At 45.6% G+C, this 487,587-nt stretch overlaps 3 protein-coding genes and 3 pseudogenes across 7 annotated transcripts; 3 read left to right on the plus strand and 3 right to left on the minus strand.

Moving 5' to 3' along the window:
* Positions 1–2,182: 2,182 nt before the first annotated feature.
* On the minus strand, positions 2,183–118,161 carry LOC129400653 (craniofacial development protein 2-like; annotated as a pseudogene).
* On the minus strand, positions 60,215–60,672 carry LOC105942942 (60S ribosomal protein L17-like; annotated as a pseudogene).
* LOC101551290 (heterogeneous nuclear ribonucleoproteins C1/C2-like) lies at positions 90,888–91,773 on the plus strand (annotated as a pseudogene).
* Positions 118,162–234,820: 116,659 nt separating the features above from the next.
* On the plus strand, positions 234,821–401,345 carry RBPMS (RNA binding protein, mRNA processing factor). 4 transcript variants are annotated; one of them, XM_004606879.2, is made up of 9 exons: positions 234,821–235,289; positions 319,796–319,873; positions 323,074–323,112; positions 324,509–324,571; positions 353,122–353,272; positions 384,447–384,577; positions 393,255–393,324; positions 397,383–397,485; positions 400,183–400,218. In XM_004606879.2, the coding sequence occupies exons 1-7, from the start codon at positions 235,224–235,226 to the stop codon at positions 393,315–393,317; spliced, it is 591 nt and encodes a 196-aa protein (XP_004606936.1). In that variant the 5' UTR covers positions 234,821–235,223; the 3' UTR covers positions 393,318–393,324; positions 397,383–397,485; positions 400,183–400,218. The 4 variants fall into 4 exon arrangements, with proteins under 4 accessions (XP_004606936.1, XP_054979976.1, XP_054979975.1 ...); XM_055124001.1 differs by lacking the exon at positions 384,447–384,577 and having other exon boundaries at positions 400,183–401,345; XM_055124000.1 differs by lacking the exons at positions 384,447–384,577; positions 393,255–393,324 and having other exon boundaries at positions 400,183–401,345.
* A 4,030-nt stretch (positions 401,346–405,375) lies between these two features.
* Positions 405,376–482,084, minus strand: GTF2E2 (general transcription factor IIE subunit 2). Of its 2 annotated transcripts, XM_004606880.2 has the most exons (8): positions 481,916–482,084; positions 476,679–476,848; positions 446,192–446,283; positions 425,139–425,246; positions 421,348–421,530; positions 417,818–417,911; positions 407,248–407,363; positions 405,376–405,873 (listed from the first exon to the last, which is right to left on the minus strand). In XM_004606880.2, the coding sequence occupies exons 2-8, from the start codon at positions 476,842–476,844 to the stop codon at positions 405,757–405,759; spliced, it is 876 nt and encodes a 291-aa protein (XP_004606937.2). In that variant the 5' UTR covers positions 476,845–476,848; positions 481,916–482,084; the 3' UTR covers positions 405,376–405,756. The 2 variants fall into 2 exon arrangements, with proteins under 2 accessions (XP_004606937.2, XP_054977678.1); XM_055121703.1 differs by lacking the exon at positions 425,139–425,246.
* Positions 455,827–464,265, plus strand: SMIM18 (small integral membrane protein 18). The gene is made up of 3 exons (XM_012932371.2): positions 455,827–455,915; positions 463,106–463,188; positions 463,734–464,265. The coding sequence occupies exon 3, from the start codon at positions 463,771–463,773 to the stop codon at positions 464,065–464,067; it is 297 nt and encodes a 98-aa protein (XP_012787825.1). The 5' UTR covers positions 455,827–455,915; positions 463,106–463,188; positions 463,734–463,770; the 3' UTR covers positions 464,068–464,265.
* Positions 482,085–487,587: the final 5,503 nt, after the last annotated feature.

A 487,587-nucleotide genomic window follows, 5' to 3' on the forward strand; every position in this document is an offset into this window, starting at 1 on the left:
TTCCTAGCACCCCATATGATCCCCTGAGCCTCTTCTGAGTTTGACTGACCAACCTTTAAGGCTGAGCCTTCTCACTCCGGCCTTGATAGGTGAGAGCTGACATTTCCCAACTATGAATACCAGTGCTACACGGATTTCCTCTTTTTGTATAAATTTTGTTTGTATTTGGGGCCATATGAGGGTGTATTCAGGACTTAACTTATGGCCTGCACTCAGAAATTACTCCTGGGCAGGGCTCAGGGATGTTATGGGGTACCTAGGATTGAACCCAAGTCAGCCACTTGCAAGGCAAGTGCCCTGCCTGCTCTACTATTGCTCTGGCTCCTCTGGCAGAAATTTTGAATCTCAAGCAAAACAAGGTAACACAAATATTTCTGGGCAAGTTAATCTCTGTGTAGGTGCCAGCCTCCTGGTGAAGCATCCATATGTATACACGGATGATTGTGGAAGACTGAGAAATCCAGTATTGCTGCAGGGACAGCCAATGCCTGTAATTAAGGAAACCTTGTTAGGACATTAGGCCTTGGGTTGAAGATGTGGATGAGTGGACAAATAAAAGAGGTGTCAGGAGATAAAATGGACAAAATTCAGGGATGAGGTCAGAGATACATAAAGGGTCTAAGGCACTTGCAAGCAGCCAACACTAGTTAGATCCCAGCACCACATATAGTCCCCTGATCACTGCCCGTCACTCCTGAGCGCAGAGTCAGGAATAGCACTTAACTCTAGTTCAAAAGCCCTCTCCATCCCCCCAGGAGACTCAGGAAGAAACCAAGTAATGGTGAGGGGGGAGGTCTAGATAGATAGAGGGAGAGGGAGGGAAGGAGCGAGAGGAAGGGAGGGAGGAGCAGGGAGGAAAGGAGGGAGAGAGAGAGTAAAGCATGACTTAGATGGTTCTGTCTTGCGGGTGGATGGTGGCTTACTCACAAACTAAGAAGGGAAAACCCTCAAAATGGACATAAGACCTAAAAGTAAGGACTAAAGTGACAAAGTTCTTAGGGCCCTGGAGAGATGCCACATCTTTGTATGCAGGAGGCCCAGGTTCCACTCCTGGCACCACATGGTCTCCCAAGCACCTGGCTGGGAGTGGCTCGGAAACCAAAGCAGTAACTTTGTGGGAAGGGGGAAGATAGGCCACACCCAGCGATGCTCAGGGTTTACTCCTGGTGCTGTGCTCAGGTACGATTCTCGGCAGTGTTTGGGGGACTATATGTAGTGCTGGAGATCCAGCTAGGGCTGGCCACATTCAGGGCACCTGCCTTGCACCTGTATGGACACCGAAAAATAACATGTTAAAATGTAAAACACGGGGCCAGAGTGGTAGTACAGTGGGTAGGGCATTTACTTTGCACACGGTCAACCTGGGTTTTATCCCAGCATCCCATAGGGTCCCTGCCTCCATTCACTGCCCCCGCTTATGCACCGCCAGCAGTAATTCCTGAGTGCAGAGCCAAGAGTAACCCCTGAGCATCCCTGAGTGTGACCCAAAAAGCGGGGGGGGGGTGGTGGAGGAAAACTCTTAAAAGAGTATGGAGTATGGGAAAATCTTTCTAATATTGGATTTGACAATTTATATTCATGTGTGTGTATGTATAATAACCAAAAGTTCCATAGAAATAGATAATTAGAATTCATCAAAGTTAAAAACTTTGTGTGTTAAAGCATAGTATCCAGATAAAACAGGAGAAAATATTTGCAAATCACATATCTGCTAAGGATATGCAATCCAGCTTATATAAATAAATTCTATATTTGACAGCCCCAAAAATACATGCCCAACCCAAATTAAAAGTTGGAAAAGGCACCTTCTCCACCTTGAGATTAGCCCACCTCTCAACCCGAGATGTCTACTCTGGTTCTTTTCCATTTTGTAGATTCCTGGGTTCTCTCTTGAACATGTTTCTCTTTCTTCCTCTCTCCCCCTCATTTTTCTCTAAGTAAAACTATCTTACAGAATGGACCTAAATGGACCTAAATGTTCTTGATCCTCTCAAAGAAAAATTCTATGACATTTTAATCCAATTATTGAAATGCCATAGACTTATTGCTGTTCTGTATTTTTCTCACACCCAGATTAAGATCTGATACTTCCAGAGCACATGCCCTGGGTTCAAACCTGGCATTGGGAAAAAAAAAGAGACATGGCACTCTGATAAGCCTGATCTATGAGCACTCACTTGTATCACTTGTAGTCCCATTGATCTTTGATTTGCTCGAGCGGGCGCCAGTAATGTCTCCATTTGTTCCTGCCGAGTGCTAGTGCAGCCCAATGATATCTGCTTGCTCCAGGAACAGGAAGAGCCTCAAATCGTTCATTCAGGGATTTGACGAAGTAATCTGACCATCTAGTTGGAGGGTGGCCACGAGGTCTTCTGATGTCCCGTGGAATCCAGTCGGTAACAGCTCTAGTCCAACAGTCGTCTCTGAATCGCATTACATGACCGGCCCATCTGATTTTTGATGCCTTGGCAAACGAGACAGCATCCCTGATTTTTGACCGTCGATGGAGGTCAGAACTCCGGATTCCTTCTCTCACTTGAGTGAGACATGATATTCCCAGCATAGCTCTTTTGATTCCTCTTTGGGATACCCTAATAGCATTCTCATCCTGTTTGCGTAGGGCCCAGGTCTCTGAGGCATATGTTAGTGCAGGAAGAACGGTGGAATAGAAAAGATGTGCCCAGAATCGGAGGTTCTTCGTTCTCTTAACCACCTCTTCGAGACTGTTAAATGCATTCCACGCTGCTCTCTTCCTCCTGCACAGTTCTGGCACCAAGTCATTCCTCATGTTGATTCTGACCCAGCTGCTGCATTCGGAGATGTTCGTTCCATTGAGAGCAAATGGAGCTTCAGGGACCAGTTTGTTTTTCATGAACATCGTCTTGTTGAGATTCAGCTGCAGTCTGACCTTTCCACACATGAGGTTGAAGTCGGTCAGCATTTGTGCTGCTTGGCTAATGTTTGGTGTTATGAGAATGATGTCATCATCGAAGAGGAGATGGTGTAATTGCCGACCATCTATCTTCACTCCCATTCCTTCCCATTCCAGTTGTCGCATGATGTTCTCAAGGGTGGCACTGAAGAGTTTTGGTGAAATGGTATCACCCTGCCGCATCCCTCTGTTTATATCAATGATCACTTTCTTGTAGAATGGTGAGATCCTGGTGGTGAATCCACAATACAGCTCTCAGAGGATTTTGATATACTGAGTTTGAACACCCTGTTTGGCCAGGGCTTCGATGACCGCCTCAGTCTCAACAGAATCGAAGACCTTCTTTAAGTCGATGAATGTTAGACAGAGCGGCATCTTGAACTCTTGCAAAACTTCAATGAGTTTGGTCACTGTGTGGATATGGTCTATCATGCTGAATCCCCTTCGGAACCCGGCTTGCTCACATGGTTGTCCTTTGTCTAGTGTTCTGCCTATTCAGGATGACATGAGTGAACAACTTGTAGACGACAGACAGCAGGCAGATTGGGCGATAGTTGCCGATGTCGTGGATGTCTCCCTTCTTGTACAACAGAACAGTCCTACTGTTTTTCCACTGAGACAGAACCTTGCATTCAGACAGGTATCGCGTGAAGAGTGGGCCAGTGTATTGATGAGTACTGGTGGTAGATTCTTCAGGTGTTCGGGTCTGACCTTGTCTGGACCAGGTGCTGTATGCGTCTTTACCAATGAAATGGCGTGTCGGATTTCAGAAGGGAGAATGTTGGAAATGACATATCCATCCTGCGGAATTTGGTATGTGGGAGGTGGACATGGCTGTCAAAGAGATCCGAGTAGAAGTCATGAATAATCCTCTCCATTGCCTTTCTGGAAGATGTGATAGATCCACCGGGATGTTGGGGGGGCAGTCATCTTGTTCTTGTAGTTGGCGAAGGACAGGCGAGTGTTGCGAATACTTTTCCTGGCTTCTGCTGCACTGGCCAACACTGCTGCTCTTCTCTCTTTGAGGTCTTCCTTTATCGAATCTCTGCACAGCTTTGTGAGCTTGGATGTTAGCTTGTGAGTGCCTGAGGCTCGCACCAAACCACGTTGATGAATGAGCTCAAGAGTTTCCAAAGACAGGCGTATGTTTGTGGCTTTCTCACACTCGGCATTCTTCGCACAGACATGAAGGTGCTGAAACAGTCGATCGTATTCCTCGTCGATGTTGTCAAGGATGGCATCTTCCCACGTTGCTGCAGTAGTGAACTCTAGGTTCAACAAGACCTGGAAACAAGATCCTTTATGGGGCCAGAGCGATAGCACAGCGGGTAGGGCGTTTGCCTTGCACGTGGCCGACCCGGGTTCGATCCCCGGCATCCCATATGGTCCCCCAAGCACTGCCAGGAGCAATTCCTGAGTGCAAAGCCAGAAGTAACCCCTGAGCATCGCTGGGTGTGACCCAAAAAACAAAAACAACAACAAAAAAACCCCACAAGATCCTTTGTCTGCCTCCTCCAATCTCCGGCATCTGAGGGAAGAGTCATGAGCACTCATTAAAGAAAAAACACCATCCATTTGCCAGGCAGTTATTACATTTGTAGAAGCAATTTGTGTAAGCTATAATTTTATATAGAATTAAAAGGTTTATAAGCTACAATCATAATAACAAAAGGGTTTTTTCTTTTTTTTTATTAGTGAATCACCATGAGTTACAGTTACAAACTTGTGAACTTTCATGTTTGCATTTTGTTTATATCCCTCCACCAGTGCCCAGTCCCCTCCACCAATGTTCCCAGTATCCCTCCCACTCTCCCACCCCATCCCCCCCGCCCCACCCCACCTCTGTGTCAGGGCATTCCCCCTTGTTCTCTCTCTCTCCTTTTGGGTGTTGTGGTTTGCAACAGAGGCACTACGTGGCCATCGTGTTTTTCTCCATTGAGGATGATGCTTGCTGTAGGTTTGTGGTAGATGGCTTTGACTATCTTGAGGAAAGTTCCTTCTAAACCCATTTTGGTGAGAGTTATCATCATAAATGGGTGCTGGATCTTGTCAAATGCTTTTTCTGCATCTATCGAAATGATCATATGGTTTTTAATCTTTGCTTTTGTTGATATGGTGGGTTATGTTGATTTATTTCTGAATGTTAAACTATCCTTGCATCCCTGGGATGAATCCCACTTGGTCATGATGTATGATCTTTTTGATGAGTTGTTGTATTCTATTTGCTAATATTTTGTTGAGGATCTTCGCATCAGTGTTCATTAGGGATATTGGCCTGTAGTTTTCCTTCTTAGTGGTGAAAAGGTTTTTTTTCTTAGCAACATTAATATCTATCCAATTCAAATTGTATTCCACAGATCCAATGTATAAACTTATATTGATATTTAATTCGATAGTTTGTGAGAAATTGCATACAATACCAATGACACTTTTTCCCTTCTCTCTTTTTTTATTAAGACAGCGTAATTGACAAAGCTGTTCACAGTAGAGTATTTCAGGCATACAGTCTTGCAACAATATCAATCCTCCACCCTTGTACCCAGTTTCCCTGACAAACTCCCTCCCCACCAAGCCTGCCCTCTTGGCAGTCACATAACAAATTTATTTTTATATTACTTGCTCCCTGCGCACATGGGAGTTTCCTGCCCACATGGGAGAGTCTGGCAAGCTCCCCATGGCATATTCATATGCCAAAACCAGTAACAATGATGGGTCTCATTCCCCTGACCCTGAAAGAGCCTCCAATGCAGCACCGTTGGGAAGAACAAGTAAAGAGAGGCGTCTAAAATCTCAGGGCTAGGATGAATGGAGATATTACTGAGACTGCTCAAGAAAATCGACGATCAACGGCATGATGATGATGATGATGATGATGATGTTGATGATGATAACTATTTTACATCACTTAAATAAATAAGAGTCAGTAAATACTTCGAATAAACATTTCTCTAAAAAAGATAGAAAATTGCACTAAAATAATTATCAATACTATTAGTCGTTCTGGAAATGCAAATCAGTGCCATAATGCACCACTCACACCTGCTAGAATGGTTACCAAAAAGGTCTGCTTTAGCAAGGATATAGAGAAGTTGAACCCTTTGCTCTTTGCTACTGAGAAATACATGATGCAGCCACTATGGGGAAAACGGTGAACTCTTAGCCACAGTGCCACAGCTCTGGGGGGACCAGGACAGTCTAGCTATTGGTGATGTACAGTGAGAAGGGTTTTCTTTCTTTTTTTTAATTTTAATTTTATTCTTTAATTAGTGAATCACCATGAGGGTACAGATACATATTCACACATTTTCGAGCCTGTTTTTCCTCATACAATGTTCGCAAACACATCCCTCCACCAGTGCCCATTCTCCACAACCAATAAACCCAGTATCCCTCCCACCCCCTAATCCCATCTCCCCCGCACCCCACCCTGCCTCTGTGGTAGGGTATTCCCTTTTGGTATCTCTCCAATTGGGTGTTGTGGTTTGCAATAGGGGTATTGAGTGGCCATTGTGTTCAGTCTCTAGTCTACTTTCAGCACGCATCTCCCTTCCCGAGCGGGATCTCCAACCACATTTACTTGGTGTTCCCTTCTCTATCTGAGCTGCCTTTTCCTCCAGTATGTGAGACCAGCTTCCAAGCCATGGAGCCAACCTACTGGTACTTATTTCTACTATTCTTGCATATTAGTCTCCTACTCTGTTATTTTATATTCCACAGATGAGTGCAATCTTTCTATGCCTGTCTCTCTTTTCTGACTCAACTCACTTAGCATGATACTTTCCATGTTGATCCACTTATATGCAAAGTTCATGACTTCACTTTTTCTAACAGCTGCATAGTATTCCATTGTATAGATGTACCAGATTTTCTTTAACCAGTCATCTGTTCTTGGGCACTCGGGTTTTTTCCAGATTCTGGCTATTGTAAACAGTGCTGCGATGAACATATAAGTACAGATGTCATTTTGACTATACTTTTTTGATTCTCCAGGGTATATTCCCAGTAGTGGTGTTGCTGGGTCAAATGGGAGCTCAATTTCTAATTTTTTGAGAAGCGTCCATATTGTTTTCCAGAAGGGCTGAATCAGTCGGCATTCCTACCAGCAGTGTAGAAGGGTCCCTTTCTCCCCACATCCTCTCCAACAGTGGTTGCTTTTGTTCTTCTGGATGTGTGCCAGTCTCTGTGGTGTGAGGTGGTATCTCATGGTTGTTTTGATCTGCATCTCCCTGATGATTAGTGATATAGAGCACTTTTTCATGTGCCTTTTTGCCATTCGTATCTCTTCCTTGGGAAAGTTTCTATTCATTTCTTTTTCTGATGGGGTTGGATGTTTTCTTCTTGTAGAGTTCAACCAGTGCCTTATATACCCTTGATATCAACCCCTTATCTGATGAGTATTGGGTGAATATCCTTTACCATTCTGTAGACTGTCTTTATATTCTGGTCACTGTATCTTTTGTGGTGCAGAAGCTTCTTAGTTTAATGAGTCCCATTTGTTTATCTCTGTTTCCTCTTGGTTGGTCAGTTGCATGTCATCTTTGAAAAAATTGTTAGCTTCAATATCGTGGAGGGTTTCGCCGACCTTGTCTTCAATGTACCTTATGGATTGTGGTCTGATGTTGAGGTCTTTAATCCATTTTGATCTGACTTTTGTGCATGGTGTCAGGTCGAGGTCTAAGCCCATTCTTTTGCATGTGGTTGCCCAGTTGTGCCAGCACCATTTGTTAAAGAGGCTTTCCTTGCTCCATTTCACATTTCTTGCTCCCTTATCTAAGATTAGATGCTCATATGTTTGGGGTTGTGTGTAGGGATATTTCATCCTGTTCCATTGGTCTGAGGCTCTGCCTTTGTTCCAGTACCATGCTTGTTTTGATTATTACCGATTTGTGGTAAAGTTTCAGGTTGGGGAGGGTGATGCCTCCCATCGTCTTTTTCTCAAGAATTGTTTTAGCAGTCCATGGGCGTTTGTTGTTCCATATGAATTTCAGGATTGCTTGATCCATTTCTTTGAAGAATGCCATGGGTATCTGTAAAAAACTAAGGCACGCCAAGGGTTGCATGCACTCTCGGGCTCTCCGGGCGGCTCTGTCTCACCACCCGCGTTTGGTGCTCTAGAACCGCAGTGTGTGGACTGGATCTGGATGGCCGGTGGTCAAGGACAGGCGAAGGAAGAACGAGGACCAAGCTGGTTGCTGATTAGTTACTGTTTATTCAATCTTCCATCTTTCTCATCTCCCGCACTCCCAGCTCCCACCTCTCTCTGCATCAACTCCTGCCTCTCTCCTTCTCTAGTCTCTCCTCCTACTTGTCTCTCCCACCTTGCCCTCTAGGCTACACCCAGCCAGGTAGCAAAATCAACATAAGAAAGCCCTTCCTGAGGGCAGGGCATTCCAAAGCCCTTTCTGACTCTTAAGGTTTTTTCTTTTCCTTAGTCAAGACACTTATTAACATCTTAATACTAGTTATTTTTGTATGTACATTGCAAGAGATACATTGAGGCTTGCAAGGCAGCTCTCCTGGCAACATCTTGCCAGAGGCTCAGACTACAGCACTCAGGCCAGATTAATCACTCCTAACCCTAGCAGGGTCCAAATCTAGTTATCACTATTTGGATCATGACAACATTTGTTCATGATCAAGCTCTTAACTTATAGTTTAGCATTAGGCACTTTGGCCAGGCCCATCTCGATGCCAAGGTAGCACACAACTCACCGCTTGCCCTGGATCCGTCTCGTCCCTCGTCGGGACCCTGCTTTTGGGAGTGCTAGGAAGTAAGGGCAGCTGAGGCTTAGGTTGAGAGAACAGATGCCCAGGAGGAAAATATCATGTAGAGTCAAATGACATAAGGTTACAAAAGCATAGTATTTGCTAAGTCTTCCTGTGTCCATACAAAAAGGACATGGCTCTGAATAAACTATGCAAAGGACTAAAGGAGAAGAGAAAAACAATGTTTACAAGTCAACAGAACACTAAGAAAGAAGCTACAAATAAACAAAGAGGAATTGGAGCACTGTAACGGGAGTAACCCAATAAACCTAAACTACCTGAGGCTATGTTATCCTACAGGTATCCTTATAGGGATCGCGTTGAATCTGTATAATGCTTTTGGGAGTATTGCCATTTTGACAATGTTGGTTCTCCCTAACCAGGAGCAGGGGATATGTTTCCATTTCCTCATGTTTTCTTTTTTTTTTTTTTTTTTTTTTTTTTGCTTTTTGGGTCACACCCGGCGATGCACAGGGCTCACTCCTGGCTCATGCACTCAGGAATCACCCCTGGCGGTGCTCAGGAGACCATATGGGATGCTGGGATTCGAACCTGGGTCGGCTGCGTGCAAGGCAAACGCCCTACCCACTGTGCTATCACTCCAGCCCCTCCTCATGTTTTCTTTTATTTCATGGAGTAGTGTCTTGTAGTTTTCTTTGTAGAGGTCTTTTACTTCCATAGTTAAGCTGATTCCGAGATACTTGATTTTCTGGGGCACAATTGTGAATGGGATTGCTTTTTTCATGTCCCTTTCCTCATGTCCCATTGTTTGCATATAGGAAAGCCATGGATTTTTGGGTGTTGATTTTATAGCCTGCAACTTTACTGTACAAGTCTATTGTTTCTAAGAGTTTCTTAGTAGAGGCTTTAGGCTTTTCTAGTATCATATCGTCTGCAAATAGTGAGAGCTTGATTTCTTCCTTTCCTATCTGGATGCCCTTGATACCTTTTTCTTGCCTAACAGCTATCGCAAGTACTTCCAGTACTATATTGAACAGAAGTGGTGAGAGTGGGCATCCTTGTCTTGTCCCTGATCTTAGAGGAAAGGCCCTTAGTTTATCCCTATTGAGGATAATGCTTGCCGTAGGCTTGTGGTAGATGGCTTCGACTATCTTGAGGAAAGTTCCTCCAAAACCCATTTTGGTGAGAGTTTTCATCATGAACAGATGTTGGATCTTGTCAAATGCTTTCTCTGCATCAGTTGATATGATCATATGGTTTTTATCTTTACTTTTGTTGATATGATGGATAATGTTGATTGATTTCCGAATGTTAAACCATCCTTGCATCCCTGGGATGAATCCCACTTGGTCATGGTGTATGATCTTTTTGATGAGTTGTTGGATCCTAATTACTAATATTTTGTTGAGGATCTTCGCATCAGTGTTCATCAGGGATATTGGCCTATAGTTTTCTTTCTTAGTGGTATCTTTGTTTGCTTTTGGTATTAGGGAGATATGTGCTTCATAGAAACTATTTGGGAGAGTTCCTGCTTTTCCAATTTCCTGGAAAAGCTTGAAGAGAACTGGCAACAGGTATTCTTTAAATGTTTGGAAGAATTCGCCAGTGAATCCATCTGGACCTGGGCTTTTGTTTTGGGGGAGACTTTTGATTACAGTTTCAATTTCCTTAATATTAATGGGTCTATTCAGGTATTCCAAGTCTTCTTTGTTCAGTCTTGGGAGATTGTAGGAGTCAAGGAATTCATCCATTTCTTTTAGGTTCTCGTGTTTCATGGCATATAGACTTTCAAAGTAGTCTCTGATGATCTTTTGAATTTCATTGGTTTCTGTTGTGATGTTCCCCTTTTCATTCCTGATTCGGTTTATTAGGGTTCTCTCTCTCTCTTTCTTTGTGAGTCTTGCTAGCGGTTTATCAATCTTGTTTATTTTCTCAAAGAACCAGCTCTTGGTTTCATTGGCCTTCGGATTGTTTTCTGGGTTTCTATGTCGTTAATTTCTGCTCTAATTTTTATTATTTCCTTTCTTCGGTCTGGTTTGGGTTCCTTTTTCTGGTCCTTTTCTAAGGCCTTGAGCTGTGAAGTCAAGCTATCTATGTAGGCCCTTTCTTCCTTACTAAGGAATGCTTGCAGAGCTATAAATTTTCCCCTTAACACAGCTTTAGCTGCGTCCTACAGGTTTTGATAGCTCGTGTCTTCATTTTCATTTGTTTCGAGGTATTTTTTGATTTCTTTCTTGATTTCCTTCCTGACCCACGCACTGTTCAACAATGAGCTGTTGAATTTCCAGTGTTTGCTTTGATTCTCTGCATCTGTGTGTGGTTAGCTTCTATCTTCAGCGCATCGTGGTCTGAGATGATGGTACAATTTCTATTTTTCCGATTCTATTGAGGTGTGTTTTGTGGCCCAGTACATGGTCTATTTTGGAAAATGTTCTGTGTGCACTGGAAAAGAATGTGTATTCTTTCTTTTTGGGGTGTAAAGCCCTGCATAGGTCTATTAGGCCTCCCTCTTCTATTTCTTCCTTCAGAGTCAGTATTTCCTTGGTGAGTTTTATTCTTGTCGATCTATCCAGAGGTGATAAGGCAGTGTTGAAGTCTCCAACTACTAGTGTGCTGCTAGCAATGTCCTCCTTATAGTCTGTTAGGACTTGTTTTAAGTATTTAGCTAGTCGCTCATTAGGTGTGTATATGTTTAAGAGTGTGATCTTTTCCTGTTGTACATATCCCTTGATAAATAGAAAGTGACCTTCGCTGTCCCTTCTAATCTTTTTCAACCTGAAATATTTGTTGTCAGATACTAGTATGGCAACCCCAGCTTTTTTGAGGGAGTTGTTTGCTTGCAGTATTGTTTTCCATCCTTTGACTTTGAGTCTGTGTTTGCTCTGACTGTTCAGGTGTATTTCTTGTAGGCAGCAGAATGTTGGGTTTTGTTTTCGAATTCATTTTGCCACTCTGTGTCTTTTAATTGGTGCATTTAGGCCATTGACATTGAGAGAGATTATTGTCATGGGGTTTTGTGTCATCTTTCTGCAGGGTTTGTTGTTCTAGTAGGGTTTTTCCTTGTCTTACAAAAGCCCCTTTAGTCCTTCTTTTAAGCTTGGTTTTGAGTCTATGAAGCTCCTTAGTTGTTGTTTACCCATGAAATTGTGTATGGTTCCTTCAAGTTTGAGTAAGAGCTTAGCTGGATAAAGTATTCTTGGTGAGGCATTCATTTCATTGAGTTTTTTCACAATATCCCACCATTGTCTTCTAGCTTGGAGGGTTTCCTCTGATAAGTCTGCTGTGAATCGAAGGGGTGCTCCTTTGTATGTGGTTTCTTTTTATGACCTTGCAGCTTGCAGTATTGTGTCCCTATCTGTGGCATCCATCATTCTGACTATGATATGTCTTGGAGTCTTTTTATTAGGGTCCCTTCTAGCTGGCACCCTTCTGGCTCCTAGGATCTGAACATCTGCATTATCCAGCTTTGGGAACTTTTCAGCAATGATTTCTTTAACTGTGGCTTTCTCATTAGGGTTGCCTCCCTGTCCTTCTGGAACTCCAATGATTCTTACGTTATTCCTCTTGGCATCATCCCCTAGGTCTCTGATTCACCCTAGAGCTATTTTAAGATCTTTTCCAATTGTTGTAGCCTGTGGGCTTTCTGTTGCTCATCTTCAAGCTCCCTAATTCTCTCTTCAGCTGTAGCCATTCTACTGTTGAGGGCTCCAACTGTGTTTTTTATTTCGTCTACAGTGTCTTTTATTCGTGACATTTCTGAGTGTAGCTTTCCTATTTCTGCTCTCATTTCTTCCTGTAATTTCTTCGCTGACTGCTCCACGGTTTAAGTTTGATGAACATTCTCAGAATTTCTTCTCTGAATTCTTTATCAGAGAGATCACATTTGTGGGAAACCCCTGCTGAGGCTTCTGGACTCATTTCTTCGTCCTCTCCTTGCTGTGGGGATTTGCGCTATTTCTTCTTGCTTTCATGGTTGTATGGAGGTGGGACCTTCCAGTTCACTAGAGCTAATCTTTCTTTTCATGGGTTTTCGATATTTTGGTGCAATTGGAGTAGGCTAGTGGTTAATTTCGCCTTTTGTGTTTGAGGTAACTGGGGAGATCTCCACAAAGTTAGTTAATGGGGATTGCGACCTCTGTCATGTACACTAGAACAGGGGAAAATAACTGCGGCTGCTCCCGGCAACCACGGCCACTGAAGCGGGGCCACGCCCACTACCAAAGAAGCCACGCCCCTTTTGGCCACTGGACACTGGCTGGAGATCGGGTCTAGGGGCCGCACGCGCAGCCCGCCTGGGCACCGAGGGCTGGGAAGCTCAGTGAGGGAAAGAGGCGCACCTGGATGAGGAAGCAGGAGGCCAAGGCTCAGCTGTGGCGAGGGGTGGGGTCCCTGTCCGCTGAACACTGGCTGGAGATCGGGTCCGGGGGCCGTGTGCGCAGAGCGCGAGGGGAACGAGGTGCTGAGAAGGATTTTCAAAAACACTCTGTGGCATAGGAAGCACCTGGGAAGCAGGAGATTTTGAGCTTTATCCCCAGCACCATGCATGTGCCATAAAGGAAAAAATTAGAAGATATATACATAGTATGTCATCACATTACTGGGCTATGAGGAAAAAGGAGATGTCGCTACATCCTACAATGTGGACAGAATGTTGAAACAGGCTAAGTAAAAGAAATCAGACCCAGAGGCCAGAGAGATATGAGGTCCTTGCCTTGTATTTCGTCTACAGTGTCTTTTATACGTGACATTTCTGAGTGTAGCTTTCCTATTTCAGCTCTCAGTTCAGTCCTTGCCACGGCTGAACGTGGTTTGACCCCGAGCACCACATGTGGTCTTCCAAGCCCACCAGATGTAAGCCTTGACCACAGAGCCAGGAGTAAGCATTGAGCATTGCCAGGTGTGGCCCAAAAACCAAAAAGAAAAAGAAATCAGACCCAAAAGGACACAATTTTTATGATTCCTCTTATGTGATTTATCCAGAACAGGCAACATGGTGGATACCGAGTAGATCAGATTTGATAGCTAAAGGAAAGTGGCAATTGGGATATACAGAGCTCCTTTTTTGGGATAAAAGAAATAGTTTGGAATTAAATAATGATAACAGGAGCCAGAGAGGTGTACAGGAGTTAAGGCACTTGCCTTGCATGCAACTAAGCCTGTTTAGCAGGTGTGGCCCCAAATGTGCCTTCCTACCACCACAAAATTAAAAATATAAGTAGTCATGCCAGTTTCCCAAAATTTCAGATATAATGAACATTACTAAATTGCATATTCTAAAATGCCAAAAATGATGAATTTTGTTGCATGAAATGTATCTCACTGCAGACATATCAGAGGCAGGAGTAAGCTCTCACTGCCAGGTATGCCCAAATACAGCAGCTAAAATATGCAGTTAGATGAATATAGAGGCAGGGGCTGGGGGTGGGATGGAGGTAGGGAGAGGGGTACTAGGGACATTGGTGGTGGAAAATGTATACTGGTGGAGGGACGGGTGTTCGATCATTGTATGACTGAAACTTGAACATGAAAGCTCATGGTGATTCAATTAAAAAATTAAGAAAATAAATAATAAATAAATATTGGTTCGAGAGTTATTTTATTTTATTTTATTTTATTTTGCTTTTTGGGTCACACCCGCTGATGCTCAGGGGTTACTCCTGGCTCATGCACTCAGGAATTACTCCTGGCGGTGCTCAGGGGACCATATGGGATGCTGCGAATCGAACCTGGGTTGGCCGCGTGCAAGGCAAACGCCCTACCCACTGGGCTATCGCTCTAGCCCCTTGAGAGTTAATTTTGACTATTTTCCAGAACCCAGTAAACAATGTAGTAATGAACATGAACATGGAACCCACATTGGAGAATCCTATTCAAACGGAGGAACCACTGAGTCCCACACTCCACCAATATTCACATTGTAGGTAACAGTAGACAGCAGGGCAACAACCAGGTTAATGAGTCCTGGGATACATCAACGAATGTTTCCCTAACCTTGGCAGTGAGTCAGCCAAGGTCCACAATCCGTGTGCAGGGTGGATTTGACAAAGCCTCCCCTTCAACATCCCTAGCAGACAATACTTAGTAAAAGAAAGCCGGCCAGGGAAATGGTTTGAAGGGCTGGGTTCATGCTTTGTGTATGGCAGGTCCAGATTTATTCCCAGTACCACCTGGTCTCCCGTGCAACACAAAGGGCAACTTGTGAGCACCATCGGGTTTGGCACCATAAAAGAAAGGAAAAAGATGGAGGAGGAAAAAAGAAGAAAGAAAGAGGAGGATTTTCAATTTTTTTTAAATAAAAGAGACAATAGGCCCCAAATGGAGTTCCTCATATTAAGACTCACGTTACAAAGCCAAGACTTCATCTCTAGACTTCATCTCTAATCTAATTGTCGTTTTAATGACTCCCAGAAATGAATATGAAACCTGGGAATCTGGAATCCCCTGTTCAGCTCTAGGGAGTAATCCGCCTGACTGGCCGGTCCCCTGCTGCCCCCCTAGGGAAGGAGCTGCTGCCTCACACTAGCCTCTCTTCACTTCCTTCTCTGGCCTCCTGTACAGAAAAGCTTGCTTTTGTGCGTGATGTTTCAGAACTCCTATTTGTTAGGTGGGATGCTGCCCAATTCATAAATCATTTGATAAGGCCAACGGGATCTTTGTTCTTTAGTGGCTTTGGGCAACAGATACCACTGTTTCCCAAAGTAAATGTTAACAGATTAATTGAACAAGAATGGCTGCTGTTTTCCCTGTGGGTAAACCGCTGATTCTCAGAACTGAAGACTGAACTGAAGGCTTCACAGGGAATCATGCTGGAGCAAATCCTTCCCCAACAGCGCTGCCTCCATCTGCATGCTGCCTTTCGCTCAGTTTGAAATAAACTGTTCAGATAAAGCATGTGTGTGCCTAAGGATTAGTAAGTGGAAAAAAAATAGCATGAGGAAAAGCAGATGTGTCTACCCTGAGAACTAGCCATGACTGATGATCAGATTTGACTCTTAGGCAGGCAACACATCACCTAGAGAATGTTGGAATACGGTGAAGGCTGGTAAGCGGTAGTGAACAATATCATTGCATTTCATAACCAATATCACCTCTCTCAAATACACACATGACTTTCCACAGGAAGTTTCTGTTGCATTCTTTCTTCACAGGGTGGTGAGGGTGGGGGTAGGAGCACCTCACAGTGTTGGGTGCAGTTCCTAAGCTGCACCCCCCGTGCAGTTCCTAGGCACCATGCTGGGCCAGGGATTGAGCCCAGGGTTTCCATCGCAAGGCATGAGATCTAGCCCCTTGAGTCGTTTCCCCGGCCCAACCTCCATTTTTTAACATTTTAAAAAAAATTTATAAAGTAGTTCACAGTATTTGATTATATTTAATATTCAAACACCAATCCCATTACATCTTTATGCCATTACACGTTCCCACCACCATATTTCAGATATTTTCATCCCAAACCCCAAACTCTGTCCCAAAGCAGAATCAAAATAATATATTTTGTATTGTTTGTTATGAAAAACCACTGAAAATGCTACAAAAAAGTTTCCTTAGAGGAAAGAGTGTGAAGATTGTTGTATTTAATTGAGGGGCCAGTAGCCTTTCTATAAGAGATCACTAACATGTTGTCAAAGGTTGAGCCTTGTGTGCATATATGTATATATATATATATGTACATGTATGTATATGTATATATAATATCTGTAAAACAAAATCCCTCTAAGATTGGTTGCCTCATACTTTGAACCCCCTCAAATGTGGTGCGGTACTCTTGGAATGTGGTCAGATGTGTGGTATAATGTGTCCAGGAATAGGTTCACTGGTGAATGAGGCTTGGCCCAACTGTGTGGAAGCAGCCATGAGCATGGCAGCGGTTGAGTTCTGGAATTTTTCAGAAACTGGGTCTCTTGGGGTGAGGAGGGGTCTCACCCACCCCCCTCCAGGGCACTGAAAGAGCCTGGCATGGGGTCCGTTCTGTTCCCATTTTTAAAGTGTTAAAATAATTTTGAAACTAGACTCCACTGGAGGTATAGAAATCTCTCAGTGTAGCCAGCCCCCGGCTCTGCTGGGCTATGTGTGAGCTCACTCTGCTAAAGCAGCTTAACTAGGCTGTGACTCAGAAAATGAAACCGAATGATCAAACTTGCAGCAGGGGGCCAGCCAGTCAGGTGGATTAACTCCCTAGGGCTAACCAGAGAATTCTGGATTTCCAGGTTTCATATTCATTTCTGGGAGTCATTAATATGACAGCTAGGTTAGAGATAAAGTCTTGGCTTTATGATCTGAGTCTTAACGCAAGAAACTCCATTTGGAGCCTGTTTTCTCTTTTATTTAACAAAACAAATCAAACATGTTTGGCCTTTTACCTCAGGAGAATTAGTAAGCCTTCCAATATTCTGGTCTGAAAAACACCTCTGTGATTCTTGGTAGCTGTGACCAATAAGAACAAAGAGTAAGTTACATCACATAGAACAGAAGGTTTCAACTGGAAGACTCGAAGAATACACCACACTGCATGTTAGAGGTGGAGGAATCTACCCAAACAGAATCTTCCTCTTATCCATCATCTGGAACTGAGGTCACTCCTCTTAGGGGCCGACTCTTATGGCTGGAAGGTTCAGTGCAGGCCCTCGTCTTCTGGAGGTGCCTCTCACGGGGTGGGGGTGGAGAGCATCTACAGTGAGAACCCTCTTCATTCAACCAGTGTTAGTTGATGTTAGTTGTCAACTTTAGAAAAACAAGGGGCCAGAAAGGTAACAGAAGGGTTAAAATGCTTGTTTTGCACACACCAGCACCACATATAGTCCCCAGAGCACTGCCAGGAAAGACCTTGAGCCCAGAGCCAGAGTAGCTCTAAATGTCACTGGGTATGGCTGAAACCCAACCCCAACCTCAAATAAGGGAAAAATCAAACAAACCAGGATTCTATCTGTCATCAAGGCCGAGTTCTTCTCCATATGCCTTCCTTTGCCTTCCCTTTGCTTTCTACTAAATATCCTTAAATGAGTCCATCCTCAGGATAACCTAAGCACCTAATTTTAGATAACCTTAAGATGAACCAGAAGGCAGTTTGTGAAAGCACTACCTTGTGCAAGTGTCCTCACACAGGGTGTGGGAAGCACCCAGTAAGGAAATGAATAAAAGCCAGAAAGCATTCAGAACAACCACCACCACCACCAAAAAAAAAAAAAAGATCCGGGGCTGGAGCTATAGCACAGCGGGTAGGGCATTTGCCTTGCACTCGGCCGACCTGGGTTCGAATCCCAGCATCCCATATGGTCCCCTGAGCACCGCCAGGAGTAATTCCTGAGTGTAGAACCAGGAGTAACCCCTGTGCATCGCTGGGTGTGACCCAAAAAGCAAAAAAAAAAAAAAAAAAGACCCTATTTCTTCAAGCTCAGCTCAGAAAATATTTTTTAAGGGAAATAGTTGTCAGATAGAATTGTCAAAATGGACAAAACGAGGCCGCCCAGATTGGCCCAGACACACAGCCTCGTCCTGTCGCCCCTGATTCTTCACATCAGCCACTACCTCAACCATTATCAACCATTATCATCTATGGCTCTGTCACTTATAACTATTTGGGGCACACCCAGTGTTGCTCAGAGCCATTTCCAGCTCTGATCTCAGAGCTCACTCCTGGCCATCTTGGGAGATCATCCTGGGCCCATGAAAGAATCAGTCTCTCCTTCAAAATACTAGGCATGGGCTCAGCCCTTTGAGCCATCTCCCCAGTTCAATTTTCTGTAGGTTAAAGAGAAGCTATGGGTTGAGGGGAGGTACTACAGATGGCAACAGGGTAAAATATGAACACCATCTGTTTCTGTCATTAATCAAATAGGAAATACTGATTTTCTTTTTGGGGGTTGGTCTATATGTTTGTTTGTGGGCCACACCCAGCAGTGCTCTGGTTCTGCAGTCAAGGTGGGGGATCACATGGGGTGCTGGGGATTGAATCTGGGTTGAACTCCTGCAAGGCAGGAGCCCTATCCACTCTACTATCTCTCTAGCTCCAGAAATATTAATTTTCTAAAAAGGATTTGTAAGAGATAAAAGCCACTTAACCTCTTCTTGTGAAATCATTATTTGGTCCCTATAAAAATGAATGTCATGGGGCTGGAGCAATAGCACAGTGGGTAGGGTGTTTGCCTTGCATGCAGCCCACCTGGGTTGGGTTCAATTCCCAGCATCCCATATGGTCCCCCGAGCACCACCAGGAGTAATTCCTAAGTGCAGAACCAGGAGTAATCCCTGTGCATCGCCAGATGTGACCCAAAAAGCAAAAAAAAAAAAAAAAGTCATTTTCAATTATCACAAATTAAAAACGACCTCTGACTCTTCATACATAGCTAAAATCTCTAACACTGCACAATGAGGTTTTCTCACATAATCAGAAAAGTAGGTATGGATGGATACTGAGGTGTGGACAGACATGCTATGATTCTGAGTGGTGAGGAGAACATTTGATAAGTGAAGTTTTTTCTTTTTTTTTTACTTTTTAATTTTGTAATCAGTTAACTGATTATAAATTGACCTGAGATCATCTTCTAAGGAGAGGGAACAGATCACCTTATAAGTGGGGCAGTTTGAGCTGGTGCCAGATCATGGAAAAAGCATCTAAGTAGGTGGACGCAAAAAAACACTTGCTCCTGTTCTCTAACGTTTTACTTTGAAAAGATCCAACATGCTTAGCTCAGTGTTTTTAATAATCACGTAGCAAATAGCCATGGGCTAGAATGGATTCTGAGAGTTAAAACTATATTTGGTATGTGTTTAAATGTTTGAGGGAGCAATAGCACAGCAGGTAGGGCCTTGCACATGGCTGACCCAGGTTTGATTCCTCCATTCCTCTTGGAGAGCCAGACAAGCTACCGAGAGTATCCCATCCTCACAGCAGAGCCTGGCAAGCTACCTGTGGCGTATTTGATATGCCCAAAACAGTAACAACAAGTCGATGAACAACAGGATGATAGTGCTACAGTGCTACTTTTTTATTGAATCACTGTGAGATAGACCCTTACAGAGCTGGTCATGATTATTTTTCAGTCATACTGAATTCCAACACTCATCCCTCCACCAGTGTACATTACCCAGCACCAGTATCCCCAGGTTCCCTCCCATCATCCCCCGCCCCCAACCCCTGCTTGCCTCTATGGAAAGTGCTTTTCTTCTCTCTCTCCTCTCGCTCGCTCCCTCCATTTGGGCATTGTGGTTTGTAATATTGATACTGAAAGGGTATCAAAGTTTCTAACCTTGTTTTCCAGTGATAGCCCAATGAATCATACCCTCACCCTCACCCCCATGTCCTGGGGGACAATTTACTTAGTCTGAAGGAGAGGTAACTGGACTTAAACTAAAAACTTATATTGACAAAGAGCCAATGAAGGGAGATGGTCAGGGAAGGATGCTCTTCATAATGAGACTGGCTCTGCCTCTCTCACTCTCTGGTGTGGTCTATTATCCTCTCCTAACTGTTGAGCGAGAAGCAACTGTGGCACCCGGGGAGAGGAAACAGGAATCCTCTCCATCAATGGATAGATGAGTGGGGGAAATGTGGTATAGACAGTGTACACATTAGGGTTCTTTGTGTGTTTGTGGGGGTATACCCCATGATTTCCTGGCAGTGCTCAGAGCTCAGTGACCATGCAGGTGCTAGGAATTGGATCCAGAGTTGCCACATGCAAAGCATATATTCCTTGGGGCTGGAGAGATTAATACAGTGGGCAGGTTTCGTGTGACGCACCTGGGTTGGATCCCTGGCACCCACATGGCCCCCTGACCCTTCCAATAAGTCAATTGCTGAGAGCAGAGCCAAGAGTAAGTCCTGAGCACTGCCAGGTGTGCCATCCCCCCAAAAGTGCTGCTGCCCTTTGAGTCATCCTCTCTTGCCTGTAATAGAATATTAGACATAAGAAGAAAATCCTACAGAAATGCCACTAGTAACAACAAAACTAGACAGCACTGTGCTAAGAGAAACAAGACAGAAATTCCATGTGACCTCACTAACATGCGGAATCCAATACCTCACAGAACCAGGGAGGAGAACGATGGTTGCCAATGACTGAGATGAGGAGGAAATGAGGATCTTGGTCAAGGTTATGAGTGTTCACTTCTAAGATGAACAAGTTCTGGAGCTCTGATGTATAGCATAATGATTCACTATCATGGTCACTGTCATCCCATTGCTCATCAATTTGCTTGAGCGGGCACCAGTAACATCTCCATTGTGAGACTTGTTACTGCTTTTGGCATATTGAATACGCCACGGGTAGCTCTGCTGTGTAAGGCGAGATACTCTCGGTAGCTTGCCAGGCTCTCCAAGAGGGGCGGAGGAATCGAACCTGGGCCAGCTGCATGCAAGGCAAATGCCCTACCCACTCTGCTATCGCTCCAGCCCCTGCATGATGATTATAGTTAATAATATGATAAGGCACTTAAACCATGCAAAGAGAGAAAAGCAAATATTACCATTCGTAGAAAAATCGGGACTATAAGGAGGTGAATAGATGTGTCTATTAACTAGATTGTGGTAAGCATTTCATAATGTATAAATTTATTAATAAGTTACCATAACAAATTATATCACAAAACAAGGGATGTGACTCACAACAGTAGAATAAATGCTCTGCATGTGTGAGGTCAGGGCTTTGATCTCCTGTGCCAGGACCATTCGGTGTGGCCCTCATTTTTGGGCAACAGAAAATCATACAACCCAGACATACTGTATCACTGTCACTGTATCACTGTCATCCCGTTGCTCATCCATTAGCTTGAGCGGGCACCAGTGACGTTTCCATTGTGAGACTTGTTGTTACTGTTTATGGCATATCGAATACACAACGGGTAGCTTGCCAGGCTCTGAGTGTGGGCGGGATACTCTCAGTAGCTTGCCGGGGTCTCCGAGAAGGATGGAGGAATTGAACCCAAGTCAGCCACTTGCAAGGCAAACACCGTACCCACTGTGCTATCGCTCCAGCCCGTACATACACAATTGAAAATTATTTTACTGAAGTAATATTTATGTAAACACTTTCAGAAAATACTACATTTATTTGTACAGCATAGTAATTCAACATCTGTACAGGCTACGTTATTATCTCCATCAGAAGTCTAGTCTTCTATCACCATACAACTGACACCTTTTTTTTCCTCATCAATTTTATTTGCATAATTTCAGGCATCATTAATAGTACATGGCATAAGGGAAAATTACGGACCTCTTCCGCCACCCATGAGTGAAATTGGGTTTAGTGAAAAATTAGTTGACTTAAGTGGCAAATGATGGCAGCTGGCGAGGGGGATGTTTAGATAAGGCCGAGGAGGGGTGCTTGGGGGCAGCGATGGCCTCCTGCCTTCCTCCACGCTGGGCGTGGCTTGTTCAAGGAAACAAGACTCCAGGGAGGGCCCCCCCCCACTGCAGACTAACCCTCTCTCCCACTCGGTTCTCCCTCTCCTCCCACTTACCCAAACCGGAAGCAGTGGAACTCTGTCACAGGCTGGCAGGCCTGGGGTGCGGATCTGGCTGGGGTGGCTCAAGCACGCTGCCCTGGCCGGTTCCAAGCAGGGGCGCAGGGAAGATAGTGAATTTGGGGTGTGAATTTGGGATGTAGCCATGCTGTGGGTGTGCGGGGCTCAGGCTGGCCCCTGCCTCTGGGCTGAGTCCCAAGCGCAACTGACACCTGTTGCCCACTTTGTTCCCTCCTTTACCTCCCCCTTCTCTGTTCTAGTGTGTGTGTGTGTGTGTGTGTGTGTGTGTGTGTGTGTGTGTGCGTGTGTGTGTGTGTGTGTGTGGCTTGGGGGCCACACTGGCATTGCTCAGGGGCTACCCCCAGCTCAGAGCTTAGAGGTTCTTCCTGGTTGTTCTCTGAGTGACCTTGTAGTGCTGGAGATGGAGTCCAGGCCTGCTACACACTAATCATGTGCTCAGTCCACTGAGCTATTTCACCAGTCCCTGTCTTTTGTTTGTTTAACTTTCAGGTGCAGAGTTTTCCATTTCTGTGTCCGTATCTGCTATGTCATGATCATAACCAAAAGTCCAGCTCTTACCCAACAGCATGACACTGATCCCTCATTTTCTGTTCGACTGTGGTCATCTCATGGTGTTGTGCCCAAGTTTCAGATCCCCAATTGCGGAGAGACCAGGTCCACACATGATAATGTAAAAGCTAAGGAACTTTATTACTAGCTCGAGCTAGGGTCCAAGTCTCATCCAATGCATGGAGTCTTGACAAGGACCCCAACCTCCAAATCACAAGCAGTTTATATAGGGTTCAGAGTTAAGAGGCAATTTATATACTGGTCTATTTTTAGCATTGGCCCTATTACAATGGTGGTCAGCAATTAGGCAATGGTTAGCAACAGTTTCTAAGGAGGGTACAGTGACCCTTCATGACCAGCCAGACCCAACTGCCCAATTCCTTATCTTGGCAAATTACTCAACTGGGAGTTTACCAGAAACTGCAAATCCTGCTTTGGGTAAACAGAAACTGAGGCCTAGCTGAGACCTAATGTTAGCTGCAGCTTGTTCTGGCTTCTGAGGAGCCTGCTTTGGGGCCTCACAAGGTAACCACTTATTTGAAAAAAAATTTTTGAAGAATCTTAAGGGTTTGCTTTCATTTTGTTTGTTCATTCTTATTGCTTCTTTATCTTCCATATGTGAAAGAAATCAATGATATTTATATTTGACTCAAAGATACATGAATTTTATTTGACAATCGTACTTTACTAAAAGTATGGGGAGGGGTTATTTAGAGAATGATGGTTTGGGGGAGAAGATTTAATGCCCACAGTGCTCAGGGCTTTTTTCTGTCTCTGGAGTGGTCAGCTCAGGAGTGACCCCTGGGTGGTATTCGGGGGATTATATGTGGTGCTGGGGATTCAAATGGGTTCTCTCTCTGGTCCTGGAAAGATAGCATTTAGAGAAGAAAAGGGACTCTTGGGTCTTGAGAAATGTCCTTCCCACTGCTTTAGCCTGAGAGTTATCTATTCAGAGGACAGTCACAGCTATTCTGACTCTTGGCCTGCTCTCTGGGGAGCCAGACCTGTTCAACATGAGACCAGCTCATCCTCTCCTGCCTCCCCACCCCATCCTTCCATTTCTGGTTTATTTACCCCCTGAACTGCTGCTAATGGCTTTCAGCTTAAGCTTTGCATTAGAGTTCAGTCAACTTGAAGATAAAGAACCCTGACTTATGAAGAAGAGAGCTGCTTCGTAACTGAGGAGTGGAACCGAAGAGGAAGAAGTCAAGGTTGTTGGGGGATGATGCCTCCCCAGTGTGAGAAATATCCCACCTGTCTAAAAACGCAGGCTCATGAGACTCAGAGGAGTGGACTGTAGTAGCTATTGATTACCTTCTTGCAAGACCAGGCACACCTAAAATGATCAGCATCATATTCCCTGGTGCGCAAGTCCCTCCTCCAGTTCCTTTTTGGCTGAGTAATGTGGAATCTTCAGTCTTCTTGGCTGACTAAATCTGACTGGATAGTTTGAGTGCATTGCACTCCTGGGGATTGGTTAGGTTTTTAGAAGCAGGTTTTGGTTGCTTCATCCTGCTTAGTTGTCTTGTTCTGGGAATGGACGCATGGGATATGTGTTCTCTAGCCTGTAGGCAATTACTGTGTGGATCCCCTCCTAATACCCTGTTTGTTCAAACACTGTGTTAGTGACTCATTCTGTAAGCACACTGCCAGTAATTTCCTATTTAGGGTTAAGTATTTTGTCCTGAAAATGTACCACCACTGATGTTATTTCTAATACCAGAACACACCCAGATCTGGCCCAATGTTGCAGCTCAAAGCTGACCTGGTGGGCTGGAGAGATAGTACAGCAGGTACAATACTTACAGTGCGTGGGGCCAACCTGATTGATTCCTTAACACCACATGGTCCCCTGAGCACCACAAGGAGTGAGACCTGAGAACTGCTGAATGTGGATCAGAAAACAATACAAAGTTGACTTGATAAATCAGTGGCAGAGAGGTGATGAGTTTCCAAGCAAGCCAAGGTGCCTCTGAGTCTCAGGTTTGCTTCCAGGAGAGGGCTGTGCTCCTTTCTCCAGAAGAATCTTGCTGTGTCCATCATGAAAGTGAGAAGGACCCCAACCCCCACATTCTCGGCTTCCTATACACAAACTGTGCTCAATAAACTTGGCCATCATACACATACACACACTTGAAGAGATTCCAGTAATTATGAATTTCTTGCAACCAAAGTTATCTCACATATTTTGTTTGTTTGGTGGGTGGGTTTTGGGTCGCACCACTTGTGCTCAGGACTTACTCCTGGCTCTTCATCAGGGACCACATCTGACAGTGTTGGTGGGGCCATATGCAGCACTAGGGATCAGACCCGTCAGCTGTGTTCACTGCCTGTGCCTTAACCTCTGTCCTACCTATCCCTCTGGCCCCCAACCTCACATGGTTTATATCCTAATAACCACAGCAAGATGCAGACAATCATGAAAGTCTTCCATATAGAATTAGGGCTCAGAGGTCAGGTCCTTAACCGAGGACATGGAGCTGATCGGAAACAGCATTGCCATGTGCCTTTCCCAGGCAGCACCCTGCTGCCCTCCCCCGCTCCCTGCAGCTCCTTCTCAGAGCCTCCTTCTCCTTCCTGCTGCCTCCTCGCTCCTCACCCTCAGCAATGGGGCCTCTGAGCACTTCCTGGGGCAGCAAACTCTCCTGAGAAAGAGGCAGAAACAAAGGTCAGTGAATAGGGAACTCAAACTTCCAGAACATTCCACGAGGGCTCTCCCTGTGTGGCCAGATCACCCCCTGCCTATGGCCCCCAACCCAACAACCTCTAAATTCCCAGGTCCACTGCCATTTCGTCTCCAGATGCTGCCGCCCCCAGGCCTCCTTCCCGCTGCCAGTGTGACTCAATTCCACCCCAGCTGTTTTCAGATCTGCCTGCTCTGTGCCCAGCCACCCATCAGACAACACCCCTGGCCTTCCTCCCCAAGGATGCCCCAATCTAATGGCAAGGCCCAGCCTGGGCCCTCCCTGACCTTCCTCTACGCGCAGACCCCTGGGGGTGCTTCGAAGCACTGTACAGTGTCCTCCCCTTTCTTCTGTCTGGTCAGCAGTCCCCTCCTCTCTGTCTAAGTCCTGCCCCCACCAAAGTTCTCCCTGGCCACCGCAGCATCATGCTTGTTCTCAGCCCCATGCCCTGGGCCCCTGCCCAACAGGCTTGCTTCCTGCGTTTATAGTTCTCATGTAGCTCCAGATGCAACGTTTTCCTCGATTGAATCCCTTTAGAGATTAAGGGATCACCAGCCACAGGATTATATCCTGTAAATTCTTATATTTATCTATTTATTTTTGGTTTGGGGGCACACCCAGAGGTGCTCAGGGATCACTCCTGGGTACTTTCGAGTTCATTCATTCCATACATTCGTATGTATGTCCCTCCATTCTAAATCTTAATAGGCTGTAGTGGGTGAGCAGAACCATAAATGATTTCATCTGTGAGAGATGTAAAAATTAAAATAACTGCAACTTTATCTATCCTGGAAGCAAGAGAATAAAGTAAGAAATCTGAGAAGACTTCAAAGAACACTTGATTTGAGCTTTTGTTCTTTTTTTTTGGTTTTTGCTTGGGGGCCACACCTGCTCGTGTTCAGGTTGTGTTCAGGTCTTCTCGTTATGTGCTCAGAGATCACTTGTGGCGAGGCTGGAGAGGTGGGGGCAGTATGTGGGGATCAAATCCAGATGGGCGGCGTGTAAGGAAAAAGCCCTATCCGCTGTACTGTCACTCCGGCCCCTTGATTTGGGACTTGAAGGACCAGACCTGACTGAAAGAATTGTGACTCACTCTGGAAGTCAGGTCATTTATCCCCTGGAGTAAAAGCCACCCCACTTCCCAGCCAGTTTGGTTTGGAACTGTCACAGAAATTAGACCTCAACTACTCCTCATTGAATAGTCTGTGAGACCAGTGCCCTGACTTGGATATATAATTTACAACTTCAGTTTTAACATAACATCTTTCAAAGTCACTGAAAACACTTTACCCATGGACTGATAATGAAATCCCCTCTGCACCCAAATTTTTTTTAAAAAATGCCTTATCTAAAATAAGATCTAAAATAAGCCTTGATTAGAAACAGCTTGCTTAAAAAAAAAATCAATAAACTTTTTTTTTCTAATCCCTGCAGTGGAAAAAAAGAGAGAGGCTCCTCTGTGTCTCCCTAAAAAGTCGTATTTATACAAAGCATCATGTTGCTGCGCGCAGAGTCCTGGGGGTGCAGCGCTCTCCCTCTGCCGGCACCTTCTGAACCCTCCACGACTTATTTGGCTGTGACTAATCTCAGCTTCAGGTTTGCTTACATTTTTGCTCAGCCTTCCTTCTGGAAAGCATCTCAGCCTTCTCATTACTGCTGTCTTCCCGGGCCGAGGCCCTCGCTTTCTCGTCGCCTTTCCTTTCTGTCCTGCCTGCCCCCAGCCTGAAACCAAGCGTGCCATGTTCCTCATCACCCTGACACCTCTAGAGCCCAGGCCAGCCCCTGACTCCCTGCCTGCCTTCTCTGGCCCCCATGCAGGGGTCACTGCAGCCATCCCATATATATATATATATAAATATATATATATATATATATACATATCAGGATCTGGGGATGATGTTCATTTTTTTTTCTAATTATAATTTTTTTTCTTTGTGGGAGTCACTCTCAGCTGTGCTTAGGAGTCACCCTGGCAGGGTTCATGGGACCATATACAGTTTCAGTGATCAAACAGGGGTCTTCTGCGTAATAGGCAAGTGCCTTACCTGTTAGGTCAACTCTTCAGTCCCTGTAAAAGTTATTTTATGCTTTGAGTGGAAATTACAAAGAAAAGAAGAAACAACCCCCCCCACCCCCGATCCACATTTAGAGTCAAATTCCTTGTTTTTCTAATATAAACTTTATTTAAAATAGATTTAATCGTATATTTTATCGAAAGAGTCATACAGTGCTTGAGTTATGACACTTAATTTCTGTGGTCTTTTCTTTCCCCAAACTCATCACCCTAATCATCAGAAAAGCATAAGACAAATCCAGATGGAGGGACCATTTATACAATACATGTGTAGGGGTAAGGCAGAGCAGCAGGTAAGGCAGTTTCTGGCACCCTCTGTGGTCCCCTAAGCCCCGCCAAGAATGATCCCTGAACACAAAGCCAGGAGTAAGCCCTGAAGACAGCCAGGTGCGGCCCAAACATCAAAAATTAAAAAATATTTTAAAAATATAATAAAATGCAGTTCCAGAAAAATTCCATTAGAGAATATGCTTTAGTTATTAATAACACTAATATATATCATTTTTGGTTCATAAATTGAGACAAATGTAAAATGTTAACAAAGGGAGAACTACGGGTACCTGGGAAAGTACGATGTGATAATGGGGAATGGAGTGGTGATTCCAGCCAGTATAGAAATGTAACTGCAAGGCAGGGTTCTCTCTTTCCAGCTTCTATTTCCCAGGGGGACTCGGTCTATTCTCTTTTTTGTCACACAGTTGAGCGAAAGCTACAGGTACCGCTTTTTATGTTCCATGTTAAAATGTAAGCACTTTCCCCATATCCTTAAAACTTCCTCTCAGGGTGGGGTGGAGGAGTGTGGTCTACACCCAGTGTTACTTGGGGGCTACTCCCAGCTCTTGTTTGGGATGCAGAGCTCAGTGACCATGTAGTGCTGAGGACTGAACTCAGGTAGACTCGGTGCAGGGAAAGTGTTTTAACTCTTGCATTCTCCTTCTATCCCCTTCAACACAACTGTATCGATTGTGCAATATTAGTTGCACAGTGTTTTTGCCTGTATTCATGACCCAGTTTTCCAGTTTTCATGGAGATGTGCTTCACTGCCTGTGTGTCCCAATGTTTTCTCCTAATAATGTTTTCTTCCAGCAACACAAAAGACATAAAGTCTTCCTCTGAGGAGCCAGAGAAATAGTACAGGTTCAAGGAGTGCCTTGCACACAGTGGAGCCCAGTTTAAGCTCGGTGCACTGCTGAGTGTGGTCCAGAAACAAACAACACACAATAGTAGGACTATCCCAGGCTCTTCTGGCGCTTCCAGAAAACTTTACTCACATGTATTTTCAGTTGAGTTTGAGTTTAAGGCCTTCCTTTTGGTGATATCTATCTGGCCTTTATTCCTTCAGTTGTGGGGATTTCTGATCTACTGGGGTAGTCTGTAGTCTGCTATCTTTGCTGATGGTTGAATTATGGAATGTTTGAACCTGATGAGCTGGATTAGAGTGTTGCACCCCCAAATTCATATTTACCCAGAACCTCAACCGCATTTAAACCTTATTTCAAACGAGGGTCTTTGCAGATACAAGATGAGGTTTAACTAGCTAGGGGCAGGTGCTAACTCCTGTGACAAGAGTCCTTATCCGGAAGCCAAGAAAAGACACAGAGACGCCAGTGAGGGGAGCATGTGAGAACAGACAGAGGTTGTGCTTGCATTGTAAACTAAGTAACACCCAGACTTCAGACAGTCTCCCTCAGCTCCCACAAAGGCCCCCATCCTGCCCTTGGTTCTGAACTTCAGCCTCCAAACTTGAGAACAAACTCTGCTGTCGTTGAAAGCACCCCCAGTTAGGCTCTGGTTGTCCCTCCCACTCTGTGCCAGGTTTTGCTTTTCTTGTATCCAGTTACCCATGGTCAACTGCAGTTGGAAAATAGTAAATGGAAGGTTTCCAAGGTAAACAATTCATAAGTTTTCAATTGTGAACAGTGGGGGCAGGTTGGCAACTCTCATGGTAAAAACACATGCTTGGCATACGTGAAGCCCTCGGTTCCATCCCCAGACCACAGGACCCTCTGTCCCCAGCACAGTGAGGGGCCACTCTGGCCCCTACACCAGTACTGTGGGTTATGCCACCCCTTCACCCCCAAATGAAATAAAAACAAATGGAGCACTGTTCTGAGGAATGTGATGAAATCTTACTCAGCCCTGTCTGCTGGAGAAGTGACCCATCCTTCTTTTTCAGACACTTGCACAGTTTACCCACCCTCCCAATTATCAGATCAGTTCTCTCAATATCATGTCTCCTGTTCCAGGAGCCAATGACTTAAGTCCAGCAATAGTGCCATCCCATCCTTACTTCAACTCATCACAGAGACTCTTATCGTTGGTACCTCTCAAGATGCAGGTGAGGGGCTAGAGTGATAGCACCAGCGGGTAGGGCATTTGCCTTGCATGTGACCAACCTGGGTTTGATTCCCAGCATCCCATAGGGTCCCCTGAGCACTGCCAGGAGTAATTCCTGAGTGCAGAGCCAGGAGTAACGCCTGTGAATCGCCAGGTGTGACCCAAAAAGCAAAAACAAACAAACAAAAAAAAACCTCAAAGAACAGGCGAGAACATACAGGAAAATGCTGAGACCAGGCTAGACATAAACCCCACACACTGTGGGTCCTGGACACCACATATGGTTCCCTGAACCCTGCCAGCAGTATTAGAGCACAGAACTTGGAGTACCCCTGAGCACCACCGGGTAAACCCCATACCAGTATGAGACCATATGCACATAGCTTTACTTATGTATTTATTTATTTTGATTTTTAGGGCCACAACTAGCAGTGCTCGGGACTTGCTCCTGGCTCTGTACTCAGGAATCAGTCTTAGCAGAGCTTGGGGGACCATATGGATCGAACCCAAGCAGGTGACTCACCCACAGTATTATCATTCCAGCCCCCCTCACTTAACTTTTATTACAGAAAAATGTTACAACTGTCCTCTTGCCCCCCAGGGTGCCTGGGGAACCAGACAGTGCTGGGTTCCCATGTGCAAAGCGCACAATCAGCCCTTCAAGCCAGCTCTCAACCTTGTTCTCTTACTGCTCATTTGCACGTAAATTCATTAATTCAGCGTTTTCTAGGCAACTTGGAAGGAAGCCCCAAGGGTCGAAGGACTAGAGTATTTGTTAAGGAACGTTTGTAAGCTCATCACAGGGAGCCGAGGCAGCTGTATCAGAGGGCCACGGGCCTCACTGTGGGCAGTGGGGTGGGGGGAGGCTGAGGGGGAGATCAAAGGTGTGAAGTGATAAGCAAAAGTTCAGCAAATGTTTTGTGTCCCTCTTCAATTCTTCCCACCTGTTGTCCATTTAGTTGTTTTGCAGAGAAGGCACAAAGATCCATTTCCCCTCCTTTGGGGTGAAGCAGTAGGGGGTCAGGCCACTCCTGGGAATTTTTAGGGGTTACTGCAGGCTCTGTGCTCACCTAGGTGGCCAGGGTCAAACCCCTCTTATTTGTACTTGTAGTATTTCTAGATTTCAGTTCTCATCTTTCTGAATATGCCTTTAATACATATAGCCTCTCCCTTGAAAAGAGGTTCATTTTAAAGATTTGGTTGTCACAAAATGAATGTAGTATTTTGTTTAGTTTTAAAATATCCATATATGTGCATTTGCTTTGAGAAAAGATGGGCCTTAATAGCCTTTGTCTTTCAGTTGTTCTGAAATCAGAATGTGTAGGATAACATAGCCTCAGGTAGTTTAGGTTTATTGGGTTACTCCTGTCACAGTGCTCCCATCCCTTTGTTTAGCTGTAATCACTTCTCTATGCTCTCTTCCCAAAAACTCTCTTCCCGCTTTCCCCTAATCTGACTCTGCTAATTTGTAAGGTCAGACCTTCCTAGGACACTGAATATTATAATATTGCCTTTCTCCTCTCCTTATGCCTTTTGAATAATTTACTTTAAAACAATGTCCTTTTTGTATAGACACAAGAAGACACTATTATGCTTTTGTAACTTGGGACTGAATTGGCTTCGGATATTATTCATTCCCAGGCATCTGCCCCTAGGAGAAGCATCCCCTGAGGGAAAGGAACCTTACCCCTATTGGTTGTGACCACACCTATGTGTACGCTTCAACCCCCTCATGCTGGAGGGATTTAACTAGGTTGTAAGAGTGGGTTGGGGGCCGAGATCCAGAGACCCAGAGAGAGATCCAGAGCCGGGAGAGAAGCAGAGAGAGAGAATGAAATAAACTGATCGAGCAACCAGTTTGGCCTTCTTCCTTCTGTCACCTGCCCTTGACCAACAGCCACACACAGCAGTTCCAGAGCACCAAACGTGGGCAGTGAGACAGAGCCGCTCAGAGAGCTGGCGAGTGCTCATGCCCATTGGCATGCCTTAGTTTTTTACAAGAATGCACTATTTTTTTTGGTAAAGTGTGTTTGTATGTGGTGCTGGGGATTGAAACTAGTGCCTCACATATATAAGCTATATCCCCTGCCCCTAAGAAACACTTTGGGTAGGGAGGGACTCCGAGGCAGCTGAGGGAGCACATGGGGTAACACCAGGGGTGTTCAGGGATCACCAGGTGTAGAACTGGAACTGACTGTATTCAAGGCAAGTGCCTTCCCCCTGTACCATCTCTAAAACATTTTTAATAAGGATTCCTTTAAAAGAAGGGTCTTTTCATGGGGGGCATGCCCAGCAGTACTCAAAGCTTATTCCTGGCTCTGTGCTCACTCTGGTGCTCAGGGAACCATATGTGGTGCCAGGGATTGAACCTGAGTTGGCTGGTTGGAAAGCAAAAACTTTAACCTTTGTACTATCTTCCTGACCAAGTTAAAAAAAAAAAAGGTGCTGAAACACCAGTGATCTCTTCAGTTGTGAAATACAAAGAAGCAAAGCAATAGAGAAGGCCCCATGAAAGCAAACTGTCAGACAGATCACAGAACTGTGGTGTAATGAGGCTGGAGAGATGGTAGCAGTGAGGGTACTTTCCTTGCAAATGATGCCCTGGGTTCCAGTGTCGGCATCCCATCCCCGAGCACCACCAGGAGTGACCCCTGAGCATGGCCACGTGTGGCCTAAATACCTTCCTCCCCACCCCCGGAAAAAAAACAAGAAAGACCTGAGGTCCCAAGAGGCTTGAGTGGAAGTAAAGGGATCTTTGAACAATGGCAATGGAGATTGTCATTTTTGTGGTTATGTGACATGGTAATATCATCATCATCATCATCATCATCATCATCGTCGTCGTCGTCGTCATTGTCATCATCATCATCCTGTTGATCGTCGAATTTCTCAAGCAGTCTCAGCAATGTCTCCATTCGCCCTAGCTGTGAGATTTTATTTATTTATTTATTTATTTATTTATTTATTTATTTATTTTTATTTTATCACCATGTGGAAAGTTACAGAGTTCTCAGGTTTATGTCTCAGTTATACCATATTCAAACACCATCCCTTCACCAGTGCCCATATTCCACCACCAAAATCCCTGGTATACCCCCCGTCCCCCACCCCAACTGTATAACTGATGAATTTCACTTCATTTTCTCTTCACCTTGATTACATTCCATATTTCAACACAAAACTACTATTGTTGTGGGAGTTATACCCCCAAACAAGATAACCCTATTAAGGAAGCATTTGATAATTAGTTTTCCATTAAAAGATTGTATGTTTTAAGGTTTTAGAAAAGGTCTCAGATGTGTCCCAGTCCCGAATCCCAGAGCCGTGTTAGTTGCTGCTCAGTGTCGCCAGGGCTCCATCTGGAGAAGGTGTGCTGGCTGCACCTCCTCCTTCCGGCTCCCCGGTGTTGTTGCCCCAATTCGGGTCTGGAGCATTTTCTGGGCCGCGTTTGCTCACCAGAATGCCTGGCCGCTTCTCTGTTGATTGTGGCAAGATGGCGCCGAGGGTGGGTGGAGGGCGTGACTTCCGGCAGCCGGGACCTCTTGGAGTTTGGGCTGGCGCCGCCCCACTCCAGTGCCCCCCGCCCCCCTCGGCTCGGATGTGTCCCAGTCCTGAATCCCGGAGCCGTGTTAGTTGCTGCCCAGTGTCGCCAGGGCTCCATCTGGAGAAGGTGTGCTGGCTGCACCTCCTCCTTCACCTAGCCGTGAGATTTTAGAAGCCTCTCTTTACTCGTCCTTCCTGATGGTGCCACATTGGAGGCTCTTTCAGGGTCAGGGAAATGAGACCTATCATTGTTACTGGTTTGGGCATATTAATATGCCATGGGGAATTTGCGAGGCTCTCCCATGTGGGCAGGAAACTCTCGGTAGCTTGCCAGTTTCTCCCAGATGGAGAACTAGGCTAAAAGATGTCTTCCGGGAGCTTGGTTTTATAGTCTCTGGATGTTGGCCATTGGTGGGATTACACAGTGCCGGGGGCAATCCCTGGGTGTGACTGCCTAGCTACTGGAAAATGGGGGATCTGGGTAATATAATATATAGACATGGTAATATACTATCCAAAAATTCTATAAACATTTTCACTCTTGGGAAAATAATGTTACTTCAATAAATTAATCATTAAAATAAAAGATAAGGGAGCTGGGTATATAGTACAGTGGGTAGGAGATGCTTGCTTTGCATATGGCTGAATGGGCTCAATCCTGGCAACCCATGTAGTCTCCTGAGCACCACCAAGAGTGATCCCTGAGCACAGAGCCAGGAGGAAGCCCTAAGCACCCCTTAGAGTGATCCCAAAGCAAAACAAAACTAAGGGGCCGAGCAATAGTACAGCGAGTAGGGTGTTTGCCTTGCACGAGGCTGACCCAGGTTCGATCCCCGGCATCCCATATGGCACCCCCAAGCACTGCCTGGAGTAATTCCTGAGTGCAGAGCCAGGAGTAACCCCTGAGCATTGTTGGGTGTGACCCAAAAAGAAAAAAAACCTAAAACATAAAAATATAAAAATAAAAGATCACTTGTATTCCTTGTCATCCCGTTGCTCATTGATTTGCACTAGTAACATCTCCATTTGTCCCTGTCACATGCTAGTGTAGCCCAATGCTGTCTGCTTGCTCTAGGAGGACGAAGAGCCTCAAACCGTTCATTCAGGGTCTTGACGAAGAAGTCTGACCATCTCGTAGGTGGGCGGCCAGGCATTCTTTTGATGTTCCGTGGAACCCCTCGATGGTTCACTGCCTCATCATGGCGAGGGGGTGTCAACAATGCCAACTGGCGAAGAGCAAACCAACATGCCACCCGCATGACAGAGCCTGGCAAGCTACCTATGGCATATTTGATATGCCAAAAACAGTAACAAAATGGGCCTCATTCCCCTGACCCTGGAAGAGCGCCTAATATGGCAGCGTTGAGAAGGACAAGCAAGGAGAGGCTGCTAAAATTTCAGTAAAATAAAAGATAAGTATTAAAAAAGAATTAAGTCAGTGTCAAGGTATTTGTAAATGACTGAATGAATAAAAAAAGGGTCTTTTTTATCTGCCACAAAAACTGATATATGGATGAAGAAATTCTCCTCTGACACAAGGTTCAAAGGTGACAAAGGGAATATAAGCAGAATGTTGACAGTAACTTTTCCATGCGAGAATCAGAAGCCTTCTCAGATTGCAGAAGTACCTGCTGTCCAGGTAAGCCCTGAAGCACCATGTGTGTGGTGAGGAGGGCGTGGGGGGAAGTTCCCCTGGCTAGGGGAGAGCAATGTATGGAGGTGATCTGGCCGGCAGAGCTATGAAGGGTTCAAAGATGTTTCCCACAACTGCAGAGTCAGAACGGCAAGGGCAAACGGCTTCTTGGGCTCTGCTGGAACCACTGTGAACGAGATACAGAGAGGGAGGGAGGCTCCGGGGCTGACCCCAGTGTCTGTTTTAGTTATCTACTGCTTTAGTTATCTACCTCAGCCTTCATAGCTTACCACAATGACCTCAGAGTTTCCATGAGTAAGACCTTCGGGAGCAACTGAGCCGGAAAAGTCTGGCACGGGCTGACACGAGGCTGCAGTGTCAGGGCCAACTGGGACGGAAGAGGCTGGCCTCATCTGATCACCCGGCTCGTACCAGTTGTGGGCAGGAGGACGCAGGACCTTTCCCGGTGGATCATCCCTCTCTGCTGCTGGTTTCCCCCAAGAAAAGTGATTCCAATGAGAGTAAAGGCCGACTCAGAAGTCACAGTTGTGGGGCTGGAGAGATAGCACAGAGGGTAGGGCGTTTGCCTTGCATGCGGCCGACCTGGGTTCAAATCCCAGCATCCCATATGGTCCCCTGAGAACGGCCAGGGGTAATTCCTGAGTGCAGAGCCAGGAGTAACCCCTGTGCATCGCCAGGTGTGACCCAAAAAGCAAAAAAGAAAAAGAAGTCACAGTTGTGTGGGTTCCACAGCCTTACTGGGTGCATGGGTTGGGCCTGTTCTGTGCCAGAGGGACCTACACAGACACAAAGACCAGGAGGCCAGCCAGGTGCTGCCACTCCCTCCTCAGGGATCTTTCTGGAAGAACAGGCCCACGCCTTAGGAATTGTGCTGCTGTCTGAAATAACTGTCCTTGGCCCCTACATTTTCTCTCTCCCCACTCCATGGCCCTCCCTTGTGGACTCTGCCCTACCTCAGACCATCAACCTGCTCGTTCCTGTGCAGTTCACTTCAGCTCAGTTCATCAGACCATGCCTTCCCTTCCTTTGGTGGCCAGCTCCTCCACGCTTCACCCTGCATGCTTGCACACACACCACCCTAGGGATATTTTGGATGAATCTCTGTGACAAACGGGAAAGGGTTCTTGTCTGTTCCCCAGGGCGTCATCGTCCTTAGAAAAAAATCTCACAGTTCATTATCAGCGCTCAGCTCTAACTGCTTAAATAGAGCCCCCTTTCAGTCCTCAAGGCACGGGCAGGGTTTCCCAGACTCAAAGGAAATCAATCTCTCTCGCTCTCTATCTCCCCGCTTCTCTCTCAGTCTCCCCTCATCCCATTCTTTCCCCACTTCCTCTCCACTTCTTCCTCCATCTCCATCTCCCCAGTTCTGGTTCTCCTTACCTACCAGCCCCACCATCTGAGTCGATATTAAAGTGAAACAGAAGCTCTCAAAGTCTCTCAATAACATTTCTAGACTTTTGATTTTGCAGTGTCGAGACTTGAACCCAGGACCTCATACATGCAAGGCCTGCACTTTACTGCTAAATTTCATCCTGAACCCCCATGCTATGTTTAGAGGCAGAGCTGCAGCCCTCTCTGCTCTACAGCTCACTCTTTGAGCTCATGGTAAAGGGGCCTGTCTCCTCCTAACTCCCCAAATTCCAGCTAGTTCTCCCCACCTGGCAGCTCACTGGACCCCAGGGCAGAAACATCCACTGTGCTCTAGGCCATAGAGACTTCTTGGTGAGTCTAAACAGCTATACTTAGTTCTGCCCCAGCCACCTGCATCAGGGTCTTGCAGAGTCTGCAGCTAGAGGGAGCGAGGGAATCCCCAAGCGAGTGACAGACTAAAGACTGGCCCACTGCTTTGTTCCATGGCCCACCTGGCCCCAAAGAAGCATCAATCCCAGGGCACCCTTACCACCTTCCTGAAAGCCAGGGGTAGGCTGGAAGCAGGTAGAAGGTGCTGGGTCTTTACTGTGCAGACTTCATTCTGGCCTGTGTTTCTGCCGGTGCCCACCAGGCCTCAGGAACAGGGGCTGGCAGCTCCTCCGCCTGGTCTCATGGTTGGAAGCAGAGAATTTCGGGTCACACCAGCGATGCGAAGGGCTTACTCCTGCTCTGCACTCAGGAAATTCTCCTGGTAGTGCTTAGGGGACCATATGGGATGCCGGGGATGGAACAGGGGCCAGCCACGTGCAAGGCAAGCACCTTGCCCAGTGTACTATCACTCCGACCGTGAAGCAGAGAATGATAGAAGCGCCTCTTTGGCCGACACAGCTGTGTGGCTATCAGAACAGGCTGCCAAACCCCATTGGCCCTTTCTTGTACCAGACTGATTATCCCTGAAGTCATGGAGAGCCCGGCGCAGAAAGCTGTGCTTTTGTGCAGGACAGGCCCGTTGTGCCCGTTGCAGACATCCCCACAACTAAGATAGCTTCCGAGTAACTGTAGAAGTAAGTACTGGAGAAGAAAGTACAGGTGCCTGTTGGGCTGCCTGTGGGTTGGGTTATTGGATCCCTGGAAAAGTTGCCACATGTTTTTTTAGTTCTATTTGTTTTGTTTTTGGGCTTTGGGGCCACACCTAGGAGTGCTGAGCAGCTATTCCCGACTTAGCACTCAGAGTCACTCCACTGGGGTACCATGTGGTGCCGGGTCTCCAGCACGCCAGCTCCTGAAGCTGTCTCTTCTGGTCCTCCCAGAGAGCTTGAAGGTCAATTCAGAGAAGGACCCTATTTTGCATTTCCAGAGTCCAGAAGACTGAGATAAGAACAGATGACATTGACCAGGGACATGGCTCCATGGGAGAGCATTTCCTTGCACATGTGAGGTCCTGGGCTCAACCCTCATCCCCTGTTCTCCTGAGCACTGTTGTGACTAGCCCAGGAGCACCCCTGAGTGGGACTCAAAACTCCAAACCAGTCCTGCTCTTTCTTAACCTTGAATCTCTCTTTGAACATGTATCTCTCTGCCTTCCCCACTCCAGAGAAGCCGTGTTCTCTCTTGAACACATATTCCCCTTTCTCTCCTCTCACATCTAAGTAAATTTCATTCAGTAAAACTACCTTGCTTCATTAAAAACAAACCCAAACCACAATTAAAACAAGGAGTGTGAGCGATGGGTGGAAATGCAAAGGAGCCCCCTCAACAGCTCTCCTTCAGAGAGCTCTCTCCTTCCCGTTGCCCCTTCACCTCATACTCAGTGGTGCTCACTCCTGGCGGGGCTCAGGGGTGGAGCCAGGGTCAGCTGAGTGCCAGGCAAAGGCCTTACCTGCTGTGCTACCACTCCACCCCCATTTAAACACTTCCTCCCCCTCCACACAACATTCTATTTAAACACCATGGTGTTTCAGTTATTCTTCATGGTGATTTGTTACAGGCATTCAATATTCCAACACCAATCCCACCATCACTGTCACCTTCCTTCCAACACTGTCTCCATTTCCCCAAACTTAGACACTTTCTGAGCTGTGAACATGCATTATAATGTTTAGTGAAATGCATTAGAGCTTTGAGGTAACTGACAAAAACTATTAAATAGGAAAATTAAAAATTGAAAAGTTGATACAAGAGAGAAAGGCGCAGTCTTCCATAGATTCTGGAAGGAAGCCAGATGTTTCCCCTAAGTCTCCTATAAACCAGAGCAAAGGGAGCCGTGACCAGTACAGGGCCGAGGGGAGTTTAGGTGTGAGGGATTTGGATTAGTCAGTGATTAGGATCTCCTAACTGAGGTCTGAAAGTAATCTCCCTCAGGGGCCAGTTGAAGTACTCTGTCACCATCATTCTATCTGAGGGGAAAGCTAATTTTGTAATAGTGTGGGATTCTGTTTTGTTTGTTGTGGTTGCTATTTTTTTTTCTTTTTTTTTACTAAATCAAAGTTACAATTTGGCTCAAATACTGCCATGGTGACTCGATGCTTTGGTAGAAATGAGAAAAACCATGAACCAATGAAATAGACAAAAATCACAGGAAGAGGGGAAAGAAGGAAGCAGCATCACACAGTTCCCAGATCAAAGACCAGGAATGTGGCTAGAAAAAACAAAAGCAAATCTAAAACATCTGCGTAGCAGCCTTACTGTTTGCTGCTCTCTCCTTCGCCTGCCAGCACCCACAACGGCTCAGAATAGTTCCAAGTTGTTGATTCTTCTTCCCTTTTCCTAAGCATAGCCTAAACAGGCTTAGAATACACAGACTCCCTCACTTTTTGCAAGTCATGTTATGCCACATTTTTTTCCAGGAAGTTTTGATGTCGGTATCTGTTTTCCCTAACCTGAGAAAGATCCAGTGGGGCAGAGAGACAGTACAGTGTCAACCATTTGCCCCGCATGTTTCCAGCTTGGCTCCATAGCCAGCCCTGCTGGTCTCCTCAACACTATTTGGAGTGACCCCTGAGCACAGAATTGGGAGTAGTCCTGGAGCATAGCCAGATATGGCACCACCACCCCGCCTCCAGAGCTGCAGAGAGCTCAATGTCCTGAGAGGCATGCTTTGCGTGCAGGAGAACCAGGTTTGGTCCTTGGCACTGCAAGGTCGCCCAAACATTCTGGAAACAATCCTAAACACAGGGCCAGTCAGAACAGACCCCCTCGCCGCAGCATTGCCAGGTATGGCCCCAAACAAAAGTTGGAAGACGATTTTCACTTTTACAATAAAAGATGAAAACTAGAAAGGGCATCAGTGCTTGTTTCGTCAAGGGCTCCAGAGAGCAAGGGGGACCCAAGAGACACCAAACTTCTCTGTTTTCAGGTTCTGTCTTCGAGTTCTGTCTCCTGGTTCTGTTTCCTGGCCGTCCTCGAGGGACTGTGTCTGGTGCTGGAGATCTGGCCTAGGTTGGCCACGTGCCGAGCAAGCACCGTAATCCCTGTACCATCTCTCCAGCCCCTGCAGACATTCGAGTGTCTCCAAGGAGATTCAGGGTAGAAGAGGAGTGCCTTTTATATCAGCCACAGACACCAAACAAGGAGACAAGGAGTCAATAAATGGTGCTGCCCCCCTCCCTCCCTCACCCTAATGCCTCTACCTCCACACAACAACTGGTGACAGCCTCACACCCACCATCACGGATGGCTGCCTGCGCTGGTAAGTGCAGCTAGATTGTCTGGTCATTATTCTCTTTAAGGGCTATGTCTTTATTATGTTACTCCTGTGTTTACTCTGTTATCACTGTTCTAGATCTTTTTAAATTTGATATGGCTGAGGCCAGAGGCTGGCACAGTGGGTAAGGTGCTTGCTTTGCACACAGCTGACCTGGGTTCAATCCCCAGCATCCCATAATGGTCCCCCACAAGCCCGTTGGAAAATCTTGAGTGCAGAGCCAGAAGAAAATCACTAGGTGTCAGCTGGAAACCAAAATAATTAAAAATAAACTTTAGGGCTAGAGCGATAGCACAGCGGGTAGGGCGTTTGCCTTGCACGCGGCCGACCTGGGTTCGAATCCCAGCATCCCATATGGTCCCCTGAGCACCGCCAGGAGTAATTCCTGAGTGTAGAACCAGGAGTAACCCCTGTGCATCGCCAGGTGTGACCCAAAAAGAAAAAAAACAAACAACTTTATATGATAGGGTAAGTTATGTTGGAGTCTATAGATACTAAAATGGGTTTCCATGTAAATAAATGGTAATTGCTTCCTGGATTTATACTTTTTTCTATTTGGTTTGTGGTTTTGGTTTCTGTGCTTTGGGTAAGGATTTGGGGATAAGGAACCCCTGCGCCCCAGGGTGCAAGGGGTCTACACAGAGGTCACTCTCAGAGGTGCTTGAGGGACCACATGTGGTGCTGGGTTGCTGAATGTCAGCCAAGCGCCTTAACCCCTTTTCATGTAAATGGCCTTCATACAACACTTTAACTTAGTAAACATTTTACAGGCTGTGACTGTTTCTACGCTGGGCATAGAAACCGCTTCCTTGCTTCATTTGTCCTTTTTCCTCCACGTTCGGCTGCTGTGTTTAAGCTTGCCAGCAGGTGTCGCTCGCTCACAGGACTCCCAGGAGTCTGATCATATGGGTCCCCGCCCACCTCAACTTCAGTGGAGATTATCAAGTCCAAATTCCTTATGAGGACATCCCAGGTCCTTCCAATTGGATCCAGCTCACTTTTTATAACTTCTGTCCCTGCCAATTCAGGCTCCAATTCAATCAGCAGCGGCTTATTGAACATTTTTTTTAAACAAGATGCTATGCTAGATAACAAAATATGATGCTATGCTAGAAAACAAGGTGCTATGCTATGCTAGAAAACAAAATATGACGTGTGGTTCCATTTCAGCTCTGCAGAAAACTACCCACCTTCTCTGCTTAGGAAGGATCCAATGTACATCATCATCATTATCTTGTTGATCCTCAAATTTCTCACGCGGTCTAAGTCCATTCGTCCTAGCCCTGAGATTTTAGAAGCCTCTCTCTACTCGTCCTTCCCAACGATGCCACATTGGAGGCTCTTTCAGGGTCAGCGGAACGAGACCCAGCTTGTTACTGGTTTTGGCATATTCATACACCATGGGGAGTTGGCAAGGCTCTCCCATGTGGGCAGGAATCTCTCGGTAACTTGCCAGTTTCTCCTAGAAGGAGAATTAGGCTATAAGATATTGTGCAAAAGCGGCCTCGCTTCCAGGAGCTTGCTTTTAAGTCTCTGGATGTTGGCCATTGACAGGATTGCATGGTGTCAGGGGCAGTCCCTGGGTGTGACTGCCTAGCTACTAGAAAATGGGAAATCTGGGTGGAAGAGGCCCAGTCCCCATCCAAGCAGGCTTGGAGATCTCAGCCCCGGGTCCCACACACCTGGGTTCCTCTGTCGGTACCTTCATGCATGAGGCTCATCCTGGAGAGGGGCCTTGAGCATGGCTTGAGTATTGGCTAAGCTACCAGGACAGCGCTGTGTACACACACACACACACACATTCTCTCTCTCTCTCTTTCTCTCTCTCTCTCTCTCTCTCTCTCTCTCTCTCTCTCTCTCTCTCACACACACCTCCCTAGAAGAAGACTCCATTTATTTACTGATTTTCAAGTATATGTTCTTTATTTTTGTTTCTCCCTTCCACTTGTTTTGTCCTTTGGGGGGGGGCAGTGGGGTCTTGGGACCACATCTGGCGGTGCTCTGGAATCACTCCTAGCAGGGCTCCAGGGACCCTATGTGATGCCAGGGATTGAGCCCAGGTTGGCCCGGTGCTAGGCAGTGCCTTACCCCTGCCCCGTCTCTCTGCTCCCTTTCCTTTGTTGCTGATGTTCTGATGATGGGGTCACGCTGCTTGTGGCGCTTCTTGGGCCATCACCCGTAGATTGAGGTACTCACACACATGCACCTGCCAGAGGGTCCACACATAAGTTGTGGTGCTTGCTCACATTCTGCTTATAGTGTCATGGGGGTGGAGGGTCGCTGAAGTGCTCTCACAGTGCTCCTGGTTAAGTGCTCCCACATTGTTTTGGTTGTGACATACACACTTGGCAGCTGAGGGGTAAGAAATCCTTGCTGCATCCATATCACAAAGAGCAAAGCTGCTAGAATAAGGCTGAGTGCAGGCAGCGGCACCGAGAATCCAGCTGAGGTATTGCATTTGCAAGGGAGGTGTGTTTGCCCCAGAGGCTTCTCCCAGATTCTCTGAGATTCCGTTTATTTCTTGTGCAGGAGGCAAGAGCTGCACACTCAGGTGGGCTGGAGTTGCGGTTGCTTCCCCGTTGTCTCCATCATCATCTAGAGGACTTTGTCCTGGTTGCCTGGTAAAAGCCGATCCTGGCTCCAGCTGTGCTTCAGTGTGGGAGACAGAAGGCAGAAGGTGGTGGGAAAGAGTCTCTTAAGCAACAAACACAGGAGTCACCCTGTTCTCCTACCCACATTCCAGGGCATGCATCAATTCAGGTGGTTTCATCTAGAGTCAGGAGAACTGTGAAACACAGGTATGCCCAACCAGCAGTCTGATCAGAAATCATCATTGTCGGTGGAGGTTGGGGGTTGGACCACAAGAGTCGGTGCTCAGGAACTGCTTGTGGATCTATACTCGGGTGATGTAGTGCAGGAGAGACCATATACAGTCCTGGGGTCAGCAGCATGCAAAGCAAGGGCTTTAATCCCTGTACTCTCTGGCCCCAGAAATTGTCCCTTTTCAACGCTCCTTCATTATTGGTTGGAATGCCGAATGGTCCAGCCTTTCTGGAAAACAATATGGACAGTCCTTGAAAAACTAGAAATTGAGCTTCCATATGATCCCACAATACTACTTCTGGGAATATATCCCAAGGATGTGAAAAAGCACAGTAGAAATGACATCTGTACCTATATATTCATTGCAGCACTGTTCACAATAGCCAAAATATGGAAACAACCCAAGTGCCCTAGAACAGATGACTGGTTAAAGAAACTTTGGTACATCTACATAATGGAATACCATGCAGCTGTTTGGAGAGATGAAGTCATGAAATTTGCTTATAAATGTATAGACATGGAGAGTATCATGCTAAGTGCAATAAGTCAAAAAGAGGGACAGACATAGAAGGTCTTCAGTCATTTGTGGAGTATAGAATAACATCACATGAGGCTGACACCCAAGGACAATAGATACAAGGGCTGGGGGATTGACCCATAACTGGAAGACTGCTTCATGAGTGGAGGGGAGAAGGCAGATAGAATAGAGAAGGGATCACTAAGGAAATGATGGCTGGCCGCACATGGATCATTTTCCAAAATAGACCACGTTCTGGGTCACAAATTGTACTTTAATAGAGTTGGGAAGATAGAAATTGTATCAACTATCTTCTCAGACCATGATGCACTAAAGATGGAAGTTAATCACGCACAGACGCGGAGAACCAAGTCAAACACTTGGAAATTAAACAACTCACTATTGAACAATGAGTGGGTCACGCAGGAAATCAAGGAAGAACTCAAGAGATACCTCGAAACAAATGAGAATGAAGACACAAGCTACCAGAACCTATGGGACGCAGCTAAAGCTGTGTTAAGGGGAAAATTTATAGCTCTGCAAGCTTTCCTCAGAAAGGAAGAAAGGGCCTATATAGATAGCTTGACTTCACAGCTCAAGATCTTAGAAGAGGACCAGCAAAAGGAACCCAAACCAGATCGAAGGAAAGAAAAAATAAAACTTAGAGCAGAAATTAACGATATGGAAACCTGAAAAACAATCCGAAAGATCAATGAAACAAAGAGCTGGTTCTTTGAGAAAATAAATAAGATTGATAAACCGCTAGCAAGACTCACAAAGAAAGAAAGAGAGAGAACCCTAATAAACCGAATTGGAAATGAAAAAGGGGACATCACAACAGAAACCAAGGAGATTCAAAAGATCATCAGAGACTACTTTGAAAGTCTGTATGCCAGGAAACAAGAGAACCTAAAAGAAATGGACAAAATCCTTGATTCCTACAATCTCCCAAGACTGAACCAAGAAGACTTGAAATACCTGAATAGGCCCATAAATATCAAGAAAATTGAAACTGTAATAAAAAATATCCCCCAAAACAAAAGCCCAGGTCCAGACGGATTCACTGGCTAATTCTTCCAAACATTTAAAGAAGACTTGTTGCCAGTTCTCCTCAAGCTTTTCCAGGAAATTGAAAAGACAGGAACCCTTCCGAACAGTTTCTATGAGGCACATATCTCCCTAATACCAAAAGCAAAGAAAGATACCACTAACAAAGAAAACTATAGACCAATATCCTTGATGAACACCAATGCAAAGATCCTCAACAAAATACTAGCAAATAGAATCCAACAACTCATCAAAAAGGTCATACACCATGACCAAGTGGGATTCATCCCGGCGATGCAAGGATGGCTTAATATTCGGAAATCAATCTACATAATCCATCATATCAACAAAAGTAAAGATAAAAACCATATGATCATATCAATAGATGCAGAGAAAGCATTTGACAAGATCCAACACCCATTCATGATAAAAACTCTCACCAAAATGGGTTTTGGAGCTTTTTTGCGGCCCCGCGCGAAATCGACCCCGGAGGCAACTGAACCACTTTGGACACGAGCGGCGCCCCCAAAATGCCTCCAAACTGTGTGCTGGGAGTTTCTGGCCCAGGCGCTGCCGGCAGGGTATGCTCTTTTCTCTCTCAACTCTTTCTTTTTGAACGCAGCGAGGCTATAGCCGGTTTTTAGACTCTACAGGAAGCCCGGGATAGCCGATGGGCGGGACTTCCGGATCCACCCTGTGCCGGCCGACATTTAAGCACAGAGCCATGTGGGGACGCGCCTTTGCGGCCCCGCGCGAGATCGACCCCAGAGGCAACTGAACCACTTTGGACACAAGCGGCGTCCCCAAAATGCCTCCAAACTGTGTGCTCGGAGCTACTGGCCCAGGCGCTGCCAGTGAGTGATGCAACTACCAAAAGAATTTTCCCTGGACTTAATATAGAAATCCAAAACCTAATATCTCTTGATTGTCAGCAACGTGTAAATGTTCCTTTTTGGCAGGGATTAACGTGCGGGGAAACTCCAAACAATAGTACTAAGTTTTTTGTTGAAGGGTAAAAGATTGTAGCGATAGAATTTTAGGCAGAATTTTCCCTGGACTTTATATAGAAACCCAAAACTGCGCAGCCGCGGCAGCCTAATGTCATCTAATCATCAGCAATATGAAATGGTTCCTTTGTAATGGGTTGGACTTTGGGGGGACCATAATAGGGTTAAAGTTTGTAGCGACGTGTAATCTCTGGCTGTACTTTCCCTGGACTTTATACAGAAATTCAAAGCCGCGAGGCCGCTGCCATGGCCGCGCAACCTATTGTCATTTAATCATCACCAATATGAAATGGTTCCCTTTTAACGGGTCGGACTTTGGTGGGAAATCCTAACAAGAATAGTAAGTCTTTTGCTGAAATATTGAAGGCCACCAAAGTGGTAGCCATCTCTATAGACTGAACTAAGCCATATCCCCACGCCGGCTGAGAAGAAATATCCTTCTTTCTCGGGAAGAAACGTGGCGTGGCGTTAACCATAGTATGATGTCCATTAAGCTGACACGGACCTGGTGGCGTGGGAATGGGATACAAGGGAATAAATTATTATGTACTTGGAACAGCGGGACGCTGGTGGAATCTCGAGCCGGGGCCGATACCAGCGTATTACTTTTGGTTCCAGAAACTGCTTGCAGACATTCTACCAGACTATCAACTAAGCCAGAGCCCCACGCCGGCTGATGATGAGAAATAACCATCTCTTTTGGTTTGTTTTCCCTTTGTCAGGCAGCGTGGTGATTACTAAACAGGCGTGATCTCGGTGGCGTGGGACGAGGGGGGAAAAAATAGAAAAGTTATGTAACAAACAGCGGGACTTAATATCTCTACATTCTCAGCAATGGAGAGCCATCAAATGCTTCCTTGACAGTGGGACTGTCTTCTCTTTTTTGGGGGGAAACCCTAGCAACAATAGTGAGTTATGTGTTGAAACATGGACTGTAACCAAGATAAAGCGTAAACGAAGTGAAACTTATCACTTACAAGGGCAGGGACTGGGGGGGCGGGAGGGGGCGGGAGGTATAATGGGGTGGTTGGTGATGGAATATGGGCACGGGTGAAGGGAAGGGTGTTTGAGTACTGTATAACTGACATTATCCTGAGAACTTTGTAACCCTCCACATGGTGATTCAATAAAATTTAAATTAAAAAAAAATGGGTTTTGGAGGAACTTTCCTCAAGATAGTCGAAGCCATTTACCACGAACCTAGGGCAAGCATTATCATCAATGGAGAAAAACTAAGGGCCTTTCCTCTAAGATCTTGGACAAGACAAGGATGCCCACTCTCACCACTTCTCTTTAATATAGTACTGGAAGTATTAGCAATAGCCATCAGGCAAGAAAAAGATATTAAGGGGATTCAGATAGGAAAGGAAGAAATCAAGCTCTCACTATTCGCAGATGATATGATACTATACCTAGAGAAGCCTAAAAGCTCTAGTAAGAAACTCTTAGAGACAATTGACCTGTACAGTAAAGTCGCAGGCTATAAAATCAACACCAAAAATCCATGGCCTTCCTATATGCAAACAATGAGACAGAGGAAAGGGACATGAAAAAAGCAATCCCGTTCACAATCGTGCCCTAGAAAATCAAATACCTTGGAATCAGCTTAACTAAAGAAGTAAAGGACCTCTACAAAGAAAACTATAAAACGCTACTCCATGAAATAAAAGAGGACATGAGGAAATGGAAACATATCCCTTGCTCATGGATAGGGAGAATAAATATTGTCAAAATGGCAATACTCCCCGAAGCATTATACAGATTTAACGCGATCCCTATAAGGATACCCATGATGTTCTTCAAAGAAATGGATCAAGCAATCCTAAAATTCATATGGAACAATAAACGCCCACGGATAGCTAAAACAATTCTTGGAGAAAAGATGATGGGAGGCATCACCCTCCCCAACCTCAAACTTTACTACAAAGCGGTAACAATTAAAACAGATGGTACTGGAACAAAGGCAGAGCCAATGGAACCAATGGAACAGGGTGGAATATCCCTACACACAACCTCAAGTGTATGATCATCTAATCTTTGATAAGGGAGCAAGAGATGTGAAGTGGAGCAAGGAAAGCCTCTTTAACAAATGGTGCTGGCACAACTGGACAACCACATGCAAAAGAATGGGCTTAGACCTCGACCTGACACCATGCACAAAAGTCAGATCAAAATGGATTAAAGACCTCAACATCAGACCACAAACCATAAGGTACATTGAAGACAAGGTTGGAAAAACCCTCCACGATATTGAAGATAAAGGTATCTTCAAAGATGACACGGAACTAAGCAATCTAGTAGAAATAGACATGAACAAATGGGACTACATTAAAGTAAAAAGCTTCTGCACTGCAAAAGATACAGTGACCAAAATACAAAGATTATCTACAGAATGGGAAAGGTTATTTACACAATACCCATCAGATAAGGGGTTGATATCAATGGCGTATAAAGCACTGGTTGAACTCTACAAGAAGAAAACATCCAAGCCCATCAAAAAATGGGCCGAAAAAATGAACAGAAACTTTTCCAAGGAAGAGATACGAATGGCCAAAAGGCACATGAAAAAGTGCTCTACATCACTAATCATCAGAGAGATGCAGAACAAAAAAACCATGAGATACCACCTCACACCACAGAGACTAGCACACATCCAAAAGAACAAAAGCAACCACTGTTGGAGAGGATGTGGGGAGAAAGGGACCCTTCTACACTGCTGGTGGGAATGCCGACTAGTTCAGCCCTTTTGGAAAACAATATGGATGATTCTCAAAAAACTTGAGGTTGAGCTCCCATTTGACCCAGCAATACCACTGCTGGGAATATATCCCAGAGGAGCAAAAAAGTATAGTTGAAATGACATCTGCACTTATATGTTCATTGCAGCACTGTTTACAATAGCCAGAATCTGGAAAACACCCGAGTGCCCTAGAACAGATGACTGGTTGAAGAAACTTTGGTACATCTATACAATGGAATACTATGCAGCTGTTAGAAAAAATGAGGTCATGAAGTTTGCATATAAGTGGATCAGCCTGGAAAGTATTATGCTAAGTGAAATGAGTCAGAAAGAGAGAGACAGACATAAAAAGATTGCACTCATATGTGGAATATAGAATAATAGACTAGGAGACTAACACCCAAGAATAGTATAAATAAGTACCAGGAGGTTGACTCCATGGCTTGGAGGCTGGTCTCTTATTCTGGGCAACTCAGAGAAGGGAACACCAAGTAAAATGTGGTTGGAGGTCATGCGGGGGAAGGGTGATGCGTGCCGAATGTAGACTAGAGACTGAACGCAATGGCCACGCAACACCTTTATTGCAAACCACAACACCTAATCAGAGAGAGAGAACAAAAGGGAATATAGTGACAGTGTGGCGTGGGGGGAGACGGGACTGGGGAGGGTTGGAGGGATGCTGGGTTTACTGGTTTACAGAGAATGGGCACTGGTGAAGGGATGGGTTCTTGAACTTTGTATGGGGAAAACATGAGCACAAAAATGTATAAATCTGTAACTGTACCCTCACGGTGATTCACTAATTAAAAATAAATACATTTTTAAAAAAAGAAAGAAAATGATGGCTGGAAGAATCAGTCGGGATGGGATACGTGTGCTGTAAGTAGATAATGGACCAAATATGATAACCTCTCAGAGTCTGTGTTGCAAGCCATAATGCCCAAAAGTAGAGAGAGAGTATGGGGAATATTGTCTGCCATAGAGTCAGGGGGAGGGTGGGAAAGGAGGAGTATACCCGGGATATTGGTGGTGGGGAATGTGCACTGGTGGAGGGATGGGTGTTTGATCATTGTGAGATTGTAACCCAAACATGTGATTCAATAAAGTTTTTTTTAAAAAATTGTCCCTTCCCCCCCCCACCACCCTTCACTTTTAGTTAATTCATGAAATAATTTTGTACATTTTGCAGTAGTTATGGGCCAGGGCTACTCAGGAGTGACCCCTGGTGGTGCCTGGAGAATTATTTGTGGTGTCCAGGATCAATCAGGTCAATCAAAGTGACTACATACGAGGCTAATGCCCTCCCTCCTGTACTGTCTCTCTGGCCCTCAGTTTTGCATCTTTGAGCATTGCTACCAATGGCAATTAAATGCGCGGGTTAGAATGCCAGTTTCTAGACATTTGTGGTGACTGGAATGTCATTGTGTGCATTTCATATTCACAAGGTACGTGTTATTGCTCAGCAGAGTTGACAAATGTTCTACCAATGACAGTGAAGTTGGTCACCATCAGTGGATCAGATTCCAGTGAGATACAGCCTCGAGTCACAGTTGTTTCCTTCTCCCAACAGAACGTTGATTGAGTTGGCTTCTTGACACAGGAGGAGTGGCTGGTCTGGTGGGAGGAGAAAGAACTCCAGAATGGACAGCATGCATGGAGGGGGAGTCATGGGGAGTGCCAGGTAGGGATGTGACAGGGGAAGGAAAGGAAGAAACTGGGGAAGAGGACAGAGCAATAGTACAGCAGGTGGGGCGTTTGCCTTGCAGGTGGGGGTTTGCCTTGCACGTGGCCAAGCAAAGTTCAATCTCTGATATCCCATATAGTCCCCTGAGCACCGCCGGGAGTGATCCTTGAGCACAGTGAGGAGTAAACCCTGAGCATCTCTGCGTGTGGCCCCAAAACAAAACAAATAAAAAAGGGAAATATGCCACACAAAGTCAGTTGGTTCCTTAGAGCAGATGCTTTGGGGACCCCATCCCTGCCTAAAAGCTACACCCACAGCCCACACTTCCTTCTTTTCCCTTTTGGCTCTAGAATACTTTCCTTGCAATAACCCCCCTTTTTTTTCTTTCTTAAAAATTGCCTGAGTCAGGGCTGGAGCAATAGCATAGCGGGTAGGGCGTTTGCCTTGCACATGGCTGACCTGGGTTCGATTCCCAGCATCCCATATGGTCCGCTGAACACCACCAGGAGTAATTCCTGAGTGCAAAGCCAGGAGTAACCCCTGTGCATTGCCAGGTGCGACCCAAAAAGCAAAAAGAAAAAAAAATTTGCCTGACTCATAAATTACTCAAGGCATAACTAAGCTGTTCCTAAAGGAAAGGAAAAAAAGGCCCCCCATTTTTTAAAATTTTATTGACTCACTGTGAGATAGTTACAAGCTTTCATGTTTGGGTTACAGTCACACAATGATCAAACACCCATCCCTCCACCAGTGCACATTCCCCACCACCAATATCCCAGGTATACCCCCAACCCTCCCCCTGCCTCCATGGCAGACAATATTCCCCATACTCTCTACTTTTAGGCATTATGGCTTGCAACACAGACACTGAGAGGTCATCATGTTTGGTCCATTATCTACTTTTGCAGACCCAAAAATCTTACCTCAAAAGGTTTCCTTTCTCAGTGATGGCTCCTGGGGCAGGCTGGGGGCACTGTCTTCGGGAACATGCAGGAATCCAGGCTTGGGGCTCAGGCCTCCCCTTGAGCTATGCTCATCTTTGTGAGATAAGGTCCAGCTGCTGGACTGAGGAAGGAACCAGGAAGACATTTGCCTGGGGTTTTAATTAATGAATTTGGTTTGGGATTCATACCTGGCAATGCTCAGGGCCTAGTTCGGGCTCTGCATGGGAATCACTTCTGGCAGTGCTTGGGGACCATACATGGTACCTAGGAGTAGACCTTGGATCAGAGGCTTGCAAGACAAGAGCCTTCCACCCTGCATGATCTGTCTAGCCCCTACCTGGGGTTTGTAAGAATAAGACCCAGAAACGTCACCCTTGTTCACTCAGAACCCTCCACTGAAACCTGCTTGTGCAGAAGAAACTCACGTTTGTGGCGGGGGAGTGTGGCTTTAGAGCATCAATTGGCTGCTCAAGGTGATTGTTCACTGCACCCAAAGAGCCCCTGGAGCTGAGTCATCCCTCTCCCTTCCCAGCACTCAGTTCTCAGGCTGTATCTCTGCACACTGTCCACCTGTCTTTGAGCCCAGGAGGAAGATACACTAGCTTAGTCTTCACCTCCCAAATGTGTGTTTGGGGACTGGGGTGATAGCACAGCGGGTAGGGCGTTTGCCTTGCACACAGCCGACCCGGGTTTGATCCCCAGCATCCCATATAGTCCCCCAGCATCGCCAGGAGTAATTTCTGAGTGCAGAGCCAGGAGTAACCCCTGAGTGTTGCTGGGTGTGACCCAAAAAGCAAAAAATAAAAATTAAAAAAAAAGTGTTTGGGATGGGATAAAGCCAGCACTCACCAGGCTTGGTTACTGCTGAGGTCCAACTACTGAACAGCGCGTTGGCCACTGAGATACACACAGAAATGACATGCCACATGGGGCTGGAGCGATAGCACAGCGGGTAGGGCGTTTGCCTTGCATGCGGTAGACCCGGGTTCGATTCCCAGCATCCCATATGGTCCCCTGAGCACCGCCAGGAGTAATTCCTGAGTGCATGAGCCAGGCGTAACCCCTGTGCATCGCCAGGTGTGACCCAAAAAGCAAAAAAAAAAATGACATGCCACAGCTTCCAAGAAATTTCCATAATAGATTGGGCCAGAGAGGTAGTTCAGGGGTTTAGGATTCTGCCCAATTTGATCCCAGCACCGCATATGGTCCCTGGAGCATTGCCCAGAGTAACCGCAGGCCTTCATCCTTTGCTTCTTTCCTGTTCCTGCTGGTTAGAGTAACAGTGTTAGAGCTTGAGTCCCGGCAGCCATCTGAGCCTGCTGGATGATCTCGGCAGTGAAAGCCTCACACACCTGAGTGAGAGGACAGAGATCTCGGCCGCCTCACGCGTGCGGAGCCCAGTCACTCTAGGCTACTGCATATGTTGATAGAGCTGCAGGCTCTTGTGTTGTTCAAGTCCTTCTTGTGTGGGGATTCTCTGTTACCCCAAGCCAAACATCATTCTCGTTTTGTAACTCTTGTCCTGGACACTTCCTAGTAGACTGTGACCCTAAGGGAGCAAGGAATGAATCTTGCTTACCTTTCTTCTGACAGCACCCTTGCTTCAGTCTGTGTTCATGGGCAGGAGACAGATTTCACTGAGACCCTGACTATATTGGTCCCATTTGATGGAAAGCTACTAGGTAACATGAGGCTTTGCTAACCCATTCTTTCTCGCTCTTTCAAGCATAATTTATTCCTTCATTATTTTTTGTTGTTCCTTTTTGTTTTTTGCATTTTGGGTCACACCCAGTGCTGCACAGGGGTTACTCCTGGCTCATGCACTCAGGAATTACTCCTGGCGGTGCTCAGAGGACCATATGGGATGCTGGGAATCAAACCCAGGTTGACCGTATGCAAGGCAAACACCCTATCTGCTGTGCCCCTATTTCTTCATTATTGTGTAGATTTGGGGGCCACACGCAGCAATGCTCAGGGCCCACTCCTGAGTGGAGAGTGGCGACCATATGTGGTGCCAAGAATTGAACCCAGATTGGTCACATGCAAGGCAAACACCTTAACCCCTGCACTATCTCTCTGGACCATCAGAAGCACAATTTAAACCCCTCTTCATGGTCCAGGGTGACCTCTCAAAGGACTGGAGCAGCTGCTTTTCATGAGGGTGGCCTAGAGTTTGATCCCCTGTACTGCCTGTTTCCTTGAGCACCACCAGGTCAAGCACTACACTTGAGTACCACTAGGTATGACCCCCTTACCTGTAAAAATGAATTTAAAACTCAATTTACCTAACTTGGGTTCCCTCAGCAAGTGATCATGCTCCTTGGGTCCAGAGAGTAGAAGTGGCTGAGACAACAATTGCCTCGTTTTCTCCACCCAAATCTTCTTTTTTCTGTCTTTGTCCTCTTGTTCTTGCCAGGGCTTCTGTCCCTCCTCCCTTCAATCTTCCATTCATGCCTTTTCAAGAGTCCAGACTCATCAGAACTAGCAGTCTGTCATCCCTGCTTCCTTGCTTCCAGCCTCTGGATCTTACCTAATGATTCTATAACTCACAAGTTCCTTTCCAGCCTCCAGAAAGCAGAGTATAGGGAGCAATAATGTAGTGGGTAAGGCACTTGCCTTACAGCTGAGCCGGGTTTGAGCCTCAGTATCCCATGTGGTCCTCCAAGCCCCATCACGAGTCATTCCTGAATGCAAGACAGAGTAAGTCCTGAACATCACTGAGCATGGCCAAAACCAAAACTAACCAACCAAACAAACATACCAACCCTTGTCAGGTCCTCTCCATTCATATCCCATTCACAGCTAGACCTCTCCGGATTGAGGTCTACACCCACTGCCTCCCTGGTCCCTTTCCTACTTTTTCACACAGGGGTTAACTGTGTGAACAAGTGCCATAACCCCTGGTCTCTCTGTCCAGTGCCTAGATCTAATTCTTACCAAGTCTGTCATCCCTATATGTATGATTGACTTTGGCTCCAAAATACCTCTGAGCCTATTGATTTCTGTGCATTCCTGTCACTGTCACCTGGGTTTCGTCTTATGGACCATCTCTCCAGGGCTGGTGTGAAAGATCCCTCCCTGCAGCTGACCACTCTGGTCCTCTCTCAGCTGCCCCCTATGAGCAACTGAAGCAAGAGCTTTCAACCACCAATCAGAACTCACCTCCTCCTGCAAAGAAGCCTTTCAGTAGCTCCCCATGGCTCTTTGGGGTGAGAGAAGACAAAGCCCCTGTCTGCTCCTTCCCTCAGCGTCCTTGCATCCAGGCACGGAATCTCCAGACACCCTCCTTTGAGAACAGGACACCAGCAGTGTCCCACTTCTGGCAGAAAAGCACTTTCCCCCACTAGGTGCATCCATTGTTGATCACACATACCTATCAGGGAAGCCTGCCCAGACCTCCCCTGTGGGTCTATGTGTGTAAACACGAAAAAGGGGGCACAGGGCAGCGGCGCCTGCTTTCGGTAGTCTCCAGTAGTCTCACGCTGCTTCCCCCACCCCAGGGAGGTTGATGGCAATGATGAGGCAGGCGAAGAAAGGAGCGAGGGTTAGGCTGATTGGTCTCAGTTGCGGTTTCTTCCATTCCCATCTCCATTCTCCTCTGATTCTTCTCCTACTTCTTCCTCCCCCATGCTACTTCATTCTCCTTCTCCTCTGGATCTGAATCTTGATCTGACTTCTCTGGATCTGGCCCCCATATCCCCAGCCCACTCTTACAGCCTAGTTAAATCCCCCAGCATAAAGGGTTGGGCCTTACACATATGTGTGGTCACAATCAATAGGGGTAAAGTTCTTTGCCTCAGGGGATGCTGCTTCTAGGACAGATTCTCTTTCAGCAGTGTGACCCACCCAAGGGCGGAATCCCATGGGTGTGTTTCTCCTTTCCTTGTCCAACTAACATATAAGCATTCATAATATTAATCATTTTATATAGACATAGTAAGAGATACATTAAGCTTATAGAATTGCTCTCCTGGGGCCATCTCGATCTCAGGCTACAGTGCCCAGGCCAGATTAGTCTTTCCTATCCCTAGCAGGGTTCTAGTTTCGTTGTTGTTTTTGGATCATGACAGCATTTGTCCATGATCAAGCTCTTAACTTATAGTTAAGAATTGTGATACAATGGAATACTATGCAGCTATTAGAAAAAATGAAGTCATGAACTTTGCATATAAGTGGATCAACATGGAAAGTATCATGCTAAGTGAAATGAGTCAGAAAGAGAGAGACAGACATAGAAAGATTGCACTCATCTGTGAAGTATAAAATAACAGAATAGGAGACTAATATCCAAGAATAGTAGAAATAAGTACCAGTAGGTTGGCTCCATGGCTTGGAAGCTGGTCTCACATGCTGGGGAAAAAGGCAGCTCAGATAGAGAAGGGAACACCAAGTAAAATGTGGTTGGAGATCCCGCGCAGAAAGGGAGATGCATGCTGAAAGTAGACTAGAAACTGAACACAATGGCCACTCAATACCCCTATTGCGAACCACAACACCCAATTGGAGAAAGAGAGATCAAAAGGGAATACCCTGCCACAGAGGCGGGTTGGGGTTGGGGGGAGATGGGATTGGGGTGGGAGGGATACAGGGTTTATTGGTGGTGGAGAATGGGCACTGGTGGAGGGATGTGTTTGTGAACATTGGATGAGGGAAAAACAAGTTCTAAAATGTGTGAATCTGTATCTGTACCCTCATGGTGATTCACTAATTAAAGAATAAAATAAATTAAAAAAAATTGTGGCACTTTGGCCTGGCCCATATCGATGCCACGGTGGCTCACAGCTTGCCCTTCAGTCTCTCGTCGGGACCCTGCTTTTGGGGTGCTAGTGATGTAGGCAGGTAGATAGGGAAAGGCCTTTGACAATGAAACTTAGATTAACAAAGTCTCTTAGAAGGAGAATCCTGAGACTGACCCACCCTGTGGATACAAAAAACAGACCTGATAAAACCTTCAGCAGACCCTGAGGAGGTTTGGACCCCTCCCCATGAAGTTCCTCGAATTCCGTCAACCTCTCCCTTAATCTGATTAAAATGTGATCCAGCCTAAAGAAGACCATCATCACTCCCAACCTCCCTGGTAACCTCCTTAGCAATGGACTTTTACCTGGGAAGAAGCCCCCAGGTGGGGGCAGGTTGAAGAAACCCTATAAAGGCCACCTTGAACAAAGGAAGTGCGTGCATATGCTGCTTGAACCCATGTGCTGCTTGTGCCCACGTGGCCGAGCACTTGTGGTGCCCGAGCATATGTGTCGCCCACATCTTCCCCCTTGAGATGTGTATTTTCATGCTTTCATGTTCAGTGCTAGGATGTGTGTAGAGCTCTCTCCATCCTCGGAGGAGCCCGAGTTCTTTCTTGAGCGTGTTACTCCTGCTGTTTTCCTTTTCCACTTATCCCTTCCTCCTTCCCTAAAACCCTCTAAAATAAAATGTTACTTCACTGCTTGTCTACTCCCGGCTGGGGAGAAAGTGACCATCTTTCTCCTCCCTCCTTCACGGAAGTCACCCGTGGGGCCCACCGACATCACTAGGAACTAAGGGCAACTGAGGCTTAAGTCAAGAAAGCAGAAGCCCAGGAGTGAACAATATTCAAAGCCAATTAAATCCCAAGTTATAAAGCATAATATTGACTGTCTTCCTTTGTGTATATAAAAAGGACATTGCTTTAAACTAAACTATTCAAAAGACATAGAGAGGAGAAAGACAATATTTCACTCATACATATAAAATCATAGATTTCTGAGGAATCTGACCTTATAAGCTAACAGTCTGATTAGGGGGGAAAGGTGATAGACTGGTTGGGGAAGAGAGCATAGAGAGGAGTTTACCGATAAATGCAGTAGAATGGAAGTGCCTTGGGAGCACTGTGATAAACCTAAGCTTTTTGTGGCAAGGGGAACAGGACATAACAATGTTATCTTAAAATGTTTAGAGATTATTACCAGATAAACCTAAACTCTTTGTGGCAAGGGAGAAAGGACAAACCAATGATATCCTACACCTATGCCCATGCGCCTCTCCCTCATGTTCTTCTTGTCAAATGTGGCATCTTCCACTGGGGACAGGTGACCTGCACTACAGACACAGAGAGAGAGAGAGAGAGAGAGAGAGAGAGAGACAGACAGACAGACAGACAGACAGACACACACACACACACACACACACACACACACACACACACACGACTGGCTGTAGTGCTCGAGGGAAGGACCCTGTCTTCTATGCATTCACCTTCAAAGGGCCTGGCCTGTGACTGATGTCTAGTCATGACTGGGAATGTTCATAGGTTCTTTTGTTATAGTAATTCTCAGGGATTACTCCTGGCTCTGTCCTCAGGAATCATTTATTCCTGGTGGGCTCAGGGATGCCAGGGATCAAACCCTTGTTGGCCTCATGCAAGGCAAGTGCCCTAGTTGCTGTATCTTTCCAGTCCTATTGACCAATTTTATTTGCCTATAAACCTAACATCTCATAAATTTTCTTTTTTTTTTCTTTTTTTTGCTTTTTGGGTCACACCCGGCAATGCACAGGGGTCACTCCTGGCTCATGCACTCAGGAATTACCCCTGGCGGTGCTCAGGGGACAATATGGGATGCTGAGATTCGAACCCGGGTTGGCCGAGTGCAAGGCAAATGCCCTACCCGCTGTGCTATCACTCCAGCCCCTCATAAATTTCTTGAGGGCCACAGAGGTAGATGCACAGGGACTAAGGCACTGGACTTGCATCCTGCCAACTGCGGTTTGAATCCCCAGCACCACATATGGTTCCCTAATACTGCAAGGGGTCACTCAGGAATGGCTTCTGAGCACCTCTGGGTGTGACCCAAGCCCTATAGTAAGGATGATGATAATAATTATGTAGCTGCCTATTAGCCTGTAAGTCATCAGAGTTACAGGAAAGTTATTGTTCACCCCTGCAGCTAAGTGTGGATGCAATGCACATGCACATCCTTATGTGGATAACGACAGTGTCCACAGAGAGCTTGTCAGGCAGGCAGGTGAGCAGAGATGGAGAAATCTTAGTGGTCCGTGTCTGCTGATAGCAGAGGGAAGCCAGGCCAGCTAGGACCCAGCTCAGAGCCAGGGACATAGGGCCCCGCCCCAGAGGCCTGTGGGATAGGCGGGCCCCCAAGCTGACCTTGAGGGCCCAAACTGCTCCAGGTGAAGTGAACCTGGACCTTCTCACTCAGTGGGTCCTAGGAGAAGGGTGTGTGTGTGTGTGTGTGTGTGTGTGTGTGTGTGTGTGTGTGTGTGTGTGTGTGTGTGTATGTCCTAGGAGAAGGATGTGTGTGTGTGTGTGTGTGTGTGCGCGCGCGTGCGCTTCCAGCATCCAACCGGGGCCCGTTGAGGCCCTGCCATTCCAGGCGGCCACGATGTTGGTTTTCATGGCTGAAGTGCCGGTGGACAGAAGAAGGCCGGGAGAGGGCAGGGCTGGCCGGGCCCCATGTTGCTTCCATTCGTGGAGACGTTCCTCTCTAGAGGGATTCCGCTGGCTGATGAAGACAGAAGCCAAGCCCCGCAGTGCTCTCGCCAGATGTGTCGGAGAGCCTGGAACGTGCTGATGGCTGGAGTGAGAGCCCTGTGCTCACCCCCCACAACCAGGACCACTGGGTATGGCCCCGGTGGCCCAAGAAGTGCAAGGAGTTGTTGTGCAAGGAGTTGTTGGGGGCTGGGGGCGGATATCATTAACTTCATATGTTCACCTTTCGTTGAGTGAAAACATCTCACACACTCCACGGTTTGAGGTGGGAGGAACCTGAGGGGTGACGGGTCCGAGTGTCTGAGCTGAAGGCTCAGAGAGGTCCCAGGGTGGCCAGCTAAGGACAGAGGCGGGAGCCTGACCTCGGGAAGATGCTTCCTCTGGGAAGCAGTCCTGCTGGCGAGAGTCAAGGAGCAGGCCGACAGCCAGGTGCACTCTCAGCACGCTGCCTTTCTCGGTGACCTGGTAGCATGTCTGGCCTGCAGGCTGCTGGCTGGTGGGCCCAGGGGGAGTCCTGCAGCCACCCACATGCCACTCCTGCCTCTTTCCACTCACAGCACCAGAGGAGGTTGTGGGAGTCAGAAAGTGAGGGTATGGGAGGCTCGTCTTTTTTTTTTTTTTTTTTTTTGGTTTTGGACCACACAAGTGGTGCTCAGGTCTCAGTGCTCAGGACCATTCCTAGCAGTACTCAGGGGACCTGCCAGGGATCAAACCGAGGCCCCCTGCTTGCAAAGCTTGTGTTCCAGGCAATCTCTCTGGCCTCTTAATCTTGATCAATAGAAGCTGAGAAATAATGAATATTGTTGCTTAAAAAAAAAAATCAAATACTATAGGGATGAAGGCCCTTGCTTTGCACGAGGTCAAGTCCTGGTTCTACACCTCTAGGAGTGAGGTCTGAGCTGAGGCAGCCTGAGTACTGCCCAGTGCGGCCCTGAAAAGAAAGCTCAAGGTCTGCACCCTGGAGGTTTGTTTACCATCTGTGACTAGGGCAGCATCTAATGTTTTAAAGTTAGGGCCAGGGAGTTGGTTCACAGGCTTGTGTGTGGGCCCACCATGCAGAAGACCAAGTTTCCATCCACACACCCCAGCATTTTTTACTGAGCACTTCTGGTGGGGGTGGGGGCCACAGCCTCCACCTCCACTAAGCCAGAGGTAGCTCCTGAGCACTTGCTACTGTGGCCCCCTCAAAATAAAATGAATTTTTAAAAATGTAGTTAGTTTAGGGGCCGAAGAGATAGTACAATGCATAGGGTGCTTACCTTGCCTGGCTGACCTGGACTCAATCCCCGGCATCTCATATGGCCCCTGGAGGAGTGATTCCTGAGTGCAGAGCCAGGGAGAAGCCCTCAGCATCACTGGGTGTGGCCCAAAAAACAAAACAAAATAACCAACAAAAATTTAGTCCGTTTAATGTAAAATAACAGTGCAGTATCTTAATAATATAAAAGGAAAATTAATTTGTGTGACACTTATATTAAAATCAATTTAATATAATAGTTTGGGGTTACTACAAACCCAGAAGACCTGGGATGGATGTAGGTTTACGTTTAGAAAAATCATCTTCATAAACGTGATTCGTACAAACGTCAGCTATTCGGGTCCTGGAACTCGAGGTGTGAACGCCACCCGCCGTGCCGTGTGGATGAAATCCTCCACTATAATGCAGTTCCTTCCCTCGAGGGCTTCCAGCAACATTCTGAGGCCTGCAGGCTCCTTGAGAGGGAGCATGACACTGTCTCCCCTGTCAGGGATGGGGCAAAACCTTTTCCTTGAAATAGTGATTCTCTCGCGTAGGCAACAAAATGCTCCTATAAAGAACCACCAGCTCATAGAAAGGGGTGTGAAGACAGTCAACTTCCAGAATGATGAATAAAAAATTATTTTTTTTTCCAGTTTAGATTTCTATTTATTTTATACATAGTTTATTCCTGGGCCATAAGTTTTGCCTTCCTCAGTTTCTTCTGTGATCTTTTTCTTTGGCGCTACTTCCTCTTTATCTTTAGGCACAATCTGCTCTTTTTCAGTAAGAATCACCTCGATGTGGCAAGGGAACTCCTGGAAGGGCTAATCTGCCATGTGCCCTATAAGTTTTGGGGCATGTCTTGGGAGCTGTGTTCATCTGGACAAGCTCAACACCCAGAGACTCTACATTCCTGTAGGTTCCCTTAAGTTCTGTATTAGACTGCATTTTTCAAGCATGCACAGTAACAATTCAGTACTCTCTTGGGCCATTGGCCCAAAAGTGTGTCCAGCCCCACTGTCTGGTCTGTGTGCACCTGCCAGTGCCACCATTGTAATTTACGGAAGGCTCACACTGCTTCTGCAGAGTGGCACCCTTCGGAAACTTAGTGGCCTTTCAAATATGCATAGCCTTGCTGGTCTGAGCCACTTTCCCAGTGGGTTAGAGTTGGTTTTTCAAGTTGTTTTTAGGTTGTTTTTTCTTTGATTGGTTTTGGGGCCATACCTGGCAATGCTCAAGGATTACTCCTGGCTCTGCACTCAGGAATTACTCCTATCAATGCTAAGGGGACCAGAGGGAATGCTGGGAATCAAACATTCCAATCAAACAAACGTGAGCCGAGTTCAGTGCTACACCCTACTTGCTACGCTATTATTCCGACCCTCCCGAGCATTCTTGAAGTGAGCACAAAGATTTAAGTTACTGGGCTTGACGATTTTGTCAGATTGTTTTGGGTCCATGAGTAGCACACCATCTCAGGACCACCTGAAGTTGCTCATGAACAAGGGAGAGTGATGGATACTGGGAGAATTTCTGAGAACTAGGAATCCCAAGAAAGACCCTTCGTGAAGCCACTCTGCAGTCCAGAGGAGAGCACTAGGAAAGCAGCTGGCAGCATGCTTTAAGGGCATGGATGAGGTCTTGGCTTGAGTTACAACAAACTCCCTTCTTTCCCCACTCCCCTACTCAAAATAAAACTGGAAAATTTGTTTTTGTAATATCACTGTTATGTCATTGTTCATCGATTTGCTTGAGTGGGCGCCAGTAACATCTTCATTTGTCCCTGCCACATGCTAGTGTAGCTCAATGGTATCTGCTCGCTCTAGGAACATGAAGAACATGTTGTTGTTACTGTTTTTTGCACATCAAATACATCATAGGTAACTTGCCAGGCTCTGCCGTTTCATAATAAAAACCTGAAAAATTCTCAAAACAGCAGTTTAAGAGACAGTCCATGAGGTAAGGCACTGCCCTGCATGCAGCCACTTATGCCAAGCATCGTTTGATTTCTGGTACTGCTTATGTTCCCTGTGGCCCCAAGCCCCCACCTTTAACATCCTTCCCAATCCTAAAAGCATGTATTCAAGAAAAATAGCCAAATCTTGGTTAAAATAATGAGTTTTATTATTTATTTATTTATTTATTTGCTTTTTGGGTCACACTTGGCGATGCATAGGGGTTACTCCTGGCTCTGTACTCAGGAATTACCCCTGGTGGTGCTCAGGGGACCATGTGGGATGCTGGGAATCAAACCCGGGTCGGCCATGTGCAAGGCAAATGCCCTACCCGCTGTGCTATCGCTCCAGCCCCCCAAATAATGAGTCTTAGGGCTGGGAGAGCTATCTCACAGGGCTGCAGCTCCTACTTTGCCTATAGGAGCCACAGGTTTGATCTTGGCACCACATGGTCCCCCCCAAAGCACCACCAGGAATGGCCGTAAACACCACGAGGTACAGTCCAAAGATCAAAACCAAAACAAGAACTGTAACATCTGACATTTTCACTTGCCCAGAGCTAACTTACAATACACTCTTTATTTTCTTGAAGCAAGATAGTTTTTATTTTTTATTTATTTTTTGCTTTTTGGGTCACACCTGGTGATGCACAGGGGTTACTCCTGGCTCTGCACTCAGGAATCACTCCTGGCTGTGCTCAGGGGACCATATGGGATGCTGGGAATTGAACCCGGGTCAGCCGCGTGCAAGGCAAACACCCTACCCGCTGTGCTATGAAGCAAGATAGTTTTTAATTGAATAAAATGTTCTTAGAAAGAAGTGAGAGGAGAGAAGGAGAGGAACAGAGTTCAAGAGAGAACATGGACTTCTCCAGAGTAGAAGAAGCAAGCAAACAAAGATATGTGTTCAAGAGATAACACAGATTGGTTGCCTTCTGCCTTAAACCTCATCAACTGTGGTGCACCACGCTTGGAGTATGAGTGGTGTGAGGTATGAAATGTCCAGGAATAGGTTCAATCATGGATGAGCATGTGGAGAGCAGCCGTGAGCATCGTAGCGGTTGAATCATCTCATCAACGACCATGATCCAGAGACTCATTGTCCTCTCGTGGAAGAAATCATAAAATGACTCGCCATAGCCATGTCCCCGGACCCGTGCCAGGCTATTTAATTTGGGGCACCCCAGAGTGGGGGGGGCAGATGAGGCCTCTCCCCACCTCAAGGGACCTAGCCCCAACATTCATAACAAACAATACAAAATAAATTATTTTGTTTCTGCTTTGGGGCAGGGGTTGGGGTTCAGGATGAAAACATGCAAATTATAGTGGTGGGAAGGTGTAATGGTGGTGGGATTGGTGTTCAACTATTAAATGTAATCAAATACTGTAAACTACTTTATAAAAATAAAATAAAATAAAAAGGAGACAACACAGGCATGAAAAAGGAAGTGAAAGTTCTTCTGAACTGTAGTCGTGGAAACAAAGAGCTCTGTACAGCTGGAGTTAGGAAAACCTGCAGCTGAGTCAATGGGGAATGGCCCGGAGGTCTGAAAGACCCTCCAGGAAATTGTTCTACTGTGACTTGTTCTACTGTGAGAGCGGGGACATGTGTTCACTGCCACATTGGAGATCCTCCACCATGAGCTATCTGTTTCACAGGCATTTGGTAGAAGTCAGCAATGTTTAAAAATCAGCAGCAATTATTGCCCATTTTGATGATAGTAGTTGGGGCTATCAAAACCTTGATTGGTAGGGGACTGAAAAATATCTAGAAGTAATTGTTTTGAGGCCAAGAGTTCTGCACCCAGGGGTCACTCCTGGCAGGGCTCAGGAGACCATATGGGGTGGCAGGAATTGAACGCAGGTCTGCTGTGTGCAAGGTAAGTACTTTGCCCATTGTACTATCTCTCCAACCCTGCCAAAAGTTCTTTTTTATTAAAAGAAAAAAATCGGGGTCACATCTGGTGATGCTTAGTGGCTACTCCTAACTTCTTTTTTTTAACTTAAAAAGAGAATTTAATATATTTTAAATAATAATAAAAGAAAATTTGACTATGACACAATAAATTTATCTGCAAATATAATGACTTGGGTAGGAATTAACAAAAGGGTGGCTGGTTTTATTTATTTATTTTTTAACTTTTTATTAAACCATGTGGAAAGTTACAAAGTTCTCAGGTTTATGTCTCAGTTATACAATATTCAAATACCCATCCCTTCACCAGTGCCCATATTCCACCACCAAAAAACCCAGTATACCCCCCGCCCCCACCCCCCATCCCCTACTGTATAACTAATGAATTTCACTTCATTTTCTCTTTACCTTGATTACGTTCCATATTTCAACACAAAGCTCACTATTGTTGTTGGAGTTTCCCCCCAAGAAAGACAGCCCTACTACCAGGAAGCATTTGATAATTAGTTTTCCATTGCTGGGAATGAAAAGATATGTAGCCCCACTGCTCCAAGTACATAACTTTTTTTTTTCCTTTTTCCTTTTCCTTTTTTTCCCCCCTCATCCCCCTTCCCGCGCCTCATAGTATGGCGTACACCACGCCGCGTTTCTCCCTGAAAATGGGAAACAACCTGGAAAGAGGGATATTTCCTCTTCTTGGCAAGTGTGGGGCTTTTGCTTAGTTCACAGTCCAGAGAGGTGGTTGCTACATTTATAACCTTCAATATTTCAACAAAAACTCACTGTTATTATTTGGAGTTTCCCCCCCAAGTCAGACCTGTTCAAAAGGAACCGTTTCACATTGCTGACAATTATAGATGTTAAGTTGTGCGGATGCGGTAGCATCCGCGCGGTTTTGGATTTCTGTATAAAGTCCAGGGAAAATTATGCCAGAAATTGTATAGCCCAGCTCACAGTCCCAGTGCATTGCTGTAAGAAGTCTCTGGAATCAAAGTCTTTAGGCGCAGAGGGTCCGCTTCACTCTAGGTAGGCAGCTCCGAATTTATCTGGGCTTCCTTTTTTTTTTATTAAAAATAAAAATGAGGGTCACATATGGTGATGCATAGGGGCTACTCCTAACTCTGTGCTCAAGGATCATACCTGTGTGAGGGTCACACCTGGCAGTGCTTAGGGAATCATAGGTGTTGTCATATGGATAGAATTGGGGTTGGCCATGGGCAAGGAATGTGCCTTATCCCCTGTTCTATCTCTCTGGGCTGAAGCCATGGGTTCTGTACCAGTGTTACCCACATATTCTCTTCTCTGGGATCCCCAAAACATAGTATGTGATCTCCAGCACACAGCAAGGTGTGTATGAACACAAAGCATGTGACCTTAGTGAACCCCACAACTAAAGGTATGAGAGTATCATGGCCAGTCCAGGGAGACCCGGAGAGCATGTGCGTCAGCGCTCCATCAGTTCCCAGAAGGTGCGAGCACCCAACTACACTGTGTGCCCTCAGCAAGCATTATAGTGAGCATCACAAAATAGATTGGGGCCACAGTGAGCAGAGGTGCCAATGAAGGTACGTGATTGCCAGCAAGCACCTTGGCCATGGACATGAGCCAGATGTGTGACCCCCTCAGCAAGCACCACAACCAGGGCCATGTGACAACCAGTCACTGCAGCAGAACAGCAAGCAAGGAAGGGATGGGGAAGGGAAGAAATTCCCACCAGAACCTAATGAGCCCGCCAATGGGAGAGCCCCAAGACTCTGAAGCAATTGGCAGAGGGGTGGTTTGTAAATTGCAAGCCTAGAAGGGCCGGAAGTCTCTCTCAGGATGATCTCAGAGTCCTGTGCAAGCAGGAACTGAATGCTAATCAGGAACTGTAAACTGCTAAAGTATAGAAGATGTTCCTCAGCACTCACACTCATGGTGGAGAGAGGGTTGACACCAACTTTACTGGGGAACATCGGGTCTCATATATGGGTCCTGTGGGCCCCTAGGATCTTCCAGGGGAGCTACAGGTATGAATGATGTTTGTAGCCTTGAGACAGTAGGAAGGAGTATGCACAGGAAGGGAACGGACTTGGAGGGGACTGTGGTCGGGAAAGGTCAGGACACACTGGCTTAGAGCAGATGAAATAACTCTACAGACACGAGCTACACCGGTGAAGATCTTCGAGGACACACGTCAAAGTTACAGACTTAACAGAATCAGTTCAGAAAAATCTCTAAACCAAAAGTGAAACAGGAATAGGAACACGAACCCTCGAGGAGGGGACCTGAGCTGCTGATTCTATTCTTTAGCATGTCCAGTTTGCGGGTGGAGAAATGCCCCAAAGATTGAACAAATGTCCTACATGCAGGAGGCCTCGGTTTGACCTCTGGCACTGCATGGCTCCCCTGAGCATAACTGGAAGTGACCCCTGAGCACCGCTGGGTACAGACCGCCCAGCCCAAAACAAAACAAAATGTTTAGTTTTGAGGTTCCCATAGTCGGTGGGCCTCCATACTTAAAGCTGGGCCTCACATGACTGGACTTGTTGTTAAGAAAGGTTCAGGGAGTGAGAAATGGTGCAGGTTATAGAGCAAGGCTCAGGTCAGACCAGGATCAGTCTCCAGTCCCCATGACCACTGATCACCACCAACTTTCATGGTGGTGGCCCCTGTGCACGGCTGCATCGAGCACCCTGGCCCCAGAGGGATTGGACCCAGATAGACTGGCTCTAGACAGTTTGGCCCACACCTTGTTGAGCTCTGTTGGGTGTAGCCCTGAAAGACCGGAGACCTCTGCTGCAGAGAGTGCGGATGTGAAGGCACTTGCCTTGTATTGACCAACCCCAGATCTGCAGAACTGGATGAGGCCCCCTGAGCACTACCAGAGGTGATCCCTGATTACTGTCCTGGGTATGATCCCCCAAACCAAATCCCAAGAAACCCAAATGGAGGTCCAGGAGTTGGCTCCAGGACTCAGAGCATCTGCCTTTTGAATGGGGTCCACAGGACTGCAGTTCTACACTGATGGCCTCGAGGGGACTGAGCGCAGCACTGCCTGGGGGCCTGGCTCCCCAGTGATTTCCTGCTGCATCAGGGCCAGGTGTGTGGGATGAAAGGGCTGTGTCCCCTAGCAAGCACTTTGACTAAAACAGATGTGTGAGGGACTGAGAGAAAGCGCAGTGGGTCGGGCATTTGTTTTGCACATGGCACACCTGAGTTGAATGCCCAAGTCCACTGGGAGTGGTTCCTGAGTACAGAGCCAGGAGTAACCCTGAGCATAGCTGGGTGTGACCCCAAACTAACATGTGACCACTGGGACAGGAAGTGTGACCCCAGCCTGTGGGACATAACACCTCAGTGGCCCCTGGCAAGCACAGCAGGGATGTGTAAACCCAGGAGCGGGAGGGATGCAATCCCCAGCGAACATTTTATGCCAGGCCTCATCACTGCCTGTGGTGCTCAAGACAACGTGCACTCATGATTTCTGGCCCGAAATTTCCTGATTCAGCTGGGCAGATTGACCGGCAGGAGCCACTTCAAGATTCAGATCATTTTTTGACCCCCTTCCAAGAGTGTCTGCCTCTCCCAGGGACTTTGTTCCCGGAAACCAATGGGCAAGTAAACCAGGTAGCTGGGAAAAAGCACCGAATGGGGCAAACACTGGGAGGCTGGGGCAGAGCGCCCGGGAACCAGTGCTGGCTGCAGCGTGTTGTTCTGGAGCGTGTCGTAACCCAAGGAATGTCTGCATGGCACGGCTCTGGCGACAGAGACCTGCAGGACAGGGCAGCTACCTTTAACACTGATGCACATCGTGCTGCTTAAAAGGCCGCTACGTGCTTCATCTCAGTGGACAAGAGGGCAGGTATTACTGGACCTACATTACAGAAGAGCAAATGACTTTTTGAAAGGCCACCTGCAGACTGATAGTAGAACCAGGGCTAGATATCAGGTCTTCAAATTAAATATCCAGTGGTTTGGGGGCCAGATAGTACAGCAGTTACGGTGCTTGCCTTGCCCACAGCTGATCTGGGTTCAACACCTGGCATCACATGTAGTCCCGAGCCCTGCCAGGAGTGATCCCTGAGCACAGAGCCAGGAAGTAACTCCTGAGCACTGCTGGGTATGGCTTTAAAATATATATATATAATATATATATATACACATACACATATGTGTGTATACATATACAACACACACATATATACATATACAACACATATATATGTATACACACATATGTATATATATTATCAATATATGTTTTTGTTTAATGTGAGCTCTGTGGAGAGCTAAAATTGCTGACAGTTTGAAGGTTTAAATGAGTCCGTTCCTGTCCAGAGTCATCACCATTTCCAATCGTTTCCAAGTATCCTTGTCCTAGTGGTCCCTTCTCTATTCTAACCATCCTAAATGTCCTCCCCCACTGTAGTAAGCTTCCAACTGTGGACCAGTCCCCCTGGCCCTTGTTTCTACTGATCTTGTGTATTAGTCTCATTGTTAATTTTTTTAATCCCACAAATGAGTGCAATTATTCTATGTCTGTCCATCTCTCTCTGCCTCATTTCACTCTCCATGTCCATCCTGATGAGCGAATGTCATGCCCGTGGCAGCTATTGTTATGAGTGATAGGATGAGAGCAATGGCGGGTACCAGAGTGGTTCTGTCTGAGCTTGCAGATTCAGTGTGGTGTCATCCCCTCAACTCAACCAACACGTGTCTGATGCTGGAGGTAGGAAAAGAAAAGTCAGTCTTCATCTCTAAGAAGAGGAGGGTAGCCGTTGGAGCCTGACACTGAGAGCAGAGACTCCTCTCACCACCCCTACTCGTGATCTGAACTTGACCAAGAAATGTGCTTTGTCCGTGCCTCACCTAGTGAGGAGGCTGAGAATGTCTGCTCAGGGTTGTTACTTGCTTGTTGTCATGGTAGGAAGTGCACAGCTAAAGGTGCATCGCTATTGTGCTTGTTCACATGCCGTGGTATCTCTAAGCCTTGCGATTCTCTTCAGCGTACATATCAACCCTTGGTCAAAGCTTCGTTTTTGTACTCTGTACAGCAGAGTCCCTGCAGGTCGAGTCATCAAGGCTTTTTCCCTGCTCAGTGTGGCTCAATGTGGTCTTAGGGTCTGATCTGTGCCCCCCAAATCCCCATTCATGAAGCCCAACTTCCAAAGCAACTATTTGGAGACAGGACCCTCAAGGAGGTAAGAAGGGAAAATGAAGCCTTGTGAGGGGTGGGGGCGACCCTTTGGGTTGGGACTGGCCCTTTGCAAGAAAATAAGAGAACAGCAGAGAACTCTCCGAAGCACAGAGGTCACATGAAGACACGCAGAAGAAGTCTGAGAGAGCCAGGGTGATCCCTCAGCAGAAACCAGTGCCAACAGCACCTGGACCCTGAACCTCAGCCTTTAGAACCCTGCGGCAACCAATGCTGTTCTTGGTTGTGTGTGTGTGTAGAATTGGTCAGCTGGACTCCATTTACATGACCCTAACTTAGCAGCAATAAGCACAGCACCCTAGTCCCGAGCCAGCTGCACACCTGCCTCCTTCTCTCCAGCAGGTCTGCGGGGTTTGACCTCGGCCACCTCAGTGTCACAGAGCTGCTTCCAGCCTGTGTGATCTGGTTTCTAGTGGCCTTGACATGCCCAGGGAATGCAGAAGGGCCCTTTTTTGCTGCCTCCTCCACATCTGATAGGGGGTCAGAGGGATCTTGATGGTGGCAGAGTGGTCTAGCTGGTCTCACCTTGGGCACTCTTCCGAGGATACTGGGGTTGACTTTTCTGTCAGTCTTGGACCTGGGCAGTGGGGGAGAGGTGGAGCTTCTCCAAGAGGTGTTCAACCCATTTGGCACTCTCCAGCCCCCAGTGTTGGCAGTTTAAGGCCCTCAGTCTGCTGCCCCTCTTTAGGGCAGTCGGTGCAGACTGAAGGCCAGGGAGTGCTCGGAACCTTTAGCTGAGTGAAGACTCAAGAGGCTGCATAAGCCTGCAGCTCTCAGGAACCATCATACCCACTGGTACAGGCCTGGCCACAAGCACTGGCGATGTGATATCTGTAGTTCTTGGTATAGTTATCCAGCAGGGTATTTTGGAAAATTTTATTCTCCACTTTATTAAGGTATGATTGACAAATCAAGTTGAAAGATTTTAGAAGTACACATGTGACAACTAATACATATACATTGGTAAAAAGTTTTCTGTTTAATTGCCATACATTTAATCTCACATACATATTACATGCATTTTTACATATATAACATATATGTATTATGTGTGTGTCTTTTGAGTCACACCCAGTTGTGGTCAGGTCTTGTTCAGGAAACATGATACTCACGGGACTATATGGGGGGCTGGAGATTGAACCCAAGTTAGCACCATGCAAGGCAAGCACTTTTTCACTGTACTCTCAAACTCAACATGTTAATTTTTTTTTAAGGTGAGTAAAAAGACTCTCTACAGAGAGTCTCTTGCCCGCGCACCTGGCTGTCTTCTCCGGGGCCCCTCCGAGGGGATGGGCTCCAGCTTCCCTCCCCACCCCGAGCAGAGTTCCTGGCGGCTGAAGACCTTCGGAGCCTAGCCACAACCATGCTCAAGGCCCCTCTCCACACGTTTGGATGAGCCTCACGCATGAAGGAACCTCGCGCCTCTCAGTCACCTCACGGTGGCCCTGACCGCCCCCTCTTCGCCAGGTAACCAGGATTTTCCTTCTGAGACCTTGCCCTCATGGAGGAGCTCTCCGATCGCCCCCCAGCCAGGGTCAGGGGCTCTGACGCCCCCAGACCCGCCTGCCTCTGAGTCACCTTGCTGCCTGCCCTGACGCCGTCCTCCTCTTGCTCAGGTTGTTAGGGGCGTGGCCACACGCCAGGGGGAGTGGCATCAAAGGGGGCGTGGCCTCATTCTGGAGAGGCGCCGTTATTTCTCCCATTCCATGCAATGTGCTTCGGCCACAATTGATACAATCTATTCCTCTGAAGAATACCCCGGTCATCTTCGTCACTATATGTTAATAGTCAACTAGCCTATCCTATCCTATTTTCACAAAAACTGTCAGTGAACACATCAAGCCGCACATAAAAGTCCTTTGTAAAAAGATCATAGCCCCAAGTCTTCAGTTGAGGCCCCTCTCAAGCTAAGGAGAGCGCCTGATAGTAAAGCCCATAACAACATGAAGAAACAGCAAAAATTCCCACCACCAGGAGAGATGGAAGGGAGGATTTCAGGAACCTCAGCAATGACTTCCCAGAAATACAACCTCCTCTCAGTAAGGAATTCAGAGAGGAAATCGTGAAGATGGTTGACGAATTTAAAGCAACTATGGAACGAACATCCAATAAATTAAGGGAGGATATGGATGCAGCATTGGAACACATCCAGGAAGAAATGAGAGCAGAAATTTCAAAGCTACGAACAGAAGTGACACAATTAAAAGAATCAGTAGATGAAATAAAAAACTCGGTAGGAGCCCTCAATAGTAGAATGACTACAGCCAAAGACAGAATCAGTGAGCTTGAAGATGAGCTGCACAAAGCATATAGGCAACAACAAATAATGGCAAAAGACCTCAAAATGGCTCTAGAGCAAATTAGAGTACTAGGGGATGACCTCAAGAGCAACAACATAAGAATCATGGGAGTACCAGAAGCACAGGGAACCAATCCCAATGAAAAAAACACAAAGACATCATTACTAAGAAATTCCCAGAGCTAGAGAATGCGGGCATCCAGATCCAAGGAGTCCGAAGGGTGCCAGCTAAAAGGGACCCAAATGAAAAATCCCCAAGGCATATCATAGTCAGAATGATGGATTCCGTGGATAGAGACACAATACTGCAAGCAGCAAGATCAAAGAAGGAAATCATAAACAAAGGAGCACCCCTTAGATTCACAGCAAACCTATCAGAAGAAACCTTCCAAGCCTGAAGGCAGTGGTGGGATATAGTGAAAAAACTTAATGAAATGAACGCCTCACCAAGAATACTTTACCCAGCTAAACTCTCAGTTAAACTTGAAGGAACCATACACTATTTCATGGAGAAGCAATAGCTCAGGAACTTCATAGACTCAAGACCAAATTTAAAAGAAGGACTCAAAGGGCTACTATAAAACAAGGAAAAACCTACAAGAACAACAAACCCTACAGAAAAATGGCACAAAATCCCATGACAAAATTTCTCTTAATGTTAACGGTCTAAATGCACCAATCAAGGGGCTGGAGCGATAGCCCAGCGGGTAGAGCGTTTGCCTTGCACGTGGCCGACCCAGGTTCGAATCCCAGCATCCCATATGGTCCCCTGAGCACAGCCAGGGGTAATTCCTGAGTGCAGAGCCAGGAGTAACCCCTGTGCATTGCCAGGTGTGACGCAAAAAAAAAATAATAATAATAATTTAAAAAAATAAATGCACCAATCAAGAGGCACAGAGTGGCAAAATGGATCCAAAAACTAAACCCAACTTTCTGCTGCCTACAAGAAACACATCTGAATAGTCAGAACAAACACAGACTCAAAATCAAAGGATGGAAAACAATCCTGCAAGCAAACAACTCCCTCAAAAAAACAGGGGTGGCCATACTAGTATCCGACAACATAGATTCAGGCTGAAAAAGATCTTTTCTGAGCTTGTCTCTGTAAGGCATAGACCTGCACCGTATGTTTAACAGAGCCAACATTCCAGCATGCTTCCAAGTACCCGAATACGTCTTCCTTCTCCTTAATAGGGCCCAGAATGGCCTGGCAATCCTCATTAGAATTTTCAAAGGCCAATAGTTTAGTCAACAGCTCCTGAGTTGCCTTATCCTTAACCTGCATTTCAATAGCTTTCATCAACCTTCCTATGAAATCTGCATAAGGTTCTGAGGCTCTCTGGAAAATCTTCATAAAACTTCCCTTAAATTCTGCTTCTGCATCAACCTTCTCCCATGCACGCAGGGCTGTGTCACGGACATGAGCAAAAACAGCTAATGCCTGGCTTTGTGCACATAGATCAGTCCTGGAAGGGCCTAGGGGAGCCTGTAAGGTGCCAGGGATCATACCTGGGTGTGCTGCATGCAAGGCAAGTGCCTTGCCCACTATACTCTCTTTCCAGCCATCCCAACACTTTTTGTATGTGACCCACACAAACTCAATGTCTTCTTAGTTCTTGGTCACCAGAGACAGGTAATGGAACCAGAGCAATAGTACAGTGGCTAGGTGCTGGCCTTGTTCATGGTTCTACACCACGAACTGGAGTTCGATCCCCGGCACCACATGTTCCTCTGATCCCCACTAGGATTGATTCTTGAGTGCAGACCCAGGGATCTCCTGACCACCACTGGTGTGGATCAAAAATGACAAAAAAAAAAAAAAAAAGAGAGAGAGAGAGAAGAGGAGGGTACTAAGAACATCTTTTTTTAAAAAAATTTATTTTATTGAATCACCAAGTGGAAAGTTACAAAGTTCTCAGGCTTATATCTCAGTTATACAATGGTCAAACACCCATCCCTTCACCAGTGCCCATATTACACCACCAATAAAAACAAAAACAAAACAAAAACAAACACAAAAAAAAAGTGTACATCCCACGCCTCACCCCCCAAACTACCCCCCCCGTGCGTGACTGATAATTTCACTTCCTTTTCTCTTTACCTTGATTACATTCCAAATTTCAACACACAACTCACTATTGTTGTTAGAGTTTCAAAACAGACTCAATATTTTTGTTGGAATTTATCCCCCAAGAATACAGCTCTATTAATAAGGAAATATTTGATAATAAGTTTTCCACTAATGAGAATAAAGAGATAAAATGTCTTTTACAATTTCTGTATTCTAGTAATTAAGTCCGCGGAGATTTATGTTGGAAAATGAATCATTTCCCTCCCTGGAACAGCATGTAGCAAAAGCTTAGTTCACAGTCTCCATACATGGTTGCAAGCACTTGCTGGAACCCCAAATCCTATAGCTGTCTCTGGTTCCTGCTCGTTCCACATCCACCGGCTGTGCAGAGGCATGGGCACCCAGGTCGAAACTCGGCCGGAGTCCGGGCTGCGGCCCGGGCTGAGACTGCCCCAGTATCCCGCGGCTGTTTCAAGTTCAAAGCACATTTATTTTTTTTTTTCCGAGTCAAAGGTTCATACCTGCTCAAAGGACCCACAAAATGTCGGACACCACGCCTTCTCCTGGAGGGGAGAGAGACCAAGAAGGAAGGATATTTCCTCCGTTAGCTGGCGTGGGGCAAAAGCTTAGTTCACAGTCTCCATACATGGTTGCAAGCTACTAAGAACATCTTTGGGGTTGGAGCGATAGTCCAGCAGGTTGGGCGTTTGTCTTGCATGTGGCCGACCCAGGTTCGATTCCCAGCATCCCATATGGTCCCCAAGCACTGCCAGGAGTAATTCCTGAGTGTAGAGCCAGGAATAAACCCTGTGCATCACTGGGTATGACCCAAAAGAAAAAAAAAAAGATCTTCGTGACATCCAAGCATACTGGTGCTGCAGGGATTACTCCCCTGTGCGTGCTAAACTCCAGTTCCAAGGCCTGTGGAGTTGTCCACAGAGCATCTCTCCCATCTCTCCACAGAGCATTTGTCACATTTGTCTGAGGAATCTGAGGACGAGAAAGACTTACCCTTCTCCATCGCCCTAAGGGCAGGTGCTCTTATTCTTGGAGTAGGGAGTCTCCCCTCTGTCGCTGCACATGTAACCTCTGCCCCCTGGTGTGTCTCATCTCAGACCCTCACGTAAATAGATCCTGGGTGGTCTCACATTCTGGCCCTTCAGACATGCCTGAACATGTCTGAGTTCCCAGCAGATACCCAGGGTGCCTTGCTCTACAGGCCTCACGCTGTGTAAATATGCCCACCCATATATAGGGTGTTATGTCCACCCATGGACGTGTTTGTATATAGAGATGACATGCCACTTCTTGTTGAGCTAAAACTATAGGAACGTGTTTGTGAGTCTGTGTGCTGGAGTCCCTGCTCTCGCCATGTTCTTGAGACTGGGTTGTGGGAAGGACAGGATTCTGGCACCTTGGTGCACACATGGAGGAGGAGCTTGTCTCTCTGTTCCCGCACTGACTCTAGACTCTCCAGCAGAGAGGGAAGAGAACTTTCCACTAAGGTTCTGGCCCTCTGCCCATCATCTATGAGTGTTTCTTTGTCTTCTTTCTTCGACTTATTTTTCAATCATAGAACATTTTTCAATCATACAGACTTCAAATATTCAGAATTCTTATTTGTGGTAAGATCTTTATGGGTTTTAAAGTGCTTTGGCATATAGCTTTTCGGTGTGGAAGGCATGTCTCTATTGCACCAAAGGATGTTTCATCCCAAGAAACATCTCCATACTGTTGTTCACATACTGTTACCCACACTTGTCCAAGGGCGCACAGAGAATGGGCCCCCGAGGATTCCCATACTAGACTTTATGTGCTCAGTACTTCAGCATGAGGCCATTGGTGATTAGTGGGGAGTGTTTTGGTTTGTTTTCTTTTTGTTTCTGAGTTTCACCTAGTGTTGCTCAGGGACTACTTCGTGCATGGTGATTAGGGGCCACTCCTGGCAGTGCTGGAGGACCATGCCTTTGGGAGACTAAACCCATGCATTCTGCATGCAAGACGTGCACTCCCCAACCCCAATCCATATGGTTTTGCATGAGAATGTTCAGTAGAAGAGTTAATGACTATCGGTCATAGAGAGATTTTTCTACTAGGCAAGTACATTATTAGTTTTGAAATGTCCATTCTCTACAGGGGCAAGTAGCTGTTCAAGAACTAGAATTCTGGAGAGAGAGTGTGCAGGGATTACAGTGCTTGCCCTGCCTGCAGCAGACATGGATTTGATCCCCAACACCCCACATGGTCCCCCAAGCCCCACCAGAAGTGATCCCTGAGCACAAATCCAGGAGTAAGCCCTGAGTGTGACACACATAGCCATTCCTCTCCCTCAACCCCCAAATTTCAGTTTTGGATAAAGAAGCATCACTGTATCACTGTTATCTCATTGCTTATGGATTTGCTCCAGTAACGTCTCCATTGTGAGACTTGTTACTGTTTTTGGCATATCAAATACACCACAGGTAGCCTCCCAGGCTCTGCCATGATAAAGAAGCATGATGAAACAAAATTATAAAGACTCAATGGGCAATCCTTTTGTTTTATTTCTTTATCTTTCTTTCTATTCTTTTTTTTGGGGGGCCACCCCCAGCAGTGCTCAAGACTTACCCCTGGCTTTGCACTCAGAAATTACTCCTGGCAGTGCTCAAAGGACCATACGGAGTGCCAGGGATCAAATGCAGATCAATTTGCATGGAAGGCAAACCTACCCACTGTACCGTCACTCGATATTTCTTTTTCTATTATTTAGGGTTGACCTACAGCTGTTACCGAGTGGATTCCATGGGACATCAAAAGACTGCATGGCCATCCCCCTTCTCAGTCCATTGAATTTCTTGGCGCTCTCTCTGCCCCCACCTCTGGGTAACCTCCATTCTGTGTTCAGAGTCTACGGCTTTGTTTTCATTGGACATTGTCTGTTTTCTAGTTCTGTTTCTTTGTATACTATATGAGAGTGGAGTGATAGCACAGTGGATAGGGCGTTTGTCTTGCATGCAGCCGACCCAGGTTCGACTCCTCCGTCCCTCTTGGAGTGCCTGGCAAGCTACTGAGAGTATCCTGCCCACACGGCAGAGCCTGGCAAGCTACCTTTGGCGTATTCGATATGCCAAAAACAGTAACAACAAGTCTCACAATGGAGACGTTACTGGTGCCCACTCGAGCAAATCGATGAACAACGGGACGACTTTCTGACTTACTTTGCAATGAAAGGATTGCAATGAACCTACGCATATTAAAATCAGTGTTTGGGGGCCAGAGAGATAGTACAGCAGGTAAGGCACTTGCTTTGCTTGTGGCTGACCCAGGTTCTGTCCCTGGCATCCCACATGGTTCCCCAAGTTCCACCAGAAAAGATTTCTGATTGCAGAACCAAGGGTAACCCTGAGCATCACCAGGTGGGCCCAAAACCCAAAGAATATATAAGTTTTAAAAATTAGGTTTTGTGTTTGTGAGATAGGATTGGAATAGATGGACAACATCGTAATTCTATTTTTAAACTTTTGCAAACTCTCCATACTGTTGTCCACAAACACTGGACCAATTCATATTCCTACAATATGGTCTGATGGTAATATTAACTGAATTAAAAACATCTGCTCTGGGGACAGAGTGATAGGACAGTGGATGGGGCATTTGCCTTGCACGTGGCTGACCTAGGTTTGATCCCTAACATCCCCAGTGGTTCCCTGAGCACCGCAAGAAGTGATTCCTGAGTGCAGAGCCAGGAGTAACCCCTGAGCATCACCGGATGTGGCCCCCCAAATGAAACAAAACAAAATAGAGCTATTCCTGTCTTCTAATGAGGTCCTAGAGAAAGAAAAGCAGAAAGCTTCCTAGTTAGATCATAAACTATTGAGTTAGATCATCAATAGATCATGAACCATTCATGATCACTTACAGCAAGAAAACTAACACCCCTCCCCCCCGCCCCTGCCCCCCAGCTAAACACTATAGAGATATTAGGTCAATAGAAAAGGGCAGAGATATATGTGGCACCAACTGTTTATTGCTCTTGGATCTCAAATGGGGTGTAGAGGAGCAGTAGAGTGTCTGTCTAGCATACTTGAGGACTTGGCTTGATCCAAGCACTGGGTGGGTGGGTGGGTGGGGAGTATAAAACCAAGAAGATTCCATAAAAAGAAACGTAGCATAGAGAGACCATAAAGAAAAATGTATTTTGATTTTGGGGTCACACCTAGTGATGCCCTGGGGCTACTCCTGATTCTGTCCTCAGGGGTTCCTTCCTGTTTTGGGGATTGAACCTGGGTCTCCTGCATGCAGAGTGGATTCTCCAGCATTCTTCTGCCCTCTAACCTGAAGAAGACGAAAAGGAAAATACTTTGCAGCAAGAAAATGATTGCTTATAATTTGAATTATGAAAATTAAATCATTGCAGGATGTAATAGAGAGATGTAGAATATGCACCATCCTAATGCTTCCATATTGTTAGTTTTGAGCATTGTTTCCCAAAGGCCTTCTTTTAATCTCATTTTTATTTTGTTATTCTTCTTAAAAGTCATGAGAGTAAGGGCTGGAGCAATAGTACAGTGGGCAAGGCTTTTGCCTTGCATGCGACCAACCAAGGTTTGGTTCCCAGCACTCCATATAGTCCCCTGAGCACTACTTCCAGGAGTAATTCCTGAGTGAAGAGCCAGGAGTAAACTCCAAGCACCACCAGATGCAACCCTCACCCCTGCCTCCCAAATGAGTGACTTAGTATTGACATTTTTAGCTGGCATTCAAACTCCTTCAAAATCAGATATCATTAACCTATTGATGGTTCTTTCACTTTGCCTCTAACAGTACACTCTCTTGCACGCTCTTTCCTTGTTATGGGTTCTTCCTGGTATTTGAACCCAGGGTCTCATTCATGCAAGGCAACTACTCCATCACTGAGTCACATCCCTGACCAGCTGAAATCCACACTTCCTTGGAACATCCTCCTTGTCTCCTTCCGAATGAATGACTGTTTTATAAGATCCAGTTAAAATTTATTACCTCTGGCCTTTCTTTCCCTGGCCCGGCAAGCTACCGAGAGTATCCCGCCCGCGCAGCAGAGCCTGGCAAGCTACCTGTGGTGTATTCAATGTGCCAAAAACAGTAACAAGTCTCACAATGGAGACATTACTGGTGCCCATTTGAGAAACAGGATGACAGTGATACAGTGATACCCTGCATAATGGGATAGTAAGCAGAAAGAGTTCACACCAGTTTCATTGATCACTCTTGGAGGTGCTTGGGAAATCTTATGTGGTAAGACACAAGGCACACGGAAAAGCAAAGCTAGCTGTAGCCCAAAAGCCAAAAACAAACAAACAAATAAATAAGGTATTGCAGTTGGGGCTGGAACAATAGTGCGGCAGGTAGAGTGTTTGCCTTGGGATCAATCCTAGGCATCACATATGGTTCTTTGAGCCCTGCCAGGAATTCTCTATAAGCACAGAGCCAGGAATAAGTCCTGAGTACTGCCAAGTATGTCCCCCATCCCGCCAGAAAAAAAGTAAAGAAATCTTTTATTTAATAAGGAAGTTATCCAACCTTTTTTTGGTTTTGTTGTTTTGCTGGTTTGGGGGCCACTGCTGGAGATGCTCAAGGAACCCTACTGTGATGCCAGGGGTAAAACCTGGGTCAGCCGTGTACAAAGCAAGCCGTGCCCTCTATACTATCTCGCTGACCCACTCATGTCTTTCTATAACCTTAAAATTAAATTTGTTTGGTTGAAAAAATCTGTGAGTTGCTAAAAAGTAATTTTAAAATGTTAGGAAAACACAGCATGTCACTTAATGGAAAACATCCTTATTTCACTTCTCTGAATTCTCCCCTACCTTCTTCGTCCCAAACAAGAATTATGGTAGGGAAGAAAGTGAAAACCGGGTCAATGTAAGTGTGTTAGTCTGGTGCATAATACAATTTTAGAGACAGAAAAATGTTCATTATGTTTGGGGACACAAAAACTTCTGTGCTTGAACAACTTCTTAAAAGCAAGAGCCTTCGGCGGGAGGGAACACCAGTGGACCTTTTGTTTCTCAGCCTCAAGCTGTTTCTTCTGTTATTGTTCGATTCCCACCCAGTGTGCCAGTGGGATTTCTTGTCATTATGACTGGCAAAGATTTATTCTACTTTTGAGAATCACATCTACAATTTTCTGGGGCTGCCCAAACCTTGCTTAGGTGAAGGCTTCCTGGTTTTCAGGACAGCAGTTCAAAGGAGGGCCGGTAACAGGAGGCTGAGAAAACAGCCTGAGTGTCTGACCATGACCGTGGGCCTGCCGAGCCCTGCGGCACAGAGCAGAATTCTGCAAAAGTTGCAGCATAGACAGACCAAAAGGGGCAAAAGAGCCACGGGGAAGCCACAGGCCTTCATTTTTCCTGAGTTGGCAAGGGCGTAGTTTGAGAAGGAAGACACCCCTCTCCTGTCCCCTCCTTCGCCAAACCCTCTGAAGGCCTGGAGATGAAAAGAGGGGACTGAGGAATCAAGACAGTGCCTGAAACGGCGGGTGGGAAGTAACCCCACTCGCTGCGCTGACTTACAAACACATACTGGCTACTGCTCACCGGATGTTGTCTTTTTGAGCTCAACACAATTTTCAGCTACACATTCCAGAACAGAATGTTTGCTTAACTTGGGAAGAATAAACATTGGTCAGAAGCAATCTCTGGGTGGTGGGATTTGGACTGTTGTCACTCCTGTGCTGGCCACACTCTTTACAATGAACATGTGGTACTTTCATCATTTTAAAAAACACTGTTTTTTTTTTAATTACTACATTAAATTAAAAAAACTGTTAAAGTATGCCATGGTTTACACATTCATAGTTGACTTTCAGGTGCACAACGTGCAACACCAATCCCCCCCCACCAGAGTTGCCTTCCTGCCACAAGTGTCCCAGGGTTTCCTCCCATCCCCAGGCATATTTTAAAATGTAGTGGTTGTGTTTGGATCTCATGCCTTCATATCGATGGCGCTCCGGTTTATTTTATTTTTTTAAGGTACTTCTTTAATTATGTATTTATATATTTCTTTATTTTATTTGCTTTTTGGGTCACACTTGGCGATGCACAGGGGTTGCTCCTGGCTCTGCACTCAGGAATTACCCCTGGCGGTGCTCAGGGAACCATATGGGATGCTGGGAATCGAACCCGGGTTGGCTGTGTGCAAGGCAAATGCCCTACCCGCTGTGCTATCGCTCCAGCCCCTGGCTCTCGAGTTTAGATGGACACAAATACCACACCTCTGCACCACTGGTATGCTTGACGCCCCTGCCTCCTGCCCCTTTTTCTTCATGTCCATCTCCTTACTTCACCCTCCTCAATTTATTTCCTTCCCTGTCCTCATTAGGGTAGCTTCCCACGGTGCCTTGCATTCCCTCCTCTTGCTATTCTTCTATATATGACAGATGACTGAGATATTCTGGTATTTTTCCTTCTTCTTCTGATCCACTTCGCTTAACATGAGGTCCTCCCATATCCTTCATGTTGCAGCAAACTGCGTGACTTCTGTGTACCATGCAATTACATAGCATTCCACAGTGCATGCGTACATGCTTTCATTAGCCTCCCCTCTGTGGTTGGGCACAGAGGTTGATCCCATATCCGAGCAATTGTGCTGAGTGCTGCAATGAACATAGTATGCACACATCCCATTTCATGAATGTTTTTCTGTCCTGATACCAAGAAGTGAAATTGCTGAGTTTTATGGCAGTTCTACTCTTACTTTTCCAAGAACCCTCCATATTGTTTTTAGAGAGGTAGAACCAGGCATATTCCCACCAACAATGGATGAGGGATCCTTTTTCACCACATCCCTGCCAACGCAGATTGTCCCTGGTGATTTCGATTATGTGCCATTCTCACTGGTGTGAGATACCTCATTAGGGGTTTTTTGTTTGTTTTTTGATGTTTAGAATGACAAAAATATTTAGGTATTATGTTTGAGATTGGAGAGGGAAGACCCAGCCTGAAAGTGCTAATTTGAAGGACTGAAGGAAGGGGCATGGAACAAAGAGGAAACTTGCAGGAGAGAAGAGGCTTCCAGCCAAAGACCTGCGTTCCCTATGATGTAGGCAGGTAGATTAGGGAAGCGCCCACATCATGGCAATGAGATTTCTGGGAAGTAATAAGGCCACTAGTCCTATATCCGACCCATCTTGTGGATACAGAAAACAAGACCTGATAAGACCTTCCCCAGCAGCAGACCCTGAGGAGCCTGGACCCCTCCCTACAGAAAGGGCCTAAAGGAAATTATTGAGAACCTTTAATTCCTTCCTTTAATCTGAATTAACCCTCAGCTAGCCCAGACTAGAGAAGGTTAGACCCACTCTCAGAGATCAGCAGGAGCAAAGGTCCAGAAAAGGCAGTACAAAGAGGACCGCTCCCAGCTGGACCCCTTTAACAATCCTAGCAGAGGCTGCTACCATGTAGAGGCTGCTTGGAGAAGCCTATAAAGCCACCTGTACAAAGGAATGGTGCACACACGCAGCCCGCGCCCAGGTAGCACCTGAGCACATGTAGCACCCACATCTCCCCTCTCAAAATGTGGAGTTTATATTTCCATATCTAATGCTGGGGTGTGTGTAGGGCTCTTTCCACCTCAGAAGCCCGAGTTCTCTCCCTTGAGTGTTTCTCTCTCTCTCTCTCTCTCTCTCTCTCTCTCTGTCTCTCTCTCTCTCTCTCTCTCTCTCACTTTCCTTTCCTCCCCCTTCCCAAAACCTCCAAATAAAATCTATTTTACTTCACTGCTTGTCTACTCCTGAGATTCTTTTCTGCGAGGTGAGACAAGAACCCAGTAACCATGGGTAAGGTCTCGGACTGACTTTCCTTTCCTGCAAAGAGTAATTTCTCATCCCAACATAAGTTTGTGGCTCCCCGAGAAATAGGGTGGTGGGGATCAACTCCCTTGCCAAGAAGACCAATTGGACATCAGGTATGGCTTGGCAGCCACCTGGTGTGGCTTGCAGGGGCTCATCGGAGACTTTATCAGTCCTAGTGGTGCTGAGGTAGGCAGGTAATAGGGAAAGACCCTGGGCAATGAAAATTTAGTTTTAACAGTCGCTGGGAGGGAGAATCTTAGGACTTGCAGATTCAAGAAAACAAAAGACCCAGACCCGGAGGAAAACATCAGCAGACCCTGAGGATAATGGACCCCTCCCCAGGAAGTTCCCCAAAGAAGACCAAAACCACTCCCAACCTCCCTGGTAACCTTAGCAACAAACTTTTACCTGGAAAGAAACCCCACGTGGGGGCAGGTTGAAGAAACCCTATAAAAGACACCTTGAACAAAGGAAGGGCGCGCATATATTGCCTGAGCCCATCTGCTGCTTGCGCCCACGTGGCTGAGCACATGTGTCGTCCAGGCACATGTGTCGCCCGCATCTCCCCTCTTGAGATGTGTACTTTCATGCTTTCATACTTTTGTGTCTAAAGCTCAGTTATGTGTTGGAGAAGCCCGAGTTCTCTCTTGAACACATTACTCTTACTTCTCTCTCTCTCTCTTATTCCTTCCTCCTATCCTCAAAAGCCTCTAAATAAAATCGGTTTACTTCACTGCTTGTCTACTCCTGAAATTCTTTTCTGCGAGCGAAGACAAGAACCCAGTAACTCTGGGTCCCAGGTGGCGGTTGGGAGAAAGTGACCGTTTTTCTCCTCCTCGCTTCACGTAAGTCACCCGTGGGGCCCAACCGACATCAGTGCCAGCTGGGTCTCAGGGTGGCAGGGCTGATCGGGAAGAAAGTCTCTCTCCTCCCCGCCTCACATAAGCCACCTGTGGGGACTCAACCAACATCACCTGTGTGGCTCACAAACTCTGCTGTCCCCTGATTCCCTCGCTGTCTTGTCAGATGTTACAGGTGAAGTAGGGAGCCAGGGAAGCACCTCAGGAGAAGAGTGCTCCTGTCATAGTCAGGCAGGCAGCTAGGGGAAGGGCCCTCTCAGGAGCTAAGACCTGAGTAGAAAACAGGAGCTCTGACCCCAGTCGGTAAGGAGGTTGGACCCTGCTCCAACAGAAGCTCCAGCAGGGACAAAAGGCTAGGAAAAGAATTTCAGAGAAGACCATTACCACTCCCAACCCTACCCCTTAGGCAAACTCCTCAGCAACAGACTTTGACCTAGGTAGAAGGGGGCAGGTTGGAGAAGCCCTATAAAGGCCACCTTGAGCAAACGAAGGGCGCACGTGTGCTGCCCAAGCCCATGTGCTGCTTGCGCCCATGTGGCCAAGCACATGCGGTGCCCACATCTCCCCTTTTCAGATTATACTTTCATGTCTAATGTTGGGATGTGTGTAGGGGTCTATCCACCCTTGGAGAAGCCCGGGTTCTCTCTTGAGCACGTTACTCTCCACTCTCTCCCACTCTCTCTTCCTCCTCTCTTTCAAAAACATCCAAATAAAATCTGTTTTACTTCATTGTTTGTCTGCTCCTGAAATTCTTTTCTGCGAGGCGAGACAAAAACTCAGTTACCCTGGGTCCCGGGTGGCAGAAGCAGATGAGAAGAAAGTGAGTTTCTCCCTGCTTTAAAGTCACTGGTGGGGCCCACCAACATCACTACCACCTTACTCTGACTGCAAGTACCTGGCATAAGTTAGGACAGTCTCAAGTGCCACTGACACCTATGAGGCATGAACCAGGGACCAGTCCCCTGAGGCCTCATCAAGCTTCCCCTTCAGTTGTCTTGATGGACATGGTGTAAACCTGGCCCCACCACCCAAGTTCGCAGGGAACCCTGGACTCAGCATAGAAAAATGAAAGTCATTCCTAACCTCTGCCCAGGCATTTTTAGGAACATCAGCTTCTTCACAGAAAAGGCAGAAAGAAAACACACCAGGCCTCTCCAGGGGGGCAAAGCCTGGAGCACAGCTCAGACTGAGAAGTCTGAATCTCCAGGACCAGCAGCCGCCCACAGGCCTTTATGAAGTGGGTTTACTTTGTGTGGTGTTTTTCCCAAACCGCTCCCACCTGGGTTAGTCCTTTGCTAGGGTGTTGTCAAGGGGTAAAGACTTGGTCTTGTGATGGTCTTTTCATATTCTTGTCAGGACCATTTGTTTCTCTTTTCTGAAGGGAGAGAAGGAAAGCCACCCAGAGGTTCCTGAGGCAGTGCCTCGTTTCCTCCATGGCTGCAGAGCTCGGAGTTTGCGGTTCAAGGAGATGCGGTCCTCATGCCTTTGGACTACTTCTTGGCTTTATTTTCCTACAAACTTGGGCCTTGGTGCCAGACAGATAGCATAGCAGGTAGGACATTTCCCTTGCCTACATCCAACCTGGGTTTGACCCCTGCACCACATATAGTCCCTTGAGTCCTGCCAGGAGTCATCCCTGAGCACAGAGTTAAGAGTAAATCCCAAGCATGGACAAATATGGCCCTCCAAAACAAAACAGAAAAGAAATGAAAACTTATTACCAAAGCCTCCCCCATCTGCCTGCAACAAGACCACCCCATATCCTGTTGGTGTTTCAGGCCTCATCAGTGAATTGCCCCTTTTCCTCTCCCCTCCACCCAGAGAAATTTACAGTGCTCTTGTGAGCACCCCTAATCCCTGGAGTTTATCTTTAACCTCTCCTTTGTGCTTTACCTCTCATTGTCACATTTCCCCAAGTCAATCTTGGTTACTTATAAGTCAAAACTTCTGGTCATTCTGAACTTTGTATTTGTAGTGAATTATTTGCTTTTCTATTTCCCCTAGAGCCTTTTTATATTTTACTATAGAGCTATGTTATGTGCTTAAACACAGAAAGACTGTTCATACTATGCTCCCAATATTTTGGAGTTGATCAACTTTGAAATATATCTATTGCTGGGCATCCATCATAATTACTTGACTCAGGCTTTGTTTGTGATAGTTCCTAATACCCACAATGGGAGATCCCGCTGTGGGACTGGAATAGATTCAAGGTGAGGGGTGAAGCTACCCCGGCATCGAAATAGGAGTGTCTAGAAATCATAAAAGCATGATCTTAATGCAAGCTATTATGACTTATGAGACAGGACCCCCATGGGGAAGGACTGGCCTGAGCCTTACTTGCCCTCAGAACCCAGAGAACTACATTTTAGAATCTATATCTCTTACTGTGTTTATCCAAATAACTGCAAGTATGAATAAGAAGTAAACACAGTAGCTTAAAGTGTACAACTTAGGGCGGGAGAAAAGCAATATAGATGTCCCTGGGAGACAGAGTGTCTCCTTAAATTAACTCCCCCAAAAGAATTGCCTTGGCCAAAATGCTTTACCTCTGTAAATGATCTATTAAATCCGCATGGAGTCCTATGCCCCAACTCCTTCAGATGTTCTATAAGTATGATAACAGCTCTGCATTAAGTGGGTTCTCAGCCACCGAATGCATGCATCTTGCACCCACATTTTGAACTCACAATATCCCCTTTTTTGTTGTTGTATTTTAAAGCCTGGGCAGTAAATCAAACATCTTATAATATATTATTACTTATACTAAGATTAGTAAGAGAAAACCAGGAAGTTTATTAATTAACTAGAAATAAGTATAACACTTTAATTAATTGATACAAACCTCCTGTACATATACAGGAGACCAAAAGTTTTAAAAACCGGTAACTCACCCAATAACTTCAGTTGCCTATATTTTTGCAGAGGTGAGTATGATTTGAGGGCCACAAGCTACAGGAGCATTCCAGGCTCTGTGCTCAAGAGTGCTCCCCTGGTGCTGCTCACATGTCCATGCGTGGTGCCAGGAATCAAACAAGGATCGAGTCAAGTACCTCAACTCCTGTACTATCTCTTTGGCCCAAAGATACCTTAATTTTTTTTGGGGGGGGTTAAATTTTTATTCATGGGGGCTAGAGACTTAGTACAGTGAATAAGGTGCTTACTTTATCCACTTGTGCATGCCCACTGGGGTTCCATGGCCTGCACCTCATATAGGCCCCAAAACACCACCAGGAGTCATCTCTGAGTTCAGAACCAGGAGCAAACCCCCAAATAAAAAAAAAAAAAACTAAAATTTTCAACCATGGAGCCATAGAGATAGTATAGTGGACAAGGTGCTTGTCTTACATAGATTCCATGCTGGCACTATGTATGGTCCTCCAACTCTCACCAGTTAAGCTCTACATACCACCAGGTGTGCCCCCCCCCAATTTTTTTCTTTTTAGGTCACACCCAGTGATGCTTAGGGGTTACTCCTGGCTCTGCACTCAGGAATTACTCTTGGTGGTGCTCAGGGGACCATATGGGATGCTGGAGATTGAACTCAGGTTGGCCACGCGTGCCAGGCAAATGCCCTACCTGCTGTGCTATGGCTCTGGGGCCCACCAAAGTTTAAAATAATAAAAATAAAAGTTTTCAAGCTTGCCTGGCAATGCTCAAGGGCTATTCCAATGGTGCTCAGGGGACCATGTGGTGCCAGGGGTCAAATCTACTCCTCTTTCATGCAAAGCAGATGCTCTGCAAGGCCAAACAGTTCCGGTATTGTTATTGGTAGGGAGAGGCCATGCCTGAGCATACTCAGAGGGTACTTGTGCATGTATGGCCTCTCAACCCGGGGCTTGTGGATATCACTTGGCAATGCTTGGGGAGTGTCAGGGATCGAACCTCTGCATCTCACATGCAAATCATGAGCTCAGCCCAATGAACCATCTCTCCACCCCCAGATGCCCCTTTGATTTTATTTAATATATTTTTAGATTTTTTATTTTATAAGTTACTTCACAATATTTGATTATATTTAATATTCAAACACCAATCCCACTACTATTACACCTTCCCATCACCAAATTTGGGATGTTTCCATCTCAAGCCCCAATCCCTATCCCAAAACACAAACGAAAGAATATATTTTCTATGGTCTGTTATGAAGAACTGCTGAACATGCTAACAAAAAAGTGTTCATATAGAAAAAAGTGTGGAGATTGTTCTATTTTGGCAGGAGCCATTAAGATCTATAGGATATCACCAATCACATCTATAGGATATCACCAACATGTTGTTAAAGTTTGGGTAATGTGAGCTTTGGTTTATATGTCTGAAAATATGTATATATACATATATATATTTCCCTCTATGATTTGTTGCTTACTGTCTGAACCCCATCAAATATGGTGTGGTAATTATGGATAATGGGTAGGGAGTATCTTATGATGTGTCTTGTGGCCACGCGGTCCAGGAATATGTTCACTCATATGTGAAACTCACCTGCCAGCTTGCCAGGCTGGCAAGCTATCAAGAGAATCCCACCAGCCCAGCAGAGTCTGGCAAGTTACCTGTGGCATATTCGATATGCCCAAACCAGTAACAATAATGGGTCTCATTCCCTTGACCCTGAAAGAGCCCCCAATATGGCAGCACTAAGAAGAACGAGCAAGGAGAGGCTGATAAAATCTCAGGGCCAAACTAGGCAGCCAAAACAAAGAATGACTAAAATGATTGTTTGTACATTCAATGCATGTACGCTGGCTTAGGAAGCATCCATCAAGGACCTGATGGTGCAAGCGCAGAAGATCAAATATGACATCATTGGTCTGACCAAGACGAAAAGGCATCAGACACATCATGCCATTTTTGACGCTGGAGAAGAACTGTTCCTCAGAACATGTGATAATAGAGGCATCAGTGGGTCAGTGTCCTCATCAACACAAACTTGGCCATGAGCATTGATTCATTTGAATGCCTAACAACCCAAATCGGACACTTACACTTGAATAGATGTGGCTCACTGCCAACAGTTTCTATCTTTGTCATCTGTGCACCAACATCCAACTTCAACAAAGAAGAAATTGAGAAGTTCTACATGGAGCTGGAGAAGTTCTATAGAGAAGACCACACCTTCTACAAGATCATTGTCGGTAATTTTAATGCCAAGATAGGGCCAAGTAGATCGCCTGAAGAACTTCACATCAGGACCCATGGTCTAGAATGGAATGAACAGGGTTAGAGACAGTCTGAGTTCATTATGTCGACCAAGATCATCCATGGTAACTCACAATTTCAGAAGGCTGAATCTAAACATTGGACATGGGAGTCTCCGGTTGGACAGTTCCACAAAGAAATTGACCACATCATATTCAATCGATGGTTTTGCCTGACCGATGTTGCTGTTGTCCCAAAATTCCAAACGGGATCAGGGGGCTGGAGCGATAGCACAGTGGGTAGGGCGTTGCCTTGCACGCGGCCAACCAGGGTTCGATTCCCAGCATCCCATATGGTCTCCTGAGCACCACCAGAGTAATTCCTGAGTATAAAACCAGGAGTAACCCCTGTGCATCGCCAGGTGTGACCCAAAAAGCAAAACAAACAAACAAAAAAACCCCAAAAAAACAAGATCGGATCACCGTCTCCTTCATGTGAAATTCTACTTCACAGAGTGGGGAGAAAGGGCTGTAAAGTTTAAGAAGAGAACTCCCAGGGGGGACGGAAAGGGAAAAAAAAAGAAGAGAACTCCCAGAACGAAGAACGATCACCAACTGGGAGCTCTTTGGCACTATTGTGGCAGTATGGGAAGATATCTCCAGGATTCTCCTCAAGCTGTATTACGAATTCACCACCAGGATCTCACCGTTCTACAAAGAAGTGATCATCGACATAAAGAGAGGGGTTCAGCAGGTCATTCTCTTTTCACCGAAACTCTTCAGTGCCACCCTCAAAAATGTCATGTGACGACTGGAAGGGGAAGGAATGGGAGTGAAGATGGTCGGCAACTACACCACCTCTGCTTCACTGATGACATCATTCTAATAACACCAAACATCAGCCAACCAGCATGAATGCTGACCAACTTCAACTACAAATGTGGAAATGTTGGTCTGCAGCTGAATCTCACAAAGACAATGTTCGTGAGAAACGGACTAGTTCCTGGTGTTCTATTTGCTCTCAATGGAACAAACATCTCCGAATTCAGCAGTTATATGTACCTAGGTCAAGATCTCAACATGACAATGACCTGGCACCTGAGCTGCGCAGGAGGAAGAGAGCAGCGTGGAACACCTTCAAGAGTGTTGAAGAAGTGGTCAAGAGGATGAAGAACCTCTAACTCCAGGCACATCTTTTTTATTTCACTGTTCTTCCTGAACTAACATACGCCTCAGAGACCTGGGCCCTACGAAAACAGGATGAGAACAATATTTGGGTCACCCAAAGAGAAATCAAAAGAGCTATGCTTGGAGTTATCACGCCTCACTCAACTGAGAGAAGGAATCTAGAGTTCAGACCTCTGTCAACAATCAAAGATTGAGAACGCTGTCTCGTTTGCCAAGGTGTTGAAAATCAGATGGGCCGGACACGTAATGCGATTTTGAGATGACTGCTGGACTAGAGCCATTACAGACTGGATACCATGGGACGTCAAAAGAACACCTGGTCACCCACTTACGAGATGGTCAGACTTCTTCGTTAAGACCCTGAACGAACGGTTTGGTTCTCTTCGTGTTCCTGGAGCAAGCAGATGCCATTAGGCTACACTAGCACGCAACAGGGACAAATGGAGACATTACTGGTGCCCGCTGGAGCAAATCAATGAATAACAGGATGATAAGTTATTACAAGTGATATGTGAAGCTCGGCCCAAGCATGTGGAAAGTGGCCTGGAGTGTGGCAGCGGTTGAGTTGTGGAGGTTGGCTGCCGGGGCTGGGTCCGTTGTGGCAGGGAGGGCTGTCACCCGCCCCTTTCTGGGGCACCCTGAGTGAAAACAGCCTGGCACTGAGTCCAGTCCAGATGCCCTTTTTAAATAGAAAGGAAAGTCAGTTTGGGAAACTCTCAGGAAAGGTCCAGTAATCTAAAGTCGGCTTCTGCCAGTTCTCCTTCCCCTGCAAAGGATCAGGGATCAGATGTTTCCACGTAAATATCTCAGGGAAGATGAAATCTCCCAGCCCTAGGAAGTCACTCCCATGATTAACCTTTTGACAAAGACATATTTATGATTATACATTTAAAATTAACTTTTAAATTAAATTAATTTATTCACATCTATTTGTTCAATTTTTTTCTTTTGCTGCCTAGAATCAAACACAGGGTCTCACACATGCAAGACCCATGCCGCCTCAGCCATGCCCCAGGTGCCCTATTCATTTTAATTTAATTTAATCTTATTTAATAATTTAATAAGTTTCTTGCCCGCACTCCTGGCTGTCTTACCCAGGGCACCTCGGAGTGGATGGGCTCCAGCTTCCCTCCCTGCCCCGAGGAGAGCTCCCGACAGACGAAGACCACGAGAACCTAGCCACAACTATGCTCAAGGCCCCTCTCCACACCTTCGGACAGGCCTCATGCATGAAGGTACCGGCTAAGGAACCCAGGTGTGTGTTATCCCATCAACGGCCAACATCCACAGACTTAAAAGCAAGCTCTCAGAAGCAATATCTTATGACCTACTTTTCCTTCTGGGAGAAACTCACAAGCTACTGAGAGTTTCCTGCCCACATGGGACAGCCTCGCAAGCTTCCCATGGTGTATCTATATGCCAAAGCCAGTCACCAGCTGAATCTCATTCCCCTGACCCTGAAGCCTTTAGAGGCTTCTAAAATCTCAGGGATAGGATGAATGTAGAGGTTACTGAGACCACTCGAGCCACTCGACGATCAACGGGATTTCGTGATATTGTTTTTAATTTAATCTTTGTACCTTACACATATAAATTCTTTCATATACCTAATATGTTTTCTAATTTAAAAAATTACAACTACCAATTTTAATTTAATCTTTGTACCTTACACATATAAATTCTTTCATATACCTAATATGTTTTCTAATTTAAAAAATTACAACTACCGATTTTGTGAAGAGGCGAAGGCTGAGCGGTTGAGACAACGTTTCCTACCTCAATCAAGCAGCAGTCGACTTCTCCACATAGAACCTGGGAGTAGGAGATTCAGAATTGAATCTCTTCTCCCTCCCCCTTTGTGAGATTTTTTTGATCTTCAGCTACATTCTTTCTGACTGCGTGAGGAACTTAATCATCAAAGATAATGGCCAGCGATGTTACCAACAAGACAGACCGTCGCTCCATGAATTCCCGTGTATTCATTGGGAATCTGAATACTCTGTTGGTCAAGAAGTCTGCTGGAGAGGCAATCTTCTCAAAATATGGCAAAATTTTTGGCTGCTCTGTTCATAAGGGCTTTGCCTTTGTTCAGTATGGTAATGAGAGAAATGCCCGCACTGCTGTGGCGGGAGAGGAATGGCAAGATGATTGCTGGCCAGGTTTTAGACATTAATCTGGCTGCAGAGCCAAAAGTGAACCGAGGAAAAGCAGGTGTGAAACGATCTGCAGTGGAGATGTACGGCTCCTCTTTTGATTTGGACTATGACTTTCAACGGGAAAGTCATATTATGAAGGATGTATAGTTATCAAGCACGTGTTCCTCCTTCTCCCCCTATTGCTTGGGCTGTAGTGCCCTCAAAACGCCAGCGTGTATCAGGAAACACCTCACGAAGGGGCAAAAGTGGCTTCAATTCTAAGAGTGGACAGAGAGGATCTTCCAAGTCTGGAAAGTTGAAAGGAGATGATATTCAGGCTATCAAGAAGGAATTGACTCAGATAAAACAAAAAGTGGATTCTCTACTGGAAAACCTGGAAAAAATAGAAAAGGAACAAAGCAAACAAGCAGTAGAGATGAAGAATGACAAATCAGAAGAGGAGCAGAGCAGCAGCTCCCTGAAGAAGGATGAGACTAATGTGAAGATGGAATCTGAGGGGGGTCCAGATGACTCTGCTGAAGAGGGGGACCTGCTCAATGATGATGATAATGAAGATGGGGGGAAGACCAGCTGGAGTTGATCAAGGATGATGAAAAAGAGGCTGAGGAAGGAAAGGATGACAGAGACAGCTCCAAGGGCGAGGATGACTCTTAAGTACATAGTGGGGTTTAGAAATCTTGTCCCATTATTTCTTTATCTAGGCATTTGTCTAAGATCAACACCAGATCCTCTCCCCTAGTATCTTCAGCACATGCTCACTGTTCTTCCCATCCTTGTCCTTTCCATGTTCATTAATTCATATTGCCCTGTGCCTAGTCCCATTTTCACTTCCTTTGACACTCCTAGTAGTTATGTTAAGTCTTGCCCCGTAATTTTTGCTTTTAATTTTGATACCTCTTTATGACTTAACAATAAAAAGGACGTATGGTTTTTTTAAAAAAAATTACAACTACCAAGCCATAATGGTTCACTGAGGTCAAAGGAAATAATGAACAGAATAAAATAAAAATCATCAGCCTCACTTCTAGAGAAATGTATAATTAATATTTTGATTCACCAAATTATTTCACTATTTTGTCCTTTTGTCCAATAAACTTATGTGTGTGTGTACTTTTTGTTGTTGTTAACTTAAAATTATTTTATACAGTGCAATTACATGACTTTTATCCTCATGGTAAATCATAATTTGTACAAACATGTCATCTTAACCATTTACAGTACATTAAAACAGCATTGTTCATTTATAATTTTGTGGGGCATCACAGTTATTTCCAAGCATTTTATAACCGTTAAACATTAATTTCCCATTACCTATATCACCCCAAACACGAGTCATAACTATTCTACTTTCAGACCCCATAAATGTTTCCATTTTAGGTACCTCAGATAAACGGAATTTGTACTTCTTCACTGGCTGACCTTTTGTCACCAGGATGTCAGTTCAGTTTCTGAGTATGTGGATCCTTGAGCAATGTGTGAAGATCTGCACGTGGACCCCTGATGTTTACCAAGTTGTGGTTTATTGTGCAGTTTAAGTCGTAGGAGCTGGGCCCCTCCTGAGATCTCGGCCTCTCTCGTTAACCCATAAAAATTGTCCCTTTTCTGTCCTCTCCCATCCAGTGTACAAAGACCAGGTCCTGTCCCAGGCTGTAGCTGACCCACTGTATGATAGACCTGGGGACCCTGACCAGCGCAGATGGAGGGACAGAGTTGAATAAAGGGAAGAAATAGGAGTTTATCTGGGGTGTGCGCCCAGGCAAACCCTACGGACCTCTGAAGAGGCTGGAGTAGAGCAGCACCCTGGGAGAGACTAAGCATATTTTAAGTTGTCTTGGGTGGGAAAGGTAACCAAGACCAGGGGGAGTGGCACCCTTGCCAAGGCCGGGATAGAGGCGGGGCGCTACCAGGCTTGGGATGGGCCATAGCCCTGTCATTAGTGCCCGAGGGAGCAGCATGCTCTCTGACTCTGGGAAGGTGCAGCTACTTCATCAGCTGGCAGCCATGTGGCCCCCAGTGACTCTTACACTGTACCGCTTCTGTGTCCATGACTGTGGCTGGGAGCCTGTTACTTGTGTGCCCTTGCTGGGGGTGGCTGCTCTTTCTCTGGTCCATCACTGGGATTTTGAGACTCGCCTCTGCAGGTCCATGGCCCTTTGTCCTTTGAGGTTGGTTTTTTTTTTTTTTTTTTTTTTTTCCTTTTGGGTTTCCTGTTTTCTAGGCCACATGCCTATGGGTGAGAACTGCTATTTTCCTACCATCCACTGGGGCACTGGGGAGGGGGTCAAAGAGGAAGCTACCTTATTGGACCCCCTTTTACCTGACTGTTTTCCACCCCCAGCCATCTCATCATCTATTTGAATGATTACCTGTGGGCAAGATTTAAGAGGACCAATGAACTGGACCATCTGGCACTTCTCTCTTTCACTTTTCACTTCCACTGTAACATTCTTCACTAAGCTTTAATATTTTCAAGTTGTAGCAGTGCCAGAACATAATTATTTCAATTTACTCTCTCTCTCCTCTCTCTCTCTCTTTCTGTCTGTGTATGCATGTAGTGCCAGGGGTCAAACCACATTCTCACAAATGCGCAGCAAGTGCTCTACCACATCCCTGGCCCCCTGAGTTGTATCCATCTTCAGTGATTATGAATAATGCTGGTTTATAGGTGTTTGAGTTCCAGTTCTCAATTATTTTGGATATATATCTAGAATTAAAGGATCATATGATGATTCTTTTTAATTAAAGCATAATTTTTAATTAATTAAGGATAATTATCTGTGTGTCATGGGAAAGGGTGTTTGGGGGCCATTCTTGGTGGTGCTTGGGTTGGTAGGTGTTTGGTGGACCACACAATGCTGGGGATCAAACCTGGGACCTTCTGTTGGCAAAGCATGTGCTCAGCCCACTGACCCATATCTCCTGCCTTATGATCTGAGGTTCCACCACACTCTTGTCCATACTGGATGTACCATCTTACATTCCTGCATGCAATCAACAAGTCTCCAATGTTCTACATTCTCACCAATACTTATTCTTTCCAATCTGAGAGCTCATAGACATTCTAATGCGTAGAAAGTATTTTCTCATTAAGGTTTTGGTCTGTATTTTCTAATGACTAATGAAGCTTAGCATCTTTTCACATGACAATTGATCATTTCTTCTCTTCTTAGGAAAAATATCTATTAAAGCACCTTATACATTTCTAAAAATTATTCACTGTCACTGACATCCTGTTGCTTATCAATGTGCACAAGCAGGCACCATAACATCTCCATTGTGAGACTTGTTGTTACTTTTTTTGGCATATTGAATATGCCACGGGTAGCTTGCCAGGCTCTGCCATGCGGGCGAGATACTCTCAGTAGCTTGCCGGGCATTCCGAGAGGGACGGAGGAATCGAACCCAGGTTGGCAGCGTGCAAGGCAAATCCCTACCCACTGTGCTACCGCTCCAGCCCCTAAAAATTATTACTTCTTTATTTGTCTTGTTTTGGAGCCATATTCAGTCCTTGGTGACTACTTCCAGATCAGTGCTCAGAGTCACTCCCAGCAGTGTTCAAGGGTCATACATTGCTGGGTATTTGTTTATTTATTTTTTATTATTTTAAGTTATTCACAATAATTTATTACATTCAATATTTCAACACCAATCCCACCACCATTACACTTCCCAACCACCATTATTTCAAATTTTTTCACCATCACCCAAGCCTGTTCCAAAGGTAGATGCTAAATAATTTGTTTTGTATTGCTTGTTATGAATAATCCACAAAAAATGATCAAAAAGCTTTCCTTTGAAGAAAGTATGTGAAAATTGTTGTATCTCAACTTGGAGTCATTAAGCTCCTTATTAGGGATCACTACCATGTTGTATGCTAATATATATGTATATATATATACACATATATATATATGTGTGTGTGTCTTTTTTTAATCAAGATCAGTTGCCTTCTACTATACATCCCCTCAAATATGGTGTGCTACTCTTAGCATATCAGTGGCAAAAATTATGAGATGTTGCTTCAGGAATTCTAAAGTTTTAAATAGGGTGCTAGAGCTGGAGTTAAATTTTTAACTGGATGGTGATTTGGGGGTCCAGAGAATCTCTGCAGCATGTTTCTCTCTTCTGAGATTTATTTGTGAGTCTCTGGATCATGACCATTAATGGCACCCAAAGGCAGTTCATGGGCATGACCGCTAGGCAGCCAGGAGCAAGATGGGGGCAGGGGGGGCATTCCTGACTGTGAGAGCCTGGAGGTTTCAGTCACAAAACCCGCATACCTGGGTTTTTCAGCGGATTCATTCTCATTCATGAGGGGCTCTTCTGGAGCCTGTGAAGATCAGCTGTGAGTGTGTTGGCAACTGGGTTCTGGAGTTTGTGGCTGTCGGGGTTCTGCTGGGGCAGGCAGAGGGATATACCTGGCACCCTCCAAGGTTTCTCGGGTGAAGTCAGCTTGGCACAGGGCGAAGTGGCATCTCTGCAATTGCTGGGGATTTAATCTGGGGGCTCTGGCATGCAAAGCAGCTGACTGAGCTACTCCCCAGGCCAAATTATCTTTTTTTTTTCAAATGTATTGTTCACTTATAGGAGTTTCTTATATATTCTGGATATTAATCTCCTGTCATGTATAATTTGCAAGGGTATGATTTTTGTTTGTTTTCCTTTTCTATACCTGGGATCCAACCCAGAACTTCACACATACAAGAAAAATTCCCTACTACTGAGCTACATACTTTAACTGATTTGCAAGCATTTTTTTCCCATTACTTTGGTTATCATTTTACTTTCTTGGTGCTGTATTCACTGTCACTGTCACTGTTCATCGATTTGCTCAAGCGGGCACCAGTAACGTCTCTATTTGAGGTTTGTTGTTACTGTTTTTGGCATATCGAATATGCCATGGATAGCTTGCCAGGCTCTGCTGTGCGGGCGGGATACTCTCGGTAGCTTGCCCGGCTCTCTGAGAGGGATAGAGAATCGAACCTGGGTCAGCTGTGTGCAAGTATTATTTATTTTAATTAATTAGGAGATATGTGAGACACCTTACAATGTTCAGGAGGTACTCCTGGCTCTGTGCTCAGTGCCAGAAGTAAACCCTGAGCACTGCCAGGTTTGATCCCAAGTTCCCCAAATCAATCAATCGCTTAAAAGTAAATAAAGGTACTGCTCAAGGGATCGTATGTGTTGCTAGAGAACAAACGGGGCTCAACACATGCAAGGCAAGTGCCCTAACCTCTATACTATCTCTCTGGTTTAATGGTGATATCTTGAATACACTAGAGTTTTAAATTGTTATAAATTTCAGTTTCTCTATTTTTTTTTTCTGTTTTCATCCTGCTTTTGTGTTATACCCAAGAAATTGTGGCCAAATCCAATATCACAAAAATTTTCCCCTTTCCTTTCAATAGCTCTATTTTAGACCTTTTGTTGTTATTGCTGCTGTTGTGGGGGTTCTTGTTGTTGTTGTTTGTGGGATACACCAGGTGATGCTCAGGGGTTATTCCTAGCTCTGAACTCAGGGGTTACTCCCAGCAGTGCACAGGGACCACACAGGATACAAAGAATGAAACTCAAGTTGGCCCTACCCACTGTTCTATCTCTCCAGTCTCTGTCTAGGTCTTTAAGGCATTCTTAGACAATTTTTAATAAGCTAAAGATACAGCTTCATTCTTTTGCAGGTAGATATCCAAGTTTTCCCAGGACAATCTGTTGAAGACTGTCTTTTCTCTTTTTGATAGTCTTGACACCTCTGTTCAAAATTAACAGATCAGAGATGCGAGGGTTTATTTCTGGGCTCTCTATTCCATTAATCTATATGCTTGTCCTCAGGCCAGTTCTGCACTATTTTAGTTACTATAATTTTGCAATAAAATGTAAAATCAGGAAATGAGTCACCAAACTTAGTTCTTTCTCAAGATTGTTTTGGCTACTAGATTCCCTTGAGATTCCATATAAGGTTGAGATAATCTTTCTGTTTCTGCAAAAAGCATCATTGAAGTTTTCCTTGGAATTGCATTGCATCTGTAAATTTCTCTGGACAGTGTTGTCATCTTAATATCCATGAACACTGGGTATCTCTGTACTTATTTGTTATAAATTTTTTAGAGCATTGCTTCATTTAACCCTTCTGGTGCTATTATAAATATGTAACATATTTATTATAGATATAAAAGACATATTTCCTTCTCAGATTGTTTCTTGCTTCTTTATAGAAAGGCAACAAATTTGAGGCAGAGCGATAGTATGGTGTGTAAGGCGCTTGCCTTGCATGTGACCTATCTGGGTTCAATCTCCTGGGTGCCCCCAGCACTGTTAGACATGATTTCTGAGCACAAAGCCAGGAGTAAACCCTGAGCACAAACAAGTATGGGCCTCCTCCAAAAAACAAAATGTTTTAATAAAATAAAGGTAACCAATTCTTTTTCCTTTTTATTCTTGTTTTTTTTCCAGCCACACCCAGTGGTGCTCCTAGCTTTGTGCTCCTTCCTGGCAGCACTCTGGGGACCATGATGTGCTGGGAGTAGAAGCAGATCTCCTGCATGCAGAGCCTGATCTCCAGCCCTTGAGCTGTCTTTCTGGTCCCAAAATGTAACTGATTTTTTAAAAGTACATTATTAAAAGTCATTTGTAAAATATAATGGTATGCCTTTACTTTCTCGAGTAACTAGAGAGACGGGGAGACTAGAGAGACGGTCAGTCCTCACATGTGCAAGAGCTCAAGTTTGTTTTCAGGCTTTTTCCTATCTTCCAGATTTTTTTTTTCTGAGAGTTTTTCTGAGTCTCATCTTGAAGCTCCAGGATCTTTTCTCAGCTGCTGTTAATCTGCTCCTAAGATCTTAAGGTGATATATTTGTTTTTAATATCACCTAACATACTCTTTGTGTAAAAACACAAAAAAGAAAAAGAAAGGGCGAAGGCAACACCGCACCGGGGAGGTTGAATGGCGATGATGAGGCAGGTGAAGGAAAGAATGGAGCCAAGATGGTTGGTCTCAATCGCAGTTTATTCCAATCTTCTCTCTATAACTCCCATCTCTCTCTCTGATCCTCCTGGAACTCCCCGCCAGCCCCCTCATACAGCCACCTTAAATCCCCGTGCATCTGGCTCTGGATGCTGCAATAGGGGGTAAAGTTCTATCCCTTAGGGGATGCTTTCACTAGGACAGAATCTCTTTCAGCAGGACATCCGCCCAAGAGCGGAATCCCATGGGTGTGTTTCTCCTCTCTTTGTCTAACTAACATATAGGTATTCATATTATAAATCATTTTGTATGGACATAGCAAGAGACGCATTAAGCTTATAGAATTGCTCTCCAGGGTCACCTCGATCTCAGACTACAGCGCTCAGGCCAGATTAGTCTTTCCTAGCCCTAGCAGGGCCCTAGTCTCGTCGTTGCTTTTGGATCATGACATGACATGCCCATGACCAAGCTCTCAACATATAGTTAAGCATTAGGCGCTTTGGCCAGGCCCTTCTCGATGCCAGGGTAGCACACAACTCACCGTTTGCCCTGGGTCCGTCCCGTCTCTCGTCGGGACCCTGCTTTTGGGGGTGCTAGGAAGTAAGGGCAGCTGAGGCTTAGGTCGAGAGAACAGATGCCCAAGAATGAATAATATTTAAAGCCAATTAAATCCCATGTTACCAAAGTATATTAATAAATGTCTTTCTTTGTCCACACAAAAAGGATATTGTTTTAAAGTAAACTATTCAAAAGACATAAGAGAGGAGAAAGACAATATTAACTTACAATACAAGCTCACTGTCCTAGCAAGGTCTGACTTTACAAATTAACAGAGTTTGATTAGAGGAAGAGCAGATAAACTGGTAGAAGTGGTTGCAGATCAACAAAGGAATGGGAGTGACTCAGGAGCACTTTGATGGGCGTGACTGATATACCTAAGATCCCAGTGGCAAGGGGAGCAGGACATACCAATGTAGTCTAGAATTGTTTAGAGATTATTACCAGATAAACCCAAACTCTGTGGCAAGGGAGAAAGGACAAACCAATGATATCCAACACTCTTCATTTCTGATTATAGTTTTTTCACCTCAGCTCTCTTATGCTTTGCTATCTACGCAGCTGTTTCTTTGGGCTCATTAAACATCCTCAACATTCACACAGCTTTGTCTTTGCCTTCACACCCAGGGCTTTTCAAACAATGTGAATCACAATATCAAAGCCCTCTGCCTTCTCAAGAACAAAAAGCCAGTAGCTGTTAGACCCTAGAACCTGTACACTCTCCAGGAACACACTACAATCACTAAATGTCAAGAGCAGAGAAACCTGAAACATTTTAGAACTTATTTGCCTAAGCCTTTGCTTTCCTTGGAGATTAAAGGGCCGCTGAGAAGCAGTGACTCCGGGTGGCATTGGTCATGGCTGCAGACCCAGTGCCAGGGATCCGATGGCTGCCTGAATGATGCCTTTTGGTTCTTGGCTGCTGATTTGTCTAACCTACTAACCTGCAGTCATTATTTCAGTATTTGTCAGTGACAATCCCTGAACTATGTATTGTCTATTTGTTTGGGACCATACTTGACAGTGGCCAGGGCTTACTCCTGACTCTGCACTCAGACCACTCCTGGTGGGGCTTAGGGGGCCATATGGGGTTCCGGGAATGGAACTGAAGTTGGCCACATGGAAGGCAAGCTCCTAACTCCCTATACTCTTTCCCCTTGGGTCTTTTGTTCTGGTAGAAAACTCCTAAAGGTTCAGGGAGTCTTTCTTTACCTTTACCTGTGCCTCAGGAAAGGTGGAGGGCAGCTGGCTACCCTTTCTCCACCTTTACCTGTGCTTCCTGGAGGAGTGGAGCAGGGTCCTTGACCTACCCTTGAGGGTCCTTCTCAGGAGGGTCCCTAAAGATCCACCATCTGTCTGAAGAGACAGACCTACCATGGACTCTGAGGAATGTTGGCACAGACAGCACACTCCCCCCTACCCCTCCTCCATCCCCCGCGCCCCCCCCCCAGCTCCCTCTAATCTCTTCTCCATATTGTCAACTTCCTGTGAGCAACAGCATGGGAGGGATGGGAGCATGGAGGGAGAGGGGTAAGCTTCTCCTTGGCTTTTACTTCTGCTGCTTTCTCTCCCTAAAACTCTGTCGGAGCACGACCAGCACCTGGAGTTTTGTACTTATAATTTTGACTCTAGGAATCTTTCAAGAAGCTGTGAAAGTGAGAGTGTATGGTACCAAGACCCACACAGGGAATTTTTGTTGCTTAAGGGCTTACTCCTGGCTCTTCTCTCAGGGATCACTCCTGGCAAGGCTCCAGACCATTGCCAGCAATTGAACCAGAATCAGCTACATGCAGAATCAGCTACATGCAAATCCAGCACTTAAAACCTGTACTATTTCTCCAGCTCTTGGTAATTAATATTAATACCATATTTGGTTGGACTGGAGCAATAGATTTGCCTTGCACATGGCCAACCCAGGTTCAATTCCTCTGTCCTTCTCGGAGAGCCTGGCAAGCTGCTGAGAGTACCCTGCCCGCACGGCAGAGCCTGGCAAGCTCCCCGTGGCGTAGTCAAAATGCCAAAACAGTAACAACAAGTCTCACAGTGGAGACATTACTGGCGCCCGCTAGAGCACCATTACTGAACAATGGGATGACAGTGCTACAGTGCTACCATATTTGGTCCTAATTAGACAAAACACTTTAGGAAAATGAAAAGAAATTTCACACACCCCCAAATCATCATAACTGTATCATTGTATCACTGTCATCCAGACATTCATCAATTTGCTCAAGCAGGCACTAGTAGCGTCTTCATTTGTCCCTGTTTGCATGCTAGTGTAGCCCGATGGCATCTGCTTGCTCCAGGAACACAACACAAAAAGCACATTGTTGTTACTGTTTTGGGTATATAGAATACGTCATGGGTAGCTTGCCAGGCTCTGCCGTATGGGGAAAAATTAATTAATTAATTAATTAATTAAAATTCAAATTAAAATAAAGAGGTCGCATGGCCACGTGGCCGTGTGCTCCAGGAAAAATTGTGTTGCTCTCTTCCGGGAGCTTTGTTTTATAGTTTCTGGATCTTGGCCATTGACGAAATTACATGGCGCTGGGGGCAGTTTGTAGGTGTGACTGCCAAGCTACTGGAAAACTGGGGATCTGAGTGGAGAAGGCCTAGTCCCGATCCAAGCAGGTTTGGAGATCTCAGCCCTGGGTCCCGCACACCTGGGTTCCTCTGCCGGTTCCTTCATGTGTGAGGTTCGTTCGAGTGTGTGGAGAGTGCCCTTAAGCATGGCTGTGGCTAGGTTCTGGAGGTTTTCGGCTGCCAGGGCTCTGCTTGGGGTGGGGAGGGAAACTCAACCCACCCCCCTCCAAGGGGACCCCAGTGAAGACAGCATGGCGTGGGGGTAGGAGATTCTTTTTGTATGATAATGGGTAAGGCACTTGCTTTGCACGCAGGTAACCTGGGTCCAACCCTTGGCACCCTATATGTCCCCCACTCAGTCCCACCAGGAGTGAGTCCTACATGCAGAGCCAAGAAAATGCCCTGAGCAACAGGGGATGTGACTCCAAAACAAAACAAAAAACCCCTCTAACCTCACTAGTAAATCTAAGAGACAAAAGTGACATACTCGCCCAGTCTGGGTATGAAACAGTCAAGTCTGTAAGAGGTTGGTCCCTAGCACATCCTGGTACATTGGTACATTGGTACAGACATTCCTGAACAGAAAATGAAGCCCCACTGGCAAGCCAAAGATTTTCTGGGATGAAAATCTAGCCAATCAACACTCAACAACTTTCCACCAATTAGAGCTGCACTGAATGAGCCCCTCATTTGCATACATCACCCTCTCATTTGCATAAAGCAGCCCCCATAAAGAGACTAACTCTGACTCTGCTGTTTTATATCTCTGACTTCCTGGGGGACTGACACACACCCAAATCTTCCTGGGTCTATAACCTCCAGACTGCAGTTTTGAAGCATCACATAAATGACATTTGAACCCACAACAAATTCTAGCTTCTCTGCCAATGTCAGGGGCTTTTCTAATGCCATATTTTAAAATTTTTTAATTATTTTAAAAACAGTACTAGCAAGAGTCCTTTAAGATTCAATCTTGATGCCTAAATATTTTCTAGCTTTTAATAAAAATTAAGTTTTTTCAAATAACCCCAGAAGACTGTACATGAGTATAATAGAGAATAATATTCAAAAGCATTAAAATACTTTCATTTTCATTATTTAGTTTTGGATTTGGGGGCCATACCTGCAAGTGCTCAGGACCCCAAACACTGCTGGGGGAATGATTGGCCACAAGCAAGGTGAGCACCTTACCCCCTGTAACTCTCTCCAGCCCTTCATTCCCTGAGTATTTCTATTTGTGTCTCTCACATAAGGAAATGAGCTAAAATATGGAAAAAGACCTTTAAGCCAAAATTTAGCCAACATCATAAATGATATGAAAAATCAAATAATCTAAATATTCAGCCCTTTGGAAATGGTTCTAAAATGTGTCATGGGAACAGTGACATAAGTGGACTAGAGCACGTGCTTTGCAAGCCAGGGACCCAGGCTCCCTGGTCCGACATGTGGTCGCCTGATCCCCACAAGGGCCGACCCCTGACCACAGAGCAGGCAGTAGCCCTTGAGTACTGCAGAGTATGGCCCCCAAACCAAAGAAATAAAAATTAGCATAAATAGTGACATACTCACTGGGTAGAATATTACACTGTGTAAGGACTGGTGATAGGTATGTTAGTCCTAGGACCAAGAGAATCAGAGAGCAACTCCCCTTTACAGTCTCCTTGGGAGCTGAATTGTTTTGTCTTACACACAACATTTTAAAGCTAAAATCTCTGGAATCCAAAGATTGTAAATCACCAATGAATTAATTACACTATGAGCAAATTAATCAAGAGCTGAAAATACCATATTAAGAGAATACAATATAAATGTATTCCTTTCTGCACATTTCCTGGCCAAAATAATAATGATGTGTTTTGTTTTGTTTCGGGGTCATACCTGACGATGCTCAGGACTTACTTCTGACTCTGTGCTGAGAGATCACTCCTGTTGGTGCTCGAGGGACGCTACAGGGTGCTGGGGATTGTCAGCTGTGTGTTCTGTCTCTCCAGTCTGATGATAATGACTATTATCAAAATAATGCCTAATACTTTGTCAGATTTTGATAAAACTAGCCAGGGAGGGTTGCTAGGTGGTTTGTGCCATCTCATTTTATTTTCATTTTATACATTTTGCAAGGCCTGCCTGTGCACAGTGTTTTTATGTGCTTTTTTCCCTAGATATTATTTTCTAAAAAACAACAAGAACACTGTGTTTAAGAGTGACATTGGTTTATGAGTGTCAATGTTTACAGATTTTAGGGGTACAGTGGTACCATATCATAGCCCACCTAAGTGCTGACAAATGTTAATAGTTCTAGCTGGGTCTCTGGGGGATGTTAGATATTGGGGACCCTACGAGCATAGTATCACTTTTGGATTAGATTTGGGGTGAGTTTGGGTGTTGGGCCATCCCTAGCAGTGCTCAGAGGCTGCTCCTGACTCTGTGCTCAGGAGTGATCCCAGTAGTGCTCAGAGGACCATATGTGGTGCCAGGAATTCAAGCCAGATTTGGCAGGATGCAAGGCGAGGGCCTTAACCCATGTGTATCTCTCCAGCCTGTCTTTGCTTTTTGGGTTGGTGATCAGGGAGTACTTCTGGCGTGTTTCTCCCAGTAGTGCCCAGGGGACCAGGCAGGCCCCTGATTGCCTGGTCCCTCAGCATACAAAGCTAGTGCTCTGGCTCTGAGAGCTAATTCCTCACCCCTGGTTATAGTTTTAACAAGCTTTTGTGTGTTGGAAAGAGAAGGGTGTGTGTGCAAGGCAGGGTACTGAATTTGCAAAATCAGTGCTCTGTTCCCTCAGCTGACAGGCCTGGACACAGACCAGGGTCCCAGACCCTGTAGGAAATGACAAGTCAGGATAAGAGCTCAATGAAACTCAGAACAGAGGTGGTCCCTGCCCCCAGAAGCTGGCCAGGCTCTGGCACATGCGTCACAGGGGGCCTGTTCCCAGGGGCAGGCGGTGCCCCCCCTGCTGAGTGTGGTCTTGGCAGGGCGAGGGTCAGGGCTGGGAATCCAGGAGAGCCTGGTCTTCCCACTGTTGGGGTAGAGTGCGGGAAATAGCCCCTGGAATCCACTGGTGAGTGAAGGATACCTGCACTTACAGCCCTTTGGTGTACACTTGGCCTAGACGCACCCCTGTCCAGACAGCCAGGGATAGAGGAAGACTCTTCTCCTCGCATTCCTCAGAGAGCCCTGAGCTTCCTGCCTGCCAGGGCCAGAAGAGCTTCCAGTGGCACTTTGCAAATCCCGAAGGAGCCAGCCAGTCCCACACAAACCCTGAAGTCAGGACATTTCTCTTTTCTTGCTCACTTCTTTCATGCATTTGAATTTGGATTTTAGGTATTTGTTTGGCAGTGGAGGGGTTTCCATGACCACTGCCCACTGGGTCTGGAGGAGTCACTGCGAGGGCTTGGGGTTTGGGGGACCTCCAGGGCCACCCCAAATGCATTCAGGGGCTCCACATCTCCACCCTGCAGTGTTGGGGTGTCAGAGCACTCGTGCCAGCATGAAACTAGGGTCCCATCCATGCAAAGCATGAGCTTCTGACTATCTCCCTGGCCCTGAATTTAATTTTTATTAAATTTATTGCACTTATTACATTTATGCAATATAGTATCACTGTATCACTGTCATCCTGTTGCTCATTGATTTGCTCGAGCGGGCCCCAGTAATGTCTCCATTGTGAGACTTGTTGTTACTGTTTTTGGCATGCCAAGTATGCCACGGGTAGCTTGTCAGGCTCTGCCGTGCAGGCGGGATACTCTCGGTAGCTTGCCAGGCTCTCTGAGAGGGACAGAGGAATTGGACCCGGGTCAGCCGCATGCAAGGCAAGTGCCCTACCCGCTGTTCTATCGCTCCAGCATGCAATATAGTATACCGAGTTTTTGTTTTGCTTTTGTTGGTGATTTTGGGCCACACTCGGCAGAGCTAAGGGCCTGGTCCTGGGGGTGGGGAGGAGCATATGTGGTGCCAGAGTCTGAATACAGAAAAACCATGTGCAAAACAAGTACCCTACCCACTGGTCTATCACTATAGTGTGTATCACATAGGCTAAAATCTAAATACCAGTCTAGGTGATAACGAAATGAGCTGGAGCACGTCACTTCTATGTGTGAGCCCTGGCACTGCATTGTCCCCTAAGTACACTGGCTATGGCCCCCAAACCAAACCAAAATGAAAACACTGCAAGTGTTCAAGAACACAAAAGTGCTCCTACTTCCAAGCACTCCTTTCCTCTTTCTTTTTTTCTTTATCTGCAGTGCTGGGGATCAAACCCAAGGCCTCCCACATGCAAGGCAAATGCTGTACCAGCGCTCCCCACCTCCAACTCCCTCAAGTCCTCTTTTCCTAAAATGCCAGCCTTTCCAGAGATTTCTAGCTATTTCCATAATAAGGTATTGACAAGGGCTTTTTTTTTTTTTTGCTTTTTGGGTCACACCTGGTAATGCACAGGGGTTACTCCTGGCTCTGCACTCAGGAATTACCCCGGCGGTGCTCAGGGGACCATATGGGATGCTGGGATTCGAACCCGGGTTGGCCGCGTGCAAGGCAAACGCCCTACCTGCTGTGCTATCACTCCAGCCCCCGAAAAGGGCTTTTTTAGAATGGGAAAAGATCTAGAACTCTCTCTCTCTCTGTCCTCTCTCTCTGTCCCTCTCTCTCTCTGTTGCTCCCCCTCTCTCTCTTTCCCTCTCTCTCTCTCTGAGCTGCTGTGCATTCCTCCCTCCCTCACACATCATTATTAAATTAGTATGGGAGCGGGTGGCAGAGCAATAGTACAGCAGATAGAGTGTTTGCCTTGTATGTGGATTTGATCTCCAGTATCCCATATGGTCCCCGAAGACCTCCAGGAGTGATCCCTGAGCACAAAGCCAGGAGTAAGCCCTGAGCATCTCCAGATACTCGCCCAAAATAAGACAAGTGAGTATTTAGTATTTAGGTTCCCATTATTATGATGCACAATTTGTTTCTTTGAGGGGGGTGGTGGTAAAGGATGGGGAGAAGAGGCCATATTTGGTGGGTTTAGGGGACCACGGGCAGTGTGGTAACTGAACTGGGGTCAGCCACATGCCAGGCAAGCGCCTTACCTCCTGCACCGTGTCCTACCCCAGCTCTGTGGTGCTCTTCCCTCTCTGTGTCCTCATGGCCCCACCATCCCTTTGGTTCTCTCTTGGGGATCTGGGGAGTTATCGGTCTTGCTGATGTCACCAGAACTTGGCTTCCCCGCAGCTGCCTCTCACCTCCCAGGCCTTGACTTGTGCCCATTCTTCAGAGTCCCCCAGCTGACAAAAGAAAAGCTTGAGTCATTTCCTTCCCCCAGGGCACTTGCATAATTTCATTAGGAAACAGGAATGATAACAGATACTCAGGATCCGAGAGAGAGAGAGAGAGAGAGAGAGAGAGAGAGAGAGAGACAGAGAGAGACAGAGAGAGACAGAGAGAGAGAGAGAGAGAGACAGAGAGAGAGAGAGAGAGAGACAGAGACAGAGACAGAGACAGAGACAGAGACAGAGACAGACATTTGGTTTTTGTTTTTTTTCTTTTTTGGGTCACACCCGGCGATGCACAGGGGTCACTCCTGGCTCTGCACTCAGGAATTACCTCTGGTGGTGTTCAGAGGACCATATGGGATGCTGGGAATCGAACCCGGGTCGGCCGAATGCAAGGAAAGTGCCCTACCCGCTGTGCTATCCAGTCCCGAGAGAGACATTTGGAAAGCAGAATTTCCGGCGGGTGGAGGGAGAGGCCTGGGACCCATGCCCTCTGACATCATAGCATCCTCAGAATCCAGCTCGTAGGCTCTGCTGGAGGCTTGCAGGGGGATCCTCCAGCCACCCACGGGGGAGGAGTCGCCCCAAGGAAGGACTGGAGAGGCCCGGCAGGGGGAAAGCTGGGAGTCTGGGTTGGAACTGGCTTGACCTTTCCACAATGAGCTAAATATAACTAATAACTATGAAGTCAGCTGCGGTCCCCTGGGGTCATTCCAGTGGGAGGTGCCAGCCAGGGGAATCAGCGCTGGTTTGCAGTTCCAGGTCAGAGGTAGCTGGAGAAGGAGTCCTTGGAACATTCTTTTCCTCCGCAGGCAGCACTCAGAGCCATCTGCAATGGTTGTTTTCGGCTTTCACGCTGACCTTGGCCTGCAGCAAGATAACCTTCAGGCTCTCCTTGGTCACTCCAACGAGGTCTGCCTTCCAGTTCCTTATGGGAGGAACATTCCAGACTGAAACGGGATGACCCCAGAGCCGTGCAGAGAGACAGGATCTTGCTGACAGCCCTTCGGGGCGTGCTCCCACAACAGCTCTCCACCCCCACCCCTCAAATTCTGGTCCTGGAGGAGGACCAGAAGGAATATCCAAAGGCACGCTCCCCTCCCCGGAGTGGCGCTCAGGAACACTCCAGCGTCCCTCCCCTGTTCATTTACGGGACAGCCAGAAGCCGTGTCACTTGTGCAATGCTCAAATCTGGAGAGGAACTGAGCACGACTCTGTCGGCTGGAAACTGGGCTCTCTGTTAAAGAGTAACGACAGAAGGAAATGCTTCTGCAGTGGGAGGAGGGAGAGAGCAGTCACAGGTCATGGTAATACTGGTCACACACCTCTGGAAATGCCCCTCACTCTCCTTCTGATAGAGCGTGTGTCCTCAGAAGAGATCTTAACAAAATCGTTTACTCCCTTGTATCCAGGCACTTTGTGTTTGTGGAAGAAACAGACATTTTTCTGCTTATGGAGAAACTGACATTTTTTTTCTGTATTACGGGAGAAGAATGTTCTCATGTGTTCTTTTCTGTCTGTCTGTCTCTCTCTTTCTTCCTGCTCTCACAATTACTCTCTTCTTGCTCTTTCTTGCTCTCTCTCTCTCTCCCTCTCTCTCTTTCTTTCTTTCTCTCTCTCTCTCTCTCTCACACACACACACACACACACGCACACATTTCTGAGTATGATGCTAGCCCCTCGCACAGAGTCCCTCTGGGACCACCGGCCATGATGCTTCGCATCTGCCCCTTGTTCATTAGCTTCTCTGAAGTAGTTGCATGACTTCTCTGAGGCTCCGAGCTTCTTCCTTACCCAAGACTTCCTTCTGGCAATGCACAGGCACCACGTGAGATACTGGGGATCAAATGTGGGTTGGCTGTACCCACCAACTGTACTATTGCTCCAGCCCCTTATTTATTTTTCCCACCTCTCTCTCCTTTCCCACAACATCCTCCAGCCCCTTTTAAAATTTGTTTTGTTTGGGGGGTCACATGCAACAGTGCTCAGGGCTTTCTCCTGGCTCTGTGCTCAGGAATCACTCCTGGCACAGTTTGGAGGATTGGATGTGGTGTGACATCAAACCAGGATGAGTGTCATGCAAGGCAAGTTAACACCCGCTGTACTACCGCTCTGACCCTTCGAGCTTTCTTCTTTGACTACCGCCTCCTCTTAGCCCCTCCCTGCTGATGAAGGGAGCCTCTGGTGGTGCTGATTCAGAGTCAGTGGAGTGCCTCAAACCTGCTGGTGCATACCAGCCTTCTATTACAAATGTAGTTTCTGGTGCTGGGGTCATGGTTCAAAGCACTAAGGCACATGATTTGCACGTTGGGGGTCCAGGTTTGATCACCTGCACTTCAGGGCCGCCCATTCAACACCAATAACAACAAGCATACCCAGGTGTAACACCCTGGACCTGAGCAAATCTGGGCTGTCAGTGGGAGTGGCCTTTGGACCCAGAATGATCACGAAATCCCGTTGATCATCGATTTCTCGAGCGGGCTCAGTAACCTCTCCATTCGTCCTATCCCTGAGATTTTAGAAGCCTCTCTCCACTTGACCTTCCCAAGGATGCCGCATTGGAGGCTCTTTCAGGGTCAGGGGAAAGAGATCCAGCTTGTTACTGGCTTTAGCATATGAATACACCATGGGAAGCTTTCGAGGCTGTCCCATGTGGGCAGGAAACTCTCAGTAGCTTGTCAGTTTCTCCCAAAGAGAGAAGTAGGTTACAAGATATGTTGGACCCAGGGGGGCTGGAGCAATAGCACAGTGGGTAGGGCATTTGCCTTGCATGCAGCCAACCCGGGTTCGATTCCCAGCATCCCATATGGTCCCTCAAGCACCGCCAGAAGTAATTCCTGAGTGCATGAGCCAGGAGTAACCCCTGTGCATTGCTGGGTGTGACCCAAAAAGAAAAAAAAAAGATATGTTGGACACAGAACACTGCTAGGAAAGTGCTCCAGATGAATGGAACAAGATTATCTGATATCTGCGCAGCAGGCAGAACACAGAGGGTGATAATGTTCTGACCATGAGCTTCTTGGAGAGATGAAGCCACCAAGGGGAAAGGGCTGATTTCAGGAGATGGCCCACAGATAACCTTTTCTTCTCGGGCTGCCTGCTTTACTCCCTCCCAGAGACTGGAGTTCGAGAGTCAGAAGCATCTGTTGCCCTGGAACCTGTTACACTCAACTGCCTAGTGCAGGGATGGATCAGTGTGACATTGATCTTCTCTGTCCAATCAGAGCAAAGGTTCTGTGGATACTTGTGATTGTGCAGACATGCACACATGCACGCGTGCATGTGTACACACACACACACACACACACACATTCTTAGGCATGCACATACAGGAATGCATTCACAGACAAGCACATACACCCATGGGCATGCATAAAGGACTCAGATATGGGTGCGAAATGCTTATAAAAATGCTTATGAAAACAATCTTTTTAAAATAATTTAGAGGGCACCCATCTGTAATTTCCATGCGCCTAGGAAATCCCACGGCTTGTTCTCACTGCCTGCTTTTGGTGGTCTTGGGCCACTTCCCCATCCTGGATGGCTGATGCCATAGGCAGATGAAGGAGGAAACGAGGGCCAGGATCAGCCTTTTATTCCATTCTCCTCACGCGCCTGTTCCAGTCTCACTGAGCCTCCCATTCAAGTCTCACACTACCCCTCATTCCCACCTCCTCCTGTCTCTCCTGCTCATCTCTCCACACTCCCACTAGCCACCTAGGTCTTTCTCCTAGTCTCTCCCCAACTCCCCAACACTGGGGGCAGCACAATCAACATATCAAAGCCCTTCCTGATTGCCATCAGGCTCAAGGGTGAAATACCACCTAGGGGTTTTTCTCCTTTCTTTAGTCCAATAACTTAATTAACATATTAATTAACATCTTAATTCTACTTCTTAATATTAGTTATTTTGTATGGACACAGTAAGAGATACATTAAGTTGGTAGGGTGGCTCTCCTAGAGACATCTCGCTATAGATCTCAGACTATTGTGCTCAAGCCAGATTAGTTTTTCTAATCCTAGCAGGGTCCTAATCTAGTTGTTACTTTTTGGATCATGACAGAATTTGTCCATGACCATGCTCTTAACTTGTAGTTAAGTATTATGGAGCTTTGGCCTGGCCCATTTCGATGCCAGGGTAGCTCAGAGCTTGCCCTGGGTCCATCCAGTCTCCAGTCAGGACCCTGCTTTGGGGTGGTAGGAAGTAAGGGCAACTGAGGCATAAATCGAAAGAACAGATGCCCAGGAGTGAATATTATTCGAAGTCCACTAATTCCCAAGTTACAAAAGCATAGCATTGACTGTTTTCCTGTGTCTATACAAAAAGGATATTGCTCTGGATTAACTATGCAAAGGACTTAAGGAGAAGAAAAAAAGCAATATTTACAAGTTAACAGAGTCTGATTAGGTGATAAAAGTAATTGACTGGTTGGGGAAGCAGAGCACAAAGAAAGAGTTTACAGATAAACATAGAGGAATGGGAGCACTGTGATGGGAGTAACCCAATAAACTAAGCTCCCTGTGGCAAAGCAGAAAGGACAAACCAATGCTATCCTACACCCATCTTCTTCTGTTTCCTTATCATGGATGTGAGTCCTTTGCCTCCTCTCTCCTGTTCAATTCACTGTGAGAAACAGCTGCCATGGATTACGCTTCCTCTGTATTCCTTTTCTTTCTCTGCATCCAAGTTTGTTCGTTCCCCAGGGCACGCAAGGAAACCTGTGACTTCTTGGAAACAAATCTCCGTGAGTCCTTACTCTTTACCTCAAGTGCTGTGATCTCGAAGCTGGAGAGAGTAGCGCACTTAGAGGATTTGCCTTGCATGTGGCGGGCCTGGGTTTGATCCCTGGCATCCCAGGAGTGACTCCTGGGTGCAGACCCAAGAATAACCCCTGAGCACCACTGGGTTGCCAGAAAAAGCACACCAAATCAAGACAAACCAAAACAAACCAAAAAACCAAGTGCTGTCCTCTCACTTCAATCAGTCCACTATCTGCAAGATGACACTTCCGTTCCCAACACTGAATTCTCCTCATGTATCTCGGAGGCACTTCAGCCCCACTCTACACCAGTCTACACTGGTGGAACAGTCTACACTGATGGGCCAGTCTACATTGATGTGCCAGTCTATACTGATGGGTCAGTCTACACTGAAGGGCTGGTCTACACTGATGAGTCACTACACTGATGGGTCAGTCTATACTGATGTGCCAGTCTACACTGATGTGCCAGTCTATACTGATGGGCCAGTCTACACTAATGGGCCAGTCTATACTGATGGATTAGTCTATACTAATGGGCCAGTCTACACTGATGGGCCAGACTACACTGATAGGTCAGTCTATACTGATGGGCCAGTCTACACTGATAGGCCAATCTACACTGATGGGCCAGTCTACACTGATCTCTCATCTACTGGACTTGATTCCTTTTTTTTGTATTTTGTTTTTGGGTCACACCCACTATACTTTCACTCCAGCCCTGGACCCTGGCTCCTTTTCTTGACTTTTTCTCCCATTGCCTATTCTTGGTAACTCCCATGGAAACCCATGACATTCTGCTTACCAGTCTTTTCCTGTCCTTCTCATTCTAGAAACTCATTCTAGAAGACCTGCTCCTTCTCATTCTAGAAACATGCACAGTTTTTCATTCTCATAGTTCCTTCTACCTTCAAAGGTCTTCATCTCCATTATTTTGTCATGAAGACACAAACCAGTTATTATAGGGAACTGCTGTGGGCCCAATGTCAAAGCCTGTGGAGCCTTGAAACCCCCTTTCAGCTCGGTGGTCTCTCTCATTGCCCTCATCTCACTGAATCAGTGATCTTGTCACTTCGCCTTTACTCCCTCAGTAGACACTTGCCTTTACTTGCATCTCACCCAACCTAAAGACTGCTCACTCCCCTGGGTGGGTCATCCCTAGTCTCAACCACATCTATAGGTTTCTCCCTCCAGCCTCCCATCACCCTTCAGCCTAGTGTTTCTCTGTATCAGGCCTTGAGAGAGACTCCTCTGGGTGTCTTGTCTTTCCTGCTTTCTCTTCTCTGTGGTGTGGCTATCAACTGAGGAGCTTGGTTGCTGATTTCATTTCTTGTTCTTATTATTCAACTTCCATAAGACTTTCAACAGCTAAGGGAGGTCCTTTAGGCATGTCTGAATCCTTCTGAAACACACACACACACACACACACACACACACACACACACACGTACATGTACATAAAGTGCACAGAGCTTTCAGCCTTTGCTTCATTCCATGAATGCCCAGTTCATCTGTCTTCTATCCTCTTGAAATACTTTTTTATAAAAAGTATTGTGATTATCTGAAGGCATACCCCCATTTTATTTCTGTTCTGCCAGCCTTCACCTGGCTAGCATATTTATTTTCCACTTGGCACACCATAAAAGTCTCTGAACTATATGACCCCATCTTCTCTTCCATTCCAATTCACTGCCATATTTATTACTACAAAGACCACATTTCTCTCCAGTTAAAAAAATCTCCAAGTCTCCAGGCCAGAGACATGTGGAGAGGGATTAAGGCACTTTGCCAGGCATGCATGCAGCTCACCCAGGTTTGATCCCCAGTTCCCCCTGGCCCCCCAAGCGCTGCTGGGAGAAAGCACTGAGCACAGAGTTGGAAGTCACTCCCAAGGACACAGGGGCATGGCCCTAAAACAAAACCAAGCCAAAAACTCCACATTTCTCCACTGTTGTTAAGTGACTTGAACTGCCACATATGGCTGTTATCACACATATACCATTTTGTCTTTTGCTTAATCTGTCCATGCTGTTTGTTTGTCTCAAAGACCCCTCTTTCTCATTGCCTCAAGACCAAGTCTAACTCTAGAGATAATCTCAAAAACCGTCTCAGGGACTGGAGCAATAGTACAAGCCGGTAGGGCTTTTGCCTTGCACTGGGCCGACTTGGGCTTGATCCCCCATATCCCATATGGTCCCAGTGCACCACCAGGAGTAATTCTTGAGGATAGGGCCAGAAGTAATCCTGAGCACTGCCAGATGTGCTCCCCACCACCACCACCCCACCCTACCCCTGCGACCAAAATAGTAACAATAAAAAATTTAAAGCTATCTCAGATAAGAAGCTCCTGAGTGATTGTCCTGAAGTGAGTTCTCCCTCATTTGCTTTCTTATAGCCCAGGAAGCCTCTTGTAGAATTAATAACTTTCCACCCTGTTCTGGACTTGACACATAAAACAGTCTTTCCAGGGGCAAGGGCCCTATCCTACACATATGTATATACTCCCTAGTGGCAGCATAGCACATGACACAATACTGGATGAATTAGGATGATCTTATTATAAATGATGGGAACACAGCTAACAGGCAAGAAAACAGAATTTATTGGATAAACACACAGCAATTCACACAGCGGTGGAAAATAAGGAACAGCTGGGCCTTGGGAAAAACCAAAATAGGGACAAAAATCCAATAGTTCCCAAGCTCTGTGTCTTTTCTTCCATGCATATGTTGGATTCATTCTCCTGCAGTACACACATATGCCAGGCTTTTACCTCTAATGAGAAGTACTGTGATTGGTCCAGCCTGGGTTAGGGGTCTGCATCTAGACCAATCATCTATGACCAAGGGATTAGATGCCTGGATTAGAGCTCACTCCTGAGTTTTCAGAAAAAAAAAAAAAGAAAAAGAATCCTTATGAGCCAGGCAAACACCCCAAGTAATGGGACTTCTTAAATATTTCCCACTCACCACTCATTTTTGGCCAAGAAACTTTTTACCATTTTTATTTACTGAAGTTCTATGATTTACAATACTGCTATTGGTAGTTTTCCAGATAAATAATTTCAACCCATGACCAGTGTACCTGCCCCCATCCCCCAATGGCCAAGAAATTGCTACAGAACCCTGAATATGTAGACATATATAATAGATACACATATTCAGTATTTACTGATGATTATATGGATTTCATTTTATGAGGGGGGATTTGACCACACCTGGTGGGGCTGGGGACTTCTTTTCTCTCTGTGCTTAAGGAGGTTAGGGCCACTCTCTTGAGAGTGCTCCGGGAATCATGCTGGACTGAGGATCCCACATGCAAACCATATGCTCAGCCTTTTAACTATCTATCCAGCCCAGGAAGTTTATTTTAAAACATTTATTTTTAAGTGATGGGGTCATGACCCACAGTTTAAGAAGCTAAGGGAAAGCACACTTGTATCCCATATATATCTATATCTATATCTATATATATAACTACTATGTATTGTTAACATTTATATAAATGGATACAAACTATGTAGTAGTGCCAGAAAATGTTAGTCATTGCTTAGGTGGTTCCTTATACAATGAAACTATTATACCTCATTTTGCCTGTTCACTAAATTAGTTTTTTTATAGCTTACTTGATCAATCTAATTACAATTAGAATATATCCTTAAAGAGAATAAAAAGGCTTACTCCTTCAAAAACAATTTTTTTCTTCCCACCCCCTTTGTTTTTTCCTTCCCCAAGCTGTTGTCTAACAGTTCTACAGGTTTGAGATGTTATCTTGTTATGGTCTTAACTTGCATTTTCCTCACCATCAGTGATGAACATTTATTCCTACGACCATCAGCTACGTGTATCTCTTCTTTGAAGAATATGTTTATGGTAAGTTTTCTGCCCATAGTTTCATATGTTGTTTGTTTGTATGTTGTAAAATTCTGAATTCTTTATATACCTTGGAGATTAACTTCTTTTTCTTCTTCTTCTTTTTTTTTTTTTTTTTTTTTTTTGCTTTTCGGGTCACACCCAGCGATGCACAGGGCTTACTCCTGGCTCTACACTCAGGAATTACCCCTGGCAGTGCTGGGGGACCATATGGAATGCTGGGACTCAAACCCGGGTCTGCTGCATGCAAGGCAAACGCCCTACCCGCTGTGCTATCATTCCAGCCCCCTTGGAGATTAACTTCTTATGATGTGCAAAATCTCTTCTCCCTAAGAGTCTTTCTGTTGTTTGTATTTTCTTTTCCTGTACTTCACACCCTTTTTAATTTAACGTTGTCCCCAAGCATTTATATTTACTTCTGCTGCTGGGGTCAAGTTCCCAAGTCCATCTCTAATGCAAATGTTGTTTCACCCAAGTTAGCTTTTATGCACTTGAAGGTTGCCTTGTTTTCTTTCCCTTTTTTTTTTTATTTTATTAGTTTATTTTTAATTAGAGAGTCAACGTGAGGGTACAGTTACAGATTTATACATTTTTGTGCTCATGTTTCCCCCATACAAAGTTTGATAACCCATCCCTTCACCAGTGCCCATTCTCCACCACCAAAGGACCATATGGGATACTGGGAATTAAACCTGGGTCATCCGAGTGCAAGGCAAATGCCCTACCCGCTGTGCTATTGCTCCAGCCCCCTCGAATTTATCTTTAAAAAAAAAAAAAAAACAACTAGCCCCTTACCAAACTTGATCCTTGGCACCCCATATGGTGTTCAAAGCCCTGACAGGAATGACCCCTGAGCAGAGCCAGGAGAAAGCTCTGAGTACTGCTTGTGTAAACTCAAACAAACAAACAAACAAACAAATAAACAAACAAACATAGTTTCATTGATCTGTTGATTTGTTTCATTGATCATTGGTTTCATTACTGATTTTTTGGTCTCTCTTTTCTTATTTTGGCTTAATGGCTTAGATATGTTTGTTTGTTGTTTGTTTTAGGGTTATACCCATGATGCTCAGGGGTTACTCCTGGCTCTGCACCCAGGAATTACTCCTAGTGATGCTCAGGGGACCAGATGAGGTGCCAAGACTGGAACCCTGGTCAGCTGGGTAAAAGGCAAAAGCCCTACCTGCTATATCTCTGGCCCTTGGATCAGACTTTTATTATTTCCTTCCTTTTACTAAATTTCAGTTTACTTACTCTTTTTTAAATTGCTGTAGCTATAAGTTTATTGTTTATCTGTGCTTTTTTAAAAAATTTCTTTATGAAGGCCTATGTCACTATTACCTGACATACGCATGCTTTTTCTGCATTTTATCGTTCTGCTCACTTGTATTTTTATTTAGTTTTTCATCGATACCCGGAAGTGTTCAGCACTTACTCCTGTGTGCACCAGGGATCACTCCTAACAGTGCTCAGGGTGCCATACAGGGTGCTAGGGATAAAACTCAGGCCAGCTATGTGCAAGGCAAGAGCCTTACCAGCTGTACTATCTGTCCCACTGACATATTTTTATTTATATTTGTCTTCTAGTATTTTTAAATTTCTACTTTAATTTCCTTGTTAATCTAGTGATTAACAGAAGCATGTTATTTGTTTCCATGTGTATGAGGATTTATCAGGGTTTGGTTTTGTTTGTAGTCCCAGGGATCAAGCCCAGAAACTCACATGTGCAAGACAAGTGAGCTGCATCCCTGGTCCTTTACCAAGGTGTCTGTGTATAAGATTTCTCTTTTATAGCACTGCAGCATAGTAATAATAAAAAATATCTTTTTCATAGATTTAAGGTTACTAGGTTTAGCAAATAAAATTACAGGATGCCAGTTAAGTTAAAATTCCAGAGGAAAATAAATTTCAGTATAAGTACATTTCTGTGAAAAAAGACAAGACACACTCATCTTCTTGTTCTTGGGCCACACCTGATGGTAGTTAGAGATTCCTCCTACCTCTAATCTCAGGGTTCACTCCTAGAAGTGCTCAGGGGACCATATGGAGTGCTAGGGATCAAACCCAGGTCAGTCATGTGCAAGCCAAGTGCCCTACCCACTGTATTGTCTCCTGGCAAAGAACACACTAGTCTTTTTTTTTTCTGGTTTGGTTTGGTTTGGTTTTGAGACTAAATCTGGTACTCAGGGCTCAGTCCTGGCTCTGCACTCAGGATTCACTTCCAGCTGTGCTTGGTGGACCATAAAGGGTGCAGGGGATCAAACCCTGATTGACTGCATGCAACACCAGCACCCTGTCCTCTGTATTGTTGCTCTGGCTGGAACACACTAGTCTTTTTTTTTAAATTGAAATTATTATTTTATTTTTATATTGTTGTTCAAGAAAAATTTTGCATGAAAGAGATGGTGGTCCGGTCCTGTTTGGAATTTTGGGACAACAGCAACATCGGTCAGGCAAAATCATCGATTGACTATGATGTGGTCATTTTCGTTGTGGAACTGTCCACCAAGAGACTCCCATGTCCAACGTTTAAATTCGGCCTTCTGGAACTGTGAATTACCATGGATAGTCTTGGTCAACATGATGAACTCAGACAGTCTCTTACCCTATTCATTCCATTCTAGGCCATGGGTCCTGATGTGAAGTTCTTCAGGCGATCTACTTGGCCCTATCTTGGCATTAAAATTACCGACAATGATCTTGTAGAAGGTGTGATCTTCTTTATAGAACTTCTTCAGTTCCATGTAGAATTTCTCAATTTCTTCTTCGTCGTAGTTGGGTGTTGGTACATAGATGACGAAGATAGAAACTGCTGGCAATGAGCCACATCTATTTAAGTGTAAGCATCCGATTTAGGTTGTTAGGCATTCGATTGAATCAATGCTCATGACCAAGTTCGTGTTGACAAGGACACTGACACCACCGACACCTCTATTGTCGCATGTTCCAAGGAACAGTTCTTCTCCAGTGTCGAAAACAGCGTGATGTGTTTGACGCCTTCTCATCTAGGTTAGACCAATGATGTCATACTTGATCTTCTGCATTTGCATCATTAGGTCCTTGATGGATGCTTCCAATGCCAGCGTATGTGCACTGAAAATCCAGACAGTCATTTTAGTCCTTCTTCGTTTTGGCAGTCTAGTTCATTCCTGAGATTTTATCAGCCTCTCCTTGTTCATCCTTCTTAGCACTGCCGTATTGGGGCCTCTTTCAGTGTCAGGGGAATGAGGTCCATTGTTCTTACTGTTTTTGGCATATCGAATACGTCATGGGTAGCTTGCCAGCTCTGCCATGCAAAATTCTACTTCACAGAACAGGGAGAAAAGACTACAAAGTTTAAGTTTAAGAAGAGAACTCCCAGAATGATGATGAACTGGGAGCTCTTTGGAACTATTGAGACAATGTGGGAAGATGCCATCGTTGACAACATTGACGAGGAATACGATCAACTGATTCAGCACCTCCATGATTGCTCGAGGAATGCCGAGAGTGGGAAAGCCACAAACAGATGCCTGTCTTCAAAAACTCTTGAGCTCATTCACCAACGTGGTCTGGCACGAGCCTAAGGCAATCACAAGCTAACATCCAAGCTCACAAAGCTGTGCAGAGAAGTGTAAAAGAAGACCTCAAAGAGAGAAGAGCAGAAGTGTTGGCTGATGCAGCAGAAGCTGGGAAAAGTATTCGCAATGCTTGCCTGTCCTTCGCCAACTACAAGAGCAAGATGACTGCACTCCGACATCCTGATGGGTCTACCACATCTTCCAGAAGGGCAATAGAGAAGATTATTCATGACTTCTACTCAGATCTCTTTGATAGCCATGTCCACCTACCCACATACCAAATTCCACAGGATAGATACGTCATTCTCAATGTTCTCCCTTCTGAAATCCAACATACCATTTCGTCAGTAAAGACACGTACAGCACCCGGTCCAGACAAGGTCAGACCCGAACACCTGAATAATCTGCTGCCAGTACTCGTCAATACACTGGCTCGGCTCTTCACACGCTACCTATCCCAATGCAAGGTTCCATCCCAATGGAAAACCAGCAGGACCCTCCTGTTGTGCAAGAAGGGAGACATCCACAACATCGGCAACTCTCACCTAATCTGCCTGTTGTCTGTCATCTACAAGTTGTTCACTTGAGTCATCCTGAATAGAACAGTAGACAAAGGACAATCACATGAGCAAGCCGGGTTCCGAAAAGGATTCAGCATGATCAACCATATCCATACAGTGACCAAGCTTACTGACGTTTTGCGAGAATTCAAGATGCTGCTCTGTCTAACATTCATCGATTTAAGGAAGGCCTTTGATTCTGTTGAGACTGAAGCAGTCATCGAAGCACTAGCCAAACAGAGCATTCAAACTCTTTACATCAGGATTCTTTGTGAGCTGTATTATGAATTCACCACCAGGATTTTACCATCTACAAGGAAGTGATCATCAATGTAAAGGTTGGACTGCAGCTGAATCTCACCAAGACATGAAAAACGAAATAGTCCCTGACATTCCATTTGCTCTCAATGGAACAAACATCTCAAATGCAGCAGCTATGTGTACCTGGATTGAGAACTCAACATGAGGAACGACTTGGCGCCAGAACTACACAGGAGGAAGAGAGCAGCGTGGAACACCTTCAAGAGTGTCGAACAAGTGGTTAAGAGAATGAAGAACCTCTGGCTCCAGGCACAACTTTTCAACTCCACCGTTCTTCCTGCACTAACATACATCTCAGAGACCTGGGCCCTATAAAAACAGGATGAGAATGCTATTCGGGTTTCCCAAAGAGGAATCAAAAGAGCTATGCTTGGAGTATCACATTTTACTTAAGTGAGAGAAGGAATCTGGAGTTCTGACCTCCGTTGACAATCAAGAATCAGGGACGCTGTCTCCTTTGCCAAGGCGTCGAAAATCAGATGGGCTGGACACATCATTCGATTTAGAGATGACTGCTGGACTAGAGCTATTACTGACTGGATTCCATGGGACATCAAAGGACTGCGTGGCAACCCACCTATGAGATGGTCAGACTTCTTTGTCAAAAACCCTGAATGAACAGCTTGAGGCTCTTCATGTTCCTGTAGTGAGCAGGCGCTAGCATGTGATAGAGACAATGGAGACATTACTGGCACCTACTTGAGCAAATTGAAGATCAACAGGATGACAAGTGATACAAGTGATTGTTTTTCAAAATAATTCATTGCATTTAATATTCAAACACCAATCCCACCACCATGCTCCATCCCACGACCATAAGAGGAAAGTGAAGATTGTTGTGTTTCATCCTGGAGCCATTTAAACCCTTATGTAAGGGATTACAAGCATGCATGTTAAACCCAAACAAATGTGTATATCAGAAGGCTAGAGCATAAGAGGCTCCAGGAACTCTGAAATTTAGAATATTATTATAGAGCAGATTCATTCATGGGTAAGGTCTATGTCATTCTCTTCTCGGCCATTGATGAGATTATGTGGTGCCAGGGCCAGTTTGTGGGTGTGACTGCAAGCTACTGGAAAAGTTGGGAGCCAGGGGGAGGAGGCCCAGTCCTGCTCCAAACGAGCTTGGAGATTTCAGTCATAGGTCCCACATACCTTGGTTTTTCTGCAGTGGTGCACACTAATCTTAAGAAATTACTTGTAGAGGGCTGCAGTGATAGCACAGCGGGTAGGGCGTTTGCCTTGCACGTGGCCGACCCAGGTTCAAATCCCAGCATCCCATATGGTCCCCTGAGCACCGCCAGTGGTGATTCCTGAGCCAGGAGTGACCCCTGTGCATCTCCGGGCATGACCCAAAAAGCAAAAAAAAAAAAAAAATTACTTGTAGAACCATAGAGACAATACAGGAACTAAGGTAACTGCTTTGCATTAGTTCAATCCACAGCACCTTCTGGTTCCCTAACATCACCAGGTGTAGTCCTGGAGGCCTCAAGCAACAGAGAGTAGCCTGAATGACTCCCAGAGCCAGAGGGCCAAACCATACCCCAGCCTTCACATTGGATCTCTGGCCTCACTGAGCAAAACTGCAGGGAGGGCCCCTGGGTCTCCTAAGCACTGCTTGGGAGCCCACCCCCACCTGTTTATAGTTTATCAGAAATTGAAATTTAATAAATGTCCTATATTTTATTTTATTTTATTTTAGCTTGAGAGCCACACCTGGCAGTGCTCCCACCTCTGTGCTTAGGGATCACTTCTGGCATGCTTGGGAGACCATATGGGGTTGCCAGAGGTAGAACCCAGGTTGGCCACGTGCAAGGCAGATGCCCTACCTACCCATTGTACTATCACTCTGGCCCTCAAGTGTTCTATACATTATTATTTCAGTTTAGTTCTAGGTTTGGGAGCCGCTCCCCTAACTCCCAAGACTTATTCATGGTGCTATGCTGAGGTACCACTCCTGGGCTTTTTGTGGTACCGGGAATCAAACCTGGAATAGTCATGTACAAGGATAGTATAGCTGACCTGGAATACTATCTCTCTGGCCTATAGTTGATCCACTAAGGATTTATCTACTCAAGGGTTTTTCACCGCCAATAGTGCTTGAGTGGTACTCCTGCTCTGTGCTCAGGGATTGCTCTCATGGGTTCACAGGTTCTCAGGGGGCTGTGTAGTGCGAGGGATCAGATAACACACAGTCCAGCCTGCAGAACTATCTCAACCCTATACTTAGATATTTTGGCCAGGTATTGATACATTTCACTTTGTGTAGATATCTGAAAAATATTTCAATATAATAAAGTTGTTTGGGTTTTTTTTAGATATACATTCATAGTCAAATCTCTCTGTTTATCTACCGTCTCCATCTTCTTTGAAATGAATCTTGTTTTAGGGGGGAGAGCACACCCAGTGATGCATAGGGGTTACACCTGGCTCTGAACTCAGAAATTACTCCTGGCAGTGCTCAGGGGACCTTATGGGATGCCAGGGATCAAACCTAGGTCAACTACATTGAGGGAAAATGCCCTATCCATTGTACCCACTATCTCTAGCCTCTGAAATGGACATTTAGACCACTCTTCCTCATTCTAAACTTTCTTCCATGAGGGCCTACCTTTAGCTTGGAGCACTGAAGTATTACAGTTTTTTTGTTTGTCTTTTGGCTTATGGTCCACACCCAGCCATGCTCAGGGCTTACTCCTGGCTCTGCACTAAGGGATCACGACCTGGCAGAGCTCAGGGGACCATGTAAGATCGTGGGGATCAAACCTGGTCAGCTGCATGCAAGGCAAGCCCCTTGCCCACTGTATGAAGTAATACAGTTTAAACAATGGGTAAGTTAAGTCAGGGTTGCCCCATTAGAATATTCATACTTATTGCAATTGGCTCTAAGTTTGAAAGCATTACCCAGCTTAATTTAATATCACAAACTTTAGTGCTTTAAATAGGACAAGGATAATTTTGCTCACACATATCTCATGGGGAGGACAACATTCTAGGCCGTTTTCACACAGAGGTGAATGAGTTTCCTTCAGGCACATTATGGGCCCTGAGTCTGGGGCTCAGCGGTATAGTACCAGGCCCATGTGTGAGGGCTGGATGCCAGCACTGCAGCATCAGTACCAAGAGCTCTCTGGGAAGCCTATTTTGTCAGGCCAAGCTGGTGGTATGTGAAAGAGCTCTTACCCCTGAGCAATTTGCCTGTTTTTGTTTATTTGGGGTTTTTTGGTTTTGGGGCCACTCATGCCTCTGCACTAAGGACTCACTCCTGGTAGACTCAGGGGACCACATGGGGTGCTGGTGATTAAACCTGGGTTGGCTGCATGCAAGGAAAACACCCTACCCACTGTACTATCATTCCAGCCCTAAATTCACTTATTATTGAGTGAGAACACATCACATCAGGTGGGTTCTGGAACCAAGATCCTCAACTCCAAGGGCCATGGTGTTCTGCTAACCACAAGGGTGCTTGGGTTTTGCTTGAATGTTGTGAATAAATCTTTTTAAAAAAAAAGCAATTTTATTTTTTTTTTATTTTTAATTTTTTTCTTTTTGGGTCACACCTGGCTCATGCACTCAGGAATAACTCCTGGCAGTGCCTGGGGGACAATATGGAATGCTGGGAAACGAACCTGGGTTGGCTTAGTGCAAGGCAAACGTCCTACCCACTGTGCTATTGCTCCATCCCCCCAAAATCAGTTTTAAATTTGAGTGGAAGAGCCAGAGAGATGGGACTGTAGGTAGAGGACTTGATTTGCATGAGGCCTACCTGGGTTCGATCCCTGGCACCATATACAGTCCCCCAAGGGTCACCAGGAGTGATCCCTAAACAGACACAGGAGTATGCTCTGAGCACTGTTGGGCGTGGCTCCCCTACCCCACTCCCACTAAAACAACAACAACAACAATAACAACAACAAAATTAACTAAAGTCGCATAGAAATAAAGAAGCGAGAAGAGCAAATGGCAACGGTGGGCTCTTTAGAAGAGAAAGAGCCCTCATTGGGGTAATCCATGGAGTTCCTGTGTGGTGTTATAGATGGGATGTGACCTCTAGCATCAGGAGAGCCTCAGTTTCCTCAGAAATGTGTGTGGTCTGGAAAAGTGTGGAAGGGCGTGAGAATGTGCTGAGATGCCTCCAAGTGAAGGTGAGTAAGAGCCAAGGCATCAAATAGAAGTTGCACCCCATCTGGGTTACATCTTGGGGCTCCTAAATTTGCAGGGATGATGGAATATAAAGAACCTGGCTGGATTTTAGATTCCGTCTGTGTTGAGGGGACCACCTGAACATGCGTGCCTAACAGGTGGGCTCTCATGTGGAGGGATGAAGATACTGTGGCTCCAGCTGCACTGGGTTTTGGCATCAGTTCCATTCCTTTTGTTCCAAGCAAAACAAGGCTTAGTAAGCAAGAGAAGTGTGTATGTGTGTGTGTGTGTGTGTGTGTGTGTGTGTGTGTGTGTGTGTGTGTAGGGGTGTAGGATGACATTATTTTGTCCTTTCCCTCCTTGCCACAAGTAGCTTGTCCCAGTTTTCCCCAGAGTTTAGGCTTACCCTAGTCTCACTCATCAAGGTGTTCCCGAATCTCTCCCATCCCTTTGTTTAGCTATAATCACTTCTCCATGCTCTCTTCCCCAAAACAGTTAATCCGAGGCTTTCCCTTAATCTGACTCTGCTAATTTGTAAGGTCAGAACTTCCTAGGATACTGAATTTATATTATATAAGTTAATATTGCCTTTCTCCTCTTCTTGTGCCTTTTGAATAATTTACTTTAAAGCTATGTCTGTTTTGTATAGACACAAGAAGACAATATTATGTTTTTATAACTTGGGGATTAATTGGCCTCGAATATTATTCGCTCCCGGGCATCTGCTTTCTCCACTTAAGCCTTAGTTGCCCTCAGTTCCTAGCACCCCAAAGCAGGGTCCCCAACGTGGGAAAGGTCAGACTGCAGCTGAATCTCACAAAGACAATGTTCATGAGAAATGGACTAGTTCCTGATGTTCTATTTGCCCTCATGGAATGAACATCTCTGAATATAGCAGCTATGTGTACCTAGGTCGAGAACTCAACATGACAAATGACCTGGCACTTGAACTGTACAGGAGGAAGAGAGCAGTGTGGAACACCTTCAAGAGCGTCAAACAATTGGTTAAGCGTATGAAGAACTTCCAGCTTCAGGCATATCTTTTCGACTTCACCCTTCTTCCTGCACTAACATACGCCTCAGACCTGGGCCCTATGAAAACAGGATGAGAACGCTATTCGAATATCCCAAAGAGGAATCGAAATGGCTATGCTTGGAATATCACATTTCACTCAAGTGAGAGAAGGAATCCGGAGTTCCAACCTCTATCAACAATCAAGAATCAGGGACGCTGTCTTGTTTGCCAAGGCATCGAAAATCAGATGGACTGGACATGTAATGTGATTTAGAGATGACCGCTGGACTAGAGCTGTTACCAGCTGGATTCCACAGGACGTCAAAAGACAACATGGCCACCCGTCTACGAGATAGTCAGACTTCTTCGCCAAAATCCTGAATGAACGATTTAAGGCTCTTCCTGTTCCTAGAGTGAGCAGATATCATTGGGCTACACTTGCACGGGACAGGGATCAATGGAGATGTTACTGGAGCCCGCTTGAGAAAATTGAAGATCGACGGGGTGACAAGTGATACAAGTGATATGTTTTACTTATCCTGTTTGGGATTCAATAGGTTTCCTAAGTTTCTAGGTTGTAAAATGCTCAGTTATTACATCTCTTAGTATGTCTAGGTTATTATGGGCCTTTTCCAATTATTTCTTTCCTTCTGCAATTTCAGTGGTCAGGGCACATGGAGCTTAACAAAAGTACAGCAAGTAGAGTGCTTGTCTTACATACTGCTAACACGGGCTCCCTGGCACCCCATATTTTCCCCTGAACTCTGCCAGGAGTGATTCCTGAGCCAGAGCCAGTAGTAAGCCCTGAGCAAGGCCAGGTATGGGCCCAAAACAAAACAATCGTCAGAGCACAAAAGAAATGAATCGTCTTGGACCCCTTGGGGTTCTTCAGAGGCTGGACATATAATGAAACAAGTGTCAGACATATGGATAAGAGAACAGTAAAGAGAAATGTTTAATATCATGGTTACCTTCTATATTCATGAGAGAGACTCTGAAAAGCTTGAGGGGCTTATTAATGGGATCTCAGACAGTTTCAAAACTCATGTCTAAGACCAAGGTTGGGAGATAGGAATTGGTCAGCTATGGAGATTATCAGAGGACACAGAAAACAAAGGCATGAAGACCAAAGTTTTGTTTTGTCCTCAGAAGAGAGGAGAAAATCAGATCTACTGAATAGAATTCTGTTGTTTGGGGGTACATGGTGGGCTCAGAGTCAATGTTTCAGGCCTCCAGGAAACCTTCTCAATGGGCAGATTTGCACATGAATGGTTTCATCAAGGTCAACCTTCCTCCCACTTCAAAATCCTCCCATGAAATCAGCCTTTTGCCAAAGACATACTTTGGGTGTCAGACTTTTAGCTTCCCTGTCACTGTCATCCCGTTGCTCATCGATTTGCTCGAGCGGGCACCAATAACGTCTCCATTATGAGACTTGTTTGTTACTGTTTGGGGCATGTTGAATACGCCATAGGTAGCTTGTCAGGCTGTGTATTCTCAGTAGTTTGCCAGGCTCTCAGAGAAGGGTAGAGGAATCAAACCCAGGTCGGCTCTATGCTAGGTGAACACCCTACTGCTGTGCTACCGCTCCAGCCCAAACAGAGTAAGACACGAAGTACAAATATGCCCCCTAAGAAAATCTGAGGGAGGTAATGACCCCAGACAGGCCCAGAAATCCTTGGCACGTTCTCAGAGTAAGGATTGCACAGTCCCTGAGGGTAACGAGCAGCAGGAAATCTCAGCGGTTGACCTGGGGACAGAGTCTGCCTGCTCTCCTGCGTCCCCGTCTAAAGCTGTCCAGCACAAGGGACTGCCACTTGCCTATGCTGAGGGTCAGGGCTCAGAATTGTCAGACCACTGACAAAAGAAACAGTGACAGGAATAAAAGGCACTTCTTACTCCAATCATAATTTGATTCTAGGAAATAATTTTTTCTCGTATAGCTTCCCTGTACTATTTAATATTCTCTTGTCTCTCAACCCCACTTTTATATTTTCCATCTTTTAAATTCTGGGTTATGTTCAGAAAAACTTAATTTGGCTTTTTACTCATTTATTCTTTAGATGTATCTAGTCAATACTGAGTTTTTAATGTGTTTAAAACCTCAGAGGCTGGGAAGATGGCTCAAAGGGCCAGTAGTCCACACAATTTGCATGTGGGAAACCAAGGTTCAAACCTTGGCACCACATGGTCCCCTGAGCATTGAACCCAGAATGACCCCTGAGCCCTATGTGTATGATCCCAAAAGACAAACAAAAGAGGCCCACAGAAATGTAAACTTTTTTTTTTCTTTTTGGGTCACACCTGGCGATGCTCAGGGGCTACTTCTGGCTCTGCACTCCTGGCATTACTCCTGGATTTATCCTGGAATTACTCCTGGCAGTGCTCGGGGGATCATATGGGATGCTGGGAATCGAATCCAGGTCAGTCACATGCAAGGCAAATGCCCTACCTGCTGTGCTATCAGTCCAGTCCAAACTTTTGTATTTTTTAAATCAGTGATTTTGTTGTTTGGGGGCCTCACCAGGCAGTTCTCATGGCTTACTTCTCGTTCTGTGCCTATGGGTCACTCCTGGCAAGGTCAGGGAGTGAGCCTTGTAAGGCACTGGGGATATGAAAGGCAAGTGACCATTGTACTATGACTTTAGCTCTTTTCTTTTTTTTCCTTTTCCAGTTGGGGCTGGGCCATACTTAGTTGGTGCTCAGAGCTTACTCCTGGTCTATGCTTAAGGGACCGTACACAGTGCTGGGGATCAAACCAATGTGGCAGCAAAGCAAGTATCTTGCCTTCTATATTGTCTTTCTAGCCCAAATCACATTTTTAAATTACTGACACTTTTAATAGATTACCATTTCTACAGATATGTGTAAATTCAATTTTAATACTAAGCTTGTATATTTTATAGTTAAAAAAAACATTTTAATTGAGGTACCAGAATTTACAATACTGTCAATCCCATTTTTCATGCATACATCATTCCAAACCAGACCCATGACCGAGTGAAACTTCCCTCCACCAGTGTCCCAAGAATCCCTTCCAAAACCTCCCCCCAAAATAAGCTCAGTTCCATAGACAAAATCATCAGTTGGGGTGACTTTGGCCATTTGCTGTCCTCTTTCTGTTACTCCCTCCACACAAACATATAGGAGAGATGTGTGTGTGTGTGTGTGTGTGTGTGTGTGTGTGTAGATGGTGTCAACTACATACACACAGATGAATAGAGCTAATATGAAATTCCACAAAATTGTGAATCAAAACCTTTTATTATTTTTTTTTCAAAAAAACAAAATCTTTTTGTTTGTTTGTTTGTTTGTTTGTGTCACACCCAGTGATGCTCAGGGGTTACTCCTGGCTTTGCACTCAGGAATCACTCCTGGCAGTACTCAGGGGACCATATGGGATGCTGGGAATTGAACCCGAGTCGGCTGTGTGCAAGGTAAATGCCCCTACGAGCTGTGCTATCACACCAGCCCCAAAACTAAATCTTTTTTAAACAGGTATATAAATTTAAAGAATATTATGAATAATTCTGTGCTAAAACTCTAAAGAGTTTACATGAAATAGGTAAATTCTACAAATTTAAAATTTAGTTAAGAGTGAAGAGAATTAAGAAAATTTGAAGGGGGGTGGGGTGGAACAATGTCACAGTAGGTAGGGAATTTACCTTGTACTCAGACAACCCAGGTTCGAGCCCTGGCATCCCATATGGCCCCCCAAGCAACACCAGGAGTAATTCCGGAGTGCAGAATCAGGAGAAACTCCTGAGCATCACCAGGTATGACGCAAAAAAAACCAAAAAACTAAAACTAAAACTAAAGATTTATAAAAAAAAAAATTTAAGGGAAAAATCTGAATAAACCTATAAAAGGACAGTGTCTTTTGCCATAAGAAAGGGAAATTTCCTTTAAATTAGAAATATTATATTATAGATATTGTCTAAGGACTGATTTAATAAGTACAAGATTGTAATAAATAAAGTAAATAAATCTCTAACGATGTACAAAAACCTAATCAGACATAGAACATTCAGTATAAATGAGACATCAATTAATTATTTCAAAATGTATCAAATACCTTAGCAATCTAGGAATAAGGATACCTTTTTTACTCTAGTCAAAGCAGCCCAAAGCACTATGAGTGAGTGCCATACTCAGTGCAACGTTTTGTGATTTTCCTGGCCTTAAAAAAAAAAAAAGGCTCTCTTAATGCTTCTTACAAACTGCTTGTAAGATTATGAACTCCTTAAGTTGTTGTCTGTCCGTGAAGTTCTATTTTGTTCCTTCAAACTGCATGAAAACCTAGCGACAGAGTATTCTTGGTGGTGTTGTTCATTTCATGAACTTTTTGGACTCTATCCTTCCATATTCTTCTGGCTCTTAGACTCTCATTTGACAGATCGGCTGTGAATCTTATGTGCTTTCCTTTGTTCCATTTGTATATAAGTTCCCTTATGCTTGATCTTGCTGCTTTCAGTATTTTGTCTCTGTCTTTAGTTTTTGTCCTTCTGAGAACTATGTTGGAATTTTCCTACTTGTGTCTCTTTTTACTGGAACCCTTCCGGTCTCTTGTGTTTGGTCGCCTGTATTCCTCAGCTCTAGGAAGTTCCTAAGTATGATTTCCTTAACTATTGGTTCTTCATCAAATCTGCCTTCATGGCCCTCAGGGACTCCAGTGACTCATATTTTTCCTCTTGAGCTCATTCCATAGTTCTCTGGTTTGCTGTCCATTTCTTTTCAGACTTTGTTCCACCTTCAGTTGTTTTCTAAAGGTTTCCTCTGTCTCATCTTGAGTGTCTTGATCTTTTCCTCACTGTTGTTATTCTGATGCTCAAAGCTTCTAATGAGTTGGGGTTTTGTTTTCAGTGGTTTTTTTGTTTGTTTGTTTTTTGTCAGCTACATTCATAGAGTGGTGGTGTGGAGAGACAGTGGACACAGTAGGGCACCAGGCAGGATGGAAGACCTCTGGCAAGAACACAAAGTTTGTTTCTGGTCTGCCTCTTCTGTCTTCTCTCTCTCTCTCTCCATAAAATGTACATGAATGAATTTCTCATTCTTGGGTGAATTTGTCTGGGGGAGATACAAAAGAATCTAATAATGGGGCCAGCGGAATAGTACAGGGGCTAAGATGATTGCCTTGCATAAGGCTGCCTCTGGTGAAAGTCCCACCAAGAGTGATTGAACACATAACCAGGAGTAACTCCTGAGCATTGCCGGGTGAGACCCCCAAAGTCATGAGTAAATAAATAGTTGCAGGATAAATAGCCCTGTGATCTTCTGTCCTCCTCACTCTTCACAGTAATCACCCCATGGTCCCCCAAGTAGTGCCAGGGGTCACTCCTGAAGTTCACTGGACTTGACTTATCTCACCCCTCTTTTTTTTAAAAAACCTAATGAATACAGTGTAAATATTGGTAGAAATTCCTCATGGGAAGTTGGCCATTATACTTTTTTGCTTTGTTTGCCTTCTTGGCTCCTAGAACCCTTGATGAGCATAAGGGGAGAATCAGCCTGAAGAAGACGTAGGAATGTAACTTAATTAGCAGATCAGGGTGGAACCTTTAGCAGGGGAGAGTCCCCTTCTAGCCCCCCACCCCCCGGTCTGGGCTGTTACTCTGGCCAGGGATTGTGTACATGGACTGGTAGTGCTGACTGGACTTGGTGCTGCTTCACACCCTTAGATGTGGTGCTTGCTGGACTCTCACACATTAGCGGTGGCATTCACACATGCTTGGTTGGTCATGGTACACTGGAGATCACACAAACTTTCTTTTTTAAAAAAAAATTTTTTTTAATGAATCACCATGAGATGCAGTTACAGATTTATAAACTTCCGTGATTATGTTTCAGTCATAAAATGATCAAGTACCCATCCCTCCACCAGGGCCCATTCTCCATCATCAATGTTCCCAGTATCCCTTCTGCCACCCCTCCACCCCCCCATCCCCGCCTCTGTGGCAGGCACATTCCCTTTTACTCTCTCTCTCCCCCTTTGTGTCCCACAAACTTTCTTATGGTGGAGAAGATCCAACAAACAACAGTGCTCACTCAACATGGTGGCTGGTGCCTGCAAGACAGGAGCACAAGCCCTGAGTCATTGCTGGGCCTCCAGTCAGGGAGACTTAAAAGTCAGATGTTGCTTAAGCAAAATCTCTTCAAGACAAGACAGACATGATAATCATTTATACTCACAGTCTCAGACACAGCCAGCCTTTATTGAGAATCTCTGAGGCATTAGACGCTAAACTAGAGATTTTTTAAGTCATAATCCATTAAATTCAGAACAAAAGAATCTAACTCTGTCCTTGTTATTGAGCAAAGACAGAGATATGGAAAAAGAAACTATTTTAGGACAAAGGAGGGCAGAACATTCTCATTCAATTTTATCCCATGTAGGGAAAAATATTTCAGGAATATTTCCTGGAGGCACATTTTAAAGCTTAAATTGGGATAATGCACCATTCGGTTAAGCCTTTAGTTCCTCTGGAGAACATGCTAAGAATCCTGGGCAGAGGAGATTTGCATTTTGTCCATATTAGTTCATTGTATTCATCAACTCTAAAGAAAGGTAGCGCAGTGTGCTTACAGCCATGGGGTCGGAGTCAGCACACCGTGCACATGGGGTGTGCCCCTCTGCTAAGAAGGGAGAGCCCGGCTCCACAGGGGGAGTTTTCTCTGCTGGGACGCACCAGGTTATTTTCCTTGGCTGGCTTGTACTACAAACTACCTTTCTTAGCTATTTGACTTCTGTATCACTGTCACTGTCACTGTCATTCCATTGTTCCTAGATCTACTTGAGCAGGTGTCAGTAACATCTCTATTCCTCTCAGCCCTGAGATTTTAGCAGCCTCTCCTTACTTGTCTTTCCCAATGATTGGAGGCTTTTTCAGGGTCAGGAGAATGAGACCTATTGTTACTGTTTTTGGCATACCGAATATGCCACGGGTAGCTTACCAGACTCTGTCCGTGAGAACGGGATACTTTCAGTAGCCTGCCAGGCTCTCCGAGAGGAGATATACATACATATATATATCTGTATATATATACATATATCTGTATATATATATATATATATATATATATATATCTGTGCCAGGCTGTTTTCACTCAGGGTGCCCCAGTGGGGGGCAGGTGAAAACCCTCCCCGCCCCAAGGGACTCAGCCCCAGCAGCTGACCTCCACTACCCAACTGCCGCCACGCTCCAGGCCACTTTCCGGACACATTATAAGACACTTAAAAATATGGAACACTTTACGAATTTGCATGTCATCCATTTGACTTCTACCTCATATAAAGCCTCTGGCTTCTTGTACATCTGAGGGCACTCTTTTACTGCAGCACAGATGATTCTGGGCTAATATATTGCCACACCTAGAACTGTGAGTGGCTCATTGCAGGCAGTAAGAGATAATCTACAGTATAGAGCTCTGGGGAGGGAGAGACAGTAGAGGGTAAGGTGCTTGTCTTGCATATGGACAGCCAAGGTTCTATTTCCAGACCCATATGGTTCCTCAAGTCCTACCAGGAGTGATCCCTGAGTACAGAGCTAGGAGTAAACCCTTAGCACTGCCAGACAGACAGCAGGACAGCAGAAATCTCTCATCTACGTGCATGTGGCCATGGCCAGAGACTAAGGAAAGCTGGAACAACAGGGATCACCATCTCAGAGAAGCCCAGAAAAAAGGTACAGTGAAGCAAGGCCCAGCAAAGGGACATGGGTGACACTGGCTTAAGCCCAGACAGTGACAAGCCTGACAGATTTTAGGTCAGGAATGCATACACAAGAGCTTCCAGGACACGGTAATCTGGACCAGAGAAAGAGAGTCAGACACAAGGAAGCTGGATCCATCCACTTGAACTGTACAAATAACTTCTCTCTTTTTTTTTTTTTTTTTTTGCTTTTTGGGTCACATCCAGCAATGCACAGGGATCACTCCTGGCTCATGCACTCAGGAATCATCCCTGGCAGTGCTCAGGGGACCATATGGGATGCTGGGATTCGAACCCGGGTCGGTCGCATGCAAGGCAGATGCCCTACCCGCTGTGCTATCACTCCAGCCCCAACTTCTAACTCTATTTTGTTTGTTTTGGGGCCACACCCAGCAGTGCTCAGTTTTCTCCTGCCTCTGTGCTCAAGGATTATTCGTGGCAGGACTCAGGGGACAGTAGGTAGTACCAGGGATCAAACCCAGGTCAAGCACATACAAGGCAAAAGCTCTATCTGCTTGCTCTACTATCACTCCAGCCCAAATAAACTCTAACTTCTTAAGCTTCAAGGAGAAAAATAAATGGCCAGAGAGGCGGTACAGCAGGTAAAGCGCTTGCTTTGTGTGCAGCCAACCCAGTGACAATTCCCCAGTATCCCATATGATCCCTTGCTAGGAGTGATTCCTGAGCACAGAACCAAGAGTAACCCTTGAGCATCGCCAGGTGTGGCCCAAAAAGTAAACCAAAAAATATAAGTAGAGTCATCCCGTTGCTCATCGATTTGTTCGAGCAGGCACCAGTAACGTCTCTCATTGAGAGACTTATTGTTACTGTTTTTGGTATATCCAATAAGTAGAGTGTAAAACTAAAATTCTAGGCTTGGTTCTACCACTCAGAAATTTGAAGCCAAGTGCAGCAAATGCTTACTGCTTTTTCTCCTTCAGTTCTTTTTTCCCTTTCATTAACAGAAATCCAGTTTTCATCTATTATCCATTCCTTACTAACATATTCCTTCCTGACACCTGTCCTTTGGAAAGATCTAACCTTGCCACTGGCTTCAGGGTTGTATTCATCAGGTTATTCGTGAAAAATAAAATAGAACCAATATGACATTTATTGGACATATATAATAAATGTGAGAATAAACCAACATTATTACTTATCCATATGTGTTACATATCTATTAATATACTTATTATAGAGAGTTGGTTCCTAAGTGACACATATCAGAAGAAGAAAGATAAATACTGTATATTACTCACATGTGGAGCATAAAGAAAACTAAACAATAAGCAACAAAGCAAACAGACTAAATAAAGTGGCATCTATCACAGGGGAAGAAAAAAAGTGGGTATAAATTGGGTGGAAGAAATCAAACTACATGCAAAGTATGGGAACCACACTTTGGGTGGCAACCGCAGTATAGTTGATGCAAAGGTTAAGTGATAATATATACATCTGAAGCTCTATATTATAAACCAGTGTTACTTCAATGAAAGGTTTGTGTTTCCTAAGGAGGAGGTCATTAACAGAACTGGCTCCTACAATGATGGAGAATGAAAAGGCTCAGGATCCACAGCCCAGAGGCTGGAGAGCCAGGGAAGCTGATGGTCTAATCTCTGCTCTAAGTGCAAGAGAAAACCAATAGCCTAGTCCAAACACAGGCCAAAGGGAAAAATTCCTTCCTTACTCCATGTCTTAAGTTTTAGAACAACATATTTCACTGCCCAGAAACAACTCGGTTCCATGTAATCCTATTGATTTAGTCTTGCTTTTGTTTCCCTGTCATCAGAGTGGACTCTCTTGAGTTTAATCCAGAAAAAAATACTGTTAAGTGTTTTTCCTAAGTATTTTCAATGTGCTTTATGGATTCAGGTCTAGTGCCCAAGTTTTTCATTCATTTTGAGTTAACTTTTTATGGGAGTGGGGATTTTGGGGCCACTCCTGGCAATGCACAGGGGTTACTCCTGGCTCTGCACTCAGTGCTCGAGGGATGGGATGCCAGGGATTGGATCCGGGTCAGCTATGTGCAGAGCAAATGCCCTACCTATTATACTATTGCTCTGAGTTCCTGAGTTAACTTTTTTTTCTTTTTGGGGTCACACCTGGCGATGCTCAGAGGTTACTCTTGGCTCTGAATTCAGGAATTATCCCTAGCGGAGCTCAGGGGACCATGTGGGGTGCTGGGAATCAAACCTGGGTCAGCTGTGTGCAAGGCAAACACCCTACACGCTGTGCTATTGCTCCACCCCTGTCCCTGAGTTAACTTTTGTGTTGGTGTGCTAAAATGATCTAGTTTCATTCTCTTGTTTGTAACATTCCAATTTTTCCAGCACCATTTATTAAAGAGATTTTCCTTTCCCATTTCATTTTATACTTGTGGCTGTTTTTTGGTTAGAAATTAGCTGTCTTGGGGCTGGAGCGATAGCACAGTGGGTAGCATTTGCCTTGCACGTGGCCGACCTGGGTTCGAATCCCAGCATCCCATATGGTCCCCTGAGCACCACCAGGAGTAATTCCTGAGTGCAGAGCTAGGAGTAAGGCCTGTGCATCGCCGGGTTTGACCCAAAAAGAAAAGAAAATAGCTGTCTCTATCTCAGGGTTTAAGTTTAAGTTCTCAACTCTGTTCCGTTGATATATATCTATCTTGATTCCAATGTCAAACTACTTTGACAACTACAGCTTTGGAGTATAGTTTGAGGTTGGAGAGGAGATGCCTCCATTTGTTCACTGAGTGGTTTTGACCACTCAGTGTTTTAGGGTTTTTTTTTGTAGGGGGGCTGTGGTTCCAAATGAATTTCAGTATGGTTCTATTTCCTTCAAGAACAACATTTGGGGGAGTGGAGAAATAATATAGCAGATAGGGTACTTGCTTTCAACGCAACCAACCTGGGTTCAATTTCAGCACCATCAGGAGTGATCCCTGAGCATAGAGCCAGAAATAAGCCCTGAGCACTACAAGGTAAGGGGGATTTTTTTTTATTTTGATAGAGATTGCATTATAATTGCTATAATTCTTTGGGTGGGATGGCCATTTTTATCATGTTTATCATTCCAATCCATGAGCATGCAATATCTTGTCATTTCCTCTACTATTTCCTTTAACAATGAGTTATAATTTTCAGAGTACAAGTCTTTCAACAAATTAATGTTTGACCAAATATCTGGGAACCTAGAGTCCCAGTCAGGTTGACACATCAAATGAACCATCACAGGGGCAAACCTGTTTGACCTAAACACTGTTTGCCTTAAACCAATCATCACATGACATCCTGTTATCCTGGTTCAAAGACAGGCAAGTCCCCTACTCCAGACCAGTGAAATGCAGTATGACATGATATTTGCAGAAGATTACAAAGAAAACAACTTTCCTACTCTTCTATGGAAGCTACCCACAGAAATTCTCTTTCCCACTGCACATGAAAGAAAAAGCACATGTTCATGAAAGTGAGTGATATTATTCACCTTGAATAGAGAAACCATCAGAAAGACAACTAGCCAGTAAAAGAAAGAAATAAACTGCACAACTGTTGAAATCATTGAGTTTGCAATCAGGGGAGGAAATCACCACAAATATGGAGTATTTGGTATATAAGCCAGTAGTACAAGGTAAATCACTTGTTTCACATGTGGATGATCTCATTTCAATCCCCAGTACATCATGATTCCTTAAGCATCACCAGGAGTATAGATATAGATCTGGGAGTAGCCTCTCAACACTGCTAGGTGTAGCCCAAACAACCCTTGCCCTCCACCCAGATATTTTAGGGACTTTGAATACACCCTACTAAACTTTGCATGGAATCACAAAATACCCTTAATAGCCAGAATTATTCTAGGGGGGGCGGGGAATGGGATGTATTTCTTGATACTAAATTCTACTATAATGATAGAGTAATCAAAACTGTGTGCTACTAGCATAAGGGCAGATTCTCAGGTCAGAGGAATAAAACTGAGATCCCTTTTATGAAGGACTTGGGTGCATGAAGTTGAGAAAGGAAAGACTTCAATAAATGGTACCAGGAAAACTCGCAAGCCACATGCAAAAATGAAACCAGATCCCTGTCTCACACCATGCACAAAAATTAGCTCAAAGCAGAATAAAGTCCTCAGTTATGAAACTACAATAAAAATCTTAAAAACAAAAACATAACCAAAAAGTAATGTGAATAGTCAGTATTAACTAAGTTGAAACATGCATCTTGAGAAAGATCAACATACATTTAAAATTTGAAACAGATTAAAAAGAAACTTAGCTGAACTCTCGTCTACTTTCTTCCCTTCTTTCTACTTACAAATTGCTGTAAAAGCAGTTTATCCTTCACAATGCTGCTAATACACAATCTCCCAATTGCCCTATGAAGTTATGCTTGAGTCTTCCAGAAAGGGGAAATCTTTTGTTCCCTTGTGCAATTAGCACATTGAACCATGTCTGGAGCAGGTGGATCCCTGCTAAATAAAAGAATGCATTTACTTATGAGTAATGACTCATCGGCTCTCAGCCCCGCACTGTAGGAGGTGCTGCGGTATAGCAGAGCGCACAGCTTGGCCAGTTCTGGGAGTCAGCCTAGAAGGGGTTTTCACAGCACTGACAGTTTCATTCTGTGAAAAAAACACCTGCTAGTGACATGGGCACATTTATTTCCCAAAATTTATCACCCTGTTTTCTTATGGTTTGGGGACTCTACCTTTACTGCAAAGTTTATTTAAACAAAACCAAAAACTACACAAAAACAAAAAATTCCAACATTTGAGAGCTCCCTTACTTATCAGAGGAGATAGACGACACAAATAAATATGCAGTGTAGGGAGATAATAAATGCCATAAAAAGACCCCCGCCCACCGCAATAGATACTTAAACCCACCTCCCCCACGTGTGCCTCCTTTTGGAACCTGCTGCGGAGCCAGCACGATGGAAGAGCCCAAGGAAGCGCCCTTGGACTCTAAGCTGCCCACTGAACTAATTCCGGCATGGGACCAGAGACCCCACGGCGCTGAAACAGTGGGAACCGGGCAGCCCCCAATTCCTTTAACCTCTCTCTCTCTCAACTCCGAGTCTCTCTCTAGGTTTCTCCATCTTATGAGCACCATATAAGGGTAAAAGTTTGTAGTGATGTTATTTCTGGTTGTACTTTCCCTGGACTTTATACACAAACCCAAAACCGCGTGGCCGCTGGTGCGGCCGTGCAACCCAATGTCATCTTAGCATTAGCAATATGTAATGGTTCCTCTCTAACAGGTCGGACTTTTGTGGGAGATCCTATCAAGAATAGTCTGTTGCTGAAATATTGAAGGCAATCAAAGTGGTAGCCATCTCTCTAGACTGAACTAAGCTATATCCCCACGCCGGCTGAGAAGAAATACTCTTCTTTCTCGGGAAGAAACGCGGCGTGGTGTCAAACATAGTGTGATGTCCATTAAGCAAATAGACCTGGTGGCGTGGGAATGGGATATAAGGGGAAAATTATGTACATGGAACAGTGGGACGCTGGTGGAATCTCGAGCCGGAGCCGATACCAGCACAGGACCTTTGGTTCCAGAAACTGCTTGCAGACACTCTACTAGTCTATCAACTAAGCCAGAGCCCCACGCCTGCTGATGACGGGAAATAACCACCCTTTTCGTTTTTTTTTTTCCCTTGTCAGGCAGCGTGGCGATTACTAAACAGGCGTGAACTCGGTGGCGCGGGGCAAGGGGGAAAAAGAAAAGTTAGGTAACAAACAGCGGGACTTAATATCTCTATATTCTTAGCAGTGGAGAACTATCAAATGCCTCCTTGGCAATAGGACTGCTTTTCTTTTTTGGGGGAAACCCCAACAACGGTAGTGAGTTATGTGTTGAAACATGGAATGTAATCGAGATAAGGCGTAAACGAAGCGAAACATCATTTACAAGGGTGGGGACTGGGGAGGTGGGAGGGGGCGGCAGGTATACTGGGGGGGTTGGTGATGGAAGATGGGCACTGGTGAAGGGAAGGGTGTTTGAGAATTGTATAACCGACATAATCCTGAGAACTATGTAACCCTCCACATGGTGATTCAATAAATTTAAAATAAATAAATAAATAAATGCCATAAAAAGATGAGTATAAGAAGTAAGAATGAATGCAGTGAACACTGAGAGGTGTCAGAGATAGGACCCTTTGACATGTTGTCACATGACCCTTGCAACAATCTCCCGTCATATCTATGTGAAGCTCAAGTTTGTTTTGCTTCCTGAAGTCTGGATCCTTGCTTCATCTGAGCTGCTATTGTGTTGTACCATCACGTACTATCCACTCCATCCTTAGCTCATATAAATATTCTCACTCAGCTTAAGAGATAGTACAGCCATAGGGCATTTGCTTTGCATATAGCCAACCAGGTTCAATTGGTACAACTGGCACACACAGTCCCCCCAAGCCTGGCTAGGAGAGATCCCTGAACACAGAGCCAGGAGTAAGTCCTGAGTACCACCAGGTGTGGCCCAATCCTCAATTCCTCTCCCCCCAATGCCTCGCATGCATTTGACCCAATTCAACCCTGGTTCCATCCTCGTTGACTCCCTGGCACCACGTGGTCCCCTGAGCATTGCTAGGTATGGCCATGTAAGACCCCAAGTGCAGCCAGGTAAGGACAGCTCCACACATCTGAAGCAGTACCACATCCTCACATCCTTGCACTGAACCTCTGGCTTCAGTGGCCAATAACTGCCTATGAGACCCAGGCCTTCTGTGCACCATTTCAGAGACACTCTCACCAAAAAAAAATCTATATCCTCACTCACTGCCACAGATGACCACTCAGAAGGTGATTTGAAGGCAATCCTGCTTAGGAGACTGCTCCAAACTGTGGGTGCCGTTCTACCCTTGTCCCCTTCTTTTAACCTTTTAAATAAAATTCTGCTGAATTCAAGGGGTTGGGGGAAAGTGATTTAAAATATCTACACTGATAACTCCAAAATCATGTTAACTGCTTATAAAAATATTTATGTGAAGAGAGATTCTCAAGTCCAGAGAGAGTACAAAGAGTAAGGCATTTTCCTTGCATGTGGCTATCCAGTCACAATCCGTGGCATCCTGTATGGTCCCCTGAGTCCATCAGGAGTGATCCCTGAATGCAGAGCCAGGAGTAACCCCCGAGCACTGCTGGGTATGCCTCCCCACCCCCCCAAAAAAAGAAAGACTATCTTTTTTCTTATTAATTGTCAATATATTATTTAAATAAGCATGACTTTAAAATTTTATTAATAATTATTAAATACAATTAATAGAGGTTCAATTCCTCCATCCCTCTCAGAGAACCCAGCAAGCTACTGAGAGTATCCTGCCCTCACAGCAGAGCCTGGCAAGCTACCCATGGCATATTCGATATGCCAAAAAACAGTAACAAGTCTCACAATGGAGAAGTTACTCGTGCCCACTAGGGCAAATCGATGAGCAATGGGATGACAGTGATATTGTGACATTAAGTGCAACTATATTGAACAAAATTATGCAAAGTTTATTATTTTGTAACTTAAACTTCAAAGAACACGGATAAGAAGCAGGTTATTAAAAGTATTACCCCTTGACGGGAAGGTGTATTGGTGGCGGGATTGGTGTTTGAATATTAAATGTAATCAAATATTGTGAACTACCTTATAAAATTTTTAAAAATTAAAAAAAATGGATTGAAGACCTTGAAAAATAGATAAATTTAAAAAAATAAAAACATTACCTTTTAGTCAAAACAGATGTCATAAACCTGAAAAAAAATACATTCCAGCATGATTCCATGCAGATCCTGCCCATGGCAGAAGTGGGAAGGGAGGCTGGGAGCATCCAAATCAGAAAACTCACCTGCTCGGCAGTGTAGAGCAGAGAAAGCCATTTCTCCCTGGCTTAAATGAGTGATAAGAACTTAGCTGAACTCCTACAGGCCAGGTGGAAACAAGCTCCAGAATCTAATCTCCCCTCCCTGATTCCAGTCAGTCCCCCATCCCAATGAGTCACTCACTATTTCACCACTATAGGTTTTTAAAAAATTCTTTTTTCTGTTTTGCATCTCCCAAGCAATGTTCAGGGAGCCCAGACACTCTGCTCTTTGATCGCAAGCAACTAGGTGCTCTCGTCCATCAAGGCCGGGGCTGAGGTGATTGCCTCGCATGTGGCCAGCCCCACTTCCATTCCTGGCACCCCAGGGCCACCCAGAACCACACTACAGGGAATGATCCCTGCATTAGAGGGCCAGGAGTATCCCTGGAGCACTGCCAGGTATGTTCCCCAAATCCACCCATGCCCCTAAAGAGGACTAGGGCTGGGCGGTGCTGGGGAGCCCCATAACCTTGATATTGGGGGAGCGGTCTAGGAGTTATTATTTTAGTTGTTATTTATCCTTTCCTATAGTTATCTTAATGAACATTCTTTTTGAAACATTATTTTGTTATGTATGTATGTGTATATAATATGATATATAGTACAACATATTTTATATATTCACTGTATCACTGTCATCCCATTGTTCGTTGATTTACTTGAATGAGCATCAGTAATGTCTCTATTACATTCAGTCCTGAGATTTTTAGCAGCCTCTCCTTACTCATATTTCCCAATCATTGGAGGCTCTTACAGGGTCAGGGGAATAAGACCTATTGTTACTGTTTTTGGCATATTCAAGAGGTACATATGTAACTGTTACTGTATTTTGGATATGAGTATGCCACAGGGAGCTTGCCAGTGTCTCCCAAGTGGGCAATAGACTCTCGGTAGCTTGTCAGGTTCTCTAAGAAGGAGAACTAGGCTATTAGATGTCACGCGGCCGTCCAGGAGCTTGGTTTTATAGTCTCTGGAAGTTGGCTATTGACGGGATTACACAGCACCCGGGCCAGTCTCTGGGTGTGACTGCCTAGCAACTAGAAAATGGGGGATCTGGGTGGAAAAGGCCCAGTCCTGATCCAAGCAGCCTTAGAGATCTCGGCCCTGGGTCCCGCACACCTGGGTTCCTCTGCCGGCTTCCCCATGTTTGAGGTTCTTCCGAACATGTGGAGAGTGGCCTGAGCATGCCTGTGGCTGGGTTCCGGAGGTCCTCAACTGTCGAGGCTCTGCTTGGGGAGGGGAGGAGGGAAACGCGCCCCACCCCCTCCGAGGGGCCCAGGTGAAGACAGCCAGGTTCGGGGGCAAGAGACTGTGTCGCTCTCTTCCGGGAGCTTGGTTTTATAGTCTCTGGATGTTGGCCGTTGATGGGATTACACGGTGCTGGGGGCAGTCTTTGGGTGTGACTGCCTAGCTACTGGAAAATGGGGGATCTGAGTGGAAAAGTCCCAGTCCCAATCCAAGCAGCCTTGGAGATCTCGGCCCTGAGTTCTGCACACCTGGGTTCCTCTGCTGGCTCCCCCATTATAATATACATGTGGGCTGGAGCAATAGCACAGTGGATAGGGCATTTGCCTTGTATATGGCCGACCCGGGTTCGATTCCTCCGCCCCTCTCGGAGAGCCCGGCAAGCTACTGAGAGTATCCCGCCCACACGGCAGAGCCTAGACAGTTTGTCTAACTGTCCCTTTCTGGAAGGCTTTCTGGCTTGTCAGATTAAGGATCTCCCTGACAAAAAACTTCTCTCAATGTTGATGCTCTCCAAAGGCCTTTTCATTTTTCACCCTAATGAGCCACAGTCTCTGGCATTCACTGTCTTCAAGGAACCCCACACCATTCTTTGGTTAAGATTGCAGTGCTGGGGATCAACTCCAAGTCAGCTGTGTACCAGGCATGCACTTTACCACTTAGTCACAACCCAGGAACCCTCTCTGGGAAGGACACAATTCAGTACACAGCAGGCGATTCTAACAACTCTGGAAGTGTGGTGTGAGTGTTGAGCAATGCTGAGATGGGGTGGGGAATTGCGGGGGGAGAGAAAGGACAAGAAAGAAAGGAAGGAAGAAAGAAAGAAAGAAAGAAAGAAAGAAAGAAAGAAAGAAAGAAAGAAAGAAAGAAAGAAAGAAAGAAAGAAAGAAAGAAAGAAAGAAAGAAAGAAAGAAGAGAGAGAGAGAGAGAGAGAGAGAGAGAGAAAGAAAGAAAGAAAGAAAGAAAGAAAGAAAGAAAGAAAGAAAGAAAGAAAGAAAGAAAGAAAGAAAGAAAGAAAGAAAGAAAGAAAGAAAGAAAGAAAGAAAGAAAGAAAGAAAGAAAGAAAGAAAAAGCAGCAAGTTGAAGGGCACTGCATGCTCCCCCAAAACATTTGGGTGGGTCCATAGCATAAGCCTGGAGGACGAGAAGAGAGGACAGTGACAGAATGATGCACTGTTACCTCTCAAGCATGTCAGAATAAATTTATTTGAGGTATGTTAGATTCAGAGTCTATCTTCCATTTTATTTTACTATACTGGCATGGGGTGGGGGTGGGCCACACCCAGCAGTGCTCAAGTCTTGTTCCTAACTCTGTGCTCAAGGATCATTCCTAGTTGTACTCAGGGGCCCATATGTGGTGCCAAGAATCAAACCTGGGTTCTCCTAGTGTAAAGCAAGCATGCTGCCTGCTGTAGTAGTATCTCTCCAATCACTCTCTCTCTCTCTTTCTCTCCCCTTCTTCCTTCCTCTTTATATCTTTCTTTATATCTTTCTTTATATCTCCTTCCTTCCTTCCTAGGTCCCTTCCTTCTTCACTTTCTCTATTCCCCTCTCCCTCCCTCCCTCCTTCACTCACTCACTCACTCACTCACTCACTCACTCACTCCCTCTCTCCATCCATCCATCCACTCTTCCTTCCTCCCTATCATGCTTTCTCTCTCTCTTCAGCATTCTGAAAGGGCCAGTGTAACTTTGAAAGGTTTCTCTGACTTATCTCACTTTAGCTCCTATCAGGAGTGACACCAGCAATTCTTTAGACTTCCATAGCATCTTCCCTGACCTTCTCTCCGCACTTATCTCCATTCTGGAATGCTCTCTTGAGCCATCAGCCATCACACCCTGAGGCCCTCTCCCCACCTCAAACCCTCCCCCTCCTCCTGGTCTCAGATAACAATTCTACAGAACAGGCTTTGTCCGGATGCCTGGAATGCTTCCGAGTAAAATGAAGGCGAATGAGGCCCAAGTGCCCTTGTTACATTCTGTACACCTTCCTCTCACATTCTACACCTCTCTCTGAACTGGAGGGGGTCGAAGTGCCTTCAGTTTGGGACTCCCCCAGTTCCACTGGTCTGGCCCAGGCTTGTTGAGAGACTGAGCCCTTTGTTTCATCCTCCTTGTGGCCCTGGGCTCTGGCTCTTGCTGCCCCATGCCTGCAACAGTCTCCCCCTTGTCTATCAGAGCCATTCTGGTTCCAAATCCTCCTGAAAGACTCCGGCCTGGAGCTATTTGCTGGTGATATGTGTACTTGGCTTCTCCCTTGGGCTGGGAGAGGAAGAGAAAAAAACAGGGAAAAAAAGGGTCATACATGGAAAGAAAGAGCAAAAATCAAGCAGTTGCAGAGCCTGGCACGCTGGTGTTTCAATTCTGACGTTTCCTCGCGACCCCCATCTAGAGTCTTTTCATCCAGGTTGGAGGAGTTTGATGGAAACTGGGGTGGGCTGCCCTAGTCTGATATCTTAGTTTCAGCGGGAAACTCAGGATAGAAATGGGAGAAGGATAACACAAAAGACCTTCTGAATGTCCAGCCAACTCTCCTTAGGCAAATGCACTCAGCTACCCTTATGGTGCTCGGGAGTTCATCCACAGAACTCACCCTCTGGGTGCCTGGCATGTTCACATTCATTATGTACTTTAGCCTCATACACAAACACACACACAGAGAACACTGCAGGTCAGATTTCATTGTCCTCACTACAGATGCAGAGCAGAGGTTTGCAGTGCTCGGTTCCTTGATGGATTCCTCACCTTGTCTGGAGTAGAGCCTCAACTGAATTCAATTCTCAATTCCAAGTCTGGGCTCTAAAAGAGAAATAAAGGAAGCATCAGGGACCATAACTTGAAAAGCACAAAGTACATAATGAAAAAACATCACGGAACTAAAGGACCTGCGTGCTGAAAACTACACACTGTAGGAAAAAAAATAAAAATACAAAGAGGGCCAAGGAAGAGAGTACAGTGGGCAAGGGACTTGCTTTGCAAGTTGCCAACTCAGGTTTGATTCCAGGCATCCTGTATGATGCACTGAGCACTACTAGGAGAAACTCCTAAGTACAGAGCCAGGAGTAACTACTGAGTATGCTGGGTATGGCTCAAAAACTAACAAACAAGTAAAAAAGATACACAGAAATGGAAAGACATGTCAGGGATTGGAAGAAATAAATGCCCATTGTACCTAAAGCAATACAGAAATTCAGTGTAATCCCTACTATGAACTCGCTGGCATTCTTCACAGAAATAGAATTTTTAAAATCCTAAAATCTTTATGAAAATACAAAAAGATCTGGAAGAGTCAAAATAATTGTGAGAGGAACAAAAACAGTAGTGTCATATGTCTAGGCTTCAAAGTATATTACAAAGTTACAATAATCAAAAAAGTATGGTATTCAACTAAAAACAGGCCTATTTACAAAAATAAAATGAAGGGCAAAACACAAAAATAAGGTACACAACAATGAAATTGAACTAAGAGCACAGAAATAAAACTACACATGTAAAGATAACTCTGCAGTCTCTTGCCCCGGGCCAGACTGTCTTAACCAGGGCTCCTCAGGGGGGCGTGAGTTGAGTTTCCCTCCCCACCCCAGCAGAGCCCCAGCAGTCAAAGACCTCCGGAACCCAGCCACACCCATGTTCAAGGCCACTCTCCACACGTTTGGACGAGCCTCACGCATGAGGGAACTGGCAGAGGAACCCAGGTGTGCAGGACCAAGGGGCTGAGATCTCCAAGCCTGCTGGGATTGGGACTGGGCCTCTTCCACCCAGACCCGCCATCTTCCAGTAGCTAGGCAATCACACCCACAAACTGCCCCAGGTGCCATGTAATCTCATCAGTGACCAACATCCTGAGACAATAAAACAAAGCTCCAGGAAGTGCAACATCTTATAAGCTAGTTCTCCCTCTTGGAGAAGCTGGCAAGCTACAGAGAGTTTCCTGCACGCATGGGAGAACCTGGCAAGCTCCCCGTGGCGTATTCTTATGGCAAATAAATACAGTAACAATGATGGGTCTCATTCCCCTGAAGAGCCTCTAATGCAGCACCATTGGGAAGGACTAGTAAAGAGAGGCTGCTAAAATCTCAGGGCTAAGATGAATGGAGACATTACTGGGACTGCTTGAGCAAATCGATGATCAACTGGATTATAGTGATAAAGATAAATAATTTGTTATTAATTTTGTTTAAAAATGATCATAATTAATTAGCTTAATTTTCAAAGGCGCCAATAACATAACCATAATTAAAAATCTCTTTAATACCACTAAGTGATTGGCTGATGGTGGAAGGTGACTGGGTATTTGGCAGTGGGTGTGGTATGATACATAGAGTTATTGAGTTGAAAGAACATACACCTGAAATCTATGCATTGTTGTACGCTAGTATCACCTCAATGAAAAAAAGGCTATGCTCTTTATTTCCTTACATTTAAAAACAATATTTTTATGATTATCTAAGAAGTACATATCCTTTATTTAGAAATTTAGAAAAATAAAATGTAAAACTCTCCAAAAATTCCACCACCTACAGAGATAGTCACTAGAGAGATATTTCAGTGGCCTTTCCTCCAATGTAAGTTTATATCATGTATACTATTTTATATCCTGCTTCTTTTGTTACTTTGCTTTACTCTTGTTTTGTTTTGTCTTGTTTTGGGTACACAACTGCATGCTCAAGGTTTACTCTCTTACTCTGGTTCTGTGCTAAGAGATCACTTCTGGCTCTGGTCACAGGATACAGGATCAGCCACGTGTAAGACAATTTCTTTAAACCCTAATATGTCTCTCTAGCCCTGCTTTGCATTTTCAGTTATTAAATAAGATTTTCTTCTTTCTCTCTCTCTCTCTCTCACTTGCTCACTCTTGCTCTCGCTCTCTCTACCCCCCTTCCTTTCGCTCTCTACCTCCCTCCCTTCCTTTCTCTGCTGGGGTATGGAATCCAGGGCAAGTGCTCTACCACAAACGCACACTCCCACTCCCAGAACTTATTTTTTAGAGCAACTTTATGTCCATAGCTGACTTGAGAGGAAGGTACAGAAGTCCCCATATCACCCCTATCTCCAAATATGCAGCACCTCCCCGACGACAGGAGTCTATTTGAATTGATAGAAGCTACATTAACATGCTATTGTCACCTAATGGCCAAGTGTACTTTAGTGCTCACTCTTCCTGTTGAACATTCTGAGGGTTTTGACAAATGCATAATGACAGGTATCCACTATTCTAGTGTCACACCTAATCATTTCTCTGGCTAAAAATCCTCTGTGCTCTCTGTTTATTCTCCCCCAACCATTCATTCATCTTTTTACTCTCTCCATAGTTTCGCCTTTTCAAGAATATGATTAGTTGGAATTATATATGTGTAGATTTCTCAGATTGGCTTCTTGCACTTAGTAAGCAATTAACATTGGTTTTTAATGCATTTTTTCTTTTTTAAAATGCATTTTGATTCACTAACTCGTTTATTTTTAGCATTAAATAGTATCTTATTTAAAGGTATCTTCAAAGGTGGCACGGAACTAAGCAATCTAGTAAAAACAGAGATAAACAAATGGGACTACATTAAACTAAAAAGCTTCTGCACCGCAAGAGATACATTGACCAGAATCCAAAGACTATCCACAGAATGGGAAAGGATATTTACACAATACCCATCAGATAAGGGGTTGATATCAATGGTATATAAAGCACTGGTTGAACTCTACAAGAAGAAAACATCCAACCCCATCAAAAAATGGGGCGAAGAAATGAACAGAAACTTTACCAAGGAAGAAATACAAATGGCCAAAAGGCACATGAAAAAGTGCTCTGCATCACTAATCATCAGAGAGATGCAGATCAAAACAACCATGAGATACCACCTCACACCACAGAGACTAGCACACATCCAAAAGAACAAAAGCAACCGCTGTTGGAGAGGATGTGGGGAGAAAGGGACCCTTCTTCACTGCTGGTGGGAATGCCGACTGGTTCAGCCCTTCTGGAAAACAATTTGGACGATTCTCAAAAAATTAGATATTGAATTCCCATTTGACCCAGCAATACCACTGCTGGGAATATATCCCAGAGAGGCAAAAAAGTACAATCGAAACAACATCTGCACATGTATGTTTATCGAAGCACTGTTTACAATAGCCAGAATCTGGAAAAAACCCGAATGCCCCAGAACGGATGACTGGTTGAGGAAACTTTGGTACATCTATACAATGGAATACTATGCAGCTGTTAGAAAAAAGGAGGTCAAGAATTTTGTAGTTAAGTGGATGGGCATGAAAAGTTTCATGCTGAGTGAAATGAGTCAGGAAGAGAGAGACAGACATAGAAAGATTGCACTCATCTATGGTATATAGAATAACAGAGTGGGAGACTATCACCCAAGAACTGTAGAAATAAGTACCAGGAGGTTGACTCCATGGCTTCGAGGCTGGCCTCACGTTCCGGGGAAAGGCCAACTCAGAGAAGCGATCACCAACTACATTGTAGTCGAAGGCCATGTGGGGGAAGGGAGTTGCGGGCTGAATGAGGGCTAGAGACTGAGCACAGCGGCCACTGAACACCTTTATTGCAAACCACAACAGCTAATTAGAGAGAGAGAACAGAAGGGAATGCCTTGCCACAGTGGCAGGGTGGGGTGGGGGGGAGATGGGATTGGGGAGGGTGGGAGGGACGCTGGGTTTACGGGTGGTGGAGAATGGGCACTGGTGAAGGGATGGGTTCCCGAACTTTGTATGAGGGAAGTATAAGCACAAAAGTGTATAAATCTGTAACTGCACCCTCACGGTGATAAAAAAAAAAAAAAAAATTAAATAAAAAAAAAAATAGTATCTTATTACCCAGAAGTCACATTCATTCATCTTACAAAAGGACATTTTCATTGCCTCTACTTTTAGAAGTTGTTTGCTTGTTTGTTTGATTTTGGTCCACACCCAGCAATGCTCAGGGGTTAATCCTGGCTCTGCACTCTGCACAGTGGGTAGGTTGATTGCCTTACATGGATTTGATATCCGGCATCCCATATAGTCCCCAGAGCACCGCCAGGAGTAATTCCTGAGTGCAAAGCCAGGAGTAACCCCTGTGCATCGCTGAGTGTGACCCAAAAAGCAAAAAAAAAAAAATCACAACCAAAGTGTCTGCATCCAAGGCAAGTGTACTAACCTCCTGTACTATCTCTGTAGACTCTAGTACTTTTTCCATATTATACTTTTAATCTCAAATAGTATTTTTTCTTTTTTCTTTTTCTTTTTTTTTTTTTTTGCTTTTTGGGTCACACCCAGCAATGCTCAGGGGTAACTCCTGGCTCATGCACTCAGGAATCATCCCTGGTGGTGTGCAGGGGAACCATATGGGATGCTGGGAATCGAACCCGGGTTGGCCAAATGCAAGGCAAACGTCCTACCTGCTGTGCTATTGCTTCAGCCCCATAAATAGTATTTTTTTTCTTGACCAGTATGTTGAAAACCTTTTTGTGTTCACAGGAGTAGCACTTTGTGTGTGGGGGAGGGTGTGGTTTTAGTGCTACCTAGGCAATGCTCAGGAGTTTTTCCTAGCTGTGCACTCAGGAATTACTCCTGGTGGGCTCGAAAGACCATATGAGATGGCAGGGATAGAACCTGGGTCGGCTTTCCCTACTGTACCATGGCCCCAGCTCCCAGAAAAAAAAAAATCACTGTATCATTGTCATCCCGTTGTTCATTGATTTGCTCAATTGGGCTCCAGTAACATCTTCATTTGTCCCTGTCATGTGCTAGTGTAGCCCAATGGCATCTGCTCGCTCCAGGAACACAAAGAGCACATTGTTGTTACTGTTTTTGGTATATCAAATATGTCATGGGAAGCTTTCCAGGCTCTGCCGTGCAGGGAAAATATATACAGAAAAATAAAAATAAAGAGGTTGCACGGTCGCGAATGTGGCCGTGCGCTCCAGGAAAAATTGCGTCACTCTCTTCTGGGAGCTTGTTTTATAGTCTCTGGATCTTGGCCGTTGATGAGATTACATGGCCCTGGGGGACAGTTTATAGGTGTGACTGCCAAGCTACTCGAAAACTGGGGATCTGGGTGAAGGAGGCCCAGTCCCAAGCCAAGCAGGCTTGAAGATCTCAGCCACAGGTCCCGCATACCTGGGTTCCTCTGCCGGTTCCTTCATGGGAGAGGCTCATCCAAGCAAGTAGAGAGTGGCCTTGAGCTTGCCTGTGGCTGGGTTCTGGAGGTTTTTCAGAAAAAAGAAATATGATTTTTAATATAAACTTTGTTCCTGAAATCTTGCTATAGTAATCTATACATTCTATAAGATTTCTTGACAATAATTTTAGATTTTATACATAATGTGTCATTTGCAAATAAGGCAGTTTTATATATTTCTTTTTAATCTGTATAAATACTTTAAAAATCACTTTCTTATCCTATTGCACTCACTAGGTCTCATAAGGTTGAGAAGGAATGGTGGGAGCAAATATAATAGCTGCATTCTGATCTTAATGGGCAAGCATATAATTTCCCACTGTTAATTATATTAGCTATAGGTTTTCTTTAAATAGTCTTGATCAAGTTGTGGAAGTTCCCCCCTGTTTTTTTTTTTCTTTTTGGGTCACACCCGGCCATGCACAGTGGTTACTCCTGGCTCTGCACTCAGGAATTACTCCTGGCGGTGCTTGGGGAACCCTATGGGATGCTGGGAATCGAACCCAGGTCGGCCGTGTGCAAGGCAAATGTCCTACCCACTGTGCTATCACTCCAACCCCCATGAAAGTTTTCCCTTTCGTCCTAGTTTGCTGAAAACTTTCTTCCTGAATGGTTGTTGGATTTTTATCAAATATTATTTCATATCATTCGATATAATTGTGTGATTTTTCTTCTTTAGTCTATTGATGTGGTAGAATACATTGGTTGAATAAACCTTACTGGGATAAATTGGCATACTTAGGATAAATCTCCCTTGGTTGTGGTGAATAATTATTCGTTACAGGCCATATATAACTCAAAAAACTACAGGCCTGGGTCAATCCCCTGCACCATATGGTCTCCCTGAGTACCACCAGCAGCAATTCTTGAGCACTGAGCTGAGAGTATTTCCTGAGCACCTGTGGCACAAAAGAAAATATAACTTTTATACATTGCTAGACTTGAGTTACTTGTATTTTATTGAAAATGTTTGCATCTCTGTTGTTTTCAGGATATTTGTCTGTAGTTTTCTTTTTAGTACCATCTTTGTCTAGTTTTGGTATTAAAGAAATGCTGGTTTCAAAGCATGAGTTTGGAGTATTTCCTCTGCTTCTGTTTTCTGGAAGACATTGTAAAGAACTGATAATTTTCTTCCTTAAATATTCGGCTGACTTCCTCAATAAATTCACATGGGACAATTGCTTTCTGTTCTGGAAGTATATTAATGATTAACTTAATTTCTTAAATTAATAGTAGATAATAGGTTTCTTCTGTCTTTTTTGTTGTTGTTGGGTTTTTTTTTTTTTTTTTTTGGTTTGGTTTGGTTTGGGGACCAAACCTGGCGATACTTAGGAATTACTCCTCCTGGATGCTGGCCGTTGATGGGATTCCACGGTGCCGGGGTGGGGGGGGAAGGGGGGTCAGTCTCTGAGTGTGACCACCTAGCTATTGGGAAATGGGAAATCTGGGTGGAGGAGGCCCAGTCCCGATTCAAGCAGGCTTGGAGGTTTCAGCCCTGGGTCCCACACACCTGGGTTCCTCTGCCGGTACTTGCAAGCACGAGGCTCGTCCGGAACGTGTGGAGAGGGGCTTGAGCATGGCTGTGGCTAGGCTCCGGAGGTCTTTGGCCGCTGGGAGCTCTGCTCGGGGCGGGGAGGAAAGTTGGAGCTCATTTCCTCCAAGGGGCACCAGGGAAGACAACCAGGCGCGCGGGCAAGAGACTCTGCATTAAAATGCATTAAAAATTCATTAAAAGATAATGGGGGGCCCTCCAGGCAATGTTAGGGAAGCCAGCGGTACTCCAGCAATATGCCCAGCTGTGGGGGCCCACTCGGGGCACCCTACCTGGCGGTGCTCAGAAGCATCAGGCTACACCAGGGAGTGCTGGGGGGTAGGGCTGGGATTCAAAATACACACTCCCCTCCTGCCCTTTCTGCCTTATTGTGTTGGTTACACAGTTGCAGAGACTGGCTCCAGCTTACTAGAAGGGAAAGGACCTGTCCCCCACCCTCACACCATGGGCGCTAGTGGGCGAGAGTGGGCACGAGTGAGCTGCATTAGAAACTGCAGTTTGCTACATGTCAAGATGAAACACATTTGGTAATGGTAGACCTGGAACACATTTCAGATTCCCACCCACCAAAAAGTTAGTGTTTGTTACCTCTAGATTAAATTCAGTTTTCCATCAAGTGGCTTGTAGGGTGATTTGGGAAACTTTGGAATCACATGTAAATACAGGACTTTTGGTCTACCTAAATAGTACAGCAGATAGGGTGTTTGCCTTGCACGCGACTGACCCTCTCAGAGAGCCCAGCAAGCTACCGAGAGCATCTCCCCTACACGGCAGAGCCTGGCAAGCTACCTTTTGCGTATTCAATATGCCAAAGAACAGTAACAGCAAGTCTCAAAATGGATATGTTACTGGTGCCCGCTCGAGCAAATCGATGAACAATGGGATGACAGTGACAGTGATACAGTGTGTACTCAGGAATCATTCCTCACAGGCTCCAGGGACCATATGAGATGGGAGGGTTGAACCCGGGTTGGTCGCAAGCACCCTACCCGCTGTACAATTCCTTCGGTCCCAGTCTCCTTTTTCTTATGTGAGTTTTGATAGAGATCATTTTTTTTTCTTTTTGAATCACACCTGGCGATGCACAGGGTTTATTCCTGGTTCATGCACTCAGGAATTACTCCTGGCGGTGCTTGGGGGACCATATGGGATGCTGGGAATCGAACCCGGGTCGGCTGAGTGCAAGGTAAACGCCCGACCTGCTGTGCTATCGCTCCAGCCCCAAGAACAAACTTTTGATTCTATGTTTTTATCTTGATTTTTTGGCCTCAATGCCATTGGTTTCTGCTCCCTCCCTCCCTACCACACACACCAACTCCCCTCCACCTGCTTACTTTGGATTCAATTTACTTTTCTTTCTTCAGTTTCCTAAGGCGGAAGTTTAGTTGATTGAATTTTAGGTATTTCTTTGATTCTGTATATTCAGCACTGTACATTTCTAAGCACTGCTAAGACTGCATCCCAGATATTTGATTTTTTATTGTCTTTCATTGAAAGTGATTTTTCATATGGTATAAGGTTTTATCTTTCAACCATGTGTTCTTTAGATATGTGCTGTTTAGTATTCAAGTTAGTTTGAGATTTTCCAACAGACTTTCTGGTTTGATTGCTAGTTTAATTCCATTGTGGTCAGACAGTGTACGTTGTATGATTTCTGTTCTTTTACATTTGTTAATGTGTGATTTATGGCTATCTAGATACATGTACTAAGGTCTATTTTGGTAAATGTCCCATGTGAGCTTAAGAAGAATGTGTACTCACTGCTACAGGGCAAGGTCGTCTGTAAATATCACTTATATTCCATTGATTGTGGTGCTGTTGAGTTCATCTGCATCCTTATTATTTTCTGCTTGCCGAATATGTTCTTTTCTGATAGAATATGGGAGCATTCAAAAATCCATTATAATGATAGATTTTACAACTTGCACTTTCTCCTTAGAGTTGTATCAACACATTCTGTGCTATATTGCTGGGAATGTAAATATTAAGAGTTGCTATTTTTGTTAAGTAATTTAAGTCTAAATTCATATTATGTTATACAATTTTTTGTTAAACTTTTTTTTTTAATTTTTATTTTTTTAAAAAATTTTATCACAATGTGGAAAGTTACAGAGTTCTCAGGTTTATGTCTCAGTTATACCGTATTCAAACACCATCCCTTCACCAGTGCCCATATTCCACCACCAAAATCCCCGGTATACCCCCCGCCCCCCACCCCAACTGTATAACTGATGAATTTCACTTTATTTTCTCTTCACCTTGATTACATTCCATATTTCAACACAAAACTCACTATTGTTGTGGGAGTTATATCCCCAAACAAGATAACCCTAATAAGGAGGCATTTGATAATTCGTTTTCCATTCAAAGATTGTATGTTTTCAGGTTTTAGAAAAGGTCGCGCAGCAGCCGCGCGGCTCGGATGTGTCCCAGTCCCGAATCCTGGAGCCGTGTTAGTAGCTGCTCAGTGTCGCCAGGGTTCCATCTGGAGAAGGTGTGCTGGCGGCACCTCCTCCTTCTGGCCCCCCGGTGTTGCTGGCCCCGATTCGGGTCCGGAGCATTGTCCGGGCCGCGTTGCTCACCAGAATGCCTGCCGCTTCTCTGTGGATTGTGTCAGCAAGATGGCGCCGAGGGTGGGTCGAGGGCATGACTTCCGGCGGCCAGGACCACTTGGAGTTTTGGGCTGGTGCCGCCCCACTCCAGTGCCCCCCCCGCGGCTCGGATGTGTCCCAGTCCCGAATCCTGGAGCCGTGTTAGTTGCTGCTCAGTGTCGCCAGGGTTCCATCTGGAGAAGGTGTATACAATTTTTTATCCTACTTTTTTTCCTTTACAAAACCAAAACCATAAAATTTTTAAAAACTAGGTTCAAACTCTTTTCGCCCAAGAAGTCCAATTTTTTTTTGGGGGGGTGGTTTTGGGTCACACCCGACAATGCTCAGGGCTGACTCCTGGCTCTACACTCAGGAATCACTCCTGGCAGTGCTCAGGGGACCATATGGGATGCTGAGAATCGAACCCAGGTCGGCCGCGTGCAAGGCAAACACCCTACCCGCTGTACTATTGCTCCAGCCCCAGTCCAATATTTCTTAATCAATTTGGTTCAGACTAATTTGTGATGGCCTACTCAGGGAGATGCCATTGTGTTAGCTGAGGAGTGGTTAGGAAGAGGTCCGGGGCAGCAGGTGGAGAGGGAACTCTCGGCCACCAGCACTGTCACCAACAAGAGCAGTGGCAGCAGAACAGTAAATTTCCTTGGATAGGTCTGAGAGTAAATGAGCATCAGCTATACTGGGCCAGCAGGATGTTTGGTCCATCTGAACACACAGCTGGTAGAAACTATATTGAGAACGGGGTGGGAGAGATAGCAGGCTAGCACATGCCTTGCACATAGCAACCAGGTTCACACCCTATATGGTTCCTGAGCACAGAGCCAGGAGGAAGCCCCGAGCACCTGGCTGTGGTCCCAAAACAAAGAAATTAAAAGGATAGATTTAAGAGATAAGATCCGGAGCTGCTGCTCTCGAAACAGACCCTCTGCTCGTAAAGACTATGATCCAAGAGGTCTTCTAATCCATTTTGGCACCCAGAGCAGCTTCTTACAGACATGCATCTAGACTGTGAACTGAACTAAAATATCAGAAACCCAAAACTCATAGAATCTTCATTCTCAGCAATGAAAAGAAATTATTAAATGATGCCTTTTCAGCAGGCCTGATTGTTGGGGGGAAATTCCAAACAATAATAGTGAGTTCTCTATTGAAATATTGAATGTATTCAAAGTATAGAGAATAAAATGAAGATCATTAGCTACCTAGGTGGGGGCTGGGTGGGAGGGGGGTATATTAGGGCTCTTGGTGGTGGAACGTGCACTGGTGAAGGGTTGAGGGTTCAATCATTGTATGACTGAGACTTAAACCTGAAAGTTTTGTATTTTTTTTCTCATGGTGATTCGATATGATAAAATTTAAAAAATTAAAACAAATAAAAGGGTAGATTTAAGACAAGGAAATCAAGTGATGGAAATCTTCAGTGCTTCGTGAGAGAGAAACCAAGGACTAGCCAGAGTCCATTTAGGCTGGACACCAAGGTCAGCCCACACGGGCCTCTGAAATGGAGAGCACCTTCTCGTCAGCCACCTGGAATCAGTGCTTCATCTCCCACCTCCTGGGAAGCTGACCCACATTTTGAAAGAGGGTCATATGTTTGCTGTGTAAACTCTTATGAGTTTCTACTCCTGTGATGTGGGACACTTCCCCTCCAACCCTGCCCTCTCATTGTGTGTGTGTGTGTGTGTGTGTGTGTGTGTGTGTGTCTGTGGACCAAGCATCCTTTTGTCTCCTGGAACCCTGGAAGCTCTAGTTGACCAGTCATGTCACTGTTAGGAATTGCGAGAGAAACTCCAACAAGTAATTCAGAAGGCGATGCACACACCTGTGTTCACTGCAGTCTTTGGTACAGCAGCCAAATGTGAAAACAACCAAATGCCCAATGACAGTGCCCAGTGAGTGGACTTGTCCATTATATGCACAACGGAATACTATGAAGCTCTAAGAAAAGATGAAACCATGCAGTTCACTGCAACCTGGATGAAACTGGAGGGTACTTTGTTAAGCAAAGTAAGTCAGGAGGACAAATACCAGATGGTCGCACTCATGTAGGGAACATAGAGAGAGAAAATGACAAAACAAGGGAATAGACAATGACAGCAAATAGACAAATAGACAATAGTCCAGCAATGACAAACTCTCGGGCTTTGGAGTAACCGAATAAATCAACAAACAGAAATAAGATGGGTTCGGGTGACACAAGGACAGTAGCCAAGGATCATTATCACTTTGGTGGTGGTGGTGGCGGGCAGTAACCTTGTGTATCAATACCATAAACTTTATCACTGTTGTCTCCATATGACCTAAAGTATAATTTTTAAAAATATTTTAGTAGAAGAGGGTCAGAGAGCTAGATAGTACAGCAGACAGACACTTGCTCACCTTGCTGTGGCTAATCCAGGTCTGATCCTTGGTACCATGTTTTGATTCCCTGAGCACAAGCAGGTGTGCCCCCCCCCAAAAAAAAAGAGGAAGAAAGAGCAGAAAAGTTTTCTCTAATGAAAGGTTTGAGCAATGTTAAAATCCAAGATGCAGTGGAGGGTGGAGTCAATGGCTGTGCCCTCCTTGTGGCTGAACCAGAGAGGTTTCAGGCTACTGATCCTCAGCGCCAAGGTATGCATGGGCCTCAACACTGCTGAGTCCTCCAGAATAAGCTTTGCAGGACTAGCCACTCACTGACCTCACAACAAAGGGCTGGTCTTTCCTTCCCCTCCAGGAAGGACAGTGACGTGGGGTGGGAGGGTCATTTTTTCCGAAGCACTCTTGTGTTTGCACTGGAAGCCTAGTACTTATCTCCAGAACAGAGAGAAAACACTGTAAAATTGGCAAGAGAGCCTCCAACCAGCAGTGCCTCGAAGCTAGGGGACCCGTGTGGTGGGACCCAGACTAGAACTTTCCCAGCACAAAATCCAGAAGCCTTAAGTTTTTAATCCCTTGAACTAAATGCTGCGATCACCAGTCGGCAGTGGAAGGTCGGTGAAGTGATGAGCTGCCAGCCAGACTGCTTTTGTTTCCTCCTGCCTTGGTATTGTCAGCTTCCTGCTCATTAGTTCCTCTGGGTTGCAATTTTCCCAGCAAAAATCCCCAGCACAGCCTCTCAGAGAGAGGTCATTTATTCAGTAACTGTTTATTAAACATCTACGAAGTACTGCCAGCCCTTCGAAAGTTCTTTATCTGCAGCCCAGATGCTGGCAGTAGCTGGCAACTTTAAACATTGACTCCATACTGGGTAAGTGAGGGAACCAAGGCTGGGGTGGGAGGGGGCAATGACGGCACACAGGAAGAAATGAATCAATCCAGTGGCACAGACCTGTGCGCATCTCCTTGGAAGAGCTGAAGGTCAAGATGAAGTGCTAGCTTGATGTCTCCGGCGATCACAAGCGTGTCCAAGCCGACCATGGAAAGAAAAACACTGACTTGAACACACAGAAACGGCTACAGAGAAACCAGGTTGCCGGGGAGAAGGACAAGGCAGAAGTTAGCTAGCCCCATGTGTCAAGAGCAGCTCGGCCCAAAGAGACGCTGGGCCCACTTCGTTAATACCCTTAATGATTAATTTATTCGTTAATAATCGACAGGGCAGAGTAGAGAAGCCCGAATCCTGAAATGTAACTGTTTCCTTCTTTGCCACTCTCTGACCTGCTGCCCACGCACTGGGAAACAGAGATGATGATGAGGAACGTTCATCTTTCCCCTCCAGAAGTAGTTAAATAAGTTAAAAAATAAAAGGAAGGAAATCCCCTGCGCTACCGAAAGGAGATGAGGGCAGTCAAGAATATACTCTGAACCCCTGAATATTTAAGGGCTCTCAGCAATTTTTCATTGATATTTTTTGGGGGTTGTTTTGGTTTCTATGTCACACCTGAAATGCTCAGGAGTTATTCCTGGCTCCACAGTCAGGAGCAAAGCTGTGTGCAAGGCCTTTACCCGGGTCCTGTCGCTCCTGCTGGGAAACTTGACATCTGACATGGAGTGGCAGTGTCTCCCTGCAGGGGGAGGCTGCCAAATTTATCTTCCTGATGTTCCAGAAAGTCACTTGTGTAGCGTTCTACTGGGCAGAGAGGCAAGACCCTAAGACCCTAAGGCCAGTGCATCTCCTAGGGGAGAGCATTAGACTGCACCGCCGAAGGTGACAAGAAGCAAGAACCTGGCGCCATCCCCCCCTGCCCCGCAAAGAATGAAAGAAGCTTCTACTGGGAGGAAGTGGACCCCACACAAGCCTCCTCTCCAGCTCCAGCTTCTGCACCCAGAGAACGGGCCTGCAGACAGACTTGGGGCTGCTGTCAGTAACTGGGAGCCCTGGAGCCTTGGGCCTGCGGGTGAGGAGCTTTTTCTGAAACAGAGCTTTCCTTTTCTTTTATTAAGGAACTGTGATTTACAAAGTTACTGATAGTTGAGTTTTAGGCATGTTATTTCAACACCAATCCCAGCACCAATGCCAGCTTCCCTCCACCAGTGTCCCATATTCCCTCCCCACCACAACCTCTGCTCCATAACCACCTGTCACCTCAACAGGCACATTACAGGCTCTCAGGGGCTGCGGCTTTGATCTCATGTTTTCATTTTTGTTGAGTCTGTGTTTCAATTCTATGACTATACCACTCACCCATATCGCTGGAGCCCCAGTACCTGTTCACCGATTACTTTCCATTTTCTTCTTCCATCCTTGATTTCCTTCCTTCTCTGTCCTTCTCTTCTCTAAATACTGGGGTCAAGGCTGATCTACACATCCCCTTTTACTACAGTACATGTCCTTGTCCAGTACTCTATAGACCACAGATGGGTGAGGCCATCCTGCTTTTGTCTTTCTTCTTCTGGCTTACTTCACTCAACATGATCTCTTTTAGTTCCAACCACGTTGCAGCAAATTGCATGATTTCACCATTCCTTGCAGCTGCATAGTATTCCATTATGTATGTTATACCACATCTTCATAATCTTCATTCAAAAAAAAAAAAGAAGAAATGCGAGTATGACTAAATTTTTTTCTTTTCGGGTCACACCTGGCGATGCACAGGGATTACTCCTGGCTTTGCACTCAGGAATTACTCTTGGCAGTGCTCAGGGGATTATATAGGATGCTGGGAATTGAACCTGGGTCGGCCGCGTGCAAGGCAAACGCCCTACCCGCTGTGCTATTGCTCCAGCCCCTGACTAAATTTTTTTAAGAGGGACTGTCTTCTTTTTTTAAAAGAGTGACTTAACCCTCCTGCACAAATGAGAGAGAATCAGGTTTAGTGAGATTTGGTGACTTGTTTGAGGCCATGCAAGCAAGGAGGGCACAATTTTGTTAAAATTAGAATTAAAAACCCAATTCAGTTCTACGGCCATACCACCCTGAACGTGCCCAATCTCGTCTGATCTCGGAAGCTAAGCAGGGTCGGGCCTGGTTAGTACTTGGATGGGAAACCCAATTCAGGGGCTGGAGCGATAGCATGGCGGGGGAGGGCATTCACCTTGCATGCGGCCAATCCGGGTTTGATTCTCAGCATCCCATATGGACCTCTGAGCACCACCAGGAGTAATTCCTGAGTGCAGAGCCAGGAGTAACTCCTGAGCATCGCTGGGTGTTACCCAAAAAAGCAAAAAAAAAAAAAAAAGTAAAAAATAAACCAAAAACAAACCAATTTGGTGCAGCCTCTTCTCAAGAACTGATAATTGTCAAAGAGAAGCCAGATGTGCTTCTGAGTCCCACAGAGAGGGCTATTAAAGGGGGCTGCTGGTCTTCAAACACCCTCTCCCTTATATTTCCATCCCTGGAGTGAAGAGTGAAGGCCACAGAAGGTGATCTGATGCAACATGCAGGCCCATATTTCCAGTTAAGCTATGATTTCTCCAGGCCCTTTGTCTTATTTGGCACTTTCGAAAAGTATCCATCCCCTCTGGAGATCAGTCTGGCAATAAATAAAAAGAGCTATAAAACTTCATACACTTTGACCCAATCATCCCACTTTTGGAACATACCCCAAGGAAACATGCAAAAGAGAAAAGAAAGCAAATAGCACAAAGATGTTTACGGTAACACCATTCATAACAGTGGAAAAATGGGACATGACCCAATGCCCAAAATTGGGAAAAGGTTACGCAAACTATGGTACATTAAGACAATGGAATGTTATGTTGCTATTAAAAGGAATTAAGTTTGCAGATTCTGTTGATACGTTGAAATGCACATGTAAGATAATGTTAAGAGCAGAGGGAAGAATGCAAAAGAGAATGTACTCTCTGGCTGCAAGAATAAATCAGTCTGCATGCTCACTGATAAGGTCAGGAGTGGACAGAGGGCCGAGAGGAGTGTTAAAAATTTATAGCATTTTCCTCTCTCTCAAGTCCACACATCCTTAAAAATTCTAATTTCGGTTCGGGGAAAGAAAGTGGAAAAAGGATTCATCATCCCCTTTGTTTGTGATGAGGAAAGAGGGGATTTCCTAATCCAGAGGCCTCTGTGCTTCTACAATGACATGTGCCTAAAGAACAGCCAGGGCCCTGTGGCCAGTCTCTACCTCAGAGAAACTCTGATCAGGGCAAGGTCAGGGGATTGACCTCTGCTCCAGGAGCTCATTTTAGGACATTAGGTGACAAAAGGCCGTGAAATACCGGAAAAACTGAAAGACCCTAAGGATGTGCACCTGTAGCAGGAAACCTCTCCTAGGACCGAGAGCTCCGAGTTCTCCTCTTGCCCTCAGAGGCATTCATGAACGAGGAGGTTGGACTCGCTTGGGGACTGGGAACACCAAGACATTGGGACACAGGTTATGAAAGAGTTCAATATGCTGAAGTCAATAGGTGAGGTTGAGTTATTCAAAAGATGCAGTGGAAAACAAGGACACCACTAAGAAAGAAAATTATAGACCAATATCCCTGATGAACACCGATGCGTAGATCCTCAACAAAATATTAGCAAATAGGATCCAACAACTCATCAAGAAGATCATACACCATGACCAAGTGGGATTCATCCCAGCGATGCAAGGATGGTTTAGCATCCGGAAATCAATCAACATAATCCATCATATCAACAAAAGTAAAGATAAAAACCATATGATCATATCAATAGATGCGGAGAAAGCATTTGACAAGATCCAACATCCGTTCATGATGAAAACTCTCACCAAAATGGGTTTTGGAGGAACTTTCCTCAAGATAGTCGAAGCCATCTACCACAAGCCTATGGCAAGCATTATCCACAATGGAGAAAAACTAAGGGCCTTTCCTCTAAGATCAATCACAAGACAAGGATGCCCACTCTCACCACTTCTGTTCAATATAGTACTGGAAGTACTTGCGATAGCTGTTAGACAAGAAAAAGAGATTAAGGGCATCTAGATAGGGAAGGAAAAAATCAAACTCTCACTATTTGCAGATGATATGATACTATATCTAGAGAAGCCCAAAGCCTCTACTAAGAAACTCTTAGAAACAATAGACTTATACAGTAAAGTTGCAGGCTACAAAATCAATACCCAAAAATCCATGAGCTTACTATATACAAACAATGAGGCAGAGGAAAGGGACATGAAAAAAGCAATCCCATTTACAATCGTGCCCCAGAAAATTGAGTACCTTGGAATCAGCCTAACCAAGGAAGTAAAAGACCTCTACAAAGAAAACTATAAAACGCTACTCCATGAAATAAAAGAGGACATGAGGAAATGGAAACATATACCTTGCTCATGGATAGGGAGAATCAATATTGTCAAAATGGCAATACTCCCCAAAGCATTATACAGATTCAACGTGATTCCTATAAGGATACCCATGACATTCTTCAAAGAAACAGATCAAGCAATCCTAAAATTCATATGGAACAACAAACGTCCATGGATAGCCAAAACAATTCTTGGAAAAAAGATGATGGGAGGCATCACCCTCCCCAACCTCAAACTTTACTACAAAGCAGTAACAATTAAAACAGCATGGTACTGGAACAAAGGCAGACCCGCAGACCAATGGAACAGGGTGGAATATCCCTACACACAACCCCAAATGTATGATCATCTAATCTTTGATAAGGGAGCAAGAGATGTGAAGTGGAGCAAGGAAAGCCTCTTTAACAAATGGTGCTGGCACAACTGGACAACCACATGCAAAAGAATGGGCTTAGACCTCGACCTGACACCATGCACAAAAGTCAGATCAAAATGGATTAAAGACCTCAACATCAGACCACAAACCATAAGGTACATTGAAGACAAGGTTGGCAAAACCCTCCACGATATTGAAGATAAAGGTATCTTCAAAGATGACACAGAACTAAGCAATCTAGAAGAAACAGAGATCAACAAATGGGACTACATTAAACTAAAAAGCTTCTGCACCGCAAAAGATACAGTGACCAAAATACAAAGACTATCTACAGAACGGGAAAGGATATTTACACAATACCCATCAGATAAGGGGTTGATATCAATGGTGTATAAAGCACTGGTTGAACTCTACAAGAAGAAAACATCCAACCCCATCAGAAAATGGGGCGAAGAAATGAACAGAAACTTTCCCAAGGAAGAGATACGAATGGCCAAAAGGCACATGAAAAAGTGCTCTACATCACTAATCATCAGGGAGATACAGATCAAAACAACCATGAGATACCACCTCACACCACAGAGTCTAGCACACATCCAAAAGAACAAAAGCAACCACTGTTGGAGAGGATGTGGGGAGAAAGGGACCTTTCTACACTGCTGGTGGGAATGCCGACTAGTTCAACCCTTTTGGAAAACAATATGAACAATTCTCAAAAAACTAGAGGTTGAGCTTTCATTTGATCCAGCAATACCATTGCTGGGAATATATCCCAGAGACTCAAAAAAGTATAGTCGAAATGACATCTGCACTTATATGTTCATCGTAGCACTGTTTACAATATCCAGAATCTGGAAAAAACCTGAGTGCCCTAGGACAGATGACTGGCTGAAGAAACTTTGGTACATCTATACAATGGAATACTATGCAGCTGTTAGAAAAAATGAGGTCATGAAGTTTGCATATAAGTGGATCAGCATGGAAAGTATTATGCTAAGTGAAATGAGTCAGAAAGAGAGAGACAGACATAGAAAGATTGCGCTCATCTGTGGAATATAGAATAATAGAAAAGGAGTCTAACGCCCAAGAATAGTAGAAATAAGTACCAGGAGGCTGTCTCCATGGCTTGGAGGCTGGTCTCTCATTCTGGGTAACTCAGAGAAGGGAACACCAAATAAAATGTGGTTGGAAGTCATGGGGGGGAAGGGTGATGCATGCCGAATGTAGGCTAGAGACTGAACACAATGGTCACTCAACACCTTTATTGCAAACCACAACACCTAATCAGAGAGAGAGAACAAAAGGGAATACCCTGCCATAGTGGCAGTGTGGGGTGGGGGGAGATGGGACTGGGGAGGGTGGGAGGGATGCTGGGTTTACTGGTGGTGGAGAATGGGCACTAGTGAAGGGATGGGTTCTCGAACTTTGTATGGGGGAAACATGAGCACAAAAATGTATAAATCTGTAACTGTACCCCCACGGTGATTCACTAATAAAAAAAAAGAAAAAAAAAGATTAAAAGAAAGAAATAATAACAGACTAAAAGGCAATCTCATAAGAATAAAAGCTTACATTAGCAGATAAAAAATAAATTAATTGAAAAAATAAAAAATAAAAAGTACACGGAAGAAACTGTTACCAGCAAAGTGCTAGCTGTGTTTATGGGTTGAGTTCTATTCTTTGTCAGATTTTCAAAGGAGTCAACAAATAAAAATCACTCATATCAAAAAAAAAAAAAAAAGATGCAGTGGAGGCCAAAAAGATACTAGAGAGGTTAAGGCATGGCTTTACATGAGGCTACAATAATGGTTTGGATCCTGACACTGCATATGGTCCCCCGAGCAAGACGAGGTATGATTCCTGAGCACTGTCAAGTGTGGTCAAAAAAATAAAGAAGCAGTGGGGTGCCAAAGAGATAGTCCATGTGCTTGCCTTGCATGCATCACACCCAGTTTGATCCCTGGCACTGCATATGATTTCCCAAGCACCACCAGGACTGACCGCTGAGCACAAGGCCAAGAGAATCTTCTGAACATAATGAGGTATGGTCCCCAAACCCTCTGCCAACCCCTGCAAAATAAAATAAAGAGGCAGGGGGTTGTGCACAACTATAAGTACGTAAGCACAGTGCAAGGGCTACCATGTAAATGACCTGGTGTTTCTAGAACCTCCTCTTGGACTTTTGCCAACATAAGTGGGTTTATTCTTCGTCAGACACATTTTCTCAGATTCACAGTGAGGGGCAGCCCAGTGCTAAAACTGGAGTATTCCACCTTTTGTAGATGAAGATCGTTCTATTAGCCCACAGTCAGCAGAAATTCCCTTTTGTTTTGCTAGCACAGATCAGAAGGATTTCAAAGTGATGCTGAGTTGAATTGCGGTTCAGAAGGTTGATCTGTTTATTTCCTTTTTCTCTCATTTATTGCAATTTTTTCAGGTGAAGGTAATTGTCCAAAATCAAGCTGCACCTGTGATCTTTGACCCCATTATCAAGCAAACAACCACCAATCACCTGCTGTGTTCTTCCAATCACTCTGTTAGACCCTCCAAGGAAGGCAGAGATGTATGAACCAGGATTCCTGCCTTGAAAATCCTACAAAACATGACTCTCTTGACCTAGTGACCTCCACTGTCTTTAGACAGAGAACCTCCGGATCTGAAGGATAAGAGAGTACTTACTTTGCTTGCAACCAACTCCAAATCGATCTGTAACACTACATGGACCCTGAGCACTGCCAGGAGGAGTGGTCCCTGAGCACCGAGCCAGGAGTAGCCCCTAGCACAGCTGGGTGTGGCTCAAAAAAAGCTCCCCAAAAACTATAATAAAAAAGTAAATTGACAACCCCTATCATAGTCAAAAAATAATTGAGCATGTACTCATAATGTATCTAAGTATACACATATTAAATAATCATAAAGCTTTATTATCTATAGCTTAAAGTATGGAAACAGATTGGAGAAATTGTATAGTGGGTAAGACGTTTGCCTTGCATGCAACCCACTTCTGCATGTATGCAATTTTCAGCACTCCATATTGGTCCCCCACCAGTAATGACCTCTGAGTACAGAACCAGGAATAAGTCCTGTGCATTGCAGGATGTGGCCAAATTTTAAATATATCCCACTATCTCTGAAAACTCTTTAGGTCTTAGTAGATATTAGACTTAGTAGATATTGAACTTGAGCAATTTATATATAACCAATAAAAATCTCATAATGATTCAATAAAAATCTTCTAATGATTTTATGAGGAGGAGGAGGAGGAGGAGGAGGAGATGATGGCTGGAGATATTTCAGAGAGCTAAAGGTATGTTTGCATAGGTGGGGTGGAGGTCCTGGTTCAATCCCTGGCAAAACAAGTTGTCCCCCATAACCACGTAGCACCATCAAGGAGCGACCCCTAATAACAAAGGCCAGAGTAACCCCTCAGAACCCAGATTTGGCCTCCCAAAACGAACAATAGCAAAAAAAAAAAAAAAACAGGGGTTGGAGCAATAGTATATCAAATAGGGCATTTGCCTTGCATGTAGCTGACCTGGGTTCAATCCCCAGCATCCCATATGGTCCCAGAGCACTGCCAGGAGTAATTCCTGGATGCAGAGCCAAGAGTAACCCCTGAGCACTGCCAGGAGTAATCCAAAAAGACAAATTAATTATTAATTAATTAATAAGGACTGAGATTTGCCTCAATGTTAGTCACAGACATCACCTGTGACTTACAACACTGTAGGACAAAACAAATCATAGCATAAAATAAGAACAACAGATCTTTATTGGATTGGATTTTAGTTGGATTTATTGGATTTCAGTTATATTAACAGTTTACTGATTCAGTGTTGATTCGATTTTATTAATATCTACTAAGTTCCAATTCTGTGCGTGGTCTGGGAGATAGAGAACAAAGGAAAAAGAGAGGGAGAATTCCTGAGCTCTTGGCCATCATAAACAAGTATTTAAGACAGGAAAGAGGGGCCATTGCTTTGCATGTAGCTGACCCAGGTTCGATCCCATCCTCCTATTTGGTCCCCCAAATGCCCCCAGGAATAACCCCTGAGTATCACTGGGTGAAGCCCCAAAACAAAACAAAAGAGATAGGAAAGAGATGTGAAGGCAAACAAGCACCTAATTACAGGTGCTCCAGGCGCTGCAATGCGAATATGAGGAGAAAGAGGGGGATTAGGGGAGATTGGGGAGAGGTCAGAGATGATCACTGCAGGAAGGGGCTCTTGGCAGGCCTCTCAGGCAGGGCAGCCCGGATTCCAAGAGCTGCAGACTGGAAAGAGGCAGGAGAGAAAAGAAAAAAAAAAAAACAGAGAAAACTCACTGCCAGCCCCAGAGCTCGACCCTATATCCCTAAACCAAAGGACAGCTCATCATTGCAACTCCTCAGAGTCTGTGGCCTGGAGCACTGTCTGATCGAAGAGCTGGGGAGAGCTGGCTCAGAGGACATAGCCCAGGTTCCATCCAGTGCACGAAGCACTGAGCGGAGAGCAACCGGAGCACCACGAGTGGGGCCCCCAAGCTAAAAATAAAATAAATCAAACACTCTCTGCCGTGTCTACAGCAGGGATTTGCCATTTTCGTCACTCACTGCGTTGAGATAACCGGTAGCCAGTTTTAGACATTTGGCTCTTAATGGCAGCAAGTGATAGACTTTTCCAGGGCAGCCAATGCTCTCCCCTCTGGGCAGCTTCTTGGCAGCTGCTACAGACGATGGAGAGGCGCAGAGATTTCCCAGGTAGGGATGAGCCTTGCTCTTGTCATGCCAGTTGAGGACCCCTGTAAGTTCAGCAAGGTTACAAACCACACCTGCAAATAGCAACCAGCACTCTCCATTGACTTGTCCCATTCCCAGCCCAGGTACCTGCCTTATCTCAAAATGTAAGACTGTGGATGGCTCTGCACCCACAGAAGACATTAATGTTGGGTGAGTGGTGTAGATTTATGATGCGGTATCATCTGGGAATCCCATCCTGTCCATTAGGCCGGGCTAAGTGCTGTGAGGAATTCGGGTGAGCCTCGCTGAGGCGGGGAGCAGATGAATGGCTAACGTGCCCTAAGCAAATCCAGCTGGGCCAGCTCCTCCTGGGACATGGACGCAGCTGAGCAGACAGGCTATGCTCTCAAAGCTCGGGATCCACAACCCCTTGCTCTTTAGTTTCACTTGCTTTTTGGGTGGAAAGGTATTGGGCTACGTCTAGCTGTGCTCAGGGCTTACTCCTGGCTCTGTGCTCAGGAATTACTCCTGATGGTGCTTGGGGGACCAGATAGGGTGCCAGGATCAAATCCAGGTGTTAGGCGAGCACCTTGTCCACCGTACTATCAGTCCAACCCTCTTTGTTTTGATTTTATCTGGGGCTTCTGGAGCCTACTCCTGGCTCAGTGTGTGGGGACCACTTCTATTGGTGTTCAGGGCACCACGAGGGACCAGGACATATCCCACCCCAACTCTCACACTCACAACAAGAGCACTGTCCTGGAGCTGTCTTTAATGGCCATAGTTCTTGGAGGTCCAATTAGCATTCACTTCTGTTCTGAGTACTGGCAATGAAAACGAGTGAGAAGGAAAATTCTGGGATTGTGTTTATAACTCTGAAACCAGTAGAATTGGGCATTAAAAGGGTACTGCAGGTCAAGGGTTGCCTTGCATGTGACCGACTTGGATTGGACCCTGGCATCCCATATGGTTGCCCAAGTGCCACCAGGAGCAATTCTTGAGTGAAGAGTCAGTGTGACCCCTAAGAAAATGGGCATTAAAATAGCCCTAAAAAACACCAAGTAAAGGATGTTGGGTGGACCCATTCAGATTGAAAGATGCGTGCCAAAAGTAGACTAAAGACCAAACATGATAGCTGCTCAATGCCCAAAAGGAGAGAAGGAGCAAAAGGGAATGCCCCATCACAGAGGGGTGGAGGGGATGGAGTGGGCGTGGTGAGAGGGATGCTGGGACCATTGGTGGTGGAGAATGGGCCCTGGTGGAGGGATGGGTACTCAATCATTGTATGACTGAAACGCAAGCATGAAAATTTGTAAGCCTGTAACTGTACCTCATGGCGATTCACTGATTTTTTTTTAAATGTGTAAAAAAAAATAGTCCTAAAAGGCCAAAGATGTGACTCAAGTGGTAGAGCACATGCCTTACCAGTACAAAGCCCCAGAATCCATACCCTACCCCTGTATAAGGCCTGCTGGCTCCTACAATAAGGAAAATTAGTATTAGGAGAGAAAGATGGGGCCAGAGTGATGGGTACAGTGACTAGGGTGTTTCCCTTGCCCTCCGCTAACTCTGGTTTCATTCCTGGAACGTATGAGATCTCCTGAGCACAAAGCCAGAATTAAGACCCAAGTAATGCTGGGGTGGCCCCCAATCAAAAGACAATTATAAGAGAAATATGTCTTTCTCATAGAAAATCAGACATACTTCCAATAGAAAACGCTTTATTTTCGATTCAAAGTCACATGAAATAAGAACCAGAAGTATGAAATAAGAAGCAGACACGTATCTCAGTGGCAGAGAAAATGTTTTGAGGAAGAAAAAGTTACCTGAAATCCATCCCTGCCTCTGTAGGAAAGTAATCTAAGCCCGGCACAGGGACGGTTCAGCAACGCCCCTGCTCTGGTAGGAGGCCCCATGGTTGTAGGGATATCCTGAGGGCATTGTTGGCCTGAAGAACCCACAGGGTGATTCTGGGGGCAGCACCAAGTCCTGTGCACTCCAGGAGAGGGAGGAGCATACGAGGGGGCACTGTCAGCCTCCACATAGGAGCACTGAGCGCCCAGAAGCAGATCTGCCAACAGAACAGTGAACTGAGCCTACAGAAGAGGGCGTGGGGAGTGAAGAAGGGACCTCAGGACAGTGGTGGAGGGTCACTGACCTGAAGGTCGGAAGGAGGAGGCCGGAGCAATAGTACAGTGGGTAGGGCATTTGTCTTGCACACAGCCAACACAGGTTTGATCCTCGACATCCCATATGATCCTTTGAACACTGGCAGAAGTGGGTGAGGGAGGGTGCAGTAGCCCTGCAAGTAAAAAATCAGTAATATGAAAATGGTTGTAAGACATATTACCAACATAGTTTACAACATGTTCTAAAATAAATCATGGGTTAATAATACATCAACTAGGGAAAATTAATCTGGGAATTTTATGATAGTTTACAAATTCATGGTAAAATAGTTGCTTGTAAAAAGACATACAAATAACCTCTCACTACCTGTATGATAAACCACAATGCCTAAAAGGGGAGAAAAAGAAAGAGAGAAAGTGCCTGCCATAGAGGCAGGAGGAGGGAGGGATGGAGGGAGGGAAAGTAGAGACAGTGCTGGTAGGAAATGCACACTGGTGGGGAGTTTGGCATTGAAACACTGTATGACTGAAACCCAATCATGAACCACTTTGTAACTGTGTATCTCAATGGTGATTCAATAAATTGTAGCACTGTTACTATCACGGTAGCACTGTCATCCCATTGTTCATCGATTTGTGAGCGGGCACCAGTAACGTCTCCAGCGTGAGACTTGTTGTTATTGCTTTTGGCATATCAAATGAGCCATGGGTAGCTTGCCAGGCTCTGCCATGCGGGCTCTACAATACTCTCGATAGCTTGCCAGGCTCTCCGAAAGGGATGGAGGAATACAACCGGGGTCTACCACGTGCAAGGCAAACGCCCTACCCACTGTGATATCGCTCCAGTCTGATTCAATAAATAAATTAATTAAATATAAAAAGCATACACAGGGTTAGATAGCTCAGTGGAGTGAGCACATTCTTTGCACAAGAAAACCCAGATTCAATTCCTGGCACCCTCTGTCCTCCAAGCACCACCAGGAACAACCCCAAGTGCAGAGTGGGGAGTAACCCCTGGTGCCACTCCATGTGATCAAAAACAAACAAATAAATTTAGGGGCTGCAGCAAGAGGACAGTGGCTAGGGCTCTTGCCTTACAGGCAGTTGCCCCGGGTTTGATCCCCAGCCTCATACATGATCCCCAAGCACCACCAGGAGTGATTCTTGAGTGTCAAGCCAGGAATAACCTCTGAACATTGCCAGGTGTGGCCCCCAAAACAAAACAAAACAAAAAAATTTTTTAAAAAAGGAGGCTGGAGCAATAGTACGGTGGCTAGGGCATTTGTCTTGCACACAGCCAACACAGGTTTGATCCTCGGCGTCCCATATGATCCTTTGAACACCGGCAGAAGTGATTGCTGAGTGTAGGGTCAGGAATAACCCCTGAGCACTACTGGATGTGGCCCAAAACAAAACCCCAAAATATGATCACAAACAGCCAAATGGACTTTTAGGGAGTTTTCCAAAAGAAAAGAAAGGGGGAAGTAAGCTGATGATAAATATGAGTGAACCTGTATCAGTTTTCTCCAGATACATGAAAAAAGTGTTTAGCAATCCTCATTGCTCCATAGATGATAGATTATTTATTATGCAATCTAGACTGCTATAAGTGTAAAGTGATGTTCAGTCATAGAAAAAGTACAAGCCTTGCAAATCAATTATATGATCACTTTCTGTTGCTTGAAATTGTTACACTGATTTCTACTCATCGCTTTCATATACAGCTTCCCAGTTAACAGAAAAAACATTTGAACTTCTTTGCTGTGTTGCCCTTATTTATTTATTTATTTGTATTAAATCACCGTGAGCTACATAGTTAGAAAGTTGTTCACAATTGGGTTTCAGGCATACACTGTTCCAACACCTGCCCTTTCAACAGTGTACATTTCCCACTGTCAATGTCCCCAGTTTCTCTCTTGCCATCCCCCACTCCCAGCCTGCCTCTGTGGCAGACACTTTCCTGCTTTTCTTCTCTCTCTCCCCCCTCCCTCCCTCCCTCCCTCCCTCCCTCCGTCTCTCTCTCTCTCTCTCTCTCTTTCTCTCTCCCCCCCCCCTCTCCCCTCTATTTGAAAAAAATTTTTGGAATCACTGTGAGACACAGTTACAAACCTTTTGTGATGGGTTTCAGTCATACAATGTTCCAACACCCATCCCTCCACCAGTGTACATTTCCCACCACCAATGTCTCCAGTTTCTCTCCTGCCACCCCTCCCCCAATATCATGCTTTTTTTCTTCTCTCTCTTTTCTTCTCTCTCTCTCTTCTTCTCTCTCTCTCTTTCTCTTTCCTTTTGGGCAACATGGTTTGCAATACAGGTACTGAGAGGCCATCTATGTTTGATCCTCTACCCACTTTCACTACACATCTCCCATCCAAAGGGACCGCTTCCAATCATCATTGTCATAATGGTCTCCTCTCTATTCCAACCATGTTGTCCTGGACTTTGTTTTTACTGTCCTTGATATTAGTCTCACACTGTTTTTTTTTTTTTTGGTTTTTGGGTCACACCCGGCGATGCACAGGGGTTACTCCTGGCTCTTCACTCAGGAATTACCCCTGGCGGTGCTCAGGGGACCATATGGGATGCTGGGATTAGAACCCGGGTCGGCTGCATGCAAGGCAAACGCTCTACCCGCTGTGCTATTGCTCCAGCCCCTCACACTGTTTTTTTATATCCCACAAATGAGTGAGATCATTCTATGTCTGTCTCTCTTCTTCTGTCTCATTTCACTCAGCACGATATTCTCCATGTCCATCCATTTACAAGTGAATTTATGACTTCATTTTTCCTAACCGCTGAGTAGTACTCCATTGTATAGGTGTACCATGATTTCTTTATCCAATTGTCTGTTCTCGGGTTGTTACCAGATTCTGGCTATTGTGAATAGTGCTGTGATGAACATAGAAGTGCTGGTGGCTTTTCTTCGGTGTGTTTTTGGGCCTCCAGCTGTGTTAATGAGGACACCATAGGCTGCAAGCTTAGGCCACTGGGAAACTGACAAGCGAAGTGTGAGAATAGGACCTGGAAAGGTAGTGTGTGGTGTTGGGGCACTTGTCTTGCTGGTTCCATTCAATCCTCATCAGCTCCTGACCTTCTAAGCACAAAGCCAGGAGTAGCCCCTACACACTGCCTCATGTGGTCCCAAAACCCAAACATAAAATAAGTGTGAGTGTAGGTTTTGTAGTCCATGAAGTGCTTTAGCATAAATACAGAGAAACAGAGAGGGAAATTGGGAAAGGTGGAAGAGATCAGAGAGAGTGACAGGGTCAGCTGGGAAATTTCCATCTTCAAGAGTGACTTGTGCCAGATACCAAGATATCCAGCTGGAGGTTGAGTAAGGGGGTAAGTCTGGGACAGGGACTTGGGAGTCAGACACTAGACTTATTAATCTACAGAGAGCAGTGCTCAAAGCTTCAAGAGGAGAGCGGAAAATGTGTAGAGGAAGAGTCATCAGTGATCATCCCTTTGTCTAATTCTTTCCTTCTTTCCCCTGGTATGTAGGCAGTTGTCTTGTCTCCTCAGTGTCTTTCACTGTTTTTCACTTTGTTTGTTTGTTTAGTTCTCCCAAAGGAGAAGATTGTCAAACTCACAAGAGTGGCAAATAATTCAGCATCGTAGGCAAGTAGGGTGGACGCTGTTGCTCCAGATAGCACAGCGGATAGGGCATTTGCGTTGCACGTGGTCGACCGGGTTCGATTCCTCCGTCCCTCTCAGAGAGCCGGGCAAGCTACCAAGAGTATCCTGCCCACACGGCAGAGCCTGGCAAGCTACCCGTGGGTCATTTGATATGCCAAAACCAGTCACAACACGTCTCACAATGGAGACGTTACTGGTGCCCGCTCAAGCAAATCGATGAGCAACGGGATGACAGTGCTATAGTGCTACAGGCAAGTAAGGCTTAAAGAACACATTCCTGATCCAGAAGTCAGACGGTCTGGCCTTTCCTTGAGGTTGAAACCACGCTCCAGGACAGAGAGCTGGGTGAGTGAGGTGATGGGGATTAGAGCAGGAAAGACACTCAAAACATAACACCCTGCAGAATACCTAGGGGATAGTGGAAGTCAGAACTCAGAAATCATCTTAGGACGGGCAGAATAAACAGAGCAAGTTAAAAAAGAAGGAGAGGAGGCTTACTGAATAAGGAGGAAAGCAGAACATACAAAAGTTTCTAATCTCTGACAGACATGGAATTCTGCTCTGACAGAAGCTCTCAAACTCATTCTCAGTACTGGAGTACTGCAGGCTTTGGAGTACACCCAGAACTTCCTGTGTCTTACTTAGTGTCTTTGCTGGGGAAAGTAGTTGTGATTTTGATCACCTAAAATAAAAAGTTGTAAGCCTCTCAAAGGTCTGAATGTGTCAAAAGACCCCTTTTTGGGATCTATTCAAGACTCCTTAAAGAACTGCCCCAGCTCTCCTATAAGCGAAACTGGAATAAAAAGTTTGGGGTGGGGGGAGGATCAGAGGGTCCACTAGATGTCCACAATTCAACAACTTGGTTTACTCAATGCAAAGTTTCACCCTTGCTATATTTTGTTTTTCTCACTATTTTCTTCCTTTAGCCAGTAACCACATCACTCACTATTTATATTATTCTCTGTCCTCATCCCTACAGTCCAATATCTTTTGCCTTGCTCCTTGAAACTATGTTTTTGTATCTTTCTTATTTAACAAAGCATTTCCCCTGAAAACCAAGTCTTGGGGTAAATGCTTGACCCAGCCTGAGACTTCACACTTCTCTGAAGCCAGGCCCTGCCCCAGTGAATCCCAGAAAAAAAAAACAGGATATGACCATTCTACTATTTGTTTACCTCTGCCTTTTAATTCATTGGTTCTGGCCAATTAATTCCAAATTTCTGACAATCTTGCCCTTATATTTGTATATATGTACATAAGTGAAAGATTGAACATCACAGCAGCTACAGTTTGATTGGAGTGTATATATGCTAACCATTTTAGCAAAACATAATGATATGGGGCCAGAGAGCTAATACAGGGTAAGGCATTATATATGGCCAACCCTAGTTCTATCTCCAACTCCAAATACGGTCCCAAAAGCATCACCAGGACTGACCCCTGAGCAGAGAGTCAGAAATAAGCCCTGAGCACCACTGAATGTGGCTCAAATCATCCCCACCCCAGTGTGTTAAAAATAATAATTATATACACATATATATAATATAAATGATTATATGAACATGAAAGTACATGAAAGCATCTTACCTTCCTGTGAATAGACAGTTTGGTGTGAATACACAACATTTTCCCCTTTTTAACATAATATTAGAATCAGTTGCTGTATTTACCAAAATAATCATGATAAAATAATGATGATGATGATGATGATGATAAAAGCTTGGTTTTGCCAAGTATATTGGCAGAGACATTCTAGCAATAAAAGCGCATTCTCTTCCTTACTCTAACCTATAAAAGGCTATCTCCATTACAGTTCTAAACATCAGGGAATCATAACTTCCTCCCATCAACACCAACTCTACTGTGGGCCGAAAAAGAAAGGCCAACATCTTTATTAATTCTTCGAATAAAGTGTGACTGTGTACATGTCAAACACTGCAAGTTGGCTTAGGCACTAAGAGAGTCACCCTTGCAGGCAGCTGTGATCCCTGTCCCCCAGGCACTCACTCTCCAGGGACACAGGACAATGGGCCGAATGCCATAAATGCCGAGTGTGCGGTGGGGTCTCAAGCCAGTGCTGGGTAGCCAGAGGATTTCAGAGGTGGGAGAGCAAATGTCTGATTTCACAAAGGAAGGCCAAGCTGAGCTGGGCTTTAATGTGTTCAATAAATATTTGCTGGGTGTCTCTGAGGACTGGACTCTGTGCTAATTGCTGGGGAACACAAGAATGGGCCACAGAGATACGGTCTGTGGGTCCCCTGAGAGTGTATAATGGAACAAAATATTAGTCAGATGATCCTACACTTCTACAATAACTCACAGGTGAATGAAGGAGGTATCAGGAGTTATGGAGTCACAAGGAGGGGCCTCGATAAAGAATGTGTGGCTAAGATCTAAGGAGCAAGTAAGAATAAACTGGGGGAAAGAGAAGTGAGACTGCAAGAAGAGGGGAGAGAGATCATAGTCTAAGAGAACAGCACACACAGAGCTCTTGAAGTCGGACTACGTCTGTTTTATTTTGTTTTGTTTTGTTTTGGGGCCACACCTGGCAGTGCTCAGGGCTTACTCCTGGATCTGCACTCAGGGATCACTCCTGGCAGGCTCAGGGGATCATCTGGGGTGCCAGGAATTGAACCCAGGTCAGCCTCATGCAAGACAAACACTCTACCCTGTACTATCACTCTGGTCCATAAGTCTTGTTTATTTTACTTTTGTCCTTTGGGGTCACACCTGGCAGTGCTCAGGGCTTACTCTTGGTTCTGCACTAAGGAATTATTCCTGACAGTGCTCAGGGACCACATGGGATGCCGGGGATTAAAACCCTGCTGAGCCATGTGCAAGGCAAACACCCTCCCCTCTGTACTATCATTAGCCCATAAGTACTTTTTAAAAATGTAAAATATCCATGAAGATGAAACAAAAAATAACGGGCATGAGGGATTCACAAGACAATGAGAGACCGATCCCTCAGCCTCCTCTGGGATTGACTTTGGTCTTGAGTCCAAAGTTTGTGAGAATCTGCTGCAGGAGTTTTAGAAAAGGACACCGTCTGCTTCCATCTTTAAAACACTGCTGTGGACAATTAAAACAGCATGGTACTGGAACAAAGGCAGAGCTGCAGACCAATGGAACAGGGTGGGATATCCCCACATACAACCTCAAATGTATGATCATCTAATCTTTGATAAAGGTGCAAGAGATGTGAAGTGGAGCAAGGAAAGTCTCGTTAACAAATGGTGCTGGCACAACTGGACAACCACATGCAAAAAAATGGGCTTAGAACTCGACCTGACACCATGCACAAAAGTCAGATCAAAATGGATTAAAGACCTCAACATCAGACCACAAACCATAAGGTACATTGAAGACAAGGTCGGCAAAACCCTCTACGATATTGAAGATAAAGGTATCTTCAAAGATGACACGGAACTAAGCAATCTAGTAAAAATAGAAATCAACAAATGGGACTACATTAAACTAAAAAGCTTCTGCACCGCAAAAGATACAGTGACCAAAATACAAAGACTATCTACAGAATGGGAAAGGATATTTACACAATACCCATCAGATAAGGGGTTAATATCAATGGTATATAAAGCACTGGTTGAACTCTACAAGAAGAAAACATCCAACCCCATCAAAAAATGGGGCGAAGAAATGAACAGAAACTTTACCAAGGAAGAGATACGAATGGCCAAAAGGCACATGAAAAAGTGCTCTACATCACTAATTGTCAGAGAGATGCAGATCAAAACAACCATGAGATACCACCTCACACCACAGAGACTAGCACACATCCAAAAGAACAAAAGCAACCGCTGTTGGAGAGGTTGTGGGGAGAAAGGGACCCTTCTATACTGCTGGTGGGAATGCCGGCTAGTTCAGCCCTTTTGGAAAACAATATGGACAATTCTCAAAAAACTAGAGGTTGAGCTCCCATTTGACCCAGCAATACCACTGCTGGGAATATATCCCAGAAAAGCCAAAAAGTATAGTCGAAATGACATCTGCACTTATATGTTCATCGCAGCACTGTTTACAATAGCCAGAATCTGGAAAAAACCCGAGTGCCCTAGAACAGATGACTGGTTGAAGAAACTCTGGTACATCTATACAATGGAAAACTATGCAGCTGTTAGAAAAAGTGAAGTCATGAACTTTGCATATAAGTGGATCAACATGGAAAGTATCATGCTAAGTGAATTGAGTCAGAAAGAGAGAGACAGGCATAGAAAGATTGCACTCATCTGTGGAATATAGAATAATAGACTATAAGACTAACGCCCAAGAATAGTAGAAATAAGTACCAGGAGATTGTTTCCATGGCTTGGAGGCTGGTCTCTCATTCTGGGCAACTCAGAGAAGGGAACACCAAGTAAAATGTGGTTGGAGGTCATGTGGGGGAAAGATGATGTGGGCCGAATATAGACTAGAGACTGAACACAATGGCCACTCAACACCTTTATTGCAAACCACAACACCTAATCAGAGAGAGAGAACAAAAGGGAATACCCTGCCATAGTGGCAGTGTGGGGTGGGGGGAGATGGGACTGGGGAGGGGGGGAGGGATGTTGGGTTTACTGGTGGTGGAGAATGGGCACTGGTGAAGGGATGGGTTATTGAACTTTGTAAGGGAGAAACATGACCACAAAAATGTATAAATCTGTAACTGTACCCTCACGTTGACTCACTAATTAAAAATAAACTATTAATTTTTTAAAAATAAATAAATAATAAAAAAAAATAAAATAAATAAAACACTGCTGTGGGGCCCTGAGAGAGAATAGTGGGAGTAAGGCACTGGCCTGGAGCATAGCCAATGTCAGTTCCATCTCTCATACTGCATATGTTCCCCCAAAGCATCACCAGGAGCCAGGAGAAGCTCTCAGCATTGCCCTGTGTGGCCCAAAACCTAAAATAAAAATAACAGGAGCACAGCTCTGACCCTACAGTGGGAAACTGTGTTCGCTGGGCAGGAGCAGACCAGCTCCAGGCACTCACACAGGTCCAGGCAGCAGGTGGCAGAGAAGTGGCTGGATTCAGGCTATGGGTGCGAGTAAAGCCGAGTGTTCTATTCTCAGCGATAGGTAAGGAGACTTTGGGAGCCTTTTGCTTCAATCCCAATGTTTCCTTTCTGTGGAAAGAGTGTGTCTTGGCCCTTCTTCCTCCTGGTGCAAGATGCCAGAGAGAACAAGAGTCCTCACCAGCAACTCCTCCAGCCCTGTCTGAGCTTAAGAGATGTTCGGGCCGTGGGTGCAAGTGGGTCTGCTCTCTGCCATGTGACTGGCAGTTCATTTGTGCCACATGATAAACTAATCTCCCAGCCCTCCTCCATCAGTTCAGGCTGCTAGCCTTACTTTTCACTTCTCAAATCTCTCACAGCCTGAACAGAAAAGAATGATTTATTTGGGACTCTCTTGGCAACTCTCAGCCTACAGCTGTGGGGATTTCTTGAAGCACAAGTTAGATTTTTATAGACATGAGAAGAGATATGTTACAACTTGGGAAAGCACAAAGAAAGGAGTAAAATAGGGGCCAAAAAGATAGTCCAGGAGGTAAGGTGCTTGTCTTGCATGCATTAAACCCAGTTCTATTCCCAGCACCACATATGATGCTGCCAGGCATCACTCCTGAGCACAGAGCCAAGAATAGCTCCTGTGTACCACTTGGTATGGCCCCAATCCCTTAGGCCCCCTAAAATAGCCTTTTTTTTAAAAAGAAAAGAGTATAATGATGTAAAACTATACAAGGTGTGAGTGTGGAGCCAATCTGGCTAAAATTGATGATCGCTTGTGAAGAAATTACCCAAATCAGACTGAATTCAGCTTATGGAAGGACCAGGGGCTATGATAAAGACTTCAGATTTTATCCTATTGCCAAAGGAAAATCACTATATGGTTTTCAAGAGGCAGTATAAGCTAAATAAATCTTGGTGTCTTCATAGATTGGAACATGAAAACCAGTTACCTGATTGTTATAAGGTCACAGGCCAATGTGGACACGCTTGTGAAGAAACAGTTCTAGACACAGGAAGAAAAATTCAGGTCTTGGGGCCAGAGAAAGAGAGACTATAGGGGTCCTTCCCTGCCTGCAGCTGGCCCAGGGGTAATTCACTGTCAGGAGTGACCCCTGAATACAGAGCCGGGAGTAGCTGCCCCCACCCGAGTATCACTAGGTGTTCCTAAGACCTCTCCATAAAAGGAAAAAAAGAAACAAGAAATGAGGACTTTCTTCAATGATCAGATGTGATGGGGGACAGACAAGAATCTGGAGCCAGAGAAACAAAAACCAAAAAGGAAGCACTCACAATAGCCCCAGAGGTTATAGACTTTGTGTCTGGAGCCCAGGAGACCGGATGGACTCTAGAAATGGGTGAATTTGAGTTCAATATACTGAGTTTTGACATGGAAGAGGGATATCCAGGTGGAAATACCTAGAAGTGTTTTAAACATGCGGAAGGTATAGATGTACAATTATGGGAATATTCCCCATCACCTTTTAGGGGGGAAGATTCTCAGTGCCTCCCTAATATATGTCAGGACCTCCATCCTGTTTTTGGTTTTAGGGTTTTGTGGGAGGGGGATTCTGTTTGTTTTCTTGTCCTCTTTCCCCCACCCCCACCCACCCCCATACTCATCAGTGCTCAAGGATCAATCTTGGGTATACACTCAGGAGTTCAGGGAACCATAAAGAGAGCCAGAAATTTAACCCAGGTAGGTTGTATGCAAGGGAAACACCTTACCCCTATACTATCTCTCCCTTCATCACAGTTTTAATGAAGGCAGAGGACCTTTATTCTCTCCTTGCCTTGTCTAGTAAAAACTTGATACTGGGGCTAGGGAGATAACACAGTGGGTAGGGCCTTTGCCTTGCATGTGGCCAACCCAGGTTCTATCCCTGGCATCCCTTATGGTCCCTCGAGCACCGCCAGGAGTAATTTCTGAGTGTAGAGCCAGGAGTAACCCCTAAGCATCATTGCCAGGTATGGCTCAAAAAGAAAAGAAAAAAAAAACCTTGATACAGGGGCTGAAGAGAGAGGACAAAGTACATGCTTGCCTTGCGTGTACTAAGAATAAAAACCCCAATTTTATCCCCAGAGCTGCATGGTCATCTGAGATTTCCCATGAGAAACACCCAACATCACCGAAAGTGGTCGCCCTAAAACAAAACCAAAAAAAACTTGGTATAAATCTGTTTAGTACAAGAGAGACAGCTAGCTATGCTCAGGGCTTACTCCTCACTTCAAGCTCAGGGAATCACTCTTGGAGGTGCTCAGGAGACCATATATGGTACTGGGTCAGCGACATGCAAGGCAAGTGCCTTATGCTCTGTACTATCTCTCCAGCCTCTCTGTCTGTCTGTCTACCTATATACCTATCTTATGATGCCAGGAATTGAACGTAGAGGCTTACACATGAAAGGCAAAAGTTCTACTGCTGAGCTACACTTCAATCTTTCTAGCAAAGAAACTCGTAGTGAAAACACTGACATCCACCACCAGAAAGCAGACCATGGGATGAGGGTAGGGGTTGAGAATGACCAAATGAGGAGCAGATATGTAGGTGTCTCAGCGTGTGGAACTGACATTGAACCTCTAGCTCTAGAGGCATTTCTTTCTCCTCAGAGTAACTACACTTCACTGGGTGTCTAATGAGACTGTTGGTCCACAAGGCTTTTGGTATATACAAGATTTAGCTGTGATTTTCCAAGTATGGGAGACAAGTAGACCAAAGAAGAGAAGATTTCTTATTCAGACACAGTAGCAAATTTGATTAGTTTTCAACAAAGGATAGCAAGATTATAGAGTGGGAGAAAGGACAGTTTTTTAAACAAATGGCTCAAGGGAAACTGGATAGTAGTGAAGTTGAACCTTTACTTGACAACATATATAAAATACATTCAAGTTGGATCCAAGACTCAAACAGTGGAAACTATAAAACTCCTAAAGAAAACCAGCAAGCAGACTTTATTACCTTAGATTTGACAATGTCCTTCCTTCCTTCCTTCCTTCCTTCCTTCCTTCCTTCCTTCCTTCCTTCCTTCCTTCCTTCCTTCCTTCTCTTTTTTTCGTTCTCCCTTCATTTTCTTTTTTCATCGTATCAGGAATTTAACCCAGGATCTTACACATGCAAAGCAACTACTCTACCACTAAGCTACATCACCTGGGGTATTTTTTTTCCTTTTATCCTTTAAAAAAAATTATTTTCTAGGTGTTCTATTTTGTTTGGAGTTTTGGTTTGGGGGCCACTCCCCGCAGTGCTCAGGAATCACTCCTGGCTGTGCTCAGGAGATCATATTTGGGCTGGGGCATATTTGGGCCCAAACAGGATAGGTGCATGTTAGGCAAAGTGTCTTATCCCCTTTACTATGCCTCAGGCCCCATTTCTTGGTATTTTGTACTTTGTTGTCCACCATAATACTCCACGGTTTCTTAAATATAACAATAAAAGCACAGGCTAGAGAGTAAAAGTAGAGGGGCCAGAGAAATTGAACAAAGGGTGAAAGGATATGGAATTTGCTTTGCACACAGCCAACCTGGGTTCGATCCCTGGCATTCCATATGGTCCCCCTAGCACTGTCACACGTAATTTTTGAGTGCAGAGTCAGGAGTAAGCACTGAGCACAGCTAGGTGCAGCCCCCAAACAAAACAAAATAAAACACATGTGGCCAAAATCTCCAGGCTCACACAGAATCGGGGATGGGTGAGCTCCCCGCATCTCCCTGTGTATCCTGGCAGTCACACCCACAAACTGCTTCTGGAATCATATAAGCTCACTGATGGCCATGACTCAGAGACTCAGAAATAAATCTCTCGGAAGAGAGAAATACACCACTGAGATGCCTCTGGACTCTGAAGTCACATCCAGTTTAAATATATATATTAAATTAATCTTAACTGTATCACTGTATTTAAAATTTCAGAATTCCTGGATCACGATATCTCCTACTCTACACCAGTGATGTACCACGACATGAGTTTAATAACTGGGGTGAAATATAACCATCTTCACACACTTTTCTCTAAGAAAACTTTTTGGATCATATTTAGTGGATCATTCATAAAAAGCAATACAAAATAATTACTTAGGTCCTGCTTTGGGGACAGGCTTTGGGAGTCGGGGTGGAAACATTCTAAGTATAGTGGTGGAAGGTGTAATTATGGTGGGATTGGTGTTGGAATATTAAATGAAATAAATTATTATGAGCAATTTTATAAAAAATAAAATTGAAAAAATAAAAATTGGAAAATTAAAAAAATAATAAATAAAAATAAAATAACACAATAGCCAGAGTGTAGGAGCAAGTGAGTGTCCACCAAAGGCAGATAAATATACAAAATGTGACATGGTCATGTAACTGATGCCCCGGACCAGGGATATGGCTCAAGTTAGGACACATGCCTGGTACGTACAGAGCCATGGGGTGGATCCCCAGCACCACACAGCACCCACCACCACCCCCACCTGGTGTGCCCCAACAACAACTATCCCAAAAAAGAAGGAAAAAAAGAAGCCTTGACACATTGTACAACATGAATGAAACTTGAAAATCTGAAGCTTTGTGAAAAAAGGCCAAACCCAGGGCAAATCTCAAGTCTACCTATAAGACATTCCTAGAAAGACAAATTTGTAGAAGAGAAAGCCCAACTGTGCTCACGACAGAGGATGGAGGCAAAGAAGGGCCAGGGGAGTTGTTTCCTTATGGCTACAGAATTCTGTTGGGGTTGAGAGAAAGTTTTGAAAATGGTAATAGTTACACAACTTGGCATAGCATTGTATACATTAAAAACAGTTAAGATAGGGCCAGAGAGATAAGACAGGTGTTCAGTCACTTGCCGTGCAAAGTGGTCAACCAATTTTATCCCCAGTACTACATATGATCCCTGAATGATCCCTGAGCACAGAAGCAGTAGTAAGCCCTGAGCATCACTGGGTGTCTCCAACCCCCCACCAAAACCAAAAAACAAACAAACAATAAAAACACACTTGAGAAAGTTTCCTGAGTCTTCAAATAAAGAAGATTCCCTAAGCCTTGGAGATAGTACTAAACTAAGGTAAAACATTTGTCAGATGAATCTTGTGAGCTGTTCACTCATTGCTCAGTCAGGCAACAGGTTTAAATCTCAAATAGCAACAGACACTTCACCAAGGTAGGCAGGCACTCGGGGCTGGAGTCATAGCACAGCGGGTAGGGCATTTGCCTTGCACTCGACCAATCCGGTTTCTATTCCCAGTATCCTATAGGGTCCCCTGAGCACCTCCAGAAGTAATTCCTGAGTGCAGAGCCAGAAGTAGCCCCTGAGCATTGCCGGGTGTGACCCAAGGGGGTGGGGGGAATGGTAGGCAGGCACATAACCAGACAGACTTTGAAATGATTGAGACATTGTGAGGAGCTCAAGATAAAATCTGCCCAGGAAGCCTGAGGCTGACATGAGCAAGTCACCCCTCTTCAGCCGTGAGCCTCAAACACGGGTGAGAAGTTAGGGTGCTCCACAGTGAGGCTGAGTCCTGAGAGTAATTAGGTGAACCCTTAGACAGCACAGACATCACAGCCCTGTGATGTGGTCTGCCTAGGATCCTGTTTTTATCTCAGGCTCTGTTCCGTGGCCAAACTTGCCAATTATTTTCATGAATCCCATGGTAATTTTACACAGATCCAAATAATGCTCTTCTTAATATCCCTACTTAGCCATTAGATTTTGATGGATTGATTTTAATTTTTAATAGTGAACATGCTCTATACTTTAGAGGAGGGAGCATGAAGCCATTATGCAGTTAATGAGTTTTATCATTAGATAAAATAATCAACCATGGTTCATTTAAATTTAAGAAACATTAACAATACATATCAGGGTTGTTTTTTGGTTGCTGTTTGTTTAGTCTGAAGGCCACACCCGGAGGTGCTCCTGGTCTGGTCCAGGCTCTGTCCTAGGGAGTTGTTCCTAAAGATTCTTTGGGGAACTTGCAGTGCAGAGATTTAACTCAGGCCTCCTGCATTCTAAGTGTGTTATTGGCCCGTTGATATATCTCTCCAGACTGGTCAGGAACTTTTTAAAAAAACAGGTCCAGTGATCTGGAGAGATAATACAGTGCATAAGGCACTCACCTTAACATAGTGCTCATCTAGGTTTGATTCCCCAGCACCTTGTATGGTCCTCCAAGCATCTCCAGGAGTTATCCCTGAGTACAGAGTCAGGAAAAAAGTTTTGAACACAGCTGGGTGCAGCAAAAAAAAAAAAAATCTGTCCAAAGGCCAGAGAGAGTATAGGGGTTAAAATATTTGATGGGTCAGAGAGATAGTACTGTGGGTAGGGCTCTTGCCTTGCACACAGTTGACCTGGGCTCAATCTTCAAGATCTCCTGTGTTCCCACAAGCACCGCCAGGAGTAATTCCTGAGTGCAGAGTCAGAAGTAACCCCTGAGCATCCCCAGGTGTGCTCCCTTTGAGGGAAAAGGACATTTGTCTTGCATGCAGCAGACCCTAGCATGATGTGTGGGAACATAGCTCTGAGTACCACTGAGCATGGCCCTAAAATTTCCCCAAAATGAAAATAAAACCAAACCAAAGCCTGTTCAAACTCTGTATGTTATGTGGCCACGTTTCATGGTAGGCTGGAAGAAGGAAAAGAATACATGAGGATGGATAAAGGAAGACAAAGTTGACCAGTCAACTCACTGCCACCCTCATTTCACGTGAAGGCAACCTGGTGGCAGGACAGGAAGGGTGGTTAGGTGCCCACAAGCATCCCTTCCACACAGGTGAAGCCATCTGGGAAGGCGCGTTAGTCAGTCTCCTCCCCTCACATAGCTTTCCTGTAGATTTATCACAAAGCCTGAGGTTCTACCAATAGTTCCTGGAATCTTGAAAGCTAATCATGTTTATGGCTCTGCTTTGAAGATTGCAAAGCCCTTCTGGGGACACTTCTCTGCTAATAGCAGGTACTCTGACCAGTTGATCAAGATGGGCAGGTGCTCTCCCATGGAAGGTGCAGTTTCAATGTTAGAACCTGGGCCTTTGGCATTTGCTTCTGACCTTTAAGAGTATAAAGTGACCTGGGGCAGGTTATCTTCTCTAAGCCTTGGCTCCTTTAGCTATGAAGTCAAGATAAGGGGTTGGAGAAATAATACTGAGGGCTGCTGCATGCTTTGAATGTGGGAGGCCTGTGTTGAATCCCCAGCACCACATGGTCCCAGGAGCATTTCCAGAGTCACCTCCAATTGTCACTGGGTATGGCCCCCAAATTAAGAATATTATAGATGCATTAACTTACCTCCTAAGAATGTTAAAGGGCTGATGCTAGTTATTATGACAAGTCTGGGGTCAGGTCTAGTGTCAGATGTTTTAGAAAAGGCTGTAGCTCATGAGATGTGGCAGAGCTCAGGAATGAACTTTGCTACAAGGCTATTTTTAATTAGTTTCCAACTATTGGTCTTCAATGTAATTTTAGGGAAAAAAATGGGAGATTGGAGAACATCAAAGAATAATTTCTGGCAAATGACTGATCCCTAACAGGGAAGATGAAAATTAGGAGGCATTGCTCTTTGAGTGTGCCTTATATGGACACATTTATGAGACACTGGACAATTTTCAAGATAAATCATTTACGTCAAGAAGTACAAAGTCAAAAGATTGGAAGAGAAACTCAAAATGACAGAATTGCACATGACATATCACAAGTAGATTAATCGTTGCCAAGAAATGTTTAAAACTGCTTGCATAGTTCACTGAAAGTCAGAAGAATGAAATACACCCATCTTAAAGTGAAGAGAATTCTGTCCGATTCGATCCAGATGCATTTAGAGCCCCATATCCTCTATCTCTGTGTATTACAAATAGACCAGCTGTGCTAAGAGTCAGAAGGCAAATGTAGACCATACAAGAAGAGGGAGCATCAGTCCTGTCCGCACACCCCCGGTGCTCAAAGCCTGTTCTGAGTGCAGCACGGGGCACCACGCAGAACCAGAGAGCCAATGTAGGGCTTCCGCAGCAAAGCATCCACTCCAGCCAGTGGGGCCAGCAGAAGTACTTTTTAGGTGCCCTTGTTAGAGTTTCTGTCCTCTAATTTTTCTTGATTGCCTTTTCCACATCCCTTTCTCTTCTTTTTGTCTACTCTCATTTATTGTTCTAAGCAGATGTAAGATCATCCTTGTGACTATTAACCAATGCCGATAGACACTTATGTAACACTTTAGTGGAAATTTCTGTTATGATAACTGCAGATTTACATAAAGTCATAGAGAGAAAAGAGAGCAGGAGGCCAGAGAGTGACTAGGGTGTTGCCTTGCACATGGCTGGCCCAGGTTCAATTCCTGGCACTTTATATGGTCTCTGAGCCAGCCAGATGTGATCTCTGAGCACAGAACCAGGAGGCACCCAGAGCACTACCAGTGTGGCCCGAGAGAGAGAGAGAGAGAGAGAGAGAGAGAGAGAGAGAGAGAGAGAGAGAGAGAAAGAGAAGAGAGAGAGAGGAACCACCTTATGATTTAGCCAGCTTCCTCTAATGGTTACATTTTGCAAAGGATAATATTACAATCAGGTTGTTGACATTGCTACAATCTGCTGATTTATTTTATTTGTATTTCCCTTGTTTTACTAGTATTATTTATGTGCACTTATGTGTGTTTATTGATTTCTCCACAATTGTTGAGGCACTGTACCCACAACCAAAGTGAAGGTGTGAAATTCCACCACCCTCTCGTGTTGTCTCTTTAAACTACACCTTGTAGCCCACCAGCCCCCATTGTCAGGGGCATCAACAGTTTCTTCCTTTTATTGCAAAGCCATGTTTTGGGGTAAGGATGTTCCACTGTGTGTCTGATGGCGGAAGGACATTCAGGCGTACTCTGGGTTTGTCTGTTATAAATTAGGTTTCTATGAACAAGTTTTTGTGTGACTATAAGTTTTCAGTTCTTTGGGATTAAATGCCCGAGAGTCTATGATAATTGCATGTTTAGTTTTGTAAGATACTGCCAAACTGTTTCCAGACTGGCTGTGCTATTCCCACTTTCACCACCAACTGAAGGGTCCCGTTTCGCCACAGCCTCAGGAGACTTTAGTACTGAGACATTTTTATGTCGGCGGTTCTGAGAGGTGTGTAACCATCTCTCTGGTGGTTTCCGTGTGTTTCCTGAGGGCTAGTAATGGTCAGTCTTTTCATTTCATGTGGTTCTCTTCTATCTGTACATCTTCATGGTTGAAATGATTGTTTTGTTTTTCAATCATTTTCAAATTGACTTGTGTTTTTACTAGTGACTTTTATAAGTTCTTTCTGGTTTTCTCTTTTCCTTTTTTTTCTGACAAGTTTGTTAGGTATTCTAAAAAATTAATCTTTTGTTGAATATGTGGTTTGCAAGTACTAAGTCCTAGCATGTACTTGATTTCTTCTTCCTCTTAACAAGGTTTTCTTAGTTGGTTTGTTGGTTGGTTGATTTGCTATTTTTCGTTTGTTTTTTGAAACATACTTAGCCCAGATCTCTGGGGGTGACCAGTGCTACAGTGCCAGGAATCAAACCTGGGCCTCCTGTACATAAAACATGCCCCCACCCTTAACTAAAATGTTTCTATGCTTTTACAGTTGTTTTTTTTTTTTTTTTTTGCAGTGGACGGGGAGTGTGGGTAGACCTGACTTGGGCCTTACCTGTGGGTGCTCATGGGACCATGCAATCCTGTGGGTAAACCACATGTGGAGCATGTGCTTACCCTGTTAGATTCTTTCTCTAGCCTCTAACTGAGGCTTTTAACAGAGTATTTCCAGTTATGAAAAAGTGTGATTTGCCTGTTCTTACTTTAATGAGCATTCTTTTATTTTTGTTGTTGTTGTTAGGGTTTTTTATGTTTGTTTTTGTTTGGGGGCCATATCTATCGATGCTCAGGGGCTCCTCCTTGACTCTACACTCAGGAATTACTCCTGGCAGTGCTCAAGGGACCATATGGGGTACCAGAGGTGGAACCTGGATCAGCCACAGCACCCTACCTTCTAGACTATCTCTCTGATTCTATCTATGCACATTTAAAAAAATTGTTCATCATGCATTTTTATGTTTTTATTTTTATTTATTTTTTAATTGAATTACTGTGAGTTAGATCCTTACAAAGTTGCTCATGATTAGGTTTCAGTCATACAGTGTTCTAGCACCCATCCCTCCACCAGGGCACATTTCCCAGCACCAGTGTCCCAGTTTCCCTCCCATCATCCCCCCACCGAGCTTGCCTCTATGACAGGCACTTTTCTTCTCTCTCTCCCTCTCTCTCTCTTTCTCTCTCTTTCTCTTTCTCTCTCTCTCTCTCTCTCACCTTTCCCTCCCCTTTCCTCCCCTCTCCTCCCTTCCCCTCCTCTCTCTCCCTTCCCCTCCCATGTTCTCCCATCATTATTGAAATGTCCAGGACTCACACACTTCCCTCACAGTGCTCACACACACAGCCTCCTAGCATGGCTTCCCAGAAACTACACCCTGGGGCTGCTAATAATGTGGGGTGGCATTATTAGCAATGTGGCAACTGTGGGGTGGTGTCAGGTTAGGATTCAGGCCCGTGGCCTCACACCTACTACAGGGTCATACCTTCAAACACCCCCTCATTGACCTTGGTCAGTATTTCCCTCCTAACTAGACTGAAGTGAGGATTGGGCTGAGGGAGGAGGGAGAAGGCCTCTAGCATCACATCCTACCGTGTCACAATCACTGCTGCTGCCGATCAGGCTCAGAACCCTTCGCCACCGTGTGGGTAACGCCGCGCTCCTGTCTGTCTATGTGCGAGCAGAGGTTCCCGCCTTCAGAGCAAAGCATCTCTTCCTAAACGATTCAGAATTATGCACAGGAGAGTCACCTCACCTCTCCTTTTGTTTATTCTCTCATTCCTCGACTATTTTATTTCACTTTTTTCCTTCCTTCTTTCTCATTCTCTCTTTTGACTTCCAATACTCTCACTGCTGGTTCTTCCACCTTGTTGTGATGCTGTCCTTCTCCTTACCCTGAGGCCCTGACAGTGATCTCTGGGTTGGCACCCACACGTGGCAGTGGCTGTGGTACTCAGACATGTAGTCGCAGTGCTCCAGAGCCTTGAGTTGTGGTGCTCATGCACGTTCTGGTTGTCGAGCTTGTTGGAGTCACTGCAGTGCTAACTCACACTCTCCTGGCCACTGTGCCTCCAAAGTCCGCACACACACCAGGCTGCTATGTGATGGGAAATCGCCTGTAGCTCAGGGGATCTCAGACAGCAGAACAGACAGCTCCAAACAGTCCAGGTGCCAGGGCCATGGCAGCACCAGGGATCCAACTCAAGATCTCCCACTTATGGATCAGAGAGAAATTACAGGGATGAAGGCAACCCCTGTTTGATCCCTGGCACTGCATGGTACTTCAAGAACAACCAGGTAAGCCCCTGAGCACAGAGCCAGGAGAAATCCCTAAACACTCCCCAGTGCAACCCCCACCCCAATTGATCTCACACTTGCAAAGCAGGTGCTTTAGTTGCTGTACCCTAGAGATTTATTTTAATAGATTTTTCTATTATTGCTTTAATTATTCTAACTTTGGCTCTTGGGAACTCTTTCAGCTGGCTCCTGTATTACTCTGATGCAGTCCCATCATGCAGGGTTTTGGTATTTGGAAAGTGACGTGAGGAAGGTTTTTACATCTCAGTTTATCATTTTGCCAGGAAGGGTGTTGGGGGCCACACCTGGTGGAAGTCTCAAGGACCATACGGTGCTAGGGGTCAAGCTGGGATTCCTGCAAGCAAAGCAAACCCAGGGACTATCTCTCCACCCTGGATTTACCTTCTTTGATGGTTATCTGGATATTCTGATCGTCCATTTCAACATGGCTGAGTTTTGGTGGTTTGTGATGCTCGTGGCAACTTCCTGCTAAGCTGTAGGAATACGAGTGGAAAGGAGCTCCCAGGGTCGTCTTCATTTATTTCTCCTTGTAGCTGAGCTGTTTTGTAGTGGCATACATTTTAGGCCAGGAATAGAAGTTCCCTGAAAGATGTTTTTGAAAATAACAGGACTCCTAACTATTATGCATAGGACAACCTGAGCTACTCGATTAATCTTTCAGAAAATTTTACCTTGCTCATAGTAGCCTCTGGCTCAAAAGCTTAAAGTAGTGGCCAGAAAACTAGTACAGGGGTTAAGCTTGCCTTGAACATGGTATAGCCAGGTTGTATCCCTGCACAGCATATGGTACCTGAGCCCTGCCAGGAGTAGGGGCATACAGAGCCAGGAGTAAACCATGAGTACAAACGGGGTGCAGCCCCAAAACAAACAAAAAACTTACAGCACCCTAATACTTACATATTAATGAGTACATTCATCTTCTAGACATTCAAAAACTTCCATAATCTTTTCCAAATCCAATTATCCAATCATACTTTAAATAAGCATCTAACCTACTACATAGAACGCATAGACTCACTATTGTACTTTAAGCTTGTTTTGTTTGGTAGTGCTCAGGAATTACTTATGCAGGTCTCAGGGAACTATATAGGGTGTCAGGGACAGAACCCACTGAAGCCCCATGCAGGTAAGCATTCTAGGCCCTGTGCTATCACTCCAAACCCACTATGGTTCTTTTGGATGACCATAACTTCCATCTAATGATCTACACTAGGAATCTCCCCTATGATACTAAATAAATTCTCTCCTCTTGGGGCCAGAACATGAAGAGTTCTGCCAATGTTTTCCTCAGTGCATTTTATAGGGTCTTCAATCCATTTTGAGTTAATCTTTTTGTAGGGTGTGAAATATGGACCCAGAATTTTTTTTTTTGTATAGAGTTACCCAGTTTTCTCAACACTTTTTTTCAAAAAAGCTTTCCTTGGGGCTGGAGCAATAGCACAGCGGGTAGGGCGTTTGCCTTGCACACGGCCGACCCAGGTTCGATTCCCAACACCCCATATGGTCCCCTGAGCACCGCCAGGGGTAATTCCTGAGTGCAGAGCCAGGAATAACCCCTGTGCATCGCCAGGTGTGACCCAAAAAGCAAAAAAAATAAAAATAAAAAAATAAAAAAACCCACACACAAAAAAACGGCTTTCCTCGGGGCTGGAGCAATAGCACAGCGGGTAGGGTGTTTGCTTTGCACACAGCTGACCCAGGTTCGGTTCCCAGTATCCCACATGGTTCCCCAGCATCGCCAAGAGTAATTCCTGAGTGCAGAACCAGGAGTAATCCTGAGCATTGCCGGTGTGACCAAAAAAAGCAAAAAAAAAAAAAAAAAAGGCTTTTCTTGTACTTCAATGCATTTCATGCACTTTTAACTCCTTGTCAAGGATTAGCTGTTCACGTATCTAAGTATTTCTCTCCAGGCTCTCAATTATTTTTCATTGGTCTCAATTATTTTTTATTGGTACTGCCTTTATTTCAGCACCACAAATTTTGATCACTATAGCTTTATAGTATAATTGAAAGTTAGGGAAAGGGTGAACAGAGAGTACAATGGCAGGGGGCTTGCCTTACACAGGGCCAACTTGCCATCAGCCAGCATTGCATCTGATTTTCCAGCCCCACCAGGAATGAGCCCTGAACACAGAGCCAGGGAGTAAGCCCTGAGCACCTCTTGGTGTGCCCTCTCCCTCCCCGCTGCAAATTTAAAACGTTGGGGGGAAAAGCTTCCCACATCAAGCTATTCTAGGAATTTTATTCACTGTCACTATCACTATCATCCCATTGATCCTTGATTTTGCTGGAGCGGGCCCGTAACGCCTCCATTCATCCTAGCCCTGAGATGTTGGCAGCCTCTCTTTACTCATCCTTCCCAGCAGTGTCACATTAGAGGTTCTTTCAGGGTCAGGAGAATAAGACCCATCATTGTTACTGTTTCTGGCATATGAATACACCACGGAGAGCTTGCCAGGCTCTCCTATGCGGACAGGAAAACTCTTGGTAGCTTTCCATTTTCTCTGAGAGGGAGAACGAAGTTATAAGATAAGCGGCCACGTGCTTCCAGGAGCTTGGTTTTATAGTCTCTAGATGTTGGCCGTTGATGGGATTACACGGCTGGGGGCAGTTTCTGGGTGTGACTGCCTAGCTACTGGAAAATGGGGGATCTGGGCAGAAGAGGCCCAGTCCTGATCCCAGCAGCCTTGGAGATCTCAGCCCCGGGTCCCACACACCTGGGTTCCTCTGCTGGTTCCTTCATGGGTAAGGCTCGTCCTAGTGTGGAGAGGGGTCTTGGGCGTGGCTGTGTCTGGGTTCCAGAGGTCTTCGCTGCGGGGGTTCTGCTCAGGGTGGGGAGGAAAACTCAACCCACCCCCTCCAAGGGGCCTGGATGAAGACAGCCAGGCGCGGGGGCAAGAGAATTTTATTACTCCATATAAATTTTAACATTTGGTTCATGTTAAAAAGTACCATGGGAATTATTATGGGGGCTGCATTGAGTGTGAACAGTGCTTTGATTAGGTGGTCATTTTAGCAATATTGATCTGTCTAACCCACAGAGGGATGTATTTCCATTTCCTGTGTCTTCTTTTTCTTTTATAATATTCTTTGTATAAGTCTTTCTGTCTTTCACCTTCTTTGTTCAATTGACCACAGGCACTTGATTTGGGGAGGGCATAGGTTTGAATGGGATTTTTTTAAATCTCTCTTTCTATCTCATTATTTGCATATATAAATATCATGGATCTCTACATATTTTAATTTTGTAGCCTGATACCTTAATATATGAGTTTAAAATTTCTAGGGTTTTTTAGTATAATATCATTTCATCTTCAAATAATGGTAGTTTGTCTTCTTTTCCAATTTGAATTTATTTACTATCATTTTAATTCTCTGACAATAGGAGTGGGTTCAAAAGACTGGAGTACAGGCTTTGCATGCAGAAACCCTGGGTTCCATCCCAGCACCAAATGGCCTCCAGAATCGCCTGGAGTGACCCCTGAGCACTGTCCACTGTGGCCTAATCTCCCTCCCTGAAAAAAAAATTCTCCGAGTGAACCACCTCAACTCCAGTCTCCGGTCTCACCCCTGAACCTAGAGCTCACCTTTTTCCAGATCGTTCAGGAATCACACAGCTGCTAGCCTTGGGTTCGGTTTCTCTCACTTGGCATGATCCGTTTGGTTTGGAGTCTTCCTCACCTATCCCCAGGGGCTCCAAGGGCTGACGTGGAGATCGAACTCTGGGCTCTGCCTGCCAGGCCTATGCCCCAGCCTTTGAGCCTCTGTCACAGCCCTGACTTTTTTTTTTTTTTTTTGGTTTTGGGTAACATCCAGCTGTGACCAGAGATTTCTTCTGGCACTGCACTCAGGAGTCACTTCTGGTGGTGCTCAGGGGACCCTATGGGATGCTGGGGATCGAACCCGGATCGGCTACATGCCAGGCTAGCTCCCCCCGCTGGGTATCGCTCCAGCCTGACTCTGATTTTATTTATTTTATTTTATTTTTTGCTTTTTGGGTCACATCCAGCGATGCACAGGGGTCACTTCTGGCTCATGCACTCAGGAATTACTCCTGGCGGTGCTTGGGTGACAATATGGGATGCTGGGAATCAAACTTGGGTCAGCCGCATGCAAGGCAAATGCCCTACCCGCTGTGCTATCTCTCCCGCCCCCTGACCCTGATTTTATTCATTAATTTTGTGGGGTCTCTGTCGAGTATCTCAGGAGCCCAGATACTCGACTCAACCGTGCCGGGGTAGGCCATGGAGTACTGCGCTCAAGTCTGGACCTGGTATGTGCCAACTGGAGGCATTGTTATTAGCATTATTATTAGAATTATTATTTATTGGATCTCCCTCATAGTGCTGCAGAGCCACCAATCATGGGGACCAGATGGTGTCGGGGATCAAACATGGGCCCCTCTGCTGGAGTCAGGCAGGTACTCCAGCCCCATGAGGGGTTTCCCAAGCTGTGGATTTTATTGGTTTATGTATTGATGTGAACCAATAAAAGGGTTGGAGCGATAGCATAGTGGGTAGGGCACTTACCTTGCACGCAGCCGACCCAGGTTCTGTTCCTCCGCCCCTCTTGGAGAGCCCAGCATGCTACCAAGAGTATCTCGCCCGCACGGTAGAGCCTGGCAAGCTACCTGTGGCGTATTCGAAATGCCAAAAACAGTAACAAGTCTCACCATGGAGACATTACTGGTGCCCGCTCGAGCAAATTGATGAGCAACGGGACGACAGTGACAGTGACAGTGACAGTTCTTACCTCATTGCTATGACAAAGAACTCTACTACTATATTAAATAATAGTGGTTAGAGCACCTGTCTTATGCCTGTCCATTAGAATAAAGGCTTTCTGTTTTTCATCACTGATTATATTAACCTGTTTGTTATATGTGACTTTTGATATACTGAAGAAAGTTCCTTCTAGTCCCATTTTGATGAGAGTTTTTATCATAAACGGGTTGCATCTTATGAGTGCTTCCTGCATTATTAATATGATCATATCCTTGTATTAATATTAAGAATCATATTGATTGACCTGCATATATTGAATCATCCTTATATCCCTGGGTTAAATCCCACCTGGGATCATAGTGTATGATCCTTTCCATTGTATCTCTGGATTTGACTGGCTAAGATATTCTTGAGGATCTTTGCATCTATATTCATCAGGAATAATTGTTTGTAATTGTAATTTCCTTTTTAGTGATACTTCTGTCTGCTTTTGACATCAGGGTAATATTGACCTCATAGAAACTATTCAGGAGAATTTGTGTTTCTTGACTTTCTGAAAGAGCCAGAGAAGAATAGAAAGGAGAGTCTCTTTGATAATTTGGAAAAAATCATTAGTAACCCACCTAGGCCCAAGGCTTTTGTTTTTGTGGAGACTTTTGAATATTGTTTCCTTTTCCTCTTAGTCATCAGTCTGTTCAGGTGTTCTGCTTTCTCCTGACCTCTTGAAGGAGTCTTTAAAAATCTTCTGATTGCAAAACTACATCCATGTCTTCGAGGTACTCTAGTTTGATTTCTGACACGGTCAAACCTTGGTGATCTTTTGAATTTCCATGATCTATTGTAATCTTTTCATTTTTTATTTGAATTATTAGAGTTTCTCTATCTTCCTTTGTGAGTCTAGCTAAGGGTTTGATCTTGTTTATCTTTTGGGAAAAAAAGCTTTGGTTTTGGTACTGTTCTTGGCTTTTCTTGGTTTCTATTTTGTTTATATCTGCTTTGTTTTTTTATGTCCTTCTGCTTCCTTTGGGCTTCCTTTGTGATACTTACTGTTTATTTTTTGGGCCACAAATAGGGGTTCTGAGGACTTTCTCCTGGCAGGGCTCTGGGTACCATAGATAGTGCCAGGGATTGAATCAGGCTGGACTGTCCGTACTCCCTGTATTATCTCTGTGACCCATCCCTTTGCTATTATTTTTCTAGTATCTTAAGATCTTTTCTAATATCTATGTGATTTACGTCGGCCTATTCTTGTCTCCCGATGAATGGTCGTTTGGCTGTGAACTTCCTTCTTAGAACTGATTTTTCTGTGTCTTATATTTTTTGGTAACTTGTGTCTCTATTTTCATTATTTTCCAGGAATCTTTTTTTTTCTTTGATTTTTCTCTTTGACCCACTGGTAGTTAAGTAGTGTTTAGTTTCCCAATGTTTGAATTTTTCCCAGATTTCTGTTTGTTGTTAATTTTCACTTTCAAAGCACTGTGGTCTGAGAAGATACTTGATATGATTTCTGTCCTCTTAGTTCTGTGGAGACTTGTTTTGTGTCCCACATGAGATCTGTCTTGGAGACTGTTCCATGTACACTGGAAGAGAATGTGTCTGAACTTCGGTGGTGGCAGGTGGTGGGCGTGGGGGAATGTAGAGAGCTCTGTCTGTGTTAAATCGCCCATTTCTGCTTTTAAGGCCAATGTTTCTTTTTGTTTTGTTTTTGCTTTATTTGGGGGCCACACCTGGCGATGCTCAGAGGATATTCCTGGCTCTGCACTGAGGAATTACTCCTGGAAGTGCTCAGGGGACCATATGGGATGCCAGGGATTGAACCCAGGTCAGCTGTGTGCAAGGCAAACGCCCTATCCACTGCACTATTTGGACACTCTTTGGTTCACAGGGACCAGAGGATACACAACTCTTTGGTTTTAGCCCTTGTCTTGCATCTTACCAAACCCAAATTTGGGCACCACACATGGTCTTCTTCTCCTTCTTCTTCTTCTCCTTCTTCTTCTTCTCCTTCTTCTTCTTCTCCTTCTTCTTCTTCTCCTTCTTCTTCTCCTTCTTCTTCTTCTCCTTCTTCTTCTCCTTCTTCTTCTCCTTCTTCTTCTCCTTCTTCCTCCTCCTTCTTCCTCCTCCTCCTTCTCCTCCTCCTCCCAAGGACTATTTAGGGTGCAGGGGGTTGGACCAGGATCAGCAGCATGCAAGGCAAACACCTTAGCCTTTGGCCTCTCTCTCTCAGCACCCCTGAATCTTTTCTCCTGAAAGCCTTCTCTCACACAGAAGAGAGCTCTGTCCTGCCATGCAGCCTGGGAGTAACCCAGGTGGAGGGAAAAAAACAACTCCAGAGCAATACTGAAAAGGAAGGATGAAACGTTGGTGGACACATCCTCTGCGGTTCTCAGGCTTGGGCCGGGCAGTTCCCAGCTGTGATGTAGTCTCACAGATGCCAATTGGAAGGAGCAGGAAGCAGCCTACTCATCCACACATCCATTCCTCTCTGCCCTGTTCTCTTTCCAGGCAGCCTTGCAGATTAATCACTCATCCCCAAACACTTATCTTGCAGGAACAGTTTCAGGAAATTCAAACTAGGACATTTTTATTCTTGCTATTGTGACAGATGATTATCTAATGAGTCTTGAAAGACAACTTGATCAAAATGTTATTCAAAACTCAAACTTACCTGGGAGCAATAGTACAGCATTTGCCTTGCACACAGCTGACCCAGGTTCAATCCCCGGCATCCCCTATGAGCTCCCGAGCACCCAAGAGTAATTCCTGAGTGCAGAGCTGGGAGTAACCCCTCAGCAAACCCTTCACCCCCCAAAAAAACACCCTTAAACTTACCCAATGCTATAACTGTTGGTAGTATTTCCATTTAAAATAATACATTAACTTTGATGTCTGTGGAGGGACACTACTTTGTAGCACTGTAGCACTATCATCCCGTTGTTCATCAATTTGCTCAAATGGCACCAGTAACATCTCCATTGTGAGACTTATTGTTACTGTTTTTGGCATACCGAATATGCCACAGGTAGCTTTCCAGGCTCTGCGGTGTGGGCAGGATACTCTCGGTGATATATATGTAGTGGTATATATGCTTCCCAAGCCCGTGTGCTGCTTGTGCCACATGGTGAGCACATGCGTCCCCTGCCTCTCCCCTCTTGAGATATGTACTAGGGCTCTCTCCGTCTCTGGAGAAGCTGCCTTTTCTCTCTTGAGCACATTACTCTTTCACTCCCTCCTCCCCTTCCTCAAAAGCTTCCAATTAGGAGTAAGGTTACTCATATACAACTTAATTAAAAAATGTAAAATAGAAAAAAAAGTGTGTGTGTCAAAAATTCCAAGGACAGCTATCTAGCACATGTGAAATATGAAAAATTTATGAACAATTCAGGTTTGCTATGTTTTGTCTGCCTCTTTATAAAGTAAAGCACAAATCAAATCAGATGACAGTTTGTCAGAGACTTGAGAAAACAACATACAAAGTACGTGGTGGGGGGGGAGTATGAAGAATTAAGAAATATGGGACATAACTAAAAGCAAAGCTCCATTATAAGAGTTTCAGGACATATCAGAGTGGCTGATGAGCAAAGGTTTTTTAGTACTACTCTAGGGGGGCTGTAGTCATACGCCATCAGGGCAGGTGTTTGCTTTGCACGCAGCCCTTCCAGGTTTGATCCCCAGCATATCACATGGTCCCCAAGCACTGACAGGAATAATTCCTGAGTGCAGAGCCAGGACTAACCCTTGAGCATCACTGGATGTGAATCAAAAAAGCGGGGGGGGGGGAAGTACTACTCTGTATAAAAATAAAAAGAAAGGGCCGGGCGAGGGAAGGGACGCCTCACCGCACCGAGCCAGGCACAGGGCCTAGGGCAGCAGCTGTCTCTCCCGCTACCCGAGTTCGGTAGCCTCCGGCCGCTTCCCCACCCCGGGGGAGGTTGATGGTGATGATTTTTTGTGGCAGGAAAAGGAAGGAACGGAGCCAAGATGGTTGGTCTCACTTACAGTTTATTCCAGTCTTCCCTCTATACACTCTCCGTCCTCTATACACTTTCCGCCCCCCTCACCTTCTCTCCGAACCCCTTTTATTGGTCATGGCCCTTCCAAAGGGTGCAATACATTGACGTCACCAAAGGCACCAAAAGATCTTACAGGAAGAACATTGAGGCAACATAATTCTCTTGTATCTGCAGGCCGTTAATCTAGGCCCCTGGAAAGAAGATACAAAACCAAAACCGAAGCCTTCATTGGGCTGAAAGCACTCGGATTTACATCCCAAAGACTGGCCTGGGCTTCAGCAAGAAATCTACATGTCAATTACAAACTAGACAGCACCTGAAATTTACGTCCCAAAGACTAGGCTGGGCCAGAGCCTGGAATCTACAATGTCAAGTCAAGCCTGGCTAGCACCTAAGATCTGCGGGTCAAAGATCAGCTAGGTTTCTGTGACAAAAGGTTTCTGTGACAAAACTCCAGAAGGCAGCTGGAAAAGGGGAAATATTCCAACACTACTCTAGCATATGGGACAACTTCCTTCAACATCCTTTTTCTGTCCAAAACATTTAACCGAAGTTGAGCTAAAGGAGAACCTTTAATCCTTTGGGTCACAGGACACAGTTCTAAAGTGGATGTTTCATGTTCCCCACTATAGGCAACTCCCATTAATGAATGTGCTTACTAGCACACACCCAAAATTCAGCGTGTGCATAGAACTGTGTTAACGTAGGGCAGAGAGCATCTGCCAAAAACACACATAAAGCTGAAGAGAAAGCTCAAAGAACTGAGGGCATGTGCATTCACAAGACCCCGATTTGACATCTGGCCCCAAAATGCAGCTGGGAGTAACCCCTGAGCCCAGAGTTGGGAGCAGTCCTCAAGCACTGCACAAGCGTGTGTCAGAAGCAAAAACAAGATAAATTCACACACATTTCCTAACAAAATAAAAAGGAAAAAGGGAGGGCGCTTGCCTTGCACATGGCTCACTTGGTTTTGATTCCTGGCAACCGATATGGTTCCAAGCACAGCCAGGTGTAACCAAAAACTTTAAAATATATGTGTACACACACACACACACACACACACACACACACACACCTCTTCCCGATCACCGTTGTTACAAAATTGGATACTATCAACTTTATCCTAAAGAGGAAAAAAAAGTACAGAAACAGTCATCAACTCTAGTCTGTGACCGACAAGACAATCCACTCAAGCTTGAAGGCTTAAAGCAAATCCCTGTCCTATAGCGAGCAGGGCATCTGCCTTGCATGAAATGACCCAGGCTCCATCCCCAGCACCCCAGAGGGTCCCCGAGCCTACCAGCTGTGATCTCTAAGCACAGAGCCAGAGCATCACCTGTTGTGGCTCAAGTATTTTATAAAAATGAAAAATAAAACAATCAACTGAGTGCACGCCCTTTCTTTCTGCCACAGGACAAAGTAGCTGGTGTTCAAATGGGCATAGCCATGAAGGCAGGGAGGTGGTATGCCGGCAGCACGGGAAGGACACTGGCAAGAGCCCTCCGCACGCCTCCCACCAAGCACGGGAGGCTGGGATCAAGTGCGAGCACCACCAAGGACAAAAGGAAATCCCCGAAGGTCAAACCCAGGGCTTTTGTCAGTTTACCACCTCCTGCCTCTCCCTGGCTATGCCTTTGGCCAAAACTAGTGTCAACAAAGACTACTATCTTCCAAGAACCTGCTCTGTATTTTTGCTTTGCATTTGGGGGCCACACCCAGCAGTGCTCAGGGGGCCATATGGCCAGGGTCAGCCACTTAGAAGAAAAGCCATAACATCTCTCCAGACCCTATTTTCAAACCACTAGGCCCCAGCAACAGTGGGATTGCTGAACTGCATGACACATTTACAAGAAACTCCAACTGTTTTCTGGACATCTGTGCTTGAACGTTCCGGTTGCTCCACAGCTCCATCAGCACTCAGCGTGAATCAGTTTTCAAATGTTCATCTTTCTGATGGGTAGCACTGTCTGTCTGTCATCCCGTGGCTCATCAATTTGCTCAAGCGGGCACCAGTAACGTCTCCATTGTGAGACTTGTTGCTACTATTTTGGCATATCGGAGCTTGTCAGGCTCACCTTAGCACCTGCCTGTTGAGTGGTGGTGGAAAAATTAGAAATAATGGTGGTGGGAAAGAGTAATGGTGGTGGGATTGGTGTTGAAATATTGAATGTAATCCATTACTGTGAACAACTTTATGAAAATAAAATTTAGAAAAAAATAAAGTGAGACGAGGCACAATGGAAATCAAACCTATTTCCTTTTCCTTTTCCTCCTTGCCACCCAAGCCTTTACTTGAAAACTTATATTGCTAAATGTATATATTCTTATACATTTTATATTTCAAATCATCACTGCTGTTCCATGGCTCTGTTACTTCTACTCTGTGGGACTGGAGAGAAGCAATATAGTTATTTGAGGGCTGTCCTATAAAACATGGTAAGTGATTGCTCATGTTGCTTCTTCTGATGGGTATGCTGTCTTATCTCATTGTGGTTTATGTTTCTTGGATGACTGTGTTGAACACTTTTACCTGTGCTTCATCACACCTTTGCTTAAATATCTGTTCATTTCTCCCCCCCCCCTTCTAATTTTTGCTCCCGCCTGGCACAGTGCTTCAGGAATTATACAATGGCTGGAGCTGGGTCTCACACATTGCACTCTCTCTCTCTCTCTCTCTTGCACTCCAGTTCTCTGCACTATCTCTTTGGTCCTCTCTTTAATTCTTTAGTTCTTCATTTTGATCTGTAGGATCCAGGACCTCACACCTGTGAGGCAAATATTCTACTACTGATCAATGCCCACAGCCTCTCTTTGGCCCATTTTAAAGATGATTTGCTCTCTTATTGAGTTTTAAGTATGTATCTTGTTTATTTGTTTGCTTGTTTTTGTTTGGGGATCACACACAGCAGTGCTCAGGGCTTACTCCTGGCTCTACACTCCTGGCAGGCTCAAGGGACTATAATGGCTCTGCACTTAGGAATACTCCTGGCAGGTTCAGGGACCCTATGGGATGCCAGGGATTGAATTGGTTGGCTGCATGCAAGGCAATTGCCTTACCCACTGGTCAGCCACATGCAAGACAAGCACTCTACCTTCTGTACTATGCTTCCAGCCTTTTAATATCTATCTCTTCAATTATGGGGGGGAGCTGCTTTGCAGCCACATCTGGCATTGCTCAGAGGCTACTCCCAGCACAGTGCTTAGGAGCCACTTCTGATGATGCTTGGGGGACCATGCAGTGCCAGGGATCAAACCTCAACCTCATCCCTGCAAATCATGTACTCAGACCTTTGAACTATCTTCCTGCCCAGAGTTTAAAATACTCTTTATATATATATATATATATATATTTTAACTGCAAGATGAAAGACTTTTTTTCTGGTGAGAAACATTGTCAACATTTTTTTTAAATCAAGCAACACATAAACATTTAAAGAAAGCAAAAATAAAATCAGAGAGGTGTCCCCTACTTCTTTTCATCACAGTAAGATGAAAGCTCTAGGACGCCCAGAGTTGTGGCCCTCAAAAGCAGGTTACTTCACTGCCAGAACTCAGCCCCCAGCATATCCAGGTACCTCTGAGGTGGGGTGGCAGTGAAGGTGGGGGAGGGTTGCGCTGCAAGCTGAGGAGTCACAAATACAAAATGGAATGAAAACCTTAGCTATGCCCCTAAGTGTCCTTTAAATAAACTAAGATTCTGTATGTAAAACCCAGCAAAGAAATGACAGCTTTTGGAGCTAAGTTTGTTAAGCCCATGTGCATTGCAGAGAGAGAGAAAAACTATTAAATGGTGGCTTTAAAGGATTTAATAGTTGCTTATCGGATCTATATCAGGTGGGTTATTAGTTTAGTTTAGCTTAGTTTTATTTTGTTTGCAGGCCACACCCGGCAGTGCTCAGGAGCCACTCCTGACTCTGCACTTAGGAATGACTAGGAATCACTCCTGGCAGTCTCAAGGGACCCTCTGTGATGCCAAGGATCGAATTGAGCTGGCTGCATGCAAGACAAGTGCCTTACCCACTGGAGATTATCTCTACAGCCCTATTTTTTTTTTTAATTTTGAAGCCACACTCAGAGATGTCAGGTCTTACTCCTGGCTCCATGCTCAGGATTTAATCCTAGAGATGCTCAGGAGTAGATGTGCTGCCAGGGGTTCAACTCAAGTCTGCTGCACCCAAAGCAAGTACCTTACCTGCTGTACTACCCTCCAGCCCTGCTTTGTGACCACTTTTGACCATATTTGACCACTTTTCCATTAGGCTATAGAAAAGCACCTTAAATACTTAAGAGTATTTACTTTAGTGAGATTAAATATACTTGAGAAATTAAATTTTGTAATTATTATGGACAACCTTCTCTTTCTTCCTTTATAATTTCATATAAAAGCATTTATGCTGGCCCGAGCATGGAAAGTGGCTGGCATCTATGCAGGAGAGGCAGCCAAGCATCGTCACAGCCTGGCGGGCACAGGAACAATACATACAGGGGGGTTGGGCAATGAGAAAATACCCTAGAGCCGGTGTTCTCACTGTCAGGGGAGGCAATTACAAACATGGGAACTGAATGAGCTTTGTGGTTGGATTGGAATTACAAGAATTGATGTAAACTAATGGTTTGGAATATATAGAGATGCAGTAACAAATAGATTTAAACAGATGTAAAATGTATATGGGGCCAAGGTGATAGCGCAGCACATAGGGCATTTGTCTTACATACAGCCGACCCAGGTTCAATCCTCAGCACCCCATATGATCCCCCAAGTACTGCTAAAGATGATCCCTGAGCACAGAGCCAGGAGTAAACCCTGAGCACCATTGAGTATGGCCAAAAAAGCCTCCCCCCACAAAAAAAGTGCATATGGAATTGTTTGTGTGTCTGTGTGTATCATTGTCACTGTCATCCCATTGCTCATCGACTTGCTCGAGCGGGCACCAGTAACGTCTCCGTTGTGAAACTTGTTACTGTTTTTGGCATATTGAATATGCAACGGAGAGCTTGCCAGGCTCTGCTGTGTGGGTGGGATACTCTTGGTAGCTTGCCAGACTCTCCGAGAGGGATGGAGGAATTGAACCTGGGTCGGTCGCTAGATATACATAACTTTTTATATGTGTATCTATATGTATATGTTTATATAAAAATATGAATTCACCAGCTCTATCCACTAAGATGATTTATAGAGCAATGAGCACAATTTATGCCCAAATCTTGGTATCTAAATACCATTCTACATTAAAACTATGCCTCAGAGCAATGGGGTAGGGCAAGACAAATTTGTGGCATCATCCTGCAGTTGAAAGAAGGGGTATGGAGATATCTCGCACAGATACAGGACAGCTTAAATAGGTGGGGACAAATCCGGGCCCTAGGATGAGTGTTACTGACAAATTATATCCCACCCTGATCAAAAGAAAATAAATGGTTAAAAACACAGGAAGAGGCCTGGGAATGTGTCTCATGCAGCACAGCGTTTGTCTTGCATGTGTGAAGCCCATGTGAGATTGATCCCCAGCACCAAAACCAAACCCATGGAGAGAAAGCAAAACTCTTTCTTGGAGTATAAGAGCAATTAGTAAGTTTTAAAAGGGTTTTGAGGAGAGAAAATCACCACCTGCAAATCGTTGTAACAATAATTTAGGCAAAAAAACAAGGGATGCTCAGCTGGAAGATGAAAGACACCGCCATAGCTGTCACTCCTCTCCATGAGCAGTGACCACTTACAAAGGAGAAAAGAGTGACTTTGCTCTTGAACACTTAACATTATTTGTGAGGAACTGCACCTTCCTTGAAGAAGAACCTTCAGAGCATGCCCCATTTGGGGTTTCTTCCCAGGAATGAGCAACTCCTGCAAACCACAGGAAACGGAAGATAGGCGAGGCTGTGCACTGCCAGGTGACAACATGCCAGATGACAACAGGCGACCCTGACTTGGATTCTTTTGCTTTATTTTATTATTATCTGGATTCTGGATCTTTTTGGCTTTTCTTCTTCTTTTTTTTTTTCTTTTTGGGTCACCCCCGACGATGCACAGGGTTACTCCTGGCTCATGCACTCAGAAATTACTCCTATTGGTACTTGGGGGACCATATGGGATGATGGGAATTGAACCCGGGTTGGCCACTTGCAAGGCAAATGCCCTACCCGCTGTGCTATTGCTCCAGCTCTTTTTGGCCTTTAACAGACATTACTTTGGGTGATGAGGCTCAGGGTGGAGCGTATGTGATGCTGGGGGTCCAACATGGGTTGGCCACATACCAGGCAAATGCCACACCTGCTGCATTTCCACTCCAGCCCCTAAGTGACATTACTGAGAAGTGGAACAATAACACTTGGTTGTGTTTCTGAGCATATATATATAAGCACTGTATAGCACTGTCATCCCGTTGTTCATCAATTTGCTCGAGTGGGTACCAGTAATGTCTCCATTGTGAGACTTGTTGTTACTGTTTTTGGCATATCGAATATGCCATGGATAGCTTGCCAGGCACTGCTGTGTAGGCAGGATACTCTTGGTAGCTTGCCAGGCTCTCCAAGAGGGATGGAAGAATCGAACCCAAGTTGGCCACGTGCAAGGCAAACGCCCTACTTACTATGCTATCACTCCAGTCCGTGTATATATATATATATATATATATATATATATATATATATGGATGGGATTTATCAGAATAAGGTATTGTACTTTTTAGTTTTTTTTAAAGATACATGGCCCTCTTTTGTATAATCCGCTTTATTGATTCTTGGGATAACTAGCCTGTAATCGTCCTATATATTTAACATGTATTGTACAATGTAATGCATATCGTAATACCTCCTGCCGGCACCAGATAATCTCCTCATTGGCCACCCTCCAGAACTCATGGCTGCTTCTCTGGGAAGGGAGCATAAATTGAGGCTCACATAACCATGCCACAGGACTCCACACCAGAGGCTATTACCACTCGGGAAGCCCCAGAGGGGGGTAGGTGAAAGCCCTACCCGCCCCAAGGGACCCAGCCCCAGCAGTCTACCTCCACTGGACCACTCACAGCCACACGACACATCATAAGACACTCCCTACCCATTTTCCATAAAATCATAGAGGGAAATATATATATATATATATATATATATATATCACTTGTATCACTTGTCCCGTTGATCTTTGATTTGCTCGAGCAGGCACCAGTAACGTCTTCATTTGTCCCTGTCACGTGCTAGTGCAGCCCAATGATATCTGCTTGCTCCAGGAACAGGAAGAGCCTCAAATCGTTCATTCAGGGATTTGACGAAGAAATCTGACCATCTAGTTGGTGGGCGGCCACGAGGTCTTCTGACATCCCGTGGAATCCAGTCTATAACAGCTCTAGTCCAGCGGTCGTCTCTGAATCCCATTACATGACCGGCCCATCTGATTTTTGATGGCTTGGCAAATGAGACAGCATCCCTGATTTTTGACCGTCGATGGAGGTCAGAACTCCAGATTCCTTCTCTCACTTGGGTGAGACAAGATATTCCCAGCATAGCTCTTTTGATTCCTCTTTGGGATACCCTAATAACATTCTCATCCTGTTTGCGTAGGGCCCAGGTCTCTGAGGCATATGTTAGTGCAGGAAGAACGGTGGAATCGAAAAGATGTGCCCAGAGTCAGAGGTTCTTCATTCTCTTAACTACTTCTTCAATGCTCTTGAATGCATTCCACGCTGCTCTCTTCCTCCTGCGCAGTTCTGGCACCAAGTCGTTCCTCATGTTGATTTCTTGACCCAGGTACACATAGCTGCTGCATTCGGAGATGTTCATTCCATTGAGAGTAAACGGAGCTTCAGGGACCAGTTCGTTTTTCATGAACATCGTCTTGTTGAGATTCAGCCGCAGTCCGACCTTTCCATACTCGTGGTCGAAGTCGGTCAGCATTTGTGCCGCTTGGCTAATGTTTGGTGTTATGAGAACGATGTCATCAGCGAAGCGGAGGTGGTGTAATTGCCAACCGTCTATCTTCACTCCCATTCCTTCCCATTCCAGTCATAGCATGATGTTCTCGAGGGTGGCACTGAAGAGTTTTGGTGAAATGGTATCACCCTGCACACCCCTCTCTTTACATCAATGATCACTTCCTTGTAGAATGGTGAGATTCTGGTGGTGAATCCACAATACAGCTCTCGGAGGATTTTGATATATTGAGTTTGAACGCCCTGTTTGGCCAGGGCCTCGATGACTGCCTCAGTCTCAACAGAATTGAAGGCCTTCTTTAGTCAATGAACGTTAGACAGAGCGGCATCTTGAACTCTCAAGAAACTTCAATGAGTTTGGTCACTGTGGATATGGTCTATCATGCTGAATCCCCTTTGGAACCCGGCTTGCTTGCATGGTTGTCCTTCATCTAGTGTTCTGCCTATTCTATTCAGGATGACACGAGTGAACAACTTGTAGACGACAGACAGCAGGCAGATTGGGCAATAGTTGCCAATGTCATGGATGTCTCCCTTCTTGTACAACAGAACGGTCCTACTGGTTTTCCACTGAGACGAAACCAGACAGTAGCGTGTGAAGAGTTGAGCCAGTGTATTGATGAGTACTGGCGGCAGATTCTTCAGATATTTGGGTCTGACCTTGTTTTATATATATATATATATATATATATATAAAATGTGTATATATGTACATATATATGTATATGCCTCTCAGAGAGCCTGGCAAGAAGTAACTGAGTGTACCCTGCCCACATGGTAGAGCCTGGCAAGCTCCCCATGGTGTATTTGATATGCCAAAAACAGTAACAATAACAAATCTCATCCCCCTGACTCTGAAAGACCTTCAGTTGTTGGGAAAGACGAGTAAGGAGTGGCTGCTAAAATCTCAGGGCTGGGACGAATGGAAATGTTACTGGTGCCTGCTTGAGTAAATCGATGAACAATGGAATGACAGTGATACAGTGATACAGTGATATAAAGAAAGCCCCATGCTTTTCTCTTTTTGCACTATTTTTCTCTGGAAGAGTGAAGTTATTCCAAAATTAAAAGGGTAAAGAAAGGCTGGGTGTGATTCCAGCATCACATGGTGCCCCAAGCATTCTGGGTATGGCTCTGGAGGTTCCCTGCATTGCCAGAGTGTCCCCTGAACCTCCTGAGCACCGATGGGGAGGCCTCTCACCACAAAAATAAAATAAATTTTAGAATCTTTTTGTTTATTTTGTTTTGGGGCCATACCCTGTGATGCTCAGGAGTTACTCCTGGCTTTGTACTCTGGAATTACTCTTGGTGGTGCTTGGGGAACCATAGAGGGATGCTAGGGATTGAACCCAGATTGGGCACGTGCAAGGCAAATGCCCTCCCTGCTCTAAATCACTCTGGCTCCCAATTCTAAAACAATTTTAAGGGAAAAAAAAAAGGAGAAACCATAGAGGAAAGCCAAAAGAGTGCTACACTTACAGGCAGATGCAGGAATAGGCAGGATGTTCCAATGACCTTTTCTTTGTAAATGGAGGAAAGTCATTAAATTAAAGGGGAAAGGAGAGTTGCATGGGTGACAAAAATATTTCTAGCACAGGCCTTTAGTGAAAATGTTTAATTTAATAAATTAATTGAAACATTCACACAAGTGACATTTGAGTTAATTAGCAATGATAAGACCAGAAGCAAGTCAGAGAAGAAGCTGGATCTGTTTATGCCAATATGATTTTCCCCACAATTTCAAACAAGTACAAAATGAAAAGCAAGGGGATAAGGTGAAGAAATTAACAACCCAATTATATAAATGTTGTACTGGGCTGGGGATATGGCATAGTGGGAGAGTGTTTGCCTTTGTATATGTGAGGTTCTGGGTTCGACTCTCAGAAGCACATGTGAGAAAGAGAGAAGAGAGAGACAGAGCTAGAGGGAGACAGAAAGACAGAGAAAGCTCTCAGTGAGCTGAGAATTTTGAACCAGGAGGCCCAAGTTTAGTTCTGTGTACCACAAGGTCCACATGAGCACCAGGAGTGACTATCAAGCACAAAACTGGGAGTAGTTGGGACCTGAGGACTGCTTGGTTCCCAAACCAAAAAATAAATTAAACAAACTTTAAATATTATGTAAATATATACAGGTAATATAACTTAGTAGTAAAGTACTCACATGTGTAAGACCCTGGATTCAATTCTCAGCACCACACACACACACACACACACAAAACACATTTTATACACTCACACATATACACACATTCTGATATTTATATACATATATATCAGATATATATATATATATGAATGAACTTCAGGTTTAAATTTAACCATATAGAACTTTTTTTTCTTTTTTAAGAATTTTCCTCCTCAACCTTTTCAAGTAAAGGCTACACCTTTTAATAGACTGTTTCATCACAACTCACCATGCCCTTAGTTGAATTCACCTCCAGAGGGGTATTGTATAACATACCATAGAGACATTGCTGATGGCAAATTTATTTCAGTGGTCCTGTTCCAGCTCATTAATCAAGGAGCTTACAGACTGGTATCTAAGGCCCCAACTTTGGTCTGTACTTCTGCTCAAATATACACGCAGTCTCTCCTTACACCGTGGACGGCAGCCCTGAGCAGAGGTGAGCCCTTCATGGGAGGTCACTTTTACAAAGAAGAAACCCTCCGCTAAGCTCGATGAAGCTCCTCTTCTCAAGGTGATGTTTTCAAGTGTCAGTTTTTATTCAACATACTCAATCTCCAAATAAATTTGTGAAGGGAAGGCAGGGGTGTGGTTGAGTCATACTTGATGCTGCTCAGGGCTTACTTGTGGCTCTCAGGGATCACTCCTGGGTGATGCTGGGACATCATACTTAGTGCTATGGATTGAACCCAGCTTGTCTGTGTTCAAGGCAAGGGCTTCACCCACTGTACTGTCTCTGCAGTCCTTTATAGGTTTTTTGCTTTTTTGGGTGGGCAGGAGCTATACCTGGAAGTTCTCCTGGGTCTGTTCTCAGAGGACATACGTGGTCAGTTCCAGGGATCAAATGGTGTTGTCTATGTGTAGGAAAATGCCTTAACCCTTATTCTATTTCTCCAGCTCCCATACCTAAATTTTCTTCAATGCTCATGAATTGCAGGCTCTTCAGGCTCATCAGAAGAATCAGAAGTCAGGAGAAAGCATAAATACCATCATCTCATACTATGTTCATGTTGTACCATAACTCATTCAATTAATAATAGTATAAAAGACCCAGATGTAACTTATTGCTAAACATCTACTTTTTGTTTTGTTTTGGGCCATACCCAAAGTTATTCGGTTTTATTTCTGACTCTGTGCTCAGGAATCACTCCTAGTAGTGCCATATGTGATGCTGGGCTTTGAACCCTGGTTGGCCATGTGCGAGGTACACACCTTACTCACTATGTTCTCTCACAAGCTTGGGTCTCAAAGGATCAATGTTTTTAAATTATTTTCTATTTTCTTTCTGAAATATCAAAGTTTTTTTAAAGTATTGAATCACAGGAGATACACCATTACACAGTTGTTCATAAATGAGTTTCAGTCATATAATGTTCTAGCACCCATCCCTTTACCAGTTTACATTTCCTGCCACCAACATCGCCAGTTTCCCTCCTGCCTGCAAGCCTGTATCTATAGAAGACTCTTCTTCTCCTTCTCCTTCTTCTCTCTCTCTCTCTCTCTCGCCCTTTTTTTTATAAGGCAATACTATTACTAAGGGTTATCATCATGTCCCTTGACCTACTTTCAGCACACAATTCTTGTCTAGAGTGATCATTTCCAACTATCATTGTCATAGTGGTCCCTTCTCCATCCTAATTGCCCTCCCCCACAACTTATGGCAAGTTTCCCACCAAGGACCAGTCCTCTTGACCCTCATTTCTATTGTTCTTTGGGTATTACTTTATACTGTGTTTTATGCCCCACAAATGAGTGAGAACATTCTATGTCTGTCCTTCTCTCTCTAACTCATTTCACTCAGCATAATTCTCTCCATGTCCACCCAGATATAAGTAAATTTCAGGACTTCATTTTTCCTAAAGGCTGTGTAGTATTCCATTATTCTGTTCTTGGGCACTCAGGTTGCTTCCAGATTCTGGTCATTGTGAATTGTGAATAGTGCTGCAATTAACATAGGAGTGCAGGTGCCTTTCTGTATTGTTTTTTTGGGACCTTAGGATATAGTCCCCAAAACAGTATCACTTGGTCAAATGGAAATCACTGTCTAATTTTTTGAGGAATATTCATATTGCTTTCCAAAAAGTCTGGACCAGTTGGCATTCCCACAAGCCGTGAATGACAGTCCCTTTCTCCCTGCATTTGGGTCAGGACTGATTCTTGTCATAAGTTTTGTTTTGTTTTTGGTTTGTTGTGGGGAGGCACACTCAGCTGTGCTCAGGTCTTATTCATGACTCTGTGCTCAAGGATCACTCTTGTATGCTCAAGAAACCATATGGGGTGCAGGGGATTGAACCTGGGTTGGCCATGTGCAAGGCAAGTACCCTATCCTCTGGACTACTGCTCTGGACCCAAAGTTTCATAGTTGTTTTTAAATATTTTTTTAATTTTTATTTTTTGAATTGAGTCTATGAGATACACAGTTACAAAGCTGTTCATGACCAGGTTTCAGTCATACAATGAAGTATCATAGTTTAAGTAGTACTAAAATTATCTTTTAATACTTGCAGTGCTGCATGTGGTCAGCCAGTTTCTTTGAAATCATTTGTTAAGAGGTTTTCTGCTTTACTTCATGCACTTAACCTCTTTGTCATACATTGACTGCCCATACATTTGAGGGGTTTCCTCTGGGTTCTCAAATCTATTCCATTGATCGGAGAGTCAATTTTGTGTGCCAGTATCATGCAATTTTGGGTACTATAGCTTTGAACTATAGTTCTAAACATCAACTTTTTTAATTGGCAGTACCAATAAGTGTGCAAAACTTTTATTAATTTCTATGTACAGAAGTGGAAGCATCATCTTCCATAATCTCCACTTCTCCATACTTCTTTTTTAAATTGTTTAAAGTTTTTTTTATTTTTTAATGAATCACCGTGAAGTACAGTTACAGACTTATATATTTTCGTGCTTACATTTCAGTCATACAATGATCGAGTGCCCATTCCTCCACCAGTGCCCATTCTCCACCACCAATGTTTCCAGTATCCCTTCCACATCCCCCCCAACTACCCCCCACCCCCTCTATCCTCCTCTCCGCCTCTGTAACAGGCACATTCCCTTTTATTCTCTCTCTCCTTTAGGGTGTTGTGGTCTGCAATGCAAGTATTGAATGGCCATCATGTTCAGTCTATAGTCTACTTTTGGCACACATCTCCCATCCCAAGTGGGCCCTCTAAACACCCTTTACTTGGTGGTCTCTTGTCTATCTGAGCTGCCTTTTCTCCCAGCATGTGAGGCTGGCTTCCAAGCCATGGAACAAACCTCCTGGTACTTATCTCTACTATCCTTGGGTGTTACTCTCCCATTCTATTACTTTATAGTCCACAAATGAGTGCAATCTTTCTATGTCTGTCCCTCTCTTTCTGACTCATTTCACTTAACATGATACTTTCCATGTTGATCCACTTATATGCAAATTTCACTGACTTCATCCTTTCTAACAGCTGCATAGTATTCCATTGTGTAGATGTACCAGAGTTTTTTAAACCAGTCATCTGTTCTCAGACACTCGGGCTTTTTCCAGATTCTGGCTATTGTAAACAGTGCTGCAATGAACATATAAGTGAAGATGTCATTTTGACTATACTTTTTTGCATCTCTGGGATATATTCCCAGAAGTGATATTGTTGGGTCAAATAGGAGCTCAATTTCTATTTTTTTTTTCTTTTTGGGTCACAAACAGCGATGCTCAGGGGTTACTCCTGGCTTTGCACTCAGGAATTACCCCTGGCGGTGCTTGGGGGACCATATGGGATGCCGGGGATCAAACCCGGGTCGGCCGCATGCAAGGCAAACGCCCTACCCGCTGTGCTATCTCTCCGGCCCTCAATTTCTAATTTTTTGAGAAACTTCCATACTGTTTTCCAAAAAGGCTAAACCAGTTGGTATTCCCACCTCAGTGAAGGAGAGTCCAATTGTCTCCACATCCATGCCAACACCAGTTGCTTATGTTCATTTAGATGTGGACCAGTCTCTGTGGTGTGCGATATCTCATTAGGGAGATCTGCATCTCCCTAATGATTAGTGATGAAGATCATTTTTTCATGTGCCTTTTGGCCATTTGGATTTCTTCTTTGAGAAAGTTTCTGTTTATTTCATTGCCCCATTTTCTGATGGTGTCGATGTTTTCTTCTTATAGAGTTCAACCAGTGCTTTGTATATCCTTGATATCAACCCTTTATCAGATGTGTATTGGGTGAATATTCCTTCCCATTCTATAGATTGTCTTTGTATTTTGGCCACTGTTTCTTTTGAGGTGCAGAAGCTTCTTAGTTTAATATAGTCCCATTAGTTTATCTCTGTTTCCACCTGCTTGGTCAGTGGCATGTCATCTTTGAAGATACCTTCAGCTTCAATGTCGTGGAGGGTTTTGCCAACCTTGTCTTCAATGTACCTTATGGATTTTGGTCTGATGTTAAGGTCTTTAATCCATTTTGATCTGACTTTTGTGCACGGTGTTAGGTAGAGGTCTGAGCCCATTATTTTGCATGTAGCTGTCCAGTTTTGCCAGCACCATTTGTTAAAGAGGCTTTCCTTCTCCACTTCACATTTCTTGCTCCCTTATCAAAGATTAGATGATCATATATTTGAGGACGTGTGTAAGGATATTCAACCCTGTTCCATTGGCCTGCAACTCTACCTTTGTTCCAGTACCATGCTGTTTTAACTATTACCACTTTGTAGTAGAGTTTGAGGTTGGAGAAAGTGATGCCTCCCATCTTATTTTTCCCAAGAATTGGAAAACACCCAGCTATTCGTGGGTGTTTGTTGTTCCATATGAATTTCAGGAGTTTGAAGAATTGCATGGGTATCCTTAGAGGGATCGCATTGAATCTGTATAATACTTTGAGGAGAATTACCATTTTGACAATGTTAATTTTCCCAATTCATGAGCAGGGGATATGTTTCCATTTTCTCATGTCTTCTTTTATTTCATGAAGTTTTGTAGTTTTCTTTGAACAGGTCCTTTACCTCCTTAGTTAAGCTGATTCCAGGGTATTTGATTTTCTGAGGCATGATTGTAAACAGGATTGCTTTTATCATGTCACATTCTCCTATCTCATTATTTGTGTATAGGAAAGCCTGTACTTTTTGGTATTGATTTTATAGCCTGTGACTTTACTATACACGTCTATTGTTTCTAAGAGCTTATTGTAAAGGCTTAAGGGTTCTCTAAATATAGTATCGTATCATCTGCAAATAGTGAGAGCTTGATTTCTACTTTTCCTATCTGGATGCCCTTAATATATTTTTCTTGCCTAACCGCTATTGCTAGTACTTCCAGTATTATATTGAACAAAAGTGGTGAGAGTGGGCATCCTTGTCTTGTCCCTGATCTTAGAGGGAAGGCTCTTAGATTTTCCCTATTGAGGATGATGTTTGCCGTAGGCTTGTGGTAGATGGTTTTGACTATATTGAGGAAAGTTCCTTCAAAACCCATTTTGGTGAGAGTTTTCATCATAAACGGGTGCTGGATTTGTCAAATGCTTTCTCTGCATCAATTGGTATGATCATATGGTTTTAATCTTTTCTTTTGTTGATATGATAAATTACGTTGATTGATTTCTGAATGCTAAACCATCCCTGCATCCCTGGGATCAATCCCATTTGGTCGTGGTGTATGATCTTTCTGATGAGTTGTTGGATTCTATTTGCTAATATTTTGTTGAGGATCTTCACATCCATGTTCATCAGGGATATTGGCCTGTAGTTTTCCTTTTTTGTGGTGTCTTTGTTTGTTTTTGGTGTTAGGGAGATATGTACCTCATAGTAGTTGTTCGGGAGAATTTCTTTTTCTTCAGTTTCCTGGAAAAGCTTGAGAAGAACTGGCAATAGATTCCCTTTAAATGTTTGGAAGAATTCACTAGTGAATCCATCTGGACCTGGGCTTTTGTTTTTGGGAAGAATTTTGATTACAGTTTAATCTTAAGGAAGATTCTCCATACTTCTTAAAGGCAGCAGTTCATTTTAAATCAACATTCAAGATGCAGACAAAATTTGTTGAATCAGGCCAGTTTCTAGGTTCAAATTCTGTGACAGTGAGTCTCATTATCTCTGCCCAGCTAGAAATCAAACTAAATGATCATAAAATAAGTTTTGGAGAGTTTCAGAACAAATAGTGTTTCTCAAAAACACATAACCGGGACAGAGCAACAGTACAGTGGATAGGGTGCTTGCCTTGCATGAGGCCAACCCAGGTTTGATCCCTAGCATCCCATACGTCCCCCAGAGCCCCTCCATGAGTGATTCCTGAGCATCCCTGGTGTGACCTAAAAAAGAAAAAAGAAAAAAAGAACAAACAAAAAGACATAACTGATATGGTATCAGATTTAAAAGACAATTCAGTGTATTTACACCACGGTTTTAAATCTAGGGCCAGAGACTACTACAGCAGGTAAGGTGCATGCCTTGCACATAAACAACCCAGGTTTGATCCCTAGTACCACATATGGTCTTGTAAGCACTTCCAGGAGTGATCCCTGGGCACCAAAGCAGAAGTCATCCCCAAGCACTGACAGGTATGGCTCCCCAAAATTAAAAAAAAAACACCAAAAACCTACTTATTCTACAATAATTACCAGTTATGTGCCTGATATACAACTTAAGAGACTGTATCATAGCCTGTGGTAATAATGGGAATAAACTTTTGTTAACATATATGTTAACATACCAGTTATATCTAAAAACCCAAATGAGTGGGTTTTTGGGTTTTTTTTGGGGGAGGGGGTGAGCAGGGATAGAAGGTCTCACCCAGCAGAACTCAGGAATTACTCTTGGTTCTGCACCAAGCAACCACTCCTGGCAATTCTCAGGGAACTAAATGGAATGCCAGGGATCGAACCCATGCAAGGCAACTAAGTTCTGTTATCTCTCCAGCTCCAAATATTAGTATTCTTTGGGACCAGCTAAGGCACTTTCTGAAGTCTAAGTGTTAAATACTATGTATAATTGTCAGGTAAATAAAATATCAGTAAATTTTAAAAAATATGTTGTAAAGAATGAACTTATTACACTTAGGGGGCAAAGCAGGCACCAGGGGCCAGAGATGCTCCAAGTGCTGGAGTGCATGCCTTGCACGTAAAATTCCTAGGCTTTGTCCCCAGCACTGTATGGTCCCCTGAGCACTGAGGGAGCAACCTCAAGCGCTGCTGGGAATGGCCTCAAAAAGCAAACAAAAATCACGGGGGACCATGGGGCTTCGTGACAGAATACCTTGCCTTACCCTGGCTTCAATCCCTGGCACTAAGCAAGAAGGTGGTGAAGTTAGAGGGGAAAGTGGTGAGAGTTATTCAACGGCGAATAAGAGTCCTGAAGTCTAGACTTGCAGGAAGTGAGTGTGAATCAGATCACTTTCCCGTTTGTTCAAAACAGCCTGCTGAGAACATCAGTTTCTGTAATGCTGTGATTTATAGGAATCATATGTATTTGGTCATTCAGATGACAAAAATATATTTCTCATATATATTTTTCTTTTCTTTTCTCTTTTTTAATTTTTTTATTTTAATGAATCATCATGAAATACAGTTACAGACATACAAAAAAATTTTTTGTGATTACATTTCAAACAATGTTTGAGTACCCATCCCTCCACCAGTGCCCATTCTCCACCACTAATGTTCCAGTGTCCCTCCTGCCACCCCCACCCCTTCCCACCCCCTGCCTCTGTGGCAGACACATTCCCTCTTACTCTCTCTCTCCTTTTGGGTTCTCATACATATTTGATATACATTCACAATTCCTAGCTCATAGCTCCCCGCCAAACTTGAAAGTTTCTTTTTGGAACCACATCTGGTGATGCATAGGGTTACTCCTGGCTCTGCACTCGGGGATCAACTCCTGGTGGGGGCTCAGGGTGACCACAGGGGTGCCGGGGACTGAGCTTGGGTCAGTCACACACAAGGCAAGTGCCTTACCCAAGGTATTATCACTCTGGCCCAAACTTGAAGTTTTCTAAGTCCTGAGGATAGTACAGGTGTTTCCTGCTATGCGAATGAAAGGGAAGCACCTGAGGCTGGAGGCCGGTTGCCAAATTGAGTAGAGGGCAGGGCTCTCAGTCCTGTTCCCTGATTTCCCTAAAGAAGTGAGCAGCTGCAGGCTGAGTGAATAACCAACAGTTCCATCCTTCTTATGCAATGAAGCCTGCACAAGGCCGCCAAAGGTCCTTCCAAGAGCTGCTGACTTGCAGACACAAGATTTGGGGATGTACAGCAGTTCGGCAGATGGGATATGGTTGTTCCCCCCGCCCCCACCATGCCCTCTGCCTCTCTTCCAATGACTGTTCCTGACTTATATCCTTTGTAATCATTTTCACAATCTAATCATATTTTTCTTGGATTCTGGGTACTGTTCTGCAGCCAAACATGGGCTGCCCAATGCACCAAGCCACATGCTGGCACACCAGCTTTTGCAAAAAGGCAAAGACTTGGCAACATGAGCCAAAGCAGTAGTACATACATCAGTTTGCCTTGCATGCAGCCAGGCCGGCTTCCATACCTGGCACCTTGTATGGCCTTCTGAGCCCCCTAGGAGAGATCCCTCAGCCCAGAGTCAGAAGTAAGGCCTGAACACTGCCAGATGTGGCCCCTCAAGAGAAATAAACCAAATCAATCAATAAATAAGGCACAGATATTTTTGTGGTCTGGAGTTCAAGCAATGACTAGAGCTACTGTCCCTGTCCCTTTGCCTCAGAGAACAGTGCCAGGTGTGCCCCCCCCCCAAAACAAAACAAAACCACAAACCCTGAGTTCCAGTTTACAAAACATATGCTCCAGGCTTGAACCACCAACCCAGCCCCAAGACACACTTATTTTCTCTTTATTATTGGCCACACCCAACTGTGCTCAGAACTCATTACGAATAACATTTTTCTTATGTCAAGAAACGTAAATTTCAGGAACCAGAGTGATAGTACAGCAGATAGGGCATTTGCCTTGCATGCTGCTGACCCGGGTTCCATCCCCAGCAGCCCAGTAACGGGAGCACCACCAGGAGTAATTCCAGGGTGCAGAGCCCAGGGTAAGCCCTGAGCACCTCCAGATGTGGCCCACAACCAAAAGGAAAAGAAAAAAGAAACTTCAAATAAAAATTAAATGCCCATTTTTCCTTTTCCTGCTGGACATTCCTAAATTGAGGGAAGCAATTTAAAAAACATGAAAGAGGGGCTGGAGCGATAGCACAGTGGGGAGGGCATTTGCCTTGCACGCGGCCGACCCGGGTTCGATTCCCAGCATCCCATATGGTCCCCTGAGCACTGCCAAGAGTAATTCCTAAGTGCAGAGCCAGGAATAACCCCTGTACATCGCCGGGTGTGACCTAAAGAGCAAAAAATAATAACGATAAAAATAATAAATAAATAACATGAAAGAGAAAAACGTGGGGAGGAGCCAGTTTGCTTTGCGCCCACCCTCCATCCCAGCACCATTTCCCGCCCCCTGGCTCGGTGTCAGCTCCTGGGGCTGTCTGCAGCCTGAGTGATCCTCTCTGCCATCTTCAGACAGAATGGGGTGCTCTGGGGAATCTGTGACACTGTGCCTCGGGGCCAGCGTGGCTATTGTTCAGTTGGTTGTGGGGCTGGTGGGGATCACACCGGTGGTGCTGGGAGTGGAAGCTACTCTCCACTCTTCCTCCTTGTTCTGTCTAAGCTCAATTATTGCCTATGGTTCTGTTCTCAGACCTGCCATTGTGTGAGCTGAGGCATCTACTGAGATGGCACCACAAATATATGGATGACTCATTGCCTTGTGTGCTCTGGGCTATGAACCATGTTTCTGACAGTTGGAGGATCCCAACACTAGCAAACTTCACAGCTAATAGCCCACCCTGCCCATACCAGCAGGCACGAGTGTTTCCCTCTAGACTCACTCCTTTGCTTCCGTCTCCTCTCTCTCTCTCTCTCTCTCTCTCTCTCTCTCTCTCTCTCTCTCTCTCTCTCTCTCTGTCTCTTTCTGCCCCACCCCCACCCCTTGTGGATTTGGCATCACCACTTTGAAAGTCTTGAAACCTGGCTGTGAGGTCGGATGCCTGTTTTCTCTTAGCCCCTACATCTGTCAACTCAGTTTCTTACTTGGAAACGACTTTCATTTCCAAATTTTTTTTTAATCACTGCTTGTCCTTGGGTCACTGTCACTCTTCCCAACCTCCATTTTATGTGCCTCAAATGACTCCTCTTACTAGCCATTGATGATTGCTTTCTAAAGGGTCATTCTTAATTAAATCTGCTTACTAATAGATTCTCTACATTTTGGTCACATTTACACTCCATATTTCCTTCCTTCCTTCCTTCCTTCCTTCCTTCCTTCCTTCCTTCCTTCCTTCCTTCCTTCCTTCCTTCCTTCCTTCCTTCCTTCCTTCCTTCTTCCTTCCTTCTCTTTCTTTCTTTCTTTCTTCCTTTTTTTTCTTCCTTTCTTTTTTCTTTCTCTTTTGTTTTTTTTCCTTCAACTTAGATAATTTTTTAAAAAATGGTGTGTGTGGAGGCGGGGAGGGTAGGGGTGCACAGAGGGATAGCTCCAAGGCTGGCGTGCATATGCTCTGCATGCAGGAAGCCCAGGGTTGAACCCCAACACCACATAGTCAATACTGCCGCCGTACATACCAGAAATGTTTTTGTGCCTTTGGTATGTCTTTTTCCAAGGCAGTGATGTTTGGGACACATTTAGACTATGCTCAGGGCTTACTACTGGCTCTGTTCAGGGATTACTCCAAGCACTGCTGAGGAGGACTGTATGCTGTGCTGGAGATCAAACCAGAGCTGATCGCATGCAGGGCAGTTGCCTTAGTCCTGTGCTATCTCTCCAGTCCCATACTTCTTACTGATCTGTCAGGTTGCTAGTTCTTCAAAATGCCCAGGGCTTCCTGGTTTCCAGACCCTCCCATTGTTTCCCCAGCACTGGTGCTGTTTCCAGGATAAACTACTACATCAATAAACACTTCAGACTAGTCACATATCTCTCATTTGCTCACAGATGTACAGCTGAACTTGGAGCCTTGCGGGGGCTAGGGATATTGACCACTCTTGATTCTTTCTACATCTAACTAAACATCTGCTGTTGATGTGAAGACTTACAGAGGGCCTCAACAGTTTATCAACACCTATTTTGTATGGCATATATATTATATACTGCACTGTTGCAACAAAGTAAGCTAGAGGAAAGAAAATGGAAGACAAACATTTATAGTGCTGTACACTATGTTCTGACACCGGAAGGTCACAATCTGTTTACAAGGAAATCTGTGTCTAATGGGATCCACATAGTTTAAACCCATGTCACTTGAGGGTCAATTGTAGTTGCAGTTGGGCAAACTTATAGACAGACAGCTGTTTGCTGCTGTAAGCTGGGAAGAGGCGTGCAGGGCCTGCCTTCCGGAGTCCGTTCCCAAGGAGGATGTCTGTACAGGGAGCTCAGATGAAGCTTCTAGAAGGTGCAGCCACTTTGGGGGGTATGGGTGAGGCAGAGGGAGATGGCTAGGGACCTCTTCATGATATTTGGGGCGGGGGGATTGGACCACACCCAGTGATGCTCAGATGTTACTCCTGGTGGTGCTCAGGTGGACCATATGGGACTCTGAAGATGGGACCTGGGTTAGCCACGTGTAAGGCAAACACCCTTCCCAATACATTATCACTCTAGTCCCATACTTTTGTTTGTTTGTTTGGTTTTTTGTTTGTTTGGGGCAACACCTGGTGGTTCTCAGGGGTTACTCCTGGCACTGTATTCGGGAATTACTCCTGGTGGGCTTGGGGGACCTTCTGGGATGCCAGGGATTGAACCTGGGTTGGCTGCATGTAAGACAAACCCTATGTGCTGTACTATCAGTCTGGCCCCTCTCCATGACTTCTGACAAACATGCTAGGATCCAGGAAAGAGAAAATCAAAACTGTTATGCTTTCCAATGCTTGTGCACAGAATTCCCAGGATGCCATTTCTCCATGTTCTGTAGTACAAAGAAGAAAAATTTGAGGGGATAGATAATTCTTCATGGTAGGACTGGAGTGAATAACTAGAAAGGTAAAGATTGTGCCCAGAGAGACAGTACAGCAGATTAGGCTCTTGCTTTGTATGTAGTTGACCTGGGTTTGATCCTTGGTGATATATATATGGTCCCTTGGTCCTTGTCAGGAGTGATTGATGAGCACAGAATCAGGAGTAGGTGGTGGCTAAGTCAGGTGCAAGGACAGACTTATCTTCTTGGTTGTAGCTCCTCAGTTATGTCTCCTCATACCTGTCTCCTCTTGATTGAAAGACCAGAGGACTAAAGAGACAAAATCTACTTCCCACACCACCATGCAATAGCAGTAAGCTAGGACTGAAAACCTGTACCAGATAACCCCATTCAACATGGGCAGAAAATAGAGGGACAAGAGAGCTTGTCCAGGGACTGGAGTGATAGCACAGTGGATAGGGTGTTTGTCTTGCTGACCTGGGTTCAATCCCCGGCATCCCATATAATCCCCTAAGCACCACCAGGAGTAATTCCTGAGTGCAGAGCCAGAAGTAACCCCTGAGCATAGCTGGGTGTGACTCAACTGTATTATTGTATTATTGTCATCCCATTGTTCATGGATTTGCTCGAGCGGGTACCAGTAACATCTCCCTTGTGAGACTTGTTGTTACTGTTTTCGGCATATCAAATACACCACGGGTAGCTCGCCAGGCTCTGCCATGCAGGGGGTGTGACCCAAAAAGAAAATGAAAGAAAGAAAGAAAGAAAGAAAGAAAGAAAGAAAGAAAGAAAGAAAGAAAGAAAGAAAGAAAGAAAGAAAGAAAGAAAGAAGGAAAGAAAGCAAGCTGGTTCATAGCAATTCTGAAATCCAGCGAGTCAAATAATATTATTCCTTAATTAGGCCTTTGTGAAAAACTCTTAGAGACTCTGTGCTTCATCTTGACTTATCGTCTTTATCTGGAAGTAGCCCATGATTGTCCAGAAAAAAATCTTACTGAGCTTGGCTGCAGAGATAGTGCAATAGGTAAGGTGCTTGCCTTGCCCAAGGTCAGCCCAACTTTGATCCCTGGTGCTGAATATGATCCCCTGGGCATTTCCAGGAGTCATCCCTGAACGCAGAGCAGGAGTAAGTCCTCATCACTGTCAGGTATAGCCAAAAATATAAAATAATAATTCCTTAGCTTATTTCCTGCTGGAAAAGTAGAAGATTTAGCAGTCTCTTTTATGAGGAAGAATCTGTCCACCGCAAGTTGATGCAAGCTAATCAAAATCCTGAAAAAGCCAGATGTTTGGGCCTGGAGAGAGAGCTTCACCCGCTGAGTGTACACTTTGCACGCAGGAGGCCCAGGGCCAATTCTCAGTGCTGTATGGTCCCCAAAGACTTCAGGAAGAGACCCCTACCACACAACTGGAGAGGCCCCCAGCACCACTGGGTGTGGGCCAAAAACTAAAACTAACCAATCAGCCAACAAAAAATGCCTGGGTTTCTTATATTTCAAGTTCAAATCACCTCCCTCAGGCAAAGTCTTGCTCCTATTTGTTTCTGAGAGGGCTTCTCAACCTTGGGCCAGAGCGGGTGACACCGTTAATGTGACACCATTAATCCCTCATGCATGTGCTTCCTTTGAGCCTCAAACCCAAACCCCAGACCCAAACATGGTAGGAAGTGCCTTTTATTTTTGTCTTTACTTGGGGCCATGCTGACACCTAAGGGTGGAGGCATGTGGTGCCAGGGATTGACTTCAAGGTCTCACGCACATTAAATAAGTGCTATACTGCTGAACTATATCCCTGACCCCAGTATTCTATGGGCTTTTTGTTTTTTGTGCTTTTTAAATTATTTTTTAATGTAGGAGTACAGCTATTTACTCAGCCACTGATTACTGATTAAGCTGACTGAAGTAAACATGAACTTCACATTAGGTGGTTTTTTTTAAATTTTTATTGAATATTTGTGAGATAGACCATTACAAAGCTATTAATGATTGGATTTCAGTCACACAATGATCTAGCATCCATCCCTCCACCAGTGCATGTTTCCCACCACCAATGTCCCCTGTTTCCCTACCACCATCCTCCAACACCCCACTCCTCACCCCCAGCCTGCCTCTATAGCAGGCAATTATCTTTTTTTTTTCCTTTTTGGATCACACCTGTAGATGCACAGGGGTTATTCCTGGCTCTGCACTCAGGAATTACTCCTGGCAGTGCTCGAGGGACCATATGGGATGCTGGGAATTGAACCCGGGTCAGCCACGTACAAGGCAAATGCCCTACCTGCTGTGCTATCACTCCAGACCAGGCAATTATCTTCTTTCTCTCTCTCTCTCCTTTTCCTTTTGTTCATTATGGTTCGCAGTACAGGTACTAAGAGGTCATCGTGTCTGTATCTTTATAGGGAAGGTAAAGCTGGAGTAGCCTTTCAACTGGGTGGCAGCTTTGGGGTGTAGATATGACTGCTGAAGCTTCTGGAAGTACAGGGAGGTGGGGGGAGGTAGCCCATACCAACCCCGAGAAAGCCTGGAGATTTCAGTCACAAAACCCGTGTACCACAATTTTCAGGAGATTATATCTCAGTGAGGTCTGTCCTGAGGTGGTAGAGTCCAACAGGGGCATGGTGGTGATTTTGGATTGTGGAAGCAAGTGACTGACACAGTGGTTCTGCTTGGGTGGGCAGAGGCCCACCCGCCCCCTCCAATTTCCCCCGGTCTGTTCAGCCATGCCAGGGGCTGAGATTAATTACGGCTTTTGATATCTTTAACGATTTATGTATGTGTCTCTAAAGCAAGGCTAATAAATGAGCTTATATAGCTGAGCCAGAGGTGGTTTGTGGGCGTGGCTCCCACATACCTAACTTTTGCCTTTTAATTTCTGGAGAAACTTGGCCCTGAGTTATTGGTTCAGCCAGAGGCACAGAAGAAATTTGGGGCTTCCTGATAAGGAAGCCTAGAGGCACCATCTGGCTGCTGATACAGTCACCCCATAGGTACAGGTTGACCTGCTGGCGGCACCGCACCCCCCTCTATGGGCTTTTTGTAAGGGTATGGTGGTGGCTACACCTGGTAGTTTCAGAGGCCGTTCCTGGCATGGTGCTTGAGGCCGTTCCTGGCACCCCTGTGGATCCTGGGGTCACACCCTGGGCTCATGTTTTCGAAGTATGCATTCCAGCCCTTTCAACCATCTCCCTAGCCCAGAAATACAAGTTAGAGTCTTAGAAGTTCTGTTGTCAAGTTCGAAGGATCTGTGTGCTCAGAGCAGGGAGAGTAGAGGGATCACAGTGCATGTCCCTCATCCAGCTGGCCCTGCTCTCCTCCCGGCACCTCCTGTCCCTAGAAGTGCCCAGGAGCCTCCCTGGAGGCCTCTGGCACAGGTCCAAGCAGCAGAGCATCCTCAAGTTCAAGCTTTGAGTCACCAGCTTAGTGGGATGAAAAGTTAAGGGAGGTATTTCCAGGGTCCTTCCTGAGCACCACTAAAGAGGTTCCCCCAACCTCCAGAAAAGGATCTCTGAGGTACTGAAATCTTTGAGGCATCAAGCTTTCTGTTGGTGCATAACAAATTACCCCCAAACATAATGGTTTAAAGTAATCAACCACTAGGCCAGAGTCGCCGAGTGCCACAAGCTGGAAGGCAGGTTCTTCATGCAGGAGGCCTGATTCCCCTCCTCGGCTTCACAGGTCTCTCAGAGGCTGTAAGCAAAGCGTTAATTGGGGCTCTGGACTTGAATTTAAACAGCTCTGACTGCTGTACAAAGTAGAATATATTGGGGCTAGAGAGATAGGTTAGATGCTTGCCTTGCAAGTGGCTGAGATAGGTTCTATCCTCAATACCACAAGCCCCAGCAGGAGGCTCCGCCCTCTTGAGCTCATCTAAACCTAAACCTAACTGCTTCCAGCAGGCTCCATGCTCCTAGCACTGGGCTCGGGAACTGGAATCTGGGCTTTTCCATGACACAGACACTCAGTTCCTAGAAGGTATCAGCTCATTTCAGACAGCATTTAGGGAAGACCCACTTCCAAGTGTAGGCAGGTGAGTGGTGGTGGATTCAGCTCTCCTGGGCTGCTTGGTCTGAAATCCCAGTTCCTTGCTGACTCCGACTGGCGACTTCCACACTCCCTTGCCACAGGGAACTCTCTGCAGGGCGGTTCATCTGGCGTTAGTACCTGGCTCCCATTAAACATGCCAAGTGAGGGCCCAGAGCCATAGTACAGCAGGTAGTGAGGGCATTTGCACGTGACCAACCCGGGGGTTCAATCCCTGGCATCCCATATGGTCCCTGGGCACCACCAGGAGTCATTCCTGAGTGCAGATCCAGAAATAACCCCTGAGCATCACCATGTGTGACTCAAAATAAAACAAAAAAACCATGGCAAGTGAGAGCATGTAATAATGGAGTGAAAAATCTCTCTTTTTAAAAACTTTAACTGATTATATAAACATTTCTCAACTGGGGGCCTTATGGACATTGCATAAATGCAGGAACTATGACAGCCTAGTGGGCCCAGCTGTTAGGACAGGGGCCACAGGAAGGAAACAAGGTTAAAGGGGGCCAGGCACATCCCAAAAAACGAAAGCAACTGGTGTTGGCGTGGATGTGGGGAGAAAGGGACTCTCCTTCACTGCTTGTGGGAATGCCGACTGGTTCAGCCCTTTTGGAAAACAATATGGACGATTCTCAAAAAGTTAGAAATTGAGCTCCCATTTGACCCAGCAATAGCACTCCTGGGAATATATCCCGGAGAGGCAAAAAGGTATAGTAGAGATGACATCTGCATTTCCATGTTCATTGTCGCTCTGTTTACAATAGCCACAATATGGAAAAAACCAGAGTGCCCGAAAATAGATGATTGCTAAAGAAACTCTGGTATATTTACACAATGGAATACTACGTAGCTGTCAGAAAACATGAAGTCATGAAATTTGCATATAAGTGGATCAACATGGAAAGTATCATGCTGAGTGAAATGAGTCAGAAAGAAAGAGACAGACATAGAAAGATCGCACTCATATGTGGAATATAAAGTAGCTGAGAGGTACAAGCTTACAATGTTGCGATTCCTGGCAGACATTTCTCTGGACTTAGTTACCAAAATACTAAAATACAGAAATCCAAAACCATGCTGCTGCTAGTGCGACCTCCTGACCTCATATCTCTTCATTCTCAGCAATGGAAAACAAATTACCAAATGCTTTCTTTTCAGCAGATTGACTTTAGGGGGGAGAAACTCCAAATCAATAATAGTGGAATGTAATCAAAGTAAAGTGAAAGTAAAGTGAAATTTACCAGTTACACATGCGGGGTGGGGGGCTGGGGAGGTGGGGGGAAGGGGGGAGGTATATCGTGATTCTTGGTGGTGGAATATATGCATTGGTGAAGGATGGGTGTTTGAGCATTGTATAACTGAGACTTTAACCTGAACGCTTTGTAACTTTCCACATGGTGAATTAATAAAAGAATTAAAAAAAAATAAATAAAGGGGTCCAGGGCCAGAAAAAGGTTGAAAATACTCTGGTTTACATAATCTGATTCTTTGGGTAGAGAGGCATTGGAGTCACACCCATGGTGCCCAGGGCTTACTCCTGGCTTTGAGCTCAGGAATCACGCCTGAAGATGCTCAGAGGACCGTGTGCAGTGTTGGGAACCAAATTGGCTCAGGCTTCGTACAAGGTAGACGCCTTACTCTTGTACTAGCTCTTGGCATCTGGAACATTGGTCTATTGTGGGGCCACACCCACAGTGCTTAGAGGGGTCACTCAATGCTGGAGTTTAACTCAGGCCTCACACATGCAAGGCATGTGCTGTGTCACTTGGTCATATCCCCGCCCTCCCCTCCCCCCTCGCCAAATCTCTGTAGTCTCATGACAGCCATGGTAGCTCAGCTCACTGGAGGAGGGCACTCCATCTGGTGGCGTGGAGGGTTGGGGGCGCTGAGGCGCTGGGGAGGCTCCTGCTGCCTCTTCCAGCTCTATCCTATTTTGAACTTTACCCACAACCCTGTCTTCCTGCTAAGACCCTAGAAATCTTTGTCCTTAAACATTTTGTCCTATTCATCCTCTCCCCTGGCATCAGTTCTCCCCGGCCCCACCCTCAGGGGTTTTGAGCTGTACCCAGCAGTGCTGCGGGTGGGGTGGGTGTGACTCCCAGCTCTGTGCTCCAGGAGCATGTGGTGCTGGAGATGGAATCAGTTAGTGGCAAGGTACTTCTCTCTCTCTCTCTCTCTCTCTCTCTCTCTCTCTCTCTCTCTTTCCCTCTCTCTTTCACTCTCTCCCTCTCTCTCTATACCCCCTCTCCTCTCTCTCTCTCTCTCTCCCTTTCTCTCTCATTCCAAGACTTTTTTTTTAATTTTCTTTTTCATTTTGGGGTCACACCTGAATGCTCAGGTGTTACTCCTGGCTCTGTACTCAGTCATTACTCCTGGCGCTGCTCAGGGGACCATATGGGATGCCAGAAATCAAACCCGGATAAGCCATGTGCAAGGCAAATGCCCTCCCCGCTGTGCTATTACCCTGGCCTCTTCTTATTTTGACCTTTTCACTCTAGAGAAACCAAGAATGCGAAATAATTTTATTTCTAGTCCAGTAAGCTCTAGCTTATTTGTGCTTTCCTTAATTTCTGATTGAAAAGGAAACAGTTCCTTTTATCTTTATTTCATCTCCTTTCTCTTATAGCTAAGCATCTAAAAATAATGGTTCAACTTAAAATTTTCATGTTATTATTTGAGGGGGCTGGAGCGATAGCACAGCGGGTAGGGCATTTGCCTTGCGTGTAGCTGACCCGGGTTCAATTTCTCTGCCCTCTTGGAGAAGCCAGCAAGCTACCCAGAGTATCCCGCCTGCACGGCAGAGCTGGCAAGCTACCCATGGCATATTTGATATGCCAAAAACAGTAACAACAAGTCTCACAATGGAGAAGTTACTGGTGCCCGCTCAAGCAAATTGATGAGCAACGGGATGACAGTGATACACTGATAATTTGAGGAGGGTGTGTTTCTCGGGGCCACACCAAATAGTGCTTGAGTCAGTGTTGAGGATTATCCAAGCTTTGTGCTCAGCTGTGCATAGGGGATGATATGGCTCCAGGTACCTAACAGGTCAGGTCGACTGCATGCAAGGCAAGCATCTTAACCCTTTCAGTATCTCTCTGGCCTGAAACTGTTCAACACTTTAAATAGCCCATCCCCAGATCTCAACTAGATTCACATATTCACTCAGTATCTTTCCTTGTATGCAGTGACAAATTGTTAATTAAACCTAATTAATTTAGTCAATTGTTCTTCTAGCATATAAATCCAGGTCCCTTTTCTCTAGCTATAGTAAAAATACAAAATACTTTTCTTTATTTCTGTGTGTGTGTGTGTGTGTGTGTGTGTGTCCTCTGGCTCTGTGCTCAGGGCTGCTCCTGGTTTGTTGTTCAGGGTTCACATCCAGCTGTGCTCTGGAGACCATGCGGTATTGAGGATCACACCCAGGCCTCCTGCATGTGAAGCATGAGCTTTAGCTGTTGAGTTATCTCCTGCAATCACTCCTGTCGGTGCTCAGGGGACCATATGGGATGCTGGGGACTGAGCCTGGGTCAGCTCTGTCAAAGCAAACGCCCTACTGCTGTATATCTCTCCAGCCCCTCATTATCCTTTAATAACACTCCTATGGGGCTGAGAGGTGGCCCAAAGGGTGAGGCTTCCGCAGGAGGCCCCAAGTTTCATCCCTGGGCACTGGCAGGTGCAGGCCCTGTGTCCGGGGCTCCAGCACTGCCTGGCTTGAGTAGCGTTGCACGATCAGCCCTAGCACGGAGCCACACAGCATGGTGAGTCTCCTCAACAGTGGCAACCACAGAGGAGGCATGGTGGTTTCCTTGTAACAGGTAACAGTCTTGAAGAAGGTTCCCTGATGTTGTTTCAGCTCCTGTTCTCCACTTCATACCCAAACCACTGTTCACGTTTGTTGTGTGTTAGGGCCAAACTCAACAGTGCTCAGGGGCTACTCCAGGAATTTCGTTCAGGGGTCATTCCTGGTGGTATCTGGAAAATCAACCCCCCCCCCCCGCCCGGGGTCAGTGGTATGCATGGTGTTAACCTCTGTACTATATTACTCCTCCCCCATGCCTAGTCTTCATACCTTAATTCCAGGTAAGAAAATTATGTTTCACTTATCTACTGTGTAACAAATGCAGCGGCTAAAACTGAGTAGTTTAAGACAACAGTATTCACTTTCTATTTGTGAACAATTTTGCAATTTGGGCATGACTCAGTGAAGACAGCTCAACTCTCTTTCAAGTGGCCTTAACTAGCGCTGGAGCTTGCATTTCCCGGATAGTTCACTGTGCGCCCGGCAACTGGGTGGGGCGAGCTCAGCTGGGTTCCTAAGGGGACTTCATCGCCCTCCCTGTGGGCCTCTCCAACAGGCTGCCTGGGCTTCCACAAATGATTGGAGGGAAGTGACTGAATCTCGAAAGTATTTAGGAGGTAAAAATTGGGAGGATATTGCACAATGATGTGAACTGATTTCACAGGACTGAGCACTACACTAAAAAAAAAAAAAGTTAGAAAACGAGACCAGCGAGATAGCACAGTGAATGAGGCAACTGTCTTGCAAGCAGCCAACCTGGTGTGATGCTGGGCACTGCATATGATCCCTCGAGCGCCACCAGGGGTGACCAGAACACAGAGCCAGGCAAAAGTCCTGAGCAGTGCAGGTTGTGGCCCCAACCCCTCCCAAAAGGGTTAAAATTGGGCCAGAGTGATAGTACTAGGCTGCTTGTTTCACATGTGGCCAGCCCAGGTTTGCTGCCCAGCACCACATCTGGTAACCTGCCTGCACAGGGAACACAGAGCCAGGAGTAAGCCATGAGCACTGCCTGTGTGGCATCCCCCCGCCGGTCCCCTCACAAAAAGGTTAGAATGGGTTAGAGAGCTAGCTCACAGCTTACATGCTGAAGTCCACGGCCTGGTTCCCCCACTGAAAAGTTTCCTGAGTGTGGGTGTGGTCACAGACCACGAGGCATGGTCCTCAAGACAAACCAACAAAAGTCTGACATGGCAATACTGTGTTGTGTATGTTTTAAAACACAACCAGAAGTAGCACTGCAGTCCTGTTGTTCATAGATTTGCTCAAGCGGGCACCAGTAACATCTCCATTGTGAGACTTGTTACTGTTTTTGGCATATCGAATATGCCACTGGGAGCTTGCCAGGCTCTGCTGGGCAGGCGGGATACTATCAGTAGCTTGCCAGGCTCTCTGAGACGGACAGAGGAAATTGAATCCGGGCCGGCCTCGTGCAAGGTAAATGCCCTACCCGCTGTGCTATGGCCCCAGCCCACAATCAGAAGTAAACAAATAAAATCAAAGGAAGATGGTCATGGCCCTGGAGGAAGTCAAGGGAGAGAGAAATGTCAGGGATGACAAAAAAAAAAAAAAGGGAATAAAACACAGGCATCTGGCTCAGCAAATTTTGGGAGCCTTCTGAGGATGCAGAGGCTGTGACTGCAAAGAGACAACACGTGCGGCAGGTCCTGCCGCCCTCTGCTCCAGTGCTAGGGTGCAATGCCAGGCCATGCAAAGCGCCTCAAAATAGATCTTTAATGTCTGCAATTCCCAGAGACAAACATCGAAGATATAATTATAGGCTGGGATTTCGTAAAGCAAACCTCAAAGTGAACACAGCCAGAGAAACACACAGGGACTGGGGTCAGGTGCCTACTACACTTCTCTTTCAACCTAGCGTGGAACCCGTGGGCCAAGGCCACTCTTTGGGGTGATGGGCAGGGGAGGAAGTAGTGGGTTTGGGTCAATAGTCTAATCTTTCTGGGATATATAATCCTATTGTTGTCTTTGTACTCTTAGTGTGTCTGGAAACGATTACTACCGAGATTTCACTTTTGAAATTTTTTCTCTCTCTGCAGTAGTAAACAGATCATAAAGATCATTTATATGCTGAATGAATGTACTTCCCGACCATCCCACCCTCCCTACATACAAATTTCCCTCACTAACAAAGGTTAATAAAATAGCCAAAACCTACTTATAAATTTTCATTAGATTTTATTGGCTAATATAGGAGGATTCTTTTTCTTTTTGGGGGCCACAGCTGGTGGTGCTCAGGGCTTACTCCTGCTTTCTGTTTAGGAAGTATTCCTGGCTTTGTGCTCAGGAATTACTCCTAGAAGTGCTCAGGGAACCATATGGGATGCTGGGGTGCTGGGGACTGAATCATGTTGGCCACATGCAAGGCAAGCGGCCCTACCTGCTGTGCTCCAGCCTCTCAAATAAGTCCCCCTCTCCCAAACTTTACTCAAACACTGTGGGTTAGGAAGTTGTTCATGATAATCTGTTAAAGGCAGTCACTACTTCAACACCAACCCCACCACCACTATCACCTTCCCTCCACCATTGTCTCTATTTTCCCAACCACACCTCAAGGCTGCTTCTGTATCAGGCCCACAACATTTATTTTATATTGCTTGTTCCTACTGAAATGCTAATGGAATAATAAAAAATAAACTTCAGTAAAAGAGAATTCATGATAATTGTCGCATTCCACCATGGAGACATGAAGTCCTTGTCTGAGGGTTTTCTGAGCGGTCGCTACTAGTTAGACCTACTGTGTTACTGTTTCTGTTAGTCAAGCTTAGTACGCTTCTACGTCACATTCCCACCCAACCTGATGTGCTGTTAGTACTGTAATCCAGAGACATCATGTGGCCACAAATGTGGCAGAGCACTCAAGAAAATCCAGAATGTCTGAGGAACTCACTCTTGGGGCGGTGGTGTCCAGCCAGAGGCTTGGCAGCAGTTGCTGGAGTGTGACTGCCAGGCCCTGGGGAAGCAGGAACGTGGCCCGCCTGGCTACAAGGTCGCCTGGAGGTCTCAGCAGGACTGGTGCATCTGAGGAATTTTGCATTTAGTTAGTGTCTTATGAGATTTAATTATAACTCTGGACCAGGGCTGGTAGATGAGCTTACATGGTGGCAGCAGTGTGACATGTGTCTCAAATAAGTCTTTAAAAAAACTTTTTTGGGGGAGTCACACATGGTGATGCTCAGGGTTTATGATCAGGGATCATCCATGACAATGCTGAGAGCCATATATGATGTCAGAGAACAAACCTTGGCCTGCTGTGAGCAAGATAAGCACCCTGCCCACTGCACCATCTGTATGGCCCTCAAATAAGCCTTAATTATTCTCCATGGAAAAGACAGAAAACAGGAGTCCCTCTTTCTCCTGTCTAAAACCTTATCTCTGTTTAACCCCTGAACACAGAAGCCAGGAGTAAACCCTGTGTACCAGCAGGTGTGGCCTAAAAACTACAAAAATAAAATAAAATAAAATAAAACCTTATCTCTGTAGACATTTTGAAAATACCCTGAATTGCACATTTACCATTAACTTTACTCCAGTCTCTGCTTTATTGTTAACTGCTGAGGTGGTAGTCTTAAGTCCCTGTGATTCATTAAAAAAATGCTCCCTGTTGTGCTTGGGGAACAGGTGACCTGGTATCGAACCCGGGTCTCTTGCATGCAGAGAATGCAGCTCTTTCTCTAGCCCCAAATGGTGTGATTTAACACACAGAGTGCTACAATTTGTGTTAATTATGCCACATCCAAGTGTGAACAGTGCTAGGTGGTAGGAGCAGGCATCATCAATGTGAAAGTTTTTTTTCACAATCTCTTCAGTTTTCCTTTCTTATACAACTTGTCTACAAACTTGTATCTCCTGAAAAATAAAGACAGAAAAGGGCCAGATCATTTCCACTTAGTCCCTGGCACTGTATATAGTCCTGGAATACACCAGGAGTGATCCCTGAGCAGCTGTGTGTGGCCCCTCCCAATCACTGTATCAGTCATCCGGTTGCTCACTGATTTGCTCGAGCGGGCACCAGTAACGTCTCCATTGTGAGACTTGTTACTGTTTTTGGCATATAGGATATGCATGGGTAGCTTGCCAGGCTCTGCCATGGGGGTGAGATACTCTTGGTAGCTTGCCGGGCTCTCCGAGAGGGGCAGAGGAATCAAACCCAGGTCAGCTGTGTACAAGGGAAACGCCCTACCCGCTGTGTTATCACTCCAGTCCAGCCCCTCCCAATAATAACACTAAAGACTGGGGCCATGAACTATGGGGTAGCCCAGATGGCCCCAACCATTGGTAACCTGGCAATGTTCATGGTTCAAAAATAATTAGTGGGCACTGACTATGTGTTAGTCTCCAGATGTTGAACCAGCAATGAACATGCCAGACAAGAAAACTTTATGGAGCTTACTTTAATTTTGGATCTGAAAGTTTCTGACTTTTAACAATAGACAGTATCTACTTGGCTTAAAGACAAAGAATCAGGTTTAATGTTTGGGGTGATGCCATTTGTCCCTAGGTAGAAGTAGGGTAGGGTCCCTCAAACCTCCAGGAACCACAAAATTCTACCTACTCCCATGGGGGGTGGAGAAGCCTGACTATCAATGATTAAATCGTTCATCAATGTCATTGGATCTCTGCCAGGTTTCAGCAAGAAAATGCCTTCCTGCTGAGCTTGTTCTGTAATTGGCAAGAATGAGCAAAAAGGACAAAGGGTTGGCATTATTGGTCAGAACAGGGGCCCAAGACCACCCCTCAGTCCTTCCTCAGGAAGACATTGCCCCCTCCTGGCTCCCTGCATAGGGAAGGAACTGGAAGTGGGGAGGGTTGTCCAAGTTTCCAGATTAATTGCAGCCAGCCCTTTGCTTCCTCTGAGCTTTAATAATTTCAATAGACTCTACTCTTGTTTATTTTCATCCAGGAAATACTTTTTTCCCCCTTTACAGAGAGAAATGACATCATGACAATAATGAAATCTTTCATAAAAATCATTAGCCCTTGGGACCAGAGCAACAGTATAGTGGGTAGGGCACTTGCCTTGCACCCAGCGAACCCAGGTTCAAGTCCCAGCACCCTTTAGTCCTCTGAGTCCTATCAGGAGTGATCCCTAAGTGCAGAGCCAGGAACAAGCCCTGAGTACTGATGGGTGTGGCCCCCAAAAAGGGGGGGGGGAATTCTTTTTAGCCCCTCCACCCCCATAACCTACAATCAGCTCTGTCTTTAAATTTGCAATGCTCTTTTGTTTTCACTTTTGAGTCACACCCTGTAATGTTCAGGGGTTACTCTGGACCCACACTCAGGAATCACTCCTGGCAGTGCTAGGGGGACCAGGTGGGATGCTGGGGATAGACCTGGGTCAGTCACGTGTCCTATCCACTGTACTGTCTCTCTGCCTCTTTTTTCTTTCTTTCCTCCTCACTTTCAATTTGCAGTGCTCTTAAAACAAACCTCTATTCATTAAAAAAGAAAAAAAGAATTGTTTTGGTTTTGGGGCCACCCTCAGCAATGCTCAGAGCCCACACACAGGTGCTGAGGATTAAACCCAGGTCAGTGGCACAAAGGCAAGCCCCGCCCAGCTGTACTCTCTTGACTCCAGCACCCTTTTAGCCAGCATCTAAGAGAGATGCAGCGGGGCTGTTTTTGGTTTTCAGTGTCTTCTATCCACACCACCGACTTCAACTCCCTAAAAGCAGGGGACTTATCTTTAACTCCCACTCCACCCACACCTCATTCCCAACAGTACTTGACCACTACAGGGAATGTCTAGTGGTGCGGGAGGGAAGATAAACAGTACAGAAAGCAAATAAATAATTAGAAGTGACTGGGGCAGGAAAGGAACAGCAGCCGTGGAAAGATTCCTGGGCCAGGGACAGGAGCAGGACCCTACTGATCTATGGAATTTGACACCCATGTTTTTGCAATAGTCAACCTTGAAAGATCTAATGGTACAGTACTGGAAAACTTCATGGCCCAGGAATCCACCCGTCCAAGGACTGTAAACTTCAAGTGAGCTTAAAGCAATGCCAGGAGTATAGGTCTAGCAACCTCTAATATCCTTTAACTGAAAAACTCTGGTAGATGACTATTAGAACATCCCTTTGGGGCCAGACATTGGGTAGGGTGCTTGTCTTGCACACAGCTGACTCGGATTTGATCCCTGACCCAGGCATTGCCTGGGTCCCTCCCCCAGCTCCAGCAGGAGTGATCCTTGAGCTCAGAGCCTAGCACTGTCAGTCATGTGTCGCTCCCAAACAACTACTCCCCCCGCCCCCCCCCCCCCCCCCCCGCCCAATTTGATTTTTCTCAGAAAATCCCCCAAGAACGCTCATTTCACATAAACACTTAGATTGGTGCAGAATCCAGGGCTGGTGCACAAGCACTTTTTTTTCCTTAAAAGTGTTTTTTTTGCCACACCAGGCGGTGGTCAGAGGGGACTCCTAGTTCTGTGCTCTGGGATACTCAGGCTATCATGTAGTGCCATACTCAATATGCCAAAAAACAGTAACAACTACGATCCTCATTCCCCTGATCCTGAAATAGCCCCCAGTAACCATCGGGCTATACTAGCACGCAACAGAAAGGAATGGAGACATTACTGGTGCCCGCTGAAGCAAATCGATGAACAACTGGATGACAGTGATACAGTGATCATGTAGTGCCAAGAACGGAACCCAGGGCTTCCTATATGTAAAACAACCCTTGAGGGGCTGGAGAGATAGAACAGCAGGTAGGGCGCTTGGTCAGCCCGGTTGGATCCCCAGCATCCCATACGGTTCCTGGAGCACCGCCAAGAGCGACTCCTGACCGCAGAGGCAGGATTAAGCCCTGAACATCGCCAGGTGTTACCCAAACATCCCCCAAATAACAACCCCCTTGAGTTCCTCCTCCCCCTTCTAACCGTTCTTTGACTTTCCCAAGAGCCCCAGTATAGGCCGCCAGCTCGGCCAACAAATACTTCTTGCGCGCCGACTCCACACTAAGTAGGGTGTTTAAATAGCCGTGGAAATAAGAGATAAACAGGAGATCTTTCCAGGAAGGGTCTTCCAGAGCGGCGAGGGAGACACAGCTCGGTAAACAAACCCGGTTCCAGAACAGTCTGATAAGGGCCCCGCGAAGTCTGAGCCGCGGGCCGCTCAGCGACAGCGCGAGGACCGGGCGCTGGCGGGGTTCGCGGTTCGGATCGGAGCGGCGTGTTCCGTGCCTCGGGAAGGCCAGCCGAGTGGCGCCCGGGTCACTCCAAGCCGCCCACGGAGAGGCGAGGGCGCCGGCTGCCGTGCGGGTCCGGGAGCGTCCGGGGCGAGCTCGCGGGCTGAGCGCGCAGGAACACGGGTGCGAAGCGCGCGCGCACACACGCCGCACCTCCCGGTCCTCGCGACGCTTCCCCTCCCCCGGCCGCCCGCCGGGCCGGGGTCGGCCGCTCCGCCCAGCCCCCGCGCCCGCCAGCCCGTGTCCAGGGAGGGCGGAGGCCGGGGGCGGGCGCGAGGGAGGGGAGAGGGGAGGGCGCCGGCCGGCGGGGAAAGGTAGCCCGGGCGGCCCGAGCGCGCACTTTGCGGCTCCTGGCCCCGCGTCCAGCGCTGCCCGCGCCGCCGCCGCCTCTCCGCCTCCTCCTCCCCCTCCTCCTCTGCGCCTCCTCCTCCCCCTTCTCTTCCTCCTCCTCCGCCTCCGGGCCACCCTCGCCCCCTCCCTGCTGGAGCTCCCGAGCACTCGCCGGCTCCGTCCCGGGACGCGGTCCTCGGCCCCATCCTCGCTTCCCGCCCGCCCGCCCGCAGCTCCCGGCGCTCGCCCCCGCGCGGGACCCCCAGCCCCGGCTCCAGCCTCGCGGCGCCCGGGGGAGGGAAGCAGCCGGGCGAGCGCGCCCACCGCCGCCCGGGAAGATGAACAGCGGCGGCAAAGCCGAGAAGGAGAGCACGCCGAGCGAGGCCAGCCTGCAGGAGGAGGAGGTGAGCGCCCGGACCCCGGCCCCAGCTTTGTTTCTGCCCGCGGCGGCCCGGGCGCAGGCGGGAGCTGACTCCGGGTGACCCCAGTTCGGCCGGACCCCCTCGATGGCCGGCTTTCTTCGCTTACTTATTTCCCCAGAGTTCCCGTGTTTGCAGCTGGGAGTTGTGGGGTGCGTTTGCGCGGTTCCGAGAGGAAACTCAGGAAAAGTTCTCGTTAAGAGACACCTTCTGTTCCCCGCCACCCCCGCCCCCTCCCGTGTTAAAAGTTCTTGGTGAAATATCTTTCCAGCCCAGGCATTTTGGATTAATAGATAACTCATCGGCCGCATTCTTCGCTGATGAGTCAAAGACCCCGAACCTGGGCTGATTAGGTTTTTGTGGATGTGGGGCAGCAGCATCGGGATTTTAAACTCTGAAATTCACCAAAGGATCGGTGAGGGTGCCTTAGTAGCGCTTCGACTTAGGAGCCTAAATTTTATTTGGTGTCTCCGTAATAGCGATAAAAATGCTGCGGCTGTGAAGCGTTCCCTTGATAGAAACAATCCAATAAGTACTTGGAGTAGGAAAGTCCTGAACAGACGTTCCGGAATGTTGTAGTGAGGATATTTGTGGTATCCTCTTCCTTCAGGTACATTATTTGCAGTCCAAGAAACAATTTTCTCCGCCTACTTTGTAAGACCCGCGCATAGCTGACCAGAACTTAATTATTATAAAAAGTTTAGAGGGTGTATGTAGGTGCAAGAAGATTACACATCTGGATAGGACCTTTATGCATGGCTAGTGTCTCCTGGAATATAAGGTGAATACACACGGTAAACCGATTTCTAAAGCAATAGGATGCTGATTATTTTACGGTGTTGTGGGCAAACTAATATTCGGATTGTGGAAGATTCAGTTAATACACATAAGCCCTCGGGACATTGTTCACTTGGGAAATGGGACCTATTTGCAAGGAGGAGAGTAGGGACCTAAAAACAATGCAAAATAACTACAAGATTTTACTCTTGGCATAGTTGTTGGTTAACCTGGAGGAAGGGTATGGTCACTAAGATTGCTGTGAGCTGAAATTGCTTTCTCATCCGAGGAGGAAATTGCCTATTTTAACACAAGCTACTTTGAAAAGTGTTTATATGCTTGTTTCTGAGCCAGTGAAGGGATTCTAGTAACACTTTCAAAGAGTTGGAAATTTGAATGGCAAGATCCACTTTTTCCTTGAAACTGGCTGACTGCTTTGCTGTTTTTCTTAGCACTGAAATAAAAATTTACAAGTGACAAGTTTGCTTTTTAAGAACTGGCTGTGTTTAACCAGCGCACCTAACACACCAAAAAAATAATTGCTTGGGAAGTCTTACATCGGCAGTGTGTTTACTTCTAAGATTAAAGATTTTACTGTATGTAACCATCTTTCCTCCACTTACCCAATTGAGAGAACTTGTAATGGGAAAAACTAATGTAGGAAATTAAAGATCCGCTTTTATTGACTTCTGCTTTGCTTTTGTAGAAGGAAAAATTTCAGTGTCCCCAGTCTAAAACCTAGCTCAGATTAGAATCCCAGTTTTCTGTCTCCGGTGCCCTGTCTGACCTGTTGTCTGCCTTGTTCTGGACACTTGCCTTATTGTTTGAGGTTTTGTGTACAGCATAAATCTCAGGCCACTACTGCCTCTTACCTCTCCCGTTGTCCGGACAGTGTTCCTTTGCAGATTGGAATGGTATGTGACTCTAAGAAGTTTCAGTAGGTTTTGCAAAACCCTGTTTCAAAAAGAAAGACAAGTAGGAAGCTTGCAGAATTTGAGCTGTGCTAGAGGAAGGTACACAGCAGACACCCTAAAGGTTTAAAATGTAGGAAAAGAAATCAAGTTGGCCTGAAAGATTCAGGGAATTTTGCCCTCATGATGTTTTGGATTTTTGATTTTGGGAGAGGTGTGGGGGGAGTAAAACTTTTTTGTTTTGTTTTTGGGTCACAGTTCGTGGAGCTCAGGGTTTACTCCTGGCTCTGCCCTCTGGGGTCCTTTCTGGCGGGCTCTGGGAAACCATGTGGGCTGCCAAGGATGGGGTCCTGGAGTCTGCAGCACGCAAAGCAACCGGGGCAAGCGCTTAACCCAGTGTACTGTTTTTCCGGCCCCGTAGGCAGACTTTCTAACCCTGTAAGCCCCAAGTGAAATAAATACGAAATTTGGTGAGTCCTATTAATGCGCACGACATTATACAAAACCATCACACTGGATTCTCTCCCTGCCCACCCAGAGATCTGCAATTTGTTCTCAAGTACATTTAAATGCTTTGGCTGAGATTTCCAGTAAACAGAACACATACATGTAAGTTTATGCACATAATGACAAAAGAGGAAAATATGTTTGGTTTTCTGGTGGCCTTGGAACTGACTAGGAGGAGTCCAATCAATTCTAAGAGAAAATCGTTGACTTCATAGGCCCTTATTCAGGGTAATTTTAGATTTCCTTCTCCACTTTCAGTTTTTATCATTTTTTCAAATGAGTATCTTGCAGTACATTGTAGCTCTGTCGAGAGTTTCTGAAGCTTACTGTGAAATAGAGATGGTCACTTACTTAGTTCCCGTTGTTTAGAACAAATAGTCTAAGACTTAGAATTTTTGCAGTCTTTTAGGATTTGTTGTTTTTGAGAATTTGAACAGGACCTGTACTTCTGTGTATTATATTTAAAATTTAGAGGGAAAAAAAATTTCAAGATTAAGCTGAGCCACCTGTGTAAAAGAGATAACCTGTCTGACTTCCTGGCCTCTAGCAAATGTTCCGATGCAAGTTGTTCTGATAAAGAAATTGTGGTTACAATCTTACTGGCATCTGAGATTTATAAGTCTGTACACATATATGTGTATATATAAACCTTATGAATATACCTGCATATATACACACATGTTTATAGGTCCTTAGATACTTTCGAACTTCATTTTTACAATGAGCAGAGCTCCTGAAATTTGCCTCTCAATTTTGAACAAGAGAGTTTCAAAACACCTTTGGCAGTTTGCACTCAATCAGACGTGGTAAAATTATTGAATTGTGAAATGTCTTTATTCATTAAATTTTCTACATGGCAATTCCTATCTTGTAGTCATTTTTTGAAATTTCATAAAGTTTTGGGGATGAAAATCAGGTATTAGCTTATTTCTTGATTCATGGGGTACTTTGGTGAAAAATTCGTGGAAGTACAGTCTGATGACTAATTTTCTAAAAGGTCTTATTCTGCTGAAGTACCAGGGTAAGTGAAATTGTTCTTTAAAAATCAGGGATACTTGGTTTCTGTTTTGGTGTCACACTTGGCTTACTCCTGCTGGGACTGAGGGACGGACTGAGGGACTGAGGGACTTTACTTAGGGCTGGGTGGACCTCAGTAGGCAATACATGCACCGACCTGCAGTGGTCCTCTGGTACTTGGAAGTAAGCAGTTGGTGATTTTTATTCAAAAAGATACTTGGCAGAAATCATAGAAAGCCTGAAATAAAAAAAAATTGGGGGGGTGCGGGGGAGAAGGCTTACTACCTAGCTCAGCATTCAGCGATCACTCCTGGCTCGGGGTCTGTCTGGGCTACCAAGGATCATACCCAGGTCAGACGCGTGCAATGCGAGTGCCTTACCTGCTGTACTATCTCTCTGTTAAAAGAGATCTTTCCTTGGCCTTCTTTCAGTGCTTAGCAATTGCTCATATATTGGGGTGATGAAAATAGTTCAGATTCTCACAGGGAGGAGATACTGTGTGAGTTTTGATGTGGCAGCCCTAGGTTTTTATCGAGCATTTAACAATCTATGTTAGGACATGGGGAAGGAGCGGAAGAGCGGAATGGTTTTATGAATTTATCACTAAATTTGTGTTTCTATATTTGAAGGGCTGGAGCGATAGCACAGCGGGTAGGGCATCTACCTTGCACTCCGCTGACCCGGGTTCAATTTCTCCACCCTTCTCGGAGAGCCTGGCAAGCTACCGAGAGTACTTCTCCCGCCTGCGTGGCAGAGCCTGGCAAGCTCCTGGTGGTATATTCGATATGCCAAAAACAGTAACAACAAGTCTCACAATGGAGACGTTACGTTACTGGTGCCCACTGGAGCAAATTGATGAGCAACAGGATGACAGTGATACAGTGATTATATTTGAAACCAAAACAAATCTAAGAGTATATTTCAGTTATAGACGAGGTTTTGGTAACCGTGCTTTGGATAGAAATATATTGAGCATAATAGAATGGTGTTGTAAGATGCTAGCATATAATGTGAGTTACTTTTTTGTTACTTTTTCTGTAGTGATTTGTTTCCAAGGGCATTTGGGGGTTGGATAGGTAAACTAATGGGGTAGAGGTTCTTTTTGCTTATATTTATAATTTGTTTGTTTGTTTTGGACCGTATTTGTCCATGCTCAGGGCCTACTCCTGGTTTTGCACTAAGGCACCTTTCCTAGCCAGGCTTGGAGGAACTTAAGCGTTTGGCAGGGATTGAACCCCAGCTAGCTGCATGCAAGGCAAGTGCTTTACACCACCCCAGTATTATTCATCTCTTGGTCCTCTTTTTTTTTTTTAAATGTAATTTTTGATTCTTTTTTTTTTTCCTTTTTGGGTCACACCCTGCATTACACAGGGGTTACTCCTGGCTCATGCACTCAGGAATTACTCTTGGCAGTGCTCCGGGGACCTTGTGGGATGCTGGGAATCGAACCCGGGTCGGCTGCGTGCAAGGCAAACGCCCTACCCGCTGTGCTATCATTCTAGCCCCTGTAATTTTTGATTCTGAATTGCCAGGAGGGGTTACTACCTCTAGCTCTGAGAGCCTTGCTTGCTGTGCTGGGAACCCTGCGTTTGCTCCAACCTTTTGAACCATGTCTCTTTTAAAGATGCTTTCAGGGGTGGGGTAATAGTGCAGCAGGGAGGGCCTTGGCTGACCCGAATTTTATCCCTGGTATTCCAGAGGGTCCCCCCTGAACCCTGCGGGAGTGAGCCCTGAATACTGAGCCGGGAGTAAGACCTAAGCACCAACAAGTATGGATCCCCCCTACCTAATTAGTTTATCCAAAAAAGGGGTACTATCATACAGTTGTAAGTTCCTGTTAACTTTGGTTTGAATCCAAAGAAGTTGTAAGAAGGTATAAGTGGTGGGACAGCAAAAGGGGGAAGGTGTGTAGATCGAAGGGGTGATACAAATTAGTGAAGCTTTGAACATTGGATACGGAAATGTGTCCCAGGCTTGATTCAGTTCTTATGTTTTTGGGACTTTATCATAAAGAAATAATGAGCACGCAGAAAGATTTGGTTACAGTTGTTACTAATAATACTGAAAATCCACAAAATTGTGTATATGTCTAAGTTAGGAAAATCGTGGTATTTTTACATGGTATAAAATCATGTAAATCACGGTATGCTTTATGAGAGAATTACATAGTCATTGATATAGTCATGCTTTTTTAGCCATAAAGTGAATATTTATTGGAGAATTGGAGATATGCAGTGTGAAAATATGATTCTGAGTAAAAGATGCTTACATAATATTTTTTTAGACTTCAAACCCTTTCCTCTCACAATTCTAGAGGCCAGAAATCTGGACTAGGGTGTTGTGTTGCCACATTCCCTCTGAGGGCTAGGGAATAATTCAACTTTCACTTCCAGTTTCTGCCTGCATTTTATTTTTTTTTTGAGGTTTTTTTTTTTTTTTGCTTTTTGGGTCACACCTGGTGATCCACAGGGGTCACTCGTGGCTCTGCACTCAGGAATTACCCCTGGCGATGCTCAGGGGACCATATGGGATGCTGGGAATCGAACCCGGGTCAGGCATTTGCAAGGCAAATGCCCTACCCGCTGTGCTATTGCTCCAGCCCCTCTGTCTGCATTTTAATTGAGAGGCTAATTCTCATGTTATAACATTGAGAAGAGTAGATTTCAGTTTTATCTTATGTGATGTCAGTTCTTGCATTTGTGAATATACACACAGACACATAAAGAAATTAAATGCTCAGTGAATTGCAGATCATTTTTATTTACTGGTTGATGATCGTCTTTTGCTAAATTCTTTAAATTTGTGAACAAAACCAGGTGAAGTGTCTTTCGCCTTGAAGATCCCCCCAAAGCCTCTCAAGATAAGTGCAGGTGACAGACCCTTTGGGCTGGTCAGAGTCCTGTCCTGGCCACTGTAAGAAAGGCTGCTTCCATGTGTTCTGGGGAGATTCTTCTCACTCCATTTCCCCAGGCTCTTGTAGTGATCTGAGGTGCTGTCCTTGAAGTCATTGATTATGCATTGGCGCCCAAATCCACAGCACTTCTTTGTTCTCCAGATGCACACATAACTCTAAACTGCTTCACCTGTTTGGCGATGGTGCGATGGTGCGAGTGGACATTTGCTTCCCCTCATCTCATTCCAAAGACATTATTTCCCTCAGGGTTGCTGTACTTTTTTGTTTTTTCCATTTAACAACTGGATCGTACTTTCATGTGTTTAAGAAAAGAAATCTTACCAATCTTAAACCACGTTTTTAATGCCCAAAGACAGAACCCAGTACTCTCTCTAATCCATCAGCAGGGTCAGAGATAGTGCAAGGATTAAGGTGTTTGCCTGAATGTGGCCCTCTGTAATTCCATCCCCAGCAGCCCACCGGTGCTGCCGGGAGTGATTGCTGAGCACAGATCCAGGCATAAGCCCTGAGAGCTGCCTGGTGAGGCCCCCAAATGAAACGATTATCATCTGTAGGGTCTTCTAGCTTAACTGGTCAGGTGGAAGATGTGTGGTAGTTAAACTGGTAGAAAGCAGCTTTTGTTTAGCCTCTTGCCCAGTGGGATGAAGAGGAGCCCAAGGTGGACCTTAGGGCCAGGCCCGTGTCTCCTCCCCTTTGGCTCCATCCAGCAGCCCCGCCCACACGGCTGAGCCTTCCCAGGAGCACTTGGGCTTTCACCATTTGACTTTGGTCTGCTGTGGAACTTGAGTTGACCTTTCGGCCGTGTGCTTCCGGAAAAGCCCCGACTTCGGTGAAGAGCTCCCTGCCTTCCCGAACAGGCCTCCTCTGTGTGACGGCCACTTTGGAATGTTTGTGTTCAGTTTCATTTGGCACCTTAGTGTCTGCCCGGGGGTAGGGGAAAGGGAATGCAAATTTTCCTCTTGAGCATTGCTTGGGTCAAAGGAGAAGCTTAGAAGGAATGAGGAGAATGAGCCTTCATAGTAGCTGGGGCCCAAGTGGCTGTGTGGCCCAGTGGGCTTGAGCCACCTGGGACCAGGTATCTGTTTTTTTTTTTTTTTAAATGAATCATTTAATTAATTTTTCGGGGTGGCTTGGACTGCACACCCAGCTCTGTGCTCCTGGTCACTCCTGGCTTTACTGGGTGCATCGGATGAAACCCGGCTTTCTGCGTACGAAGTACACACTACAGCCAGCTGTACCATCCTGCTGGCCAGGGACCAGTGATTGAAATGGACGCTGTTGTGAGGAAGTCGTCCCACTGGTGGCATGAACCGTATTTGACCTTCTGGGGTAACGTGCATTGTGTTTTCTTACATTCACTTCTTCACTTGCTAGAGGAATAATCTTTAATTTTTTTGTGGAGCCGTAGACCGAACCTAGGGCCTCACACTTGCAAGGCAAGTACTCTACCCCAAAGCCACAGCCTCAGCCCAACAGGGGAGTATTTTTGGGGGGTAGGGGCCCACACCTGCAGGTACGCAGGGCTTACTCCTGCTCTGCTTAGGAATCACTCTCTCCTGGTAGTGCTAAGGGGTGCCATATGAGGTACTGGGGGTTGAACTGGAGCCAGCTGTCTGCAATGCCAAGTGTCTTAACATCTCTGCTCTGTCTTCTGGCCCCATAAACTGATTTACTAAACTTTTCCACTAGGACTCTCATTCCCACAAGAATTTTTTTCTGTGACCCTAGGTGTATAGGTATAGGTATATAAGATACACAAGTCAAACCTTTTCTGATAGTAAATCAGCAGTTCTTTTGTAAACATTCAGTTATGGGATTGTGACCCACAGTTTATAATAGCTTCAATGTCGTGTGTTGGAACTTACTAGAACAAAGTTGCACCCTTTTTTGCTGGTAGCCATGACAAAATGTGGAACTATTTGATGCTATGAAATGTTCAGAAGTCTTTCTGTCCACTTACTCCTGAAATAATAATTGACTTTTATTGAGTATTTATGAGGTGCCAAGTACTGGCCAAACATGTTTCATGTATTGCTTTATTTTATCCTTACCACAAATTGATGTTGGTGTTACGTTAGGCAGGCAGCCTGGGAAACTTCCTGAGTCAGTGGTGGTCCCGAAACTGGTGTTCGGGAGGCGGGGTGGGTGTCTCTGAGCCCCAGTTCTTCCTCTCAGAGGTGCGTATTGGAGCCTTGTCGAAACAGCTGTAACTTGCGACATTTGACATTTGAGTTAAGCCGATTCAGGTTTTGCCAGATGAGGGGCCCAGGGAGAGCTCACTTGGCATGCAGGAAGCCTGGGTTTGATTCCCAACACTGCCAGGAGTGCTCTGAGCACCACTGGGTGTGGCCCAGAAATTAAAAAAAAAATCTGCCAGCTAAGGAAAGGGTTGAGAGATGGTTTTGAGACAGGCTTAAAGGGACCCGACCCTTTGGAACAAAAGACTTGGGAGGGAGGAAGAGAAGGAAAGGGCATTTCGGCAGGGACATGAGGGAGGAACTTGCCTTCTGCACCCCAGATTGTGTCCTGGAATTGCAGTCCTAGGATGGCAGTTGGGCTGATTACAGTGGGGAGGTGGTATTTGGGGTCTTACACGTAGGTAAGTGTGTGTGTGTGTGGGGGGGGGGGGCGCTTTGGCCTTAGAGACCTGTGGCAAGACCATAAGGCTATATCAGTAATCTCCATCTTGCTCTCAAATAAGGCCCTTGCTGATAGCTGGGGAACTGAGGACCAATATGAGATGTTGGCGGAGTCTTTGTTTCGTTTGTGTTTTGGGGTCACAGGCTCAAGCCTGCTTCCTGGCTTGTGGGCCATGAAGTACAGGGTTTGAACCCTGGCCTCTCCTGCTGAGTGTGTGCTGGTCTTCTCTGAAATGTTAGCTTTTGCAGGGACTAGCTAACTGGCTGGTGTGTACCTAGGTGGAGAGAACAGAGTTTGAAAGGGGAAGTGAAGGAGACCAGAGGAGGAGGGGAGGCTGTTGGGTGGAGATCTGAGAGAGCTTCCAGCCATTCCAGGGTAAATCGCTAATAATCTATCAAGCTCAATAGATCTACTAATGAGAGTTTTGGTAACAACGTTTTGATTCCAGAATAGATTGGTAATCTTTGGCAAGGTGGGAGATGTGAATGGGAGCACTAGAAAATTGAAGTGTGGGATTGTAGTTCCTAGGAAACTCTTGCGGGTGGGGGAAGGGAGGAAGGCGGCTCCAGGGGAAAGAGCATATTTATTTTTAAATAGTGGGAGGAGCAGAACTGGACTTTCTCCGGAAGAAGGGAAGTACATTTTTGTTTTGTGGCATGAGGGGATGGAATGCCAGGCCTCATACTTGCAAGGGAAGTGTTCTACTACTGAGCTCCAGTCCCAAAGGAAGCACATTTCTTAAAGTAGTCTATTTTTTATTAGCATATATTTTAGTTTATTTATAAGCTCAGTTACAAGAATGTTTGTATACTTACCCAATTGAAAGCCTTAGTTGGGAGTTTAGAAACATCTAGGTTATGTTTCTTAAGAGTCACATTTCTTAAGAGTCTCTGAAAATTGTTTCCTCTGGAAATTTGTACTTGACGTCCAGACTTCCCAGTTTCCTTTGCCCAAACTCTACCAAGAAGGGACCATCAAGCTGCCATAACATTTGTGGATGGGTTTGGAAAGTAAAGGTAGGAAGTAGGCCTGAGACTTAGAAGCTTTCAGTAAGAAATCACTTCTTCACCTTGCTTTCTTCCTCTCTGACTTCATTTGGCAGATGATCTTTAAGTTGTCTGTTTTGTGGATCAGATTTTCACCTTGTTTATCTCATGCCTTTCCTCAAAGTTTGCTGCCTATCCTGCAAAGAAAAGCAGTTGAAGAACTGTTTGCATTTGTATTTCTGGTAGGTTTTAAGCCTCTGCAGCCATTCTGATGGTATCTTATGCAGAATAGTAGAGGAAGAAAGAAAGGGGAGGTGGGAAATGGCAGTAAATAAAAGCCTAGTGCACCTGGAAGATAATTCCAAATTCCAGGCTGCAACGCAGTATTGTTACACAAATTTCAGATGCAAGGATTTAAATGAGCCAGGAGCCACCACAGTCTGGCCCCACCCTGCCTGCCTCCTAAAATGGGGACTGGGGACAAAGGTTGGAGAATCCTGGGAATCTCAGGGTCAAAGGTCCAGCTCCCCAGCCATGGAAGCAAGTTGAATCTAATCTGTTTCCAGTTTCTCCTGAGCCATATTTAATAGGACCTTCCTGAATTCTGAGGTCACCAGGTTGATGGGCTGGCAGGTAGCCAACAGTCGCCTCTGAGGCATGCGCCCATGTCTTGTCCTTGAATCCCCAGGCTTGTGAAAATGGCTGTGTTGTGAAAGTGGCTTAGGCTGAATGGAGTGGCTAGTGGTGAGCTCTGAGGCTCTCGGTAGGACAGGAAAGTGCGATCTTATTACAGAATGCCTGGTCCTTCCTTTGTGCTCCAGGGGAAGTGCTACAGAAGTGTAATTACTTGGCCCAGCATGTGATTTACAGGACCTGAAGATGTGTGAGTTGCCACGGAGGCATCTGGTTTTAAATACAGTATTCCTCCAAGCCAGCAGGATGTTTGGGGGGGGGGGGAGAGGAACACACACATGCACTTCCGGCCTGTGGTGCCTGCCGGGATGCGGGGTGAGAGGTTGGAAAGTGCTGTTCCTGGGGCCTTGTTTTATCAGGAGCCAGCAGAATGCTGGAGTCCTGACAGCCTCCACCTACCAAGCCAAAGCATTTCATATTCTGACTTTTGGAAGTGGGGAGGTTTGGGTCATTCCTGCTGGTGCCCAGGGGCTGCTCCCTCTGTCTGTCCCTGTACCACGTGTGGAGCGAGCGCTGGCAGTGTGTAAGGCAGAACATGTGCCGTCTCCGGCCAGCCCCAGGATTCGATTTTGCCTCCTCTTTCCAAACCCTTCAAAGCCCAGACCTTCCTTTCTAACTCGGCCAGGCAGTTCACTGGTAATGAGCCGAAGAGTTGTGAGTGCCAGTATAAAGACCACTTCCTTTGCAGAAGTTTTCCCTTTTTACATTTTACAGTACTTTTGTTTTATGGGGGGCTGGGGTGGGGTGGGGAGTGCTCAGGTCTTAATCCCTGCTTCAGCACTCAGGGACCACTCCTGGTGGGCTCCAATGCTCTGGGGACCATGTGGAGTGTGGGGACACTGAAGAGGGTCAGCCACCTACCCGCCGTGCTACATCTCTGGCCCTTGGAGGGAGGATTGTTCAGTTTGCTCTGGGTTTTGGCTTCTGGGCTGCCCCCCGCATGTGCTGGGGATTGTGCTCCAGGCTGGATGGATCACACAGTTCTCAGGCTTGAAGGTTCAACGGTCTCCCTGGCCCCTGAGGGGACCATTTAAGGGTGGTACAAATCTAACTTATGAAAAACTGATTTTTTTAATGTGAATTCATAACTTATTTGCTGACTGGGGACTGTCCACTCTGCTTCAAACATTAAGTAAATCATAGTTGACACATATGACTTAATTGTGAATTTCTGACCCCTGAGGAGGATCTTCTCTGCTTTAAACATCCTCTGTCCTGTTTAGGGTTAAGAGAAGAAGCTCTGAGAGATGTTTTCGACTCTCTGGCACTACCTGAGGGCCACGTGATGGGACCTGCTGGTGCTCCTGACCATCACATCCAATAAGGCAGTCAGCCTGCAACCTTGGGTTTGCTCATTAGGTTCCAGTGGCCTGGACCTTTGTAGATACTTGCCAGACTCATTTCAGCCTTCCAGGCCTGGGCCCACTCTTCCTCTCCTGGAAAAGCAACACCCTTTTAACCGAGCCTCCTCGGTCCTGCTGGTCAGCCAGGTCACAGTTCCCAAGTCACCCACAGAGACAGTTGACCACCAACCAGAGAGTCCTCCCATTCCCAAGCAGGCACATGCTCACTCACTCACTCACTCACTCACTCACTCACTCACTCACTCACTCACTCACTCACTCACTCACTCACTCTCTCTCATTCTTCTTCCTGCCTGCCAGCATGCATACCTTCACGCTGCAGTCTGGAGTGTGAAGTCCAGGCCGCAGGCGCCTCTCTCAACTCACCCCCACTGGTTAACCAGCTGGACTCCAGTGTGGGCCCGACCACACCATTCTCAGCCCTTTCTAGTTCATGAAGATTGCTCCCTCCTCTGGGAGCTGGTTAGGAGCCTCACACCTTCTCAGAACGTGCAGCTACCATACACTCAGAGAAGAGAGCCCCTGGGATGTGGGGTGCACTGGAGGTTTTGCACTTATGTGGAATCCTGCCCTTCGCACCCCTAGCTTAGAACCTACCGTGCCTGGGCGGACGTAGGGCTGGCATGAGTTGGGGGGATGGTGCATGGAGACCCGAGTCCCAGGTCTGAGCGGGCTTGCCAGGGTTGCCTGTTAATCACCCAGGTGGCACTGATTTAGGGTTCCTCAAACTCAGTATTAACCTGTTGCCTGCATGGGTAGCCCTGAGGGAAGCATTCTGCGGCCAACTCCCAGTGGCAGCCCCTCAGCCTCCTTCCTAGCCACTTGTTAACCTCACTCACTCTCAAGTTGTTTTCATTCATGCTAAAGCAAGACAGAACCTCTTAGGAGGAAAGAGACGGCCCTCATTTTTCTGCGGGCATCAGGTGCCAGGGAAATGAGGACCCTCCGGCTTTCGGGATACAATGTGTGCCTCATGTCTGACCTAGAGCAAACTAGCCCTGTCCCAGGGTCTGAAGGGCTTTGAACCGGTGGTCTGGAAATCCTTGTATTGGTCCCTGACCCTCCGCCTACTCCCTGCAGCCCCCACTCCTGTTTTCCTTTGTCTTTCCTAGGATACCAGTCATTGAAGCCTTTTGCAGAAACCCTAGGCCAGCCCAGCACTCTAACCCCACTCCCATTTTCTCCCTTCCACACCCGGGATACTGGGCTGGGGTGTGCAGGATTGGGGTTGCAGGGAAATTTCTGGACCGCAGGGGGGAGGCTTGTTTGTGGGGAAATGGTTTTAAGCTTGAAATGGTTTTGTTTTTGTTTTTGAGAAAAATCAGGGCCTCTCCTTGAGAAATGGGTGGGAGTTTCTGGGTGTGAGCTAGCAGCAGGAAATGACCCCTTTCCAAACAAAAGGACTCTTGAAGGCCCATCCTGAGTCTTTTGTGTTTTGGGGAGGGGTTTATGCAGGAACCCGGAGCTAGGAAATTTATCTCTGGGCTTGCACCACTCCAGTGGAGGAGGGGAGAGGGAAGAGGATTCCTTCCTGCCACCCTGTTGTAGTTAGGGGTGGGGCCCCCTGGGAGCCGGGGTTGGGGGGGGTGTTTCCCCTGGGGGGGGTCCTGTTCAGATCCCCAGGAGTCAAACTGGAACCAGCTGGTTGGGGAGGATTCTGTCGGGTATGACTTGAAGCTTTCTTTGGGACTTCAGTAGTTGCTGGGGAAAAAAAAAACCTGTCCCCAGCAAATGCAGTGTGTGTGTGGGGGGATAGAACAGAAGCTTCTTTTGTTTGTTCTTTTGTTCTCAGGCCACACCTGAGAGGGCTGGGGGACCCCACCTGCTGGATAAAAAACCCTGGGGTTCCTACATCTCCCTTGCCCCAGAGGGGGTTTGTATGATCCAGAAATTCGAAGGTCTGCCTTTGGTAGTTTTAAGAAATCCCTGGCCTGGGGGTAGCGTGTGCTTATTGTTTCTGGACTAACCCACGGCATTTGTACCCTCACTCTCTGAGTAAAGTCTCTCTGGGTGTGCTGGGAGCGGCCCCTCTCCTCACTTGGAAGTTGCCATTACTTCAGTATTACTTTAGTACAGCCCTCAATTGCTAGGAGTGTAGTTAGGTCTTCTCCCAATTATTTTGTTTTTACAGATTCTTGCTGACTTGTAGCAACGAATTTTTCTTCTATGCACACCATTTTTATTTTAATTTTCTCTTTTACCCTTCCCAGGAATATAAATCTTCTCACTAATAATTAAAAACACTCATTTTGTTGACATTAGTTTTGTGGTTAACTTCATTTTCAGAACATTTGAAAATAACAAACATCTTTTCAAAGAAAAACATAGTGCTATTTATAGGCTTTGTATTGTGACTGTATTTATAGAAAGGCCTGCCGATTTATCTGGTGGGTTTTATGTGTTGGGGGTGGTTTGCCTTCTTCCTAGCACCAGACACTTTACCACTGAATACCTGAGATAAGACCCCTCCCCCCCCATCCGCCTTTGGCCTATGTGAGGAGGATCAAACCCAGGGCCCACACAGGCAAGGGTAAGTACTCTACTGCAGAGAGTATGCATCTGAGACCTTCGAGATAAGATTAAAGTTGACACTCAGATCTGGCTGTGAAAGCTTTTTGCTGTCTTAAATATGAAGCGAAGGGAGGACTTTAGTATTGTTTGAGAAATCATGATGATAAGTTCCAAAGTTTATAAGGGAAAAAAAAGATTGTCAATGAGAATGCCAGTGTCTGTTATGTTGGTAGGGCTGTTTCATAACATAAACTTTGGAGAGCAGTTACTATTGTATTTCTAATATATAAATAAGATTTATGTTGGCATATGCTTTTATTTTTTTGTCAGTTTTGTCAGTTCCACAGTTTTCAGTTACTCTGAGTATTACATATGTGAACATCATGTGACTTTTGTGGAGGAAAAAAATGAATTAGTGGTAAAATACTCCACATTTAAGTTGCTTGTAATTATGAGGATGTGACACTAAAATTTTGTGCACCAGAAAGTTTTTCTGTGTCTGTCTTCCAAGCATTTCCTAACTTGTATGCTATGTGGTTTTCACGAATTCAGGAATGATGTCCAGTTTGGTGGGTTGTAAGAGCTGCTTTTTTCTGCAGCTAACACATTTGTGTAAATTCAAGGGAAACCTTGAATTCAAGGGAAGATATTCTGGTTAGGAATGTTGTTCATTCTGTCCATGTTCTTGAGTAAGTAGAGTGTAAAATGTCTTGCCCTTTGCAAGACCAGTTTCTGCCATTCAGTCATAGTCTCACTGTTTTAAAAAAACAGACTCCCAGACTGAAAACTAAAACTCCATGGGGCAAAGACTCTAAAGTGCTCACAGGACTTTGGAATTGGAATTTCTCAATTTGTTTGATAACACATCTGAGTTTGATCCATTCACGACACTTGACAGTTGCAGGGCTTTACAATATGGAAATTGTTCTTTATCATGTTGGAAATCATGGGTCTTGATTATACTGGGAGATCCAGTTGGTCTGGGCTTGTGCTGAAGTCACTGAGAAAGCTTTGTTTCTTATTCCTGAAGGCAGCCTGGGCAAAAGTCATTAGTTGAATGCGCAGGCAAGGAATCTTGCATTTTCACCTCAGTCCTCCTGCTCCTTCCAGACTCTTTCCTATCTGCTCTCTGAAGTCTCCCCACAAAACTAATAGGCGGTCGGTTTTTCAAATTGAAATTTCAGTTGCATCCTCAGGAAGCCAGGCATAAAAATATCTCCTCTTCTTCCCTATCCCTAATGAATTTGCAGCCCTGTGAAGGAGATCCTCACCCAGGAATGAGGCAGAGTCATTTTCCTTAACTGAGGAGCTGAAGAGATAGTAGAGCAGGTACGCACTTGTCTTGCACTCTGCCGACCCGGGTTCAGGTCTTAGTAACACTTAGGGTGCCCCTGATCTCCAGGAATGATCTCTGAGCTAGGAGTAATTCCTGAGCACAGCCAGGTATGGCCCCTAGAACAAAAGTAAGAAACTAAAAGATGATAGATCCCTTGGATTTTTTTAATGTAGTGGACTATTTAGACTCCTAAGTCATTTGAACACCTCATTGGGTCACATTATGCCCAAGTTCCTTTTCACTGTCTTGTTTAAAAGAAATGACCGGTTTTACACTTTCTCTCTGTACATCCAGTATAAATGCTTTGTGTACCCTCTTTGTGGAGTTCTTTATGTACACTATTTTTTTTTTATAATGTAGGACTCATCATCAGCATCAGCATCAGCATCAGCATCATCATCATCTCGTTTATCGTCATTTTGCTCGAGCGGTCTCAGTAACTAACATCTCCATTTGTCCTAGCCCTGAGATTTTAGCAGCCTATCTTGACTCATCCTTCCCAACGGTGCTGCATTGGAAGCTCTTCCAGGATCAGGGAAATAGAGACCCATCATTGTTACTGGTTTTGGCATATGAGTACATCATGGGGTGTTTGCCAGGCTCTCCCACGCGGGCAGGAAACTCTCCATAGCTTGCTTGCCAGGTTCTCCGAGAGGGAGAACTCTGGGAGCTTGGTTTTATAGTCTCTGGATGTTGGCCGTTGATGTATATGGCGCCGGGGGCAGTTTCTGGGTGTGACCGCCTAGCTACTGGAAAATGGGGGATCTGGGTGGAAGAGGCTCAGTCCCGATCTGAGCAGGCTTGGAGATGTCAGCCCCAGGTCCCACACACCTGGGTTCCTCCTCTTGCTAGTTCCTTTATGTGTGAGGCTCGTCTGAACGTGTGGAGAGGGACCTTGAGCGGTGGCTGTGGCTGGGTTCCGGAGGTCTTTGGCTGCCAGAGCCCTGCTTGAGGCAGGGAGGAAAATGCACCCTACCCCCTCTGAGGGGCCCCAGTGAAGACAGTCAGGCGCGGGGCCAAGAAACTCAGAATGTAGGAGTACTGCTATTTATTCAGCCATTGATACACTTCTCTATTTTAACAACAAAAAACTTAAAAATAACTTAGCGTATGTTATGAATATCTAGTGCTGGCATTTCATTTTTTAATTCTATATGCCATTCCATAATAAAGATGTGCCTGATACAGTCAGTTCCTTACGATGGTGGGGGGGTGAACTTTGTATCCACTTAGTAATATAAATAAAATGTTCTGTATATCCTAGCTGAATCTGTGTACACCTTTAGTAATTTCCTTAGCTTCAGCTATCAGAAATGGAATTTTAGGGTCAAAGGGCATGCATTCTTCACAGAACATTTGTTTTTTATTGCCAAGTCCTCTCTCCACACACACGCTAGCTCTCCTCCCACGATGGGCAGGCCCCTTTTCCTGCTTGCCCGGTCTCCGTAATTGTAAATTGCAATTGTAAAATGTTCCAGAGGTCTCTAATCTCGGTTCTGGGATTTCTTACATTTGGGTTGCATGGTGGTTCACAGTTAACCCAGTTTTACAGATGTAACACATGTATGTTGACATAGTGCCTATTTTTTAAAACCCCATTTCAAGGCTTCTCTCACTTGTTTAATTGGCCACTGGAATGCTTATTTGTGGGGAATTTCCGGAAGTGGTGTCCTTAAGTCACTGTAGTGGTTCAGCAGAAAGTGATTTTGATCTTAGGTGCTACCCCTTTAGATTTATTCTGCTATTGATAACTGGTGAAGGGGGTATTGGGGCTCGTTCCATGGACCCCGTTCCAACATTTGTCAGGTAAATCATTATCTACAACCAAGTCAGTTCTTAAGAAAAGATGCATCCTATTTTGTGCTGGTTTCTTTTTTGGTGGTGCGGCGGGATCACTGCAGTGCTCAAAGGGCTGTTGTCTGGTTCTGTGCTCAGGAGTGACCTGTGGTTGTTCTCAGGGAACATGTGATGCCAGGGATTGAACTGGGGTCAGTTACATGCAAGGCAACTACCTACCTTACTTCCTGCCCCAACTCTCTAGCCCCGTAAGATGCATCCTGGTACAGGAGATGCGGTGCTTGCACATTGTCAAGCCAGGTTTGGTCTTTAGCACTGCATGTCATCCCCCAAGCACTGCAGGATGCTCCTGCTTTCAGAGGTGTGACCTGTGTCTTAGAACTTGTGATTTGTCCTACTCAGTCTCCTTTGGTGGTGTGGTTGGTGTGCGATTGGGCTGATGTCGATGCTAGACATGCTAATCAGCCTGCCATAAGTTTCAGTGAACAAGACAGCTCAGCCCGGGAAGGAACTTTATTCAGAGCTTAAAACAGTGGGTGTACATCTTGCTTGTGAAAATGCATCTTCTGGCTCAGCCTAAACTGGGGTGGACACCTTTTGCTGCAGTCTGGAAACTGTCAACTAATCCTCACTTTGATTACTGACCCCGAGGACTTTCTTATCGACCCCCCCTGCCTGGCTGTGGATGCCCACTGTGAAGAGAGGAGCTCAGATCTCTGCATATGGGCCTGGCAATCACCATTAACCCTAGCCCACAAGCTCTATAATTGCTACCAGATCATTTTGCAGCAGAGTGCGGCCTCCTCTCCAAAGCCTACACATGTGTTCTTATAGTGTGACTCTCGGAAATGAGCAGATGTAATGGAAACCTCAGTCTTGACTCATCTTGACTGGTACATATGAATGGAATTTGCATCTCATTTAGCTTTTACTCTGACAGTATTCCAGAGTAAATTCCCAGTGAGATCATAAAATTCTGAGTTGTATAGCACTTTTCTCATCATTTGCCATCAAAAATAGGCAAGAGAGAGAGAGAGAGAGAGAGAGAGAGAGAGAGAGAGAGAGAGAGAGGATTTGTACATGGGAGGTCCGGGTTCGATCCGTGGTTCCTGATCACTGGCCTTGAGGTAGGACCTGAGTATGTTGGGTGTGACCTTAAAACCAAAAGAAAAAAAGTTTTTTCCTTGAGTTAGTTCCACTGGACAGATGAGTTAGGAATTGAGGTCTAGAACATTGATTACTGGTGAGAGGTTCAACTTCTCTGGGACACTCCCTGGGGTTCAGTCGCTGGTGCTTGGCTGACGACAGACCAGGCCCAGAGGTTGTCTTGACCACTTTGAAGGCATGTGGTTTTTCTGAACAAGAGGCAGACAACTTAAAAACAGTAAGGGCAGGCTGAGTTTTTCTATAAGCTGGCAGCATTGTGGAATGTGGACGGGGAGGATTTAGAAATCTAGGCCCATCAGTGTGGAACAGAGTAAGCCAGCAGTCCAGTCTTTATCGACGACGCAATTGCCCTTGAAGAACTGGGAAGATTTAAGGGCAGTGGATAGTGTTACTGTCACGAAAGTTAGGAATAAAAAATAACACTTTTTATTTGTCAGGAAAAGCCTTTTCTTCATTTTAACTGAACAAGTAAATACAGATTTAAGGATCAAAAATTCCTTATTTAAAATAATATATTTGAGGACCGACTGGAACATTATAGCACAGCAGGTAGGGCGTTTGCCTTGCACACGGCCAGCCCCGGGTTTGATACCTCTGTCTCTCTTGGAGAGCCTGGCAAGCTACCGAGAGTATCCCGCCTGCACAGCAGAGCCTGGCAAGCTCCCCATGGCGTATTCAATATGCCAAAAACAGTAACAACAAGTCTCAGAATGGAGATGTTACTGGTGCCCGCTCAAGCAAATCGATGAACTGTGGGATGACAGTGACAGTGATACAGAGTTACTATATCCGAGGATATTTTTGTTAGTTAATTTGTTTTTGACTCTTCAACAGCTCCTGTCTCATGGTGACAGATTTCTAACCTGCAGGAGCCACACTGTTGTTTATTTTGTATAGCTTGATTTCTTTGCGGTGGTGGGGGCAACACCCAGCAGTGTTCAGGTGCAACTTCTGGCCCTGGGCTCAGAGATAATTTGGGTGGTACTTTGGGGACCATATGTGGTGCCCTGGATCCAGCCAAAATGGGCTCCATGCAGAGCAAGCATATTAATCTTTGTACTATCTTTGGCTTTATGTTTAAAATTAAAAAAAATTTAAATTAGAGTTTAAAATGACTTAGTGCCAAAATACATGGCCTGGTGTACAAAGTTACCGCTCCCTCCACTGTGAATTCTTATTTGGGCAGGGTGTGGGCCATACCTAGTGGTGGTTAGGACTTCTCCTGGCTCAGGGGTCACTCCTGACATATGTGTGGGAGACAGTATGGGGTGTTGGGTCAAAGTGGCATCTGCTACGTGCAGGCAAGTACACCTGCTATACTAGCTATTTGGTCCTGTTTTGCATATATTTTTTTTGGGGGGGCGCAACATCTTTCATTGCTCAGGGCATACTCTTGGCTCTCTGCGAAGGGATCACTTGTAGCAGACTTGACTGTCTGGGGTGCCAGGTATTGAACAGTGGTCAGCTGCGGGCCAGGCCAGCACCTTAGGCAGGTGCTATCTCTCTGAGCCCTTCCTTTCAGTATTTTTTTTTGGGGGGGGGTCACACCCGGGGATGCACAGGGGTTACTCCTGGCTCTACGCTCAGGAATGTAGCACTCAGGTGGTGCTCAGGGGACCATATGGGATGCTGGGAATCGAATCCAGGTCTACTGCTTGCAAGGCAAACGCCCTACCCACTGAGCTATTGCTCCAGCCCCTTCTTTCTGTATTTTTAAACAAAACTGCAAGCCATCAGGGTTTCATACTGGAAGCCCATTATTCTCTTGGAAGAAGTTGTTGACTCTTATCTGTGTATTTTTTCTTTATTCTCTCTGTTCACAGGAGCATGGGGCACGCCTCAGTCATAGTATTCCTTAGCCCTAGAAACTGAAACATAATTCATAGGTGTTCGGGTCATTCCAAAAGTATTAAATTACTACTGTATTAGGGACTGGTGATTCAGTGGGCAGACCTTGTTCTTGACCTTCCTAAAGCAGGGAAAAGGGGAAGTGTGTGTGAAATAAATAAATGCAGGAGTAAGTACAAAATTGTGGACCAGTAAGTGCTCTGGCTGCAAGAACTGCAGTTGGAGAACAAGGGGACTTCATTAGGCCAGCTCACAGTCATTAGGCCAGTGTGTGAACACACCCGTGTCTCGCTGTCACTGGCTGATTATCCTAGACGAGGAACTGAGAACTGAAAAGCTTGTTCTGGGTCACAGCTACTAGGTGGGGATGACTGAGTTTCAACCTGGGCTGTGGGTTGAAAGCCTGTCCTCCTGGCGGCCAGAGCGATAGGACAGCCCTTAGGGTAAGGGCGCTTACCTTGCTCACCGTCAACCTGGGTTTGAACCCAGCGCCCCATGTGGTTCCCAAACACCACCAGGGGTGGCCCAGACCCACCCCCTCCCCACCCCAAAACAAAAAGAAAATCTGCCCTTCCGTCTCAACCTCACTCACTACCAGTGGGGGGGCTCTTTGTTCATCTAGGTTCTTTGGTGATCACAAGGTCTCTTGAGCCTTATGCTACTTTTTCTGGTCCAGTCTCCCTGGAGAGAGGAATGTGAGTTGCCTGGTCTCTCTAGCCAGTGATGTGGTAACTTTTCACTCAGGTGAGTCACCCAGTTTTATAGAGCGTCTCTGGGTTTCAGAAAATCAGTGTGGCCTTTGGCTTCTCGCCAATTTCATCTTTCCCACCTTTTCCATCCCACCTGTCTGGACTTTAAATTAGACCTTAAGAACCACAATTGACTTGTGCTCACCTTTTGACTCAGATGGCAAATTCTGGCATCAGCCCGCTGATAGCTGCAGGCAGGTGAGGGCTCCGGCTGGAGGTTCTGATGCCTGAGCTCTACCTTTTCCCAGGTTATAGTGCCTGGGGGAGTCCCGTCCCTCCCCATCCCCCTCCCCCCAAAGGCCCTTCTGTTTTTGTTTTTGTTTTGCAGAGGGGGTTGATCCCCACATCTGCCTTTGCCACATCTACACTGGTCTCCTGGCTCTGGGTTGGTACAGGGATACCAAGCTGTGCTAGGGGTCCAGCCCAGCTCCAGGCCCCGTGTGCAGAGCACGGTCTCAGCCTGTTGAGCCATCTCTCCGGCCCTGTTCTTTATTGAGGGTTTGGTTCACATAACTTCAAATGAGCTCGTAAGAGTTGTAAAGACTATTCCGGCCAATTTTTATTGATTTTGTGAAGCATATTACTGCATATTACTGCTTCTTAGGATGTAGTATATGTAGAGTTGAGTTTTACAGTGTTATTTGCTTCCTTTCACCCCAGCACCCATCAACACAAACGACCAGAATCCCTGGCCTATTCACAACAAGCCCCAGCAACAACTAATCTTGTCTTGTCTCCATAGTCTGCTTTTTTTTTGTCTTTGGTTGGGGGAAGGGGCTGGGATTATTTCTGGTTTTGTGCTCAGTATTGAACCTGTCAGTGCTTAGGGGGATGGGGGCCACATGTGGTACATGAGGGGGTTGACTTCATATGAGACAAATGGCTTTAACTGTCTCTCCAATCCCATGGGTTTGCCTTTTATGGACATTTCATAGAGAGTTTAATACAGAATGTCGCCTTTGTGTATAGCTTATTATTTGACTTAGTAGGATACTTTCAAAGCCTGCCTATGTTGTAGCACGAATTGGTACTTGGTTCCTTTTTATGGCTGAATAATATTCCTTTTTAATCACACGTACTCTTTATGCATTTGTTGGTTGACAAATGTTTGTTCTTACAGAGGCATCTGCTTCTAAGTCCCTGCCTTCTAGTGTGGTGTTCTTTTGTCTCGCATTTACATTTTTTTCCTCCCAGGATTATTACCCTGCGGATTTGTTACCCGAGTCTCCACTCCTACCCGTAGACATTTATGTCAGTCTCTGAGTTAGCACAATAAATAAAATATGCTGCTTAATGTTTTCAGATACTCTTTCATATATAACTACATAATTACAGATGTTTGTTTATTTGGATCTTGAGCTCATTTTTTTTGAAAGACAATTCTGTTGTGTGCCAGTCATGAAGTGGGTATAGGCAACTAGAGAGAAAAATCAAATCAAGCCAGTCCTGCTTTTGTGTCATCTTTAGATTCTCGCTGAATTTACATCCGAAGTGACTTTAAAATATATAAACATTTTCATTTGCCACTATTATATGTATAAGTTTTTGTTCGTTTGTTTGGGGGCCACATCTGGCTGTACTCCGGTTGCTTCTAATTTTGCATTCAGGAATCGCCCCGGCAGGCTTGGGGAACTGTTATAGGCTTCCCTGGATGGAATCTGAATTGCTGCTCGAAAGGCAGGCACCTTACCCGTTAATATATACTAGCACTCTCGTCATCATCTTTTTATTCTTTGGGGCTGGGGGGTCATACCCCGAAATGCTCAGGGATCACTCCTGGTAGGGATCTAACCTGGATCAGCTTCGTACATGCTCTGCCCCCTGTACTTTTGCTCCTGCCCACTATATTCTTTAAAATAAAAAACCAAAAGTTTTGGTGTTCAGACCACATTTGGCAAATCTCTTGAATCACTCCTGGGATACATGGTGCCTGGGATCAAACCTGTGCCAGCTACATTGCAAGGAAAATGTGCTAGCTGTACTAGCCCTCCAGCTCCTCATATTAGGTCCTGCCCATTTAGTGCTGGGGTGCAGGATGCCACAGATGCCACATACGGGGCTGGAGCACCCAATGGGCTGAGTCTTGCTTTCCATGTGGGAAGCCTGGGGTTTTCTTCAAGCACTGCTGGGTCCCTATGAGCAATGTCAGAAGTAAACCCTGAGCGCCACAGCAAAGGTGATAAATATGGCATTGGAATTTTTTTGTTAGTTTCATTTGGGGGCCTATCCAGCAGTGCTCAGGGCTTAGTCCTGCTCTGTGCTCGGGGGTCACTCCTGTGGGCTCTGGACTTGGGAGTGCTGGGGATCGATCCCAGACCAGCCATGTGCAAGACAAATGCCCTGCTTGCTGTACTGTCACTCCAGACCCCCTGCATTAAAGTCTTCTTATTTCAGTTTTAATGCCACACCCAGTGGTGCTTGACCCTGAAGCTGGTGCTACTCAGGGGCACCCACCCTGTGCTCTCCTGGGGACTCAAACCCAAGGCCAGCGGGGTGCCTTAACCCCCATCACCTGCTTTATAACAGTAATCCCTGTGCTGTTCTCTGGCTCCTGAAATTTTAAAACATCTTAGTGAAGCCACTTAGTCTTTTTATGGCTGTATAGGGTGCTGTGTCATGTGGGTGACTTGGCCTGGTAGATGGATAGCAAGTGTCTACTTGGAGGATGGAAACCAGTTTGGAGAGAGGACCTCTCAGCGTCCTGCCTTCAGACCTTGCTGGTCTTCCTTTTTCAGGCTTCCACTGGGAGTCTTAATTTTTCAGAGGGTTTGACAAGCCCCCCTACCCTAACCTGAGGTATATGAGGCTGGGGTGGGGGTAGGGGGGGGAGTGGGGGTTGTCTCTTTGAAGGTTTCCTGGTTCATTAACTGTAGGAGAGTGTTGGTGAGTTGCTGCCAAATGGGAGACATGTCCAGCGTCTGTCTGTCTGCAGTTAGGTATCTTCCTTCCCAGTCTCCTGCAAAACTGGAAGACTAGTCGGCTCCCCAGAGCCCCAGAGCTCCACGGGGATTCATGAGTTAATACTTTATGGAGGCCTTTGGAAATGTTAAGTGCTTGGTATTCTTATCTGCTCTCCCAGCAAAGTTGCCTTATAAGGCTGTCCACTGGGGCCAAGGGACTTTTCTGGAGGGAACTGGCCCAGCCCGGAAGGCTGAATGGCGGTGGCCGCCAGAGTATGCTCAGGATTCCTATTTTAATACTGGCGATACCACATTTTTGCTAATTGTTACTGTCTCACAAGTCCTTTTCCCTCCCTCCGATTTATTGCTTCTATTTTTAGCTTCTCATCTCTGATTCCTTCCCCTCTGAAAACCAAGTATAGTCAAATCCATTGGAAGCCAGTATCCCAAACTTTGTGCGTTTTCTTTTTTGGGAAATAGTGATTGCTCGTGCTTAGCCCCAGAATTCTTTGGATTTGGCTTCTTTTTATTGTGCTGGGCTGAAGAAGGACATAGATGCCTGGTTTTAATAGTGTGATTTTGAATACGTCATGAAAGTGCACAGATACTTTTCTTTCTTCAAACAGTAGTAGGTCATTGTGGAAATGTACACGTTTGAAAGCCAGTATTAAAGATGTCTAACTCTGGTTGTCAGTATGCTGGCAGTATGCATTAATGCTGTAATTGGATTTCTAGGGTTAGATGGGATCTATGAAATGTTTTATTTCATATAAATGTTTTACATTGCTACACTTGAGCAGTAGAGACAGCCTGGGGTCTGCAGCCCTCCTGAGTCGCTCTGCTGATCTCTGATGCTTTCTCTTTGATTCCTAGTTTTCTCTCTTTCCAGCTCCCTTGGTGTCCAGTAGAAGAACTGTATTTTAGGCTGCAGAGATACTACTGAGGTCCAGCACTTCCCTTGAACGTGGCTGGTCCCAGTGTCTCATATGATTCCCTGAGCCACGTCAGGAGTGATTTCTGAGCACAGAGCCATGAGTAGCCTCTGAGCACCAATGGGTGTGGGCCCCCCAAAACCAAACCCAAATCAGAACAAAACTCTTTTGGGTTTGCTCATTAATAAAGTGGAGACAATGAGAGCGACACTCAGCCATAAGATGCTGTTTTCAGGTGATGTTGTGAATTAAACCCCCATATTTTGAAGGGGGCTCAAGAGAAGGGCACGTAGAATATTAGGAGTTCTTGTAGCCATGTTGACTTTTAGAAGTGTTTTGGCCAAAACTCCTCCCTTACTCTTCCCCCCCTTTGGTGTAATCAGAATAACTGATAAGATATTAGGTCATTAATGATTATCTGTGCTGGCTCAGTGTGCTGCCATATTTCCATTAATGATACACTTGGTGTTTTCTAGTGCAGTGAATAAATATTTTCGGCGAGTCTTGGACATTCTGAGAATGTTCATAGGCAATCTCTTATTTAGAGGCAATGTTGCAGAACTTGGGGACTTTGACCTTAGAAGTGGTGAGAAGTGGGGCAAGGCAGGCAGAGAACAGTATGCTAATGACCCCAAGGCCACTGACCCTTCGGTGCCACTGGCCTGCACTGCTTTGCTGGGATTCCAGACCTTGGCCAGGAGGCCGGGCACTGTGTGTCACCAGTCATGGAGCTGAGCTGATAGACCAGCACACCGGGGAAAAGGAATTCAGAATACATGGCCACGGCTAGTAGGCTCTGCTGTGGTTCTTCCGTTTATGGGGGATCATAACAGACTTTGAAGTTTCATTTTGTTGTTTATTTTGGGCCAGACACATGGTGCTTAGGGGGTTGCTGCTGATGGTGCTCAGAGGATCATGAGGTCCTGGGGGTTGAACCTGGGCATTAGAACATGTGATTTAGCTAAACCATTCTCTTTTCTTTAGGTTTTTTTTTGGACACCCCAGCCCCTACCCCGCAGCACTCAGGATGCAACTCCCGGACTATATGGGACATGATTGTACACCAGCAATGTTTCAGAAACATTTTCATTTCCAGGGGCTATTCCTGGAGCATGTTGCTTAGAGATTAAGAATGAGTAGTGTCTGGAGGCCAGGCAGTGCAGTGGAGTGGGAGGACCAGACCAGATCTGCATGCAGTATCTAGCCCTTTGCACCATCTCTTCTGCCATTTTCTTATTTGGATTTTTGGGCCACACCCAGTAGAGCTCAGCTAACTCCTGGCTCTGTGCTCAGCGATCATTCCTGGCAGGGTTTGATGTACCATCTGGGTACTGGGGATTGATTCTGGTCAGTTCCATGCCAGGCAAATGCCTGGTCTGCTGTACTGTCTCTCTAGTCCCCTGTTTTCTTATTAAAAAAAGTGTTTTTTGGTGCAGGGGAGCCATAGTACAGCAGATAAGGCATTTTCTGTGCATGCAACCAACCCAAGCTCCAACTGTGGTGTCTCATCTGGTCTCCCGAGCACTGCCAGGAGTAAATCCTGAGTGCAGAGACAGTAATGATCCTGAGCATCAATATGTTTGGCCCCCCCAAAGAGATTCCGGGGGGGACCAGAGAAAGCACAGGGCTAAGCTGCCTGCCTTGCATGCAGTGGACCCCAGTTTGATTTCTGGCCACTACATATGGTCCCCAAGAATACCAGGAATGACCCAGAGTGGGGATGGGAATATCTTAGGAGAACCACTGTGTGTGATCTCACAGATAAGAACACTTTCTCAATAAAAATTTTAAAATCAAAATTTTTTTTTTCTTTTTGGATCATACCCGGCAATGCACAGGGGTTACTCCTGGCTCTGCATTCAGGAATCATTCCTGCCGGTGCTCAGGGGACCATATGGGATGCTGGGAATTGAACATGTCAGCCGCGTGCAAGGCAAACGCCCTACCCGCTGTGCTATTAATAGCTCCAGCCCCATTCTCAATAAATATTTTAATGCAAATTAAAATGCACATACTTCAGGTACCATGGAAAATACAGAAAAAGAAAAAGGAAGAGAACAAAGACCACATTTTTGGAGGGGTGGGCGCTGAAGATCTGGGCCACTCCTAACAGACTTATGGGTCTGTGTTCAGGTGTCAGCCCTGCTGGTGCTGGATGGCGCAGGTGGACCAAGTCACCCAGTTGTCACACGGGTGGAAGTTACAGAGTTTGCCTTTCTACTGGGCCTCGAAGTATGCGAAGGGAAACGCCCTGTGGGTTATTTCTTCAGCTAAAACCAGTGTGTCTGAGGGCCATCAGTATGGTTTTGTGTGACTTTAGCCTTAAAGTTATTAGGTTTAGGTGGGGCTATTTTAATTTTGTTATGGTTTGGGGATCCTACCCTTGGTTCTCAGGGGCTTCTCCTGTTTCTCTGCTCAGGGGCTGTCTGGGGAATTCAGGGGGACAAGCTCAGGGCCTCAGTGTACAAGTCATTTCTTTGCCACAGAGACACATTCTCAAAAATAGGGCTGATTTTTTAAAGTGTTGGGCCATATGCAGCAGTGCTCTAGGATTACTTCTGGCTCTGCACTCAGGAATCACTCTTGACACTTTTTGGGGGAGTATGGGATGCTCTGGATCTAACTGAGTCGGCCAATGCAAGGCACACGCTCTACCTGCTCTACTATCTCTCCAGCATGAAAATGGAGGTAAAATTTAATGTTTCACTGTTAATGACATATTTATGGAACTGGTTTTTTTTTTTTTTTTTTTTTTGCTTTTTGGGTCACACCCAGCGATGCTCAGGGGTTACTCCTGGCTTTGCACTCAGGAATTACTCCTGGCGGTGCTTGGGGGACCATATGGGATGCCAGGGATCGAACCCAGGTCGGCCGCGTGCAAGGCAAACGCCCTACCCACTGTGCTATCGCTCCGGCCCCAGAACTGTTTTTTAAAGTTATGTTGGCATATTAAAAAACTTCATATTATGGTCTCACCCTGCTTTTTTTGGCCAAAAAAAAGGGGTGGGGTGGAAGAGAGCATAAAATCTCAGATCATTTTGCAGTGAAATAATGGTAATATAATGAATCCTTTTTGTAGTATTTCAAGTCATGTTTTATTGCAATATAGAATTTCCAGAGTTTGGGAAACTCTGAGCCTAGATGTAGAGAGCTGTTTCAGGGTATGGCTAATGTCTGGGAGGCAGAATGGCTATATATAGAGTCACCTTGTCCTTTACTTCCTTTTGGGTTGGTTATGTATCATCCCAGCCAGATAAAGTAAGCAAACCTGTACAGGTTGTAAAAGACTGTGGAGTCGGTGTGTAAAAGACTATGGAGTCATCTGTGGAGTCAGTGTGTAAATTCTAATCCCTAGGAAGGAATGTTCTTTTCTTTTTTTTTTTATTTTTTTTTATTTTTTTTTTATTCTTTTTTTAAATTTTTTATTGTGGAAAGTTACAAAGTTACAAAGTTTTCAGGTTTAAATCTCAGTTATACAATGCTCGAATACCCATCCCTTCACCAGTGCTCATAAGGGAATGTTCTTTTCTTATCATTATTATTTTGGTTTTGGTTTTTGGTTCATGCCCTGCAGTGATACACAAGGCCTGCTGCTAGCTTTGCACCCATGAATTACTTCTGTTGGGATCTGGGGACCATGTGTAATTCTGGGGATCGAACCTGACTTGGCTACATGCAAAAAGGACCTGACCCTACCCACTGTACTATCTCTCCATCTCTGTTCTTCGCTTTCTTTTGCTTGCATTTTTGCATACTTGCTCATGTCACTGTGCCTGTGTGTGTGTGTGTGTGTGTGTTTATACTGGTGGTTGTCATTAGACAATAGACAGGGCTTTGAAAAACCAGGGTCTCATGCTTGCAAGGCTATGAACTTTACCACTGAACCATATCTCTGGCCCTTGTCTTGATGTTTTTCTCCTAATGGTTTTCTTTAGGAGGGGAAACTTGTTCTTCAATGGGACAGATAACATTTTACATCTTTTAACTTTATCTCAGAATACAATGTTTGGTTGTGTTGGTGATTGCTGCAAATTTTATGAAAATGTTCTAGTGTTTTATTTTCATAGAAACAGCAGAGATCACAATGAATATTGGTGCTTTTACCAGAATGTTTGGAATTTATTGGCTGTTGTCTCTGTTTTCTTTCTCACTGTCTGAACTGCACAATGAATTTTGACTGATACAGTCAGTGGCAGAAATCTACATGTGACTTCTCAGAAAAATCTGTTTTTCCTAGGCATTTGGAAGGAACCATTAGTTGTGCCCTTTATTTAAAAATCACAAAATAAAAAGTACTTCTGTGTATATAATGTACATAGAGATAATATGTAAATATACATGTTCCCCTGAATGCAGCACTAGGAATAGCCCCCAAGTACCACTGAGTGTGGTCGAGAAACAACCCAGCAAACAAATCTTACTTTCTGCAGCTTCTTCGTGTCTCTGCTGCTCTGCCTGTGAAACCTTGCCCATTCAGCTTTAAATTCATTTTATAAAGAGAAATCACAGAGACAGAAGCCAGAAAAGTTGTCACTGGACAGTAGACACAAGGCTTGAATAGAAAGTTAGCAAAGGGAAAAAGGTTCCTGCAGGTCAGGCAAATTTGTGGGATTTGTTTTTTCCCAGTGAATGCTTCCAATATTCTTGTAGTGGAATAGTTTAGGGCTGCAGGGCAGGGAGGAAGGTGGAGAGAGGCTTGGTCAGATTTAGGAAGGATGATTAGGATTTAATTAGAAGAAACATGGGATTGTTTGACAGAACAGTTCCTTTTCTTTAATTTAACAATTTTAGCTTAGGTAATATGGTGAGTAATGTGGTCACTTTCTTCAGTGACATTATGAGTTAGAAGTGTATAAAATACGTGAAGTTATGAAAATGTCCCATTTTAATTTTAATTTTTCTGCCCAATATGTGCTGTAGCAGAAAGAGCAGTAAAAAGTGCATGCCTTGGAGAGGACTTTGCATTTTCGGTGACGTGTGATGTGAGACCACTTGGCCCCATTTGCCTTTTCTTTGGTATTTTGGAGTGTGGTGTGAGCTGGTCAGCTGCAGAGCCTTGTTTATCAACCTGATAGCATCTAGGGTGGAGCTAAGGACGGAAACATGTTTAATCACAAACTCACCAATTTCCTGATGCTAAGAAAAGTATCACCAGGCAGCAGCTGCCAGGCAAATGTGACTTGGGTTGCGGGGAGACCCAGGGGCAGCAGTCATTTGTCAAACGTGTTTCTTTAAAGAAACTCCAGGTGTCTGTGGGCCTCCTGGCCGTGTTCTCATGGCCCCCTATCGTCCCTGCATGCGTGATTGCTGAGAGAATCCCTTAAAGTGCTCATACCTTATGTAAAACTTGTTTCCCATTCTTCAATTTGAAGCTACAACATCACGGACTAATACTTCAGAAGGTTTCTAGATACTCCGAGGTGCCTGAATATTGTGGGATCCTCCGCATGCCTTAGGTGATGGTGTGGAATGCAGCTTAGGAACATGTGCTTGCTCGGCAGGTAGGAATCATCCCTGGGGAAAGGACATTGAGGATGGGTTCCTAGAAGTGAGGCCCTTTGGGCTGGTAGGTGTAGGATTCTCTACGAATCTGGGCATTGTTTTTCTGGAGTGTTCCAAGGCACTTCATTTTGTAGAAACTTTTAACTATGTATAGGAACATTCCTGAACAAATGTAAATATAACGGAGGAAAAGTTTTAGAAAATCTTCCGCTTGGGCTCTGTATTCATTTTTCTCTCTTTAAATTTTCCTTTTCAACGCCTGGGCTCCTCCTGCCAGGCCCATTGCCCTGACTCTTCTTTTTCCTATTTCCATTTTTGGAGAGCAGAGGGCTTGGGCTACACTTAGCAGTGCTTGAGAGCTGCTCTCAGACTTGGTGGGTTGGTTGCATGCAGGGCAGACACCTAACTGCTGTACTATCTCTGTGACCTCTAGCCAACCTCCATTTTAGTTTTCCTTATGTAGCACTGTCGTCCCGTTGTTCATCGATTTGCTTGAGCGGGCACCAGTAACGTCTCCATTGTGAGACTTGTTTTTACTGTTTTTGGCATCGAATACGCCATGGGTAGCTTGCCAGGCTCTGCTGTGCAGGCGGGATATACTCTCGGTAATTAAAGTAACATATTACTCCCTCATTTAAAAATAAATGTGGGTGGGCATACCCACCAGTGTGCTCATGGCTTCCTCCAAGTGGTCTTGGGGGATCTCATATAGTTTGGGGGAATCAAACCTGACTCAGCTGCGTGTAAGGCAAGTACCCTATCTTCTGTACTTTTGTTCCAGCCCCAGCATCCAACAATTCTTAACGGTTCAAGCCTTCTTTTCAGCAGGGGGAAGGAGGGCAGGACGTGGTAGTCATACCTGCCCTTGCTAGGGCGACCACATAGGATGCTAGGGATTGAACCTGGGTCGACTGTGCAAGGCAAGTGTGCTGCCCTCTGTACTACTGTTTTAGCCCCAAAGCCACCTTTTTTAAAGAATGGAAAGACGACAATTTTTCAGTGAATGACACTGAATGTCAGTATGTGTCTTCATAAGAAGGGTTATACATTTTCAGTAAAGGTTCTTTCTAACTTACTTTAGAGCAGTGACTTAGCTATTAATTTTAACGCTCCAAAATAGGGTTGCGAATCAGGATCTGGCTCCCAGACCTGCCAGCCGTTGAAATGTCTGTTACAAAGTCCAGGCCCTAGACCCTGGGCTGCGTTTCTACAGAGCTGCTCTGCTGGGTTCTGGCCTCTTTGCTCCAGGTACTGAATCATTCTGGCTTCGCTATCTGCTTTCCCAGCCTATCCTTACCAGTTCCCTGTCCACCAGTGTCCTACCACAGTCTCCTAGGCGCTCAAACATCTGTATTATCTGCCCCTTATCTCTTTGTTCAAGTGTTCCGTAGCCATGTGCATATTTATAGAGCATTGGTTCTGCTTTCTTTTGAAGACCTGCAAGGCAGGGTTTGGCACTCCCTGTGGGGTAGGCCTGGTTGCTTAGCTGCCTCCAAGGGGACAGGGTAGACTGGTTTGGGAGGGGGATGGGGCAGCCTGGGAGTGGGGCCTGTGCTTATTTTTGGTTTGGGCGACATTCCAGGGGCCCAGGGAAAATCTATTGTTGGAGAAAAGGCTGGTTCTCCAGGCATTTCTTCTTTACATTCTTTTCCCTCATTTAGTCCTTCACTTCAGCTTCTAGCTCAGGCCCCCTGGACCTTTGCTCACCAGGACTAAAGAACCTACAGGATAACTTGGTTCAGAGGTTGGGGACTTCCTGGAAAGAGAGAGTATTCTGGTTGGAATTTTCCAAGGCAAATCTCAGGGTCAGTGAGAAGGGACAATGGTAAAACTTTTTTTCACGCAGCATCTATTTTCAGAAAATTGAGATGAATTTAGGATTTTTCATAGTGTGTTGAACTGTGCATTCAGTCTGTACAGCTTTGTTATCCTGGTTTTGTATGTTGCTTCTCTTAGATACCTGTTATTTTGGTGGGCATCTTCCTGATTCTTCAGAGGCAATTCTTTGTAAACTGGGAATAATAATCTATACCGTAAGGTTGCGTGTGGATTGTAGCGCTAAGTATAGAGCAAGCCTCTGGAGAATTGAATGTACTCAGATGCTTGGAAAGCACAGATCATTGAAGTGTAATGAAGATGGGCTATGGGGAATTGAGCCTAATTTTTCTGATCTTGGACATTTAATTATCAATTTATTATTGAAGGTACATGGTTATGTTGGATTTGTAACTAGCTTGATGGTTTCATTTTCTAACTGAGTGACCTTTAGTTTCTAAAGTCCAAGTTTCGTGTCCTTTTAAGGAGAGCCATAATCACACCCACTTCATGGACTGGTGTGCTGAACGTGTGTGAAACATGGGGGGAGCAGTGACAGCTCAAAGAGGGGATGGGCACTCTTCTGAGTGACCTGGAAGGCTCAGTGAAGTAGCCACAGTGACACCGTTGTGCCTTGCCCTTGGAAGCCGGAGTCTTCTGTCCTAGGAAGTTTGGACACTTTGGCATTATTCTCCCTGTGAAAACACAAGAGCATAGACATTAGCTCTTTAACCCTTTACACCACTGTGGAATATTGAAGGGATTTCATCTTCAGAAATGAAGGAAGTGATGCTCTTCAGCGTACTTACTGGACTCTGTCACATAGAATGTCACACATATCACGAATGTCATATATAGAATGTCACATGATTTTATATATACACATGTATAGAATTAATTATTGTTAATTATTTTATTATTTATTAAAAACCAAAAACTAGTTTTAATTATTTTAAAATTTTTGTTAAGGCACTGTGATTTACAAAGTTGTTCATAGTAAGAGTTGTTTCAAATACACAACACCACTACCATTGTGACCTTCCCTACACCAGTGTTCCCAGTCTCTTTCCTACTCTCATTTTAATTTCTTATCCCAAACATCAAGCACAGTGATTAACATTTGATAAGACCCCAATAAAATGTCTTTAATTTGATACCTGATTAAATTTTTTTTGGTTTCATAGCTAGTGAAACTACCCTGTAATAATGATTTTTTAGCACTTTTTTTTTTTTCTTTTTGGGTCACACCTGGCGATGCACAGGGTTTGCTCCTGGCTCTGCACTCAGGAATTACCCCTGGCCGTGCTCAGGGGACCATATGGGATGCTGGAATTTGAACCCGGGTCAGCCGCGTGCAAGGCAAACGCCCTACCCGCTGTGCTATCTCTCCAGCCCCGATTTTTAGCACTTTTATCTCAAACATTAGACATTCTGAATATTGACCTATTACTGAGCATGCCCTTTCTTTGAGACTAGTGTTGAAATAGCTATTTTCCTTTATCTAGGAATTTTATAAGATTTAGTGCATTTGTCAGACACCAGGTTTCAGGTATTTTTAAACATTTTACAAATGCTAACTTACTGAGATATCTAAATAGTTCATTGAGTAGGTAAAACTATGTTGCTCATTTTTATAGGTGCAGAAAATTCAGAGAGGGTAAGTAACTTGCTTGAGCTCACACAGAACTATTAGAAGTGGCCTCTGAACCCAGGCACCTGTTGAGTGGAACTTGGCGGCATTACTCTTGACTGCCTGTCAGGCAGAGTACTAACGGGCTTCTCCGTTTCTATTTTTATTTCTTTTTTTATGGAAAATTGCTTATATGCCATGCAGGACCCATGCAGGACGTTAAAGATGAGAGTTGGGGACCCGACAGATAGTACAGGAAGGATAAGACACATGCCTTGCGTACAACTGCCCCTGATTCAATTGTGGCATCGCATAGGGCCCCCTGAGCTCTGTCAGGAGTGATCTTTGAGCATAGAGCCAGGAGTAACCCCTGAGCACTGTCAGATGTGTTGCACCCCTCTCCAAAAAAGATGGCAGCTGCGAGGCAACAGTGAGGGGTGAATGGAGACCGGGCAGAATGGCCTGATGTCTCAACTCTGGTGATGTAAGATGTGGTGATGAATGGGGCTGTTGGTCTGTGGTCACATTCTGTGAGGGGGCCAAGTTGTCAAGGGCTGTGCTCCCGCTCCTCAGTGGTTCTTTCCCCCAGGGAGCAGCCATCCTTTTAATCTTGTGGTAGAAAATTAAAGTGAGCTTCTCTGCAGTGTGGTTGATTTTTAAGTTTTCTTTTCACATATTAGTTTAGAGAAGTTAATTAAGTACCTGGCCTGTGGGTCTGTCTTTTTGATTTTCCCACTGTTTTTACCATGTAGAGCAAAAGTGCCCAACTAACTTGGCCTCCTGTTCCCTTTTTGCAAAGAAAAAAAGGGCGGGGAGCAAATCACTTAAGTGCTTCCTGGTCGCATCTGAGGCTGCTTCTGCCCAGGCCCCATCCCTGGGAGCCGGTGTCCTGCACCTAGGGAACACCGAGGAGGGAAGGCATTGATTTTTAGTAGAATTAGATTACAAACTGGAGAGTTTATGCCATATATTGTTGGCATATTGTGAATGATTGGGTGAGTCTGGAGCTAAAATGTTTGTCCTGATGCCCAGGAAGGGCAGGTAGGTGGGGCTGGGAACTTTGTTACTTTGCTTACAGTGGATCTCCCCTTCCGATCCCCCTCAAATTATGTGTTAGATGTTACAAGTGACATAGAGTTTCGGCTCCCAAGTCCTGGATGAGAGGTGATTAATATTTTTGGGAGGTTATTGATCTCTTTGAAGACCTGCGGGGTATGTTTTGTTCTTAATCCCCAAAGTCCACATAGGGCCATTTATCATGGAAGCCAGTTACCCTCCATCATCTCATCCCTCCTTTCCTGTACCGCAGAGGGCAGAGTGGTTTGCCTGATCAGACTTCTGGTTTGCTTCGTGACTGACTCTGAGCCGGGAGGAGCCGCCTAGGGTGAGTGGGGGAGAGGGAGACACAGGCCCATCCACCTTCACTGGGTCTGTGAGCCTCCTAGGAGCAGATGCTGGAAGTCCACAGTGGGTTGGCCTGGACAGTCTCCCCTCCTGCCCCACTGGATTCCCTGCGCTCACTCACCTTTATGTACCTTGGCCCTTGTCCCCCTCCTGCAAAGCCCTCCTATTCTTCCACTCCAGGAATGCCTGCTCCTCTCTAAGCTCAGGTCCAGCTGCACCTAGCTTCCCGGCTGCCTCTCCCCACTTTGCTTTTCCAGGGCAGTTTTCAAAGCCCTGGGGGTTTTATTGCGGGCTTGACTGCAAAGATTTTTTTTCATAAGTTGGGCCCACTCGGCTGCCTGTAAACCAAGCACTTGTCTTAACATTGTCGATGGTCAGCCCAGTGTCAGGTGCGCACTGTTGACTGTGCAGGGTTTAAACAAGTGGGTGGTGGGGCTCCCTGCCAAGACTTTGCCTTGGGGTGACCGGCTTTGTCTCTTTGCGCCTATTTCCTCATCTGTAGACCCGGGAATGTGGTGGTGGTGGGTAGGGATTGAATTAATTCATGGGGTGTGTGACCTCGGGTGTGATTTTTAGCAGGCACTTCCCATCCCCTAGAAATTATTAGAGCATTATTATTACTCCCCCCAATTTAATTTTATTAAAGTAGCCTGAGTTGCATAGTTATTCGTAGTTGGGGTTTTGACACACACACTCTTCTATCACCAATCCTGCCACCTTGGGCCAGTGTTCGCAGATTCCCTCTCCTGCACCCCTGGCCCTGCCCCAGCTCCCCGACTGGACAGGTTAGCAGTATTATTTTATTTTGGCAGCTGTAATTTACAAAGCTGTTAATGGTTGAGTTTCCCCTATCAGTGTTCCAGCTCTGATCAGTCCCAGCCCAGGGTTCATTTCCGGCTGATTATGGAGTGAATGAGAAACTGCAGAAGAAACTCTATTCTGTTTGGAATTTTCCAAGTTTGAATCTCCCCCTAAATATATTCGTTGGTCCAATACTTGCAGGGTGTGTCCTGTGGGACTGCCTGTTCCTCTGCCCCTTGTATTCCTGTGTCTTGTGATCCAGGTGAGAGCTTTAAGCCATTGTGCTTTGTTTTAGTGTTGGAGCTCAAATGTGATCACGACCTTGTGTTTTTCAGATCCCCTCTGCGCAGCACCAGCAAACTTGGGGAAGTGTGTTTGTGGGTGGGGTGTCACCACACCATGTAGCCCCATTTTCAGCCCTGCAGGAATCCATAAAAGATACTTAATCCCCAAAGTATTTGACATTGCTTATAAACCATATCGAAGGTGGTAAGGGAGAAAGGGCCATTGAAGGTGATCTTGGTGGTTTTTCTATAGACCGGAGATAGACTTTCTGCTCTCTCTATGTCATTCCTCAGTGGGGTGACCTTGTTTAGAACTGGAAGGAACTTTATTAAGTTCTGACAAATGAGGAAGCTAAGATCCAGAGAGTGTAGTCATGTATACCTGGGAGAGAGTTGTGCACTCAGCCTTCACGTGGATTCATAGATGGTCCTCTAACTGGTCTGGATTGGGTATCTGGAGGCCCCCACAGCTTCTCCCTCAAGGGTTGCCTCTGCTCCAATATAAAGCTGGCTTCTAGAAACCCTTTCTGACCCCTCAGCAGTATCTCCTCTGTGCTTTCATAACTACATTTTGCCTAAATTAAAAGCAGTGAAATTCAGGCCTCCTGGGAAGGGTATTTAGTTTTCTTTTAAAGGAAAAGAAAAAGAAAAGGCAAAACAATTAAGCTAATGACAGTGTTGGAAGTCTTAACCACCTCATCTAGTGATTGATACACATGTCCCCAAATCGGTGTAGTGAAATATAAAAAGTCTGTAATCTTATTTTGTAATCAGAGTTGAAACAATTATGGTGGATCACAAATCCCTCCTTAGCAATTGGATCATCAAGTCACCAGCTCGATCCCTTTCATCAGCTCTGTGGGGCCATTTCCTTTCATGGTTTGGCTTCTAGACGTCCGCAGAGCTGCTGTACACAGCAGCACTGCTCTGGTACTGGCTTTAAATTTCCACGTCTCAGGAAAATGCTCTACGTTAGAAGTGAAAGAGGAAGAACATTTTTGAACAAAGGAAATAATACTCATTGATAAATTAAACAACCCAATCTGAGTAACTTTGTTTTTTAACAGTTATAATTACATCCTAGAATCTCTGCATAAACTTGGTGAACTTTAAGTACATGAAAGTGCCCGAGTGTCTCTGCCACCTTTGGCAAAGGAGGAGGGAGAGACTCAGACCTACCACTTAACCTGTGTTTTTATTTCCATGGAGTGTCTCTGTAAGAGACAAATTGCATGTCTGGATTCTATTCTGTCATGTGGAACAAGATATTTGAGAGCTGAAAACAAAAGACTTGGTTGTGTTCATTCCTGAAATGTACTTTTGGGGCACATTTTTCAGGTTTCATAAAGAAAACCAATCTTTCAGTGAGTATCTAATAACTTTTGATCCATTCCCCCAAAGTCCATTACAGAGTCTATTATTATGGCAAAGAACAGAAACGCAGCAGAGACAGCATTTTGAAAATGGTTCGAGAGCATTAAGTGCTCTGCATTCCTGGTGTCTCTGCTCACTGGGTGAGGTAAGCATGCAGCAATCCTGTCAGAGGTGTTTGAACATCCGGGTAACTCAGAGGAATATGAATTAACATTTGGTAGTTCCTTCTAAAGGCTAAAATTCCAGCCTCTGATTCATTATTCCCTCCTCCCCCACCATGAAAGTTCTATAACACACCTATAAGGGTTCTTTTTTTTAAACCTCTTAAAAAGGTTCACCCTGTGCTTGGCACTGTGCAAACTGGTGAAATTTAAAGACCAAGCAAGGCTCTTTCCTTATTGGTGAGTGATGAAAAATGAGGCAAATGATTATTACAGTGTTGTAGTAGGATAAGTAATTACTGTGGGTATGATTTGTTTTTAATATGTAAACTAAAGTGGTCTTGCAGGGAACCAAGATGTAATAACTTGAATCTCTTTTCAATAATGGTGACTGACTGTATGCTTATTAATTATCATGGAGGTCTGTTGTGTGAAGTAATCATTTGAAGATTTTTTTTTAGCATTACTTTTTAAAGATTTTCTTGGGAATAAAATTGTTGTTTGGAATCCTAATTTGAAGCATTCCTATAGTTATTTAATTGATTCCAATAAAAAGGTAATTATTTTAACCCATTGGAATCTGAGTCCTTGGATAATTTGAAAAGTTGACATGTTTCATGTTTGCTATATGTTATTTAAAAAAATGTTTTGTGGGGGTGGTGTTTGGGCCAGATCTGGTGGTACTCCGAGATTACTCCTGTTATTTTCAGGGGACCATATGGGATGCTGGGGATCAAACCTGGGTCGGCTGCATGTAAGGCAAACTCCCTACCTGCTGTACTATTGCTCCAGACCGATGTTAGTTATTTGTTTAGGGTTTGGGGCCACCCCTGGTGATGCTCAAGGGTTTACTCTTGGCTCTGTGCTCAGGATACCATATGTGGTGTCAGGGATTGAACTGGGTTTGCCACATGTAAAACAAGTGCCTTACCATCATATACTCTTAGGTATCTTGGCCTAGCTATGTAAAATTTCAGTGCAATTATTTATATAGCATTAGCATGCAGTGGGTGGAACCCTGGCCCATATATGCAAATCATGTGTTCTGCCCCCACCTACGTCCTTAGCCTGCATTCCATAGTTACTTTTTTTTAAAAAAAATTCCCTCTGCCTTTAAAGATTTAAAGATTTTTTTTTTTTAAAGATTTTAAACAAAATATTTCCACCAGGACATCTAGTGATCCTGGTATACGGTACTCATAAGGCGGTCACAACTTCTTTTTTGGTGTGTGGGGGTGTGTGTGGTGTGGGGGTGTGTGTGGGGAAAGATTGGGGGGGTCTCCCTTGGCTCACCCAACGGTGCTTGTGTTAGGGCCCAGCGTCCAGTGCATGCTGGATGCTGACTCTAACCTTTTTGAACTAACTTCCTTACTCTCATGACTTCTTTTGTTGTCTCTTGAGATGTTGATGTCAGGGGCTCTGTTTCTCCCTCCCCGTGCGCCCCACTGAAATGTTTTTAACCCCCCTGAAATCACTGTGTCCTTTGCTTTGAAATTACCTGTGTTGTGTACCCGTTTTGCTTTCCTATCAGACAAAAAAAATCTACTTCCTTAGTTCCTGTGCAGTGATTACCTCCCTGAAGTTTTGAGTCAAAGAAAGATGATTATGCCAAGGTCGGCTGTGAGAAAGCGTGAGAGAGTAAGTGCTGCATGCGGGTTGGTTGGATGAAAAGGACTCATTTGCCAAATGTGACCCCACCTGAGCCTCTGACGTGCTCGTAGCTTAGCAGTCCTGTCGATTTATTATTCGTGTTTTGCTGCTTTATTCTTATTAGAACAAGACAAGGCATCTGTAAATAAATGGGAAGAAAATCATTACACAATTGTTCTTTATCTAACTAAATTGCAACATAGGAAAACAACAGAAGAACCCTTTCGTGTAGACATTTCATTGACCCAAGAAAAACCACCCAGGCCCGCAAAGTGCTTTTGTTTCATCAAGTTTGACTTTCTTTTTTTGAGCCTTTGCCTGTGGGACACAGAAAGTGGTCCGTGCTCTCAGCTGATGCATCTTGCTGAAGACCCTCTTTTGCCTGTGGAAACCAGAGCAGCAGCCCGCAGGGGCCTTACCCCCGCCCCTCCTCCCAACTTGACTAACAACACAGCAATATAATTTTACCATTTGAAACTTGGCTGACCCAAACATGAACTTTCAAAGAAAACAAGAGTCATTACTAAAAGAGATTCCATTTCTTTCCGGGGCCTAATTTAAGATGACTTTACAGAACTCTGAAAAAACTTATTCTTCCAATGGCTGCTTAATTGTGAAGCAAAATAAATACCCATAAGGGAAGAAAAATAGAGTGTTCTCTGTTTGGATTTTTAAATGCTGTCTTTTCAGGAGTGCATTTTCTTGAGGGTTTATCAGGCACAGTTTGGGAAGCATTTTGTCAGGTTCTGCCCAGAGATTGTTCCCGCCTGTGAATTTTGAGGGCTGTAGTTTATAAATAACTCTTGGTTCGATAAGACTTTATTTCTTCAGATCGGCCCTCTTCAGCTCCTCGTTAGACTTCTGTGCTCTCAGTGCCCTGATTATTCCGAGTGTGTGAGCGATGGCGTCAGTACAGTGACCCTGCTGTGCTTAGTGGTAGCTATCAGCCTCGTGTGTTTCTCTGATACCGTGTGCCTTTCCATCATCCCCAAATGTGGCTCTGAGAGAACTTGGACCTTTTGGAAGAACCGTATGGCATTTCTTGAAGTGGATACCTCAGTGTATAGGCTTTGAAGCCAAGATATGCCTTGGCTTAAATTCAGACAGCTTTGGGACTGGAGAGATGGCACGGGGGCTGAGGAGCTTCCCTGGTACTCCAAGAGTGATGCCTAAGCACAGAGCCAGGAGTAATCCCTAAGGGTGTATCCCCAAATATCCACTCCCCCAAGTAAACAAAATAAGTAAAAAGAGAGCCTTTTATCCACATGTAATATTATGGATAATGAGGCTGAATTTAATGGTTCTAAGTTGCCTTTAACTTGGGAATTCTATGATTGTTATTAGTAAGCTCAGTAATGGAACTTGGATCTTTCAGTTCCACAGTGTCTTTTGGAAGTTAGGTGTGTCAAGAATTATCATATGAGAGTTACTCTCAGTGGTCTATTTTTTTTTTTTTTGCATTTTTTTGGGTCACACCTGGCGATGCACAGGGGTTACTCCTGGCTTTGCACTCAGGAATTACCCCTGGCCGTGCTCAGGGGACCATATGGGATGCTGGGATTTGAACCCGGGTCGGCCGCGTGCAAGGCAAACGCCCTACCCGCTGTGCTATTGCTCCAGCCCCTCAGTGGTCTGTTGTATTCAAGAAAAAAGAAAGAGGTCAGTGTTACCAGAATAGCAAAGTATTAATAGTTATAATTCCCCCCTACCCATCATGGAGAATTTAGGTCTCTGAATTCTGTTTTCTGTTGGGGATCAGAATATGGAATTTTGTTTAACTGAGGACTCTCATGGGACAAGGAAGGGAAGCTCTCACCATCCCACCCAAATTTATAGACATTGAATGGTACAGAGTAAAAATGTAAAACAGCCAGAGAGATACTTAATGGCCCGAGCATGTTTGGTCCCCAGCGTGGGCCTCACCCCAGCAGTGAGTAGAGCACGGTTGCTGAGCATTGCTGGAGTGACCTCCAACAAAACAAAAACAAGCAACAGCAACAACAGAAACCCTTAGAGATGTTTCTTTTTTATTGGGGTTTGGGCCACCCCGGGCCAGTGCTTGGGGGCCACACTGGGTTTCGTGTTTAGGGTCCTGTATGCAGTGCTCGGTGAAGCCAGCTCACAGCCCCATACCAGGCAAAATCCCTGAACTTCTGTACTTCCTCTCTGGCCCCGTAAGGTATTTTTCTAAGGGACACATTTCCAAAGATGACCTTCCCCCCCCCCCCCCCTTTATGAAGATTTGAATGTATGCTCTCTGGAGGCCTGTTTGAGGTAATCTGCTCTTTGTGGTTTTTTTTTTTTTTTTTGTCACACCCAGCAGTGTTCAGGGTTCACTGCTGACTGCGCATTCAGGAATCACCTCTTGGCAGGGCCGGGGGGATCATATGGGATGCCAGGGATTGGACTGAGGCTGCTGCATTCAAGGCCCTATTCTCTGGACAATCACTCTGGCCCCACGATTTGGGTACTTTTTTTTTTTTTTTTTTTTGCTTTTTGGGTCACACCCGGCGATGCACAGGGGTTACTCCTGGCTTTGCACTCAGGAATTACTCCTGGCGGTGCTCAGGGGACCATATGGGATGCTGGGATTCGAACCTGGGTTGGCTGCGTGCAAGGCAAATGCCCTACCCGCTATGCTATCGCTCCAGCCCCGATTTGGGTACTTATTTAGTAAATTTCATACATACCCATGCAGTCCCCTAGTACTAGTATTTCATGATATAACTGTCCCAGTCCTAGTGCACACCTAGGCTGTACTTGATACTGTTTTTGCCCAATTAGATGACTGTAAAATTACCTGTTCATTAGACAGAGCAGCTCCAAACAATTTAAAATTACTGTCAGATTTCTCATGAGCCTTGATGTTTGTTCTGTCGGCCACACAGTAGTTCCCAGGCTCCTCTCGGAACAGGGTCTACTGCTTGCAGGGCAAATGCCTGCCTCCCTGTGCTCTCTTGTGGCCTCCTTCTGAACCATTTTTATATACCAAAATTCCTAGTCTTTTTCTGATCTCCAGCTACTTGTTTTGCCCTTTCTTCTACCAGGTGTAGTCTTCAGATGGGACTTCAGGCCCTCAGCTCAGCTCATCTATGCAAGAGCAAGTTGGCATTCTGCTTTTCTTTTATTTGGGGGGGCACACCAGCAGTGCTCAGGACTCACTCCTGGTGGGAGTATATGTGTGGGGGGGGGGTATATGTGGCACTGAGGATTGAATCCAGGGCAGCTGCATGCAAAGTGAGTTCTCTGCCTGCTCCACTCTCTCGCCAGCCACAGGTTGTCACTCTTGACCTTTATCAGATTTCAATGCCACTTGGCTTTTCTCAGTACATGCTCCCTATTTCTCTGCTGCTCTATGGGTACATGGTTTGCCACAGTTTCTTGGTAGGTTTGCCAATAACATGCCCTGCCAGTTTACTTCTGTTCTTGCTGCAAAAAGAAAGATATGCACTGGGGGCAGAGGTAAGAGTACAGCGGATAGGATGCTTGCATTGCATGCTACTGATATGGGTTTGATCCCCCGAACCCCACGTTGGTCCCTGAGCCTTATCGGGAGTGATTCCTGAGCACCTTCAGGTCTGGTCCAAAAAAAGAGAGAAAAGAAAGATATGGACTTGGGTCATACCAAATTCCTAGGATTGTATTTAGTGCTTAAAGAAACCCTTACTCATAAACACTTAGTAAATGTTTCTTTAATGTAATTCAATTACAGACCCTTAAATGTTTCCTTTGTGTCATTATATATTTATATATATACACACATATATACATATGGACGTGTGTGTGTGTGTGTGTGTGTGTGTGTGTATAGCAGTTTGACTCAAAGTTGGTCAAACATCCAAATTTGGATAAACAAGTTCATGACTAAAGATTTTTGTATTGAACACTGAATTTTTTTTTTTTTGCTTTTTGGGTCACACCCAGCGATGCACAGGGGTTACTCCTGGCTCTGCACTCAGGAATCACTCCTGGCGGTGCTCAGGGGACCATATGGGATGCTGGGATTCGAACCCGGGTCTGCTGCGTGCAAGGCAAACGCCCTACCTGCTGTGCTATCACTCCAGCCCCTGAATTTTTTTTACAAGTCAGTAGTTTTTTTACTTTGGAAATGATCTATCTATTATGCAAATTTGTTCTAGAGCAGAGTTTTAGATATTTATTACTTTATTTTTCATTCCCATCTTGCTGATGAAGAGCCCGGTAGTTTTTAGGGTGATAGTTCATAAACAGATTTTTGGTTTTTTGCCTCTAAAGTTTCTGAGCCAACTGCTTGGCTTCCTCCTTTTCTTTCCAAGTTATAGCTACAGAGTATAACTAATGGGAGTATCTGGTACAGAGTATGAGTTAAGTTGAATGTACCGTGCCGAGAGCGGGAAGCTGAGAGGAGGGGATGGGCCAGGATGAGTTGCAGTGCTGTTTGTCCTGCAACTCTTTATGATTTGGGGGCCATACCCGTCAGTGCTCATGAGTTACTCCTAGTATGCTCTCAGAGACCACTTTGGGTTGGCGACCATATGGTATGCTGGGAATTAACCCTGATTGGCCTTATGCAAGGCAGATGGTTAACCTGCCGTACTATTGCTCCAGCACCGTGTTCGGCAACTCTTATGTGACTCCACGATTGTGGAAACATTTGCTCAAATGAAAGCAAATAAAAGAAAACCTTTCAAAAAAGAAATAAACCCCTTTTTAAAAAAAAAACAAACAAAACTTTGGGGGTCACACCCAGCAATGCTCGAGTTATTCCTGGCTCTGCACTCAGGAATCCTGGCAGTGTTTGGGGGACCATATGGAATGCTGGGGATGGAACCCGGGTCAGCTGTGTGCAAGGCCCAAAGAAAAACAACCTTTTGAGGAGGACTATGAGAATTAGTGTTTACTTCTGTAGTTGGAATTAAGCTTTTTATTTTTGTTTTAAATCTGACCACGTATGGGAGCATGAAGGGGAAGGGCTTTACAGATACTCTACTGTTTGGCCTTTTTATGTTTTCCTTTTCCTTTGCACAAATGATAGGGTTTTCCTGGCTGTGGCACATTTATTATCAAGTTTGTATTCCAGCCAGGGCCTGAAATAGGTAAGATCTATTTTATTTGTTTTTGTTTTTTTGTTTTTTGCTTTTTGGGCCACACCCGGCGATGCACAGGGGTCACTCCTGGCTCTGCACTCAGGAACCACCCCCTGGCGGTACTCACGGGACCATATGGGATGCTGGGAATCGAACCCGGTCGGCCGTGTGCAAGGCAAATGCCCTACCCGTTGTGCTATCGCTCCAGCCCCAGATCTATTTTAAATGTGTGTTTGCAGAGGGGACATGTGGGGTGTCTTTGTCTTAACTCACTGAAACCATAATTCTGGTGATTGTTTTGTCCTTCCTATTTATTTATTTATTTATTTATTTATTTATTTATTTTGGTTAGACAGAGTTGATGAGTTCTGATCAGTCATGCCCAAGAAATGGTGTTTGTAGGATAAACTTTTTGTGGGCACCATTTAAAAGCAAATCTCTTAACTATAAACCAAAATGAAAGCCACTGTTCGTTTTCTTCTTTGTTTCCAATCCGATCTTACAGATGAATAGGAGGAGCCATGGGTTGGCAACTCCTAGGAGTTAACTCGTAATTCTGACAAAGGCCAAACCTTCTTTTCGAGCCCTTTTTTTTACGTGGCAGCAGTGACAGTGATGCCTGGAATCTTACAAGGAACCTCGCAGCCCTCAGAGGACCTTAAATGGGTTGTCTTTACTGTGCCTGTGTCTCAAAAAAGGAGTGTTGAGTGAGAGAATCATATCCTGCAGATGTTTTTTTAATTGTGTGTGTGTGTGTTGGGGGTGGGTAGTGTCACAACTGGAGTTTCTGGGTGGGCAGGGAGCTGAGCCACTCCCCCATGGGTTGGGACCACAGGGGAGCTGGGCTGGCTGTGCAGTATCCGGGCTTGAACACAGAACCTCACACATACATGCATGTGCTTGGCCACTGGGCCCACATGCCCACTCCTTTGAAGATTTGTTTTTCCAAAAGATAGGGAATTTTTCCTTAGAGTTGTTAATCTTCAATTTGCTTCCCTTGTGAATTGAGTTTTGTATATAGATAAAGATAGAGTTCAGAATTATTTGTAGTAGGAAAATTTTTGCTCTAGGCTGAGAGATAGTACAGGGATAAAAGCACTTGCCAACTTGCCTCTGTTGATCCAGATTTGAGTCCCCAGCATGGCATATGCCTCCTTGCTCATCAGAAATTACTCCTGAGCCCAGAGCCAGGAATAACAACCCTTGAACACCCCTAATGCCCAATTGTTGTTGCTTTCTTAAACCATTTTTCAGTATACAATTTGGTTGTGTTATGTACATTCGCATTATTGTGCAATACTTGTGAAACTGGTGTTATTATGCCCACTATGTAATAACACCCACCCATCCCCCACCCCCTCACCACCACAGGCCTTGGCAACCACCAGTCTCCTCTCTGTGAATGTTTTTGCTTTACACGTCTTCTGTAAATGGAGGCATGAGGTATCTGTTCTGTGGCGGCGAGCCGTAGTTTTTTACAGCTTAACATGATGGCCAGTGTTTAGGTGCTGTTTAGGACCGGGCAGTGCATGGGAGCCACAAGGGTTGGACCTTGCCTTGACTCTGTAGGCATGTCCTCCAGCCCTTTCAGCTATCAACCAAGCTATCCTTATAAGGTCCAGGACCCCCACTGGTGATTGTCCATCAGCTGTTCAGCAAGGCCTTAGGGTGCTGTGCTGCTTGACCCTGGAGTGCTACTTAGGTCACACCAGCAGTGCTGGGCACCTCTAGGACCAGCAGTGGTGCTTGACCTGTGTGGGTGAAGAAAATGGAACCCAAGTCAGTTTTGTACTGTCTCCTAGCCATAAGGTTTTGTTGTTTTGTCACACCAAGCATGCCTCAGGTACTTCGGGTGTGCTTCTGGTGGTGCTCAGGGGATTGGTGAGGTGCCTGGATTATGTACGCCAGCCCTTTGAACTAGTTCTTCAACAGCCCCCCCCCCCCAGGTTTTATTTAAAGAAACTGTTTTGCATCCTAACAGCAGAAACTTTCTAATTCCTTCACCTCAGCAATTCCTGTTTTGCTTATTGGAATATTAATTGTCAGGATTTGGGGGGGATTTACTTTTGGGTTACTCCAAGCTCAATTCTCAATGCACAGCTATGCTTGGGACCATGAGGTGCCGAGAACTGAACTTGGGGCTCTGGCATGCAGAGTATGGACTTGAGCCCTTTGAGTGTCTCTGTTGTACAGTGTTGTCAATTTTTAACACTAGCCGTGATTAAAGTTTTTAGTATCTACCCATGTGAGATTTCTATCCAGCCTAGAGAAAGCTAAAGTTTTGACTTGTTTCTTCAATTACTCTTGATGATGGTTTGTTATAGACCACCATTGTTTCTTAACTTTTACCAAAGTCTATGGAATTTACAACCTAGAGAGAAAAGACTGGGAAGCTATAGTAATGGCTAAAATCACGGAACTCAAACTTGGGTTATTAGACAAATTGAAAAAAAAAGTTGAGTAGAACAGATTTTGAGGAAAGCATTTTTCATGTCATAAGAGTTTACAAATAACAGGTGTACATTTTCTACATGGAATGTTTCTTGCTGGTCAATGGAAATGCTCCAGAGACTGCAATCAAGAAAGATGGATAAGGAGATGGATCTCTTCAACTCTCCCCAGTGTTTTTCTGTAGAGGTGGTGGGGGTGGGGGAGCACACCTGGCATTGCTCAGGGCTTACTCCTTGTTCTGGGTTTAGGGTTCATTCCTAGCAGTAGATCATAATACTGCAAGGAATCGAGCCTGGATCTGCTGCATTAAACAAACGCCTTAAACCCCTGTAGTTTTTCTCCAGCCCTCTTTTCAATTTCCCCCCATTAGAATTACTAATTTCTATACTTTGTTACAAAGGCTAGGTAGTATCAAAAATTTCCCCTTGTTTTTTGAATTTGATGAATCCTTTATATATGTATGTGTGTGTGTATACATACATACACACAAGGACACCACACTCAAACCAACCCCCAGCCTTATGTTTCGGAAGTTTATCTGTCATCAGTAGTGTATTTTTCTTCTTATGTCCTCTTAGTGTTCCTGGAGTATTTGTATGCCTCTTATAAGACTATAGTAATATAAATGAACTCGGATAGAAGTAAGTGGCCCCCACTTTCTGATCTAAGTAGTGACTGAGTGATAATTTCAAATAAAACCAGTTTGCACCTTTTACCATACCAAGGAACATTTTTGATTCCTTACATGCCGTTTTTTTCATTCCCTGTCTCTGCAGGTCTTAGTCTGTTTTTAATCGTTGCACTTTATTTTGTAGCACTCCAATGTCCATTGAAGGTTTTGCTCCATTTTCCCTGACTTTGGGCAACTTACAGAATGTGGGTATGGTGGCTGTTACAGTGTTCTGGTAAGCCTGTAGCAGCCTCTTGGTATAGTGTATGTTCCCACCTTGCTCACTGCCTGCCTGCTGCTGCTGCTCTAGCCCTCCGCCGGAACTCACCGCCACTGCGCAGGCGGAAGTCCGGTCCCCATCCGGTCAGGTGCTCGTCGCTTCCGGCTGGCTGCCTGTGCGGGCGGCCATGTTGTCGGGGGCGCCCGCTGGGCGCGGGCTTCCTGTGGCCTTAAGGGGCGCCCTGAGCCCAGCCTGAAGGGGAAATCGCATCATGGCCGTGCTAGGGACTCGAAACGGGCCTCCCGGAACAGAGAAACAGTCGATTCGCTGACCTGCGGTCTTGACTCTCCTTTAAGAAAGCAGCCAGGGTGTTAATGCCGTGTTCCCGCTGGCGCCCACTCGAGACCCCGGGCCACGGCAGCGGAGGGGTCTGCGGTGCGCCCCTCTGCCGCCCACTGCCCACTCGACGCTGGGGCGCCGGCCGGCCCTTGGCAGTATTTCCAGGCCGTCACCCAGAGCAGAGAACTTTGGGGTGCCACGCGTTCATGCAGTCCTGGGAGTGGGGTCCCGGGGCTTCCTGTGGTCGCGGTTCCCCAGAGTGCAGTGCTCACTGTGCTTTTTTATTAGTGAATCACCGTGGGGTGCAGTTACAGACTTACAGACTTTAGTGCTTGTTTCAGTCATGCAGTGCTCGAGTACCCATCCCTCCACCAGTGCCCATTCTCCCCCACCGATGATTCCAGCATCCCTCCCCCCAGCCCCCCACCCCACCCGGCTCTGTGGCAGGGCAATCCCTTTTGCTCTCTCCTTTCGGGTGTTGTGATTTGTAGTAGAGTTACTGAGTGGCCATCGTGTTCGGTCTATAGTCTACTTCCAGCCCGAGACTCCCATCCCGAGCGGGTCCTCCAAACACCCTTTACTTGGTGTTCCTTCGGCTTCCAAGCCGTGGGACAAACTTCCTGGTACTTACCTCCACTATTCTTGGGTGTTACTGTCGCTCTCTGGTCAAAGGTTAGCTTTCTTTAAGGAATTGGAAAAAAATGAGCTGCATTAGTTTTGGCAGGTATGACTAGGGAAACAAAATAAGGACTGACATAAAGAGGAAAGGTTGCATGTTGCTTGTTCAGATTTCAGCTTTAACATTTACCAGCTGCTTGACCTTGGACAGGTTACTTGAAACCTGTTTTCCTTGTTTGCAAAATAGGGACTGTGTTCAGGATTGTGTGAGGATAAATGAATTGATACAGGTTCAAAGTTTCTTCTTGTTTTTTGCTTCTTTGCTGTTGTTAAGGCAAGGCCCTACCAGCTGTACAATCTCTGGTCCCAGGTGCAGTTGATCTGAAATTCTTGATCAGATGTACTTCAGGATTATAGTTGGGGGGAAGGTCTGCATGTGCTCAGGGTTTACCACTGGCTCTGTGCTCAGTCTCAGCCCTGGCAGTGCTGGGGATTGAACCTAGGTTGACTGCTGTATGCCCCTCCGGCCCCAGGATCTTTTACAGTTTTTAATCTAATACTGGTCTGATGTGTATGTTCTACATTCAGGAGATTGATATCTCTCCAAGGCACCATGAGATTCCTAAGCATCTCCAAGAGTGTCTTTTTCATTTACAAACACTGGAGTTTCCCCCTGTGAACATCCAGGCGTAACCCCTCTTTAAAAAACCAAAATAGGGCGCAGGATCCGAGGTTTTCCTGAGCGCAAAATGGAGACGCCGAGCCTCTCTCTAGGCTTCTCCATCTTATGAGCACCATAAAAGGGTAAAAGTTTGTAGTGATGTTATTTCTGGTTGTACTTTCCCTGGACTTTATACAGAAACCCAAAACCTAATGTCATCTTAGCATCAGCAATATGTAATATGTCCCTTTTTAATGGGTCGGACTTTTGTGGGAGATCCTAACAAGAATAGTAAGTCTGTTGCTGAAATATTGAAGGCAATCAAAGTGGTAGCCATCTCTCTAGACTGAACTAAGCTATATCCCCACGCCGGCTGAGAAGAAATATCCTTCTTTCTCGGGAAGAAACGCGGCGTGGTGTCAAACATAGTGTGATGTCCATTAAGCAAACAGACCTGGTGGCGTGGGAATGGGATATAAGGGGAAAAATTATGTACATGGAACAGTGGGACGCTGGTGGAATCTCGAGCCGGAGCCGATACCAGCGCAAGCCCTTCGGTTCCAGAAACTCTACTAGTCTATCAACTAAGCCAGAGCCCCACGCCTGCCGATGACGGGAAATAACCATCCTTTTCGGTTTTTTTTTTCCCTTGTCAGGCAGCGTGGCGATTACCAAACAGGCGTGAACTCGGTGGCGCGGGGCAAGGGGGAAAAAGAAAAGTTATGTAACAAACAGCGGGACTTAATATCTCTGTATTCTTAGCAGTGGAGAACTATCAAATGCCTCCTTGGCAATAGGACTGCTTTCCTTTTTTGGGGGAAACCCCAACAACGGTAGTGAGTTGTGTGTTGAAACATGGAATGTAATCGAGATAAGGCATAAATGAAGTGGAACTTATCATGTACAAGGGTGGGGACTGGGGAGGTGGGAGGGGGTGGCAGGTATACTGGGGGAGTTGGTGATGGGAGATGGGCACTGGTGAAGGGAAGGGTGTTTGAGAATTGTATAACCGACATAATCCTGAGAACTATGTAACCCTCCACATGGTGATTCAATAAAATTATAAAAAAAAAAAAAAAAAAGAGAAAAAAAAAAAAAACCAAAATAGGGGCTGGAACGATAGCACGGCTGGTAGGGCATTTGCCTTAAATGCTGAAGACCCGGGTTGGATTCCCAGCATCCCATACGGTGCCCTGAGCACCGCCAGGAGTAATTCATGAGTGCAGAGCCAGGAGTGACCCCTGTGCATTACTGGGTGTGACCCAAAAAGAAAAAAAAAAAACCAAACACCCAGAAAACCAAAAAAAAAAAAACAAAACCCAAGCAAAAATTAAATATAATACAGAGGTTTTTGCGTATAAAAATAGATTTGTCTTTGATGGCACTAGATGACCCCTGATGATACTCTTGGTTTGGTCTAAAGTAGCACTTGCTAATTAAGCACGTTCATATTTAATAGTTGTTATATATTTAATGTACATAGTTACTCATCACTTTTGGTTGGATTTTGCTACCCTGTAGGGATGGGGACACACACAAACCAACCCCACAGCACACCCAACTTTAAACACACCATACCCAGCACACAACATGTTCAACCTTTAGGTTCCAGAGTTGAGGGACCAGATTGTGAAGCATTTGAATAGAGCCTGCCATTCCATGTAAACTCAGTTATGTGCAGAATTGAATAATTTCTGCACTTTGGTTTAGCATAATTTGTAAGAAACCCTGTCATTGTGGCTTAAAGTAGATGTGGTTTAAAGTAGATTAAACATGCATATCTAATTTCATATATTACTACTTTATTTGCCTTGCAGACCCACCCCTTTTCCCACTTGTCAAAGAACAAGATGGTGAGAATAAGGTGGAGAAGAAGAGTTTCATGGTCCCCCATGTTGCTTTGTGTCCCCCATGTTGCTTTGGTGTCTTGTAGAAAGATTTTATTTCAGAGATTTTAGCTAACTCGTAAATGCTTTTTGTTGTAACTTTTGACTTATGCTTAACTAGCTTCTAGCCTTAAACACACATTAAGAACTGAAAACCACCCTGTGTACTTAATCACTTAATTTGCTTTTCTGCCATTAGATCATTCCTAGAACATCTGATGGAATAGAAAGATTTTATAATTTAAGCAATTTAAGTGCACCTAAGATTTCAGATATTAACTGCTCAGATAGTACTGAGCTTAGGACTATGGTGTTAGGTTTTTGTGCTCTGCTGTATTCATGACTCTGATTGGTCTGAATGCTTTAGCTAACTGACATTTTACATTTTATTAAAATCCATTGAAAAATCTCATAGCTCTTAAAGTACAAAAATAGATCTAGATTTTTACTGTCTATTTTTTCAGTTTATTAATTAGGCTTTTGGTATATGCTTTTGAAAAAATGAACCAATTCCAGGAACAGAAACTATATTTTGCGAAGGGCAAAGTTAATACTGTAAGGTACGTAATCATCCTTTTGTCTGCCCCCCCAACCCTCCAAAACTGACCAAAGTAACTAGATGTTTAGACACTAAGGAAAACAACTTATCTTTTTTATTATTTTGCTTTTATCAGTTCTCTGAAAACTTGTGAATTCCATTTATATCTGTAAAACAAGTTCTTTTTTTTTTTTTTTTTTGCTTTTTGGGTCACACCCGGCGATGCACAGGGGTTACTCCTGGCTCTTCACTCAGGAATTACTACTGGCGGTGCTCAGGGGACCCTATGGGATGCAGGAATTCGAACTGGGGGTTGGCCTCGTGCAAAGCAAACACCCTACCCACTGTGCTATCGCTCCAGCCCCCAAGTTCATTAATTTTTATAAAATTTCCTGTAGAAAAGAAAATAATTTGGAGTTTATATTTTTATCTTAAGTCTTTCTGTAAATTTGTGTGAGAACTTTGCTAAAGAAAGTCACTGAAATCAGTTACGATACATCATAAGTGTGGTACACTTAAAATAATTTGAAAAGTCAGATCAAATTTACTAAAGGATCGCCTTCCTTCGCAGCTTTATTGAGCCTTTTTTTAGTTTTGTTTTGCTTTTTTTTTAAAAAAAATTTATTTTATTTTGTTATATTGAATCACCGTGAGAAAAAAAAATACAAAGCTTTCAGGTTTAAATCTCAGTCATACAATGATTGAACCCTCATCCCTTCACCAGTGCACATGTTCCACCACCAAGAACCCCAATATACCCCCCTCCCACCCAGCCCCCACCTAAGTAGCTAATGATCTTCATTTTATTCTCTATACTTTGAATACATTTAACATTTCAATAGAGAACTCACTATTATTGTTTGGAATTTTCCCCCAACAATCAGGCCTGCTGAAAAGGCATCATTTAATAATTTCATTGCTGAGAATGAAGATTCTATGAGTTTTGGATTTCTGATATTTTAGTTCAGTTCACAGTCTAGATGCATGTCTGTAAGAAGCCGCTGTGGGTGCCAAAATGGGTTAGAAGGCCTCTTGGATCATAGTCTTTACGAGCAGAGGGTCTGTTTCTCGAGCAGCACCTCCGGATCTTATCTGGGCCAAGGGCGTGTGTTTTGCCTTTTGGGTTACACCAGACAATGCACCAGGGTTACTCCTGGCTCTGTACTCAGGAATTACTCCTGGCGGTGCTTGGGGGACCATATGGGACTCGAACCCAGGTCAACAGTGTGCAAGGCAAATGCCCTACCTGCTGTGCTATCACTCCAGCCCCCGAGCCTTATTTCTTAAATTTTATCTGTTGCTGTTTCATTAGTAGTAATGTTAGATTGAGGTTTTTGGTTAAATTTTAATTTTTAAACCATACTGCTCAGGGCCTGATTACTCCTGGCTCTGTACTCAGAAATTACTCCTGGTTGGTGCTTGGGAAACCATATGGAATGGTGGGGATTGAACCTGGGTCAGCCACATGGAAGGCAGATGCCCTTAGCCATTGTACTATAGCTCTGTCCCCACTTTGAGGTTAATTTTTTCGGTAGAAAATCATTTAGCAGTTTTATTTCTAGTGCTCTCACAATATTTAAAATATTTTAAATGTGCTCTTTTAACAGTAATAAAAACTAGACAGCTATCAGTTAATATGAACAATTTCATTTTTGTTGTTTTGGAGCCACACCTGGAGACGCTCAGGTTACTCCTGGCTCGGTGCTCATAATCACACCTGACAGTGCCCATAGACCATATATGGTGCCACAGATAGAACGGTGTCAGTTCTGTGCAAGGCAAGCCCCTTAATCTTACACTATCTCTGCTGCCCATTTCTGTTTTCTGTTTTAAGCTTTGCAATCTGAGGTCCTGGGTTGTATTCCTGGCACTGCCTGCCCCCACTTCACCCCAGCCCCATCATCCAGGTCAGTATATAAAACCGCATCTACACCATGGGATTTCCCCCCTCCACATAGATAACTGTCTATACCAGCCATATAGACCTACCTCATTTTTGAAATTTACGCAGTATTTATTTGGGGAACTTTAAACAGTGCTGTTAATACAACTGTCACATACTTCATTTTGGATTACATTTCTTGCTAGATGATGAATTATGGATAGCTCCCTGATATAAACAGGGGCTTTCTAAAGCCTCTTAGTTCATCGTGTCCTCTTGCCCCAGAAATCTAAATTCTGGTCATTAAGTATTCCTATATATTTTTTGTAAGAATATATGCTCTTAGATGGATCAGACTTCAAAAACATGAGAAATGAGATGGCTTGTAACTGTAGTATCCGTTAAATTCAGAGTGAAACGGAAAAGTGAAGTACATTTGCTTTATAGTTCTAAATCATGTTTGCATAGTTACTTTTTATGAAGCTATCAGTATTTCATTAAGCTCTATCTTCAAGAAGTTGCTTAAATTTTCCATAGTTTTCATATCGTGTACTGATGCTGTACCATTAAGCATAAAGGATTTCCTTTGCCCATTTAACTACAACATGAAACCCCCTCTCCCTCTCCCCTTGTATAAATCACTGCAGCACGAGTGTTTAAGTTTAAGGCACACAGAAAGACAGTGTGGTTTACATTTATTGTGCAGGGCGGACCACAGGAGGGGCAGCCTGCATCTGACGGGTCCTTCTTGACAGGAGACAGCAGGAGGCTTGCTCAGTGTTGTATTTCTGCCTTGACCAGGGAGCAGCTCGCCCAGTTTTCAGTACTAGTCAAACTAGTAACTTCTTTTCCCCACTTTCTACATTGCCTCTCCTAGTCTAGTCAGGGTTAGTCTAATTATCAGGGTAGGTTGGAGATGGAAGCAGCTGTCAGTAAAACTGATGGGGTGGCTGATAGAAACTGACTAGAATTTGGACCTGTACAGAAAAATGAGCCATGGGTAGAAATGAAGCTGGAAGTCCTGATCAAAAATCTTTTTTTCTTTGGTTTTTGGGCCACACCCTGCTGTACTCAGGGTTTGCTCCTGGCTCTACTCATGGATGCCTGGCGGGTTCGGAGGATGCCTGGCGGGCTCGGAGGACCATATATGGTGCTGAGAATCAAACCTAGGTCAGCTGCATGGAAGACAAGTGGCTTACCAGCTGTGCTCTCTGTTCGGGCCCTGGATGCCATGATCCAGAGCTCTTGGCCTTGAGGCGCTTTTGGTCCAAGGTCAAGGTCTTGGTGCTGTGTCTTTCTAGTCTTCTTGCTGTTAAGATTTTTTTCTTTCTTTCTCTCTCTTTTCTTTCTCCCTCTCTCTTTCCTTCCTTTTTTTTTTTCTTCCTTTCTCTCTCCACCCCTCCCCATTCCCCTCTCCTCCCCCCTCCTCCTTGGGACATGTAAGGCAAAATGCTTGCCCAATGAACTAAGCCCTCAGCCCCTACTCAAGTGTTTTGAGCCGCCAAAACGTCACCTGTAAAAGCAGGGCCTCATTCGTTATAGGATTACATAGTGTCTATAGTAAAGTTTACTTGGTAATATGTTTGGGAAGTAACACGCTACTCTATGATCCATTTCATTTCTTTTCAGTATCCAGGATATTTAAAGCCTTGTGAGGGGAGGGCATTATTGTCTGAGGAGCCTTTAAGGGGTTCCCTCTGCATCCTCCAGGTGCTGGGGAGGGGCTCCCTGATTAACGCCTGCAAGCTGTGTGCTGCCACCTCTCTAGCTAGACTTTCAGTTTTTTTCCCTCCCCCTGAAGTTGAGGTCAGGTTTAGAATTTTGGGAATTTGGCACATTATACTTGTTCACTCAGCTTAAAATGCTGGAGGAGAACAACTATTCAAGGAAAGCAATGATGAGAGCAAATAATCAACTTTCTCAGCCTTTCTAAATGCTTTCCCTTCTGTCACATGTTTCTATAAAATGTTTTGTGAGCTTAATTGAGAATGAGAATAAGGAAGAGGATGGAAAATTGGGGAAACAACAAGCTTCTGTAATGTCTTTCAGCTTGTTAGAGTACAAGGAATCACTCTCACAATCTTCCCTTTCTGACTTGGCCCTGTCTGATGCCTTGAAGCAACTTGCTCAACTCCAGCCCCTTTCTTTGTTTGGCTCTTCTCTTTCAAAGGGTCAATGGGTGGGGTTTGGGTGCTTTGGGACTCAAAGCCAGAGGTGCTTTGGGACCGGTTCAGGCTCAGGAATGACCCTCACCCCTGTTGGTGCTTGGGGTTCCCTAGCTTATCCCGGGGATTTGAACCGGGGTCAGCTGCGTGCTAGTCTGGTTTATTTTGGTGCTCAACTTGTGCTTTCACATGCCACCTCTCAGGTGCAGCCCAAACTGCTGTCCCCTTTTGCCCCCCCCCCCCCCCCCCGCTGAACACCGCTCCCCATCCCCCCCTGTTGGACCCCAGGGAGAATCCTTGAAGCAAGTTTGCTGTTCTTAAGAGCCAGGTTCTAGAGGCTTTCTGTGTCTTGTCTCACAGTGTGTCTTTCAAAGTACTTTTCCATTGTTTTAGAAGGCACTCCTTCAGAGTCAGTCTAAGGTTTTTATGGGAAGAATTTGGCTTCAACAGAAAAATCATGAAAAATGACAATTTACATTTGGTTAATTCCAAATCAACTAGGATGTCCTGTTTAGAAGCAGAGCTCCAAGCCTTTTTAAAGAACAGTTTATCTTTCCTTTAAACAAATGGAGGTATTACAGGGGACACAGATGGAGGGCAGGTTGCCACATCACAATAAATTAATGCATGGTTTCCTTCTCCCAAATAACTTGCCTCTTAAAACAAGGGGTGGTGGAATGAGTTAAAATGTAGAAGTCGCAGATTGTTGTATCTGGTTGTTTTATGATCGAGAAGCCCAGTGACTGGCTCTTGCTGTTAGAAGGAAACTCTTTGATGCATATGTGTGTGTCATTGGGGCATGAAGCATAGCCTGCGGCCAAACTGGTGGTGCTGGGGGGCCAGGGGCGTGCAGGGCTAGAGGCCCAGGTCAGGCACTTTCTCACTTGAACCACAGGACCTCTCTTTTAGTTGATTAGCTTCCACAAAGAATTTTAGGGGTGGTACGTAATACCTCCAAATGTATGTCGGTCCCCCTGTCTTCAACCCCAAAGTTCCAGTGCTGTTTCCACCACCCCCTACTCCTGCATCTGCATGCCCTCTGCTTTCAGCCCTCCCTTTCACTAAGCTTGGGAATCCTGTTGCTTTTCCCCAGCTTGCTTTATTGTTTCACATATGGCTGAATGTGAAAAAATGTTTCACATTCACCTTCCCTGATTGTCTCTCGTTTTTGTGTTTCACTTAGCATGATCTATCCCTTTTGTCCCCAAGGCTGAGTTTTCTCTTTTGAACCAGTAGAGTAATATTCCATCATTCGTATACCATGACCACACTGTGTCTGTGTGCCAGTCATTTTCTTTTATGGGTTATATAGACTCTGTGCAGCTATGGAAATAATGCTGAGATCAACATGGGGGTTGGGAGTAACCTTATAAATTAGTGTTTCATAGTTTATAGATAAATGCCTGTGATATTGCTGGAGCTTAGGAGTCTTAGTAATTTTCTATAGCAACTGTACCAATTTACCACACAAACACTGTAGATTTTCACTTTTCCCCATGTTCTTTTTTTTTTTTCTTTTTCAGGGGTGCAACACCTGGCAGGTGGCCCTGGCTCTGCACTCAGAGATCGCTCCTGCTATGCTTGGGGGGACCATGTGGGGTGCTGGGGATCAAACCTAGGTCAGCTGCATGCGAGGCAGATATTCCACCCACTGTACTGTTGCTTCCGTCACATCATCGTATTTTTTTCCCTTTTTTCTTTCTGGGTTTTGGGCCATACCTGGCAGTGCTTAGGGACTCAGTGCTCGGGCATCACTCCTGGTGGTCCTGTGTGGTCCTGGGTAGTAGTGGTGGGGGCGCATACTTGGGGCCTTCAGTTCTGGGTTAGCTCTGGCATACAGAACCTGGGTCAGCGGCATACAGGGCAAATACTTTATCTCCACTATCTTTCTGGCCCCTCCACATTCTTCCCAATTCTTGTTTTTCAATCATTTGGTGAAGAACATAGTCAGGGATATGAGGTTATCTGTTATTTTTGTGTTTTTGATTTGTAACCACAAATTTTGTGATTTTGATTTACATAAGTGATAGAATTTTTTTCATGTGTTAATAATCCATTATTTGCATGCCTTTTTGGTGGGGGAACTATCTGTTCAGGTCTTATCCATTTAAAACAGTTTTTTTATAAGCCCTTGCAGATTGAGTATTTTTTTTTTTTTTTTTTTTGCTTTTTTTTTTGGGTCTCACCCGGCGATGCACAGGGGTTACTCCTGGCTTTGCACTCAGGAGTTACTCCTGGCGGTGCTCAGGGGACCATATGGGATGCTGGGGATCGAACCCGGGTCGGCCGCGTGCAAGGCAAACGCCCTACCCGCTGTGCTATCGCTCCAGCCCCATGCAGATTGAGTATTTAACACTTGCATAAATGTTTATAAGAATTACTAATGAGCTTGGGAAATGAACTTATGTAGATGGATTGCTTTTCATTTGATACTCTCTTTCAGGTAGATTGTTTCATTTGGTGAGAACTGGAGTTTCAACTCTAACTGCAACTAATGATAATTCCAAGTTGCCTTTTATACTGTCTTCATATGGGAACTGAGTGGGCACGGGGTGAGCCAGTCAGCTTTGGGTAGTCCTCTTCCACGACTCACATCTTCAATTCCATTTTCTCTGAATTCATGACAATTTAATAGGTAGAAATCATCGTATAAATGTTGAACAGTATTACCAGAGGTGCCTGACTGTGAAAAATTAACTTCTAAATTAAAAGGTGTCATTAAAAGGTATCATGTCTTCTATAACAATATGGTTAGTGATTTATTTCAGTCAGTCACTTTTGGGGTTTTAAAATTGCCTGAAATCAATACAATTTTTATTTAAAAAATTTTGGGGGGGCTAACAAAAAAAAGTCTTTCGTTTAGAAGTAGAATTAAGGAAAACTTTAGTTATTTACTGATAACTGGTAGATTGATGAAAGTAATTTTTCTTTTCCAGTGGCAATTGTACTTCATATGTTAAAATAAGTAGAAAGGGAAATATCCATAAACATGGTTAACTAAATGGAATTTTAATATTTGTTTTAAAAATAAACAGTGGGCCCGGAGTGATAGTACAGCAGGTAAGGCGGTTGTCTTGCACATGGCTGACCTGAGTTCAATCCCCAGCATCCCATATGGTCCCCCGAGCACCGCCAGAGGTAATTCTTGAGTGCAGAACCAGGAGTAACCCTTGAGCATTGCCAGGTGTGACCCAAACAACAACAACAACAACAACAACAATAATAATAATAACAAAATTAAAATAAGCAGCTTTAGAACCCTGGAGGTAAAACATTGAATCACTTGCATGCTCAGTGTTCCAGTCCAGCATCTGGAACAGTCCTTGACACTCAAACATAGCAACTTTTTCTTTCTTCAGACTGGCTCTGTGGCAGAAGTCCATCCCCAGAACACATTTCTCGCCTTGTCTCCCGAAGGCTGTGGATCCACACCTGCTGTCCCAGCGCCCTAAGCCTCCAATACCTTCTGTTCCATCCCTCCCTAAGTGAGTGGCCATAAATAACTAATAAGCTCCACGTTGAAACAGATATTCTGCCTATGACATGGGGCCTTGACCATTGGGGCTTTGCTGACGAGGCAAGACTGAACTGCCTTTATTTGGAGGCTGTTTGGAGGGAACGCCTAGGATGGTTGTATCAAGCAAAGTCCGAGTGCATTGCACAAGCACGAAGTTGCGATTGTGATAGGTGAGGATTCTTCCCACCCCCTCGCCCTTCTGTGGAAATCCTCCCATGATTTCAGGCTGTCTAGGAGTGTGTGAATGGGGCTATTGCACCTCCCAGGGAAAACTGCCAGTTACTGATGTTTCCTTGTAGGAAAACGTGGTTAGCGATGAATCTCACCGTCTGTCACTCTCCATTGCTAATCAGTTTGCTTGAGCGGGCACCAGTAATGTCTCCATTGTGAGACTTGTTGTTACTGTGTTTGGCATATTGAATATGCCACGGGTAGCTTGCCAAGCTGCCGTGTGGGCGAGATACTCTCGGTAGCTTGCCGGGCTCTCCGAGAGGGAAGGAGGAATTAGGAATCTAACCTGGGTTGGCCTTGTTCAAGCGATGAATATACTGATAATAATGGAAAACAAATGAGAAATGGAGGTTCTTGCAGTTCTGAGGTTAATTATTATTTTATTTATGGAGACATTTAACTTTGAAAAACATTTTTTTTTCTGGTAGTGGTTGGAAGCCGCTGCAGCAGCCTGAAGGAGCACTGGGGGTTCACTCTGGGCTGTTCCCACTCAGCAGTGTCCTTCAGCTAGAGGGCGAGGTGGCATTATGTGGGTCAAGTTCAGTTCTTGGGGACTTGCAGTGTCTGGGATGAACTGGTTAGTGTGTGGGTTCCAACTGGGATTGGCCACATACATGGCAAGAGAGTGGAGCCCCGATCAGAATATTTCAGTTACCAGCACTTAGGAAAATCTAGGGGAATTCTGAAGTGTTGTTACCTCTGTTCAGAGACAGCCAAGAAACCAAGGATCATTGTGTCTAGCATTGGAAAATCCAAGAAGCCATAAGTAATGAATAACAGATGATTAGCCATTTATAGACAAGGCATTATACCTTAATAAACAAAATATCAGTGTTGGGAGGGAGAGAAGGGAAAGGGCTTTATCCAAAATTCGGACAAATGTATGATCATTTTTGCATATTTTATTCCCTTGCATGTTTCCTTTTATTTATTTAAATTTATTTAAAATTGCATCTCACACTTAAACTCCCACAGCAACCCTCCATCACCATCTCGGGGACTCTGCCATTATGAGCTGTGGTGCTGGTTGTGTGGCTTGCATATCAGGCGTGGTGCTCTGACACCTGACCACAGTGCTCACCAAGGTTTGCCCTCCTTTTAGTTGGGGTCCTTGCACATGTGCCCAGCTGGGGCCACGGGTTTAGTTGAGACACACATTTTTTTTTGTCGTGATGCTTACCAGGAGTCACTGGGGCTCACAGATGTGTTCATAGAATGCTGCAGTTCCTCATTGTGACTCTCTTGCATCTTCTTTAGTTACTTTGTCTTCTAGGGTGTGAACACCCTTTCCTGTTGTACTCATAACACGTGATATCATAAGGAATTTCCCATGGCACTGAGGATCACAAGCTTCTCAGCTGTTAGGATCGTTTCCACATGTGTAACACTAGGAATTTGAACTTAAGACCAGTGCTCCCCTTCAGCATCTGTGATGATGCTTGGCTGTGTAAGAGTACCAGATGGTGCTTAAGCCCCAGGTTCCCGTGAGTCAGTGTAGATGGGACAGAACCCAGGCCTCCTCTAATGCGCAGCACTCACTTAGCTCATTGAGCTAGCTGGTTCTTCCTCTTGACAAACTTGCCTCTTCTAGGTTTTTGATAAAGTTGTTCTTTTTGTGGTGTTTTGTTTTCTGTTTCCTTTTGGCTTTGGATAACACCTGGCTGTGTTCAGGACTACTTCTGGCTTTGCACTCAGGAATCACTCCTGGGGGTGTGCAGGGTCCCTATGGGATGCCAAAAGAGATTGAACTGGGGTCAGCCACATTCAAGGCAGTTACCTTAGCCACTGTACTGTCACTATGTGGTGCCGCCTCCATTTTTTTTTTCAGTTATAAATATGGGATGGTTTTCCTTTTTCTTCAATTTATGTGTATGGGGTGCAACTGGTGCATATGTGTTTATTTATTTATTTTTGGCTTTTTGGGTCACACCCAGTGATGCACAGGGGTTACTCCTGGCTCATGCACTCAGGAGTCACTCCTGGCAGTGCTTGGGGGACCATATGGGATGCTGGGAATCGAACCTGGGTCAGCCATGTGCAAGGCAAACGCCCTCCCCACTGTACTATGCTCCAGACCCATGTATTGGCTTTTGTATCTTTCTTTTATGGAATTAATTCAGTCTAGTAATTTGAGGGGGGGGAGTCTCTGGGGTTTCTATCCATAATATGTCAGCTGCAAACTTTCCAATTTGGATCTCTTTTATGTTTTTTTCCTGCCTGATTGCTTTGACTGGGGCTCATGTTGTTGAAGGGCACTGGTGAAAGTGGGTGTCATTGTGTAGTTCTGTGTCATAAGGGGCAGGCTTTGGTTTTTTGACTTTGTGTATAGTGTTTATTATAGGTTTGTTGTATATGACTTTTTTTACATTGAGGTGTGTTTCCTCTCCCAAATTTGTTGAAGCTTCTTGTAATCATAAATGGATATTAAATTTTACCAAAGCATGGGTGTGACATATTATTACATTGATTGGCTTGCAAATGTTGAATTTTCAGTCCCCTGTATAAATGCTACCTGATGCCACCTGATGATGTTGAGTGGTTCTCATGATGTGGTTGGATTTGATTTGTCAGGGTTGAGTATTTTGGGGCGCGCATTCAACAGAGATAATGGTTTGTGGTTCACTTTGTGTGTGCTGGTGTGTGTGGGATGGGGGTACTGCAGGGAGATGGGCTTCAGTGTTCTTTTCTGCCTTGTGTATTAGTGTGATTCTGGCTTCATGGACTTGAGAATGCTTGGGGTGGGTAGAGTGTGAGCAGGTTGGGTTCTTTGAAAGATCTGTAGAATTCAATGAAATAGCCATCAGGTTCTGGGCATTTTTGTTATTAGGGTGACTTGGGAACCACCAGTTGGTGATGGTTGGGGGCTACTCCCACTGCAGTGTTCAGAGGGGGTTTCCTGCACTGCCTGGGATCAAACCTGGGATACCTGCACTGGGAAGTTCATACGCTCCCCACTGCAGGTGTTTCTTCATACAAAACGAGTGTACCAGCCTTGGAGCACTCTCCCTGCCCTCCATTACTGTTTGGTTTTCATACTTGTGACAGGTCTGTTACAGCTTCCTACTTCTTCCTGATTTAGTCCTGGAAGTTGTGGTTTTTTTGGGTTAAAATTTGGGATGTTCTCTCAAATTTCTGGATATTTCTGTTTGGTTTTAGTTCATTGCTTAGCTCTTGGAAATTCTCTGCTAGTATTTCTTTGAGTAAAAAAATAGTCTCTAATCCTTTCTCTTTTATCTTTAAGGTACTTTACTTTGTGGTACTCCAATGACCCTGGTATTTATCTTCTTTGTGGAGTCCAATGTTTCTCCCATAGGATTTCTTCTTTTTAGTTCTGTTTCTTTCTCCTCTTGCACCTGAGTTGTTGCTATAATTCTATCATTAGTTCCCGACACTCTTCATGTTAGATTGGCCTTCAGTGTGAATTGCATATGTAGAATCTTTGGAATTTTTCACTGTCTTTGCAGTGTCTTATGTCTTCTGCTCTTCTAGCTTTTGCTTCCTGGTTTAGTTGAGAGTCTCAAAATTTGTGTTTTGTGATAATGACTCTTCATTCATGTGTTCCCGTCAGTTTGGTGTCTTTAGGTTTGCCATAAGGATATTCCTCTCTTCGTGTGAGGAATTCCATCTTGGCTCTGGAAAGGCGGACAGCAGAATTTTTCTGCGGACTTCTCTATTAGCTTCTTTTTGTTTCCTGAAGGTGGTACAGTGGCTTTGGGTTGGGATTCTTGATTTCTGTGGCCAGGACAGGGGGGTTGGGTGAGGGTATAGAGTATGTGATATTAAAAAAAAAAAGTGCATGACATTGATGAGATCCATTCATTGATGTTGCCAAAGGGGTGTGAGGCAGGGAACACCCAAGATGTGGAGTTACTACCCCATGACATCTATGGCCACTCTTTTCACCAATTCCTGCTGTTAGGTCTGTTGCTTGATTGCTTGATGGAGCAGGCACTGTGGGGTGTTCCTCTGCCACTGCCTAAAACCCCACAATTTTGTTGTTTGTGCCAGTGTCACGCTCAGCTGTGCTCAGGGCTTTTTCCTGGATTCAGGGATCACTCCTAGTGATGATCAGGGGACACAGATCGAACTGGGTGTGCCATTTGCAAGGCAGGTGCCTTTTCCCTTCTGGTCCCATCTAGGGCTTAGTTTGTTTCTTGTTTGAGAGCTTGGATTGCCAGTGAAGGTGTGTTGTTTCTAATGATGGGGTTTTGTTTCCTGTCCTTCCATCAGCCAGTCAGATCTACCCACTGTAATGATAACTGGTCCCGGATTTTGTGTCTCTGCACCCATCTCTTGTAGGGGTCATTCAGAAAAGCTGAGCGGTGAGCCGATGAGGCCTTTTCTGGTCTAGGAGGTAGGTTTCTGGTTCAACTGTAGCCGGGAGTTTGACCTGCTTGTCTGCCATTGCCCCCCAAACCCTCCCCCGTTAGCCTCATGAAGTATCTACTATTTGAAGTATGGCTCCCGGATACGGACACCTTTCTCCTCTGTAGTCAGAAAGAAACCTTATTCCAAAACCAGTGTAGCGGTGTTTCTCACGCATCTTAAAAGTGTGAATCCCAGAGACCAGCTCTAATGACAATACCCAGGATTACAGTGCAAGCATCTTCCTTTGAAGTAACAATAATAATCCTCTGTGTGCGTTCAGTTTGGGCAGTTGCTCCTGGAGAATCTTACTGTCTACAGGCCAGGCAGCCAGTTGACAGGCTAATTCTCAGCCTTCCAGCAGATCCTTATCAGGATGTACATTTTAGTACATTCCTGAGTACAATAGGCACACCAGGTATGGGCATAGCTTTCCAGCTTCTTACATGTATACTCGTTTATTAATTATTCCCTACTGGTTCTGTTGCTCAGGTATTCAGAAACAGTGGAATATTCACAGCTTGTGATGTACTCTTAGTACATCTTTATTCTTACGTTATCTTCAAATAAAACTCCGGAAACCTCTAGGCCACTGTGTTTGGCTCGCTCGCTCCCCCCTGCCCCCACTCTCACTTTTATGTTTGGGGGGGGGGCTAAGCCCAAGCCAGCAGGGCTGAGGAGTTGCTCCTGGCTCTGCTCTCCGGAGTCACTGCTGGCAGTGCTCAGGGGACCTATGTGATTCTGGGGATTGAACCATGGTCAGCCACATACAAGTCAAGTGAGATGGAAGGTACTTGACCTCTGTTCCATCTCACTGGACCTAGAGTCACTGTTCTAAGAACAAATTTTGTGATTTCCTCTTAAGTAAATCAGAAGTATCTCATAAAACGTGTTTGTGTGTATGTTTCTTAGGCAAAAGGCTTCTTGTTTCTTGGCCTGTATGAGATTTGCTTTCAACTTGGCTTAAACACCTCTGCTTCAAGACCACACTGCTTTCTTAGCAGATGCCACGGCGTTTAGATTACAGTTTTGCTTGTTTTTTGTTTCTTTTAAGTAGAACACCTTCCTGTGGATTTGGTACTGGGGGAAACCAGTGTTTCCTAAATGCTTGGAAAGTCATATATGTGGTTTGTTGAAAATTCAGATACTGGGGGGAGGAGTGGTATTGGGCTGTGTTACACATGGAAACTCTTATTTATTTATTTATTGAATCCCCACGAGATACAGTTACAGAGTTGTTCATGATTGGGTTTCAGTCATAGTGTTCCAACACCCGTCCCTTCACCAGTGTACATTTCCCACCACTGATGTCCCCAGTTTCTCTCCCACTACTCCCACCCCACAGTCTGCCTCTGTGGCAGGCACTTTTCTCCCTCCCCCACTCTCTCTGGAATCTTACCTTTAACAGTAAGATTTTAATCTTAACAGTAAGCTGCAGTGGTTTCTCTCTTTAATTGTTTTTAAATGTGCCTTTCAAGGAGACAGAATGAGGATGAGGTGGGGTGTGTGGGAAGGAACAGGGGGACTAGTAGAGGGACAGTGTAAGCCTGCAACGCAGGTTTGAGTAAGTTTGATAAATCATGATGCCTCAATAAATTTTAAAGAAAGGGGAAATTCAGACACCTAATCCTTATCTCCAGGTCTAGTGAATTTGGATTTCTGAGGGGGAAACACCCCGGTTATTTTGGGGTCTTACCCGGGCATTCTTGCTGTTTGGGAAACTGTGTGGATGTGGTCTCTTCCCAGCAGGTTGCCTTTTTCTTTGTCTCCAGGAGGCTGAATGTGGGGCTGCCAGTTTAGTATTGAACATTGGCAGTATTAGTACTCGGAAATCCACATCGCTGAGTACTGCATAGCATGGTTCCTCAAGGACTCCTCAACACTGGGTTTATGTCATTTCCTGTTTCTTGTATTCCATGATGGAGTTATAAAGAAGACATTATAAAAGTTATAAAGGTATTGATAACAAAGACCTGAGACAGCGAAATGATATACATGAGAATTATGTGTACTGTTCAGTGTGTGATTTGTCATCCCCATCTCAGGACTCTTATTTTTTTATTTATTTTTCATGGCGAGGGTGGGGTGACTCCTGCAGTGCTCAGGGGTCACTCCTGGCAGTGCTCTGGGAGGGGAACAAATGGGGTACCTGTATTGAACTCGGCAAGCTGTGTGCAAGGCAAGTGCCCTACTCCTTGTATTATTTATCTGGCCCCAGAACCTTTATTTATTTATTTATTTATTTATTTATTTATTTATTTAATTATTGGCGACACCCAGTGATGTTCAGGGGCTACTATTGGCTCTGCACTCAGAGATTACTCCTGGCAGTGCTCCAGGAATCTTGTGTGGTGCTAGGGATCGAACCCTGCCAGCTTTGTGCTTGGTAAGTGCCCGACCTGTTGTACTACTCCAGTCCCAGAATTCAGTTTTTTAAAATCATTAAGTCAAATGTGATTTAACCTCAGATAAATTTTTATTAGCTTCCATTGCAGTTGTTCTTATTAATTATCTTTGGTTTTGCCTTGGGGGTGTTGGATAACATTGGGGTGTCCTTGCTCCTCCCGCAGGGAGTTTAGAATTATTGAGTGACTCCCACAACAGTGCCCCTGAGGCACACCCAATTCCATCAAATACTAATAATACTGTATTGCCTTTCTCTTTCCTTTGTCATTTGCATGGCTTATTTAGCAATGTCCTTTTTTATGTTTTGTAACTTGGGAGTTAATTGACTCCAAAATAATATTTACTCCTGGGCATCCATATTTACTTGACTTAAGCCTCAGTTGCCTTTAGTTCCTAGCACTCCAAAATCAGGGTCCTGACAAAGGGACTGGATGGACCCAGGGCAAACTGTAAGCTGCTCTAGCATTGGAAGGAGACAAGCTAAGCACCATAAGTATAATAAGAGCATGGTCATGGAACAAACTCTTTCATGACCCAAAAAGAAATAAGGACCCTGCTGGGGTTAGGAAAGACTAACCTGGCCTGAGGACTGTGGTCTGAAATACATAGTGAGATGTCCCCAGGAAGAGCCAACTTTTTAAGCTTAGTATATCTCTTACTGTGTCATACAAAATGACTATAATAACTGTCATCCCATTGCTCATTGATTTGCTCGAGTGGGCACCAGTAATGTCTCCATTTTGACACTTGTTATTGTTTTTTGGCATATCGAATATTCCACGGGTAGCTTGCCAGGCTCTGCCATTCGGGCGAGATACTCTCAGTAGCTTGCTGGGATCTGAGAGGGGTGGAGGAATCAAACCCGCATTGGCCACATGTTAGGCAAACGCCCTACTGCCTTGCTCTCACTCCAGCCCAGAAATATTATAAGAAATAAATTTGCTGTGATGGTTTAAATGGATTACTAGCTGAGGAAAGGAGAAAGCAATACACCCTACCTAGATGGAATCCCGCCCTTGATCAGATCTCCTAGTAATTTGGAGTGTTGAACCCTCAGATGAAATTTTGTCCTTGAAGGAGGAGCTTTACCTCTCTTTGTTGTTATGATAATGTTCAACCCCACCTTTGTGTATCGCCACCCTTCGTGATTTCTGTATAACCATGTTGTAAGGGATAAGGGGGGACTAGAAAGTCTAGGACTAGAAATAGGATGAGAACTGACACCGGAGAATAGAAGGAGGACTGGATGCCGACGATGACTGGAAGTAGAGGACTTTGAGAGTCTACGAGGAGACTAGGATGATGGAACTATGATGACTGAGACTATGACCAAAACTACAAGAACGATTGTGCAGTAGTATCGGACTTCGTCCAGGAGGAGAGAGAAATAAACTGGGGTCTGGGCCCAGATTCTCCATTCCTCTGGTCCTTCAACATTTGTGTCCCTTGTGCCCACACCTTTTTTATTGAAATTCACTGGGGGGCGCGGGGGCCTCTCTGGGCAGTGGCACCTGGTAGTGTTCAGCTTTGTTTGTGATTCACTCCTGGTGATGCCCAGGGAACCACATGTGGTGCCAGAAATATTCTGGCTCTTAGTAAGAGAACTGAATTATGCTCTTTCCCTTACAATAAGTGGTTCATGTATTGTCCCTTCTAAACTTGACAGAAAAGAATTCTGGTTCTAGGAACAAAACAAACTTGATATTTTTAATTTAGGACTAGAGTAGTTCTTGTACTTTTAATACTTAAGACAAAGGTAAATTATTAAATACTTACGGGTACTTCCTTAAATCACTGAGTATTATTTGTGTAAGTGTGTGTCTATATTAGGTAACATTACCTAATTTGGAATCTGAAGTTCTGATACTGAAATGATTTATGAATTGTTTTTTTTCCTCCTCTTCTCCCTTTATTGTTGCTGCAAGGGTGACTGGGAGACACACAGTTCATGGTTGTGTTCCTCAATGGGGGTCATGCATCCAGTTGCAGTATTACACTCCTCGGTTCTGCTGCTGGTAGGGGCGCCAGTGTCTGGGCTTTGCTGCTGATACATGTTTGGCTGCAGACCTATAAATTATTTGATGGTGTGGAAAATTCCAGGCGGTGCTGAGAGCTTACTCTTGGCTCAGTGCTGAGGGAGTCTCACTCCTAGCAGTGCTCTCCCACCCACTCCACCCACCCCGCCAGCCTCATGCAAGGCAAGCAACTTCACCCCGCTTCTCTCTCTGGCTCCCAGGGCTATACATTCTTTTTTTTTTTAATAATTTATTTTTAATTAGTGAATCAACGTGAGGGTACAGTTACAGATTTATACATTTCTGTGCTCATGTTTCCTCCATACAAAGTTCGAGAACCCATCCCTTAACCAGTGCCCATTCTCTACCACCAGTAAACCCAGCATCTCTCCCACCCTCCCCAGTCCCGTCTCCCCCCCCACCCCCAGGGCTATACATTCTTAATTGTTCTTGCTGGATAGCTAGGGAGAGGAGTCTTTTTTTCATGGATAATTCACGAATGATTTCATGGGGACATTTCTATGAAAAGAGAACGTTGAAGCGGTTAGGGAGGTGTTCTTGCTCAGAGACCCAGGAAGTGAGCAGTGTACACAGATGAGGGAGCATCGTCAAAGAAAAGACTTCTAGGCAGAAATAGGACAGGAAAGATACTACCAGAGTCCAGGCGTTGCTTTGCATGCAGCTGGCCCTGATTGGAGCTTCACCTCTCCATGTGATCCCTAAGATCCAACAAGAGTAACCACTGGGCACAGAGCCAGGGCCAGGAGTAGCCCTTGAGCACTGCTGGGGTGCCCCCACCCCATGCCCCACCCCAATCCAAAGTAAGAAAATGCATTGTTAAGATAGACCCATTAGAGCCCAGATAAGCGAAAAGGACAGAAGGGAAGAGAAGTTTGGTTCCAGAACATTAGAAGGCCACTTGGGAGTTTTCTTTTGATGCTTTTGGAAGGAGCTAATGTATGTTAGCAGTGCTGATTGTGAAGTGAGAAAGCAGAGATTTGGGGGCACATGGGTATGTATTTTATGCATTTTTCAAAACTAAATAGTGTGTGGCTGATATTTATACTGACAACATTTTTGAGCTATAAGTCTTATAGCTCAAAAATGACATTGCAGATAAACATTTCTGATGGATGCACTCTTTGGTACAGGTGAAGGTGGAGAGGAATACAGTAGTTGTGTTAAAGCCAGTTCTCACACCGGCCTCATGTTGATGGTGATGAGAATCTGTGTTTTGGTCCAGCCAGAAAGGTGCCCACAGTCTCTCAAAAGGGTGTGTGGGCTCTGCAGTGCTGAACAGAAAGAAGCACGTTGAGCCATCCCACCAGCCTCGAAGGATCCATTTTTTTACTTAAAATTTTTTTTAAAAATTTATTGATTTATTGTTGTTTTGGCTTCACTCGGTGGTGCTTGGGGCATACTCCTGACTCTGCACTCAGGAATTACTTCTGCTGGTGCTCAGGGACCATATAGAATGCTGGAGATTGAACCCCAGTTCGCCACATACATGGCAGAGTCCTGTCCACTGCACTAGTGCTCCCACCCGGGATCCTTTCTTTTTTTAAATAGTTTTTATTGAAAGAAATTTACAGAAATTTTAAGGAAGAAGAGTGAGAATAGAGCTCCAGAAGAGAAAAGGCCCAGGATCAATTCTTTTTTTTTTTTTAATTTTTTATTAGTGAATCACCATGAGGTACAGTTACATATTTACACACTTTCGTGCTTTCGTAGAATGATTGCGTACCCATCCCTCCACCAGTGCCCATTCTCCACCACCAGTGATCCCAGTATCCCTCCCACCACCCCCACTCCCTCAACCCCCACCCCACCCTGCCTCTGTGGCAGGGCATTCCCTTTTGTTCTCTCTTTCCTTTTCATGTTGTAGTTTGCACTAGAGGCCTTGAGTGTCCATTGTGTTCGATCTATAGTCTACATTCGGCATGCATTTCCCAACAGGAGCGGGTCCTCCAAACACTCTTTACTTGGTGTTCCCTTCTCTATCTGAGCTGCCTTTTCTTTCCCCCAGCATTTGAGGCCAGAGTCCAAGCCATGGAGTAAACCTCATCTCTACTTACCTACTTATCTCTACTATTCTTGGGTATTAGTCTCCCATTCTGTTACTTTATATTCCACAGATGAGTGCAATCTTTCTGTGTCTCTCCCTCTCTTTCTGACTCATTTTACTTATCATGATGCTTTCCATGTCCCAGGATCAACTGGGGTAATAGTGTCTCTGACCAAATTTCAGTTAGCAAAAAAGTATATATTGTGTGTGTTTTGTGTGACAGTAACCTTAACTGGAATAATTCTTTTGTTCTCCCATTTAACTTTTATATTGCTTAATAGCTTCCATGTGGCGGTTTGGAAGGCTGAGAGGTTTGGGCCTGTCTTGATTTGGTCGTATTGGATCACAGGTAGTCTGGTCCTGTGAGAACAGTCTTGACTGTGCTGGTTGCCTGTGTCCTGGCACTAACAACATTGGTACATCAGGTTTCCTGGAGGGTGACAGGCTGAGTCGTGTTTGCTCTGAAGGAGCCTCAACAGGGTCCGAGGTTCTGATGGCCTTGAGAATTCTTCCTCTGTGACAGATGAGCAGATTTGAAAATCTGGATCTGGTCGGCCATTTGCAAGGCAAGCACCCTACCTGTTGTACTATTGCTTTGCCCCCCAAAACATAATCTCATTCACATGTTAAGCCTTGAGAAGGAATTTCAAGCCCCTGAAAGGGAGAGTGGAGATGGTATAATAGTGTCTTAATTTTGGAAAATAAGTATTAATAATGAAATACTTGTGTATTAAGTGGCATACAATTTGTGAAACTTTCTCCCTTTCTGGCTACTTTGTATTTAATAACTTCAGACATATCCTTAGTTGGCCAAATGAATTGTGAAGTTTTAGGCTTTGAATTATTTTAATCTTTAATGTTTGTTCCTCAGCACCTGCAAAAGTACGTTACTAAGATGGCAAATGAGAGTTATATTTCTTTACTTACAAACATGTCCATAATTGTTAACGTATGCCTGGCACTTTTCTAAATATTTTGTGTGCATTTAATTAACTTGTTGTACAGTGAGAAAGGTATTATTGTATTTTCCATTTCACAGATGAGAAACCAAGGTTTTCGTTAACTCATAGGATGTCCAAGATCACTTAGCTAATAAATGGTGTTGGAGCTGGGATTCAAATCCAGGCTAGTGATCCTCAGGGTTGTTCCTGGCTCTGCATGCAGTAATTACTCCTGGTTCTGGGGGCTATTCAGATGCCAGGGTCTAGCCTAGATTGGCCTTGAGCAGAGCAAGGCAAGAAAACTGCACACTCTTGGGCTATTGAGTTTATGTGCTTTTGAACACTATCCTTTCAAGTAATTCTTCAGTAGGGGAGGGAAATGCAAATAGATTTAATGGCAGTTTTGATGAGGGTGTCTGATGAACAGACTTTGTATCTGGGTAGAGCCCATTCCACCGTGTTCTGTCCTGCCCACTCTCCTGGATTCTCTGAACTATGACTTCGGCCATCGTTCACAAGGATCATGAGTAAAAACAGGAAATTTAATCAGAGGTTCTCCAAGGAGAAGAGGTTCTTCTGCCACACTATTCAAGTGGTGGGAAAAATCACTCAGTGACCCCCTGGGAATCTACTTCAAGTGAGTAAATAAATGGAAATCTCCCTCCATTTGTATGAGGCTAATACGCTCCCCCGCCTCCCTCCCTGCAAGGTGTAGTAACTGGCCCACCATGGGAAACGCTGATTTAAACTAGTACATTTGCAAACATACATGGTGAAATGCATATATTTCAGTGACTTATTAGAGAGATTCAGGTGGTTCAGTGATATCTTAATTGATGGCCCTCTTTGTCAATATGCTTTCACCGTTTTGTGTCCTTCTGGGATTAAGTGGAGCATAGAGATGCTGCATGCCTTTATGTTTATAAGGAATCTGGGACTCCAAAACTCAGTGCCCGAGCACTCAACTAATTTTAAAGTTGAAATGTGATGTAAATCACTGGAATCAATTTAGTGGTCATTTTCTTATATTCACAGAAATTGGAAAGTTAAGGTGCTTTGGGAACCCAAATAAAAAAACTAAGAAATTTTTAGATAGTTTAGATCTATATGAAAAATGCGGGGGCTGGAGTGGATAGCACAGCGGGTAGGGCATTTGCCTTGCACTCGGCCGACCCGGGTTCGATTCCCAGCATCCCATATGGTCTCCTGAGCACCGCCAAGGGTAATTCTTGAGTGCATGAGCCAGGAATGACCCCAGTGCATCGCCAGGTGTGACTCCCAAAAAACCAAAAAAAAAAAAAAAAAAGAAAAGAAAAATGCGTACCAAATGCATACCATTTTCATTATTCTAGTTTATTTCTCAACCTCAAATCTCACCAGCTTCTCTCCCCCCCCCCCCACACACACATTGAATGTCATTTCTTGCTTGCAGCCAATACATATGGCCATGCCATGTCTTCGGAGCTCTGCATCTCTTTACATGATTACATGGAAAACATGTAATGCAGATCTAAGGTGCTGGGGAGATAATGCAGTGGGTAGGTGCTTGCCTTGCACACTTCTGACCTGGGTTAGTTCCCTTGGCACTCTGAGCCTGCCAAGAGTGATCCCTGAGCTCAGAGTCAGGAGTAAGCCCTGAACACAGCCAGGTGTGGCCCAAAATATAAAATAAGTTTATTGACTTGATTCAAATGCCCAAATGAATGGCTAAACAGGTACAATTCACAGGTGGTTATGTAATAAGGCCCAGTAATAGGATATTTTCTGTATTGGCTGGGGAATTGTGAGTTGTGGTTTAAATATATTCTGAAATTGGTGATTCCTGCAGTTGGAAAAGCTCAGAGGCACTTATATTGTTCTATTAATGCTTGGAACTAAGCATTATAAGCACAGGGCTTTCACATGTTTAAAGTCAGTCAATGAATTAGGGAAATGGTTGACTGAAAATAGGTTGTGTTCCAAAAATTTGCATTTTACCTTTGTGGTATCATAAATAAATATAAACTGAATGAACTTTTATAAAGAAAAGTTCGTTTTAAAAATATAGTTAAAATATAGTTCTTAGAAAAAAATATTCGCTTAAAAATATAGTTCTTAGCTCATCAAACTGCTATCAATACAGAATGTGGTCTGTAGAGATATATTTTCTATATGATATTAGATGTATCTGAAGTGGAGCATACAGTGCTGTCAAAGAAGCATACAGCCAAGATGATAATATGATTAAACAGTGTTAGAGCAAATCGCTATTGGAAATTGAGTACACTTTAAAAAGTTGATATTATTTGTGACTTGTAATTTTGTTTCAGCAATGAAAAACTTTCAGGAACCAGGCAGTCTTTAGGTAGGACTTTAACATCAAAATGCTGGCAGTGTGGGGGAGAATAAAATAGAAATGCTTATGAATTCCTAACTAGTTTCATTGCCTGGTTTTACCATAAAAATCTCCTGATTAATGTTTATAACATCATTTATGTGTAAGAGTTTTTTCACTTAAGTTTTTTCAACTTTATTTTGAGATGATTGTAGGTTCATATACAGTTCTGAGAAATAATAGAGAAATCCTGTGTGCTCTTTGCCTAGTTTTCCCTGATGGCAATATCTTGTAAAAACCAACCATGCATTTGTTTAGATTTCTCTAGTTTTAGTGTGTGTCTTTTGTGCAGTTTAATCAGATGTGTAGGTTTGTATGTCTCTCTCTGCTGTTAAGGCCATCACAAGGAATTCTTAAAATTGACTTGTTACTCCCTCACCTCCTCACCCATTCCCTTTTATCCAGAATATCTCCCAACGTCATGTAAGGAGAATTGTCTAGTCTGTAATCTATAGACACTTGTTTTCGTTCACATCTTGTGGTGCTTAAGGTTCCAGACTTCTGAGTACTCGAAGAGCCTTCTGGTGGGGCTAGAGACACCCCCCCCCCCCACGGGTCAGCATGTTCAAGTCAAGCCCCTAATGTCATGTCTTCTCCCTCTGGCACAAGGGAAATAGATTTTTAGCACAGCTTGTGTGCTGACATTTAAGAATTTTAACTCATACTTTTCATTTTCTCTGTCCAAGCTTAAAGATCTTAGAGATTGAAGGGAATCTCGGAAGACCTTGGAGATCTCAGTCAGCATCACTTCAAAATGTGTTTCCCTTCTTTCTCTTTTAAAAAATTTGGTGGTTTTTTTTTTGGCCAGGAGAGGTTTGAGGGGGCATGCCTGGCAATACCAGAGTAATCCTGGCTCTGCACTCTGGGATCATTCCTGGCTGTCACAAGGATGCCATATGTGGTGCCGGGGGTCAAACCCAGGTCAAGTGCATGCAAGGCAAGCACTGTGCAACCAATGTACTATCTCTGCTCCTTGGAGTAACTTTTTAATTTTGCTAAGCAAATCAGTTTTTCAGGGCTAGGAATGCTTCACCCACAGGCTGAGATCATGTGACCCTTGTCCACAGCAGGACAGACGCAGAAACTTGTTGACTGCTCTTGACTATCTGCCTGTATTGCAGTGATGGTGCAATGCAAGTGTCCAAATGACCCGGCAATTAAAAGGTTCCCCACTCTTGGTACCCCAACTCCAGGAGGAGAGAGATGCTTGGATTTTGTTTTTTTTGTTTGTTTGTTTGTTTTGTTTTGTTTTTTGCTTTTTGGGTCACACCCAGCGATGCTCAGGGGTTACTCCTGGCTTTGCACTCAGGAATTACTCCTGGTGGTGCTTGGGGGACCATATGGGATGCCAGCGATCGAACCCGGGACAGCCGCGTGCAAGGCAAACGCCCTACCCGCTGTGCTATCACTCCGGCCCCGAGATGCTTGGATTTTGATAAGGTCTTTTCCTTACTTTCTACTTGAATTTCTTCTTGTCGGTGTATGTCGTTCATAGTCTAGGATGCTTGATGATTAGCTTCTGGGTCAGATTGGTACCTGATAGGCTTAAGACCAAAGCACACAAGAGCGTTCTAGGGTGTTAGAAGTGAATTTCTGTTTATAGTACACTGAAGTATTTATTACATCGTACTTATTTCCCTGATTTAGCAGTGCAAGCAATATACTCTAATGAACAGTAAGCGTGCACACTCGAGGCCTGGGAAAGTATCCCACCAGGAAGTTGGCTAAAGGAATCTGAAAGGTCGGGCTGGAGTCAGAAACAGATTTTTGTTGTTGTTATGAGCCACATGTGGCGGTAGTTAGAGCTTAATTATTTTATTTTAAATTGTCATAGTTTAGGGGTCAGAGAGATAGTACAATAAGTAGGGCTTTTGTTTTGCGTTCAGTCAACCTACCTGGGTTCAGTTCCCATCATCCCGTATGGTCCCTGCCAGAAGCACTGCCAGGAGTAATTCCTTAGTGCAGAGCCTGGAGTAAGTGCTGAACATGGCTGGGTGTGGTCCCCAAACCAAAAAACCAACCAAAAAACCAACCCCTTCCAGAAAAACACCCCAACCAACGCCCCTCCCCACAAAGAGTTTAGCATGCTTATAATAACATTATTGGTTTTGGTTTTGTTTTGTAATTGTTTAGTTGTTTGGTTTTTTTTTTTCCCTTTTTTGGTCACACTCAGTGATGCACAGGGGTTACTCCTGACTCTGCACTCAGGAATTACTCCTGGTGGAGCTCAGGGGACAGCATAGGATTCTGGGAATCGAACCTGGGTCGGCCACCTGCAAGGCAAACACCCTACCCACTGTAAAATCACTGCAGCCCTACAGCCACATTTACTACCTGGCAGGACCGTCTTTATGATAGTGATAATCCATTTTCAGGGTGGTCAGACATGAATGGGAAACTGGCCTGCAAACCTTTCTCCTAAATGAGGTGAATGGCAGTCCTTGGCAAGGTTCAGCTTGCAGTTTTGGTGTTTCACGAGATGCTTACAAGAAAAGTTTTAAAATCCATTTGTACTTATATGTTTTATACTGGGAATCAAATCTTGGAGCTCATACAGGTTGAAGCACTGAGATACCATCCCAATTCTGTCCATCGTTAAAGATATAGATGAAAAGATAAAGAGCAAAGCACTACTATAGCAGGTGGGCACTTGTTTTGCACATGGTCGAACCAGTTTCTATCCTCAGCACTATAAATGGCCCCCTGAGCCCCTCCATGAGTGACCTCTGAGCACAGGGCCGGGAATAACACCTTTAGCACAGCTAGGTGCCGCTTGCACATCAAAAATAATTTTTTTTTTAATTTCTAAACTGTTGGGAAAGATGACTAAAAAGAGAGGCTGCTAAATTCTCAGGGCTAGGCTCCATGGAGACCTTACTGGGTCCGCTCGAGCAAATCGACAATCAACGGGATGACAGTGATACAGTGAAACTTAAAATAGGGCTCGGAACGCCCCCTTCCCTTTCCCCCCACCTTACACGTGGACATATTTGTGTGTGAATACAACCCAACTCTTCATAGTTTGTGTGGCCCAAGATACGCTGAGCTTTTTCTGTGCCTGGAAACCAAGTTCTGTTTGGTCTTTCAGCTTGGGGGTGTGGGGGAGTGAGGTGGGGTGGTCCCAAAGAAACAGACCTTTGGCCAATCTGGAAAGATTCTGCTTCTAAGGGCATTCCTGCCTTCTCTGATGCCTGAGGGGTAATGTATGCTAGATTTTGCCCTTACCCTTAAGCAGGTTCTAAGAAGCAGTCTTTGTTCAGATTGAGGTGTGAAGCAAGTTAGCATGGATGTGGATTTCTCCTAGCTCAGTCTTGACAAGTACAAAAAAAGAAGTGTTCTCTTCTTTTGTGAGTGAGTAAGGCAGGACTCCTGGTTGATACTTATAAAGAAGGGGAGATACATGTTTTCCCAAGGAAAATGGTGCCAGTTTATAAAATATTAGAATACTGGGCTGGAAAGAGCGTACACTAGGCCCGGCGCACACGCTGTCCTGAGTCGGACCCCCAGCACTATACGTGGTCTCCGGAACCCCACCAGGAGCAGGCTTTAACCACTGCCCACCAATCCGTAAATGCCATGTTGTATAAATACATATCATGAAAGTTTTCTGTCTGTAATCCTTTCCTCTTCCCCACTTTGAATATGGAAGTAATTTGGAATACATTCTTTCATATGAATATATATTTTTTTATTTTTGGATCATACCCGGCGATGCTCATGGGTAACTCCTGGCTCTGCATTCAGGAATTACTCCTGTTGATGCTCAGGGGACCATGTGGGTTGCTGGGAATTGAACCCAGGTCTGATGCGTGTACGTCAAACACCCTACCCGCTGTGCTATTCTAAAGTAGCACTGTCGTCCCGATGTTCATCGATTTGCTCGAGCAGGCACTAGCAACGTCTGCATTGTAAGACTTGTTACTGTTTTTGACATATCGTATACGCCACGGAGAGCTTGCCAGGCTCTGCCGTGTGAACGGGATACTCTCGGTAGCTTGCCGGACTCTTCGAGAGGGATGGAGGAATCGAACCCGGGTCAGCCGAGTGCAAGGCTAAACACCCTACCCGCTGTACTGTTGCTCCAGTCCAGTTACCTGAAGTCAAGAAATATTTAACCTGTGCCCGGAACCTTGCTACACTCTACCCCCAGAGTACCTTCAGCTTCTAAAATGCCTTTGGCATGATCTTGTATCCTTGACCCTCATTGTGTGTGTTTCAAAGAATGACTGGATCATCTTTTATACTTAAAAGCATGTTGTGGTAGATGAGAGGAAGGCAAATGATCTGGAGACAGAACCCCCCAGGCTTTTTCTCATTAGAATATTTCAAATGAGTGACTAAGCAGTCATTCATGAGTTATTAGAATATGAAAACTTATCCTTTTTCATCCTACTGCATTTAGGAGGAACTTACTTCAGGAGCTCAGCTCAGAGCAGCTAGAAATGATTTCTGTCTCAAAGACTAATTTCATAAATAAAACGCAGAAAAATGCCCATTGTCTTTGGACTATGTGATGTTTAAGCAGCTGCTGCTGGCCAAAGGAAACTGTGTGTGATTCTTCTCTCCTTCGTTTTTAAATTAAGTGTTTGTTGGTTTTTATTTTCATGCCTAGATCACCTGTGGCATTTCTTTGTTGAAGGTAGGACCTTTGCTTTTTTTTTTTTTTGGCCTTTTGTGTCATACTCAGCGATGCACAGGGTTTCTCCTGGCTCTGCACTCAGGAATTACTCCTGGTGGTGCTCAGGGGACCATATGGGATGCTGGGAATCAAACCCAGGTCTGCGGACTGCAATGCAAACTCCCTACCTGCTGTGCTATCACTCCAGCCCCAGGACCTTTGTATTTCAAAGCAGTCGCTGGCCAGGAAGACTCAAGACCAGCTCATTACTTATCAAATTAGAGTTTATTAATTGTCAGAATTTATTAAGATGTCTTGCTGAGTTAGAACTTGCTTTCCAGGTGGGAACTGATAGTATTTAGTTTCCTCCCAAATGGTTAATTGTGAGCCGTGAAGGAATAAGCGCTGTTGACTGGCAGAGGGGCCCTTCTTAGAGTTCAAGATGATTGAGTCCTTCTACCATTTACTCTCTGAGTCCTGTTAAGGTCAAAATGAAGTTGGAGGTATATCCACAGAATCCATTAGTGTCCCTTTGGGACAGAGTTGTCAGAGGCCTTATGTCTTGAGCTTCGATGAGGCATGCTGTGTCTTTGACTGAGAAATGTGTTTCCCCTGGTATAAAGTAAACAGCTGCTGGAGGCACAGTGCCAGGCGCATCTTCGTCCCGAGACACTGCCTGTCCATCAGGGCTGCTCTGGTAATGATTGACCTGCCACAGTTCACTGGGTGTCGTTCCCTTGTTGTTTGGGGGGACTTTTGTCCTCCCCCCCACACACACACATACTGGATCATGGGCTCCTGTGTCATGGCATTCGCACTTTGTCTCGCTGGGTGAGGTGTATTTACTAATTGTAATGTGTTAAGTTTTCAGTTCTTGCTTTTCATGTGCAGGTTGGTTCTTTCACTAAGTTTCCTGCAAGCAAGAATCCTTTTATGTGATATTCATAGATAAAGCTAGTAGTGCGCGGCTATTCCCTGTCTCAAATCTACCCATGTGATGGTGAGACAGGCACTCAGTTCTATAGCCTGGTTACCGAAGAAAAGCGTGAAATTAGAGAGCAATTTTTTTTTAATCTGCATGACTTTAAAAAGAATTATTGAAGTAATATTAATTTAGGAGAGTATGCATATTTATACATTTTCAGGTTACAAATTACCTATGCCATGAACATCACCAAAATGCCAGTACCACCATGTCCACAGGGCCCTTCCCACCCACTTTATCTAAGGTCACCCCTGCTCCCTGTGGCATTTATTAACAGAACTTATTTCATGAAGTTAGTCATCTGAGGAGAGCTAGAAAGGATTTAAGTGCAGAGTCAAGCACTTGGATTTAAGTGATCATTGGTTGTAGTCATACATGTATAAGAAGTGTATAAGAATTGTAAAAGTATGAGTAAAAGTACAATTTTTATACCTTTAAAGAATTAAGAAATTTCTCCTATATGTTCTGTCAGAGGAGCGATGGTCTCTTCAGAGATGAGATGTTGGCATGGTTCTGAGTTAGTAGCAGGCTTCTTTGGCATAGAGGAAACCTAAGCCTATAAGTCAGTCATCTTAAAGTTCCTCTCATTTGTCGAACAAAAAATTTGCTTTGAGCATCTTGACCTCATTTGAGTGACTCGCAGACATATCTAATAAGTTACATTTTAAAATATCATGTGACATTTTCCTGTTGAGACACTAAGAATATATGGCTTATAATTTTGTTTACAGAAGAGTTTTACCATACACCTTATTGTTTTATCTTAAAAAATAAAGATGTTTCCTTTAAATAAACAAAGGACAACATAAAAGAAGTGATGGAGGCAGTCCTCAACCTTGCAAAATGAACTATATATGTACATAGAAAGATGAAAATACGAATAAGCATTAAAACTTTTCCATAATTCAGGGCTAAACCACATAAATATCTTGGTACACATCTTTTAAGATATTTTTTTCTCTATATATTGGCTGTTTTATAAAACTAAACTGAATTACAAATACTTTCTTTTCAGACGTAGCTTTCATAGGTTGCATAATCCTGCATTTTATGGATATTAAGGACCCCCTAATTGATATTAAGCAATCTGTTGCTGATAACCCTCAAATTCCTAGTGGGTTTCTTTGGGAAACTTATTTAGCTCCAGTGTTTATAAAGTCCTTTTCTTTTGAGCAATATTATGAATGGTAGTTGATTTTATTTATTTATTTATTATTTATTGTTTCAGTTTCACTCCTCAAATGTCCATCCCCACCCCTAGCCCACCCTTTTGGGCTATACCTGCCCTGTGCTGGGGTCCTGTAGTCCCCATGTCCGTGTGTGTCTACCTATGCTACCCCTCCCTTCACTACAGTGCTCAGTGGACCGTTATTACTCCAGAGACTGAACCTGGGTCTTCTGCATGCAAAGCATATGTTTCAGCTGTTGGAATGATCTCCCTAGCCCTCATTCCTCTATGGGCAGCGCCGGGGGGTAGGGGGTGTTGAGGTACACTCAGTGGTATGGTGGTTCTCAGGACTTCTAGCACTGCTGTGCTCCAGGGACCGCTGCGTGCCTGAAGACCCCTTCTGTCTCTCCAGCCCCACTTCTCCAAGCTAAGTGTCACTAGGAGGTGAGTGGTGCTCCGATATTTAAAACAGAAGAGCTGTTTATCATTATTGAGGGGGATGTCTTGTCCATTCATTAAGTCCGTTCATTCATTTATTTCATGGCTTGGTGTCAGACATGAAATGGGGTGGGTACTCAGCAAATCTGAATAGGGGGGGGGGCTGGTGACTCTCCTCTTGGCTGAGTTGCCCCGGGCAGAAAAACAGATGGTGTTCCCATTCTAGGCAGAGGGAGGAGGGTGCTGGCTGCTCAGGGGGGCGGGCAGGCACACTGGATAGCAGGGCTCCCTGCGGGTCTGCGTCTTTAGCTAGAGTTGGTATTGCTGACAGTGATTTTAGCTGAGGAAGACTTTCTCAGAAGAAACTTTCCTTTCTGGCAAACAGAGATGGGATGGGAGGCAAAAGAAGGATCGAACAGTAAATTTAACCTAATTGACATTTATATAAAACACCCGTACCCAACCACAACAGAATTCTCTGTTGCTTTAAGCCACCCACAGAACATTGATCGTGTTCTGGGCCAGAAGAGAAGGTTCTGCATGGCATTGTAGTTGTGTTTTTAAACATCTATTTGCCATCCTGTCCTCCTGGTCCATCGTAGGAATGTAAGAAGGAAGGAATCAGTGGTGGGGGCAGAGCAGCAGGATAGCAAGTAGGGAGCTTGTGCTGCATGGGACTGACCAGGTTTGATCCCTGGCACCCCATATGGTCCTCTGCCAGGATCGATCCCTGAGTACAGGAGTTAGTCCTGAGCACAGCTGAGTGACCCAAGAATGAAAAAGAAAAGAAAGGACCACAATAGCTTGTACTGAATATTATTATTTTTTTTTCTTTTTGGGTCATGCCTGGTGTTGCACAGGGGTTACTCCTGGCTCATGCACTCAGGAATTACTCCTGGCGGTGCTCAGGGGACCATATGGGATGCTGGGGATCAAACCTGGGTCAGCCGCGTGCAAGGCAAACGCCCTACCCGCTGTGCTATTGCTCCAGCCCCCCTTGTACTGAATATTATTAACTTTTATGTTCGTAAAAGCCAGAAACATGAATAAGCTGTATGTCCCACCAACAAGCAAATAGATCAAATTGCTGTGTATTTATGGAACTCAGCAACAAGATGGACTAGGTTATTGATACACACAGTCACTGAATGAGCCTCAGTCATGCCTGCATGAAAGAAGCCAGAGGAAGGGACACAGAAGTCTGTGGCTACTTTCATTGCGTCATATACCAATTTATAGTGACAGAACGCAGATCAGTAACTGCCCAGGCACAAGGAAGTAATGAGGGAGTTTAAAGGAAGCCTTTGGAAGCTATGAATAGGTATTATCTTGATTGTTGTGATAACTTCACAGGTTATTTTTGTCAAAACTTGGCAAATTGACATCTATATAAAGCACTTGGAGGATGTAAATGTTTATGTCAGTTATATCTTAATCTGTAATATGAGTGAGTGAGCAAATAATAAAATAAGGCATTTATGATTCTGGGGCAGTTTACATCAGTATTCAGTGTTACTAAGCACCTGTCTGTAAATAATGGGGCTATCTGCTGTAGCCGGATCAGTGAAAAGAATTTTGCCGTTTTTGTTGCATTGCAACCAGAATCAATAGAAAGGGTTAGGATTCTAGAAAATCTTACTCATGAATTATTGAAGGAGAATCTTTAACATTGTAAATCAAAGAGCATTGAGTTTTCCAGTAGATCATCTATAGGTATATATAAAATGGTGCTGTTCACCTTCAACTGACACAGTATTATTATATGTTCGTCGTATCTCAACCAAAATTATACAATACATATTGAAGTAAGTTGAGACAGAAAAGCAGAGGCAGTAATTGTGGTAGAAGATTAGAGGTTGAGCCTTACCTGTTGAATCTGGAGCTGGTGACATTGGAAACCCCTGTGGTTTAATTCTGTTGCCTGTTCAGTTCCGGCTCATCTTCCCCCAGAATACACTGCCATTCCCCTCTCTTCTGCTCTGGAAGATGCTTTTCTCTGCTGGTGACACTTGTATCCACCTCTTCTTTGGAATGGATCCTCCAGTAGCCTGTCCTTTGATCAGTTCCCATGTGCGAATTTTCTGCTAAAAGAGGGTCACCCGTGTTCATTATTTTAGTAGATACTAAGTGCGTGGTTTGTTCCCTGGGGTTGTGAAATATTTGTTTCTTGAGTGATTTCTAATTGAAACAGCATTCTTTATAGCATTGTATGTTTATAGGGTTCTAGCCTTCTGGGACTGGGAAGGGGCTTCCTGTGTGTGTGTGTGGGGGGGGAGCAACTGGCAGTTCTTGGCTGCTGGTTCAGTTCTCAGCGTCAGGACTTGGGCCGTGTCACACCCCTTGGCCCTGCAGTGGTGGGGAATGCCTGGACCATCCTGGCATTACTGGGGTCTTTGAGGCTGCCCCCATCATACTAAGTGGACCCTGTAATGGTGGGCATTCACCTTGTGTGTTGTGCACGGAAGGCATGCAGTCTAATTAGTCACCATACTGTCTCATCTTCCCGAGGCCCTGACTGTGCTCTGACTACAGGCTTTCTTGTTGGACTTCCCTTAGAGCACAAGAGAAAGACCTGGGTCCGAGGAGAGAGAAAGCAGATGCAGAATCAGTACCTGAATTTGAATTGTTTAATAAGTGTTCACACTTATTAACATAATTGTGAGGGAAGCAACAAAACAATCTGCGGGTGTGTGTTTGGGCCACCCCTGCAGTGCTGAGGAGCAGTTCCTGATGCTGTGCTCAGCCCCATAGGGTGTCGGGATTCTAACCACGATCACAACTGGATACAAGACAAGTGTCTGCCCCTCTCTACCATCTCTGCATTCCAGGAAACGAAAATTCTAATCATATTCTTTAATTAGAGGAGACGAATGTGAGGTGTATTTTCATTTTGACATTTCATTTTCTTAAGCTGATATTTCAGTTCAGTTGTATGAACCTATACTACCACTCACATTTTTCGAACTGGCACTGTTTTGTTAGGAAAGAAAAAGTCACTTTGTAAATTGAAATTAGCTAGGGAAATGAACTATACTCCACATAGAAATGCTCAAACTTATCGTTAGAATATTCACTGTGTCACAGAGAGTGTGCATTAGGTGGGTGTCACGGGATCACTTGAGGAGTTTGGGGTTTGTGGTTTCCTGCAATTTGTGTTCCTTGGGTTGTCCACTCTTAATCACTTCTCCTGTTTGCTTTTCAGGTCCGGACTCTGTTTGTCAGTGGTCTTCCCTTCGACATCAAGCCTCGGGAGCTCTATCTGCTTTTCAGACCATTTAAGGTAGCTTTTCCTATTCTTGAGAAATTGTTAAGGAGGCCGAAGTTATTTTTTCTTTTTGGGTCACACCTGGCGATGCACAGGGGTTACTCCTGGCTCTGCACTCAGGAATCACTCCTGGTGGTACTCAGGGGACCATATGGGGTGCTGAGAATCGAACCCGGGTCGCCCGCATGCATGCAAGGCAAACGCCCTACCCGCTGAGGGAGGCCAAAGTTTTGAGGGACTTTAGGGAGGAAGAAATGAAAACTTTGAAGAAAACAACTTACAAAGTGTCTTTTTTAAAAAAGGTTCACAGGTAAAGCTCAGGGGCCGCAGTTGATCGTCCAGCAGGCAAGGCATTGCTTTGCGTGCAGCATGCCTGGACTCAACCCTTGGTACCCTCTGGCCTGGGCCCTGCCAGGAGTGATCACCGAGTGCAGATCGCCGGGAGTAACCCCAGAAAAGCTGGGGATAGTTCCCAGTCCTTTTTTTTTTTTTAATGTAGAAGTAGTGCTGTTTATTCAGTCATTGATTAAGCTGATTGAATTGAGTCCCCCGTCATTAAAAAAAAATTCTTTTTTGTATTATTCTTAACTCTGTTTACTGACAACTTAAATGCCATATTGTCGATTCCTACCCTTAAAAAGGTTCCTTATTCATTGAAATAATGTGGTATGATTGATTCTTTGGAGAAAGCAGTTAAATAGTATAGAAGAACCTCAAATTTTTTCACAGGAAAATTGTCCCAGGTTTCAAATAAAGTAAAAGAAAGTTTTAAAAAATTGCTTTGTAGGAGTGAAGGGAACCATCCCTAGTGTTTAATGAATTATCTAATGCCATTCCCTGTACTTTGGGATTATTGAGATCAACTTTGTTTAGGGGTATGTCATGTTGCTGGGACCAGAAATAGCACCAGAATTTAAACTAATGCTGTGATAACCATGTTGCCCAAAGAACAAATGGTGAAGGTGAGCCTGAGAGGACAGGAGAGAGCTGGGGCTTGGACCCTTGGGAGAGAGTATGTGGGACTCAGGTAAATCAGCACAGGCCGTGTCCAAGCCCCTGGTCCATGCGTGTCCACAGCACCACTGGGGAATGTGACAGTCCACCTGGACTTCCGGTTAAAGATTGTTCCCTGCTGTAGTGGGACCCAGTGCCAGGTGCAGAACAGTCTGAAGGGACAAGACGTAGCTTCATAGCGAGAGGTCTAGTACGTGAGTGGAGGGACTGACTGTTCAGGCCTCCAAAGAGAAAGCAGAAGCTCAGGTATCCGAAGCCACCACGTTGTAATGAAGGTGACTGTCCTGAGCACCACTCCCATTCGGACAGTGCTGATGGTGACATTGCAGGGGGACCTAGGACATTCAGACTCCAGATTAACTGACTGGGAGTGGGGAAGAGAGAGAGGGTCCTGCGAGGGTTCCAAAAGTACAGAAAACTCCATAGAAATGTTCTGAATTTCTTCTGCGGGAATGCATACTGTCTGTCCCTTTGCAGGATGCAAATCTTATGCGCTTTTTTTACTAAATTTGGGGGGTATCCGCATTGGTGGTGCTCAGGACTCTTACAGGGCTGGGAATCAGACCCACTTTGTGTGTGCAAGGCTTGTATTCTGCCACTTGAGACCTCTCTGTCCCCCTAAGTGATATTCTTTGGTCTTTGGTTTTATTTTGTTTGGGGGCCACACCCAGCAGTGTTCAGGACTCACTCCTGGCTCCGCACTCAGGGGACCACATGGGGTTACTGGTGGTCAAACCCAGGTTGGCCACATTGCACGGCAAACACTGGACCCACTGTACGTTCTATCTCTAGCACTGTTGCCCCCCTCCCCCCGCCTAGTCTTCTTGGTGGACCTAAATTGTAAAGAGAAAGTGATTTTTCCAGCAAGCCTGGTACAGATTCTCACCACAGTCATTGAAAGATCGTTAACCTGGTTTTGTAAAAGAAAATGGAACAGTAAATTGTTTTACTCAGATCTCTACACAGAATAGCCAGCTGTGCCAGGGTCTGTCTTCAGGGAGTCGGAGGCTGCCCTCCCCATTGCGAGTTAGTGTGGGACACCCCAGCTCTGAACCCCACAGTCTGTCCCTCTTGTGGGGTCCCACTCTACTCAGTAGCCATTTGTCCTTTTCCTCTGCTGCTCTCAGGTTTCTGAGTGAGCGCCCCTGGAAAAAGGCAGAGGCAGGGCTGGGAATCCTCGGGCTGCTGCTCCAGCCAGAGGTAAACTGTTGACAGTAGCTAATTAGTCACATAGTTGTCTGCTCGGGAGACAGGAGGACAAGCAGTCTCAGCATCCCACCCAGAAACCCCGACGCAGAAGTCAGGACCCTAGTGCATTCCTCACAGCTTCCTTTAATTAAACTCCCTGGGCGCAGTGACCAGGCCGCCAGGCAGGGACCCTCTGAGCCCCAGCCGCTGGTTATTTCCAGAAAGGCACCCTTCTGGGGACGCAGGAAGGTGGAGGGATGACAAAGGAATTTTTCCCTTGAAGGATTTTCATGTTCCTGTCAGGAGACCAGTGTGATAGCTGTTTCTCGGGCTGGAACAAGATTGAGTTAGGGATAAACAGGGAAATGGTCCACAATTTCATCATCTCCAGCTCAGATGTCTGGTTAAGGTGCATCTTGCATGTGGCCAGTTTTGCTTGGTTCAATCTCTGATGCCACATATTGTCTCCTGAGCACTGCCTAAAGTGAACCCTGAGCACTGAGCTGGGAGTTAGTCTTGGATATGGTCTGTTCTCTCCCAGGCCCCCCACCATTGTACCCCTCATGACTATTTCTGTGAGGGTTTTGCTTCCTTTTGTGGCATCCCTAACCTGCTTTAAGTTTCTTGTGGGTTTGGGATTGTGACTGAGTTCTGTCTATTCCGTTCTTCATGTTTCTTTGTTTTTATTAGTAGATGTCATCAACGTACCATGACCCCTTAACTGGAGGGGAAAAAAAGCCTCCTGACAGACACCCATTTTTTTCGCTAATACATAATGCAAATGATTATAAGGAAAAGAAGAACATAAGTTACCAGTGCCTGAATTTCAGGACCCAAGCATACCAAGATTAGACATGTACTGAGTTTGTGTGAGTATAAGGGGAGAGAGAGAAGGAGAATGAGACAATTTACTTTCCCAGGTAAATCAGAAGGGACTTTTTCCTCTATTTAATTGCAGCAACAGTTGCTTTTGTCCCAGTATTTGTGGTCTTAATTCAGTTCTTTCTTTTCAGGGATACGAGGGTTCTCTTATAAAGCTTACATCTAAGCAGGTAAGAATTTGAAGCCTGTGTTTAAATGATTTTCTACAATGAGTTTGAATCTATTTTCTTAAGGCATCTTCCTAGGGTGGATGACACCTTTTATTTTTTAAATATAACCATTAAGGTTCGATTTTGTTGCTCCTTTCGAGGAGGGTGAATTGAGTTAGGGATAAACAGAAAATGGTCCATATAATTTCATCATCCCCAGCTCATATGTCTGGGACTACCTCTTAACCCCTCTCCCCACTCCACCGCAATACACACACACACACACACACACACACACACACAACCCCTCTCCCCACTCCACCGCAATACACACACACACACACACACACACAACCCCTCTCCCCACTCCACCGCAATACACACACACACACACACACACACACACACACACCCCACCACCACCACCACCACCACCACCACCACCACCACCACCACCACCACCACTCCCCGCCCACAGCCCCTGAAGGAGAGCGAAGTACTCCTTTTATCAGAGTTACATTGGAGTCTATATATTTAAAACTAAATGGCTGTGATTGGCTTTTATTCCCTGTTCTTGGTGTTTAGGAATAAGGTTAAACAGGAACATTTTTAAAGTCAGTAGAAATACTTCATAGTAAATGGGGCTCTCTTTCCAACCCCTGCTACCCATGGCAGAGTCCCAGGTCTTGGATGGAGTTGTCATAGATGCTTCTCCTAGTTCTTGCAAGTTTCTTGAAAATGTTGAGCCATGGCCCTTTTTATTCCTGTGCTGAGCACTGAGTGTCTCCACCTCTCACTCAGATTGTGCCTCTCTAAGTGAAATAAAGGCCTGGGCTGGGAGTACCTGCCTGGACTGAGAGATGGAGTTTAAAAAGTTCTGTTTACATTAATGCAATGTGTTTGACTAGCCCAATGACACAGAACTTCTCAGAGGGTGTGACAGCCAGTGGTGCTCAGGGATTGCTCGGTGGATCTCTGGCTCACCTGTATGCAGAGCTAGCTTTGAGTTCTCCTTCTGGGTCAGGACTTTTTTTTTTTTTTTTTTTTGGGTCACACCTTGCAATGCACAGGGGCCACTCCTGGCTGTGCACTCAAGAATTACCCCTGGCGGTGCTCAGGGGACCATATGGGATGCTGGGAATCGAACCTGGGTTGGCCGCATGCAAGGCAAACGCCCTACCCGCTGTGCTATCGCTCCAGCCCCTGGGTCAGGACTTTCAAAGGCATCCTCTGGGGCTTGAGGTGGAGATGTTTTTATGACTTTCGTCACACTGGGAAAAGAGGACTGGGGTTTGCCACTGTGTCATTGTGTTCCTTTTTCTCCCCCTGCCTGTGATCTGAGTTCTTCCATCTGATGTGAGTCTTGTATCCCCTGGTTATTTGCTTGTTTTCTTCACATTTCTTTTTCTTTCCTCAGCCTGTAGGTTTTGTCAGTTTTGACAGTCGCTCAGAAGCAGAAGCTGCAAAGAATGCTTTGAATGTAAGTACTAAGGATGTGGTTTTGGGGGGTTTCCTTGTGAGCTGTGGGAAGGGGAGAACTGCTTCGGACAGGAAATCCAGTGGAACAGCGGTGTTCATTGCTGTGAGGGAGGGACTGGTTAGTTTAGACCTCCAGAAGCTTTTCCCCCAGAATTGTGGTCAAACGGTGAAACCTCTACACAACATTTGCTTGTCTGTGTCTCAGTATCTAATCCTCTGAGTACCTGAGGTGTGGCCCTACTGTAAATCACCCAGCACCGCTTAGTGGCTGTCAGTGGCTACGCAGAAAGCAAGAATTGATCTAGTCTTGCCTTTCCTGATTTCATGAGGTGTTTTTGGCTTTAATTTGTTTCAATCAGTGATGTGAAAAACAAACAGGTCGTAGACTTTATCCTGGTTTAATTCTGGTTTTGTTTTTGTCCTGGTGTCACCCTCAGCACTACTGGGGCCACGCCTGGATCTCCGCTCAGCCGTTCTTGGTGGTGTGGTGTCTTAGGTGATCTAGGTGACCTAGGGGATCATTCATAAATGGTCCGAGGGATTTTCCTATGGTTAGCTGGGGGCAGAGGAAGGCCTTTACTCCTGTACTGTGTCTCTGGCCCAACTTTGATGAAAAACTCAAGTTTAAGATTCTCCCAAATGAAGTTCTACATTGCAAAGTTTGAATAAAGGTGCCTATATTTGGTTTGTAGGTGCACAGCACATATATATGCACACTTAAATGTAGGGGGTGACCACACCCAGTAGTACTTAGGGCTTATTTCTGGCAGTATTGTGGAACCACATATAGTGGCTTAACCTGTGCTATCTCTCTAGCCCATATGTATTTTTACCAACATTACATTAGTAGAAATTTCCCCCCGCTGGTATGGTGAAGAATAAAGCATCCTACTGGAACCAGATGAGAGAAGGTAGAATAAGAATTTATTAATTTTTGTTTCTTTGTTTTCTGTTTGGGGTCCACACCTGGTGGTGCTCAGGGGTTATTCCTGGCTCTGCACTCAGAAATCACTCCTGAGGCTGGAGTGATAGCACAGCGGGTAGGGCCTTTGCCTTGCACACGGCTGACCTGGGTTCCCATATGGTCCCCTGCGCACCGCCAGGAGTAATTCCTGAGTGCAGAGCCAGGAGTAAGTTACCCTTATGCATCACCAGGTGTGACCCAAAAAGGGAAAAGAAAAAAGAAATCACTTCTGGTGATGCTCAGGATGCCTGTGATTGAACCAGGTTGGCCACATGGCCATTTCATTGTCATTTTATGGGCCTCTGTGATCATAGACACAGGTTGACCCCTGTGTTGCTGTGGAAGTTACAGATCAGATTCCCCTGTCCCTGCAACTCCTCTGTGTCTGATTGTTAATGCAGACTCTGATTGTGTCATTGTGATACATCTTTTTTTTTTAAGTGAGGGTGTGTCAGAGGTGCTTCTGGTGATGTTCAGGGGTGCCTGGTGTGGGGGCTTGTGTGCTTCACTCAGCCTCCTGAGCTATCTTCTTGAATCTTGAAAGAGCTTTAGTCTTTGGGAGGGGAGAAGGGTGTGCTCTCTACAGAAATGGTTTGTAGGCTTACAGTTTATTTTGTGAGAAAAGAGTAGTTATTCTGCCAGATCATTTATCATACAAAACATAAGCCAGTCACTTGCTCTGCACCAGTGGTATACAAGGACCTCAGTGTATAATTGAATATTTCAAATATGCGCATCATCTAATTGACCACTTTAATGTAAAACTGTTTTATGATTTTGGGATGACATGGGTCCAACCAGAATATACTCAGGATAACTTTCAATCTTGAAACCCATTGGTTTCTTTCTAGACTTTGTTGTCTTTCTTTTTAACTAGGGGCCTACCTTCTTTGTAAATGCACAAGTGGTTCTGTCTGTAGGTGACATTAGATGAAGTTTCTCCGTATTCTTTCCATTGTTCCTATAAAGGAAGATAGAGCAGCAAAGCTTCTGTTCCTATAAAGGAAGATAGAGCAGCAAAGCTTCTGTTCCTATAAAGGAAGATAGAGCAGCAAAGCTTCTGTACAGAATGGCCATGTTCTCTGTTCTGTCACGTTACCTCTGCTGTTCTCTAAAGATGGTACTGAGCTGCTGCTTGAAGACCTGGGTGTACTGTGACGTTTCTCCATGAGACAGCCTTCCCTTATGGGCTAGCTCTGTGGTGGTGGTGGTAGTTTAAACTGTCTCCTTGCTTGACCACGTGGGGTATAGCAAACATAAGTTCTATGTTTTTAGGTGCTAGAGTGTTGTCTTTGCATGGGGTTGAGTCATAATGGAGCTGTTTAAACCCTTGTCTCTGCTCCCTGGTCCAGGATGTTTATGCATTTCACGTCCTGATGTCTGGTTTTAGGTTCTTCTTATTGTACTCACCTCTTTTCACTGGCACAGGTCTCCTTTAGCCTCCTCCCTTAACCATTAATGTTTTGTGCTTTTCACAGATTTATGACTTGGGAAGAGCCCTTTACCAACCAAGTCTCAGTTCTGTTTAAGAACACGTTCGTTCTGTCACCACAGCATTAACTCTTACTATTCACCTGTGGGGTATAGAACTGGAGCCCTCTTGTGAGTGTGGGGCATTTTGTTCAGCTCCTGGTTTATCTTTTTCAATATTGTGAACATACATTCTTATACCGGAGGTCTCCGCACCTTGGTGATTGTGCTTGTGTTGTCAGTTGCGAGCCTTTTACACGAAGGGAGAATGAATGGCTCCGGTTAAGAGAGCTGTAACTTGTAGGCCTTCTTGTAGGACTTCTTATAAAGTCCTGGATACTTTATACAACATTTTTGTTAGTCCATGGAATCTGAACTGCATTTTTCCAGTGGTAAAGACAATTCGTGTCCAAGACAAATGGCCTCAACAAAGCTTGGTATGTGGCTGTGGAGCATGCCTGCTCCTTTCTGTGGAGAAAACGGGTCCCTTTAGGATGATGTACGAAACTGACATGTCTTTTCTCTCTGACCCAGCAGATGATGCTCTTTTCAGTAATCTATCCTAATCAGCATAGTGCCCATAACCATTACAGTGCCCATAACCATTACAAAACTTTCTCATGTATGTCTAGACTAAGTTCTTTTAAAAGCTTTAGCTCACATTCATTTGGGGGAAAATTCCATGTTGTAATGTGTTTGTTTTATTCCACTATTGAGAAACTTAAACCTCAATCCATGAAGACCCTCTGTATTTTAGTGTAGTGTCATAAACTAATTCTTCATGATTGGATGTTTTTCATGTTACTTTAATGTGGTTATTCTCTGGTCCAGTTGTTAGTATTAATAGTCTTTACTCAAAATGACTGATTTGTAAAATCCGTTTATTTCCCTTCAGTTTTGGATTATGCTTTAGTCAATTTGATAACTTTATGGGAAAAACATGCCTGGATTCAGTTTAGTGGTAACACTGAATTTTTATCAGGTGGTTACTCAAGTCTTTTAAAGTCAGTGCAGTATATTTTGTTTTTATAGCAAAACTCCCAAATTAATCTGAAAATAACCCAAACCCAGACTTTTCCTGCAGGTTATCTGTGGTCTCATTAATCTACACGATAAGAAACATTATTTATTCTTTAACCTGACCTATCTGTTATCCTTCACACACATTTATAATTTTTGTACCGGCATTTTTTCCATTTTCTAAGCTAATGGAAGGGGGAGCTGATAATCCTAACTACCCAATTATTTTTAAAGATTCATTTATAATTTTGGCATGTAAGTCAAAGCACCCAATGATACTGAACTTTGACTTGGTCTAACTGAAAATTTGATCTGTGGAAATTTTAAGAGAAGTATGGGATAGATCTAAAAGTAACTTTAGCCCTGTAGCAGACACAGGTGGGAAAACGGGACTTTGACTACCAATTGCTATGGTTGCAAAACTGCCATATTGTTTAGCTGCAATTCTAATTTTTATTGTTGATGTTTTTATTGTTTTCTTGGAGGAGACCACACCTGGTGATATTCAGGACTTACTCCTGGGTCTGTGCTCAAAGATCACTCCTGATGGGGCGCAGGGGACTGACTATATGTGATGCCGGAGCTCAAACCTGAGTCAGATGCACGGGAAGCAAATGCCCTACCTGCTGTAAGGTCGCTCTGCCCCTGAAACCTTATTTTAATGAGTAAGAATTGTTTCCAGTGAGCAGTTGAAATCAGTAGGTTCCTCATGGCCCTGCCTTGGTTTGGTTCCCTACTTGTGCTTTGGGGACTGCACACTTTAAATGTACTTTAAGATGTTGTGTGTGGATGACACCTAAGCATGTGTGCCTCCCTTGTGTGTTACTCCTTCTCTCCTAACTTCAAACTGTTGTTGTTTTTAAATTAGGAGGGAAGATTTTATCATAAACTCTATTATAAATTATGTCAGAATTAGAGAACTTGGATGTAATTAAACTATTTTCATCACTGCAAATTGCTTTTACAAATCAATATTACTTGAGGTAGCACAGTAATTTGCTCATTCATTTGAATTGGGCTTATTAGATGTTTTCTCCTTATGTTCCCAGATTTACAGGTATATAAATTAGATAGACTGGGGGCAGGAGAGAGAGTCCAGGGGTGTACGGGACTTGGCTTGCAAGTGGCCGACTGAATTCTATCCCCCGTATCCTGTGTGATCCCCTGAGCACTGCCAGCATGCCAGATGTTGGCCAAAACTGTAATAATATTAGTAAGTTAAACATTAGAAATTGGGTATTTGGGGCTGGAGTGCTAGTACAGTGGGTAGGACGTTGGCCTTGCACAGGGCCAACCTGTGTTTGATCCCCAGCATTCCATATGGCCCCCGAGCACTGCCTGGAGTGATTCCTGAGTGCAGAACCAGGAGTAACCCCTGTGCATTGCTGGGTGTGATCCCAAAAAACTCACACAAAAAAAATTGGGGATGTACAGCAAACATTTACTGATTTAATTTCTGTCCATATATTTCACTCATTGACAGTACACAGTTTAGTGCTTCTTTATATCTGCCATGTTATTTTGTGATAAAAATTTTCATTTTAATTATTATTTGGGGGGAGCATACCATTTGGTGCTCAGAGTCTGCTCCTGACTTTGTGCTCAGGAGAAATCCCTGGTGGTGGTCTGGGATCAAGTGTTTTATATGGTAGAATTAATTTTATTTTCCATATTGTGCACCCAACACTGTTTTAAGGTGATCTAATTCCAGGATCCCAAACATTCAACCAATAAATGTTTCCTTTCCCGATTCTCCTTCCTTCTCTAGCCCTTGGGAACATCTACTCTCTTTTCTGTCCTTTTGTTTGCATGCATTTTTTTTTTTCCTTTGTACGGGATTTACATTTGGGTATTAGTCCTGTGGACTATATAATTACAGCACCAGACACACTAATAAAACACTCCTTATATGATCCAATTTCATTTGATATTATTAGAGGCAATTAAAATCATTTGCATACATTAAATGCTAAAATGTGTGCCCTTTTATTTCTGCTACTTTATTAGAACATAGTATCTTCAAGATTTGTATGTGTTAAATAGCCTGTATTAAGCCCATTTATTTTATTTTTTTTTGTTGATGAATTATATATTTTTTTAAATAAATTTATTTATTTTTAATTAATGAATCACCATGAGGGTACAGTTACGGATTTATACACATCTGTGCTTATGCTTCCCCCATACAAAATTCGGGAACCCATCCCTTCACCAGTGCCCATATTCCACCACCAGTAAACTCAGCATCCCTCCCATCCTCCCCAATCCCATCTCCCCCCCACCCCACCCTGTCACTGTGGCAGGGCATTCCCTTCTGTTCTCTCCCTCTAATTAGCTATTGTGGTTTGCAATAAAGGTGTTGAATGGCCACTGTGAAAGCCCATTTATTTTTTTATGGCTGATTTAATAATTTGAATATATATCTAGATATCACATTTTGTTTATTCAGTTCCCTATTGATGGATGCACCTGAGTTAATTCCTCTTACTGTCTGTTGTGAGTTAGACTTTGCATTGTTGTTTAAGTGTATCTCTTTGATTCCCTGGTTTTAATTCCTTTGGGCATATATCTAGGAGTGGAATTGCTTAGTCACATTATAATATTTTTAGTATTTTGAGGATCTTCAAAATTGTTTCATAATAGTTGTTTTATTTTATACTCCACCAGCAATATAGAGGGTTCAAATTTCTCTATATTCTTATTGGTGCCTTATTTTCCAAATTATAACCATCCTGGAAGATGAGAAGTTATCACAGGGTTCTTAGTACATATATTTGGAGTTATTTCAAGTAGCAGATTTTAGAATCCCATTTTAAAATGCTGATTGTTTTAAAAGGGATTTATTAACTATTTCTTTTATGTCATGACAAGTATAACTTTGCCCCTCAGTCTAACTGTTAATGATGGCAGGAGGAAATTCCACCCTTCAGTGACTCATAAGATCCATAAGACTTAAGCTTTGTATTCTTTATGTACAGCATGTAAGACATGAAGGAGAAAATTTTTCTTTAAGTGTAATTAAACTTTGGGAAAAGGAGATGAAATAATACGGTTTTGATGATAAACCTGGTCACCATCCAGATTTCTTGTACCAATGAGCCATGTAATAAATGGGAAAAAAATGAAGATACACAGTACCAGATATTTTGTGATTATTAAAGTTGACAATGGAAGTAGTAAAAAAAAAAACTTAGATTTTATTTGTTCCAAAAGAATGTTGAAAAGATACCTGGTAATTATAAAATCAGCTGATAGAATCTGGAAAACTAGTCAGGTCATTTCTACCTCCATACATTCCTGGCATCAAAATATCAATAATTATTTGTATCAGCGATTCCAGCCTCTGCATAATTTCACTTTTGTTGAAGTGTCTGAGCCTTTCAGATGTGTGCGTGTGTGTGTGTGTGTGTGTGTGTGTGTGTGTGTGTGTGTGTGTGTGTGTGTGTGTGTGTTAAAACTGCTTGGCGTATATTTCTATACTTGCATTGTTCCTCATTGGTGAAATGGAGTATTACTTCTACAAGTGTTGAAGGAAAATCACCAAGCAAAAATGCTTGCAAATGCTCTACATGCAACCGTGAAATACTGCTACAGACTCTGAGTGCAGAAGGACACCAGGGCCATCAAGATAGGCGCGGGCTACCTCAGGACATTTGGGCTCTGGGCTTGTAGAAATCTGGATGGCAGTCTTCGTTTCCTGTGTCACAGGTTTTCCTGTCAGCTTGTGCAAGTTAGGACTTTTGATCTTGTTATTTGTACAACTTGTATGTTAGGTGAATTATTTCCACTAAATAAGATTTTTCACAAATGCAAGTTTCCAGATGGTCTGTCTCAACTCCCCCTCACTCAGCAGGCACCGTGTCAATATGTTTTTTATCAGTTTTAAATTTTTCTCCTTAAGTTTCTCTTGCTTTTGCTCAGTGTGGTTGAAGAGGCCCAATTGGTGTGATCCCAGCTGGAACTTTTGGATGGGAATTATCTCGGGTTGCCAGATGAGATCATGATTCCTATCTGGTGCTTATTTGCTTGATCTGTCTATACGTGCGTATTCTCCACTTGCAGAGCTTAAAGGTGGTCTTCTGATGTCATTAGTGTGGGGACTCTTGTGTGCTCATCGAGAGCCTTCATGGTGCTGACAGGCTTCAGACTCTTAGTTTCTCTTTTTCCCAGCAGTAGCATTCAGCTTCAGGTCAGACAGCTCAGTCCAGCTCCCTTCCTCCTTCCATAAACTTCAGCACCAAAAGTGACTCAGAACCCAGAATCACGGAAGGAGGGAGGGAAGGAGGGAGGGAGAGAAGTTGTAGAGAGGGAGGGAGCAAAAGAGGGAGGGAGGGAGAGAAGGTGGAGGGAGGGAGAGAGGGGAGAGAGGGGCGGGTGGGCGGGAAGGAAAATAGCTCACAAATTGTAGGTTTTAGAGTTTATAAAGTTTTCCTGGTAAATTTTTCCATGCTCTGCTCTCCATATGACCTGGCGCTTTGTCATCCACCCCCACCTCTCCTTGCTCTTGCCAATACCCAAGGTTGCACACATCTGGCTTGATTGAGGCTTCCCAGACACTTCAGTTTCCACACTTGTCTGGGGTCTTCCAAGAGAGCCCACTCTTGGGTGCCTCGGTTCAGAAACGGCAGGGCTGCTCGGATTTGACTCTGAGCCCCATGCTGACATGGCAGACGCGCTTCCCCTGAGTCAGACCCCTGAGCCCACACTTCAAATTATTTCAGGTTTGCCCTCGTGTGGTTCAGCCCTTCATTGAAAAGTTGCTCTCAACACATTTGTTAAGATAGAATGTGTGAGGACTTTAAAATTCTTGAATTCTTTGACTGAAGAAATGTTTGTTTTAAATCTATTCAACACGTGTGTGGAAACTGGGAAAAAGAAAGAAGAAAAGCCTGCCACTAAGTAAAATAAATTCTAAGCTCAAGGCAAGATGACCAGGACCTTCAGTGTGGTGCAGGACCCAGGCTCTCACAGAGGTGTGTGGGGCGCAGGTAGCCGGAGTCTCCGCTTAGCCCTGCGTCAGCTGAGAAGCTTGTGAAAGGGCCTCCATTTGGCAGTGGGGCCTGTTTGGAGGGCTGCTTCTTCAAGCTTATCTCCACTCCCCTGTGAAAATGCTATCTCATTTTGACCTTGCCCTTCCTCCAGGTTCTTAGGTATTTCAGCAATGCTGAGAATCTGCTTCCCTATCTAGTCAGTGTAAGTAGAAGATAGCCCTGTGGCATGCCCTGAGCTCTTCGCTGTAGGGCTGCTTTTTTGAGGAAGCCACAGTGGCTGGTCACTCTGGACCTTGGCACCTCAGATCCCTCATTGTCTGTTGCTGGAGTCGCTCTTAATTTTTCATGAATGAATATACGAAAGATTCTGGTCTCATGTTTTCTGATTGCCTGGATTTAGCGTTGGCGCCCTCATAAAACTGAAACCCTTGTCTTACTGTGTCGTAAAGCCCAGAGGAGTGAGGGCTGGACCTAAGGCTCTTTCATGTAGAATAAGGTACATTGACCTGTTAAAGACCTGTCAATGTACCTTTACTCTGTGTGAAAGAACCTACATAAGTTATTGTGCTCTATTTCTTTGTACGTATATACAGTTTTAGGTACTCATTAGAGTAAATTGCAAGTATTTCTTGCTATTCTTAACAGATATTTAATTATTAAATGGAAGCACTGAAAGACTTAAGTGATAGAATGAAATAATCAAGGATATTTTTCTGTGTATAAATGCTTCTAAAACATGAGAAAATGTGACTATTACTGCATCGTTAATGTGGAAATAAGAATAAGAAAACAATTTTGATGAATAATATCAGCATTATAGGATTTTTATAATACAGGATTTTTATAATTAAATTTGTTTAATTTTTAGAAAAAGAAACTAGACTTTTCATTTTCTTTTTGGGTCACACCTTGCATTGCCCAGGGGTTACTCCTGGCTGTGCTCAGAGGACCGTATGGAATGCCAGGGATTGAACCCGGATCAGCCGCGTTCAAGGCAAACGCCCTACCCGTTGTGCTATCACTCCAGCCCCTAGACTATTTTCAAGACGAAAATTTCTCTTCTAAAAATGAAGTAAATAGTTTCATTTTGAGAATGTTTTGAAAACCTAAGTAGTGCTTGAGTAACTTGGACATTATGTAAAAAGATACGTTTTTTTTGTTTGCTTGCTTGCTTGCTAGCCTGTGTATGGCAAGTTAATTTTAAAGATTTGTGTTCTAGAATTTAAAAATAAGAATCATTTTCACAGAAAATAGTTGAGTAGAAAATTCTTACTGTTTACCTCTGGATTTACTTGAATCATGTGAATCTGTATTTGTTTTTTGTTTGCCTTACATAAAACATCACTCAAAGAAATTGAATGAATAAATACACAGAACTTAAAGAGTAAACTTGGAAACATAATGGGAAATGAAAGTAAGTTTTGATGGAAAAGAATTCATGTCATGTTCTCAGGCAGAAAGTTTATAGTAAAGGAGCAAAAACCAGTAAAATATGAAAACGTTGCTACACTTTCAGAAGCACGAATAAAAATAGGGATTCACACAGTTTTACAGTATAATTTTTTATTTGGCTTTGGCATTCATTTAGCAGGCCAATATAATGTTCAAATAAAGGAACATTGAACAGAAGACAAAAGATTATTCAAGGTTACAGGTCTTAATACACCCCAGTGAAAAAAGCAAACAAGTGTATGAAAGAGAAATCCGGCTGCTTACACATTGTAGAATGCTGAATAAATGAGTGACCAAACATAGAGGGAAAATTTTTAGACTAATCTCAGGTCACTATTAGTAGGACAGTGTTGATTTTCCAACATTTCACTGTGTCTTCTTGGTTTATCCCTCACTTAAATCTGACAATAAAGATTCATACAAAGTGGATTTTAATGATAATAAAAAGGTATTTGTTGTATTAGAGTAGTTAGTGGATTTGTATAGAAAGGTGTGTTATTGTGTTTTCTTCTCTGAAAATATGTAAGTCTTTAAATCGAGACTGAGGTGAGGTGGGAAAAGGTAAGTTTTAGTGACTGGTGACCCAGGTTCATCCCCTTCTTAGCCGATGGAATCAAGTTGTGAGGGCCGGGTTGCCCCGTTCATTTCCAGGTTGTACCACTCATTGATTTCCAGCTTTCTTGCCATTAATTTTCTGCTAGTGGGACCTATTTCAAAGGGTCAGAAGATTGAACCAAAGGAGATCGTTATTTTTTTAAAGCACTACTGTGATGAAGTGGTAGACATAATTGTTAAAAAATTCTGATGATTGTGTTGACTTTCCAAAAAGGCCTTGTTTTCATTTGTGGGATACGGGGGCCCACACCTGATGATGCTGTGAGCTGCTGGGACCTCTGACTGCAATGTGAAAACCATCCCTCTGGCCCTTTGAACCATCTCACCTTGCCCTTGTTTTTATTCCTTAAACCTTCCCCCTACAGACTTTTAAAAATAGCTGTGTACGCCCACATCCCAGTGGGTCCAGAGTACTTTGGAATATTGATTTCTCGCTAGTTAATGGTAAATTGATACATCAGCACTTCTTATAGCTTTTCAGGGAAAGTCACAGGGTTCTGGGTTCTCTCAAAGCTTCAAGATTCATGGCGGTACAAACAGTAGTCACCCACTCTTGTTGCTACCTCTCTGTCCATTCCCAATCCATTGAGTTCATTACAGATCCAAGACCTGCTACCCATCCATTCCTTAAATACTGGTGGATGGAAAAGCTTCTCTGGATGAACCATTTTGCAGATTCAGCATCAGCCTTGTTGGATCCCCACCTAGTGGCCTTGCAGGGATTGCTTGAAGGTGAGAGCCCTGTCAGTTCTTAGTGTTTGGCCTCTGTGGACTGCAGGAAGTACTTTGCAGTGAACTTCCGAAGATTAGACTTTGCTGTTCACATTCTTTTTTTGCTTAAGCCCCAAATTCTTCATTGGAACGAGCTTGCCGGGTACTTGATAGTCTGTGCGAGAGCTTCTTAAAAGCAGGTTTAGGGCACCGTTGCTCCCCACTTTTCTGGATTCTGTGGTTTTGCTATATTCATCAGAGGACAGATCTTCCCACATGTGGACCCTTTAACCTGTAGTGGCAGTGATACATGATCCTGGGTCTGAGTAGTCTCCATGCCTCTTATTTTATCCTCAGTAGAGGAGGGAGGGCTCTGTGTGTGTGTGTGTGTCTGTGTGTGTCTGTGTGTGTCTGTGTGTGTCTTTGTTGGAAAGATGTTTTGAATTTCATATATTTAGTCATAGCCTTTTCCTTTTGAAGAGTGGGCATTACCTTCTGCGGCTCAAAAAAAAAATCACTAACTGGGATCAGCGAGATAATCCAGGGGCTAATGTACTTGTGTAGCGTGGGGTTGGCCCCAGTTGGGTCCCAGGTACTGCACATGGCCTCTGGAGCTCTACCAGGATTGGCCCCTGAGTTCAGGTGCTATGGCCCCAAACTTCTCTCCCTCTGCCCCCCAGTCACTCACTAGGATGTGCCTGTTTCTGTCTTCTTTTTCTATCTAGCTCTCATTTTGAGTTTTAGGTCACACCCAGTAATGTGCAGGGGTAACTCCAGCTCTACACTCAGGAATGACTCCCGCCAGGGGACCATATGGGATGCCTGGGATAGAACCCAGATTGTCTGCATGAAAGGCAAATGCCCTGCCCTCTGTCCTCTTGCCCTGGCCCTTCTTGTATTTAATTTTCTTAGATGACCTGAATTTTGACGGGGTGTGCACAGTTGGTCTGCATGAACCCTAAGGTGGACAAGGGGGCATTTTGCTGAAAAGAGTAGGGGTAGAAGTGGACTTCAAATGGAACACTTTCTCAGTGGAACTAGAGACTGAGGCATCTGTCTTTTCAACTATGGAGGAGTTTGTTTATATATTAGCACTATTTTTCCTGTACTTCGGTATGTTTTTCCCCTTCTCCACCAGCCACTAATAAAGGCCAAAGGTAAACTTTGCAGTATGATCCCAAAGAGTATACAGGAAGTTAAGTTGTTCCTCAGACCCTAACCAGCACTTCAGATGAGGTTACAAAGGTGTGAAGTGCATTATATAAGTGATATTAGCCACCAAAATTATGTTCTGCTGATGGGTGTTGGCATGACAGCCATCAGACTCATGGGCTTACATGATTCAGATTGTTGGGGTGTTTGGTGGTGTGGCTCAGCGAGAGGGCGCATGCCTGATTACTGAGAGTCCCAGAGTTTGGTTCTTATCAGTACTTGCACCTCCCCCTTAAAAGTTTGACCACGTCACCCGGAGATCTTTTCAGGACTCCCAAATAGAACTAAGTGGACACTTGCATCTGCTGGTTTGGAGCTTCGTTGTGTGATGTGGTTTGAGTTATCTTCCCCTTTGCATGTAGCTGGTTTGAGCATCTTCTCCTTTGCATGTAAATGCGGCTATTCTCCCATTTCCTCCTGCAAAGGGGCTCCTTATGGGTATACTCATTGTGCCAGCAGTGAAACTAGGAGGATCACAGTGAGGAGTGCTGGCACTGCCAGCCCTGTTGGGCATTCTTTGTAAAAATTCCTTCATGTCTTTGTTCTGAACAGAGCAGTTGGCCCCTGTGTCCTTTCGAAGTGCTAGGGGTAGAATTGTTAAGGTTCAGCTTCCTGAATGACATCTGAGCATCTGCACTCTGCTAGTTCCTTTCCATGTAATATTGCCTATGTCGGAGCGTCACTGTAAAACATTGCTCTAATGTCATCAGCCAGGGCAAGGTGGAGATGCTGCTCTCAAGAACATCGCCAGCACCCAAGTGTTTAAATCATTTGTTTTGGGACAGTTTGATAACTTAGTGGCAAAAGTTCAAATACTCTTGCCCTCTCAGCCTTTTGGAAAATAAACTCTGTTTGACTTGGATTCTGTTGACATGTTAAGGATACAGTTTATAGCTTCTTCAAAGACCTTGTCATGGTTTTATAGTCATCCTATACAAAGTAGATTCTCCAGGGGCATGGTTATGTACACAGGGGGTGGCTGGGGAACAAAAATGGGATTTTAGTGGAGGCAAAAAACGCATTTAGCTGGATTGGAAGGTCATGTCAAACAGAGACTCGGAGATCTCCAAAGCACTTCCAAAGACCGGGTGGGTAGACCCGGTCTCTGCAGCTCCCAGCCCGTCCCCATGAACCACTCGCACTGGGGGAGCCAGCAGAAGTGGGTGAGAGTAGGCGGACCCACAGCATCTCGCTGCAAGGGAAGTGAAGTCAAGGAAAGAATTCCCTGAACTTACATAGAACCAGCTTAGATAGTCAGCAGTTCGGTTCTCCTGCTACTTCCTCCATTTGGGGAAATCTCAGAGCTCGTTATGACTCTCATCTTTGTCAAGTGGTAGGATTACCTTTCCAGAAAGTCCCCAAGGGAAAACCCCTTAGCTCCCCCCAAACCCCCAACTGCCCATGTTTAGGAGAAGTGGCCGGAGGGTGTATCAAACTGTTCTAACCACTGACTAGAAATAGCCCTCCTCTCCCTCATACACATAGCCAACCCTAGGAGCATGGATCCTTGATAGGAAACTGAGGTTCAGAAAGGGTTTTTGTTTGTTTTGCGTTTTGGCTTTTGGGGTCACATCCAGCAGTGCTCATCAGGGGTTACTCCTGGCTCTGCTCTCAGGAATTACTCCTGGCAGTGTTCAAGGGACCATGTGAGACGTCAGAGATTGTAGGCGCATCGGCCGCATGCAGTGCATTTTGCCCTCCAGGAAGGTTATTATAAACCAACACTGGCAGTGGAGACAGATTTGAATGTAGTTAAACAACACCCCCCCCCCCCAATTGTCACGATGAAAGCTTCTTGGGAGGGGGGGAATTCTGCCCCAAGTTGGCTGTGCTTCCTGAGTTGTTACCTCGTTTACAGTATCACCCTGTCGATGGTGGTGCCCGTGGAGAACCAACTCTCGCAGCAGTCTCCAATAGTGGAAGAAGGTCCACCATTAAGACCATTGCTATGTTAGTGTTCCCAAATTGGGCATAGTAGTCTCAGGTACAGGGGTGTGATGGGGCACGTTGTTCACTTAAAGAAGGTAGATTTGGGGCTGCAGGGATAATACAGTGGGTAGGGCATTTGCCTTGCACATGACCAACCCAGGGTCTATCTACCGCACCCTATATGCTCCCTCGAGCACCATCAGAAGTGATTCCTGAGCACAGAGCCAGGAGTAATCCCAGAGTATCACTTGGTATATCCCTGCTCCCCAGCAAAAGAAAGTAGGAGTTGGCTAGGTGTGATCCCTGAGCCAGGAGTAAGCCCGAGCACCTCAAAACAAAGAATGAAGGTAAATTCCAGGGGACATTTAGGGGTGGGTCCTCTCCTCCCTCCCCCACCAAAGGAGGAACTAGATTAAGCTTGCACATACTTCTGTCCTACTTGTTTTTCTAGTCTTGGGCCTCCTCTGAAACAAAGACTTGCTGGTTCTGTTGTGGAAGCCATACATTACCTACTTTGTAGATTTCTCTATAGGTGTTTGGCTTATATATGAGCCCAAGTGAATTTCGGTCTTAGTTTGTGTACCAAATAAACGTGAAGCCAAGGATGAATTGTATTTGGGGTACTAGCTAATCACTAGGAAACTGGTTAAAATCCTTTTATTCCAGATTCAGGATGGCCAGGAAGGTGTTATAATCGGTTTTTCCATCATGCCCAAGCTCGTATGTTGTATAGAAATCCAAGCCTGTTACAAAATATTCTCCGGAGAGAAATACAGACTTGAAGCCAAGGGGTTAAACCCCATTGGTTATCTAGATGTGAGATCCTTATTCCTTTTTCTCACCTAAGCTTTTGAGTGAGGATCATAACTTGTGTTTTATGGAATATCTGGTTTATGAATAAAATACTGATTTTCTCCACCAATAATTAAATGTCAGGAACAAGAAACTTACTGCTTTCTGGTGAGTGTAGGGCAAGACTCTGTACTGGGAGTCAGCCAGTGTCAACCTGAGTGCCATATACACCCACAGTGCCTTCAGGAGGGGGTCTCTCTTTTAAGGAATAATCTGTATTGCTCATGGAGAGGGATACACACATATTTCTCAAATGACTCTGCTTAGACAAGGAGGACAATGAGCCATAAACACGGTTATTCTTGGAAATCCAGGACAAACACTTTGAGGTGATTGGGTTAGAAAAGGTCCAGGGTGGAGCTGGTCTGATGATTTCTCTGCAGGCAGTGACCCAGCAGCCAGCCTGTTGGATTAACAACCCTGGGTTTTCTGCAAGTGGTGCCCATATTTAGTATGAAATGTGTGACACACAGTTTACATCTGATGGAGTCTTCTCACTGTTTGTTCCTTTTTGGAATCCTAGTCAACCTTCATTTCAGCAGGGGGAGGGGGAACCACAACTATGATAAGGAACAGCTACTTCCATTGTTACCTGTAAACAATGTAGTCTTTGTAAGCAAGAGCTCATATTGGGCACCTATGCAGCTCTCACAGGAACTGGAATTGTTGACTTTTAATTTTTAGGATTCACTAGGTTTAGGTGGATTTCTTGTTTTTTTTTTTTTTTTTTCAAGATTTTGATTTCACCTGTGTTGTAAAGACTTGCATTTTTAATACAACCATTCTTTTTCAGGAGTGGTGGTCTGTTCTTATTATTTTTTTTTACGAGGCTTATATTGTCTTTTATTTTATCTTTATGCTGTAAAATCATTATTTAATTAGTGGGCTCCAACCAAACAGTTGAGTGTACGTTCATGTCCTTTATTAACCCATAGAATTGCTAGCTTGTCTTTTGGCTTGTTGGAACAATCAATAGTAGACCATTTACCACAGTAATGCCTCAAGTGGCTGGCCTTAAAAACCCGGGTTCCTCTTTCATCCGAAGGGCATTCCTGCCGCCACCTTATACTGAATCCGCACAGTTTCAGTTTTTTGGTTGTTACTGGGTTTGGGCCACTTTAGCAGAGCTCAGGGCTAGTCCAGTCTCTGCTCTAGGATTGCTTCTGGGGATGCTTAGGGGGCTGTGTATGGTGCATACACAGTGTATGTGCATCACATACCCCGCTCTCTCCAGACTTAACCTTTCTCTTGGTGCTTGTTCTGGGCCTTGCTCTACAACTTCTCTCACAGTCTCAGGACACACACGAAAAGTGAACTCCTTTTGTGGGGTTTTTGTTTTTGAGCTGCATCCGGCTAGGCTCTGCAGTCAGGAATCCAGCTGGACTGTGGGGACCATATGGGGTGCCGGGGATCAAACCCCAGTCAGCTTTGTGCAAGCAGGCACTCTGCCCCTGACTCTCCAACCCCTCCTTTGTCTGTGGGCATCTGACAAGTGCTACATGTTGAAGTTGTTGGCCAGCAAAGATCAGGCTTTGCTGAACAGGAAAAATTCCTTATCCTGAAGCTTGACCTGGACATTGACTGTCCAGGAGTCTGTTTCAAGAGGGTTAGTCTTCCCTTCAAGGGTTTTCAGAAAAATCTGCATTCTGGCTCTGGTTCCACCTGAGTTGGGGGGGATGGAAGAGACAGGCTAGATAGGGGCAGGGTGCTGACCCGCCTATGATGGGGTGCACTCCCAGAACAGACATTCCTGCAGCCACCTCGATGCCCTGCTGCCTTCATTCATGGCCAGGTCCAAATTTCTGAATCTCCCTGGAGATGGGGTGGAGGGTGGGTGGGACTGGATGGGGGAGGTGTTGAGAAACACTACCCATGGGTGCTTGGGTGGAAAGTACTTAGATTGGGAGATCCTGGAAATAATCTGTACTGAGTTTTCCCGGTACAGGAGTTTTCCCGGTTTATGCAGATTAACCTCCTCCTACTAGCCACAGGGAAAGCTGACCCAAATTTCTGCTGGTCCTCTCCTTCTAGAATTTGACCAAGACATAGTTTTGTTTTAAAAAATATTTGGGCTGCTTTTCCTCCTCTGGAGACGCCCATGTGTTCTCCCCTCACATCTCTCCAAATTTCTTTTTTTTTTTTGCTTTTTGGGTCACAACCAGCAATGCACAGGGGTCACTCCTGGCTCATGCACTCAGGAATCACCCCTGGCGGTGCTCAGGGGACCATATGGGATGCTGGGATTTGAACCCGGGTCGGCCTCGTGCAAGGCAAACGCCCTACCCGCTGTGCTATCACTCCAGCCCCTCCAAATTTCTTTTAATAAAAATGATTTTGTTAGTCTAAAAAATAAAATGTCTGGTGCTGGAGAGAGAGTACAGGGTTCTGGAATGTGTGTTTTTCATGCTGGAAGTTTGGGTCTGGTGCCTTGATCCACTGCCAGGAGTGACAGCACCTCCCCCAAGCATAAACACCCCCCAAACACCACCAGGTATGACCCAGAAACAAAATGTTTAGTCATGACACGTTTTGCCTTAGATTATGACTTATTTATCATGATAGAAGATTTCTGCTTGGTTTTCAGAAATAGTATTGAGTTTTGGATCTTTGAAATTGTGATATTAATTTTTCCCCTCATTTTCTTTCCTCTAAACATGTGTATTTACCTGTATAACATGTAGCTCTTCCTTTAAATTCCCTCTCCTCTTGTATGTGAAGGAGCCCAGCTATGCCTTTGAAGCAGACCCACCAGATTTTGGTGTCTTGTCTTTGTCTCATTTTAAGTTGCTTGCTGAATATGGCAGCTATTTTCAGACCCTTGGGGAAAGTTTTGCATCTACCTGTCATGGCGTCTGTTGCTAATCTAATGGAGTAGTTCTTGTGCTGCCGGTGGAAGGAAGGACTGACAACACGCAGAATGAAATATGTTTTGGTCCCCTGAGACCTTAGACTGTCTTTAAAATACGTAACTTTGTCCTCTGGTTTAATGAAAATGACTTAATAATTTTCAGAAGACACCCCCCCCCCCTCTTTCTGACTTGTGCTTTGTGTGCTAAACGGTGAAAGTTTGTTCCTTGCACTTAATTCCCCTTGCATATGTTGAAATGTTTGTAATCCCAGGTCACTTCCAATGTACTCTTAAAAATAAGGTTTGTTTTCAACCCTCTTTTCTCAAGTATCTTAATATACATCAGCCTAGCAGGTCAGAGTGACAGTGTAGGGGTAAGGGTCCTGCCTTGCTGCTGGATCAGGTGTGTCTCAGAAATACCAAAATAAGATACATGACCTCATAGTGAAATGCTAATCAGAATCAACACGAGGTTTTGCTTCTAATCTACTGAGGATGGCTCAAATAAAGACAGGCAGTGACAAGTGTTGGAAAAGGGTAAAAACGCTGTTGGTGCAAATAAAATAGTAAGGAAGCAGTTTCTGTTTTGCTCTTTGAGAATTTAAGACATTTCATCTACACAGAAACATGTATACCAAGTTTTCATAGCATGGAAACTTGCTATGAAATAAACATAAGCCATGTTTATTTCCATAAACATGGAAATAACCCAGTGTCCAGCAGGTGGTAAAAAGATATTTTAAATGTAGTATAATCTGTACAATGAAATATTATTCAGCAACTAAAAATTACTGAAATACTGCCAAAGCTGTAATGTGGGTAAACCTTGAAGGTATTATCTTGGGTGAATAAAGAGGCAAATCCACAAAGACTAAAAATAGATGAGCTGGTTGCAGGGGAGTGGAGAGGAGAGAAAGTGACTGAGGAATGAAAGCACAGGAAACTTGAGTTTGGAGGGTGATGAAAATGCTTCTAAATTACATCCTGACAGCTGTACCACTCCAGGGCTATGCTAAGAAATCACTGAATTATACACAAAAGATGGGATTTTACATTGTAAAATAAACTTGACAAAGCTGTTGTTCAGACATGATATACCAGAAATTCGGAGGAAGAGCAGCTGCGTACCGGACTCCGTGGTTCCCTGGGCGCAGACCTGGAAGGGGGCTGCAGGGGTGGCCGAATACCCCAACCATAATGAATCCGACTGAGTTCTCAGAGAAGGCCTCGGTAAGCAGGCAGACACTGGAAGGTCAGTGGGTAGATTGCCATGTTTGGTCACTTAGCAAGAAGGGACTCGAGTATCTTTTTATAGTAGAAGGAAAAGTCTCTGAAGTGCAGGATGGCTATGCCTCCTGCAGTTTCTGAGTCTCTGGGCCGTCAGCCGCCCATCCCGCTCCCCTGGGACTCTGCGAGGCCAGTGGGTATGAGGATAGGCAGCAGGAGTCACTCAGCAACGTGTTCAGGTCAAGGGGGGCGGGCGGGAGCTGACTGATGTTTCTGTAGCCGAGGGCACCGACTTATGAAAGGAAACCAGGGACTCCTGGGAGCTGGGGTCGTTTTTCTGAAAACTCCGTACCACCAAGAGAATGGTGTTCTCGCTTGTGAGAATTTTGTTTTCCCTGTGAGTGCCAGAATTTTCAGAAACCCACAGTCTTGCCTCAACTTTGCGTAACGATTCTCCTGAAACTGCTCCCCTGGCCCCTTTCCCCAGCCACATTCTACACAGCCCATCAGCTCCTCACTGGAAGGTCAGCAAGCTCTACCTTCCCAGAGAAATGGAGGCATCAAGAGTTACAGGGGAGAACAGCCAGATCTGGTGGCGTGGTGAGCCCTGGAGGCTCAGGCCACTGACCGAAGCAGGCCTGGAGGTTGGATTGAGTCTGCCTCACACCTTCAGGATATCCCAAGGATGAGGGTGGGACAAGATCCAGCCAAGAGATGGGGGAGGTGCCATGGGCAGAGTCTGTATTGTCTGACCTTGACTTGTCCCTTTTCTTGATAGTTATTTCCTGAACCCAGGCTGGAGGCCTTTTATTGAGCACATCTGTTAAGTTTAAGAGAATCTGATGCAGGGGAAAGATGGAGCAGACTATCACAGAAGAAAATGGATTTTAAATACACTAGAAATCTTTTTTAGAGGGGGAGTACTATAGAATTTTTGGCAATAGAATAGTCTCAATTTCTCTTATAAATAATTTGATTTAATTGGCTCAGACCCAAACAAGAATATTTGCTTTTCCCTTCAGCATAGCTACTGAGCTAGTCAGAATTTTCTGAGTGTGGGCTCCCCCCTTCTATAATGCAGAAGTGGGGTTTTATTTAGAATTAGTCAGGAAGGAAAGGGGGGGCAGTAAGAAGCTTATTGGTGCCAGGAAGAAAGCGCAAATGGCCAGTGGGTGTGCGGAGGCCTGGCTTCTGTCCCCCGCAGCGAGGACCCCCCAGGAATGATGCCCAATCACAGACCCACAGAGGCGGGCTGTGGCCCTAAAACAGACAAGCTTCTTGGTTCGTGTCAACCAGTAAAGTAATCATGTTAAGTTGAATTTTATTAAGTTGCTGATACCATACTAAATTTTTATTTCGCCAGAAGAAATGAGGTATTTTGTGAGGTCAGTTATGTAGTCCTCAGAACCACAGGAGTGCTGAGTGAGAGTGAGACGTGTCAGAAATGCAGATTCTGGTTGGACGTGACTGAAGGTCTCCCTGGGCGGGTCCCTGACAGCCTCTCCGAGGCAGGGAGTACTTCCTGCTCGCACCTGTGCAGGCCTCACCTGACCACTCATCCCAGCAGTTAGCATGCCAAGTGACTTAGCCCTCCAGATGCTCTGTTGTTGTTTGTTTTTTTAAATTTTTATTGAATCACCATGTGGAAAGTTACAAAGTTCTCAGGTTTATGTCTCAGTTATACAATATTCAAGCACCCATCCCTTCACCAGTGCCCATATTCCACCACCAAAAACCCCAGTGTACCCCCACCCCACCCCCCCCGCCCCCAACTGTATAACTGATGAATTTCACTTCCTTTTCTCTTTACCTTGATTACGTTCCATATTTCAACACAAAACTCACTATTGTTGTTGGAGCTTCCCCCCAAGAAAGACAGCCCTGCTACCAAGGAAGCATTTAATAATTAGTTTTCCATTGTTGAGAATAAAGAGATATGTAGCCCCACTACTCCAAGTACATAACTATTCTTTTTTTTTCCCTTTTTCCATTTCCTTTTTTTTCCCCTCTCATCCACCTTCCCGCGCCACGTAGTATGGTGGACGCCACACCGTGTTTCTCCCTGAAAATGGGAAACTACCGGGAAAGAGGGATATTTCCTCTTCTCGGCCAGCGTGGAGCTGTTGCTTAGTTCACAGTCCAGAGAAATGGCTGCTACTTTAATGACCTTCAATATTTCAACAAAAACTCACTGTTATTATTTGGAGTTCCCCCCCCCCAAGTCAGACCTGTTAAAAAGGAACCATTTCACATTGCTGACAATTATAGATGTTAAGTTGCGTTGGACGCTGCAGCGTCCGCACAGTTTTGGATTTCTGTATAAAGTCCAGGGAAAATTCTGCCAGAAATTGCATAGCCCAGCTCACAGTCCCAGTGCATTGCTGTAAGAAGTCTCTGGAATCAAAAGTCTTTAGGCACGGAGGGTCCGTTTCACTCTCAGCAGCTCCGAATTTATCTGGGCCGAGGGCGTGCCGGCCCACTTCCCATGATTCCCTAGGAGCTCCAAGTGTAAAAATCAGGGCTAGGAGTCTTAGAAGATGGCTCCTGCCAACCAGGTGCTCTGTTTTTATGTTTCAATGTAAAATCTGCAGATTTTAAAAATATGACTATAGAATTAGAAACCTTTGGAAAGCTCCCCTTAAAAGTTGCTCAGAGTCCCAGGATGTTATGGAGGAGGGTTCATATATAGGTTTCGTGACTTTTAAATCAGCAAATATAAAATTGTTTATTAATGGGGCAGTAGAAAAATGTTCTATTCTCAAATTTGTTTGTAAATAGTTAAATAATTTTTACCTGCTACGAACTCATGGTGGAGACAAGGTGGGTGTGGGGGCAGGGACCCCCCCAATACAAATGAGTATAATCCAGCCACACTGAAGGTCAGGGTGATGGAGAAAAGTAACCCAAATAATTCTTGAATATAGATACAGGCTTCTAGCCTAGAGATGAACAAGAACTGTAAATAGATACTGAATTAGAAATAGGTCTACTTGTAGAATTTTTTGGGGGGGTCTATACTGGGCAGTGCTCAGGGGTCTTTTCCTGTGGTGCCTGGGGCCTCCCTGTAGTGCAGGAGGTCAAACCAGCCCTCCAGAGCGTGGCGCATGGGCCCATGGACTCCTCGCCAGCCCGGGTTTGTTTTCAGTGGTAAGGGATGTTGTTTAGCAATCCTGAAACTACTTACATGCATTCCTGTGCTGAGTAAATAAGTGGTGTTTGCAGGATAATGTGAACTAGCGCTCAGAAAAACTACAAATATGGGCAGGGACAGCGAGGGTTAACCCAGTGGTGTTTGATCAGAATTGGACTTGTCAGGCAAGAGTGGAGTTTAAGTCTTTCTGTTGCTCTCTCTGCCTTGGGGCATGATTAGATGGAACCCAGGGCCTCCCCTCTGGCAGGGCAAGTGCCCAGCCCATAAGCCATATTCCAGCCCCTTCTGTATTTTTTCCCTAATTATTTTAAAGATTGGTGGTGGTCAAGCTCCCGGCTCTGTGCTCAGGGCTCACTCCTGTTTGTGCTCAAGGGTTCATCTGTTGCGCCATAGATTGAACCAGAGTATTACAAGCAAGCTCCTTGACCACTGTTCTTTCTCCCCTCCACCTCTACCTCTCATTTTTTAATATATATAAATAGATGTAGAGAAATTGTGTTTATGAAGATGTGGGTATGTATACAAATTTGGGACATTTTGAGCACCAAAATGACAGTAGCATTCTAAAAATAAACTGAATTAGTATCAGTGTGAGCAAACTAAAACAAGAATAATAAATGGGTCATAAAGGTAGGTATTTCCTAATGTGGAAACTTAGTAAATATAGAAGGGATGATGGCATTAGCTAGTCACTATTTACTGCAGGTAAGAATCATCTCTTAAAGTTAATACTTGGGTGTGAAAGTTTGATGAGATGCAAAACTGTTATGTTGTCTCAAAGTATCTCCCTTACCGAAAATTATTACTTAAAAAAAGGAAAACCTTGAGAGAAAACAGAAGCTTGCAAGTGAACAGTTACCACTAGGAAAGGGATTCAGAGTTCATCTGTCCCCCTCCTGGTACCCAGCACAGGAAGTGTCACAGCCTGCATCTAACCAAATATAGCTGCATATAAATATATGCAATTTTCCCTTCTTTTTGCTTGCAGTGACTGCTTCCATTGTTCAAAAAACTAATAGTCAGGCACCCAAGAAACCTTGATGAGAAGTTCAGGGACTTTTCCTGTAGTCTTGGAGGAGTCTGGAGGGGACCCAGTTTCAGCCCCTTTCACTTTCTCTCCCTTCTTGGTCAGTGGCTTTTAACCTCTTAACTGCCGCCCGGCATCTGTCCACAGACCTGCTGTTGAAAACCAATCTGAGTTTAGCTCTTCAGGAGAATTTACAGGTATGGTCACTGTGGGGACCCAACAGCTGCCGCTTAGTTGTTACGGGGGAGCCCAGAGCTCAGGTGCCGACCTTCCTGTGCCCGTCCCAGAGTAGACCCCAGCTGACTTTCCTAGCCGCAGGGATTGCTTCCTGTCTGGTTTGCTCTGGTCTCTGAAGTCACTCTGTTTTTTCCTCTGGCCTCAGTGCTCTCCCTGACCCTCTGGTGGCTCCTGAAGCACTGTCACCGCAGGCCCTCAGGCTCCATCCCAGACCTAATGAAGGAGAAGCAGAGGAAACCTTCCAGAAGGTTCTAATGCTTACTCGCTAGCAATCAAGGATAATGGCTCAACATCAGTCTCATCATAACCTGTCCTCAGTTTTTAAAAATGTTCCCAAATCTGCCGAGTGCAAACATCAGTGTGCTCTCTCCTGGTTTGGATGAAAGGCACCACCCTGCAGGGTCTTGCTCTCCCTGTCCCGTCCTCCTTGCCCCTCCACCTTCACTGCCCCATCTTGCCACACAGAACTTTGCTGAGTCCCTTCCTGAACCACCACACGATCTATTTCTCCTCTTCCAGCCCTTCCTCTGGTGCGCTCCTGGTACCCAGTCTCCCATGCCATTGATGCTTGTTTGTGTCCTTGTTCGTCTGAGCACCTGTTGACCCTCAGCTCCCTCACCACGGAGGGCTTGGCATATGAGGTGCTTGGATAGCTGTGTGCAGGGCAGACAAAGACCCTATCATTCAACCCTGTTGTATCACTTGGTCCCCACGAAGCTCCTAACTTCTAAAAATCTAGTTTAGTTTAAATTCGAAATAAAAATTTGTATTAGGATTACTAACAGAATTTAGAAAACTACCCCGTTCAATTTCAAAAAGTTTCCCTCAGCAGTGTTTCAAAAGTGGCTTTGTGTTTAGGGTTTTCCCCGCCAGTGCCTGTCCGCAGATGTGAGAGAGTTGAAAGGGGCTGAGAGGTACTGCGAGTAGGGTTCTTGCCTGGAACTCCGCTGACTTAGGTTCTAGTCCCTGAGCCCCATGTGGCTTCCCAAGCCGTGCCCAAACTCATCTCTTAGCTCAGGGCCAGGAGTATTCCCTGAGCACCGCTGTGTAATAACGCCTCCCCTCCCCTCCCAAATAGAATTGAAAAACACTGGTTTGGAGCATTTCCGTATGTAGATGCTATTGTTGCATGTTCCTTGGGAGTCCCTAATGTTTTGTAGTTTTTGAGATAGAGTTACCAGGACTTGGGGCAGAGACAGTACAGCAGCTAGGGCATCACCTTGAATGCACCTGAGCACGGCCGGTCACAGGCCAGCCCACCCCCTGGCCCACACTCCCTCCATTACTAGGGTTTGCGTGATTCAGTTCACCTCACAGAGATTGTTGATTACAATTTGTGGGGCGACTCCCTGAAGTCAGGGGAGAGAGTACGGTGGCCTTGGGGCTGTTTGTGAGGAATTTTAAGAACTATGGCCCAGGAAAATAAGTTTGTCGTAGGGAGGCTTTTGTGTGTCTTGTGCCTGATTTTTCTTGTCTGGGAGGCCCAGGGCCACTCCCAGCCAAGGCCTGAGGCTGTGGTGCTGTGAGCTGGTGGTGTTTCTGGGTCCTGGGGTCCTGGGAGATGTGTGCCCGACTCCCGTGCTAACCCACCCAGCCCAGCACTGGCATCTCTGACTCAGCCACAGACTGCAGGCTTCCGGGAGGGGCGTTTCGTTCTCCGGTTCTGAAGGCCCGAAGCCCAGCGTCAGGGTGCCAACAGAGTCCTAGCTGACCCAGCCACCTCCTTCCTGGGAGCTCCTGTCGCTGTCCCCACCGTGCCCCCTGCTCTCACCCCACGGCAGGGAACCCCCACTGCAGTGCTCAGAAAGCCCCATTTATGCTCCTAGGAGCCTCCTTGCAGTGCCCTCTCCATGAGAGAGGGCTTTGGTGTGGGGCCCGGGGGCCAAGCGTGCAGATCGGAACTGCCGGGAGGACTCCAGTACGCCTGACTGCAGAGGCGGCGAGTCTGCGAGAGTCTCTGTCTCTCCCAGCAGGGCCCCGGCACGTGCAGCCCCTGTGGATCGTAGTGGTCCCTCCGCGGTGACACCAGTGTCTACCCCTTGAAGAGACTCCAGTCTGCCCCCCAGGGATAGTTAGGTTTGCTCATAGGTAACTGCCCTGAAATTGACGTCCTGCTGCTATGTGAAAATTGCTCTTCGTACTAATCATATAAATAAGATCCCATTTCCACTTGGAAGAGTGAAGGTTTCTGTGCATTGTAAGAAAGCTGACCATGTGTGGGGATCTGAGGTTCCCTATTCCACACAAAACCAGCCCCAGTTATATAGTAGGTGCGTTACAGGCCAGAACGGAAAGATGGATTTTGAAAAACAGATTTATTATTGTCCAGTCATCTGATTGTGACCACACTGATTGTGAAGTCAGCGCGGCCTCCAGTCATAAGGCTTGGACTGAAGTCACCAGGTCTGAGGCCTGGGGTGGCCAAGTGGCAGAGCAGGTGCTTTGGTCTTCGGTCATGCCACATGGATATGTGACATCTTGGCTCCTGCCCAGCTCAGGTACCCTGGACAGTGCTCTCTCCCGCCCCCTGGAGAAAAAGGACAAGGTATCTTACTACTTCCACTCTACTTTCCTCTCTTTCCATCTTCCTCCTTGCCTTGCTGAGAACGTTTTCCTGCCCCTGCTCATTTTTAACAGCATTAAAAACTTTGGCTTTGGCCTGGCTGAAGGATGTGGATAGAGACTTAGCCGAGGGAGATATTGATTTCCAAATATGGTCCTGCTGCTAAAGACGTTAGAGGAATGTGGATTGTATTCTAAGCCTCAAATTCGCTGCCAAACAAATTAGGTCATTTCAACTTCTTTTTTTTTTTAAGGAGCTGGAGCTTTGGTTTGAAACATGATGGTGTTGTTTCAGCTCCAGCACGAGAGGGGAGTAGGGGTGGACAAGACCAGGGTGCCCATGTTTGGGGAGCTGAGGTTCCCTCTTCCCCACAGAACCAGTCCTGGTTATGTAATCGGCAAGCACACCTGTGGTCCCCAGGTGAGCAGCTTCTTCGTTGCCCGAGTCCCGAAGGTGCCGGCAGTGGACACCATACCTAGGATGCTCTTGGTCTTCAGGGCCCTGGCCGTGGTGGCCACGGTCTCGAGGGGTCAGGCTGGGATCTGGGCTGGGGGTGCAGGTGGGACGCCCTCAGAGGAGCGGTGAGTTATTAGTGTGCGAACCAGGTGGGGGTGCACGCACACCACAACCCTGTAGGCCATCTTTGGAGGTTGTGCCACTGCTGTGATACCAGCTTGACAGAGAAGTGGGTGGAAGCAGAGACTGCTGCAGAATGCTGCGTTGTTCTTTCCCCCTTACACACTTTGTTGACAAGAGAATATGGAGCCTTTTCCAAATCAAAACCAAAACTCACACCCGAGAGAGGCAGCGTTCTTTTCCAACACTACCTGTGACCACCTTCCCCACCCCAACTAGCCTTTCATTTTCTTTTTGTTTTGTGGGCCTCTGAGTAGGGTCATTTCTACCTACCCCAGCCCCCCAATCTGCCATCTTTGATTGGTTTTTTCCTCAAGAGGATGGATAAATCACACTCGGGACATGCGTGGGTGGGCTCGGTCACTCTTGTGCGACCCCCTCAGCACCTCATGCTACCCAGCCATGCAGTCCCGGGTCTGCCACGCACCTTTGCGGCAGGCCTGTGGAGCGCGGCCTCCTGGTCTCCAAGGCCAGAGGTGTCGCTCTCCTTTCTTGTGAGAACAGCTCTTCATTTTCCAGGTGGTTTTTGAAGAAAGATAGGAGGCAGAGAGAGCCAGAGTCCTACATTGCATATGCCCTGAACAGAGCATCTCCGTTCTGAGAGTACTCACTTGAGAATACCCCACCCCTTTCCAGAACATGATCTGGAAGCAAACATTGGCCCTTGGACTGTTGCGTGTCTCTGTGTGCAGTGTACTGAGAGCCCTAGCTTTGGACACATCATTTTCTTACTATGCTCTGAGTAGAGTCCTTGAATGGAAGGCTTGCAGTGTAGACCTTTCTCGCCTAAACCTTGTATCTTAGCATGTTTGATCTGGTTCTTGAATGATGTTTTGTATTGTACAGGTTGCCATAGCAGTCAAGGATAAGTGGGATTACTCTCAAGTTTAAATTACCTCTATCCATGCACTAATTAGCCATAATGAAAATCTCGATACACTGAGAATGCATATAAATGTGTCCTCTCTGGAATTAAACAGTTTATTGAAGTCTGCTTGTTTTGTTGGGAGTAGGACCATACCCATTGGGTGCTTGGGGGACCCTGTGGTGCCTGGGATTGAGACTGGGCCTACATGCAAAGTATGTGCCTCAGCCTTTTGAACCATCTCCCTGACCCCTGAAATTTCAGGATGTCTGATTCCTGCTCAGTCTTTAAGTCCACGAAGCCTGAGCTGAGGAAAGTTTTCTGGTTGGGGGGGGGCACTGTGAGTTTGTGCATGTGGGGGTATGGGGGTGGGTGTTGGGCAGGGGGTGGGAGGTCCTGCCACTTGCTTGGCCCAGTCGTTTGCATGCCTTCACAGTGCAGGCCGTAACTGTGGCCTCTGTCCTGTTGGTCACCTTTGGTTGAAGTGTTTCACTATGCTAGAAATGTGCTAGACTGTACTTAAAACTCAAGCCTGAGGGGTTTTGTTAAGAGGAAGAAAACTCCTTTGGAACCACCATTAATGAAGTAAGCAATGCCTCCCTGGATTTCTGGTCAGGCAGTGTGAGGTGCCGCCCCAGGCTCTCTGGGTAAGTAGTGATCATGTGAGCGTATGCTGACCTTTCTCTGATAGCCAGTGTTAGTGGTATGTGTGTTCTTGTCACCACTCCTGTTTGATGCTCAGGAAATGAAAACATCTTTCATTTGTTCTTTATCTCCAAAGGGCATCCGTTTTGATCCTGAAATTCCGCAAACACTGCGACTAGAGTTTGCTAAGGCGAACACGAAGATGGCCAAGAACAAACTAGTAGGGACACCAAACCCCAGTACTCCTCTGCCCAACACTGTACCTCAGTTCATTGCCAGAGAGCCATGTAAGTTGATCTACTTTTCACTTGGGAAAGAAAAGAAATATTATTTGCCTGCTGTGTATGAGTTGATGCTGTAGACGGGCAGCCGTTTCCACAAAGAAGCTGCCTCTTTTCATTGTCTCCGGCCCAAAGGCAGCAATCTTGCTTGTGATTGGCTGTCCCAAAGTATGGTCCATCCTCCTCAGAACCTTAACTGCAGGATCGAGTCAGTTTCCTTCCTGTGGTCTTGACCTTGTCCTGAGCTGTGTATGGCCTGTTTGCCCCAGGGTATATATGCTTCTTTGTTCACCCACATTGGATATGAGAACTGGCTCTCTGTCTTCCCTCACTTCACTTCCTAATCACCAGTTCTGTGGCATTGGAAAAATAGAACATTAAAAGTGAAGCAAATTCTTATGAAATTGGTTCTGTTTTTGGAAAAAATTTGACCATGGATCTAGAGCAGGGGGAAATAAATGAATTTCTAAATAATACAATAGTGAGCGAACAAACAACAGCCAAGCTTTACAGAATTTGGGGCTTCCTGCTTTAACTTAATTGGAGCAGGACACTGGTGACCGATTGCTGCCTTTGACCACACCTAACGTGCTTCAGGCTCCAGATCCTCCTTTGGGTGGATAAGGTGCCTTAGTTTCTTTCTTGTGCTTAGTCCGTGGGGAGGCAGGGAGTAGCCTGCCCATTTCCTGGCCATACCAGGCCACAGGTGGCTTGCATAGCAGGCCACTCAGTCCATCCTAAGTGACCGGCTCTTACGTGGAATAAATCTCTCTCATGTTGTTCCTGACTTTGTTTCCAAATCACATGAACTTCCTGCTTTTCCTGATGATCAGCTGGTCTTAGTGAAAGCCGCCCAGGTTCCTTCCTCAGGCTGTTTCCTGGGTGAGTCAGACTGAGTCAGGGTCTTACGGAAGTTAAAGTCATTTGTCTGCTCCAAATGGTCAGTGAAAACTAATAATGAAGAGCTTCTGGGGCCACAGAGTTAGTACAGGGGTGAAGGCGTGCCTTGCTCTGATCCTTGGCATTGCCTGAGTGCTGAGCCAGGAGTGGCCCCTGAGTTTCACCCGTACAGCCCATTAAATTTCCCTGCCCTCTGCAAAGGAACCCACCATCCTGGGTTCCAAAGTAAATTTTTCTATGAAGCCAAAATTTATAATAGAGGGGAAGATATACTTTGTTCTTCCATGTCCTAGGAACATTTGGAACATTTGTTTATCTGGGAAAGAAATCTAAACAGAAATTTCATCTTGTGGTACAGCTGACCTTAGGGTAGTTTTTTATGGCATCTACACACCCTGCATGTCCTGTACATTTTCGCACTGCTACAGTGACGAGCAGTTGAATGAATATTTAATCTGGCTCTGCATGCCGGGTCGCTCCACTGGGTGTGACTTCATTTTTCTCTGGAAATGTCTTCTCTTGACCCGGGTGCCAGGAGAGAGTATAAAGATAACCTCGAGAAATGCCTGCTTTCTCGTGCCCTTGCCTGCACGCATCCCTCCATGCCTGGGAAAGGAACGCAGTTGGGAAGCAGCTTGCTGGGATCTTACATGGTTTGTTATTGTTTTTGTGGGGTTTTTTTCCCTTTTCAGCTTCAGTTTGAGACTCACGAACAAACTGGGCATCGTGACGTGCAGGAGAGCGGAGCATCGAGCCCGGCTGGGCTGCTCTGCCACCTCCCTTTCCTGTGCTCAGATAGTTTCCATGAGAGCTCTGAGAGTTGCCTCGCTGCTCATGGCAAGACAAACGAATTAAAAAACAAAATCCAAACAGCCTTGTATCCTTGGGAAAAGAAAACTTAGCGTGTGTTGCTTTATATAGCCCTGCTTACGGCTCAGGGCTGCAGGACGCAGTCCACTGTGACTCAGATGAAGGTGACCGGCCACTGTCTTTCCTCGGGGATTGCGAGTGTCCCTGTTGGTGGCACATCTCCTCGTTCCCATAGCTGGTACCTGCCAGGGTTAGATGGACTGCTGGTGGGAAACAGACAGACTGACGGAGAATTGGGAAGCAGGAAAGGCCCAGTTGGCATCTGTTGTAGCTCTGCAGTCAGGATTTTCACAAGTGCTTTGTTGATATTTTTATATGGCACTGGCGTGATAGCACAGTGGGTAAGGTGTTTGGCCTTGCACGCAGCTAACCCGGGTTCAATTCCTCAGAGAATTGAACAAGTACCTCTCAGAGAGTCCAACAAGCTACCAAGAATATCCTGCCAGCATGGCTCCCCATGGTGTATTTAATATGCAAAAAACAGTAACAAGAAGTCTCACAATGGAGACGTTACTGGTGCCCGCTCGAGCAAATTGGCAAGCAACGGGATCACAGTGAGAGTGACTGACTGAAAAGTTCCTATTGCTGACACTGTGGAAAGTGTCTGCAATGCTTGAATTATATAAAATTATGGATTCTTATTTCTTAAATGTTTGTTGAGCTTCGGTGAGTATCCCTTGTCTACTAGACTCTGGGAAGAAAGGCCCTTGGTTCCTGCCTGCAAATAATGTCTCTCAGTCCCCAGTGGTTGGGAGTGGCCACACTGCGCAGGCACAGTAGGAATGCTGTCAAAGGGATTTCCTTGCAGTTGTAGGTTGTCCCTGATCCAGCTTCACACCTGATCTAGTGCCCGGTCCTCGCATGCCAAGCACCAAGAATGAGAAAACCAGGCTGTGCCTTTCGCCCGGGTGGGTAGAGGGGGCCCTCCATGGGAAATCTTAGCTCTTGACTTGGGAAAGTCAGCGAAGTTCTTGTTCCACCAGTTATTATCAAGCTTTGACCTTAAAAAATGTAACCTTGTTTTGCTCCTGTTCCTTCAACTTAAAGTGGGAATTTTACTTTCTTCAGTGGTTATCACGTTTTATGTGAAAAAGCCATAATTGAATTGTGTTGAGGATTAGATAGATATGGGCAGGATAAGGGGCGGTGCGGCATGGTCTAAGTTTCCAAAAGGCAGGAGATGGGGAGTCTGAGAGGCTAGGCGCTTGGCTGCTGTGTGGCTGACACCAGTTGGATCCTTGGCACCGCATTAACTTTCAGGGTCACTCCAGAACACACAGCCAGCATAGACGAGGGGAGTGTCAATTAGTATTAACTTCAGTTTAAACTAAGCTCTGGGGGCCAGAGAAATATTACAGTGGATATTAGTGCCTTGCCTGTGACCAATTCATATTTATCCCCCACACCCTGTATTATACCTGAACACTTCCAGGAGTGATCCCTGAATGCAGATCCAGGAGTAAGCCCTGAGCAGTGCTTGGCATTACCCCCAAATGAAAACCCTAAATAAAACAAACACAGGACTGAGATTAAGGTGCTTGCGTTGCCTGCAGCTAGCTGACCCCAGTTCTGTCCCTAGCATGGTTTATGGCCCCCTGAGAACTAGTCCATGAGCACCACGGGGTTGGACACCCCACCCTGCCTCAGTCAAGCTTTACTTTTCTAAATAGCTAAAAGTACATGTATCGAGGCGCTAATGTGACCTCTGTACTTGTGAAGCCCCTGGTTATGTTCCCAAGCTCTGCCCCTCTCCTGCCCCCAAAGGAGGTATTGATCTTTCTGCCTGTCAGCTCAGACTTCCAAAGCAAATTAGAAGATAAGTGAAAATTATATAGAGGCCCAAGAATACCAACTTCCCTGGTTCCCACATGAATGCGAGCTGCTACTCTTTCTCCTCTTTATGTAGTAACAGAAGACAGGCGAGAAAAGTAACGAAATACAGAAGCTCCTTTATGTTTCGCATTTGGTTGTACGGAGAAGTAGTTTTTTGGGTGAGAAGTACAGTTTGAGGTGACAATGGGCCACGTACTGTCTTTGAGTTTGACTTTCCATGATAAGGGGGTGATGCTGGGTTCGCCGTATTTGCGAGGCATTTGCAGTGAATGCTCTCCTTGTGTGTCAGTACCGCTGTCTTACAGTTGACGGTCTAGAAGGCCTCGAAGTTCCAGAGGGTTTCTTGGCCTCACTCTAGCGGCTGAATTGTGTTCCTTTGTAGGGTCACGTCCCAGCCCAAGTGCCTCTAAATGTGACCATGTTAGGAGATGAAATTCATGAGAGAGATGATTAGATTAAAAGGAGACTAATCCAGTGGCCTGGATCCAATATGACTGGTCCTCTGAGAAAGAAAAACATGCCAGGGGTGTACTTGGAACGGAGATCAGGCCTTGTACAGACATGGTCTGAGCGCCGCCACCTGCGGCCGCAGGAGAAGCCAAACCCGCCAGCAGTCTGGGATTGTCGCCTCTGGAGCTGATAGAAAGCCATAACCGTTGTTAGCCATTCTGTTGCTATTGTCCCCTCTTAATTTCCTTTCCAGTGGTCCCCACTCCCACTGTTGGCCCCCTCATCTGATGCTGTGGCTCCTGTTGAGGCAATTTTCACCTGTGGCCACAAGTCTATCCCTGACACCGTTTATGACCCCCTGAGAAGTAGCCCAGGAGTGCTCACCTGTGGCCTCCTGGAATCCCCCCACTGAGAAGCGCTGACTTACTACCACTTACACTGGGGTGTTAGTAACGCCAGACTGAGCGGATTTAATCCATCCGGTGTGAGGGATTTAAAGTCACTTCCGTTTGTGGGGGCCACAGCGCTAGTACAGCGGATAAGGCATTTGCCTTGCACGTGGCTGATTCAGGTTCAGTACTGGCACCACACGGAGCCCCCAAGCACTGCCAGGAGTGATCCCTAAGCACAGGTCCAGGAGGAAACCCGAACACTATTGGTGTGGGCCCAAGGATCCCAAACCCCATGAAAAAAATTTCACTTCCATTTATAACTCTTCTCTGTTCCTGTCTCCTCACCTATGTAAAGGCAATAATATGGTGCTGGCCATGTCGTTGTGAGGAGTCAGCCAGACACCCCGCAAGGAACCCTCAGTGGTTTATGATTTGTGCCCACTCGCGGCTTGTGGATTTGGATTGTGGGTTGTTGTTTTTTTTTTAAACCTTTGTATGTATATTCAGCACCAGGCAGCTAGAAGTACAAGGGACAGTTTTCCTTAATGCCCTAGATTTAAGTTTTTAACTTGTTGGGACCACATTCAGCTATGCCTCGGCTTCTCCCATTCAGCTCACAGCTGGTATTGCCCCCAGTGGTGTGCAGGGGCCCATGCAGTGCTGAGGGGGCAACCTGGGCCCCCTAGTGCTTCTGGTGCTCAGTCTACCAAGCTCTCTCTGGCCCACAAAGAAAGCTGCCACTGGGGTGCGCTGACCGAGTACGCACTTTCCTCCCTGGAGTGCCTCACACAGGAAAGGCAGTGCTCTGCCTCTGTGCTCACCACAGATGACTTGCAGTGCTTTGTCTGGTGGCCACAGCAGCTCCTTCTGCACATGTGGTGAGCTCCGCGTGGTATTCCTACAAGTGATTGGCATATGACTAACATGCACACACTCTAAGTGTTATGTGGTAAGTTTTCTATTTTACACAGGAGGTTGGCGGAATGAATCAGCCTTGATCTCTTCGCAAACCACGTCTAACGGTGCCCTGAGACGGAGGCCTCCCGGCCCTCAGAGCGCCTTTCTCAGAGGAGGTGCATTCCTTAGCCCTTTCGGTTCAGTTTGCAGAATTGGAGACTTTGCGGCTTTAAATCTCTCTCAGTAATTAAGGTTTCTAGAGTCTAGCTAAGGACTATCAGCTGTGGGTCACTGGACAGAAGATAATTGCCATATTAAAAAAAAATAAAAAACATCGAACTTAATGATTGCAGTTAGGGTACTGTGTTTACATCAGTTTCACTGCAGGTCTCTGGGGCTCTTTCTGCTGGTGCTGGGGAGGGCAGGATGGGGAGCAAAGGCCCTCTCCCCGCTCACATTCTCCCACCCAAACCTGTAGGAAGCTGTGTTTAATGCAGGGATGCCTTTGTTTTTGTCTTTTCTTGCTGGGGATTGGACCCAGGGCTACTGGGCTCCATCCCTGGCACTGCTCGGAGCCTCTGCCTGCCCGGTGAGGTCATAACCCCTTGCTCATCCTGCCTCTCCGTCTTCCTGCCACACCTCTTGCGCTTCCCGTTGATCTCATCTGTGTGTCTGGCCTGAAGTTCTGTTTCCTGTCTGAAGAGTCATCCTGCAAATGCTCCATAGATAGGAAGTTTCTTCCATTTGCTGCTCTGGCGTGCAGTTCCCTGTGTGCTGGGTTGCACGGGGACACATGCTTATGTGCTACTCAAGGGTGGATTTTTCTCCCCTCCCAGCCCCCTTTTTAAAGCTCAAATCAGGTCCTTCCCACACATGTGAGGCTATCACTGAGCCCCCCACGCCGAAAGAGTAGCCATTGGCTGGAGGGTCTCCACACATGTCTCTGGGAATGGGGTCACTCAGTAAATCGGGGACAGGCAGTGGGAGGCCTTAAAGCTGGACAGGGGGAAAGGCAGAAGGCTGGGTGTGTAGGCCACTTTCCACTCGGAAGCAATTTCCTTGGGGCTTCTGTTTAAAAGCATTTTTCCCCCCTTGGGTGTTTTGTGCCACACCCAGTGTTCACCTGAGTGACCCCTGGTGGTTCTCATGGGACCTTACTCAGTGCCTGGGATCCAGGTGGCCCCTCATGCAAAGCCCTTGCCCCTCCCGCCCGTGTATAAGAAAGCTTCCCCCTCCCCGCCCCCTAAGTGGCAGGCATGCTGACATGCTCACAGGAGGGGGATTAAGGGAAAGGTCATCAGATCCTGCTCTCTAGAGATAACTTCACCAAGTATTTTGGCTTATGTCTTTCTGTGCATCCCTGCCCCCCTTCTGTGCCTTTTAATCATATAATTCAAATATTTCTGACTGTTGAATTACAGAATTGCTTCCTCCTTTTACAAGAAAGTTGTGATGCCCAGTGAGATTCAGGGGCCTGGCAGGGCCAGATGTGGCAGTGAGCTCTGCAGACTGCATGTTGGCGTTCTGGGGTTTCCAACACTTGGCGTCAGAGCCGGGGAGGGGAGTCCCTCTCAACCACCTGATACGGGGTGAGCCTGGCCATGTGGTAGGCTGTTGGAATTTGGGAGTTTGATTGGATTATTGGAAGGCTTTTTAAAAGATGGGACAAAAGAAACATAGATTTTGACTCCTTGAGCAGCGTCAGGGCTAGGGACATGGATCGATGGATCTCTTCAAGGCCACATAGAGCTCTGAGTAGCTAATTGCAAACAGCTGCTGTGTCACCAGTGCTGAACGCAGCCGGATCAACCGTGTTTGGGGTTTATTTATTTGTGAAGCCAAATGGTTTGTGAGATATAATGGGGAAGTTACGAGCATCTCCAGAGGGCAAGCCCCCCAAGACGGACCATACCGACTGGTCTGGATTTTGAGTGTTTTCTGTATTATCTACTGTAATCTTCCAAGAAAGAAAGCTAGAGGGGAAAAAATGTGGTTTAAGAAAACACTAAGTGAATTCTCGTTAAACCAGAGCTCATCATTGTCTTTATGTTTCATTGGCTAAAGAGGCAGAGAAATTTTTTAATTCAAAGCAAAAAATGCCAGGGCTCATCTACATTTGAGAACTAGACTTAATACTGTTTTTGTTGTTGTTGTTTTAATTCTTTTCCATTACCCATGCTTCACATTGAGGGCTTGCAGTCTATCTATGAGCCACATCCCCAGTTCTAAATAACCTTTTGTCTTGGATTCTCGTTATTGCTAAATTTATGAAATTGTATCTTCACTTTATGCAGTGCCTGATTCATTACAAGATGACATGAAACTTAGAGGGTTAGACTCCTCCTCCCTCCGGAAACAACCTCTGTGAACTCTGGGTTGGAGCGCTTTAGGTGCGTTCACATGCCAGCGACTGGCCAGAGTAGCCAGTTGCGTGGTGAGTTAGGGCTTTGGGAAGGGATATTCCTGCCACATAAGTGGTTGAATTAATATGCCAGCTTGAGTCCCTAGGCTGGATCCAGCTCTGCATAAAATATCACTGCCATCATCACTAATTCCCCTGGGGTGGTCCTCAAATAGTGGGTCTGAGAACCAGTGGCGTCGGTCAGCGGGGAGAAAATTCTGGATGGATGCTGATACTTGTCTGAGATCCCTCGGGAGAACCTGTCTTGCTGGCCTTCGTCCATGGCAGGAAGGGCTGGAGGAAGAGAGCCTGGCATGGAAAACAGGTTCGGTTGAGTCCTGGCAGGTCTGCTCGACATTGGGAAGGGGTGCCCCGAACATGGGGTGTTGAAGAAGCCAGGAGGAGAGGGCAGTGCCTCAGAATCTGAGCTTGAGGGGCTGTGCTGAGGGACTGTCCTGCTGCCACATTGACAGCACGCGCCAGTGGGTGCCCTTCTGTGTTGACTGCAACTTCAGAACTGCCCTCCGAGGATTCTCTGAACATCCTCATCCCTCGCCTCTGATACCCCCAAATAATTGTGGGGCCCCAAAGTCACCTCTCAGAGAAAGGCCTGCTCTCAAGTCAGGACTCACCAGAGAGGAGCGCCATCACCTGGGCCCCTGGACATTTGGAGGAGAAAATAAATGTGAAATAAAATTAGACTCAGTGAGGACAGCAAAGCGTTCTTGGAAAGCAGAGCACCAGACCCATGTTTCTCTCCGCATTCTGATGGCAGGGAGATTCCCTTTTTAAGGAAAGCATCAAATACACCGAGCCGCACAAGTGGAAGCCCGTCTACCTCCCGGCAGGCTCCAGCCTGCAGCCATGCCAGGGTTTGCTTGTGGATCGGTTGTTGTTCTGTTCAGGGGCATATCTGGTGGAGGTTGGCAGGTGGTGCTTGGGCACCGTGCAGTTCCAGTACTCAGACCCAGGCCTTCCACTGCAAAGTGTGTACCCTGTGCTTCAAACTCTCCCTGGCCCCCTCAGAAGTCAGTAATACTGGAGTAGTAGGTAATAGATTTGGTGAGAGTGGATTCCATAGAGATAGATCTTCCTTTATATAGAAGGCAGATTGCTGGGGCACCTTATTTATTAGCTGATCTGATCCAGTTTGTTTACATCATGCATGACTTACCTTTGATTCAACAATGGCTACTAACACTTTGCTTTGAATTTGTGTCTTGTTTATCGAGTCTTTGTCAGTGGTGAGCAAATGCATTAAGAAGTCAGGAATCGGGGCTGGAGCGATAGCACAGTGGGTAGGGCGTTTGCCTTGCACGCGGCCAACCCGGGTTCGAATCCCAGCATCCCATATGGTCCCCTGAGCACCGCCAGGGGTGATTTCTGAGTGCAGAGCCAGGAGTGACCCCTGTGCATCGTCGGGTGTGACCCAAAAACCAAAAAAAAAAAAAAAAAAAAAAGAAGAAGTCAGGAATCTGAGGAGTCTTCCGTGATACAAAGACTTGCCCCCACTTGAGTGTTGCTCGTTACCTCTTCAGAGAACTGTAAAGGGAGTTTGTTTACTGGGATGATCCAGAAGGAAGTTCTTTTTCCAATTTATATTTTTTAGAATTTTATTGTATACCCCATGACTTACAGTCCTGATAATGGCAGGGTTCCTGCGTGGAGTGTTCTGCCCAGCCCTTCGCTCTAGCACTGCCCTCAGCCTGCTTCCGCTGAAGACCACCTCTCAGTTTCTGCTGACGTGGGGCTTTTGGTTTCTTACTGTGTTTAATTTTGTCACCTTTTTGGGTGGTAGAGGGGTTTGGGGCCACACCTGGCAGTGCTCTGGGGGGCATATGGGGAGCCTCAGTCAAACCCAGTGGGCCGAATGCAAGGCAAGCACCCTACGCGCTGTACTATCTCTACGGCCCTGTGTTTCTCTGTGCCCCACATACAAGAGATCATGCTGTGTCTGTCCTTCACCTTCTGACTTCACTCAACCCGATCCTTCATGCCCATCCATCTGTGGCAGACAGCATGGTTTTCTCATTCCACCATGGTGTGTGTGTACCACAGTGGTTGGTTTTTTTTATTTTTTTAAATCCAGTTATCTGTTCTTGGACATGACTAATTCTTTCCAGGCCAGGTACTCTTGCCATAAGTGCTTGCTAGAAGGAAGGCATTTCTTTATTACAGTTGGATGCAGGCTTCCTATTCCTTCATACATTTGTAATCCTTGAGAGGTGCTTTTTCTCCTCATTTCAGATTTATTTATTTTTGGCTTATGGGTCACAGACATCAGCAATTACTCCTGACAGTGCTCAGGGGAACAGATGGGGTGCCAGGAACCAAACTCAGGTCAGCCTCCTGCTAGGCTAGTACCTCACCCACTGTCCTGTCTCTCTAGGGAACCCAACCAAGAGGTGCTTTAACCCAGCACCTCCTGTGGTAATTGCCTACCAACCCCTGCTTGCTTGTTTCCTGAGGCAGTTTAGAGAGACCCCTGCTTAGAGCCATTTTCGTCATTGGAGCAAGTGTGCCGGTGTGTGGCTTCCCTGATGGCGTCACATGACTGGTAGTCCTGGTTCTGCTCACCTCAGTTTCAGACATGCAGGAGGTGCGAGGCTACATCCTTGGCACTGCATGGCCTCCTGTACCCACCGAGTGACTTCTGAGTGGTTCCCCGGTAAAACCCATAGACAACAGGGGAAGGCTTGCTCTGTGAACAGGGAAGAACCATTTAAGTCTCCCCTTCTGTTGTTTCATTATGTTGACTTTGGGCCTCCCAGGCAGATCTTTCAAGGCCTGGGGGCCAGATGGTTCAGTGTTCAGTCAAACCCAGGGATGCTGGGACTTCATCTGGTGTTCGGGCAAACCTGGGGCCTCCTGAATGCCAGCTTCGCACTACAGCCCTTTGAGCAGTCTCACGGCTTCCCTGTCTAGGGGTTGTTTGGGGTTTTCTCTCTTTCCTTGGAGGTACGGGCTGGGTTTTTTGTTTGGGGGCTACACCCAGTGGAACTCCGAGTTCTCCTGGTTCTGGCCTCTTGGTGGTGCTCAGGAAGCCTTCGGGGTGCCAGGGGGCTGCACCGGCCGTGCCTGCTGTGCTTATTCTGTTCTACTCAGAGCTCATGCCACTGGCAAGCAGGCAGTCTTCTTCCTACCCATGGAAACGCCACCCCGCTACTCTCACGTTTCAGACCTCTAGGTCGGGACGCCAGGCCTGGGATCATGGCGCCTTCCAAGGTGGGCTAAGTGGGTCAGCTGAGAACGGTTGAGGGCAGGGTCTTGAGACCTCCGGCCCAGGGCTGGGTGTGCAGTTGTTTCTACAGCTGTGGTTTAATTGCCCCACTGCCATGTGTGCTGAAGGTGGGCGTGTGCGGAATTGCCCGGCCACACTGCTTCCCCCGAGTAGGAGAGCATAGAGAAATGAACTTTCCTTTCCCTGGAAGAATTCACAGTAGTGATGTCTACCTGGTCTCCCTTCCCCAGCACCTGCTTGGAGATGGAAAGGGGCAAACCTGATTAAAAGTCTTCCTAGCCAGGAACTCTGAGGGCAGAGTTGAGGGCGTGTTTGCACGAAGCCCAGTGATGGAAACATTCCCTGGGTAACTTCTCCCACCTACTTGCTTCTGACCTTGCTTCTTGGAGCCAGTTTCTCCTTGGCAACTTCTTGAAGAAATTCGGGGTTTTGGCCCACTACAGAGTAGATTGGTGTCTGTTCTATTTTTGCTTAGGGGGAAGAGTCTCTCTTCTGTTCTCAGGGCCTCCCAAAGCAGAGAGGCATGGTATCAACACCCCTAGGAAACATATTTAACATCATATTTAACAATTATTCAGAGTCCGTGACATGCTCACCCACACCCAGCAGTGCCGGCCTTGCTCCTGGCTCTATGCCCAGATGTCACTTCTAGTGGTGTTCAGGTACTGCCCATGCTGCCCAGCCTGGCCGTGTGCATGTTCAGTGCCTTGGCCTTTGGTTTCGTGGGCCCCATGGCTTGCTTTATAATAACACCTTTCCTTCTCTACCCCAGGCTTTTATACAACTGAATTGTTCAGTACCCAGCCCATAGACTGCATTCAGTTGTGTGTCTTAGTGTCTTTTTGGTTGGTTCTGCTTGTTTTGGGACCACACTCAGTAGTGCTTAGGGCTTATTCCAGGCCCTGTACTTAGGGACACTCTGGTGGGACTCAGGAGACCGTCTATGGTGCCAGCACTCGGCCCTGGTCAAGGTAGAAGCTCTTTGGCTCCTGTGCCATCTCCGGCCCCTCTCCATGTCCCTTCATCTGGGGTTGGTCCCCTTTCCCTTGCCCTTTGTTAGTGTGTTGGTAATTGGATGTGTCCACTTTCAGAGGGGTGCAGGGCATTTGAGTTTACTTCTTTTTTGAGTCATTTTGCTGGGTCCCCTCTGTTTACTGCACATTGGAAGACTCGACTAAGTCTGAAGACCTGTGAAGGTCCAGGGTGGTGCTGTGCCTTGAGACTAAGTTTCCTTGTTCTCCATTTGCTAATACTAACTGCTCAGACCTTAGCCTTGACCTCCATAGAAAGGGTCTCTTAAGCATCACTTTGCTGATCTCAGTCCATGATTTTTATCCCATTTTAACTTGGTTGTTTTCCTGTTCATTTACCCTTCAAATACAGTTAAGGTTTATTGAAGTGAACTAAAGAATAAAATGGGAGAAATACTGAATTCTTCAGGAACCATCTGCATGGTGATCACAGATTTTGTGGGGTTTTTTCTTTTTTAAAAAAAAATTTGTGTTCAGAGTACTGGGTGAACCCCACCCAGCCCAAGGTCTGTCTCGCTGGCGCTGGAGGGCCGTGTGGAGGGCTGGAGACCGGTGTCGGCCAGCACCCAAGGCCCTGCACCCTCTCTTCATCCCCTGGTCCTGCTTTCCTGCTGTCTACTCGCAGTTTGAATTGTGATGCTGACCTTGACAGTGCTTCCACCGTGGCTTCAGTGATCTTCCCGCTGCACCTTTTTGCTTGTCCATCCTCCAGTTCTCATCATGACCTGTTGTTTTTGAAATATAAACTTTTTTAGCCACAAAAAAAGCTGCCTTTCTGTAGTTACGCTGAGGATAAACTTTTTCAAATGATTGTATCTTTTGATATGAAGCTGTAATCAGTAGAATAACGGGATCACTAGAATTTGTTGTAGAATGCACTGTTTTCTTCTGGATTTAAGAACACAGGAGAGTAATATCACTGTATCACTGTCATCTCATTGCTCATCTATTTGCTCGAGCGTGCATCAGTAACATTGCCATTGTGAGACTTCTTGTTACTGTGTTTGCATATCGAATACACCACAGGGAGCTTGCCAGGCTCTGCCATGTGGGCGGGATACTGTCGGTAGCTTGCTGGGCTCTCTGAGGAGGGTGGAGGAACCGAACCCTGTTCAGCTGCGTGCAAGGCAAATGCCTACCCGCTGTGCTTTCGCTCCAGCCCTAGGAGAGTAGTATAAGAAGTGCTGTATACCTAGGGGTTTCCCCTCTGCAGACTGAAGTCAGCATGGGACTTTGGGGCTGGAGAGATAGTACAGGGGTAAGGTGCTTTCCCTGGCGTGTGGCTAGCCGAGTTTTGACTCCTGGCACCACCCCCAGGAGTGACCCACAACACAAGTCAGAGTTTACCCCCAGAACCTAAAAAAGAAAAGCACAACTGTAAGAGAGGACATGTAGCAAGCCAAATGTTCATCAAAGAAGAAACGAAATGTCTGTCCTGAGAGAAGTGCCTGAGTGGTGTGTGTAAAGATCGTGGAATCGGCTGAGCGGTGATGCTGACTGGATGCTTTAAAGTAAGCATGGAGGGCGGAAAGTTAAATATTTATATTACTGTGAAATGTTAGGTCTGTCGCCGTGTGTGCCATGGATGGAGTATTCCTGGAGCTTGTCTTCTCCTGTTTGTACCTGACCTTGGTCCCTGCCGTGGAATGTGTGGACTGGAAGACATGCAGGGGTGGAGGTGGGGATTGTTTGACAGTTTCTTATTGTTTGGATAAGCCCTTTTGTTAATTTTGTTACTAGTCTTTAAACTTGAAGCTATTGAAAGTTGGGTGGCTTTCTTGAATAGGTTTAGTATGGATTAATTTGGTGGGAAAAGTTAAAAAAAGGTGGGGTGTGGTTTTGTTTTTTGTTGGTTTTTTTTTTTTTTTTGACTCTTCACCAAGGACTGTTTATTGTCTGCACTTGAACTTGAACTTACCCGACTTTTGTCTGATGATTATAAAGAGCAGATTTGTAGCACGGTCTGGACACAGGTATAAGATTTCTCTCTCCCCTCCATTGTGGTTATTATCCTTTGTAATCTGCTTTGTCTGGGTTTTGTTTTGTTTGTTTTTGTTTTTTTAAAAAAATTATTTTGAAGTACCTGGCAGTTGGGATGCTTGTCTTGCACATGGCCAGCCGTGTTCAATCCCCCATACCACAGAGGGTCCCCTGAGCCCCGCCAGGAGTAAGCTGGCTGTGTGACCACCCCCTCTCTGCACCCCCAAATAGTGAATTTTTAAAAATAATTTTTAAAAATATTTTTTATTTGAAACTGAGATTTACAACACTTCCTGAGAGGGTTTCTTGCATCGAGCCTCCAGTACCATGCCTCCACCAGCCTGCTCTCCTCTCCCACCATCCCTTCGCTTATTTCTCTAAACCAGCTCTCATGTTACATCATTCTAATGTCTAGGAATAAAGCTAATTTCTTTTCATAAATACTAGCATTTAATTTGAAAATGATGCTTTTCCTATTGCACTGACCAAGCTCTGTAAGAAGGAGGACGGTTTTGTTTTGGTTTGTTTTGGAGGGGATGTTCTGGACCCCGCCTGGTGCAGGCAGTGCCCAGGGTCCTTACGAAGTGCTGGGAATCATGCAGCTCAGTGGCACGCTTGTCAGTCCCCTACACTGCTGGTCTCTCTGGCCCTGTCAGTGCTTTTTTGACTACTGCCATTTATTATCATTGAATTATTTCTTCATCCTTTGAAGGAGAGGAAGCTGGTAGTTCGTTCTCTTTTTTTACATCTCCCCTCAAATTAATAGGAACCTTCTCCACAACTGGGTTTCCTGTTCTGCTTCACTTCATTGAGTTTTCATGGCACTGAAATGCTAGGATGGACATGGACATAGATTGAGCACGACCAAAGGGCACGTTGGAACAGTCTCACTGCGCCAGAGGACTTGTGGTCAGATCTAATTGCAGGTCATCTGGAACGCAGTTCCTGCAAATTCTTGTTCCCTTGATTCCAACCAAGTCTATAAATTGCATTATACTTTCATATGTATCTTGTGGTATCATGATTGCCTCTTGATGTGTTACTTTCCACTAAATAGGGAAGTAAATAACCAAGAGATTAGACAAGAAAGGAAGCTACAAGTTATTTTGGTTCCACTGTTTTGTGTGTGTGTGTCTGTTTTAATTATAACCAATTTACAAAGCTGTTCATAGTACAGTTGTTTCAGGTGTTCAGTATTCCAATACCAGCCCCACCACTATGTTTCCCACCCAGCCCCCAAACCTGCCCCCTTAGCAGCACAAACATGTTGACTTCATATTGCTTATTAAACAAAATGGCAAATGAATTTAACAAAGAATGCATCCGGGGCTAGAGCAGCAGGCCAGGTGCTTGCCGTGTACACAGTTGACTTTGCTTCAATCTCTGGAGCTCCATATGGTCTGCAAGCCTGTCACGAGTGACCCCGAGTGCCGAGCTGGGAGTAGGCCTGAGCACAGCCAAGTGTGGCCCAAAACCCCCCCCAAATAAATAAAAATTTAAAATAAATGTATGAAAGTCGGTTTGCGATCATTGTTTTCTCTCTCCGTGGTGTTGCTCGAGTTGTTGAGGATTTACGGGCTGGTTGGTGCTGGTTGAGCCTTCTGTGTTTTCACTCGGTGGTCTTTTCTGTAACTTCCCCATCAAAGTTGTGGTCCTACAGGTCTGTCCACACTCTGAAATTTGGAGTTGTTTTCTTGCCATCCACTCTGGAGCTCGACCAGTCTGGAGGCCTGGCAGCTTGAGGAGATTCATTATGGGACCGGGTCCTTCCTGCAGCCCACCCATTCAGCTCGCAACATCCACCAGCTCGGTGTTTTTTCTGAGATGACTTCTGGTGCTGCCTCTGTTCTGGAAGATGTCTGGTGTGGTGGGGCTTAAGGGCCTTCTGGCTGGTGCTGGGATGGGCCTGCCCCCGTTCTGAGAAGGGCCCCTGAATTCTTACCCCGGAGCCAGATCCATCTGGTACAGTTCAGCTCACTGTTACTGCTTTTAATGGTCTTTAACTGGTTTTAATACTGTTTGAACTCGAGATATATATTTTTTTTTTAACTTTGAACTATGGGTCATGTTAAATCATAGGGTTGTTGAGGGAGCCTTAGCATGATTCATGTTTCAGTTTGGCATGGGTGGGGACTTGAATTGTTAAAGTACTGTGTATGTTCTATTTTTATACTTATAATTAAAAAATTTATAATTAAAAAATTTTAATTATAGAAAATTTTTATACCTCTTTAAGGTTTGGGTTTGTTTGTTTTTTGAGGTGGGGGTCGAGATCACGCCCTGTCCTGCACAGGATTCATCCTCACCTCTCCCCACCCCCACTCCACAGTGCTCAGGCCCTTGGGGTTCGAACTAGGATCTGCTGCAGGCATTTTCAGGCAGAGGACCTTACTTCTGTTACCCCTCCAGCTCCCCTGTAAGTTTTTAACTGCATTATGATCAGAACCTTGATTGTTTACATATTCAGTTGATCTCTTTAAGTCTTTTCTGTTGTACTCTGTTCTCCCTCCCCCCTTGCAGTGTATTTGTATAGGAGCTGAGGTTGGTTGTCCTGTAATTGTGTGCTGAGGGTGTGGCTATGCAGTGGTTCGAGCCTGCTCTGTTTCTGTTTTTCTGTAAATTAGTAGTTCCACAGATTTGATTAGATTCAGGTTACTTTCACTGTAATGTGACCCCCACCCCCACCCCCAGCCATTGATGAGCTTTACCTGGATTTAATCAGTTAATTGCTGACTCCTTTTTGTATTAATTTATTTTTTAGTTTTAATGTATTTCAGTGCATAAAAAAATACATAGAAGCTACACATTTCATTTTATAGATGTGGCGCCTGAGGCTCGGGTACCAGGCTTCCCCCGTTCACACTGCTGTTCACTGCCATGAGTCTCCCCTTCACCTTCACCCCTCTGTCCCAGCACCAGGGCGTTACTTCTTCTCTGAGGAGAAACGATAGAAAGGACACAATCAGAAGGTGAGAGAGGATGATCCTGAGGCCCAGGGGTACTCAGGAGATGGAGCACAGATTTTACAGCAGGAGACCAGTTTCATCCCCAGCAGAGAGCCGGGGGTGGGGGTGGGGGGGTTCTTAGACACGGTTGTTCCAGGGTAAACCCTGTCTTCACTCTCATTTTGATTCCCTGGAGTACTAATTGGGTTTTGGCCATTGATTATTGTTACTTAGGTTTGTTCGGTGATTGTCTGAATCTCTATTTTCCTTTTTTGTTTGGGAGTCACACCTAGCAGTACTCAGGACTTACTCCTGGCTCTGCACTCATGGACCACTTCCGGCAGACTCAGGGGACCATATGGGGGTGCCAGGACTCAAACCCAGGTGGGCTGCATGCGAGGCAAGTACCTTGCCTCTCCAGCCCCGCCTGTGCCCTTTAAAGACCATTATCAACACCAAAAAGTACCAGGGCTGGGATTTCCTGGTAACGTTCCAAGTTTAAATCATTATTTCTCCTAAATATAACCACTTTTCTTAGTACTTCTCCCTTAATTTATTACTGAATATATTTATAGAGAAATTGAATCTAGATGTGTTTGATAAACCTTGTCACTAAAGGTATTTCGGGGACTTTTATTTTATAGTAAACATTCCTCAAAGCTTGTTTAATTCAGGTCCTTTTTCCTAAAATAGCAGTTTCACTTGACTTTGAGCAAATAGGTTGTACCAAGTTTTGAATGTAATATTTTCATGTAGAAGCTAAATTTGAGCTGGAGCGATAGCACAGCGTCTTTCACGCAGCTGACCCGTGTTTGATTCCTCCACCCCTCTCCGAGAGCCCAGCTAGCTACAGAGAGTATCGCGCCCGCACAGCAGAGCCTGGTAAGCTACCTGTGGTGCATTGGATATGCCAAAAACAGTAACAATAATTCTCTCAATGAGAGACGTTACTGGTGCCCGCTCGAACAAATCAATGAGCAACGGGATGACAGTGACAGAAGCTAAATTTAGCAATGAGTGTACCATTTCTAGTTTAAGTGAACTTTTAAAAGTCTAAAATATACTGGCCTCTCCCGAGACCTGGACTCAGTTTATTAACAAGTTCCAAAAGAGATGTACTGAAGGGAAATGGGATTCATTCCCACTCCCTACACACTCACCTCCAATAGAATCAAGAGTCATCCTGTGGGAACCCAAGAAGTCTTTGTTTTTCTTGCCTGCATCTCCTATTTGTATATTTTTGGCACACCCTGGTATGTATACAAATGTAAATGATGTCCACTATTTTAAAATTCTGGAGCATAACAACACATCAGATGAAAGTGTGAAATTTTATGCTGGGAACCTAGAAGTGCTTGGAAGTAATTAAATGGAATCCCAGGAACTTCCCACCCTTCCCAGTTTATAGAAGGAATGGTAGCATTGTAGCACTGCTGTCCTGAGGTGCGTGGTCTCGAGACTGGCCTTGCCAGCGTGGGCCGCTTCTCCTTTCTCCTCCGCTTGGAGTAATGGACCCTGTGCAAGAGTTCATCCTGGTCTCTGAAGTGGATTAGCGCGCCCCCCCCCCCCCCCAAGTGCAAGTGTTTGCCGCACTTCAGTGTCAGAGTAAGCAGCAGTTGTGTTCACAGACTTTCCTTCGGCTGCAGTGGGTTGAAACTCCTAGCTAAGACCTGAGCGGCCTGGCCCTGAGGGGACGTCTCACTGCCTTGGCGCTCCTGCCTCTCCTGCCTCTTCGGAGGTCTCCCCCAGCAGCGCGTGGCTCTGGGAGGCCAGGCAGACACATCAGATGCCCTTTTGCAGATGGTCGCCTGCCTTCAGCACGTGCTCTGGGCTCCGCCCTGCAAAGCTGGCTTGATCGTGCAGCTCCCAGGGCTCTCCTGGGCTGGTACCCTGGGCAAGGGCGTGTCTGCCTCTGGAGAACAACTGTCTTTATCAGAAGCAGTTACTTCTCCAGCTGTCCAGTCTGTGAGCTTCTGGAAAGACAGGATGTAGTGCTGGACACGTATCCTATGTTCAGTATATGTGTTTTTCCTTTGGGGTGAGGAGTCTCTCCCCAGCAACGCTACGGAGACCAAGCCACGGGCCTGCTGAAGCATCAGGTCATCTCAGTTGTACTGGCAAAGGACAGTGGCCACCTGCAAGCCCAGGTGTGCCTCTTACTGGTTCATTTCTTCTTTACTTTGGGGCTATGCCTTGTGGTGCACGGGGACTCTTTCTGGCTCCATCCTCAAGGGTCGCTCCTGATGTGCTTGGGGGGTCGTAATTGGTGCCAGAGGTAGAACCAGAGCCTCCAGCACGTGCCCCAGCCTTTCTGACTCTTGGCCCTCTTGTCCTTACCAACTGACACAGATCTGTAGATTATGAAATGCTGGCTCATCCACCTGCCCTTGTCACCTGGGCCTACCATAGCAAGTCTAAACCCACTTCCAGGTTTCCACCTTCTAGAATTTCCATTTCCAGGGAGGTCCGGTTCACCAGAGGGAATAACAGGTTTTCGGAGTGAATGCTTCTCCTAGAAGACTGGAGGAGAGTTTTTCTCTGAAGGAGGACGGCATGGTGTCATTTCAGTGGGGAAGGGAGGCAGTGCCAGCACTGGCTCTCCAGCTGGGCGGTGGCTGTGCCCTTCCTGCAGGTGAGGGTGGCCCACCCTGATCAGGTTTTCAGACTTGGTATTCTGTGTGTTCCACAGTGAATCCGATCTTAGAAGCCCCTTGCTGAGCTGTGGTGGGCTCAGCCTTTATCATCATGGGAGCCCCCTTCTTCTGCAGCCTCTAGCCTGCCACTTGAGCCTCCTTTGAAACTTGTGCTCCCCATTTACACATGTGACCGCGTGGAGTAATACCCTGGGGCACAGAAGGGACCGTGTGGCCTCGGGTGAGAAATGCTGATGTGGATGAATTCTGTTCCCAGCAAGCTGGTTTGAAAGTGGCCAGAAGTACCCCCTCCCCCCGCCTGCATCTCCTCAGCCAGTGGAGAGTTGGTGGGGGGCAGAGTAGGGAGGGAAGGGAAGGGGAGGGAGTGAGGGAGGGGGAGGAGAGCAGAGGGGAGGGTTAGCTCTTCTCTCTTCAGGACAGCGGGGAGGAGAGCAGCAGGGCCAGAAGGCACTCAGCCTGGCAGGTTTAGAAACGTGGCTTTTTGTGGGGTCTTCCCTCACGCAGGCAGTCACCAGGCACCAAGTGCATCCCGACATCCCTAAAAGGGCATGTGAGCCGCTCTTGGGCAGCTCCAGCCACCCCGCCTCCCTGTGTTTCCAGTCAGCCCCTTTGGATTCGGTTCTCGTCTAAAGATATTGCAGTGTGGGAACCGCAGCCCCTGGCCAAGCCGAGATAAGTCACCAAAGGCCCTCATGTAGCCAGGGCTGAGGGAGCACTGGACGCTGGGGGCGTCTCCTGGCTGATGCCTTTTCCGAGGTCCCGGCCTCTCCCTGGATGAGTGACTTGGACCCCTTCCTCACTAGCATCCCCGAGTCCCTGCGGCAAACTTCATCAGTTCTCAGGGAAGGTCCCACGCTACACATTTTGTCTTCCTCTACCCTCACCTGCCCGAAAGGGGACCTGGTCCCCTGGCTGGCACGACATCCTTCATCATTGAGCCACAGCTCTGGCCCTGCTCTGGGCTATTGATTGGCTCTCAGCCTCTGTCCTACCCTCTACCCCATGTAGGCCCCACCTGTGCGTGGGGAAAACTTGGAGGGGCTCCAGCAAAAGCAGGGGAAGACAATGTGACGAGATGCTGGGGGCTGCAGGGAGGGATGAGGGGAGGAGGGGGCGGGGAGCTCAGGATGGAGCTTTGTTTGCTTCCTACACATTTGGATTCCACTATTTACCTTTGAGCTTTCTGCTTATCCTCCCATTTGGAACTGTCCATCAGTGCTTCGGGGTTGCCCCCAGTGTCCCTCACGTCAGGCTAGTGCAGCGCAGGGTGTAATCCCATTGTTGAGGACAGGTGGTCCAGGCCGTGCACTCGGGCTCCTCTTATAGCCCCTCCTGAGGTCTGCTGTGGGGTTTGGAAGAACAGGGTGTGGGATACCCGGGAATGTGTTTGATGGGGTGTCTTTCACCCACGTTCCTTAGTGGGCTCGGGTGGGGCAGTGTGGGCATCTTGGTCTGAGGCCAGAGCACTCGCTGTTACTCGATTAAGGCTCCTACAGTCCTGATCTCATTTCCTTTATGCAGCAAAGTGATGTAAATGCACTAACATGGCGACTCAGGAATCGGAAGTTTTCATTTGTATGTATTGTGGCATTGGGGTCACACCAGGTGTGCTTGGGAGGTGCCAGGATCTGAACCCAGACCTGCCATGTGCAAAGCCTCTGGAGCTCTCTCCAGCACCAGAGTTTGAAAAGTCTGCCCAGGATGAAAGCTAGTCAGCTGCTCAGAGATTCACAAACCTCAGGGCCCAGCTTGGCTCAGGTTTTTTTCCAAACGTCTTTATTGATCTATAGGACCCCATAAATTAGAGTGGGGGGGCGTATTATTTATTTATTATTCTTATGATTAAATGTGTATGATACGTTTGTATTCCTAACTTGGTGGTGCTGGTGTTCAAACCCAAGGTCTCACACTTTAAAGACAGGTACTTTTTAACCATCTCTGTGAGTGCAGTTCACTGGCATATATTCACAGTGTTTCACAAACTGTTACTACGCTGGTTTCAAACATTTTCACCACCCAGACAAAAACCAACCTTTCAGCAGTGACTTTGGTTCCCACCGTTCCGGTTTCAGTCTGCTCTCCTCTCCTATTCTGTGCCTTTGCTGAGTGAAGATACTTCATCCAAGTGAGATCATGAAATGTTTGCCCTTTAATATCTGGCTGTTTTTATTTTTGTTTGGGAATTCACCCCTCTTCGCCTGTTTTTATTTTTGATTGGGAATTCACCCCTCTGCGCTGTCTCCAGCCCCTCTTTCATTGAGATACTGGAATCTGCAATGCCATTAATCGTACTTTCCATGCATACGTCATTCCAGCTGCCCCCGTTTCCAGAGAGCCTGCTACCCCGACCCGTGTCCCAAGGGCCCCTCTGAACACCCCGTGTATGCTTTCAGTAGACAAACTTTTGGTTATTTTTGTAGCATTGGAAGACTTAAGTTCTTGGTTTGTTTGTTTTTAATGCCCCCAAATGGCCCTTACTTTCCTTTATGGTTTTATTTCTTTAAAAAGCGCCCTCCACCCCACCCAAAAAAGCCATGAGAATAATAACGTGCCACAGTAGAGATTCTGAAAGTTAAAGAGTGAATACCAAAACCCTGGTCTTCAGACACAATGACCATCATAGTGAATATGTGATGTCAGAAGTGCTGTCTCTGTGTGTGTGTGTGTGTGTGTGTGTGTGTGTGTGTGTGTGTGTGTGTGTGACCCGCCTTTTCTACCCATGTGGTTCTGGAGTCAGGCTGGGGGAGGTGGGGCAGTCCCACAGACTCCTCCTGATGCGTACACACACACACAACACCAGCTTCCCCTCTTACAGGCCATAGTAATGGTAGAAGACACCCTGACACCTCCTGTTTTTTGGAGTTTGGACTTCTAGTCAGTCCTGAGATCCTCTAGAAATAAAGTAATCTAATTCCCGAATCCAGCCCAGCTGGCCCTTAGCATTTCTCATGGCGCGTGGTGGTCGGGTAGGGGGCCCTGTGCTGGCAGATGAATTCTGTCATTCACATTGCACGCATGAGTCCCGTCTCCGGGAGTGAGAGAGGGGTGGGGGCGGTGGGGAGAGAGACTCAGGATATATACTTTCATTCTTGCCAAGTTTGACTGTTTATCTTGCCGGAAGGTCAACAGTGTGACTATTAATCTCCTGTGCAATTAAGATCTTGGCTTTTTGTTATGGTTGTTCTTTAAATTGTGGTTCAGTCTTTCTGGGGCACAGAGAGGAGGGGGGTAACGTCCCGCTGGCAGAGGGCAGAGCTGTACCACACCAGAGCTGCTGAGAATCAGCGGCCATGAAGACAGTGGGGGCACAGGAAGAGGCATGCCCACACCCTCGGCTGACGTGTTAATCTTCAGTGTTCTAGACTGCCTTGGAGAGGCTGGGGCTAGTGTGGGACTTTGTGGACTCATTAGAGCACCAGCTTATCACAGAGGATCTGGTTTCAAACAGCCGGACAGGAGAGATGCTTAGGAATGACTTAGATTTTCTATCCTTCCCCTCCCCAGGTCACATGGCCAGCATCCCAGAAGCCTTATTCACCCTTCCTTCTTCCATCCTCCTTCCCTCTTTCGCCTTCCTTCCCCCTTCCCACTTTCTCCCGCCTTCCTTCCCCTTCCTCTCTCCCCCAGCATTACAGGGGATCAGCCCCAGTCTCCTGCGTATAACACATGTACTTAGCCTGTCACCCGTTCCAGCCCAGGAGCCTTGCTGGAGGTCTTGCCTTGGAAAGAAGAGAGAGCACAGTTATTTTAAAAATAAAAATGTAACCCACACACACATACACACACCCATTGTGTTTACCGAAGCGTTATCTGCACTGATCATACTTGTACCCTCGGTAGAAAGCTGACCTGTACGTATGAGGCCCAAGAATGAGGAAGGGAGCATGGGGCGAGGGAGCAGCTGAGGGCACGCATTCCAGGGTGCCGCGCCCTGCCACCGCCACCTCGAATGGTGGGCCCAGACCTGAAGAACCACAGACCTGGAAGTGTCCTGTAAGGAGGATGGGTTTCTTGTTGCACGGGGCGGCCCCACCTTCCTGGGCCTCAACTCCAGTTGGGCCCCAGCCACGGAGACTCCTGGGCTCTCCGGCCCTCACCTGCTTCCTGTGAGGGGGTGAGGGGGCCTTGTCCCCCTGGCACTGCATTCCTGCTGAAGCTGTCCACTCCCACCCAAACCTTTCGCAGTAGCAGCTCTCTGACTGCCCGAAGGGGGCACGGCTCTGGCCGTTTCCACATGCACTTCGTACCCTCCTTATGGTCTGTCACTTTGAACTTCATAAGGAGCTGTGCTTGCCAGTCTGTTTCCCGTGTGCCTGTCCCTGACCCCGGGACCGGGACCATGCACAACACCCACCCCGGTCACAGGCACAGCCCCTTCCGGGCTGGCTGACAGGGGCAGAGCGGGCTCAGTGAGGGCTGCACTGATGCCAGCCTCTGCTGCTGTGGCCTTCCTCGACCTGGTCCTGAGAACTAGCTCAGTCCTGCTCTGCTTCCGAGTGTGGGAGTGGCACGGCACGGGGATGTCCCCATGTCCACTCCTGACGGGTTGGGCCGTTGTCACAGTCTACAGGGCGAGTGCTGCGGCCTCTGCTGTCTACGGCCCATCTCTCGGCTTTGTTCCCCTCTTCCCTGTGGCCACCTGGACTGGACATCACACCCGGCGGGGCAGCAGGTGCACGCAGAGCCGTTCTGGGGGCCCCCGTACCTTTCCCTCCTGTGAGGGGGCTCGGTCTGCCGCCCTGCTCGGCTCCTTCCTCACCAGCACAAGCCTGGGGGCGGGGGAGTCTCTGCTCCTCACGCAGACATCGGGCTGGCAGATGGAAGAGCAGGAAGCGGGCCTGGCAGTTGGTTTTACTCGTGGATTGAGGCTCCCTGGATTCTAAGATTGAGTGAGTCCAAGATGTGTATTGGGAGCAGTGGAAAGTGGAGAGCAAGTTCGAGGGTTTGCTGCAGCCAGCAGTGTCGGATGTGGGAGGAGGTGCTGGTCTCCTGGAGGCCATGTTCAGACAGGGATTTTGGAGTTGGGGGGGGGGACAGACCTATTTGTGTTGAACTGGTTGCTGCTTTCTAGCCCCCGTAAATACTGCTTGGCCTAGGGCAGCCTTCCCCATAAGCCATCAGCATGGTGGTGAGTGTGGATGGCCGTGTGTTATAGTCAGATGATTTCCTGTGAGGTCAATAACTCACTTTGTTGTTCCTTCTGCCCTCCCCTCGCCAGGCTGGTCAGGGATCATTCCCGAGACCGCTCCTGCATGTGGTGTGGGGTGCCTGTTTTCCGCTGGCTGTGCAGAGTCTGACCTGGAGCTTCGCTGCCCGGCAGCAAACAGTGCCCCCAGCATCCAGAGGATGGCCGAAGGGGGGGATCCCAGCAATATGGGGTTAGGGTGTGGGGGGCGCTAAGATCCCAAACCACCCTGGTCAGGAAGAAATAGGGCCATTCACAACTCCCTCTGTTAACAGTGCAGTTTTGTTTTTTTCATTGAGGGCTCATAGTTTTACAATAGTATTGAAGTTGCTATTATAATTGCAATTTGGATATTTTGAGTCACAATAACTTCAGCCACTGGGAATGATGACAAGCATGTGGTCACTTCTCGGGACAAAGTCCAGTAGGTATCAGTGGATGACTTACCATCTGTGTCAGTGATCTTCAACCTTTCACACCTGTGCCGTGCGGAAAATAGGATTTATTTGTGTGGCCCAGCTCATGACTGAGGAAGAAATGAAAAGCAGTGCAGATTTATTGTATATGTATTACACATATATTATACATATGTATTATATATTGTAAATATATTATATATTATAAATCGAGGACAACAGTCCGAGGGGACTCCCAGGAGCAGGAGAGTGGAGGGAGGGTGAGCAGAGCAGGCAGCCCAGGTGAGGCTCCCACCCGGCCTGCATGCATGGCTCCTAGGCCACCAGGAGGTTCCAGTCACTGAGGGGAGGGCTGGCTTGTATGTAGGACACCTGCTCCATCCTTGGCACTGCATTTGCGCTTGGGGTGACTGACCCAGAAACAAGACAGAAAAACCAGTTAGCCAAGGCAAGTCATTATTGAACTTCCTGCCTTTTGTAGCCAGCGCTGGATTCTTTGTAGATTGACATTTTTTTAAAAGTCAAGGAAATGTGCTAGACTATAAATTACTGTCTCTCTTCTTGTTTTTCAGTTGTTGATAGTTGAGGGTCCCTCCGGAGAGCCCGGCAAGCTACCAAGAGTATCCCACCCACACGGCAGAGCCTGGCAACTCCCCATGGCGTACTCAATATGCCAAAAACAGTAACAACAAGTCTTACAATGGAAATATTACTGGTGCCTGCTCGAGCAAATCGATGAGCGCTGGGATGACAGTGATACAGTGACAGTTGAGGGTAGTTGATAATGGCAGTTAAGTTAAACCCCATCTTGTGAACTCCCACAGGTAGTGAGCGTGGGAAGATTCCACGGAAAGGAGAGAGTCTCGGGAGGCAGTCTCTGTGCTGGCTGTGATGATGAGGCATGCCTAGACCATTAGGGGGATGTCAGATTGGGATTGGGATTGGGATTGGGTCCACCCTGGAATTTTCAGAGAGGAACACACCTTCAACTTCTCTTGGAAGATTCTGTTCCAGCTAAGGCTCTTGAAGCACATTAAACACTCAGCTTTATTGACTGGCAAAGAGATATATAAACGTAATATGCTTTGGGGGCCAGAGAGAGAGCACAGTGGGTAGGACCATTGCCCCGCACACGGCTGCCCCAGTTTCCATTCCCTGTATCCCATATGGTCCCTCAAACATGGCCAAGAGTAATTATTTTAAAAGATTTTTTTTTTTATTGAAATACTGCGAGATAGACCCTTACAAAGCTGTCGAGATTGGGTTCTTTGTGCTGAGCTAGGAGCAAGCCCTCAGCATTTCCAGGTATGGCCCCCGACCCCAAAAACAGAACAAAAATAAATAAAAGAAGATGCTTTACTTCGGTCTTGTCTAGAATGATGGCTCCCACTACTGTCTCGGAAAGTACCCTCAACTCTTCTTTCCTGTTAGAGTTCTGCCTGTTGGAACTCTGGACACGCAGGTTGTGCCTTTCGGAGTGCCTGGCGCTCAGGGAGGGCGTGGGCCGGCTGCCGCGTATGGGACCTGGCTGGGTTGGGTCATTGGTGCTACTTCTGGTTCTGGTGCCCTGCCAGGAGTGATCCCTGAGCGTGAAGCTGAGAGAAAGGTTATTTGCTTTGTCCTCGGCCAACCCAGTTTGACTCTCGACACGTTGGGCCCCGAGCATCTCCAGGAGCGGCCGCTGAGCACGGAGATGAGGGCTGGGTGGGCATGGGGTGGGGGGGTTGGGACTGGAGTGAGCCTCGGGCCCCCTTGCAAGTCCGTTTCCTTAACTGACCTGGGTCAGCTGCCCGCTGGGGTATGTGAGTGGGCGTTGAAGGTGTCACACAGCCCTGGACTGATTTCTTCTGACTTCAGGATTGATGTTTTCCCCATTAAAAGTGGAATTCCTCACCCTATCTGTGTCGTCGGCAGTCAGGGCTGCTGTTTCCTCTCCATCCATCAGGCAGCCTCTCCCATAACCAGGGTGCTCCCCGCCAAGGGAGGGGCAGGCCAGACCTGGGGCCCTCCTCTGTCCTGGGAGGGTTTAGATGGGACAGCGTCCCCACCCATCTCTCCCGTTCGTCCCCACCGTAGGCTGCAGAGCCGTGCAGGAACGAGCCCCAGTTTAGCCCCCAGCACTGTATCTGGTTCCTCAAGCACCTCCAGCAGTGATACTGGGTGAAGCATTGCTGGGCACCCATCCCCCCAAAAGGGAAAACATTTTTCAGACTCGTGGCCACAACATGATCCATTCGGATTCTCTTTCCTCCTCGGTTGTTTGGCTGGAAGCTGCTTCCTTGAGCCTCATTGGGCTGAAACCTTCCACGGAAACCCTAATTCTCTCCTCAGGAGGCGTCAGGACAGCCCTGGGTGTTGGCAGGTGCAGCTTGAAGACCTCTGGTCCAGACACGAGAAAAAGGCCAGCTCAGGTGTCTCTGCTGGCCCCTCGCAGCAGCTGCCTCAGTGCCCGAGGAGAAGGGTCAGCCCCAGGCTGCTGGGCAGGTCCAGGTGCAGCCCCAGGCTCCTTGCTCTCCCACCTTCTTGGCCTGTCAGTTTGCGTGGAGTCCGCAGACCCCCCCCCCCCAGCCATGGCCCCTCCCCCCTCGCCCTGTTCCTATCACAGATGCCTCCAGGCTGGGCCCAGGCCAGAGCAGCAGCTGAGAGGACTCTGCCAGAGCTTCTCGGAGCTTCTCTCACGGAACAAGGCCACAGTCGTGCCATTCCGGGGCCTTTTTCTCTCCTAGGGTCTTATAAACGAAACCATGAAGCTCCACGAGCATCGCACTTTGCTCAAGCCACTGATAATACGAGAGACGACGGGACAGGGTCGATGAGGGTCAGGGGGAGGGAGGGAGCCAAGGGAGGCTGCAGCTCAGGGCCACGTCTGTAGACATGCTGGGGCACAGGGCAGCAGGCAGGGCTGGGGTCAGAGGGGAAGAGCCGTGTCGCGGGCCCTGTGTAAGGATGGGGTGGATCTCTGTCTCTGTTCTTCCATTTGTCCGATGGATTTCCAGTGAGGCTGGCAAAGGTCCTTGGAGGCTTCTGCCCTGCTGGGCCCCTGGGTGCCTGGGACTTTCCCCCACAGTGGCCCATCTATCTGCCCCACTGCCGCTCAGAAGGGCCCTGGAGCAGGGTTTGAGAGGGATCTTGAAGAGCCACTTACTTAGAACTGATCGCTGGTGAGAGCATCTGGTAGAGCAGAGGGGTTCTGCTTATTTATTTATATATTTGCTTTTTGGGTCATACCCTGCGATTCACAGGGGTTACTCCTGGATCTGCACTCAGGAATTATTCCTGGCAGTGCTCAAGGGACCACATGGGATGCTGGTAATCGAACTCAGGTTGGCTGTTTGCAAGGCAAACGCCCTCCCCCCCTGTGCTGTCGCTCCAGCCCTGGTAGAGGAGATTTTAAACTGGTTGCTGGAACCCTGAGCACCCTGAGGATTTGGAGCATTAGACCCTCCGGTCCACTTAATTTTATTAAGTTGGGTTCCTGTCCCCAGACGAACCCCTGTATAACTTCAGGGGCATTGCGGTTTGGTAAAAGGAGATTCAAAGGAGAGTTAACTTGAAGAATTAGCTAACTTCCACCCCTCCCTTTTTTTAATCAGTTTTGTTTTGGACCCACGCACAGGGAGTATCTGCAGGCTCTGTGCTCAGGGCCGGACCCAGGCTCCGTGGCATGCACAGCTCCTTCCCTTTCAGCCCCCCTCCTCGTAAGCACCCACTTTTATTGATAACTTTGAAGGTTCCAGCTCTGTTTAGAGCGTCTTTTTAGTCCTTCTCTTTGGCTTGACAATATCAGGATTAGATATTGTCAGTGATCATTTGTGAAGGGGGGCAAACCAGGTGAGGTTTCTTTAAACAACTTGAAACACATTTGGGAATTTTCTGTTAGGCCTGTTTTAGGCCTGCAGGACCCAGGAGGGTCAGCTCTAGGGCGACAGGTCAGGGAGTCCAGCCAGCCGTCCGCCAGCCGGGGAAGGGGTTTCAGAGGCGCCTGTTTAGGACAGGCTGGCGGGCCCCCGGGGGTGAGCAGAGCCTTTGGAGAGCAGCCTTCCGTCCTTTCCCCTGGGAAACAGTGACACCATGCTCCCCCTCCCTGCTCAGACAGAAGTTCTCGTTTTCCATGTTGAATTGAGTTTCTGGGCTGATTTCAGGCCTGCATATAGACATTTGCAGGGTGCCAGGCTCTGGGGGACTGGTCAGACACTTCCAGTCCCCCCTGGCACTCACCCCGTGCCTGCTCTGCCCTGCTAGCTTCTGCCTTCCCCTGTGCCCTGCACTGGGTACCACATCCTGACCCCAGGGCCCAGGAGAGATGAGGGGAAGCATCAAGGGTGCATCCAGGTCAATGCCACACCCGGGTGGGTAGATGCCCGCCCTCGTGCTGGGCCAAGTCTGGTAAGGATGTTCATCAGAGACTTCTCAAATCATTGTGAGACTCGGGGAAGGAAAACTTTGTTGGGCAGGGCGGGGGGGGGGGTGTGCCTGAAGGTCGTGACACCTGTCAAGGTACAGTTGTAGCCCAACCTCCAGTATGTCTAGAGCACTGGAATTTCTCAAGGACTCGTCGTTTTTGTTCTTGTTCTGATAACGTGTTCTTGGGTGTGCTTAGTGGTTGGCACGCCTGCTTTACGTAGAATGAGATTCTAGGTTCTGTCTCTGGCACCCCAAAGTAAGAGAGCAGCAGAACTTTTTAGAGGAGGTGCCCACTCATGAGGTCAGGGCCCCCTGCCCCTCGCTCACTTCCTGTTGGCCAGCAGGTGCGGAAGGGCCATGTGGGACAGACCTTTGCCTGCTGGACCTTGAGACCCACTTGCCTTTTTAAAAGGGCTCTGAAAGCTCGTGGCTAAAATAGCCGTCCCCGCGGCAACTCAGGCCTGCCCCACCCACCCAGCACCCAGCAGACCCCTGCTGATGGGTTGGGGCCAGGAGCCCGTGAGGACTATGATGCTGCCCACTGGGCACACAGTGGTCATCAGTCCACACCTCCACAGCTCCCCAGCTCTGACTCCCCTGCCCAGGAAGCCACTGCCTGCCTTGACGGGGACCCCACTCTCAGCCCCTCAGGGAGAGACGCTCCTTGGTTCTCGGCCACTGTGCACCCGGCAGGTTCCTGGCACCCGAGTTCCGCCAGTGGGCTCCACTGCTCCAGGCTCTCAACTGGTGCCCGCCCCGTCATCTGCCATGCCAGCCAGCTTCACCCCCTTTCTCACTAGCACTGCTCGGAGCGGGACTTGGATTATTTGCTGTTTGTTTGGTTTGACTTTTGGGTCACAGCCAGTGGGCTGCAGGAGCTAGTCCCACTCTGTGCTTGGGGGTCACTCCGGAGGACCCGGCGGTGCAGGCCGCACACAGCCTGTACTCAGCCCCAGAGCAGGCTGTGGCGTCTCCGGTGGCTGAGCAGTACTGTGCTGACTGAGGGGTTTCCCAAGCCCCCTCTCCCCGTCGGCCCACCGTCCTGGGCATCCCCTAGGCCCCCTTGGCTTCACTGCCCAGAGGACTATGCCTTGGCCAAGACCCCCTCCTCTTATCGTTGCTGGCCCTTGAGTGGACGCTACAGGAAGTGCTCCTGGTGACGCAGTTTGACTCCACGACCCTTTTTTTCCCTCCTCTTCGAAGATACAGCCACATACCACTGCCCCCTCTAGTGTGCTCGGGACACGGAAGGGCTCCGTCATGTTCAGAGCCATGTACCATATACAGAAGCCCTCGTCTGCTTCCGGAAGGTTCCATGCTCTCCTACTGTGGCTTCTTTCTCTCCAGAGGAAGAAGAGGGCCGTGGCCACGGATGCTTGTGGCTTCCTCCCCTTACCCCATGCTTTGTATTGCCTGCCCTCTGCCCCCAGCTTCGGGGGTACGGGTGGGGCAGAGCCCGCAGGGGTCAGAAGAATGAGGGTCATCCTACTTGGGCCCCAGATGGGCTCGGGGTTCAGGGGCGGGTGTGGGTGTGAAGGCAGCTCTTGGTAACCACTGACTTTCCTTATTCTTTTCTTGCAGATGAGCTCACAGTGCCTGCACTTTACCCCAGTAGCCCTGAAGTGTGGGCCCCGTACCCTCTGTACCCAGCGGAGCTAGCGCCTGCCCTGCCACCTCCTGCTTTCACCTACCCCGCCTCACTGCATGCCCAGGTAATTCAGCCCCTCGGCCACCACTCACTCACCCTCCGCCCATCCTCCCCGGCCCGGCCCCCCAGAGCGCACAGAGCCACTAACACTTGTGCGGCTAACAGACCCACCCCCAAGACCGCCCCCTCCACCCGAGGACCGTCTGAGAGCCATGGCATCACCCACTGCCTGACGTTTGCCCCAATGACACCTCTCTCTCCCGTAATGCCCTCACGTCCACGTCACGGCCGAGAGGCGGGTGTGCTGCGTGCAGGGGCTGGGGGTGGGGTGGCTCTTGAGGGAGGCTGGGTCCTGGAGACACAGGCAGGAAGCTTCTGGAACAAAGACCATACTCAGTCACGGGTGTTAGAGAAAAAATTCAGGCTCCGTTTTCCTGGTTTGGGGAACGTTCTAGAGAAGGTGGCTTAGTGCGGTGTCGGAGGCGTAATTCCAGGTCCAGGGAGTGTGCTGGGTTCTGCGTGCCTGCGTAGCTGAGGCAGGCCTTGCGCTTCATGAGCGGAACCCGTCTCCCCTGGGAGGCCTGGTGCTGGCAGATCTGCTCTCGGGGAATCCCCAGCCAGTGCTAGAACTCTAGAGAGAAAGACAAGGTGGAGCTCTCATGGCCTGGATGAGAGCAGGAAAACCCGGTGTAAACTTAAAAAGTAACAATAAGCTCAAGCAGGTGGGAGTTCGGTTTGTTTTGTGTAGTGTTGATTTGCAAGGCTGGATGAGGCCGCGCTGGCCACTGTGTGCTATGGGCTAATGTGCGGGGCCCTGGCAGGCCGGGATGCTGCAGGCCTTGCTTCCCGGCAGAGCTGGGGGGAGCCCGTGCCTCAGCGCTGGGGACACCGGGGTGTAGAGAAGCTGTAAAGTGGAATGGAAAATGCCAGAGGTGGTGGCGAGAGAGCGGGACTGCAGGTCACTTGCAGGGCAGGTCGCCTGGAGGCCTGGCTCGCTGCTGGGGTAGTTGGGCTTTTCTCTCTCCTTCGCTCTGCACCTTTCCCTCCCTCTCCGGTGCTCCCTCTCCTCCGTCTCCTGAGGTCAGGCGCAGCTGCAGGTGTCTTTGTCTGGGGGTTCTGCTCTTCCTATGTCCTGGGCAGCTAGAGCAAGGGTTAATGACTGCCAGCAAGGGCCAGAGAGATAGTGCAGGACTCTCGGGGTGTGGCCAGCGTCCGGGGGGGTGGAGGGGCTAAAACACAAGCGGAAGGGTAAATGCCGTGAGAAGGCCCCTCCTTCACCGTGTCTTCCTTTTGCCCAGACCCTAGAGAACCAACACTTGCATGTGGGCAGAATGACTAGGAAAGTAGCTTTGGTCATGGTTTCTGGGTAATTCATCTCTCTCTTGATTTGTTGACATAAAAGATAAAATTCAGAAAAGTCTTCCTAGGGATATGGTAGCGGTTGCTGGAGAGCTCGAGAGTAGGAGCCCTCGCCCAGGAATAATCTTGAGGTGCCAGCCTTTTCCTGTCCTGCGGTTCCGAGAGTCCGGGCCATGCTCTGGGCCCCGTGTTCCCGGGCCGCCTGGCCAGAGTCTCACCCACACTCGAAACAGCACATGAGCCATCGGGGGCGGCTCAGCAGGAAACAGAGCAGACAGAGGCGACACAGCATTCTAGAGGCCACATGTGGCTCAGTGGCCCAACGGCCCAACCAGGGCGCTCGGCTCCAGGTGGGCGCACCAGAGACCCAATTCCTGGGTGGAATTTTGTGGAATGGCTCCAGTGACTCCTGGGATTCTTCCTCTCCGCTAGAGAAGAGCCTGGAAGACGCGCAGCAGAGGCAGAGGCCAGGGGATGAGAACCTAGAACCTTCCCGCCAGAGAGCCTGGCCGGAGGTTGAGCAGGGGGACAAGAGCAGAGCGCCTCCCGGTGGAGAATCCCGTTTTTATTTTGGAAATCCTGTTCTGTGCCTTTGAAGAAGCTTTTGAGTTAAGTTTGTTTCTCTTGCCAATGTTGTGCTCTGTTTTGAGATATGGATTTTTTTTTTCTTCTAGTGTTTCTCTCCTGAGGCAAAGCCCAGCACACCTGTCTTTTGCCCACTTCTCCAGCAAATTAGATTTGTCTCTGGGAATGTGTTTGTAACGTATCAGCCTACCGCAGACCAGCAGCGGGAGCTCCCATGTTGAATCTGCTGCTGGCTACCCGTACCCACCCCAGCCCTTTTTTTTGTTGTTTTGCAAAAAACAAACAACCAAAAAGAAAAAAAAAAAAACCCAAACTATTTCTTGGCAACATTTGAGAGATTTCAATAAAAGTTTCAATCCTAGAAACACTGTTTCAAATAGACTGCAGCGTTTTGTTTCATGTTTGTGATGCATTTGTTACAAGGTTGTTGTATCCGTGGCAGATTTGGGTAGACGCCAACCCCTGGCACTGAGTTTCCACGAGCAGACCCAGAGCAGAGACCCCACCCCAAGCCGCCCTCAGTATCTTGGGACCCCTGAACAAAGAAGAGCTGTGTGTGGAAGATTCTTGCTCCAGGCTCCATTTGCCTGGAGACACGGTCTGCCTTCTTTGCCGCCAGGGGGACGAAGCTCAAGGAGCTAGATGCAGAGGAAGGAAGCCATGGAAGAAGCTTGCAAAGGTCGCGGGCCTGATTCTGCCTGTCCTCACTCCAGTCTGGTGTCTGTGGCTCTCTATGGAAGATGTTTATTGGCAGGACCCTCAGATGGAAGGGAGGCGTGGGGGAAGGGGACAAGAGCCGAGGCCCCCGAGCCCAGGGCTGAGGCCAGCACCCGGTGCCACCACACCTGGTGTCTGAGCGAAGAGCGGCCTGCTGGCTTTGCAGGCTGTTGGTGTCCGAGGCAGGAATTGGTGGTATGAGCCACCGTGGGCAGGAGCGGGCAGTTTCATCGGCGCGGACACACGTCTTGGCCGTCTGTGCCTGCCGTCACTCTTGCTTTAGTGCACGGGGACAGAGAGTTCAGTCTCGCGCGCGACCTTTACCACACTCCAGCTCCACTGACCCGCTGGGTAGGTGCTGCGGCAGGTAAGTCAGACCCGAGCCAGCCTGTGCCCACAGTCACCCAAAAGCCCTGAACCAGCACGCAGGCTTCCCATAGCCACATGGCCCCTGAGGAGGTCCCTTGTTACCCCTCAACCCCGGAAATGTTTTCAAGATTAGACCCAAAATAAACTATACAACGAACTCTGGGAAGAGACGGAGGGAGCACGGAGACACAGGCTGGTGTGGGGTGGCGACACCCTCGGGCAGCAACTGAGAACAGCGTCTCAGAACTCCTTAAATAAACAGCCCTTCAGCGCCTCACTCACCCTGTACGGCAGCAAGCTTGGGGCTGAAGACCCAGCCTGGGACTCGGCCCCGGGGGCTCGCACAAGTGTCTCCGGCCCTCCCCGGCCTGGATCCAGAGCCCAGCAGGGGCAGCTGGAGGAAGGAGGGGAAGAGGCGTTTGGGCCGCGCGGACAGCTTCCCGGTCATTCTGGGTCCCCGTTCAGCTAGACACACCGACAGACACGGCGAGCAGGATTCCCGTTGCAGATGGCCACGGGGCAGGCCGCACAGGTTGTGAATGACACGGCCGCAGACAGGCCTCTGGCCTCCTGAGCAGGACAGTTCCAGAGTGCCCAGCACAAGGGGAAGGCAACGGAAATGTTCGCTGTATCTCTGTGTATTTGAAGTTTGGCCCCAGAGAAGGCCGCTGGGACGTGGCATGCGGAGCCTAAGGGGCATCGGTTGGCATCTCCTCCTGCCACCACCTGCAGCCCAGCGAGGTCAGACCCTGACCCCCAGAGGAAGCCACCCCACCAGCAAGTGGATGCCGAGCAGGAGAAGGCCGGGCTCCCAAGAGACCTCAGGGGCTGGTGTGTTGCATCACCCAGGCCCGATGTTTTTGAACTTTCCTGCTGTTCCCTTATCTTCATCTCCAGAGAAGCTGGAGGAGAGCATGATCCACAGGCCAGCCCGCCTGGCCCTCCCTGGGCTGTCCAGACCCCTCTTCTGCCCGCCCTGTGTCTAGGAGGAGAGTCCCACAGTGGGGCTGGGCAGGAGTGGAGGCCGACACCAGTTCTGGCAAGGCAGATGCTCCTGTCTGCTCATGCCCTCCCGTAACAGCCCAGAGATTGGTACTTGGAGCCCAGGAGCAAGGCAGTGAGAAGCGTTACCGTCTGCTCCAACCCTCTGGCCACCTGAGCCGGAACCCCTGCCCCAGAGGTGGCCACCGCTGAGGCCCAGTCTCCCCCAGACTAGAGAGTTGGCGCCTGTTGAGGAAGCGGGTCTGGGACCTGTCTGATCTCGCCACTGCAGGGACCGGGGGCAGCGGCCCTGGCCCCCTGCATCCTCCGGGCTTCTCAGGCAAGCCCTCGGTCCTCCTGCACATCACCCCTCTGAGGGCTGGTTCTGAGAGTCATGACCGCAGAGGCGCCCTGAGCCCAGCGCGGGCTGGGGCCCGCTGTTTGGAGATGGAGCCCAGCCTCTTGATGGCCGTTTCCCCCGACTCTGCCCTCCCTGGGGTCTTAGACAAGTGACATGGCCCCCACCCTTCTGGGGGTCCCTGGGAACAAGCGAAGTGCTGCTCATTGGGCCATCGTCAAGCAGACGCCCCAGTGGCTGCCCTTCCTGTGGATGGGGCAGGCCTGGCCCTGGTTTCTGAGCCGTGTTCTGGCTTAGGGAGCACTCAGGGGCAGCCCCTGAGCAGGGCCCGCTGCGGCTCCAGAAACCACATCATCTTTGGCTTCTAATGAGAGGCCTGGGCACGGCTGGTGGCCCTGATGTGGTGTGTGCTGAGGGGGTCTCTGGCCGGCTTGTGCCTTTCTACCAGGTCCGGGCCACGGGCCCATGAACTCTTAGCAGCTCTGGAAGCAGAAGCAAAGCTTGAAAGAAACTTTGGAATTAGCACGACCCCATGATAAGTAAAGCTCCTGAAGAAAACTCATTGTGACAGGAGGGAGAAGGGGGACCAAGTGTACATGTTTTATTCAGCTGGTGCTGTGGGTGTGGGATGCCAGGCGCGATGACAGGAAGGGAAAGTGGGGCACCCCAGCCTGGGGCCTCGGCACGAAGCGCTTCGCTTCACTGAGCACAGCTCCGGGGACCCTCTAATGGCCCTTGATGGCAAACATCGTTAAAAATTAACAGGCTGACAAAATTAAGCATGGATGGCCAGCAGACTGTGTGGGCTGCATCTGACGGGCATTTCACGCCCGGGCACCCTCAGCCCAGGGCTGCCTTGTGTGAACTTGGGGCATGGCCGGAGGTACCACAGGCCTTGTGTCTGGTGAGACCCTGCCCGGTGCATTCAGATTCATAGGCTGGTCTAGAAGGATCTCCACCTTCCCCACCTGGGAGTCAGGCCTCAGCCACATGCGCCCCCTCCCACCCCCCCACCCGGCAGTCTGGGGGAGCCTGCCGGGAGCTGGAGAGTGGGTGTCGGACATGACCAAGTCTACTCTTCCTTGCCCGGGCAGGCCCCGTGAGACTGCCTGCTGGGCATGTCCCGAGGGTCTAAGAGGGCCGGGCCAGGCAGTCTCCTCTGACCAGGGAGTGTTGGCCAGAGACCCTGAGTCCCCTGTGCAGAGGGCGAGTTGTTGGTCATCACCCCGTCCAGTTGGCAAGTTTGCAGTTTTCCAGGACAGGGATCTGGCTTCAGGCTTGGCCTCCAGCCGTCTTCACTGTTCCTCGTGGCACTGCCGTGTCAGCCAGAGCCCACCACTCAGCCTACGGTGAGCGTGGTGGAGGCCCTCCGAGAGGAGGACTCGGGGTGGATGGGGGACGGGCTGTCCTTACAGTACCAGGATTGCCAGTTTAGGATTCTGATGCGGGATTTTATTGAAAAGTTCTGAAGAGAACTTGGGGATGGGCATAGTGCGGGGAGGGCGTTGGGGGCGTAATACACTGAGCCACCCTCACTGCTTCTGGTCCCCTGAGGACCTCTTCGAGCCACCAGCCGGGTACAAAGGGTGTGACTGGCGCTGTTCAGCTTTCATCCTTTCTGCCGAGAGCTAAAAACTTGGATGTCACATTGACGTGCCTCCGCCTCTGATTCTGCAGAAGAGCCACCTCCGCAGGGGGCCTCCAGAACCACCAGGTGTGGTCACACATGTATTCAGGAAACCCAGTTTCTTCACTAGGGCCCTAGGAGCCCTTGGTTGTGCTAATAGCCATGGTGGCCTGCCTAGAGGGGTATGCCTGCTTCACACTCAGACCAGGATGCTTCTTTGGACTTATCTTCAACTGTGCTTCCACAATGGCAGGAGTCGCAGGTCCCCCCACTAGTGTCTGCTCTGACCCAATGGCCCACGGCCATTCTCTTTGAAAGCCACTGGCCTAGATTTTCTGTTTCCTAAAGAAAGTGCTCTGGGGGTGTTTTGTCCCTGGGGCAGAGCAGGTCTCCCCTCAGCTGTGCGTGTGAGGTCCGGGGCTGGGCTGAGGGGCACAAGCCTGCACTGCCCTGTCCATGCCACCCCCGCAGGGCCGTGGGTCAGGTAGGGGCTCCCTGCTGGACGCCAGTCAAGGTCTGTCTGTCCTTGGCAGCTCTGTCGGGAACATGATTTCTGTATGTATTTTAGTCCTCTTGGATCTCGTCCCCTCATCTATAAATGGAAGAAGAGGGAAATTATTTGTATGGGTACTTGGTACTTTCTCTAGCATTCCATTTTGTTTTTGTTCTGAGTTTGTTCTTTTCTGAGTATTTTGGCACTCCTCCTCTCCCATCCATCACCGAAATCAAGGACCAGGCACCCCTGAGAGCCCCCCGCTTGTGAGAAGGGCCCTGAGCCCATGCCAGGCTACATAGAATTCATCTGGATGGGCCCCCAGGTGTATGCTGAGGTGGCAGCAGTACCTGTCCCCTCCGTGGGCTGCAGTGAAGTGCCTCAGTTTTCCTTGCCCCCTCTGTTAGCCATCTCAGGCACAGAGAAAGATCAGCACTGGAGTAGAGGTTCAGAGGGATGCCAGAAGCTCCTGGGATTTTGGGGGGTGGGGGCGGCAGAGCGATAGTACAGTGGGTAGGGTGAGGCGTTTGCCTTACACAGAGCTTACCTGGGTCCACATCCCAGCGTCCATATGGTCCCCTGAGCTGCACCGGGAGTGACTCCTAAGTGCATGGTGAAGAAGTAACCATTGGGCATTGCTGGATCTGGTGTGTGTGTACGGCCAGGCTGCTGCCTTCAGTGCACTGAGCTTGGAGCGGCCCCTCCCGGCCCATGTCTGGAGACGGTGCAGCCCCCGACTGTCACAGGAGTATAGTGAGGGTCTTAAACACCAAGCCAGAGCAGAACAGGCAGCCAGAAGGAAGGGAGGCACAGTCTGAGGGGGTGGCACCAGTGCCCGGCCACTGTGCACACACCTGTGCGTGGTGCGGTTGAGCCTCTGGACCTCCAGGAAGCCGCCTGTGGGTGCTGGGAATGCCCTGGGGTGAGCACTGCTGTCGGAGCAGGGTATTCAGGACTGACGCATGTCGCCACATCCTCCCTAAGAAGAAGCACCCTGGTCTGTGAGCACTGGGTCACTCTGGGGTGCTGGGCGGAGTCTGACAGGCAGGGTGGGGCAAGGGCCACCTCCCAGCACCCTCACCAGCCTCCGACGCGCTCACCGCCCCCGTGTGTGGAGGTCCCCACAGCCCGCCCTGCCCTGTCCACCTGACTCGGCAAGTGGATTCCTCATGGAGCCATGAGCCACGGGTAGGTACCAGTCCTGCATCTCTCCCAACTCCGCACCCCCCTCTTAACTGTCCTCCACTTACCCCAATCCCGAGGACCTGTGTGTGTGTGTTGCCAGGCCCACACCCTGGGCCACTACTCCCTAGGGATCGAACCTGAAGAGGCCACATGCAAGGCAAGTGCCCTTCCCGCTGTGCGCACTCCAGGCCCCTTTATTTTTGTTTTTGAACACTGAGGTTTTCCTTCTCAAGGAAACTTGCCTTAACTGCTGTGGGTGTTGGAAACTCGGATTCTGCCCTTGATCCAGCCCTTATGGTGACCTTGCGCACAGCTGTCCCCCCCCCACTCTGGCTGTGACAACCATAGCTCTACAGGGTACCCCATCTCCATAGTCTCATCCATGAGAGGGATCGCAGGAAGTGGAGTAGCACCTACGCTCCCGGCCATGCCATCCCCACCATAATCCTACGGGGCCAGCAAGATCCCTGGCATGGATGGTCAGGCCTGCTGAAGGCGGCTTCACCCCCACTTGGCCAGTTCTGAATGGACCATGATCTTCAGCTCAGTGTTGGGGGAACGGCTGGCACCAGACCCAGGTGAAGGGGGACCCTGAGGCTGCCCTCAGTGCACTCCTGGCAGACCCCACTGCTCTGCAGCACCTCATGTAGCAGCGAGGACGCCCACGTCGGCCGGAGCCAGAGGCTGACAGGTTGGCCATTATTAGAGCAAAACACAGCTGCCCTTTCATTCTTCCCTGCCTCCCAGTACGAGACCTGAGACGTTCCACCCTGTAGACAAAACTCATCTCAGTCCACCTGTCTGGGTGGCAGTTGTCAGGCACCTGGTGACAAGTCAGATGCCCTTTTGGAGGACACTGAGGAGCGCTGCCGGCCCCCGCCTGATCGGAGCAGACAGAGGCTCCTGTGTGTATGGAAGATGCTGGCAGCAGCGCCCAGATCAGCAGCTTGGAAAAGCGGGGCGGGGGGCTGCTTTCCCTTGCCATGGCCCTCGGTCACAGGGTGGCAGAATGTTCAGAGGGAAATGTGCCCATAGCAGGGCTCAGACGCTCCCCGCTGTCTCTGCAGATGCGCTGGTTCCCTCCATCCGAGGCAACTTCTCAGGGCTGGAAGTCCCGTCAGTTCTGCTGAATCCTACGTGAGTAATCGACTTCCGGTCATGACAGGTGGGCACGTGGGAGTGGGGTGGGCAGGCTGGTGACAGGCAGCAGCTCATCGCCTTCCCTGGTGATGCTGCACCTTTGGGGCTTTGCTCCTGGCACTGAGGGGGAGAGGGGCGCTGGCCCAAGCCCCATCCTCCCTGCTGATGGCAAGTGAGCTCGCTTCTCAGTGAGGGTATGGACTTCCCCGGGCTTTTGCCCACTCCCACCCGCCTGCCCCCTTGCACCCCAGGCTGGCTTCCATGCAGACTGCAAGCCCCTGGTCTATGCAGTGCTCGTGTGCTTCTCCTAAGGGCCCCATCTTGCATGTGGCAGCCACAGCGATGTTCAAGACTCACTCCCAGCTCTGCACTCACTCCTGACAGGCTTGGGGGACCATGTGGCAGCTGGGGTGGAAGCCAGATGGCCACATTCAAGGCAAGTGCCCTACCCACTGGACCATCTCTCCAGCCCTACTCCAACCCCATCATTTTTTAATTGTCAAGGAAATAGTGAACTGAATTGACATCTTGGTGTCATTTTCTCTTAACCTGACCTTGCTTCCGGAAGACAATTAATGAATTTTTCCCTTGTACCTGGAGAACTTGTTTTGTTTTGATTTAGTTTTGACTTTTAGGCCACACTCCTGGTGCTCAGCGCTTACTCCTGGCCAGATTCGGGGGTCAAACCCTGTCGGTGCCTCACCTGCTGTACTGTCTCTCCCCCACTCAGTGTAGAATTTCTATAAAATTTCAGATGCCTTTGAATGTTTCGACAAAATTTCTGTGAACAAAGAAAGCACTGTTATTTTGAACGCTTCATTTGGCATGTGAATTTGGGTGGAGGGGGTCTTACCCCAGTCACTGCTTTTAATGCCCATCCTCTTGTGAGTGGCCACAGTCCTTCGAGTCGGGGGACTCGCCCGGTCAGAGATGTTGGCGAGGCTTTGGAGTCCCCTAAATGATGCTGCCCCACTTCCCTGGCTCGGCGGCTTCTGCTCGAAGGACACTTACCCGGAATGCTACTTCTCCCTGGGTGCCTCTGTGACATCACAGCAGGCCGTGAGTCTCCTCGGGGAAGGTCAAAGGGGCTCAGAATTGGCGTCCAGGGGCAGCTTCATTCCTCAGGAGACAGACTGACCCACGACCAGCTGACACTGGAGCAGAGGGCAGTGCCCAGGGCAGCCCAGCGGGGTCCATGACCAGAAGACGCCTGCAGGGAGCGTGCTACCTCACCTCAGTTCCCGGGTCCTGATCCAGGAGGCCCCTGGCAGACTGGCGGGACTCCTGCACTGCCCAGTGGCCATCTCGAGTGGTGAGAGTTGGAAGTGCCTTCCTGACTGAGTAGCGCCTGATCTGCCCCCAGGCCAGCCCATTCTGTGGCAGGGCTGCTCCGAGGCGCCCTCCAGCAGGGTTAGTGAACACTCACAGCAGCTTGTTCCCCCGAGGCGAGGGGGCTTGGAAACACTACTAAAGCCAGAGGCAGCTGGAAGTGATGTTTCTCAAGCTGGAAGTCTGAGAGACCAGGAACTTTCCCTCCACGTGACCCTACAGGATTTGTGTTTCCCATGGAACAGACTCTGGGAAACCATGCCCTCACCTTACATCCAGAATCTTCAACCAGTTGCTCCTGGTTATGGGCCCCAGGGTCATCTGTTTCATTGATCACTGATGTTTGGGAGCCAGGAAAATGTAGTAAGTTCTTTTCACAGCACTCTGCTGTTTATTCTGAAATTATGGCCTTCCCTGCATGTCTGAGATGGTGCCTAAATGTTCTCTTCAGGTATTTTAACTTTTCCTCCATTCCATCCACACACTGCTATTTTTGAGCTTGGAAATCTTTTTGTGGTTGGGGAAAGGAGTTGAGGGTTTTTTGTTTGGGGGGGGAGGGTTGTGTTTGTTTTTGGACCATAACCAGATATTTATTTACTCAGGGCTCCTGCTGGGGCTAGGAGAACATAGAGTGTAGTAATTCATATTTAAAATGTTGGAATCAAGTGTTCAAAAATGCTGGATGCTGAGGATCAGTCAGAGCTGCGTCAGCCCCTGCCCACTGTCCCGCTGCTCTGGCCCCGGCTCTGTTCTGGGTATCTGCAAGGTGGGCGTCTCGAGTCCAGGCTCCATACAGCTTGGACCCATAGCTAGCTTTGTAAATGGGCTTCCAGCTGTTGTTTAGAAAATGCTGTCACCATTTTGTCTCGGTCACACTGTCACTGGCTCAGCACTGCCACTCTGGGTGCTTCCAGAGGGTTCCTTGCCCCACTGCCCCCTTTCTGGGGCTTGCTTTCTCCCCACCCCACCCCCGCGTTTGCTAGAGGTGTCCTGGGAGGAGACAGCTGGAAATTCTGGTGCCCCTGAGAAAGGATGCGTGGACCAAAGTGTAGAATGAGCCCGATCAGTGAGAGGCAGGGAGTTGGCAAAATGGGTGGCCGTGCAGTTCCAAGGGAACCATGTGGGGTGGGGGAGGTGGTCAGATCTCTGTCACAGGCTATAAGGAAAGTGAGGAAGCCATGAGAAACCACCCGATTCGGCAGAGGACGGGGGTGGCCTGGTGCCCCCGGGCTGATTCCCAGTGCTCTCAGAGACCAAATGAAGCATTCCTCGGAGGCAGCTTACAGGCTGCCAGAAAAAGCCACACTTTATATACTCCCTCCGTGGTGCTCAGGGCCAGCTTTTTGCCATAGCCCCTTCAGCCCAGGGGGAAGGGCTGCAGAAGGATTCCTGCGCGTCAGAAGTGAGCCCAGCATGGAGCCAACCCTCGGGGCCCTCTGCTCTTCTGTCGCCAGGGTACATCATCTTAGGGGCACGCCCCACAGGATCGCAGGAGGACTGGAGAGCAAGACAAGTCCCCCAAGGGCCTCCTGAAGTGGGGCAGGCATGCGTGGGCAGACAGTAGGACAGGCTGACAGCAGCGGTGATGGTCACAGCTGGCATTAGGCAGATTCTGTCCCCGGACAGAATTCTGTCCCCACCCTCCTGGGCCCCGTGAGGATGTTTGTAGCATCTGCCTCTTTCAGCAGGTAAATCAGTGACCAGACCAGGAACATAAACAAGCTCTCGATCCCTTCCAGCATATTCTAAGCGTCTGCCTGGTGCTGGAAGCAAGAGCAAAGTGTACAGCCGGGCCTGTGGCCTCGGGCTCTTCCTGGCCCAGAGCATGTGTTCAGCCTGTCAGCTGCTCCTGGCAGTGTGCTCTTGCTCCAGATGCTCCAGGTGGCCGCACGTGGCACTGCGTTTCTCTTGAGGTTGTGCCAGACAGCCACCCTGGATTGCACTCCCTCTCGCATCTAGCCTGCTAGCTGGTGTTCAGTCTGGCTGGAAGCTGCCTATCACGAGAGTTTGGCTCAGCTCCACTGAGCACTGGAATCCAGAGAAACCTGGGGAAAGTCAGGTTTTCGAGTGAGTCTCAAGCCCCTCTTGACAGGCAGTGGGAGTTACGCTGTTTGGTATCCAAATAGCATTAAATCTGGAGGCAGGGGTGAGGAATTCTCCCCAAAAGGGGGTGGGAGGGATGAGGGTGGAACTGGGGGTATAAGGACACGTGAAAATTCCCTGGCTTGGGACCAGCTCCTGGCACAGAAGTGATGAGCACAGGGGTCAGTGCCTCAGCGGACCCGAGGCCAGACCCCGAGCTGCATCTCCCTCGGGCTCGGCTCTGGGAGGAATGGCCCGGTGGGTGGACTGTGAGCGTGGGGATCCCAGCCAGGGCGTGTCCCCGGGAACGGGCCCTGTCCCCTTCCAGGACAGCCTATGCTGTGTCCGGGCCTGAGCGGTTTCCAGGGACCCTCGCCCTTCACTTTGTTCCTGAGCCCCCTGCCATGCTCACAGCCCCCGTCAAGAGACCCGGGCCTACAGGTGAACCCGGGTGGGTGACTTTCGGTGCTGCTTCCCGGGCTCAGGGGCCGCTCAGAGTCCTCAAGTTCAACAGGAAGCCCTCAAGAAGCCTCACCGCATACTGTGGCCAACGCCGCCTCCCCTCTGGCACTCCCAGGCCCCTGGCAGGTCCGCAGAAGCGTGCGGGGTGCGGAGCACTAGTAACAGGTGCTCTCTCCTCCCAGGTCCCAGGTGTGTGATGGTGGCTGCAATCTGTCTTGTGGGTATTAATACAATCTTCAGCGGCGCTGCGGCTCTTGAGCTGTTCTGCAGAACTGGAGCGTGCCGGTGAGTGCCAGGCGGGCTGGCCAGCGTCTGGAGGGGACCCCTGGGCACCCCAGCCCCCTAAGGGGTATGTGGATGGGTTAGAGATCGTGGGCCGAGACAGTCCACTGAAGGAGCTTTTCCCTTTAAGCCCTTAAGCCTTCTCCAGTAATGAACGTGCCCTGGAAATCTCTTTCAGCTGCTCTGTCTCCTCCTGACTTACTAATCCAACCCGCTGAGTCTCAGGCGGCACTTCCTCTCTGACCGGGGTATTTTCATGAGCTGCTTCAGAAATAGGATGATTGATGCCTTTCGGCGGGGCAGCTTGATGGGGTTCGCGCCTTGAATTTCACTGGGCTGTAGGGCTTCTCCAGAAGGGGAGATCTGGGTGATTTGTCTGTTCTCCACAGTCAAGCCCACTTCTCGAGGTGCAGTGGCTGTACCGGGCAGGCTGGGAAGGACGCCCCAGCACGCCTGGTCTTGTGATAGGCCCTGGGGGAGGGGTGCAGTCTGCCCCTATACTTAGGCAGAGCACTGGTGGCCCAGGCTGGGGTCTAAAAACCCTGGGAGGGCTATTCCCATTCCAGCACTGGTCTTGGTTCTTTATACAGGGGGGTCACATTCCGAGTTGCTGAGGGGCCATGCAAGCTGGAGCTTGAACCGCTCTGGCATGCTTTAGTGCCCCTTTAAGGCTCTGCTCCCTGTAGATTTTCTTATTTATTTGGTTTTGGGCCACACCCAGCCACATAGCTGGAGATCGAACCCAGGCACGTCCATGCACATCAAGCTCCTTACCCACTGTGCTACCTCTCCGGCCCTTGCCATGCTTCTTCACAGCACAGCGGTGATAAGATTAATACTAACCCTCAGTATATGTTTCCTTTGAATTAAAATAGTTTAATAGGGGCTGGAGCAACAGTCCAGAGAATTATGCTTTCCCAGGTTCGATCCCCAGCATCCCATGTGATCCCTGAGCACGGAGCCAGGGACAGTCCTGAGCACCACTGAGTGTGGCCCCCAAAACAAATCATTGACCCAAATATCAGCACCCCATGAAGATGACCCCAGTCAGAAGATGGGAAGCAGGGAAGTTTCCCCAACACTCCAGAAAGGGGGTGGTAGGCCTGGCAACCCGGAGAAGCTTCAGCAGTTCAGAACCTTCTGCGGGTGACAGGAGAGGCTTAGAGGAGCTGCTCTGGCCGACAAGGAGCTTCCCTTGGGCCAGGACTGGCCCTGAGCCTGGGAATGGCTGCTCCACCGCCCCCCCCCTCCCGCCCCTCACAGCAGTCCTGATGGTGCAGGCCCACAGGAATGAAGTATCTCTGTTTTCTGATAGGCAGCAGAAGCCATGTTCCTGAGTGGCGTGGCCCCCTCAGCTCTTCCTCCCTGCATTGTTTACCCCGTGCACGTCTTTCAGGAGGCTGGGGAACTGCCTGACCCTCTTCCAGCCCCCAGGGTGCTCTCTGTTCCCGGATGTCTCCGTGTTCTGTTTAAAAGGTCCTTGTTAATACATTCCAAGGCTTGAACTCCGTTCTGAGCTAAGCCCCTTCCTTGTTTACAGGGACTGAAATAGCCACATTTTGACCTTCTGTGGGGTCTGGGAACATCTATGGCAATGTGGACACATTCTTTTCCCATGTGAGAATCACATTTCCACAGCAGTGATTGAAAAGCCCGGGAAGAGTCCCTCATGTCCCTCTGCATGCTGCGTCCTTTCACAAAACGCTCCTTTCCACCTACACCACACCTGCTCCAGGACCCACTGAGAATGGACTGCCGGCAGGTCCCTTCAGTGCCCGGGAGGCTGGAGGTGCCTCGGGCATTTCCCAGAGGCTGGGGGGTTGCTCCGCGCCACCCCGAGCTGTGCTCACCGCCCCCATCCCTCGGCTCGTATCCAGTGTCGGAACTTCTGTCATATGCAAAAGTTTCCAAAGTTATTCCCTGTGAAAGCCTGCCGGTCCGAGCCAGGAGAGCCCTGTGGGCCCCAGGAAACAGGCCTAAACTCAGTGTCATGGGTTCTGGGTGGCGGGAGGAGACAGGCGAACAGGCCTCGGCAAATCTGAGGGTGTGGGAGAGCCGGGTCTTGGGCAGAGTTGGTACCTGAGACAGTGCATTGCCACCTTGCTGCCAAGGGGAGGTAGGCCTGCTCACCTAACCCTGTCTGTTAGGAGCACTGCTCAGGGGTGGAGAGATGGGTTTGGGTGAACACAGGTTCAAACCCCAGCACCTCATACAGCCTCCCAAGCCCACCAGAAGTGATCCCTGAGTGCAGAGCCAGGAGTAAGCCCTGAGCACTGTCTTTTAAAATAAGTCTAAGGTACTTACATGATGCTGTTTTCATTATAGCTTCTCCCCTCCTCCTGTTTCCTTATATGAAAGCCTAGTATTTGCTTCTTTGAAAGCTTTTTCTGCAAATAAGGCTTGCTTTTCAGATGGTAAGAGCATAACGGACTGAATGACAGGGGTCTGACAATGCCGGGCTGTGCTAGGGACTGTCCCGAGGCCCTTTTGAATGCCAGGATGAAGAACAGCTGTGAATCTTTGTTTGCCAGCTGCAGGTGGAAGTCTTGAAACGTTCCCAGTCAAGATAAATGTCAAACATAGGCCCTGTGTCTCTGATGAGAATGAGAACGTGGACATGCCTGTTTGTGGCCTTGTTAGAGGCGAACTGTGTGTTGTCCCAAGGTACATTCACCTAATCTATGACATTTTCTGTTTCAGGCTTGAAAAAACCTTGTCCAGTTTTGACCCCTCCAAGACCTTGCCACAGCCTCTATCACACATCTGTTTTTCATGAAGAAAAAAATATATATAATAAAAAAGTTTTGCTCTTTTACACTGTATAATTTTAAGAGATAGTGTATTATTTGTGACTGCATGATCCAACGTACTTTTTGTACAGCATGGAGATACTTTCAAAGCACAACACACAAGCTGCCAACAGGCCAAGCATATTTTTCTACCAAACATGATGCTACACTGGGTTGGATCACTGATTTTTAGTGTTTGACTTTTGAATGCTTGTAATTAAAAGTACCTATATATTTCCCCCTCTCGAAAATAAGCTGCATGTTTGACGCATGTTTTCACACCCTATCGGAGTTCCCAGAACCATTGTGAATGTCTGGCCCGCCTGCCTGGTCTGGGTCCAGGGCGACCAGCTCTGTGTGTCAGCTGTCAGCACTCCTGCCGTCCCCGCTGTGGTCCGGGACTTCCCTACGCACTGCCGGGCCCAGCAGCCTTTACGCTGCTACGGGGCGGTTCGCATATGGGCCAAGTGCTGCATCTTCCTGTCTTACTGTCTTCTGTGGGAGCTCCGGGCCCTACCATTCGGCCTTGGGTGCAGCGCCTCCGTCCCTACAGCAGCAGCGTGCCGCACCCCAACCCGGGATGGGGCAGCAGGTGCCGGGCACTAGCAGCGCTCCTGCTGGGTATGCTGCGACCTGTCTCAGAGCTGGTCCATCTCGTGGCATCAGCTGACCTGTTTCCAGAGCACAGGACAGCCCCACCTCCAGCCCGTGTGTGAAGACACAGCCGAGGAGCTGTGTCTGCCCAGTCTTCCCGGGTGCTGCGATTGTTCTTGATTCAATGGTTGGTTTCAGATGTGTTCCATCATTTTGCATTAGAAATAAAGCTGTCAGAAGCCTTGACAGGAAGCGCCTGGGGTCCAGCTGATAAGGGGCAGGTGTAGGGGACACCCCTACTCGCCCCCATGCGGGACATCTGTACTCCTGTCTCTAAGGAAAACTGCCACCGGCTTAGGCTTTTATAAACTGTTTAAAGGTACTTTTCTATTGTCGTTATTGTCGTTTTTAAAAATAAAGTCCTTCTCAGCACTCACACCATGCTTGCAGATTCCTTTCTGCGGGAACAGGCTGGCTGTGTGCCAAGGGCAAAGACCAGCGGAGGGAGGAAAACATAGGGCTGGGAGCTGCCAAGCATCACCCGCTTGGTGGATTTCCACACCGCTGCCTGATGGCTCGCAGCTGACGCTGAGGTTGCCTCAGTCTACAGTGCTTTGTCAAAGAGTCGTTTATGGTGCTGACTTAACTCCACGTAGGTGCCTGATAAAGCATGCACATGCCCTCCAGGGGGCAGGCAGCAATTCTCAGCTTCGTTGGGTTCCAACAGGGTCTGGGCTTGGTGGTTGGAACCCCACACACTACATCCAGGATCGTCCCACTCAGCCCCCCAGGCACTAAGAAGGAGACGCCCTGGTGTCCCACGTGGGACAGCAGCCCCAGTGACCATGCAGCCACCGGTGAGTGAAGCACAGGTGATGAGCTGGGGTGGTGGGGGGCTACCAGCCTCCCGTAAACGTCTGGCCCCTACTCCCACCATGAACGACCTAACCCTCCTGTCCTTGGGAGCAGAGAGGCAGGGCTGCTGGCCCGTATGCACTGGGGCTCAGGTCCATGCTATTTTCTCCACCTCACAGCCACGAAAGCCTACTGGTAAGCACCTGCGTGACAGGGCCCTCCAACCAGCACCAGAGACAGGAACCCGCTACCTGTCAAAACTGCAAGTTCAAAGAATTTATATCAAAGAAGCTCAAAGCTAGGGCATGCCAAAGGGCTGGGCATTCAGGAGGCCCAGGTTCAACATCACATATGCCCAAGTACCACTAGGTGTGGTGCCTTTGTTGACTGATCCCTAGCCTCCCCATATGGCCCTTGAGCACCAATGCCAAAACCCCCGTAGAATTCTATGTAGCTGTTCCCTGGCTTTAGGGCCCCCAGCTGTTTCTCTGTAGGGTTCCCCCACATCTTAGCACCACACAGCACCACTGGGCCGCAGGCAATGTTCGAGGCATGATTGACAGCCCTAAATCCTGGAGCAGCACAAGAATTCTTTGGTTTGGGTTCTGTGGTTCTGTCTTGTAAGCCACACCCGGCAGTGCTCAGAACTGTGTGCCAGGAGTGGAACCTATGCCTTCCACATGTACCCAGCCCTTTTTTGTTCATTTTGGTTTCTGAGCCACACCCAGTAGTGCTCAGGGGATCAAGCATGCCAATCAAGCACCCTACCCATTGTGCTATCACTTGGCTCGCACGTTACTTCTGTGACACGGACTGGGAAGAGATTCCCACACACCAGGCCCTCCAGCTAGAGCTGAGACAAGCATTCTTACAGGTCTGAAGTACTGGCACACAGAGGCACTTTTTCACTCCATCCACCATCACACCCTCTGATGTCACCAACTATACAACATTCTTGGAAGGCAGAGAAATATTTGTGACTAGTCAGACATGCCCGAATCATTGGTCTTCCAAATGCCTCCGTGAAAATTCTAACTGGTAATTTAAAATGCCCACTGCAGCGAAGCATCCTGGATGGGACTGACCCTGTGAAGTAGCCCTGTGCCCCCTGGGGACTGCATACAAGAGGCTTCCTCCATGGAGCGTCCCCCAGGGGCTGCCAGAACCCACCAAACTGGCCTTGCTTCCAGGGAGACAGTCCCTGCACAGCGGGGAGGAAAATGCTGGTCAAGACAACCAGAACCATCCTTGCGCCAACACTAGGAATTCTAGCAACACTCTACCCAGGCTAAACACTAAGGAAGCTGTCTAAACAAATGTGTTTTCTAAGGAAAGACGTTCTGCCTAAATGGGAACAATCTCCCTGAACAATGGTATACTCCCCAATGAGAATTTAGGCCTGCAGTGTGAGGGTTCAGCAAAAAAGGCTGAGGATGAGTGGTTGAAGACAAACTTCTTACTGTTTCTGGGGCTCATCTCACCGAGTTTAGGCTGTAGTTTATTCACTTCTCTCCTTTCAGAGTCTTTTTTCCAACTGAAAATATTTTGAGAGAAGTCTTGCACTGCACATTCTTTGCCACATAAGCCCTGCGGAAAGTCCTGGAGGACTGAAAGTCTGTGCTCCTGTGTCGTAGGGACGTTTGCCCCAGCTAGAGCAAGTGGCCAAACTGGGCCAAGATGCTATGGCCACTTTTCATTAGTTCCTGATGCAAACTGGCCTGAGAAATGGTTTCTGAGAATTCCCTGAAGCTTCCCCAGGTCTGCCTAGGAACTTCTAGGAATCCTTAATGAAAGGGTAGCAAACCTCAAACCTCTCCCCACCAACAAATGGACCAGCAGCAAGTGAAAACAACTCACAGAAGAAAGGAAACTGAGTTGTCTCTGTCACAGGAAGTTAATTTGCTGGCAAGAATTGGAGAGTTCTCCAGTTTAATTCCATTCTAAATGCCCTGCTGCTACATAAGAACATTTTCTTTTTTGGCCCGTTCATGACTGAGCCGCAGCTCCTTCCTGATGCCTCCCCAAGAACAGGGCACTGGAACTAATGGGTGTCGCTGCTGCCTTCCCTCCTACTCTGCTCCCAGTCCCACGAGCTCTTGCCCTTGGGGCATCATCATGGAGATGCACTCACAGGATCCGACAGCAGCCACCAATGCCCCCTTTTTACACATTTTTCAGGCGCGACTACATTTCTCTTAGCTCTGTCCTAAAAGCCTCCAGTGATCATGATGAATTATAGATCAGATGCACTCCAGACTCTTGATCTTGGCATTTTAACTCACTCAGCCACAGTTGTTCCAGTTTTTAAATGATCCACAGGTCAAGCAGAAATGAGCAAAGGGAAATAAATTTAACCTGAATTTCAGGTGGATGACCACTTCTTTAAAACCCAAAAGAACTGGGCAAAGAGTCTTCTTTCTCTTAACCAGGATCAAACACAACCGAGTTCCTATCACAAGGACTATGTGGAGGAATCTTCCTACCTAGAGGGATCAAGTTTTAACAAGAAAATGCAGCTAGTGCAATTAAGCTATAAAATGTGTGACAGCTGAGCAAGACATTTATCAGAGCAGTTCTCTGCATGCTAATGAACACAGCCTTAGCTAGACTCCTCTACTAATCCCAAATTAGCAGCAGGAAACATCTTACCTTAGACTGTGAGGCCTTAATGTCTATCTCCACATAAAACATGATTAAGTGTTTCAGATGTCCAAGATGCATTTTTAGGCTTAGCTCACAAAACAGAACAGTACAGACAGAGCACGAGAGCAGCCATCTAAACTAGCTTCAGATTCTCTTATTTACATTCAAGCTCCTTACTGACAGGGGCTCCATTTTACTTCCTTTCATGCCATGTTCTGGGTCTCAGCTGTAAGAAGCCGTAAGCTGATGCTGTATATGGAAGAGAAGCAGAAGCTATAAAGAGAATGGGAAAATCCAGAGAGTACCAGGGTTAAGGCACTTACCTTGAAAGGGTTTGATGGCTTTTTAATCTTGGCACTATGGTCTCCCGAGCATGACTAGGAGTGACCCCTGAGCACTGCCAGATGTGGTCCCAAAACCCACCCCATTCCCTCCCCTGAAAAAAACCAAAACAGCCTCTTAACTACACAAAATACTTGTTGTAATGTTTATGTCATTTACAATTCCTACATGTGACCTGCAGAACCTAGTATTACCCAAAGAGCAGAACAAGCACAGATAAGGACCTTGGTATCTGCCACTCAGGGCTGGGAGGCCACGCAGACACTCCCATGACTCATGACTCTAAGAACCCACTCACTTGATAATGGCTCCAAGGAACTCACCAGTGGTGGGCAGGACTGAGAAATCTCCAGTGGGATGGGCCCACGGCCAGATCCCATGAGGGCTGGGACTGGTGCTCGGGTTGACAAGAAGCCTACCTATCTATGGATCTTGCTGGAAAAGACATGAAATCATGAATTGCACATACAAAAGACTAAACGTTGGTATACCCTGTGAAAACATTGAAAATCACCTGTATTACCACTTTACCAGCTACCAACAAGCCCCTTGCACTTGTGGAACACACGCTCAGCCGTGGACTGCACACCCAAATCAGGCTCTGGGATTAAGCCTGGAGCTGTGGGAGCTGCTGCCAAGAAGAAAAAGCAAAAACCAACTGACCAGCATCTGAGGACTCCACCTACGATGATTTTATTATAAATATGCTCTATTGGGATAAACGAACAATGCGTCCAACGCTATCTGCAAACATGTTCTAAGTAATAAAAGGCAGAATGGAACGAGGGATCACTGGGAAGTAGAGATAAGTAGCAAAGACACCTGCACGCCATGCTCAGCAGCTTCCCCCAGGAAGTCACAGAAGTTTAGCAGGGAGGACCCCGTTTCCCAAGAGCCACTCCTTTTCAACGGGCTCCGAGCTGGGTGGTCTACTGTGAACTGCTCCTCTCCTCAGTCCTAGGAAGTCGAGCAGGAACGCGGTTGTCTCCAGGTCACAATACTACCATGGCTCATGATTCTCTTGGTGACTCAGCTCGGCCAGTGCTGGACACTACTTCCCGGGTGCCATGTCCGAGTAGTCCTTCAGCACTCCCGCCAAGTGCTCGTTATGTGTCTTAAAGCGCCGCTTCTTCTGCGAAGCAGGCTTTTTCCTTCTCTGGATAGGGGCCTGGAGGAAAAGGTAAACACAGAAATAACAGCTACTGCCCGCAACAATATATACTGCCGAGTTACCCAAAATGCCAGAAACCAGTGTCAGCTTCACAGGGCACTCACTGCACATGCTCACCCAACCCAAGACGGCCTTTCTCCATCTGGAATAAACAGGCTGCCACAGAAACATACCATAATTAGTCTAGTCGCTTAAGTAGACAAAGGAGTGGCCGTTAAGGACCCTGTATTTTCACCTCTATTATCAAGCTTTCAAATGCAGCCAGGACCAGGGAAGCGCCCAGAGGCTGAAGTCTATGCTTGGCAGGAAGGAGCTCTAGGTCTCAGCCCTGATTCCACAGGGGCTCCCAAGGTAGGCATGACGCCAAGCATCAAATAATAAATGAAAGTGTCCGCCACTGCCAGTAAGAACGGATCGATGGTCAGGCAGGAGCGACAGTGCAGCAGGTAGGGCATTTGCCTTGTACGGCCACCCAAGCCCACCAGGAGTGAGCCCTGAGCACAGAGCCAAGAGGAAGCCATGAGCACTGCCTGGTGTGGCCTAAAAACAAGAAAGCATCCATTGCAAATGAGGGGTGAATAGGTACTACAGCATTTGCTTTACTATTTTTGTTTCCTATTATTATTCCCTGCTCTTTGCTATACTTGAAATACCACTATCATACAATAACTCTAAGCAATGAGAGAAAACCATAAAGTGCTACAATCATAGTAATTTGTGGAGATAACACTGGTAACAATTCTTTTGAAGAAAATAATTGTAAAACTTCTCTGAGTAAGTACATGTTCGGTGAATGGAGGCGCAGCGGTGTGGGCATGCTCCTCACTGCGGCCTGTCCCTAAACTACGGAACTTCGAGTTCGGAAGAAACCCAACCCTTGGGCGTGAGATCCAGAGTGGATCGAGAGCTAAGTGGGCTGGAGTGCATGACAGGAACCCCAAGTTCAATCCCTGGCACTAGTGGTCCACCCAAGTGCAGCCAAGATTGACCCCAGAGCACCGAGCACCAATGGGTGTGGCACGAAAAACAGAGAACCCAATTACTAATTGACTCCCGTCAATTACCACTCCCTCTTCTTAGCAGGACTTGGGACTACAGGAGGAAAGCAACACTACCTGGCACACAATACATCTGAAAGCTAACAAGGGCAACTCAATGTGACAGGGCAAGGCGAAGGCCAAGCTAGGAGCCAAACCAAGGAACCACAGAAGCAGAGGACACCAGAGGGTAGCACGTGAACAACTCCGCTGTGGCGGGCACACATGTGTGCATGTGTATGTAGGTCAAGACACCTGCTCATCATCAAGCAGAAAGGGAAACAAGCAGAATGCTCAGGGAACAGAGGGCTGTTTCCCCTGGGAGATTACATACCACTTTCTTTGGTCCAGAGTCCTGCATGGAAGAAATACCCTGACGTTTCAGATACTCTTCGATTTTCTCCTCATCCATGGAATCCACAGTGACACTCCTCCACAGTTTCTGAAACTCTGTGCCAACAAGACAGTTATTTTCCAACAGATGTTTACAAGATCCAGCATCTCGGTGATGAAAACCCAAACTTCAGTATCATTTGGAGTGGACCTTCCAAGGAGATATGTGAGTCCATACAAACACCCTACCTTCTATTCATTCTTTCACTCATTTCACATTCACTGCTAGGTCTCACCTAGATTATAATATGTGGGCAAATCATTCTCATCAACCCTTCCATATACATGTACGAATTAAGCTCCATGTACGAATTTATGGATTCAAATTTAGTATGAACTCTGGATGCTTACTTCATGAATTATAATCCATTTACATTATTATTCACTGGGTTTGGTCACTGGGGATCCTTTTAAATCATTTCCCTATTAATTTATTTTTTTAAAGCATGTTTTAGCAGCTATGTCAAGGCTTACCTTGTATTCCCCCAAACTTAGATTCAACCATTTCTCCAAGGAGTTCCAACTCCTATCACTGAAGAATCATATTTAGAAATCAAGATATGGGCATTCTATTTCACGCTCCAAACAGTATTTAGAAACACACATGTCAGGTTGGAGTGACAGGACAGCAGGTAGGGGCTTATCTGCATGTGGGAAAGTGGGTTCCTTCCCCCAAGCCGGCTGGGTCCAACTTGGATCCACATAAGGTCCAGTCCCCTCTACTTTCTCCCCTCAGCACTGCTAGAGATACTCCTGGCACAGAGGCAGGAATAGCCTCTGAGCCCCTTTGGAAGGGAAGAAATGACGGAGGGAGAGAAGGAGATAGGCAAAGGCAAACAAGCCAGGAGTTAGCCCTAATTCCACTAGGTATGGGTCGAAAGCAGAACCTAATAAAAAGTGCACCTGAAACAGACACCTGATATTTCATTCTCAGTCTCCTAACAAACATTTGTGGGCAATTCTGTCACAAAGTATGGGGCTTCCTGCTGGACAGATGGGATTTGCCCACTTTTGTGTGGCAGTATAAAATTATTCGACCAGCTGAAAAAAAACAGAGGCCAGAGGTGGATTGTACCAAAGAGCCTCTTAGGAAGGAAAGGAAGCCCTGTGGGAACTTCTCCTTTCTCTCATCTGTAGCTGAGTGGGAAGAGAGGCAACAATGGGGACGCCACAACCCCATTCCAACACACAGAGAATGCCTGAGACAAAGGTGCAAAGAGAACACTGGAGATCGTCCGCTGTCCCCCCCCACCCCCCCATCCCCCGCCGGCTCACAGCTAAGAATACAACCTTTGAGAGACAGGAGCAGAGCCGCCACCCACGGGAGGAAAGCCCCAGAGAGAAGACCTGGGACTAGAGCCCAACCAAGCAGACATGGAGAGCAACCCTCAGACACCTATAAGGTCTGGAGGAGGAATCTGAGGTGTGCACATGCAGACACAGGAACTATTCGTCTCCTGCTCAGCCCTCCTCCTACAAAGGATATCCTGCTTCCATCAAATCCCAAGGCTTCAAAGAAACAAAGAAAAGCAACAGGGAATGAACAGGTTCTGAGAAATATACTTCAAATAACCAATATGTGAAAATCTCGAGTAGAAAAGGCAACACACAAAAATAGGAGGGTATTCTGACAGAGAGAAGGACCTCAGAATAGAAAACGAAAGTTCTAGAAATGAAAAACGCAGCAACAGAGGCCAGGTCTTCAATAAACTTTTCAGTAAATTTGGCAAAATCTTAGAAAGACTAAACCTAAACAATGGCTGGATAAATAGCAGCACTCCTACATTATTAACAACAACAACAACAAAAAAAGAATAAAAAAAGAATAAACCTAAAAACTGGCCAATACAAATTATCTAACTAAAATGAAAACTGCAAATGTGGGGGGAAATGCAACAGAGCATGCAAGATAATCTGACATGGTCTGAATGCATAATTAAAACCTCAAGGAATGTCAAAGATGCAGCTCAATGGCAGAGCTGCTGCCCTGCATGCACGAGACCCTGAGTTCCTTCGTCCCCAGCAACACAGGAACACACAAAAGAAACATTAATGAGGGGCTGGAGTGATAGCACAGGGGGTAGGGCATTTGCCTTGCACGCGGCCGACCCAGGTTCGAATCCAGCACCGAACTGAGCACCGCCAGGAGTAATTCCTGAGTGCATAAGCCAGGAGTAACCCCTGTGCATTGCTGGGTGTGACCCAAAAAGCAAAAAAAAAAAAAAAATTAATGAAATGGAACCACAGATAAAGAAAAAGAGAATGAAACAGAAGAACTAGTGGCCAAGAATTGTCTAAAAGTTATGAAAATATAACCAAAGCAGATATCTGGGAAGCTCAGAAAATACACATTACAATAATCCCAGAAATAATAATAGAATACCTAGCCATATCATATTTAAGCTGCTGAAAACTCAAGAGCGATTACAATGAAGGCAGAAGGGAAAGCTCTTCCTTCTTACACAAGGAAGAAAAACGATAGAATTCTCAGTTGAACTGTTGCAAACTAAAAAATAGTACAGTGACACCTTTAAAGAAGGGAAAATTACCCAGAGTTCTATATCCAACAATAATAATCTTTTTAAAATGAATGAGAGGGCCCGAGAGGTTCAGGCGCTTGCCTTGCATGCAGCAGACCAGAGTCCAATCCCTGCACAACATGTTATCTCCGAGTCCTCAGGAATGACCCTGATCACAAAGCCAGGTGTGCCCACTGCCTCCCACCACACACATCTCCCCCCACCATCAAAAGGGGAAAAAAAGTATGTCAAAGTAGAAATGAAATGATCAGGGAAAAATACATTCAAATAATCCAAGTAGACCTAAGGACAAAAGAAAAAAACAAAACAAGAATTAGATGGGAGCTGGAAAGACAGTACCAGGACTAACGTGCAAGCCTGGCATTCAGTCAGCCCAGTCCGGCACCACTACACACACGCATGCATGCACACACACACGCACACCCGCTCACACAAACGCGCGCGCGCGCACACACACACACACACACACACACACACACACGCACACACTCCGCCCCAAGCATCGCCAGGTACAGCACCAGCACCACAGAGCCCAGGAGCCCGGCATGGTGCACATGTGGGAAAGCCACAATTCATCCAGCTCACTCAGTGCACAGCAGCATCAAAGGGAAGGGAAGAAGGAAGCAAACACAGGAAGCATCTAACAGGCATTTCAGTGAAAAATCATAACCATACTAAGATAAATCACGTAAATACAACAATTCAGACATATCTTTCCCCTGGACCTGGTTCTGGGCTTGTAAGCACCTGCCAAGTCTGAGGAGACAAGTTTGCATGTGGTACAAAACCCCACTTGGCCACAGTCCTACAACTCTTATATTCTCTGGCCAGGCCACATTAAGCCTTTAGCAGTTCACTAAAAAGGTGAAATGAAGTATAAACAGCATTCATGATTCTGTGCCAGGTCAACAGGTGCTCTCATCCCATCTTTCCTTAAGAGATATCTGTCTCCTTCATTAATCACTGAAATACAGCAGGACCAGAACTGCTTTGTAAGTGGTCAATCCAGGTTGGATCCCGAGCACCCCACATGGTCTTCTTAGCCCCTCCAGGAGTGCTCCCTGAGCACATAAGTCCTAAGCACTGCCAGGTCCGCACATGTAGGATAACATAGCCTCAGGTAGTTTAGGTTTATTGGGTTACTCCCACCACAGTGCTCCCATTCTTCTGTGTTTATTTGTAGTTCTTTCTTAATGTTCTGTTGACCTGTATATATTGTTTTTCTCTTCTCCTTGAGTCCTTTGCATAGTTTATTCAGAGCCATGTCCTTTTGTATGGACACAGGAAGACTTAGCAAATGCTATGCTTTTGTAGGGCTGGAGCGATAGCACATCGGTTGGGCACTCGCCTTTCACGCAGCCGATCCGAGTTCGATTCCTCCGCCCCTCTCGGAGAGCCCGGCAAGCTACCCGTGCATATTGGATATGCCAAAAACAGTAACAATAAGTCTCTCAATGAGAGCTGTTACTGGTGCCCGCTCGAACAAATTGATGAGCAACGGGATGACAGTGACAGTGACAGTGATGCTTTTGTAACCTGAGAGTCATTTGACTCTACATAATATTTTCCTCCTGGGCATCTGTCCTCTCGACCTAAGCCTCAGCTGCCCTTACTTCCTAGCACCCCCAAAAGCAGGGTCCTGACGAGGGACGAGACAGACCCAGGGCAAGCGGTGAGTTGTATGCTACCCTGGCATCGAGATGGGCCTGGCGAAAGTGCCTAATGCTTAACTATAAGTTAAGAGCTTGGTCATGGACAAATGCTGTCATGATCCAAAGAGTAATAACTAGATTCGGACCTTACTAGGGTTAGGAATGACTAATCTGGCCTGAGTGCTGTAGTCTGAGTCTGTGGCAAGATGCTGCCAGGAGAGCTGCCTTGCAAGCCTCAATGTATCTCTTGCTATGTCCATACAAAAATAACTAGTATTAAGATGTTAAAGAGTGTTTGGACTAAGGAAAGTTGAAAAACCCCTTAAGAGGTATTTTGCCTACTGGAAGTCAGGAAGGGCTTTGGATAGACCCTAGGTTGTGTTTCCTTTGAACCTGATGGCCTTCAGGAAAGGCTTTCTTATGTTGATTTTGCTACCTGGCTGTGTGTAGCCTAGGGGCAAGGGTGAGAGAGAAAAAGGAAGGAGAGAGACAAGAGGGAGGCTGAGGTAGATCCAGGAGAGGACAGAGCTAGGAGTGCGCGGGAGATGAGAAAGGTGGATGACTGAATAAACGGTAACTAATCAGCAACCAGTTTGGTTCTTGTTCTTTCTTCGCCTGTCCTTGGCCAACAGCCATCCTGATCCAGTCCATAAACAGTGATCCAGAGCACCGAACACGGGCGGTGAGACAGAGCCGCTCCGAGAGGCCGCAAGTGCACATGCCCATCAGTGTGCAATAGTTTTTTACACACACACGCGCGCGCACGCACCAATTATCTAGGGCGAGAGAGATAGTACAGGGGTTAAGGAGTTTAGCTTGCCAGTTCAATCCCAGGCACCTCACACCCCTAAGCACTGAGCCAGGAGTAAGACCTGTGGATCACCAAGTGTGACCCCTCAAATAAAAACAAAGAAATCACCATGAACTGGAACATTACTGAAGTCCCAGGAGAAGTGGCCACTTACTGGGAGGTGTCCTGAATTCCAAGAATAAGGAGAGGCTTGATATCATTTAAACTTCCAGAAGATAGCAAATTACCTGCCACTGAGGACAGTCAGCAAATACGGAACAGCAGGTTGAGTGGAAATGCTGCCTCAGCCTACTAAATTTGCTCTCTCCCCGCTTTGCTCTGGGGCCATACCCACAGGTACACAGGTGCTTAGGGGACCATACAGTGCCAGAGATTGAACCCAGGCTTCCTGCATGCCTGCATGCCAAATATGCACTCAGCCTACTGAGCTCTCTCTGGCCCTAAACTGCCTGTTTCTTTGCTCTCTGTCAAACCAAATGCAAAACGAAGATTCACTTGACCAATAACACAATAGATATGTAAATAAGCAACCTGATATGGCAGAATAAAATAACTAGCACATTCACGAATATCTCTGCAAAGCTGAGAGTAACACTACTGTTAATATTATCTTTTTCAGAAGGAAGAAGTCTTGAGTCACACTGGTGGTGCTGCCTATCTCTGCCTCTGTGCTTGGGAATCACTTCTGACAGTGCTCAGGGGAACTCTGGTGTTGGGAGTTGAACCTGGGTTAGCCACATGCCAGGCAAAACACCTTCCCTGCTGTACTATCTCTCCACCCCCACCACCTCCCAACCCTCTGTTAATATTATTCTTATGCTGTGTCAGGTTTATATTCTGAGGTGTTCTAAGTGTTTCTATTTACATTAACTAAGACCATAATTTTCATGATACAAAGACACCATTATTCCTATTTCGCAGATGAGGAATCCATAACAGAGAGATTAAGTAGCTTCCCTAAACTGGTAAATCAAGGCTTACTACAGTCTGACAACTCAGACCATCCGGGCTACTATATACAGACTCTAAATGAGTAAGATCAGTTTAATCCTGAGAAAATGCCTTTAGGAAGTAAGGTACAACAAGTACCAAAAAAGCATACTCTGTTACCCTCATTTGTGCTTTACCATACTTGAGGGCATCTGCGTCTCTGAGTTAGGCTGCAGGGAGCCTTCAGAGTAAAAGCTCAGTACGGTGAAGACTGCCACCCAGTGGACTGCCAGAGAACGGCAAAACACTGGCTGAGGCACCAATTCTCAGTGGCTTCTTCTAGAAACAAATTATTTACATTATTAACAAAAACTCTGGGTTTTTTTACATCAGAGATTTATGCAATGCTGATAAGCTGAGCTAAACTAACTTCTTACCCCCAAGGTCTCTGTGGCTGGCTGTTCCTCCCAACAATGTCTCCACTGCACAGTAAAAACACCACCTGACACTTCATGCAGGATTGCGCCCTCAGCCAGTAAGCTCAATGAGAGAAGCCCTATTCAGTGTAACATCCACAGTAGCATTCAATATGCTGAATAAAAGAATGCTTCAAGATAATTTAACTTTGATTTTATAACCACTATTTTTTTAATGTAATTCTGGTCCCTAAGGAACATTCAGTAATGCCTGGATACATTTCTGGTTATCATACCATGGGAGAAAATACAACAATCTGAGGAAGCCAGGATGCAGCTGAACATCCTGCAATAAACCACCCCAGTGCTCAAAGAAACCAGACTCAAATGTCAGGATCTCCACGTTGAAAAACCTACTTGTTACTAAGTTTTCCCAAAAAACTCTTAAGATCTTTATGATTAATTGATCACTTACCACACTAAGATTAATTTCAATACTACAAATGTTTTTAAGAGGCTTAATTCTGTTAAAAGAATAAATGGACTCTTTGTTTAAACGTTTGAAAGGATCATGGTGAGGAATGTGACAGAGTAACAGAGCTCATGTCTCATGTGCCTTGAGGCCCTAAATTCTATCCTTGGCACCAAAAAAAAGAGTAAAGGTTTTGCTAGTTGGGGTTGATACTCGGGGTCACTGCCTGGGGGTGCTGGGCAGATCAACTGGGGCCCAGCCTCAGGCATGCACATCAGCCTTTGAGCCCTCTCCCAGCCTGCAGCAGACCTGGAAGATCAAGTCCATCCCAAGCTGCCAAAAGGTAGCACTGTAGCACTGTCATCCACTGTTCACCGATTGTTCACTGACTCGAGCGGGCACCAGGAACATCTCCATTGTGAGACTTGTTACTGTTTTTGGCACATCTAATATGCCAGGGGGAGCTTGCCAGGTTCTGCCATGCGGGCGGGATACTCTCGGTAGCTTGCCAGGCTCTCCAAGGGGAACAGAAGAATTGAACCATAAAAAATTTTAAAATTAAATGAACTTACATAAAGCCAAATGTCCATGTACAAGAGCCTCAGAATCACAGAATTTGCCAGATCACAACAGACTTTATTACATGCTGCGGCCATGTATACAGGGTCCACCACTAGCTGCTGCAGACAGAAATCTCGCCCTCTCTGTTAGAACTGGAATACTCTGCAAGTTTTCACCTAACATTCACTGAGAATCAACTGTATACAAGTACTCTCAATAAGGATTTTAACCAAAACAAAATGTTCTCTATCTAAGTCATCATCTTCAGGCTGATGAAATCCCTTTCAAAGGCACCAAAAACCTTTGAAATATACAGCAAACAAAATACAGGAACCAACTTCAGGTTATTTTACAAATTGTAAAATCACAATCAAGACAAGTATGGGCTACTAAGGTGACAACACTTGTCAGGTGAACTTTTTGTGCAAAATAATTCAATTTTATCTTTTTATGTTGTGTAAAAGAGTCAAAATTACAGCAACTGGACACAAAAAGTTTTATTATATTAGATCTAGTATTATATTATATTAGATTAGTATGTAGAGTAAAATAGTACTACTAGATCTAGTACTATTCAATTATTTTCTTGCTGTTTTGTAAAGCTTAAAAATAAGAGTACAGGGGCTGGAGTGATAGCACAGTGGGTAGGGTGTTTGCCTTGCATACGGCCGACCTGGGTTCGATTCCCAGCATCACATATGGTCCCCTGGCACCGCCAGGAGTAATTCCTGAGTGCATGTGCCAGGCGTAACCCCTGTGCACTTCTGGGTGTGACCCAAAAAGAAAAGAAAATAAAAAAGAGTACATTAGAAAACACAGAATTTCCACTTGTAGAACAAAAAAATCCATTAAGACTAAGCCCTTCCCGTGATGCAGGCCGAATACAGACTTCAATAGACTACACAATGGCCACTCAACACCTTTATTGCAAACCACAACACCTAATCAGAAAGAGAGAACAAAAGGGAATACCCTGCCATAGTGGCAGGGTGGGGTGGGGGGAGACGGGACTGGGGAGGGGGGGAGGGATGTTGGGTTTACTGGTGGTGGAGAATGGGCACTGGTGAAGGGATGGGTTATCGAACGTTGTATGGGGGAAACATGAGCACAAAGATGTATGGATCTGTAACTGTACCCTCACGATGACTCTCTAATTAAAAATAAACTAATAAAAAAATAAATAATAAAAAATTAAAAAAAAAGAAAATATTAACACATAAGGCTTAGCCTGTAACAAATTAATCTCTTATAAAAAGGGCTTAATCGCTCAAGGGTGAGATACAACAATCTTCACACACTTTCTTCCATAGAAAACTTTTTGGATCATTTTTAGTGAATTATTCATAACAACCAACATAAAATAAATTATTTAGGGCCTGCTATTGGTGTATGCTTGATTGGTGGTTGGGAAAACTGGTAATAATGGTAGTGGGAAGGTGCAATGGCAGTGGTATTGGTGTTCAAATATTGAATGTAATAAATCATTGTGAACAACTTTATAAAAATAAATTTTCTTAAAAAAGGAAAAAAAAAAAAGACTAAGCCCTTCCTTCAAAAACTAGAAACTGAGCTTCCATATGACCCCGCAATACCACTTCTGGGAATATACCCCGAGGATGCAAAAGAGCACAGTAGAAATGACATCTGTACCTATATATTTATTCATTGCAGTACTGTTCACAATAACCAAAATCTGGAAACAACCCGAGTGCCCTAAAACAGTAACTGGTTAAAGAAACTTTGGTACATCTACACAATGGAATACTAGGCAGCTGTTAGGAGAAATGAAGTCATGAAATTTGCTTATAAATGGATAAACATGGAGAATATCATGCTAAGTGAAATGAGTCAGAAAGAGAGGGACAGACATAGAAGGACTGCACTCATTTGTGGAGTGTAGGGTAGCATCACATGAGGCTGACACACCCAAGGACCGTAGATACAAGGGCCAGGTGGATTGCCCCATAGCTGGAAGACTGCTTCATGAGCGCGGGGGGGGGGGGGGGGGGGGGGGAGGCAGATGGAATAGATAAGGGATCACTAAGAAAATGATGGCTAGTGGAACCAGTTTGCATGGGAGATGCAGGCCGAAAGTAGATAATGAACCAAACATGATGACCTCTCAGTGTCTGTGTTGCAAGCTATAATGCCCAAAAGTAGAGAGAGAGTATGGGGAATATTGTCTGCCTTAGAGGCAGGGGAAGGGTGGGAAAGGGGGGTATACCTGGGATACTGGTGGTGGGGAATGTGCACTGGTGGAGGGATGGGTGTTTGATCATTGTGAGATTGTAACCCAAACATGAAAGCTTGTAACTATCTCATGGTGATTCAATAAAATTTTAAAAATTAAAAAAAATACTAAGCCCTTCATTACACTCTTAGATGACAAATTGATAAGATATTTAAAACTAAAATTCAAACTACAGGTATAACACACGTAGTGAAATACTCCATATGTAACTTAATATCCAACTATACAATTATGAGAGAAAATAATGTCCTGCCTGCTTCAATTTTAAAATTATGCTAAGTATTGTATTATAGATGTGCAACTAATTTAAGACAATCAAGTTATTAACAAAAGTGTGTTGCTTCGACCCCGCATCAAGTTTTCCTCTCAGGATATGAAATTATATTCGTGAAGCAACAGAAATAAACTCCTACAGTTAAATGGCAAGCATAAGACATAATTATCATGACTACAAGTAATTTGAAGAATAATCTTTCAAAGCACATAATACAATCTGCACTCTAAGAAACAGTTCCTTAGATGTAGAGGTGATAACCTCTAAGAAATGCAAATGCTGGGGCTAGGAATGTGGCACAAGCCAGGAAAGCACTAAACTGGGAGGGAAGGGGAAGAGAGGGGAGGGGAGGGGAGGGAGAGGGGAAAGAAGAGAGAAATAGTACAGGGGTTAAGGCACTTGCCTTTCAAGCTGCCCCAGCCCCTCTGAGCCCCAAGCTCCCAAGAATTGATTCCTGAGTGCAGAGTCAGGAGCAAGCCCTGAACATTGCCTGGTATAGCCCAGAAACAAAAACAAATTTAAATTACACTTGTAAATGTTAAAATTTAGTCACCATAAATTTGTAGCATACACTTGTACATTTGAAAGTATCAGAAAGACTCACCTTCATCTACAGAAAATTGGCAGCTCTTGTCATTGAAGAAAAGGATTTTCTTCTTATCAGGTCGATTTACAAATAGTATCTGGTCCCCTAAGGCCTTAAAGATAAAAAATTTTTCAATTAGCACTAAACTACCTTACACACACAGACACTAAGAAATTTTTTTCTAGACCCCCATTTTCTTTAGCAAACCTCAGCAGAGAGAGCCGAGGAGCTACCTCCAAGGGCAGGAGTCCAGACTCTGCAGCCCTGGGAGTGCAGAGCTGGAATAGCCCCTCAAATGACCCAAACCCTCTCCCAAAAATGGAAAAAGAGGGGCTGGAGCGATAGCACAGCAGGGAGGATGTTTGCCTTGCACATGGCCGACCTGGGTTCAATCCCCACATCCCATATGGTTCCCTGAGCACCGCCAGGAGCAATTCCTGAGTGCATGAGCCAGGAGTAACCCCTGTACATCTCCGGGTATAACCCAAAAAGTAAAAAAAAAAAAAAAAAAAAAGCATAGACTCAATCACTGCACATCCGTGTTCACAGTACCATTACTCAAAACAGGTAAAGCACATGTCCATCACGGAGAGGATCATGCTGAATGAAGTAAGTCAGAAGGAGAGAAACAGACACAGAATGACTGCACTCATTTGTGGGATATTAGAAAAACGCCTAATATGAGACTAAACGCCCAAGGACAGTAGAAGGGCCAGGACAAATCGTCCACAGTTTGGAGGCCTGACTCAAGGGCTGGGGGGAGAGGGCAGTTGGGATAGAGAATGATTGTGATGACAATGATGATTGCTCTGGATGGGAGATTTTGTAGTGCAAGTGGGTCAAAGACCAAACATTGATGGACTCTCAGTATCTGAACTACAAACCTGTAATGCCGAGGGAGAAGGAGAGGGGGAGAGAGAGAGAAAAAGAGAAGAAAAGTACCTGCCATGGGGGGAAGAGAGGGGGAAGGCTTCGGCAGGATGTTACAGGGGATATTGGTGGTGAGTCAATAAAAAAAGATATAAATAAGCAAAATGGGTTACATACATAAAATGGAGTATTACTCAGACTTAAAAAGAAATTCATATGTTGAAACATGGATGAACCAGAAGGACATTATGCTTCGTTTATTACTAAACTAGGCGGTAACAATACTGTATGATTTCATTCACATGAGGTACTCAGAACCGCCAAATTCATGGGCACAAGAGCAGAGTGAGGGGGTTGCTGGGGACTGAGGAGAGAGAAGGGAAGTTGCCACTTAAGGGGTGCAAAATTTCACTCTTGCGAAATGTGAAAGTTTAGGAGTTGTTTTTCCCACCAAGGTAAACAAACCTAACCCTGCTAAACTTAAAAATAGCTGAAATACCAAACTCTGTTACGTGGAGCTTTCCTGCTCAAGGGCTCCCAGGCCCAGGCTCCTTCTACTGAGTGCTAGGGGCAAGACGTGCGCTCTGACCCTCTGAGCTCTACATATCATACTGTGATATGTTTGAACTGGAACTTTTTAAATTCTAAAAAAACTCTAAAAAGCAGCTTATTCAATACGATTAAAATTAATATATATACCACAAATGGAGACAGGCTTAAAAGCCAATCCTGGCAGTTTATCTGTCAGAAAACTATTCAAGAAACAAGTACTACAACACGAGTGACAGAGACAGCCATTGGTTTTCTTCACTCTGAGATTTTGCTTTAGCACAGTCCCTTTATTATTTTCCCCTTCACTGTAACCCTGTACTGAACTTCTTTTTTATGTTTTCAAACACTTGATCTTCATGTTTTTGAAAATAGAAAAAAAAGAAAAGAAATCCAGAGAATATTTTAACAAATTCAGAAACAGTCCTGTTTGAAAATGAAGTCAACTCTGCTTTTCTTTACCTCGGCCCCTGAAAACAGCACATCACACCTAAAATCAAACCTCCATGTCACAAAGCCTTCTAACTAAAACAAGCAGTTATCAGTATTAACGCACTATGCTTTGAACTATAATTAAAAGTCTACCCCACAGTAACAATCCTGGGCCTAGCAGCAGAAAGGGCAGGAGATGTAGCTCCCACAGGAGGACACAGGCCATCCATGACGAAGAGAACCAGATCTGAGTCCCACAATAGGACCCCTGAGCACCCGCAGGAATGGTCCTCCACAGGCAGAGGGAACAAGAAAGGTTTCGAGTACTCTCTAAGGCAAAACTGAGTTATGCTACTGTTCAACATGCTGTAATGTGCACTACTGATCAACTTTGGAAATATACGTTTATTAACACTTGTGTAGGCTAAGTTTAAGTTCTGTAATTTTAAAAACCTTTAAAAGATTCTGGATTCTGGGGACTAGAGCAACAGCACAGTGGGTAGGGCATTTGCCTTGCACGCGGCTGACCCGGGTTCGATTCCCAGCATCCCATATGGTCCCCCAAGCACCACCAGGAGTGATTCCTGAGTGCAGAGCCAGGAGCAAGCCCTGTGCATCACCAGGTGTGACCCAAAAAGGAAAAAAAAAAATTCTGGATTCTGTTTCTGGTTATGAAACAGTACTTCCATGAATACCTACTATAAATTCTGGAGAAGATGTGAAAAAAATCAACTTCTGACCCTAAATAACCAAACTAACAGTGGAGGGGAAAAGAACAAAGCCAAAGGCTTCTCACTTCCTGATTTCAAACTATATTTCAAAACTATGATAATCAAAAATGTGATACTGACATTTACAAAGGACAATCGGCTCAATAAAAGAGTACAGAAAAACCAGTCAACTCCGGTATGACATGGGAGCCAAGAATATACAATGGGGAAAAGACCGTTTCTTACTAAATGGGGAATACAAGCACTTGCAAAACTATGAAAATGGACCGCTGTTTCATATCTTGCTCAAAAATCAACTCAAGAAATGAATGAAAGACTTAAACACCTGAAAACATAAAATTCTAGAAGAAAATGAAGAGGGAAAGGTTACTGATACTGGCCGCCTTGATTTTTTTTTGGTCGGAGGGGACTAAAACTGAAAATGAAAAAATATAAACCTGGGGTTGAAAAGTGGGGAGGGTGCTTGCTTGCCTTGCAAAGAAGCTAATCCCATATGTTCCCCTAAACTCTGCTGGGAGTAATTCCTCAGCACAAAGCCAGAAGTAAGCCCTAAGCACAGATATATGTGGCCTAAAAGCAAACAAAATATCAAGGGTATACTCAAAAAAATCAAGGATTCACACATGCACCATAGGAAACTGTCAGGAGACACATCAATGTCCCCCACTGCCCTCTCTCTAGCACAGGGGAATCTCCCACCGGCTTCCCACAGCATCAAGGATATAGGACGAAGGTTTTGACAAGCAAAGAAATTTCCTTCTTGCTATTAGAAAAAAAATGGGGGGAGGGGAAGTGCAGAGAGAGAGAGTACAAGTGCGGGCCGTGCACACATATGACCCAGATTCCACCCCTGGCACCACATATGGTCCCCAAAGCCCACCAGGAGTAAGCCCTGTTGGGTGGGACCCAAAAACAACAACAACAAAAGACACTATTACTTAATTAGGGCAGAGAAAGAGAAGTTACCTTGACAGCTTTCTGGGAATTGGGCAGTCCTTCCTCTATGTCTTCTAGAAGAATTCCTCCCAAGCCTCGCTGGTCATGCTGATCTAAAAGCCGAAGCAGGGCCTTCTTATCTTTCAAATTGTACTTGGGCTTGAAGGCATACTTCCCATTTACTACTTCAATTTTGGGATTATTGACTAAAGCCTGTAACAGTAACACAATTCAAACATATTAACAAAAGGCAAGCCTTCGTTTTAAATCTCACTGCTTTAAAAATAAAAATACTCAACTTAAAAGCAAATCAGAAATAGCCTGTAAAGATCAAGCAGCAAAAGATCCAGATTTTTAGATCTGGATGGGGACCAGAGCAATAATACAGTGGGTAGAATGTCTGAATTGAACAGGGCAGGCCTCGGTCCGATCCCCAGCATCTCCTATGGTCCCCTAGCACTGCCAGAAGTGATCCCTGAGTGCAGAGCCAGGAGTAAGTCTCAAGTACAAAAGAAAACAAAACAAAATAAAACAAAACAAAACAACAACAAAAAGCATTTTCTTTAATTAAAGAGAATAATAAAGAGGCCAGAGGGCTAGTGTAGGAGATAGTATGTTTTACTTTGCACACAGCAGATTCAGTTTTAATCTGGGTTATTCTACATGGTCCCCAGAGCACTGGCAGGAGTGATTCCTGAGTGCAAATAGAGGAGTGACCCCTGAGCATCACTGGGTGTGGTCAAAAATAAAAATAATTAAAAGATAAAAATATGGTCAGGATCCAAAAAAAAAAAATGTAAAGATCAGCATGATGCTGACTTTTTATTAAAGAAACTAATACTTAAATAAAGTCTTTCAATAAGAAAGACTTTATCACAACTGTTTTGAAGTATCAGTCTATTCTTCTGAAAAAGGAAAACAAATCAATAAACCCTCATTAAGATTAATAGAAAAAAATAAGTTGGGCTTTGTCTCTCCAGCCCCAAAAAGTATTTTGCATATTAATATTATGTGAGAAACCAGACTCTGGCATGAACGATTAATAGTCTGTCTGTCCTATCTGACACCAAGTAGCACCAACATCAAAGACAGGAACCAAAAAAGACTAGACTCATAAACAGCAAAATATTGGGGGTCAGAGTGACAGTACAGTGGCAGGGTTGGATTCCCGGCATCCCCTATGGTCCACCAAGCCCTGCTGGGAGTGAGCCCTGAGCATAGCTGGTTTTGACCACCCTTTCCCAAAAAAAAAAAAGAAAAAGAAAGAAATGTATCTTTCATGCCGGTACACTGGCATTCTACTGGTGGAAAAGGTAAAAATTATATCCATATGGAAATGTGAAGCTAAACTCTTTAACTCTCTAACAGCAATGAGTAATACCAATAAATAAATCAATAAAGCAATAATAAATGATCAAGAAAATGATAAACCAATTAACTTATTTGATAAACTAAATCAATAAACCAAGACAAGTGATTAATAATACATTAAAAAGACAAAAATTAAAAAGAAAAATGTGTTCACTTATCAATGCAACTGAGGAACACAGACTATAACTAAATTCCTAGACAATTCTACTATATAGCTAATCTCAAAAGAAAATTCTTCTAGAAAGAATGATCCTATGTATTTTCTTCAACACTACCAGCATGACACTGAAAAGAGGAAGAGGGATATAAAAAAGCACAAAAGCCTTTGGACCCTGCTGTGGAGCGAGCATGATGGAAGAGCCCAAGGAAGCGCCCTTGGACTCCAAACAGCCCACTGAACTAATTCCGGCATGGGACCAGAGACCCCACGGTGCGCTGAAACAGTGGGAACCGGGCATCCCCCAATTCTTTTAACCTCTCTCTCTCTCAACTCCTCCCTCCTGAGCACAGCGCAGGATCCGCGGTTTTCCTGAGCGCAAAATGGAGACGCCGAGCCTCTCTCTAGGCTTCTCCATCTTATGAGCACCATAAAAGGGTAAAAGTTTGTAGTGATGTTATTTCTGGTTGTACTTTCCCTGGACTTTATACAGAAACCCAAAACCGCGTGGCTGCTGCTGCGGCCGCGCGACCTAATGTCATCTTAGCATCAGCAATATGTAATATGTCCCTTTCTAATGGGTCGGACTTTTGTGGGAGATCCTAACAAGAATAGTAAGTCTGTTGCTGAAATATTGAAGGTAATCAAAGTGGTAGCCATCTCTCTAGACTGAACTAAGCTATATCCCCACGCCGGCTGAGAAGAAATTTTCTTCTTTCTCGGGAAGAAACGCGGCGTGTCGTCAACTACAGTGTGATGTCCATTAAGCAAACAGACCTGGTGGCGTGGGAATGGGATATAAGGGGAAAAATTATGTACATGGAACAGTGGGACGCTGGTGGAATCTCGAGCCGGAGCCGATACCAGCGCAAGACCTTCGGTTCCAGAAACTGCTTGCAGACACTCTACTAGTCTATCAACTAAGCCAGAGCCCCACGCCTGCCGATGACGGGAAATAACCATCCTTTTCGGTTTTTTTTCCCTTGTCAGGCAGCGTGGCGATTACTAAACAGGCGTGAACTCGGTGGCGCGGGGCAAGGGGGAAAAAGAAAAGTTATGTAACAAACAGCGGGACTTAATATCTCTATATTCTTAGCAGTGGAGAACTATCAAATGCCTCCTTGGCAATAGGACTGCTTTCCTTCTTTGGGGGAAACCCCAACAACGGTAGTGAGTTGTGTGTTGAAACATGGAATGTAATAAGAGATAACGCATAAACGAAGTGAAACTTATCATGTACAAGGGTGGGGACTGGGGAGGTGGGAGGGGGCGGCAGGTATACTGGGGGGTTGGTGATGGAAGATGGGCACTGGTGAAGGGAAGGGTGTTTGAGAATTGTATAACTGACATAATCCTGAGAACTATGTAACCCTCCACATGGTGATTCAATAAAATTAATAATAAATAAATAAATAAATAAATAAATAAATAAATAAATAAATAAATAAATAAATAAGCACAAAAAGGAAAGATGTAGAATGGAAGAGTAAAAAGAATCTTTAGGGGGCTGGAGCAATAGCACAACAGGTAAGGCGTTTGCCTTGCAAGTGACCGACCCAGGTTTGATTCCCAGCATCCCATATGGTCCCCTGAGCAGCACCAAGGGTAACTCCTTAGTGCAGAGCCAGGAGTAACCCCTGTGCATCGCTGAGTGTGACCCAAGAATCTTAATATTAATAGTCTACGAAATTGCAAAACTAGGTAAAGTATCAACACTAAATGAAAACTAAAGTATCAACACTAAATGAAACACTTCTCCTATTGACTGCCACTATTTATATACAACTAATATAATAAGCTACAGTAATAACCAAGGGCCAGAGTGATAGTACAGCAAATTGAGCACTTGCTTTGCACACAACCCACCAGGGTTCATTCACTGGCACCCCATATGATTCCCCTATACACTGCCAGGACTGATTCATAAGTGCAGAGCCAGGAGTGATACCCCTGCCCCCAAGAAAGTAAAAATGCCAAATTGTTGCTTATTATAAACGCTAGCTATAGCAAATACTTCATGGCAATCAACTAATTAAGAATATTTCAAGCCATGGGGCCGGATCAATAGTCCAGTGGGGAGGGCATTTGCCTTGCATACGGCCAACCCAGGTTCAATCCCCAGCATCCCATATGGTTCCCTGAGTACCACCAGAAGTGCAAAGCCAGGAGTAACTCCTGAGCATCACCAGGTGTGACCTTCCCCAAAAAGCAAAAAATATATGTATATATGCCTACACACACACACACACACACACACACACACACACACACACACATTAGAGCCTATTCTTACCTCACTCATAAGCCACTGCTTCTGCTTGAGTCCAATATCTAAATGCTGTGTTTCATCCAAAATTTCTTCCAAAGTTAGAGGATGTGTATCTCCTCTCTGGTGCCGTGTCTATTTAGAAAAGAAACTATCATTAGAAGCTTAAAAATACTAAATGATTAAATAGTAGTTAACAGATTAATCTTCTCAGGAATGTATTATCTGGAGCAGTTCAATTACTGTGATGAAGAGAATGGATTACTAACTCCAAAAATCCAGTACATTCAAAGACAGGAACACACAAATATTAGAAGAAGAGCTGCAAACAGACAACTTTTGCCAGAACAATTCTTACCTATGACACTAAAAAATATTGTTTCGTGACTACTGATGAAACTAAGGAACAGGGCCTTTCACACATTGCTGATAAAATGCAAATTGACGTAACTCTCAGGAATGGCAACTGACAAAATATGTTTAAGCCTGTTCACCCAACAAACGCATTTCTAGGAACTGACCCCCCACTGATAAAGCAAAATACAGAAAAGTCACAAAGTCATAGCAGTGTGTGGTGGGGAAGGAGTAGACACTTAAGCATGAGGCTTGTCTGAACATGTGGAGAGGGGCCTTGAGCATGGCTGTGGCTGATATTAACAGGAAAATGAGGGGGCTTAAGGTGTAGCTCAAGTGGTAGAACACAAGCCTTGCATTGGAAGGCCCTGGATTGTTCTCCAGCCAATACATTCTCAGTGCCATGCACCGCTAGGCATGCGCCCACTACAATGAAGGTAGAGAAGGAGAAGGAAGGAGGAGGCAGGACAGAGGACAGGAGGATATTTCCTATGTGCTATTTTGGTCTTTTGTTTTAGGGATTGTTTTGTTTTTTATCTGTGGGGGAGGCCACACCTGGCAGTGCTCACGGAACCGTATGGATGCCAGGGATGGAACCCAAGTCAGCTGCACGCATGGCAAGTGCTCTACTCGTTGTCCTATTCCTCCTGCACTGATGCATAGCACTAACTTGGAAAGCCCGTGGTGAATCATTACGCAGAAAGGCTGTGTTCGGCACCAGCAAGGCCACAGGATTCGGAAGAGGACAGACACCATAATTCGAGAAGCACAGCAAATGACTTAAGAGATGGTCAGTAAACTGACCAGACAGCATTGGGAACTCCATGATGTCTTTGGGCTGAAAATCTAGGCCCCACCCCCCTTGGAGGAAAGCAGGCCAAGAATCATCTAAGTTCTACAGTAGATCCTGAAGCTCCAAATTCCACAGTACTGACAGTAGCACAGCAAATCAGATGGGAAAGTAACACTACGAAGTAACAACTAAAAGCAAAACCAGAAGGCTCAGCTAGCAACAACAGATGGGTGTATCCTCAACGGCTTAGAGACCCCACTGGGAGATGTAATAATTTTCACAAACTATTTTTTTTTTTTTTTTTTGCTTTTTGGGTCACACCCAGCGATGCTCAGGGGTTACTCCTGGCTCTGCACTCAGGAATCACTCTTGGCAGTGCTCAGGGGACCATATGGGATGCTGGGAATCGAACCCGGGTTGGCCGTGTGCAAGGCAAACGCCCTACCCGCTGTGCTATCGCTCCAGCCCCAACACAAACTATCTTTTGTTGAACTATTTTTCCATATTCCACTTACCATTTAACTGTAACAAGCAATATAAAATAAATTATTTTATGTCTGCCATGGGGGCAGGCTTGCTGAGGTGGGTGGGAAACTGGGGACAAAGGTGGAAGGAAGGTCTCACTGGTGGTGGAATTGATGTTGAAACACTGAATGCCCAAAACAAATGTATTATACGAACAACTTCGTAAACCATAGTGTTGATTTTTTAAATTGTTGTATGAAAACTTTCTTAATATAAAAAATTGTCTATGCTCTATTTCTTCATAACGAGCCCTCACTATTAATAATCACAAAGAACTAATGAGAGATTACCTAAAGAAAGCAGGTGGGATAGAAAACAAAATCGAGAAAAAGAATGTTTCATATAAACCTCCTACACTGTTTTTATCCCAAGATATAAAATTATAAACTCCCATGCCCCCCCCCAAAAAAAACCCACATTGATTTAATTAAAAAAGCAAAAGCCTCCAAGTGTTAAGCTCCATCACTACTGTGTAGGCTACCTTCCTATTAGGTTTAACCAGAATAATCATTTTTCAAACGGTAGGTCTGGAAGGTTGATAAAGACAAAAATCAAGCGATACCATTTTAAGAACCATTTATTGAGCATTTGCTGCTAATTTATTTTTCATTCACAAATTCAGTGATAACTCTTGTGAGTCAAGACTACTTGCAATGACATGTACAACGTGCATGCAAATTACTACTGCCTTCCAAGAACATCCCTTGTAGGGTTGCAGCTAAAGCTACACATAGGAAAGTTGGCTATAAATTTCTGCCAAAAAGACAGGTACAGTCAGAGAGGAGAGAGAAAGGTGGATGTGAATACACACTTAAATGATTACTAAGCACAGAGGAAAAGGGAGGTAAGCAGTGCTGTATTGACAGTGGTCTCCAGAGTCAGATTGCAGGCACCATGTTCACAGTCCATTTGAATCAGTCCTTAGAAGCTCTATCAATTTTGGCTATTAATTGGGGAGGGAGGGAGGCGCAAACCTGGTGGTGCTTAGGGCTGACTCCTGACTTTGTGTTCAGCGGTGACTCCTGGCAAGACTGGAGAACCATATGTGGTGCTGGGGACCAATCCTGGGTTGGCTGTTTCCAAATCAAGTGTCCTACGCACACTGTACTATCACTCTGCCCAAAAGCTTTATCAAATTTGTTTTGTTTTGGTTGGGGGCCATACCCAATGATGCTCCAATGCTTACTCCTAGCTCTGCACTCATCGATCACTCCTGGCAGGCCCAGGTTACCACCTGGGGTGCTGGGGATTGAACCCGGGGTGGCCATATGCAAGGCAAACACCCTACCCACAGTACTATCGCTCCAGCCCCAAAACTCTATCAATTTTTAATGAAAAGTTTTTGTTTGATGCCAGAAAGAGAAGTATGAAGGGTAAGACACTTGTCTTGCACTCGACTGACCTTGGTTCCAACCCCAGTACTCCATAAAGTCCCCCAGGCATGGCCAAGAGGAACCCCTAAGCACAGAACCATGACAAAGTCTTGAGCTTTGCCAGGTGTGAGTTAAAAAACAAAGTTTTTGCTTAATTACTGGGCCAGAGAGGTAGTCAAAAGTCTGGGACATGGGCAGAATGTCCTGACCTCACTCCAGGCTATCTTCACTGGGGCTCCATGGCGGGGGGGGGGGGGGGGTGTGGAGTTGAGTTTCCCTCCCCACCCCCAGCAGAACCCCGACAGCTGAAAACCTCCAGAACTCAGCCACTACCATGCTCAAAGCCATCCTCCACTAGTTCAGAAGAGCTCACCCAAGTGGGAACTGGCAGAAAAACCCAGGTATGTGGGCGCAGGTGACTGAGATCTCCATGCCAGCTCGGATTGGGACTGGGCCTCTCCCCCTAGCTCCCCAGTTTTCCAGTAGCTTGGCAGTCACACCCATAAACTGCCCCCAGCCCATGTAATCTCATCAACAGCCAAGATCCAGAGACTATAAACCAAAGCTCCCAGGCGAGAGCGACCAGAATTTGCTGGAGCACATTCGCAGCCACGTGACCTCTAGCCCACTTACTAACCAAAAGTAGCACACACTGTTTGGTGTTAACAAACTTGCTTGTATTCTCTTATATACGGGCTTAAATGGCTCCAGAATGAAATACAACAACGTTCACACTTCCCTCTTATTGTGGTGGGAAGGTGCTCGGTGGTGGGATTGGTTGTTTGAATATTATTTGCAATGAACTATTGTGAACTACTTTATGAAAATAAAATATTTAAAAATTGTAAAAAAAAAAAAAGTCTGGCATGCATGCACTGCATGTAGGAGGCCCAAAACTGATCCATGGCACCCCATGGTCCCCTAAACACTGCTGGGAGTAGCTTCTGAGCACTCCCAGATAACACAAAAACAAATAAAAATTATGCTGTACTGACTGGGAATGTAGCTCACCCAAAAATATACTTGCTTTAGATACATGAGGCCCTGGGTTCCCATCCCTAGCATTTTCCTGGGAGGAAGAGGAAACTATATAAAAATTACATTTGCTAATGTTTAATATGTGGCCTGACAACCAAGCCCCCTAAGCTTCAGGCATGGAGGAGTTGTGAGGGAAGAGCAGGAATCTCATGTGGCAGAGGGGCGGACAGAAATGGTCTTGATCGCTGCTTCACTTTCAGTCATCGACAACAGACCAAGTGGACCTAAAGAAAGATACCAGCTTTGTGATTAGTTTAATCTAAAAGTTGTAAATGGTTTCTAAACCCATAAGGACTGTCCACTTAAAACAGATTACAATTTTGGTTTTTTTTGTTTTGTTGTGTTTTGTTTTGTTTTGTTTGGGGACCACACCCAGCAGTGCTCAGGGCTTACATCTGGCTTTGCACTCAGGAATCACTCCTGTCGTATCTATTGTTACACTGGTTAGTGAGTTTGCTAACAATTACTTCTAAAATAATTTTAAAAGTGGCCAGAGGACAGTATGGTGGTTAAGGTGCTTGTCTTGCACATGGTCAACCTAGTCTAATGATGGTCCCGGTGCCTCCCACACCCCTGGGCTCCAGAAGCACTGCATCACCAGGCCCCGACATTAAACCAGCCAGCCAGCCTGGTCCCCAGGCATACTGGGCACTGTTTAGGATACCCTGTAGCACTGTCTCCCATTGTTCATGGATTTGCTCAAGATTTGCCATGGATGTGCTCCATGGCGAGACTTTGTTGTTACTGTTTTTAGCCTATCTAATACGCCACACGGAGCTTGCCAGGCTCTGCCATGCAGGCGGATACTCTCGGTAGCTTGCTGGGCTCTCTGAAAAGATTGGAGGAATCGAACCCCAGTGCCTGAAACATCCTACCTGCTTTGCTATCGCCCCAGTCCTCAGGATACCCTAGGAAATCCAAAATAAGGGCCAAATGTTTTGCAGGCAGTAGGCTCACGTTTGATCCCTGGTACCTTGGCTCCTGAGGACTGACAAAAGTGAGCACAGGGCCAGAGCAATAGTACAACAGCGGGTAGGGTGCTTGCCTTGCATGTGACTGGGCCCAGGTTCAGTATCGGGCTGCCAGGAGTGATACCTGGTGAGTGTAGCCCCAAATCCTCCCCCACAAACTGACATCTGAGCACAGAGCCAGGAGTAGCCCCTACAAACTGCCAGTGTGGCCCCAACTCCCCCCAATAAAAATAAATAATAAACTTTGGAATCTGAATAACCATTTTCTCTGAGCAAGAAGTTAAAGAAAGGGCAGGAAAGATAGCTCAAAAAGCTCAGGGTTTGATCCCTGGTACAGTATGGTTTCTCTAGAACTGCAGGAAGTGAACTCTGAGCACTGAGTCCTGACCATCCTCAAGTATGGACTCAAAACAAACTATCAACTTATCAAGGAAAACACTATCACAACAAAACAAATAATCAGCAATAAAAGAGCAAGAGATTGCACAGGAGCCAAGCCTGGGAAATTAAAAAGTTCTTCCTTGGGGGCTGGAGCGATAACACAGTGGGTAGAGCATTTCTCTTGCATGCAGCTGACCCGGATTCGATTTCCAGCATCCCATATTGTTCCCTGAGCACCGCCAAGAGTAATCCTGAGTGCATGAGCCAGGAATAGCCCCGTGTATTGTCGGGTGTGACCCAAAAAGCAAAAAAAAAAAAAAAAAAAGTTCTTCCATTTTTCTTGGTCTTAGATCAAAATTAAGGAAAGTGAAAAGAAAAAAATGGAGATCTTATAGATAGTCCCTATTACTGTAAAAATAATAACTGACTTAGTGTCAGTAATTAATACGTATTTGTTCAATTAGTTTCTAGGTATGAACATGATTTTTGGCTTACTGTGTTTTGTATTTTCTTTCATTTTTTTTTCCTTGCAAATTTGTAGAAGTTGATTTTCGTATTCTGACCTTGTATTTAGTAACCTTACAAAATATACTTATTAATCCCAATAGTTGTTGGGTTTTCTACATAATCAAGTCATCTGCAGTTTTATTTCTTCCTTATAATTTTTTGTTTGTTTTGTTTTTGGGTTATACAAGTTTACTTCTGGCTCTTATGCTCAGAGATACTGGCAATGCTTGGCAGAAACATATGTGACACAGGGGACCGAACCAGAGTTGATCCAGTGCAAAGCAAGTACCTTACCCATGGACTATTCTCTGGCTCCTTTCTTTAAAATTTTAACATACTATTTCTTTTTGTGTGCATTTCTGCACTGAGTAGCACTTCCTGTGTAAAATTTCATCTCACAGGAAAAGCACTTTCTATTCCAATCTGAAGTATCATGGTTAGGGCTGGAGAGACTCACCCCTTGCATGTGATGTGCCTGATCCTAGTTCTGTCCTCAGCACCACAGGAGTATCCCACAAGCACAGAGCCAGGCGTAGCCCCAATCCCTGCATTGCATGGCGTTTTAAAAAAACATGCATTTTGGTTTATACAGAAAATCCTGTCTCACAGCTTTCCTCAGTCAACATTCCACAAAATGTTAGTTAAGTCCTCTAGGTTGCTACTTAGGCCCTGATCAGCTCAGGTACAGTCACAGTGGCCATAAGCACTGCCAGGAGTGGCCCTGAGCACTGCTATCAGAGTCCAAGTGGCACCACAATGCTGGGTCTTCACACTGCCAGGTGCACTGTGCTAATACCAAAGCACAGAGCCAGGGAGAGTCCACACCACTGCCAAATATGACCCCAAAGCCCAAAATCAAAACCTGAAAAACTAAAAAAATTTTAAATATGTGACAAGAGGATTCTAACAAATGATTCTAACAACAAGGTTAATAATAAAGAACTATAATAACCTTTTGGGCCAATTAACTACAAGAGTATAAGAGAGTCCAAAAAATCCAACCATTAAAATGAAAACTACTAACCAATAGTTTTATATTGGGCTGGCAATTCAATAAACTGTATGCCACTATACATATCTGTTGCAAACAATGGCAATCCTGGAAAGGCCGCATAGAGCTGTGGATGGGACCCAGACCACCACCCACGTGCAAACCAAGTGTTCAGTTGCTGAGCTATCTCTCCTGCTGAAAAGGGCATTTAAATTGCAGACCTTGAACTAGAGAGAGAGCACAGGGTAAGGAATTTGATCTGCACACAGTGGGCCTGGTTTGATCAACACTACCCATGGTCCCCTGAACCAAGAGCATCGAGCCAGGAGTAAGCCAGGAACACAACCAGGTGTGGCCCAAAGATAGATAAATAAATTTGCAGACAATGGTCAAGTTTAAATCTTACTATTTAAATTGGAATCTCAAATCCCAAGTAAAAATTTTGCTTAAAAGGGTTATGGCCAGGGAGATAGTTCAAAGGGCAGGAGTTTATGGACAGTTCCGGCCCTGTACCACATGGCCTCCCAAATACCAAAATGGACAGCTCAAGTGGCACCCAGCATCACTGGGGAGGCCCAGCCCAAATGAAAAACACCAGCCAACAAAACACACCAAATAGCAACATTCTACAGCTTAAAGTGCTGCGCAAAGATCAGAGACTACAGCAGGCAGGGTGCATGCTTGCCTTGCACACAGTTGACGCAGGCACCTTGGGACCAATCCCTGGCACCCCATCTGGTCCCCCAAGCCCCCCCAGGAGTGATCTCTGAGTACAAGCCAGGAGATAAGTCCTAAGCACCACCAGGTGTGGGGAGAAAGGAAAGCAGAGTTGGAAGGAGAGAAAGAGGGAAGAAGGGAGGGAGGGGAGGGAGGGAGGGAGGGAGGGAGGGAGGGAGGGAGGGAGGGAGGGAGGGAAGAAAGAGAGGGAGGCTTTTTCAACATGCTATTCAAGTCCCACGGCCCCCCCAGCAGTGGTATGCCAAGCCCAGTTCTACCTGGACTAGACATCAGGAGTAGTGCCTTCCAGCAGTTCCCATTCCTAGGCCTGCATACAACTCTGCCTTTGATAACTTTGCTGTGAAATAAAAACCAGGCAGAAATGATGGCGGTGAATTTTGCAAAAACTAAAAAAAATAATAATAATTTAAGCCAAGAGCTGGGAATATGGCTCCGTGGTAGAGCATGCTTTGAGTGTGTAAGGCCCTGGGTTCAACCTGTGGCACTTAAAAAAAAAAAACAAAAAACACCTGGGATGGGGTAGGGACAAGGTAATTTTTACATTTTTTAGAAAGATGTGACTTGGAGAGAAAGAGAGAAGTCTGTGCTCAAGAGAGAACACATCTTCTCCAGAGTGGAAACAACCAACCAAACAAGTAGGAGACAAGCAGGCAGGGCTGGAGCGACAATCCAGCAGAGAGGGCGTTTGCCTTGCACACGGCAGACCGGGGTTCAATCCCCAGCATCCCATATGGTCCCCCGAGCAGCACCAGGAGTATTTCCTGAGTGCAGAGCCAGAAGCAACCACTGAGCATTGCCAGGTATGACCCGAAAAGCCAAAATAAATAAAATCATCAGTATTTCCAAGAAACTTTTAAGAGAAAAAGAGAGGAGCAAATGAAAGAGAACAAAAGCTTGAAGGGCAAGTCATGAATAAAAATTTTAAAAAGAAGGCCATATTGGGCTAGAGAGATATTAAAGCAGATATGACACTTGTCTTGTACATGGTCGAACCAGGTTCAATCCCTAGAACCACATACAATCCCCCAAACCCACAGGAGTGATCCCTCAGAGCAGAGCCCTGAGCACAGTTGGGTGTGGCCCAAACCCAAAAACAAAAGACAGTCACTTAAGCCTGACAGGATGAGGTCTTGTCCTGCCCTCAGCTAACCAGATCTGATCAATGGTACCAGAAATGGTCCCCTGAGCTTTGCCAGGAATGCTCCAAAACAAACAACCAAAAAAGCAAACAAAACAAAGATTCACATGCCACAAAAAGGAAAAGGAAACAAGTTATTAGTGGAGCTTATTATCCAGGAAAGGGTAAGGGAGAGGAAGAAACATAGGTTAGTGAGAACCTATTATTATCATCAGCATGTCAAATGACAGTAAAGATAAACTGGTAAGTCAACAGTTGATGACATGATGCTGAATAGCTTAATAAACTGAGAAATACCTTGTCTCTCCAGGTTGACAAATCAGCATAATTTTAGCAATAAATGTCATGCAGTACACTTGTAAAATTTTTACAAGGTGGTGAACTTCAAGAAAAAGAATTCTGTTGCAAAGAACTGCCACAAATATGCAAAAAGTATGATATATTTCATGTGTTACCGTACTGGAAACAAAGTTTTTGGTTTTTAATTTTATTAATTTTCTTTGGGGGGGGGGGTGGGGGGTTGAGCCACTCCCAGCAACGCTTAGGCTTACTCCTGGCTCTGCACTCAGGAATTACTCCTAGAGCGGGTCCAGCAACCATAAGGGATGCTAGGGATTAAACCCAGGTCAAACTGTGCAAGGCAAATGCCCTCCCCACTGTACTATTTCTCTGGCCCTGACTGGTTTTTAAGGCACCCTGATTTTCAGTTATTCATGACTGATTTTCAGGCACAATGTACCAAAGACAATTCCATTACCAATGTCAAGTTCCCTCTACTAGTGTCCCCCAGTTTCCCTCCCACCTCACCCCCCACCTGTCACTAAGACAAGGAAACAAAGTTCTGGGAGTCACAGAGAGCTGAGGTGGGTATGTGGAGAGACTGAGTTCAGTCTCCCAGTACCACCAGAGGGTCAGGCCCACTCCAGAGAGTGGGGCACTGTGGGTCAGTCGCAGGCTACTAGCATCTGAGAAAGAAAAGAACTAACAAATCCTGTGCTGGTGATTGTGCTGGTTCTTCACTGATGTTTTAAAAAAATAATAAAAGATATTACTTAGGGCCGGTGAGATAGTACAGCAGGGAGGGAGGGGTGTTTGCCTTACCCACATCTGACTGGGTTCAATGCCTAGTTCCACCTACAGCGCCCTGAGCCCACCAAGAGTGATCCGTGAGCGCAGTCAAGACTAAGCCCTAGGGGGCTGGAGTGATAGCACAGCGGGTAGGGCGTTTGCCTTGCACACGGCCAACCCGGGTTCAGATCCCAGCATCCCATATGGTCCCCTGAGCACTGCCAGGAGTAGTTCCTGAGTGCAGAGCCAGGAGTAACCCCTGTGCATCGCCGGGTGTGACCCAAGAAAAAAAAAAAAAAGACTAAGCCCTAAGCATGAAGTGTGGGAATCCCCTACCTCCCAAAAGAAAGCATTGCTTTGTTAAAAAGGAAACAATCAGAAAAATTCTTGTGAGGGCATGCCCACAAACTGCCTCTGGATGCTACTTAAACTCATTAGTGGCCACAATCCAGAGACACACTAAAGAATCTCGGAACCAAGCAGCTCACAACAGAGATGCCTCCGGATCTTGTGCCAGGCCAATTTCACCAGGGTGCCTCAGAGGGGGGCAGGCATTGTCTCTCCAGCTGTCCCCTAGGAATCTCAACTTGAAAAGCCCAAGTACACGTGGTCAGTGATGCAAAGTCCAGGCCTCAAGGGATAGGGAATGGGGTCGTCCTGTTCATCTCCCCATCCCTATGGGACTCTGGGCGTCACACTCAGGAACTACCTCCGGCTGCTTTTTAAGAGCATTAACGGCCATGATCCAGAGACACACAAAAGAATCTCTGAACCGAGCAGCTCACTGCAGACATTTCTCCAGACCCTAACTATCTAAAATTTTAGAATTCTAAGAGCACGTGGCGACAGCTTATGCTATTAATAACAAGCAATACAAAATAAATTATATAGCATCTGCCTGTTCGGCAGGTTTGAGTGTTGATGGGAGAATTCAAACTAATGGTGGTTGGAAGGTGCAATGGTGGAGGAACTGGTGTTGAAATATTGAATATAATCCATTATTGTGAACAACGTTAAGAAAATAAAATTTTTAAAAATTCTATTACTGTCACTGACACATCTTTTATATTTATAAAGAAGAAAAACACTTGCCAATGAAAGAGGGAAATGCCTAGAATAATGCCACAAAAAATATTTGCTTTATTATACAGAGACCAATTAAATATAATATATTCATAAATCTAGAGGGTTGGCAGGGAATTTCTGAGAGAATATTTAAGGTAAAAGATGAATTACAAAAGTGCTTTCAAGAAAACAGCAATATTAGGTTCACAACTAAAAGCCAACTCACTAAAATTCATGGGTACACCAGTCTCTCAGCTGAAAATTCTGCACTGCCCTCGATAATGGGATAGGCCAAGTCTCCACCCTGCCAAAGCCCTGGCTACCGCACCTACCACACCGCCTGCCACAGCTAATGCCCTGCCTAACAGCTCAACTCTACTGTTCACAACTAAACTCTGCAGAGGTACCAAACTGACAAAAATTCTAGGTGCATCAGTTCTCAGACTGATGTTGAAAGAAAGACCCCAGTTCTCTGGGGCCTTTTCTGAGTGAGGGGAGACAGCCTCGCCCCCTCTCCTTATACTTCCAGGAGCCCCAGCAGCTGCACCCACACCCCACAACTGCTGCCATGCAAACTCACAGCCCAGTTACCTATCCAGGAGTTTCTGGAGTAATACCTCCAAATTCTAGAATAGTGACATTCCAGTAGGAGCACATCAAATGTAATGGGAAAGGAACGCAGAAGCCAACTAAACTCAGTAAGTAAGAACAATAACACAGAAGGCTCAACTCGCAACAAACAGCTTAGTCAACTCTCAGACAAGGACTTGAGATACAACAATTTTCACAAATTAAAAATTCTATTAGTGGGGGCCGGAGCCATAGCACAGGGGGTAGGGCATTGCCTTGCACAAGGCGGACTTGGGTTTGATTCCAAGCATCCCATATAGTCCCCCGAGCATTGCCAGGAGTAATTCGTGAGTGCATGAGCCAGGAGGAACCCCTGCGCATCGCTGAGTGTGACCCAAAGAAAAAACAACAAAAAAAAATTCTATTAGTCCTTTTGGGCTGGAGCGATAGCACAGCAGTTGGGCTTTCGCCTTTCACGCGGCCAACCCGTGTTTGATTCCTCCACCCCTCTCGGAGAGCCCGGCAAGCTACTGAGAGTATGAAGCCCGCACGGCAGAGCCTGGCAAGCTACCCGTGCGTATTGGATATGCCAAAAACAGTAACAATAAGTCTCTCAATGAGAGATGTTACTGGTGCCCGCTCAAACAAATCAATGAGCAACGAGATAACAGCGACAGTGAATGTATTAATTAGTCCTTTAGTTGCAATAAGCAATATAAAATAAACTATTTTGTGCCTGCTAAGGGGGCAGGCTTGGTTGGGGGCTGGTTGGAAAAATGAGGACAGTAGTAGAGGAAGTCCCTCTGATGGTGGAATTAGTACTGGAACATGAAATGCCCTTAACAACTGTATTATAAACAACTATGTAGTCAAATAGTGTCAAGAAGGAAGGAAGGAAGGAAGGGAGGGAGGGAGGGAGGGAGGGAGGGAGGGAGGGAGGGAGGGAGAGCCTCTATGGCAATGGAATTCCTAGGAAGTAATAAAACCAGCTGCAGGCTGCAAAAAGCCCACCTTGCAGACACAGGAGCCTGGTAAGACTTCACCTGGTGCCAACCAACACAGAGAAGGCCAGAGGAACAAAGTCTAAGGACAGGAATTTCAAACACCATTGACCACTGCCAACCCTACCCCCTTGGCTACCACCCTAAAAGCCTCTTACCTGGGTAAAAGCCCCACGTGGGGCAACCTGGGGAAAATCCTACAGAAGTCCCTGAAAACAAAGAAAGCGTGCACATATGCTGCCTGAGCCCATGTGCTGCTTGTGCCCACGAGGCCAAGCATATGTATCACCAGCATCTCCCCTCGTGAGGTGTGCACTGAGACTCCCTCCATCTTTAGAGAAGCCTGCATTCTTCTCTCCCTTTTTCTCTCCCTCCTGCCCTTTCCCAAAAATCTCCAAATAAAATCTGTTTCTCCTTCACTGCTTGTCTCCTCCTGAAATTCTTTTCTGCGAGATAGGACAAAGACCTGAAAGGCCTGGGTAAGGACTAGAACTAACTTTTCTTTCCTGTAAAGAGCAATTCCTTCTTTAGCCAGAGTCCATGGCTCCCCAAGAAATAGGGTGGTGAACACTTAACTCCCACAAGGCGTGCAGGGACTCATCCTCTAACTGTATCAGTCCTAGCCTTCACAGTTGGTCCTGGGGTAGCAGAGGTAGATCAGGAGAAAAGTGACTATCCCTCTCCTCTCTGCCTCACATAAACCACCTGTGAGGACCCACTGACTTCAGAAGGAAGGCGGGAGGCAGGAAGGCAGGAAGGCATATTGTGTGGGAAAGATAGTACAGTGAGTATGCCACTTGCCTTGCATGCAGTGGACCCAGGTTCAATGCCCAGCATCCCCTATGGTCCCCAAAACCCGCCAAGAGAGATTTCTGAGTTCAGAGATAGGAGTAAGTCCTGAACACTACCGGGTATGGCCCAAACTCAAAAATATATAATAAAAAACAGTATTTCACCTAGTGCTTCAAGGCTTAAATACTATTATCAAAGCAAGTTGTCTGGGTCAGAGTGATAACATAGCATGTAGGGCATTTTCTATGCACATAGCTGGCCCAGGTTTGATCCTTGGCATCCCATATGTTTCCCTGAGCCTGCCAGGAGTGATCACTGAGCTTAGAACCAGAAGTAAGTCCTCAGTATAGCCAGGTGTGACACAAAAGACAAATAAAATTTTGCTTTTAAATTTTGAAAAGCTAGTTTTCTTAGCAGACCTTTTTTTTTGGGGGGGGGGGGCAGCAGCAAGCAGCATCACACCCAGTGGTGCTAAGGGCTTCCTTCTGGCTCTGTGCTCAGGGATCCCTCCTGGTGGTGGCAGGGGACCAAATGGAATGCCAGATATAGATCTCAGGTCAGCCGTGTGCAAGGCAAAAACCTACCCACTGTACTATCACTCTGACCCCTTCCAGACATTTTTAAAAATCTTATGAACCTGCTGAACAAGTTTCTGCAAAGGGGAAAATCCTTTGACTCAGTGATGAAACATCTAGGTTTCAAAGAAAAACAAAATCTTTAGAAAACTCATGACTTGGGGCTGGAATGATAGGACAGCAGGTTGGGCGTTTGCCTTGCACACGGCTGTCCCGGGTTCGATTCCCAGCATCCCATATGGTCCCCTGAACACCAACAGGAGTAATTCCTGAGTGCAAAGCCAGGAGTAACCCCTGTGCATTGCCAGGTGTGACCCAAAAAGGGAAAAAAAAAAATCATATGACAGAAGAACTCCGTGGGCTTCAGGATGAAAAAAGAGACCAGCAAATCTCAAGATTAGTAAAAACCACCTAGAAAACTGAAAAACAAAACAGAAACTGAACAATATTTTCCCTCCTTTTCAATACAAACAAAAATCTTCTAAGCCAATTGCTAACTTGGATAATGCTTTAAAAAAAAACACTGAAGTTGTTCCTCCCTGGCATGTATGAGGTACTGGGTTCAATCCCCAGCATTGCAAAAAGAAAAAAAAAAAGAAAAGAAAAACCGTAACACTGAAGTTCATCTCCTCTACTAATTTGCATTACAAGCCACTTTTTCTTTTTTTTGCAGGGCAGGGTGGTTTATCTTCACTCCCCTCCCTTCCTGTCCCTACACTTTTTTTAAATGACAGGCCAGAGAGATAGGTCAAGGGCTGGGTTGTCTATTTGATCTGGTTTGTTTTGAAGCTGTGTGGGTTAGCTATGTATTCTGGACATTTACCTCTTGTCAGGTGTATGATGTTTCAAGTACCTCCTCCCAAACCCAAGAGTTGCTTTGTCATTACGGAAGTATCAGTTGCTGTATTAAGTCTTCTTGCTTTTGTTTCCCTTTGCAATGAAGCCTAGTTTCTACAAATTCTGCTGCTGAGGCTTTGGAGCATTTCACCTATGTTTTCTTTTCTTATGTTTCACTTATTTCAATTGGTCTTTATTTTAAAAAAATTAATATCGATGTAACATGGCTTCCAATAGCGTCACTGTTAGTCTTCTGGCTTATAAAATTACCAAAACTCCACCACTACCAAAGTGCCAAAGACACTCCACCACTGTCTTCTGTCTCTCTCCCACCCATCACATAATTCTGTTGTCAGAGTCTAACGGTATTTTTCTATGCATCCTCTTGTCTTTATTTCCTTACAGTACATTACGAAGTGAGACCATTTGAGATTTGTCTTCCCTGCTTTCACTCAAGTTGTAGCAAAAGACAAGATACCACCTTTTCTTAGAGCTGAGTAGTATTCCACTGTGTTTATAAACCTCAACTTCTTTTTTCTTTTCTTTTTTTTGGGGAAAGGAGAGGCAGCAGGCACACCTGGCAGTGTTCAGGGCTTACTCCTGGCTCTGCACTCAGGGATCACTACTGGCAGGGCTCCAGGGACCTGGTAGGGCTCCAAGCATGATGCCCAGGTTGCCATGTGCAGGACGAATGCCCCGTCCACTGTACTATATCACTCTATAGTACACAATTTCTTTATCCACGCATCTGCTATTGGACATTGGATTGCTACCGGCTGTACTAAATGGTGCTGCAAATTAATATAGGTGCACATACATCCTTTCAAATTAATGTTTTTGTGTTCCTTGTATAGATGCCAAGGAATGTAATTACTGAACCACAAAGTAGTTCAATTATTTTTTTTAATGGGAAGGGGGCTTGGGGGCACATCCAGTAGTGCTCAGGGGCTACAAAGACCTTGGTGAAGGACCTATCTCTAAATCTTCTAAATCAATTGCCAACTTGAATATGGCTTTAAAAAATACTGAAGCTATTCCTGCCTGGCATGTATGAGGTACTGGGTTCAATCCCCATTACTGGGGGAAAAAAACCCTAACACTGAAGTTCATTCCTAGACTAATTTGCACTACCCAGATCGGTAATATGCAAAGCAAGCACCCTACCTATTATTCTATAGTGCTGGCACTCACCTATGTTTTTTCTCTACTTATCTTATGATTTCAGATGTTTAATCCATTTGCAATTCATTTTTTCACATGACATTAAATGGTAATCTAGTTCCATCATTTGCATGTGACCATCCAGTCTTCCCCAAAACATTCACTGATAAGGCTTTCTTCCCACTACTCATGGCTTCTTTATCACAGATTAGATGGTCATCTGTGTTTCTAGACTCTAAGTCCATAAAATGAGTGTTAAAGTTTATCAGAACCTTTTCTACAGACTATAATCCCATAATTTTTCTTCTTTTTTTATTCTGGCACCATGATTTACAAAGCTTTTATTAACAGAGCTCTAGACATTCAGTGTTCCATCTCCAAACCCACCACCAGGGCTAGAGAGAAGGGGAAAGTACTTGTTAACCCAGGCTGAGTCCCTAGCACCATACATAGTGCCCTGAGCACAAGATGTGACTAATCAATTAAAATAAAAAACACCTCACCAGCAGACAGCATTCCTCCATTAATGACCCAATTCTATGCTCTTTTTTATCATATTAATGACTTATACTGATTTTGGAATATTAACCAATCACATTTCTAGAACACACTATCTTCAGTATATCACTGTTCTTAAATATGAGCAGATTCCTTTTGTTCATGTAACTTCCTTTTTCTTCTTCTTTTTTCTTGTATGTGTGTCGTGTGTGTGCTTGGGCCACACCGATATTCAGTAATTACTCCTTGGCTCTGCACTCAGAAATCACTCCTAGCAGTGCTTGGGGAACTATATGAAATGCTGGGGATCAAGCCTGGGTTGGCCATGTGCAAGGCAAGTGCCCTAACCACTATACTTATCTCTCCAGCCCCTGTTCATATAGTCTCAGGAATTATGAGAAGGACCAGAGCAAGAGTCCAGCAGGCAGAGCGCTTGCCTTGCACAGAGCCAGATCCCTGGCACCCCATATGGTTCCCTGAGTCCCTCCAGGAGTGATCCCTGAGTGCAAGCTAGAAGTACACTCTGAGCACTTCCAGGTGTGGCCCAAAAATTATATAGTAGTTATACTTAACTATTTAATACTTTAATTTAAATTCTTAATCTACCAGAACTAGTACAGTTATTTGATTTTTCTGGACTTCAGAATTTCTAAATTCAAATATAATTATCAGAATTATTCAGAAAGAAGCTAGGCAGGGGTTCTCAAACTTTAACATACTTCAGAATCACCTATAGGGTTGGTTAAAATACTGACTGTGGAAATGCATCCCTAGTGTCAGACACTACAGAAGTAGGAGAGGCCAGAGAGAGCGCAATGGGCTGAGCACATACATGCATTACATGCAGGAGGCCCAGGTTCCATCCCTCAGAGGGAACCATTCTTGGTGGTATCAAGAATGACTCAAAACTGAACTGGGAGTAGCCCAAAAACAAACACACAAACAAAAACAGAAGTAAAAGAGTTGATGCCCAAAGGAGGCTAAAAATTTATATTTCTAACTAATCCCCAAGTAATGCTGATACTATTGATCAAAAAATGACACTTTGAGAATAATAAAGCTTTCACTAAACCAAACCTACAAATTCTATTAAACATGTTTCACGTAACTGAGATATACTCACAAAAAAATTATTATGGCATGTAACAATTTTTGTTACTCATTTAACCAATGAAATGTGTTTTACTTTAACCATTTCTATAAAAAGAAATAGTTATTTTAAGGCTTCTTAAAAGTCCTTCTTAAAAGTCTTAAAATTCTTTTCTCTGGAGGATGTGCCTCCCAGATAGTGCTGGAGACTCAGGAACCATGCAATACTGAGGATCAAACTCAGTAGGAAAAGTAGAGTAGAGACTAAGGGTCTCTACTCTTAATTTTTATTGTGTATGCTAAGGGTCTCTACTCTTAAATTTTATTGTGTATGCTACTCTAACCAATTATATACTGATAATAAATGCAATGACAATGGGGATCAGAACATTAATACATTAGATAAGGCATTTTCTTGCACACAGCTGACCCGGGTTTGATCCCCGGCATCTCATATGATCCCCAGATCACTGCCAGCGATTCCTGAGTGCAGAGCCAGGAGTAACCCCTCAGCACTGCTGTGAATGGCCCAGAAACAACAACCAAACAAAAAATAAAATCTAAAAATTGTAATGGGAACTAAAACCAGAAATATTTTGCATCTTTAGAGCCCTATAATCTTAAGAAAATAATTATAATGTCTTCCTTTTCTGCAGTTCTGGGGATTAAACCCAGGGTCTCATACATGTAAAACAAGTACTTTACTGCTATGCTACATCCATAATATAATTTCTATTCCTATTGTCAGGGCAAAGAAACAGGTCTGCTCAATTCAGGACATTCAAATATATAAATGCATGGCATTAGAATAAAATTAAGTGGGATTCAGGACAAACATATCTATTCAAAAGAAAATATTTAAAATTTCTAACACAAGGGCCACAGAGTACAAAAGTTTCAGTGCCTGCCCTCCATCCCAGTTGAATCTGAGTTTGATCCCTGGCATCATATATTCCAGTCATTGTCAGGAGTGATCCCTGAGCACAGAGCAAGGAGTAAACCTTGAGAACCACCACATATGGTCTAAAAACATACACAAAACACTTTCTCCCAAACACTTAAGTCTTCGTTGGCATTTTTTTAATTAATAACATTTTGGCTGGAGTGATAACACATTGGGTAGAGCATTTGCCTTGCACACGGCCAACCCGGGTTCAATTCCTCCGTCCCTCTCGGAGAGCCCGGCAAGCTACCGAGAGTATCGCACCCGCACGGCAGAGCCTGGCAAGCTACCCGTAGCATATTCGATATGCTAAAAACAGTAACAACAGGTCTCACAATGGAGACATTACAAATTGCTCGAGCAAACTGATGAGCAATGGGATGATAGGGATACAGTGATCGATTTCTTTAGATAAACTGAAAAGTTATGTTTGATTAATATATTTTAACATTCCATAAATTCTTTCATGTGTCAAGCTCTGGCTAAAAATGGAAGTTATTTTAGTTATTTTGCACAACTTTAAAGTTAATTTGCACAATTAAAATATGTGCAAAGGAATACAAAATTTTTTTAATTTTTTAAAATTCAAGAAAAATTAGTGAAAATTGGAAGATCACCGCCCTAGATAACATTATCAATAAATCAGTGAAGAATGCATAGCAAGAATAAGAAAACATGATACTTAAGTATCAGTCTTCATCTCCAGATTGAAACTTTAAAGGCACATGGTTTTGATTTATTTTAATTAATATCACCATATAGCTGCCTTTTTCTTTCTTTTTTTTTTTTTTTTTTTGCTTTTTGGGTCACACCCGGTGATACACAGAGGTTATTCCTGGCTTATGCACTCAGAAATTACTCCTGGCAGTGCTCAGGGGACCATACGGGATGCTGGGAATCGAACCTGGGTCGGCCGTGTGCAAGGTAATCACCCTATCTGCTGTGCTAACTCCAGCCCTACTCTTGGGGGTTTTGGAAAGCCATACTTGATGTTGCTCAGGGCTTACTCCTAGCTCTGGGCTCAGGGATCATTCATGGCAGTGCTCAGGCATTGGCCATATGTACAGTGGAGGAGTGAAGCCCAGCTCACAAGCTGTAACGTCTCTCCTACCCTACACTGTGGACTAATCATGGTTTACCCTGCGAGGAATGAATGGGTGAGATAAACGGTACAAAATATAAATGTAAGATGATAATGACAATGGAAAATTAGATTTCTAATAAAATCAAAATTCACATTCATACAGTTTTAAGTCTTACACTCCAAATCTTAAAATTATAAAATTCTGAGCATAAAAACTTGATTTATATTTTAAACCATAAATAGCGACAAATGCTCTGTCTCTTCTCAAAAGATACAGCTAGTAGGTGAACAGGTACAAAACTATGGCAGAGGTGTCAGGGAGAGAGCTCAAAGGCCTGAGCACACGCTTTGCATGCAGGAGGCCTGGATACCATCCCTGCACCATCACTGTCCACTGAGCACCATCAAAAGCGGCCCGCCAACACAGAGCCATGAGTAAAACAAAATAAGAGCACAGCAGAAGAATGAGGCATATTGGAAATCACTTAGTCTTCTAAACTGTAAACTAAAATTTCACTTCAAAAACGTCCTATAATCAAAATTTCACTGTATCACTGTCATCCCGTTGATCATGGATTTGCTCGAGCGGGCGCCAGTAGCATCTCCATTCATCCTAGCCCTGAGATTTTAGCAGCCTCTCTTTACTCATTCTTCCGAGACGTGCTGCATTGGAGGCTCTTTCAGGGTAAGAGGAATGAGACCCATCATTGACTGTATTTGGCATATTGAATACGCCACGGAGAGCTTGCCAGGCTTTCAAAATTTACCTAAAAAATACTGTCTTCCATCAAACATTAAATTCTAATTATTTTGTAAGCTGATGTTCTTCTAAGATCCTTACTATTTGCTTAGTTTTCTCCTATAAAATACAGAAAAGGGGGCGGGGTGGGGGTGGCAGGTGGGACACTGGGAACAATGGTGGTGGAAACTGTGCACTGATGGAGAGATGTGTGCTCAGCACTGTGTGACTGAAACCTAATTATGCAAGTTTCTAACTATCTCACAGTGATCCAATAAAACTTCTTAAAAATAAATAAAATAAAATACAGAAAAGGGACCAGAGCAACAGTACAGCCGATAAGTACTTGCCTTGCACGCAACCTACCTGGGTTCTATCCGAGGCACCTCATATGGTCCCCAAGGACCATTAGGAATAATTCCTGAGTGCAAATCGAGGAGCAACCTCTGAGAATCATCAAGTGTGGCACCCAAATCAAAAATTAATTTAAAAGATGCGGAAAAGCCACGAACACCATCTGCCTTCACTACACAGTTTTCACTTCTCATATCAATGGAAGTTAATATCCTGTAAATCACTTGCATCATCCCAGTGATTAAACTAGCTAGTAGTGATTAAGAGATGGCTGTATCTGTGAAGAGATTATACCTACCTACTACAATGCTTCTGGCATAAAATGCTTTAAGCATTCAATAGTTTCAGTTTTACTAAGGTGAAATAAGTATACAATAAAAATATAAGCACAAAATAAAAATATAATGTTTGACATACATAGAAATTTACTCAAAAAAACTCCAATCCTCTTTTATCCAAAAATTAAATGTTTTCAACATTGAAAAAAGTACTTACTTTCATGTAATTCACAATCTTAGCAAGAACACCAAACTTATATCCAGAGCTTCCTGATAGAGCTTTGAAGTTAAACGATCCGTTGCTATGATCTGAAAATGAGTTTCAAAAAACAATCACTTACCACACTATAATGATTACCACTTTTAAGCAACTACACAATCTTAACTCTGGCAAATTGCTATTTGAATTTTTCTATCTAGCAAATCTGATCCTGTAAAATTTTGGTGAAGATTCAGATTCTTTGAGTATATAGTGAACTTTCCATTTTTTTCCCTAATGATAGGGAAAAAGCAGAAATAATTCAAAAGCATTCAAATATAACTCCTTTTAAGAACCTTTATCTTACTCTTATCTGCAATAATTAAAATTAGTAAAATGCTTTCCTAAACAAAAGAATAATATAAATCTCAATCAATCAATAAGGCTTATTCAAGGAGACTTGGGGAATGATCCACTATTAGCTCTGTTCAGGAGCCACTTCCAAGTGGTGCTCAAGGAACTATATGTTGTTCAAGGAACCTAACCAAGGTTGACCCCAGGCTGGATGATACATCCATTCCCCATAAAGTTTTCTAACACTTAAAAATTTGAGAAGTGACTAGCTTACTTTTGAAAGACAAAAATTTCAATTTACAAAAGGCATAGAAAGATACTATAGGGGGTTAAGGCATTTGCCTTGCACATGGCCAACCTGGGTTCAATCCCCACGTCCCCCATGTCCCAATAAGAGTGACCCTTCACACACAGCATATGCTGCCCAGCCCGCATGCTGCTTGTGTCCATGTGGCCAAGCACAAGTGTTTCCTTCTTGACATGTGTACTGGGCCTCTCTCCACCTTTGGGGAAGCCAGTGTTCTCTCTTGAGATTACTCTCTCCCTTTCTTCAAAAAGCCACCAAAGACTCGCAAATAAATCTCACAAGAGAGCCACAAGCTGCAGAGATGTCTCCAGACACCGCACCAGGCTGAACCTCATTTCCGAGGCACCCCAGAGCAGGGTTGGTGAGCCCCACGAGAACCCCGTCAGCTGAAAACCTCCAGAACCTAATCGCTGCCACCTCCACGGCTCAGGATGAGAATGAATCTGTTGAAAAACTCAGGTGTGTGGCTTCTGTGACCAAAATCTATAAAAGCTCACACGATCTCTCCCCATTTCCCTGTCTTCCCAGGAACCTGGCATCCATGGCCACAAACCAGCTTGTGCGCCAGATAAGCTCATCAAAGGCCATGATCCAGAGAATCACAAATAAATCTTGCAAGACAAGAACAAGCTGGACTGATGGTTCAGAATCCCAAAGTCATCTCTAGTTGTATCACCCTATTTAAAATTTTAGAATCCCTGGAGTGCACAGCCAAGCAAGATTTTTATACTCTACTCCAGAGATGTACCAAGAGTAGCACACCATATTTGATGGGGTTAACACAGAAGGAAACCGATCTCAATCCAAAAACAAGTAAACAGGGGCTGGAGCGATAGCACAGAGGTAAGGCGTTTGCCTAGCACGTGCCTGACCCAGGTTCGATTCTCAGCATCTCATATGGTTCCCCAAGCACCGCCAGGAGTAACTCCTGAGTGCAGAGCCAGGAGTAACCCAAAATAATAAATAATAATAAATAATAAAAGTAATAAATAAATATTAGTACACCAGGTTCAACATGTAATAACATGTTAGTAATCTCTTATACAGGGCTTATGACACTAGACACACATTTTCCTTTGAGCAAACTTTTTTGGATCCTTTTTAAAGCATTATTCATAACAAGCCATACAAAATAAATTATCTAGGACTTGCTTTTGGGACAGGCCTGGGTGGTGGTGGGAAACTTCAAAATAATGGTAGTGGGAAGGTTTTATGGTGGTGGGACTGGTGCTGGAATATTGAATGTAATAAATTATTGTGAATTACTTTATAAAAATTAAATAAAAATTAAGAGAAAAAATATTCTCCAAATAAAGTCTTTTTTTACTTCATATAAATAAAATAAGAGTGACCCTTGAGTGCAGAACAAGGAATAATCCCTGAGCACTGACAAGTGTGGCCCAAAGCCCAGCACCAAGTTCGATTTGTCAACTATTTCATTAATTTCTATTTATCAACTTCAAATTAATGGAAAATAACTGTAGGGAGCCATTTTACAAGCCTGGCTCTTATCTTCTAGTCAAGCAGAGGCTTACTTTGGATTCCTGTAACAAGGTCACCACTGCTGACCTTACTGATCTTATCATTTTGCCATTTGTCTCTCACTAGCCAATGCCCATGCCTGATCTGCATTTTACTACCGTTCGTATGGGGGTCCAAGCATGCATACTATACCACCTCCTCCCAGCAGAAAGATATAAGTATTGTAACTGCAGTAGAATAAACTCTCTCTCTCTCTCTCCTCCTCCTCCTTCTGGCTCTGCATCTGTTCATTCGGCTTTGTCCCCTCCTTAGCCCCACGAAGGGTCCTCCCTGCTGGACAGGACGGGACCCCACAAATAATGAAAGGGAATTAATTAAAATAATGACATCATAATTATTTTCATGTAAACTTTAGCGACAAAACAGGAATAATAGTATAGGTTCCACCACTGCACAAAATGGACATTTTTAAAATTTTTTATTGAATCACCATGTGAAAAGTTACAAAGCTATCAGGTTTAAGTCTCAGTCATACAATGATCAAACACCCTTCCCTTCACCAGTGCACATGTTCCACCATCAGATCCCCAGTATACCTCCCATCCCACTCCCCACCCCCGCCTGTATGGCTGATGATTTTCAGTTTACTTTCTCTTTACTTTGATTACATTCAATATTTCAACAGAAAACTCACTATTATTATTTGGGATTTTCCCCCAACAATCAGACCTGCCGAAAAGGCATCATTTGATCATTTGTTTCCCATTGCTGAAAATGAAGAGTGTATGAGGTCTCGAAGCCACAACGGTAACCGTGCGGTTTTGGATTTCTGGTATTTTAGTAATTAAGTCCAGAGAAATTTCTGCCAGAAGTCACTGCACACTCGTACCTCAGTTTAGTGGGCCTTATAAGATGGCAGTCGCCACGCCACCACCTCCGGGGAAAGGAAAGGCCAACGGACGAAAACCTTTCCCCTCCTAGGGCGGCAAAGGGCTGCAGCTTAGTTCACAGTCTAGAGGCATTTCTGCATTCTGGGTGCCGAAAGTAGTTAGCTGGCCTCTGAGATCATGGGCGTTCAGGCCAAAATGGACGCTTTAAATGAATGATGCATGAACAAGCAATCTATATGGAAGTCAATTTGCTTCTGAACATCCATCATTTTACTGCATAATTGAACATGGAGATCCTAATGTCAGCACTGCATCACAAATCCATATTTTTTAGTTACAATCAAGAAAAACCTTAATGGGGGCTGGAGTGATAGCACAGAGGGTATCACTCTTTGCACGCAGCCGACCCGGGTTCGATTCCCAGCATTCCCATATGGTCGCCCGAGCACCACCAGGAGTAATTCCTGAGTGCAGAGCCAGGAATAACCCCTGTGCATTGCCAGGTGTGACCCCCCCAAAAAAGCAAAAAAAAAAAAAAAAGGAAAGAAAAAGAAAAGGAAAGGAAAGGAAAACCTTAATGGGCAAGAGTGATAGTACAATGGTTAGGGTACTTGCTTTGCCTACAGCCAACCCAAGTTCAATCTCTGATACCACATATGGTTCCCCATGCCCTGATGAGTTCACAGCCAGTAGTAAGACCTGAGCACCAATGGGTGTCACCCAAAAACAAAGAAATAGCTTTAAAATTTTATAATACCTAAAAAACATTTCAGAAATACACATAAAGCAAGGAATCAAATCTACAGTTCTCATGTGGGTTCCATAAAGAAAAAGGTTAAAGGGTGAAATATATCTCTAGCACCACCTTGGTAATAATAAAGGATGCATTAGAACAACCAGGAGTTAAATGTAACAACTGTCAGAGCGCCAAAAGAACAGTTTCTAGATGGCAAAATAATATTTCTTTGAGATTAGTGAAAGCCTTTATTCAATATGCATTTGTGGATACTAAAATGAGACCTTCTCTTCAATTTTCCCTTAAAAATAACTTTGGATGGGGCCAGAGAGATAGTACAAGGGTTAAGGTACTTGTCTTACATGCAGCTGACCCTAATTCAATCCCCAGCACTGTAGATAGTCCAGTGAAAACTGTTGGGAGTATATTCACTGAGTCAGGAGCAGGGCCCAAGCACCATGGGTATTGTAGATGTCAGTACCTCAGTAAAAATAGTTTTAAAAAAAGTAACTGGGGACAGGAATATAGTACATGACTTGAGTATGAGAAGTCCTGGGTTCTATCCCTAGGAGTAGGAATAAATAAAAATCACTTTTTATAATTTTGATAGTAACTTAATTGGTACATTAAAGACTATTTTTCCAAAACTATCTACTAAGAATGCCTTGATGGGGCTGACGAGAGCGCTCAGTGGGCAAAGCACCTGCCTTGCACGTGACAATCCAGATTCAATCTCTGGTACAGCAAATGGTCCCCAAGCCCTGCCAGGAGTGATCCCAGAGCACAGAGCCAGGAAAAAGCCCTAAGTACTGCCAGGTGTGGGCTGCCCCCGCCCACCAAAAATACACACACACACACACACAAAACACACACAACACAAATACCTTAATAAGCAACAAGAGCCAGAGCACCCATCTAGCATGTTTGAGGCCCTGAGTTCATTCCTGACCCTGCATCCTTTTGTGGTTCTTCTGCAAGCAACCTGGGGGTAGTTCTGGGCCCCTTGCACATCACCAAGTGAAGCACCTAAAAAACCAAATGTCTTCACAGTAGAGAAAACTGCTCCCTAACTGCTTCCTATAAACACAGTGAAATAACTGTGATTATTTCACTGGTAAGAACTGTCCACAATAGGTATATGTCTATAAAGGCAGAAAGCAGACTGCAGGAGATGCAGAGGCGGAAGGAAGGAGGAATGAGGAAATTGCTGTTAAAGTCAAAGGAAAAGGGAAAAAAAGAAATCCTTTCAGTATGCTTTCAGGCACCTTTCCAATAGTGAAACACTATTTTCTTCATGCTCATTTTCCAGATGCTTATGAGTAACAACAATAGTAACTAACATGGTGAAATACTTTCTCATCTGATCTCTCCCAAAAGTCCCATTTAGGAAGTAACATCATCCCCTACTGAACATATAAGAACAAAGTAGCTACTGGCAAACCGAAAATCTGAATCCCATGGTACACCTTGTGGCTTGTACAAGAATCACTAGCTGAAAAAAAAAAAAATTTTTTTAAATTTTTTTAAAGAATCATTAACTGGCCTTTAGCATGAATTATTCTATCAAAGCACAGAAATCCAGAAATGCAATATGTTTTCTTTTTTAATTTTAGTCAATTAATATTCACTTTATACAACACTACCCCTTAACTGAGATGACTGAAAAAAGACATGTGTTAACGAATAAACGCAGTATAAACGGTATAAAGGGCCCATCAGGGATGAGGCCTTCCACCGCCAAGTGCACCCTCACCATCTGCACCTGACCAACCTTGTCCTTACCACACTGCCAAAGGGACCCCAAGGATTTCTGCCGCTCTGGCAAGGTCTGTATCTGCAGCAGCTCTGCAGGTGCCCAGGTGGCAAGTGCTCCACACCAAGTGCGCCCAGGGATGCATAAAACGAGGGCATAAAACGAGCACAGCTGCTTGCCTGAATGTGAGTAAGTGAACTCCACAGGTGTCAACAGAGCAACGCCCATTCCTGGGGGACATGACCTGTTGGCTCCCATCTCTGCTTTGTGAAATAGGAATGAAAGTAAAAGTTGCCTTTAAAAAAAAAAAAAAGAGCCAATCAGGAACTACTCTGTTTCTTTATCAGGGAGGTCTTCAGCATTTAATTCAATTTCTAGCAAGCACAGTATGCAGGCACAATGTCACTCACGCTGACCACTCCGCCGAGGGTCATGCTGTGTGAAGTGGGTGGGGACAGCCCCCCTCCAAAAACAGGGTTGCAGAGGTGGGATTTTGTGATATTTTGTATTTTAATTTTTTTAAATGAATCATCATGAGATACAGTTACAGACTTACACTTTTGTGGTTACGTTTCAGTCATACAATGATCGAGTACCCATCCCCCCAGCTGTGCCCATTCTCCACCACCAGTGTTCCCAGTGTCCTTCCTGCCACCTCCCCCCTTGATTTTAATTAATTAATTTGTTTATGCTTTTTGGGTCACACCTGGCGATGCTCTGGGTTACTCCTGGCTCTGCACTCGGGAATCACTCCTGGCAGTGCTCGGGATGGGGTTGTGGGGGGGACTGCCCTCTGGGATGCCCAGCCTCGTGGAAGGCAGATGCCCTAGCTGCTGTTCTAGGGCTCCGGCCCCTTTATTTTTATATTTTAGAATATCATTTATGTTTAGATTTCATTTTGTGATAATCTTTCAGCCCCCCTTGACTTTTTTTTTATATTTCATTTAACTTTATTATTAGTATTTGGGCCCAAAAGATATATGCATACCTCTCAGAGAGCCCAGCGAGCAACCGAGAGTATCCCATCCGCACAGCAGAGCCTGGCAAGCTATCTGTGGCGTATTCAATATGCCAAAAACAGTAACGATAGGTCTCATTCCCCTGACCCTGAATGAGCCTCCAATCGTTGGGACGAGTAAGGAGAGGCTGCTAAAATCTCAGGGCTGAGTGTAATAGAGTTATTACTGGTGCCCACTCGAGTCAATCAACGAACAACGGGATGATAGTGATATAGTGATTAGGGCCAGACCAGTGATGCTCAGGGCTTACTCCTGGTTTGTACTCAGGAATCACCCCTGGTGGTGCTCAGGGCTTACTCCTGGCTCTGCACTCAGGAAGTACTCCTGGAGGTGCTCAGGGAACCCTATGGGATGCTGAGGATTGAACCCGGGTTGGCCACATGCTAAGCAAGTGCCCTCCCCACTGGAACTTCTTGTTCCAGCCCCCATTATTTTTATATTTTATTATATCCATTATGTTTAGATTTCATTTTGTGATATCATTCAATTCACTTTGAATTCTTTTTTATTTTTCATTTAATTTTAATATTGGTATTTGGGGACTGGAGTGATAGCACAGCAGGTAGGGCGTTTGCACTGCACACGGCTGACCCTGGTTCGATTCCTCCATCCCTCTTGGACAACCCAGCAAACTACCGAGAGTATCCCGCCCTCATGGCAGGGCCCAGCAAGCTACCCATGGCGTATTCGATATGTGAGACAACAAGTCTCACAATGGAGACGTTACCGGTGACTGCTCGAGCAAATCAATGAATAACGGGATGACAGTGCTATAGTGCTACCCAATAAAAATTAACTGAATGAACAGAAAAATATTTCCATGTATCTCTTCGGGACCCCAGAAATATCTGTTACTGATTTGTCTGCAACTTTGTTTGGGGAGGGATCCCCCAAGAAGTGCTCAGAGGCCTGGGGCCTCACCAGCGATTCTCAGTTAACTGGCCAGCAGTTCAATTATAAGGGTTTGAGGATGGAATGCTGCTTGGATCGCACAGGCAGTACTTCGGAGCCTTCGGGGAGATACCCAGCAAATCCACGGGGACATGTGGTACTAGGTGCCAAGCTAGGCACCTTAACCGCAGTACTATCTCTCTGGCCCCTATCCTTAATTATTTTTAGTTTTGTTTTTGGGTCACACCAATGGTACTCAGGCTCCTGGCTCTGCATTCAGGGATCACTCTTGGCAGGTACAAGGGACCTTATGGGGTGCCAGGGATCAAACCTGGGTCAGCCGTGTGCAAGGCAAGCCCTTTCCCACTGTACTCCAGCCCCCCAATCCATAATTTAAAAATGTAAGGGAAAAGAGAGTACTGCAGATAGGGTGTTTGTCTGGCACACGGCTGACCCGGGTTCTGTCCCTAGCACGCCATACAGTCCTGCCATATAGTCGCCACAGTATGCCCCCTGAGCACAGAGATAGGAATTAGCCAGGAGTGGCCCTAAAACAAAAGAAAAAAGCATAAGTGTACAGAAAGTCTTTATTCTATTGCTATAAGAGCCTCTTTCATAATTAAATCTTCATTTATGGGGTCAAAGTGATAGTACAGTGGATAGGGTACTTGCCTTGCACATGGCCAACCTGGGGTTTGATCCCCAGCACCCCATCGGTCCCCAGAGCCCAGCTAGAAGCATTACCTAAATGCAAAATCAGGAGGCAGCCCTGAGCACCACAGGGTGTGGCTCAAAAACAAAAACAAAACAACTTTACTTCTGTTTCCACAACTCTAAATAACATACCATAAACAGAAACTATCTCTATAGCTCTAGGGGCTGGAGTGCTGCTCTGCATGCAAGAGGCCTAGCTTTGATCCCAGGTATCACATGAGGTCCCGTGAGCACCACCAGGAATGACCCTTAAGAATGACTCTGAGCACTGCTGGGCGTGGCCTGAAAACAAACAAAATCTAGAAACATACAATGTTCATTCTTTGCTACTGAGCCACACCCGGCTGTGCTTGGGGACTACTCCCAGCCTCCGTGCTCAGAGGGCTGTTCTGGCAGTGCTCACAGGACTGTATGATACTAGGGGTGAAATGTGGCACTTGCAAACCATGTATGCAGCCCATTATCTCTGTGATCCCCCAGTGTCCATTTTTTAATTTATTTTGATTGGGGGGGGTCACACCCCTCAGAGCTCATGGGTTACTCCTGCCCTAAAGAGGCTGCTCCCAGTGGTGCTCAGTGAACCCAAGCATGTGAGGCATGCACTCCAGCCCTTTGAGCTATATGTCTGGCCCTTAAGGGCTATTCTTTTGCTCCTTAAATTCCAGAGACTGCTTTTCATTCCTGGGGGACAGGGAGAAGGGGATCTGTGCCACATCGAGTGGTTCTTAGGGACTTAGCAGAAGTGAGCCTTGGTGATGCTCAGGGGACCATACGTGGTGCCAGAGATTCGCACCAGGGTCAGCCACATGCAAGCACCTTACCTCCTGTACCCTCCAGACCCCTCGGATTGCCTTTTTTTTTTTTTCTTTTTGGGTCACACCCAGCGATGCACAGGGGTTACTCCTGGCTCATACACTCAGGAATTACACCTGGCAGTGCTTGAGTGACCATATGGGATGCTGGGAATTGAACCTGGGTTGGCCGTGTGCAAGGCAAACGCCCTACCTGGTGTGCTATCTCTCTAGCCCCACCTTTTTTTTTTTTTAATGCAGGTAAAACTAACCCTCTCTCCCAACTAGTGGACTGGAAAACCACTCTCTTTCCTCAACACTTCTTCTGATTCAAACCTCTATATGGAAACACTCACTTGCAGAGGGCAAGAATTATACAAGCAAGTTCTGAAAGAAAATTTCACTTATGAGAATTTACACACTTCCAAGGGAAAATATCAAGCTGGTAAACCTGCATTGTTTCCTAGGTTACTACCTCTTATCTCTTAGACCAAGCACTGAAATATTCATCGAAGATCTGAAATTTTATAATTAATGCTTAAGGAATCGCTGATTTGTTACTCACAAGAATTTAGCTTAAGAACAAAAACTAATAACGCGGGCAGAGGAGGTGACAGTGAAGTCCCTGACAGCTGTTTATGAATGATTTACTCTGGAGGGTGGCAGGACTTCATGCAAATGAAGCTGGAGGCTGCCTGGCTGCGCTGCAGCGTGACCAATAGAGGCGCAGCTCCATCTTGCCTGTGCGGCAGGCTGCATTACAAACAGCAGACCGGCGTTTCCACAGCAGCCTTTCAGACAAGAGGTAGGTTTTATAATCTTTTTCCTTTAGTAACATTTCCTTATGATGCAAAAGAAAAATCTTACCATAAAAATAAAAACAATCAGAAATCTTTAACCAGGGATGGGGAAGAAAAGCTATACATTCAATATTCATTTCACTGCTTGGTAGAATTTTTTTTGAAAATATGATGACTGCCGGGTGCTATTTGATAAGCAAGCTTACCATCTGTGCCTTAATGGAAAATTCATGACATTTCCTATGAACCTGACTTATAACCAGATCTTATGAGCAGAACATAAGCATTGATGTTAAGTGGTTACTGGCTAATTTCACCTTCTCTGAGCTATTTCATTTCACCATCTCAGTCTGTCTTAACAAAGGATTTTACTTAAAGAAAAATCTAGACTAATGGCAAAGCCTAGATTATAGCCCTCTGATCATACATACAAATTATACCAGCTGATAAAACATTTACCAAAAATATTTTTGTATTTTTAACAAATGTGATTAATCAGTTTAAAACTGTAATTTGTATTTATAGATACACAGAATTATCAATAAGATTTCTACCTAAAAATAAAGAATCTAAAGACCATAACTATGTAGGCTGCATTACACTGTAGCCAAAAAATCATCTTTTACCATGTTAGACTTTCCTAACATTTTAATTAAAATAAAATGAATTAGCAGACCAGAGGTGCAACTGCAGGGGGAGGGAGTCTACACATATGAAGTCTTGGCTTCTATCTGCAGGCACCCCCAAAAATAATCATTTCCTACAGTGAATTTTAAAGCCTGGAACTAATATGTCATGTTAGTAAATGAAAACCTTAGACTTTCATCTTTTATAGGCCATAAAAATATGTAAGCATCAAACATTTCAATATTTTAAAATTAGTCTTAAACTGATCCTCACAGTCTTTTTAACAAACTGTGGTCTAAAATAAAACTATCTTCTAAAAATTATAGGATGAGAGTATGGTACCTTTTGAGATAATAAAATTACTAGCACAGCTCAAAGCAATTATTCACATGTACTAAAAACTATCAACTGCTAATCAAATTCCTAATTTTATAATATTCAGGCTTAAAAATATCATGATTTAGTAGATGACTGGGTTCCAGAATTTTACCTATACGTTAAAAGCTCTAATTTTTGCCCTATTTTCTCTGCACATAAACATTTAAATCTTTAGTGGTTTTCTTGCATTTCTTAGCCAGCATTCAGCTGGCCTGAGTAAAATATCCCTTACAAAACCCAAAGGTTGCTCTAAGAGGGTATTAGATCTCTCCAGATTTAGCACAATGGCATTAGTTACCTTTAAAAAAAATAAATAAAATTCTTTCCTGCTACAAAATTCAAAAGATAAATAATTTTGTTAAGTAATTAACTTGTATCTCAAGTTTCAGGTGAACTATAAACAGAAGCCCCCACCACCCCAGAGTTTAATACTGCAGTCAGCGTATATTTCATCTGTAGTGTCTTATTTGTAAAGTTAACAGAGATGGAGGCCTCTTGCTGCTCCATCAAACCACTTAGAAGGCATGGCCGACCTCAGGGAGCTTCAGGGTTGAGTGCGTTGCTCTATATTTAAAGGCTATTATGATTAACTGATCATATTTCAAAATGATACACTTAAAGGCACCAGAGAATTCAACTCAAGGGCTTTTACCTTAAATAGACCAAAAGCATAATTTTATTCTGATCTGGCAATTCAAGCTCCAGAACTGTTCCAAGACCTAGTTCAGTTCCATAAATATTACAAAATAAATGGCTTTTCGAATTGCAAGGGGAAAATGGATGAAGAAACCAACTAAAACACAAATTTATACACATGGTACTCACTTAACACTTTCCATTCCTATAATGAAATTTTAAAGGGTTGGGGTCCCCAAAGTCTGACAAACTGTTCTATTTTGTTTAGTTTGGGGCCACACTCAGAAGTGCTCAGGGCTTACTCCTGGCTCTGCGTTCAGGGGTCATTCCCTGCAACAGGCCTACGGTAGCAGCAGGAATGAACCCTGGGTAGTCCGCATGCAAAGCATGTTACCTGCTGTACTATTTCTCCAGCCCTGTCCTTTGACTTTTTTTTTTTTTTTTAGTTTAGGGATACTCTTCCATGGTGCTCACAAGCCACAACCACCACCATGCCCCACACTGCACAAGGAAGGAGCAGTGATGCCAAGGAAACTATCTTCTCTTTCATTTTTTTCCTTTTTTATTTTCCCCCCTCTAGTTTTCATAAGGAATATTAGCATAACATTATATACAAGAATATAAATAACAAATTTATATTCTCAATTTTTAACTTGCATTACTAAACGTAATTATTTCAATCCTATTTTAAAGATATCAATATACTGGGAGGGTAGTACAGCAGGGAGGGTGTTTGCTTTGCATAGGGCGACCCAAGTACGATCCCCAGCATCCCATCTGGTCCTCTGAGCACTGCCAAGAGTAATTCCTGAGTGCAGAGCCAGCAGCAACCCCTGAGCATAGTCGGGTTGTGACCCAAAAAGCCAAAAATAAATAATAAATACATAAATAGGTATCAATCTAGGGCACCTTGCATGTGGCCAACCCAGGTTCAATCCCTAGCTTCCCATATGGCCCACCAGGCCCTGATTCCTGAGTACAGAGCCAGGAGCAAACCTGAGCACCACTAAGTGTGGCCCCAAAACAAACAAAACAAATCAATAATACTAAAATAGACCTACTCATCACAAATTAAAGTACAAAGCATTAACATCAGTATAATTTCAACCAAGTACAGATTTATAAAACAAGTTTTAACAATAAAAAAAATTCAAGTTTGATATGTCAGGGAGATAGAATGGTAAGTAAAAACCTGCAGTTTTTATTTAAATTGCTGGAATGGGCAGGGAGACAGCTCAAGGGCTAGTGCTCCCACCAGGTGCAGAACTTCAGGGTGAGTCCTTGCACCACAAGGTCATCCATGCACCATCCTCAGAGCAGCGCCAGGAGCAACCAAGCGAGGCATCAGGGTTAAGGTAGACCACACTAATGTGAAGCTAAAGGTGGAAATTGCTTCACTCTATTCTGTTCTCTACCCCTAACACTGTTTCCCCTACACTCACTTCTAATGCCAGAACTGAGTACTAGAGAAATCTTCAGAAGAAATACTCAGGGTTTTTTTTGTGGTTGTTTTGTACCACATCTGGTTGTCCCCAGGGCTTACTTCTGGTTGTGTGCTTAGGGATCACTCTTGGAGGTGTTCGAGGGACTTTACTGGGTGCCAGAGACTGAATCCTGCTGAGTCTCATGCAAAGAAAATAAACACCTATCTGTTGTGTCGTTACTGCAGCCCCCCCAAATATTCAGATTTTTTTAAATAACCTGAAAAAGAAAATCTTTTTCCTTTCCTTTCTGCTTTTTTTTTTTTTTAAGGAGGATGGGGTTGGGGCCATACACAGCTGTGCTCTGGGCTTACTCCTTGCTCTGTGCTCAGGGATCACTCCTGACAGGCCCAAGGGGACCAGATGTGGAGCCGAGGATGGAACGAAACCCAGGGCTGACTGTGTGCTAGCACCTTATTCCCTGTATTGTCTCCTGGGCCATTCTTTAGTCTACGGTGGCACCTACACTTACTGCTAGAGGCCATCTCCACAGAGTCTGGAACTCTGTGAGACCAGATGAAACACCTTGAGCAACTCCTGCTGTCCCAACCTACCAACTGAGAGGTGATATCCTGTTTCCCCAAGATCTTATCTGTACAGCTCTCCTCTCCTTGAGGCTGCTCTTCAAAAACAAGGGCCTTCGGCCAGAGGCGCAATTTCCCGGGTAAAGGGCTTGCACACAGCAGATCCAGGTTCAATGCCCAGTACCGCAAGCCCGAGTGATCCCTAAGTGCAGAGTCAGAAGCCCTGAGAGGCTGGAGAGATAGTACAGCAGAGAGGGCGTTTACCTTGTATGCACCTGACCTGGTTCCATCTCCAGCACCACAAATGGTCCCAACCCTCCATCCCCAGCACTGCCAGGAATAATTCCTGAGTGCAGAACAAGAAGTAAGCCCTGAGCAAAGCTGGATGTCGCACCCCCCCCCCCCAAAAAAAAAAACTGCATTGTAAAACAAACAAACAAAAAAATTTATGGACCAGAGCAATAGTAGAGTAGGTAGAATATTTACTTTCCATGGGACCAACCTGGGTTCAATCCCCACATGCCATATGGTTCCCTGAGCCCTCCAAGAAATAATTTCTGAGGGCAGAATCAGGAGTAACCTCTGAACACTGGAGTAGGCCAAAAAACAAATCAAAACAAATAAGGAAGCTGGAAGCACAGCTGGGTGTGACCCCCAAAAATACAAAAATATAAAACTAAAGGTCTGAAACCCTATCACAGGAAGTGAAAAATAACAATGCTTATTAATTCTCCTAGAAGTCCTTGTAACACTAAAGGACTAAGAATATAGTTCCAAAGTTGAACATTTTTAAGCACTTATGTATGTGTGTGTGCACACATGCATACCTATTAACTAGAGTAGTAATAGGCCTATTACAAGAAGGCTGAATCTAATCAGACTCATCTTTAGGGCAGAGGAGAGGGCTCGAAGACTGGAGCCCAGCACCACATGGTACCCCAAGCAACTCTGAATTACTGCTGAATGACCCCAAAACCAAGACAAAGGGTTCAACCTTTGTCTCCATATCAGGGCATCCACGTTACACACCTCTAAGAGGTATCACTGACACTGAATTCCACACAACACAGCATCAATTGGCATCCCCAAGGATTATAAAACATAGCACCCTACTTTCTGTAAAAAAACGGCTAAGAGAAAAACTCAAATGCTAACACAACGGGTAACTTTGAAAGACTGGGTGTCTTTAATACTGCGGTACAATAAAAAGTCACATGCCTACGTTTCAAACAGTATGTGTCTACAGCACCAGAACTAACAAAAGCAACTGAGTCAATAACTGTCCACTGTTGTAGTAGCATCCCTCATTTCAAGAAGGGTCAAATATGAAACTGATTAGTTCTTTTTAGGGGAGGGGGGCACAGTCCAAGGTGCTCAGGAGCTATTCTTGGCTGTCTTCTCAGAAGTGACTACTGGCGGTGCTGGGGCAGCATATGTGAGGCTGATGCTAGGGATTTGAACCACTTCTTGGGATGCAAGGCAAGTGCCTTAACCTGTACTATCTTTCTGGCCCAAAACTGATGCTTTATTTTGGGGGTTGTGGAGGGTTGGGGTCACACCCAGCTGTGCTCAAGGCTTACTTCTTGCTCTGCATTCAGAGATCACTTCTTGTGAACTTGGGGGAACCTATGGAGAGGGGCTTGAACCTGGGTTGCCCACATGCAAGGCAAATACCCTACCTAAAATCAAAAATAGAAGAAATACTTATTTAAGCCTTGACTCCTGGTCCTGCTCATCAATTTAGCCTTCAAAACAGAGAAACACCCAGAAAAGATGAAGTAATTTGCCAAGCAAATTCTATGTTAAAAAAATATATATATCGAATTTAACCTTAAAAACATTGTGAAATGTTAATTTAACAACCCTAGAGTTGTTTGTGGTTTTCTGGGGGGACAGGAGGGTTATTTCTCCTTATAAATTTTCCCCCACCTATTTTAGTCACACCCAGCAGCGCTCAGGCTCAGTGTTGGGGGACAGCACCCTAGTGCTCAGGAGATCATGCGGTGCTGGGAACTGAACCTGGGCCCTGCACAAATGCAGACAAAGCAAGCATTCCAAAGTGACCACGAACCAGCTCTTCCCAGTCCTCAACCCCTCAATTTTTAATTATTAATTAAGAAAACAAATAGTGAATACACCACAAGGAGCTTGCCAGACTCTGCCGTCTGGGCAAGATACTCGCGGTAGCTTGCCGGATTCTCCGAGAGAGATGGAGGAATCGAACCTGGGTTGGCCACGTGCAAGGCAAAAATGCCCTACCCACTGTGCTATTCGATATGCCAAAAAACAGTAACAAGTCTCACAATGGAGATGTTACTGGTGCCCACTCGAGCAAATCGATAAGCAACGGGATAAGTGATGACAGTGATACAGTGACAGTGATTTAAGAAAACAAAGAACGACCTAGAGATGGTACAATAGGCAGGATACAGCTAATCCAGGTTTAACCTCCACCACCCAATATGTTCCCCGGAGGAATAAACCCTGAGCGCTGCTGGGTGTGACTCAAAAAACAAAACCCAAAAATAGTAATGATGAATTAAACTGAAAATGAAAATAGAAAAACTGCCTGTCTGGGTCAGAGAGACAGCACAGAGGTTCAAGTGCGTGCCTTGCTTGGAGCTGTTCCAATGCCCGGCAGAGTATACTTTCCCCCAAGCAGTGCCAGGAGTGATCCCTGAACCAGGGTCAGGAGCAAGCACCGAGCACTGCCAGCTATAGCCCCAAAGCCCGAAATAAAACAGAAGTTTGGGCCAGAGCTATAGTACAGAGGAATGGAGCCTGCCTTATGCCTACTGGATTGGGTTCGATGCCCAGCACCCAGCAGGTCCCACATACCTCCCAGGAATGATCCTGAGAGCAGAGCTGGGGGAAGTCCTGGGCATCGTTAGGTGTGGCCTAAATAAATAAATAAAACAAAAACTCCACCTCTACCAGTCATCCTGTCTTTTGACTGGACCCCTGAAGTAGTAATGGAACCAGACCTCCAAAGTTAAAAGAAATGTGTAAAAGAAATGTGTAAAAGAATGTGTAAATGAATGTGTAAAAGAATTTTAAATGTGTAAAAGAAAAACTTTATGCAAGAATAGTACGACCTCAGTGTCTAATAGTGTGAAACGGAACGATTTAAAATCAATGCCTTCAGCTTGCTCTTCAAGCCCAGGTTTTCCCTTAAACATGTATCTTGCTTCCTTAGTCTCTATGTTTCTTTGCTTGCTTATTTTCACTCGAGAAGCCTGTGTTCTCTCTCAAACACATGGTTCTTTCTCTCTCCACATCTTTCTAAATAACTTTTAATAAAAACTATCTTGCTTCACCAAAAAAATAAAATTGATACCTTCATGACACCAAATTTGTGTAATTTAATATTTGGATCCTATGACATTTACATAAACATAACTCCCACAAATATCCTAAGATTCAAGTCTTTTTCCTAGCAACTTTAACATAAAATTAACATTTAATGTTAATTGTTATCTAGTGTTAATGTTAATATCCTTGTTCTTATTGTCATTATTTGGTTTTTCTTTCTCTACAATTTTCCCTCAGCCACTAGTTTCCTATGTCAGATCGCCTGCCCTTGAAACTTGAAGGAGTGAAAACAGGAGATAGAAATACACTAAATCAAGAAGGTAAGAATTCAGAAGAGTAATGAAAAGTCTTTTCTAGGGGCAGTTTGAAGAAGACACTTTAAAAGGCTAAGATATTTTGTAGATAAAAGCTCACTGATAACTGCTTTAGTTATGTTTTAAACCGATTCAGCGGACCTTTCCCCCTTCTACTAGAGTTATTTCAGTATATGAGTCTTACGTGTATTTACCTAACAAATACATATTTCAAAAGCACAGTATGGTCTAGAGTATACTAGCATAGTATACTTTCAAAGCCATAGTATACTTGGCTTTGAAAGCAAGCCGATCTAGGTTCAACCCCCAGCACCCCCATATGGTCCCTTAAACCCACCAGGAGTGATCCCACAGAGCAGAGCCAGGAGTAAACCTGAGCACCATTGGGTGTGGCCCAAAAACAAAAAGGAAAAAAAAAAAAACAACTGTTAGAAAATAAAGTAGGATCACACTGCTGACATAAGCTTACTAACACATCTTACTACTACTAAAATCTGATTCAACTGATCTGAAGTACTTGGCTACATATATTCATTTTCTATTTTTCGTAGAATCAAAGGAGAAATATAAGAAGTGGAATCCCTAAGAATGGCCTCCCTGAGCTCCAGCCCCTGGAATGAAACCACTACATCTGTTTATCAATACCTTGGTTTCCAAGTTCAAAAAATTTACCCTTTCCATGACAACTGGAACACTGCCTGCTTTGTCATTCTGCTTTTGTTTATATTTACAGTGGTATCTTTGGTGGTGCTGGCTTTCCTTTATGAAGTACTTGACTGCTGCTGCTGTGTAAAAAACAAAACTGTAAAAGACTTGAAAAATGAACCGAACCCTATTAGAAGTATGATGAACAATATCAGAAAACGAGAAGTTGAAGTGGTCTAACACGACAGAAGATGAACAAAATATATTAAAGAGGATTTCAACTTCTGAGAAAAACACTCTCCTGAGGTCTAGCACTGCTACAAAATTGATTCTCCCTTTAATGGTGAAAGATTTCCATTAGAAGAGAACAAGAAGATAAATATGTCTTCTGTGTATATGTATCCCTTTCATTAAATACAGTAAAATTTGCAAGTGAGAGCAATTTATCAATCAATTTAAAATGATATTTCTAAAATTGGATGAAAGATCCTCAAAATTCAATATTATACAGCAATGGTAAAACTAAAAAACATAGACAATGCTAATGATGCTATCCCTAAACAAATAAGGTGGGCTAAAAGAAAGAGTTTGGTCTTGGGGCTGGAGTGATAGCACAGTGGGTAGGGCGTTTGCCTTGCACGTGGCCGACTCAGGTTCGAATCCCAGCATCCCATATGGTCCCCTGAGCACTCAGGGTAATTCCTGAGTGCATGAGCCAGGAATGACCCCTGTGCATTGCCGGGTGTGACCCAAAAAGCAAAAAAAAGAAAAAGAGTTTGGTCCTTCATGTATTTTGGCAATATAAATGCCATATAGAATAATCATCTAAATACAAAGTAAAATAACTCCACTTACACATCAAGATCCTATTTAAGAAAGGGTACGTTCTTAAATAGGAAAAATACTTTTTAATGACAAGTATTTACATATGATGAGAAAGGGCACAAGTATACCAGTATAAAGGGTTCGCAACATACGGCCAGAGCAACGGTATACATGGTAGGGCACTTGCCTTGAAGGTGGCCAAACCGGGTTCAATCCCCAGCATCTCATATGGTCCCTTAAACCTGGATAGTAGTGATCCCTGAGCACAGAGCCAGGAGTAAGTCCTGAGCAGTGCTAGGTATAACCCCCCCCAAAAAAAATTATTCCAACAATGGTCTAGAGAGCTAGTATAGTGGAAAGACATTTGCTTTTGCATGCAGCTAACCCAGACTCAACCCCTGTTGGATAACATTGCTCTTCCCTCAGGGAGCTTAGGTTTACTGAACTATTCCCACAATAGTGCCCCTGAGGCACACCCAATTTCATCAAATACTAATAATCCTATATTACTTTTCTCATTCCTTTATGTCACTTGCATAATTTGGCAATGGCCTTTTTGTACAGACACAGGAAGACAGCTGAAGCTATGCTTTTATAACATGGGAGTTGAGTCCAAAATAATATTTATTCCTGGGCGTCCATATTTGTTTGACTTAAGCCTCAATTGCCCTTAGTTCCTAGCACTGCAAAAGCAGCATCCTGACAAAGGGGCAGGATGGACCCATGGCAAGCTGTAAGCTACCCTGGCACTGAAAGGGAACAAGCTAAGCACCCTAAGTATAATAAATTAAGAGCACGGTCATGGGACAAACTCTGTCATGACCCAAAAAGAAGTACCTGAATAATGACCCTGCCAGAGTTAGGAAAGACTAACCTGGCCTGAGGACTGTGGTCTGGGATACATATCGAGATGTTCCCAGGAAAGCCACTCTCTGAACTTAATATATTCCTTACTGTGTTCATATAAAATGACTAGAAGTATTCATATTCAATGTGATTGTATCACTGCATCATTGTCATCCCGTTGTTCATGGATTTACTTGCGCAAGCACCAGTAACATCTCCAATCGTCCCAGCCCTGAGATTTTAGCAGCCTCTCCTTAACTTTCCAACTATTTTCCAACTATTGGAGGCTCTTTCAGGGTCAGGGGAATGAGACCTGCTATTGTTACTGTTTTTGGCATATCAAATACACCACGGGGAGCCTGCCAGGCAGGATACTATGCGGGCAGGATACTCTCAGTAGCTTGTCAGGCTCTCCAAGAGGCATATATATTTCTCTCTATCATGATGTGGCCACGCACCAGGAATATGTTCACTCGTGTGAGGCTCGGCCCGAGTGTGTGGAAAGTGGCCTGGAGCGTGGCAGTGGTTGGGTAGTGGAGGTTGGCTGCTGGGGCTGGGTCCCTTGGGGAGGGGAGGGCTCTCACCCACCCCCTTCTGGAGTGCCCTGAGTGAAAACAGCCTGGCGTGGGAGTCCGGTGGCATGGTTATGGAAGCCTCATTTTATGCTCCCTTCCAGGAGAAGCAGCCATGAGTTCTGGAGGGTGGCCAATGAGGAGATTATCTGGCGCAGGCAGGAGTTGGCTTATGGGTGTGACTCCTGGGTCACCAGGGATTGGGGGAAGGGGGCAGAGGATCTCTGCTCCCGGGTCCCGTTGAGCCCAGAGTCCAAGATCACAAAGTTCCGAGTTACCTGGGTTCTGTGGGACTTTGCTCATGCATGAGTCTCGACCCGACTATGTGGAAAGCGGCCTGGAGCATGGCGGCGGTTGGGTAGTGGAGGTTAGCTGCTGGGGCTGGGTTCCTTGGGGCTGGGAGGGCTCTCACCCACCCCACTCTGGGGCGCCCCAAGTGAAAATCACTGAGCAGAGGATGACTAACTGAAGAAAGGAGAAAGCAAACACCCCAGATGGAATCCTGCCCTTGAGCGGATCTCCTAGTAATCTGGAGTGCTGAACCCTCAGATGGGATTTTGTCCTTGTGTTAATCTCCTAGAACCTCCCCTGAAGGGGTGGCTTTACCTCTATTTGTTGTTATGACAATGTTCAACCTCACCTATGTGTACCCCCACCCTTTATGATTTCTGTGTAACTATGCTGTAAGGTGAAAGGAAGGATATAAGGAAGTAGAGGACTTTGAGGTCTAAGAGGAGACCAGGATGATAAAACTATTATGACAGGGACTACAACAAAACTATGACTACAACTGTGCTGTAAGAGGAGAGACCGGACTACTCTGGGGAGGAGAGAAAAATAAACCAACTACCAACGGGCGTGGGGCCCTGTTTCTCCACTCCCCAGTCCTTCGCCCGTCCTTTGTGAGTCCCCAGAGCCCATGCTTTTCTTTGAAACTCACAAACCCTAGCACCATACATGGTTCCCAAAGCTCCACCAGGAGTGATCACTGAGCACAGAGCCAGGAGTAAAACCTGCATAGTCGCGTATATCACACCATCCCCAAAACAGCCTACTAACACTGACTTACTATTTAGTAAGAAATACAAAGGCGAAAAAAGGCTGGGCTATTTCAAATAAACTCACTAGTATCCCCACTAAATCTCACTTTCCTGCAGCTTGCTCTTTCAGTTTGCTTCTCATATTTACACTTTTTTTTGGGGGGGAGGGGTCACACACAGCGATGCTCAGAGGTTACTCCTGTACTCCTGGCTCTGCACTCAGAAATTACTCCTGGCGGTGCATGAGAGACCATATGGGATGCCGGGAATTGAATCCGGGTCGGCTGCATGCAAGGTAAACGCCCTACCGGCTGTATTATCGCTCCAGCCCCCTATTTACACTTTTAAGGACTAAGACTCTCTTAGGTGTATGATATCTTACAACCTACTTTTCCCTTTGGGAGAAACTTGCAAGCTACTGAGAGCTTCCTGCCCACATGGGACAGCCTCGCAAGCTTCCCATGGTGTATCTATATGCCAAAGCCAGTAACCAGCTGAATCTCATTCCCCTGACCCTGAAGCCTATAGAGGCTTCTAAAATCTCACGGATAGGATGAATGTAGAGGTTACTGAGACTGCTCGAGCCACTCAATGATCAATGGGATTTCATGATCGTGATCGTGAAGGACTAAGACATCCAATGAAGAAAACACCCCAAAAATATCAAAACCCAGAACCCCTCAACATTTGTTAACAAAGGACTCTTGAATCTGGGAGAGAGCTCAAAAGGCTAATGTGCAGGTTTTGCAAGCAGGCTCAGGGGCCACTCCCAATTCTGTTTCAGGGTCACTCATGGTGGTGGGATTGAAGTGGGGTCAACCTTATGCAAAGCAAGAGCATTAACCCTTGTACTATCTCTACAGCCCCAAGATTTATATTTGAATCACTGGCTATTTTATTTAAAAAAAAAAATACTAAGCAGAGACACACCAACCAAAGAGGCACGGGAAGCAGCGGCTGCAGCAATCTCATCGTAATGACCAGACTAGGGTGGCAGCTCAGCCCTGCTCTCACTAAGCACATGACAACACTGCACTTTGAGTCCTTCCTGGCTGGGCACTGTCCTGTGCCTAGGTCTGGACAAGGAGTTCTGAGAAGAAGCAATGTGTGTCACTTCCAAATCAGAGCTTCAAACTGCCAAGGCAAGAGCTTGCAAAGAAACCAGCCACACCTGAAACATCAACTGAGTCCCTGTCACATAAGCCCTTGAGTAACCATACCTGAGAAACCATCAATCCATGATACACGTGTGGTCAAAGAGAGAAACAACCCTCTTATGTCTTTAAGTCATTGAGATCTAGGTACTATAGCACAATTTAGATTATGTTTCTTACCATTCAAGAGTAACCCCAGCCAAACCAAAGAGAAGCCAAACCTACAGAGGCTCTTCCTGCTGTTGAACGAATCTACTGCTCTCGACAACGAAATCCCCCGCATATTACTGTAGCCCACACCAGCACACTTCAATCTTTCACACCTGCAGAACAGCACTGGTCAAGGAACCAGCAGTTACAGCCATGGGGCAGACCAATGGTTTTCAACCTCTCTACACTGTAATCAGAGATTAAAAACCTGGGCCGAGAGGTAGTACAATGGATAAGATGTATGACTTCCACTCAGCTGACCTGGCACCATCTATGGTCCCCTCAAACCTCACGAGGAGTGTGATCCCTGAGCACAGAGATAGAAATAAATCCTGACCATACCTGGCTGTGGCCCAAACGCCAAAAAGGAAAAAGAAAGAGGGGCCAAAGCTATAGCACAGCAGGTAGGGCATTCATTTGCCTTGCATGCAGCTGAACTGGGTTCATCCCCAGCATCCCATAGGGTTTCCCAAGCACTGCCATGAGCAATTTCTGAGCACAGAGCCAGGAGTAAGGCCTTAGCATTCCCAGGTGTGTAAGATAACTTTAATTTGTCCTTTCTCCTTTGCTGCAGGGAGTTGAGGTTTACACCAACCACGGTGCTCCCAAGGCACCCCCATGCCTCTGGGTTTACCCTTAACCTCTCCTCTGTGCTCTGCTTCCCCTATTTGTTAACTACTTTTATCCCCAAATCAGACCCTGTGACTTGCAAAGTCAGATTCTTCTAGGACTCTAGATTTTGGATATGCAAGCAAAATACTGCTTTTCTCTTTCCCTTATGTTCTTGCATAGTTTAGAGCAATGTCCTTTTTGTATAGACACAGAAGACAGTTAATGCTATGCTTTTGTAACTTGGAAGTTAATTGACTCCAAATAATATTTACTACTGGGCATCTGTCATATTTACTTGACTTAAGCCTCAGTTGCCCTTAGTTCCTAACACCTCAAAAGGGGGCCCGATAAAGGGTCTAGGTGGACCCAGGACAAACTGTAAGCTACCCTGGCACTGAAACAGGACAGGCCAGGTGCCATAAAACATGTTAAGAGCATGATTATGGACAAACTCTGTCATGATCCAAAAAGAAGGAACTGGATAAGGACTCTGCTGGGATAGGGAAGAATTAATCTGGCCTGAGGACTGTAGTCTGGAATCTATAGCGAGATGTCCCCAGGAGAGCCACTCTTTAAGCTTAATACATCTGTGTCCACACAAAATGACCAGAAATATTAAGAAGATGACTGTTTAAACGAAGATGGACTAAGGAAAGGAGAAATACATCTTTAAATGAAATTCCGCAATTGGGCTGGATGGATCTCCTAGCAAGATGAGATACTGTCCTAGAAGAGCTTCCCTAGAAGGAAGGGCTTTATGTATGTTGACTGTGCTATCTCATCTATGTGTAATTGCTACCCCAACCCTTGGTGATTGTTCTCTGTAACTAAGGTTGTGAGACTGGGTGCACCTAGACTAGCATGGGGAAAGTAGGAGATAGGAATGAGGAGCAGGGGGAAACTGAAATGGGATGCCAAGTGAGACTAGAATAGGCACATGGGGAGAATGGAATAAACGGTGGGACAGAGATGGAATAAATTGCAACTGATCACCAACCAGCTTGGCAGCCCTATCCTCTCCTTCATGTGTCCGTTGGCAGAATAGCCGGCCAGGGTTGGGAGGCGGCTCATGGCCACTTAAGCCCACACATTTTTTGAACACACAAGTGTGACCCCCAAAACAAACAAGGAAAAAAAAGAGAAAACAAATGCCTTATGCCACAAAAAGCAAAGACCTCAATTTTCCTTTTGTGATGCCCGGGGATCAATCCCAGAACTGAGTCATGTGCACTTCTACAGACCCTAGTTCCTGGCTCAAAGGAGGCTGTCTTTGGGGGACCTCCAAACCAGTGCTCAGGGGACCTGAATATTTCAATGCTTCAACAATGCAGTGCCACTGGAGAGCCACCAGAACCCTAATAAATATTACTGCCACATTTTGAAGCAGTCATATAATTTCTTTTATAAATTAAGTTGCACTGACTTAGTTTATAAGTTGTTTAAAAGATAATAAACCCAATAACAACAAACAAACATGAAGAAAATAAATACTAATGTGGAAACGAATAAATTTTTTTTCCTTTTTCATTCACATCTGGCAATGCACAGGGGTTATTCCTGACTCGTGCACTCAGGAATTACTCCTGGTGGTGCTCAGGGGACCATATGGGACGATGGGAATCGAACCTGGGTTGGCCTCATGCAAGCAAATGCCCTACCCAATATGCTATCACTCCAGCCCCCAATTTTTTTTTTGTTTTGTTTTGGGTTTTGGACCACACCTAGCGGTGCTCAAGACTTACTTTTGGCCCTGTGCTCAAGGTTCACTCCTAGTCATGCTTGGGGGACTTATGTGGTACTAAGGATCAAACAAAAGTCAGCCACACGCATGGCAAGCACCTTAATCTCTGTACTATCTCTCTAGTCCATGGAATTTTTTTTTTCAGAAGTAAATTTACATTGTGACTCAATTTTTATTGGATAGCAGTGATGTGAGCAATCAGAAGGAAAGAGTTTATAAGGCAGCTTAGAAATATAATGAAATAATGCTATACTAATTCAAGTCATTTAAAACAAACATTAACCTCCATGAAATTGAAGTGGGGGAAAAAACAGACCTAGAGAGAGAGCTCAATAGATTCTGCATGCCAGAGGCCAGGGTTCAATCCCTGCCACTAGGTTCCACTCCATGCACAATAAGGTGTACCCACCCAGCCTCTCTTTAAAAAAAAAAAAAAAGAGAGAGAGAGAGAGAAAGAGAGAAAACAAAAATAAATGTCAAGAACAAAACTGATGAGCCTCCAACATGAAGGGAAAAAATATTCCTAAAATCAAAAGTGAGAGAGGAGCATGTTCTCCATCTGGGATCACCCACCCACATCGAGAGGTCACTACTCTCAGCTTTCCCTTCTGGAAAAGTCCAGTTTTTCATCGGAATTCTCTCATTCTGTTTTCCTTACCCTCCCTTCCCTCTCTCCACCCCCTCATTTTCTCTCTATTTCTCTGAATAAAATTATGTTATTTCACTTTTTAAAAAGTAGAAGAGGAGAGAGCTATCACTATTGCTCTTCCAGAAATCAAGATGATTGCAAGGGAGAGAACAGGTAAGGCTCTTGCCTTACACACAGCCAACCCAAGTTCGATTCCTGGCATCCCATACGACCCCCCAGCACTACCAGGAGTGATTCCTGAGTGCAGAGTAACACCTGAGCATTGAAGGGTGTATGATCCCTGCCCCCCCAGAAAAAAAGGAGACTGTATGGGAATTCTCAAGAGTGCAAAAATAGTCAACACAAGAAAAAAATCACTTCTATCAGGCATAAAAATCCTGAACAAAATATCAGCAAACTGACCACTAAAGTTTTAGAAAGTTCTGCGCTATATTTTTATTCAATAAATCATTGTGGACAACTTTATAAAAATAATTTTTTTTAAATTTTAAGAAGATTCTAAGAATGCATGGGTAGATTATTACAACTGAAAATCAATGTAAATACTGTGTATAAGATACAGAACAAGCACATGATCATCAACAGATGCAGGAAAAGTATCTGACAACACTGAATGTCAATTTCTGAGAGAAAAACATTCAACTTGGGGCTGGAGCGGGTAGGGAGTTTGCCTTGCACAAAGCCAACCTGGGTTCAACCCCTGGCACCCCATATGGTCCCCCAAGCACCACCAGGAGTAACTCCTGAGTGTAGAACCAGGAGTAACCTGAGCATCACTGGGTGTGACCTCAAAAAAACAAAAAAAAAAAAAGAAAGAAAGAAAGAAAGAAAGAAAAACATTCAACTTGGAAAAAGGGAACTTCCTCAACCCTATAAAAGACATTACAAAACACCTACATGTCATATCATACATAAAAATCCCCTCTCTCAGGACTTCTATTCAACATTATAATAGCCAGAAAAGACAGAAAGAAAAAGGTACCATTGTTTTCTCTCACAGATGACATAATTCTATATGTAGAAAAGCCACACAAAAATAGTATAATCAAATTCAGCAAATTTGCAGAATAAAAGATCAATGTCTAGAAGCCTGCCTTATTGCAAGAAGCAATCCAAAGACCAAATTAAGAAAAAATATTTCAGGCCAGGGGATATAGCTCAACAGAGGTCCTGAGATCCATGCCTGACACTATCACTCATCAATAAAACTTTCCTCCACAATATCAAAAGAATAAAATACACAAGAATAAACTGAACAATATAAGTGTAAAACATTTACAATAAAAACAAAATACTGAGGCTGGAGAGATAGCACAGCCAAGAGGATGCTCACCTTGCACACAGCTGACCCAGATTTGACCCTTAACATACCACATGGTCCCCTGAGTCCCACCAGGAGTGATTTCTAAGTGCATATCCAGGAATAAACACTGAACATAATCAGTGTGGTCCAAAGAACAAACAAAAACAAAATATTCAAAAAATTTAAATCTAAATAAAAAGATAACCATGGACACTGAATATTAAGACGGCAATTCTCCCCAAACTGACTCTTAGATTCAATGCTATCAAAACCTTGGCTGGCTCCTTTACAGATAAAGTGAACTTGTTTAAGTGAACTTGATCCAGTAAAAAAAATTTAATTTTTGAAAATAGGACTTATTCTCCCAATTTTAAAACTATAAAGCTACAGCAATCAAGAGTGCATTTTGAGCATAAGGATAGACATGAGAGCCAATAGAACTATTATTCCAAAAATAATCCTGCCCACATGGCAGAGCCTGGCAAGCTCTCCGTGGTGTATTCGATATGCCAAATACAGTAGCAATGACGGGTCTCATTCCCCTGACCCTGAAAGAGCCTCCAATGTAGCACTATTGGGAAGGAGGAGTAAAGAGAGGCTTCTAAAATCTCAGGGCTAGGGGCTGGAGCAATAGCACAGTGGGTAGGACATTTGCCTTGCACGCAGCCGACCCAGGTTCGATTCCCAGCATCCCACATGGTCCCCTGAGCACAGCCAGGAGTAATTCTTGAGTGCATGAGCCAGGAATAACCCCTGTGCAACACTGGGTGTGACCCAAAAAGCAAAAAATAATAATAATAATAATAAAAATAATAATAATAAAATAAAATAAAGTCTCAGGGCTAGGACAAATGGAGATGTTACTGGTGCCCGCTTGAGCAAATCGTTGCTCAACAGGATGAAAGTGATGAAAAGAGATATAATCTAACAATACTCAACACCACTACTAATGCAACTTGGTAGGGAAAGTACCAGATTTTCTCTTCCCCTTCCAGAAGGCAAAACAGGCATTCGAGCCCTTTAAGCCAATATTCAAGGCCCCACCAAAATTGTATTTTGAACCTATAACAAAAGGAAAACTGAATAACCACACACAAAATGATTCATCTAGGGAATGGAGAGATAGAGCAGGAAAGGTATTAGCCTTGATCCCCCCAGAGTAATCCCTGAGCACAGAATAAGGAGTAAGTCCTGAGCACAGCTGAGTGTGGGGCCCCCCCAAAAAAATTAATTTAAACCTTATATTAAGCCAGTCACAAAAAATGTCAACTGAAACAGATCACAGAGCCAAAGCTACAAACCTGGTTTGGTTTTGGGGGAGTTTATTTGTTTTTGCAACAAGAGATCAATCAACCCAAGGCTTCATGGACATGAAACTTTTAAAACTTTTCATTGTTATTCTTTATTTTGGCTTTGTGCCACACCTGGCAGTGCTCAGAGCTCAGTCTATTTCTGGTTCAGGAGGGACCCCTGGAGGTGCTCAGGGGACTATGTGGTACCGAAACTCTAACCTAAGTTGCAGCCACCACAGACAAGTACCTAAACTCCTATACCATCTCTCCAGCAAATTTTCATGACCCTTAAGCATTTTTTAAGGTGTTTCGCCAAGAGTACAAGTGATATTAGATCAAATAATTGCACACAGAATATAAAGAAATCTTACAAATCAAAACAAACAAAAGAATCTCCAGTCTCTCATGGGGTGGGGGAAAGTTGACCTCCCCCAATCTCACTGTTCTACTGGTAGCCTGACAGTTACACCCTGAACTGCCTCTGGCACCATTGAGTTTATACTCATTAATGGACATAATCCAGAGACTCACAAATAAATCTCAGAGAAGAGCAACAAGCTGCAGAGATGCCTCTGACCCTGTGCCAGGCTGAGTCTCACCAGGACACAACAATCTTTACACACTTTCTTCTCAGGAAACTTTTTTGATCATTTTTAGTGGATTATTCATAACAAGCAATCACTGTCACTGTCATCCCATTGCTCATCGATTTTTTCGAGTGGGCACCAGTAACGTCTCTCACTGAGAGACTTATTGCTACTGTTTTTGGCATATCCAATACGCACGGATAGCTTGCTAGGCTCTGCCGAGAGGGCTCCATACTCTCGGTAGCTTGCTGGGCTCTCTGAGAGGAGTGGAGGAATCGAACTCAGGTCGGCCTCGTGAAAGGCGAATGCCCAACCGCTCAATACAAAATAAATTATTTAGGGCCTGCTATTGGAGCAAACTTGGGTGGTGGTTAGGAAAATTCAAAATAAAGGTAGTGGAAAGGTGTAATGGTGGTGGGATTGGTGTTGAATATTAAATGCAATAAACTATTATTAACTTTATAAAAACTAATTTAAATTTTAAAAAATAAGCAAACAAAAAATGAGGCTGAATTTCTAGGTAAATTTTACCCATAAAATCTATGGGAAAAGGGGCTGGAGTGATAGCACAGTAGCTAGGTTATTTGACTTGCACCCCACCAACCTGGGTTTAATCCCCAGCATTCCATATGGTTCCTGAAGCACCACCAGGAGTAACCCCTGAGTGCAAAGTCAGGAGTAACCCCTGAGTATCACCTGATGTGAACCCCCAACTCAAAAAAAAAAAAAATCCAAAAGAAAAGAATCTATGGGAAAGGGCTTAAAATTTATGATGGACATGGGGGGTACAGGGAGAGAGCTGGTCCCCTGGGGAATGATTAGGACTCTTAGAATTCTAATTCTTAGAATCTAATCATCCTGAAGTTAGAGACCAGAAGTTAGAGTGTGGGGGCTGGGTCGTGCTGAACAGGGAGAGTCATTTAAAAATGTATGTCTCTGTTCTAGGTAAACGAGAAAAGCAAAAAGTTATTCTCATGAAGCTGCTTCTTTATTAGCCTATAACTCAAAATAACCCTTTTGGGGCAGGAGTGCAGAGCTCAGTGCTGTGTGTCTGCGCTGCAAGGCCCAGGGCTCAGTCCCCCTTACCATTATGCACTGAGGCCAGTCCCTTGGTCCCGCGGTTTGTGCCTGGCCACTCTACTGTGATTTGGAACCACAAGCAATTCCAGCCGCACTTATAGCCAAGTGTATGAGAGCAGCGCAGCTGGGGTTTGTGATCCCCAAGAGCAATGCCTGGATGTGTGCAAGCACCCCTACTGAGGGAGTTCAGGGATCAAAGAGAGTACAGCAGGTAAGGTGTTGGCCTAGCATGCAGCTGACCTGTGCTGGATCCCTGGCACCCCGTATGGTCTCCCAAGCCCTGCCAGAACTAATTCAGAAAACTAAAAATAGAAACAAAATGGTGACCAAAATACAGAGAAAGCTCACAGAATGGGAAAAAATATTTACTCAATACCCATCAGATAGGGGGTTAATATCCAGGATATGTAAGACACTAATTTTTGTTTCTGAAAGGAGTAGGTCAGCCAAATTCATTTGGGAACCTCAGACTGGATAAACAGTACTAGGCATAGATGCTTGCCTTACACATAGCCAGCCCAGGTTCAGTCCCTGGAAACACATATGAGCCCAAGCACTGGCAGGACCAGCAGAGATCCCTGAGCCCAGAGACAGAAGGAAGCCCTGGGTGTAGCAAAAAAAAAAAAAAATTTTTTAAATTTTGGGCACCGTAACTGGAGCAATAAATAGTACAGTGGGTAGGGCACCTGCCTTGCATACAGCCAACCTGGGTTTGATCCCAAGTATTATCCCTAAGTCCACCAGGAGTGATCACCGAGCCTAGAGCCAGGAGGAAGCCATGAATACAGCCAGTTGTGGCCAAAAATAAATAAGTAAATAAAAACAGGTTGGAAACCTCTTTGCTAAACATAAACCAATATGAATATAAAACTGAAAAATGTGCATAGCTAAATGGTTTTCTGAAAAACAGAAATGAAACCATTAAGTCAATTTTACTAACCAGAATTTTGTTTAGAGCCTGATGAACCTCCATGATCTAGTTTTGCTTTCTTCTTCTTTGATGATGATGATGATGAGCTAGCAGTTACTGATCTTTTTTCAATGACAGGAGTGGAAAGAGCTCGTTTTTTGAATAGCTCCCGTTCTCTCAGCAGGCTTGGATCCATAATGCTGAAAAAAAAAAAAATTTAAATCTCTTTTTAAAACAGGTTTCAAGTTATTCAAATCTATATTCCAAATCCACAGATTTCACTCAATTACTTCCTACAAAATTTAAATTAGTTTTCCACTACATGTATTTATTCACTTATTCACAGGGCAGGGGTGAATGACAACAGTCATAAGGAGGAGGGATTAATTTAGTATCATGTGTCAATCACTATGCTGGGGACTAGTCAAGAGAAATCAACTTACTCCCTACAGTTCCAGACCTAAGTAGTCCAGGTCAAGTAGGCCTAAATGAGGGTCAACAGTTATATGCCCAGATTTGCCACTGCATTACTCCAAGGTATATACAGCATGATGATCTGCAGTATTCATAAAGTATATAATTACACTAAATTTAGTCAGTATCATTACAGGACAGGAAAGAGAGTTTATAGGGCTGAAGAGTATGCTTTGCACGCACAAGGGATTTGAGATCTGGCATCATATGGTCTCAAGCGCACCCCTTTGCAAAGGGGTAGGGAGCTTGTGATTAAACCTGGTTGTGCTCAGAACTTACTCCTGGCTCTGTGCTCAGTGATCACGCCTGATGTGGCTTGGGGAAACCATAAGCAGTCACTGTCACCCCGTTGCTCATTGATTTGTTCGAGCGGGCACCAGTAACATCTCTCATTGACAGACTTGTTACTGTTTTTGGCATATCCAATACGCACGGGTAGCTTGCCAGGCTCTGCCGTGCAGGCTCCATACTCTCAGTAGCTTGCTGGGCCCTCCGAAAGGGGAAGAGGAATCGAACACGGGTTGGCCGCGTGAAAGGCGAAAGCCCAACTGCTGTGCTATCGCTCCAGCCCAATTAATACATAGTCAGAGGTTATTTTTAATTAATACTTTAATAGGGTAGAATTTAAAAAATTTATAACCAAAGTGCATAACCAAGAAATAATATATACTTGTATGTTTTAAAGAGAACTGATTGGTTCAAAGGGTTAGAGTCCATGGCTTGTGGGCTAGGGGTCCCAAATTCAATTCCTGACACCACACAGCATGCCAGCATCTCCAACATGCCTGGCTGGTCAGCAGCAGCACTGGGCACAACAAACATACACAAGTATCACCCAGTACCACCTCAGCTCCAAGCAGCCCTCCTCACTCAAAAAAAAAAAAAAAAAAAAAAAAAAAAAAAAACCTGTAAATCTAATATAGATTATATTGAATCTATAGATTTTGAAAAGTAAAACTGTAAGAACATTGGAGTAATATTAATTCTTCCAACCCATAGCAATACAATCTTTCTATTTGTGTTGTTTTCCACTTCTTTCATCAATGTCTTATTTTCAGTGTATAGACCATTACTTTCCTTGATTAAATTTGTTCCTATTTTATTCCTGATTCAATTGTAAATAGGATTTTTTTCCCTATTTTCTCCCTAAAAGACTTAGAATATACAGGAGAAATTATAGATGAGAAGGGTCAGGAAATGGCTCAGTGGCTAACACACTGAATGGTTGTGAATCCGCTCCCCCAGTGCTAATCACATCAATAAGCACAATCCTGGCAGCTCTGTGGTCTGAGATCCCCAACAGCACTGTATCACTGTCATCCCATTGTTCACTGATTTGCTCGAGCAGGCACCAGTAACGTCTCCACTGTGAGACTTGTTGTTACTGTTTTTGGCATATTGAATACGCCACGGGGAGCTTGCCAGGCTCTGCCGTGTGGGTGGGATACTCTCAGTAGCTTGCCGGACTCTCTGAGAGGGACAGAGGAATTGAACCCAGGTCAGCTGTGTGCAAGACAAATGCCCTACCTGTTGTGCTATCACTCCAGTCTGATCCCTAATGCCTCAAATAATTTCTGGCTGCACCAAGGCCAGGCAGGTCTAGCAAAGCACAACGAAGATGTGTTTTCGGGGTCAGTGATGGTACAGAGAGTAGGGCATTTGCCTTACACAAGGCCCACCCAGGTTTGATCCCCAGCATCCCATACTGTAGGTTCCCTATGCCTGCCAGGAATGATCTCTAAGCACAAAACCAGGAATAAGTCCTGAACACCGCTGGGTTTGACCCAAAGACCAAAAAACCAAAGATGTATGAATACCACAGCCAGGAGTGGTGAATATGATAGTGTCTGTTGAATACAACAGTGTGCTAGCATCAAGGACATACTAAATTAAATACTAAAATTGACACTTCCGGGGCAGGATAATAGCACAACAGGTAAGGTGTTTGCTGTGCATTTGACCAACTCAGGTCCAATTTCTGGGACCCCATATGGGCCCTCCCAGCTCATTCTCAGGAATCACTCCTCCTATTCCATATGTGAACTTGCAGTGTGAGGGACCAAATCCAGGACTCCTGCATACAAAGCATGTCCACTGCGCTCTCTAGTCCTATCTGTTTACTGAACAATGCTGCTCTAAAAAATCCATCAAGATCAATAAGCAACTTCTGAGGAAGACTGGTCAAGTCTGAGAACTCTAAAGCCTTCTTGGAATGGGGGGGCAGAATTATCCTTTCTGCCTGAAGGTTCGGCAGCCTGCTCTCTGGGTACAGCCTGTGGGTACAGCCTCTGACTTAGAAAACAGCCCAGCTCCCCAACAGAATCTCATCAAACTGCTCCAGATCTATAGTTCCTGGACACCTTAAAATTTCATTATTACTGTCAGCCCAGTAGGACCACAGCAAAGCTAACTGCAAAGTTCCACAGAAGACCTGAGTACCAAAACCATCAGTCTGCAGTGCAGGCTCAACACTGCTGAGAGCTGGCAGCCCCCCATAAAAATTAGGATCACAGCAAAGCTGACTGGAAAGTTCCACAGAAAACCTCAGTACCAAAACCATCAGTTTGCAGTGCAGGCTAAACACCGAGAGCCCGCAGCCCCTAAAAAGTATCAAGGGGCAGGAGAGATGGTACCATGAATAGGGCTTACACACGCCTTGCACAGGCGACCAGTTTGATATTCGGCATCCCATAAGGTCCCCTGAGTAATGCCAGGAGTGATTCCTGAGTACAATGCCAGGTGTTAGCTCTGAGCACTGCCAGGTGTGCCCAAAAACCAAAAAGGAAAAACACAAGCAAATTAATTGTTTTTTAAAAGATATATACAAAAAAGGCAAAGTCTCTTGCCCCCGCGCCTGGCTTTCACCAGGGGTCCCTCGGAGGGGATGGGTTGTTCCCTCCCCCCGCCCTGCAGCAGAGCCCCAGCAGCCGAAGACCTCCGGAACCCAGCCACAGCCATGCTCAAGGCCCCTCTCCACACGTCGGACAAGCCTCGCGTGTGAAGGAACCAGCAGAGGGACCCAGGTGTGTGGGACCCGGGGCTGAGATCTCCAAGCCTGCTCGGATCCGGACTGGGCCTCATCCACCCAGATCCCCCATTTTCCAGTAGCTAGGCAGTCACACCCAGAAACTGCCCCCGGCCCCGTGTAATTCTATCAACAGCCAACATCCAGAGACTATAAAACCAAGCTCCCGGAAGCTTATAGCCTAGTTCTCCCTCTGGGAGAACCTGGCAAGCTACCAAGAGTTTCCTGCCCGCACAGGAGAGCCTGGCAAGCTCCCCATTATGTATCCAGAGGCAAAACCAGTAACAATGATGGGTCTCATTCTCTTGACCCTGAAAGAGCCTCCAATGAGGCACCACTGGGAATGACAAGTAAAGAGAGGCTGCTAAAATCTCAGGGCTAGGACGAATGGAGACGTTACTGAGACTGCTCAAGAAACTCGACAATCAACAAGATGATGATGATGACAGACAGAAAAAAAAAACCACGTTATATCAAGATCTAGAAGCCAGGAGCCAGTCTTGGAGGTGGGGTGCAAGCTACGAGAACCTGAAAAGAACAAACATAAGATGGGGGTGAAAAATCACATATAAACAGAAATATTCATCATCTCTTATTTCCACCTTGTAAAAGTGCAGCCGCAGTCTTGTAGCTGGTCATAGAGCTGGGCTTTCAACCACGGTGTTTAACAGCTCCAATAAAGTCCTGGCTTACAAAGACCTCAAACGCTTCCACCAGCACTTGATCCTCACAACTCATACCAAGCTCTGAGATTTATTTCTATTTTAATCATTGGAATCTGCAGGGGAGGCTTCTGATTACTGCCACGCAGCTCCAGACCATGGGCCAGATCCATGCATCTTGACGCTAAAGCCAAAGGCACCTGCCCCCGCAGTCACCAAAGCCCAGGAGGAGTTACACATCTGTCCCCAGCACAGGTCTGAGCTTCGCGTCTGTCCCCAGCACAGGCCTGAGCTTCGCATCTGTCCCCAGCATGGACCTGAGCTTCGCGTCTGTCCCCAAGGCATGGCTGAGCTTGCGTCTGTCCCCAGCACAGGGCTGAGCGTCACATCTGTCCCCAGCACTGGGCTGAGCTTCGCGTCTGTCCCCAAGACATGGCTGAGCTTCGCATCTGTCCCCAGCACCGGCTCTGCCCGTCCCTCCACCGGCCGCGCCCCTGGTCAGGGCTGGACAGGGAAGTCCAGGTGCACTGGACATTGTCCGACGGCGCCAGTGCCGATTCCTGGGGCTCGCAGACTCCCACCCTCGGGCACCGGGGCGGAGGTGGGGGTCACGGCCAGACGCTTGGGCTGCCCAGCCCATGACCGCCGCCCGCTCCCCCCACCCCCCACGCTCGCTGTCCCACGCTCGCTGTCCTCAGGCTTCGCACCTCGGCAACGGCCGCATGCGGGCGGACGGGAGGGCTGACGGGGCCGGGGTTGGGCTGACCGGGCAGCCCGGGCTGACGAGGTCGGGCTGAGGGGACCGGGCTGAGGGGGTCGGGCTGACCGGGCCGGGCTGAGGGGCCGGGCTGAGGGTTGGGCTGACAGGGCTGGGCTGAGGGGTCTGGTTGACGGGGCCGGGCTGAGGGGCCGGGCTGACGGGGCCGGGCAAACTGGGTCGGACTGACGGTCCGGGCTCCCGCACGCGGCCCGGAGACCCCAGCGGCCCCGCCTCAGCCCCCGGGGGCTCGCGCGTTCCCGGGGGGCCGAGAACAGGCGCCCCGACCCCGCAGCCCTCGGGGAGGCGGCGGGAGCGAGCGAGCACGGCCGCGGGGCGCAGCGCCTACCTGAGCCGCAGAGCCGCCGTCCCCCGGTTCTCCGGAGCGCGCCGCCGGTTCAGGCTCTTGGCGCGGACGGCGGCGGAGACGACCCAGGAGCCGCCGCAACAACTTCCGGACCCAGCGCGGGACGCTCGGTCCCAGCAGCCACCGCGGCGCCTCGGCCGCCCGGAGCGCGCCTGCGCCGTCACGTGACCCGCGGGCCGGGGCCTCGGGGGCGGGGTCTGTGCCGGCCGGGGCGTCCCGTTCCCCTGACAACCGAGGGGCTGGCCGCGGACCGGGGAGTGTCGGCGATCCCCCGGCGTAGGAGGCGCAGAGAAACTTTTCCTTTGCGGACAGACCAAGCCTCGGGTCCTCCTGCATTATGCGTCCGGATATTTCGCCGAAAGGTCCACGAATTCTTTCTTTTTTCTCTTTTTTCGACGGGATTTTTCAACAAGTATTAGGTCGATTGTGACTTTACTGCAAATGCCCGTCGCCAATGGCTCAACCCGAGAGCGTTGTTCCAGCTGCTGCAAGAGGGGGAATTAGGGCCGTAGGAAGCTCCTCGAAACAGCACAGCTAGCGAAGGCAACCCTGACGTGAAACCCGGTTTGCGAATTCCAAATAAATAGCTCGTTCTCTTAGCTCTCTCTCGCACGCTCGCTCTCTCGCTCTCTCTATTTTTTGGTTTTTGGGTCACACCTGGCGATACACAGGGGTTATTCCTGGCTCATGCACTCAGGAATTACTCCTGGCGGTGCTCAGGGGACCATATGGGATGCTGGGAATCGAACCCGGGTCGGCCGCGTGCCAGGCAAACGCCCTACCCGCTGCGCTATTGCTCCAGCCCTCTCTTTCTTTTTAATAACTCTTTCAACCACACCTGTGAACTCCATTAGAAAGGATTTCAAATGCTGAAGCATCTGGAAATAAAGCAAGGGAAAAGATCACTGACTTTGCCCAGGCTCTGCAATGTGCTGAAGTGAGTCAGATTTCCTGCAATTTACCTTTTCTGCTAAAGCAACAACCCAGCCAGAATTCAACCTATAATTGCGGTCTAATCGCTTAGCAGTGGCTCTTCTTCACATTAGAGCCAATGTCTTGGTTATCTCATCTGAGAAATGGGAATAGCCATACTACCACACCCACAAAGGGCTGCTGGCAACAGACTATTGCAAAGATTGAATGATTGAAAAGATTGATACACTAAACTTATTTGATACACAAAAAACAACGTGAAAAGATCATTGATTTGGTGACTGTTGGAGGGGCCACACCCAGCACGCTCAGCATCTAATGCCTGGCTTTGTGGCTAGAAGTGAACCCTGGCCACTCAGGAATACTTGGGGAACCATAACTGGTGCCAAGGATCAACCAGGGTTGGCAAAAAGGGCGGTGTACAAAGCAAGTCACTTACTGACTATACTATTTCTCCAGTCCTTTTTTATAATAAGGTGTCTTTTGTTTAATAAGTTTCATTCTAGAGGACTTTGTACTAAATCCATTGTGGTTCACTTAATACCCTCAGAAATGTAACTTCATTTGATTAACAGTTAAGACCCAGGTTTTTAACAAACTGGTTAAAAAATAAATAAAAGACAACCAAAAAACCTATGAGGTGGGATCAGGATATGGCCAAAATGGGGTAGCACTGAATTTCATTTGTGGCGCCTAATGGCCCCCAGGTATACCCACCAGTATCATGCTCTCCTGATAAAAGCTGGGAGTGATTCCTATCTAAAAACCAGAAAAAATAGTACAGCAGGTAGGGCATTTGCCTGGCACACGGCTGACCCGGGTTCGATTCCCAGCATCCCATATGGTGCCCTGAGCACCGCCAGGAGTAATTCCTGAGTGCAAAGCCAAAAGTAACCCCTATGCATTGCCGGGTGTGACCCAAAAAGAAAAAAATAAAAATAAATAAGTAAAATAAAATAAATTTTAAAAATAAAAAAACCTCGAGATGCACCAAGGCTTCAGTAGCGAGGGTTCTTCTAGTCACCAGCCCCTCCTCCTGGAGACCTCTGCAGTCCCAGCTCCGGGGTAACAATGGCAATGCTCAAATATGCAGATCTGGGGCCAGAGCCAGTAGTACAGCAGATAGAAGCAGTTGCCTTGCACGTGCCCGACTTGGGTTTGATGTTTGGCATCCCATATGGTCTCCCAAGCACTGTGAGAAGTAATTCCTGAGTGCAGAGCCAGGAGTAAACCTTGAGCATTGCCGAATGTGACCCAAAAGCTAAAAAATAAAATGTGGATATGTAAAAGTGTGGATATGTCGGAGAAGATGTAGCAGGGCTGGGTGGAGTGAGATACTCGATCTCTGGTGAAATACAACATAGACAAGACCATTGCACTCCACATTAAAGAGGAGTATGGAGTATGACAAGGGTCAGAATGATAGTATAGTGGGTGGGACTTTGCCTTTCAAGCGGGGACCCAGATTTCAATCCCTGGCTCCCCAAATGATTCCCCAAGCCCTCCAGAACTGATCTCTGAGCACAGAACCAGGAGTAAGTTATGAGCACTGCTGGTGTGACCCCCCCCAAAAAAGAGTTTGACAAGAAGTACAATGTGAGTTCACAAAATATGTGGGTGCCACAATGCATGCTTTCGGTGGCCCAGCTGCCCCCATCCTCCCCAGGCCTCCAGCAGAGAGACAGAGATATGGGGAACCACAGTCTGATGGTGAAATGGCTAGTTTAATGCAGAGCTGCTAGCGTACTTATAGAACATCTAAGGGGAGTTGAGGTATAGGACATAGGTCTGATTGGTTATTTACAGAGACAAACATTTGGCAGAGGAAATTCTCTTGGGGAGATTAACTCAAGGAGACACTGTCTCAGAGGGAATCTACATTGCTTTTGTCTTTCCTTCTAGTTGCATATGTTAAGCAATTAAGTTTACTTCTCATCAATACTTGCAAGTTTTTTGATAAATATAGTAAGAGACAAAGATCCCAACACTTAGTTCTCTGGGCTTTGAGAGTAGGCAAGGCTTTTATGGTAAATCCCAGACTAAATCCTCAGGCCAGTTCAGCCTTCCCCGTGGGGGTCTTGTCTCTTAAGTCATAGCAGCTTGCATCAAGACCATGCATTTATGCTTTCTAGATTGTCCTTTCAATGCTGGGGTAGTTTTGTCACTTGCCCTGGACCCATCCCAGTCCAGTGGCAGGACCTCCCTTTTGGGGTGTTAGGAACTAAAGCCTGAGTCAAGTAATTATGATGGGTGCCCAGGGGTAGATATATTTCAGAGTCAATCAACTCCCAAATATTAGGAGCACAGCATTAACAGTCTTTCTATGTTTAACCAAAGAACATAGATCTACAGTAAAATATAAAAAGGCTATAGGGAAAATATAAAAGCAAGTAATTCACTACAAATACAAAATCCAGAATTACCAGAAAGTTATTACTTATAAGTAACCAAGATTAACAGGGTACTGTGACAATGAGGGGTAAAACACAAAGGAAAGGTTAAAGGTAAACGTTAACTAAATTAGGAATGCTAACAAGAGCACAGTAAGCTTCTCTGGGAGGAGGAAAAGGGGCAGTTAATTCACTGATGAAGCCTAGAACACCTAGGATCAATATCCAACAGTACAATCCCACCTGGCACTTCGCTGTGGGAGGAACTTGGGGAGTTTTGTGAATAATTGTCCATGCTTCTGTTCAAGTGTGGTTAGGAGCCTGGAGCCTGGCTGGCCACACCCAGTGATCCATTTGAAAACAAGGACTGCAACCTAAATTCCAAATACCCAGAAACTGAAATCTTCAGTCTTGCCTAATTAGAACACCTCAGTCTCTGAACCTTTCTTGTGGTGTTTTGTACAGGGCATAATCTCTGGACTGATTTATTGTGGTTATAAAATTTATTTAACAATGATGGCAAATCATTTGACATCTCTATTTATTTTCTATTCCATACCTCTCTGCTAATTTTTTTCTCCTTAAAATCCATTTCTTCCCAAAAAATTAACCTGCTGGAGAAGTGTGGGGGAAAAACTCATTATGAGCTGATAATGCAGTGCAGTAGGGGAACATTTACTGTGTGAGGCTCTGGGGTTCGATTCCCATCACCACAAATGAAAAAAGGAGAAAAAAATCCAAGTGAGGAGGAAGGGATCAAACACACACACACACACACACACACACACACACACACACACACACACGGGCTGAGGAGGTGTCAGGGATAACTCAGTGCTCAGTGGCAAAAGTTGCCTTACAAACATGAGGCCAGTGTTCCTGGCACCATTCCACATGCCCAAATTATGTTCCAGTATCTCTGCATTTTGGGGTGTCTTTTGTTTTTGCTTTTGGGTCATACCTAGCTGTGATCAGGGCTTATTTCTGCGTGTGTGCTCACTCCTGGCAGTGCTTGTGTGACCATTTATGTTGCCAGGGATTGAACTTGGGTCAGCAAAAGCACCCCTACCCACTGCTTCATCTCTCTGGTTCCAGCTCTGCTTTTTAGAATTCCCAGTGCCACAACCAAGTGGCAAGTTTCTGGTGTACTGTAGCCAAGTGTGTGTGGCCACTGGTCCTGGCAATAAGAACAAAGGGAAAGGAAGAGGACAAGGGATGTGACCCAATGGGAAATGCCTTGCATGCATGAAACCTGAGTCCAGGTCCAGCCCCCACCCCTGCCCCCCCACATGGACGCACGCACACACACATACATACGTAATGCATGCACGCACGCGCGCACACACACACACACACACACACACACACACAAAATCCAAAGGTTATTGACCAGGAATGTGACTCAATGGCAAAGCACCTTTGTTGTACATATGAGCTACTGGGTCCCATCTCTGACACTAATAATAATTTGAAAGGTTTGAAAGGGTATTGCTATCTGTATTGCAAACCCTAAAAGAGAGTGAGAGAGAGAGAGAGAGAGAGAGAGAGAGAGAGAGAGAGAGTCTGCCATAGAGGCAGATAGACAGTGAGGGGTGGGGGTGCAGAGGGGATGGAAACTAGGGACATTGGTGGTGGGAAATGTGTGCACTGGTGGAGGGATAGATATTGAAATATTTTATGACTGAAACCTGACCATAAACAGCTTGTTAATTGTGTATCTCACAATGATTCAATTTAAAAAAGAAATGCAGTTCAGTAGGGGAACTGAGGAAACTGTAGAACAAAAATTTTTAAGGACTATGAAAAAAATTTAAATAAAATTAAAGGGACTGCTGAATTGGAAATGGCTCAGTAGCAGAGTGCTTGCCTTCCACACAGGAGACCCTGGGCTCAAGCTATGGTATGGGCCGGATAAGAGATTTCCATGATTTAAGATCAGATACAACATAGAATTGGGTTAAAGAAATAGCATGGATACTGGGGACTACAAAATAAAATTTACATTCACATAGACATAGGACATGAGAGGTCAGAATAGTGTCTCAACCCAAGGAAAGGAGAAACAGTTTCAAATATACAGAAAATCACTAAGGAATATCAAAAGAAACTCAATTTCTCTAACAAAGCTGGCAGAAAGCCTGGGCAGAAATGCTGCCAATCCTGTATTGCAAACCATAATACACAAAAGGAAAAGGAGAGAGAGAGAAGAAGGAAAGTGCCTCCCATAGAGGGAGGCTGGGGGTGGGGAATGGGGTGTGGTAGGGAAGCAGGGGGCATTGGTGGTGGGAAATGTACACTGGTGGAGGGGTGGGTGCTGGATCATTGTATGAC

Source organism: Sorex araneus, chromosome 1 (genome assembly GCF_027595985.1).
Source record: "Sorex araneus isolate mSorAra2 chromosome 1, mSorAra2.pri, whole genome shotgun sequence".
Classification (NCBI taxonomy): Eukaryota; Metazoa; Chordata; class Mammalia; order Eulipotyphla; family Soricidae; genus Sorex; species Sorex araneus.

What these genes read in the sequence shown, in the direction of transcription:
- GTF2E2 (XM_004606880.2), bottom strand. Translation starts at nt 476,844, where the DNA reads ATGGATCCAAGCCTGCTGAGAGAACGGGAGCTATTCAAAAAACGAGCT. An exon ending in AGCAGTGGCTTATGAGTGAG is followed by an intron (nt 421,531 to 425,138) that starts GTAAGAATAGGC and finishes TTACTGTTACAG; the next exon opens with GCTTTAGTCAATAATCCCAA. An exon ending in CCAATTTTCTGTAGATGAAG is followed by an intron (nt 407,364 to 417,817) that starts GTGAGTCTTTCT and finishes TTGTTGGCACAG; the next exon opens with AGTTTCAGAAACTGTGGAGG.
- RBPMS (XM_004606878.3), top strand. Translation starts at nt 235,224, where the DNA reads ATGAACAGCGGCGGCAAAGCCGAGAAGGAGAGCACGCCGAGCGAGGCC. An exon ending in TAAAGCTTACATCTAAGCAG is followed by an intron (nt 323,113 to 324,508) that starts GTAAGAATTTGA and finishes TTCTTTCCTCAG; the next exon opens with CCTGTAGGTTTTGTCAGTTT. An exon ending in CTGCAAAGAATGCTTTGAAT is followed by an intron (nt 324,572 to 353,121) that starts GTAAGTACTAAG and finishes TTATCTCCAAAG; the next exon opens with GGCATCCGTTTTGATCCTGA.
- SMIM18 (XM_012932371.2), top strand. Translation starts at nt 463,771, where the DNA reads ATGGCCTCCCTGAGCTCCAGCCCCTGGAATGAAACCACTACATCTGTT.